A 576,716-nucleotide genomic window follows, 5' to 3' on the forward strand; every position below is an offset into this window, starting at 1 on the left:
CCCAGTGGGTTTTGCTGGGCCGAAGCAAGTTTCATAGAAATTTGGTTAGTGGAAGTTGCTTACAAGATGTGCTGAATCAAGGCATCTCTCAGGTACCTTGGCCCGGCCCTCCCTTGTCTAGCAACAGTCACTTTTTGGGCTGCATTGGCAGGTTAGCTGCCCTGACCAGCTCTGTCTCCTGGCAAAGTGTGTGGGTGGCAGGTGGCATGTGTTGCTGCATCTCTGTCGGCCTGGGCTGCAGCCCCCAGGGAGTGAATTAAGTGTTTACATTCTGGAGAACAAATGTGTGTGCAAAATATTCAGGGTATTCTTAGCAACAGGTATACTGTGGTAGTGCACTCCCTCCCATCAGGATCAGGGTTTACAATCTGAAGACAAATGAAACATAGGAATGAGGGGTGGGGAGAGAAGACAACTGTTATAGACAAAGGTGTATTTGCAATTGCCCCCGGTTAATTTATTTTAGAGTAAGTCCCAACTGTCCCCATCTGTCCCTGATGCCATTATGAATTGGCTGTTATTTTTTAAAAAGCATTTCAGCAGAGGTGAGCCTCGAGGAGGAGACCCTGGCTGTTCGGCTCAGCCTGTTTCCTTGTTCCTGGCAGGGCTGTTTAGTGAGCCTGTGACACCGGGTTCCCTCCCTCCTGCCTGCCTCTCTCTCTCTCCACTCCACCCTATTCCCAGTGAAGCTGGAGCACTGCCTTGCCTGCTGCTCTGCAAAATTCGCTAGGCTCAGGGGTGGGGAAACCAGTGGCCCACTGCCCTCGATAAACCCCACCGCTAAAGCTTATGAGTTCAATCCCAGAAGTTATAGCAAACCCAGCCACTGCCCTGCATTACCTAGCAGCACTGCCTGGGTTATACAGAGGGAGGAATAAGGGGATGTCATCTTCTCACTCCTTCTCACTACTGGATGCATAAAGGAAATGGGTGGCTAAGAGGGGATGGTGCCATCTCTTCCCCTTCCCTTCCCTTCCTAATCTCAGCACTGCAGATACAGTACACACGCCCAGGACTAAGGGTGCTAGCTCCTCGGGGCTGAGCACGTCTCACAGCTCGCTATGTGTCTCCTTTTTACCTTGGGGTGCAGCATGAAGCTCCGTCATGTGATCCTGGGCTCCCTGCTTCTCCTGATACTGGCTGGCTGTGTCAGTGCACTCAAAGCCTCCAACATCAACCTGCGCACCTTCATTGGCTGCGCTGTGCGTGAGTTCACCTTCCTGGCTAGGAAACCTGGCTGCAAGGGGATGCGCATCACCACGGACGCCTGCTGGGGGCGCTGCGAGACTTGGGAGGTGAGCAATCCCTGAGGGGCACCTTGGGGGACAGAGGTGGCCTAAGGAGCTAGCTCTAAACCAGTGGTTCTCAACCTATGTACCATTGTGGGCTGCATGTGCAGCTCTGTGTTATGTGGGTCGCATCCATACAATATATATACTACCTGTATGGGCCTGAGGATGTCACATGGGCCACAGCTGTGTGCTGATTGGGCCACAAGCGGGCTGTGGGTTGAGAACCACTGCTCTAAACAGCACCACTGTTAGTGTCGCTTTATTTTTTTCAAATGGAGATTGGCAAGTGGTGCAGGAAGCATCTTATGATTATTCCCTTAGCATCAGGGAGGCTGGTCTTGTGGTGAAGCCCCTGACCTAGGACTCAGGAGATTCGCATTCGACTCCTGGCTCTGCCACGGACTTCCTGTATGGCTACGGGCTAGTTGCTTAATCTAGCTCTGCCTTGGTTCCCTGACTCTAAAACGAGGATATTTCCTTTCTCCCCGCAGCTAAATCACACTTAGATTGCCAGTTCTTTGGGGCAGGGACTGTCTTTACTATGTATTTGTACAGCACCTATCACGATGGGACCCTGATCTCAACTGGGGCCCTGATGCACTATCGTAATACAAACAATAAATAACCACAATGACAAGACCGTGCTTGGAAGTCAACAAGCCAGCATGAAGGCAGGGCCCCTGGTCTGGTGAATGACGGTCAAAATACAAGTGCCAGTGACAAATTTGCCTTGAGTTATTCATTTGAACCATTGTTCAAGAGAAACACCCGCATCATGTGGTAATATTTATAAAGTGCTTACGTAATACTCTCATTATGCAATTTGAAAGCCTCTTACGGCTTAAACACTTAGGGGAAAGAGCCCTGTATGACTTTACCGAAAGAAAATTCCTTTGAGATTAAAATGGGGCCCTTGATTCATGGGTAATATATTTTGTTCCAAACAGCAAATCCCAAACAGAATGTCTTTCTAATTTGGTCCCATTTAAATTGCAGCCCAGGATGAAAATGAGGTAGTTCTGTTCTGGATGGAGGCGTGGGGGTGAGTGGGCGAGAGAGCAAGTCTACACACATTAGAGATCAAACTCATGACTCATTTTAGCTTGCTGTAATGTAAACATTTAATGGGCTGGATCCGTATGTCTTTATTCAGGGAAAATCCCATTAATGTCAGTGGGGTTTCGCTGAGTAAAGCCGAGGGACTCATTCTGCTGATAACCGACGGGGAGAAGTTTTTGAGTTTTGGTTCAGACTTTCCTACTCCTTCTTTTATTGCCTGGGGGCAAGGAGGCTGGGCCGCTGTTTGCTACCCTTCCCCTGTGGAATAAACTGGGGAAGTGAGGATGGGGGGGTTCCACCTCCATAACCTAAGGAGCCTTTGAAAGCCACATGCATCTTGTCACCTTGCTCCACCAGCTCCCACTGCTCCTTGGAGAGCCACAGATGTTGCAGAGGCCCTTACTTGACTGCAGCTGCCGCTGGAGCAGAGTTAAGCTAAATTTATAAAGTTTTTGGCCCTCCTGTTCCTAGAGAGTCCCCGGATGTATTGTATGGGGGACTTAATAACATGAGGGACTTCTGACGCACATGGTGTCTGTGATCAGTGTGCCCAGACACCTGGGACTCCCGTAAAGAGCACGGCAAACCCTTTCCACATCACAGAGGGGAAACAAACACAAATTAAACTATCCCTATGCTGTATTCACTTGTGCTGCTTCCCCCTGCAAGTTGCAGGGGGCAGGAGAATCCAGAGGAGTCCAGTTGGCTCCTTCGTATCCCTCTGCCCTCCATCCTGCCCCACCCACTCTTTCAAACTTCTCGTGAGGAGAAAAGAGGGATCATGCTGCAGAGGCATAACTTCCCATCCCCATCCAGGGGCACAGGCTGCCCTCCCCCTGCAAGCTGCAGCTGTGCTGAGTGCAGGGAGCTCTGGTCAGACCACGGCAGCCCATCCCAACACTGGAATGGATCAGAAAATGGGGTGCTTTTTTGTATTTAAAAAAGAAAAAAAGTTTAGACTTTTCAGTGAAAGTCAAAACCACAATTTTTTGGGCCCAAAACTGAAAAATAAATCTCACGGGTGTTGTACTACAGGTGCCTCATGCTCTGTTTTCCCTTGTGGGCTGGGCCAGACTACACCTCCCATGATGCACTGTGGTTTCCCCTTTTTGCTGAGCCTCAGTAGTGCATCATGGGAGTCCCATTGCTGCAGTGCTTCGGGGACTCTATAGGCTGGCTGGGGAGCCTGGCCCATAGAGGAGACTGCAGCATCTAGACTACAACTCCTCCCACGCAGCACTGTGGTGGCATTTATGAATATTTTTTTGTTTTCAGGTGTTTGGTTTTTTTGACAAAACGTCACAATTTTCCACAGAAAGCAGCGTCACTTTTTGTGCAATATTTCGTGTAGCTGAAACCCCAATTTTCTCTTAAAAAAAAAAAAAAAAAAATCAGTTTTGAGAAAAAAGGTTTTGACCAGCCCTAGCCAGCACCTTCCATTTCAAAAGAATTCTCAGGGAAATGGTCATAAGCCAAAAGGGAAATAGTTTAGTGGGACCCATACAGCAATCAGCCTAAGAATTATTTCTAGACAGTCTCTTTATGGGCCTGCAAACCAATTGTCCCTACTTTTGTGATTAACCCCAGGGAAACAACTGGAACTGTGGGGATTGTAGAATCTAGCCCCAGTGCTATTCGTGCCTGCTCAAAGCTGTCCTGAATTCCTCTTGCTTTTGTCTGATGTCAGCGTTTCCCCCTCCCACCTAACAGAAGCCTGTGCTGGATCCCCCGTACGTCGACGCGCACCATCGAGTTTGCACCTACAATGAGACTAAGTTGGTTACGGTGAAGCTGCCGAATTGTGCTGATGCTGTGGACCCTTCCTACACATACCCTATGGCCATACGGTGTGACTGCGGGGTCTGTTCTACTGCAACTACTGAATGTGAGACTGTCTGAGTCCCCTGCCCCTTGCTGGACAGCTGCTCTAGGCATTTGGGGCCAAACTCTGTCCTGATGTACACCCAGTGTAACTGCAGGATTGCGGGTGGTGTAAGTCAGCATGGAATTAGCTTGGCTCTAATGCTTCTTCACTGACCCTTCTGTATGGAAGAGGCATAAGCTTCTCCTAGCTGCCGGTTGTTTAACGATCTAGTTGATGCAGTAAAGTAATAAGGAGCCTCACAGCAACATATCAGCTGGAAAGTACTGATACAACTTGCTCTAGCCACAGGCATTTCACAGTGTGAACTTGCCTTATGCATAAAGGGCACATTTAATTAGAAGTCATAGACACGTTGAAATTGACAAGAAGAGCATTAAGGGCTTAGTAACAATGAATTTGTACATTTCAGGTTTTATTTCTCCCAACCCTGAGCCCTGAATGCAACCATACTCAGCAGAATCCCCTCAACTCTCATTAGGCTGGTTTCTCTTCTAATTTACATGGGTGTAAACCAGGAATAACTACATCAAGGAAAATGGAATTATAGGGCTTTGAGCCCAGTATCAGTGAGACCAGAATTGGGTTCCGAAACATCTATAATATGAATGCTAAGATAATTGCATCATAATGACCCTGATGGCCCCATTCCTTAGTTTAATGGGAATGGACTTTGGCACGTGCTTCAAGTTGGCATGTTTACGTGTTTTGCTGAATTGGGGCCACTGTGCATGAAATCTTATGTAAAAGCCAAGCCAGGAGAAAATACCTGAAAAAAAAGAAAAAGCACTTCAAATCTGAAAGAAAAATTAAACATTTCTTCCCCATGCTGGTTCTGCTTGGAAAGAGGGCAACACCTGATTTAATGTAAATCAAAGAGGCTCTCTAGGGCCTGTGAGTCTCTCTTGATGATCGCTCCCACTTTGTCAAGATGATCCCAACCATAGGCCTGAGCGGAGCTATGTAGGATCACTCTACAGTCCCCTGTGCAGCTTAGCTCCATGGAGACCTGTTCTGTGGGAGGATGCACATGCTATGGGCTGGGGTAATGCGACTAGGATGCTCACCATGAAAGCTTTAAAATTGTGCCTCTGATGCCCCGCTAGCATTGCCACAGTATGTGTGATATTCCCTGTGCTTAGTGCAGGAGTTTCATTTAGTTACTAAGACCATAGCAAAGTTTCCAAGCATGATCCACAAGTGCTTAGAGATCCACTGGCCACCACATGGGGAGGGGGAGGGGGATTGCAGCTACTAGTACCCCAACCATGGCCCCTGACCAGCTGCATAGCTGTCCTGTGCCCTGGCTCCAGGTTGAAGAGGGGGATTTGGTGTCTTCTATCCCTGAATTGTTTCACTCTACATAAATGGTTGGTTTGGGTTGTTGTGAGAACAGAAATTTTGCCCAGTGTGAGCCGTTAGCAGGAGAACACAAAATAAAACAACTTTCCAACATAGTTGTTCTGATCGGATTTCTGACCAGATTAATGGTAAACACATGGTTTACCCACCTAAACCCTGATTAGGGCTTGAAAATCAGGCAAATCAAACAGCCTTGTCTCTTAGTTAGATTTTCTTCCCGTCCCATGAATGCATGCTCAAAACTACCAAGAAAGCTTACTTGAAGTTTCTTCTGCCCTTTGAAATATATCTTTTAATTTAAGCTGTAATTTATTAAATGCTGTAATTTTGTGTCTGTTGAATTGTAAAAGCTGCATGCCACTTGTGTAGGAATAATGGTGGATTTGAATAGCTGTGCCCTGCCGATCCTTTGAATAGGCAGACTGCTGCCCTGAGCAATAGGGTCGTAGCAGTTTTCTGCTGACTGGGATGTTAACTGCCTTTAACAATTCTGCAATTTGTTTCAAGTTGCAGCTCCCATCTCTCCAGTCGTGGTGGTGGTGTAAACGGTATTGCTCATGTCCTGAGCAACTTACACATTTCTCTGTGTCCTTAATAAATCTGAACTCATACTATGAAAGCAATTTGAGATACTCTTCTGTTTCTGACTTCTTGGTTAGCTAAGCTGCAGCAAGGCAAACTCTTCTGGACTGGACACCTGCTAAAAACCTCTGTGAAGCTCAAATTCTGGTCATTTGCCTCACAGACTGATGTCTTACCATGAACCTGATTGCACTGTCGCTGGTAGTCGCGGGATTAGGACTGAGGTTTGAGAGTGGTGAAGTGCTCTTCAGAGCCAACAGGGTATTCAGACTTTTCCCAAATGTAGGAGGAGATATTACACGCTATGACTGAGCGTTCTGACTGATGATGGGGCCAGATAGATCAGGAGATGGAAGAGGGAGAGTGGGAAGGAAGAGCTGAGTGATTAGAACCAAAGTAACACTTATAGATGCAAAGAAGCTGAATGACAGACAGCTAAGGTAGTGGGAGGCAGGAAAAAGGTGAGAGACTGAGGCCACCAATTTATTTCACATGAACTATGCTGAACTCCCATCAGTTAATTGTGGGCACTGCTAATCTGGGTGAGTTCATGGTGCCCTAGAGGCGGAAGATGCCATTGCTTATTTCCTATGCAATTAACGCTGGAGATCATAGAGTGGGCAGGACCATAATAGTCATGTAAGGGGCTAAACTCAGCACTGGTATGAACAGGCATAAATCTGGGGTTCAATTCGGAAGTCTTTACACATGCAAGTTTCCACTGATCTAGTCCTTGGGATCTGGCCTCTTAAGTTCAGCCGAGGAAATACCCTTTTATGCCAGGGCTGAATTGGGTCCTAGGCTCTCTCGCGCTCTCTCTTTTAAGGAATTGTTTTGGTGGGTTACAGAGATGATGCTGATTAAGAGTACAATTGAAGTTGTCTAAATTCTGCAACCATCTTTGGTGCAATATAGACAATTCACAAGTGGGTCTTGGCTAGTGTTGCTGCCTTGCAATGGTTTAAAGGAGGACAGGCTCATTTTGTGACCTGTGCAATACTGGATCTGCACAGTACTGTATCCAATACACCTGTGAGAGAAAAACGAGGATAACAAGTATGTGGATAAGGGGCAACCACTTGACTTTGTGATCATCACCGCTCATTGGGGATCATTTGGAAAACCATCTGGCAATAGTCACTGGCAATAACTTTCCAAAGCTTAGCTGAAAAATGCATCTTTGACAGACTACCCATGGCAGCCAAAATACCCAACAAAGTTCAGTGACTTTCAGTTCAGTGTGTGGAATGCACTTACCAACTTGGTCTTTATTTTCACTGTGGCACACTGACTGGGGCTTACATGTCAGCCAGGTCCCCTAAAGCCAGAGGTTCAGTTTTCAAAAGAGGGTCCACTCAAATCTTCATCCATCCAAGGTTGAGAAACTGACTTCCCCTTTGTGGGCAATAAGCTTCTCTTTGTAATAGTAGTGGTTCCTTGAATGAAAGATTCTCTTTTCCCTAACTCTCACCCATACTTTTGTTATTCCTGGGCAAATTCTGCACCAAAAAATTAAAAATTCTGTGCACAATATTTTCAAATTCTCATATTTTATTTGTCAAAATAACACAATATAATCACACCGGTTTCAATTATTTTTGGTGATTTATTTCAAAATACCTGTCAGCAAAAATGTCTGTAACAATACAGATGACAAAAAAAATTTGGAATATTTTTTGACCAATAGATTCCTTACTAGGCATATTAATACAGAACTCTGAATCTACAATACAGAACCATATTTCCTGCACCTCCCAGAAGCAGGGCAAAGGCTTGGGGGGAAGTCAGCGGTAACGGAATAGCTGAGGGAGAGGGAATTCATTGCTGGGAAGGAGCCTGGGTGTGAACTTTGAGGGTTGTTGGGTATGGGTGGGAAAAGTATGAAATAGGTTTTTTGCAGGGGCGGGGAGGGACTGTTAAGGAGCTTCCCCCATGCAGATCCTGGCTGATTCCGAGCCTCTCCCATTCAGTCAGGCACATGTGTTCCTTCATCCCCACTCAGACACCCACTCCCCCATCCCAATGTGTCCTTGCACCCTGTCCACATGTCCCCCCACCTCCACTCAGAGACCTAGTACCCCCATCACCATGTGGGCCTGCACCTCCCTCCTCTCTGTGGCTCTGTGCCTACACTCCCATTCAACCCCAGCCCCAGTTTGTTGTCCTCCACTAGCCCTTATGAGCCCCTGTCTGACCCCACACAGCACTCCACGCAGTCTGTCTCCCCATAGCTCCTATCTCCTGACCTGGCCCACTGTGAAGAAGGCTCTGCAGGCTCTTTCTCTTCCCTAGCTGGCTGGGAGCTGCTGCTGTGTTCTATCACCACAGGCCCTCTGGTGGGAAAAAGGTGGAATTGCAGAAGTTATTTTCTGCTGGTAAGTTTCAGAGTAACAGCCGTGTTAGTCTGTATCCGCAAAAAGAAGAACAGGAGTACTTGTGGCACCTTAGAGACTAACAAATTTATTAGAGCATCCGAAGAAGTGGGCTGTAGTCCACGAAAGCTTATGCTCTAATAAATTTGTTAGTCTCTAAGGTGCCACAAGTACTCCTGTTCTTCTTTTTTCTGCTGGTAGCTGCTGCTGTGTTCTATTGCCACAGCGCCCTCTGGTGGGCAAAAGGCAGAATTGAAGCAACTTTCCAGCAGAAGCTTTTTTCTGTGCAAAAAATTAAAAATATGTGTGGCTCGCTAATTATGCACACACGCAGTGGTGCAGAATTCCCACAGGAGTATTTTGTGGAGCACGCTGGTTATCACTTTCCATCCAAGACTATCCACTGGAGCTGGTCAGAGATTTTCAAAATTAGAAATTTTGACCAAAAAGAAGGGTAAAATTTCATGAAAATTTATTCTGACTCTTTGCTCAGCTTCACTTTCTGCTGTGCAAAACCAAGATATAATTCTGCCTTTGAATATATAAGGTGGCCATTGGCTTTCATGAGACTTGTGTATGTACATCCGAGAGCAGAATTGTTCCTAAGAATGGACGTTACAGGTGCTTCTGCTTTGCAAAGTCTGGACAGAAAGAATGTTACTCACCTGCTGAGAGACACCATGGGTCTAAGCATCCATGTCAGTTCAGTAATTTTTCTAATGAGGGTTGTATTTATATTCTGAATGGTCATGAAAGGAAGGATGGTTTCATGATTAAGGCACTGGGCTGGGACTCAGAAGGCCTGTCCTCAATTTCTGGCTCTGCCACAGACTTTCTGTGTGACCTGGGGCATTGCATTTAATCTCTCTGTCCCCCAGGTCCTCTTCTGTAAAATGGAAATAATGATAACAAATCTTCTTCCCTCCCACCCTTTGTCTTGCCTCTTTAGATTGTGATGTCTTTTGGGGTGAAATTGTCTCTCACTGTGTGTTTGTACAGCGCCTAGCACAATGGGGTGCTGATATTGGCTGGGCCTCTAGGTGTTACCGTAGTGTAAATAATAAATAGCGATAGTAATAATAATATGTCAGCTTTTTTTCTTTTTAGACATTCATTATAAATGCTCTTTGGATTTTGAAGTGCTCTCTCGCGCACTTGTTTTGCTGTCGCGATTTACTCCAGCACATCTGAGAAGAGAAGCTCTGCTATTACATTCTACCCCCTTTTCAAACCTCCTTTGCTAGTGGTGCCTAGAGGAGGCTGCGGGAGGTCCGATACAAGCACCTGCCAGCTTTCTGGGTGGAGAATGGGAGCATCTGTTACCGCGTTCTCGTATTCTCCTTGGACTTCCTTATCCTGGATACAGCCTAGCCCTAGTATCTGTGATGTCTGACATCAGACGCATGAGACTTCACCAAGGATGGTTACATTAAACAAATCCAGGACCATATTCTCAGCTAGTGTGAATCCGCCTAGCTCCATTGACTTCAGTGAGGCTATCCCAAATTATACCAGTGAGTTTCTGGCATATCATTTTAGGAGCAGATCTTGTTGCCCTTCCTTTTCTCTCCAGTGTTAAGTTCACCTAGGCTGCTGCTTCAGGTCACCCAGGTTCTCAAGGTGGGGAAACCTGGCAGGTTTCAAAAATGTCTTTCTCAAACAAATATGCTCTAACTCAACCTGACTTTACTGGCTGGATTCAGGACGTACTGGGTGAGGTTCTCTGGCCGGTGACGTGCAGGAGGTCAGACTAGATGATCACAACGATCCCTCCTAGCCTTGGAAGCTATGAAAGGAAAAGGTTTGACAATAAAGGCAGCGTCTTTTTTAACAAGTTCTCATAACTCTACTTTGAAGCCCCAGAATGAGGCCAATCAGATTCTTGTTTCCATCCAGCAGATACGGGCTGTACTTTCTTTGCCCCCTGAAACATTTCACTTCCTTTCCCCCCACCCCTTGTTCAGGAGGAAGGTTATATAACTAATCATCTTTCTTGTCATCAATAAGCTTTTGTTGGAGGGTTTTTATTACCCACTAGTTAGAGTTGTCAGTGAGTTGCAGAAAACTGACACTTGTGTTAGTTATTAATAGCTGCTGTACCAGGAGTGCTCGAGCTGTCCGTTAGACTGCTTCAAGCTGGCTTCTTTCCAAAATGCCATTAATATTCCCAGCCACACACACAAAAGCCCGTATGATATTGTAATGTTCAGGTAGGGACCTGAGCCAATAAGGCCAAGTGACAATCTGTCCTTCACTAAACTGCTTTTAAAAAGTGCTAGAGAGATGGAGCCACTAACATGCGATTTTCTGAGGTGTGCTGATTAATTGTAACAATCCCAATGCTGTTTGAATACAAGACATTAAAGACACCACTTAGAACTTCAGGCTACTCATAGCTGATGAAAGCCAACTGGGGGAGAGGGGGAGCAGAGTGGGGGTCTGGTTCATGGAGATCATGAATGTCTCCCTTAGAGATGACAAGCTGCCAGCATACCTTCAACATGCTGTGGCCTAGCTCTTGCTCAAGAAACCATCTCTCAGCATTAACAATCTTGCCAAATACTAGTCGGTCTCTAACCTTTGTGGAAGTAGAGAAAGAACTGACAGGCATTTGAAGGGGATTTCAAATCCATGCAGTCCCCTTGCGTGAGCAAGAGTCAGGCTAGCTGTAACCCTAATAACACGAGATTTGTAGAAGCGAGGATTGGGTGAGGCGAGTGGGAAAGAACTGTGTGAGAAGTTGTTGCGACCTTGTGTTAGATAAGTATGGAATGTAGGCTATAGTCTAAATTGTTGAGGAAAATAAAATATCAGGAGGACATATGTATAAACAAAATGCAGCTGTCGCCCATTATTGTATGTAACAAAAAGTATAAATGCTTGCTGTAATTGTTTACCTGGAGAGAGACCTGTTCTGCTCTTTCCTTCCACGCAATTGCTAGAGAAATAAAGTGTCTGACTTGCTGCACCCAACCTGAGAGCGAGAAGTCTGTTTTTCTCCGACACCTTCCATTCTTGTGAAAGTTCAGAAGGGGATAGCAGGCCAATTCCAGCATTGGCTGATCATGTCCAGTCTTTAGCTATCTACCTATGCTGCAGAAGTGGGCCTGGCATGGAGATAGTGCTGGGTGAGTGAAGTATGATCTCGGGGTTACGATATGCCCCATGCTGATCTCGTTGGATCTGTCGATAGCCTTCAGAAATGCTGTCCAGCACCCCATGGGATCTCTTCCAAAAGAGTGTTTGAAACCATCATAGTGACTTTATTACCATTCTCCCCAGTCAGGGCTAAGAACATATGAATGGCCCACACTGGACCAGAGCAAAGGTCCAGTATCTAGCCCAGTATTTTGTCTTCTGACAGTGGTCAGTGCCAGATGCTTCAGAGGGAAAGAACAGAACAGGATAATTATCAAGTGATCCATCCCATGTCATCCAGTCCAGCTCCTGGCTGAGTTCGGAAACAGTTCTTCCCTGACCATTCCCACCTGTGGAGTCAAATAAACCTCTGTATTGTCCCCTCTTGTTCAAAATGTGTGAGGCTGAGAGTGTGGGTTGCAGTGCTTTCTGGATGTAACACTAGATGTTTTTGCAGTTCTTTTTGTTGGCGCATCTGTTTACTGGAAATGTCCTGAAAACTAGAGGTGATTAAAGTCTGTTTCCATCTGGGTAAATAAATATAGAGGCATTGGACAGTTACAGAGTCCCTCTCCAAATAATACCATCAAAAGACATCATTTATTTTAATGGAATAAATGTATTACTATGTACAATACAAGATATTAATGAGTTATAATATACAATAATTACATGTTTAAAAGAGGGTAAGCCAAAGCATACAGAATTCTGGGGTTTTAAATAGAAAATGAACACTGTTAACAAACTTTTGAATAAGCAAAATATGACTGTTGAAAAAATGTATTTGCTTGGTTTCAAGTTATTTCTTTAATTTAAGATGGGGAAATCAGGGTACATCTATACAGTAAATAATCTTCTGCAGAGTGTCTCTAAGTGTTATATGGTCAGCTGTATTAAAATACTTCATTACAAGGTCACTGGAGTAACCTTGGCTCAAATTCAGCCCTCGTGTGACTAGAACCGAGGATGGAATTGGTTCAATCTGTCTATCTGCTCAAAGGTTTGACAGCCTTAATAAAGAAGATAGAATATGGGGGAAATTTGAAGAGACGTTTTCAAATGCACTCAGCATTGGCCTAATTCAGCTCCTATTGAAGTTTTCCATTGACGTCACTAGGAGCAGAGTGAGGCCAATATGTAAGGCTGTCACGGAGGTCACAGAAATCATGTATTCCATGACTTTCTGTGACTTCTGCAGCAGCTGGTGCTGGCTCAGGGGCTGCGTGAGCCGGGCAGCCCTATGGCCAGCAGCAGCAGCAGTTTGGGTGTGTAGAAGGGGGTGCTGGGGGTTGGGGTGTGGGACAGTGCTTACCTCGGGTGGGGGGCTCCCCGTCTCCCACCGGCATGTCCCTGCAGTTCCTAGGTGGAGGGGCCAGGGGGCTCCGTGTGCTGCCCGTGCCCACAGGCCCTGCCACCACAGTGCCCATTGGCTGTGGTTCCTGGCCAATGGAAGCTGCAGAGCCAGCGCTTGTGGTGGGAGCAGTGTGTGGAGCCCCCCTGGATTTCCCTCGCCCTAGGAGCTGCAGGCGCACTCTGAGTTGGGTAGGGACCCTGCGAACCCTGCCAAACCCATCCCCCAGCACCAGCGGTGGTCCCAGGCCACCCCCCACCACCCGTGGCACCTCCAGACCGTCCCCCTCTCCCTGAGCACCCGCAGCCACCCACCCAAGTTTTAGTTCGGGGTATATAATAAAAGTCATGGACAAGTCACAGGCTGTGAATTTTTGTTTACTGCCCGTGACCTGTCCATGACTTTTTTACTAAAAAGACTGTGACTAAAACGTAGCCTTACCAATAAGAAGCACTTTTGAAAATCCCACGCTAGAGTCTTTAGTTAGAGCATTCCGATGGAGATTGCTATACAGACCCCTCCTACCATACACAGACTGTTGTGCAAAGTGATTCTTTCAAGGGGCAGTAATTACTAGCAACGTCTTATAATATTAAAACAGCACTTCAAAACTCAAGTGGACTTGTCCTGATTTATGCCCACTTATATAATGTTTGCATGACTTGGAATATAAAAACTAGATTTGTTAGTTCTTTTTCTGTTTCTAGTAAGTTTCACGTTGTGGTTCCTATCACTGCTGTGTTTGGGGTCCCAGACTAGCCTGGAAAGTTTACCTTTGCACCCACGGTTCAGAAAATTTTAACGGACATTAAAAACAAATACTGAAAGCATTTCTATCAACAGCAGCTATTGGATACCCGTATGTTCCGCAAAAAATTCCGCAACTCAAAAATTCTATTTCTGGCTTATGGAACTTTATCCGTAAATGCTAATTTGCGTAAGTCAGGTCTTGCGTAACCCGGGGAGCGTCTGTAAAAGGAAAAACTTAATTTTGGGGGTCCAAATTTACTGATTGTTGTCTTTGCAATGTGGCTTTACAATTCTGCTCCAGAAAATTATAATGAAACTTACCATTTGCCTAAAATAAATATCACACTTTCACTGCATTCCTTACCTGACTGGCTTTTCTATTCATTTTGGCTATGCATAAAAATTTCCATGCATATTTCATTATGTTCTGTGATAAGAATGGAGGTTGCAAACCAGCAACACTGAAATCAATGGAAGTTTTCCACTGACTTCATTGGATCCTCATTTCCTCTAGAAAAATATTTGCTTTTGTTACAGATTTTTTTCTTCATTTTTACACAGTACAAATACATCTAGAAACTGTCTTTGATCTAAATTGTTTTGAGCTCACTTCCTGGTAGAAGAGATGCTGCTCCACTCCAGCGAATGCTATGAAACTAGAAAGAGTTCAGTCATTTACAGCTGTAGGAAGGAGATGAAACATGACAGAAATCCCCTGGGACAGGGCAAAATTTTATAAAGGATAAAGCACGTGCAGCGAGGCACATGTAATCTACTGATTTATATAACAAATAGCACCTGTGTTGCTGAGAGTGCATGCTGCATTGCTTTCATGCTGCAGTGCAAACGTGCTTTCAAACCAACCTGGTTTACTGTGAAAAGAATCAGCAGCAATTCAATTTAGTTTTGAGCTGGTAAGTTCTAATACGATGAACAAGGAGCCATCTGTTCCCTCTTCATAGTAAAAAGGCTAAGAGCTACACCAGTATTACACAAAGCTGAACTATGTTAATTAATTGGTATTATCCCATACAACTAGGAGAGAGTTTGCTGGCAGCAGCCGCCAACATGACCATAGAGAGCCAATGAAGAGCTTTTCCTGCAATGAGGGCACTTGAATTATGGAAATGGCAGCACACTTTTTCCAAGAACTTGTCCACACTGAGGATTTGCCCCAGCTACCACCGCTGGTGTTAACACCAGTGTAGCTACATGAGCAACAGCCAATCCTGTAAAAGTGAACTACTAGACACCACAATTTGCACCAGTGTAAATGAACCTGGTTTCAAGCAGGTCTTAAGCTGCTCCAATGCATGTGGTGGTTATAGCCTACGTTAGAGGTGTGCATTGAAACAACTACACTGCGGGTTGCCACCATTGGTTGAAATCTCCAGTGGCCGAAATCTCAAGGGCCAAGAATTTCAACAGTGGCTAGTGACTATGGGTGCTTCAATTTCTGGGGGTCCAACTTGAGAGACCTGAGAGGAGCCTAGTTTTCAGAACGGGGTGTTCAGCACTTTCTGAGCATTGGGCCCTTTAAGGTACCCACAGACTGAGGCACCCACACTTAGGAGTCACTTTGAAAATCTTGGCCAAAACCAAATTGACTCTGCTAGCCATGTGAGATGAAGCACAGACACACCCCACAGATGAGCAGATAAGTCCCTGAATACTGAAACATCCACTGTATAGGTCTGGTTCCATGCTACAATGTGGAATTTTGCTCCTGCACTTAGAACGGAAGAATCCCATGCACTGCTATAGACTAGGGACTGAGTGGCTAGGCAGCAGTTCTGCAGAAAAGGACCTAGGGGTTACAGTGGACGAGAAGCTGGATATGAGTCAACAGCGTGGCCTTGTTGCCAAGAAGGCTAACAGCATTTTGGGCTGTATAAGTTGGAGCATTGCCAGCAGATCGAGGGACATGACCATTCCCCTCTATTCGGCATTGGTGAGGCCTCATCTGGAGTACTGTGTCCAGTTTTGGGCCCCACGCTACAAGAAGGATGTGGAAAAATTGGAAAGAGTCCAGCAGAGGGCAACAAAAATGATTAGGGGGTTGGAGCACATGATTTATGAGGAGAGGCTGAGGGAACTGGGATTATTTAGTCTGCAGAAGAGAAGAATGAGAGAGGATTTGATAGCTGCTTTCAACTCCCTGAAAGGGAGTTCCAAAGAGGATGGATCTAGACTGTTCTCAGTGTTAGCAGGTGACAGAACAAGGAGTAATGGTCTCAAATTGCAGTGGGGGAGGTTTAGGTTGGATATTAGGAAAAACTTTTTCACTAGGAGAGTGGTGAAGCACTGGAATGGGTTACCTCGGGAGGTGGTGGAATCTCCTTTCTTAGAGGTTTTTAAGGTCAGGCTTGACAAAGCCCTGGCTGGGATGATTTAGTTGGGGATTGGTTCTGCTTTGAGCGGGGGTGGGACTAGATGACCTCCTGAGGTCCCTTCAAACCCTGATATTCAGTGATTCTATGATTTTGATGGGAGACACTGATCAAGCAAACCTCTTTGGTGTTGCGGCTTGTCTTTCAGGCACCTGATCCTGCTCTTGTTGAACTCAGTGGGAGTTTGGCCACTGACACCAGTGGGAGGAGGCGTGGCCCCTAGGGCTTCCTTTCTCAGGTATCTTAATCTTTAGCATTTAATTCTCAGATTATTAACAATGCAGGCTTTCAGGGTCGAATCCAAAACCCACTGAAGTCAATGGAAAGACTCCCATTGACGTCACTGGGTGCCGGATTGGGCCCTTCTTGAGAAAAACATTTTGTTTCTTGATCTGATGTAACAGCTTGTTCTTTACAAGTTGCGCGGTAGATATTTAAAAGGCAGATCAGTGAGAGATATGCATACTCACTAGGGCTAGGACCTACAGGGCAAAAGGGAGAGAGACATACTGGTGCTATGGAACCTGCTACTGCCCATGTGCTACAAGGGGTGGTATGACACACAAAAGAATAAGGGTGCGCCTCACACCCCCTTACTCCATTGCACCAGCGTGCAGGGCCAGCCACAATCTGACCCACGCTTAGTCAGTAGCATCCTCTCCTACATGACATGACAGGGGAACAGGCAACATGGGCAATCTCGTTAAAATAGATCACAGAAATACCACTAAACATAGTGTATATTATTGTTGAATTTAGGGCCTGATTGGAAGCCCATTGAAGTCAACTGAAAGGATCCTATCAGCATCAGTGGTTTTTGGATCAGGTCTTTAAATATATGTGTGCAAACATTTTTCTTGTTGCTCCTCATTAAATACCACTTTGGTACCTTTAGGCTGAGAGATCCAAAGTTGCCTAAGGGAGCTGAATGCCCAATTCAGACAGTTCTGAAAAGATCAGCTTTAGTTTTCAAGTCCAGGCCACATGCCCCAGGCTCTGCATTCAGTTTTATGGACTTGAGAATGTTTGTATGTTAAGAGTGCCAAGCTTAACAAAGTTTGTCGCTGGTGGCAGCTTGGTTCAGAATTGTTCCCGTAAAAATAATAATTAAGACAAAAGCCTTCTTCCAAATGAATTAGAAAAGCTCTTGAATTTTATTAGGCTGAAGAAATTTCTCATGCAAGACAGACAAGCCCTCCTATCTGCAGGAATATATTTTGTTTAATTGCTAAGTGCCCTCTCCTGCATTACATATATATACATAACTGAGGTTGAAGTCTCTGGAAGTCCTGTAAGCATTAGGATTGTTTGATCAGACCCGGTGTGACAACAAAGCATCCATTTATTGGCATGCACCGTCAAAGAGCTCACCACGCAAATTTTTGCTGGGACCCTATTTACATTTTAGTTATTAATTAAACCCAACTCTTGATAGAATATGTAGGTTTTTTAAAAACGGCCCAGGCTAGGATTTAGCACATTCTTTTTAAGATCTGAAAGCATTTGAAAAGATAATAGGCTATTAACAAAAGTGGGTCTGTCAGAAACGGCTTTGACATCAATTGAGATAAACTATTATCATTGTCAAATAATTTCTTGGAGTAGTTTTTACTCTTTACTTATTCTAATAGGCTTTAAAATAACATTTGCCTTCCTTATGAATTCAGGGCCTGATTTCCAGTGGGCACTGCAGGTGCTTGGCACCGTAACATTAGATTGCTGGTCTACAGCCTTTCAGTAGGCAAATGTTTATTGTTTCTGTTGTTTCTAATGGTGCTTGAAAAATAATCTGATGTTTCTATTCATTTCCGTGTTTCTGCTTTAGAACCATCAGTGTTGTCACAACAAGTCTTTGCTCATCAGTTCATACTCCATCTGCTGGCTCTGTAGCAGAAAAGGTACTGTAGGCCAATTTTCAAAGGTCATCCTTAACTCTGCCCACAATATTTGGAAAGGGCATCAACTTGTGCCTCTACAACTCACATTTACCCATGCAAGCCGAGCTCCTTCCCTCAAAAATACATAGTGAGTTTTACAGCTGGGAAGTTACTGGGCATAGAAATATGTGCACTCACAAATACAGGGCTGGGGGATAAGGGGGCAATTAAAGAGGCTTTTTGAAAATTTGGCCTTGTAGGACCTACATAAAGTGTGGGTATATTTAAAACATTTCTTTTTGATGGCAGGAAATTAAAAAATACATAGAATCCAGAGGCCATTTCTAAGTGGATTGTTACCCTTTGAGGATAGGTCAAATTTTGGTCATAAGCAGCTTGAAAGCATCACTTTAATTCACAGTTTTATCACCTTGCAAAATTGATTTACTTCACTTTATAAGTGCAAAAAAGTCTTGCCTCGCATTAATTAAAATATTTTTTCATGAATAATAATATTCCTCCATCTGCTTTCTCTGCTATGCAATGATTTGTACAGAGGTCTGTAGTTTTCAATATATGAGGATATTAGCATTTTAGCATCTATTATCACAGTATTTAGTTTCCCCAAATTACTGCAGTTATAGTAATGATAGAATTGGTCATTTAATTTCTGATTTAACATGCCTATCATATGTCATACCATCATTATTAACAGGCCCCATTGATATTAAACAGCACCCAAACCCCATCATTCGATTATTTGTGGCTTCCTCAGAGGCACGATGGGAATGATATATTGCATTTTTCCAAAGTACTTATTATTTTATGATAAGCTCAGCTGTCAATCTAGAGTTTTCGTTTCTCTTCAGTTTAGAGAAGCTGTAACATTATCTGGCAGATCCAACCTTAGGGCATGTATTGCAGTTCAGGTGAAAGACACTTGGCCCCCATTTCTCCCTTACCCAGGGACTCATAGGTATATGTATACTGTATGTCGACTCAATTCCCGGGGAACGGAATAAGCATGCCATCTTCCATTGAAATCAGTGGCAAACCTCAGTGAGGTTAGATTGAGCTCTAAATCCTTGATACAAAGTCCTTTGAAACAAATTGTTGGGGGAGCGGGGCTTTCGTTCATGTCATGGGGATTTGGGTCAGGCCCTAAGTCAATAAAATAGTCCCCAAACATTTCTATATTCAATCTGCTCCTAGCTTTCCTGCTGCACCTCTGATACGTGGGAGTCCAGGGAACCCACTGCCAGACATGCTACCTGCAGCCCAACTGCACTAGGAAATTAACACATTCACCTAACTGAGATGCAAACCACAGCTCCTTTCGTACGGAAGAAAATGGCATCATCGCTGGGCTCGCTTTCTGGTCTGAGCTACGTTTCCCAAACTTTCTGTCAACATATTCTAAGGCAACCCCTTTGCCAGGATGAAACGGGATCCAGAGTGTTCACTAGGGATTTATACCCTAAGGCGCACACAGGATTTCCTTTAGCATCTCTGACTTACTACAACTTCATTTTCAGCCATGTCCACGGACAGTGACCCAATGTTTATCACAATTCCACTGTGTAATAATTAAGGTTAAGATTCTGTCACGGGTATTTTTACTAAAAGTCAGGGAAGGTCAGGGGCAATAAACAGTTCCTGACTTTTACAAAAAAAATACCTTGCGGGGGCAGGATGGGGGACTAACAACCAGTGCTACTGGGGGCTGACCCCACTGCTGCTCCATTCTCAGGAGGGCTCATCCAAGCCCAGCCACTGCTCTGGGGCAACTGCTGGCCAGCTGCTCCAGCTGCCCAGGGATTGCTGCTCCGGCAGCTCCAGAGCTGACCGCTGGCCAGCTGCTCTGGCAGCCTGGAGGATCACTGCTCTGGTGGTCCTGGGACCGGCTGCCATTCCAGAGGCTGGGGGACTGCTGCTCTGGTGACCCTGAGGCCAACCACCAGCTATCTGCTCCAGCAGCCCTGGGGCTGACCACTGGCCGCTGCTCTAATCCTGCTGCTGCTCCTGTGGCAGGGGCTGACAGCTGCAGCTTCAGCCCCAGTGGGGCTGACCCAACGTTGGCCGTTGCTTCAGCCCTGGAGCTGCTGCTTTGGCGGTCCTGGGGCTGACACCTGCTCCAGCCCTGCCCTGGAAGAAGTCCCGGAGGTCCCAGAAAGTCATGGAATCCTTGACCTCCACGACAGAATCGTATCCTTAGCAATAATATAGCAAAAGACGCTTATTTACCAATACCGTAGCTAATATCCCTTGCGTCTCGGAGATAATGGGAGACCTGTACTGATATAAATGTTTTGGCATCTGATCCTTCTCCTCTTAGAGTCAACGGCAAAGCATAAATTAGTGTCCTTAGGATTGAGGGCCCTTGAATTCTAATGAGTTGCATTTACTAAAACAGAAATTTCTTCATTTACCCTTAAGTTACAGCCAGTACATTCTAGCCATGTACTCCCCACTGATTTTAATGGGCGCCATGCAGCTGGAATCCAGAGCAAGGCTTTTACAATATAATGACAACGATCTCACATAGGAAAACCTTCTATAAATATCTGTGTAGTAAAGGATACTGTCATCACTGAAGTCAATGGGAGTTTTGTCTTTGATTGCAATGAATATGGGATTGGGCCTTGTATCTATGGTGTTGCTTACTTTGGGCCGAATCAAAATCCCACTGAAGCCAGTGGGAGTTTTGCCTGAATAAGGACTGTAGGATTGGTTCCTCAATCTCCTGTTAATGGCAGAGGCTGTCTAGCTGCCCTTCTGTAGACTCAAGCACTGTACAGTACATCCAAAGAGGAGAATGCTGGCTGTTCCAAGCACTGGGTGGGTAAATTAATCCCCGTGCTAGTACTTTGCTGGTGAGAGAGGGTGCAGTTCCATACTAGGGCTGGAAACACTGACTCTGGCCGTTGCTTTTTTCAGGGAATTACTTTATAGGTCTAGAAACATGGATTTGCTGGCACTGTAATTGTATGCCTTGGAGAGGTATGAGCAGAAATGAAATCCATAACAAGACAGCTACATGGGCATTTCCAAGGCACTCGTAGGCAGATGTAAGTAATAAGACACCCTCACAGTTCACCTCCGAGTGTCTGTGGTATAACAGCATCTTGCTGTGATGTGCAAAACGACAGGCTCCCTGGAGAAACCTTAGCAAAAAGGCCCACTTTATTTAACAGTAAAGAGTGCTTATTGTCAGCTTTCATTCCCTTGAGGTTCAGGCTTCCTGTCTCTGGACTGCATGCCGCAGCACATCATCCTGCATATTGTCTGAAAGAAAGTTCCTGAGTAGCATACCCACACTACACCTTAACTGCTAATCGCAATAATGAACATGGACGACACAGACAAAGCAATGAAGAGCAGAGAGAGGACTACAGTAAATAGACATGTTTAAAAGTCCGCTCCAATTAATACCTTTACACAAGATCATTTCTAAAAAACTATTTCAAATAAGGCAACTGGATCATTGTAAAGCACTTCACATCAATGTGACTTTGGCTTGTTTGTTTTTGTTTTCATCCGCTGGGTGAGATGTGGAAATGCACCCAATCTGTAGAGTGACTTTATAATACTCATGCTAATGCAACACCTCCCTGGTTTTTCATGTCTGTCACAAGATTTTTTGGTGATATGATCACTTTGTTTCTGCAAATTTATGCTACAGTTTTTCACTTACACTGTTTTCCCTCACCCAGCTTCTGAAAACCTCCTGGCCCAGCCTGGACACATTCTGTGTAAAACAGCGATATTTGTCGTTTTGTGTAGTAAAAAGAACATTCCTTCAATCTGGAGGTAAATATTGATCCATTTTAATGGCTTGATGCTGTAACATGAGTTAAATGACTGGGAATTGGAGTCACTACCGCTTTGCTTTCATGTCATTTTAAACAAACTAAAGTAGATCCTGAAATGAGTGAGTATTTTATAAAGAAAAGTAATTTGAAAGTATATCCTATATATAATGTATATGATTACATATTAAACTTCTAATGATTTCTCAGTGCTTTTGATCCATTCATATTTAATTCTTAAGTATTATAAATTTATACTTTTGATCAATTCTTGCTTAAGGCCACAAATGAAGTTTTTCTTGGTGGTTTTACAGTGTCTTTAAAGTTTTCAACACAGCACCCTAACCTGATTCAGAGTCAGCCACTAGCAGACATCCTGTTTTATACTGGCTCAGTGCAAATGAGCATAGTGTGGGAACAGGCTGCATATAGCTCTATAGGGTTAGGAAAGCAAATAGACATTAGCTGGCTAACACGTTACAGCCTGAGGTTTCACAGAATGGAGGAATCGTATATGATTTAATAGGTCTCCTTTCTGGTCATGTTCCCCATTTCAGTTTGCGTGTGACGCTCATTGCCATTCTAACCTGGGGGGTTTAGTTGAACAATAGCACTGTCCTGCTTTGCTTTTCAAGTGACCTCATACAACTGTACAGCAGCTGTGGCACGTCACGCAGCGTTTCTTCTTTTTCTTAGGGTGAAAAATGGTGAGGATTGCTTCATCGAAGACTGTTTTAAGGCCTTTCTGTGTCAGGGCTGAACATTCCAAATAACACTGTGCTCCAATCTTAAGCAGGAGAGAAAGAGAGAGAGAGAGAGAGAGATCATAAATACACAGTTTGGAGAAGAAGACAATAGGACATGTTTATGACCCACAGATCCTGTTGTCCTCATGTGCACATAACTCCCTGATATAGAGTGAGCCATGCCTTTAAGATGGATTAAAGTCCTAGCTCTGCCTTGGGCCTGGCTTCCTATCTGATCATGGGACTACCAGTAGGCCTTGTGGGACAGGAATTGAGAATAGATGCCAGGGCATTGTCTCAGTGCAGAGGGAGATGTGGAGGGAGCAACAGTCTGCCGGTGGGGCTGGCCAGAAAGAGGAAGCTCCATGTATGCCAGCTGAGAGTTTGTAGGAACTCTTCCACTGCATAGGGGTTCCTCTGAACAGAAGAAGCTGGATCTCAGGGTTTCCAGGAGGCATTGGCTCAAGTGCTCCCTGGCAGTGTGGTTGAGTCACTTAACATAACTATCCTTAGCTCCCCTTCCATGCTCTTGGCCTACCCTATCAAACTCCACAGAGATGAAGCCATTGCGGATGCGCTTCTACAGGCTCAGGGTGATTGACGGGGGCATGCCACTGAGTCAAAAATACCCTCCTGTTCTGTGGGCACTTGCACACGTGTAGAGTGGACCTTGAGCCTGCCTGTGGAAATGAATTTGGATAAATGCAAGTCCTCCTGCTTTTTAGCTCTGCTTGGTCTTTTAGAACCCTCCGACTAAATATCAGCATAATCAATATGTGCAGTGACTAGCTGGAACGTGCTTGTGTCTGAATGCAGATGCTGCTGGTGTTGATGTACGTACGTATTTCATGTTCATTTCTCCATCCCTTCTCCTTACCCAGAGCAATAATACATTATGAACTGAAAAGAAGATCCCATCAAATAGAGGTCTATGGGCCTGAATCTCTTTTACGGCTCCCGTACTTAGCTGTGTAAAGTGGCCTTAAGTGTGTAAACGAGAATCAGGCGGGTTGTGTTTGTATGGGAGTGACTAAGAGTAGAATTTGTCCCATTGTGATTAGCCCATGTAGCACCAGAGAGAATACATACGAGCGTGTTATTTTAGACAAGCTTTTGTATCTGTCTTCCACATATGGGCCTAAGCTAAAAAGCTGGATCCAAACACACTGAAACTTTGGGACTGCTCCAGTCCAGATGAGAACTTTCCAGCTCATTCCCATCTCTACAGCCTAAATGCAGCTTTTGTAGTTTGTGATTCATTTTTTTTTTTTTTGCAGCGACTAATGTTACTCTGCCAAACACAGATGTACATTTTCTCCCAGGAAAACCACGGAATGTCTTTATAGGCTCACATAAACGAATAACATACACAATGTACAGTTTGTTTTACCGTGATGTGTAAAACAACCTGTTATGTATCCGTTATGACCAAATACGGTAAAACACTGCAGTGGCTGATCCTAAATCAAACATAAGAACATTAGATGTTTCATTTCATTCAGATGTCTCCTGTATGGAATGTGCTTGTTATCCATCAGAGATTTATTAGTGGGATTGCAGAACAATCAAGGTAAGACTAGAGACTTGCAAAATTCAGTGTGTTTGGAGTTGAGGTTTTAGTTTGGGTCCAAGTTAGTGAAAATGGAGGAAAAAATGAAAGAATTGGATTTGAGTGAAATATACAGAAACTAAAGTTATGGCCAAACTGTTCTGCAGCCTGGGTCCTAACAATAGGGACATGCAAAACAATGATACCTCTTTAGCCAGCTTCACTCCATGTTCGTAAGTGAGGGGTTTCTCCTTCATATAAAGTAGTCGAGCCAAAGTTTTGGGATCGTCACGAAGATCAATCTAGCAGTAAAACACACATACATACCGTGCTAAACACAATATTCCTGTGGATGAGTTGGCGCCACAGCCCCATGCTAGAACGAATATTTCAGTGACACCCCCATTTCTCCCCTACTAGAGATGATAATTTTTTTTTTAAAAGGTGGTTCATAATGTATCTCTCTCGCTCACTCGCTGTGTATATGCACACACATGTGGCCTCAATGTCTCCTTTCTAGTTTTTGGTCAAAGCAGAAAAGAGAGAAAACAAGACATTGTGTAAGAGGCATATAGGCTTAATTCTATGTATTAGAGCTGGTTGGGAATTTTCCAGCAATGTTTTTTGATGGAAAATGCAATTTTTGCAAAATTGAAATTTTCCAGAGGAAAATCTTAATTTTGCAATTTTTTTTTATTTTCTGTTAAAATTAAGTATTTAGTTCTGGGTCAGGTTGCCCCACGTGAAACATTTTGGTTTGTTGAACTGAAACAAAACATTTAATTGTGGGTCACTTTGATATTAATCTCTGACTGCCACAACTGCAGTTTTTTTTTTAAAAGAGAATATGAGTTTTTACACCTTACTAAAGATGGACTAAGTAGGATACTGATTGTCCAGTGAAATGCTATTCTGCAAAACTGCCTCCAAAAGATCTTGGTGTAAAGGATCGAATGTATTTCTAACTCACCGTTATTTGCAGCATCCTTTTAGAAGTTTGAAAAAATGTTTTCCTCATTTGGCAAACCTTGATTTTTCTCCAAATATTTTTATAGGCTTGTGGCCTATCCTGCAAGAGGCAGGAGCACCTTCAGCTCCCACCAAAGGGTGTTCAGTGCTTCTCAGGAGATGCTTGGCACCTTGCAGTATTAGACCCTCCACAAAGAGTGGGTGTGGTGAGTTAGCTGTTGCTGCAGAACTGGCCTAGCTGAATCTCTCAAATGTTTTGGCAACAGAGTGACTGATGTTAAAAACCCAGCTCTGCAGAATGTATCCACCTTAATATGACCATTCGACAGTAGGTCAGAGCTCATGCCTACCCATTTGGCAGGCGGGACCCTCTGAGTTGGGGATTTCCGATGACATTTGGAGGACGATTATGACAACGAAAAATACAGGTCTGAACTGATGGTCATGTGCCTACTACTCTGCTCCGCAGCTTGAGAGTGAATAACAATAATAATTGATCTGGCTCTGATTTCTGGGTTGGTTCAGTCTCTTTCTCCCAAGGAGGGGAGATCCTTCCTTTGAGAGAGATGTTCGACTTAGGCCCTGAAGCATGAGGTTTATTAGGGATCAGGATGAGACCGAATGAGGTGGGCAGATTATCCCACATCTGTGTCATGACCCACAGGGCTCAAACCCAGGGCCAAAGGATTCACAGGAACAGCCATGCTTCAACCTTCCTCTTGGTAGCCTGCTGACAGCTGCTGACCCAGGACTCATGAAGCCCAGCCCCAGTTTGAGGCTCCTCCCCTGACGTCCTATTGGCGGAGCCACAGAGCAGCTGATTGGCCTGCTGGCCCTACTTAAGCCAGCAACAGGAACAGCAAGCTGTCTGAACACCTAGGATCCAGCCTGCTCTGGACTGTGTGCTTCCTGCTCCCCTGCGTTGGCTTCCTGGCATCCGACCTGGCTTAGCTCCTGACCTCTGACTTGTGGTTCTGATCTCTGCTTTGTCTCCTGCCTCTGACACCCTGGTATCCTGACCCAGCCTGACTGTGGTTACACACTTGTGGTTTGTCTCCTGCCTCTGATGTCCTACAGCTGACTCTTGAATCCTGACTATGGATTCTGGCTCTGACCACTAGATCTGTCTGTCCATGACCTGGCTTTGCCAATGTGTTTACTCTGTGGTTCTTACACCTTCCTCCGAAACAGCTGGTGCTGGCCACTGTCAGAGACAGGATACTGGACTGGATGAATCATGGGTCTTATCCACTCTGACAATCCCTAGGTAAACTCTGGGGGAAGAAAGTACTCTCAGCAGGGCTGGCTGGTCTAGAAGGAGCTGTATTGGCTCTAAAGAGGTTGTTAATCCTTGTTGGCTCCAGGAAGGCTATTCAGGGAAGGGGGTGAACGTTGGCTCCCCCACTCCAGAAAAATACAATGAATTTAAAGCTTAGTTAAAAATCACAGTGATATTGAGGAGCCTCTAGCACAGAATATGGGTACAGTAGAGCTAGAGGTGTAATTTCCTAAATGGGTAGACATAGCTGTGGTAGCTCTGATCAAGCTAGTGCACGGGAAATAGAAGTACAGCCGAGGCAGTGTGAGTAGCGAGGTGGAATCACCAGCCTGAGTATGTATCTAGGGTTTCAGACGGGATCGTATTTGGGTGGCTAGCCCATACTGCTGCTTGCCCTGCTTCAGCTACACTGCTATTTTTAGTGTGTTGGCTCGATCGGAGCTAGTCTGGGTATGTCTTCTTGACCTGGGAATTATACCTCCTGCTCCAGTGTAGTGATCCTTCAGAGTGTTGTGCAGCTAGATGCATTACGTTTGCATGGGGCTTGGGGAAGCCTGCTTGTTTCAGTTCATGTGAGTTGCAGCCCCTTAGGTTTGCTTTGAGTTGCAAGTTTGGTATCAGGTCTGCCAGAGTGGAAGCAGGTGTGTGCAGAACAGCAGAGTTTTCAGAGGACCCCAGGACTGCCGCCAAACCTCAATCTGGGTAAGGTCCACCTGGCTTTGAGGTTTCACAAGGCCCACCTGACTGTAGAGTTCCAGACCCCTTGTGCTGGTCAATAGACTTCCCAGTTAGTAGCTACCTGTGTTCCTATGAGCACATAAGGCACATGCGGCATGCTGACTTTCAGTTCAGGCACCCACTCTTCCTGGACGTTGTGGTAAGAGGCAGGGTTCACCACAGAAAAACAGATCAAGAACACATCTGTGCTGGGATAGGAGAGGGGTCTCAGCTGATTGTAGTCCTCCTATCAGAGAGCAAAGGCAGGTGTTAGCAATGGGTCACACAATCTGCGTAACCAAGCATCTGCAAGCACTTTATGAGTTGCCCAACATTGTCACTGAATGTCAGTAAGGGCTGATAAATTCCCGGGGGTGGACTGACCACTGCGAAGGGGCGGTGGAGGTATCCCGCAGCTGAGTCAGTCGCTGAACCCCTTTTTACCTGGGCTTTGTGCAGACAGGCAGCGAAGGGGGTATTCTGTTTTCATAGTGACTCCAGTGTACCAGGGAGATAAGCTAAAAGGGATACCTTCAATGCCATTGAACAGTAAAAGAAGAAATACCTTGGGGTAAAAACAGCTCTTTAGGTTGCGCATATTGGCCTCAGCCTTCAATATACCATAATCCTAGGAATTATTATTTGACTGCCATTGTCCTTGGAGCCAGATAACATCTGTAGAGGACATTCACGCCATGCATTTTACAGTAGGTGTTATGTGCAGGGTGTATAAAACCTCAAAAATGCTACAGACATGACTATGCACAACAAAAATGGGCCTTTAGGCTGTTCAGTTACATCATGCTATCTCCAGTGCCATGTCAATCAGAATGAGAAACTCTCATCCTGGAAATGTAGCGGCAGCTCGGATCCCGTTTGTGACTCAAGGTGATTTGAGATTTCCACAGGCCCCTGTCTTGTGAGAAGAGATGTCATCTTGCCCCCGAGGCGGTGCAGAGAGCAGCATTCAGTTACCTCAAAGCACAGACATTCCATGTAGTTAGCTGATTTGATAACAGGGAAGCTTGTTAGAAGGACAAATTTGGGTCCCTTCCCAGTCTCAAGAATTGGATTTTGCAATCCATGTGAAATAGATAAATGAATCTGGAATAACAGCATATGGAATCTCACAGGCCCGTTCTTGGACAAGTGAAATTCATATTGGAGAGCCTGGGTGGAAGCTAGCGTTTCCCAATTTTCCTGCAAGTGGTTCAAAAATTATTTGTAAAGTTACCTGTTTCCTTCAGCAAATGTACAAAAACACAGCATGGGAACAAATGATCATCCTATGCCAGGACTGAATTAAGGCACAAGCAATATCAGCCTGTGCCTAGGGCCCCAGTACCTGGAGTCATGTGATTATATCAGAATTTAAGACATGTAAGTTCTCATGGTTGTGAAGAAAAGTTTGAAAATATTAATTGAGTGTAACTGAGGCTGAGTGATCTGCCTGAGGGCTTGTCTACACTTACAGCGCTGCACAGCTGAAGTAGTTAGTGAAGATGCTACCTGCACTGACATGAGAGCTTCTCCCATCGGTGTAGTTAATCCACCTCCCTGAGAGGCGGAAGCCCTCCAGTCGACACAGCACTGTCTGCGGAGGGGTTAGATTGGTATAACTACGTAGTTATACTTAGTTGCTATTGTAGACTAAGCCTTAGTCTGCAGACAGCCTGAAGCAATAGCTCTGAGAGGTGTGAACTGCCCCATGCATCTTGTACCACCCTGACTGAGGGCTCTGCATGGGGCAGGACTGGAGAAGGAGAATGCGGAGGGGTCTGGTTGACCAAGATATATCCCAGCTGCTGGAGTAAGTACTAGGACCTCCCCCCCCACCCAGTGCTGCCACTCCTGTCTCTCTGGGTTGGAGAGGGCATCCCTGTTGCTCCCAAGGAGAGGGGGGTTCCAGCTGCCATTCTTTGGGTGGTGAAGAAAAAAGGGTCACATGCTGCTGCCCCTGTCTCTCGGGGGGGAGGGGAGGGGCATCTGTCACTGCCACTCCAGTGGGGGCAGGACTGCGGAGGGGCTTCTTTATCCTGGTGTGCCCAGGACATCATCTTGCCTTAATCCAGTCCTGCCCTCCTCCTCATCCCATGTTGATTGGGTCAGCAAACACAAGGGTTCATTACTAGGAGAGCTTGTCAGGCTGTGCTAGGACATGCCTTTGAGGAATTGAATTAACCACCGGGGCATCAACCACGACACCACAGTCAGCGTAGACAAGGACAAGGTGTGTGAACCATCCTGTCAGCTGGTCGTGGCTGAACCCTGGCATCCGTAGGTTTTACCCCATACTATCTAACAAAACATTATGCAAGGATGGTCCCTGTCTATGTTGACTGGAAATTTCATGTTTCCTCCACCACGAACTGTTCCCATCAAAACTTCATTTTGACAATAATTTTCGGACCAGCTAGGGGGTGTTCTCACTCGTGAATCCTTGCGAGGCCTAACTCTGACTATTCACTCATGACTTTTCCTCCTGTGTGTGTGTGTGTGTGTGTGTGTGTGTGTGTGGTTGGGGGATACAGTAGGGGCATTAACCTGTTTCCCTTTCAAAGCCAGAGTAATGGGACTTTGTCAGCCAACCCCAAAGGCATGGGGGAAATCCGCTCCCTCCAATCTGGATGCTGGCTGTGGGGTTGCAGCACAGCTCTCGTGTGGATGGTGTTAGCCTGTGGGTGTAGTTAGTGGTGGCTGCCCCTCTGGATCCCTACTTAGGCTTTTTGAGTCATTGGATTGGCATAAGTGTGGCTCCAGCACCTCCTGGCCTAGCTCATACCTGGCGACCCTCACCTAATGTGGTCGTCCCTGACTCACAGGGAGTAGAGCTAGCTGCCACACAGAAACCTCAGGGGAAATGTTCTGCTGCTGCCTCCTCCAGGATGGAAGCGTGGGCCATGTCACAGCGCAGGGGCTTTAATTAGCTGAAATATTTTCATTATTTATATCCTGGGAGTCACCCACTGCTCGGTGCGGTGCTGTGGGTCCCTCTGTACCTCGATTGTGAGGCTGTTCCAGGGGTTAGCTATACTGCCTATCCATCATCTTAAAATGTGCAGACTTAAGCTTTTTGCGCTGGAGGTGTCCGGTTCAATCCCTGGTATCAGGCAAGATGGCGGCCATCATATATGCACTGTGCGAGGGTAAAGGAAAATGCAGTTTCTATCCCGAAAGACAAAGAGCGGGGTAATGGGTGACCGTGTTCTAGTAGGCTTGGCAGGGTGCTGGCTGGCCCAAATGCTGCTAGTACCCCCACACCACCGACTTTTTAAAAAAAGTATAAACAATCCCCAGCTGCTTCCCTACCTAGTGATTATTAACTGACCAGTATTTTGAAGGGGTCGAGGCAGGTGTGGGTCTCGAGGAGGGATTGATTGGTGAGAAGGAAATGGCCTGTCTTATCAGATCAGGGAGGATGTTCCATGTGCGGGGATTAGCATGAAAGAAAATGCAAAGACACTTGTGGGAGAATCAGCTAAACGAGGCCACACCACTGCTGGTGGAGCAGAGAACATGATATGATTGACAAGAGACAAAGCAGGGAGGGATGGACATATGCTTGAGGATGACCAGAAGCTTCCACGTGATGCAGTGGAGGGCCGTTATCTGATTAATGGAACAATGAGGTGATCTTGGCAGCTGAGTTTTGTGTGGCTTGGAGGAGGGATAATGTGAGTGTCAGAGGCTTGGCCTCATGCCGACCCTATTACATGATATTTTAACCAATGAAATCCTTTACATCGAGAACATTAAAGCCGATGACTTCTCCGAGGGTAAACACACTTATTCACAATCACCATGGGCTGGTCCTGGGAGCTGCTTGGCAATTGACTTTTCATACACTTTTAGTTTATTTGTTACAAAACAGATCTTTGGGATAACCACAAGGTGGCAGCAGATACTCTAGGTATCTTTTTTTTTATTATTTGGGACCTTGGAAATCAGTTGGCTAAATATATCTGTTTTAAAAATTCAAGACTTGCCTATTTAGAGGGGTTGAAACTTAGTGTGCTGTTAAAAATCACAGACTAAAAGCTATGAACATTCTGCATAATGGTGACAGGTCCTTTCAGAAGGTTCATTTCATTTTACACCCCTACCCTGATATAACGCGACCTGATATAACACAAATTCGGATATAATGTGGTAAAGCAGTGCTCCGGGGAGGGGAAGGTCTGCGCACTGCAGCAGATCAAATCAAGTTTGATATAACGCGGTTTCACCTATAATGTGGTAAGATTTTTTGGCTCCCAAGGACAGCGTTATATTGGGGTAGAGGTGTATTTTGCTTGTCACTTTGGAGCTTATGAGGACTGTTTGTTCTCATTTTGTGTTTGCAGCACGGGACATTATATAAGCAATAGGTTGGAAGAGAAAGGATACCTACAGATTACACACAAGGATGTAGTCTACTGTCAATACACATTAGTAGCTCAGGATGACACTGACAAACATGGGAGTTATGCTTCATGTCAAGGGAACAGTAGATCTAGGACTTTCATGTTATCCAACTCCCTGGGACCACAGGAATTGCCGTACCAGATCAGATTTGCATTCTGAATCTGACAGGGCCCACTATCAGCTGCTCACGGGGCAGGTGGAAGGAAACCTGTAATAAACCATTGGGATCACCTGCCCATTGGATAGCGCTGGATTGCTGCAGGAAGTCACTGAGGCCAAGAACTTAACAAGATTCAAAAAGGGATTGGGCATTTTGCTGGATATGGGGAATATCCAGAGTTGTTGTTTTTAATAACAACAAATTTTGGAAGGGATATGAAAGCTTGTGTGTTGGGGCTTTTGTTGATCTCTAACTCTTTGAGATCAGGATTAGACCTTTACGGGGTCCAGAATACCTCACAAGCATCCGGGGCCGGCCACTGTCAGAGACAGGATCCTGGACTAGACAGACGTTGGGTCTGATCCAGCCTGGCAAGTCCTATGTTCCTGTGCTCCCAGCTGGCCATTGGATTTATGCCCTAAAGCATGGGGCATATCAAAATGATTTTATCCCAGCTAAAGTAACAGTGGACGCGCTCATTAGCCATACACATAACTAATACAGTTGTCCAGATCTTTTCTCACACTGTGACCTCCAGGTTACAGCAGTAAAATGTTCAGGACATCCTACCCACCCTGTGCCAGTCTAACCAGACAGATAGGAAAGGTGGTTGTGCCTCCATAGACCTGTCCATGTGCCCCTCTTGGGGTTTCAACCTGTAGGTTGAGAACTCTTAATCTAATCCACTATTTTACAATCCCTTCCTCCCACCCCTTCCTGGTATGTCTTGATTTTCATAGGGCAATCCCATGCCCTGAAATCTTGGCTTTCAGGATGATAAAGGGTTCTGCTTACAGTTCTTCTACTGGTTTACCAGATGACCGTGGGCATGACACTTCATCGCTTTGTGCCTCAGTTTCCCCATCTGTCAAATGAGGATATTGACACCTGCTTTGTAAAGGGCTTTGAGATCTATGGATGGCAAATGCTATATAAGAGCTAGGTATTGTTAATATTTATTAAAAGGACTCAGAATTACTTTCATTCCCACGCAGTATGATCTTAGAATCACAGAAGTTTAGAACTGGATGGGATCTTGAGGGGTCATCTAGTCCAGTCCCCTACACTAGAGGCAGGACTATGTAATAACTAGACCATTCCTGATGGTGTTTGTCTAATCTGTTCTTAAAAACCTCCAATGGGAGATTCCACAACATACCTAAGTAATTTGCTCCAGTGTTTAACCACCCTTATAGTGAGGAAGTTTTTCCTAATGTCCAACCTAAACCTCTATTGCTTCAATTTAAGCCCATTACTTCTTGTTCTGTCCTCAGTGGATAAAGAGAACAATTTTTCTCCTGCCTCCTGGTAACAAGCTTTTATGTACTTGAAAACTGTTATCACATTCCCTCTCAGTCTTCTCTTCTTCAGTGTAAACAAATCCAACTTTTTCAATCTTTCCTCATAGGTTATGGTTTCTAGACCTTCCATCATTTTTATTGCTCTCCCTGGGACTTTCTCCAATTTGTCCACATCTTTCCTGAATTGTGGCACCCAGAACTAGACACAGTACTCCAGCTGAGGCCTTATCAGCACAAAGTAGAGCAGAAGAATTACTTCTTATGTCTTGCTTACAACACTCCTGCAAATACATCCCAGAATGATGTTTGCTTTTTTTTTTGCACAACACTGTTACACTGTTGACTCATATTTAGCTTGTGATCCACTATGACTCCCAGATCCCTTTCCATAGTACTCCTTCCTAGGCAGTCATTTCCCATTTTGTATGTGTGCAATTAATTGTTCCTTTCTAAGTGGAGTACTTTGGATTTGTCCTCATTGAATTTCATCCTATTTACTTCAGAACATTTCTCCAGTTTGTCCAGATCATTTTGGATTTTAATCCTATCCTCGAAAGCACTTGCAAACTCCTTCTAGCTTGGTATCATCCGCAAACTTTATCAGCATACTCTCTATGCTATTATCTAAATCATTCATGAACAGAACCGGATCCAGAACTGATCCCTGCAGGACCCCACTCAACATGTCCTTACCGCTTGACTGTGAACCATTGATAACTACTCTCTGGGAACGGTTTTCTAACAGATATGCACTCACGTTATAGTAGCTTCATCCAGGTTGTATTTCACTAGTTTGTTTATGAGACGGTCATGTGAGAGTATCAAAAGCCTTACTAAAGTCAAGATATACCACATCTGTTGCTTCCCCCAATCCACAAGGCTTGTTACCCTGTCAAAGAAAGCTATTAGGTTGGTTTGACGCCATTTGTTCTGAACAAATCCATGCTGTTACTTATCACCTTATTATCTTCTACATATTTGCAGATTGATTGCTTGATTATTTACTCCATTATCTTTCTGGGTTCTGAAGTTAAGTTGACTGGTCTGTAATTCCCTGGATTATCCTGATTTCCATTATATTTGCCTGCTTCCAGTCCTCTGGAATCTCCCCCATTTTCAAATTTCATCTCTAATGGATCAGATATCTCCTCAGTCATCTCCCTGAATATTCTAGAATGTAGTTCATCAGGACTGGGCGACTTGAAGACATTCAACTTGTCTAAGTCATTTTTGACTTGTCCTTTCCCTATTTTAGCCTCAGATCCTATCTCATTTTCACTGGTGTTCACCATGTTATATGTCCAATTGCTACTAAACTTTCTGGTGAAAACTAAAACCATAAGTTCTTTAGCACTTTTGCCACTTCCACATTTTTTTATTGTTTTTCCCCCTTCATTGAGTAATGGGCCTACCCTGTCCTTGGTCTTCCTCTTGCTTCTAATGGATTTGTAGAATGTTTTCTTCTCACTCTTTCTGTTTCTAGATGGTTTAATCTCATTTTGTGCCCCAGCCTTTCTAATTTTGTCCCTACATGCTTGTGATGGTTGTTTTATATTCATCCTTTGTAATCTGACCTAGTCTCCAATTTTTGTAGGACTCTTTTTGAGTTTCAGATCACTGAAAATCTCCTGGTTAAACCAGGGTGATCGTGCTGGAAGGCTGGAAAATGCCACTAGTTCTGTTAGTGCTCTGTGCTAATGGGAGTGCCTACGAACTTGCTTCTGTGGAGTTCAGGCCTGGGACCCAGCTACATCCTTATTCTAGTGTCATTGTCACAGGCACCTTCTTACCCTATAGTCTCTCTTCCAGCAAAGTTGTTCGGGAAGGGGGCCAGACTACCATAGAGCAACACAATCTCACAGCCCGTTTTAGTAGCTAATGAGGCTGCTTACGGTGTGTGTGTGTGTGTGTGTGGGGGGAATATAATACCCTGCTGAGTGATTGTGCTGTCTTTTGACTGACTGACAATGGAAAGGGCAGAGCCAGGTCAGGTATTGCTGGGCATGACTCTGGCAAGTAGCAGAGGGCTGGGAGGTTTGTGCAACACAATGCCGCTGCCTCCTACACTTGTTTGCCATGGTGGGCCTGGCTTTGCTCAGATATGTGGAGTACTCTGTGTACTTGTTGCTGCTGTTTCCTCCGTCGTCTTTCTGTCCATGTTCCCTGCCTTCAGTGTTGGGCTCTCAAAGCACGTTGCACCTGAGCATGGTGCTGAAAATGTCCTATCTGGGACTGTTCATGCCAAAGATGCAGAAAACCAAGCAGCTGAGACCGAAGTTCCCTGCCAGAGCCCTCCTCCCACGGACAGAGGGTAATGCTGCACCAGGGTACATTTTTAAATTGTTAGTTCATCAGCATGTGTTTTAGAGCATGCCAATGTCAAGCATTATTGTTAGCTCTGACTTCATGTTGATTTTCTTTGGAAAGCCACACAACTCAAGGAGGTGTGTGTGTGTTGGGGGCAGTGAACCCATATGAGCTGTCATTCCCGCAACAGCAAGTGGGAAAGAGCAACCTTCTGGACTCCGTTAAGATATGATCTATTAATCACAAAGTGATTCATGCTCCGTAATGTCTTGACTCAATGACAGTCTCCTTTGGACTGAAATCTAAAATAAAAATGGTTCCGACAAATCAGTTGCAGTCAATGAGTGTCACTTGGAGACAGGCATGCCTGGGCTAACTTGAACTTCGTCACGGGAGATGGCAAAATGATTGTCAAGAAGGAGGGGAAAACACATTTCTGTCAGCTAGATTCACAGCTTAGTGTTTTCTTTTGGCTCAGGAAAACAAATAAAAGGAAGTGTCGTTGACAGAGTGGGTGACAGGTGGAATATACACAAAACATGTTAAAATAATGTTAAGGTTCTGGATTAGCATGACAGAAATGGTAAACAAAGGCATGAATGTCAAGTATCAGAGGGGTAGCCGTGTTAGTCTGAATCTGTAAAAAGCAACAGAGGGTCCTGTGGCACCTTTAAGACTAACTGTTAGTCTTAAAAGTGCCACAGGACCCTCTGTTGCTTAAGGCATGAATAAAATTCTGGCCAGATATTCACAGCCCTGCATTACTGCCGAAGGGTGCAAAATGTGAGCACACCCAGAATCCTGCATCTGTGTGAACGAACTATCCTTTGCATGTGCAAATTGGGTAATTGAATGTGTACGTTCCCTGATTGCATGTGCAATTATGTGATAGGTTATTATTTATTACTTGTAGCATGGTAGTGCTTAGATGCCCTGACAAATATATATGGACCCTCTTGTGCTAGGCAACACACACATACTCACAGACAGACCCTGCCCTGAGGAGCTTACATTTTAGACATGACAAGCTGAGGGGTGGGGGAAGGAGTGGAAAGAGAGGCATATTAAGGTGATGTGTCTAGTGGTCGAGCTGGAACTAGAATCCAGTTGATCCTATGCACTGGATCACCCTGCCTCTCAGTATATGTGACTCTGGGGTGTGGCCGTGCAACAGGCTGTGTAGGCTTGTCTTACTGTATTTAGACATCTGCTTGGGCCTAGAGTGTGGATCACAGTCTATATTAGTTATTTTTAATATTGATTTTTAGGTAGTCTATTTCAGTTCATTATTTTTAGATCATCTATTAAAAAAGGACAAACAAACCATAACGGATATAAAACTAGCCACTACAGCTAGCACTCAGTAACTGGTGCTGCCTACAGAAATATGAGCAGCCAGTGTGGAAGGAATAAAATAGACAAAACACAAATCAGGCAAAAGCAAAACCAGAAGGGGCCCAATCTTGCAAGCCCCTACTACAGGTATAGTGCTTATTGTAGTGACAGTCTGTTTCTCTGTAGTGCTTGGGGTCTCTGAATATTATTAATCTGTGTAGCTGTATTCTTAGTAGTGTGGTGTCTGCTACTGCATTTATTATGCCTGGAAGTGTTTGAAGGATCAGGTCCTAATATATCTGTGCCTTGCCCTGAAGTTTGCTAGAGTTGGCCTTTGCTGGACCACCAAGCAGAGGTGAGGCTCAGTACTGAAGAAAATCAGCTACCAGTTCATGCGAGTCTTATCCAATCAAAAATGACAGTTTCATACACATTGGTAAGATATGCATACAAATGCAGGCAGGGTTGATGTGAGACCCACATGGTGCCTAGAACTTCACGTGAGCCCTCTGCACTTCAGGCAACAGTGCCCCCCAATGACATGTCATGGTGCTTTTTATGCCTATTGTGTTCAAGGGCAAGTGAGAATGCAATAGTTGTAGGTTTCCTGCTTGTTTTCTGAGCTGGAAGCATCAGCTAATCCAGGGCCTTATCCAGTGTCCATTGAAATCAACTGAAACTTTTCTACTGACTTCTGTGGCACTGACTAAGGTCCCAGTGCTCTCCTTTCAGACAAGTTAACTTTGGGAACAAATGCTTCCAAACGGCTGGTGAAACGATGGCTTGTCTACGTGAGAACATTGCAGTGGTTTAACTCAAGGTGGGATATTTAAACCGATTTAGTTAAACCAGTGCAAGTTCTGTGTGGACACAATGATTGAGAACAGAGAGTATTCCGTGACGTTCTGTGGAATAACAGTGTTTCCCTATGACTGATATAGGGGAGAGAAGAATTAAAGGGCAAAGTTTATAAACTGGAGTCGCCATTATCTTAATTCCACAGTTACTAAGAAAAGGCCTCATTGTAGTACTAGATGCTGCTTCTCTAAGGATCTTGCAGACCCAACAATGTAAACAAAGAAAGATTCACCAGCAAGAGAATGAGATGCTTAATAAAAAATTCTCTACATTTTTTCTGGGTTAATTAATTTGGATTAGTGAGACAGCCACAGCAGTTTAGGTGCATGTACGCTTCTCAAAAGAATGTCTGTTAGACCAGGGAATAGTCTGGCAAGGGAGGTGGTAAAAGCCTCATAAATTGCATTACGTAAATTGAGACTGGGCATAGACATTGGAGGCTACATTGTAAGTGACAGTCTTTCACTGGTAGGTATATGTTGAACATTACCTACAGTGGTTGCCATTTAAAAGTTAATAGCTGTTGAGAGTTACCGCACAGAGTTGTATTGGATATTTGCTGTTTTCTATACTCAGGATAGGAAATATTTGCTGTATCTCAGCTGCCGCTACATGAAAACTGTTAGTCATCGTTGACTCATCAAAGAGAGCTCTGTGCCTGTGACAGAAGCCAGAGGTGTAAAAGACCTAATAGTTTAGCCTGGTTTTATTTTTAGTTAGAAAAATTCAATCTGTGGCATGTTTTTTGTGTTGAAATCTCTGCGTAAGAAACAGGTAATCAGTTCAGCCATCACAAAATAGCACGGATGCTATTTTTTATATGGAAAAAATGTGTGTAATAAAAATCAGAAAGGAAAGAAGGTAAAATAATTTACCTGCCCTGCAGTATCATATAGCCCCAGCAAGTGCTGCTTGCCTCCGACAGTCACAGTCACTGGAAGAGAGAAACAACAGAGAGGTTGAGATACATGCTCCAGCCAATAGTTATGATTTTACACTTCTTAACTACGTACCCTGGTGCAAGGCAGATTAGCGGGCGCCTTACAATGTGCACCCTAAACTACGCTGACAATCATCTCAAAATGAAGGCAACCTAAGGTCACAACAAAAGCAGATGGTTTTGATTGTGCTCTCATTTCTTAATAGATAGATCAGGGTTTCTCACACTTCATTGCATTGCAACTCCCCCCTCCCCTTCTGATAACAAAAATTACTACATGATCCTGGGGATGGGGGGGAAAGCCTGAGCCAAACCCCGGGCGGTGAGCCAAAGTCAAAGCCCAAGGGAGGGGAACCTGTAACCTCAGCCCCGCTACCCAGGGCTGAAGCCAGTCTAACGCCAGCCCTAGCGACCCCATTACAACGGGGTCGGAACCCCAAAGTGGGTCCCAACCCGCAGTTTGAGAACCGCTGAGATAGACGAATTGCAAGCCCTGCTGCTGTTGGGGTATTCAGAGATCTAAGGACATTCGCTAATCTCTATGAGACCACCAGCTGATACCAGCAAGTCATTAGGAGTCCAAAGCACAGGGAACCTTCCTCCCCACCAAGTCTGTTTGGGTTATGTCTGGTCTTGGTGTTTTCTCTGTTCAGACTTTTTTTCTTCCTTAATTCCAGAGCTGTGAAACAATGATGTATTTGGAACTGGGCAGCCCTTAGTCTGGATCAGTGCAAATGCATTACTTTTTTGCTCAATCTCTCCTTTTTGAATGCGGTGATGTTTAATAGCAGTTAATACAGTGATAGTATTACAAATCATTGTGCTTCATGCACACTTTGAAACAGGAGTGGAATCTCGGAGGTCAAACATTTTCCAGGATATTCACCAGATTTTATAGTAGGGCTGATGACTTGATTAATTGATCAAATTTTGTACTTCAGCACACATGCTCTTAGAGTCAAATTCAGCACTGGCTGTCTGGGCCTGATCCAAAGTTCATTAAAGTCAACTGGAGTCTTACCATTGATTTCAGTGGACCTTTTGGACAATATCCTTTATAATTTGATCTCTCTAATCAACATAATTTCATCTAAAAATGTCCTCTGCTTTAATAGAGTTTAGTTATCCAGCTAATGTGCTTAAATCATTAAAGTTCCATGTGGGGAGAGAATTGGGAATTCAATCCCCCCTTAGTAGGAAACGTTTTTAAGCAGGTGTCAGGAGAGTCACATCTCAGAACAATGTTGTTCAAAATTATTCACTTGATATACAGGATACCAGGGTGTCTTAAAACATGCAGGTGAAGGGACTCTGATGCGTGCTGGAGATTTGGCTGGGGTGGGCTATCTTTGATACTTTTTTGCTAGTCATCTTCTAAAATTAATGAGTGCAAGGAAAGATTAATAGTTAACATTGAGAAAATATGGGACTTGAAATCATCACATAGGCCCTAGCTGATGATTTTACATGATGGGTCTTTTGCAGATGAAAAGTACCCACAGCATTTCAGAAATTAATTTTTGCTGCTGTAGGGAACTGTAATGGGCTGTTGACCCCATACTAGACTGGGAAGCATTAATGAGGCTCAGAAGATGCCAGTTATCCTGATAAGAAACACCTGAGGGAGAATTAGGCTTGATAAACAATCGCTAATGGAGGATGGTGCCCAGCTGAGCAGGAAAACCCTGGGCTCCTGGCCTTGAGGGTAGGGTGTATCTGGAGAGGTGGTGAAGCAAGAGTCTCAGGGAAATGGTGGCAAGGTTCGGGACAGTGCAGATCTTGGTTGCTAATTTGAGAGTCCTGGGCTGGAACCCAGAGTAGTGGATGAGCCTGGGTTCCCCTACCAGCCAGTGGGGAAATGGCACAGTCTGGGCGCTGAACTGGACCTGAGACAGTTCATATGGAGAGACTCTGAAACTCCAGAAGAGAGAAAACACATAGTGCCATGGCTGGAAGGCCAAGCCACTAACGGGGAGCATCCCGGTTCACAAAGAGGAAGCACAGCAACTCCTGGAGCGTGACCGGGGATGCAGCATGAGTGAGACACCAAAGGGGGCATCAGACCAGGAGAGAGTTGTTCCCTAGACGTAGCCATGAAGAGGTGTCACAGCAGTAAGTGTACCCCGATACAGGGCATAACTTGGGATGCCATCTGTTACACTTAGAAATCTCTGTCAATGTTGTTGGACAGGTTGATTATTCAGCAGGTTTACTAGCTTGCAAAACAATTTGGTAGCTCAGCTGAAGTATAAACTTAATGAAGCTGACCATCTCATATAAAATACAATGGATCATACTGCTGGAACAGTGAGGACCAGATTCTCGGTTCCAACTTGGCTGTGGCTGGTACAGGAGCTAGAGGGATGGAGAAGTGTCTCAAAGCCATTTTTTCACGCTACATTCAGGGGAGCTGGAGGCTGGTGTGGCCCCAACATAACTTGAAGGAGCCCAAATGCTGCTGGGACAGCTCCCCAGAGGATGCTCTACTAGCCCAAGCCCATTGGTGTGCAGTTTGCTTCAGCTACACTCTTCTGCCACTGGCCTACCAGGAATGTCCCCCTGAGGCAAGAGCAGAGCTGGCTGTGTTAATCTGACACCACTCAGGGGTTCACCACCCATTCACTTAGGGCAGTTTTACATCAGCATTGCACTACCTGGAAAGAGGTGGTGGTCAAGGATCTAGCCCTCAGTGTTATGTTTAGAACTTAGACTGAAATAAATAAGGCCTGTTCTACACTACATAGTTAGGTCGAAGGAAGCCGCCTTAAGTCGACCTATTAATATATGTGTCTACACTACTGGGTCCTTTACGTCGACCTATGTCGCCTCTGATGTTGACTTCTGTAATCCACCTCTGCAAGAGGTGTAGCACTTATTTCGATTTTCATGGGCCGACTGCGAGGTAGTGCAGACGCAGCGTTGTGTAATTCGAATTAATTGGCCTCCAGGTGGTGTCCCACAATGCTCATCTGTGACTGCTCTGGAGATCATTCTCAACTCTGCTGCACTGCAGCCAGGTACACAGGAAACAGCCCCTCCCCTGCTAAAGTCCCAGGAACTTTTAAATTCCCACTTCCTGTTTGGTCAGCATTGGGAGCATGCCAACTTGAGCACAGCTGATTATGGAGACTACACACCCCAAACACGCTCCAGTCTGGTCTGCACAGGAGGTGGTGGATCTCATCGCTGTGTGGGAAGAACAGTCTGTGCGGGCAGAGCTCTCGTGGAATGGGGGAGAAGGGCTACACGAGGGACATGCAGCAGTGCTTTGTGAAAATAAAAGAACTTTGCCAAGCGTACCAGAAGGCAAGGGAGATGAATAGTTCTGGAGCTGAACCCCACACATGCCGGTTCTACAATGAGCTGCATGGAATTCTTGGGGGTGACCCTACCAGAACCCCCACAAGCAACGTGGACACCTCACAGGTGTCTGAATCTAGAGACAACAAGGAGAGTTATATGGTGAATGAGGAGGATAATGGGAGAGAGGCAAATTGTGGATCCATTATCCCCCGAGAGCCAGGAAATATTTTTAACCCTGGAGCCCTGTGGGTTGCAGGACATCATGGTTGCCGACTGTGATTGCTGGAGAAGGCAGCTCTGGTGAGTATACAGTTCAAATGAAAGTCCAGTTAAACTTTAGCGGGCACACACATTTGGTGGTATTGCATGTTTACTGTGAAGAAAAAGCGAGGTGCTGTAGTTCTCTGCTTACAAGAGGCCGCTCCAGCTATCCAGAGGGTGGCCCCTAGAAAAGACTGTTTATGTGGACTGAGATAGCCCGGGAATCCTCCATGGATATCTCTAGGAAACTTTCATGGAGGTACTCTGCAATCTTTTGCAGAAGGTTTCTGGGCAGGGCAGTCTTATTTCTTCCACCTTGGTGGGACACTTTTCCCACACAACTCCTGAATTAATTCTGCTGGCATCATTGTGGCACACAGCATAGCAGCATAAGGACTGGATCTATATACAGACGCTTGCAGCATCTTCCTTTCAACCTCTGTCACCGTCAGGAGACTGGGTGGGGGGAGGGGGCTACTCACCATGGCTGGAACAGCAAAATGGCACAGTGAACGGTTATGGATTCTGATTAGGTTATGGCTTGCACCTACTGTAATAAGGCTTTTTTTTTTATGAAAACAGTCTTGCTATGGAAACATTTTATTCATGTACAATGGCTCCTTTATTTTTTTTTTCTCCTGGCTGTCAGCTGGAAATGTGTCCTTCGGCGGGTCACCAACACTGAAAGTAGACTTTCAGTGATTAGAAGGAGGAGAAAGAGAATGCGGGAAGACATGTTCACTGAGATAACGAATGCCTCCGGGACAACTGACGCAGAGCTGAGAGCATGGAGGTTGTCTGAGAAGTTAGACATGGACATGGAGAGCAGGAAAGCTTCCAATGAGCGAGAGCGTGCGGCGCAGGATGAGATGCTTCAGATTATGAAGGACCAAGCAGACATGTTGAGGCCTCTGGTTGAACTGCAGGAACAGAAGCAGGAGGGTAGAGTCCCTCTGCAGACCCCTGGTGGACAGCCAGCCAGCATCACCTGGTGCAGAATTACCCTCTCCCAAGCGTTCCATGAGGTGTGGGCGAAAAGTCCATTATCTCTTTCACTTAACTCGGGGGGGAGTACAAGGAATAGAAAGTGCCCATTCACAGACCTTTGATGGTCTGGAATGCGTGTTATGTTACACAGCTGAAAATATCAGGGGGTAGCCATGTTAGCCTGTATCTACAAGAATAACAAGGAGTCTCGTGGCACCTTAAAGACTAACAGATTTATTTGGCCATAAGCTTTCGTGGGTAAAAACCTCACATCTGAAGAAGTGAGGTTTTTGCCCACGAAAGCTTATGCCCAAATAAATCTGTTAGTCTTTAAGGTGCCACCAAACTCCTTGTTGTTCTTCACAGCTGAAAATGTTTCTCCCGTTCCAACTTTACAACTCCTTTTCCCAAGGTTACCTTTTCTTTCTGTTCTCTCTCTTTATCTATGTTTGTTAAATATAGTAAATGGATTTGAGAAATAAATGTTCTTTATTGAGTAGAAGCAGTGGGCTCAGGCGGGGGGTTGGCTTTACAGAGACAGTGATACATTCCAGGTGAAGGTTTGGGAAAGCACAATGCCGGCAAGCAGCTCACATTACTGTGATTCATTTTTGAGATGGCTTTTCAAAGCCTCACGGCTATGCAGCGCTCCTTGCTGTGCTCTTCTTATTGCCCTGGTGTCTGGCTGCTCAAAAATGGCTGCATTGTGATCTGTCTCAACTGCCCACTCCTGTGAAAAATTTCCCCCCTTTTTTTCACAGATATTATGGCTCACACAGCAGACAGCTATAACCATGGGGATGTTCTCCTCACTAAGGTCCAACCTTGTTAGTAGACTTCTCCAGCGCCCTTTCAAATGACCAAAGGCACATTCAACCATCATATGCATCCGAAGAAGTGGGCTGTAGTCCACGAAAGCTTATGCTCTAATAAATTTGTTAGTCTCTAAGGTGCCACAAGTACTCCTGTTCTTCTTTTTGCGGATACAGACTAACTCAACCATCATTCTACACTTGCTGAGCCTACAGTTGAACCATTCCTTACTGCTGTCCAGACAGCTGGTGTATGGCTTTATAAGCCATGGTAGCAAGAGGTAGGCTGGGTCCCCCAGGATAACTATAGGCATCTCAGTGTCATCAATGTTAATTTTGTCATCTGGAATGAAAGTCCCAGATTGCAGCTTTTTGAACAGACCCGAGTTCCTAAAGATGTGCACGTCACGAACCTTTCCTGACCATCCTACGTTGATGTCGGTGAAATGCCCCCTGTGATCCACCAGCGCTTGCAACACCATTGGAAAGTGTCCCTTTTGGTTTATGTACTCTTTGACAAGGTGGTCTGGTGCCAAAATGGGGATATGTGTGCCATCTTTCGCCCCATTGCAATTAGGGAACCCCATTGCGGCAAAACCATCCACTATGTCCTGCACATTTCCCAGACTCACTACCCTTTGTAGCAGCTGCCACGGTTGATTTACCTACTCCAAATTGATTCCCCACTGACCGGTAACTGTCTGGCGTTGCAAGCTTCCAAATAGCGATAGCCACTCACTTCTCCACTGTCAGAGCAGTTCTCATTTTTGTGTTGCTGAACTGCAGGGCAGGAGAAAGCTCTGCACAACGTTCCTGGAAGGTGGCCTTCTGCATTCAAAAGTTCTGCAGCCTCTGCTCATCATCCCATACCTGCAAAATGATGTGGTCCCACCAGTCAGTGCTTGTTTCATGGGACCAGAAACGGCGCTCAACAGAGTGCAGCTGCTCGGTGACAGCCAGCAGCAACTGTGAATTGTTTTTTCAATGGCTTGCAGCAGGGCTGCTTGCAGGACATCACTATGTTCCATGTGGCGGACCCTACTTCGGCTCTGGAAACACTGCAGGAGAAGGCGCGAGGTGTTTGAGATGCTCACAGCAAGAGCACACAGCTGAGCCAGCTCCATGCTTCTGGGGTTATGGCATATGCGCAGAGGTTTTAAGGCGCGAAAACCACTGGGTTGTTTGCTGTTGATGTGAGGGAGGGAGCACAGTGCATCATGGGATGCCGATACAATGTTCCCATTCTCCCCTGTGACAATGATTTGGTCCCATGAGGCATTGCACAAACTTCCCAAAACACACTGCGGCAAGTTGCACTTTGGAATAGCTACCCGTGATGCACTGCTTTGTGCATCGATGCAGGTGCTGCTAGTGAGGACGCACTCCATCGAGACAATGTGTGTGGCCACACACTTCATTAATTCGTGGGCTCAAGGTCGAATTAGATAAAGTTGACTTAATTTTGTAGTATAGACAAGCCCTCAGACACATCAGCTGCAAGTCAGCAACAGCCACCTTATTTGTTGTTTTCTTCTTCTACAGAAATCACGGACAAAAAATGACCCATGCTATCCCATTACCTTTCAGGCAGACAGGTAAGGTGGTGCAAGGCACACAGGTTTCTATTCAATTCAATAATATGGTGTTGGCATGACAAGCTGTTGTCAAAGTGTAAACGAGAGAGACACCTCTTAGGAATCCACATTAAATTGGCATAGAGTAAAATTTTCAAAAGTGTCTAAGTTCCACTGAAATCAGTAGCACTGAAAGTCACTGAGTCTTAGACTATTTTTGAAAACTTCCTCCTCAGTCTGCCCAGGCTACACCATGCACTTGGAGTTTTAATCCCCGTCTCTGTCTGGATTTACTGTCCATTCCCGATTCTGTGGCAGGTTGCTATGTAGCATGAGTCATCTCTCTCTCTTTCTTCTCCCAAGTTTAGGTGCAGTTTTTCCTCCTCACTTTTTATTGAAAAATCTTTCATTTTTTCTCATCATCTGAGGAAATATCTTTCTTGAATTCATTACCACTATGTAACATATTCCTCTCCCACTAGTAGAATTGGTTTATTGACATGAATTTAAATTAGGATGCAGATAGCCTGCTGTACCCTGAATTCTGGCTTTGCCTGTGGATTGTTCAGCTCCCAAACATGGGGATTACCAAATTATTAACAATTCAAATAATTGGGAGGTCTTCTGACTCTTGTTTAAGCAGGGTCTGAATGGGCTCTCACCTGACATCTATTAATGAGGTGGGGGAGAAGACTTCAGGAACTGACCTTGTTTGCATAGACACACCCACTCTGTCTAGATGCGCAGCATGATGGAGTTGCTTTGCCCAAATGATCACTTTTGGCTGGTGCTGGATTGCAAAACACTTTGTTATTGGGGGGTAGGGGTAATAAAGTGTTATATGAATCAAGGGATGCAGAACTGTGCGTGGCATGGCCTGATCGAAGGGTTCACCCTCACCTGAACTGTACTCACTAAGCAGGGGACAGGGGTGCCAAAGCTCAGTGGAGATGAGAGAAGGTGGGGGACAGGTGTCTCTACTTGGTAGTCTGGGCTTTGCTTAAGGGTTCTAGGCACCATTTGATTGTCACCCTTCCCATTGTGTAATGACACAGCTGGTTAAGACTCAATTGAGAGTCTTTTGTTGTGGATTACTAGAGGTGAAATTGCTGATAACCAGCTCTAAGTATTAGACCTGCTATGGGATAGTTTCTCTGCTGAAGGAGACTACCCAGCTCACACTAGCAGTGAGGCTCCCCAACTAATAGATGAAATCACTGAGAGCTGTGTTAAGTGCTAGGGCCTCAAGACATCCAGAGGTGGCAGTGGTGGAGTGAGTGATGGAAAAGCAGCTGAGGTGCCTTTCTCCTCCGCCCCACCCCGCCAGGGTAGGAGGTGAATTCACGTGAATGCACTTCTGAACTCTGGGTCTGCACTGACCAACGACAACTGCTGTGAGTGGGGTGCACTGGGGGGAGGGGCACATTAGAGGAACTTTTGTTTGTTGGACTTTTTCGCTGCAAGGTGAGAACCTGAGGCGAAGGACAGTGCCCAACATACTCTGGGGTGGGTGTTTTGGTCATATGCTTCTGAATCATGCTTGTGGAACTTTCCCAAATTAATGCTGGGTTACTTTCCCCTTTTTATTAAAACTTTTTTTTCCCTACACACCGACTGAGTGCTTACAAGAGGGGAATTATTGGAGGCTCCCAGGGGTGTTGTGTAATTTTCCCAGGTTACTGAGCTGGTTGTGAGTTGTATTGTTAAAAAGGAACCCCCTAGATATTGAACCTGTCCCTTGTCACTGCCAACTCCACCTGGCAGAAGGCTTATACTTGTGTAACATAATGTCTACATTGTGATGTTCTGGTACTAGAACTTACATCATGTCATGGACGTGGTGCTTGTAAAACAGACATCAGAAGTGAATTAGTTGATTCTTCCAATGAAGATCTCACAGCTCCTGCTAGGAGATGATCAGCATGCCTCTGCAGTGTGAGTGATGACTCAGCGTATCCACTCGGTAGATAGTGGTCAAAGCAGTGACTACATCAAGTAGCATATCTATGAGCTGCAGCCAATGTTCCCTCAAATTTTTTACATCCATGTGTGGAATGAATTTTATGTGCACCAATATGGAGGTGCTGTGTGGTGGGGGCGGGGCTGAGGGTTTCAGAGTGTGGGAGGAGGCTCAAGGGCTGGGGCAGACCATTGGGGTAGAGAGCTGTGTGGGCTCTGGGGTGGGGCTGGGGATGAGGGGTTCAGGGTGCGGGAAGGGACTCAGGGCTGGGGCAGAGGGTTGGGGTGAGAGGGATTGAGGGCTCCATCTGAGGGGTGCGGGCTCTGGGGTGGGCCCAGGGATGAGGGGTTTGGGATGCAGGCTGCCCCGTCACTGTGGTGGGGAAAGAGGACTTCCCCCAGTCCTCTCTTGCCTCAGCAGCCCAGGGCTGGGAGAGACCGCCTGTCCCCACTGCGGCAGCTCTGGGGCTGGAGCCAGGGGAGAGGTGCCTGTCCCCACTGCGGCAGCTCTGGGGCTGGGACCGGGGGAGAGGTGCCTGTCCCCACCGCGGCAGCTCTGGGGCTGGAGCCGGGGGAGAGGTACCTCTCCCAACCGTGGCAGCTCTGGGGCTGGGACCGGGGGAGAGGTGCCTCTCCCCACCGCGGCAGCTCTGGGGCTGGAGCCGGGGCCAGGGGAGAGGTGCCTGCATGCCCCGTACCTCTCTCTAGTCCAGGTCTCTGTGGCTGTGGAGCCTTGATAGCCTGCTGCACAGCTTAGAGGGAATTTAGCTGCAGCTGCTTTTCCAGGTTCATAAACCCTGCTGTTGGTTTATATCCTGCTATTAATCTACTGTTGCCTGTTGCTCTTGCACTAGCTGTTCTTGGACCATCCTGAATTATTTCAGTAAACCAAAACCAGCATATAAGTGTTATCAGGTCATTAGATGTGATACAGCCGTGTCTCTCAAACACTTTTACTGTTGACCCCTTTCACATAGCAAGCCTTTGAGTGTGACCCCCCCCCTTTTAAATTAAAAACACTTTTTTATATATTTAACACCATTATAAATGCTGGATCCAAAGCGGGGTTTGGGGTGGAGGTTGACGGCTCGCGATCTCCCATGTAATAACCTGGCAACCCCCTGTGGGGTCCCGACCCCCAGTTTGAGAATCCCTGTGATACAGACTTATTTGCAGAAGCGTGAACTGGAGCTTCATAAATTTTGGGATAACAATATATAAACGAAGGTAAATTTTCATCTTCCAGCTGTTCCGGCCAAACCATGATGATTGAATGGTTTTGTAGCTTTTGGATGGTGAACTTGGTATACAGAGATCTTCTAGATCCCTGTCTACGTCGATTAAGCATCATGGTCATGTACCCTTCAAGAGTAAACACCAGCACCTCTGAAAATCAGACCCCTATGGGTCTGCAGCTGGGCACCTGGAATTAGAGGCCATTTTGAAAAACCTGGACCGACTGACTTTCCCAATGTCGCTCAAGAAAAAAGAGTAACAAGCAGGTCAATTTAGCGCTAATGCCTGCTGACTCCCAGGTGTGTACTTTGTCTTTCCTCCTCTGCTTCTGTATCCTTCCTCCTTTATAAATATTTCCTTTGCTTTCATTGAATGCAATATTAAAATATCTAACAGGGATAGGAGTTATTGGGTTCCTGTGTTTACAGAGAGAGCCTCCAAGATCCATTGGTTTGCAATAGTCAGCGTGCCCAACCGTTCGTTACTTCTGTATGTTTGAATCATCACCAGGAAATTAACCCCTGGATTGCTAGAGCTGTGTTCCCACTTTGCTCCCTTAAAATAAACAAGATTGTATTATGGGCAGATTGGTTCCTGTCACAGTCTTAAAGCCTGCAACTTCAGAGTAATCTTTTTTGAAGGAAAAACCACTTGCACCTTAATTGGCCTAAAATCAGGATTTGGGGTATAAATGGAACTAACAATCTTTCTTTAATTGTCCCTGTAACCATCTCATGTCAAAACTACAAACCATATACATCTTTGGTGGTTAACATTTTCCAGAAGTTGTTCTCAGAATAGCTTAAAGCAGACTGGCATTAGCCACACCATTTCCAGTCACAGCATGAAAAGATGAGTTTTGTGTCGCGCAGAGTGCATTTTTTGTTTTGTCTGACATTTAAAAGGTTTGAAGAATGGTCACAATGTGTTTCCTGAGGTGAAGGCATAATAAGGTCTTGAGTGGATTTAGCTATATCTTAACCCCGAGATGTAGCTTTTGGCTTATTGAGGTCATTGCTTTTGCCTTCAGATTCACAGAGGTTTCAAGGCCAGAGGGGATCATTACATCTGACCTAACTACATTACATCTGACCTAACTAAATAGAATTTGCTTTTTTAGTGTCTCAGTATAAGGCATGTTTTCCAGATCTCGAATCATGTTTGTAGCTTTGTTCTGAACGCTTTCCAGTTTTTCAACATCTTTTTTATAGTGTGGAAACCAGAACTGGACTCAGTATTCCAGTTATAGTCTCCCTAATACCATATCTAGGGTTAACATTACTTCCCCCCACCTGCTTGGTATTCCCTGCGTATAACTCCAAACAGTGCATTGGCTCTTTTTGAAAACTCTAATGATTTTATCATGAATCACACAATATCTGTTTTTTTCCCCTAAGCCTCACCTCTTGGAGTCAGGTGATTCTGTGAGAATCTCAGCTTTCATTTTTTCCCCACAAATTTGTTTCTAGCCTTCATTGCTGCTGAGAAAAGCTTGAAAATGTGACCTGGGTGCACCCTAAAGACTCAAAAACTGGAAGGCAAATAAAAAGAGCCCCCCCAAATCTCATGATTTTTTGGGATCTGAGCCATGGTTTTCAAATGCTTGGGATTGGCAATGCTGAAAGAAGCAGTGGCTGCAGGGACCTTTGGGTGCTCATGGTGTCATCACTGTCCAACACCTTTTTTTGGTTTCTGGTCATTCTTTCCCCTCTGCTGATTGGCTGATTGTTCCAACTCCCTCCTCCCACCGTCCTCAGATTTAATTAAAAAGCACCAAAAGAGGCATGATGATAAGTGTAATGAGGAATGCCTTCCCTGTGGTGTGCTGTATGTCTGTATTGGTTTTAGTAGTTGGAGAATTCAGACTAAGTTAATGAGAAAATACAGCCACCTCAACTTGCATTACAGCCAGGTTAGAAAAGCAGACCTACATCAACTGACAGCTCTGTCATCCAGTTCCCAAATAAAAATGGATTCATCTAGACAGTGCAACCCCCTAAGAGAATATGTGCCTTGCACTGAGTATGTCTTCTTATAGCATTGTGTTTTACAAGGACTTAGCTCTATAAATTGTTCCCAGTTCTCCACAGCTAGGTACGTGCTGTGCAGAGAAGGCTAATAAAAGCAGGAGACCAGTCCGCTAACCATTTTTATCCAAGCAGCTTATATCGAATGCTATAAATCTTTTAAAGTGCCTGGAGAACATGGAATTTGGTGTTGGCAAACTTACATGACAAAGAACACACAGGCAGTGGAGATGGATTCAAAAGAGCAAACAGCATAAATCTAGCCCAGAAATAGATGAAAGGGAATGGAAATTCCCAAAGCCTTCAGCACACAAATGCAACTCTAAAAATATGAGCTTGTTCCTTCCTAGTCCGGGATGCGGGTTATTTATAGACAGAATGAAATAAGATGATTTATCAGAACCATTGACCTCATTATTTGTAAATTCAGCACCGGAGGATGTCCACTGCACCCCAGTGAATTACAGTATTGCTGCACTAAACAATCCCTGAGCAAAGTAACTTTGCCTGAGGGAGGAATGTTAGATAGCCTGGTTTGGTTTTCACATACCCAATTCCCTCCGTAACCCTGCCCTAGGGTGTTATACAGAGGTATTGTAAAGAGTGAAATGCTAATGTGATTACAAGGTTTGGGGAATATAGGAACAATTATATCTAAGGGCATGTCTACACAGAGACTTAGTGCACAGGAAGCTGGGGTGTCAATCTAGGACTCTCTAGCCTGCCACACATTGAGTTTCAAACAGCAATAGATCATGAGTGTTTTGTCAGAGAGTCTTGTGGCAGTCTAGGCACATGAACTAGAGATGTTTGTAGATTGGCACTGGTGTCCTCGTCTCAATGGTATTTATAACCGAGAGTCCTGTTGTTCAGGAAAATCTGCGATGGAAGGTAATAGTGGTAAAATCAGAGCAGATGGTGGACAAAGGAATGAGTGCAGCAGTAAATAGTCTGAACATCTGCAAAACCTGGGCAGTAGAGATGCTAGGACTAACTCTAAACAATGACAGTAACTGTAGCACCTTCACCTGGATGGAGTGGAAGTGCTCTTGCGAGAGATCAAATTGTTTATGTTGCAGAAATGGGCTGGTGGTGGTGGTGGTGGGGAGATTTTGGCTGAGATTGTAGCGTGAGCCTGGGCAAAAATGAAACTAACAGCATGTGGGTTAATAACGATCTATATCTATTGCTCTCCTAAGTATTTATAATGCTTCCATCACCATAGCACAGTAACTATTTTTCTGGAGCTGGGATTTAGGCACAGATCATTAGCAAAAGAAGGAGAACAAGCGGATTATTAAAGAAACAATAGGTTTCAGAGTAGCAGCCGTGTTAGTCTGTATCCGCAAAAAGAACAGGAGTACTTGTGGCACCTTAGAGACTAACAAATTTATTAGAGCATAAGCTTTTGTGGGCTACAGCCCACTTCTTCGGTATGCATCCGAAGAAGTGGGCTGTAGCCCACGAAAGCTTATGCTCTAATAAATTAGTTAGTCTCTAAGGTGCCACAAGTACTCCTGTTCTTTTTTTTAAAGAAACAATAGTTGACGCTCTGAATAATCTTAATATTTTCAGCTGATCACAGAGCTGACCTGGCTGGCAAAAGAGCAGACGCTATGTCGTTTTCAACTTTATTTAACAGAGATAAGATCAGTGAAGGCTATTGAAATCAACTGTTTGCCATAACATAATTCTCCTAAAGGAGAATTTGGCTTCCCCTAACAATGGCATGCTAGGTTCAATAAGCAGAGCAAACAGTGTGTGTTCCATTGCATGGGGCTGGGGAGGTCTGAAGAGCAGTGGTCCCCTATGGTGGAGTGCGCCCCTAGGGGGGCATGGAGGAACATTCAGGGTGTGTGTGGCAGGGCCCAGGCTGGGCGAGGATGGAGTGCAGCCCTCAGCCCAGCTCTGACTCCAGCCGCAGCTCCACTCCACTCCCAGCTCCCCCCCAGCCCAGCTCTGCCTCTAGCTGCAGCTTCTCCCCCATCCCCAGTTCTGCTCTACCTTTAGTCCAAGCTCCTTTGCTGAGGAAGCCTTGGCTGTGCAGTAATGGAGGGGGGCATGGAGAGATTGCATTACTGGTTAAGGGGGACGTGTCAGGAAAAGTTTGTGCACCACTGCTGTAGAGCATTGTTCCCTCTCACGCTTTTCTCCTCTATGCACAGGAAGCTTGGGGCAGGAGAGGGGAAGAGCTGGGCAGGACTTTTGTAGCAGGGAGTGTCCAGTTTAACTGTATAACCAGTTCAAGTCAGAGAAAGTTAGTTGAGATGGAAAGACTCTGAGTCTGAAGAGAAGTCATGAGCTGCAGGGAAAGGATGGTGGACACCCCAGAGGGCTCTCCCCAAGCCCAGAGAACTCTCCAGAGTGGTGAGGCAGGGCAGGTGGGATTCAGTTTGGAGCCCCTACAGCAGTCTAGTGAGTGCCCAACAGGGGGAGTTCCCCCAGATTTGTGACTGGGCTGTATAGGCATCGCTGGAGAGCTACAAGTATTCTGCAGCAAACAAACCCTTTAACATGATAAGTGCCACTGAGAGTTATTAATAATCATTATTCGCTGTCTACAAACACAGGAGGCTTCAGAGTACAGTGATGCAAATCCAGAAAACATTTTAATTCCAAGCAGCTGCTATAAGCTTATACCTGTGCAGATTTAGCTGACTGAATGCTTAGGGAAAGTCGATGGCTCAGCAGATTGGCAATGATCTTGGGGTCTTTCACCTCTATGTCTGGTGTGAATTGCCCCCTAGCTGGGAGCGAATAAAAGTCCTCACTCTCAGAGGGCTAGCGCTCAGCATGGAGTTACTTGGTGATCTCAGTCTAGATCCTAGTGTCCACTTCCCAGAGACCATTAGCATACCAGCATTAATCAGCACACTTTAAGCAGAGCAGGCAAGGAAGGGGCATGGTGCTTGAACTGGAAATGTATATAGGTGTGTTCATTATTTTGTATAGATCTGTGTCTTCCTCATGCTTGTAAGTAAAGAGCAGTGGTGATTTAGAATTGTGTGCAAAGTCTGTCTGTCTGGCATTAATTATCGCGTATCCCTGAAGAAACAAACTCTGAACCAGAAGGCTTGCACCATTGGTGGTATTCTGGGAGATGTGGAAGAGCTGCTGGGGAGGCTTGGGAAGATAGCACTAGTTCAGAGCCTAGGAGGCAACAGGATCAGTGGGGATCCCCATTCCCAAGAAGGGTGTTAGACATGAGGTCTACACCAGGAGATGTGGCTAGAGGCCCAAAGCCAGGAATGGTGCCTAAAGTCTGCCCAGCTCCAGCAAGCGGAGGTCCAGCTCTCCTTCTGGAATCTCACTCAGTGCGGATGACCTATCTTCTTGGAGACATGCTGGGGGTAGATCGAGGGCGTCAGTCCGCAGGGCTGTCAATCCGCCCCTCCTATGATTATTGAATACATTTAAACAAAGAAAAGTTGGATTCTCTCTTTTGCCAAGGTACAAAGGAAACAGGCGTCGGAGATAGATAGGAAAGGTCGAGGAAGATAAATCTAGCACTGAAGTGCATGGGAGGGGACAGAAATTCATGCTTTCCATAACAGAGTGCTATCTTGAGAAATATGATTAAGATTCAAAGAATGTAAAACAGAATGTATTCCCAAAACACCAATTACAGAGACTTTATTTTAACTGTACAAATATTCCATTTATCTTATTCATCATATTTACCTTATGATAAGGTTTACCACATTCACATTTGGGTCAAGTGCATTAGTGAAAGAAAGTACACATAGCAACATCTTGGCATGCTAATCAGACATCATCAAGTGCACCTGCTCCAGGAATCTGTGGCCAAACTCTGTTTTCTACTGCACTGGTGTAGATCTGGAGTAACTCCAGTGTCTACTATAGCAGATGACAATGGAGTTACTCCAAGTTTACAACAGTGCAGTTGAAAGCAGAATCTGACCTGCTGTTCCCTATCCTGCCAAAGCAGAAACACCTTGGGCACACTGAATTGAATCAATGTACATCTGAGCCTTTTATTCATGGCATAAGGGACACAGGGAGACAAGAGAAACATGGGGACAGGATGATGGAAATAAAGTCTGAACAAATTCCATTCCGTACCTTACATGTTCAGGTCTCTTAAGCTTAACTTCAACACTGACTTTACTGCATATGTAAGAGATGAAGTCTGATCCTGCTGCCACGGAGGGCAGGGGCAGTACTCCCATGCTCTGTTCCCTGGGAGTGGGAGCAGCCCTGTAATGATTTAGTCTTGGGTGCCAGCTTTTAGCTGCTATTTATCATACTGCTGACAATGATTTGCCAAACACTGTGTCTGGCAGTCATTCGTCCGGTGCTGTAAAGACGTTTTTCAAAGGCCAGGGAGGTATGCGGGAGCAACAAACCTTTATTAGGGAAAGACCTTAGGTGGTCCAGTGTAGCTCCAAAAGGAAGTGGGAGTGGGGATATACCTGCCCCCTGTGTCAATCCATCCTAGGCAGCCAGAGGGACAGTGCTTGAGCTCCCTGAGCTCACAGGCTCCACCCCCAAAGGGTCATGGCTGGGGGAGGTGAGGCTGTGTGTAGTGACTGGGGGCTGGAAGCCTGAGCTGAAAGGAGGCATGTTGCCCTTAGAGACAAAAAACTAAGGGCCACTGCTAAGTGCCTACTCCACTTAGTAGGCTGGCTCCTTCCACATGCAGGCTCGTACCTTTCCAGGCTGCCTCATCATGGCCGTAAGAACTATAAAAAGGCCGTCGGTCTTGAATTCTGCAGTGTCATGACCAGGGAAAATCCAGGGAGTAGGGTGACCAGGAGCCCCGTTTTCGACTGGAAAGTCCGGTTGAAAAAGAGACCTGACAGTGTCCAGATCTACAGTCTTGTGCCAGAATGCTCATACAGCGAGAATTCACTGAGCTCATTAGATAAGACACTCTCACCCTTCCTGGCCAGTCTGGGTAATGCATACTACAGATTCCCAGGAGCTCATTCTGAGTGTACATCCATGAAGAATCAAGATGTCAGATTAAATCAAAGGGATCTCAGTTTAAGCTCAGCTGAAAACATTGCTCTACAGTAAGGAAAGCCATGTTGGGGAGAAGATGAATTTCTTGTGAATTTCTACAGATCTGCTCAAAACACTGCTGTTTGTGCCCTCTTAGGGACAAATGTAGAACACACTATTAAAAAAATCACTTCCCCCCCACCCCACAAAGAAAGGTCTATTGAATGAAAACGTCCCCAGACTTTTAAATGAAGTACAGAAGATACACAATGTGTTTGTTTTAAGGAAGGCTGTACAGTTTAAGGGCCGGATTCTTAGCAGGTATAAATCAGTGAAGTCACTCTGTGAAGCCAAGGGATCAGGTCTGCTTTACACCAGCTAATGAGCTAATCCTAAATATTCCCTGAAAATTATAGGTCAGATCCTCAGGTACAGTGTGGCTGCCTTATGCTGCATTTCTCATGTATGTTGGCTATAAAATCCTGAGCAACAGGTCCAAGAAAATGTTCTCAGTGTAAGGATGATCCTGTTGTGGTGTAGAATTGATTTGATAGCTCATGTGCCACAGCCCTTCCTTGCTGCCCAGTGTTGTAGGGAAAAGGAGTATGGTTACTATCGAGAAGGCAGGAAGCCCCTCTGCTATACCAAGCCTATGACTTTGTGGCATAATTTAGACAGTTTTTATGCTGCTCTAGTACACGGTGCATGGGTTTTCCCAGAATAGCACCAGGATCAGGAAAGTGCAAATGGGAGCTTTACACTGGTTTGGAATACGTACCACTGACTTTCACTCTGAGCATTTTGGGGGTATCTAAGGAGTATAGGGAGCACCCTATACATCTGGATCACTCTGGGGCATACAAACCTTTCTGCTTTCTTGTCTGCAAATGCTCTTATATGACAGTTCGCTTTGCAATTAGTGATTGCACCATGTGTTCATAATGGCTTGTGGCAATACAGAGTGGAACTGAAGAGGAAGCAGCCATGAACCACAAATCTTTGGCCTAGAACCTAGACACGCTTTTAAAAGAGAAATCTTTGGTCTTTTCCCCTAACTGCTGATATTCTCAGCACTCTGATCAGTGCTTGTGTTCCCCTTCCTTTCGCTCCATCTTTTTCTGCATTTGCTCTGACCAAGTCATTGTACTAATGAGGACTAACACAGCAGCCAAACAGATTTTCATTTTACAAAACATTTAAGGTAGAACAAACTCCGCTGCTTTCCTGGCGATCTTTTTCTGGGTGACCTTTGGGTCAGCCTGAATTGCTGCAATCAAAGCAGCACAAATCTCTAGGAATTGGACAAAAACAGTGCCTGAAATTGGGTGCCAGCGTTACAAGCTCTAATTGAAAGCAGTAGTTTTTATGCATTTCTGTGTGGATTATAGCATAAGGCTCCGACTCTGAAATCTGAGCCAGGTGGGCAGACACCTGCCCTCATGCGGGGGTACTGTTTACTTCATTGGTTTATGCCTGTGCCGATCAGATTGCAGGACTGAGGCTTAGGCTGGCAAAATGTCAGTCTTCACCTCCCTCATCACTTCCTCTTTCAGTGGTTGTTTCCGTTGAACAGTTTTGTGAATTCTGTGATCATGGGAAAAGCAGATTTTCTTCCTCACTTTTCCACAAAATTGATTACAAAGCAAACTTCTATGATTTCACGGTACATGCAAACTGTTAGCCACGTCTAGGCTGCAAAGATTTCCCTAACATCCTGTGAATAGGCCTCCTCTTGCCTTCCAAGTGCTGTAGCAGATGTTCCACCTCTGACAGGCCTGAACGCTTCTCTCATGGGTTATGTATTTCCAGGTTTCCAAGTAATGCAACCTCATGGGCAGCAACTGACAGAGCAACATGTTCCTTTAAAATTTTCAGTAAGCGTGGGGATCAGCATAGCTGCCTTCTAGAGGCTTTTCACTGGGCTAACTTGCTATCCTGTTCCTTACAGGAACTCAGCAAAGCCAATATCTTATCCTTCCATAAGTGACAGTTTAATGAACCTTGTAGGCTACAGTATAGTAAACAGTTTACATATGCACTTCAACAGGGATCATCATCATGCAACGTGCGATATATATTACAGTAAATTCATAAATTCCAAGACCGGAAGGGACCACTGTGATTATCTAGCCTGACCTCCTCTATGACAGAGGCCAGAGAACATCCCCAAAATGATTCCCAGAGCAGATCTTTCAGAAAAAACATTAAATCTTAATTTACAAAATGTCAGTGATGGAGAATCCACCACAAACCCTGATAAATTGTTCCAATGGCTAATTACCTTCACTGTTAAAAATGTATGCCTTATTTCCAGTCTCAATATGGCTAGTTTCAACTTCCAGCCTTTGGACAGTGTTATACCTTTCTCTGCTAGATTGCAGAGCCCATTATTAAATATTTGTTCCCCATGTAGCTACGTACAGACTAATGAAGTCACCCCTTAACCTTCTCTTTGTTAAGCTAAAGAGATCGAGCTCCGTGAGTTGATCACCATAAGGCAAGTTTTCTAACCCTTTAATCATTCTCATGGCTCTTCTCTAAACCCGCTCCAATATATCACCATCCTTCTTGAACTGTGGACACCAGAACTGGACACAGTATTCCAGTAGCAGTCACAACAGTGCCAAATATAGAGATAAAATAGCCTCTCTCCTCCTGTTTGAGAGACCCCTGTTCATGCCTCCAAGGATCGCATTCGCCCCTTTGCCAGTGTCGCACTGGGAGCTCATGTTCAGCTCATTATCCACCATCACCCTTAAATCTTTTTCAGAGTAACTGCTTCTCAGGGTAGAGTCTCCCATCCTGTAAGTATGGCCTGCATTCTTGTTGCTCGATGTATACATTTACATTTAGCTATTTTGAGCCCATATTGTTTGCTTGCATCCAGTTTACAAAGCAATCCAGATTGCTTTGTATTAGTGACTTGTCTTCTTCATTATTTACCACTCCCCCAATTTTTGTGTCATCTGCAAACTTTGCCAGTGATTATTTTGTTTTCTTCCAGGTCATTGATAAAAAGGTTAAACAGCATAGGACCAAGAACAGATCCCTGTGGGACCCCACTAGAAACACATCCACTCGATTCCCCGTTACAATTACATTTTGAGACCTACTAGTTAGACCTATCAGATGCCGTATAGTGTTAGCTCACCAACAGGGCATGTCTTAATGGTACGTTATTGTGCTTGTATATACTGTGTACTAGGCCAAATTTTCCATAAGTGCTGGCTGACTTCTCTGTGCACCTGCACTTGCATGTACTCATCTGTACAGGCAGTTGTCTAGTTTGTACATACAAATGAGGCTTCCTTCATAAACTCAGTTTTTTGCATATACACTTATTCTACTTTTTGAAAATTTGGTCTCTAACATATACACAAACATATTACAACACCTATACTACATTACACTCACATCAAAACAACTATACTACAACTTTAATCATCCTTTAGTCCTGTTGTGCCTGGTGATTATTGTTGACACTTGCATACTCATAATTGCAATGGTGGAACTAACACGACATTTGCCGCCGTCGCACTGTTCACTGCTTGTTCCACCCCTCCCTGAGCCCTGTATCTGTCTTGTCTTGCCAGGAAGCAGGACCTGCAGCAGAGCTAGTCTTCAGGAAACTTAATGAGCGCAGCTGGCCTCTAACAGGCTGCCAGATGTGACTGGCTACATTGCCCAATTCATTGGAAGAGTCAGCAGACCAGCTCTTCAGCCCAGCAGCAGCCGCAGTTCAGCGGCTGCTCAAAGCATTCACCCACAGCTGCAATAGCTTCTGCTTGTTCCCAGCCTTGTTCCAGTCCTTCTCACTGTGGTACTATACTATAGACAGGCCAATAAACCATAGTCTACAGCTGCTATTTATGGATTATAACCAACAGTGAGAAATAACCAAAGAGGCAGCAGTTTCTTTAGCTTTAGCCAGATACCATTACCTTTGAGTGGGGATGTCAGATTTCCTTCTGCACTTGTTCTTTGGGGGAATGCTATGGCAAAGAAGTGAGTCTTGTAATGTGACATGACTGTGGTGACATTTGGACAATTCTTGAGCTTTTTGAAGAAGGAGTTCAAGATCCTTGAGCTGACTGTTGAGAAGGCATCATCTCCAGGTCCCTTGAGTATGTAACTGAGCTCCCTGTTGTGTTGTGATGGGCTACAGAAGGAGAGGTGGTATCCGAGGCAGCATAGGCATATTCCACCAAAGCCTTTGTAAATCAGAACCAGAACCTTGAAGCCAGCACAGGACTGGGCACCGTTGCCATTACCAAGCACCTACATGGTGTAGTCTCTTGGGCTCTTTCTACTTAGGTGCTGGGCTGCCAGAGAGCTTCTTCTGGAATGTAGGCCTAGGTAGAGTGAGTTACAATAGTCTAACCTGCTTGCGACAAATGCATGAACTGCTGAGGTCAGGTCATCATCCTAGGGGAATGGATAGAGGAGTTTTCTTGCTAGCCAGAGGTGGAAGGAAGGCGCTTTTGGTGATGTCTGTTTAATTGGCCAGGGGTTCAGTGATGAGTCTAGCAGGACATAGTTGTCAAACTTAACAGGTGGTGTTCAGATGTCCTCAGCTGAGCATGGAGGGGTGGTATCCAAGCACTTCTCTCTTCCAACTAGCAACACTTCAGTCTTTTCTAAGTTTAATCTGAGCCAGCTGTTTTTCATCCAGACTCCAATCTCCTTCAGGCACTGAGATATCTGGGAGTCAGGGCTGGCTGCACCCAACGAAAAGGATATAGAGAACTGCATATGGCTGGTATCACAGCCCTGGTTATCTCATGACCTCCCTTAATGTTATACATAGATGTTAAGTACGTGTGGTGGCAGGCACAAGCGACATTGTTACTAAGTCCTAGTTATTATTTTATTAAATACCTTGTCTTTTTTATGGCTTCACACCCTTTCCCCTGAATCCTGTAAAATTACAGCCTGGCTCTAGTACAGTGCATTAGAACATTACCCAGCTCCACAGATCAGGGAGTCAGAATAAATGTCTTTTACTTGTCCAAGTGTACACAACTGGATGTGAAGTGTGTGCCTGCAGGGAATCTAAAGAAGGATAGCTACTTAGGGATTAATCAGATCAGTGAAGTGTCCCTGTGCAAACTGTGATAAAGGGCTGGAGGCCAGCCATTTCTGTAAGTGGAGTTCACACTCCCTTTCTTTACCGTTGTGTGTTTCAGGGAGTTTTACCACACTGTGACTTTAAGGAGAGTTCAACTTTCTGTTAGCCAGTGATAGAAGTCAATCCTAACCCCAGACACAGCCCTGGAGCATTCGCTCAGATGTACCAAGTTTATGCTCATGCTAAGGAGTAAGGCAAGTGGCAGGAGCTATCCACTTGGTTCATTCCCAGTTCAAAAGTGTCCCTCAATTACTACCAGGAACGACATGATAAATCCTGCTGAAGAGGTTTCTCCTAGAATGCTGGAGGCTCAATTTCCCCCTTTAAATTCCATGTGCTGTTGTCATTAGCATTAATGTTGTTAGTCAGCTTCACACCTCTCTGTCCTGCACCATTCCTTCATGGGAGTCAGTCTTTTACAGTAGGAGTGGGAATGAGCCAGTGGCATGCATAGGAATACAAATTTGGCCACTTTTGGAGGGGCATTTTCTGTGCCCCTTGTGGTCAGAGAAGCTGGCTCTCCTCACTCCCCCTCTGGCCAGAGAAGCTGGCTCCTTCCCCCGCCATGGCTGATAGAGCTGGCTCTCCCCCGCACCCCAGGGCAGTGGAGTGCTCTCTCTCCTGGCAGCTGCAGGAGTTGGATCTTGCCCTCGCAGCCCCAGGGCCAGAGGAGCTGTCATCTCCCACCCTGGACGGGCTGGAGGAGCTCACTCTCCCGGCTCTGGCCCTGGAAGAATTCTCTGCCCCCACTGACTGGGGGGCCCCATGACCCTGTTTGCCCCCCTTGTGCAGGCCCCTGGAATGAGCTGATGGAAATAAAATTTGATTCCTCTTAAAAATTGCATCTCTTCATGCGCACAAATAAGAGGCAAAGTATCACTTTGCTTGGGTCAACACCAGGCTCATTTTCTAATCATCATAGAAGCATAGAATCACAGAGATGTAGGACTGGAAGGGACCTCAAGAGGTCATTCAGCCCATCCTCCTGTAACGAAACAAGACCAAGTATATGTAGAAGTCATAGAGAAGTTCATAATTCAGCAGTCATCTGCATAGTGCACATTTACATCTCAGCAATCCAGCCCCTAGTTAATTTCATTTTTAAAGATTGTTGACTTGTATTTGGGGGTCAACAGAAGGGGTCTCCTGCACAGGGATTGATAAAACTGATCCTGGCTCAGATTTTCAAAACCAACTAGTACTTTAGAGTGTTTTCATTTTTGGGAGTCCAGCCTGTGACACTTTAAAAAGGGCCTGATTTTCAGACAGTGCGGGGAGCACCTGCCCTCTCAACATCAGGCTCCTTTAAGGAGTCTCAAATTAGGTTCCTAAAAATGGAGGCACCTGATCACTCCTGAAAGTCTTGGCTCAAACTCTCAACAGGCCCCAGTGAAGGACTGTATTTCACAGAAGGGGTTTTATGCCCTCCTGCTGCTACAGGCATTTTAATGAATGCAGAATAAGGCCCTGCTTGTGGCACTCACTCCCCCTAGGCAGACCCCCGTGCTCATGCAGCGCTGATTGACTTCTTTAGGAATTGGCAGGAGAGCAGGGTCTAGGAATACGGCCTAACCGCCCAGAGACACAGCCGGTAAAAAAAAAAAAAAGTCAGTTTCTTGTGAGGAATTTTTTGGAGTCAAAAAAGTAATTTTTCTCTTTTGGATGAAAAAGGTCAAGCAGAACATTTTTGCTGAAAGACCCAAGTTTTCAGTTGTCAATGAAAACTGAGGGGGGAAATTCCTTTTTGGGGTTGCTTTAAAAATTGTGACTCAAATGAAAATTTCCTGTGACAAAATTTCATTTAGAAAAAAGGCCATTTTCAACCAACTCAACTCTCTGAGGTTCTTTATGCAATTTCTTTGACCCAGGTCTCATGAGGAATGAGCAGCTCCCTTTGGTCCTAAGTGGGAGATCTATTAGGTACTGTGGTGACATAGATTACAGATGCAATCCAAGTCCAGCCCGGCTGCAAATTATTCCTATAGGCATAAGCATAGTAAAATGGGTGTTTTTATATACACTAAACTGCCAATAGCTGACATCATGCTGACAACAGAATTAAAAGAAAAAGACAAAGCAACTATGTGAACGTAAGAAGATTCCTTCCTTCCTTCCTTCCTACAGGTCAGTCAGCCTCACCTCAGTCCCTGGAAAAATCATGGAGCAGGTCCTCAAGGAATCAATTCTGAAGCACTTAGAGGAGAGGAAAGTGATCAGGAACAGTCAGCATGGATTCACCAAGAGCAAGTCATGCCTGACTAACCTAATTGCCTTCTATGAGGAGATAATTGGCTCTGTGGATGAGGGGAAAGCAGTGGACGTGTTATTCCTTGACTTTAGCAAACCTTTGGATACGGTCTCCCACAGTATTCTTGCCGGAAAGTTAAAGAAGTATGGCTGGATGAATGGACTATAAGGTAGATAGAAAGCTGGCTAGATCGTCAGGCTCAACGGGTAGTGACCAACGGCTCCATGTCTAGTTGGCAGCCGGTTTCAAGTGGAGTGCCCCAGGGGTCGGTCCTAGGGCCAGTTTTGTTCAATATCTTCATTAATGATCTGGAGGATGGCGTGGACTGCACTCTCAGCAAGTTTGCAGATGACACTAAACTGGGAGGAGTGGTAGATACGCTGGAGGGTAGGGATAGGATACAGAGGGACCTAGACAAATTAGAGGATTGGGCCAAAAGAAACCTGATGAGGTTCAACAAGGACAAGTGCAGAGGCCTGCACTTAGGATGGAAGAATCCCATGCACTGCTACAGACTAGGGACCGAATGGCTAGGCAGCAGTTCTGCAGAAAAGGACCTAGATTCATAGATTCATAGATTCATAGATTATAGGACTGGAAGGGACCTCGAGAGGTCATCGAGTCCAGTCCCCTGCCCACATGGCAGGACCAAATACTGCCTAGACCATCCCTAATAGACATTTATCTATTCTAGGGGTTACAGTGGACGAGAAGCTGGATATGAGTTGACAGTGTGCCCTTGTTGCCAAGAAGGCTAATGGCATTTTGGGCTGTATAAGTAGGGGCATTGCCAGCAGATCGAGGAACGTGATTGTTCCCCTCTATTCGACATTGGTGAGGCCTCATCTGGAGTACTGTGTCCAGTTTTGGGCCCCACACTACAAGAAGGATGTGGAAAAATTGGAAAGAGTCCAGCGGAGGGCAACAAAAATGATTAGGGGGATGGAACACATGACTTATGAGGAGAGGCTGAGGGAACTGGGTTTGGTCTGCAGAAGAAAAGAACGAGGGGATTTCAACTACCTGAAAGGGAATTCCAAAGAGGATGGATGTAGACTGTTCTCAGTGGTAGCAGATGACAGAACAAGGAGTAATGGTCTCAAGTTGCAGTGGGGGAGGTTTAGGTTGGATATTAGGAAAAACTATTTCACTAGGAGGGTGGTGAAGCACTGGAATGGGTTACCTAGGGAAGTGGTGGAATCTCCTTCCTTAGAGGTTTTTAAGGTCAGGCTTGACAAAGCCCTGGCTGGGATGATTTAGTTGAGAATTGGTCCTGCTTTGAGCAGGGGATTGGACTAGATGACCTCCTGAGGTCCCTTCCAATCCTGATATTCTATGATTCTATTCTATGATTCCTAGCACAGGTCAGTGCACAGGTAACATTTATCAAATCATAAAATGTATGATGTGTTGTTATATTGAAACCTTTGCTGTTTTATGGATCCCAGGCTGATGCTGCAGGTGCTATAAAAGGAGTTTTTTCCCTTTAAATGCCACTTGCCGTAAGACTGTGGGAAGATTCACATGTCAAAGCTGACATCAATAAGGATGGGTCTGCTAAGTAAAAATTTCATGTTAATTTCATGATAAACACTGTAGGCCTAGTCTTGCAACTGAGTCTGTGTGGGCAGATCATTGCATTCATACAGATCCCCTTTGACTACAGTACTTAAAATTAGGCATGTGTTTACATGCTTTGCAGCATTGGGGCTTCAGAGGAGGATTTTCAAAAGCATCTAAATGATTTAAGAGCACCAAATACACTGACTGTGAATTGCATTTGTGCTCCTAAGTCACTTAGACACTTTTGAAAATCCACCCTCTGGTTATTATTTAATAATGTTCTTTGGCCAAGTTTTTTCAAAAGCAACTGGTGAATTGGGGTGGTTCCATGTTTTGGGAGTGTACTTTGAGAAACCTTAAAGGGGCTTGAGTTTCAGTGGGTGGGTGCTAAGCATTTTCTAAAAATCAGGCCTCTTTAACTTGTCTCAAGTTGGGCTCCCAAAAATAAAGGTGCCCCAAATCACTTGTCACTTCTGAAAATGTTGCCTCCCCTTTTTTGCAGCATGTTGCCTAGGGTTTAAAATGATACATTCGCAACCACATAGATTGTTTTAACAATAGGTCCTTGATGTAATATGTTTTCCAAGCTTGCTTTGATATTATCTTCTAAGAATGTATTTATAAAAGACTTTACCCTCATCCTTCATAAGGGGAAATTACAGATTGCAGCTGCATCTATTAATTGTATATTATTATTCAATCTTTTATAAATTGACATTTAATGTGTTCCTAAAGTGCCAATCTCTGCTCATGTCATAATGTTAGAGGGATCCTTAATATTACATGGTTAGATTAATTGGAATTTAAATACTGTTTAAATCACCAAAGCATTAATATTCTTACACCTTAGTAAACATCATTTGCATTGCTTCTAATCACCAAGGTTCTAATTCTGCTCACAGTTATTCATACAGCTTCAATGACTTCAACTCAGTAGACATCAAACTGAGTGAAGATGGGCTTTGTATGGAAACATGAATAAATTCTTGGGGCTGCTCTCTGCCCTTCTCAACCTACACCCTGGCTCATAAAGGGGCAGACCACCCTGTTATATGTATTAAATGAAATTTTGGGAGTGCAAAATTGCACACCACATCAAAACTTTGAACGTGACATTCTGTTAACCTGAATCATGAATTTCACTCATTATAACTGAAGTCCTTGTTAAAAGTTGTTAGAGTTGTATATTCTGACTTCTGTTCTATTGACATCTCAGTATTTCTGCCTGAAGTCATGGGAACTGGGCGAAAACATTCCAATAAAGGCAGCACCAGTAGCTCTGAGAAAGTCACAGTGAAAAATTACCACCTCTTTCTCTCTTAGGCAGACCAAGGGCTAGAAACATTTCAGGGAACATCACACTGGCAAAGAAGCCCTATGAGCGTATACAAATGATATATGCGGAACAGGTGGGTAGAGCAAAGAGTACTTTTCCAAAATGTCTTCAGGGTTGTTGAAGGTCAGGGCCTTCTACACCGTGCGTGAGAATCTGTCATTAGTGTGCTGTGTAGCAATGAATGCTTTTGGAATCTATTTTCACTACTTCACCCCTTTCTGCTCACTGCGTTATGGCCCTAAGACGTCAATAAAAATCCCGCCAGTGTTGTCAGAAGCAATGACCGTTTTGGACTATTACTCTTTTTAGGCATCTTTATGGGACCTCGGTTGTCCTGCTGCAGGATGCTACTGGCTCCTATTGAAGTAAAGGTTACTTGTATCCTGTAATGGGAGAATGAATAAACTCCTTGGATTATTGGGTGTTGACCCGTTCAGCCCCATGGCTTTGCCTCTCTTAAGTGATATGAACACAAATGAGATTCTGATTCTTTGAATGTCTTCGCTCTTTCCTCTAAAACTTTGCTTCCATTGGAGCATGAGACACCCGCCCCCATTGGGCCATGTTTCAGTGCCAAATCTTGAATAGACTTTGAATCTCTCTTTTCCATTCGAACTCTGAGCTATTAAAGCATTGTATTAAAATCTTTCCTCCCCACCCTATTGTGCTTCAGAATAGCAGTTCGTTTGTTACATTTTCACCTCTTATAAGAAGTAATCCTGACGACTTTACTCAGGCACCAAGATTAGTCTGTGGAGCTACCACAAACTGTAGTTGTCCCAGGAGCAGGCTGTGGACTGAATTGTGACGCAGGGTTTGTCTACACTGCAATTAAAAACCTGCGGTGGGCCTGTGCCAGCTGATTCGGGCTCGCAGGGCTCGGGCTAACGGGCTGTTTAATTGCAGTGTAGACGTTAGGGCTGAAGCTGGAGCCTGGGCTCTAGGACCTCGCAAGGTGGGAAGGTTCCAGATGTCAGGCTGCAGCCCAATGTCTACACTGTAATTAATCAACTCTGCAGCCTGAGCTTGCTGGCATGGGCCAGCCATGGGTGTCCAACTGCAGTGTAGACATACCCTCATAGGGTGTAAGCCTAGGTTAGTGGAACTCAAGTCAGCAGACCCTGACTGATGGTCAACCCTAGGTTAAGAATTTTCTAACATGGACCTGAACTCAAGTCTCCAGCATCCACACTGCAGTATGCAGACCCAAATCCAACAAACCATATCCCAGACTTCCTAGCACACTCCTGAAATGTGACTGCTCTAGCCATTTGTTCATGGAGCAGCGTGGGAAAACTTGACTGTCCACCAAACTTGATTGTCCAGAGGCCTGTGGGATTGTGGGATACTTTTGGTGGACTCGCAAATCACAAGTCCAGTGGGGCTGTCTCTACATTGCAAAGCAATAAGGCTTGAACCCTAGGTCCTGGCTTGACTCAGGCTCAGACCCTCCACCCTTGTGGGATACTGGGATCTGAGCCCTGGATTAGCACGATTTGTGTGTAGATGGAAAGGGGAGTTAGGCTTGAGCCTGAGTTCGAACTCTAGGCTTACACTGCAGTGTAGACTCAATTCAACCACTATCTCCCCCTTGCTCCAGGGAGCAAGTGAGCTGTGCCAGCCCTATACATGATGTAGCTAACTTCCCTCTCCATGTCACTCACTTCACTGTCTGCAATGTTGGATAGTGTAGCCAAGGCTCTGCCCACTCTCCTCCAGCTATTCAGGACAGGAAGTACAGACCCTGTATGCAGAGGCCCAGTGAAGCTGGTTGCCTGTGTGTAGAGTAAGGAAATGCCTTACCTCTCCTTCCTTAACTGCAGAGACGTGCCTGGTGGCTCATGCCTTAAGGCTAAGCTCTGCGCCTTTCGCTCATGTCCGTAGTACCTTGATCCTTGATTAGCCCCATTGCTTTCAACAGGATAACTTGCAGATTAAGACCCTATTCAGCAGGAGTAAGGGTATCACAATCTGGGATTTAGGAAATGATAGAGAGCAGAAAGTGTTGTGCCAGAAACTAATTTAACACAGAAGGATTAAGAACTGCCATTTTCCATACAAGAGCAAACCAATAAACCTTGTCAGAAAGTTTAAATCAATGTTATTGAAACTAATCAAATAATCTGAAATGATTCCATGAAGCTCTAGCCTGCTAATAAATTACAGCAGCTTCTCTCCCTTTAATTGTATACCTCAGATTAGTTAATACTAGTTCTGTGGATATATGCAAATTGTCTCTCTAAGCAGTCCATTTACATCCAGATTTGAGCCCAGGTTTGGAGATGTGATAAATTAGATCCCTGACATGATCCAACACCCAATTGTTGTTCTATTTTTATAACACTCAGTATAAGGGTATAGGAAATTCACCTGTGCTAACACAAGGCCTATGCATAAAGATGTCGACTCATGCTGGTAAGGGGGCTCTTCTAGTGCCAGTCCAGGATATAAGAAGGGTTGGATTGTCTCTTAAGGGGCAGAAGAAAATAGGGGCATGGACAGAGACGTCCTGCAGGGGAAACCCCCAGGAACAACTGAGCTCCGGAGAAATCTTAGACTGAGGTTTGTTTAGTGGACTTTTTGTTTAAGGAAACAATAGAGGTAAACTCCAGGCAAGAGGCAAGTTTGGGCCATATCCAATATGTGCATATACTCCATCTGGAGCATGGTGGAAACTCCATTTGCTGACAGGGAGGCTGAACTTTACAGAATGTTCCCTGCGTTAAAACAAGCCAGTGTCTCTACTAAGTGAAATAGAATACTCCTAGAAAAATGGCTCTATTGTGCCCAACTTTCAGGCCTGTATTGTATTTTCTGGACAGAGCCTGCATGCAAGTTGAGAAATGCAGTTTTGATAAAAGTTACTATGGTTGTCTTGCATCCATATTAATTTTCCTAATGGACCTGACTTAATGAAATGTTAAGACCTTTATTGAAATTCCACTGCCAGCGTTACCAAGAACAACCCTCAACCCATAATGCACCAGGAATCAACGTGAGTTATAGTAGCAACAGCCTTGTGACAAGTATCTCAGTGCTCTCTCAGTATTCTTTGAAAATTTTCCATCATTTTGGTGAAGGGGCTGGCACTCGATTGACTACTTATCTTTATGAAGTGGAATCTCTTTTGTGCTTTCAGCCAGTGTGTGTTTTTTTTTTTAATCAAAGCACAACCTAATTTAAAATACATGCTTATCAAAACTGGAAACCAGCCATTGGATGGCTTTGCAAGGCCATATTGTAAATAAGATTTCCTTCCCTGGTGTTTCAAGAAATAGTTTGCATGCCCAACTGGTGCCAATATGCACTGCTCTTCAGGATCTCCTAGAAGAGGGAAATCCGCATGTACACCACTACCTCGATATAACGTGACCTGATATAACAAGAATTCGGATATAACGTGGTAAAGCAGTGCTCCAGGCGGGGGGTGGTGGTGGTGGTTGCACACTCCGGTGGATCAAAGCAAGTTCAATATAACGCGGTTTCACCTATAATGCGGTAAGATTTTTTTACTCCAGAGGACAGCATTATATCGAGATAGAGATGTACTTTTCAAATAGAGGGCAGAAAGTGTTCTGAGAATGCTCTGTGAAGAGGGACAAAGCACTGAAATTACAGTCTGTTTTTCCCTTTCCTCCCCCTCAGATTTAGCTCTTAGCTATTGTAGTCTTTGTTCCATTGACTATAAGGTGTAAAATAGTTTACATGCCTGTTTTGCTACAATCAAAGCCCCAGACACTGAAATGACGTTCCAGATAGAACTAGAGAACGCTAAGGGCTAGGTTGTAGCTTTAGGCACAGCCTTGAGTAAGGAGTGGTGTGTAAATTACACCCCTAGGAGTAGCCCAGGATACAGCTCCTCCCCTGCTTTCTCTATGCTACCTGGGAGTAGAAATTACAAATGATAAATTATGATACCCCCCTGCTTCCCAGAGCCATCTCAACTGTGCTGGGCAACAAGTAGAAAAGTAGAGCCAAGCCTCTGCCCACTTCTGCCAACCCTGCTCCAGACAGAGAGGGAGGAAAAGAGTGTGCAGCACCTCCTTAGTCCTATATGCCTGGACCCTGGTCTGGGCTGCCCACACAGGTTATAAAGGGGGTGGTTCTTATTCTCTGTGATCCCTGTATAGGTGAGTAGCTCAAGTCACAAGCTAGCCCCACCTGAAAAAAGATGAATATTAGACAATGACATGCACATGATTAGATCAATTACGCTCTTAAATGGGAGTCTGTTGGGGTTTGAATATCACTCAGGAAACATCTGAGGGACCAGCCCAATGGTGTGGCTGCAAAATCTATGCCAAATAGAAATCACTTCCATTTTAAACGTGGAAGGCCAGACCAACTCAGGCTGAGTGCATTTTGCAGGTAATACATTCTCTGGATAATTGCAACACTGGCTTTATTGCTGCTTTGCTGATGCACTCAACTGATGGAAGGAAATTACCTTCCTGAAGATGCCATTCAGCCTGACCTAGCAGCTTAAGGTAAGGCATTAGGAAACAGCAACATGACAGAAAGCAGGGGAAGGGCAATTCCCAGCACGCAAATGTGTTGATAGATGATTCAGCTTCCTAATTTTATAACGAGCTCTTGTCTTGTGAAAATATGGATTCCCATTTTTACCAGCACTGGCTGTACAAGCATGGGCCTGATTCATCTCTCATTGAGGGAGATTTGACACTGGCTTCTGTGAGAGTAGATTTGGGCCAATAATTCATAAACTGAATGAATGCTTGTATTGCATACATTTTTAGAGGGACTTTGCAGATTTCAAGACACTTGCTCATGGTAAGCATTAATTCTGCATATTCAATGTCACCATTAGCAACATTTTATCAGATCACATGTAATTTCTATACTTGTTATTTAAGAATCAAATGTCTGCCACACATCAGACTGACCAGTTCTCTTACTCTTACTCTAAAGTTATAGAGCCTGATTCTGATCTCACTTACTCAGGTTTTACTCCATTGAGTTTGGCGGAATTACTCCTGAATTTCACCAGTGGGAGTGGGATAGCAGATGATGTTTTATGCTGGTTCAGTTCTGAAACTGAGTGGGGAGGAGGAGGAGGAGAGACGGAAATACAAAAGAGGAGGAAGAGGTAGACAATGTAATAAAACATGTAGGCTATATTCCTAGTTTTATTTAACTACTGCTTTGAATAGGTGTGAAGTGATTCTAGGGATTTTATAAAGACAGAGTATCTGTTTAAATGTATAATTATACTGCTACAGTGTAGTGATGTGGATAATTGTGCTATTAAAAAGAAGCACTTTCGTCCCCCCTTTTTTTTTTTTTTGTATTATGGCTCTTTTACGCATCATAAAATACAGTATTATCCACAGCAGTGTTTAGAAACAACCTTTTTGTCTTCAGTCTCTACAGATCACTGCAGCAAGAGGGTGAGCGAGCAGACCACTGCTGAGTGATCCAGCCAAAGCCTAAAATGATGTCTCTGGGCCATGTTCGAATAGCGTTATTCATTGTGAATAGCACTTTCCTCCCAGGGGAGCGAGGTGCTACTCAGAATGAGTAACATTGTTAGGATATGGCTCTTTGCGAGGCATTTCCACTTGGTGGTAGCATCTTCACTGATCCATGTGCACACACTGGGAAATAGAGTCCAACATTTCAAATCTTGTATCTTGTGCATATATGTACACACCCAGAGAATAATGAAATTCCAATTAAAATGCCAGTTATAGATATTACTTACATTATAAAGCAAGATATATGTGTTTGTTATGGGAGAGCTGGGTGAACCACAGATAATTAAATCTTGCCCCTCCGGGGAGCATTTTTTTTCCCCATGGAGCAATTTTGTGTGTATTTTGACGGTTACAGCTCAATGGCCTACCGGCATCAAAACTATCAACTAGAAAACCGAGAGCTCACTATTATAATATTAAATGCCTTAAAGCTCAAAACCAGAAGCTATAACAACAAATGGGCCATCCAAGGTTCATTTTCCTACTTGATCCTTTCATGTAATTCCCGTGCAGGGTGACAAAATGGAGGATATTTTCTAAGTCTTCCAGAGAACAAGATAATTCAACATCCCAAAGTGTCTTGGGTGTTGCTCTTTTTTTTTTTTTTGATAGCATTGGAAGATCTTATTCATCAAGACAGATGCATCAGGGACAAAAATGTATAGTGTCATGGATTAGAAATATGAGGGTATGTCTACACTACCCGCCGGATTGGCGGGCAGCAATCGATCCAGCGGGGATCGATTTATTGCGTCTAGTCTAGATGCGATAAATCGACCCCCGAGCCCTCTCCCGTCGACTCCTGTACTCCAGTGCCGCAAGAGGCGCAAGCAGAGTCAATGGAGGAGCGGCAGCAGTCGACTCACAGCGGTGAAGACCCCATGGTAAGTCGATCTAAATACATCGACTTCAGCTACGTTATTCACGTAGCTGAAGTTGCGTAACTTAGATCGATCCCAATCCCAATGTAGACCAGGGCTGAGAGTTCTTGGTCACTTATACCACCCCTCCCTTGAATCAACACAGGGTAGCATTCATAGATTTCTATAGCAGCCCCATTGGTTTTCTGCCTAGTCTTACCCTGAATACAGTACTTGCAATCATAAATATCATAAGAACCTCCTGTGGCAGTTTACTCAGCTTTTTGGTTGGTCTATGTGCCATACTTCTAAAAAAAATGTTCTCAATTTTAGGCCATTATATTTTCTTCTGCTTGCCTGGAGTCCTGATAACTTCTTTGCCTCCAAACTTCCTACTTGTTTATTCCTTGCAGGTACTTTTAGGCTCTTACCTTATTGTTGGTTTGTTTTTTCTAGGCTGGAGAAATTAATTTCTATTAACTTCCTTTTTTTTTTTTTTTTTTTTTTTGGAACCTGGCATTATTTGTGTCTTTGGATACTGTCCACTTTAATGTGATCATTTTTGGAATCCGGAGCTGCTTGCTATGCTCCAGATGCTATATAGAGTGGAATAATTGCGACCTGGTCCTATATGATACCTCTTTTTCTACAGCATGTCTCAGCATGGCGTTGGCATTTCTGGCATCAGTCACAGTGCATGGTCATGTTCAATTGTTTCTCTGTAAAGCACCTGTTTACATCCACTTAAGAATGGTGCTTTCTCACAAGTGTACAGATTGCAGAGCCATACAGGGGTTGCTATTTTTAGCCTGGTTAGAGTGTTGCAGCCAGACATAGTTCTTTGTCTCTCCTATAACTCATAAATAATCAGTGATGCGTAATGGTACATTTTATAGTGCTGGAGCCCTACAGAAATGCACCCATCACACACACAATCTTTCTCCCTCTCCAGTCTCTTCACCTACACGTACCGCACATGTGTCCTTCTGTCCTGCAGGGCAGAGCTGAGTCTTGATGCAGTCTAATGCTCTGTCCTTCCACACAGAAGCGCAGTTCCTGGCGGGGGAGGGATGAGGCTGCAGTGCTGTTGTTACTGAAAGTGGGTGTTGCAAGCAAATTCCTGCTTGAGCTGTGAGGAGCCAACTGGCTTTCCTGTCACCTGTGGCTTCTAGAACCTGGCCTGTTCCACCCCTCACCTAACCCTGGTTCACTGCTGGCCTGGTGCCCTGGCTACTGCTCCTCACCAGAACTACCCTGGAGTGGTAAGAATGCAGGGAGCAGGGGTGGTAGGGAGACCAGAGGTGAAGAGGATATTCCAGGGGTCTCCCCATACATTACCCATCCCAGACTAGAGGTGAGTGGGATACACACACTCCACCAACTCTCATAGGAATCCCATCACCGTAAGCTCCCCCTAGGCTGGGGGAGGATTTCTAAAACTTCCCCCATGCACCACCTCAGTGAAAGGGGACCCTCTCATAGGGAATACCACCCCTAGCCTCCATTTTGAATCCCTCTGCAGGTAGCAGGCCATGCCTCTGGTCCTGTGTCTGGGCTTTTGTGTGGGGGGAGGGAGGGAACAATACTGCCCAAGCTGGTTACCTCAGGGAGCAGGGGGCAAATCCCCCACCCTCCTTTCAGCTTCAGTTCTTCCTGCCTCCACCCCAGCCTGGTTCGGGGCTGCTCTAGCAGCCCGACAGCCCTGTGCCTAAATAGAGATAAGATGGCTGACAAATCCTCTATGACTGGCATGTGGCTGTGCAAGTGTGTGTGAGCCCTTCTGCAACCAATGGAAGAAGCCCCTCAGCACTGCTGCACTTGCACCAGTACTGTCCTGAGGACAAGACACTGCTGAGATTATATCCAGGAGGGGCTTTCACAGTCCGTGCAGGGAATGCCTCCCTGAGCTGAAGCAGTTAGGTGCTGCTGATTCTTGTTAGTTCAGAGCCTTACAAGGAGCTAGGTTACTGTGACGAAAGGTGGAAAGAGAGGTTTCTGGGCAGAAACCAGGAGAAGGAGACATAAGGGCTACCCTATCTGTGCTTTCCCTGATGTTAACAGATTGTTCAGCTGCACAAAGAGAGTGTGGCCCGGGGCTTCATTTGTTAAACACAAACCCTGTAAGTAAAATGGAAATCCCAGGAAAGATTTTGTTTTGCTCATCACAGGCCTCTTGTGAATGTTCTGTCCAGCTGCTAAGACCTCCGACACTACCTCCTGAAATTTTCAGTTCACCACGTGTCATCCAATCATACTCTGGCTTGTGTTATCTGAACCTACAAATGCAACATATACCTGAATAAAATGCTGGAGTATTTAAGTTGAGACCTGCTGATACCAGTTAGTCAAGGAAGTTTCCTGACACAGTGCAAGTCATCAGTTAAATACCGGAGCATATCTTCTGCTTAAAACAAAAGCAAACAAACAAACAAACAAAAACCACTTTTTTCCAGTTGGAAGAAATTTTGATCTAAATTGTCCTGTGTCCGTACTAAATAATTCACGCGAATCCCTGAAGGAATGATGGTGTGTTCTACCCTCTGTATACTTGAGAAACAAAGTTTGGATCATTTTAATGAATCCTGAAGAGACACAAGTACAGCATCATTTCATCTGTGGTTAAACACTTCAGCACAGACACAGCACTGAACTGGTGGCAAGAGCATGGGGCAGCAATTACTGCTGTGAGAATTGTACTGGAAGGAAACAGAGAATTTATTTAACTCTCCAACTCAGCACTGTAAGTTAATTTGGACATGCTGTATTCCCCAGCACAGCTATACATTTTAAAATAAGCACAGCCAAGTGTCTAGCTAAAGAGAGACGGTATGGTGCAACCAGGGCCGGCTCTGGCTTTCTGGCCGCCCCAAGCAAAAAAAAAAAAAAAAAAATGCAGTGGCAAAAAAATAAAAAAATAAAAACCTGTGGCGCGGCCGGAGCCAGGGTGCAGGGGGACTCCCTGCCCTGCAAACAGGGCCGGCTCCAGGCACCAGCTGGGCAAGCAGGTGATTGGGGCGACCACTCCGGAGTGGGACGGCAGGTGCAGCTATTTGGCGGCAATTCGGCGGACGGTCCCTCACTCCTGCTTGGAGCGAAGGACCTTCTGCCGAATTGCCACTCAAGATCGCGATCGCAGCTTTTTTTTTTTTTTTTTTGGCTGCTTGGGGTGGCCAAAACTCTGGAGCCGGCCCTGCCTGCAGATGTGCCCCAGCTAGTGGGGGGAGGGGGAGGGAGTGAGGGGAGAGAGAGAAGGGGGCAGCCAGGGCTTCAGCGGGGTGCTGCCACGCGGCCCCTCCTGCCATGCCCCCTGCCAGGAGGGCTCCACAACACTCCAGTCGGCTGGGAGGGAAGGACGCGGGCTGCCCTGCCGGGCTTGCTGCAGGGCGCTCCCGTCTTCCGCGCTGCCGCCCCCTACAGGGCGGCCGGAGCGGAACAACAACAACAACAAAAAAAAAGCAGCCGTGCCGCCCTAGGATTGGGCGGAATGCCGCCTCCTACAAGCTGCCGCCCCAAGCACCAGCTTGCTCGGCTGGTGCCTGGAGCTGGCCCTGGTTGCAACGTAATCCAACTGTGCTCTGAAATATACTGGTGTGTATTTTAAACAAGCTGTCTTTTAAATCTTGTGCCTACAATTTATTTATCTCTGGAACAGAAACATGGCAACTGCACCTCACTTTCTGAAATGTGGCATGATATTGCCATCTTGCTCCCAGTATAATTGGAGCATACCTGTTGTATGAAGTGGTTAGAAGTATCTGGCTAAGAAGAAAGCAGCAGAATCTCTTATGTACTGTCAAGGCATGCTTAATAAATGGATCCAATTATTTTCATACTGTGGCAAAAGTAACTGTGTAGTGTGAACTCTCATAATTATGACCCTGATTCAGTAAAGTGTAACACCAACAGACCCCGGTCGTAGGCGGGCAGGGTCGAACCTGGGCTCTCTGGAACTAAATGCAGCTCAGTGGTTTCAGCATTAGCCTGTTAAACTCAGGGTTGTGACTTCAATCCTTGAGGGGGCCATTTAGGGAGCTGGGGCAAAAATCTGTCTGGGGATTGCTCCTGCTTTGAGCAGGGGGTTGGACTAGATACCTCCTGAGGTCCCGTCCAACCCAGATATTCTATGATTCTATGAGCCTCTACTACATGAGCTAAAAGCCATATGACTCTTAGCTAAGGGTGTAGAGGAGACTCATTACTCTCTCTCTAAGTGGTCTTGGCACCACTTGGTGACCAACGTGTGTATTCATGGGAGAGGTAGTGTTGTCTAGTGGATCGAACATTGGACGGGGGCTCGGGAGACCGGGTTTAAATTCCTGGCTTTGCTAATAGTCTGCTGGGTAACCCTGGGCAAGTTACTTCCTTCCCCATGCCTCCATTTCCCCTTGGGTTAAAAATGGACATCATGACACTGACCACCTTTATAAAACACTTTGAGATCTATTGATGAAAAGTGCTAAGTATTATTATTACTATTTTTATTATTATTATTATTGTATTATATATATTATAGCATTATTATTATTATTATTATACAACATTTCTAGACCAAATTTAACAGCCATTTAGAATGCTTTCCCATTAAATAGTAAAGATGTTTTTAAGGACTATGATATTGTATAATAATTAAGAAACAGTGATTTAAAATAATAGCACTAGTGTGCTCTAGGTGTTGGTGTTGAATAATCCTAGCCACTTTCACATCACAACAAAACAAACAAACAGATAACCCTAGTGAAGGAATGACTGATTATTTTCTTCCATGCTTTTGCTAGAGACCCAAACAAACTGAATTTATATCATTGTACTTGGACTGTGGTTAACACAGTGAACAAATAGACCTGCACATTGCATTTTTCATGGGCATAATGTTGGCAGCAGGTTAATTTGATTACTATGTATCATTTTACTATTAGAGTTTATGTCGTTTTCATTTTCTAATAAATGGAAGAAATATTTTAAAGATGTTGACGGGGGAGGGACGGGGGAAGGGTCACACCTATCAGGAGTGATCCTGCAATCTTCATTGTCACATGAGGTCATTCATTGTTGCTGTACACTGGGGCATGACATCAGATTGGGGGAAAGCTGAATGTCTAGCAAATGTGCCTCTGCTACTCTACAGTGCCAAGAAAGGAGAGAGAGAGGCATTTATAGAGTAAATTCTGGTTGTGGCTCCTCCACGTATAAATGCAGCCCAGAGACCTCTTCTCAGAATTGATGTTTCTCATCTGGCAATTGGCTGATATAAATCCCACCAGAACAATATGGGGTATATTGATTAGATTCTCTCTGATGTCAGTGCATATTGCCTAATTACCATGTATATCTATTGAGCTTGGTGGATTTGTGGGCTTTCTGGTGAAGGGGTGATTACAAGTATTGTGATGTGTCTAACATTGACTTTTGCAACCACCAAGTAGAGATGGTTGTTTAAAAAAAAAAATCAACATTTTTGTTTAATATCTGTGACTGTATAGCCAAGGATTAGCGTTAACTAGCATCCATACAGGCTATTTTTTAAGCCCATGCAAAACAACATTCAGAGTACTGGTTGCTCTACACTTTTGAGAATCAAAATCTCTTTGGCTGGGCTCATTACCGATGGAAGAATCTCAGGATGTTTAGCAGTTCAGAAGCGCGTCTCTTTGGAATGGGAAGTATGGGAGGGAATTGTCAAAGAAGCTCAATATACTTATGTACCTTATTCCCACTGAATTTTATTGGCAGCTGGGTGCCTTAGGCACCATTGAAAATCCCAGCCGACAACTTTGCAAGGGCAGGAAGTCTCATGAGATTTCCAGGTCTTCCACTTCTGGTTCCAACTGAAACAGAGGTACATAGACAGGAGAGGGTAAAACATTACTAGCCAGAGTTTTTTTTACTATCCAAGGGGTGGCTCAGCTGTATAAAATTCAAGATTCAGCTTCAGTTTGGGTTTTATACAGTGATTGAAATCCGTTCTTGTTTTTGTCTGAACTACTTTGACTACCTAGACCGTCCAGTTATACCATTATTGTTCTCCTATAGTTGCCTTTAGCCACTGGGCTGTGTGGCATTTACTGTGGAATTGTCCTGTTCTGAGGGATATCTGGGAGGCAAACAAAGGTGTGTTTTGAACTTGAATTAGCTAACCTGAGTTAAAATAGCAGTGAAGGTTTGGCAACTTGGCTTCTAACTCAGGTTAGCAGCTCAAGTTCAACCCCAGGGGCTGCCCTATAGGCTAGAACTCGCACTGCTATTGTCTTCACTTCCATTTTAACCTGAGATAGCTGACCTGAGTTAAGAACAAACCTCTCTTTGCGGTGTGTAGACGTACCCTCAAGTGTGCAGGGGAAGGTTGCCCCTGCTCCATATACCACTTCAGGAAAGGCAGCGTACTCAGCCTTCTGTGCCCAGTTCAGCCCCTCTTTATCATCCTCCCCCTTTTGGGGTGTCTTGTATCCCATGGGGCACTAGAAGGCATCAGCCCCTGTGCTTGGGGCTCCTCAGGACTCTTCCTTGCACACTTGCCCCTTGCATACCCATGTCGTGGTCAGGCACAATCTGCCCCGTAGTGGGAAGATGTAGTGTGATTTTTCTCTGCTGATTTACCACTTTCAGTTCAGTCCATATGTACTAACAGATGGATGGACACAAAGCTCTTGGGGTTAAATAATGGGCTTGCACCTGTGTGACTGAGAACAGAATTTGGATCACTATCTTCCTGTAGCAACATACATCTGTGCAAAGGACTTGGGTGAATATTCCCCAGAGTGCATTTCTCTAAACGCTTACGTAAGTCAATATAGTGAATGGGGGCGGGGGAGGAGGGAGAAATCAGGAAAAGCAAACAAAAACAAGGCTTCTTTGTGACCTAATAATTCCTGCCTTGACAAAAATAAATGGCTCAATTATTAATATGTGACATTTTCATTGCATCTCCTGCAAATAAATGTATACCTCCTTCCTGATAAATTAACTGTTGTGCTTCATAAATGACTTTGTTCCGATTTCTTAGGAGCTTAGCACTTTGCACAGGAATACTTTAAGAAAATTATCTGCTTCCTTCGCTTCTATATAGATCTTCTAGCTGGCATTTTATTACATGCAACAAATTCCTTCACTTCAAGGATTTCCTTTTGCTTGGAACTTATTTAGCCCACCCTGTTATATCTTACTATGACAGCTACCTGGGTCAAACCCTTATCCCTCAATGGTCATGTCTGTTACAAACCTGGCATGACTAATGGTATATTCCAGGATGAGCACAGCTGTAGTTTTATCCACCTCTTTCTGTATTCATTGGCAGGAACAGTTCATCATGACTAGGAGCTTCTAAAATTTACTTGCTCCCTTATCAGCAACAAAATATATTTCCCCCCGAGCTGTACTGTGGTTTGCAAGGCTAAATGCTAAATGCTGTGGTGATCAGCATACAATAAATGCCTAAGACAAATAGATATGATCAGCCACTGGTCCTCACTGGGGATTGAACTCAGAGTTTTCAGGGTTAAAACAATGTCCATGATCCTCTACCACTTTTGCTAAAGAATTAACTCATTAACTGCCCTCTATAGTATGTTCTTATCTTCTTAGCACTGAAGGTTCTGGGTTTATTTCCCCACTGACAATCCATGGTGTGAGGTTGTTACAAACGGTTGGCCATAAAGGGATTTGAACTGCTTTGGACCTCAAACTATCAGGATGTGCTTATCCAGATTGGGGAAGTACGTAACCCATGCTAGGAAAAGAGACTTGGAGCCCTCTAGTACAGGGGAGGGCAAACTACAGCCCGTGGGCCGGATCCGGCCCATCAGGGCTTTCATTCCAGCCCATAGGATTGCCAGCCCTGTGGTGCAGTGGGGCTAAGACAGGCTCCCTGGGGGAAGGGGAGGCACAGGGCTCCATGTGCTGCCCTTGCTTGCAGGCACTGCCCCCACCCCCCGCAGCTCCCATTGGCTGGGAACAGGGAACCGTGGCCAATGGGAGCTTCGGGGGTGTTACCCACAGGCGCAGTCTCCACCCCACCCCCAAGAGTCACTGCCGGACATGCTGGCCACTTCCGGGAGCAGCACGGGACCAGGGCAGGCAGGGAGCCTGCCTTAGCCCCTCTGCATGCCGCTGCCACCCTGGAGCCGCTCGAGGTAAGCAGCACTAGGCCAGAGCCTGAACCCCAAATCCCTCCTGGACCCTGTACCCCAACCCCCTGCCCTGAACCCCCTAACCCCCTGCCTTGAGCCCCCTGCTGCACCCTTCCTGCACCCCAACCCCCTGCCCTGAGCCCCCTCCTGCATCCTGCACTCCAACCCCCATCCCCAGCCCTACATTCATGGCCCTGCATACAATTTTCCCACCCAGATGTGGCCCTCGGGCCAAAAAGTTTGCCCACCCCTGCTCTAGCAGCTGGTTCACATAAGACGACAGGACACAACTACTGCTGCTAGCTGACAGAGTTACTTCTCCAGGTCAAGCAATATTAACTTGCATTTTTAACATGATAGATTCCAGGCTCAGTTCCCTGGCAACCCAGGATGACAGTTTTCATATCACTACATTTGGGTGATAAAAATAAATATAAATAAATATGATGACCAAAAAAAACCCCTGGAATTGAACCCTAAAACTTGGAATGTGGGTATTATTCTGATCTCACGCTGGCTTTACACCAGTATAATTCCTCTGAGTACAGTGAAGTTACTCCTGCTTTACACTCGTGTGAAAGCAGAAGCCAGACCCTTTGTCTTTATTTATTCAATGCACCACATAGCCATTGTGAAAATTAGACGACATACAGTACGCAACATTTTTAATTTTTAATACGTGCTCTAACTTCCATTAACTTTAGTGAACAGCCCCTGGAGAAAAGAACCCTTAACAGATAGTTTATATCATGCCTGAAGTCAAACTTCAGTATGAGAAAAGTTACATCTGCTGAAGAACGCCCGCATTGTCCAATCAAAACACATACCAGCCTCCTCTAGGGATGAGGGTGTCCAACTGGTTGTCTGTCTAACACCTAACTGGTTGGTTTATGGAGTGCTCCCTGGTCATATGGGACCCAGTGTTCAGAAGTGTTCAATGTCGTAACTGGGCCCAAATCTTCAAAAACGGTCAGTATATCATGTTCTGAGCTCTTTTGAAAATCTCTCTCTTATTTAAGTGTCTCAGGGGATCGTTGTAGTGCAATCACAGGCTGTGCCTGCAGCTTGAGTAGACATTTGGGTATCTCTACACAGGGATAAAAGACCCATGGCAAGGCCACAGGTGGCCTGGGTCAACTGACTGGGGCTCACGGGGCTTGGGCAGCAGGGCTAAAAATCGACAATGAGGTTCGGGCTGGAGCCTAAGCCTGAGCATCTACACAGTGATTTTTCAGCCCTGAAACCCGAACCCTGGGAGCCTGAGTCACTTGACCTCAGCCAGCCATGGTTTCTTTTATCCCTATTAGCTCAGGTACCAGATTAGTGAAGCAGCAACAGTGCATGCTTCAGCACAGGCTGTACAGGCCTGCCCGGAGCCCTGGGTAATGCACTGAAATGCATCCTGCCGTGGCTTTGCTGCTCCAGGGCCTGAGCTAGGTAGATTAAAGCTAGCACGGGTATGCCGGCTCAAGCTGTAATCACACCCTAGGATTGCACCATAGACATTCCAGAAGTGGGAGCTCAGCTCAAAATCTGGCCCCAGTTTTGGATGCAGAGTACTCGAAAGGCTGGCCCTCAGCTTTTCTGAATATCTGTTCCATGGTGCTGCATCCCTTTTTGTTTCCTGATGCACCTCTCTGCTAGTCACCCCTGCAGTCGTATTGCTCACAGAGAGAGGAAGTCTCAGCTAACCTGGTCTCCAAGGTTAAAACCAGCATCAAGGTGCTAAGAGGCACTATTGCAGGAAAACTTATTGAGTGAGATTAGCAGGTTTTGAACTAGAATGAGCACGACTGCACAGAACTAGAAGACCTCACAAGTCATGGAGGGTCTGCCCTTCCAGGACAAAATTGCTCATCGCGCCTGGATCATTGCCTGTTTTCAAACTAGAGCATGAGACAGTTTATGAACTTAAAACACATTTTCCAACCTTAGGAGGTTTTTTTTGACTGCCTGTTCTCAGCAAAGAAATATAATTATAAATAGGCTCTTTTTGGCAGGGGGCAGGAGTGGTATTTTTGTCCCATTTCCTAGAGGATAAAAAATTACAATATGTTTGAATGTGCATGTTTTCCCACTTTGTGCTACAGGGGCTGCTTGCCATAAGGACTGCCGAAAACCCAGCCTTAGCTGATAGTGTTAATATCCTTACTGCGCAGTCACCGCTGAATGTCTTTGCCAGAAAGTCTTAATAAAAGACATTGCTTCTTTCCCCTTAGAATGGCTGGGGTTGGAAAGGAGCTCTCATGAGTCATCTAGCTCATCTCCCGGCACCGTGGCAGGACTCATCAGTCCAATTTCCCTGCGCACATTCGTGTTAACTCCCTGTCTGAAAGGCTGAGTATTGACTCTATCCATGCTGACGGTTTATGCTTTTATTTCTCTAATAATTTGATTCAACTTTGGTTTGGTGCTGGACTGAGGTGCAAGGGACAAGGTCCTGGCACTGTGTTGTGAAGAGAAGGAAGCCCCACCCCTTGTTACTTTTTCCCACTCCAGCAACACTCTCCTCCCTCTCCCCCTGTAGATGGGCAATTTTTACAGCTGTGCCCCCATCCTCTTTGGGAAAGAATTTTACTCAGCTCCCCTCCCACCCAGTGGTGGATGTTTTTTCCAGCGGCTGCTTTTTCCCCCAGAGACCGGTGCTGGAGTCATGTACTTCAGGAGTCAGTGCTGTGCCAATGTGCTCTGCAGGAAAGACTCTTCTTCCCCTGCCCAGCAAAGGACAGAATCTCGACTGGTGGCTTGGGGAGGTACTAAGTCTAGAGACTGACTCTTGTGCCAGCAGAAACAGCATGACCTCAAGATTCTGCCTGCTAGCCCCATGAGCCCCAGCACATGTGGGGTTGGCAGTAGGGCCTAGCAGAGGGTGCGTGCTGCTCTTTAGCAAAAGAGAAACAAGATGCACTTGGCACAGTGTCCCCCAAGTCTGTCTGAAGCCATCTTGCCCTGTGACGGTACAATGCTTCCCCTATGCACAGAAACAGCAACATCTGTGGATGGCAGGATTTAGCTCTTAGTTTTAAATTCATGAATGTGGATGGCGCAAAACTAATAAAGGATTTAAGATTTAGATGCGATCTAAGGTCCCTTCCAGATTCCTAAGCAGGACTTTGGGGGAAATGAAGACGTGAATATCCTTGAAAAATCAGTCCCAGGTTTTATCCTGATCCCAGTGCACGCTGGGACAGGTGATAGTTCGGTAATGAGCTGCAATCCTTTGATTGAGTTAGAAGCCTATTAACCAGCAATCTCCTAGGATTCAGGTAAATAAGCATCCATTATGAAGGTAGACATCAACTATTATAACTAGCATTTGCTCATTTTAAAGGTAAGTAATAATATGACAAAAGATGTCCTTCATTTTGAATAGTATCAGGGGGTAGCCATGTTAGTCTTCATTTTGAATGACTTTGTCTTGATGGGACAAGTTAAGGAAATATATTTTCTCTTCCCCATCCCCTGCCAGTTCCATGATGTAGTTAGTCCTGGTTATAGCCACTGAAATATTAGGACATAGGAAAGTAATGGTGTATATGCTGAGGGAAACAAACAGAATGATAAACTGTGGCACTTATAGGCCCCAATCAGCTAGGCATCTGCAGCAACTCTTCCTAAGTGGACAGCACATGAGAAGAAAGTTCAAGGGAGCATTTTTCATTGACTTAATCAGCAAAGAAGCCATTCTGCTGATGACTCAGTACAATACGGCCACACCACATCCTGCAGAAATGGAAAGATTTGTATGAAGCTAGGGTTTTCTGTTGTTTAGAAGCTCTGGGCAAGTTTCCCCCCCCTTTTTTTTGAGCTAGGCATCTATTCTGGAAATAGTGCTGCCACCTATTGTAAATCGGTCATTCTGTTATAAGAATGAGTTATGTATACATATTTGCATGTCCATCATTTAGACTTTAAGTTTAACTCACTGCTCAGTATATTACTTGTTGCTGTCTGTGCTTGGATCCAGAGGGATATGAGTCTGCTACCAGCTAGGGGAGTTAGTTCTTTAACTCAAACTATAGATCCTGGGTTCTGACCAAGTAGACAATCATTACATGTAAGCCAGTGACTAGGGCTCTACAGAGAAGGTGCGCTCTGTGCCATCTGTTGGTGGTCCAGAGGAAGAAACAGAATAATTCATAGATTCCAAGGCCAGAAGGAATCATTGTGATCATCTAGCCTGATCTCCTGTATAACCAGGCCATAACCCCCCAAAATAATTCCTAGAGCAGATCTTTCAGAAAGACACCCAGTCTTGATTTAAAAATTGCGGATGATGGAGAATCCACCAAAAACCTTAGTATGTTGTTCCAATGGTTAATTACTCTCCCTGTTAAAATTTCACCTTATTTCCAGTCTGAATTTGTTTAGCTTCAACTTCCAGCCAGTGGATCATGTTATCCATTTCTCTGCTAGTTTGAAGAGCCCATTGTCAAATTTGCATTTGCTTGTTTGCAGTGTTGTAGCCATGTCGATCCCAGGATATTAGAGAGACAAGGTGTGAGGTAGTATCTTTTATTGGACCAACTTCTGTTGGTGAGAGAGACAAGCTTTAAAGCTTACACAGAGCTCTTCCTCAAGTGTAGCTCAAAAGTTTGTCTCCATCACCAACAGAAGTTTGTCTAATAAAAGATATTACCTCACCCACCGTGTCTCTCTATTCCCCTTGTAGATATTCATAGATTGTGATCAAGTCACCCCTTAACCTTCCCTTTGTTAAGCTAACTAGGTTGAGCTCTTTGAGTCTGTCACTATATAGCATGTTTTCTAATCCTTATGAGCAGATCTTATTTGCATGGGTGACACCTATCTTGCCCGTGTGATCATTTTTGGCTCTTTTGGGTTAAATCATCTACTCCGACCTCCTGTATTACACAGGCCATAGAATTTCACCCAGTTACCCCCAGTATTGAACCCAATAATTTGTGTTTGACTAGAATATATCTTCCAGAAAGGCAGCCAGCTTCAAATGAAGACATCAGGAGCTGAAGACTCTGTAAAACTGCATTACTGGAGTTTTGTTTTGTAAAACCTGAGGTGATTTTGATCAATCTCCCAGAGTCTCTTGATTCCCAAAGGTGATGGGAAAACAGGATTCTCACATGCTTTTGCCAGCAAAATGAGCACATTAAGCTTGTCACTATTAACCTGAAAGGGCCAGTTGTACAAGGAACCAATGCTTTCTTGTCTCAAGGCTGGGGCTCAAATCTGGTAGCCTAGATCTGGGTGAACTTTGGGGGCGGGGAGAGGGTGTATGTGAAACATCCCCTCAAGTAAAATCACAAATTTGCTTCAGTCGTATTCTTGTCCTTTTCTACTGAGTCATCACAAATGTTTGTATGAATGACTTCTCTCTCTTGTTTGCAAGAATGTTTATGGGAAACAAACTTCTTGTGAATACACATTGGTGTGAAGATTCACACAAGAAATGTTCACGCAGCTGTCTTCTCCTCTTTCTGGTTATAGAATACTCCTGGGGGAATTCTGCACCAAAAAATGAAAAATTCTGTGCACAATATTTTAAAATTCTGCAAAATTCTGCATCTTTTATTTGTCAAAATAACACAATATAACCAGACCAGTTTCAGTTATTTTTGGTCATTTATTTCAAAATACCTGTCAGCAAGTATGTCTGTAACAATACAGACAAAAAAAAAAGATTCAGGAAATGTTTTGACAAATAGATTTCTTACTAGGCATATTAATACAGAACTCTGAGTAATAATTCATTTAAACTACAATACAGAACCGTATTTCCTGCACCCCTCAGAAGCAGTGCAAAGGCTTGAGAAATTCAGGGGTAACGGAGGAGCTGAGGGAGAGGGAAGTAAATTGTTGGAAAGGAGCCTGGGTGTGATCTTGGAGAGTTGTTGGGTATGGGTGGGAAAAGTATGGAGCAGGTTTTTTTGTGGGGTGGGGAGAGATTGTTAGGGAACTTCTCCCATGCAGACCCTGGCTGACCTCTAGTCTTTCCCATTCAGTTGGACACATCTGCCCCTGTCCCCATGTGTTTCTGCACCCCCATGTGTTCTTGCATCCCATGTCCACATGTGCCCCTTCACCCCTGCTCAGACACCCCTCCCTGTCCCCATGTGTCTCTGTGCCCCCACCCAGCCACCTCCTGTCCCTATGTAGCTTCCCCCCCTTCCCCATCACCATGTGGCCCTGCACCTCCCTCCCCCTGTGGACCTGTGCTTCCACTCCCAGTCAGCCCCTGACCTAGTCTAACCTCCCTCACTAGCCCTTATCACTAGCCCTCTGTCTGACCCCCCGCCAGCACCCCACGCTGTCTGTATCCCCCATAGCCCCTGTCTCCTGACATGGCCTGCTGCGAAGAAGGCAGCTCTTTCTCTTCCCTCGCTGTCGGGGAGCTGCTGCTTTGTTCAATCACCACAGCGCCCTCTGGTGGGCAAAAGGCAGAACTGCAGAAGCTATTTTCTGCTGGGAGCTGCTGCTGTTCTTGCACCACAATGCCCTCTTGTGGGCAAAAGACGGAACTGCAACAACATTTTGGCAGAAGCTTTTTTCTGCACAAAAAATTAAAAATATGCGGGACTCGTTAATTATGCACACAGGCAGTAGCGCAGAATTCCCCCAGGAGTAATAGAAGTTTCAGTCAATCAGTCAGGGGACAAAAACAGTATCATCTGACTTAACTAACCACTAACACACCATGAACAATAAAGAGTTGAAGCAAATAGTTTGGGAGCCACTCAACAACTGAGGTCTGGTCTATACTACCCGCCTGAATCGGCGGGTAGAAATCGACCTCTCGGGGATCGATTTATCGCGTCCCATCGGGACGCGACAATCGATCCCCGAATCGGCGCTCTAACTCCACCAGCGGAGGTGGTAGTAAGCGCCGCCGACAAAAAGCGGCAGAAGTCGATTTTGCCGCCGTCCTCACAACGGGGTAAGTTGGCTGCAATACGTCGAATTCAGCTACGCTATTCACGTAGCTGAATTTGCGTATCTTAAATCGACTCCCCGCTGTAGTGTAGATGTACCCTGAGACATGTCCATATAAAGCATTATCAATCAGTTGAAAATTACAAACATTTCTAAACAATTAGTATCCTAATTTGTGAACAGAAGAAAGTAACAGCTCTGGTCATTCTGCATTGCTTTAGTTTGCCTGGCTGCAGTCATGACTGAACCACTGCATACAATATTCATTTGCACGAATACAGCTAACATTCCTCCACCAATCAGAGTAACCATGTTCATCTTGTTAATATTCAACCAGCTCTGCTGGTGGTTGAACTGAATTTTGTCTTGGTACAGTCTCAGTCCTAAGTAAACATTTATAACATCACATAGATGGATACAGTTTAACTCACTTTGATTTGAAGTACTTGTGGCACCTTAGAGACTAACAAATTTATTTCAGCATAAGCTTTCATGGGCTACAGCTCACTTCTTCAGATGCATAGAGTGAAACACACGGACAGAAGATATTTATACATACAGAGAACATGAAAAGGTGGAAGTACATATACCAACTGTAAGAGGCCAATCAATTGAGATGAGCTATCAGTAGCTGAGGGATTGGAGCAAATGCGGTTGTATCTTAGAGCTTGGCTGTAGATAATGGATCGTGTGGTGTGTCCTGGATGGAAGCTGGAGGCATGTAGGTAAGTATAGCGGTCAGTGGATTTCCGGTATAGGGTGGTGTTTATGTGACCATCACTTATTAGCACAGTAGTGTCTAGGAAATGGACCACTTGTGTGGATTGGTAGGGTTACCATTCGTCCGGATTTACCCGGACATGTCCTCCTTTTGTGTGCTAAAAATAGCGTCCGGGGGGAATTTGTAAAGCACTCACAATGTCCGGGATTAGCAGAGCGAGCGGCTGGGAGGGCTGCAGGGAAGTCCCGGGCTGGACTCAGGAGCAGCTGTAGAGGAGCCGGATCCGCCCTGCATTCTGAGCCGGCAGCTCCCTTGCAGCCCAGTCCAGCAGCACTGTGCAGGGCCAGACCGGGTTTTGTTGTGCAGGGCCAGACCGGGTTTTGTTGTGCTGGGGAGCTCAGCCACGTGTCCGGCTCGGCTGCACAGAGCCCAACACTCTGTTCTGAGCAGCAGGGTAAGGGGGCAGGAAGGTTCTGGAGGTGGCAGTCAAGAAACGGGGGGGGCTTTTTGGGGGGAGTGGAGAAAGTTTTGGGCAGTCAGGGTACAGGTAGGGGGTAGGGTCCTGGGGGGCAGTTGGGGGGGGGGTCTTAGGAGGGGGCAGTTAGGGGACAAGGAATAGGGAGTCTTAGGTAGGGGGTGGGGTTCTGGAGGGCAGTTAGGAGCAGGGGTCCCAGGAGGGGGCAGTCAGGGGACAAGGAGCGGGGGCGGTGTTTGGGAGTTCTGGGGGGGGCTGTCAGGTGGCAGGGGTGGGGAGATGGATCGGAGCAGTCAGGGGACAGGGAGCAGAGGGGTTTAGATGGGTTGGGAGTTCTGGGGAGGGGGTGGGGAGTGGTTGGATGGGGCGTGGGAGTCCCAGGGGTCTGTCTGGGGGTGGGGGTGTGGATAAGGGTTGGGGCAGTCAGGGGACAAGAGGCAGGGAGGCTTAGATAGGGAGTGGAGTCCTGGGGGGCAGTTAGGAGCAGGGGTCCCAGGAGGGGGCAGTCAGGGGACAAGGAGCAGGGGGGGAGTGTTTGGGAGTTCTGGGGGGGGCTGTCAGGTGGCAGGGGTGGGGAGATGGATCGGAGCAGTCAGGGGACAGGGAGCAGAGGGGTTTAGATGGGTTGGGAGTTCTGGGGGGGGCTGTCAGGGGGTGGGGAGTGGTTGGATGGGGCGTGGGAGTCCCAGGGGTCTGTCTGGGGGTGGGGGTGTGGATAAGGGTTGGGGCAGTCAGGGGACAAGAGGCAGGGAGGCTTAGATAGGGAGTGGAGTCCTGGGGGGCAGTTAGGGGCAGGGGTCCCAGGAGGGGGCAGTCAGGGGACAAGGAACGGGGGGAGGGTTGGGGGTTCTGGGGGGGCGGGAAGTGGGAGGGGCAGGGGCGGGGCTAGGGCGGGGCTCCTCCCGTCCTCTTTTTTTCTTGCTGAAATATGGTAACCCTAGGATTGGTCTAGGCTGAGGTTGATGGTAGGATGGAAATTATTGTCTACAGCCAAGCTCTAAGATACACCACATTTGCTCCATCCCTCAGACAGAGATAAACGCCTACAAGATCTCTATCAAGCATTCTTAAAACTACAATACCCACCTGCTGAAGTGAAAAAACAGATTGACAGAGCCAGAAGAGTACCCAGAAGCCACCTACTACAGGACAGGCCCAACAAAGAAAATAACAGAACCCCACTAGCCGCCACCTTCAGCCCCCAACTGAAACCTCTCCAACGCATCATCAAAGATCTACAACCTATCCTGAAAGATGATCCCTCACTCTCTCAGATCTTGGGAGACAGACCAGTCCTCGCTTACAGACAGCCTCCCAACCTTAAGCAAATACTCACCAACAACTGCACACCATACAACAAAAACACTAACCCAGGAACCTATCCTTGCAACAAAGCCCGATGCCAGCTCTGTCCACATATCTATTCAAGTGACACCATCATAGGACCTAACCACATCAGCCACACCATCAGGGACTCGTTCACCTGCACATCTACCAACGTGATATATGCCATCATGTGCCAGCCATGTACATTGGCCAAACTGGACAGTCTCTAAACAAAAGAATAAATGGACACAAATCTAACATCAGGAATCATAACATTCAAAAACCAGTGGGAGAACACTTCAACCTCTGTAATCACTCACTGACAGACTTGAAGGTGTCAGTTTTGCAACAAAAAATCTTCAAAAACAGACTCCAAAGAGAGACTGCTGAACTCGAATTAATATGCAAATTAGACACAATTAACTTAGGTCTAAACAGAGACTGGGAATGGTTGGGTCATTACACTAACTGAATTTTTTCCCCCCTATGTTAAGTTCTCCTCACACCTTCTATGGGTCATCTCGATTATCACTTCAAAGTTTTTTCTTCTGCTGCTACAGATAGCTCATCTCAATTGATTGGCCTCTTACAATTGGTATGCGTACTTCCACCTTTTCATGTTCTCTGTATGTATAAATATCTTCTGTCTGTGTATTTCACTCTATGCATCCGAAGAAGTGGGCTGTAGCCCACGAAAGCTTATGCTGAAATAAATCTGTTAGTCTCTAAGGGGCCACAAGTACTCCTGTTCTTTTTGCGGATACAGACTAACACGGCGGCTACTTTGAAACCTTTGATTTGAAGAGCATTGCTCAGAGAAGATCCGCATCAGAATTTTAAAGATGGCATAAAACTGATTTGGCAGAAATTGCTATAAACTATGGAAACCGGCATCTATTGTTATTGCCTGCGCTGTCCTTTTTGCCACTGGGGTAGATTTTTTTTTTGTTTGCTTGCCACTAGAAACCAGCTGTTTATCTAGCATGTGAAGTTTTCAGCACATGACTTGGATTTTTACTATTCTACAATAAAAGAGCACCCAACCAATGCTCTGAGCATCTTGGACAGTGTTTTAAAAGTACACTGATAAATAAGCAGACCCACCAATTAGCCCAGATCAAATCAAAGAACCCAGTTAGAACATATATATAACAAATTAATCAACCTCCTCACACAGTCCCCAGAGTCCCACACCACTACTATGCAGCCCTACCCAACATCCATCATGGGTACTGATGGAAAGGCTGGCCTTACCATGTACCCTGAAATTTTACAAATTCACACTCTTAGAGACCGTGGGGGGGGGGGGAGGGGGAAGTAGCAGCTGATCGATGCAGGGGAGCAATTCACATATTTATTAACTGGCCTAAAAAGTTGTGTCATGCAGCTGTTTGCATTGTTAAACCGGTGCAATGCTTTGCTCCAGAAGTGCTACGTGAAGTAACTGCCATCTATAGAGGGCCTTTTCTTGCACTCATTGAAATCAACTGAGTTTTGGTTTTGACTTCATTGGAGCAGGATTGGGACCACAGTTTGCAAAGTGCTTTGAGGTCTCATAGTGTAAATGGCACTGTATAAATATAGGATAATTATAATCCTAATTGGAGTTTAGCCCCCTGAAGTTTGACACAATTCCTTTGCTACACCCTTGTTGCCTGCCTCTATTTGCATCAATAATGTGAAAATCTGCCGCACATCTGTGGCCCATACAAAGGATAGAGAGCAGGTAGGGCAAGTTAGTGTAATCTGTGATCTGCTGCTATCAATGGTTAACACCCTATCATCAATGACAACTGTGCAATTAAGCTATTCCCAGTTCTGTGCTAGTTAATACTCTGATAATATAATATTTTGACATTATCAAAATGAAGCATTGTGACATTATCAAAATACATTTTTTTTCAGACTGTCTGTTCCAGGGAAAATTTCAACGTTTTTACTTTTCATGCTGATTTGGAACAAAGGCAGATTTCAAAATGTTGGAATTTCCCGTGGAATGGAAATTCTATTTCCTGACTATCTCTAGTTTTTAATCACTCTAATCAGAGATGGTTTGTCCCACAATAGTATATTAATATCGAAAGACTCTGAACAATCTGTTTGCTTAGCTTTCTGGGCTTTCTCCTAAAAAACACTTTTCCTTGTACTAGTTGCTTTGAATGCTTCAGAATTCCAATAAAAATAACTGGAGATAATCTCAGAAACCTAATTCTTCAGTCTCTGCAAACAGAGTTATAAAATCTGCATTTGAATGGGAATAGATATTGTTTCATACATTATATTTATTAAATTGTTACTCCTATTTCTGTTTTGTGTAAACAGCTTTTTAAAAATGGGAATTTAAAATAAATGGGGAGAGGTGGTGGAGAAAAGACATTGTTATGTGGAGCTAGAAATGAAGCTACACACATTTATGGGGAAAGAAGGGTTTCACATTGCCACATATCAAACTCAGCATTTACACAGTTTTCTTTTTTTGGCCACGTCCCTCTGCTAAACCTGACATGGAGCCAAGGTGAAAGCAGAGATTTTCCCATTACAGAATACCAAATCTATGATAAGCCATGGCATGAAAATCTAGTTGAGGAGAAACCTAAAATAAAAAACAAACAAAACTGCTGCAAGATCAGTGATGAGTTTTGCATTACTTATAAAATCTGTTTTTTCAGGGATCTTATAAATAAAAAAAACATAGGATCAGTAATGTAACATGATGAGAACAACCAACGCTTGCATTAGGAGAACTTAAGCAACAGTAAAAGCATTTTCAACCTGTTGCACAGTACACATGCTAACTTTTGAAGCACCTGAAAAAGTTGTAAGCAGTTGCTACAGTAAAAGTGGTCTGTGAATACTGTACCTAAACTGTGGTCTTCTTAAGATATGTGTGTCAGCTTGCACTGTGATAAACTGAATATCAGCTATGATCTTTGCTATGTTCTGTGAATGGTTGTTCTCTTTTTTCCTAAGACAAGCACGTTCATCATTAAGAATTAAAACTAATGAACACTGCTGCTTTGCTCATCGTCATACTCTGATATTAACTACTATTCATAATAAATGCCAGTAAAACAGAGTGAGCTTCATTCTGGCAGCACTGGGTGAGATTTCAGTGCTTTTCTCAAAGATTAGTTCATAAAAAGGATTTCAGTATTGCAGCTTCTGAATCATTTGCCACGAGGAAAAAGACGACTGACAAAATGTGTGTGTTAGAGTCTGGAGGACTTAAGTGGGCAGAGTTCAGCTTAGAACTTCAAAAACCCCAGACAAGCCTGGCAACTAGTTATGCAAACGCTGAATTATATCCACTGCCTTCAAAGCCCAGTGGAGGTTAATTCAAGTTGTGTTTCTAATTCTGCGTATTTGCCAAAAACAAAATGGGAAACAAATAAGTTCTCTCCTAACAAATCCTTCATTGCCCCACTTGTATGTGCTGCCCTCTAAGCTGTCTGGCTGCCTTCCAAGCCTGAATCACATCCCTGGGCTAGCAGTAACCCCAACATCCCCTTTGACCCATCCTCCTTTGCCCTTGATCTCCCTTCACCTCCCTCCTGGAGTTTTCTGTACCTATTTAGACTTTTTACAAAGCATTTCCTTACCTGCATAGTGGTCAAATACAGTGGGCACGTACTCCTCCGGGAAGGCATCATTGGCATAACTCATCAGCAGACAGGTTTTCCCAACTGCACCATCCCCAACCACCACGCACTTCAACATCTTCTTCACGTTATTGCTGCTGCAGTTGGTGCTGTTGTCATCTTCTTCCTTGCAGTTCATTCTTGCTGGTGCTGCTGCTGGTCCCAGGACTTCCAAGTGCACATGAAGGAAAAATGAAGTGCGATTGTACTGACTCTTCCTGAGTTTGGGACGCTCTCAACCTCAGGAAATCATACTAATATTTCCAGGCTGTTCCAGCCGCCTCGAGCAATTACCATATCCGTAAAGAGAAGCATTGAGGTAAATAAATGATACATCGATTTTAAAAGAAGGATTGTCCTTTCTTGTGAGCTTGAGTCAGGAAACACTCATCCTGTCACAGAGACCTTGATATTTATTGCAACTTTAAAAATATCAGCAGTCTGAGGTGTTGATTCTCTTCTCCCCTTCTCCAGAGGAATCAGGGATTCCTGCTAAATCCACTCCATTTTCCATTTCATGTCTAACATGGAGGAAAGCTGGAGGTTTTTAATGGAGTTTTTCCTTTCTTTCTTCAGCTTGCTGTGTGTCAGGAAATCATGGGTTTCCTGCTGAATTCCATATTAGGATCAGTGGGCTTGTGAAGGGCTGCAAACAATAGGAGCTCTGTGTGTGTTTGTACTTTAGAGGAACTATGCCAGGACATAGAGTAAGAAAAACACTAGAGGTCTCACTGCGGGCTAAAGTTGTTAAGCTTCCTGTTTCATCTAAGCACTCAATGCTGTTCTCCGGGCTGGCTGAGATGAGGCTGGTGCTGACTGATAGATACGTAGATGATTTTCAATGGGGAATGCTATGCAAAATGGGGATTCAGGCTTAAATGAATAAGCAGGGAATGGCAGGAGTTCTATAAGGGAACCAGCCTGTAAAATGTGCAATACAGTCTATCTTAGGGTTTTCTGCTGCCACCCATCGCTGTAGTATCGGAGCATCTTGGGGTGTGCTTTTTCTTTTGGGGGTGTTGGTACATGGGAGTAGAATTGAACACAAATGCTTTCCTATGTAAATACCTCTTTAACAATTTGGGTAAAGTAATAAATCAGTCAAGCCAGGAACTAAGAAAATATCCTCTCCTGTCCCCCCCAAAACAAACAAATGAAATTTTTTCTGGTATAGGTGTGTGTGGAGGGAGGTGGGGTGAAAGAAAGCAGATGACGAATTGGGAACTACAGCTCTTCAAAGGGAAGGCTACAGGGCAAAGCTACAGAACAGCCTGCGTAAAAACAGAATTAAATGGCATAGCTTTTACTCCCTAAAAACTCGAGCAATGTGTGGTCCAGCACAGTTTTGCTATAGTATTTCATATAGTTCTGATCCTCCTTTTATTATATACCTGTCCCAAAGATCCCACTGTGGGTAAACACTTAGGGCCAAATCTTGCTCTCTCTACACCTGGAAAACTGTGCAATCTCTAGCAGAAGTGAGTCACTAATTTGAAAACAACCCCTTCCTCATGGCAGCCGTTCTCTTCCCTGGGCATCCCAGTGCATGCTGCCCATTCTATGTCTGCCGTACTTAGACTGTAAGGCCTCAGAGTGGGGAAACAGATATGGAGCTAATCCACGGTGAGGTAACAACAGGCAAGGCTTTACTGAGGTGTCACACATGCCCTGCCTAGCTCATGGCTTCCCAGAAACAATAGGCTGCAGCCTCACGGTGTTGGTGGGGAAGCACCCAGGGGTCGGACTCTGAGAGAGACCGCTCCCCCCCTTCAAAGCAGTAAAGACTAATAGGGCCATCTTGGCCACATAACTACAGTCCTGAGTGGTCACACCCCACTGTTGTAATGCAGCAGGTACAGCAGGGACCCCCTGAGACACCACCCTTTAAGGGCCCAGTCCAAACCCATTAAAGTCAATGGGAGTCTTTCCAGTGATTTAAATTGGCACTGCAGCAGGCCCTCACTCCTTTCCCATGGAGCAGCAGATGTGTGTAGAACACTGGGTATCGCAGAGTCTGTACTAGCCAGAGAGCCGAGTGCGTCTCCGCTGTCTGCCTTTAAACTCTCCTCTGGGGTCTTGTTTGTGACGAACCTTTGATCCCCCCCACTCCTCCTCTTGCTCCCTTTCATGAGCTGATCTAAATACGAAGCCTTAAGCCATCTGCCACAGAGCAGCGCTCCATACAACAAGGGTTATGGAGAGGTTCCTGAGTAAACTCTTCACAGCCTGCCTCTCCTTGCTCAGTGTCCTGACAACATGTGGCAGGACAGGACCCCCCGTATCGGCTTCCTTGTCCTACGTGGGCAAAGTTACCCAATTACCTAGTGATTTTAATGAAGGGTTTAAGCTGCTCTATTCTGCTGCCCCCTCCTTCCTTTAAAGGGACCCTCAAAATTGGCCTTTTGCTGGTGGTTTGGGAAACATTTGGGAGGAATCGGTTTTAATTAAGACCTGACAATAAAGGGATCTAAACCCCGCTCTCTCTCATCTTGGCAGCAACTATTACAGTGCAGTGTTCACTTTTGGCCATGATCTTAAAGACCAGCTAATGGCTCTCCTTGAAGAGGCCAACATGATGATTTATGAGATTAACTTTAAAGTGAGCAACGCTGACGTCTTGCCCATAAATCTCTCTAATTCAGCACCATCATTTTGCTCTACAAACATAAACAATGTGAATAGACTAGCTTAGCCGACTGACAAAAAAAACAAAGCATAAAGGTCTGTACCTGGACTAAAAGCATATGTTTTCTTTAACATGGGTTGGCCCCATTCACAACGGCCAGATCAAAATGTGGTTTAGTTGCAACCAAGTTTATTAACTGTTGTTACAGTTTCTTTGGGCTGTATAGACAGAGCCACAATTAACCCTTCTGCTGCTCTGGGGGCCGCATCTTTTACATCTGTGGTGTTGGCGCGAACTTGGCTGTGTGGATTAACAGCTCAGTGCTGCTGAACTTGAGCAATGTTTGAGGCAATGCTAGTTGTTTTCTGTAACAGATTGCTGCCCCTAAGATACGTCTCTGAGATTTCTGCTGCGGAGGATGGTGAGCGGTTGAGTGGTTGTTCTCACGTCACCAAATGTTTTTCTTGCCTTCAATGCTGGGTAATGGATGTTTCTTCAGAACTTTTGATTTCTTAACTGGCAGATTGGAAGTGTCAGTGTTGTAGGCGCACCTGATCCTTCTGCTGCATTTCAAATCTCCCGAGTCTATCTCTGCACAGCAGAGCTGTGTGAGAGTTCCGGGTTGGAGGATACGGGGTTGTTGATAGTGATAGGCAAAGCTCGAAAGAGCTGGAAATTTAGTTTTAGGTTTTCTGCAATTCTTTAAACCTCTCTGATCTGGATATCAGGTTCGAGTTTTTCAGGTTCTTTTTTATGAAATTCCCAGTGCTTCCTAATTTGCCAGCAGTTCACAAATACTTGAAGAGCAGCCTAGTTCCCTCAGAATTTCTGTACCGCCACTTCCAGCCAAAGTCCTAAAGAGATGAGGAGTGTGAACATTCAAAAGACATAAAGAAAAAGTTAACCCAATTCATCCGAATCTCCAAAAAGGCTTGTTTAGCATTTTGGGTAGAGACTATGGTCAGGCCCTTCCTTGTCCAAACCAGTTTGCCCATCATTGCTTGTTGCAAGGTGCTAGCAAAGGCACAGCCTCAAGTGGGGAAGCTGACCCAAGCCAATGGGGGAAGTTAGCGGGGATGGAGGGAACTGTGGAGTGTAACTGTCATTTGAGGCAGCTATCCAGCAGTTTGTAGGCAAAGCAGCTGTGTTCTGGGTGGCGTGCCTGCATTGCTCCCTGATTAACAGAGGGGTTACTGGCAGTAGGCCTAATCCTGTGAGCTGCTGAGTTCCTCCAACTCCCACTCATTCACCCGCATGGGTCACTTCCATCTTCAGCAGTGTAATTCTGACCAAGAAAGGAGCTGCCTTGCCCATGATTCTGCCTGGGCCTGAGTCCCCACAGAGATTTCTGTCAGCAGCCACAGTGTTAACTGGTGAGATGAAGGACTTTTTAACTTGGCTGGTGCTAATTTGCTAATTAGTTCTACCACAGCTATTTGAACAATGCGTTTGCTAATTAAACCTATCCTACGAATCCCGTATATCCTGTAGTTAGGGCAGAGCAAATCAAGGTGAAAAAAAGAGTGGTACTGTATCCTCCCACCCCCTGTGATCTCACGCTATCTCACCTTGGCTCGTGGCCATGCTATCTCTCCACTGCTTTCACCGGATGAGATGTCTTCTGCTGCAGAAACATAAACAAACATAAAACTTGCAGAATCATCTGAGATTGTCCCATCACTGTTTTTAATATCATCAGATGACTCAGGTAGCATCAATCTGACAGTCAGATGCTTATCTGCCCTTTCTTTAGGCCTTGTTGCCCTATTCCTTCCCCCCTCACCTAACCAACCAGCTTCTTTCCAACAATCTTGTCCTTCCTCTCTCCCTGCCACTCAGCTGATACAAAATCTCCTCTGCCTCTCACAGTACTATTAGCTCTGGATGATGTCTGTGGTCCAGACCTTGACTCCCTTTCTTGGCACCCACAGCTTCATTTTCCTCTCCAACTCTCAGTTTCTCTCCCCATCTCAGACCCCTCAGCTTCCTTCCTCCTTCCAGCCTTCAATACCCTTCCTTTCATGTGGTTTCAGTAGGTCTGGCAGGCTCTGCTGGGCTCAGGCCAGCTCCCGTGTCCAAACCTCATGCTCTGAGGCTTTTTGGAATGGCTGTCAAGCACTGGTCCCCTTGGCCCCAGCTCAAGCAGAGCTGAAAATAGTTTGGCCACCAGAGTAGCTAGAGTGTTTTAACATTTAGCCCAGAGTGGGTTAGATCCTTAGTGCCAGCCTTTCTGGGTGCTCAGTGGGGATAGCAGCAGCGATGGATTCCGTCTCCCTCCCGAGAATGAGAGAAATGCTTATCAAAGACGTGAGCTGCAGACGAGTCCGATGTAGCGTTTTGCAGAGAGGCAGTGTGGTCCAAGGGATAAGGCAGTGGCTTGGTAGCCACCAGGACTCTAGTCCCAGCTCTGTCTGTGACCTTGGATGAGTCACTTCACCACTTTCCTACCTGTTGCCTAATCTACTTAGATTATTTAAACTCGTTAGGGCAGGAACCGTGTCTTCTTCTAAGTCTGTACAGCACCTAGCACAATGGGTCCTTGTTCTCACTTGGGGCCTAGAGGTGCTACTGTAATACAAATAAATACAAATGAAAAAAAAAAGATTCATTGGATGCTCTGTCTATACTTATGGCAGCCTGCAGACTACAGGCACTACATGGCACAGGGACAGGTGGGCTGAGTTCAGACTTGTCACTGCAGTGTGTGTAGGTACAGCAGTGTAGACGTGGAAGAGCCATGTAGGGTACATACTCACAGTGTTCAGGCATGTAGGGTACTCTACTTGCTAACCCAGGCCACACGGCTATTTATACATATGCTAGCTGGGCATGCAGTGCCCGTACGCTACAGGCTACCGCAACTGTAGACACAGGCTCAGAACCACAGTTTGGGGATCACCGCTCAAAATATTTGTAAGGCAACAACAAAGAGCCTGGTCAGTTCATTCGCAAAGCATCACTGCTTTGGATGCCAGAGCTGATTTGGGATATCCTGGGTCAGGGTCATGGGCGGAGGGTGAACACTTGGCCCAGCCCACCCCTCCCACCTGAGGCCCCGCCCCTCCCGTCCCCCTTTCCCCTGCCAGAGCCCAGAGCCCTCTTCCCACAGCCACCAGCCCTGGGCCGCCCACGCGCCTCCAGCCCCAGAGCACTGGGCGGGCGGGCAGTGCACGGCTCCCAGCCCCTGAGTGCCGGGTGACCAGTGCCCCCAGTCACCCCAAGCACAGGATGGGCAGCATGGCTCCAGCGCCCGGGAGCACCCCAGCACTGGGCGGTTCCAGCCACCCCAAGTCCTGGCTGCAGGCGGGCCACAGCCGCCCTAGTTTCAGCCCCAGCATGCATTCCAGAAGACAAGCAGCTGTGCTGGGGCCAAGGGGGATGGGCAAGCAGGAGGGGGCCTCGGTGGGGAGCATGGGTGGGTCCACGTCGGGCTGTTTTGGGAGGAATAGGCTCCCCTGGCCTACGATACGGGCTGCCCATGGCCAAAGACTGGGCTTGGATACGCCATTGTCTTTGGCTTGGGTCATTAGGGGCTCCGTTAGAATTAGTGGATTTGTTCTCATCGTAGCTCAGTGAATTAATGCTGAGTTTAGTTCATTTTGTCCAAAATCTGAAGAAAATGTTATACTGTAGCCTCCTTTATGATATTTTATCGCTTCCTTGATCTTTAGGCAAAGAGGAAAAACTTACTCCATTCACTGGAAACAAGGCTCCATAGTATTCCAGAATCTCTGTGCCCTTGGAATTGAAACACTTTTACTTGGCGCCTTCGCCCACTTGTGATTTAGAAGACCGTTTTCCATAGTGTTGAAGATCTCATTATGCAGCGGGGAAAGATTTGATCAATGAGATGAGATTGTGAAGTCTGCTAAACAAAGTGAGGTTCAAAATGAAGTTCTCCTGGCCAACTAGCTCAGGGCATTCTCTGCATTCTAATATCAAAAGGGGCATGCACCGTGAAATTAACTGAAAGCTGGATCAGTGCGCTTAACCTCTTGTAAAGATGTAGACCTGCTTCTCAGAGGCTCTGTAACTGCGCTTGATGGCAGAACTGCGTGGGGAGGGCCAAAGTTGCTATAAACCATCTCTGTACTCCCCATATTCTCTGGGTAGCCTGCTCGGCCCCGGTCTACGTTGGAGCAGCCTCAGGGTTGATTCTACTTATGCTTAGGGTGCCTAGGGACCCCCCAGTAAAGACTGAGGATAGCTGGAATGAAATACACTTTGGGCACACACCCCTCCCTGACCCCATCCATGTGATTTGCCTTGCCTCTGGCACTAGCCACTTCCCATCCATGTGATTTGATCCTCAGGCCCCAAATGAATTTTACGTATTGGAAGGTGAAAGTAGTACGTTAGAAAAAATCATAGCAGTTCAGCACTAGCATCTCCATCCCCCTTGTGATATGTCTGAAGAATTTTTGGCTTTACAGTTTGTTAGGGGACAAGTGCTGAGGTTTGGCTCTGGGGCTTGTTGAGTGAGAATGGATTCCTATTACAGCCATCCTATGCAGTTATTAGTGACACCTGCAAATTATACAACAATCTAGTCTTTTTGGAGGCCTATCCAAGCAGGAGAGGTTTCATGGCTACTGCTGCTAGAGTGGCTATAATAGCTCTGGTGATGCAGAGGACTTTGCCTTGAAAAGTTTCGTTTATAAAGAAAATGACTCAGGAGACAAGATCCAGCAGCGAATGATTCATGTCCAGCCCATCAGATTACAGTCATCTTTAAACTATGTTGCCTTCCCCCAAGGCAACTGCTATATAATGAGAATCACATATTGCTAGGGGGTTGGTTTTGGTGGGGCGGGGAGGGGTTGACCTGTTAATTCACAATTATTTCTGTGTAATAGCAACTGCAGATAGTGTCAAGTTACTTACCCATAAATACAGCTGGTGGCACTTGGACGGTGTCCTTATTTCCAGCTGTTTATAGCCTCATGCATTTTGGGGTTGGGGGGGGTTAGTTTTTCATGGGAGGTGCAACAGTTCACATTGGCCTCTGAATTTATTCACCCAGGGATCACCATGTTCTTCTATTTCTATCAGTGCTCTCTGGTTTCCTTTCCAACCTTGGCTGTCACCCGTCCCTTCTCTCCTTTTTGCTCTAGCTCCTTCTTGACTGACTTTTGTTTTCTTTGTTCTTTTAGTCTTTGTCCCTCTTTATGCATCTTTTCTTTTTTTTCCTCCCTCTGGCTCAACTTTTCATCTTCTTCAGAACATCAGCCGATGAGTGACTAAAGTTGTAATCTTCTTGTACAGTCACCCTCCCACTACTGAGTAGACTGCAGAGAGAAATTGACGAGGTCTGTGAGCACTATTGGAATTGCAGGGAAAATATCCCCTTCAGGCAATTTCTTCCTTGGTGCCTGTTACGTTTTCCATATAGACTTTTAATCTAAATTTCTTATATATAGATTGCGAGGTGCAATAAAACAAACAACAAAAGCCTAAGTAAGGGGGAACCCAGTGGGCTGGTCTCATCTGTAACAGATGGCATTAGCTCTGCCTCGCAATTTGGCATCTGCCTCAGCAGACAGGGGACTGCTAGGAATATAAAAGTGCTGCAATCAGAAAACAGGATCATAATTAAAGTATACACCACAGTGGTGGCCCGGATTGATGTGTGGGTGGACTTGGTGACATTGTAGAAGCAGGAAAGAAGCATTTCCCTTCTTGCTTCAAGGTGCATCCCATGGTTACCTCTGGCTAGTGTTTAGGGGTGTAGTTTGCCTTAATTTAAATCCAGAGAAACAGCAAAGTCAGGTGTGACTGAATTCAAAGCCTCTAAGGGAAACTATATTTTTAAAATGTGCCAGTTGGACTCTCGATTTCCAGCTCCTCATTTTCGGTCCAAATTGCCAAGCTGGGTTTATTGCTGAAACATACACACAGCTGATTCAAAAACCGTTTGTGCAGAGTTTTTACGCTCTTGGGAGGGGGGGAAGAGTGGATTCTTTCCAAGAAGAGAATGTGCGTTTGTGCTTTGTGTGATCTTTCTGCCTCCACATGCAAATAAATAGAAGGCTCCCACTGTCTTCCACATTCCAGGAATAGGCAGCTGAAAGAGAGGCTGAGGCGCAAACAAAGGGGATGAGCAAATAAACTGCAAGCCCCAGTCACTTAAAATAATGTAGGAAGAAGCCAGCCAGGATTAGTAAATTGCAGGTTACCCTGGGTTGTTTCTATTCTCTGTCTTTCTCTGGAAAGCCTACCATGGAAGGAAGGATGGTTTTGCAGTTAAGAGACTCGATTGGGACTTGGGAGGGTTGGGTTAGTTCCCAACTATGCCACAGCCTCCCTGGGCCATCTTGGGCAAGTCATTTAATCCCTCTGTTTCCCAGTTTCCCATCTGTCAAATGTGGATAATGATGCTTCCTTTGTCTCGTCTATTTAGATTGTAAATTTCATGGGGGTGGGGGGGACGGATAGCTCAGTGGTTTGAGCATTGGCCTGCTAAACCCAGGGTTGTGAGTTCAATCCTTGAGGGGGCCACCTAGAGATCCTTGAGGGGGCAAAATCAGTACTTGGTCCTGCTAGTGAAGGCAGGGGGCTGGACTCAATGACCTTTCAAGGTCCCTTCCAGTTCTAGGAGATAGGTATATCTCCATTATTTTATTTTTATTTTATTTTATAAACTCTTCAGAGCGGGGACTGCCTCTTACCATGGCCTGGTCTACCCTTAAAAATTAGATTGACCTAGCTCTGTCTCTCAGGGCTCTGAAACATTTCATTCCCTGCATGCCGTAGTTAGGTTGACCTAGCCCCAGTGTACATGCAGTTGGATCAATGGAAAGATTCTTTCATTGACCTAGCTACTGCCTCTCAGAGAGGTGGGTTGGCTACATCAATGGAAAAGTCCCCTTCCATCAATGTAGGAAGTGTCTATGCTATGGCACTCCAGTGGCACAGCTGCAGTGCTGTCTATACCTGTGCCACCATAGAGTCTGTGTAGACCTGGATGCTACAGTAATACAAAGAGTAAATGCCATAGTAATGGGGCTACCAAAAGATGCTCCCCATCTGTGAAAAATGTTGCTTGGAGCCTAAGAATAAGCAAAATCAACTAGGAGTCCTTGTGGGCATCTTAGAGACTAATACATTTATTTGGGCATAAGCTTTCGTGGGCTAGAACCCACTTCTATGTGAATCTTTCAAGATCTGTCTTAGCTTTTTCACCACAGCAATATTCTCTAATTGGAATAGCAGTTAAAAAGAGGAAACGTGCCACACCACAAGACAGGGAGTCAAAAGGCCTGGATTCTATTCCTGGCTCTGTCACAGACTCGCTTTTGTTAGTCAGGGCAAGTCAGTTCACCTCTCTCTGCCGTGGAAATAATAATAGTGCTGACACCTAGTTCATTCATGTTTTTAAAGTGCTTTGAGCTCCCTTAATAGGAAATGCTATAGAAGTGCAAAGTATTAGTAGTAGTAGTTATTAATTAGCAGTGCCATTAGTGAAAAGGTGTAAAGTGTTATTCTGGAAACAGGGATAGCCAGCTGTTGCTTTTTATGACTGTAGCCTCTACTGACAATACCTGCTCTTTGCTACACCGTAAAGTAAACTATATGGTTGCAGTTTTAATTTGCCATCTTATCAGAGCTGCTTTAGACTGTTTCTGACCCCTGCCATGAAAGATCAGAATCACCCACTTGTTCTCAGTCCAGAAACATTTGAGACAATGCTAGCTTCATGGAAGTGAATGTTTACAATAATAATAATGCCATGTGATTAGACTCGGAGGAGGAAGCCAAGAGAGTTCCCCATTTTAAATAGTTGTGGATTCAAAGTTGCTCTGCAATATTCCAGGACCCACAATGCAATTTGATCTTTTCCCACCCCATCCTTGAAATATATGATGCAAGTTCCATATGTATTTCTCTGTGTTTATACCTTCTCCCTCATGGGTTACCAAATGCCAGGACTGTCCTCGCAATGCATTTCAAGAAGTTGTCCATATAAAACCCTCTAATCATGCTAAAGATTCCCTCATTTCTACAGCCCTACAAGGGATCTCAGGCATATCATTCTCTGTTTTATAATAACTATGCCGTATGCTACAACTGCAGTGAGAAAGGCAGAGACTAGCTTGCAAGAGTGTCCAAACTATTTGGCATTTTAGAAATGTCATGCTATTCATCTAGTTGGACTCAGAGTTTTTCTAAGAAGTTGCTGCAACAGAATTGACAACAATCAAACATAAGTTATTATTTGTAACAGTGGGGTCTAGAGTCCTGCACCTCCATTTCCTTTCTGGTCTCTCTGACTGCACCCCTATGGTGTCAGACCTTGTGACCTTGCCCGCTGTGTGGTGGAAGTTCACAGTGTTCTCACTCTCAGACCAGGATCTGTCTATTGCAACTGGTTATTACAGTACAGGTCCAACTGGACACCTGCATCTCACCCCCTGTGGGAGTCTGTGCCCAGTGATACACAGCAACAAATCACTTTAGAACAAGAGGGCTTGTTATTAGTAAATGGAACAAGGCATTAGAGAAAATGATTTCAAAATAACCAACAGCCTATACAGACGTTTGTATGCATCTGATCTTATGCTTCCCGATGATCGCCGTTAGATGGATTTCACCTCTGATTTACAAGAATAGACTCACCCTACATGCTTCTTCTACCAAGCTCAGGGGCTCTTGGGACCCAAGCTGGTCTCATTTTGCCTTCCAGAGAGCGTCACCCAGTCCCAGTCTGTTTTCCTGTCCTCAGGGAAACTCCCTTTTCCCAGATCCCCACCCTCCCTGTGTAAGCCTGAGCCCAACTGCCATATATCTCAATGGCTTTTGTTAGAAGACCTAGGGGTGAAGTCTTCCTTTTTCCTCAGACTGGTTTTTGCTAGTTGGCCTGACAAGCTGTCTAGGAGCAGGCCCCTGTGATGGCTGCTCCACGGTTTGTCAGTTAGACCCATTCAGCCTTGTGGCTGTTGAGGAAGGTGCTGAGAACCCCCCACTCCGCAGGACATTCCACCACATCATCTCAGGAATCTTCTCGTAAACCACATTTTTGGGTACAGATCCATATTCGCCACTGAACATCCCCAGATTCCTCACAGTCCCCAACCAAGATCAGAGCCCCCAGTGCAGCAGGTGCTGTTCAAGTACATAGTAAAGAGCTTACAATCTAAACAGACAAAAAGGGTGAAGGGGAAAACTGGCACAGAGAGGAGAAGTGACTAGGCCAAGATTACACAGCAGGTCAGGGAGCAGAGCCCAGGTTTTCTGGCTCAGTCTAGTGCCCAGCATTGCCAGTTTAATGGGGCACACAAGCCCCTGTGCAAGGCAGGAAGGGGTTAACAGGCTACAGGAGGCCCAATTAGTCCAAATGGAGACACCTGGAGCAGGAGGCAAGCTTCCAGGAAAAGATGAACCCTGAGCCATATGAGGGGGAAGCAGGCAGAGAGAGTGGATGTGGAACTCTCACAATGGGAGATAAGGTTGGCTGTGGCCAGGGACTGGGGCCTGGTAGCTCTCCCAGAGGTAATGGGGAGTGTTTATGTAGCTTCATACATGTTTTGGATGTTGAGTGTCCTGGAAGGGGTAAAACTGAAAGTGACCTAGTTGGAAGGCTAAGTTTCTGCAACTCGGAAGGTGGTTGGAGAAGAGGAAGACCAGCTGGGAAACTGAGGTGGAGTGGCTGCTGCAGAATAGACCATCTATCTGGCTTTCTAGTACATCAAAATCTTCTCAAAGGTTTCAGACTGTAGAACTCACTTTAGTGGGAGTTGGATCAAGCCTTTATTCAACTTTCAGATGATGCAGGACATGAAGCAACTGCCTGAGACTAAAGGAACTAGATGTTTTCAATTAAGCAACAGGGGAAATTTCTGGGCACTGCAATCAACTCCCAAGGGAGGTGTTCAAGGGACCATCACTGGACACAGTCAAGATAGGCCAGGATAGACAAAGACCTTAGAGGAAATAGTAGAAAAAGCATACTGAGAAACAGTATGGCCTAGTGGATAGGACATTGCACTGAGAGTCAAGAGACCTGTCTCTACCTAATCCTTGGCCAACTCACTTTGTCTTTCTGTATCCACTCCCATCCTTCAACTGTCTTTCTATTTAGATCATAAGCTCTTTGGGAAAGGGACTTCTGTGTCTTACTATGCCTAGCACAATGGGGCCTGATCTCAGGTTTTAAGCCTTCCAGGCACTAGTATAATACAAATAATACATAGCAGTGGTGAGTATTTATAGCAGGAAGCAAAATGCACTGGGTCAAATAAGATAAGAACTGTCCCCCAATCTGCATTTGTTTTTTCTTCCCTAAGTGTAGCACCTTACATTTGTCTCTGCTGAATTTCATTTTGTTGTCTATAGCCCAGTTCTCCAGTTTAATCAAGATCCCTTTGCATTTTAGCTCTATCCTCCAGAGTGTTTGCAACACCCCCAGCTTTGTGTCATCGGCAAATAGAATGCTCTCTATTCTGACATCCAGGTCATTAATAAAGATGTTAAATACACCAGACCCAGAACAGACCCTGTGGAACCCCAATTAAGACCTCCTTCCATGCTTTGTTTGCAGTTGTTTAATCACTTAATGGTTAATGTATCCACTTAATGGTAATTCTGCCAAGTCTGCATTTCTCCAGCTTACTTATGAGAATGTCATGTGGAACTGTGTGAAAAGCCTTGCTAAAGTTCAGGTATAATGTCCACTGCATTCCCCCATCCACCAAACCAGTTACCCTGTCAAAGAAGGAAATCAAGCTGGTTTGGCATGATTTATTTTTAGTAAATCCATGCTGGCTGCTAGTGATTACCCCTTCATCCTCCAGGTATTCACAAATTGAATGTTTATACATTGCTCTAATACAGGGGTGGGCAAACTTTTTGGCCTGAGGGCTACATCGGGGTTGCGCAACTGTTTGGAGGGCCGGGTAGGGAAGTCTGTGCCTTCCCAAACAGCCTGGCCCCTGCCCCCATCCGCCCCCTGCCACTTACTGCCCCCCGACTGCCTCCCTCAGAACCCCCAACCTATCCAACCCCCCCTGCTCCTTGTACCCTGACCGCCCCCTCCCGGGACCCCTGCCCCCTATCCAGCCCCCCTGTTCCCTGTCCCCTGACTGCCCCTACTCCTATCCACACCCCCCGCCCCCTGACAGCCCCTCCGGGACAACCACCCCCATCCAACCGCCCTCTGCTCCTCGTCCCCTGAATACACACATGCATCTGACAAAGTGGGCATTCACCCATGAAAGCTTATGCTCCAATATGCTCCTATAAGGTGCCATAGGACTCTTTGTCGCTTTTTACATTCTTTGCCTTGGCTTTCCTGATTTTTGTCCCTACATGATCATGCTATTCCCATGTATACTTCCTTGGGTGACATCCTTCCATTTCCTATATGTATCCCTTTTGATTTTTAGATAGTTAAAAAGCTCCTTGTGCAGCCACATTGGCCGCGTGTGGCTCTTCTTATCTTCCCTCTGCATCGCAATAGCTTGATGTTGAGTCTCTAGTATTACTGTCATCCCCATTCAACTCCTTGTAGGAGCTGGATTTTATAATGTACTATGAGAATTAATGTATGATTTGATTTCATCCTGTCAGCCACCCTTTTTGAATAGCAGAAAGGAATGACAGACCAGAACAATCCTTATGACTGATTATGGTCACCCTTATGTTTTAGGATAAGTTATAATGTCTACTATGGTTTACAATATATATTACAATATAGGCACTCTAGTTAAATATACATTTCTTTGTTTTAAGGTTTTAGTAAGTAAGAGACAGGATTCTCTATTGTGTCTATGTTAAGTAGATTAGAGGAACATTGAAGGCCTGGGTCTCAATGTAAATTGTCTTGGTTATTGATTGTAAAACTTAGCAAGGTTTAATTTGCAATGCCTTTTTGCTCAATATAAAATACTACTGTTTGTATTCTCAATCTGTTTGTGTGAATGAGGAATGCATGCATCAGGAAAAGATAAGGTGTGAAGGCCATTGTTATAGCCAGAGTCAAGGAAGAAGGAGTGAAGAGACTTAAAGGACATCAAAGAATCATCAACGCGCATCCATAATGAAGGGCAGATTGACCACCCTGAGGTGAAGGCTGGCACCTCTAAGGACAATTGATTAAATCAGAACAAAGGACAGGATAACCCTCTCGAGGTGTATTGGAATGTTTACACCAATTAAGAAGTAACCAGTCACAAACTGACACAGCAAAATCCATAGGCTTCAACAGAGAAAAAAACCTATAAGAACAGGGTGCTTGGCCATGGGACTTTGGGTTCGTCTTGCCACACTCCAGGAGCATCGGATCGCGACCGATAGAGCCCCGCTCTACTCTGCGAGCAATCTGGCAAAAATTGGTCAGATTGATCCAGACTCTGGACTGGTAACTATAAACATCACTGGCAGGACTGTGTGTGTGGGTGTGTGTGTGGGTGTGACTGAAAGCATATGCTAACTGTGGTATTCTCAATAAATGCTGTGTTTTTACCTTCCTCTATAAAGATCCCGTGTGCTTTGTATGAGCATAACATCCTTGTCTTCCTTACTGGTCTTTCCACGGGACCTTGGCTACTATTTCTCTGAGTTGGTTGAAATCTGTCTTTCTGAAGTCCAGTGTCCCTGTTTTGCTGTTCTCATGTCCTCCTTTCCTTATCGTCTTGAATTCTATGAGATCATGATCACTTCCTCCCAAATTCCCGACCACTTTCGCATTCACAACTAATTCATCCCCGTTGGTCAACACCAGATCCAAAATGGATGACCCCCTTGTTGTTTCCTTAACTTTCTGATTCAGAAAGTTGTCTCCTCATGCTAAGAATTTGCAGGACATATCATGTTTTGCTGTGTTAGTCTTCCAACTGATATCAGGGAAGCTAAAATCCTCCATTAATGCTATGTATGTTTGTTAGCTTATCTTGTTACCTGCTTATAGAACGCCTCATCCACTTCCTCTTCTTGATCTGGTGGTCTATAATAGACCCCATGCCATAACATCACTACTCTTCTTTTCCCTTTTTATCCCCACCCAGAGACTCTCAGTAGGTCTGCCACTCATTTCCTCTTGGACCTCAGAGCAAGCGTATGCATTTTTGACAATGCCTCCTCCTTCCCAAACAAGCTATATCCCTCAATGCAACTATTAAGAGAAATAGTGAAACTGTCCCCAAAAGTTATTTTTAGAAAGGGTTGACAGACCACTGAGAAGGCAGGAAGGAATCCAACCAGTTTTGGAACCATACTGTCTTGTTCGATTGTCTACTTTAGTCCTTTTAAATGTTGATACTCTGAAAAATGTTACTGTTTTTCAAGAGTGTTCTCCTCCCATCCCCCCTTCCCTTAGGCATCCTATAGGAAACTGGCAAAGAAACTTTTATTCTATATTGGTTCTTGTATGGTCATCATCACTAACATCTGTCACATGCAGTTCCTTCTCTCTCTCTCCCCATCTCTGCATGGTGGGGATTGTGCGTGCTGTGCACTGTTTTGTTGGGTTTGTTGCTATGTATTTATATTAGAAAAGGCAGGTCAAAGAAGTGCCCCTTATAATTGGAGCTGAGGTGATGATCCTTAGATCCACTATAGGTTATTCCCCAGCCCAATAGACAAGCTATATTCTTTTGGTAGAAGCCGTTATAGTCCCTGAGAGAAGTTGTCAACAATGTTCTTCATCCTGGAGCTTTAGGCAATCTTTTAGATATGCTGGGTCCAGGCCATCAGCCACCTTGAAGATAAGAACCAAGACTGCTATCCTGTGGGAATCGAGCATAGGGAGTGGAAGACAGATGTGTAGCCAAGTTTTTGAGGAGACACGCTACAGTGTTCTGTAGTGCTTGGCATTTCCAAATGACTGATGGCTTCGTGACCAGGTATATTGTGACTTCACAGTCATGCATTCTCCTCAGCTCACTAATCTTTTTTTAGTTGCTTATTTTGCAACACGGTGGTGGGTTACTTTCTTTCTCTCCTTTCTGAGGCTACATTTTCCACCACAGGTTACTCATATGGTTGAAAAAGTGACCGAGTACTAGCAATGAGAATGATGGAAGATCAGCCTGTCACATAAAACGCATAGAACTTAGAGTATGTCTACACTGCAGTTAGAAGCATTCTTCCCACTTCAGATAGACACACACAGGCTCTACTAAACATAGAAGTGCAGCTGGGGGATAGCATGGGTGGCAGCTTGGTCTCGGCACCTGAGGACACACCTGCCTGGACCCCTTTGGTGCATACTCTGGCACCTAGCCCAAGCCGCCGCCTGTGCTGCCCCTGGCTACATTGCTATTTTTAGTATGCTACCTCAAGTGGAGCTAGCATATGTCTGTCTAGGACAGGTGGGAAACATGCACCCAGCTGCTGCATAGATGTATCCTTACAGAGGCAACATGGTGGATTGGGCTCTCGGTACTGCCAGCCTCATGAGAGCAAAGATCGTGAGATTGGCCCACAAACCCATCAAAATCATGTTTCGTAGTCTGTCGTTAGTCCGCCTTTTTAACTCCCCGCTACACTCTGCAAATAGTGGTGTGAGAACTGCAGGTTTAAAAGTCAGCCTTAATGGACACAAAATGCATGCCTCTCCCTGGAGGCTCAGCGGGACTTCTGCCAGGAATGTTCATGCTTAGGGAGGTTATCTTGACACCATAGCTCGTAATGTTAAAGTCCCACTCTATGCATAGAACAGCAACAACTCAAAATCAGTTCCATAATCTGGACATTTAAAACTCCCCAAATGCACTTACAGAGGCTATAACTGATTAAAAACCCATCAATAATATGGTGCTTATGCTCCCCAAGTGCTGTGATTATTGAGTGCTAAAATCTAATCACACAGCTCGATTGTGTTCATTTTATTCTTGTGTGTTTGGACTCAGATTTTAATGAGTGTTCTTTATTATTTTAATCAAATCTCCTGGACAAATTTGTCCCACAGTTGCTGAAGGGGGGCTCCCATTGCTTTCATAGGAGCTCTGCAGGTGCCATCTCAGAACGGCAAGTAGCCTCCACAGAATGCATAGAGTAGTGGGGGGGAGGCTTCCCCCTCCCCTTCTTCAATGAAGAGCTGCCCAGCAAGAAAGGCTGCACAATGATGCTGCAATCCAATGGTGGGTATGTGTCACAGGTCCCCTGCTGTGACCGAAGCACTGAGGACAGGAGTCCTGGCTCTCTAGGTCAAGTGGAAGCAGCTCATGCTGTTAAGTCTGAAGGTCCTGGGTTAAATCCCCATGTGTTGTCATTGTTATGCCATGCTTGCTTGGCTCTCCCATTTACATTTCAATAGCGAGGGATCCTACTCTGCACTGCTTCGCAAAGGAAAAATATTCAATATAACAGGTGAAGTTGCGGGATGAAAGATGAGGAGGAAAAGGCAAGAGAGACCAGCCATTGTGAAGCAGCAACCCATGTCAGAAGCAGACCCTGATGCACTTTCACAGCTGCCAGCGAAGAAGGGTAGCCAGCCATGTAGACAACAGTCGACTCACCCAGGAACAAAGTTAGGGAGCCAGATGTTACTTGTGGAAAAATGTTATACTGAACTTGGCAGATTAATTCTGCTGCTCTCCAGCGCAGTCAGAGGTGATGCTGCTGCTGGTAGAGAAGGTAGAGGGAAAAGGAAAGAGATCGCACAGAGAAGAGCCTCATTAAAATGTTACAGTTGAGCCATTAACTTCCAATATCAAAGCGATTCTGGGTCTCCATGGCAACCTTAACATCTTGTTTGAAGGGTGTTTGTTTACTACATGACCAAAGTGAGAACTCTGCAGTCAGTGAAGCCAGTGCTTTCAAAGTCTCTGCTGCTGCAAGGCTCCTTGGAAGCTGGGATTGATTTTCTAGCAACCCTAGTTGTAATTCTCAGATGGGACTGCAAGTAAGGAGGAGAACTGCTGGTCTTGCTTCTTTCTAATCTTGTCCTCCCAGGGTTCGGGGTTGGATCAGAGGTCTCCTCCAGGGCTTATGGATCTGACCTCCAGCTGCAGCCATCAAAATGATACAGTGGCATGGGAAGGATTCTCAGTCACTCTGTCTCACTAGAGGTCAGATCCCACAGTCCTTACATCTCCACGCTTGTGAACACAAGTTCTGTGGTTGCTTGGGCAGACCAGGCAATGCATGTGCAAACAGCAGTGTAGGTGCCCGACTGTATTATAACATGTATGCAAGTACAAATGAGCCTCTCTCTTTCAAAACTTGGTCTTGGCAGGGTCTATAAATGGATGATTCTCTCACTGTTAGTGTCCTGTGATTAATACTTCCTTAATAATCACAATTGATGAACAAATTACCCATGATATGCACAGTAACACCTTCACATAGCAGGTTTGTGTTTAGCAGAGGCTCATAAGGAGGGATCCTTTCAAAAACATTGTATCCATTTCTCTGTTACACAAATTAATAAAACTTAATGTTCATAGATGCCCTATAGAGAGAGGAAAGGTGGCCACTGGCCCAAAGGAGTGTGGGATTCCCTTCTTGGCTCTGCCATAGACATCCTGTGTGACCTTGGGCAAGTCACTTAATCTCTCTGTGCTTCAGTTCCCCATCTGCAAAACTGGGTTAATATTTCCCTCTCTGTTTTGATTGTAAGCTGTTGTGGGGGCAGGGACTGTCTCTTAGGCTATGTCTACACTGCACACCACAGGCGGGAGCGTGTACTGTATGTATAGTTACACGTCACAGTGAAAAGCTGGCTGCGTCCACAATGTGGTGTGTAGCTACATGCACCATTGAAAGCCTCTGGCAGGTGGGAGACAGAGGGCAAAGGCTTTGCCAGTGGGGAGCTGCTGGAGCCTCCGCCCCCCCCCCCCCCCGCTGGTGCCTTCCCCTGCTGCCAGCGTCTTTCCCTCAGGTCGGGAAAGGCTCCAGCAGCGGGGAGGCAATGGGACACTACACTGTTAAAATAGCCATGTGGATGGGGCAGCACTGGTTGGGCATGTAGAGAAGCCACTGCTAGAAAAATCCACAGACCCCAAATAAAAGGTGCAGATTCATAGATTCATAGATTCTAGGACTGGAAGGGACCTTGAGAGGTCATCGAGTCCAGTCCCCTGCCCGCATGGCAGGACCAAATACTGTCTAGACCATCCCTGATAGACATTTATCTAACCTACTCTTAAATATCTCCAGAGATGGAGATTCCACAACCTCCCTAGGCAATTTATTCCAGTGTTTAATCACCCTGACAGTTAGGAACTTTTTCCTAATGTCCAACCTAGACATTAGGTTCTTATACAGGGATTTCTTTTAAAAAAATCATAAACACAATGAAAAGTACAAAAAGGTAAAAGACTTACAGCTTGTCTATGTTTCCAAATACTGCAGCCTTCGCACTGTCTCCAATAGAATTACACTTATAACTTGTCAAAGCTCCAAAACCAGACCATACAAAATGAGACAATACCACACAGATATAACATGTTAGGGCAGGGGTAACTATAAAAAAATAGGAGAAGACATACACTGGCGATACCCCACTCATATCCTTGAACACTCATTCATGAGTTACGGAAATAAAAGTTCCCTTCCACAAATGTGGGGCTGAAGCTTAGATTTTGCAATCCTGGGTTTGACATCTACTGCCTTCTTCTTTAAGGTCAAGTTTCTTTTGCCACCTAGTGGCCAGTGAGTAAGACACTTAAAATGAACAACAGCAGCAGTGTGGACAAATGGGTCATTATGGCTCTGAGCTGGTGTGTGTGGTGGTGGGGAACTGATGGGATGTATTGTTGCCTAGGTAGTAGTAATATAGCCACTTTATGAACTTCATACCCTCATATCTCAATGTCTGTACTTTGACCCATCAAGCTTTTACCCCCAATCGGGGATATTGCAGATTATGTATTCCTCATGCCACCTTATTTTAAACCAAACTTTGCACCCTCGATAATCTGTATGTTATTTCCTGATAACCAGAAACTTCTATGCTCAAACTCTGTTCACTATTTTTTTTTAACATCATCTTAATAAAATTTTTAAATCTGTTCTTATCTCTAAGTAGTTTTTTGATGTTCCTCTTCTCACTAAGATGAGAGCTAAGCATTTGCTTGTCTCCATTATGTGCAAACCAAAACAAAGTGATAGAGACAAAGCCAAGTGAATGGTAAGAAATGGCACTAGAGAAACCGCTGGTGTTATACTTCTTCCACAGCTACCCTCCTTCTCCAGTAATGCCCATGGGAGTGAGAGACTCAGAATCTCAGGACAAACTTCCCTGTATGGGGGCATATAATCCTTTGTGTGGGCCCTCCATCTAGAAGGTGGGGGGACAGGACATACTGCCTGTCCAGTGTACTACAGAACTGTGTTCCCAGTGGCTGAGTCATCCATTTGACAGAGTATAATTTTAATAAAATGCGAATCTCGTGTAAGGGATAAACATGCAGGTAACAGGCACTGGTGGGAAGGAGTCCAACCAGCACAGCTTAGCCAAATTGGATAGAGGACCCTGCTGCTGGTTTGTGTACAGATCTTCACAAATCACAGGACCTTTTGAGAGATTTGGTTGGGCATGTTTGGAACCTAGGAAGCTTGAGTGAAATTTACTCATCCACCATCTCACAAGCATAGTTATTACTTTCTCCATTAGACTTCATTGTGACCTTTTGTGTGCTGACGCACTTTCTTTCAGGGGCGTAATGAAGCATGTAGAGATAAATGTATGCCTTTCCTCTAGCCTTCTTATCAATACATTTATATTACAACAAATAATTGTACAACAGGAGCTCACTTTCAGTTTATTAGCCAGCTGTACTCGTTTTTAAACAGATGGCCTTGTAAAAATAGTTAAGTGTATGTCTGACACTTCAGAAACATATGATAGTACAAGACAATACTCCTATGGATCCATTCATCTAGGTCAGGTCTTAGTCAGTATAACCCTTTTACATGTTAGTTCACTTCTATTTAACATGCCAAAAAGGCAGTATAATTAAGGCTAAGTTTTAGTCATGGGTATTTTTAGTAAAAGTCATGGACAGGTCACGGGCAGTAACAAAAGTTCAGGGCCCGTGACCTGTCCATGACTTTTACTATATACCCCTAACTAAAACTTGGTCTGGTGGGCCACGGGTGCTCTGGGGGTGGTGGTCCAGGGGTGCCACTGGTGCTGGGGGCGTGGACTGGGACACCTGCTGGTGCTGGGGGGGAGGAGGGCAGCGGTGTGTGGCCTGGGACCCCTGCTGGCACTGGGATGGGGAGGGTGGGGCGGCAGCGCAACATGGCCCAGGACCTGTGCTGGGGTGGGCGGTGGGTGGTCGTCGTTGTGCAACCCAAGACCCCCGCTGGGGGGGAGGGGAGAGTTGGTGGGGCTGGCAGCTCCTTACCCGGCTCCAACCGGCATGTCACTGCACCTCCTAGGGGGAGGGGTGCCCAGGGGGGCTCTGCGCACTGCTCCCGCCACAATCGCCGGTTCCGCAGCTCCCATTGGCCAGGAACTGCAGCCAGTGGGAGCTGCAGGAGCAGCGCCTGCAGGCACATACAGCATTCAGTACCCCTGGCCTCTCAGTCTAGGAGCTGCAGGGACATGCCAGTGAAAGCCGGAGACTCCCACCCCTGAGGTAAGCACCGCCCTGCACCCCAACCCCCCGCTCATAGACCCCCTCCCACACACCCAAACTGCTGCTGCCCCAGGGGCTGCCCGGCTCAGGCAGTCCCTGAACCAGCTGCACCGACCACTGCAGAAGTCACGGAGGTCACAGAAAGTCACGGAATCTGTGACCTCCGTGACCTCCTTGACAGACATGCAGCCTTAAGTACAATCTCTTACGAAGGAAAACTAGTACCTGAAGGAAGTTAATACCTAACCCAATTTTAGATTTTGGCCCATAGAAGGGGAGCATAGATTGAGGTGCATATTTCTTGGTGGGTCTGTGGCTTCTGCTTAGCCAAGATACTTAAGCACATGCCTAACTTTAAGAACTGTCTCATCTACGGAACTACTCATCTATGTGCACATGTCTAGTTTTTAGCACCTTGCTAAATCAGGGCCTATTCTGATATTTTAACAATGTTTAAGTGGGGCTAGCTTGGTGGCTTAGTGACAACTTTCACATGGTGCCCATCTACATATGGGTCTGACTTTGGTCACAATCCCCAGGTCAGCAGTCAGTCATTTCCCTGGGCCTTCTGTAGAGTGATGGCCCTTGGCCTACATTCAGCTGGGTATTGAGGGACTCCAGCAGGGAATGCATTCAGCCACATTTGACTGCTCACCATGACGTAAAGCCTTGTGACATGTGTACATGGCTGGGGAATTAAGGGTGACTTGGAACAATGCTGGAAACCTCTCTGTTTTCCCCCCTCCCACCTCCAAAATGAAAAAGCCTTAGGAGGTGGCAGAGGCCTACCTGGAACATGCTTCACGCCTGTGATCATGAACCAGCACAATGACCTCTTGGTGTGCTGTTTATGGGTGGTGCAGGTCAGAACTGTCCCCTGGATTGGTGGATGGGAGGCAGAAAGGGGGCCAAAAAATATTAATGTCCCCATTGACCTCTGAGGAATAGTTTAAAAAAAACCTGGGCATGTCTAGTCTTGAGAAAAGAAGACTTGGAGGTGGGGGACCTGATAACAGTCTTCAAATACGGAGGTGATGGATGGTGATCAATTATTCTCCATGTCCACTGAATGTAGGATGAGAAGTAATGGACTTAATCTGCAGCAAGGGAGATTTAGGTTAGATATAAGGAAAAAACTTTCTAACTATAGTAGTTAAGTTCTGGAAGAGGCTTCTAAGAGAGGTTGTGGAATCCCCATCAGTGGAAGTTTTAAAGAACAGGTTAGACAAACACCTGTCAGGGATTGTCTAGGTTTACTTGGTCCTGTCTCAGTGCAGCGAGCTGGACTTGAAGACTTCTCAAGGTCCATTCCAGCCCTACATTTCTATGATCGATAGCTCTGGTGGACCTGAGGATCTGGCCATCTTTGTCCTCATAACTATTTCATTATTAGAGGGGCATTATATAAAAATACTGGGCCTGATGATCAGCTGATATAAAATGGCATAAATACACTGATATAAACCAGCAGAGGATATGGCCCATTGTTGTCAGAGTTATGTGGGGGAGGTGATTCCCCGCATAAAAGAAACAAAACAAACATTGCATTTAAAGCACAAGAATTATGACTCATTGCTGATTGTATAAATCAGAAGCAGTGCTAGCAGCAAACCAGGAACACCCAGAGCAGTAATAAAACAGCAAGGAGAAGGAAGAAAACCCACACAGCACAATCAAATGATGTGCCTAACTTTTGGATGAATATGTTAACCTCCAGAGCTGCCATTCTAGTGCTCTTCAACAGCATGAAATTCAATAAAAAGTTTATGGGAAAATATTTTATTAAGAGAACATTTCTTCCCAGACCTGTTTTGTGATCCCGGTGACACTGAGTTAAAAATGGAATAACTCTATCAGAGTTAATAGGGTTACTCTGGATTTACATTGGGGTCACTGAAATCATAAGCTGGTCCTTCAATTTCCAGCAAGTATGAACAAACATAAAAGACCCTAGGCCCATATCTGATTAATTCTTTGATCGCATACATACTAATCCATGCTGCTCACAGAGGGAAAGGGTTTTTTTTTTTTTTCAGTTTAATAAAAAATGAATTAACTTTCTCAAACAGTTTAAAAATATTTGATGTTAATACGTTGGCTTGTTTTGGAGGATTAGTTATTGAGATGCAATGATTATATAAACTTTCTTGGTAAGCCATGGTAAGCACAAATATCCTGGAGGACAATTATTCATTATTTACCATTCATAAATGGGTCCTTTTTTATTATTCAGGACATGACAACACAGGGCAAAAGAACAGAGTATCCAGAAGGTATTTGTGGTGTTAGCAGCTTTATAATCCCCCTTTTTTCTCATCTTTGCATTTCAGAGAGAGAAGTTTTAAAACCCAGTGTATTTGTCACGATGTTTGCACTGTGTTTATCCTTTGTATGTCTCTCAGCTTGGAAAGTGAAAGTCCAGGGCAGCCACTTTCATTCTGTTTATAATGAGTTTGAGTTTCTAAAATCTTTGGGTTTCAGACACTACAGGAAATACATATTTGTTTAACTTTAACTGGTTTTAATTGGAATTTTTTGAAAATATTTTTGCTGGGCTTCAGCTGTATAAAATCTTTGTTTTTAAAGAATTATGGCCCAAGTTTAGCCCCTGGTCATGGAAACCTTTACGCATGTACTTCAAGCACATAAGCAGTTCCATTAGGCTCTGGAACAGCGTTCCAATAGGAGTAGGGGGGGCAAACAATGTAACTAGTTTGAAGATGGAGTTCGAAACATTTATGAATGGGGGTGATACGACGGGGTTGCCTGCGATAGCAGGGGACTGGATTTGGTGACCCTGGTAGTCCTGTCCAGTCCTGGTTCATTGACCAGTCAATGGGTCTACTATGTGCTTAAAGTTGAGCATGTGCTTACGTGTTTGCAGGATCAGGGCCTTAATTTGACAGTGTCCCTTTCCGTTACAATGTAACTCTTTAGTATTTCTGGCTAGACTGCACATAACAGTATGTTGCTGAATACATAGTGGAGAAAAGGGAAAAAATACATTGAGATTTCTAGATTTTTATAACTAAATAAAATGTCAATAAAAAATCTTACATCTGCATACCTTTACCCAGAACCTCTGAGAGTCCTCTTCCCATTCTTTCACTCTGCACAGGCATAATTGACTATCCAAGGGGCAAGGCAGTGAAGAATTAGGCTCCCTATTTATAGTTTCATAAATACTTAAAAACAAAACAACCCTCCAGGCACACAAACTTCCAGGGAGGCTCTTGGAGTGTTTAAAAGCTGTTCCTGTCAGGTTGCCTTGTAGATTTTCAAAGGGGTTCTGCATAGCAACTGCAGGAGCCTACAAAATGTAAGGTGGAAATACAGTGATTAATTACATGACAGTAAATACTCTGATGTAAGCTTGTCATGTATGGAAAATGGCTATTTTCTAATAAAGCCCTTCATTTGCCATAATCTCCTTTCCTGGAATTTTCAGTAACACTTGCAGATGTCACATGTGTTCATCTTTCTCTCCTTACTTTAATTCAATCACAAGTCATTCTGCCTCTGCTGTGAACATATTTCTTAAATATCTTTCTGCTTCATAGGTAAAAAGATTAGAAATAATTGTGCTTCCTCGATATTAAAACAGCTGTTTAAGGTTCCCAGATCAAGCACCTGGACTATAATTTAAACCAGAGATTCTACTGACTCCTTCTAAGCTTGTGATCTCTGGTTAGTAAGTCAGCAGACAACTTTGAGTGAAGTAGAGCCTAGTTTTCAAATATGAGAACTACAGGGAGCCTTCAGTCAAGTGCTAACTTTGCAGTTTTAACTGGGAAATGAATGGTCCCAATATGTAATTGAGTTCTTAGAGTACCTTAAACAATTTAAGAGAAATATTCAGAGGAACTTCTGAAGATCAGTCATGTTCTGGTAAAAGCAGAGGTACTACTATTTTCACTTAAAAAAATTAAACTGGAAGATTCACCTGCAAAATCTTTACCAGTGACTAGCAGGGAAGACCCTTCTGAAAAATCCAGGAACATAACATATGAGAAGGCTGGAGAACACCCCTTAAAATAGGTACCCTATTTCCTGTGGAAAATCCTTAAGGGAGAGACCCAGTTAAGAGTTTCACCCTCTTGATTTCAATGGAAGCAGGAGCAGAAGCAAGATTTGGCACCATCACCCATCAGTTTTGATAGTAATTGATGATAGAGGGATGAAATACATCCCTTTGACTATCAACCGCTATGTCAATTGAAAGGTCCATTTCAGATCTCAACAAACCACTGTTATGGATATTGTGATACAGCAGGGCCAGGGAGCAATGGAAGAGGGGAATATATAAGCCCTAGGCTAATTAAGGCATGGTTCCCTGTAGACTCCGGAGGGTTGCTACAGGTTAATTGGAGCACCTGTAGTCAATTAAGGCCCTGTCAGGAACCTAATAAATCCCCCTGCTTCAGGCAGTCAGGCTGTGTGAGGAAGAAGAGAGAATGGGAGTTTGAAGGTGTGTTGCTGAGAGTCAAAAGACCAGAAAACAGGAGGATAGCCATACCCAAAGGGGAAGAGAGTAAGAAATCTGCAGGGGTTGAGAGGGGCTGGGGCTCAGAGTGAGATGCAAACCCAGATGCCTCCCCTACTTCCCTCCTCTACCACCTACCCAGGTCACTAGCAGGGCCCTTGGTGCCCCAAGAACAGGGGCAAGGGGGTGGCATCTTAGCCCCTGGCCAAGAAAAGTGCAGGATCTGCCATACCAACATTGGCCATTTTGTCACAATATATATGTGTAATTTTAATTTTCTTATTCTCTGTAGGTGACAAAAAAGTCCCTTATTGAGAATCTTTCTCTTTAAGGGCTCAATTATACCTCACAGGCTGTGTAGCACTACATTGCCCTGCATTGCTCACTAGGGGACACTGAATGCTGAAGCTCCCAAATATGCCAGGGGAGCATACTAACTGGTGCATCTTTTAGGGGATGCCACATGCAGTCCCCCAGCATGCTCATCCAGCTTCGCTGCCAAGTGTGGCTAAGAGGGGCATGGTTCTGCTTCCCCTCTGCCCCCTTTGGGGTAGCTAATGTCCTAGTGGATGCTAGGAGGCAGCCGTCTCTGCAAGGAGAGGAGGGTCTCTTCACAGTCTAGGCTTTACTATGAAAAATCCAGCATATATAGGACCCTGATCAACTTCTGTGTGAGAAAGGAATTGCATTAGTAAAGGGAAAATGGGAGTGAATTTAGGGAAATAAATAAATACAGATTTGTGGGACGAAGTGCCAGATTGAACCCTGGTGTTGCTCCATTGACTTCAGTGGAGTTACACATGAGACGAATTTGGTCCAAATGGCAAATCCAGGTCAAAAGCTAATGCAAGTAAATTGTTTTGCATATAACACCAAGGGCTGTCTATTTAAAATTATATACACTTAACTGGGAAGTCTCAGCTTGTTTTAATAAATACAGATGCGTGGGTTTTGTTTTGTGTACTTGTGATCTGGTTTTAATGTAAATTCCAATATGATGCAGAAATATGCCAGACACAGCAACTCCAAAATACTTTTGTTTGAACCCTGAATGCCGGTCCAGTTATGTGGACTGGGATATGGAGATTAATCTCCCCAGAGAGGATTACAATTTTGTATAGTGCATCAGTGGTGGTAAAGTGACAGATTGCATTCCCTTGAGAGGAGAAGGTCTCAGGTTCAGTGCAAGGACAGGTCCCAGATCGAGTTACTTACATTGCACTGAAGGAAACAGTTGCCCAAAGAACCAAAGCACTGTTTTCAATGATGCTTGGCCATTCTCCTTGGAGTTCATACATATAAACTGAACCCCTGATATTGTCTATTCACTGATTACTGTGCACCGTGATTTTTTTTTTCTTTTCATTCCCTATTCGCTTTCTCTACAATATGCATTTTGGATGTTGCTCATGGTAATATTCAGGGAGATCTTCCCTTCATGGACTCCAAGGCCTTGGCTGGATCTCTCCTGGGAGGGTGGGGATGATGACAATAGAGAAGATAACAGTATGCCATCCCTGCAGCCTCCTCTGCAGTTTCTCCCCTCTGCCTGCCTTAGGACTGGTGAAGGTTATTCATGGGGTGGTGGCATTGAGGTAGCATTCTCCAATCACGTGACAGCAGATATCCTGGAGGATACACCATGCCTAAATGCAGTTGAAGCAGTTAACCCTGACTCAGTGTCTGGATCCCCACTCACATAAGCAGGGTTTGCACAGAATACTATTCTATCTTTCTCCCGCTCTCCTCGTTGTATCTGAGCACCTTCCAGTTGGGCATTAAGCAATGTGACTAACAGCTGTCAAGAGTGGTTCATTCTCTCTCTCATCCGCTCGCTCCCCAAGGTTTTTCGCCTTCCTCCGCAGCATGGGGCAGGGGTCGCTAGCTGGAGGATTCTCTGCTACTTGAATTCTTTAAACCACAGGATTTGGGGACTTCAACAGCAGAGTCAAGGGAAAGGGGTTGGGTCAGCTTTTGTGGCCTGCATCATGCGGGAGGTCAGACTAGATGATCATAATGGTCCCTTCTGACCTTTAAAGTCTATGAGTCTATGAGGGAATTGTGACTGCAGATGAGTGTTTTAGTAGGCTTTTGTTTAAGGGGTCGGGGGCTATATATGAACACGCTGCTCTGTGCTTGCATTAGAGCAGGCAGGTTGAAGAGGGGCACTTTGCTCATGCCGTAGAAGATGAGGAGGTTTTTGATGGTTCTTAATCCTGCTTTGAACCACCCTGAGAAAGCTCCATGTCCTACACAGATGAGCTTGACCCTCATGGTAGAAAGTTCCATTTTGCTAGAGAAGTTAAGTGGTCAGCCATACTCTTCATCCTGGAGCTTTAGGCAACGTTTTAGATATACTGGGCCCAAGCCACTGAGAGCCTTGGTGATCAGGACCAAGACCTTGAACTGGCCTGGATATTCTATGGGAAGCCAGTGTAGGAATTAGAGGACAGGTCTGATGAGTTCACGGTAGCCAGTGTTGCTGAGAAGATATCCTTCAACATTCTGTACTGGTTGGAATTTCCTAAGGACTGAAGACTTCCTGACCAGGTATAATGCATGTCTGTAGTCTGGACAGAAGGTAACAAAGGCATATATCATGAAGGCCGGGTCATTGTCCACCAGGATGGGACACAGTCTCCTAGCCAACCAGGGATGGTAGCAAGTGTTACTGGTGTATGCTGCTATGTGAGAGCTTAGCTTCAAGCAAAGGACATCGCACAGTGTCTATAAACACAAAGTGCTTTCCTCTGTCTGCCAGCATAACCTCTGTCATGCTTGGCTTCAGCTTCAGACAGCTGCTCTTCGTCCATGAGCCGCTCTTGACCAAACGCTGGGCCATCTTGGTGGTAATCTGGTCCTATGTGATGGAGGTAGAGTTGTTTCACCTGCATATTTCAGGCACTTTGAGTCCATGTCATTTTACCAGTTCATTCATATGTCTGTGTGTACACACATATAATGCAGGTGTGAATTAATGGTTCAGGGGATTCGGGGGACAGGAGAACAAAGGAAAGGCACATTCAAGGGGCTTCCCTGCACTCGCTATCTCATTCATAGACCCGAAAGAACCTCTTCAAAGAGCGATTTCATGGAAACTGAATTGTAAATTCTGTCTCACTTGTTGCCTCCCTGCTGTTAGTTTTGCAGGAAGATTCAGTCTGGCCCATTGTAACTACAGGAAGTTGCATTGAATAGTATAAGAGTTACCTCCTCGTTACTGGGATAGAAGTTAGACTAAAAGTAAAACAATGGAACAAATAATGGGGGAGGGGAGGAGAGAGGGGAAGAGATCAGTAGACTTCTATAATGCAGTGAAACTATAAGTAACAATGCAAGAGCTTAATAACAAAGGAAAACCTCAGTCTGAATATTGGGAAAAGCTTCCTGGCAGTGAGTTGTATTATGCTGTGGTACAATCTGCTTGGGGAGAAGTGATGGCAGCCCCATCAGTTGGGACACTTAAAACTAGATTGGGCAGAATGCTAATAAATATGTGATAGGGCTCAACCCAGCATGAACAGGGAGATGGATTCGGTGAGCTAATGCCATAGTTTTTATTCCCTTTTAAACTCTTCTAATCTTGGGATTAATTATTGAATGATGACCACTGCATAGCTTGTTTCTTGCTTAATTCCAGCTATTGTTAAAGCATTTTCTCTCGGTCATTTCTCCGGGGAAATATGAAATGATTTTGTGCCCCTCTGTTACCAGTGTTTCTTTATTGTTGAAATCCAGCTTTGTGATTCATAGACTGCAAACAGTAAAAGGCTTGATTAGTAAATAAAACATTATAATGCACCTATGGCCTTTCTGCTGTAAACATTTTAATGATTTGGGCCAAATCCTTAGCTACTGTAGCCTGAAGTCAGTGGAGCTACGCTGATTTACACCTCCTGCGGATTTGGCCATTTCTTTTTAAGAAAAAGAATCGCTGCTTTGTAAAGGTGCATAGACAGCTATATTGTGGCTCTTTGAGAGAACAAAAAAATGCAGTGTAAAAAAAAATCAAAACAGTGAGGTGATGAGGAGCTATATAATAGTAATGCCTCCCCAGAGGAGAGTATTTTTGGATTGGTTACTCTTCATAGTCTCAATTTAGGAGAGGCATTTTTCTCATCTGTCTCCTGGCGGTCTTTTGAATCGCCTGATATTAGAGACGGGCCAGGGCTATTTAGGCCAAATTTTCAAAACTGGTCTCCAAAACTGCATGTCCACTGGTTTGTTTGCACATGCAAATCAAGTAGGCAAAGTAGCTGAACTCCTTGACATGGGCGCTCAGATGAAGTTTGCAGGCAAAAACACTCATGTGCACAAAACCCATGGGAGCTGCTTTGCAGGCCAGTTTGGTGTTAGCTGAAAATTCAACTGTTTAGGCCTATATTGTCCATCATCCTGCTGTTCTCTGCAGCATGCCTCTCTCTCAGACCCAGGGGCAGCCTCTCCTGGCAGCTCTGCAGGACCCAGACCTGTGTGCAGAGAAGGTGATAGGGCTTCATAGATGGCCACATGCTACTCGATTCTTCCCCAGCCCAAAGCCTTGGGGAAAGACAAAGCAACATGCCATCCACTGCACCTGCAGAATCTCCTACAGGATACTTCTTTAACCTGTGGAACCTCCCCACCAAGGAAGGTGCTGAGAGCAGTGGTTGTCTGGGAAGCCCCTGCCAGGACAGCTGTCACAGGAGCTGTGCTCTTCAAGGGCGGCAGAAAGAAATGGGGGAGAGGTGTCACACATCAATGTGGAGGCACTGTGGGCCAATGAGCAGATGGTTCCTCAAGGTCCACTGCTATAGGAGGTGACCTCCTAGCCTTTTCTGTGTGGAGCAAACCCTAACTCCTGGTGGATCTTCGTGGGTGAGCAGGTGACACTGAGATGGACGTTGTCAACTTCCTAATGAAGCTGAGCTGACAGCCCCTTGGTCAATTAAACAGTTACAAAAAAGGACTTAACTCCCTTGCTGTACAAACTGAGTCCACATATGCCACCTGGGGAGGTGAACAATCTAGCAGTACCAGTCGCTTCCATCTCCAATTCTTATTGGTGGTTTAGCAGCAGCTGCCAGGCAGGCAGAGAAACAAATGTTTGTCAATGAGAGCGTTGTTAAAGGAGTATGTGAGCCATCAATTTACCAGCATCTCACTAAAGGACTGATCGGAAGCCAGACCTACACACTTCAGTCCTGATTCAAAGACGCATCCATAAAGCAGCCAGAGGGTCACTTGGAGTGAGGTGTCCACATGACTGCATTATACTTTTCATAAGTCTTTAAGGAACTAAAAGGCAGCAGAAATCAGAAGAAAAGAGTAATGCTGTGTCTACTCTACAAGCATCACAACTTCAGTGCTGCAACTTCGGCAGAGTAGTGTACACACTTGCACCAGAGACAGAAGGGATTTTTCTTTGCTGTAGTAAATCCACCCCCCTCGAGAAGCAGTAGTTAGGTCAATGGTGTCAGTACCAGGGCTCATGTTGGCCCAACTGCGTCTCTCAGGCATGGGAATTTTTCACACCTTTGAGCACCATTGTTAGGCCAACCTATGTTTTAGGTGTAGACCAGGGGAAAATCAAAAGTAGGGGACTTTCAGTGACGCAAGCAGGATTGCCCTGGTGCTGCTGTCTTACTCATGCAGCAGAATGAGTAATGTGCGTGAGAGAGAGTGAGTGCTATTTAGCCCCTAATGCAGGGGTTCACACAACACATTTTTGGTGGCCACCGACTCTTCCTGGTGGCCACTCTGACACTAAGAAGGGGCCCCCTCTAGCCCAAGCTCTGTCACACCAGGAAAAGTGGATCAGAGACTCACCAGCTGTCTGTGGAGTCCCAGATTCCCCATGCCCCAGCCAGACAGGAGCAGGAAAGCAGCTTGGGAGTGCCCTAGTGACTGAATGCCACAGCTCAGAGCCGCCTCCACTGCCACGCACACCGGCCCCCTGTGTCTCCAGAGGGGCTGCCCAGAGCCCCCAAGGAGACTGCATGGTGCAGGGCACTGATCCCTGCTGGTGGCACCAGCAAAAACACCAAGGTGGTGCATCCAGGAGCAACAGTTCAGCACTGCAGAGAGGGGCTGCTGCTTTGCCCCCCAAATCTCTGCCCATACTTCGGAGGCTACTGTGGCTGCATTTAAGAAACACTGTTCTAATGCACAGCAGCCTGTAAAATTAAAATTCTTCATTACTTTTGAATCAAAACACATACCTAATGGTTGCCAGCCACTGACCAATCTATATATATAATAGAGGAACAGTGCAACAAGAATAGAACATTTCTGTAATATGGACTCTAACAGAATCTGTTGGTTTAGTCAGAATTTTAGCCTAGCTGCATTACCTCTGGATGACATGACAGACCTTGCCTCCTATTTATGCTTTGTCTGTGTGATCAAAGTGTGAAACACAACAACTTTATAAGTCTTCTGAATAATATGAAATCAAATGTATTGGATGATAGAAAAGTAACATTGCAAACAAAACATTACAACCTGGATCCCTAAAAATGTATGTTCTGTTTAATTAGAGAGTCACTGGGGCAGGGAGACTGGACTGTGGGTCTCCTACTGCCCAAATGAGTCCCCTAACCACCAGACAATAGAGTCATTCTCGCTCCCTCTCTGGCCCAGTGATTCTAATTATTAATACACAACGGAACAGCTTCAAGAGATGTGACTGAGGGAACCCTGCATAAGAATATGCCATAGCTTAGTGGTTAAACCATACACCTGAGCGGTATAAGAGACCCCTGTTCAAATCCTTTCTCCCCCATTTGCCTGAGGGGGGAATTTAACCTGGGTCTCCACATCCCAGGTGAGTGCTCTAATCACTGGGCTAAAAATTATAAGACCAACAACACCCCTCCTCCGGCCAGATTTTGAACAGGACCGACTCAATCTGCGCATGCCTACTGGATCTAGGCTTCAAGGACGAGATAGATGCTCCTCCATCTATCTTTCCCCAGTTCATGGATTGCATTGAGACTGTGGGCAGGAGACAGGCATACAGATGTGTAGAGTGAGGCAACAGTGTGCATGCCCACAAGCAGAAATGTAGGTCCAAGGGAACTTTTTACAGCAGAAAGTTAGGTACTGAGTGAGTTTAGGTGGCAGCCAAGTAGTGGTTTTGTGGATCACAGTGGTGCCTAACACTGGGACTTAAGTGCCTAAATCTGCGGTTTAGGACCCTAAGTACCTTTATGCATCTGGGCCTATGTGGTGCCAAAACATGGCAATTTTAGCCCTCTCTTATCAGCAGAGTCCAGTTTTTGGGTTACACGGCATATCTATAGTCCCCTCCCAGTGTAAGACGATGAAACTCCCTGGCTAACCTGTTAATGGGATAATCTGCATGTGGATGGTTGTACTCTGACACGCATCACAAATCCTTTTTTTAATATTTATATCCTTCTATCACTTACAGGAGATATGGCAGAGGGACATGTTCTGCTCTCAGGACCCTTGCTTTAATCTGAAGTAACTTCTTGATTTCATTGCTTAATCACTGGTTGAAAATTTTCAGTGTAAAAAGGGGACAATCGTTTCGCAAAAAATACATGAAAAAACTCTTATTTTTTTCACTAGCTCTACTCAGATCTGAATCCTCATTAAACAATAATCAGCTACAGCTCAGTGAACAAGGTGTGGTTGACTTGTGGTCACATTAACTCATTTGTGGTTTGACTGTGTCTCTTGATGCAATTGTTTGCTATGAGCTCTCTTGAAGTGAGAGAGTGCCTGTTTATTTGTGACATCTCCAGGCTGATTGGATTGTCCAAATGTTCTCTGCAATACACATAATTACGCTTACAAATGCCAAGTACCAGGAACTTCCGGGTCCTCCTTTCTTCTGTTCTCCAGGTATATTTTTGGCACACACTACAAGAGGAGAGATTGAGTGTAGAGAAATATTTAGCAACAGCACTGTCATAGAAGAACTTCCAGCAGAAGGTTTAATTAAATGGTTCAAACAATTTGAGTACCTACACAAAATCATCTGAATACGTAGTTCAGGGGTTGGCAACCTACGGCACGTGTGCCAAACACGGCACGCGAGCTGATTTTGAGTGGCATGCTGCCTGCCCGGTGAGAGGAGGAGGAGGGGCGGAGGGGCCGGAAAGTGCCACGCTGGGGGAAGAAGCGGGGGAGGAGGGAAACTTGGCTGCCGCAGGACCAAGTTCTGCCTCCTGCCCCGGCAGGGGAGAGCAGTGGGGGGGTCCCGCCCCCCCGCCCCCCGCTCTCCCCTGTGGGTGCAGGAGCAGGGCTGGCTCTGCTTTTTGGCTTTTTTGCCGCCCCAGGCAAAAAAGCCTCCAGCCGCCCCCCCCACCCCCGTGCGGCAGGGGAGGGCGGTGAGCCCCGGCCGGGGCTCCGCTCTCCCCGGCAGCCGGGGGGAGGGCGGCCGGAGCCCTGGGAGGAGGGCGGAGTGCCCGGCCGGGGCTCCGCTCTCCGTGGCGGCCGGGGGGAGGGCGGCCGGAGCCCTGGGAGGAGGGCGGAGTGCCCGGCCGGGGCTCCGCTCTCCCTGGCGGCCAGAGCGCTGGGGGGAGGGCGGAGTGCCCAGCTGGGGCTCCGCTCTCCCCGGAGCCAGAGCGCCGCACCGCGCCGCCCCCTCCAGGTGCCGCCCCAAGCACAAGCTTGGTGGGCTGGTGCCTGGAGCCGGCCCTGTGCAGGAGGCAGAAGCTTGGCTCTGCTGCAGCCAAGCTTCCCACCTCCCCCGCTTCTTCCCACAGCTTGGTGCGTTCCTGCCCCTCCTCCTCTCCGTCCCTCTCCCTGCCGGCGATGGCCCTTGCGAGGGGGAGCGGAGCCGAGCAGCAGCGTGCTCACTGCTCCGTAGAGGAGGCAGAGAGAGGTAGGGATGGAGCCTGGGGGAAGGGGGTGGAACAGGGCATATCCCTCCCAGCCCCCTGCCATGAATCATAGAATATAGAATCATAGAATATCAGGGTTGGAAGGGACCTTAGGAGGTCATCTAGTCCAACCCCCTGCTCAAAGCAGAGCCAATCCCCAGACAGATTTTTATCCCAGTTCCCTAAATGGGCCACTCAGGGATTGAACTCACAACCCTGGGTTTAGCAGGCCAATGCTCAAACCACTGAGCTATCCCTCCCCCTGGGAGCACCCCCACAAGCCGAGCACCCCATCCTTCTGCCCTGTACACCCCTCCCCCTCCAGCCCTCTGCCCTGCCCTTGAGTTGTCCCCAACTCCCAGCCTTCTGCCCTGCACCTCCACACACACCCCAACCCTCTGCCCTGAACCCCCGCCACACCCAGCCTTCTGCCCTGCACCTCCACACACCCCCAGCCCTCTGCCCTGAACCCCGCCACACCCAGTCTTCTGCCCTGCATCTCCACACACACCCCAGCCCTCTGCCCTGACCTCAAGTTGCCCCCAACACCCAGCCTTCTGCCCTGCACCCCCACACCCACCAGTCTTCTGCCCTGACTCCTGAATCCCCCCACACCCCCACTGCCCTCTGCCCTGACCTCTGAACCCCCCCCACACCCAGCCGTCTGCCCTGCACCCTCTGCCCTGACCCCTGAACCCCCCCCCCAGGTCTGGGGTCCCAGCTGCCAGCCCCCCGGCCACAGGCCCTGCTCAGCCCACTGCAGACCTAGGTGAACAGAACCCCAGGCTGGAAGCGGGCTGAGCAGGCTGGCGGCGTAAGATCAGCATTTTAATTTAATTTTAAATGAAGCTTCTTAAACATTTTGAAAACCTTGTTTACTTTACATACAACAATAGTTTAGTTATATAATATAGACTTAGAGAGAGACACCTTCTAAAAAACATTAACATGTATTACCGGCACGCAAAACCTTAAATTAAAGTGAATAAAAGAAGACTCGGCACACCACTTCTGAAAGGTTGCCTACCCCTGACGTAGTGAATGGGTCCTAGAAATCTGTCCATCAGAAATATCTAAATGATATCTGTCCTGAGGTTATGCTTCTGTGGCTAAGGGGATATGTCACTGCTATTCTAGTGCTTTGACATGATTGACACTTTTAAAAATTACTTCCTTAGCTAGCATTTCAGTAGGAGTTTTGGTATGGGATAAAGAAATATTCTTCTCCTTTACTTAGTGGACATGTGGTGACAGTTCTGACAAACACCTACTTCTAAATAAAGTCACTAAGGATAGTAATCCTCAATAAGTGTAATAAAGAGAAAATCCAGGAGCGGTTAATCATGGCTTGGTCAATCTGTAATGATCAAACAAGGGGCCTAATCCCACAACATGCTGAGTACCTTCAATTCTCTTCGGGAGGGTCTCAACACCTCCTAGGGAAGGGTCCCCTGTAAGCTTTGCCACTATTGCATTCAACAGGAAGCCATAGGAAAGGAGCAGAAGAAATCTCACTGTATTGAGCTGAGAATTTATTGTGATAACATATCAAGGGCCTGATTCCCCATTGTGTTATTCCAGTGTATCTCCAGTGGTTCACTAGCCTAAAACTGGAGAATCGGGCCTCTAGAGTGAGAATAAAAGTTCTTTGCTATAGAGTTGTATCCGTAAATTACTGCGAATAACGAGAAGCAGTGGGTTGCAGGGAACTGAAAATGTAATTAACTGGAAAGAATGCTGCCCTCCATTTTAAAGTGCATCTAAGAACAATCATGTTGATTTTTTCAAGTGTTAGAGAAGTCTTACATCAGTGTTTCCTATTGTGGAAGCACTGTACACGCTGTGGCAACAATAAGATAGACACAGACATGGGAGGAGACCTAATACGGGGATCGACCTCCAACCTCTTGCATCCTGTGTCGATGAAAGACTCCATTGTGTGATGGGAGAAAAAACAAAAACAACCCTCCCCCTCCTGTGGTTTAACTACATATAATTTAAAGGCTCTGATCCTTAGCTGGGGCAAACTGATGTAACTATTGATTTAGGTGGAGCGAGGCAGGTTTACATCAGGTGAGGATCTGTCCCTATTACGCTATCTGGAAAATATTCCAGTTGAAGAGATATTGTTTAAAAATGTAAGGACATCTTTTAATACTGAAGCCAAACTCCTGAGCTGGCTAATTGAAAAACTCTTTAGCAAAATTACCTGGAAGAAAGAGAATACCAAGGTTGAAAAATCTGCTGACATAACAATGTTTTAAGTTAGTCAAAGCTACAGAGGACTTTAACAAACTCCAGAAGGATCTAAGAGAGTGAGTTGACATTGCGCATTATGGTGCAGTGGTCAAAGGTGAATTTCAGTCTTAGGGTATTTCTACACTACAATCTTGGGGTATGACTGCAGCTTGCGTACTTACCCGAGCTAGCTTGCGTACTGAACAGTGAAGATGTTTCAGTGTATGTTTCAGTGTGGGCTGTACAAGCCCACCCAAACCCTGGGTAATTACTGGCAGGGCACACAGGTAATTGCTTGTGGTCTGTTGGTTGAAGGAGATGTATCTTTGTGAAGCTCTCAATGAACAACTCAGCTATCAAAAAACAAACGTCATGAAATAAGCGGTGCTAACAAGGAATAGAGAATAATATGGAAAATCCTCACTTTAAATGCTGCTATTGGTTTGGGTCACCTCATCTCAAAAGAAAGAGCAGACATAGAGAGTTCGGGGGAAGGGAAGTGAACATGAGTTGCTACATGGAAATAGGGCTGAGGAGGGGATTCCATCAGAGGAGAAATTAGACTAGGGGCAATATTCTTCTCTGTTATGCCAGTGGAAACCCATTCACCCGGGGAGGGGGGGGGGAGCTTTTTGGGATCAGGGGTGAGAGCAAAGGGGAGGAGAGAGAACTGGGTATAGGGGTGGGGTTTCTTGGTGTGGAGTAAGAAGAAATAGGATAGAAAGGAGGATTCTGAAGCCAAGGGGAGCAAGAAGTGAGAAATATGGAGAGGCAGGTTACTGGAGTGGATGGGTGGGGCTGAGAGATTTGGGGACTAGAGATGGGTATGTAATAAATTCTGGAGCCATAGTCCTCCTTAAACAACAGGTGATTATTAAGGAGGAAGAAAAGGCACCAAACTGCCAACTAAATGAGTTTCTTTCATGTAGCCCTGGTGGAAAAACAGGAATCTGACATTGCAAATGTTGACACAAACTTTTGACCTGCTCAGCTGTCTTCCAACATCTCCCTGTGAGTGGCGACCACACCTTTTCCTGGAACTCTCTGTGCAGCATGGAGACATCTAGTGGCCCAAGAGCTCAACTGTAAATAAACATAATTGGAGAGCTGGGAGGATAAGAGAGACTTGGAGGGTGAGGACAGAGTTGGAGTAAGACAGGGATGAATAATGAAGAAAGTACATTGTTCCTGGGAATCCACAAAGGAGGCAGAGTTGGAGGTGAGGGATGGGTCAACCTGAGGGATGGGTCAAGGAGGGTGAAGATACTGAGGGAGGATAGAGAAGGGGATTTTGGTGGGTAATAGGGAGGAAAGGGGAAAGATGGCTAGGGGGTTGTTATTGTGGGACAGGGGCAGAGATGTAGGTTCCAGAGATATGGAAGGGGGAAGAGAGAGGGATGTAGGGGGCCAAGAGACGAGAGGAGCAAGGAAACTGGAGATGGAGGGGTAAGCAGAGATGGTGAAAGGGGAGAGACGGGAGGAGAAGAGGGAGGGCAAGAGTGAAGATTGAAAGATGATGCGGGGAGCAGGGAGAGAACTGGGGTGAATATGAAAGCAAAGGGGAAGGGAGGGAGACAACACAGATATGGATGGGAAAGAACTGACACCAAGCACTGATGATGTTCGTCCATTGTTATCGATGAAGACCTCAACAACTCATTCTTTCAATGACCGGGCTCTGTGCGTCCGAAGATGACTGATCAGTCCAATTTGGGCATGGAACGTCCTGTCACATGTCGGGCAGACATGTAATGGCACTGTCGATGATGTACGAGCAGCTCTGGACTTGCGCAGCTCATGTTTTTTTTCAGCCTCAGCAATACGCCTCGCCTCAGAGGTATTACTGCCTGTGTGAATGAGGCTGCGCCATGCTGAACGGTTCAGTGCGAAGGTTTCCCATGTGGCGGGGTTGATCTCGAAGGACTTCAAAGAGGTCTTCAGCGTGTCCTTGTCTTCCATGGGAGCGCTTTCCCTGAGTGAGTTCTCCGTAGAAGAGCTGTTTAGGAATGCGTTCGTCTGACATTCTCACGACATGTCCGGCTCACCTGGTCTGGGCTCTCATCAGCAATGTGTGAACTGACGGCAGACTGGCTCTAGTAAGGACATCAGTATCGGGCACTTTGTCCTGCCATCTGATTTTTAGAAGCTTTCGCAGACAGGAAATGTGGAAGTGATTGAGCCTTTGTGCATGACTCCGATAGACAGTCCACGTCTCGCAGGCGTACAGCAGAGTTGGAAGCACCACTGCTCGGTAGACCTTCAGCTTCGTTGGTAGGCTGATCCCTCGACGTTCCCAAACATTGGAGCGCAATCGGCTAAATGCAGAGCTGGCTTTAGCAATTCTGCAGTTTACTTCATCATTGATTGACACTGCTCGGGAAAGGGTACTGCCCAGGTACGTGAAGTGGTCCACTGTCTGAAGTCTCTGTCCATTTACAGTGATGGACGGTTCTGAGTATGGAGCGTGGGGAACTGGCTGGTGCATGACCTCAGTCGTCTTGATGTTAATGGTGAGACCGAAGTTGTTGCATGCAGTTGAAAACTTGTCCATTCTGGCTTGCATTTCTGGCTCTGTACTAGCATTCAGAGCACAATCATTGGCAAAGAGAAAGTCTCGAAGTACAGTTTCCTTCACCTTGGTGATGGCACGCAGTCGCCTCAGATTGAATAGTTTCCCGTCAATTCTATACTTCAGGCCTACTCCTTCAGTGCAGTGTTGAAAGGCATCAGTCAGAGTGGCAGAGAATATCATGCTGAACAAAGTGGGTGCTAAAGCACACCCTTGCTGCAGTTGGTGACTGGGAAGGCCTCAGATGTTTCACCGTCATCCAGGACACAAGCCACCATACCGTGATGAAATTGACGTACCATTCGTATAAATCTGTCTGGACAGCCAAATTTCGACATGATCCTCCACAGGCCCTGGCAACTGACAGAGTCAAATGCTTTCGTGAGGTCCACAAAAGTTGTGTAGAGTTCACGATTCTGCTCTTGACATTTCTCCTATAGCTGACGCACAGCGAAGATCATGTCAATAGTCCCACGTCCCTTGCGGAAGCCACATTGTGATTCTGGCAGTAAGCCCTTCTCCAGGTGAGTGATCAATCGGTTCAACAGAACCCGTGCAAGAACTTTCCCTGCTGTAGAAAGCAGCGAGATTCCACGGTGATTGTCGCATACCTGGTGTTTGCCCTTCCTCTTATAGAGGTGCAAGATGGACGCGTCTCTAAATTCTTGTGGAATGGTTCCCTGCTTCCAGAAGGACTGAAACAGCCCAGTGAGTTTCCGTAGCAGCACGGGTCCACCGACTTTGTACATCTCTGCTGGTATGGCATCTGACCCTGGGGCTTTGCCACTTGACAGCTGATTGATAGCTTTCTTCACTTCATCCTCTTCTAGTGAAGCATCCATAGAGTCATTGACTGCAACCTGGGGCATCTTGTCAATGGCCTCATCATTGATGACTGAGGGGCGATTGAGAATTGTTTCAAAGTGTTCAGCCCATCTTTGGAGAATCTGCGTCTTCTCTGTAAGGAGCACAGTACCATCAGAGTTCAGGAGGGGAAAGCTCCCAGAAGACTGTGGACCATAGAGTGTGTTGAGGGCTTCATAAAACTGCTTATAGTCATTCCTGTCCGCATATGCCTGTATTTCATCTGCTTTGGCGCTCAGCCACAAGTCCAACATTTTGCACAGTCGGTTCTGTACTGTTCTGTGAGCGTTGATAAAGGCGGTCTTCTTTGCCGCTGAGGATGGATTGTTTTGATATACACAATGCAGGCGGTGCTTCTTAGCAAGTAAGGCCTGGATTTCTGCATCATTTTAGTCCAACCAGTCTTGCCGCCTGCATGTGGAGGGCCCCAATACCTTCGATGCAGCTGTATGGACAGTGTTGCTGAATCGTTCCCAGTCTTTCTCAGCGTCATTCTTAATACGAAGATCAGCAAGCTCATTCTCTAGGTCTTCTGCTAGATTTTCAGTGATGCGGCTGTTCTTCAGCTTCAACACATTGATCCTTTTGAGAGCCTTACAGCCTTGTGGTCGTCTCTTCGGCATGATACGGAGCTTCATTTTGGATACTATGAGCCTATGATCCGTCCAACAGTCAGCGCCACACATAGCTTTTGTAACCCCGACATCTTTTCTGTCCCTTCTCCTGATGATGACATAATCGATCAAATGCCAGTGCTTGGAACAGGGATGCATCCACGAAGTCCTGTTACAGGTAGGAAGGCGGAAGACCGTATTGCTGATCAGAAGGTCATGTGCTGCACAAGTTTTCAGCGGTAACAGGCCCTTGCTGTTACACTTTCCCACTCCATTTTTCCCGATGACTCCTTCCCAGGCTGCGGCATTGCATCCAACTCTTGCGTTAAAATCGCCAAGCAGAATCAGCTTGTCTGTGTGGTGCACTGACGATAGCAGAGTATCTAGTTCTTCGTAGAATTTATCCTTCACATCCTCTGGGTTGGTCATTGTAGGAGCATATGCGCTGATCAAAGTAGCTTATTTTCCTTTTTGAAGCGGAAGCTGCATTGTCATGAGCCGGTCATTCATACCCTTGGGGGAACTGGCAAGTTTCTGAACAAGATGATTCTTGATGGTGAAGCCAACTCCAGATTCGCGATGCTCATCACTGCTGTGGCCACTCCAGAAGAATGTATAGCCACCGCCTGACTCGGACAGCTGTCCTTCATTAGCAAGGCGAGTTTCGCTAAGGGCTGCAATGTCAATGTTGTAGCGTGTGAGCTCTCTAGCGACAAGTGCTGTTCTTCTCTCCGGTCTGTCTGCCGTGATGTTGTCCAGTAATGTGCGCACATTCCATGTGCCAATAGTGATCGGTGTCATTCTAAGTTTTGTTTTTGTTTTTGTTCGACCGCTTTTGTGGGATTCCCGCCAGCCGTGGTATGCTGGCCAGGATAAGGTGAAGCAGCAATGTTTAGGGCACCTTTTCTAGCCCCCTCCTCATTCTACGGAGGTGAGCAGTGCAATCCTGAATAGGGCTGCTCAGTCGCTCAAGAAGATGTCGAGCTCCACTGCTGCTTTGGTCAGTGAGGAATGACCATTATGCCTGAGCCGCCTATGTGCAGGTCTGCGGCTATAGCTCCCAATGTATTCACACCTGCTGCTTCGTTGCTCGCCCATCGCCACAGGACTTGATATGATGTAATATGATATGATGTCGAGTCTTTTCGCGTGAATTGGATTAAAGTGAGGGAGAGTTGCGCGACGTCAGCCTCACTCTCTCTTCCCAGTTCCTATCTGTATCCAGTGGCAGGACAGAAGTCGAGACGGCTGGAGATAGGGCAGGGTGCAGTGGATGACCAGGACGCCTATGTGTCTTGTCGTGCTCTTAAGCGTTCCACAACGCTTGCTGTCACCACCTTCCTGACCATTGAACCAGGTTGAACCAGGTTGCCTCAGTCAGCCGGATCCAGCCTTTGCATGCAATGGGTAGACAGGCCCTAACTCAACGAGAGTCTCATACTCATCGGCTACCCTCACCTGGTTTAGCCCGCCAGTCGAGACGGTCTCCGGGGTGTGGCCGCTGTTGCATGCTGACAGCTACTTGGAGCTACAGGTGAGAGCTGGGTGTCAAGTGGGGACCAAAGTGGATGAGCTACTCCTAGGAGTACGACTGCTCCTCCATCAGAGGTACTACCCCTCCCGACAACCCCATACACCAAGCACTACATAAAAACCTAAGGTAGAAATACATGAGATATTGAAAGGTGACCTAAAAATGAGAGATCCTTGGAAGCAGGCGATGAATGCCCCCTTCGCTAGGCTGTGGGGCTTAATTTAAATCACCTTCCCCGTCCTCAAAAAAACCTCCTTCCATACCACAAAGTCCTTTCGTGGTTCAGTAGAGACTTTCCAGGACACTTCACTGAGGGACCTAGGATATCTGTATTACTTTAATACTGAATCAGTCCAGAAGGGCTCAAGTAAGACATGGGGGATGGAGAGGGGGTGCAGGGGAAAAGGAAGGGGTTGCTGTCAGGGGGGTATTTTCCAAATGTCTCATTTTAAGAATGTTCCATTTTACTTATAAATAAAAATGCGGAAATTTAAAACCACATATTTCCAGGGCTCTTAATTTTCATATTTTCCCTCCGGTCAGTAGATGTTTGATAGAAGGAAGAGATGAAAGTTAGTGAGAAGGGTTAGAAAACACAAAACAACAGACAAGATGAAAAGATAACCCAAGATATGGCATAGAAGGAAAAAGGGGGAATGAGAAATGAGAAGAGCAAAATATTGAAAGGGAGTGTTTGTGGTTTGGTGCTTCCCCCTCCCCCACATTTGTTTTGTTTTAATAGACTATAACTTGCCATTAGCAGTGATTCTAACAGATGATAATAAAAAATGTGACTCTCGGTGCATAAAATGTCTGGTACAGTTTAAAATGGCTTAAAAAAGCTTAGAAAATGCAGAAATTGTATTTGCTATTTCAACATTTTCAGTAACCCGCAGACTCTGTCTAATTTTATTTCTATGGTTCCTCCTCCTCCCTGTTATTTTTTTTTAAAGTTGCTTGTATCCCTACAATTTATCGCTCAGAGAGAAGCCATTTTGTTTCCCATCAAACTGAAAATGATCTGCAACTACAAAAGAAGTCCGATGGGTGCAGTTCTGACTGCAGTGTGCCTCGTTAGTGATGCAAAACAGCCCATAGGTCCAACTCCCTGCCTATTCCTCCTAACTAGGGTAATTTTGGGGTGCTGTAGAGCCACTATAATGGCTCCTACACTGGTCCTCCCTTAGAAAATGGTGGTTCCTCTGGTTTTAATGATGGTGTTGGGCAACAAAGAAGAAACATGACCAAATAGTTTGCTCCACAGAAATATGACTACTGAGATGGATGAGTGATGTAAGCAAGAGAGACCACATGAAGAATGTGTATCTTAGGACAGCCCAGCTATGTCGCTCAGGGATGTAAAAAATCCACACCCCTGAGTTAAGCTGATCTCACCTCTGGTGTTGATAGCGCTAGGTTGACAGCAGAATTTTTCCCTCCATCTAGCTACCGCGTCTCAGCGAGGCGCATTAACTGTGCTGACAGGAGAACCCCTCCCCTCACTGTAGCAAGTGTCTACGCTAAAGCACTACCGCAGCTCAGCTGCCGCTGTGCCACTGTGGTGTTTCGAGTGTAGACAAGCCCTTAGGGACATGCTCAAAGTAACACCCAGAAATGGAAAAATGAGGGTGTGCAGATGATTTGGTCATGTGAAGTGCAGTCCTGACAACTATGTGAGAGTCCAACACATCATAACTGAAAGAGGAAGGCAGAGAGGCCAACCAAAGAAGGAGTGGTGGGATATCATAAAAGAAGACACTAGCATGCGGTGTGATAGAGGATATCTGATTGACCAGAGTACTTCGGAAGGGGAGAACTTGTGCAGCAGACCCCATTTGATGGGATTAATGTTAGGAAGAGGAAGATAGCTATCGTGACTGATCTGTCTGATTAGGCCAGCACATGAATCATTACTATGTACTTCCAGTTCTAAACCTACACGTTTTTGTCTTCACCCATCCCTTTGTAATCCTTAATAGGCTGAGAAAATAACATTTAAAAACAGTTATTTATTTAGGAAGTTTTAACACGTTTACATATCCTTGCCATGTACAGATCAGAAACAATACAATAATCATTGCAACATTGAGCTTTTGTTTAGAGAAACATTATACAGTAATATAATCACCAGATCTCTCTATTTAACAGCATGTTGCCGTATTACAGAGTGAGCATCTTTACATTTTTATCTCCATTCTATCTAGCTATCATTTAACCCAGGGGCGGGCAAACTGTTTGGCCTGAGGGTCACATCGGGTTTCATAAATTGTATGGAGGGCCTGTTAGGGGAGGAGGTCGTGGCCTGGCCCCCACCTCCTATTTGCCCTGTGCAAATTTCTGGATACAGAGAATAATAATCTGACTATTAAATAAGCCGTTGATTGCCCGGTAAATAAGTCAGTGCCAACTTTCTCATAAGACCTTTGTGGAACTGGATGAAGTCTTGGTGGCTCTGCCTGTTGGCATGGCTTGTATTTCAAGCATGAAAAGCAGTTTCCTACCACATTACTAATGTCATGATTGATCCACGGCCAATATAGCACCTCTCTTGTGCTTGTCTCAATTCCTAAATGACCCTCGTGGATCTTCTGCAGCATTTCTTTGGAGGCTCATTGGAATTACAATCTTACTTCCCATGAAAATCCCCCCCATCTATCACAGTAAGTTGATGTCTGCAGTTCCAATAGTCTCTTATACTTGGATAGCAATAGTTTATTTCTTCAGGCCACCCTTTAATTATCACTTCTTTAAGGATTCCCAATGTTTTATCTTTCTCCATTTTCTCTCTTATTTGTTGCAGTTTCCTGATAGCTAGGATAATTGACTTTACAATCAAATCTATGTAGGCTTACATCTCTGTCTCTAAAGTTTACTCTGGTTTCATGGGTGACATTGCTTTGGAAAGTGCATCTACAGTGAATATGAACTTACAAGGCATGTAGGTCACAACCAAATCATACTTTTGCAGCTTTATCATCATTCTTTGAATCCGCAAGGTACAGTCATTTAGCGGTTTGCTAAATAACACTATCACAATCTTGTGGTCCGTTTCAACTTCCACTGTTTGTCCATAAATATACTGATTGAATCTTTCACAGACAAACAATATTCCTAAAAGCTCCTTCTTGATCTGTGCATATTTGGTTTCTGCCTCAGTCAGTGATTTGGATGCATATGCCCAGGAGTGGCGCCAGGGTTTTTGCCACCCTAGGCGGCAGTGCTCCTCCTCAGAGCATTCGGCGGTGGGGGTCCTTCCACTCCGCGTCTTCGGGGCGCTTCGGCGGTGGGTTCTGGAGTGAATGAAGGACCCGCCGCCGAAGCGCCCTGAAGACGTGGAGCGGAAGGACCCCTGCTGCCGAATTGCCACCGAAGATGGCAAAATGCCGCCCCCCCAAATCCTGCCGCCCTAGGGTCGCCTAGTGGAAGCTCCAGCCCTGCATATGCCACTGGCTGCCAACCATCTTCATACTTTGGTAAAATCACTGCACCCTTCCTGGTGATTAGAACTTCAACATTGGTTCTTGTATCACTTGTTGTTTAAACCTTCCCATGATTCCCGCTGTTCTGCGTCTCAGTACCATTCATTTTTATTCTCTAGGAGTTTTCTCAAAGCTGCTTCTTTGTTAGATAGATTAGGTATGAATTTTCCAAGATAACTAACCATTCCCAGGAACTTTTGGATATCTTTCTTTGACTAGGGACATGGCATCATTTCAATGACTGAAATCTTCCTCTTGTTAGGTTTTACACCTTCGTTGGAAATAACGTCCTCAACAAAAGTCAGTTCTGTAACCCCTAAAACACATTTCTCCTCATTTAGTTTGAGGTTTGCAGCTCTATTTGCATCCAGGACTTCCCAAAGTCTATGATCATGCTCCTCTTTCACTGAGCCCCAGATGATGATGTCATCCATTGGAGTGTCAACACCATGAATATGTTTATAGATCATACGTATGGTTTTGTGGTACACTTCTGGTGCTGAAGTTATGCCGAAGAGTAAGCCTAAGAATCTGAATCTGCCAAATGAGGTATTAAATGTGCATAGTTTTGAGCTTTCTTCAGTTTAATTTTAGCTGCCAAAAACCTGAGGCTGCATCCAATTTACTAAAATATTAAGCACTTGCAAATTGAGCCAGAGTCTCTTCTCTGGTTAATAGTTTGAAATGTTCCCTTTTTACAGCCTTGTTGAGATCTCTGGCCAGGGGCAGCTCCAGGCACCAGCGCAGCAAGCGCGTGCCTGGGGCGGCAAGCCACGGGGGGCAGCCTGCCGGTCCCTGTGAGGGCGGCAGTCAGGCTGCCTTCGGTGGCATGCCTGCGGGAGGTCCACCGGTCCCGTGGATTTGGCGGCAATTTGGTGGTGGGTACGGGGAAGCCGCGGGACCGCGGACTTCCTGCAGGCATGCCGCCGAATCGGCGTGACCAGCGGACCACCCACAGGCACGCCGCCAAAAGCCGCCTGACTGCTGTGCTTGGGGCGGCAAAATACATAGAGCCACCCCTGTCTCTGGGATCTAAGCATATGCATAGCTAGCCATTACTTTTCTCCACAATGACTGGCAAGCTCACCCATTCTGTTGGCTCCTCAATTTTTTGTATTACTTGCACTGCTCCCATCCTGGCAAGCTCAGCCTTGAGTTTATCATGGAGTGCAAATGGCACCTTTCTACATGGATGGATAACTGGAGAGATCTGCTTGTTTATTCAGATTGTATGTTCTCCCTGCAAGCAACCCAAACCTTGAAACAGTTCATGATATTCCTGAAAGACTGCTTCATAGCCAGGTTCAGTATGATCTTGTAGTGAGAGCACCCATTTTACTAGAGTGAGTGTCTCACTTGCAGCCAGGCCTAAAATCAGTGTCACCTCTTTTGGCACTACAATGAAAGGGAGCCTATACATAGTGTTTTTATGGTTGATGCTAGCAATGCACCTCCCCTTCACCGGTATATTTGTTCCAGAATAACCAGTTACTTTTATTTTTGTTGGTCCCAGATTTGGTCTTATTTTTAGTCTCTCATAAACTTGTTCAGACAGAATATTAACCTGAGTTCCTGTATCCAGTTTCAGTGGAATAATTGTTCCATTCACTGTCATAGGCAGTATCCAGGACCTCACATCAGACTTGCTAGTTCCCAGGTCATCTATGAAAAACTTTTTAACCAGCTTGTCTTTAACTGAATATACTTGACTTTTCTCCATTTGGAATCTGCGGCATTTTGCAAAATGATTATTTCCCCCACATTTATGACAGTTTCCCAAAGGCATTACACTGTTTGGGGCCATGCTCTGATCCACACCTTCCACATGACTGTCTGTACCCAGTCTTCCCCCTAGCAGTGGTTTTCATAGAGGGTGGTTCCACTCTTTGATTTGACCTATTCTGGCTATATTCTTTTGTACTTAGTACATGGATAACCACTTCTAGTGAATTCAGCTCTTTGACTTGTGCTTTCCCAGTTTCTGCTGCTCTGCATATTTGGAGAGCTTTTTCTTAAGTCTCTTTCATGGAGCAGTCTCTCTCTTAACACATTGTTTTAGAATCATTTGTGGCATTAATCTTTGACTAGAGACTCTGTCAGCTCATCAAAGTCACAGGTTTTATTGAGTATCCTTAATTCTGTGATGTATTGCTCGATGGTGTCATCATCAGTTTTTTGCATGCATGTAAAAAATGCATGTGTCTCAAAGGTTTTGGCATCCAATATTCCTCAAATGTCATCAGTGTTTTTCTTAATTTCATTCTTTCACCTTCTTCAAACTTAAAGTTGTTTTAAATACGCAGTGCTTCCCCCACAACAACATGCAAATACTCTGTCCCTATGGCTGCTAAATATAATTCAAATCTGTCTGAATTTTTTCCAGTTCTCTGCAACATGGCCTGACAATTGCAGACTGGATGGAGTTTGCAACACATCCCTTTTTGGCTTCCCCCCCTTCTTAAACTAGTCAAACTACTATCGTGCTCACCAAATACATGCAAAAGCCTCTGTGTCTGGTGCTCCACATGCTTCTCTGGTGCCTCCCTTTGTCGCTGCAAACACAGGAGTTAACTTCAAAATGACTGCAGTTTCCTTCTCATTCAGCACTTCTGATACCATGTAACGATCCTGGGGTTCATTAAATAACAAACCAGCGAACGACAAATGAATAAAACTTTAATGAAACAAACTGGAGAGCATCTCTGGTGAACTGCTGCACACAGCCATGTGGTGTTCCCAACCCCCACCTCCAGATTATCTCCAAATCCCTATGTTCTGTGACAGACCCAGACCAGTGGGGTACAGGAATCTGGTAGAGGGCAAATATACTGGTCACTGGATGAGTAGTTTTCTGTTCCCTGAGTGACCAGAGCAGGGGCTGCACTAGAGTAATCAGGAACCTGCTAGAACCAGTTAAGGCAGGCAGGCTAATTAGGACACCTGGAGCCAATTAAGAAGAAGCTGCTAGAATCAATTAAGGCAGGCTAATCAGGGCACCTGGGTTTTAAAAAGGAGCTCACTTCAGTTTGTGGTGTGAGTGTGAGGAGCTGGGAGCAAGAGGCGCAAGGAGCTGAGAGGGTGTGCTGCTGGAGGACTGAGGAGCACAAGCGTTATCAAACACCAGGAGGAAGGTCCTGTGGTGAGAATAAGGAAGGTGTTTGGAGGAGGCCATGGGGAAGTAGCCCAGGGAGTTGTAGCTGTCATGCAGCTGTTACAGGAGGCACTATAGACAGCTACAGTCCACAGGGCCCGGGGCTGGAACCTGGAGTAGAGGGCGGGCCCTGGTTCCCCCCAAACCTCCCAATTGACCTGGACTCTGGGTTCTTCCAGAGGGGAAGGTCTCTGGGCTGTTCCCCAACCCACATGATGAATCTCTGAGGCAAGAAAATCCACCAATAAGCGCAGGACCCACCAAGATAGAGGAGGAACTTTGTCACAGTTCATAATATTGTCCCTTTATGAGGGAGCATCTCTAAATTATAATCTACAAACATATCTCTACAGTATCATTGAAACAGTATCTTAGAGAAATGTTCATTTATTGAGCTACTGATTGAGATTGCTGGTCCTTTTTTTTTTTTTTTTTTTTTCCAGACCCTATTCCTCTGGGGGTAATTTGCCTGTCCAGATCCTTTTTCCTGCATGTCATATGTGGCCAATTTTGTTAGGAAAGTTGTCCCTAAAAATGGATATAATTAGTTATATTTTTTTTTGTTTCCTAATCTTACTAGACACCATTACTTCTATAAATCTTAGTTTTCTGTATAAAACAACTTTCCTGGACACATAATGCCTAATTTACAAGTACTGGTCCCATGGGAGAGTGGGCCAGTTATTGTTAGTTTTTGATGTCTAAATAAATTAGAAAAAATTCTTTACTGAATATCTGGGTAACTGTATTCCATGGCTCTCCCAATATTTAAAATGCTCTGGTTCATGCTGTGGATTAAGATCTGGATTATTTGCAATGGGTATCATTGGCAAGGGAAAATAATTTATCTAACCTATAGTTCTTTTCCAATCCCTTTGCTAAAGGGTGGGAATACATTTCCAGAGGACATGACTTTGTTTTTATTAATCAAAACAATTAGTTTTTTATTAATTATTAGCATAGTGATGTTCACACTGCCACCGTTTTCTTGTTCAATAAATTCCCAGTGTTGGCTGTGTTAGAATGCGCTCAGTCATTTGAGTGCTTTGAGCTGGCTGGCTTGATAGTAATTTCTGGAATAGCTAGTCCACCCTGTTTAATGGATGTAGCAGAGTATCTGTGTCACTTATCTAATTCCGTATAAACTGTAACATCTTCCTCTGTATTCCTGCTAGGGTTTTATCTGGGATGATCACAGTAAGATTTTGAAAACAAGAAAGAGAGCCTTAGCAAAAAAATATTCATTTTGATTGTGGCTATTCTTTCCAACCAAGAAATTGCATGCTTTCCCCAGCCCCCCAGATCTTTTTTCCTTTGCTGAAGTTGTGGTTTGAGATTTAAATCCTAGAGCTCTTCATGGTTGTTTGAGATTTGAATTCCCAGATATCCCACAGAATTTGTTGCCAATTTGTACCCAAATGTTTTCTGGAGGAATGACTTCTCAAATTAGGGCAAATTTATAGCTAGCATTTCAGGTTTGGCATAATTTACTTCAAATCGAGATGCTTTCCCAAAGTCATGGATTTCTTTACATTGTAGGGAACTGTTACATCATCTCCATATAAAATCTTTTTCTGATGTTTCTACAGGTTTTATTCCTGTGGTAGATTCATTGTTCCTTATCAGGTAGAGATCATCGTTAGATCCCGATTACTGTTGTTCATTATGTACAACATCAGAGTTGGAAATGTACTATGTCCCTTGGAAAAATCTCTTACTTTTGGTAGGTTCACATGAGAAGGGGTGAAGCATCCTGCTCTGTATACTGAACACTATGCGGTGTTACAACTATGTGTTTTCCTATTTTATTGATTGATGGATGCAAAACTAAATGAGTAAAATTTAAAAAGAAACAAAAAATCCCCCCAAACAATTATGTAAAGAGACTGTGCCAAATTCAGAAGCAATGTTTAAATTTGATTCCCTTATTTACAATAGCCCTTCCACTTTCTCTTTTACTTATATCAGGGGTGGCCAACCTGTGCCTGAGAAGGAGCCAGAATTTACCAATGTGCATTGCCAAAGAGTCACAGTAACACGTCAGCAGCCCTCCGTCAGCTCCCACACCCAGTGTCTCCCACCCAGTAGCAGCACTGCCAATCAGCGCCTAACCCATCCCTGAGCCTGCCGCGATCAGCTGTTTTGTGATGTGCAGGAGGCGAGGGGGGGGAGGAGCAAGGGTGCAGCAGACTCAGGGGAAGGGGCAGGGCCCTTGGGGGAAGGAGTGGAGTGGGGCTGGGGCCTAGGGCAGAGCCAGGGGCTGAGCAGTGAGCACCCTGTAGCACATTGGAAAGTTGGCGCCTGTAGCTCCAGCCCTGGAGTTAAGCCTATGCAAGGAGCCGCATATTAACCTCTGAAGAGCTGCATGTGGCTCCGGAGCCAGGGGTGGCCACCCCTGATTTATATCTAATATATTAATGTCTCAAGGAGTCTAAGCTGGTGTAACTTTCATGCTGAGGATCCAGAAGAGAGTCTAACATGCCATCTCATGCCACAGCTCTGAATTTGGCCCATTGTAAACTGAGGAATTTAAAGCTTTCAGCCATCAGGCCATAAAGAGAGGGAGAGAAACAAAGAGGTAATGGCAAGGAAGAAGATGGTGTGCTTGAAAAGAGATAGTGAGAGACATGGCTGCATGAAGGAGCAGAGAGGATGTGCTAGGTGTGGAGTGGTTAGGCTAGGTAGGCAACAGGCGTCTGAGGGACAAATCTTCAGCTGGGCTTAATCAGCACAGCTCCATTGATTTCAATAGAAATATGTCAATTTACACCAGCTGAAGATCTGGCCTAGAGTCTGCAGAGCATGGGCTTGTGGCGACCAAAGAGGAGGGAGCGGCAATAGGGTGATTGGAGATGGGGGACTGGGTGAGGATTTCATGTAAGGGCTTGTCTTCACTATCGGGATAAGCTGACCTAAGTTACGCTACTCCAGCTATGTGAATAATGTAGCTGGAGTCGACGTAGTTTAGGTCAACTTACCCCGGTGTCTTCACTGCGCTGTGTCAATGGGAGATGCTCTCCAGTCAACTTCTCTGAATGTTCTCGGGGAGCTGGAGTAGCGAAGTCGACTAGAGAGTGCTCTGCCATCGATTTAGTGGGTCTTCACTAGACCCGCTAGATCAACACCTACTGCATCGATCGCAGCAGTGTCGATCACCCTGGTAGTGAAGACAAGCCCTAAGGGTCAACCGTGATTCCAGAGTCACAGACCATGCAGTAAATGGAGGGTCTAACTCCAGGAGGGAGACTGAGAGTGGGAGCAGATCAGGGGTTTGTGTCAGGAAGGGACAGTCCCAGTGAGGAAGGCATCAAAGGGAGAAGCAAGCTCAATGAGAAGAGAGAGAGCTGAGCTACTCAAGAAAGGAACTATGTGAGGCAGGGGGACCAGTGCCAGAGAAGAGGGGATGGAAGGGGGGCTGCAGAGGCAAGTGGACTTGGCAGGAGTTGGAAGGGTGCAGAGCCAATAGGCAAGTCTGTAAAAGGGAATGAAGGCCTCATTGGGAACAGGGATTTGGTCAGAAGAAGGGTCAGGGTGTGGAATTTGAAAGGGAGGGAGCCGGATAATCTGGCATAAACCACTTTGTGTGCATTGTCTCAGTGATTTCAAGGAGCACTGATTTGTGTGTCCACTGGAAGGCAAATGAGATAAATGGTATGGAAAATGTATCACTGTAAAGAGTGTATTTACATAACAATAGGGAACGGAAGCCTGGTCATGGCTGCAGCTGTAGAAGAGGCTGACTGCTTTGCTTCATGGCATAGATCATTATGATTATATTATGTGTTTTATTAATGCTGGCAAAAAAGCTGCCAGCAGGAAACAACAAACTGCTTTTAACTGTATTGTCATTTGTCAGCAAAACATTATTTTTTAAAGATTTCTCCATTAAATCTCCATATCCTTGAAGCATGAAGAAAAAAACAGCTAAAAAAAGAACACATTGGAAATCTTGTCCGCAAGTCCTACAATGGAAAATGCATATGACAGAGACTTAGAGAAGCTCCAGAGCTAAACCAGCCTTGCATTTGGTCCTGCAAAACTTTAAAAGATTGCACTAAGACAAAGCTTTGTGTACATCATATTTTGACATTCGAATCTAGCAGAAAGCAAACCAGAACAGCTTCTAACTCCCTGGAGCTCACCTGATGACCATACAGATGTTGAAGATTTCCTCATCATTAACTTGCATCATGGACCAACTGTGATGCTGCTCTGCAGATGCATTCCCCCCCACAAACCTTTTCTTTTAATTCTGCTGAGCAGTTACGTGGATTTGTGGTGTATCAAATGTGTTTTTTAAAGCTTTTGTTAAATTGGATTTTTTTCCCCTTGCTAACAATCTCACAGGCAGATTTGCAGGAAGCCTCTATAAATATGACATTGCATTATAGTAAAAGCTTTGCTGTTCTTATCTTCATGGTCAGAAGGGTCTCAAAGGACTACATATAAGGATTAAAATCAGCTTGCCCTAGAGTCAGACTAGATTACAAAAACCATTTTAACAAATAAATCCAGATAGTCCTCTCCATTTTTCTTTCTTTGTCACCACTAACTGAGCTTTCTTGAATGTATTTTAAGACATTATGTGGAGAAATGCAAGAGAGAAATGTAACACTGCTAAGGAATCTCAGAGTACTTTTTTTTTTAATTTTAGCAAAATTTTGATTGTTGGTTTATGAACAGCTACAAAGGAATATAGTTAGGTAATTAACTATAAGCTACATTCCACTAGTGAAAGTCCAAAGAACTATCTAAAGAATGATGCTTCCTACTACAGGGGAGAGAGAACTCCATTGTCTTTTTAAGAAATAACCACCATGCCACTGCAAAGCTGTTTCAACCAGGACATTTATTATGTAACATATTTTGCCAGATGTTATTCAATTAAATACTTGAAGCTTTATCTCTTGAGTATGTTTTTATATGATCACTCCATTCATGTTCTTAGTTGCTAACTTGCCCAATGCCCCTCAATTCCAATTAGAAACACCTAATGCTTTATTGTTAATGGTTCAGAAGAAAGGGATTCACAGCTACTGAACACACAGAACCCTGGGTCCTATAATATCTGCATCCTTGTAGGAGGAGGAGTTTCTTACAAACTCAGTTTCTTTCTGAAATTTGGGGATTTTTTTATTTAAACAAAAGTTGAACTCCTTAAACACTGACATTTGTAAGCTGCCTGAAAGATTAGTGGTTAGGAGAATGTATGCTTACTAAAGAGGGGGTGTTGTCTAGTAGGTAGAGCTAGCAAGTAGGAGTCTTTGGGTTCTATTCCTGGCTCTGACTTTGCCCAAATCACTCAATCTCTGTGCTTCCATTATCCATCTGTAAAATGGGTTTCCACTCAGCAGAACATTTTGTGCTCTTTTACTACAAGCTAAAATAATTTCGGCAGTATTTTTTGAAGGATCAGTATCATATGTGTGCTACGTATGACCCCAAGTCACGCTGCATTTCACACACAGTTCATATGCTTCAGACAACACTTGCAGCAAGGTAAAAAATGCTTGGGTTGTTCATTATCATCTGCTCTAATTTATACATGGACTTCATATTTTTCATAAGCCTCAAGGTGCTGTGAAGAATTACAAATTATGTATGTGTAGGGATTGTTTCATCCACCTGGCACAAAAATGTGGTGGTCTTCTCTTCAGTGGATCTTGGCTGCCATTGTAATGGTACCAACATAGTAGTAGCTAGGGACCAGAAGTGATGGGAAATACTTTGTCAATTGCTGCTATGGGGAATTGAGCTTGGAGGAATTAGGCAAGCACGCTGGGAGAGACAGTTCTACTCGTGTGCAAAGGGCTGGGGGTTTTTTGATGCTGAAATCTCATGTGAAAGATAAGGGACTTGGTGACTGAGGGCCAGTGGTTGTCAATGAAAAGTCAGTTTGCCAACAATTTCCAGACAGTGGCCTGGATTGTCCCCTTCTGCAGCAATGCTACTGGCTGGGCTGAGGGTGAAGGTGAACACCTAATGAGGAGCCTCCTGGAGCTTGCCCTAAATCACTCTGGGGGTGTAGTGAAGTGAGGTTTTGGTGTAAGCTTTGCATGTTGCTCAGAGGGCAGGGCTATGAACTGGGAGGGACAAGCAGCAGGCAGTGCTTCTACATCAGAACCCTTCTGCCAGAGACAGACTCCAGAGCCAGAGGGTGAATCGTTTCCAGAGAGGTGCTCAGGCATAGAGGGGTTCATGGAAAAATTAATGGGACTGAATTAACATTAGTCTGGATTTCTGGTAAGGCTTTGGTGAGACAATGTGCAGCTCCTGCCTCATCATTGTCTCAGCTTGGGTGGGACCCCCAAGGGATGACGTGAATGAGAAGCCGCCTCCTCTGCTATGCATGCTCTGGGTGAAATCCACACTGAGAATTTCCTTTGCACTGCCATGGCTGGAGAAAGCGTCCGGCCCAGTGCTATCTGAGATACCACCGATTTTCCTAATACTTGGCCTGGGAGACAACTGTAGTAAGCGTGCGACATCTCTGAGCAAATGCTGATTCTTTAATGGAGGCCTCACTAGACCAAACATTGGTAAGGTTTGTTTGTGATGAAAGTAATAACGGCTTCTGCAGTGTAAAGGGTTAGAATGTACACTGGACTAAATTAAAAATCTGCCAGATATTTGCATATAATGATTTATGAGTGCAATTAGTAGCGTAAATGTAGGAGAGAGCGCTGTTCTCAATGGACCTGAATTTGTGTGTGCTTATTTTTGCAAAGGAAGGGAGTAAAGCATTCGTGTGCACTACAGTAATTTTTTAAGGTAAATGTCCACTTGCCAGTATACATTCCCTGCCCTTCATTGAACCCTGGTGGGCAGAGCCACCCCATGCTCAACCCTCCCGCCGGAAGTTAGTGTGTGGGACTGGAAGTACAAAAGGGAGGCTGGAGAACTCAGTTGGGAGGCAGCTGCTGGAGGAGCCAGACACCTCCTGTGAGCTCCCGAGCTGGGAGGCTGCAGCAGACCCTGAGGGAGCCGAGGAATGGCCAGGACCACCCAGGGCCATTTACAGACCCGATCATGGAGGAGCTGCAAGCACTGACAGAGGCCTCCTTCCCCAGTGACCCTCTACAGAGCCAGGTACACCCTGAGGGGGAGTTGGGAAGTGGCCTGGTGGTAGCCAACCCCTGTCTGGCTGCAACGCTGACAGCAAGTGAGTCAGCGTATTGTGGTCAGGATCCCCGCTCTGCCACTGCTCAGGCCGTGGCTCAGGATGCAGTGGAGTGGGGTGGACCTGCATCCCCCCCTGCCACCCCAATCCATAGGTGGCAGCCCCCCCCTCTCCTAGGCAAGAAGCCTGCGCTTGTCAGCCCTCCACCAGAGCTAGGAGGCCTGACTGTTTGCTGCTCAGCCTGAGGGCAGGCCTGAGCCAGAGACTCTTTGCTGCTGGGGCTCCGTAGCTGTTTGTTGTTTGGCCCTGATCACATGCTCTGTTCATTTATGCTTTTTGTGGATATGTGAAAGCTAAAACTCTTCTGTAATTGATAATTTAGCATGCAGTAATTTAATATTTAATATTGTCAAATGCAGGGTGAACTGGTGGCGGGATTTTATTTTCTTCCAGTGTGTTGGCATGAGCAGTCTGGATCTGAATGATTGCTTAATAGTTTATTATTGGTTGGATTTCATAAATGCTATTATGTCCCTACTTCCTTAAACAGAACTAGCCAAAGCTGTGGGAGTCAGATTGCGCGCAGTACCATAGGGTGCCCTGGCCAGTTAAGGTAGGTTCCATCTTTATCTTGAACCTGGTTTCTGCTCAGAAGAGAGGAATTCTGGGACTTGTAGTCCATAAATTGGGAGGAAGCTCCTTTTTGCATACTGAGATTGATGGGGGAAAAAATGTATGGAACCCTGGGAAAGAGCTGGGGTTGAGAGGACGACTAGGCTTTCCTCAGACTTTTTGTTCCACTTGTTATTTTTTTTACATTTTCCTGGAAGGAGAGACATTCTGGTTCACCAGGACGGCTATCCTATCAGCAAGTGAGAAACTGAGGCGCATGCACATTTTCACAGCAAAAGATACATGCAGTTATAAAGTCATACGTCTGACTTCTCACATCTTTTCTCCTTGGCACAACATACTGTGATTTAATGTGGCTTATTTTCATCCTGTTGGTTATGGAGGGAGATGGGCACTGAAATTCCATATCCTGGTCCTAGTGCTGAAATCAGTGGGAATGTTTTTGCCTAATTACGGATTGCAACATCATACCCAATGGTAGTGGGTGTCTGTGCCTAGGGGAAGGGACGGAGTAAGGATTCCTGTATTCTTTTCCTGGCTTCTCCACTTATTCACTGTGTAACATTGGACAAGTCACTGAAACTCTGTCATGCAACTTACACATTTGTATAGTGGGGATAATACCTATTTTTATGAGATTTGGAAGACGGTGAGGCGATTTGGGTGGCAGTGTTGTAAACCAGATACCAGCTCCACATCATTTTTCCACTCAAACCAGATTCTATAGCTTTCTGCTCTCACAACAATCTTTGTACCCAGTAATATCCTTTCAGTGAAAATGTGGCCTTACAAATCAAAACACAACTGAGTGTTTGAGGTAAAATGCCAGAAATCTATGTTTCCATCCCTCTAACTCTTTAATTTTGAACTCTGCTCCTAGGTCGGGTCTGTTCACCTCTGGCAAACAGCAAATGCTTTGCAGATGTTTGAGTTCTCTGTAGTACTTCCATAGCAAGCAGTGTCTTTTTGCATGCGTAGAAGTCTAACCAGAAATGCAGTAAGAATACAGCACTCTATATGCTGTGAGTATAACAACTGGCTTAAGCAAACTGGGTGGGCTGAACCTTAAACATTGGTAGTGATGCCTGTTGGTAGGCAAAAACATGCAGAGGAATGGGCAAATATGCACAAACTAATGCCTATATTTTGTTTAAATGGTTCACAGTTTGGCATCTCACTGTCTGGATCCATGACTGCTTCTGCAGTTTCAGATAACAGCAGAGGCTCATTGCAATTTCTACCACCTATGAATAGTAGAACTGGATGATTTTTTTTATCAAAACATTTTTTCAATGCAAAATAGCTTTTTGATCAAAATTACTTTTCTTCTCCAGAATATTTTCACTTCAGTTGTGTTTTTCAATTAGAAAAAAACTCAAAATGTTATGCTAAAATTTTAAATGCAAACCATATTTTTTTTTAACAAAATCAGTTTTCTGGACAATAAACACTCTTTGGGTTTTCAGGGCTCCCCCCCCCCCCACTGAAAAAACCCGAAATTGTCATGGGAAACAGGAAAAAAGCAAAATTTTTATGACCCCCCTCCACATGTAAAATAATGTGCCTTTTTTGACCAGCTCTGAAAATTAGCCATGAAGCTGTGAACAATTCTTTCTCTCTCAGATCCTCATGACAGTCATCCACAACTTTGTTTCCTGCAGAACAGGCTAGTGAAATGCACGCTACTTTGGGCTATCCTTGAAGACCATAGAAGCTTCAGATGCTGCAGAATGCAGCTATTCACATGAAGACCAGGTCACTATGTGTGTATCCAGGTGATTCTGGATTCTAATCTCTGCAGCTGGGTGCAATTTCAGAGGCTCTTAATTCTAATTAAACCCCTGAACAATCACTGGAATGAATGATCTTTGTTAGCTGTAAGATATAGAAGGACCCTTATATTTTTTGCCAATAGAGGGCAACAAGCTCACATTTATTTACTGCCTGTTCCTACACCCTCCCACTAGAGACAAATGCCGAAAAGGTTCCATTGAGCTCACAAAGAGCAAGATTGGGCTCTGAACTTCAATCAATAAGGGCAGGACTGGGTCCCAATTTATTCATAACAAAATAATTAATAACTGTGTAATTATACCCTCTTTTCTTTAAGTGAAGCTAGTGCATGTTATTTAGCAATATAGTGACAAGGAAATACAAGTTTCAGAGTAGAAGCCGTGTTAGACTGTATCCGCAAAAACAACGAGGAGTCCTTGTGGCACCTTAGAGACTAACAAATTTATTTGAGCATAAGCTTTCGTGGGCTAGAACCCACTTAATCAGATGCAACAGGAAATACAAGACAGAAGTCAAGTTCAAATCAGAGTGACTTCTGAATGATTTGTAATTGAGAAACAGTTTGACAAATTCCCTTCAAACTTGTCTTCAGAGTAAAACTGGAAATTTTCAAGCCAAACCAAGTTTCTAAGCAAATGTTATAGCAGGGCTAAAATAATGCATTTAATGAAAACTAGCTGCATTTGTGGACAGTCTATTGAGTCTCCTTAATATTCTGTATTGTAGAACTACGCTGTACAAACCTATCTCGGTCTCAATTATTATTTATCTACATGCTACTAATCCTTAATGATTTTAGTGAGGGGTTATGCATGCATACATAATATTATGTATCATTAACATAAGTCACATTGCAAACTCTGAAAATGAACATAATCTTTATTATGGTTGCAAACTCCTACTCTCTTACTCAGGGTAATTGTTCCAGGTAAATGTTCCAAGGGAGTAGAACTGGCTTTTGATCTCTTTACCCTAGTGGAAAGGAAAAAAGTTATTTCCCTCTCCAGCATTCTAAGTGGAGAGGTAAAATCACACGAAGGCACATAATATACCCCTAACTGCCTTGTATATTTAAAACAACCGAATAACTTTAATATTTGCTAATGCGAGGTACCTTTATTTTTAATTGGTAAGTGGATCAACAGGCTGTAGAGGCTTAAGGTCCCCTGGCTGCTGATGTATTCAACTGCAAAAGGTTCAAAGATTTGTAGTCCACGAGAAGGCGGAATCCTGCTGGTAGAGGGCAGAAAGCAGGCCATGATGACCATCCCTAGAAGATCTTTGCAAGCTGAAAGTGTGGGGAAGAATGGCTGTCAGCTGATCTCTCTGGATGCTCCCTTAGCCTGAGGGGGCCGGGAGTGGGGGGGGGGGAGGAGGTGGACCAGAACACACGCTGAGGATTTGCCCTAATGGAGGGAAAATAAATAATTACAAATGACAAACAACTTCTACGCTGCCTCCCTCCTCTATCTCCCTTCCTGAAGTTATATTTCTGGAGCTGGGGTATTTCTAATAATGGCCTTTCTTGAGGATATTTGTTGCTGTGGTGGTAGACTGGGTCTAAGGACCCTGGTCCAGAACTTGGAAGAACATGCCACATGATGTACAGCTTCTATAGGGGCAAATCTTCTCTCCTCTCCCAGGGTGCCACAAGCCAGCATGACTCTGGGATTAATGCATTTCCATTGTATAGATGGGGGAACAAGATCTAGGCAGCCCTTGCAGGGATTCTACAACTCTAGCATGATGCTGCAGAGCCTAGTTCCATTGTGTCTCCTTGCACCCAAGAGTTTGGGATCAGAGTGGGCCTGGGACTATTCTCCTCCCCCCTTCCCACTCACAGCTGGTGGGAGGAAGTTGTGAGGAGAACGTGAATGGTTGTGGACTGACTCTGCTGCCACTCTCTGACGATTCCTTCATCCCATGAGCTGTGCAGCACACAGCCAGCTATCTCAATCTGTGCATTGGATTCAGGCCTAGAGCTTTTTAAATGACTAGGTCATGGAAAACATATTTGCACATTGCACATATGAGAACTATTTGTAAGTACTCTCAAATGCAGTATCTGAATATGATGGGGGTCTGGCCCAGACCTATATGTGCTTTAAATGCAGGGTTATTTTTATCTGATTGTACCTTGCTGCAGATTCTATTTCCAAGTAAATGAAATACCTAACGTTTCAAAGGCACAGTTACTTCTTGGTCTAAAATGTAGTTGTTCCATAGTCACCAAAAATAAATAAATAAATAAATAAAATTGACTCTTCTTTTATATCAGACTACCCCTCTGTTTACAAATAAATTCCAGACAGTATTAGAGCTTTGCAATCATTTGGGCAATGGAAGAGTGCATTTCAATTTGAAAACTTGGTTTAGTTAACTTTTAAAAAACCCTGCTTCTTATTGAAAAATCTAAACCAGACCCATCTGAAGCAGTAACCTATAAGCTACAGCTCTCTGTAAAGAGGAAACCAGCACAAGTCCCCTTCTAAACCAATCTGTTTCCTAATCTCTATGTTCAGTAAGTTCTCAGGCAGGGAATGAAGTTTCTTCTCTCATCTACGTGTATTTTCTGTGGTTTGCAGTATCATTTGCTAATCTCTATGGAAAGCTACTCACCTCAATTGGCAGCTGCAAGACTTTTTGTGCCTTGAAATTTGCAAATAAATCACTGACTGCAACAATAGTTCACCATGTGCAGGATATTAATGCATATAAAGGCCCTGGACTGTAAAATCTAAATGTATTTTACTGAATCATTTATCTGGCATGTATGCAGTCCCAGTGCAACAACTTGATCATTATGAAAAATGTTTTCGAACTTTCCTGATGAGTCTACTGATCAATGTTCTGGCATACTAGGAAAGTAATAGCTTCACTTTACATGAAGTAAACATTAATGCGCTCTTATTCAATATTAGCTCAGTCCAAACTGTGTCAAAAAGCAATCCTTCTACTGGATCAGCTTTTACAAAAGAAAGTTATGTTATTTTACTGTCTGATAGAACAGCAAAGTAGGGACACTTTCCATGTTAATCAATTAGTCATGTAGAAGTCAGGACACTATTTCATTCTCAAGAAGCTCTGGAATAGTAACAGTAGCATTACTCATTACATAAGGATCAAGTATCAGGAGGTTCTGTGTCTACGATACAAATTTTCTGCATCGCCGGCAATAAAACCTAATAATATTTAATACAAGAAACTTGTCAGTGTGGTGGGGAGGTTGAGTTTTTAATGGCACTTGAGAGGCAATTCAGAGTTAAGGCTCTTAATTTTTCTGGTGATTTAATATTTTAAATATGCTGACTAAGGGCCTGCTCCTGTTTCCGTCGAAGTGAATGTCAAAACTCGCACAGACTTCATTGTGAGCAGGATGGGACCCAGTCTGACTCCAGCTCTAAACTTGGAGCGCTTGTTTTCTGCATATTTCATGGCGCCGTTGGGTTCAGATGAGGCATCTTCAGTGGTGCAAAAAGGCTTTGCTAGCATTTTACAGGGTAGCTGAACATCATTCCTGCTCCAATCCCACTCTTCCATTTAACGCCAGCTACAATAAAAATTAGAGAATGGCAGCATTCATCTTAAATCTGCATCTGTGGAAAAACAACCCAGTAACAAAGTTTGCTCTTGACCTGTAGCTGGTGTTATTCAAGTGAGAGCGGAGAGAGAGGAAGGGTGGCTTGGAGGATAACGCATTGGACTGGGACTCAGAGCTCTGTTCAATTATTGGCTTTCCAAGAGGCTTCCTGTGTGCCTTTAGGTCTTAACCACTTTGTGCCTCAGTTTCCTATCTGCAAAATAATTTCTTTCTCCCACACTTCAAGTCTCTTATAAGCTCTTTCAGGTGGGAGTTCTTAATATGTGTGTGGACAGTGCCTAGAATGGGGTGGCTTCTAGACTTTACTGGAATACAAAAACTGTTAATGAGTCTATTTAAATTCAACATTTAACACCCTGCTGAATGGCTTTTAATTAAAATGTCCATAAAAAATCACTTTGGAGCTGATCTCATAAGTAGTTTTATACCCAAAAGCAATTTTTGAGGAAGTTTTTAAAGTGAATGTAAATAGGTTTAGAACTGAAGCGCCATCTCATTCTGAACTGCATCACCATCAGTGCAACACTTTACATCTGATCTAGGAAATGCTTTACCTCTAATCGTGTCAGTTAGATTCGTGTAAATGGTCTCTCTGCTTTTTAAAGTTAAAAAAACAGAGGAAGGCTTTAAATTGTATAATTTCCCAGTACAAACTCATGTCATCAGTTTACACTATCCTGAGTTGTCACGTTGGTTGTGATTTTTTCCCATATGTCTTCAATGCCTTCATATTGCTAAAACCCGGTGACACTAGTTAAAAAAACTTTCTCTTAGCTCCTTGCAGTCTGAGGGAAGGTTTCAGCACCTTGGCATAGCTCTCACACAGAGAAGGAGACAGAATGTGTTTCTGAGGCTGGTAACTACTCTGGGAAAAGAAATCAAGAGACTGACCGGCCCAGACTGACCTGCAGTGTTCTTTGTCTTGAGCAGCACCCAGCGTTGCTTTCTTTCTTTCCACCCTGGATTTCCCGTCTGCCTATCAGAAGTGCTTTCTGCTGGGTCAGGAGCAGCTTTTCTACTCAGGGACAAAGTAAGGTCTCGGCACTCTAAAGACATGCCAAACCCACGAAAAAAACCCTGCAGAAATTGGGCTTGTTTTTGGCTTAATTGGCTTGTGAGTTGCTTGTTGGCTAGTTTTTTGCTTGTAGCTTGTTGCTGCTGCTGCTTCTTCTTCTTTTTTTTTTTTTAATCGGCTCCCAGCAAGCAGGGGCAAAGAGGGGAGAGAGTCAGAGGTGCGCAGCAGGCCCACCACAGTCCCAGACTGCAGGCCGCGGGGATCTAGTCACATAGAGTGTTGGGGCTCTTAGGGATTGGCTTGTTTTGGCCTTGTTTTGAAATGGGATTAGCTTGATTTTTGGTTTATTGTAAAAGTCGGGGTGCTTATTTACCACATGAAAGTTGGCACCTGTGCTCTAAACCCATGCCTAGGGCCTCTGCTCCTGGAGTCATGTGATTGCACAGTCAGAATTTCAGTTTCATTTTTAAAAAAATGTCTCTTGCCCTCATGGCTGTGAAGAAAAGCTTGCATATGTGACCAGAGTGTAACTGATACAGGGAGCCTGAAACAATAGCTCTGATCAGGGAGGGTTTTAACTCCACGACCCCCTGCTACGGATGGCTCTACCGACACCACCCCAGCAGTAGAGACTGTGCATGGCAGGAAGAGAAGAATGCAATGTTCCCAACCCTAGCTGCTGGCATAGGCACTGAAGGTCCGCCTGCTGCCATCTCTCTATCGGGGGGGAGGGAGGAATGGCCCCTACTGCTCCTGATAAGAGGGCCCCCATTGCCATTCTTGGAGGGAGAAGGGACCCCTATGCTGTTGCTCCTGCCTCTGGGGGTGGGGGGTAGAGCCAGCCTTAGGGAAAATGGCATCCTGGGTGAACTTTCTAGTATTGCTCCGGGAGCAGCGGGCAGTGACTCAGCAGGCAGAACAGCAGCAGGTGGAGTGGTGCTGCAGGTGCCATGCTGCCAGGAGAGCGGAGGGGGACCACGTGAGTGCCTGGCTCACACCCCGCAGCACCCTTTGCCCCCTCCCCACTGTCTCCCAGGTGGGCACAGCCCTTTTGCAGCGTCTTGACCACAGTGCTGTGGGCCATCACCCACCCACAAGGCCGGCCCTGGTGCGGGGAGTGGGCATACCACCACCACCATCACCCCTAGTGGTGACTGTGAGGGCAGCGCCACAGACCACATCATGGTATGTTTAGGGCCCCGTATTGTCTTAATCCAGCCCTGACCCTACTGGTCTCTACGATTGTGAGTTGTGTAAGACCCCTCTCCTATCAAGGACACCATTGTATTCCCCTCTACCCTCACCTACATGTGAGTCTGGGACTGACATCTGACTCAGGTTGCACATTTTGCCCCGCTGAATCCTAGTTTAGATTTGCACCCTTGAAAATGACCAGTTTGTCTTTAACTTCTTCCTTTGGCCCATTTGGTAAAACCTTTTCAGAAATCATCACCTTCCCCTAAATGTGTGGCTGAAACCATTTCCCCTCACCCTTAAGGGACTGGATGAGATATTGGCAGAAAGAGGAAAAAATATGATTATTAGAAAAGATCCACTGAACTTAATTCACAAAATCAGCATGATGTACCCATGCCTAGAAGAATGTGGGTCTTTGTCTCCCTCCAGTGCCTGGCTTTCATGAGAGGTTAATGAATCCACTACAGCTGCTAATTAAGGATTTGGGGGGGGGGAGATTTTCAAAGGTACTTAGGAGCCTAGTGGGAGTTTTAAAAGTGCCTAAGCAGGTTAGGCACCTAAACTGCTTAGGTACTTTTGAAAATCTCACTAGTGCCTGTGCGCATCCTTAAGCAACTAAATACCCTGGAAAATCTGGTCCTAAGTCTCTTAGTGGTGCTGTAAAGTACTATATATTAAAATTTTCTGTCTGCAAAACTAGAGTCTTTTTCAGGAGATTTAGTGATTCTTTGCAGCTCTTACCAAAATAACTTCACTTAACGTTCTTTGTATTAAGATTGCTGTGATCATTAACATTTCCTGTATAGCATTAGATTTGGAAAGTCATTCTGCCCTCCCACAGCCAAAAACATTAATTTCATATCTGATTCTGCATGCATAGCTCCTACTAAATTGAATAGGAGTTTTGTATGTACAGTGGCTAAAGGATTGGTCCCACCAAGGGCTGGATCTCGCAAACCCTTACTGTTTTTACTCATGTGAATAGATTTGAATAGGATTATTCACCTAAGTAAGAATTACTCATGTCTAAGGGTGTAGATCCTATTTGTCAAAAGTGCCACGTGGAATAGACACTATTTTTAGGCATTTTAGTTGTAGAGGACTCTTGGCATATACAGTGCCTCCTCTAAAATAGCAGCTCTTCCAGTTATCATTCTTTTCTGAGATGATTCAGCTATTGGCAGAAATAACCCAAAGAGAATATGATTTTGGATCACGTGAATTCTTTGCATCACATTTAACATGATTGTTGTTTCAGGTATTATCTATTTGTGGACAGAAATGTTTTTCTCTAATTTCATAAAGCCAAGAAAAACAGACTGGTGAGTGTTTTTTTTTTTTTAACTTGGTAACTCAATATTTTTAAAGCTAACAATAAAAGTTATTGGTCTCAGGCCCCTATTTCTCAGGAAGAAATATTGCTATGGGAAGTCCCCATAGGTCAATTAGAAATCTCTGATGAATTTCACTGCTGACATTTGGTCTCCTTAAAGTGGAGTTATCTTTCCCTTCTTATTTCAGATACTGAACCATTTCAATCCATTGCACGTTGACCAACCACCTCTTCTGCAAAATCTGTATTATTGTATGTATTACATATGTAGGAAAGATACAGTACATATATACTATATATAAGGATGTGATATGCATGTTGTAAACTGCAGAGCCATACAATTCATTCATTTATCATGCACCTTTAACCATCTTATATGCCTTTTGGCCAATAATTCATCTCCCTGGGATCAGATCAGATCTGATCTATTCTGTTTTGGTTCTTAATGTTCCTCTCCCATAGCAGCTTCAAACAGTCTCCTTTTGGTTAAAAATAAATAAATAAATAAATAAATCAACCCTTCAGAGAATATTTCCTTATCTTCTCACCAAATATGGAATTTCCTCCCAAAGTCCCACATCCCAGGATGGAAAAGTTTCACTCCTGCCTGAGTAATGTTTTTCTAACCATAAATATGACACAAGATTATTATCTGTTATTTCATTGCCTTGCAGGGATGGAAATGCAAGCTTTATGCCATTGGAAATAAGGGGATTCCTATCTTTCCAGTGGGACCAAGCATTTGGGGCCTGATCCAAAGTCCATTGAAGCTTTGGGTCAGGGCCTTGCTTCCAGCCCTAGAAGGCACCATGATAATGGACTTCTAAAGTTGAGGCTCTTTTTTTATACATATATAAAAGCTATTTTAGGTCATTTTAGAGGCTTTTATGTCTCTCTCTGAGTCCTGCACAGTTGGACTGATATCTAAAGCATCTGGCTTTGCTGGCAGAGGGTGTGAAATATAGTCCCAATAATGGCTTTTCTAAATCTATATTGCACATTACATCAAAAATACCTACATTGAAGATAGTTAAGGTTGCAAATTCAGGCACTCAGAAGTTAGGAAATGCCAATATTAACATTGGCTGTGCAACCTTAATTCAGCCCCTTTGTGTGCATGCATTACCGTACAGCCTTTAATTACATGAGCACATATTATTTTTCCACAGGATCTCTTGCCTTATTCAGTGCACCAGATGGATGGTGCTCAAGGAATTAATCAGGGTTCTGTAGTGAAGATCACTGTTGTTTGTAGGACCCCTGCTTCATTTGTTGCAGAAGTTGAAAAGTGTGTAGTGAATAAGGCAGGGGACTGCAGGAAAAGAAAGGATAGTCTCTCGGTTTAGGTAGTTGAATGACACCCTGGAGAACTGGATTCCATCCCTGCCTCTGCCACAGAGTTCTTATGTGATGCTGGGCAAGTCACATAAACCAAAATTTTCACAAGTGGCCACTAATTTTGTGTTCCTTGTTTAATGAGTGCCCAGCCTGAGATGCTTGGGGTGTCATTTGCAGATGTGCTGAGCTCTCACAACTGCAACTGAAGTCAATGGGCACTGGACATACAAAAATGGTACATACTCTTTTTACCTTGATCTCTCCATACCTCAGTTTATCATCTGCAAAATGGGGATAATAATATTTCCCTCCCTCACAGGGGCTGTGAGAAGACAAGTTTGTTGATGTCTATGAAGCCCTCTGATATTATGGTGATGAGCACTGTAGAAAAGTCATGAGGAAGTTAATAATTCTGTCCTCAGTGCAGGGTTTGGATGGTGTGCAGTGAATATGGCATCAGGCCACACATTGATTAAGTATGAAAAGAACTATTGACTAGTCACCCAGTCATTGAGCACCATCCAGCACTAGATGAACTGTGGACGGCAACCTTAATTCTAGCATTTTCTAACTCCTGAGCGCTCAACTTTGCCACCTGAACATTTTCAAATGCAGTTTTCTGTATGTAATTTCTGCTTCTTTTTGTTGTTCGTAACTAAAGTGGCTAATGGGGAGGACCTGTCACCCCCAATGTTTGTATTCATCTGGCTTTAATTTCGTAACACAGCGAGGTCAGCGATTCATCACAGCAATGCCTAGCGCACAGCCCTAGACTCTCATAATTGTGATGTCATAGTGGTCCCTTCTGTCATTATCTATGAATCTGTCATCATCTAGTCTGTCCTCCTGCATAACAAGTCACAGTTTTACCATCACAAACGTGTAGCATGCCACAATTTAACATCATACAAGCACCAATAAGGAGTGTTATTGATATGCCAACTTACTCACTGTCACTGAGAGCTGGATGAAAAAATGTCAGCCAAGCTTTTTTCTGACAAAAATGAGCTTTTTTACCACAACCAACATTTTTGAATTATTATAAATAGTTTTGCTTTGGAAAGCAAAAAATAAAAATAAAAATCCCACTTTTTGTTCCATTTTTATCCCTCTCCCCTTTCTAATGGGGAAAACTTTTTTTTAAAATAAAAGACCGAGAAATTGTTTGTTTGTTTTTTTTCACAAAAATGATTTTTTTCTAAAATTAAATAAAAGAGAAAATGCTGGGTTTTTTTGTAGAAAACCAAAAAAAATATATATTTCAAATAAAATACTTTATTTCAAAAATGTTCATGAAATATACTTAAAAAAAAAACAATTCTATGAGCTCCTCAAAGGATATGTATTACACTACACCCGCCCTGTCCTCTGGAAGAAAGGTTCTTAGGCTCAGACCAGATCTATATGCTCTCCATGCTCCCGGGGCACGGCTGCAGTGTAGAACAGCTCTGAACAATGCTAAGTGTGTCCCACCTCTCAGTAGTGCATGTGTAAAAATACTGTCATATTTATGTGGGTGGTTTCTGCCTGGTGCCCAGACAGCTCCAGAAGAACCTAGTTTACTTTGTTACACATAAACATTGAAAGCAAAGGCAAAATTATGACTAGATTAAAAAGCTCTTCTTTTGGTAATGACTGAGAACTCATTTGAGGGGAAAAAATCAAGGAGCATCTTATGAGCTATATAATGCTGGCCATGTGCATTCCTTGGTTTCCTCCTCCTCCTCCTCTCAGTATGAATTTGTGCCAAAATGAGAGAGTTTTTCAATTCGTATGGTAAGTATATAGAAAATAATAATTAAGCAGATTACTTGAATGAACAGGGTTTCCTACCAAAGGTGACATAAAAAAATGGAGTCTGGCCTGCAGCTGGTTGAAAATGTGCCTTGTTTTGTTAATTGATGTTTATGTAAGTGGAAGACTATGACCAGTCTTTTGGTCCATGGGGTCTTTAACTGGATTGGCTGCAGTGCCAAAATAATAAATACTCTCCACGGTAACATAACCCATTCTCATATGGTGTAGATATTAAGGGCCAGATTCTCAGCTGGTATACATTGACTTCAGTGGCGCTACATACATCTATACCAGCTGAGGATATCTCCATAATACTTGACTGACGTGCACAAGGGTGTTTATGGAAATGTCATTGGAGGGGAGTGTTGAGATCTGAGCTATGTCCTAATAGTGATAATATAAAGAAATGAAATGAAGTGATGGAGGAAGAGAGGGCAAGAGGAAGGAATGGTACCCTGTGATGGGGTGTTTGCCCCATACTGGCTTGCAAGGGGTTAATAGAGCCCTAGAGAGACTGCACAGGAAGCAGCCAATAGGAGAGGGGCTGCGAGGAGTAGCCAATCAGGGCCCACCAGACCCATACAAATAGAGCCACAGGGCACAGCATAGTCAGTTACTCCCTGGGACTCAAGGAGGGAGGTCTGGGTGCCATGCAGGTGGAAGGAAGCTAGCATCCCGGAAAGAGCAGTGCTGGGTAAGAACTGGCTGGCTGTTAGGACCAGAAGTGGCCCAGGGAAATATACTGAGTTGGAGGGGAGGCATCAAGTGGCTGCCATCTACAGGGTCCCCTACACTTGCCACTGGGGAAGCAGGAGCAGAGATTGTGACCCAGCTGGAGGAGTCATGAAGAGGACACCGTGGTCCTTGGAGTGATGTGTGTCTGGGAGCAGATGTGATGGTGGGCGAGGCCCCACCGGGAGAGGGCATACCAACCTGTGGAGCTAATCCCAGGAGAGTCGGCAGGAGGTGCTAGTGCAGTGAATGGAGCCCCGTCAAATACCCCTTCATTTATGTGTCCTTATCTCCTGTGTTATATTTAAATTGTGAGCCCTTGGGGAAGGAACCATCTTTGTTCTGTGTTTGTACTGTGCCTAGCACAATGGGGTCCTGGTCTATGACTAGGCTCCTAAGTCCTATGGTAATACAGTAATAATAATATTTACTGTTCCACTCCAGTACTCAAATGTTCTAATTCCTTGGTTCCTTCCTTTTGGAAATATTTGATTTTTTTTAAAAGAATTTTGAAATTGACATTTTTTTCTTAAACTAGAATTATTGTATTTAATTTTTTAAAATACATGATTCCCTGAACCACAGGATTTCAAGTGGTGGTGCATGAACAAACTGGAGGGCATGATTTGGATTAGCATTTTTATGGCAGGAAAGTATATTTGGAACTCAAATGAATTTTCTGTCCCACTTAAAAACAGGCAGTTGAGAGAGACATTTTTTGACTAGGAAGGAAAAGGGTTAGCAGGCTCTTTCCAGATTACACCAATCTCAAATCTATCTGACAGCTCACTGCTTGCTAGTTTGCCACTCTGTTTCCAACTAACAACCAAGTATAATTTGAAGATCCCCACAAGATGACAGAAGTCTCCTTTGCCGTTTGCTGTTTGCTCTCTTTCACATCAGACCTTTTCTTTTCAAGGTTATCTTTAGACTTACTGAGCAATTCAGGACAGAAATGAGATGCCAGAAGCTGCTCTGGAGGGCACCTTAGTTAAATGTTTGAAGGAAGGCTCGGGTCCCACCATGTACACTGTACTCTTCCTGTCCTTCCAGACAGTGGTGACATTTAAGGATTTATCCCTGGAGCCTGTTCCCCTCAAAAACCTACAGTCCAATTAGTGCCGCTGAAACTAGAGTGGTAGAACTACTTTTTAAAAAATGTGGTATTCAGAATTGGATGCCTGAAGCGTAGCAGATGGGCTGAGTGTTGGACTCAATTGCCATTTTAAAAATGTTGAGGAAAAGTGAAGTAAACATAAGTGGAAAGGGAAAGCAAGCGAGGGTGTGGATCCAAAATTCAAAGAGCTGGCTTTGTTTTCAGAAGTGAGGAGTAAAATAGATAAAAATAAATAAAAGAATCCAGATTGGGCTGGAAGCAGAGTGACTGGAAATATTATCCAGCTAGGACAGTCAGTTTGGCTATGCATGGGTGCACCCAAAGGGCCACCTTACATCTCCTTAAAGAAACAGGCATGGAGTACTCCACATGCCAATTATTAGAAGCCGACTTTTTCTATATCTGGGGCAGTGCTCACAGGGGGCAGCTTTTAAAAAATCATTCCTGGAAGGACAGCCCCTGAACATTTCAGCTGTGTTTCTGAGGAGATAGTCTACTGAAGGTTTGACACTTTGGGCCTGATTCTGTTCATGTGCCAGTTTTATGTTGGTGTGATTCCACTGATTTCATTGTAGCTACTCCTGATTTGCATTAGTGCAAATCAGAACATAACCTGTGTTTGGATTTTCAGCAGTCCAGGTAACTATCTACTAGGCTGCTACATGTATTGACAGGAAACTTGGGGCTCTAAATAGTAGACTTACGGGTTTCAGGAAGAAAAGGCCCCCAATATGGCATGCTTAGTTTTAATCACATTAAAAGTTCAATTGATTTTAGTTAGGCCTTGATCCAGAAAACCAAAGTGGCAGAAAAATTGAAAAGATTCTGATTAGAAACAGGATGTTTGCTCTGGAATAATCTCCTAAAGGGAGGCACTAGCACTTGAGTCAGTGTGAGTGAGCTAAACACTTGAGAATATTCTGTAGGGTATCCTTCTGTACTGGCAGGGATGGGCCAATACCTAATAGCTTCTCTCCATCTTTCTTTCTGTGATCCTATGTAGTCTGAAATGATTTTTAAAAAATAGCATAAGCGGAAACAATAGACACACTGCTCTCTTCCAGGGTCCCTGCCTCATTCACAGGATTTTATTCCCCAATCCTTTTCAAGTTATTGTCAGAATTACTATATAACTTATGATCATGCTGGAGGGGGAAACTGGAATTGGTCAAGAGCATAGAAAAGCATGCACCGCAATTAATGTGCACTCTCTCACCACACACTGACTCATCTGTTCCTCTGGGACTCTGATGTAGGAAAGGAGAGATACGGTAGTGCTGGATACCAAAATAAAATAAAGGGGTTGTAGATGGCTGAGCCATCTCTGCCCCAGCTGCCTCCCTCTCTTTATGCATAACCACCCACGTGTGGCCAGATTTACACTTTTTGCTAAAACATTGCTCCGTGTCACAGATCATTATCCATGTTGCCAGTTTTTGTGATTTTTATCTTTATTGGTTGTTTTTTTTTCTAGCACCAGCTCACGGGGTCATGTGAATATATGAGAATATCAGCTTTCATTTGTAAAAGCAAGTGTCTAGTGCTCACCTCATGGTTGTAGAGAAAAGCATGAAAATGTCAGTCCCGAGCACCCTAGGGGCTCAAAAGCCAGAAAGAACCCCAGACATTATTTGTTTAAAAATTATAATTTTTAAGCTAATTGAGTGATTGTGTGTACCTGACTCATAATTTTTGAATGGTTGGGGTTGGCAATATTGCATTATTTTTTATAATGTATATTGGAATAGTGCCTCAGTCACACCTGTTGTGCTAGGTGCTGTACAAACACAGTATAACACAATACGTGGCCCTAAGGCATTTATTATCTGGACTCAATTCTGCCACGACAGCTGCAAGGTATCAGACAACTTTTAATGGCTAGACTGAGGACCACTTGGGGCAGAACACTGACAGACAGTGAGGGAAAATTGATACTTAGTTATGTAATTATAAAAATTAAAAAAATGTGTGAAGATAAAAATGGTATGTATCGGAGTCTCCCTGTCCTCCCAGCTTTTATATCTTGCTAGTCTTGTAGATTGTAAACTGCCTGGGACAGGCACCATGTCTAGCATTGTTTATACAGGTCCTAGCCTACCAAGGCCCAAGTCCTGATGGGGAGCTGCTGGGTTCTCATGTAACTGTAAGTCATCATACATTAATGTTAGCACAAGTCTTATAGTTGTGGTTATTAGGTTTATTACTTGACCTGAAGCTCTGTTTTTTAGTGACTTATACAAAAAGTAGTGATAGGCTGGGGGCTGTTTCCCAGTGATACAATAGTACATTGAAAAAACCCAAATGCAGAAGACATTTAAGGCCAAAGTTCTCTGGAGTGGTGCAACTGCGCTGTGCCATATTGCTGACATAACCTGACCATAAAGCCAGTTTTAATTGCAATGGGATGGGTGATGGGAATCACCCCAGTGTAAGGCCTGATGTTTTAGTCTACCCTTTTGTGTGCAGCATCTTCACTCCTGCTCCATGCATTGTGGCTGCACCAGGGTGCCAGGCCCATGGCCTCATGTGGAGGACTTCCCCTATCAGTTATAAACCTAGTTCAGGCTCATCGGATTTGCGGTATAAAAACGGTGACAGTCTCCCTTTAAAAGCAGGTCTGTCGGGGCTTATACAACTGCCATTTAAAGAGTACCGCACACAGGAGTAGGAGGGAAAGGTATGGGTGCTGCCCAAACCAGATACTAAGGAAGAGCCTCACCAATGTAAATCGGGCAGTTTGCCACATTCAACAATTCACTAACAAGAGGCAACAGGGTAGATGGGAAAATCTGGGTGCAGGGGCAGCAACCTCCAAGCTTGCTAGGAAGGGCCTGGCTGATGAGCTGGGAAAGGCTGGGTAAGGGGGTGTGTCCTGTCCTGTCCTTCATCCTCAGCTTTCCTTTCCTTGTGGGTTGCAAGTTTTGTTTGGATGGATTCCTGGAGGTTTCATCACATGATGTAATCTCTAATTAAAGATTAATGTTTAATTTGTAGAGACTCCAGGACAATTCTGGAGGCTTGGCAACACTGCTTTCTTTCCCTCAGCCTGCAGCCAGCTCCTGCCCTGCCCCAGGACCGTGCACATCAGTGAAGCCCATCATATACTAGGTGCTAGCAGGCTGATGGCAGGGAGTAGCTGCCAGCCAGGTTTAGTCATCAGACAGCAGCCAGTATTTCTGCCCATAATGGTTTTGGAGCAAGACTGTCTCTCTCGCTCTGGGACACGCTGAGTTGGCCTGGATGGCTGCCGGGGTGTGTGCCTGTCTGTGCACTGGAGAAAACAGACACTGCCCATCAAGGCTGGGAAGAGATCGACACTTGTTCTTGGCTGGGGGCAACGGCGAGGTGGCAGCATTTCCCCTCTTCCCTGGAGCCTGGTTTCTGCTCAGCCTAGGGGCGTTTAAATCTCGCCCTGGACGGGAGGGGCGGGATTATAACCCTTTAGGCCAGGAGAGTTTGTGGGCACCTTCAGCTCGAAGAGGCTGGGGGAGAGATGGGCTCTTACCCACCCCTGTCGCCCGGGAATATCCCATCCCAGGGCGCAGGTAAACCAAGCTGTAGCATTCCTCTGACCCCCACCCCAAGTGCCTGCCACAGGGTCGGCAGCCGAGGGTCTTTTCCCGCCGGGAGGGGGGCGAGATCCCGTGTGTGTGTCTCTCTCCCCCCCGGACCCCTCTCAGCCCCAGCTGTAGAGGGATTCGCCCAGCCACGGGCACAGTCCTGCTCCGCATCTCCCTCCGCGAGCCCACGCCAGGCACAGCCCCGTCTCAGCGAGGGAGGCTGCCCCTGCCCCAGCCCAGCAACCACGGGCTGGGCGAGTCCCTCCGCTTTTATCCCGCGGCAGAGGTGGCCGAGGGAGGATGCTCTTGTCTCCCTCCGAGTTTGCTGTTGCGGGCGGGGACTGCAAGGGGTTAAAGCCCCATCTCCCCGCCTGCCCCAGCTCCGGCTCAGCGCTACGGTAGTTGCTTGGCTGACTCCTCCCTCCCCCCCCATCTGCATCAAACGCCCAAATCTCCTGAATTATTCAGCCGCGCTCCCCCGCCCCCTCGCAGGACGGAGCATCTCCCGGTAACTTTTAGGCAGTGGGCAGGTCAGCGCTGCCTCCAGTCCGTCCCTGCCAGGAAACCATCCCGCCGCCCCCAGCCAGGCAGCATCCTCGGCAGAGCGCCCTGCCTCCCGCAACCCCCGGGCTTTCTGCCTCATGCACCTTCCCGCCCCCCCGCAACCTGCACCGCCGGCGCTCGGGGGCTTTGAGCGGCGCCGCGTCCTGCCGGCTGCATCCCCCGCTCCTCTGCGCGCACGGGGCAGCCCCAGTTGCTCGGGGAGCCACGGTCCGGCGGAGCTAGGCAGGCTGCGGGGGGCTCCGAGCCCCGCTCGCTAACCCCGAAGCGGCCGCCCCGCGCTGTCCAGGGTGCGGGCCGGGGGCAGCTGCAGCAGCCCTTTGGGGCCAGCGCTCCCTGGCTGGGGCGGCCAGCGCCTGACCCGGCTCCCGGCTTGCTCCAGCGCAGCGGGGAGCTCCCGGGGAGCTGAGCGCGCGCTGTTCCCGCCAGGCGGGCTCAGGCTCGCAGGGGGCGAGCTCGCGGGACCATGCTGGCCGCCGGCGGCGGCGGCAGCAGCAGCGGCGGCCCGGCAGGCGCGCAGGCGCAATCTGCCCGGAGCCTGCGGTTCCCGAGCCCGGCGTGCGGCACCGCCACAGTCTGGGCTCCCCCCGCCGCCCGAGCGCTACTACCATGAACTGCTCCATCCTCGCCGGAGCTACTCACCGGCACTGGGCGCGAGACACCTCCCCGGCTGCCCCCAGCCGCCACCGCCGCGCCCCTGCCGCTCCAGAGCCCGGCTCTGCAAGCGCAGGATGCCGGGCGGCAAGAGAGGGCTGGTGGCACCGCAGAACACCTTCCTGGAGAACATCGTCCGGCGCTCCAGCGGTAAGAGCTCCCCGGCACCTCACCCCCTGCCCGGCCCGGCCAGGGACACCCCGCCCGGCCCTTTCGGGGGACCCTGCCTTGTAGATCAGGACCAGAGCGGGGGAAAGTTAGTTGCTGCTGGGCTAGGTTATCATCGCAACTTTATGGTGTGCTGGGTGTCTTTAGACTGGATGCAGCCCGCTAGCCACGGGCATGCTCTTAATCGCCGTCCAGCGCTGCTGCTGGTCTGCTTGGCACAATATGTGGCTGGGGAAAGAAGCCCGAATACATTTGCTTTTCAAAAAAAACCCTCTGACCCTCATCAGTGCAATAGCAAAGAAGCCCCCCCCCCCTCCCCGCCGATTATTTGTGTCTTCAGCAGGTGAAGATCAGAGAGGAATAAAGCCCTGATTTGTTTAGCAGCTTTCTTTCCTGTTAATTTAAGGAATTTGGTTAATTCCACGTGATGCCTGAAGTTCTTCGGGAGGTTTCGTCATCTAGCATTGGTAACTTTAGCTCTCCAGCTAAAAGAGTGTCCCACACTGACCGCGATAATAGACACAGTTGACAAATTAGAGAAGATACTTTTATTGTAAAATTGTTCAGCCACCACTTTCTGTCTTTATTTAATTAAACTGAAAAAGTGTATGTTTGTGAGTGTGCATTTCCACTAACAGCAAACTATGCTGTTAATTTCCCATAAAAATAATTTCTGTAGAGAACATAATTTACCTGTAGTTGTAGATATCTGATCTATCCAGCATTTGCTGTTCTTCATCTGGTACCTTCCCCCCCTCCATATAGCTTCTTTAGTGCATGCCAACTTTATTATTATTTATTATTAATTGCATTTAAATACTTTGAGTTTTTGTGAACTGGTTCTGTGAATAAATAATCAAAAACATATTTTGAAACTATATATTAAATATATTCTTAATTCATTCTATGTCTTTAAAAATGGGTCTACCTAATAGGCTCACTTTTTATCTTTCTTTTGTTGTTCTGTGGTCTAAAGCTCATAGAGTTTTGTAACACTTCAACACTAATTTTTGTTGCAAAGGTGCTGTTAGGATTTACAGTGACTTGGGTGGTGGTAATCCTGTAGCTGTGCAAACATGCTGAGTATTGTCTGCAGTTCCACACCCGCAGACTCCTCTGTTTTATATATATATATATATATATATAATGACAGGATTGTTGGTTTTCAAAATTCCATGGCCATAAAATTATTCATTGCCTCTGGAATCTATTTTAGCCTTGCAGCGCATTAGGAAACACGTTCAGGAATATCACACATTAAAATAATGAAATGGGTACAGATCATCCCACCAACAAAACACAGATGATACTTTGGGCTAAACTCTGACCTCCTGCTTAGTCTTTACTGAGGCAAATTTCTATTGAAGTGAGTGGGAGCTTGTATGAATAAAAATGGAAAAAGGACCTCAGAATTTGGCCTATTGATACCATACAAAAGTTTAGATCAGCAACGTGATGGCTAACACTGACCATTTATGTGCTGCCAATGTCCGCGTTAATCTAGTAACATGAATCAGAAAGAGGGACAGAGGAGAGGAAAGTGATTTAAAAAATTGCAGAATGTATCGTTAACGCATATTCTAATGTTATCTGAAGTCCAGCTGAGCAGTAGTTCTTTCCATGCCTTCAGTTGCACTGTGCTAAGTTCATTTCATATTTCTGCCTTAAGTGGTACAGTTTGTTGGGTTTGACACTGATGTCGGATGAAGAATTTGGAGGCTGATTTTACGCCCATTGAAGTCAATGGGAATTTTGCCATTGCCTTCAATGGGAGCAGAACTGGGACCTAGAAATTGTTGGTCAAAGAATGTTGTTCTTGGTTTTAAAATGTCAGCTTCATAATAAACCAGCAAACATTTTTATCTTTTTCTTCCTCTTGTATTGCCGATATCAAATGCTCTGCTTGGCTGCTGATTCCGTGTCAAGTTCTATAGCGGTACGATCACGGGAAGTAGGGGTCTCTTGCAACAGTGTACTCGCCAGAATTTTAAATGAAAGATTAAATAATACGGAGGATCTCAAAGCATTGAATGAATTATAATTACACTTCACAAGCAGATCAAGGAGGTACAAATAAGCATTAGCATCCCATTTTAAAGATGAGTAAACTGAGGCATGGGGAGTTCAATTGTTGTGCCCAAGGTTACACAGGAAATCAGTGGCAGGGCTGGCAACAGAACCCTTAATCTCTTGTTCTAATTAGGTCACTTGGCTATCCTAATGAAAGTTTAGTAAGGCTTAAGGTACCAAAAAAATAGAAAAGCTCAGTAGGTTTTTTAAATTGTACTTTTAAAAATACTTTATTTTCCATCTAATTTAAATTTGACCAAAAATGGGAACATGGGATTTGCCATATGGGATCAAACCACTGATTCCTCTAATCTGCCTCCTATAGTGGCTGGTATCTGATGCTGGAGGAATACAACAACTTTCCATAATGCACCAAGCCAATTGTACATTGATGGATGGGTTGGGAATGTCTTCCTAGCTCATGCAGGTAATCAGTTTTATACCCTGAAGCATGAGATTAGATTATTTTTATTTCACTTAATGACTCACGTTGTCATGGTCATAACATTATTCATGCTTTTTGGAAATCAGCAGCACTATTGGATTCCATGACATCTTTCATTAGCAGTTAGTTCTATATTGCATGGGCCATAATGAATGGCTCTTGAGTGGGCCAAATCCTGCTCTCATAGTCTTGTCTGTAGTCAGTATAAGGCAAGCAGGACTATACACCCCGTGAAGTAATATTGATTTTTGTTTATTATATCTGTACTCACAGATTTCAAGTCACCCTTCACTGTCACGGAACAGAGTAAACAAAAAGGGCTTATTTTTTTATTATAATCTTCAATATTTTGAATATCTCAATCTAGTCCCCTCTAATTTCTTTCTAGGTTAAATAATGCTATTTTTGTTTGTGATTTCTCATCACATATTAAATCCCATCAGACTTCTTTACGGCCATATATTTTGATTGAACAACTGAACATTTATATACAGAATTACAGTAATTTTATAAAGTTGACATTCATGCTGACTCTGCCTTTTGACAGTGGGAGTTTTGTGCACAGATTGAGTGTGGTAGATAGACCTTGGTGTTAAAAACAGTCATATGGTTGATTTTAGCATGAACTGGAAACTTTCTGTTTAGGAAGCTCAAGAACCTTTCCCTTCCCCCAGTTTTGGTTACAAAATAGATTAGACTCGAGACATCTCATGAAAAGAGTGAAAATGCATATACAGTACAAAGAAATGTATTGGCCACTGTGTTTCCATGATCTATATGCTGGAGTGGACTTCCAGAAACCCTTGGTTAAAATTATACCCCCCAGTTGAAAAGTATGGGAAGATTTGGGGTGACCTCATTTATTTCTGGTAGCATTATCACCCCCCCCACCCCGCTCTGAGTTCTTCTACATCAGCTTTGCCAGGGGTGACTTTTCATCCTGGAGCTTGTAGAGTACTTTTGAAGAGCCAATTATTTTGCCTTTTGGACAGCACCAAATTGCTCCATCAGGTAGTTTGAAAAGGATTTCCCAGCGGATGGTAACTCTGGGCCTCTTCACAAATTGTTCATCCAGCCACAACTGATATTGCCTAAGCTAGTCATTCTGCTATACCATCAATGTACTCAGTCAGTACATTTTTCAGGAACAAAACAAAACAAAAAGCCCATGAAGGGCCTGATCCAAAGCCCACTGAAGTCAATGAAGTCAACCCACAAACAGGTTCAACTGACCTGTTTGTGCTTTGGGCCAGGCCCCGTGTACCTGTGCTTTTTTTTTTTTTTTTTTTTTTTTTTTTGCCATGTGTTGATGCCTTCCCCCTTGCTTATGGTTATAAGAAACTTGAAGTAAATGAGCAAATGAATAGATTCCCCGGTTCGTTATCCTTCCCCATTGTAAGCATGCTAATCCCTGGTAAATGAGGTTTCACGTAGACTAAGGCCTGGTCTACACTGGGGGTGGGTGGGGATCAACCTAAGATACACAACTTCAGCTACGAGAATAGTGTAACTGAAGTCGACGTATCTCGTGTCCTCACGGCGCGAGGTCGACTGCCACCGCTCCCCCGTCGACTCCGTTTCCGCCTCTCGCCGAGAGAATTTTTTTGGGGGTGAGAGCACTGTGTTAGAACAAATCTCCGATGTTTCCTTTTACCTTTATTAGAATTTGAGGTTTTGAAAAGGACTTTTCTTTCTTAGGGCAAAATCTTCCTCTCAGCTCATCACTGTAGTGCATACCTTTGGTTTTTTGGTTCCTCAAAATGTGCAGAGCTTCCACTGACATAAGCACGTGAGATGGGACCTGGATCCAGACATCCCACAGCTTTGATTCCAGAGCTGAAGTTTGCAGCTCCGGCCCATTTCTGTACGACACGCAGGGAAAGCAAAATGTTGAAGCTGAGCACCGAGTTGAGCTGTGTCAATAAAGAGAGGAGAAATTTGTCCTCGCTGTCTATCTTCTCCTTTTGCATAATTCATGAGTAAAGTCTAAAACCTATGTTTAGGACACAATCTGGTTACATAAAAATGTACAGGTTTGTAACTAGTTTACTCTGGGACTTCTCAGCAGGATGCAATAGAAAGCAAAAATAGTTTGCAGGGGAGCAAGCCCTACTTTAAAGACCAAGAGTTCTAATTACCATTATTATTTATTACTTCTCTTGCATTAACACTTAGAGGCCCAATCAGGAGCATGGTTCTGTTGTGCTAGGCACTGTACAAACACATATGAAGACTTGGGGAGAGAACTTGACTCTGCTGCAGGAAGTGGGAGTTTTGCCATTGACTTCAGTGAGGCCAGGATTTCACTTTGGTTTCGGCCCTGAAGAACTTACAATTTAATGCCACAATCCTGCAATCAGATCCACAGGGACCTTGTTCCCTGATGGGGCTCTGTGATGTCAGGGGGGTTCCACATATGTGAAAGGAACTGCCCCTTGCAGAACCAGCTGCAAGGTCTGGGGCTAAGAAGACAAGTGACACTCAAAGGGGGAGGGGAAAGGTGTACGATCATATATGTAACCTTTTATATACATTCATTTTAAATATTGAAAATATATATACGTAAATCGGTGTCAGCTCCCCGCTTCTGTCCCTCAAATTATTCATCAGGAGTTTTCTGATGCCTTATAAGTCTGATAAGGGAAAAAACTCTCAATAATTAAATGGATTTTTGTTTGACCTCTCCATTCTGAAAATTCTTTACGACAAGTTAGTAGAAATACTAGGGCTGAACACCTTTCACAAGTACCTAAATTCTTAAGCACAAGGGCTATAAACCAGTGGCCAAATTAATCTGTGGTCTAACTCGTTACATTGCAGTCAGGTCACTGATGAACTTTGTCTAATAAATTTATTATAATTAGTGGATCATTTAGCTTTTGAAATGCACAGTGTTACTATTGAAATATCCAGATGATTACAACTGGAATTTGATTAAATTCTTGGGTTGCATTTATAAGTCTGCCTGAGGATGGATTTTGAATCTGAACTTATATAATGATTGCAGTAAATTGTTGAGCAGTGCTGTCTATCCCAGACACCCCCTTCTTGCCCAGGAGACTGTCCTTTGCTGGGCCCGATCCTGAAGCCTTAAGTGCCTGTGACTCCTGTTGAAACCAGGGGGAATTTTATATATAAAACAACTACACCTTTTCAATATTTATAGTGTTTTTTTTAAAAAAATAAACGTAAAAAATTTGATCATGAAAAATTGATACCAATTTAATAGTTTAGAAATGCGTACGTACCATTTTGTTGGCTAAGGGAAGAGCTAGGTTTTTTCCACTGATATTTGATTGGCTGGATTACAATGAAGATATCTTTTATGTTTGTAAATACTTTTTCTTTCAAGTTACTGACAGCTGGATTCTGCTCTGGAAGAGGGATTGTTACCTCTATTCAGGGAGAACAGCATTCAGTATATGTCACAAGAGGGCGCTCTAAGTGTTATTGCATCTACAGATGGGTGTTTAATCTGAAAGAAAACAGTAAAATGAAATTATTGCCTTTTAGAGTAAACATTTAGTTTGTTGTTACTGGACGAGCTATATAACGAACAAGAAATGTAAGAAAGTTAATTGAATGGGAAATGCATGTAGTTTGCCTACTTTATCACTGTATTACCTGGTGGCTAGCCAGCATTTAGTGCCTGAAACACAGGATTTTTTAAAATGAATAAAACATTATTTTCTGTTTGATGGGAGTCTATAAGGGGTAATGTTGTGGGCTAATAATTCTTTCAAGTTAAACTGCATTTCAAGAAACTTGTTTTGACAAAAGAGTTATGTGTGGTTTTCACGTATTCAGGAGCTTGTGTGACTGACCGACAATATTTTGAAAGATAAACGCTTTCAATGGGTATTAGGACCCAATCCTGCAGTCCTGGCTCCCAGTGGGAGGGAATCTCACTGGAGTAAAGGGGAGTTTTGCCTGAGTTAGGATGGTATGATCAGGTTCGGCGTTGAGCTCTACCATGTGGACCTGAGAACAGTACACGTTTGAAATTACAAGCCTGATCCTATTGACTTGTGAGCAGTCCCAGCGACTTCATTAGGAGTTTTGATCAAGTCAGGACTGCAGGATTGGGGCCTAATGCCTGGTGTGCAAGGCATTTAGCTTTCAAAACATTGTCAGTCTTTCTCACAAATTAGAGTGTGAAAATCAGACATCATTGTTCTTTCTCAAAATAAATTTCTTGAAATATAAATACATTGAGACTAGTGAGACTGCTCACATGGGTAGTTACATGTGTAAGTGTTTTCAGGATTAGGTCCTATGTACAACTAAAATTAGGGGCCAAGATTTTCCAAACGAGGAGACTAAAGTTGGGATCCTAAATCCATATTTAGGATCTTGCCTGAGTTTCAATAGTGCTGCACACCCAACAGCTCCCTTTGCTTGTAATGGGAGAGGCTGGATGCTCAGCACTGATGAGAAGTAGGTAGGTCCCAAGAAGGCCCTGGTCCTGCAAATATTTAAGTATGTGCTTATACACATGAATAGTCTCATTGACTTTAATGGGATGCTCACATGCATAAAATTAAACATGTCTTTTGCAAAATCCGCTTTAACTATGGATCTGAGATCCTAAATTTAGGCTCCTATTTTTGAAAATCTTGGCCCTGGGATACAATATTTTGTAGCACTATAAATGGCAAAGGAGTTCCCCCCCACCCCCAGGTTTTGCTCTCTTGTTAATTACCATGTAAAAACGTACCTTAGTGATATAAGATGGTATAAAAGATTTCCATTTCTTACGTAACTTCCAAACGTCTTCACTTTCAGCTTCTGCAGATTCCATAATACTTTCAGATAAGTGGCGATTAGTAGCAAATTAGTATTTATTTTTGAAATACACATTTTCACACAAAATAGACCAAATCCTGCTTGCCTTCCTCTTATGAGCGTTCCCTTTGAATTTAAAGGGACTACCCAGGTAAACAAGGCAGGCTGGATTTGGTCCAATTGCAGTGGGCATAATTTTAATAGAGAACCGACTCATTGGACGTTTTATGGGTAGTTTGTTGATATCTGTGACATGTAAAAAGGTAACTGGGAAAGATTTGAACTAATGTAAATCATTTAGGCTATGTCTACACTACAGCCTATGTAGGCAAAATTTATGTCGCTCGGGGTATATATATTCCACTCCCCTTGGCGACATAAGTTACAGTGATGTAAGTGTTTGTGTGCACAAAGTGCTCTCCTGCCAGCATAGCTTATGCTGCTTGCCGAGGTGGGTTTTTTTATGCCGACGGTATAGCGCGTCTTCACCACACCTGCCTCAGCAACGCTGTACGTATAGATGTGGCCTTAGAAGGTAAAATCTATGGCCATCATGCAATAAAATAGCTTCTCAGACAACCAAGGGGGACAACCTGTTTTCTTTATTGATGTAAACACCTGTTGAGGTATGTGGGAAATTTGTCTCAGTAAAGAGTGAAGTATCAGAACATACATGAGACTAGGCCTGTTGTGTAGCAACCAGTTTAACTTTTGAATGTTTGGACAATAAGTTAAATGCAGATTATAATGTTTTCCTTTTAGTGTTTGCCTTGGAAATTGCTGACAACTGCCATGCTCATAGCTGTCATGCAAACTACATGGTGATAATACAGTGAAACATATATTTGTGTACCCAATTTTATAATTTTTGATGAGCAGCTTTTTTGGGGCAGGGCCATGGCTTGTAGCACAATGGTGAACCAATCGTGAGTTGCTCCTCAGTTTGCTATTGTAATATAAATATTAACAACAATAGTACAAATAAATATCTGAAGCAGGAAATTGTTCTGTGATGAATCTGTCAAGCAGATCTCAGGAGTTAGGTTTGGATGAATTTGAAAAGACTGACATGATTCTACATATTTAAAAGGCAGGAGGGAAAAACAACAACACTGTATTAGAAAATGTAGAACGGCCTTTACTGTACAGATTAAGAATGTCATAAGGAGGTTTGTGGTATCAATGTAATGGCTCATCTATAGCACCATGCCCAAGCTTGGCCCCCTGATTCTGCAAACTGTTCCGCATGGAAAGACTGCTGCACCTGCACAGAGCCCCCTTGACTTTAGTAGGGCTCTGCCCATGCAGGTCAGCTTACAGGATCAGGATTATCTATTGTATTCTGTATGGTTGTGTGCGATGCCGTGAGTGTGTAGCTGGCTCCGTTGACTAAATTCAATAGAATATCATTATTTGTCTGTGTCAGGGCTTAATTAGATTGGTTAAAAGGAAATCAAATATAAAGGGGGGCATCTGAAAGGTTTTTATTTTGTACAGAGTCTCATGAGTTTTCCAAGAGGCGGTAGTGCAGATTGCAGGGCTATGCTGATATTGGTTTAGTTATTGGGACAGTTGATTGACAGTCACGTAAGTGGTTTGGGATTCTCATAAGAGAGTTAAGAAGCAAGCCAAAGTTGAAACAGAATTCCAGGCATTTTCACACAGCCTGTCAGTTCCTGGCTGTGCTCTGTCTGGATTGGAAGTGCCATGCTTGTAAAATTGATTTGGATAATAAATCTATTCAGATGGGAAGATGTGTTTTTTTTCTTTTCTTATTTTTTCCTATTTTTCATTTCTGGTTGTGTAACTGAGTCTTTGATTTTGTATATCTCCTTCTTCTGACATAGTTTGGTTCCTTAAAAGATTAGTTGCATATTCGCCTGGGAGGAGATGTAAATATGAAATGGTGATTTTTACAAATTGTACTTGAGTATTTCTAAGACAAGATGAGCAGAGATGATGTTCTTCACTTGGTTAAACACATCTTCTCCTAGAGTGATTTAGCTGTTCTTGCTTTTCCATCATTATGTAACATGTATTTTTACACCGCTTTGGGCATTTTGTTGTTAAAAAAAAATTACTTGAACATTGTGCTCATTTTTTAAAAACAAGGTTCCCAGGTTCAGAACAAAGCTGAACATTAGCTATTGTGAGATTGTGTAGATAATATTAAAGGTTTGGTGCTGTACTACCTAGTCTCCTACCTTTTTATATGAAGGAGCTTATGTGCAAAATAGAAGCATGAGAAACTTAAAATATATTTGATTTTTACAAGAAACAGTGCTAGCAAAAGGTGGAATATTTGCTAACATTCAGTAGTACAGTTGCTTGCCATCTGTATTAAAGTTTGTAAATACGAGAGTAATGTTAGCTCATTAAAAGGGCTGCTGACCCTTCTGAGATGCTAGGAACTCTTTCTTGCCTGAGTCCTGCATTCCTGTTCTCCTATAGTCATCAATGTTTTAGAAGTATCTATTAAAGGAATATATACATCCTACAGAACTTTGCTTCAGGCATTCTGCAGCACACTAACAAGATGGGGGTGGGAAAAATGCCTGGTGGACCCAGTGCCATCAGACCAGCTTAGACATCATAAAAATGGACGTTTCTCAAAGGAGATGTAAAATGAAAGTGCATTTTCAGCACATCAATTACATTCAAGCAAGAGGGAATACACTAATAGATATTTTAACTTAATAACTGTGGAAGTTTTAAAGTTAGCTGCATGTGAATCTTTTCAAATAATGATCTATTGCCAGTTAGCTAACTGGGAAATTCTCGGCTCCTACATTCCGATGTTGGATCAGAGTCTATCACATCTTGTAGTATTTGGTGTTCAGCATTGGCCAATATTGAATGGGCCAGATGCAAGTGTTCCCCACTTTTCCACTTCCTCCATAATGTGCCTGGCAAGTTGTGCATTGCTTTACGTGGAAGGAAAATATATTCCTTTCTGGGCCATACCATGCAGCACTTAGTTTACATGAGTTTAAATTACCCATATTTTAAATTAAATATAAATTAATCTAAGAACACAGTTTGTACCAAGTGGGGATTGAATGCCCCACTAAACTTCTGTTACATTGATGTGTGTGTACAATCGAAACCTTTTAATCCCTGGACTCTAAGTCCATTGGATCTGACACAGGGGCACTGGTAGGTAGAGGAAAACTGCCTAAGGAGGTAGCCAGAATACTGCTCTCACTCTGCTTATCAAAGTAGTCTGAAGTTTTATCACTAACCAAATGTTAGCAGAGGCAAAAAATGCCTTCTTCCATTGCCAGCGTCCTGGGAAATTCTTCTTGGACAACGTTTTAGCCACAGTGCTCAATGGCCCTTGGCTATATGGAGCAGCCTGTCAGAGGAGATTAGAATGAACCCAGAGTTGACTGTATTTTGAACATGAAGCACACCATAGTACTAGTTTTGACCAAAGCTGTCCTGCAAGTATTGAAAATGAAAAAGAAACAAACAAAACTAACTCCCCAGCAAGTGTAACCAGCAAGATATTAAGGGAGATGGAGAGCAGAATCCACTCTGGTCAGTTCTGTGTAAATCTTAATCTTGGAAACGATGGATGGTCTAGAAATTCCTCAGGTAGGTAGGTTGTATAATTTTGTAACTAGGCCAAATAGGCAATGGCGCATTAGCCACTAGGCCAACGGGGCCCGGGCCCAGGGGCCCCAGCCAACTGTGGGGCCCTGGAAAAAATCTGCTGCCAGGCGCTGTAAGCCCAGAGCCCTGGCCCCCAGGTGGGCAGGGCGAGGGAAGCCCCCATGTCCTGACCCTGCCCCGCAGCAGCAGCGCTGGGTGGGGGAAGCCCTCATGCCCCAACCCCCTTCCCCAGCAGCAGCACCGCCAGGCAGACGGGGCAGGGGAAGACCCCCCCCCAGTGGCCCCCAATCCCAGCAGAAGCCATGGGACGGGGAAGCCCCAGTGCCTCCCACCCATCCCTGGCAGAAGCCACGGGGCGGCAGGGGAAGTCCCCGTGCCCAACCCTGCTCTCCGGCAGAAGTGTTGGGCGGGCAAGGTGGGAGAAGCCTCAGTGCCCAGAAATGTGGGCAGTGGTGGGGGAAGCCCCAGCACCCGGACCCCTGTGGTGGACCCCCTGGTGCAGGGACAGAGCTTCTCTGGTCTTGGGGCCGCAATGGGGGTAGGGCAGAACGGAGCAAAAGGGGTTGGGGGGTGGAATGGGGAGGACCCTGGGTGGAACAAGGATGGGCCCTGCCCCCAGGGAAGGGGCAGAAAGGGGTGAGGCTGCAGGCAGAAGGAGTGGAAAGGGGCAGGGTCACAGGCAGAAGCGGTGGGGAGGGGCTCCCCACTTCCTCTGGTTCAGGGCTCCAGGAAACCTTAATCTGCCTCAGCAAATAGGTAACTTTAGTCCCAGACTGGCCGTTAGGACCAAACCTTGCTCATAGTCGCTGCAGAAACCTAAATGTTCGTCCTCCATTAGATATCTCTGACAATGTGATCCAAAGCTTCACATCTCAAACCCGGCAAAACCCCCATAAACTGCTATGCTGTACCCTTTGTTCAGTTATGCCTATTGTTATCAAGAGGTTAGATTCTAAACGAAATAAAATGGGGTGCAAAAATTCGAAACATTTCAGAATATATTAGCAGTTAAAACAGAGGGTTAAGACAAGCAAGGACTCCTGGGTACAATCGCTGCCAGAGTTTTGGGGTGTGACCTTGTGCAGGTCACTGAAATCTGTGCCTTTAGTTCTCCACCAGTGCATAATTCATTAATACTACTCTCTGAATAAAGCGGAGGTGTATTATATTTCTGTGTCCTGAGTACTTCATCTCTTGATACTAGAAGACATGTCGGTGCCCTTTTCCTGCTGTTTGCAGAAAGACTCATTTAATTCACAGATGCTTGGAGAGGGTCCCATCTTTGTATTCAGAACTGTTGAAAGACCTTTGCACATGCCTTGATGGTATTTTTAGAATTTGTGTCAAGAAAAAAAAATGTATGGGACAGGTTAGCTGATGATTGGCGTTGTCTCCAGCACTGACTAGGGGTAGCCAACCCTGCTTTATTTGTAGAAACTCTGGTGTCTAGCAAAAAAACTGTTTAGGGTTTTGTTCTGACAAAATTGCAGAAGTAATGTAAAGATTGTCAAACGCAGCTTTGATGGAGAAAATAACTCTATCAGCAATCAAATGGGGGAAAAAGACAGGTTGGTGTTATACACATGCATTAATGTGGTTATGATATAAGAAGACTCAGACAGGATGTCATTACTAAATCAGCATTTTTCAGATTGCATTGGTATATCTATAGGCTCTTTCCTTTGTCAAAGTTGTAAAGAGAAGACGCTAAATACACAAAGCAAGAGACTTGTATATTTGTTTGTCTTTGGCCTGATGCTTGTTACAATGATCATTGTACTAAATTTAGCCTCTTGCTAAACGTTTACTTTTTTTTTGTTTTTAATGAAAAATCAATAAAGCAAAAACAAAACAATAACCCAAAGTCAATGCTGCTTTCCTATCTTCCGTGGGTTTGGTCAGGCTTTGTTAATTAGTGCTTTCTGAGCACTATGCGATCTTCGGATGTAAGATGCTGTAAAAGTCCAAAAATTTAATATCAGGCATGCCATATGTCTGCTCTTGGCTGTGACATGCCTCTTATGCTGTGTACATTGTGTTCTGAAACAGTTACATAACAGGAATATAGGATCAAGATTATCTCTGTCACAAATGATAAGACTACATATCTATGTAATCCGTTTATTGGTTTATGAATCTCAGGTCCTCCAGGGAGTGTCACAAATCCACATGATATCCCTGAATGATTTTATATTTGGATATCTGATTCTGCTGAAAGATGGATACAATAGAAATGTCAGCCAGTCAGTTCGCTTCTGGTGAATGGAGGACACTCCTGTTTTCATATAAGGTGTTTCTTACTTCTAAGTGTCTAGAACATCTTAGGGAAGATAGTTATAGAAAATGAGTATTTTTTGTGTGTGCGCAAAATCAATCCTGTTTTTGATTCAACACTCATGTAATACTTGTAGATTCACACAGTCTCTCCCAAGTAGTATTTTCCTCACATGGGAACGTTTAAGTCCTGCACCAACTCTGAACTGTGCTCACTTGAGAGGAGTTAATTGGGGTGAATGTTGTGAAGACCATTCATCAGTTCTAATGGGGGAGAGGGGTTTGGCTGATATGCAGATACATTGGATAAAATTAAAAACTGTCCCATGGGAACAATCATATTCAGAATTGGAAACGGCGGGGGGTGTTACGGATAAGGTTCTGTTAGTACTGCAGTAGGGCTGCCAAAATAAAACAGTGGTGCAGAAAAGAACTCTGGTTACGTCTCCAAAGCGTGACCATCTCTTTTACACTCGCTCGTCACAGTCCTGGGATTTTTTTTTTTTTTTTTTTGTCCTCACTATGCAGTTCTTTAATCCCTTTTTACCGCCCCAGCAATGATGCACACACTTGTTACACCCATCTAAATGTCCTGGGTTTAAAAGTTGAATTCACACCCAAACATTACTGGACTAATGTTCTGCTTAGTCAGGGGGTGTGTGTGTGAGAGAGAGAAAGAATAGAAAGTCCAATTAGATAATAATGGGGAAATGGTGCAGAGAGGGTAACAAACAGGGATACGCTGTGTAGAAAGTAGAGGGAAGAGGAAAAAATACCTGGAGTATCAGTACAGTGGGTGAAATCTTAGCTCTATTGAAGTCAATAGCAAAGCTTCCATTGTCATCCAACATTATGTATTTATTTATTTGTTTTGTGGTATGCATAGTTGCTCCAGTCATGGACCTGGCCACTTGCTTCCCTTTAGGTAGAAAAACAAGTTTAAAAAATATTGACTCCCTCTTGGGATAAAAAAGATTTTTGGGTGAACTCAGACTAATTATACGAATCTAAAAAGGTTGAAGTTCACGAAACCCAAAGCTCTATCCTTACATCATTCTGTCTTTATTAGATTTTCACAAGGAAAAATATTTATTTTCAGATTTTTTTTCTAAATTCAAGTTTGTAAAATATATGAGAGAGATGTATATAAAAACTCAAAAATTTTCCAATATACTTACCATGTTGGATAGAATACTATTTGGATTATATACTCTACATTCAAGCCTCTAAACCATACGAAAGAGTGCAGTGTAGAACTTATTAAAAACACAAATTATCGCTCTTTGATATGAAAGTAAGGTAAATATATCAATAAACAAAAGCAGTAGGCATAATTATCCTTTCACTATTATAACGACAGCTGCTAAAAAATCCCCTTTGGACTTTTTTTGGACAATACCTGTGCTGATAAGAAGATACCTGTATCATCACTGAGTTTGTACATTAGAGACTTTTAATGGCTACATTTCATTAGCTTTTTTGCACCACTCCAGTGGTGAAAGTTACTGAATCGCTCCGAGGCCGCAGTAAAAACACATTTACACAATGCTCAAAGATGACCCTGGGTCATAAACGGAGAACCTCTGTTTTAGACTATAGGGAGAACATTGTTACAGGAACAATATTAGAAATGTTTGCATTGCTGATGAGCATATAACACTGTGGCAGTACAGCTGAAGAAAATGGATATTTCCTGCTTCAGAAACACCTTGCTAAAAGGAGCTTTGGAGGAACGTCGTTCCAAACTGGTGAATCAGACTGTTTTAGGACTAGCTCCTAATATGTTTGTGCCAATTCATGTATATGAGCTGTAGGCACTGACTAAAAGAACAGATGATTGAAGCAATATTTAAACATGGGGTCAGCCTCCTGAAAATACTCACTGCAAATATTAGCATATTTACAGGAACTGATATAGGCTGATAGAATTAACCAGAGCCAACACCTCCTTTTATGTCATAAAATAGATGTTTCCAGTCTGTATCTACAATGTTGTTTTCTTTTCTAATCTCAGCCTTGAACTTTTTACTTTCCTTGCTTCCCATCACTATATTAGAGTTCCATTCAGCTTATCTATTATCTGCCATTATAGGCATGATATAGCACAGTGCATAGCTGTGCAAATTTCTTTCTGCGTGTTGGCTACTGTCCTCCACCCCAGAGATGGCTGTCTCTGAATAATTGTGTGAAACACTTTGGGAACTGTGAAAAGCACAGTGTTTTATTTGTCTTATTATGCAACATTCCTGTCATCAATGCTAGGCACACTGACCATTTAACACATAAATAAACAATTTATAATGTAGTTCAAGGTTGATATCAAGGCACAATATCCTCATCAGATGTTGATAATAGGTGATTCTTAGAATTTACTGTATGAATTGTTTAAGAGCTGGGGCTTGTTTTAGTGCTTTTAGGTGAAAGAAGCTTCAAGCCATACTAGGAACAAATCCTGTCCAATCAAATGTAACTTTTCATTTTATAATGCCATATCCTTTTTTTAGAGCCTTTAATTTGTTCAGTTATCTGTTAAACTCAGATCCGATTGATATTATCCATATGAATAACTGTCTGCAATTGGTTTATAACACAAGGATTATTTAACCTTACATGGTGGTTAACTACAAATCTTCCTCTCTCTTATTTTTCTTTTTAGAATCAAGTTTTTTACTGGGAAATGCCCAGATTGTGGACTGGCCTGTAGTTTATAGTAATGACGGTTTTTGTAAACTCTCTGGATATCATCGAGCTGACGTCATGCAGAAGAGTAGCACTTGCAGGTACGTAGCCTCTGTATATTTACAAACTAATTATTTATATTGAGTGAAAATTAGTACTCTGCTAAAATGTTTAAATGATCTTGAAAGCCTTAATTTAAAAATGATCTGTTAAAAGTTTGCAAAATTACCAATAAACTATTTAAGGTACCAATGCAATCAATAGAATTTATAACTATAAAGGTTGGATCCTGCACAGTGCTGAGTACTTTGTCTCTGATCCAGCAAAGCACTTAAACACGTGGCTGATTGTGTGCATGAGTAGTTCCATTGACCTCAATAGATCCACTGAAGTCAATGGAACTGATCGAGTGCTTAAAGTTTAGTACATGCTCATGTGCTTTTGCTGGATCAGGGCCAGACTGCTCAGCATGTTGTAGGGTTGAGCTATAAATGAAAAGAGAATATTTCTGATGATAATATAGATTTGTTTTTACTTTATAACATTTACCAATGAATATATTTTCTGCCATCCATGTTTTGAAAAAAAAAGCTAGTTCTTCCTTTAATTAGCTTCCAGGTCCTGAGTTCAGGAATTTGTGACTTGTCTTGTAACAGCTGTTGATGGTATAAACGTTCTGAGCAAGGCAGGAATGAAGAAAAATCTTCATTGGAAAAGGAAAATTTTAGAGACTCTGGGCTAGGTTCTCTTTTGCCTTTTAATTGCTGCTGATTTACACCAGCATCAGTGAGGTCACAATCGGGCCCTGTAATGAATTTGAAAGAGACGTGCAGACATGGTAGGATATTTAAAAATTGGGTTTTAGTACACACAAGTGGAAGATTTTTAATAGTTTTGCTTTAATTGACTCACAAGAGGCCTACCCCATGAGCACACTGAGGTGCAAACTGCACTCTCTGTCACCATCGGGACAGTTACCCCTAGGAGCAGGTGGACATACTGTCACCCCTTGTCTGGTGGTCTGCCAGGAGAGGCCAATTTTAATTTATGGCCGGACATCCATCCTAGCCTCCTCAACTGAGTGCCTGGGAGCAGGGCCGGCTCCAGCATTTCTGTTGCCCCAAGCAAAAAAAAAAATAGCCGCGATCGGCGGCAGCAATTGGAAAAAAAAAAACCCGCGATCGGCGGCGGCAGTTCAGTGGAAGGTCCTTCGCTCCTAGAGGGAGTGAGGGACCTGCCACCCCGAATTGCCGCAGGTGCTGCCCCTCTCCCTTGTTAAGCTGGTGTCTGGAGCCAGCCCTGCCTGGGAGATGCTCTGGGAGAGCGCTGAATCCCTGGGAGATGCTTTCTGTGGACGGGGTTAGCCAACTCCAAGCCCCATAAAGCATGTGCACCAACAATCCTGTCCGAGCGGCTGCTGCCCGGGGCCTACATCTGGTTATACTGCTGGTAACTGAAGCAACCCAGGGAGCAAATCTAACTATATGTGCGGTACGTTAACTACCATTCCATTTTCACCAAAAGACAATAAGCGCATTGCTAATGGGAAAACGTAGCCTGCTCTGCTTTTCTCTATTGAGGAGGAGGGGAAACCTGTGGAATCCAAGATTCCTGAAAGTATTCAGGCTTCCTATTGCAGGCAATGGTGTAGGAACAAGCTTGTGATGTTACCATACAATATTGAATACAGGCAATAGCAAGCAAGTTTACAAACTCATGGGGGCTGACGGAGACAACCTCATCACAGCCATCCTAGATGCACTTATAGAATTGCCCTGTTGCACTCCCATGATCACATCTACGTTTTCTTTGTACTGAAACACATCTATATAAGCTACTTGCTGCCAGCTGAGCCTCTTTCCCGTGGCTCTGAATTAAAACCATTACAAGTACAGAACAGAAATATAAGAAAATTTTAGTTAAACACCTTTGAAACATGAGGACTTATGAATTCTCCTATTAAAATACTATTAAAAATACCCCCTCAATTATACTTCAGATAGTGAAGGTGCCAGAAGGTTTGTTGCCTAGCAGTGTTTTTGTGTATGTTTATGTGCTATGGGTATAACATGTGGAGCCGTCTCCCACCTTTTCTCTCTAAGGATGTAAAAGTTTATATGGGGTTAAATTCACCCCTATGGAGAGAGCCAGCATGAGGCCTGTGCACCATTTAAGTCCCTCGTAAACCCTGTTTCAATGATGAAAATGGTCCATGGATGTTTGGCACTGAAGCTGGAAGATATAACTCAAGTGGACATACCTGCACTAGCTCTGATGAAGCTAGCATGCTTTTTGAGCTGGAAATTACATCTTCCAGCTCCAGAATAGACACCTCCATTGTATTGGCCCTCTTCACCAGGTCACTCTTATGTTACTCCTGAGTAGGAGGTTAGTAGGGTAGACAGAGCTGCTTTCTAATATAGACTCCATTTTTTTTCTCTTCATAGAATCATAGAATATCAGGGTTGGAAGGGACCTCCAACCCCCTGCTCAAAGCAGGACCAATTCCCAACTAAATCAACCCAGCCAGGGCTTTGTCAAGCCTGACCTTAAAAACCTCTAAGGAAGGAGATTCCACCACCTCCCTAGGTAACCCATTCCAGTCACTTCCAACTACCCATCCACTTTAGAGTCTGTCTATTTAGCAACCACCTTTTCATTCAAAGACTGGGTCAGACTCTTTTCCATGCCTGATCCTTAGCCGGTTGAGTTACACTGAGCAGTGTGGTGATTTCCACATGCCCCAGGGTCTCGGAATGCTGCCTCAGCAGAAATTCCAGTCTTTGCTGGTCCATGGGGTATGAGACTGGGATCGAAAACTTATCCAATAGGTTTAACGTCCAATGCATGCCTTTTCAGACAGGAACAGTTTTGAAGCTACTCTCTAATAAAAAGTTGTGCTGCTGTATGAAACAGAGAACAGTTTTTGGGTGGACTGTGGCTTTTTGGGTTTACTCACTTGAGCGTGTGGTGTTGAGGTTGAGAAATACAGTAGATGACATCAAAGAGGGATTGTGAAGATGATAGCCAATAAATGTCTGTTTTTTTGATAGATGGTGTAATTTTAATCAACAGGATACATAAGATTTTATTTTCTAAATTGGGTTCTCAATCTACATGTGATAAGACTGATTGCTACATTATGTGTCCCCAAAATAGAATTATTTGATATATAGCATAGCATTAGCTGGATTAAAGCAAAGCAGATTTCTGATGCTATGGGATCAGAGTGCTACGGTGTTACATTTATATTGCTTTTCAGGACAAAAATGGATACACATACAGAGAGATACATAATGTAAAACTTTTCAGACTCTAGGCTCTGATTCTTGGGGTGCAGTTTAGCTGTGCTTGGTGCAGGTCCTGAGTGTGGTGGAGGACAAAGATAGTTTTATTCCACTATTGTGGCTGTCAGTTTGAAGGTGGGCCAGTTTGTCCCCCAGTGTAAGTTAGAGCAGACCAGAGGCTGCTCTAAAACTTATGTCTGGCTGCTGGCAGCCCCAAGTGGCTATTCCAGCAGTTGGAAATAGCTAGAGTATAGAGATGCACCCACAGTGATGGCCCTCACACCAGGGGCCTCGACATTAGCTCTACAACGCTTGGGGCTACCTCCTATGCAATAGCAGTTCCCGCCTGGCCAGATCGACTGGCTTTATGGCACATTGTAGCAGCTGAGCGGTACAAAGTACCCAGAGTGGAGATGAGAATTGGGCAACCGGAGCTTTGAGCTATAGGGATATAAATATGTTTTTGATTGGCACATATCACACTAGAAATTGTGTGCTTAATTGTGCACACAGTAGCATTGTCACACACACACATACACAATTTTTCAGCAGGTGGAAACTTGTGAGTTGATGAATATTGTGTCCCAATGAAATTACAACGGGGATGGCATTGTCTGGAGGCTGCTCCATTCCTCTCTTTGGCTTGCCTGTCTCCACAGAGCTTGGCTCAGGCCTGGGTGTGGCCCACAGTTTTCAGAGGAAACCTGAGCTTTCCAGGGTTCCCTTAGCATTTTGAGTGAGTCTGTGTGCCCCGGTGGAACCGTACACCAAGGGACCACAGCTCTTTATTGAACCGGTTGTTTACAGGCAGTATTATCAGGGAAACTGCTGCAGTATTCTAATTCAGTGTCTCAGGGGAGTGAGGGAAACATTCACTCCTGGTTTGATCTATTGCTGTTGGATGAAAAATCTGTGGGTAAAATCCTGGCTCTGTTGAAGTCAATGGCAAAACTCCCATTGACTTCAGTAGGGCCAGGATTTCACCCCTGCATGTCTAGTGAATGGACGTCAGTGTTCAAGAATAATTAAACTTGACATTGAGATGGTTTCTCATTTACACTAAAGCCCCCTTATACTGTCAGGGCTGCACAAAGAGGCCTTGTGAATGAGAATCAGGCCTGTGGCGTTTCCATTGAGGTTCTTTATAAAGGATGCTGTGCTTTAACTTGCAGACTTTTGAAGCTTCTAATTCACGAGTTGGTGGCCGTTGTTCATTTTGGGTGAATCCTTTTCAAGCTGGCATTGGCCAGCATAATGTTGTTGTGCCCCTTTTCATCTAATGCCCCTTGATAAACAGGGTTGTAATTTTGGTTTAGGATCCTGCCATGCTTTGCCATTCACCCAGCCTTCAGCAGGACCGGCTCCAGGGTTTTTGCCGCCCCAAGTGGCGGCAAAAAAAAAAAAAAAAGGTCGCAATCGCGATCGGGGCACTCCAGCGGCAGCTCCACCGCGCCGCTTTCTTCTTCGGTGGGAATTCGGCGGCAGGTGCTTCCCTATGAGAGGGACCCGCCGCCGAAGAGCCCCTTCCCCTTCTCCTTGCTTGCTGGGCTGGTGCCTGGAGCCGGCCCTGGCCTTCAGAACCTCACAGAATTATCCATTAGCATGAACAGGACACTACTGGTGACACCACCAGCTGCTCTCTGAAACTGACTAGGAATACAAGAATCCTGTGCCCACTCAGAGCTGCGTTGTATTGAATGGTTCTTCTGTTTCAGGGGGTGCTTGGGAGGGAGATAAGAACACAGACAAGATAAATAAAAATTGACCTGCTTAAGAAAGAGAAAAATTTGTCTAAAGTTGCTCCTTTCTGTGACTATCTCAGTGAGTCTTATGTGTCTGCCGTATGTCCATTGTGTAGATTGTAAGATCCCCAGCACGGGGTGGTCTTGATATTTGTCTTGTACAGTGTGCTGTTGATGCTTGACAAGTAATAAATAACAACAACAAGTGGCAGAGGAAGACAGTGTGATTGATAAAGGAGTAGGGATGGGAGTCCCCCTGGTTTAAAAAAAAATAAAAAGGGACAGTCAAAATTAAATTAAGTCTGTGATAAACAGAGATCTTATGTAACTTGTATGGCAGAGTTGCTTTGTAAGTTCCCTGTGCACCTGATATTAAAAACTGTCCATTGAAAAGTTTAGTTATTGCAGCACAAGACCTTAAAATGTTTCCTTACATGTGAAAATATTGTAAGATTTGAACTTTAGAGGTTGACTGCTCTCATAAACTGACTTTCATGTAAACATACAGTTGATTGATCATATTCAGCAGGGTTGTATAGTTACTCCTTAATACCTAATATCCCCACTATACAAGATGCTGAATACAGCTAGTCATTATACCTCTAATTAATATTGATTGTTTCTGCACTTATAAACCACATAAACACTTGAGCAGAATCTTTTTTCTGTAGTCTCGTACTAAGGGGAAAATTGTTTTAAATCTCTGGCACAACATAACAGAAAATTCAGTTGCATGATACATTGTGCTAAAACTCTCGAGTCATATTTTTGTTTTGCCCTGTCAGTGCATTAAAGAGGACAGATAAAAAAGAAATGAAACATTCCAACCTTAGTTGTTGTCACCTCAAATGTAAATGTATAAAACATTATCAGCTGAACTTCTAAATAGAAAACAGGTCATTTGAAAATATTCTGTCTGCAGTATGTTGTGGAATTATCTGAAAGACTGCCATGTATTAATAGAAGTTGGATAATAGGTTGGTGGTGAATTCCAAAAATGATGACATTATTGAGTGGTATCTTGTAGAACTCAGCTGATTTGGTAAAACAGATTGCTGGCATCAATCATCACAGAAAAGTCCAGTAGCATCTCCTTAATAATTTGCACTGGTGACTTAATAATGACATATACTATATCAGTGCCTGCCTTTGTTTTGCTGTGCATAACTTCCTTTAGTAGCCCACAAATATTATAGGACGTTTTTCATCTACAGGCCAGATTCTGATCCCATTACTCGCACTGAGTAGCACCTTACTCTGCGAGTTTCCTCTTGACCCAGTAGAACTACTGTACTGGTGTGAAAAACTGCTTAGCAGTAGTGAGTAAGGAGTTCACAGTCTGGCCCTAATACAGTCAAGTCACTAACAACTTCAATGTTCTTGTTTTGTTGTTTCTTGCAGCATAAGTGTAAAATAAATCTCAGTTTACTGAAGCTCTGAAGGTTTGTCAATCAATAAAAGAAAAACTTCTTTTAAACTGCAGAGACATTGGTAGCCTTATTTCCTCTTTATCTTTAATTTTCATGGAGGTTGCTGTTGTGGGTTTCCATTCAAACTCAAAATGCCTGTGAATAGCAATTAAAAGTATGTTCATCCAAGTGTTGGGCAGCTTTTATTCTATCTTCCTTTTTTCTTGCAGTTCTTTAATTGTAGATCTGCGTAGAACAGTCTGCATTGATTTTTGGTCCTGAGGAAGAATAACCATGGGGGCTCAGATGTTCTGTTATGAAATTCAGTCTTTTAGGGTTTGTCTCTACTGCAGCTGGAAGGTGTGATTGCCCACCCAGGTAACTCCCCGCTAGCTCAGTTTGAGCTGGTGCGCTAAAAACAGCAGTGCGGACATGGCAGCATGTTTGGCAGCTCGGCCTAGCCACCTGAGTCCAAGCCTGCCTGGGCCACCACTGTGAGCCAAGCTCGGGCTGTGTTGCCCACACTGCTGTTTTTAGCACACTAGCTCAAGCTGGACTAGCATGAGTCTGTCTACCCACGCTGTGAATCACACTTCTCAGTCAGGTCAGCACACAGGTGTTTGGGAGCCTGGGGCAAAATCCCACAGTGCTGGCTTCTGTCCTACGGGGCTGGGCCCAGCTCCCTGCTTCGGGTGTTGTGACCTGGCTCACGGGCTTGCAGCACCACTTGGGCCTGCTTTGAGCAGGGGGTTGGACTAGATGACCTCCTGAGGTCCCTTCCAACCCTGATATTCTATTCTATATTCTACCATTCAGTTTGGACTGGTGGCCTCTCCATTGCAGAGGAGCTGCTGGGCCAAACCTGAATGGTGCTGCAATCTCACGCATTAATTTTTCTTGCGCCCTCCTTTCCCCCAGGTGGCCCTGCTCCCAGCTGCAGTGTAGACATACCCTTAGAAGTAAAGTCAATGGAGCGGTGCCCACTTATACCAGCCTCCTTTTGAAAAACTCCGGTGAAGAAGCTTAGGCAGTCTGTTCCATTGTCCTACAGTTCTTACAGCTAGGAAGCTTTTTCTGAGATTTAATCTAGATCTGCTATGCTGTAGTTTGAATCCATTGCCTCTTGTCCTGCCCTCTGAGACAAGAGAGGACAGCTTTTCTCCCATCTTTTTTTATGGCAGCCTTTTAAGTATCTGAAGACCACTATCATATCTCCCCCCTCCCCCCAATCGCCTCTTTTCCAAATTAAACATACCCAGTTCCCTCAGCCTTTGCTCATATGTCTCACATTCCATCCCTTTGATCATCTTTGTCTCTTGCCTCGGGATCCTTTCCAGTTTCTCTGCATCCTTTTTATACATTGGTGCCTAAGACTGGACACAGTACTCCAGCTGAGGCCTAACCAGCACTGAGTAGAGTGGTATTATCACCTCCCGTGACACGCATGCTATGCCTCTGTTAATGCAATCTAAAATTGCATTTGCTTTATTTGCAACAGCATCACATTGCTGACTCATGTTGAGGCTGTGATCCACCACAACTCCCAGATCCTTCTGAGCAGTGCTGCTGCCAAGTCAGTTTTCCCCCCGTTCTGTATTTGTGTGTTCGATTTTTCTTCCCGAAGTGTAGCACCTTACATGTGTCTTTGCTGAATGTCATTTTGTTGTCTATAGCCCAGTTCTTCAATTTATCGAGATCCCTCTGAATGTGAGCTCTATCCTCCAAAGTATTGGCAACCCCTACTAGCTTTGTGTCATCTGTACACTTGATCAGTATTCTCTCCATACTTACATCCAGGTCATTAATAAAGGTGTTAAACAACACTGGACCAAGAACAGATCCCTATGGGAACCCCCCAATTATGTATCCACTTAATGGTAGTTCCGTCGAATCCACATTTCTCCAGCTTACTTATCAGAATGTCATGTGGGACTGTGTCAAAAGCCTTGCTGAAGTCCAGGTATATTATGTCCATCATATTCCTCCTATCCACCAAATCAGTTACTCTGTCAAAGAAGGAAATCAAGCTGGTTTGGCATGATTTGTTCTTGGTAAATCCATGCTGGCCGCTAGTGATTACCCCTTCATCCTCTAGGTATTCACAAATTGAATGTTTATACATTGCCCTAGTAGCTTACTAGGTATCAAGGATTGGCTGACTGCTCTATAGTTCCCCGGCGCCTCCTTTTTCCCCTTTTCAAAGGTGGACGCTATGTTAGCCTCTCTCCAGTCTTCTGGGACCTCTCCTGTCATCCACAAGTTTGTAAATAGTATTGCCAGTGGTCCAAGATTTCTTCAGCTAATTCTTTCAGTACCCTTGTGTGCATAGCATCTGGCCCTGCTGATTTGAATCCATTCAAATTGGTCAGAAGATCTGATGTGTTCTTTACTTATCCCAATCTGCATCCCTTCCCCTTTATTATCTATGGTAACTTCACTAGTCATCTGGTCACATGTTAATTTTTGTGAGAAGACTGAAGCAAAATAGATATTGAGAAGCTCTGCCTTCCTATCATCTTCTGTTTCCAGCTCACCTTCTCCATTGAGCAGCGGACCCACACCATCCTTAAGTTTGCATTTATACCCGGTTAGTGGAGGGGAGGAGGAGGAATGTACAGATGCATTTTAGTACTTTTTCCAAACAATGTGATACAAAAATTAATTGAATAACATGAAATAAGTAAATATATTTGCATATTTCTTAAAAGAGTTGCATAATAGTCTAGCAGTTCGGTTTCTTACTTGTGCAATAAAAAGGCAATGCATACAGTTCTATTTTATTCCACAAGTTAGGCAAGTGAGGTAAATATAATGTGAGTAAACCTCAGAGGAGTTTAACGGAGTTTTGCGTATTTACATCAGCACAGAGAATTTGAACCAGGGATGCCCTTCCATTGAAATTCACCCTGCCAATATGAATGTCAGGTGCTGGCACTTATATAATTGATGTTGGGAATTCACTATTTGAAAGGTGTCATGTTGAACAGGGTAACTGGGAAATTGAGCCAGCAAGGCACTTAGGCACATCTCTAACTTGAAGCGTGTGAGTTGTCCCAGTGACTTCTTTCCCACTCACATGGGATAAATGCAAACTTGACTTGACTTCAATGGGACAATTCGTACTCTTAAAAGTTGTGCTGGATTGGGGAATTTATTTGCAAGAGAATTGCAGCCTTTATTTCTTGTTGGTGAAATCCTGTCTTGATTCATAATCAGACCTTTATAAGTAAACTCTGATTACCTGAATGTCTTGGGGTACCTCTGGATAATGTTAGAGAACGGAACTTTGGTCCCTGTCTGAATTTTGGATTCAGGGCATGGAAGCAAATTTTGTGTAACTCAACATTCTCATAACTGATGCTTGGATCATCAGGACTTATCAGTAGTGGATTCAATTCTGCCTCACAAGTCTAAGGGGTTCTAAGAGGATTTGAGAATTTGCATGGCTTTTGTTGAGTTTTCTTCTCCACTTTATCATTTTGTCACTGTAGCATTTTTACGTGTTGCCCCATTGGTAGTAATAGGACATGCTTTTGTATATTGTCAGCTCTTTTTTTTAACACTCTAGCCTTGAATGTATACCTAGAAAGTCACTTATATAAAACGTATAATGACAGCACATAAATCTTTCTTACAATAAATAAGCAGCCACAATTGTTTGCTTTATAGGTTTCATGGCAATCTTGGAATACCATAAATGTTGAAATGAGGTGTAAATCATAGTTACATTTCAGTGGATGACAATTACAGCATAGCCAATGTTTCTAAGTTGTTACTTGAGTGTGGAAAAAAACAGAAATGGATTTTTCTTTTCCAGTTTTATGTATGGGGAACTGACGGATAAGAAGACCATTGAAAAAGTCAGACAGACTTTTGACAACTATGAGTCAAACTGCTTTGAAATTCTTCTGTACAAGAAAAACAGTATGTATAACAGTATGTATGCAACTAGTGGTTATTAACAGTATATTTTTAAAATGAATAATTGAGCAATACCAATTTTTCTTTTAGCATTTGTGTGGGAGTTTGGGGCAAGGTTTTTAAAAGTGACTAGTGATTTTGGGTGCCTTAATATTTGAATGGGCAACTTGAGACCCCTTAAAAGGGTCTGGGTTTTAGCGGGTGGGTACTCCGCACTTTCTGAAAGTCTGGCCCCTTTAAAATGCCTCAGGTGAGGACCCCAGAAACCCATTTTTGAAACTTTTGGGGTATATGAAGGTGATCAAACTAGGTACATTGGTAGGAAGCACTGTGCGAGGTGCTCCATGCAGATCGGAGAATTCCCTCAATCATGAGCTGGAACACTCATGTCCCAGATGTCTATGGTCCTGTCACTTGTGCCTACTGATTTGATGGCTCTATGATGCGTAAAGATACCCATTAGGAACTTGGCTGAGACCACCAAACATAAGACCCAGTCAAGAATTAGTACAAGGTTATTAGAAGGCAGAGGACAATATAGTAACTCAACAATGTGACCAATTCTCTCCTTTAGCTGGCTGGCTTCTCCAGCAGGTTTCAAGAACTGGAGATGATTTTACTTCAGAGTCAGGTTGCCACCACATATTGCTATCCTAGTCTTTCTCTGTAGGTGTTTATGCTGCTTCTGTGCATTGTTCTTGTTCATCAACATTTAACATGATGCTGGACAAAATCTCTCAGTTGTGGATTGGCTGGCAAAGTTTACAGACTCTGTGTTTTTAACTTTTACAGTCCCTCTTTTTTTTTATACTCGGACTTAATCACTATTCAAAGAATGCTGCTGCCATGAGATCCTGGAAGCTTGACCCAGTAACTTGCATGTTCATTCGGTTGTGTGAGGCCAGGTTATATAGGCCCTAGCCTTATAAGCTGCTCTCCACAGGCAGACCCCTATGCCTGCATGGAGTAGCTTGCAGGATTGGGTCCATAGCTTTTCCTAGTGTACTTCAGTTGCAGAAAAAATGTGCACTATAGGAAAGGGCAAATCGTGTTCCAGGGCCTCATCCAATAGTTGTGCTATATATTAATACAAATACTTCTGTCTCTCATAACTATGAACAGAGGATTTAAGACCATGCTGCTCCCTGAGATTGTACCTGCTAAGACTTCCTGAAATTATACATGTGTTCTGCCCACCCCGAAGTATGTTAGCAAACTTTTCCATTAAAAGAAGCACAATTGAAGCTCTCACTTCCAGTATTGCTGCAGGTGTCTTGACATGTCCTGTGAATGACACCATTCTGGTCTTTGGCAAATGGTCATGTCTGTTCTTTTGCTTTTCCGCTGCTCTGCTCTTTTGTCCATGTACTCTGCCTGATTGCTCCCACATGTTAGGAAATTGTCCTGAGATGGGTTTGCCCTGCATTTCTCCACTGGAAAAGGCTTTTAGTGTTGCCACACCCTGTTTCCAGCTGGTAACAGAATGGATCCCTGGCAATCAACTCTCCCCTTTACTATAGGGTTATCTTATTAAAAATAAGCGGAAGTGGCAGCTCCTGGTTAACAGGTGTCAGTCTTTCATTAAATTCCTTTCCCTTTTATTTTTAAATAGAAAAGCTAAAAGCTTTCTCCTGATCTCTTTTCCATATCGGGCCAATAGCTTTTGCTTAGAGAATATCCCCTGCTTGAGTGGATTGCCTCTCAATAAATCCCTGAAACACAGCTTCCTCATTAAAACCTTCAGCTGTGCCCAGATTTCCAGCTCTTCTGTCTATAGTTTTTATAAGATATGCAGGATAGTGGAAGGATTTTGTAATAAGAAAATATCCAAGTACAGTCCATAGGGTCATTCTCTGTTCAGTCTTGGATCGGATCCCATCCGTAAATTCAATCTCTCTTGCTCTCTCTCCTCTTCCCCAAAAGCCAAGAATTAAGACTCCTTTTGGTACTAACACTTTAACTGGCCGACTTCTGTCTCAGCAAATGCGTTGTCCAGCACTTGGTTCTACCCAGTCGTAATCTGTACCTGGCTTCCTGCAGATTGGTAAAACGTGACCTCACTACAAAAGCACATGTTAAGGTTAACACTGTAGCGAAAAATAGGTAGTGTACGTTTCTTCTAGAACACCTGCAGGAAATACAGACTGTTACCAGATTGAGGGGTTTCAGTTTATTCCCACTGGTGGCCAGGTGTGTCACCAGCCTTCTGCTCTGAGTTCACTGCACTTTCATAGACCAAGCATGAGAACATCCAGTGTTCATTTCAACCCCCACTCTGTGCCTAGCAGTGCTGTGTGTTCTTGCTCATGAGTTGTGTAGGTTTTTCTCCTGAGAGACTCTTTTGGTAGCAACTGAGACTTGTTTGGCTTTTCCTTTGCCTCCAGCATTGTGAGAGGTATTATCCAGAGGCTGCTGCTTTCAGGCATTATCCTCAGGATTGCTGCCCTCAGGCACTTACTTAGCATTTTCAGCTTGCTGGTATGAGGACTGCCTGGTTTCCTTGTGATTATTAGAGTGACTTCTGCTTTTTAATTAGTTACTTGTCTAAAGAGCTGCACATTACAAACCTCTTAGAAGCCAGTGTTCAGGTCTGTAAATCTTGAGTTGGCCATTGGTAGTTGAAATAATGGAGCAGTCAGCACAATGTCCCTTGAATAAACCCTAAACCACAGGCCTTCCCTGTGCTTGTACCACTTACTGCTATTGTACTGGTTTAATCACAAACAGTTCAATGTAGCTACGGTGAATTACAGTTTTGACCTTGTCTACACTAGTCTTATGCTAAACCATTTTATTTGCAGTGCCCTCTGGGCACCTAAACTGCAGTTTCTGGTACAACTCCAGAAGCAATGCATGGTGGGAGATTTTGAAAGGCCAACGGTGCATTGTGTGGGTGGACTAGTTTGTGTCCATACTGGCACCAAAACAGTTCAGACTGAAAACAATTTTTAACCTGGGTGAAAGCATGTCTAATCCAAATGGCATTGTGCATTCTGCTAAGCCATCCTCCAGCATGAGGTCTGAAGATGCTCAAAAGAAGTGGATGCCCGTGAAGTAGCCGATGCTGCCCTGTTTTTGGCCCTTCAGTAGCCTCTGTGAGGAATGTTGAGACATTACGCTGCGGATCTATGGAACCACAGACCAGCTCTGCTGAATGAAAGTGAAATGTGGGCACAGAGGAAAGCTGAAGAATGTTGGAATGATGTTTTCCATTCTCGTAATCTCCGTCCACTTCTCCATATCAAGGGGCAGGACAAGATCAGAAATGAGGCTATTCAAAAGCTGAACCAGCCACTGTCTCCATCCGCACTGGTTCAGTTTCAATGGCTTTCTTGGCCTGGACATATTAGACTAAAAGACCAACCAGTTTCAAAGTGTGTGTACCAAGGAATGCTGCTACTTGGCCGACAAGCCCATGTTTGCCAAAAGCTTCAGTGGTGTGACAAGATTGTCAGGGATGGATATAAACTGAATATACAATCACACCACCTTAAGCACCCCGCCAGAGATTAATCCGTGTGACAATTTGCAAAGAGGCCATGTCCTATGCTGATGATACTAAGCCATTTGGAGCACCTCTGTGTATGGATGTGAGGTGTTATAAGCTTGCTATGGGGAGCAAATGACTCTCAGGATGGCCCATGTTTTCTAGTGTAGGTGAGGCTTCACTGACATGCCATTCATACAAGTGAACTGTGTATCTCTAAACAAACTGTGCAGGGTCCCAAATCAATAAGAGTAAAATCTACCCCCCTGCAGCAGATCAGCATGAAGCAATAGAACTGAAGTGGTGCACAATCCTTGTGGTGGCTGACTACACAGGGGTGAATTTGACCCTATAGAGAACAGGACACTTGCCGGTTTACTGGTACATCATGCAGGAGAATTAAGCATATTACATTCCTGCTGTGTGCATATATATCTGCTATCCTAACCCCTCCAGCATTTTAGGTGCTTTGTTGATTGTTTGCTTAACCAAAGGGCCAGGATTGTAAAATGGTTTTGCCTTTAGTTCAAATACTAAGAGGAAGATATATTGGTGGGTATATCGTCTATTGGTTAGAACAGCAGAGAGACTGGGAGTCAGACCTCTTGAGCTCTATATTCAGCTGTGTGTGTGTGTTGGGGGAGGGTATGGTCTGGTGATTAGCCCAGAAAACAGGGAGGCAGGATGGCTGAGCTCATCTCTCAAGCGTTCTTTTTTACGTGTGGAAGAGTGTCAAATCGGGGACATGGCACATTTGACAGAATCATCCTAATTTACAGAGAAATTAAAAAATGTTTTTAAAAAAATCTAAAGCTTGTTTTTTAAAGATGACCAGCAAAGAAAAAACGTAGGTGTCTTTGCCATTTTGTTTTGATTCTCTGTGATGGAGTAACATGGATCATCAAGGTTTTCCTCTCGCCTTGTTTGTTACTTTAGAAATATCAGAAAGTTTTTCATACCCTGAGGATGAGACCCGACCAGACTCCAAAGGGGGTGAAGAATGATAGGGAGAGACCAGGCTAAAGGGGGAATAGTAAAACAGTGTTATGGCAAAAATTGTTTGGGGTTCTTCCTTTGGTTACTTGGGGTAGTTAATTGGATTGCTAGCATTTTCTCATTTTAATGTGCGTGTGAATATATTATAGACCCAAACAAACATGGCAAAAGTACAGCTATCTAGAAATGGTTTTCAGATAAATGCATATAATACAGCATTTAAACCATGAAATGCCCCGTGTAGGAGTTGTGGAAAGCTGGTGTTCTATCACATGCCCTGGTTTCTTTCTCTCTTCTCCAGGAACCCCAGTTTGGTTCTACATGCAAATCGCACCTATAAGAAACGAACATGAAAAAGTGGTTTTATTCCTGTGCACTTTTAAAGATATCACTTTGTTCAAACAACCAATTGAAGATGATTCAACAAAAGGTAATTTTTAAAATAAATTATTATTAATGTTAAAATACACATATTCAAGTTGAACCTCAGAGCAGAAGCAAACAATGAATGTGAAGTGTTTCTTGGCTTCAGGAAATACTTAGCAATGTGTAAGAGTTCGGACATCATTCTGCTACGTTTGTGGTATAGAACTCTAAGATCAAGCACTATGTATGTAACATTAATTAACAACATGCTGCAACTGTCCCTAGACTGGGTATATCTTTTTTTTTGGTATGGTTTCACTGATTGTTTCAGCACAGCTAGATTTTGCTTAGATTAGAAACTAGTATCACTTTGAGACCCTGTTAGCCACTTTTAATTATTTGTTAAGCTTTACTGTTTTAGGAGATTGAAAATTAAATGTCTTTTTCCCTAAAGAGATTATAATTTTCCATTTAGTAAACACTTTTCCCCCCGTTGGTGATGAGATACTGATATCTTTTTTCTGTTGAAGGTGAAATTACAATGAAATGGCCCATTTTGCTTGTTCCTTGTTTGCCAGCAATGATATCAGCATAGCCCTGGTTGTTGGGTTTATTTGTTAACAGCTGCTGCAGATGGTGTTCATTTGGATGTGCAGTGGCCTATTCAAATAAACACCCAGGGCCAGATCCTCAGCCTTGTCCAAGGACAGCTGCTGGGGAAGGGTGAAAAAGACCTGTTTATACCGTCTCTCTCGATCCTGAGGCATATTCTGTGCTTCATGGCTGCTGTATGCTAAGTTTATATGTGTGTTGTTTTTCTAATTATACTTAGTGCACACTTGGTTAAGGGAAATAATATCCTGTTGCATGCACATCCAAGATTTGCTTTGCATTTGCTTATCGTTTATTTATTCCTCACCTCCCCCCCCACCGCCCCCAACTTGGCAAAGTCTGTGTTCCTCATGGAGAACTATGAACACCCAAAGCTTCAAAGAGAAACTCGGTGTCTTCCAAGTGCAAAAAAACAGGGTCTGAACGATTTTCGTACAGTGTGGAAAACATCTGATTATCCATGCTTGGGTAACTCAAAAGTTACTGAATATATTTGTCAAGCTGTCTGGAGAGGCTTACGAGCATGCATGCCAACCTCAGGGCAGACTGTCCAGGAACAGGACACAAACCCCAAACTGGCTGTATGTTCTATCACTAGATTTCACCAACCAAGTAACAAGTGTGAACTCCTCAGACACTATAACAGCCTTAACATGGAGTCCTAGACAGTCCCCTCGGGCACACTGATCTATCTTGCCACCCAGGCAAGCCTGCCTTTGTGATAGATGGTCCCTTACATCAAAAATCACCACAATGTTCAGGTTACTCCCAGTCCTAAAGGACCAGTCACTTTCCCCAGGTCATTTGTACCTTAGATTTCTCATCAAAGACCATGCTTGTAGCCAGTCCTGTATTAAACTAACTAAAAGTTTATTAACCAGGAAAAAGAAATGAGAGAGTTATTTACAAGGTTAAAACAGGTAAACATATACACCAAATGAGTTACAGTCTTAGGTATCAAAAGATAATAGAGGTTGCTGTAATATACAAGCTCTTTGTGTCCTTGAGGGCTAAACCAGGCTAAGCTGCTTAGGGAATCTCTTTCTTATGCTTAGAAATTTTGCCCTCTCCACATTCCAAGCAGCATAGCGATAACAGTTTTTCTTGACATAGATTTTTATCCCCTTCCCCCAGGTCTCAAGCTGATGGGATGAGGATTTGTGCACATCTCCATTTCATGGATGTTTTGGGGGGGACGGGGACCAACAAAGTCTTTTGTCCAATGATGTTCCACCATGGCTTGTCTGATGCCCATAGGCCTTCTTTTGTTGGGCAGGAGATGACACCTCTTGTGGTATTTCTCTGTAGCAGGGTGGTTGGTCCACCTCCGCAGTATGTGTTTATAGGGGAAAATGTTAAGAAGCTGTGAAAATTCTCTTTATTGCTGCTGTCTGAAAGGGGAGGGTATCATTATTTTCAAATGCCAATTGTTACATTTAAGCACCATTCCATAGTATTGCCCTATAGCAGGCTGAGACTTTAACCGGCAAGTTTGAAAGGCGCTTGCTCCTGTAAAGCCCATTTTCCGGGCATGGGGGCATATTGTCTTCTGCTTTCACATGAGCAGACTGATCAACACGGCTGAAGTCTAACAGCACTCGATCAGAGTACTTTGGGTAAAATATCCAATACAAGCCTGTTAACCCCACATCATTGGCCTGATTTTCCTCTCACTTACGCTGGTGTAAATCAGGAGGAACTCCCTATGTTTGTTCATCTCTCTCTGAAAATATTAAATTATAAATGTTGGCATCAGTACGTGGAAGAAAACCCCCCAGCACTGTTGCATTACCTTTTGTATCTCAATTGAATGAGTCTGTATTGCCCCACTGCATTGGAATTACAGCACTACTTTGTCAGATGTAGTGCTATAGGATATGCATAATTCATTTTTCTTGCAGATAACATCGCTGTATGCGCCCAGGCTCGCAGAGCACTTTAGTTTTGAATTATGGGCTTGATAGATATATAAATTACAATTTACTGGGAAATTTAGAAGCATTTATGAAAAGCACTATGGTAAAATACTGCTTTAAAGTACTAGAATCTGTCATTGAAAGGGCTCATTTTTTAAAAGACTTCTTTGTTTTGAGAGTCTACCAGAGCTATGACGTACATAATACATAAGTAAAACATATGCCCAATGTAACTATGAATGGTGTATTTGAGTTACTGTCTATTATTTAAGATGTCTATTTCATTTAAGATGAAAAATTCAACAGCAATAAAATATCAATGCCATTATGTACTAATCCTGCCATACCAATGTATTCTGCAGTATCGGCAAGTACATTGCCATATCCTAGAGCTATAATAGATCTCACTCCAGCAAAGCACAAGCAAATAGTGTTTAAAATAATAACAATTAGACAGTGACTCAGGGGATAGGTGCTAGGATATGGAACTTTTCCCTTCAAGGTCATCAGTGTGGCCCAGAGTGATGGGTTGCCAAAAAGCATTTCCTTGGATTTGATGGCTTCAGTCCAGTTTCTAGTGGGCAAATGTCCACATCACAAAAATCATCATTGCAGCTGGCACCACTATTGGCAGTCTGAGCATGGATGGAGGCTTAGCCGTTATCTGACTCCTACAAGTGATTCCTCTAGGCCTGAATTTTGCACACAAGTTTGCATTGCTGCTGCCAGTCCTATTGATAAACAGAGGGCTTAAGTTTTCAGGGCTGTCTACTAGTTCACTACTAAATTCACTTAAAAAAAATCTGAAAATGCCACTTAAAGGAATGTTCCCGATCAAAGTCTGCATGCTCCATACACAACCCAAAACCACATGAACAGTCTATAAATCTCTTGCAGTTAATGTTTAATGAGAGAATAATCCCATGGAAAGAAAATCTAACCCACTGAGAAAATAAAAATTGAAGTAAAAGAGTAACATTGTTTGTTTTAAATGGATACATTCTCTACAGACAAAACCAATAGCTCCTAAGCAATATATGAAATGGTGAATATAGTTTTGGGTATCCAGGTTTCTAATGCTTTTTTTTTTTTTTTACTTGCAGCTCAGGTCAAATAGCTGCATTTATTATTAAACTTAAATCTAAAAATTCACGTTGGTGGCAGAGTCATGAAACTTGTTAAGAAAAAATGAACAGTAAGATAAATATGGAATGTTCTGCATTTGAATGTGTTTCCACAATATGGAATCACAGTTAAGCTAGAGGAAAGGCTGAAAACAAATACAATATGAAAATACATAGCTCTTATGTAGCACTTTTCACCAGTAGATCTCAAAGCACTTTGCAAAGGAGAGCAGTATCATTATCCCCATTTTACAGACGGGGAAACCGAGGCACAGAGCGGTAAAGTGACTTGCCTAACCTCATCCAGTGATTACGCACCCATTTTGAGCTGACCAGTGGCTGAATGTGAGTGCAAAATAGGTGTGTTCCCACTTGTTAGTATGCAATCAACGGTGCATGCAAAAATGGTTGTGCAAAAACAGAAGTCACGCATTTGAATGTATCCTAGCATTACAGCAGATTATAAAGCAAGGAAATACACGGAATTTTGAAGTTAATGAATTTGGCCTAATACTACTGAGCTAGATGGGATATTTTTGTGCACACTGATAACATCTTGCTCCTTCAATGGTCTCATTGGCTTCAGTGGGCCTGCTTGCCGAGTAAGGCACTAGTTAATGCGTGCAAAAGTCTTACGATCTGGCCCATTATTTTGTGCTTGCTTGTTTGTTTGTTTTTTATATCCTATTCACCTCTATCCCCGGTAAAACTACAGTATAGTGGAAAAAATTATCATAGAAAATAGTCCATTTCACCAGCTACCCTTTATCCATAATAAGGAACAAACATCTAGCCAATGTAATGATTTGAATGGCTGAACATCCATACATGATTTAGAATTGCGTATACTCGTTACTGATGTTAGAAGATGATATAGCTTTCTCATTTTATATTTCCAAACTGCCTAACTCCAAAAATTGCTAGAGCTCTGCTTTGGTTTGTATGCCATAGAATATAGATGGTTTAAAGTGTTGTTGTATATTTACCATTTCATGCTTTACTACAAGATGGGGGGAAAAAAAGGCCTTTTCATTGTCTGAAGGTGTTACTTGTGCTCCTATGGGCAGGAATCAACATTAGAATTGCTGTAATTACCCTTTTATAGTCTTTTTTCACAGAATATCATTGTTAACCTAAGCATTTTTCCTGCAGATTAAGATCTTGGATACTACTGTGAGGAGGCATTGATTTAAATGCCTTCATTATGTCCTTTACTTTTAAGATCAGATGAGCCCTGACAAAGAGGTTAATTGCAACCCAGTAGAGCTACATTAATGTTTTCTTAAGGAAAATCAGTCACGTCTGGGTTTTCAGCAGAGCAAATATCCTAATAATACGATATTTCCCTGAGACTTTTATACTCTTCATATTCCCATACTCATATGTGGCTTATAACAACTATAATATCAATTACAGCCTCCATTTTCAAATGTGGCAATTCCGAGGCCCTGTATTCAGATCCTCAATAGTATTTAGGTGCTTAACTTCCATTGATTTCAGTGGGAGTTAGGTGCCCAAATACCTTTTGAGGATCTGGGCCCTAAATCCATACTTTTGCTTCTAAATAAACTGTAACTGATACCCGCTGATGCAGAGCACCTCCAATTCCCACTGAAGTTAATAGGAGAGTGTGACAGAATGCCGGGAATCAGCAACTGAACCAGCCCACTGGTCGCTCTTTAACCAGTTAGACCCTCTGGGAGGGCCTGATTAAAGAGAGGAATTCCTGATTTCTAGATTGGATTGGGGCCGGGAAGCTAATTAGCTTGTTTACAAAGGTGACAAGATGGAAGGAAGTGCAGGGAGGGAGTGGGGAGGGAGAGTGTGTGGATGGATGGACGGACAGACAGGTGGGCAAGTAGGGCCTGACAAAAAAAGGAATGCTTTGGAAAGAGACATCTTTCCTTTCCTCCTGCTTTGGAGAAGGGGTAACAAAAGTGGTTAACATTCTAATACTGTGATTGCACTAGTATGCAGAAGGTGAAGGAGTGAAATACTGCAAACAAACTGCATGATGGTACCTATGTGAGCAGAAGTCTCTGAGCGGTCTGAGCGAAGCAAAGAGGTCGGGAGTAGCGGGACCCCCGTCACACTTGGGGGATCCTTCCTTTATCCTTGCAGATGAAGAAGGTGATGGGGGAGCTGGTGTAAATGTTTGGCAGGCTGGGCGATGGAGGAGACTTTCCAATGCTGGTCGAACAGCAGAAGGAAGTGCAGAAGACCTTGCAGAACTTCTAACAGTCCCACCATTTGAAGAGAAAGCTTCTTGCTTGCCTGGCAGGCTCTGCAACAAAAAGAACCCCCAAACCCTTCAGGAGTTTATAAGAGAGCAAGCCCAGGTGCAGCAACAACTCTACAAAGTGTGGTGAGTCCTGCAGTGGGGATTGGCAATCGGACGCAGGGCTAGGCCTCTGCAAGGTGGGCCCCGCAGACAACCCTGACGTGTTTGTGGTCATGTTGGAGAGAGTGGCTTTGGGGGCAGGATGGAATAGGGAGACTGGGTGCCATGGCTAGCACAGGAGAAGCTCAGGAGGCCTAGGTGGCTCTCAGTGAGGAGCTGACAAGAGATTGCAAAATGGTTAACGTGGCCAGCCTAGACGAGGTGGGCCTTTCGATGGGCAAGTCTCAGTAAAAATGTTGAGTTGCAAGATGGATGGACTGGGGGATTACGGCCTCAGACATTTGCCCAGAAACTGACAGACTAGGCCACTCATTGGCTGAGGCTGGATACCCAAAGTGTGGATATTACAGACACAGTCATGCTTGAACAGTTCCTCTGCTGGAGGATACCCACATGTGGGTCAGGTGGCATCAATCTGTTACCCTAGATGTGGCAATTAAACTAACAGAAGAGTTTGCAGCCCTGGATGTTCCGGGGTGGGGGGGTAGGAAGTCGGCAGCTTAAGTAGCCAGATCTTGGGAGGAATACCAGAGAACCTACATCCAGAAAGAGCACTGAGAAGAAGAGGGAGGAGCCCAGAGGGACACTGATGGGGTCTCGTTGATTGTGTATTACCAGTGTGGGCAGCAGGAACGTGTAAAAAGAGACTGCCCATACACGGAGTGAGGGTTTACAGGCTTCTGGGGTTGGACCGGGACTCCCAGCAGGGAGAAAGAAGGAAGCTACCAACTGTTCCTGTAGTGTTGGGGAGGAGGTATCAAAGGGGGCTGGTGGACACTGCCTCAGCCTCTTCACTAATCAGGTGGGAGTTGGTGGAACTTCCTGGAGCAAGAGTGAGGCTCGAATGCATACGTGAGTTAATATGAAACTGCCCTGTGGCACAGGTACCCCTGGAAGTTTGAGAGAAGTTCAAAGGGAAATGGGGTGGGGTAGTGGATGGGTTGCCCCACCCCTTCATATTAGGCATGGACTGGAGCCCTTTCCCATTAGGAAAGCAAAGGGGCATCTGAAACCCTGGAGGCCTGGAATGAAACCCAGGGGGAAAAGAGCCATTAAGCATAGAAGGACTGGAGAATATTAGACAGGAGAACGCAAGCCAGAGAGAAGGTAAAGAAAGGGGGAGTACCCCGAGAGGCAAAGGAGGAGGGAAAAAAAGACAAGGAAATAGACTCATAGGCTAAAGATAACCCGAACTTGTTACCAGCAGTCCTATTACCAGGGAGACAGGATAAAAGAGCATGGGAAGGAAGTGCAGGGAGAGAGAAGCAGGAGAGGGACACAGATGCAGACAGACAAGGCTAGTAGGGCCTGACAAAAGGGAATGCCCTGGGAGGAGACACCCCCGGCTTTGGAGAAGGGTTAGTAGACTTGAATGACATTGTGCATACTGTGTGACTGCACTAGTGTGGAGAAGGTGGTGGAGTGAAATGCTGTAAATAACTGCACAGTGGTATCTACACAAGGGAAGGTCTCTGAACAGTGTGTGTGAAGCAAAGTGGATGGGAGCAGTGGGTCCCCCGTCACAGAGAGTTTGGTGCTGAGCACCTCTGAAAATCAGACCACTTTAGTTAGGTGTCAAAATATCCAAATTCCTAACCTTTAAGTATCACGGTTTGACCATTATCTGTTAGTGTGGTGGACAGATCATTTTATAGCCACCAAGGTATTAGCAACATATTGCAGCAGCGTGGTACTGGAAAGCTGGCTTAATGGGCTAGCTAGGGATTCCCCTCATTTAAGGAAAATCGTCATCGGTGTAGAATTGACATAGTGACTACCCGGCCCCTGGCATACCATGCGTTCCTAGGGACAGGGTCAATGTGGAGCAGCTGCTAGAAATTGCCTAGTTGGGGCTATGGGCAGTGGGGGGATATAGGTTAAATTCCAAGGCAGAAGAGACCATTGTGATCATCTAGTCTGACCACCTATATAACATGGCCCACAGGACTTCCCCAAAATATTTCCTAGACCAGACCTTTTAGAGAAACATCCAATCTTGATTTAAAAATGGTCAGTGATGGAGAATTCACCAGGTTAAAGAGCTTCCATGCGGCTTTTACTTATGCAGGGTACCTACCCAGCCCCCAGCCAGCCCCAGGATCTTGGTGTCTGCCAAGGTTGGATATTAGGAAAAACTTTTTCACTAGGAGGGTGGTGAAGCACTGGAATGGGTTACCTAGGGAGGTGGTAGAATCTCCTTCCTTAGAGGTTTTTAAGGTCAGGCTTGACAAAGCCCTGGCTGGATGATTTAGTTGGGGATTGGTCCTGCTTTGAGCAGGGGGTTGGACTAGATGCCCTCCTGAGGTGCCTTCCAACCCTGATAGTCTGTGATTCTATGATTCTATGATCTGGCTTCAAGTAATAATGAGCAAGAGATGATTTTATTGAGCAAAGCCCTAACAACTACTTCTTTAAGAGAAGCTGGCATGCTTCCATTTAAAATGTCCCGAATCAGAGGAAGTGTTCTTGGAAAGGACCCCAATTGTCACTCCTTCTTTTGACAATTTTTCTGCTGGTCCGTTTCCTACATTGTGTGTTGCCACAGCTTCTTAAAGCTGCACGACAGCTCAGTGCGTTTATTCTGACTTACTGTCCGAAACACAAAGGGGCAGCTTTACATCAGAAATGAACAAAAGCGTTCATATAATTAATTGGCCACCAGCCTGTACTAATAGTAAAAGAATGTGGGGATCTGAAGAGGGGATGTGAAATCTCCTCCAGAGTGTGCTTAAAACCAAAGTCAGTAGAACTTCGTAGCGCACAAAGTAAGCTCTAAGCAAGAAAGTGGAGTGCAGCTATAACGAGCAGGTAGTAACAGATTTGTTCCCGTTCCAGCTGTCCAGTATAAAGCACAGTGACTCAGCACCTGGAGAGGAAAGCTCTGTCAGCATAGCGACACTATTAGACTAATGTCCATCCAGTAGAAAGGCAGGCACTAAAATGAACAGGTTTTCATTGGGGATAATTATGGCTCAGTTAAAGTTGTTCCGGCTTTTTGACTGTGTAAAGACCATAGGACCAAGTCCTATCTAATAGTATATTAATTCTAGGCAGGGCACCAGACTTTACCTGTGTTATTTGGACTAAAGAATAGGAAAGCTGGAAATATTGTATCCTGCCAAGGCACCGCACAAGGAGTTATTTCTGAATCAGCTCATTCATTTAGGGAGTGGTTGAATGAACACGGTCCCATCTGCAAAAGCTTTTTTTTCCTGGGGCCAGAAGACTTTCAGTCTCTGTGTCTGGTTCAGTAGATGAGCGTACATGGCAGCTCCTTGTCCCTGCGCTCCCTCAAGCGCTATGGCTAAGTACAGCATTAACAGCTTCCTCTTGTGTTACCGCAGCTCACATTTAAAATAAACACGGGGAAAAATTATTTTTTAAAAAAAGATCAATTTGTTACCCTATTTCTCCTCTCAGAGAAACCTTTGCCCCAGCATGTTTCAGGTACAACACGAATTCATCTCTGGCAACATGCAGGACCTAGGTTGTGGCACCTTGATACTGTCACTCTAACCGACAGCCCAAAAACTAGAGGCCATCACTTTGCACCTCATCCCCTGCCCAATAACAACTATAATTAGAACAAGAGGTGCAGAGAATCCTTTGTGGTAAAATATAAAATTATGAAGAAAACTGCAGAGGAAAAGAGTTGCAGCATGAAAAACGACAGTTCAGCTGCAGTAGCGTGTACCGCAGGTGGGAAAGGGAGAAAGAATAGTTCTTGTCATTCAGCCTCTGAACCTTTCTTTCATGCCTAGCGGCATTTTGGCCCTACGGCTCATATTAGTTTGGAGTTGTTAAACACACACAACTACGTGAGTCAACAATGTGCTGCTGTTGCAGAAAAAGCAAATGCAATATTGGGTTGCATTAACAGAGGCATAGCATGCAAGTCACGGGAGGTGATAGTACTGCTCTTCTTGGTACTGATTAGGACAGTAGGACAATGGAACAGACTGCCTAGGAAGGTCATAGAAGCTTCTTCACTGGAGGTTTTCAAAAGGAGGCTAGGTAGTCATCTGTCTTGGATGGTTTAGACACAAATCCTGCATCTTTCAGGAGGTTAGACTAGATGACCCCTGTGGTCCCTTCTAGCCCTTTGGTAATTTTACCTTTGACTTTCTGGACATGCAGCAGTCTCAATCCGAGTTTACAGGCAGGATTGAGGAAGGTTTCAATGGACTCCTGAATTTGAGGATAGAAGATTTCTATGGATAATGAGAACATCCTCAGATTATGGAGGATATTTTAAAGACAGGGATGTAAATTCTCATGTTTCGGTGCCTGGGATGGACCACACTGAGAATGCCACCTCAGGGCAGAAACAGGGTAGACAGTGGTTTAGTCTATATTTAGGTTCACCAAGTCAGTAACAAAGAACTTCTGTAGCACGACACTGGTTAATAAGTTGTCCCTTTTAGCCATTTCAGCCCTTGACTCCGATCCAGGTAACCAAATCTAATATAGTGAGAGATTATTGAGCCAGTTCACCATATGTGAGGTTCTTACTAATTCCAAAGGATCAGACACTTAGCCCCTGGTCAATATGTATCTCTCATCTTACCCAAATATCACAGTCAGCCAATCCTTAATAAACTAACTAAAGATTTATTAATAAAAGGAAAGAAGAGAGTTATAAATGGTTAGTCGATCGTATACATGCAAATGATTGCAAAGTCCTTATATCAGGTTTGTAACAGTGATGGAATAGACTGATGGCTTGTAAAGTCTCTCTGGTAACTTCCAAAAGATTGGAAGGTCCTCAGTCCATAGTTCATGATGCTCCTTTTTAGTTGTAAGTCCACAGTCCAGAGAATTAGAGCAGGATAGAGGCAAAATGGAGTTGCCTCAGAGGTCTTTTTGCCATGTGCCTGGAAATTTACTGTCCCAAACAAAGCCCACAGCCCTGTGTATGGAAAGTTACTGGCCCAAGATGGAGTACAGGGTCACATGAGCATATCACATGCCCCTACATGTTTTATCACAGGGAGTGGCCATTGGTTCCTCGCTGGATGAGGTATCCACAGGAAGAGCTATTTGGTTGGGTGAGTTTCTTCGATGGCCCATTGTGGGAGGGGAGTGTCCTTAATGGGCCATCAACACATACATTTGCATCAGGGCTAGACAGCTATCTGGAGGCTGTCACCCAGGAACAAAACACATGTTGGAGATACAAATAATAGCCAATATTCATAACTTCAGATACAAAGATGATGCATGGATTTAATCAGGATAATCACACTTGATAGATTATAACTTTTCCATTGACACCTTACATGATACACTTTGTGCAAGATTTGTTGCAAATGTATAACAGTGGTAATATCAATGATATAAATACTCATCTTTAATCATACAGCATCACACAGTGCATGGACCAGAAACTAATTTAAGAAAAAAAACTTCTCTTATGGGCAGGTTATCCCCCAAATTGTCTTCTGGCTTTTTTTCATCTTCCTCTGAAGCACTCGGTATTGGCCACTGTTGGAGACAGGATCAACTTCAGGTCTGGTCTGGTATTTCCTATGTTCCTAGCAACTTGAATGGGATAACTCAACGTCAGGCTTTTCAGATGGAGCTGTGTGAGCAGGACACAGACCTTTCTTTTTCCTATAGAACATTCTTTCTTTGTGTTACGCCTGAAATCTGTGCAGCTTCTGCACTCCTCCCACAGTGAGAATAACTGCTAGGACAGGAGGTCACTCACACACATGATAAAATAATAATTCTTTCTAAGTCTGTGCTATATTGAAGTAGGAAAGAGAAGGAATAAATTGGGTGACATTTGAAGGATCATTGACAGCACTAGCCAGTCATGCAAATAGTGTCTTGCATATTTAAACACACACAACTTTTAAATATAATTCTGCATTTAGCTAGTCTACAACAGTGTCAAGAAATACTGTCGTTTATCCTGTAATGATTATTTAAGATGCAAAAGAAGAACAAGACAGCCTGAATTCATTCTCGTCTTCCACTCAGACTCCAGTACCTTGCAGTTGCTGTGACTTTATTGGGTTGCATATATGAGTTTGGCATTTATTCAATAACATCATAGCTAGATAGATTAGATTAGATGAAAACCATATGCAGGACCTCATTTTGATTTATTGTAGGGTCACTCTAGGCCATCTTATATACCGTTTTCCTTCCCGAGCAAACCCATGGCTCTGATAGAACTTTACAAGGTGGAAGTCAGCACAGAATTTGAGAAATTAAATCAGGATTGGATTTTTTTAAAAGATCGGTTTTAGTGCAACCAGAAGCTATGGGCTTTGATGCAGGAAGCACTAGGTGAAATTCTATGGTCTGTGTCATGAAAGAGGTCAAGCTAGTAGATCACAATGGTCCCATCTAGCCTCCAAATCTATGAATCAAAATTTGGTTGATGTCTTTCATGTGTCATTGGATAAACTTGCCAAGATGAATTTATTTTAAAAGCTATATTTTTCCTCCCTTTTCTCCTAGAGCTAAAAGTGCACTATTATTGTGTTTGTCTTATACAAAAAGGGGTTGAATGAGTATATGTCTTCCCCAGACGATTGCCCTAGGCATCACCTATTCGTGGTGAATACAGAGTACAGAACAGATGATTTTCTTATCCATGGCTTTGTTAGGAATTTCTCACCAGTTTTCTGATTGCAACAGGGGAGGTATTTTTCAATCCAAATTTCTCTTAAATGGAGACCACCAGCAATTCATCACGTATTGAAGGTGCTACGTGAAAGAGAGATGAAAAAAGGAGTTGTGGGGCATTCCCTATCATCTACAGTACCAAACAAAAAAATCCTCATCTAATCACTAGGCAGATTAATGATCTGAACTTCAGGGAACAAAGTAAATCTTGATTCAGTGACCATCTGCCGTTAGAAAGTTCTGTCTAGCTGACTAAGCTGAGATAAATCTGACAAATGAAGGAATCCTGGATGGAGTCCAGATATTTGGCAGTAGCAGTTTTGGCTTCACTGATGACCTTCCTGTTCCTGTAATCTCTGGGTTGTAGGAAATGCTTACAGACTAAAGACTTGGGGCTTGTCTACACTGCGACGTTGTTGACAAAACTTCTGTCTTTCATGGGTACTTAAAAAGGTCCCCCGCCCCACCCCCAGCACGAAAGACAAAAGTTGTGCCAACGTAAATGGCAGTGTGAACGCAGCTTTGTCGGCAGGAGCGCTATTCTGCTGACAAAGCTACTGCCGCTCGCAGGGCTGGAAGTATTTTGTTGGCAAAAGTGCCAACAAAATACCGATAGAGAGTGTTCACGGGCGCTGACTTTTTAGTGAAAAGGCTGTGTCGACACAGCCTTGTTGCTAAAAGCTGCGTAGTGTAGACAAGCCCTAAGTCTTGACCTCTGTGTACTCCCACTGATACCAGTGGAAGTTCCATACAGGGGGAATGGACAATGTGTCTGTATAGCCATATATTCACAATTGTATGCAGGTGGGTGATCCCACCACTGAACAGAGTTGCTCTTTTTCTGTGGTTCTTGTGGTGTGACTGGAAAGTACTGAATGGAATCTGTGTGGTGTATCGTGGCCTCTAGCAATTATGTGAAACATCGGCATAGAGTTGTCATAATTCCACTAATGTGCCCAGCTGCTCTCTGAAATCACTGGTTAAGAAAGATAAAGCTCTTCTGACATTTTTTATTTACTTCTTCCTTGTCCCTCTTTCCTGCTGATTCTGTAGGGCAATTAAAAACAAAAGAAAACAGAAGATTTTTGCACTAGAAATGATTAGTTCATACTCAAACAGTGAAATCTGTTTTGACATTGTTTAACAGAGCAGAGTACGTGTTCCTAATTGAATATCAACAACTACTGAAAAGAAAAAGAACATACCATGTTATTGGCAATTCACAATTAAGGCTTATAGTTGGATAACTAAACAATAAAAGTTCAGGGATGTTATGCATTTTTACACTGCAGTTTCGACTTAGCGATATACAAGTAAAGCACCTTTGACTATCCCACATGCTTTTGGGTCACTAATCGGGAGTGGGGGGCTCTCCTAACATTCCAGATCCCTGAGTGGCTTCAAACAATTGCTATTTAAAAATACGAATCAACATAACATATAAATGTTTCCCTCTTCCTTTCCCAAATGTGGAATTTCCCCCTACACTACACCTGCCCAATTCCCATGTTAGGCAATATTAAATCTTTCACCTGCAACTGCTTTTCTGTACAGAGAAAGCATTTGACCCTTTAAAGTCTGGTATTTCACCTCTTCACCAGCTAGGAACTATGCAAGTGGGGAGATTTCTACTTTTACAACAGGATCCAACACTTCCTTCAAGTCCTGTAAGCTCCTGCGATAAAGGACTTTAAAGGTATGATGTTTTTTATTTATAGAAAAGCCCTTTAGGTTGTTTCTGTGGCCTTCTCTAAGACCGTTAGAGTTGGATTGATAGTGACTAAGAAAGAGGAAGGGATGTGTAGTTTAATAATGATAATTTTTTAAAACACACTACTAAAATATAGTATTATAGTTGGGGGCAAGTAATACTGCCTATTATTAAGGTTGCCAGACACTTCCCATTATAAGACCCTGTTTTCAGTTGTTGTATATATGTCATAGAATACTTAGTACTATATTATAGGCAGAATTGGTGGCACTGCCTATTATTATGGTTGCCTGACACTTCCCATTATAAGACTTTGTTTTCAGTTGCTTAGAACTTTGCCAACTTGCAACTGTTTGGGATGAAATTTTCCATGGAGAACATCTCCATCAGGTTAGAATTTGTGGGGAAATTTTAGCTAAATTAGTTCAGCAGTTGTTGCGATTGAGATTAGGGACAAATATGTTGTTTTGCCATGTTAAAAAAAAATCTGTTGTCCCTTTTATTTGAGATGCTCTAGTGCTCATGTGTTTTGGAGCAGGGACTTGAAACTTAGCAAGGAAGTGACTGTCGCATCAAACATATGTACTTGTATACACAATACAAAAATGCATACATTAAAGCAAGGATTTTTTTAAAGAATAATTACATCTATTTGGTTGTAACTCCAGAGTGTTTCCTTCCCACCAGCATCCGAGGGAAAGATCTTCATTTTCATTATGGCCGATGCTTGGATGCTATCCTGCTTAAGGGCTGTGGATTTTCATTGCCTCTCCTTTACCCCTTTTCCTTCTCACCCATTTACACATACCCGACCACTATAACATCCTGGCATTTGTTTGGTTGGGAAGGCATAGTGCCACAGCTCCCAAGTTGTGTTGCTATCAGTGATAAAGCAAAGACTGCGCCACGCTGAATTATGAAAGCAGTTTCACCAGTGGCAGCCTGCTGTGTGGCTCCCAAGCCACCTTTAAGGTAGCTCTTTATCATTAGTTTAACAACTGAATTCATTTCTTAACTGTGTTTTACAATGTAGTCCTCAGTCTATTTTTAAGTGACTTCTTGAGACCTGTATGAATTTTCATCCAGCAGCATTGATATCAACATGCTTTTAATTTCAATTTATATATTTTTTTTGTTTCTATAGTTTTATTTTTGGTGTTGAATCTTTTTTTGGGGGTGGGAGGCGGGTAAAAGAAGGGATAACTTTAGGTATGTAGGGCCTGAGCCAGTCTCCATAAATCAATGGGAGTCTGTCCATTGGGTTCACTGGGCTTTGGATCAGCCCCTGGCAGAATTCTCCAGATTGCAGCAGCAGTACTCAAGATGGGCTTGATGCAAAGACTCCTGAAATCAATGGGAGTCTTTCTGTTGACTCCAGTGGCCTTGGAATTTGGCTCCAACACCAGCATAGTCTGTCTCTCAAAAACACAAAAGAAAGCAAATGCCAAAGTGTGCTAGTTTTAGTCATTTTTACTCTTGATTAGCAGAGGTATCTACAGCACAGGTTGGTATTTTTCTGTTTTGCAGGGGATGTAAGTCTGGAGTCTGATGCCATGCCGTGCAGTAAGTGAGATAGAAACCATTGAAATCTGAAACTAACATCAGTCCACATGAATGAGATTTGCACTTGCTGAATCGTAACTAAATCCAACTTGCACGTTTTCTTCTTCCTCACAGGTTGGACAAAGTTTGCTCGATTGACACGAGCTTTGACTAACAGCCGAAGTGTTCTGCAGCAGCTAACGCCAATGAACAAAGCTGAGGTGGTGCACAAACACTCAAGATTAGCTGAAGTAAGTGTGAGACAGACTCCCGACTTCCCTTGTTTAAAAGACAGGAAGTGATGCATAAAAGAATTGGCATCATTACTAACTGACATTTTAATATAAAGAATAGTCTTCCCTGCTACTGATTTCAAAATACATCTTTTACTTATGTGAAAGAGCATATTAAATACATACAGCCACCTTTTCTGGATGGGGCAATGGCATGACTAATTCCCTTGCAAAAATGCACAGACCTCTATTACTTGCATGGCCCTTTGTTCGTGTTTGTGTAACTGCCATTTTGGTGCATTAATTAGGTAACTGTGCACCACAAGGTGCATAGTTATAATATAATATACCTATCTCCTAGAATTGAAAGGGACCCTGAAAGGTCATCAAGTCCAGCCCCCTGTCTAGCAAGACCAAGTATGATTTTGCCCCCTCAAGGCTTGAACTCACAACCCTGGGTTTAGCAGGCCAATGCTCAAACCACTGAGCTATCCCTCCCCCCCTGCTATCTGTATGCAGTTTTACACTCCCATATGACCAGACTGTGATACCCTTACTCCCAGTGAGTAGTAATTTGCTCCTCAAGTCATCCCAATGAAATAAATTGGACTGCTTGAGGATTGAGGTACTCTCTCACAAGAGTCCTTGTCTGGCTGTATGGCGATTTGCATGCACAGAGAGTGCACATGTGTTTTTGTTCATGCATCTGTTGCACCCAGCTCTGAAAGTCTGTCCTCCTGTATTCTTATCACCTCTTGTTCTTTAAAAGCTGTAAATTAAATCCACTGTTAGCCTGCAAACATTCCTTTAACAGTGCAAATAATGCAACAGGTGAATGCTTTCAGGTTAACCAATAAAAAAAGATTTGCTGCTATCTTCTCTGAGCCCAGTGGTAAGTGGGAGCTGCCAAAATAGATGAGTTACTGAAAGTGACAGTCCCAGTCTCTCTGTGCCAGAGGGCTTTTGTACTGAGTTCAGTGTTAAAGATTGATGGCAGCATAAAATGCATCCTGTTCTCTTCGTAGTTTTTGTGCACATTTATAATAACAGTTCTGCTTTAATGAAATCAAAGTTGAAATCTTCTACTGTTTTCCACTACTCTCACTGCTGGTTTTTTCCATGAACTATCCTCCACAGGCACTGAGCCAGCCGCGGTGATGTAATGGGTTGCTCCCATCTCTAGCTTCTCTGTCTCAATGACTTCTCAGTGCTCTGTGAACCTGGTTTGGGGCCACTAGTTCTGGGCAAGAAGTTTGCCACTCCAGATGAGCTACAGCTTACGCAGGGCAGAATATGCTGCCCACGTTTCAATATTATTAAGAGTTTGTCATTTGCAGACGAAAGCAATTCAGAGTACAGTTGAGCAGCATGAAGTGCAATGGTCCCTATCATTCATTGTCCTCCACAGTCAAAGCTTTTGCTGCCCACCTGCCATGTCAAGCGCAGCATGATGGTATTTAAAGCACAGAAAGAGACATGGTCTCTACCCTAATGAGGTTACAGTCTAATCTGAAATGAGACACAACAGTTGAGAGTAACAGAGAGTGGAGGGGACGAGGGAGGAGGATGAGGGTAATGCCCATTGGATCAGTTACGTCGTTAGCTGTTGCACAGAACATGTTTTTTTCTTTTAATTTGTAACGGTGGCTGGCCCCTTAAAGGCTTGAATAGAGACCTGGGGCCAGCCAGCCCTAGTTACTAAGGAGGCACGTGCAAGCAGAGATCAGCTGGCTCCCCTACAAAGTGCAGCAGGATACTACAGAGAGTGGGATGCTGAGGGGGGCCAGAGTGAAGTACAGAGGCTGCTGGGAGTGCGCAGGCTCCAACAGAGGACCTGGGGGCTTGGGAGCGAGGCTACAGGCAGGCGAAGTGAGGGAGTGAAGAGTAAATGGAAGGACTTAAGGAGGGATTGGAGAACTTTATTTTGAATGGTTTGTTAAATTAACAACACCGTCTACTGTCTGCTCTGAGTAAAAGCCTTGCTTGGTTGCCTCCATTGAGTTTTGCCATTGACTTCCATGCAGCCAGGATTTCACACCCTAATCTTAGCAACACCCCGTTCTCCTCCTGCAAAGAAGAATGAAAAACATTGACTGGAAATTTGAGATTGCAACACTTTTATACTTTGATTCATGCACTTAAATATTGTTCTGTCCGTTTCAGACTCACTCACTCCCTATTCAACAAGAATACATTCCAGATTTGAGCATTTTGACAAGTACGACAGTTCTGTTTGCCATGTAGCGGCCACTGTTAACATGGTACATTAGCTCCAGTAAGGGGTACTGCAAGTGATGTGGTAGTACAATCAGTTCCTGGAGACTGAATGCATTTATTCTATCCTAATACCCATTTGTAACCCAAAATCCTAAATCTGCTGTTGGTTCCATCATATATATAGATCTCTTTTGGCAGCTCAATAAGTTAGTAAATAGGGGTAATAACTGTTCCTACCCACTTAAATTTCTCATGTTGCATTGAGATAAGTGATAATTAGACTAGCTAGAATAAATTGTTTTGGCTCTTTTACAAGGTTTGCAGTTCTAGATTTTACAAAGGTGAGTGTGCAGAAAATACAAACTTTTGAAACTGTATTTAATTTATAAATATGTCTTGGGTCCAGTACTATTAGTATTTTCATTAGTGAGTTGGAAATGAGACTGTGTGCAAATGAAAAATAATAAGTCATCATTAGTGTTGACTTTTTAATGGCAACAACGTTTTGTGCAGTCTGGAGAGAAAGGTAAGGAAGCAAACATTACAACCCTATCCAGTCATACAATTGCAAGTAGTTAGACCAGATGTTATGAATATTGTATTTTACTTTAAAAGGAAGTTGGCCAATGAGGCTATAGTTCAGTAGATCGTTGAGCAGGACAATGTTTTGGCTTGTTTTTAGATTCAGAGAGAGTTCAAGTATGAATGCTAAGCTTTCCAGTACCTGTAGGTATGAATGGGATCTCATATTTTTAACTGCAGGGCATGAGCTGACACAGCTGTATCCAGATGGGCCTCATGCCAGTTAGTTGGCAGAGTACTTTACTTTGAACTTTTTGAGCAGTAGTTGTTGGCCTTGTTTTCGCTCTGTCTGTCTGCAAATGATCTTTGTTTTTGTAAGATTACCCTTACGCTTTACACTTTTCCCATTCATTGAGTGATAGCTACCTCCACCCTTTCCTACATGATTTATGCACTGATGAGCTCATGAGATTAACAAATTAAATAATTTAGAATCTACAGGTAGCCTTGGAACCTTCAGGGTATAACAAAAACATTCTTTCCTTAATTCTGTGTATTACACAATTTCAGAAAGTGCCCATTATAACGAATGTTAACTGAAAGCCATAACATATGTGTTTCTTTCCTTTTATAGGTTCTCCAGCTCGGGTCTGATATTCTTCCTCAGTATAAACAAGAAGCTCCAAAGACTCCACCGCACATTATTTTACACTATTGTGCTTTTAAGACCACCTGGGACTGGGTCATCTTAATTCTAACCTTCTATACAGCAATTATGGTTCCCTACAATGTCTCCTTCAAAACGAAACAGAACAACATAGCCTGGCTGGTGTTGGACAGTGTGGTGGATGTTATTTTTCTGGTTGACATTGTTTTAAACTTTCATACAACCTTTGTTGGCCCTGGGGGAGAGGTTATATCTGATCCCAAACTCATAAGGATGAACTACCTGAAAACTTGGTTTGTGATAGACCTTCTGTCCTGTTTACCTTATGACATCATCAATGCCTTTGAGAATGTGGACGAGGTAAGCAATTGCAATCTGTATGAAATTGACTGCACTGGGTTATTTCTAATTTTAAATTTGGTTAGGGCCACGTTTATACTCACTAGAATTGAAACTCTGCAAACATTGGAGGATAAAATTTGGTGGTTGGGTTTTTCCACTAAGCAACGTTCTGTATGGGAAGGGAAGGTGTCTTGCTAAGCAATATAAGAGAATATCGGTGGTGTGCGTGATTTATAAAGTTACGGGGCAGGATTTTAAAAATTGTTCACTGTTGACCTCACTCTTCTTCCACTGCAGTCAATGGTAAAGCTCCCAGTGACTTCAGTGAGAGCAGAGAAAAGGCCACCTCTGAATGTTTTTGAAAATCCTGACCATAATTGCTATTTATACCCTGCTGTTTTTCTTTTCCTCCTTGCAACTTATTTTTCAATTTCTGTTTGAGAGATGAACACCACTATTGTCTGTATGGTCTTAATTTTAAAAGGCTTAATGAGAGCCATATCTTGAATTTTTGGAGACTACTTGAGAAAAAAGTGCAAATCTTAAAAGGCCACTGAATTAAAGCTTCTTAACTTTTAGCCCTAATAATGTTTAAAAATAATCAAGCTTGCAGGCTAAGGTAATGGAGAAACAAGCAATAACTACAAGTAATAATGCATACATGAATCACTGTAGACAAAATTCAATATTAAAATGCAGCCATAATGGTATCAGAACTCATTTTAGTTTCCTTTTGGGGCCTCGTATCCTTCGGACGCTAAACAGATGAAAAAAGTCAGTGTTCATTTTTTATTATTTGAACTGTTATTTGTTTGAACAATACAAGTGATTTTTTTTAATCCTTAAAGAATTCTTATCACTGCAATTATATAGCCTCACTTTAAAAAAAATCCACACCCCTATTTCTTAATGCAGGTTTTTTGGTACAGATTTTGCAAAGCTCTTTTTAAATGCCACCCCTGCCTTTCTGCTTAGTATAATCTTTTGACATTGTTCCATTTTATTTATAGCAAGTGTAACAGAAGTAATAATCCTTGCAGTTTAAATGCAAGCTCATATGAGAGCTGTCTATCTGGAATCAAGTTATACAGACAATCCACGTAAGAAGCTGATCCTAACAAGGTTGTTAATCTACCATAGCTTATTAACATAGGAAGAAATACTTGTTCCATGTTAACAAGAGCCTGACTTTACAAAAATATCATGGGTCTTCAGGTTTGTGTGTTTGAATGTGGAAAACGAGCAGGACATGCATTACGGCATATAAACTATATGCAGTTTTGCAGTTTGCTAACTTCTTTCTCTAATGTGTCGTGGAAAGTAACTCACCTCGGATATTTGTAAAAGGATATTGAGTATACAAGAAATTACTGGCTCAGTGTATGTATTTCATCATGTAGCTCTGGAACCTTTCAAAGAAGGGCGGCTATTAGGAATCTAGTTATTAGTGCCTGAAAAACAGACTCTAGGGGGCTTAGAAGTCACCTGTATAATAAGGCACTGAGCTCTTCTTCCTGGCTCAATTTTCCTTTTTCTCTGCCTGCAAGTGAAGTCTTTTCTGATGGGGATGGCGGGTGTCTTTATTTATTACAGTTTAAATTTAAATCTTTTTTGCAGTTTTTTGTTTTCTGGAAGGTTGTATTCGTTTGGGCTTTATCTTCATTTGGGTTTGATTTTTCTGAACTGACTGCTTTCCTGTGAGAGAACTTCTGGGCTTGGTACCAGCAATTCTCCAAAATGATATTGATGTGATAAGGAAATTGAGATATTCAGGTTGGAAGTGCTGTGAGAAATATTCTCACATGCTATAGGTCTGATGAGAAGGTGGCTCAATTTTCTCCTTGAGCTAGGACAGATGTTTCTACCTTTTTCTTCTGGAAAGTGCCTTGGTTTCAATTTGTTCACTGTGGCACTGAAGAAAAAAGGAGGGAACGGGTAAGGAACTTGGCTTCAAGCTGCATGTTGAAGCAGTGCTCAAGGCATACCCATCAGAAATTGTTGCTGTGGAATCAGCACCTATTGACCTAGCACTTATGAAAAATTTTCTGCTCCATTTTGGGCACATGCCTTGGCAGTGAAGGATGGCCCAAAGGCAGGGTTAATCCCAAGTGGCTGCACAGAGTCCTATACAAGCTCTTCAACTTGCAGACTGGTCCAACATTCCCCTCCAGTCCCACAGCAAGGAGGGAGGAAATTCTTGGTTTTCTTTGCCTTCTGGAAATCTTGGGCTCTGCTCTTACTTTGGACCCCTGCAGATCATAAGTCCAACCCCCTTTTTTCCCCACAGGGCTCATCAGATGCACTGGCCATATCCAGTGGAGATGAAGGCAGGTGGTGGAGTGGTGGGGAAGGAGGAGATATCCCATGTTGTAGCTTTTCCTCTGTCGGGCCCTACAGTGCACCCTCAGTGAGCATTGAAGGGAAAGGCAGGAGGTTTAGAAGTATGGATCTCTGGTGCCAGTAGCCCTGCATGCACAGTGCACACGCATCTGAATTTGGTCCAGAGAGAACAAAATGTAAACTACTAGCTCCCCAAGTCGACTTTAAGATACACACTCTCCATTCTATGCCATAAACTAATGATTATCTATCACCTATCTATCGATTGTATGTATGTATGTATGTATGTGTATATGTGTGTATATATATATATGATCAGGGGGTTCCTGTAGTTTCTTATACAGTAATTAATTTATTGAATATAAGCATATGGATCTCAGTATTTCTTTTACTGGCCACAGTGTGAATAATTAACTATTTCATAATTCAGTTACTGTAGATAGGAAAGAAATAGGAAGCATGTGCCAAGAAACCTGAAATGAGGGAACGTATGGAAAGAGAACGCTGGGGTAGCATGTTCAAAAGCAGGGAATGTTGGCCAGACTGGGCATTTTACCACTGATTTCACTGGGAACAGAGTTAGGCCGCTGCTGAAAGCTTTTTGAGAATTCAGCCATAGGTGTATATGACTGCAAATCAACATAATTTTATTGCTCAGTGGAAGTAGAGTCACAGCAGCAAAATGTGGAGGAAAAGGATTATGACACTAAGATCTAGGAGAGAATTAGGATGATTTGATGCAGATGAAGAGGTGTAGCTTTACGCAGTAAGAGTTATAGAGGCATCTTATAACTAGCTTAAGAGGATTTGGATGATGTGACAGGTAGGGAGAAAGGTAGGATAATGAGAGAGAGAGAGGGAGAACCACACAGTGAAAGCAATCTAAATTGACACGATAGATGGAGAATTATGTGTTTAAGTGGTATTAGGGAGATAGGAAAACATGGTAAAATATGTTGGAGAAAAGAGAAATACTTGAAGAGAGAAATTGAATAATTCTTTTGCAGATTACCTGCCATAGCTAGGAAAATGGGTAGGATAATGCAGGCCTAGAAATCAGAAAAATGCCAGGTGTCATCATTAATTGGAAAATATTAGATGCACTTTTAGCTCAAGCCAGTTTAAAAAGAAAAAGCTAAATTGTTCAGACTTGGAAGTATAAGCATCTTAACCCAGTTCTGAAAATCTGGGTTCACAGCTCTGAAAATCAGGCCACCTAGTTAACTGTTGAAGTAAAAATGAAAGTGTCTAAAAGATTTGGGACCAGTTTTTTTTTTTTTTTTAAAGAAAGGCTTGAATCCAAAGTTTTTACTTATGCAAAACTCCTGTTGATTTCAGTGGTATTTATAAATATGTAAGGTCTGCAACAACAGCAGCAACAGTACTGTGCTTACGCAGTGGAGGTCTGTAGCTCTGAATGCCCGTGACCATACTGTGGGGCTTTATTCCAGGCATCTAAGTGCTCCACAGGGTTATTACTGATTTGGTGCAGCCAGGTTAATTGTGGGTGACCATGCAACCACTGACAGTCTGTGACTGAGCAGTGTCCCCTCCTGACCTCAGATCTGATTTTTTTTTTTTTTAACTCTCGATGTGTTGGAGACTTTGTCTCCAAGGTGAGCGACATGATCCAAAAGGAGCAGCTAGAGGCGGCCAATGATGACTTCAGTCCTTTCAAGGCCGCTTCTCAATGATACATCCCTATAACTGATAAAGTCAAACCAGCTTATATCTAGTAGTTACCGCTGGCAATGCGTATGAAATGCCTCCAACCTCCTGATACATTGTTTAAGCAATGTCCATCTTTCAGATCCGTATTTAAGGATTGGAAATGGGCAGGTTTGATAAATCCTTACTTTTGCCTATAGTTTCTCCTTCTTTGGGCTCCAGACTCTGTGCAGGTCCTTTTTGGGTGAAAGTGCTAAACCAATGCTCCTTAGCATGTCTGGCTGGCTGCACCTGTTTGATGACAGTTTACTGCTTAAATAGATGAAGTCATCCACTATTTCCACGGTTTGTCCAGAAGCACAGATGTCTTGTATCACAAATTTGTGCCAACACTCTGGATTTTTATTTTTTCCCCAAAAAACACTTAGCCCAAGGGACTTTGGTTATTTTAGGGAGCTACACAGCACTTAGGGCCTGTCTTCACTACAGCTATTGTCTGAATTTGCAATTAGGTGTAACAATTCCCTGGGTTGCATTGTCTGTGGGGATTGAACCAGGGACTTCTAAAAACCTGAACATTTGCTTCCACCAAGGCTATTGGCTTGGAGGCACAACTATTATGCATGGGCCAGGTACTAGAGAGGGACAAAGACCCATGGTCCGTCAGCATGAATTACCCAGGCTATCATCACCCCTTTAGTAAATCTGGATTCCCTAAATGGCATAGGATTGAGGAGACTTGGGTACTGGTGCTTAGATACTAGGGTGATAAGTGCAGTATAAGAACTCATGTAGAATAGAATCATCCAAAAATTAGTTCTTTGGAAGGTAGAAGACGCTCCTTCAAATTGTTTTCCCACCAGCTTAAATAGGGCTGGATCCTTCACGCACAGATTTCATAGTTTTATTAAATGATTGGTGCTCTTAATATTGCTGTGAATTTTGGTTTAAATTAAGGAGGCTTCTGGTTAGTAATGAAGCAAAAAGTGGAAGTTTTAGCCTATCTCTGCCAGAGAAATGGCCCGGGAATAACACGTCTGGTACTGTAAAGAGTGAAGTAGGAAGTATTGATATGGAGGTGGATTTGTGTGGTGGTAGAACTGGATAGCAGCCTGGGTTTTCAAATGGTTCATTTTAGGCACGTTCCTCTGCACCTAATATTAATCTTCAAGAACCCACAGCTGGAAGTTAAAGCGAGACATATTCAAATTGGAAATACAGAAGAACCTCAGAGTTATGAACTGACCAGTCAACCACACACCTCATTTGGAACTGGAAGTACTTAATCAGGCAGCAGCAGAGATTTAAAAAAAGGCAAATACAGTACAGTACTGTGTTAAACATAAACTACCGAAAAAATAAAGGGAAAGCAGCATTTTTTCTGCATAGTAGTTTCAAAGCTGTATTAAGTCAATGTTCAGTTGTAAACTTTTGAAAGAACCACCTTAACATTTTGTTCAGAGTTACGAACATTTCAGAGTAACGAACAACCTCCATTCCTGAGGTGTTCGTAACTCTGAGGTTCTACTGTAAGGCACACATTTTTAACAGGTAGGGTGATTGGTCATTGGAACAAACTACCAAGGGATCTGGTGGATTCTCCATCTTTTAAATTCTTCACATGAAAACTGGATGCTTTTCTAGATGATATGCTTTAGTCATGATGAAATTCTTTGGCCAATTCTATGCAGGTCAGACTAGATGAAATACACAAATCTGTACATATCACACTGAGACAGAGAAATTTTAATAGCATAATATCATTTTTATTACCAATTTTGATCTGTTCTAGTAGTTGCAGAAACTTCCATGCATTCATTTTACTAGACAAAATAGCAATTGTTATCAATTGAAAGCTGATTCAATTAGTTCAGCACCAATACCATTTACAATAACTTACCAAAAGTGTTACCTTTCCTAAAGTACTTAAATGAAGGGTTTATGAGACCTGATTTCAATGTGCTAGCAAGATGAATTGACGTACTTAATAAGAAAGAAGCACTGGTACTAAATGATACAGTCTAATGTTAGCTACTTTTGTTTTCTCCAAGTGGCTGACAGAAACCCCACCCAGAATTGAATCACTAGTGAAGCTAAGTGTTAAACCATGCTGAAAACTCTGAGTAACACAATGATAGAAGTGATCAGACCGAGCCTGGGCAATTTCTCATTTCCATGCAGTCTGAAAGTCATTAAATATGAAGAATACCACGTTCCCTCTGTGCTATGCAGAAAAGTATACAATGCAATAAATACAATGGCTTGCTTAGCGTGGCCAAGAATAAATGTAGTCTTGCTTAAGCATACCATACAGCTATAATGGATCAAACTCATTCCTAATGCAAGTCCATTGAAGTTTTCTGAATTACACCAGGAATGAATTTGTTCCAATGTATTTGTCTGTAGTGTCAGATTCTATTCAAGTTTTCTAGCCAATGATTTAAACTCTAGGATATTGAATTTTAATTACGCTTTTCATCTGGCTTTTTCTTTTTTTAATGTACTTCATACATTACTGGGAAACAGATGTGGGACAGAAGTCATTTTAATTCATATCTTTAGTAAGACATACACTAACTAACACAGAGTCTAATTGGGCTAATTCCATGTGGAATACTTTCAAGGGAAGCATTGAGTCCTGCCTGCTTCTCTCTCTGGCAAAAGGAGGGGAGGGTTTAGGAAGAAAACAAGGCAAGTGAAGGAATCTTTTCAGATGCAGACCTAAATAACACTGACTGCAGTGGGACAAATCTGTAATATTCAAATTACTTCATGCAAAAGGAAGTGGAGGGAATAGAACACTTTACAATATTTGGAGCATAAAGTTCTCATATGTGTAACCCTTCTGCCCATCTAAATTGGCAACAACAAGGTTTGTATCTAGGGGTTCTGTTTCAATAACGCAATGCAAAACCGTCTCGAGCCCCCATGCAGTGACCTGGGACAATTACATACCACCCTCTGGGCGCCTCTAAGAGGCAATACTTCCCCTCTTGCAAGCACGGAGTCTGAGTGTAGCAGAAAATGTTTAATAGCATGAGGTAAACGACATCAGCATTAAATTGGAAAAACACCACAAACAGGATTCATAACACAAACCATGAGCAAAAGACTCATCCCAGCAAATTGGGCCGTGTCCTTTCCCTTTGGTTCTTGAATCCAGCAACCCAAAAATCACCCAGAGTCCCCAAAGTCCAACGCCCCCAAAGTCTTTGGGGTCCAGCAACCTCCCAAAAGTCCAACAACCCCCAAAGTCTCTGTCCCTGGTCAGTGCAGCCCCAGAGTAAAAGGGGGGCATGCAGGGTGTTAAGGGGCACCTTACGTGATCCGAGGCCAACCGGCTATCTCTCCGTGGGGTTCCGCCACAGCTTTCACCATGAGCCAGTCCATTTCCTGCCGTCCCACGAATTGCTCTGCTCTACGAGCTGCTCCACTCCGCTCACCGACCTGTGAGCCGCTCCAGCCATCCCCGCAAACAGCTCTGCTCACCGTTCCTTGGGCCGCTCCAACCATCCCCACAAGGCTCCGCGCCGCTCCTCCAGCTGTTCCCACAAACTGCTCCACCAGCCGCTTAGCAATATTGCTTCAGGCTCCCCCACTATTTAACACAGCACTCAGTGATCTCAGCTCTTAATAACTTTAGCTCTTTTGTGATTTCAGCTCATAGTAGGGGAGCCCCAGTGCTGGTGCACCATTGGCCCAAAGTGAATTCAGCTCAGCAGCCTGTAACTAGACTCCTAATGGAATCAAAGTTAGCTCCAACACTTAACAGTGGAGAGAGAAGGTAGTGCAATTGGTGTTTCAAGCCCTCAAAAGGGGCCTATACCATCAGGCATAAATACCCATCCTCTCTCAATTCACTGGGTTGTGGAACCCATGTCCCTTGTCTAGCGAGTGCTACTTAGGTGATGGTGAGACACTCTGTCATAAAACAGTTTCATTGTCCTTGATTCACATAATCAGGGTAACAACATTTTATTCCTCCTGCCCCAATAACAGAGAAACTGGGGATCCCACCCCATCCAAAGTAACCACTATCAGTTGCTGTTGTCTCATGCTAGGCAGGTGGGTGTGCCTATGCAAACAAGATCAGCCCCTGGAGTTCTTTTCCACACTCGCCATAATTCACCACCAGATGTCAGGGTAGAGCTCATCCTGACTCTGCTTACATATGCAAAATGGAGTCCAAAGACGGCATAGAAAAAAACAATTGAATGGCTAAATAGAAAAATATCCCTTGTTTTCAAGGTAGATGTCATTGTAATTTGACATGATCCTTACTTTTGTTAAATACATGCTAAGGGCAGGAGCTGTGAAATTGACAAGAGAGCCCCCGCTCCCCTGGAGAACTGAGTGGTTGGACTCTGTGCCCAGCTGGGGAAAGAAGATGGGGCAGTTTAAGACCCTGCTCCCAGCTGGGCAGGCGAGAAGCCTCATTCCACTTGCTGGCTATTAGTGGGAGGGTTGGAACCAAGGCTTCACCCAGTCCCTGCCCCTCCCCATCCACTCCCTGCCGACCTGCTCTGTGAGGGAAGTAAAGGCTCAATCCTACGCTGATCGAAGTCAATGGCAAAACTCCCTTTGACTTCAGTGGTGTAAATGGGACTCTGTTCATCTGGATCTAAGGTCTTAGGAGCCTGTGCAGAGGTTATGCCCTTACGTCCACAGGGAGACATATAGAATGAGTCCAGCCCTAAATCTAGTCCTTAAAAAGTTGCTTTTTATTTTTCTTGCACTAGCACTTAGATCAGTATCCATGAGTCTGTAGTACATCAATTGATTACCTAAAAAAGGCCTGTGAGCATATATGATGTGTTTGGAAGATTTGTTTGAACATTAACTTCAGAAAAGAAGCATTAAGAAGTTAACCAGGGATTTTAAGGCTAAGCTCTATTTAAGTAGCTCAACTTGAAAAAAAATTTTGAGAGTGATTTACTTGTAAAATTTCGAACAGCTTATATGTCATGATGCAGTGCTTGTTTTTCACTGCACGGCTATATACCTTCTGGAGCTGTGCTTATTTCTTGCTTCTTACTTACTAATTGCTTTGTAATGAAATTTAACATTACAGTACAGTGCAGTAGGTCTAGACAACTTCTAAATCAAACTCAGGTAGGTCAAGTCTGGAATCTCTGCTGCATTATTGTTTTTGATCCTTCCAAAGAGCCGTGAAGCAGGCTCCCAGTCCCAGAGGAGAGATCTGTTAATTATTCCCAAAAGATCTACAGCTCGGTGGGAGCTAGAGAGGACAGTGTTCTTAAGCTTATATTTGCCTGGATCTGAAACATGAACATATGCAATCTTAGCTGGCCTGAGGACTAAATCATGAGGGTGGGGGGAAACCAAACTTTGATCTTGATCAAGATGTTCATCTCTGTCTTGTCCCCCAGCTTTGATTTCAATATGATGGACGCTTTAGCTAGTGCAGAATATGCAGGGAGTATATATTATTTGTGCTGCTCTGACAGAGGCCATTTTTACTGATATCGTGGATTGAACCAGGGACTTCCACAGCTAAAACCATGAGTAAGGCTATGATTTAATCATGGGTATTTTTAGTAAAAGTCATGGACAGGTCACGGGCAAGAAACAAAAAATCACGGTCCGTGGCCTGTCCATGACTTATACCATACAAATACCCATGATTGAATCTTGGGGTGGGCAGCGGGGTGAGGAACAGGGGGGCCTGCAGCACCAGCTGTGGAGGGGGAAGCCTCAGGGGTCCCGCTGCTGCTCTGCCCACTGCTGTGTGTGTGTGTCGGGAAAGCCCCCGGGGGCCAGCCACTCCTCCGGTCGCCTCAGGACTGCTGCCGGGCAGTTCCCGGGGCCAGCCAAATCGGTCATTGCTTGGGTGGTCCCCGGAGCAGCGGCTGGTGCGGCTGGCTGCAGAGCCACTCCAACAGTGGCCGGTGTGGCTGTCCCCAGGGCCACCAGGGCCTACTGCTTGGGCGGCCCTGGGGTCAGCCATACTGGCCGCTGCAGAAGTCACTGATGTTGGAGGAAGTCATGGAATCCGTGACTTCCATGACCTCCGTGACAGACATGAAGCCCTAACCATGAGTCTCTCTGGTTATGTCTTTTTTGCAGACTTAACCCAGGCTCATATTCAGGTGTTTCTCCTAAACCCTGTTATGTCCAAACACAAAACCTCTGTCCGGAGTCTAGTGGTGCTTTCAGCCTAGGCTAGCTGGCCTGTCTGAGGCAATAGGTAAGAGACCAGGTGTAGCTTTCACCTAGACTGGTACCCACCCACTTTGCAGTGAGGACAGAGGCTAAACCAGGTGAGTGCTGATAGTCCTCGAGTGCCTTCCCACAATTCTCCTGGGTGCCCAGAAGGGCAGACAAGTTCTCCCACAATTCATTGGGAAAGAATCACTGAGTGGTTCAACTTATTGCAGTACAAAGAACCATGGGATATGCCCCCAGAAGTTCTAAGGGGACACAAACTGGTAAGTACAGCACCAGTGAGGATGCACTACCTTGGAGATGGCCTTGCAGTGTGGCTACTCACACCCAGGCTAGGATAACCCAGCTGCCAATCACCTGAGTTATTTCCGCACTGAAGACGTACCTGTGTTGAACTAAAGAGCCAGGCTCTGTAGTTGAGTGCCGCAGCAGACTCAGATCCTCTATGGATCAGGCACAGATGGGGCCGAGCAACACGCACTTATCAGTGGATTGCATTTTATTGGTGTCTAAATCATTTCTGGGTGTGATGTAAGGCATTCTATGATTGAGATCATGGGTATCTCAAAGACAAGGTCCTCTGGTCATGATAGTGAGAGTTAAGAGCAGTTGAGGTATTTGAATTAGCAGGACCCTTGTTTAATTGGGACCCCATTTTATGGAAAAGTTCTGAACCCTGGTGCTTGCCTCCCACAGCCTGGCTCTTTAGTTCAACACACGTACGTCTTCAGTGCGGAGATAACTCAGGTGATTGGCAGCTGGGTTAGCCTACCTGAATTTATTGACCTTCTGGATCTACTGCAAAGCATTTCTTTTCTCCCCACCTTTTTTTCTGGGACAGGGGTTTTTGGGACGGGGTCAATAAATGTTGCCTTGGAGTCCCAAATTTGTGGGTTTGGGAGGATTTCAAGTGTCAGACATTGTTCTTAATTTGTATGATTGATCTTTTTTTTGTATATGTGCCCAGAGCTTAATAAATAAAAAAGTCAAACTAAATCAAATTTAAAAATTGAAATGTATCTGAAAGAAAAAATCCTCCTGTAATATTAAAAAGTTACAGAGCAATTTACCAATTCAGTGCACATAAGGGTCCAACATACTGTTAGTGTTGTTAGCTAAAGGAAGGCTCTGCCTAGATTTTACAATGCTATGCTTGAAAGAGATTTCCAAACCTTAGGAAAGATATGCTAGGTTATCATCGTAAGGTAACTAACTGATTCAGTTACAAGTCTTTTACAGAGATGTTATTCTGTAAAATATTTTTTTTTCAGAATAAGATGTGCCCCATTCAGATTCCATTGACTTAAGTCACACTCAAACTTGTATAAATGAGACCAGAGCTGGGCTGATAACATTTTAAAATCAAACACATTTACAGAGTTGCTTAAAAGGGATTTTTTTGTGATACTTCATGGCCGTGAATAAAAAATATAATTGCAGGGTATTATGTTTTTTTTTATGTCAATTTTATAAAAATACCGCTATCCCTAAGACTCTAAGAATGGGATTGTTAATAGTCCTCAGTTTTGGCCAAAATCTGCTCCTAGTAAAGTGAATGGGAGCAGAGTTTGGCTAACATTGAATGCTTCTGAAAGCCCTATCCTAGGTTCTTATTTCCTGTGTATGGCTGTCTCTCTGTGGTGTGCCTGTGTCTGTATGCACATTATATATTATAAACACAAAGAACTATGTTAGGGGAACATTATTAAGGTTGCAAAATCAAGTACTCAAAAGTTAGGAAATGCCAGAATTAAGGTTCCCTGTGCTTCAAATCAGCTCATTTTGCGTATGAATTATGATAGTTTTTAATTACATGATTACATACTATTTTTTCCACAGATCCCTTACCTCATTTAGGCACAGGATGGACCTGTTCTGGGGATGAATCAGGATTATGTGGTGAAAGAGACTTATCTGTAGGACACTTGGCTTCATTTGTTGCAGAAGCTGTTTGTATAGTGAATCGGGCATGAGTCCCAGTCCTATCCCCTGGTTTCTCAGACTTCTCATCCTGGTCCCAGTCTTCTTGCCTAGTGCCACCCCTCTAGGTTCCCTGCCTCAGTCCCAGTCTCCTTGCCCAGCCATTCCAACTTCCACCCCAGGTCCTTGTTCTCAGTTTCTTCATCAGCCAGTTCCAGTCCCCCACACAACTCCTCATCTGATTTGTCAATCTCCCCTACCTCAGCTCCACTTCTCCCACCATCCCTGCCCATGTTCCCTGTCCCCACTTGCTCTCAGTCCCAATCTCATTCCCCAGGATCCTCGTCCAGTATCAGAGTTCCCCCTCACTCCGAGTCCCAGTCTCTTTGCCCATCCAGTCTGAGTCGCCTCCCTTTCTTCAATCTCAGTTTCCCCCCACCTACTGGCTTCCAGTCCCCCACCCTGCCATTTCCCTCTCTGGCACCCAGTCCCAGTCTCCTTCCCCACCCCAACTCTCAGTCCCAGTTTCCCTCTTCACCCCACCTGTGCAAGCCTCCAGTCCTATTCCCCACCCCTTAGGTTTCTTGTCCCAGTCTGGTCCCCCCACCTTCTCTGCAGGTCTGGTCCTTGACGTCTCTGTGTTTAAATCAGGTAGATTCCTTGCTCTTCTATGCTGCCTGGACCCATCTGGGAAAGCATCTGAACTGAGAGTACAGGGAGCCTCCATTTCAGGCATCCTGACCCAGCACATCCTGTAGCAGCCCAGAGCTACAGCTGCAGAGGAAAGTTATGTTCAGCTCCTGGCTGGAGCATGCCCAGTGTGCATTGAATCTTTGGGGAATGTAGCTGCTAAAATCTAAGAAGACTCTACTGAGCATGTGCACGCTATGATTTCTCAATGTCTTAAACTTCACCAAATTTGGGTGGATTTTCACTGGGAAAAGAAAAGGCACATCTCTGACACAGAAGCCCTCTTCCCCCCACTTCCCCCCCCCCAGCCAAATGTCAAATCCTTCTCCAAAGCATAGGGGCACTAGAGCTTTTAAAAGAAAAAGTTGCCAGAATTTTTTTAGCATGGGCAAATCAATGTATTTTCCTCTAACCTCATTCTCAGAAAAGACAGAATTGTGTTGGCTACAATTTTTGTTAAAAAAAATTCAGCCTGAGATAGACACCCCCAACGGAAAATTTTAGCCTAATTGGTTAAAGTTTGGCAAAGTTATAAGCAACTGAAATCAGGGTCTTATAACAGGAAGTGTCAGGCAACCTTAATAATAGTATCATTCAACATTAACACCAGTCCAGCCTATAATTCAACAAGATAAATACTCAGTCAACCCTCTAAACTAAGTCTCCTTGTTCAACATGCCATTTCAAGAAAGTTTGAGGAAACAGACTTTGCAATATCCCCAAGTCAACAAATGTGGGCTTTGTTTAACCAATGGTGAGTAAATGAAGGATCCTTCATTGAAAATGCTCTTCTTGCTAAGTACAGAAGGAAAACTGCTATCATCTGAATATTCAGAAGACACCACAGCCAGCCCCACTATATCCCCTAATGGCTTCATGTGCCTATTTAATAGGAAGGATGCTAGATCAGAAACTTGTACTTATTACAAGAGCTCATGGATCAGAAGAGCAAATGTCCAATGTTACTGGCTGTGTTCTCTCCAGAAGAAATGAACTGTGCCACTCAGCTATACCTATCCCTGTGTAGGTCTTCAAGACTGTCCCTGCTTCCTTGTGGTCAACAGTACCAAAATTGCTGATAGATCTAAAAGAATTGTCAAGCACATGTGATCTCTTTCCATTGTCAGAAGTAATTTGTCAACCAACCAAGTCTGTATACTACACAAGGACTTAAAACCACAGAGAAGGGTCAAGGAAGTTGAGGCTTCAATATTAACTAAAGAAATGAGATTGTCGATGGAGCAACAGTTGGCCAAATTCTGAACATCAGGAGAGGGAGAACATCACAATAATTTCAAATGAGAATAGTGGCAGGATTTTCCCATTTATAGCCACTGTATCTTTTTTAAAATGTGAGTTTAGATGAACTGGAGTAAACACAAATCTCCGTGCAGTCATCAGAGAACAGCATATGCAGTACAGGGGCTACTAAATTTTATCAGTTTGCTTTTTTCCCCCTGTAAATGTCTGTCTTTGTCCCAATAAGTACCATTTGATAATTTTTATTTTCTTTTATTTTCTGATTCAATGGCTACTGACGTCAAGGGGAGTTTTTCCATTGACTTCAATGGACTTTAGATCATTCCCTGAACTTTTTAAAACAAGAAAATCATAAATGGATTTTGAATATTATTTGTGGATTTAATACTTCCAAATCTGTACAAATGAAACGGCTTTTCTGCGTAAACAGTTTTTCAATTAGGAAAATTCTGAAGACCAGACAAGCTGTGAGATGAGCAAATGGCCTGGTCTCATTGTGCCATGATTTAATACCCTGTCCACAATCCTTTCATTTCATGAGAGGTGATTTCGTATTGTGTTCATGCTCATAATACAATCTGATGTCTACAAGCAGAGAACATGTAGTCTATGAGATATTGCAAGTGTTTGACTCAATTGACTTTCTTCCCAGATATGTTACTGTAATGACAAATTATCCTCCTGGGAGGCTGGATCTTCAGTGTCAAGGATGTATTTTACAAGATCTGAAGGATATTATGAGAAAATTGGACTAGATCCATAGCTGCACCACTCAGGCTGCTCTAAATCCCCTTTCCACTCCCACAGTTCTTGAGAATGCTGGGGCCAAACTAGCACACCCCTTTTAAAATAGTGTTGGATTTCCAACATAGATTTTTTTCTTTTTAACATGATCCATAAATTATCATAATATAATATAAATACAGCCTGCCGCCTGAAGGGAGAATGAACACAAAGACAAATTGCAAGCTGTTGGATTAAAAACACAACAGCCTATGTTAATCTACATTCTTTATGGCATGAATTTGATACTAAAATCAAGTTGCCCTAATTAATTCCACCTCTATTGAATCTTTGGCAAAGCCCTGTGTGAACAATCTATCAGTTACACCAATATCCTCGGGAGATATTTTGTGTCAGAGGAAGTACCAAAGGTACCCATTCAGGCCCAGCCCTGTACTTAAACACCCGAATAGTCCCACTGATTTCAATGGAAAACTCATATGCTTGAAGTCAAGTACGTGCTTAAGTGCTTCGCTGAACTGGGGCCTTGATACAGTGCTTTGTGGAAAAGATTTTTTAAACTGCTCACCTTCTTCTTAGTTTAAACAGACGGCAAATCTCTTTTTACTGGCCTTAAAACAATTGATCCAATTAAATTTGCTTGGAGACTAGCAGGCTGTTTGAACAAGTTTCACAGTAGTACTATTTCAGGTAAGGCATATATCAATAGCAGTTACAATTGAGTGTTCCCCTTTGTTTTATGGTATGATAAATAGATCCTGGGTCAGTGATGCAAACGAAAAGGTAATCATTATGTATGTTTGGGAGCGGGTGTAATTTCCAACACAGACTTTCTCTGAGACTTGGAGTTAAATGTTATTTTAGAGGTTAATGGTACTGGTGTTAACCTATCTTTATAACTTAGAAAGAGAAAATATTGAGTGTGAGCCAGACTGTAAGTGTAACGCCAACAGATCCTGGTTGTCGGTGGGCAGGATTGAACTGGGAACCTCTGGAGCTTAGTGCATGAACCGCTACTGCATGAGTTAAAAGCCAACTGCTTCTTAGCTAAGGCTGTAGAGCAGACTCATTTAACTCTCTCTCTAAGTGGTCTCAGTGCCACTAGATGGGACAGAACACCACACCCAAGGAGGTGTGTGGGTTACGTAAGCTCTTTGGGGCAGGGACTGTCCTTTTGTTTGTACAGCACCTTGCACAATGGGATTCAGGTTAATGACGAGGGGTCCTGGAAACTACAGCAATACAGATAATAAATAAGAATAATAAGACACTCCTGAGTTTTAATCCGAGCCTGACAGTGGACTGAATCTCTGGTTCAGTCTCTCCATATGTAAAAGGGGAATAATACATACCTACTTGAAAGAGGTATTGGGGCCTGTAATGGGGTGTACTTCCCTTTAAACCTAAGCGGGGTGTGGGTGTGGGCAGAAGACCCCCATCCCAGGGATATTGGTGTGAACACAGGCACGGAAACTGGCTGAACGAGGAAGAGAGGAGGTGATTCCAGGCAGTTAGCAGTGGGATGGGAAGACTGTTAGTTTAAGGTCCTGGGATCAGGAGCCCTATACTGCAGGCTGGGGCAGGGCTCCCCTCCCGACCAATCAGGAGGAGCCGTCAGAAGGAGAGGAGTGTACATGCTGCTTTCCCTCTCGGAACATTGCGTGCGCTGAAGGAAGGCAGAGCTGGCAGGCTCGGTGGTTAGCAGGAGCTTTGGAGACTATGGGGTTGCTATGACAGATTTTGTGTTTGGAGGACTATCTTGAATTACTTTGGGCTACTGACCCATTTTCTCAGGGTTACCACCAACCCTCCCCTGAAAGACTATAGGGCACTTCTAAGGGGCCCCAAAGAGAGGGGGCAGACAGGGTGCTGTGGAAACACCTCTGGCCACAGGAGGGAGCCAGGCAAATGGTGTCCCCACTACAAGGCCCTATTCTGCAGGGACTTTCTCCCATTCTCTTCTTTTTTCCCGTTGATTTCACAGAAGGTGTTTGGAACTTTTCGGGATCAGGCCTATAATGTGTAAAGTGCTGACTTCGGTGGAGTGACACCGCGGATGAATTTGGTGCAATGTAGTATCATAAGAATATACTCCCTTTTTAAAAAATATGTGTATTGGGGCTTTTGCTTTGTGGGTCTCTTAGACTGTAGTTGGGCTGGGTCCAGCCCAGTGCTCAGTGAAGTCAGTGGGAATCTTTTCCATTTACTTCAATGGTTTTGACATGAGGGTCACAATGTGCCATGGCCCAACGGGACTAGAGCCCTGTGCGGATACAAAGTTTGTATTCACATCCAGTCCACAAACATGGTCTGTGGATATAAAGTGGATATCCGCAGATTTTCAGCGCTCTACCAATAATCACGTATTACAGAGAAAACGAACAGGCATCTGCTCAGTTGGAAATCAGAGTAAGGATACCTTGTGTAAAATTGAAAGAACTTAAATGCAGAATATAGTAATCAAAATTGGAAAATTCCACTTCCTTTCTTAGTATCAGTCATTGTATGCATTCCAATGCAGTTATAGATCTTCAATTTAAGGATTTGGGGATCTGAAACAAAGTGACTGAATTTGAAAAACGTGCTGGATTTAAAAAACAAGACCGTTGTCTAATGTATGAATCTAGAATATCAGTCGCAGGTTACCCTTCAAATACAGTCTGTGATAGGAGACACAGATGCATAAGGGGAATAAGGTTTTTTTGATGCTAATATTAACTACAGGAATTCCAGTATTTTACAGTTTGATAATATAATTAGCTAATGTTTTGACTAGACTGATTCAATAATGATGCGTAGAAAAGTGCAATTTAATCTTGGCACAGAAACTTAGAATGTTTGCCTCATTGCATTCTGTGTCTTAATTTCTATTTTAAATTAAATGTCTGTGACTTCTTAGTATTTTATATTAGAAATCTTTCTTTGTACAGCTTCTATTTTGAATCACTAATTAATTTAATGCAAAAGTTAGTTATATCATGGGATTACAATAAATTGGGAGCTTTATTTTTCTTCTGTTCTGCATGTATAACTTTCATTAAAACCATTGTGAATCATACTTGCATTCAGGGGGATATACACACTTTCTGCTCCTTCCCAAATGTTTCCGTTACTTTTTAAACATTTCTCTGTGCGTCTATTTCCTAAGTATTTGCTTCCATTTATTTGTACTTTACTTGAGTAAAAAAAAAAAAAAATTACTGTATGGAAATACCTACACTGTCTGTTGACCAGCAAGTAAATTATCTTTCGTCTACATTTCTGACTAGTGGCTCTTGGTGTATCTGATACCCACTAAGCAGAGCAATTGGCGGTCAGTGATTAGGTAAGTATCCCGCCCTCAGAATTAGCGAGCTATCTATATGGGTAATGAGGACATCCACATTACATTGGATGCGACTACAAATAATAAGGGATGTGTAATCCCTCTTGTTTCAGGACGTTGGCCAGCCACTCACTGATGGGTGGTATAGTAGAAGTTTCCCTGGTCTGCAGGTTATTCCATGGCTGTCCTTTACAAGTTTTCTTGCACCTTCCTCTGAAGCATATGGCACTGGCTACAGGATATTGGACCAGATGGTCCATTGGTTGATCCAGTATGGCAATTCTGTGTTCCTATTTACTGTCCTGCAGGGGGTACAATTCTTTGATAAACCTAGAGAAGCCTCCTTCTCAATTGTGTACTTAAATTTGGACCTGTTCCCACTGAAATCTATGCTAAACCTCCCATTGACTTAAAAATGGTAGAGGACTGGGCCCTTAGCCACTTATATTAAACACACCTGCTGTTTCTTATTTGCTTCCTAATGCTATTTCAGTACTCATAAGAGATCTGATATGACCTAGCTCATTGGCTTGTCTAGTAAGCACTGAACTTGACCTAGCCGACTGAGGTTTTTGTGAGTTTACAATCTTCTGTTGTCTAGAACGTTAAAGAAAAATATTTATGGAAGGGTTACTCAGGGCAAATGTGGGAGTGGCTGTGTTACATGCTGTTTTACTCAATAGCGTATTTCTGATGATGTAATGAAACTTATTCTTTTCTAGGGGATCAGCAGCCTTTTCAGTTCCTTAAAAGTGGTGCGACTTCTACGCCTTGGTCGTGTTGCCAGGAAATTGGACCATTATCTGGAATATGGTGCTGCAGTACTAGTGCTGTTGGTCTGTGTCTTTGGACTAGTGGCCCACTGGCTAGCCTGTATATGGTACAGCATTGGGGACTATGAAGTTATAGATGAAGTCACTAATACAATCAAGACAGACAGCTGGCTCTACCAGTTGGCGTTGAGTATAGGGGCACCCTATCGGTACAATACCAGCGGCTCAGGGCAGTGGGAAGGAGGCCCCAGCAAAGACTCATTGTATATATCCTCTCTCTACTTTACCATGACAAGCCTTACAACAATAGGATTTGGAAACATAGCTCCAACCACAGATGGAGAGAAGATATTTTCGGTGGCCATGATGATGGTTGGCTGTAAGTAGAATCATTTTATTTTATTTTGCATGTAGATCTTTGCATTAATACAGTAATAAAAGAGAAATATTTAAACTATATGGATTGGATCGTTGTACTGTTAACAATTAGTTGCATTTTCAGCATCCTATGCTTGGCATCAGCATTCTTGACACATCGAGTATATTTTAGCATCTTCCACTGCAGATAAATAACCAGGGAATAAAGCTGAAACCTCAACTGAAAAATTGAACAATTTTATTGTCCGAGCTTGTGATTAGGTTAAGTATGATCACTGTTGTATAGTGAGGCTAGGATTTCTTTGCATTTTTAAAGATAATTTTGAGTAGTCTTAATTTGAATTTGGTTAAAATTTGCACACACACACACACACACTGATGGTGCCCAGCTGAAATTAGCCCATAGTATTAAAACAATCAAGGTGTCCTAGCTGTTTTTCAAAAAAGCATGATGATTGCATAAGGTGGTTGTGCCTTTATCACATTGGCTTGGTTTTACTGTAAGCTCTATTTTTATCTCCGGAGAACAGTAACTTTTGTCACCATGGAAGCTGGAGGTAGAGGAGATCATTGCAAGATACTATATTGTACCTCTTCTCACTTTCCTGCTATTTCGCAGTTCCTCTAAAATGGCTTTAAAATGACAGTACAAAGGACTATTTCTTGTTTTATGCTGTCTAGGCAAGAGCACCGGACAGTTCTTTTGATGAAGAATCATCTTCAAAATATAGCATCGTTTGAGTAGCTGGCAAACGATAGCAGGGGATTGTTGAAAAATGTAATAAATATTAATATAATATGGGTGAAAGAGGGAAATATTTTACTGTTTAATAATCATAATACTTGGCACTTCTACTAATGCTTTACATTGTCAAAGCTCTGTACAACCACTAAGTGATTATATAACAAGGATGCAAACAAAACCTTTCTAATTAGGATCTGCTTAATCTCTTTGCTAATTAACTCAGCTAACACCTGGGTCCATCTTTCAAAATACTGAACTGTAAAAAGCAACTTTCTTAAACTCCTCAGCTTATTAAACCTATTTACTATTTTTAACACGTTCAGTTTGTTTTTAAGATTGGGGGAATCAGCAATCTGACTGCATGTCTACAGTGTGGTGTCATACAATTTGCTTTTAATGAGTTTTTTACGTAATGTGTTTCAGTTAACCTTGCAATCTATAAAAATCAACTCCCCAAAGCTAGATCATTATTGAGCTACTGTGTATATGACATAGAAAATACACAGGTGGTGATTAGCTGAACATTTTTTGTCGATGGTGTTTGATACTATGTATGATACAGATGTCTGAGTATTGGGACAGTAGAATGATTTTACAGCATCTTAAATATTTAAATAATCTTATTTTCCTTGCTTTTTCTGGAGAGCTCTAATGCTGTGCAGAGGAAGGGACTTTCACAGGTAATTGAACAACATCATTAAATGACCTGGGGCAGGGCAGGAGCGGAGGACATGGGGCTTGTCATCTTCTTCGCATTTCCTGCAACAGGGCACATTGTTTTTACATTCTTCTCTGAAACATGTGATAGAGATATGAAAGATACATGCTGGAACCAAAGGTTTGATATTAACAAAAGTCTTTGCCCATCCCAGAGGCTGATATCGACAGTGATCCTAAGTGTTATCAAAGTGACACACAGGCTGGGCACATCACTATCATTGCAGAACTTTGGGCTGTATAAGTAGGGGCATTGCCAGCAGATCGAGGGACGTGATCGTTCCTCTCTATTTGGCATTGGTGAGGCCTCATCTGGAGTACTGTGTCCAGTTTTGGGCCCCACACTGCAAGAAGGATGTGGAAAAATTGGAAAGAGTCCAGTGGAGGGCAACAAAAATGATTAGGGGGCTGGAGCACATGACTTATGAGGAGAGGCTGAGGGAACTGGGATTATTTAGTCTGCAGAAGAGAAGAATGAGGGGGGATTTGATAGCTGCTTTCAACTACCTGAAAGGGAGTTCCAAAAAGGATGGATCTAGACTGTTCTCAGTGGTAGAAGATGACCGAACAAGGAGTAATGGTCTCAAGTTGCAGTGGGGGAGGTTTAGGTTGGATATTAGGAAAAACTTTTTCACCAGGAGCGTGGTGAAGCACTGGAATGGGTTACCTAGGGAGGTGGTGGAATCTCCTTCCTTAGAGATTTTTAAGGTCAGGCTTGACAAAGCCCTGGCTGGGATGATTTAGTTGGGGATTGGTCCTGCTTTGAGCAGGGGGTTGGACTACATGACCTCCTGAGGTCCGGTCCAACCCTGATATCCTATGATTCTATGAACTATCCAATGGAATTGGTGATTGGGATTGTGGGGATCAGGGTGAACTGGGACAGAGCCTGAAAATCTGCATGTACAGAGAATGAACAGCGAGGGGGCCAAATCCTACCTGCCTTTTTCAAGTGTCTAATCTCATTGGCATTGGTGTAGCTACTCATGTGAGTAAGGTGAGCAGGATTTTGCCCATAGAAGGGAGGTACAGGGAGCAGAACCTAATTTTTTATCTATATTTTAAAATTAAATCAGTAGAAGTTTGGGTCTTTTGCAGATTTAATAGTGAATGCTTGAGGATCTGATTGTCAAAGATGAGCCCATATAAATCTACATGCCCAATTGTGTGGACCTAATTTGTGCATTCAGGTATCATAATTGTGAGTGCAATGTAAACTTAAATCTAAATAAAACAAATGGGTCGCTTGATTGCTTACATGGCTAGTTAGCCATCTAACTAGCCATGCCTGCTTGCAAATATCAGGCTTGTGCTTTGCAGTCATGGTATATGCGTACACTAATTAGGCCTGCTGGATTGTGCGTGTGTATTTGAGTGTGTACATCATCGACAATTTGACTGTATGAAAACCAAAAAGGAGCTATACAAGGAAGAAAGCATGCAGGAGAAACTGTAATAAGCCAGAAAAGAACTTTTTTCTTTGGGAGATGCTAAACTATAGTGCTAATCCTGTAAATGTTTGCTAATACCAGTAGTTTGGTATTGGCAACATTTTTCTAACTGCCAAATAAATGTCTTAAGCTTAGCATTGGAAACAGAGATAGTAATTCATCACAGTCCCAATTGCCTACGCATGCAATCTTCAGCTATGAAATAAATTCTTTGCTGTATTATCAACAAGCAGTAACGTGTGCAAGCCAGAAGTTTGCTATTTTCAATAGCGAAGTTATCTGGAAGAGGAAAGTGTATCTGGAGAGATTATATGAGTGGCCAGCATTACCAAAAGGCATACATTTCAAAACTAATGAAGCGTTAAAGCTGTGCAGCTGACAGCACAAATTTCCCTATGGAAAAACAAAGTGAATGTGTAAAAAGCAACAGAGGGTCCTGTGGCACCTTTGAGACTAACAGAAGTACTGGGAGCATAAGCTTTCGTGGGTAAGAACCTCACTTCTTCAGATGCAAGAATGTGGTTGGCTGTACATTTAACAGATCTTTGGTCACCTGGCTGTTCACTGCGGTCACGTTTGGCAGGTTGTTTAGTCTTTCTGAGAGAGATCACCTTTCCTTTTTCAGGAGAGAGTGCTTTTAACAACTACGCTCCTGGAACATACCTTGGCTATCTCTTTGACTTACTCAGGCCATCTTGGTGTTTAATGCTAAGTTAAAAACAGTTTTGTTTGCTGCGTCTGAACTTTTAAAAAGATAAACTATAATAAACAGTGCTGCTTTTATTGTAAGGCACCTGTGACTCTTGAGTGAAGTTTGTGCTGTATAAATGTGTATTTTGTTTTTGTTGTTTCTGGAGGCGGAAAGTGCATTGGGAATTCAGTTTATTATAGCTCATTTTGCTTTGATTAGGTCATTGCATCTCCTCTACTGCACAGATTGGAGAGAGCGGATATGTCTGTCAAGTCTCTTGCCTGAAGCAGCGCTATCTTATCCTGCATGAGGGACCTTTCCCTCAAGCCGCCCATTATCTCCTGGCAACTTACGCTCTCCCCTTATGTGTTCCAATTTCCCCCTTTGTGATTTCCTCCGACAAAGTCCCTGTTATACTAGGTCTGCAGTTGATGTCATAGAGTAACTGAATGGGTTTGGTCAATTTCACATAATTGAACATGCTGGGTAAGGAGCCTGAGATGTGTGACCAGGAATGTGAAACTTACCAAATCGGGTGACTTTCATTTTGAAATCCATGGGTTGGGGTTGAAGACCCGGTTCTGCAAGATCCGTACAGGAGAGGTTCTGAGAAGAAAGAACAATAGTGAGGGAAAGAGGCAAAGAGGAAAAGGATAGAGGGTAAGGAGGAAGATGGGGTTGCATACCATGCAGAAAGCAGAAGAGCCATCAGAAAACAGAAAAGAGCACTGGGATGAACAGGGAGGAGGAGGAGGAGGATTAGGGACAATGCTTCAGCACAATGCTTCACTCCTTTGCTGCCAGCAGCGGAAGGATCATCCTTGGTTAGGGCACTAGCCTGAGACTTGGGAGATCCTGGGTTCAGTTCCCGACTATGCCGCAGACTTCCTATATGACTGCAGTCTCTCTGCCTCAGTTCCTCATCTGTGAAATGGGGATAATAACACTTCTTTCCCTCACAGAGGTGCTATGAGGCAAAACACCTGTGAGGTGCTCAGATTCTACAGTGCTGGGTGGCCACAGAAGTAACTAAGATGGATAGAGGCAGAGCTGTGGAAACTGCCACTTCCCTCCCCTCTCTCAATCGCATTTCAGCTCTGGCTGAACTATGTGGCCAGATCTAGGCACACAGGCATTGATCAGCTCCTATCTCTGCTTAGCACATGCTAGTGCTCAGCTCTGCTTTGGCGGGAAAGAGGTGGTGGGTAAAGAGCACACGAGCAGCAAAGCCGGTTCTAGGGGCGGGCTCTGGAACGAGGTGGGTTGGAGGGAGGAAGTGACGCGGGTCACGAAAGAAGGAGAGAAAACAAGATGGTGAATGTTGGGAGCATTGGGAGTAACCAAAGCCATATCTCCCTCCAGCACCAAGAAAATCATCCTGTGCTGCCTCCTGCTCTGGAACTTGGCAGCTGTGGATGAAATGGGAGGAGAGACAACATGGTATCCTTCCTGCCCATCAACCTGCAGAATCCCCAGCCGATGAAGGGGTGTGATGGGTGTGTGATGGGCTGCTTGGCTGTCTGTGACACCATGCCTTGGGAACCTCTTAGGTATTACTGTTGCCTTTATCAGCATGAAATCTCAGAGACTTCCCTCTCAGAGAGTGCCTGGTGTGGGCAGGGAGGAAATAAATGGCTTCTGAGGGAGCCATTCTGTCCAAGAGCCTATGGAGGGGCTGGCCCATGGATTTCCCCACAGAGTCTGGAATGCTTGTGCTGTTGTGTGGCCCTGCCTTCTTCTCAGATCTACCAACCACTCCTCTCTACTAGAACAACAAGGAGTCTGGTGGCACCTTACTTCTGGGCCTCCTGGCATTGTCCTGGTGGGAGCAGGCCATGGCTTGCTCCTGTAATCAGGAGCCCACAGTCCGTCCCACTATTTCACATACAGGTGAACATCTCAAATGGGGCAGCACCAAAGTTCAATGTTTGCCTCTCTGCAGGGATTACAGTGCTGCAGGGTTTCCTTCAATAAGTGGAAGATCATAGCCGTGTTATTGAAGAACACCTGAGACAATGAGTGAGTGCTTAACCGTGTCTGCTCTATCTCTGAATATGAGACCCCCAGAAGAATCTCTTGTTCATGCCTTAGCCCTCTGAAGAGCCTTGAAGTTCTGTTTGGCCATTCTACCTCTGAGCGGGTATTGTAAAACATAGTCCAGGCTTCCCTTGAGAGTAAAATATAGGTGGGGTTGTTTTTTTGTTTTTTTTACATTGACTCATCCTTAAAAGAATCACTGGGTTTAAATTACAGAGGGCAAAGTTTGCTAATTCAAGCTAGTTTTGTGATGGCTCATCATAATTTATGTGGTTGTAAACCTCCTGTAGAAGCTTTGCCTATTTCTAGTAGTTACTGCAGCAATTTCCACAAAGCGCAGTTACAGACTATTATCATGTGAGTTGCTATCTGCCTTCAAAGGTCAAAACGATGACAATTCTTTTGGCACTAAACATATACAGCGCAATGCCTTGCATCTGTAAATTGGAAACAGTGAAAACATAATCATTTACTGTAGTCATGATTCAGCCTTGTTACGGTTCGTGGGAAGCTTTCATTTCAGTAACATTCCCCTAGTTTAGTTTTACAAGCTGGAGAGACATTTATTGCAGAAAGTGGGTCAGGTGTTCTCATCTGATACACCTTTCCGTGTAAAAGAGCCCTTCCTAATGAGCTGTGAGTGAACTGTGCTGAAACAGGACCTTCTGAAGGCTGCAGCTCTGCTTCCTACACATCAGGTTTGCTTTTTCTCAGGTTCAGATCTCTTGTTTGGGAGTGTGGTGTGGTCTGCTTCCAGTGCTAAGATAAGTTGTTGTTGCTAAAAGCCAGCAAATAATTCATTCCAGAGTATTCTTTTATTGTTCAAGTGACGTTAGTCAGTTCATTTTCGGCACACTGGAGTCAGCCACGTGGGTGCTGTGGGCGTGACCCAGGCAGGGTTATCTAGCAAATGTGTTAAGCAGTGGCAAAACCTGTACACCAGTTGAGCAGTGTATGATGCCTTAATTGGAAGCTTGTCTGGCAGATTTCCAGGCGAGCAGTCCCAAGGGTCTGTAGAATTTAGTTTTAATCCCTATGAAAATATATGTAATAGAGCAGCTCCCAGGAAAAATCATTACCAGCCATGGAGATTAAATCATACTTTACACAGCAACAAATAATAGCAGGCTTGCAATGGAATATGAATGAGGAGGATTTATGTCTGCAGGAATGCACTGGACTGTATGTTTAACGATGAATAAAGTGTAGCACTCTGAGGGCTCTACTGTCTCATACGACGGTTTGTCCTATGTACAGAAGTTTCTTCCTTCTGCTTCTCCCATCAGCAATGGGAGGTGTGGGAGGGACATGATTCCTTCCTGCCCTCCCTGGGCTTCTCCTCCTGGGGCAGTAGGAGGCTTTGACCTCTCTACAGCCAGTGGAGGCCTCATGCCTAACGCTCCCTGGCCAATTTGCGCATGTCTAAACTGCATTGTAAATGCGGGTCTGTGGGACCTGCACTTGTGGACTCCATGTTTCCAAGTCTTCAAACGACATTTTAAACCTAGGTTTACAGTTGCTGGATCTGGGTCTGACAACCATGCTACTGCATCCATACTGCACTACACAGACTCTGTGCTTCGGGACTGCGGCTGGAGCTGAGGCCACACTGCAAAAGGACAGAGCTTGGACTTGAGTCGCAGCAGGACTCCTGCTAGGACCCAGGTCCTGAGTGCTTGCTGACCTGAGTCAGAAAGATTTGTGTGATGGGGTAGGGAATTTTGAGCTCAAACCTGAGCCTGAGCCCAGGTTTACAATGCAATATAGACATACCCTTTGAGCCCCTTGGAAGTACAGGGCCAGTGAGTGAGAATGGGCAGGGCCCTTTGCAGTTCCTTTAAACAAGAGCAGTGTGAACTGACAGATAGCTCTAGTTGCTGCTGTTAAAATGTGTCTTATGCATAGCACCCAAAATTCTGACAGGCACATGGACAGCCATCTGTTCACAGAGACATATGGGCTAGGTGGCTGGAGGGCTGGTCTGCAAATCCTGTCCCTTGAAGGAGGTGGCATGTAGGCTGGCATTATAGCTCGCCTCCTTTCCTAACAGTTTCTTGAACACAAAACAGAGATCCTGCTCTGCTTCTTGATCTAGGGGAGGGAGCTGCCTACATGGTTTTCACTTCCACTCACTTCCCCGTACTGTGCCCCAGGGCAGGATTGAGCCCGTTCTCACTTGTGGACACTTGACTGTATTGCAAAACCTGAAACTACCGTGTAGTTTGGCACCGCTCCACTTGATTGGCACCTGCCCAGGGAGACTCAGAACTGGAACACCAGGAGTGCTGCAGGTCAGGATTGAAGTGCAGTGGTAGAGCTGTGTGAGGGACTTGCACCACCAGTAGCTTTCCTGCAGTATGCCTGGCTAGTCTCTCACAAGCACAGAATTCTCCCAGGAAAGGATACATTACAGAACTAAACTCTGCCCCAGTGAAATGTTTCGAAGGCATGGCACTTTCTAAAAATGGCCAAACACGTTATGTGTATGATGGTGCCTATTGTGAACAACTGATGATGGCCCTCTGAAAAAGGTGGAGCAGAATTGCAACCATTCTGTTTGGGTGTTCTTAGGAGGTGTGTCTTGTAATGACAGGACTGGAGTGTGGGCGACGGGGGCTGTCTTAGTCAGGTTTCACTGCTATTTGCGTGCATTCAACCCTGTGGTAATGGGTACTTTACAAAATAAGATACGCCTGGTTCCTCTTCAGGGAAGGCCTACCCTTTTACCTCCATTTAAGCTGACTTCTTGTCGGGATGAGGTGCCAGTGGGTTTTCTAGGAGAGCTGTTTTGAGTGTCTTTTCTATCTGGCTTAAGCAGGTGCCTGCTTGGTGAGATTTGAGCGCAGCCTGATTACCCTGTGAAGTCAGTTCTGTAAGCGCGGACCCTCCTCCAAGCCTCGCCTGCCCCCAACCATTGCAAGTTCAAAAGTGGGTTCATTCACCTAAAGCATTGCTACTATAGCAGACCTGATAGAGAACAGAGCGAGAAAGAGATGAGCCTAGGTGAGATAAAGGGCAAAGCCCTCTATCTGGACCAGGAATTTGGTTGCTTTCCAACATAGAGTCATGAATTCATGTTGGTTAGCCACATTTAGAGGGCTGCGTGCTGCTGTAGCTGCAGCTTCTGGGTGTTCTTTAGGGTCAGTGCAGATAGAGCAGTCTAGACATGAGATGCATGAATCACTAGCACTAGGCCTGAATCAGAGATAAGGGGTGTAGTAGGATGAAAGGGAAAGAAGGCCTTGCTGGACACTGCTGTAAGGGCAAGGAAGGGTAGTGAGGAATCTTGTGAGGAATTGACCCCACTGCTTTGATTACTGGGGGGAGAGAAGCCTTCTTGTGAGAGGCAATGTCATGGTTTCTGCCAACATCAGTCTCTATAAAACACTCCAATTTTAATCTTTTCCAACCAGGCCATGAATTGAATTGGTGACAGCAATGTAAAAATGTACTGATGACTGAGCAGTTTAAATTAGTCATGTACTGGCATTTGGTTTGATTTCCTTGTTGTGCTGCTGACAGACCTTACCTGTGTTAAGCATGATTGAATTGGCCATCTTGAGTGAAGTCCTGCCGTTAACAGGAGGAGCTGTTCTGGGGTGGTCCAGAGGGGGTTTCATTCATATGCTGCACACCAGAGCCCTTAGGCAGCCATGTCACACACTGGGGTGTTCTCTTCTTCTTGGTAAGGGAGGCAACACATGTCCTCAGTTACCATATGCTGCAGACAGCATCCTGTGTGCTAGTCACCTGCAGGCAGATTTTTAAAGGTATCTAGGTTCCAAACAATGCAGATAGGCCCCTAGTGAGATATCAAAAGGGCACTCCAGCATAGTGAGGAATCTTGTCAAAATTCCACTTGGCATCTATTTACATCTTTAGGAGCCTACGTATCATTGAAAATCTGCCTCTGGAGTATAGCCACACCTCCTTGTTGGCAGACCACACCCTTTTGTGGGTGTGAATGGGTATGATAACTGCTCCCCTTCCATAAAGCTCTCTGAAGATTAGTTTGTAAACCTGTCATGCTTTGCTAGTTGGTAGGGGTAAAGATTCATGCCTACCCTCTAAATGTCAGTATTTCTTGACTTTCTAAAGCTTTCTAGAGCTAAAGGGCTACTGGGTAAAATTTTCAAAAGGCATCTAGATCCCTTGGAAGTAGAGCTGGGTGAATAATGGATTTTTCGGTTTGTTGGCAATTCTGAAAAATAATTTTAAAAAATTGTTTCAGGTCAAACCAAAAAGATTTATTGGTAAATGGAAATTTGGAAAAAAAAAAAGGGTTGAAAGAAACATTTTGTTTCAACAAAATCAAAATGCTTAGTTTCAGCTTCAACCATTTAAATTTTTATTTATTTATTAGTATAATTATAGGAAATTGTGAAACGGAAAGTCATGTTTTGAACCAAAAACTCAAAATCCTTTGAAAATGTTGAAACAAAATATTTTGATCTTTTTGACTGAAACAATTTGGCAAAACCGGTATGAATTTGTGAAATGCTTTGGCGTTGCCAAATCTGCATTTTTCACCAAAAGGAGTTTTGTTTTAAGAATTTCATCCAGCGCTACTTGGGAAAACTATATTTTCACAAGTGGCTAGGTTACTTAGAAGCCGAAGTGCCATTGACTTTCAATTAAATTTAGTGTTCTGCATCCCTAAGTCCCTAAGTCACTTTTGAAAATTAGACGTAGCATCTTAAGTCACATACTTTTGAAATTTTTACTCATCATCAACTTGAATCCTAGTTAGTTAAACAAAAACAAACCACTATGTAGTTCCCAGTGCTACACGTGCCCCTGAATCTCCTGCCAACCTTGTTTCACAACCATATTTTTTTTTATTGTTTAAACATTGTTCTCTTCCCCATTGCTGTGGTGAAAGTCCCATACAAACATCAGGGGTAACTGGCTGACTCTATTCGGGGGAAAAATATAGTCTATATGTAAATATCAAACCAAGCGGACAAGAGATTTCCAACTGGACAGGTCGTGACCTCCTTGCAATCACTTGCTGCCCGTCTAGTGTTGCTAAACGGGAGTTAGGCTCAAGCTGGATCCCATCTAGATTCTTTGGGAATTTCTGGTATGGAAAAGGTAGAGAATCGCTGAACTAGATGCAAAGTGCTGTGAAATGTACAAAGGAGACAAGCTAAAAAAACAGAGCTATTTTTTTCCCCTCTAGTGCTTTGCAATTATAGTGATCTTAGGGGTGTGGAGTGCGGGAGGGGGCTCAGGGCAGGGGTGCAGGAGGGGTGCGGGATGAGGCAGGGGGCTCAGGGCAGGGGGTTGGGGTGCAGGCAGGGCCGGCTCCAGGCACCAGCTTGCCAAGCAGGTGCTTGGGGTGGCCATTCCGGAGAGCAGCGGCACGTCCAGCTATTGGGCGGCAATTCAGCGGACGGTCCCACACTCCCGCTCGGAGCGAAGGACCTCCCGCCGAATTGCCGCCGCAGATCGCGATCGCGGCTTTTTTTTTTTTTTTTTGCGCCGCTTGGGGCGGCAAAAACCCTGGAGCCGGCCCTGGGTGCAGGAGGGGTGTGGGGTGAGTCAGGGGGCTCAGGGCAGGGGGTTGGGGTGCAGGAGGGGTTCAGGGTGTGTGCTGCAGCCTGGCGCCGCTAACCTGGAGCGGCTTCATGGTGGCAGCAGCATGCACCGGGGCCAGGGCAGGATCCCTGCCTGCCCTGGCCCTGTGCTGCTCTGGCACCACGTCCCTACAGCCCCTGAAGGAGGGGGGGCAGAGGGCTCCGTGCACTGACCTTGCCTGCGGGTACCTCCCCTGAAGCTCCCATTGGCCGTGGTTCCCCATTCCTGGCCAATGGGAGCTGCAGGGGACAGTGCCTGCAGGCCAGGGCAGCGCGCGGAGCCCTCTGCGCCCCAGGCAGCAGGGACATGGTGCTGGCTTCTTCCAGAAGCAGCGGGGGGCCCGCAGCGCCACGGGGGTGGCAATCCCGTGGCCTGGATCCAAAGCCCTGACAAGCTGGTTCCGGCCCACGGGACATAGTTTTCCCACCCCTGTCTTAGCTGTTACCTGTAGCAATAGCAGGTAAAACACTTTCAGACAGAAGAATGGTTTCAGGGCCATTTTCAATTTTGCAACCTTAATGTTCTCTAAACATACCATAATATTTTATATGAAATTCTCCTCTAGCTGTTGAGGGAAGAGTCAGACTGTAAAAGAACAAGTAGCGTAAATTAAACAGCAGTAGAGTTACTCCTAGAAGTCAGAAGAATTGAAATAAAAGAATCGGATCATACAGCACTCTTTCATGAGTATTCAATCCATAAGGATTTTCTTGACAGAAGAACTGTGGGTGTGTACTCTTTTGTTTTGCTTGTGTTCCGTAATGGTGGCAGCTTTAAAAATATTCAGGCAGTTAGTTTGTAGCAAAAACATATGTGCCTCTAATGCAAACAGATGTACACTATAAAACAGCCTCTTTGGGAAGTGTTAGTGGAATTCTTGTGAAGTTATATCTAAAGCAGGGTTATATATACTTTAGTTCTGTTATTATTGGGTTGATTAATTTAAATGGATTTATGGTCTTTAGGGAGAGGGGCAGAGATTAGGAGAGGAAAAAGTGAAGAAATGGTATTTAGCTGTTACTGTACAATGTTACCTAAAATGACTCAGTCGTAGATTTAAAAAGCTGCCCAAGTGTATATGAAGGAACCCCTAGGCAGTGCTTCTGCCTACTTACAGATTGTACAACTGTGCACATGAAATATCCATCTCTAATGATGTGGGGGCGGTGCTCACATTTTTCCGGTATACCCAGATCATCTCTATTTCTCAGTAAGCAAGGGTTTTAATTACCCATCTCGACCACAAAAGACCTACTGTGTTATATTAGGTAACATATATAAACAAATCCTGTGGTATCCCATTAGACCATTTAGCCATAGATCTTTAATTTACAAGTTTAGTTGCAGATCACTTCATTAAATCAAATAGTAAATTGAATGATTAAAACCTCGATCCTGCAGGGAGGATCTGTGTGGGTGGACCCTCTGCAGAGCCCCACCAAAATAAGTAGGGCCCTGCATGAGTGCAAAGGTAATTCCATATAGAGCTTATAGCTGCTTTGGGGCCTTACAGTGGAATGTACATGACTAGGGCCCTACCGAATTTCACAGTCATAGGAATTTAAAAATAATACATTTCATGATTTCAGCTATTTAAATCTGAAATTTCACAGTGCTGTAATTATAGGGGTCCTGATGCAAAAAGGAGTGCGGTGGGGGGAGGATCGCAAGATTATTGTAGTGGGTGTTGCAGTACTGCTAACCTTACTGCTGCGCTGCTGCTGGTGGCGGCGCTGCCTTCAGAGCTGGGCAGCTGGAGAGCGGTGGCTGCTGGCCGGGAGCCCAGCTCTGAAGGCAGAGCTGCCACCAGCAGCAGCGCAGAAGTAAGGATGGCATGATATGGTATTGCCACCCTTCCTTCTGCACTGCTGCCTGCAGAGCTGGGTCCTCAGTCAGCAGCTGCCACTCTCCAGCCACCCAGCTCTGAAGGCAGCAATGCAGGAGTAAGGATGCCATGGTCTGGTATTGCCACCCTTACTTCTGTGCTGCTGCTGGCAGGGCGCTGCCTTCAGAGCTGGACACCCAGCCAACAGCTGCTGCTTTTCGGCCGCCCAGCTCTGAAGGCAATGCAGACGTAAGGGTGGCAATACCGTGACCCTCCTAAAATCTTGCGAGCCCCCTCCCCGCAGCTCCCTTTTCACTCCGGGCCTTCAATTTGACAAACGCTGGTCTCCCCGGTGAAATCTGTATAGGACTGGGTAAACGCACACAAAAGACCAGATTTCACGGGGGCAGACCAGATTTCACAGTCCGTGATGCGTTTTCCATGGCTGTGAATTTGGTAGGGTCCTATTCATGACACATTGACAGGCTTCTGCTTTGTATGCGTATTAGATATGCATTTCAGTTTGCAAACCAGTATTGTCATGTTGTTTCCTTTAAAACCATGTTCTGAAGTGTCCCTAGCCTCTGTTTGCCAGAAGCTGGGAATGGGCAACATGGGATGGATCACTTGATGATTACCTGTTTTGTTCATTCCTTCTGAGGCACCTGGCATCAGCCACTGCCAGAAGACGGGATACTGTCCTAGATGGACCATTGGTCTGACCCAGTGTGGTGGTTGTTATATAATAATGAGCTAATTTTTTCTGCAACAAAGTACTCTAGGTCCCCAATGTATAGGGTTGGGATTGGGAGGAGAGGTGGAGTCCCACAGAGCAGGATTTAAGAAGCAAGCTACAATATGAAAAAAAATTGGAGAGCTCCTAAGGAAATGCTGACCTTTCATTTAAATCAAGGTATTTCCCTGCCCAGATATTGGTCTTGTTAAATGTCAGAACTGGAGAAAAAAGTGACACCTTTGTATGTCTGGAGAGGCTTAAACATCTGAAAATGACTAATCAGCAAAGAGTCCTGTGGCACCTTATAGACTAACAGACGTATTGGAGCATAATGCTCCAATACGTCTGTTAGTCTATAAGGTGCCACAGGACTCTTTGCTGCTTTTACAGATCCAGACTAACACGGCTACCCCTCTGATACTTGAAAATGACTAATGAGTTTGACAGTAGGAAATAAAGTTCCGGTCCAATGGGAGGGAACAGTGCAGTATAGTAGCATTGCAAGTTAATCACACTGTTGTCATGCAATAACACAGTGTATTTAATGTTTATAAAGAGACTGGAAGTTCTTTTGATAGAAGATGCTAGACACTGTAAAATGTGAAGGATCCTATTGTATTTAATGGCCACACCACAACCCATATCAGGTTCCTCAACGTCTGCACATTTTCCTCATGTCTTCAGTCCAAGTGCCATGGGTCTGATGGAATCCAGCCCAAACCCCCCACCTACTCACAGCCTGGGGAAGTCCCCACTTGATGAAGAGACAGCATATCTGTCTTCTTTATCTTCTTCCTTGCAGTGCTTTGTGCAGGGACCAAGTAGGGGGCAGGGCATCCATTCCTAGCTGATGCGAGTGTAACCCACTAATATTTTAGTATTTTAGGAAATAGTGTCAGTATTATTTATTTAAAAGAAGAAATAGAGGGTATTTAGTAACCCAGTAGTGAGTGTGTGTATTTTCTCTCACTTTTAAACAAGTGAACAAAGAAAGAAAAGTAAAAACAATCAAAACCCCAAAATATTTTTAATATAACCAATATAAGCACTTCTGGGTTTTTTTTTCATTTCAAATGTTATCCTTGAAAAGCCTAAAAAAATCCAGCAAATTTTTGAACAGAACAACAATTTTTTCATTTCTTTTTAATTTTTTTGTGAAAATTAAAATGGAATTTTGGACCAATCCTGCTGCCGATGTTTAACCGGTATTAAAATAAGATAGAAATAGGTTATACATATTCTTCCGTGTTGCTGATGTCACAAGTGACATCACTTCTCATTGAGATGGCTCTCATTGCCTGAAGGCTCTGTGATGCCATTTTTTAAATGTAAATTCTTTTCCTGTTCTGAAAAACAGCTCTATACAAATGGCATCTTGTGGTTCCAGGTTTGCTGCTTCTCAATGAAAGACGCTCAGTTTCTGAGCAAAAAAAAGACTAATTTTATATGGCTACAACGCCACATGATTTTTGAATTCAGAATGTCCTTTTTCTGCTCCACATACCCCAGTGCATTTCTCCCCCCTAAAATAGTAATAACCCAAATGAACAAAACTGGAACGGACAAACTGTGTGTGCTCAAGCATCCTGATCATGCTTATTGTGCTTACATCTCTTTCCCCAGCTCTTTACCTCTTCATTGTGTTTTTGGATTGTAAGCTCTTTAGAACAGGGACTGTCTCTTCCTATATGTGTGTAAAACATATAGCAGACTTGGGCCATGATGGCAGCCTTAATTCTGGCATCTCCCTTTCCAGTGCTTGACTTGGCAACATTAAAAATGTTCCTTTAACATACTTTTTGTGCACAATTGCCTAGGTTTTTAAGAAAGCAATTTGAAAAAGCAAATTCCATCATGTGACATTACAATGACACCAATATGGCTCCTTAGTGGGGTTGGAACCTTTAGATCCATGACCACAGATCTCTGCCATGTGAGCTAACTGAGTAACTGTTAGCAGTAGTAAGTTGTCATCCTCTGTGTAGTCCAGCAGTGGAGGGAGGTGGAATGCTTTGCCAGTTGGTTTCACAGATATTTGCTGAGGAATGGCTGGACTCTTGGGTTCCATTCCAAGCTCTGGAAAGCAGGGCCGACCAGAGGGGGGGGTGCAAGTGGGGCAATTTGCCCCAGACCCCGGGCTCCACAGGGGCCCCCTCGAGAATATAGTATTCTATAGTATTACAACTTTTTTTTACGGAAGGGGCCCCCGAAATTGCTTTGCCCCAGGCCCCCTGAATCCTCTGGGCGGCCCTGCTGGAAAGGAGTGTGCTCTAGTGGGCACAAGCTCTTCTGCCTCTTCCCCCCCCCAAGTGTGACCTCTTCTGCAGTCTCTCATCCTACCTACCTCTTTTCCATCCCTATCTGCTCATTCTCTTCACCTAACCAAACCCAGCTCCCTCTCCCTAGACTTCTCATCCACATCCCAGTCTTCTTCCCCACCCTCCTGCCCCCAGCTCCTCATACGTCACTCTCCACAACACTGGCCTCCAGTCCTCCCTCCACGTATGTTCCTCATCTCCACTGGCTCTCAGTCACAATCTCCTTCCACTGGTACAGTGTCCAATCTCGATATCCCACCCTGGTTCCTTGCCCCAATCTCTTTGCCCAGCCAGTTCTTCCCATCCAAATTCCCAGTCCCATCTTTCCTCTCCCCAGCTCTGCCAACTTCCAGTCACAGAGTCCACCCTCCTCCCCCCCCAGGCTCCTTGTCCCAATCTAGTCCCTCTGCTTCTCCAGGTTTGGCTCTGCATTCGAATCCGTCAGCTTCTTCCTCCACGTTATATGGGCCTAGCAGGGTCATTGAGTGCACAGAACGGACAGGCTTCCTCCTTCCAGTTCTAGGGCCCAGACTCAGAACAGCTCATAGCAGCCCAGAGCTGCAATTGCAGGGAAAGGACTGTTCAGCCTTGGGCTGGAGCGTGATCATTGTGGATAGAATCTTGGGAAATTTAACTGCTAACATCTAAGAAGTCTCTACAGAATATGTCTGACTTGCATTTTTTTCAAGGGCCTATAACCTGGCCAAATTTGGGCAGATTTTCACAGATACTGGAAAAGACTCATCCCTGACACAAAGGTCGCCTCCCTCCCCCTGCTGAATTTCAAGTTCCTGGTGCAAAGCATGGGGGCGCTTGAGCTTTTCTAGGAAAAGGTGGGCAGAATTTTTTAATGTGGGCAAAACAGTGAATTTCCCCCCTAACTTTGTTCTTGAAAATGGCTGAATCATTCTGCGTGCAGTTTTCCAACTAAAAATTCAGCCTGAGGCAGACAGCTGGCATGGACAGTTTCAGCTCACATGGTTAACATTTGGCAAAGTTATAAGCCATGGAAAATGGGGTCTCATAATGGGAAGGGTGAGGCAACCCTAATAATAAGCAGTGCTACCAGCCCTGCCTATACTTCATGCATGTGTGTGCGTATAATACAGATAAAATAACTGCATTTTAAAACTTGAATTTCAGTGCTTTCACAAGATTCATTGTGATCATTGAGTACAGCAGAAACATACCAAGTATTACAAGCAAATCATTTAAAAAATTCAGTTAAATGGGTATAGAATTCAAATCAAGCCGGTTCACTTGCTGATCATTTCATAGAAATGTGCTATACAATTTGCTTCATTGACTAAAAGGTAGAAAGATCGGTCCTGATCCAGTAAAAGCACTTAGGCCCTGATTCAGGAAAGCACTTATGCACATTCTTACATCCATCCCCATTCAAAAAAGCACTTAACCACGTATTCAATAGATTTCCTGAATGGGATGCTTTCCTGAATTAGGGCCTTAATCATGTGCTTCAGTTTAAGCACATGAATAGTTCCACTGACCTCAATTTTGCTTAAAGTGAAGCATGTCTTGGATTGATGCCATAATGAAGGAAACACTTTGGTGTGTGGGTGGGATCAGCCAAGTGAATTAGGTGAATACTATCAATTGAAAGTCAATGGAACTTGTACTGCTAACTCATGTACGTGCTTCTAAAAATCCCATCATCCGTTTCTATATACATACAACACACAGACATTTTTTTCATGGAATGTTAGAATGACATGGGAATAAATTTTCACTCCTTTATATATTAAAGATATTATCACAGATTTCCCACTGTTTTCGCCCCTGAATAATAATAATATATTTTTGTCCATAGATTTCTAAGGCGTTTACAAAGGTAGGAAGGTACTACTAGTACTGTTTTTATAGAAGGGAAAATTGAGGTATAGAGAAAGTAATTGACATTCCCAAGGCCATTCAAGTAGGTCAGTGGCAGGGTTGGGATTAGAACTGAGATCTCCTGATTCAGAGGTCACCAGTACCCTAGCCACTTGACCACTAGACATCCCCTTTTTACTGAAGCATAGATAGCAATGGTGATGCTGTTATTTCCAGCTTCCCTCTAGTTACTACTATGACTCTCATTAATGTAGACATTTTCCACTTGAACATACAGTCCACCTTTGCCAAAGGAATTGCAGTGTTCTGTTCAATCAGACATGAACTTTCCATATTAGCACTTAAACTTAAGGGAAGCTGAAAATGAAGAAAAGAAGCACAGAAAAAGCTTTTGGTTCTGGCATGAGTGTTGTGTATGAAATTATTGAAAGTGCTAAAGGGTCTGATTCCTAAATAATGAAACGGGGGTGAAGATAGGTCATGCAAGAAAGAACACACAATCAAATGGCCTAGAAGAAGATGAGGAAGAAGAATGTAGCAGGGGAGCTAGTGATTAGGAAACCATTTCTCTTTTCTGCACACTCTGCGAGGCACAGTGCTCGCAGGGAAAAACCTGGCCAGGCTTCCATCCCACGCACTACATCCTTGTCGGATTGTGGTCTGTTAGGGGGTGTGTGTGAGTGGGGGGAGGTGTCAAGCCCTGGAGCTAGCTAGAGCATATGCTGCAGCATGCTGATCTTGATTAAAAGTGAAATGAAGATTGCCTGGCAGCATGTGATGGGACCTTGTGGGGGCTCATGCGGCTGGTGCCGCTTAGCTCCTCATCCCCTGTGGCTCTCTAAGGTAAGGGCAAGCGTGCTCTCTCCATCGTCACCACAGAAGGCAGTGGGCACGTCGAGATTACTCAGCTGTCTCCTCTTGGAAGATGAGCAGCTGTGTTTAGCCTTAGATTGGATTTTATGATGCAGAATTAGAGATGATTTTGTGTTGCATTAGACTGGATTTCAAAACTAATAAATTCTCTTCTTGCCGACAGAACTTCTTTAATATTTATCAGGGATCATAACAGAGCTGCATCATTTATGCTGCATTAAAAGGGTATCTATCTGGATTACAATTTTAGGAAGCTTGTAACATCACAGATACTACAGCATATTTTTTGCCAATGCTGAATTTAACCGAGAACAGATTTTCTAAGGTTCAGATTGGATTCCAGTACAAGTAGAAAAGCTTCAAAATGACCTATTGGCTGAATTGTATATTTTACCATAAGAACGGCCATACTGGGTCAGACCAAAGGTCCATCTAGCCCAGTGTCCTGTCTTCCGACAGTGGCCAATGCCAGATGCCTCAGAGGGAATAAACAGAACGGGTAATCATCAAGTGATCCATTGCCCATTCCCAGCTTCTGGCAAAGAGAGGCTAGGGACACCATCCTTGTCTATCCTGGCTAATTCTCATTGATGGACCTATCCCCCAATTGTTTTAGGCCCTAATTCAGCAAAGTATTTAAGAACATGCTTAACTTTAAGCACCGGAGTAATCCCATTGACCCCAGTGGGCCTACACATGATCTTAAAATTACGCATGTGCTAAAGTGCTTACTGAACCTGGGGCCTTAATGAGAAAAATTGGGACCCTCCCAACTAGAATGCCTTGGGAAATCGCTAGCTATAGACTACCACATAAGAAAGTAGGAAAATCCAGAAAGTTATTAATATATTTTAATGGCGTCAATCCTTCTATTAAGATGCTTCCTATACACAAAAAAACCCCTAAAAGAGTTGTAAACATTTGCAGTATTGTAAAAGATGGTTTTTCATAAAGGGCTTTGAAAGGAACAGGATTGAGTCCTAAATGAAAACGATGCATCTGAAGAAGTGAGGGGTTTTTTTACCCACGAAAGCTTATGCCCAAATAAATCAGTTAGTCTTTAAGGTGCCACTGGACTCCTTGTTGTTTAAGTGGAAACTATGTAATTTGTGAACACCCACTCAAAGACATGGAATTGAATGTGCAGGATTTAGAGTCAAACAGATTTGAGGCAGACTAATTTCTCAGGTTGTTATTATTTTCAACAGCCACTTGCAAGGCTGGCAAAAGTCAGTCTATTATTGATACACAAACACATTGGTGAAGAATCTATTTAAGTTTTTAGAAATGCTCTAATAGCTGCCCTTCCCTTTGATGATTATACGAAATAATGGCACACGAAGAAGTTATGCATTCTCCTCTTGCAGTCCATTGTCAGCCAGATGAGAAAGCAACAAATGGGATGTTTGCTTAAATATATCACTGTGTGACTATAAAATCAAAGGGAATAAACATAGTGCTGTATTCTTTATCTCAGTGACACATATTCATTCTTTTCTTTGTTTATAATACACACATCTGTTCTAACAAAATTTATATTGGATAAAGGCATTTCATTTTGTCAATATGACACAAATCTGTGCAGTGGTATGACTTTTTAATTGTTTTAATGTTGTTACAATCAAAATGCCAGAGTGACTTAGACTTTCTCTTTGTTTATTGTCTTGGATATTATGGAAACAGAGCTTCTTCATGAACTGCTAAAACAATGACACAGAAGTTGCTAAATAGGGCTACTTTCATCCATACAGGGAAGATGCACAGTATTAAATTGCAATCTCACATGGTGTGAATCTGGAGTTACTCAACTGGGGAGGAAAGGAGGTAGTGTGGTCTACTGGACAGGATGATTGACTGAGAATAAGGAGCCCTTGGTTCTATTCCCAGACCTGTCACTCACTTGTGATCCTGGGCAGGCACTTCACATTTGTGCCTCTGTTTCCTTTCCAATCTTTTGGGTGACTTGTCTACTTAGATTGTAAACTCTTTGGGGCAGGGACTGTCTCTTAATATGTGTTTGTATATTGCCTAGCGCTATGGGATCCCGAACTTGGTTGGGCCCTGTAGGTACTTCTGTAATACAAAAAAATAAGTAACTAGCATAAGAGTAGGGTTAACTCCAGTAAGTTACTCTGGATTTACACTATTGATTTCTACTGGTCTATTCACGTAAGTAAAGATGGGCTCCTGCCTCAAGTCAACTATGAGAGAGTGCTACAGAGATCCAGATTTCACCAAGTTGTATACATTCAGGCAAGGCCAGCGAGGTGAGGTGCACAACCCACTCTCAAGTGCCTCCCACTCAAACATATTCTGTGATGGCCAGAAGTTCGTGATGGTCCACGCAGGGACAACTGGAGGCAGAATGGAATGAGGTCTAATATCCCACATCTACTACTCATGATAAAAAAAAGACGATATTTTCTTTTTTATTTACATAGGTCACAATCATACAAATATTACTGTGTGCCGTGCTTACTATCAAAAGCTTTGTGCCCAGGAGTAAACATTTTGTGGATTAGGACAGTAATCCGGCCACAGGACCCAGCAAAGAAGTGTACTGAAATTACCATCGTCAAGAGCTTTCTAACAGACTTTGATGTTCTAATCAGAAAAGATGGTGAAGCAGTGCAGGCATAAACACAACAGGACCATTGCTGAAATTCCTTAAATATCAAATCCTTCATCTTCTAAATTGTCATATTAGTAGATTCAAGGCAGAGTCAGTTTTACACAATAGCATGGTGTGGCATACAGAACATAGTTGAAATTTGAAAAGCTGTATAAGGCATCCATATCTCCAAGCACCTTTGAAAATCTCAGCCTATATGTACAATATGTGAGGTTGTGTAAAATATTGTGTATAATTTTTAAAGCGCTTAGGCTCCTGAGTCACATATGTGCGTTTGGAAATTTTATCTGTTGGCAGTGTTTGTTATATTTTTAGGAGCAGACCCTCAGCTTGTCATAACTTTATGGAAATTAAATTTTAAATATTATATACACTGATATAAAGAGAGATCATAGTTTAAGGCATATGAACAAGGGGGCAGAGTAAAGGTTAATCATTCAGTCTTAACTCTGAATATTCTGACTTTGGAGTGGTTGGTTTCTCAGCCTTACTATCGCATTAGCTTTAGAGTTTTTCTAAAAATAGAAAAAAACAGAAAAAAGATACAAGCTGTTCAGATTTGGAACTCTTTAGCTTAACAATTCTTCAACACAGATGTACTTCACTCAGGCTTCCTGTACCATATTGCCTAATTTTTTTAAAATTGCCTTTGTCTTTCTGAGATGTTCAAGTTTTTTAGATTAACCAAAGTAACAAAGAAAAAAATATAAAGTAAAATTCTATGTTAGATGCACACAATTTCTCCCTGTTACATGCTCATTATATTGAAATTATTTTTATACTTGGCATACACCTTACATTTCAGTGAGAGCTACAGCATAAATTGTTTGATGTTTCCGCCTTCAACTGTTGTTTATCTGCACATTTTCAGGGTAGAATGAATGGGATAATGTATATTCTTTTTTCATGCACAGTTACAATAATTGAAAATTGAGAATTTGTTCAAAATTTCTAAAAGCATTTTTCCTGAGGTTGAGAGACTTTGGAAAATATTAGGTCAAAAGAAATTAGTCTAACACATATCAAGGAGGCTTAGAATGAAAGTTGAAATTCAGCCTGAACTGAGAATTCACTACAGGTCTGTCGCATCTTAGGTGCATTTAACATGCGCGATTTCAGCTTTAGGCAGTCAGCAAAAACAAAAAACAAAAACAAAAAAGAGAAAAATAACAATTTAAATACCGTTTCTGTAGTGCGGGCGATTCCGCCTGCCATTACACTCAATGTAATTTTGACTATATGCGATTTTTGCTTTAGGCGCTGACTGCGGAACGTAACCCCAGCGTAAGATGAGACAGACCTGTAATTGTTTATACACTAATAAATATTTTTAACACTTTTTCTTTCCTTTTCCCAAAGCACAATCACCTCCTCTGGTTTAAATCCCCCAAACCCTACATTGGTGAAATATGACCACTATCTTACTTCCTTTTATGGTCAAAAATGAAACAAAATTTCATGATAGTTTTAGATGTTCATAAAACATTCACCTCTTTTTGAGTTTCACAATAATTTCTTTTTCAATTAAAGTAAAAAATTAACTTAAAAAAAACATGAGCCCAAACGACTTACAGATTTGGCTTAAAACAAGTCACAAAACAAATGTTCAAGTTTATTGCACAAACCTAGTAATGCTTACAACACAGTGTGCAATTTATGTTCTTTCCTCTGAGTCTTCTTTCATATTCTTTCATTCTGGAGCCAAATATAGAAAATGTATTTTTCTAAATCCATTTCACCTACTGTTTATGAAGTCTGCAAGCCTGGTAATGTAGGACAAAGATGTTTGCCTCCTATCCTGCTGTGATCCTCAGACTCTATTCCTTGCATACTGTTTTTCTTAAAAGACTTCCTGTGTAGATGGAAATTCATTTTTTTTCATACTTCCCAAGGAGGTCACTGAAGCAGCAATTTTCTGTTAAACCTTGGATGTGGCAAGGTATATGATTATAGATGGAATAATGCCATCTCTGGCACTTCAGCAGGGCCAGGTTTTCAACCCAGAAGTCAGTGGAAGTTTTACCATTGACTTCAACAGAACCAGAATTTCATTGCTGTTGTTTTAATAAGGAAGTGAGGCATTTGGAAACTACAGGCCCAATAATGCATAGAGTGCTCCATCTTGATCCTAGCGGCCTGCCCTATCCCATTGGATCAAGATGGAGCACGAAGTATGCTGGGACCTATAATACTTGGGAGCTGCAAATTCCTAGTAAAATAAGGGTAAGCTGCAGTCTACTCTCTTATTAAAAGTAGGTTCAGTGTGTCCCACAGTTGGACCAAATTTGGATGCCCTGTGGTATTACAGTTTGGCAGTAAATATTTATTAGCTTAGAGTTATCAGCTTCTATATGTGGATGTAGTATACGGATAACAACTGAAGCTCATGTTATGTATCACTGTAGCAGATGTAGTTGTTGAAAGAAGAGTTTTTTTGGATTTCATTATGAAATTATCCGTGTAGCAGCGTACCATAATACTAGCTGAAGTGGTATGTGAAATAATTATTGCTAATTACATTTTCCTGATTTAAAAACATTTCCATAATCTTATTTAGGCTAAATATTTAGTTGAGTGTCTTTACAAGGGATGATTAATAAAAATATTTGTAAGCATGCATGAAGTTGAAACAAGAAGAGTTAAAATTAGCTGTGTTGACACTGAGTTCCCCTGTATTCACACCCTACACACAATTGTAATCATCTTTGTACAAGGTATGCCTCATGAAAACTATAAAAGTATCATTTGAAAACTAATAACTGTTAATTAATATTCTTGAATGTTATGGATATATGCTAGTATTATGACTAAAGTGTGTTTGAACCAAACATGTCAGGAGGAGTTTGTATAGGTCTGCCTTAGACAAAGAAATGTGTATTTGATTCTCTGACCAGTCCGATCTTTCGGCAAAGGGCAAAGACAATGAAGGGGGAAGAAAGACTATGGAGCTTCCTTCACCACTAGACACCATGTTGCCTTCCTCACAGCCTGAATAAATTTTACTTTGAGGACCCTAAGAAGAATCCATTTCAAAGGTTTACTAGTCTATAAAGGTGTGGGATGGGTGGGTCTCAGCCTCAAGTGATAAGCAATTGAATCAACTGATTGTATACAATATTATAAAATGTATAGAGTGAGGTCTTTTCTGGAAGCTAATGACACACTAGTGATTAATATAATTGTGAAATGTCTGTATTAACACTAAATGGGGATATATGGATACTTGATGATATTATGCTTTAAAGTCTGCGATCAAACAGGGGGAAACAGGTTCCCTCCCAGACAAGAGAGAAGGCAGCTATTTACCTGTCACCTCACCTTTGATACCTTTGTCCGACTTGTCCTCATCCATCCCTCCACGAACGCAAGTTGACGCCTCACCATTCTGTTTTGTTGTGAGCACGTTCTTTCCATTTCTAGGCAAAGAGTTTTGTCATGAGATCAGCCCAGCATGTGGTCTCTTAGGATCTAGTCACTGATGTGGGTTGTACACCTATTGTCTAGCCCACGGACTACATGACCTGCCCATCTTCACTTTGCGTGGTACATTGCCTGCACTACATCGGTCACCTCTGTACGCCTTCTGATCTCCTCATTTGGTATGTGATCACGGAGCGATATCTCACACATTTGCCTTTCCATTGCTCTCTGGGTGACAGCGAATTTTTCTTCCTCCGCTTTCGTCGTTGATCAGCTTTCTGCTCGCTCCGTATGTCATTGCTGGCAGAACAGTGGCGTTAAACAGTTCTTTCCTTTTCTTCAGGGGCAGTTCATCATCTGTTAGAGATGTCTTTTAGTTTGTGGAAACGTGCCCACCCCGCCTTTTGCCTCCTCCTCATTCCTCATTCTGCTCAGTTGCTGACCCAGGTAAACATATTTGTCAACCTCCTAGATTTCTTTCCCGTTTACAGTGATGATTCTATCTGCACAATACTCATTCCGCATCCACTTCATCTTCGATGTGTTCACTTCCAACCCAATATCATGCAAAAGTGTTTGAAGTTGCTGCAATTTGTTCTCCAGTTCTGCGGTGTCCTTTGGCAGTATTACACAGTCATCAGTGAAGAGAAGATGCATTAAGTGTTCTCCGTCAATTCTGATTCCTTCTTCCTAGTTCAATTTCTTGAACGGCGACTCCAGAACTGCTTCAAACAGCTTCGCTAAGATTGTGTTTCCTTGTCTGACTCCTCTATGTATAGTAATAATGCAGGGGACATTGAATAATCTTAGCTCTGCCGAGCAATTGCGATTAACTTCTTCCAGCAGGCCAATGTAACTCAGGTCGATTCAGATTTCATTGAGTGCGTTGAGTACAGCATTAATCTGCACCGAGTCAAATGCCTTTTTGTAATCAATAAATGCAATACACAATGGTACTTTGTATTCCTTGCATTTTTCGATGAGCTGCCGAACTGAGTGGATGTGATCAATTATCGAATATCCTGAGCGGAAACCAGCTTGTTATCTTCTTTCATGCATCTCAAGATCCTTCTTAATCCGATTGTTCAGATGTATGCTCCAATGCAGCAAGCGGAAGATGAAGAAATAGAACATTTCTACGAAGTTCTGGAGAAGGTAATGCAGAAAAGATCCACCTACACAATTATCCAAGAGGACTTCAGTGTAATAGTAGGTGGAAGGGAGAGTGAGAAAGAAAAGCACATGGGAAAATTCAGTAAAGGTGTAAGAAATGATCGTGGAGCATGTCTGGTTGCATTCGCAGAGGCAAACCATCTCCACATAATGAACACGATATTCACTTGTCTCCTACGTAAATTAAGAGTGGTGGAATCAAAACAATGGAGGCGCCATTTACATACAGCATGAGGTCATCCTGCCTCTTGAAACAAAGTAATTGAACTTTGGGAGATATAAGCAAAGACAGACGCCATCTTTGGCATCCATCACTAGACAGACGCAAGAGGCCAGACCTTGCAAGCTGAGAAAGATGGGTCCTTCAATCAAGAAGCGGGGGTTTGAAGTCTCTGGAAACTGACTATAGGTGAGAAACCCTCTTGAACAAAGCCTGTGCCTTGCTAGGTAACATTTTAGACCGTTAAATACATTTTCACTTTGATTTGCTTGTCACCCTTTCTCACTGGTCTGGATTGCACCCCGGAACGTGACAGCTACACTCAGGACTTTTGCATTGTATCATATTTTATCCAAACTTAAATGTATAAATGGGGTAGGATGAGGGTCAGTGGATTTCCTTATGCTGCTAGAAGAGAGATTTTCTGCTATCTTCAAAACCCTTTTCACAGCTATATGTATTTTCTTTCCACTTGATGATGATTACTCTGTGTTCTGGTGAAGGATATGTAAGTTGCTTTTGCAGAATTAGGTTGTCAATGTCAGTAAATATAGAATGTTGGAACTACTTAAAATATAAACAAGAAGCACTTTGGGTCCATTTTTAAATAATCGATCAGTTTCTTTCTGCATGGATCTTACTTGCTTTCCACTTGAAAATCAGATGAATTTTTTCCCCATAAAGTCCAGTTGGGTTTTCTCTCCACCTTCATGAATTTTTAAAATTAGTACATAAGTGAACACCCTTCAGTAATACTCTGTAAGTGCACAACAAAGGAAGTCATTAAAAAGTAAGTTTCTTCATTAATGGGTATCCTGTGTTAGGGGAATGTAGAAACTACTTAATAGCCAACTGCATGTGTGCTGAATAGATTTAGGAGATAGGATTCTTTCCTGTTAGTGCTCCACTTGCACAAAGTTCATTTACTTGGGCTTTGTGTGATGGCAAAGATTTCATCCCAATGCAGAAACTGTATATAGTTTCAAAATGTTATGTAAATAAACTATAAGGGGAGATTATCAAAGGCACAAATGGCAGTTAAGTGCCTCACTCCCACCCCCAATTTAATAATAAAGAGGAGTATAGATATTCTGAACCCCTTAATAACCCCAACGTGCATTCTCAGTTGGAGTTCAGACTTAAATAGGCACACACATTCAGCGCAAGGAGTTGTGTGACCATTGCGGCCGGTTATACAGTGGAAATATCTTCATCAAACAGAGTCTTTTCAATATTTAATGCTGATTTTAAAAACAATATTTGTCGTGCATGACCCTGTTTTACTATGTTATGAAAAGGAAAAGATAGCGAAAGACTGCATGTGTCGTATCTCTTCTGTGGCTTGGTTTTGTGCCTGTGAACAACTACAAAAGGTGGTTTATTTACTCTCCTAATGTAGGAAACACTGGAAAACCCTGTTAGTCAGAAAGTATACAGAAGTTCAAAGCACAAATAGCCTCCTCTGACCCAATTTATTTGATACATAACAACTGTTGTTGCTATGAGAATTGCATTATTTTCATTTGAAATCGAGGCTGCTAATAGAGGAATCCAGTGAAGCGTTTACCTTTCTTACAACACTTCAGGATCAAAGATAATGATGAGGAGCACATCTATTTTACCTTTGTGTCTCTCAGTTCTCCTGTAATTAGTGAAGGAAAATATTTGATTTTAAGCAGCTGCACCATCTTTTTATGGATGAAAACATACGTATATTAGACTCATAACTAGAGCTGGGTGAATAACTGATTTTTTTTGGTTTACTGGCAGCTCCGAAAAATAAAATTTAAAAACAATTTTGGTTCAGCTCAAACCAAATCCAAAAATTGCAAACATTTTGGTGAATTGAAGAAAAAATTGTTTAGGGTCAAATGAAACATGTTTTATTTGACTCAAAACAGATTTTTTGGGGCATAAGATCAGAAAAAGGCATCCCTTATAACAATTAGCTCAGTGGTTAGAGCACTCACCTGGGATGTGGTAGTTAAATACCCCTCCTCCCCCAAACCAATGTGAAGAACAGATTTGAAGGTGGTTCTTGCACGCTTCAGAAGCATGCCCTAGCCACTGGGCTAGGGCTCTGTCATTCTCTTTGTTGATGCTATTCCACTGTACATAGATAATTGTATAGTCATTGGATCAAAGGCCATGAATTTAGGGCCCCCACAAGCAAGGTGAATGCCCTAACCACTAGGCTATTGAGTCATTCTTTTTTTCTTGGCTAGTGACATTAGCATATGGAATAAACATTCTCCTTCCTAGAGCTAAACTGAGACTGCTGCTTTCACTTCACCCCACTGGGCGGCGAGCTAATTGTCCTCCATTTTGGATCCAGTTTGGACAAGGTGTGGGCAGCTGCTAAGTTGGGTGTTTCTCTCTCTCTAAAACCATTAGAAAAAGTAAAGGGACAAGGGAAAAGGTCAGCCTAGGAGGGACCAACCAGATCCTGTGTTCCATGTGTTTCTCTAGCAAACTGGAAAGTTAATGGGGAGGAAAGTGGTGAAAAAAACAACTTAATCCTTTACATGGAACTGTCTGGGAACTGCATGTCCCAGCATCCATCACAGATACGGCCATGTGAAGTACGCCAAAACCGAGATCTTGGTGCTTTCCAATTGTTGCATTTCATTTTGAGTTTGTGAAATTAATTTAGTTTTATCAAAACTATATGGGATTTCTTTCAAAAACAGGCCTGATTTGCAGGGAATATGGGTATGGGGGTCTGTATCTGAGTAAAAAGCTTGAAAAGTTCAAAAAAATAGAATTCAAAATTTTGTTTCAGCAAAGACATTGCAGAGCAAGCTGAATTTCTTATGCAAAAAATGCTATTTTGGAAAAACAAGGGAAACAAATTAGCTGTTTGTGCGCAGTCCTAGTAGATAGGTGTGCCATATTCTTAAAACCTGCAGCTGGCTTGGCATATTGGTGCGTACTGTTGTAATATTGTTTTGAAGTTTATTAGATGAAATATTGTCTTCAACATCCTGGCTGAAGTCAGCTTTTGTGACAAAGGTTTATTGAAAACACAGAAATAATACAAATTAGAGATAGGTGATTTATCAAGTAAACTTATGTACTGTAGGAACACATGGGTTTCCCAGGAGCTTCTGTGGTAGACTGGGTAAACCTTGCTACTTTAGTGGTTACAAGCTACTGAGCTATTCCTAAAATGCCTTTCATGAGAGAACAGGAGTACTTGTGGCACCTTAGAGACTAACAAATTTATTAGAGCATAAGCTTTCATGGACTACAGCCCACTTCTTCGGATGCATATAGAATGGAACATATAATGAGGAGATATATATACACACATACAGAGAGCATAAACAGGTGGGAGTTGTCTTACTAACTCTGAGAGGCCAATTAATTAAGAGAAAAAAAAAAAAAACTTTTGAAGTGATAATCAAGCTAGCCGAGTACAGACAGTGTGATAAGAAGTGTGAGAGTACTTACAAGGGGAGATAGTCAACGTTTGTAATGGCTCAGCCATTCCCAGTCCTTATTCAAACCGGAGTTAATTGTGTCTAGTTTGCATATCAATTCTAGCTCTGCAGTCTCTCTTTGGAGTCTGTTTTTGAAGTTTTTCTGTTGTAATATAGCCACCCGCAGGTCTGTCACTGAATGACCAGACAGGTTAAAGTGTTCTCCCACTGGTTTTTGAGTATTTTGATTCCTGATGTCAGATTTGTGTCCATTAATTCTTTTGCGTAGAGACTGTCCGGTTTGGCCAATGTACATGGCAGAGGGGCATTGCTGGCACATGATGGCATAGATCACATTGGTAGATGTGCAGGTGAACGAGCCCCTGATGGTATGGCTGATGTGATTAGGTCCTATGATGATGTCACTTGAATAGATATGTGGACAGAGTTGGCATCGGGGTTTGTTACAAGGATAGGTTCCTGGGTTAGTGGTTTTGTTCAGTGATGTGTGGTTGCTGGTGAGTATTTGCTTTAGGTTGGGGGGTTGTCTGTAAGCGAGGACAGGTCTGTCTCCCAAGATCTGTGAGAGTAAAGGATCATCTTTCAGGATAGGTTGTAGATCTCTGATGATGCGCTGGAGAGGTTTTAGTTGGGGGCTGAAGGTGACAGCTAGTGGTGTTCTGTTATTTTCTTTGTTGGGCCTGTCTTGTAGGAGGTGACTTCTGGGTACTCGTCTGGCTCTGTCAATCTGTTTTTTCACTTCAGCAGGTGGGTATTGTAGTTTTAAGAATGCTTGATAGAGATCTTGTAGGTGCTTGTCTCTATCCGAGGGATTGGAGCAAATGCGGTTATATCTTAGAGCTTGGCTGTAGACAATGGATCGTGTGGTGTGTCCTGGATGGAAGCTGGAGGCATGTAGGTAAGTGTAGCGGTCAGTAGGTTTCCGGTATAGGGTGGTATTGATGTGACCATCGCTTATTAGCACAGTAGTGTCCAGGAAATGGACCGCTTGTGTGGATTGATCTAGGCTGAGGTTGATGGTGGGATGGAAATTATTGAAATCATGGTGAAATTCCTCAAGGGCTTCTTTTCCATGGGTCCAGATGATGAAGATGTCATCAATGTAGCGCAAGTAGAGTAGGGGCGTTAGGGGACGAGAGCTAAGGAAGCGTTGTTCTAAGTCAGCCATAAAAATGTTGGCATATTGTGGGGCCATGCGGGTACCCATAGCAGTGCCGCTGACTTGAAGGTATATATTGTCCCCAAATGTGAAATAGTTGTGGGTGAGGACAAAATCACAAAGTTCAGCCACCAGGTTAGCTGTGACATTATCAGGGATACTGTTCCTGATAGCTTGTAGTCCATCTTTGTGTGGAATATTGGTGTAGAGGGCTTCTACGTCCATAGTGGCCAGGATGGTGTTTTCTGGAAGATCACCGATGGATTGTAGTTTCCTCAGGAAGTCAGTGGTGTCTCGAAGATAGCTGGGAGTGCTGGTAGCGTAGGGTCTTAGGACAGAGTCTACATAACCAGACAAGCCTGATGTTAGGGTGCCAATGCCTGAGATGATGGGGCGTCCAGGATATCCAGGTTTATGGATCTTGGGTAGCAAATAGAATACCCCTGGTCGGGGTTCTAGGCATGTGTCTGTACGGATTTGTTCCTGTGCTTTGTCAGGGAGTTTTTTTAGCAGATGGTGTAATTTCTTTAGGTAATCTTCAGTGGGATCAGAGGATAATGGCCTGTAGAATGTGGTGTTAGAGAGCTGTCTAGCAGCCTCCTGGTCATATTCCAATTTATTCATGATGACGACAGCACCTCCTTTGTCAGCCTTTTTGATTATGATGTCAGGGTTGTTTCTGAGGCTGTAGATGGCGTTGTGTTCAGCATGGCTGAGGTTATGTGGCAAGTGATGTTGCTTTTCCACAATTTCAGCCTTTGCACGTCGACGGAAGCAATCTATGTAGAAATCCAGTCTGTTGTTTCGACCGTCCGGAGGAGTCCATGCAGAATCCTTTTTTTTGTAGTGCTGGTAGGGAGGATTCTGTGGGTTAGTATGCTGTTCAGAGGTATGTTGGAAATATTCTTTGAGTCAGAGACGTCGAAAGTAGGATTCTAGGTCACCGCAGAACTGTATCATATTCATGGGTCTGGAGGGACAAAAGGAGAGGCCCCGAGATAGGACAGACTCTTCTGCTGGGCTAAGAGTATAGCTGGAAAGATTAACAATATTGCTGGGTGGGTTAAGGGAGCTACTGTTGTGGCTGCTTGTGGCATGTAGCAGTTTAGATAGTTTAGTGTCCTTTTTCCTTTGTAGAGAGGCAAAGTTTGTCTTGTAAATGGCTTGTCTAGTTTTTGTAAAGTCTATCCATGAGGAAGTTTGTGTGGAAGGTTGGTTTCTTATGAGAGTATCCAGTTCTGAGAGCTCATTCTTAATCTTTCCCTGTTTGCTGTATAGGATGCTGATCAGGTGGTTTCGCAGTTTCTTTGAGAGTGTGTGACACAGTCTCTCAGCATAGTCTGTGTGATATGTAGATTGTAATGGATTTTTTACCTTTAGTCCTTTTGGTATGATGTCCATCTGCTTGCATTTGGAAAGGAAGATGATGTCTGTCTGTATCTGTACGAGTTTTTTCATGAGGTTGATGGATTTCCATTCCATACGGCTAAATGCAGTGCCTTGCATAATGACAAGTTTCAGAGTAACAACCGTGTTAGTCTGTATCCGCAAAAAGAAGAACAGGAGTACTTGTGGCACCTTAGAGACTAACAAATTTATTAGAGCATAAGCTTTCATGGACTACAGCCCACTTCTTCGGATGCATATAGAATGGAACATATAATGAGGAGATATATATACACACATACAGAGAGCATAAACAGGTGGGAGTTGTCTTACTAACTCTGAGAGGCCAATTAATTAAGAGAAAAAAAAAAAACTTTTGAAGTGATAATCAAGCTAGCCGAGTACAGACAGTGTGATAAGAAGTGTGAGAGTACTTACAAGGGGAGATAGTCAACGTTTGTAATGGCTCAGCCATTCCCAGTCCTTATTCAAACCGGAGTTAATTGTGTCTAGTTTGCATATCAATTCTAGCTCTGCAGTCTCTCTTTGGAGTCTGTTTTTGAAGTTTTTCTGTTGTAATATAGCCACCCGCAGGTCTGTCACTGAATGACCAGACAGGTTAAAGTGTTCTCCCACTGGTTTTTGAGTATTTTGATTCCTGATGTCAGATTTGTGTCCATTAATTCTTTTGCGTAGAGACTGTCCGGTTTGGCCAATGTACATGGCAGAGGGGCATTGCTGGCACATGATGGCATAGATCACATTGGTAGATGTGCAGGTGAACGAGCCCCTGATGGTATGGCTGATGTGATTAGGTCCTATGATGATGTCACTTGACCTCCGGACGGTCGAAACAACAGACTGGATTTCTACATAGATTGCTTCCGTCGACGTGCAAAGGCTGAAATTGTGGAAAAGCAACATCACTTGCCACATAACCTCAGCCATGCTGAACACAACGCCATCTACAGCCTCAGAAACAACCCTGACATCATAATCAAAAAGGCTGACAAAGGAGGTGCTGTCGTCATCATGAATAAATTGGAATATGACCAGGAGGCTGCTAGACAGCTCTCTAACACCACATTCTACAGGCCATTATCCTCTGATCCCACTGAAGATTACCTAAAGAAATTACACCATCTGCTAAAAAAACTCCCTGACAAAGCACAGGAACAAATCCGTACAGACACATGCCTAGAACCCCGACCAGGGGTATTCTATTTGCTACCCAAGATCCATAAACCTGGATATCCTGGACGCCCCATCATCTCAGGCATTGGCACCCTAACATCAGGCTTGTCTGGTTATGTAGACTCTGTCCTAAGACCCTACGCTACCAGCACTCCCAGCTATCTTCGAGACACCACTGACTTCCTGAGGAAACTACAATCCATCGGTGATCTTCCAGAAAACACCATCCTGGCCACTATGGACGTAGAAGCCCTCTACACCAATATTCCACACAAAGATGGACTACAAGCTATCAGGAACAGTATCCCTGATAATGTCACAGCTAACCTGGTGGCTGAACTTTGTGATTTTGTCCTCACCCACAACTATTTCACATTTGGGGACAATATATACCTTCAAGTCAGCGGCACTGCTATGGGTACCCGCATGGCCCCACAATATGCCAACATTTTTATGGCTGACTTAGAACAACGCTTCCTTAGCTCTCGTCCCCTAACGCCCCTACTCTACTTGCGCTACATTGATGACATCTTCATCATCTGGACCCATGGAAAAGAAGCCCTTGAGGAATTTCACCATGATTTCAATAATTTCCATCCCACCATCAACCTCAGCCTAGATCAATCCACACAAGCGGTCCATTTCCTGGACACTACTGTGCTAATAAGCGATGGTCACATCAATACCACCCTATACCAGAAACCTACTGACCGCTACACTTACCTACATGCCTCCAGCTTCCATCCAGGACACACCACACGATCCATTGTCTACAGCCAAGCTCTAAGATATAACCGCATTTGCTCCAATCCCTCGGATAGAGACAAGCACCTACAAGATCTCTATCAAGCATTCTTAAAACTACAATACCCACCTGCTGAAGTGAAAAAACAGATTGACAGAGCCAGACGAGTACCCAGAAGTCACCTCCTACAAGACAGGCCCAACAAAGAAAATAACAGAACACCACTAGCTGTCACCTTCAGCCCCCAACTAAAACCTCTCCAGCGCATCATCAGAGATCTACAACCTATCCTGAAAGATGATCCTTTACTCTCACAGATCTTGGGAGACAGACCTGTCCTCGCTTACAGACAACCCCCCAACCTAAAGCAAATACTCACCAGCAACCACACATCACTGAACAAAACCACTAACCCAGGAACCTATCCTTGTAACAAACCCCGATGCCAACTCTGTCCACATATCTATTCAAGTGACATCATCATAGGACCTAATCACATCAGCCATACCATCAGGGGCTCGTTCACCTGCACATCTACCAATGTGATCTATGCCATCATGTGCCAGCAATGCCCCTCTGCCATGTACATTGGCCAAACCGGACAGTCTCTACGCAAAAGAATTAATGGACACAAATCTGACATCAGGAATCAAAATACTCAAAAACCAGTGGGAGAACACTTTAACCTGTCTGGTCATTCAGTGACAGACCTGCGGGTGGCTATATTACAACAGAAAAACTTCAAAAACAGACTCCAAAGAGAGACTGCAGAGCTAGAATTGATATGCAAACTAGACACAATTAACTCCGGTTTGAATAAGGACTGGGAATGGCTGAGCCATTACAAACGTTGACTATCTCCCCTTGTAAGTACTCTCACACTTCTTATCACACTGTCTGTACTCGGCTAGCTTGATTATCACTTCAAAAGTTTTTTTTTTTTTTCTCTTAATTAATTGGCCTCTCAGAGTTAGTAAGACAACTCCCACCTGTTTATGCTCTCTGTATGTGTGTATATATATCTCCTCATTATATGTTCCATTCTATATGCATCCGAAGAAGTGGGCTGTAGTCCATGAAAGCTTATGCTCTAATAAATTTGTTAGTCTCTAAGGTGCCACAAGTACTCCTGTTCTTCTTTTTGCGGATACAGACTAACACGGCTGTTACTCTGAAACTTTTCATGAGAGAAAAGATTATCTTTCTGCTAATGGTTTAGAAGCTGAGCAAGGTAGGAAAAGGGCAATGTCAGAATTCAATTTTTTATATTTTTATAATTTGGACGGATAATATCAATGTTTGTTTATTTTTAAGCATTTTTTAATTTTTATCGATTTAAACTTTCACAGTTGGGAAATTGAGTGTGGAGCCCCAGGCAACAGGAGGGGCCAGACAATAATTATTTAATGACAATAGATGTTGTGATTCAAAAAGTTAAAGTTTTATAACCATTAAAACACAAAATTGTCAACATCACAGGGTAAACAGAGAAAGTAAATACCCTGAAATCAAAGTCTAACAAGTTCTCAAGCAGCATTTTTCATACTTTGCCTATCTTTAAATTTCAGTTCTAATGGATGGAAATATTTTTTGTCGGTGTGTGTGTGTGTGTTTGTGAGAGAGAGATTGTGTATATGGTGAAATTGATATTTACTGATATTTACTAATTAAAAAATAATCCTTCAAAGCCTATATCCAAGGGAAGTATCCATATATGAACCATCATCCCCAACAAACCCTGACCTTTTTTTGTCTATATCCTGAAAGAATAATTGTTCTGCACATAGTGACACCATAAAACAGTGGTGTTATGCAGGCAAATACAGTGCTCAGATAATATAGAGATGGGTGCCATCAAAGAACCAGGGTAGGTAGATGTAAGAAGTCAGTGTCCACCCCAAGAGGCTTACAGTCTAACTATAATTAAATAGCAAACCCAATAATTTTCATCAAGTTAATCAATTCCCTGCTATCGCAGGGGCCTTGGGCATTGGTGACATCTCAGTCTCCCCTGTTCTCTGCCTGTGGTACAGTCTCCTGAAGGCAGTAGTGCTTTGGTCTAATTCCAGTTGTAGAGTTTAGTGTGCAAGGTGCCACAAGTACTCCTGTTCTTCTTTTTGTCATATACAGGAGGTCAGATTAGAAGATCTGGTGGTCCCTTCTGGCCTTAAATTTTATGACTCTAAATTAGTGGTTTTCAACCTGTGATCTGAGGACCAGACTATGTCTAGGGTGACCATCCCTTCCTAACAGGGCAGAACAGTCCTGCAATGTACATTTCAAGTCCCGGTGCTGGGCTGAATGACTCCGGGACAGCAATTGTCCCAGATTCCCTGCAGTGCCGCTCCATACCTGCCCGAGGCTCAGGGGCAGCACCAGCCTCTTCCCTGGAGGCCCTGTCCCTAGCCAGGCCAGAATCTGAAGCCAGAGCTGGGTAGTAGTAAGAACTGCCCAGGAAGCCCAGGCCGCTGTGGGGAGCCCTGGAGTTCTAGAGGCTCCACTTGCCCTGGATGTCTTGCCTGGGGGGTGGGGACATAGGTCAGGGGCTGCTCTGGGCAGGTGGAAGGTCTGGGACTCCCCACAGCGGCCCTGGCTTCCTGGGTGGCTCTTTCCACTGCCTGGCTCTGGCTTCTGGCCTGGCCAGGGGGCGGGGCCTCAGAGGAATAGGAGGGGCAGGGGTGGGGCCACAGAGGGGGCGGGGCTCCTGCATGTGTCTCACTTTTGCATTTTGAATATGTGGTACACTAGCTATGTCTAAGATTTCTAGAGGGGTGTGGAGCTTCAACTGAAAATTTTTAGGGGGGGTCTGCAAATGAAAAATGGGTGCAAATCACTGCTGTAAGTTGTGATTTCCTCTCTTCCCATTACATTGTAGCTTATTGGTGTCTTGGGGAATTTTCCCTATCTTAACATTCATTGTGCTGCATCATTATTTTTCTCATATTTCCAATACAAAGGAGGACACTGCATATGGTATTTTGCACACCCTGTTTAAAATCATTGTTTTTTTTTTTTAAATTATAAGTGAATTATACCTTTATTGTGTGGTCTATTGTGTGGACATCAGCCTTATAAAAACAATACCACTCCATGTGGAAAAATCAGGTAATGAAACAGGTATGTCAGCACACAGCACACTGTAAATATTTTGTCACAGGGCTATGATTCCCATCCCACAGAACTGTAGTGTTGTGAAGGCAAAAAAAAAAAAAAGGCTGTTACTTTGTGTGTGCCTGTATGTAGAGTGTGCATGTGGGGAAGTATATGTGTGTGGAGATATCTTTTAGTTAGGTGTTTATATGTATGTTTATAACAATGTCTCTATTTTTATTACTCTTTTAATCCTGGTTCAATTCTCCTTTCTTATTTGTGTATATTTTTGTGTATACTTTAAGCTCCGTGAAAAAAGCTTAATTTTTAATCAGTTTTTCCTTAATCTATGAAAGTGAGTCTAACATGGCCACCTGTGAAATCCTATTCAATGTAAGCCAGTCCAACCCCCCCTGAAGTCAATGAAAGATGGATCAGCCCCTGTCATTGTAAGTAAATGATCCAGGGAAATGACTTTGAACACTGAAACACTTTAAACTAAAGCAGTACTTTATTTTACCCTCTGTCGAAAAGAGGCACCAAACTGTTTGGTGCAGCCAGCGGATAGCAAGTTCTTAATCAACTGCTTCCTTTTAGCCAAATTGCCCAAGTCTAACACAAAAATTAAGCTGTGCTGTTGGACTCCTTTGGGGCTGGGGAGGGGGAACTATGATAAATTACGGCCTCGCCATATATTTTCTTTTGTTCCTGGGTAATCTCATAAGGAATGGCAAATACCACTCACCAAGAGGAGCTGAGTGTGCTGCTATATACAATAACCACAAACCTAATTCCTGCCGGGAAAAATAACACTCAGCAACATTTACACAGCATTGAAAGAAACAATTTATGAACAAACCATTAAGTACCCTGGGACTGCACACAAAACATTGATAAGTTTGTTTTGGTTTGACAGTGGAAATGTAACATATTGTCCCCAACCTAATACAATAATCAGCTCTGATGATTATTCTTTTAGTTCTGTCTGCACAGTTGCAGTACAATCACTAGAAATGTGCATACCCAGTATAATTGAATTTCTTCCTTTTTAATTTTCAGTTATATTGGCTACATTTTAGTACAATTATTAGTCATGTAATAACAGTGAGAGAATTGCATATATTCTTCTTTTGTTGCACATGTATAACTTCACTCAATGTTAAACAGGAATTGCCGGAGAAGGATATATTCCTGTATATTAGCTAGCTGTGCTCCTAGGATAATCATACAATGAATTCCTGTGTGTGCATACTTGATATTGGGTACATTTGAATAGCAGAATTGAGTGGTTTTTATACTTGGGAGCTACTTTAATATTGTATTGTAAAAATATTGAACACTTTAAGTAGTGTCACATACATACTTCCGATAGAATAAAAAGAATGGGGCTCTGTTAATTGTAGACGAAGGGTACTACTTATTAGGAAACATATAGACTGGAAGTGAATGTGATTTCCCTCTCACACAGAAAATAGCAGTGCTTTGTGCTTTGAGCAGCACTAGCTGAAGATAAAATCAATTTAGCTATGAGCCAGCAAAAATCTATTCTTATCCAGTAGATTTAAAATATTGCTCTTTGGCGTATGTTTAGTTGTACAGCGTAAATTTAATATTAACTTAGGCCACTTAAAGGATTCATGACATTGTATCCGTTTAATTCCTATAGAAGACATCTAGTTAAATTTTTAATACTTAAATGTTATTCATATTGCATTGTAGCCATATAAAGAAGCCTATGTTAATACATACAAACATTGCAGCGAGCTCCCTCCGAATGTCTACATGTTTTCTATGGCAATGGAGAATTAGAAGTAGAACACTTGGTATGTGATATACGCCAAAAAATGGACTGAGATTACCAACTCTTTCCTGTAGTCCACTGATCTCTCAACCTGCTACGACCCAAATGAGGGACACAGTGTTGAACAAAGACCCAAAAACAAGGGATACACAAAAATTATTCATTCAGGAGACATAAAATGCTGTGGGATTCAGCGTCTTAATGTAAATAACTTTCTATATGCTCAGTTTCAGGATTTCTGATATAAATAATTTCCAGCAATATAAATGGAGACCAAATTCGTGTGGCATACAGGGAATATTAGAACTAAAACGAGTGCAGTTCTTTGAAATGAAGGGTACTGGAGCGGTGTGATCAGATGGTAATGGTCTACCAGTAAAGGCTGTAGTCAAACCTAGGTCTAGAGGTAGAGGTGGTGATGGTGATTGCGGGGGGGGGGAGAGGGTGAGGGAGGGCTTTGAGCCAAGTGCTAATCTGCTGAGCCACTGAGTCTACCTTCTTCTTTAACATGTTAAAATAAGATATTGATAATAGGCATCAGCTGGATTGAATAAGCCTCATTGGTAAATGAGTAAAATAACTTTTGTGGTGAGTTGTGAGCTCTTGTAGCACATCAGGTTTGCTGCTGCATTATGTTAATGGAGTGCAAGAGGCGCACTTCACCATGACCGGTTATTTTACTGCAGCATCTGCTCTGTGACAGCGACCCACACGCGATAACACTTACGCCTCAAGCTGAAGTAAGTCAGCTGGAATATATGTTGATAAAAGTAACACGCCATCCTATCTCAAAGTAGGGACTTGTGAAAGTATCCGGTGTCTCAGATGTCTAAAGCTTAAGTCTCCTAAATGCATCAGGTTAATTCTTTCACAGTGCTGAGTTAATTGGTCACATGCTAACCTTGAATAATTTAATGATTTTATTAGCTAAGTCTGTGGTTAAAGAGAAGCTAGCGGTCAAGTCCCTTTTGTATGACGTCTGCCTTTCCTTACAGTGCACAGATTCTAGCATCAGCAATAGCCTGTTTGTTCAGCAGTACCAGGAAGGGGAATGATTTCTTCAAAAAAATCATAAATTGAAAGGTAGCTATTGTTTCTTAAAATCTGAGAAAGTTCAGTGAAATGTGATTACTTCAATATAGTAACTGAATCTCCTTTTGATATTCATTAACCAAGACCATACTAAACATGTTCTATAATGGACAAGGAATGAGAAAAGATTAGCTAGATTTCAAATGGCCTTTTACTTTTAATTTATTCAATGGTCAGACAAAGTTCATTGGAAAACATTTTCTTTCAAATAAAAGTATGTGTTATGTTTCTAGTCATGTTCTCAGTGTCTTGATCTTGGTGGCCAAAGAAGCCACGCTACATGCAGGTGAAATGTGTTGTTTTGTGGTTGAATGGAGGCAGTCTGGATTTTCGAAGCAATTTACTGTCCAGAAATGTTCTATCGGGGGAGATTTTGTAGCCTTGATAGAGGAGAGGAAGGCTCGCTTTGCCTCCTTTGCCACCGCGTTGAAGGTTTGTAGAAGTTCTTTGTCCTAGATTGTCTGTATCAGAATATATTTTCCACCACTGATACTCAAGATTTTTTTCCCTGACTTTTTGCTGATGAATGACATCTCAGAGGAGGTGGGAGAAGGTACTTCATAAATAAGTTTTAGAATTCGGCATTTTTGGGGCATCCTGTGCTGGTAGCTTCTTCTGGTCTAGCCTTGTACCTTCTTTTTCTGCAGACTTAATCTAAGGATATGGATTTGAGTGAATTTTCCCTGAATTTAGCTCAGAAAGGAATATAATGGCTACTGAGCAGAACTTAGTTCACACCAACAATGTACTGTAGAGGGGAAAGACTTTGTATCCCATTACATTTCTTCTTATGGACTATCCAGTCTCCTGTAGTGCAATAATTTTAGACATGAGACTTTGGGCTACAACATTTTAACTGCTGGGCAAGGAATTTTTCACTGTTTCCTTACAACCCCTTTTCTCTCTGAACCTACAGTACCATGTTATGTAAAATTGTCCCTAACTTACACTTCCTCACTCTCAATGTACACTTTCTTCCTTTATTCTTTTCCTTCTCTTCTTTTTGTCACACTATAGACCTAATCATGTTAATTGGAAAGTTCATTTTAAATTTGCTTTGTTCCTTCTATGCCAAGCTCTTTATGTGCAGATACAATAAGGGGTTTATGTGCTTTGTGTCCTTTATCTACTGGACGTTCAGATCGTGACTCACTAAACAATAAGCAGAAGTGAAGCTCATGCAACTGGGACATCACCAACTCTCACAGCCCGAGACCCTTATGTAACTACATTGCTACAATCTGCACTCTTGTACTTGTGATTAACAAGTGGTTTTCAAGGGCAGACTTCAACAGAATGTACTGCAGTAATCTATCCTCTAGGTCCCTTGTGGGCATGTTCATATCTGGAAGAAAAGGCTACATCTTCTGAATAGTTTGGAGATGAAAGAGCTACACTGACAAAACTTGGGATTTGATGTTCAACTGATGATCACAAATCATTGTGATTGGTTGAAATCTTCCAAATTTTGATTTTCTTGTTGTTGAAATTTTGAAATTTTGAAATTTGAAAGAAAAACTAGGTGAATTTTTGTAACAAACTTTTTTGGTAAAAAATTCATCTAGAGCTAGTTCAAAAAAATCTTGACACGGACAAAAATAATCATCAATAATTTGAAATTTTTTGGGGTGGGGACAAGAATTGTGAAAAAAAATCCATTTTTTAAGCAGCTCTATTCCCAAATTGCTAACCCTACCAGCATGCGTGGGGCACACATCATTAGTGCAAATTTATTATTATTATTTTTATTATTTATTCAGTAATGCCGTGTATTGAAAAGTCCGGAGTTCTTAGTACCACCTCAGATAAGCAGTGTTAAATTCTTGCCACAATATAATCACTGGGTTCCAAAATGATGTGTTAAAGCAGCTGTGAGGCAACCAACACTGATGGCTGTGTCATAGCCTAGCACTGGATCAGCAAACATGGTGATGTCTCTCCCATTTGTTTTGTACTCACTAAAGAGTTAGGGTGACAGTCTTATTGTGTGGTATTTGTTTAAATGCAGACCAAATGGCGATGACATAGATACTAGGGCACAAATCCTTTATTTGACTGTAGACATTGTAGCTGCTGACAAAGCACTGCCTGTGTGTTTCAGGTGCCAATTTAACAGTAACCTCAGTGGGTACCAGAATAAGGTCCGGTCTCAGCTGTGATTCAAGCAGCAATGTTGATGGCACAGCTGTTTCATAACTGAGGCCTGGCAAAGTTATACAAGATGGATGCTAAGTTTGTTTGCAGTAAGCTTCAACAGAAGAAAAAACATTTTATGTTGAAACAACTATAGCTAATAACTATGGGGTGTCTGTCAAGGGAAATAATTGCTTAGAAGGGACTTGAAGAGACCTTTGTTCATGGGGAATCTGTACTGGTCTATAGACATGCATATAATGCTGGAGATGTAGACACATGAGCAGTTCGCACCTTAGGGGGTGATGAAAGCCACTTAGACTAGCCATGAGAAGGTTTGTGATACAGGGGTTGCATTGACACTCCTGAAGGGAGAAGTACAGTTGCTCCTAAATGTGTGTGTGTGTGTGTTTTAAAATGGTGCCAGCTGTTGAGCAAGTTGTTTGTTCGCCACTTGCTCCTTGGAATGGCAGGAAGTATGCCCCCTGTAGAAAAAAATGAGAGAACTTTTAACTTCTCATGTAAGTTGGCATTAGAGAAAAAGAAAAGTTCAGGCCTTGGATGATAGAGGTAATTTAATAAATGGAAGAGAGAGGTCTAATATAATGGCAAAACCGTAAAGGCTGGCTAGCCTAATAACAAAATTGTTTTAATAATTTCTTGAATCTCTGAAGGTGAATCCAACTGAAGTATATATATATAATTTTATGGAAGTAAATATTTTATGTGCCCTGGGAACATGCAGCATACATACCATTTTTATTATGATTCCAGTCCTCCAGGACATTTCTCAGGCCAGAGTTTTTCTTATCTGGTGACAGGTGCCTTACACATATTGCAGTCACCCAGGTTGCTATAGTTAATGCACATGTTAAGGATAACCTAAAAGGTGTTACTAATTTATATCATGATGGTTTCTTTGAAAAAGCATTTATTCTGGCTCTTTATCTTTTCTTATCTTTATTATTTCTAGAGCATTCTGGCTCTTTGTCTTTAATATAATTGTCAACATTTTCTACATTTTGAAGGAAATGGTAACATTAATGCCATGCGAGGAAGGTCATTCCATTCCACTTTCCAATTCCTTAGTTACAGCCTCAGCTTTCTTAATTAATACAAAAGTTTTGGTAGAGATATGATAGTGGAAGGGAATCAGCTTGGTAGCAGTACCAAGTAAATAAATCTCTGCTTTTCATACTGAAAGTGCCTGAAAACCACACACACTGTGAAACGGACCTAAATTACCATTGCCTAGACATGCTTCTGTTATGTTTCTCCATGAACATCAGAGACCAGCAAAAAACATTAACGCTAAATCTTTAAACCAGTTACTCAAGATGTAGACCTCTTCATAAACTTTGGGTGTCTTCCCCCCATCCAGCTGTATGCAAATGGAAGATGAACTATAAAGCAACGTCTCTGTGAGTTGAACATAGTTTAGTGGGAGAGATATTTTTGTGAAAAGATTACATGAACAATGGAAACCCTTTCATGAGGACAAATTTGTCAGTTTACTTTTATGATCACTGTTATTAATTTAATTATATGCATTGAGTTAGTGCCCAAAAGGCCAATAGAAATCCAGATTCCATTGTGCTAGGCACTGTGCCAACATGTAGTGAGAGAGATTCCCTACCTTTAACATTTACATTGACTGTATCTGATCTCTTTGTAATGCTATATATGAATTAGTTACTGTACAGTATATTTTCAGCCATGATGTCCTGCATGACTGTCTCAAGAAGAAGCAACGACATCAAAATCTATCTGTTGCTTGTTGAAATTTTTTTGAACAGAAAGTTGTTTTGTCGAAAAGTGGCCAGTTTTTAAACAGTTATTTTTTTGTAAAATAAATTGTTGACACTGTAAAAAGTTGTCATTTTTGGAAAGAAAAATATTGTGCTACTTTTGAATATTTTTTCCAACATTTTTATTGAAAACATGACAAATTGATTAGTTTTCAACATTTACAAAAATTGATAGCCTTTTTCAATACTAGGTTTTTAAAAATAGGGGGGAAATCATGAAACATTTTGAAAAAAACAAAAATGCTTCCATTTAGAAAATGTCTAAACAACTTTGAAACTTTTAATTTTGTGTAAACAATTTTTTTTTCTCAATTAGCTCTAATTGTACTGTGTGCTGTAGTAAGTCATTCTAGTATGACAGGTTTCAGAGTAGCAGCCGTGTTAGTCTGTATCCGCAAAAAGAACAGGAGTACTTGTGGCACGTTAGAGACTAACAAATTTATTAGAGCATAAGCTTTCGTGGACTACAGCCCACTTATGCTTCGGATATGCATCCGAAGAAGTGGGCTGTAGTCCACGAAAGCTTATGCTCTAATAAATTTGTTAGTCTCTAAGGTGCCACAAGTACTCCTGTTCATTCTAGTATGTTTTTTTTAACCTGCCTATAAAATACGTAAGATTTTCCTACATTGTTTCAAATATTAAAGCAATACTATTATCACATACTGTATTAGGACCTCTTGTTTCAGTAGATTTGAACAAATTGTCATAATAAGCCACTGATACTTATTTTGGATTGAATGTATTGCCATACCTTATGTTCAGGGAAATAGGGAAAATTTTCCAAAGTGCTTAAGTGAGTACCACTGAAAATCAAGATTCAAAGCCTTGGTCCTTCAGAGCTGTCAATGGGTCAGACAGCTACATCAGCAAACGTATCTCTGTCCATGTCTCACTGAGACAGCTGCATTCCTGTGCGGCAATCTAGCTTGCAGAGCCCGGGACAAAGTATGTCAAAGCTGGAGATAAATCGTACTCAGTGGAGGGGATTCAGCTGTGCAAAGAACTTCTGCAGGAGAGCAGACTAATCCAGAGGCTGAAAACATTCAGGAGACATTACAGAACCTCCTCCTCTTTGACAAAGCAATTCCACCCTGACCAGCATGATGACTAGAGCTGGGGGAAGTTTTTCAGATGCCTACTTTATTCGCTGAAAATTGCAGGTTTAGTCAACTTGAAACTGTTTACAAATTTTACACTAATTTGCTGAATAATTTGGCTAGAGAAACAGTGGGAGGAGGTGGTAGCCTCCCCCTTATAACCTTTGATTTAGTAGTTAGAGCACTGACCTGGGTTGTGGGAGACGACGTTTCAGTTCCTCCTGCTACCTGATGTGGAAAAGGGATTTGAACTTGGGTCTCATCTCTCTCAGGAGCATGCTCTAGCCACTAGGTTCTTGGATATTTTGGTATGGGGGGCTCTCAATCATTCCTGTTGAAACTGTTCCACTTTCTATAAGAAATTAAATAGTCATTAGGGCAGGGATTTGACCTTGGGCCTGCCACCTCCCTGCTGAGGGCCCCAACCATCAGGCTATACGATCATTCTTACTCTTGTTCTCTGGCGCAATGACTATTCATTGTCATTGTGTTCATTATGAATGACGATGAATTGCCACTAATGGATTCAGTCCAACCTGAACCAAAGTTTTTTTTCAATGTTTTTGAAACTGCCTGTGAACCGAAAAATCGGTTAGTTGCCCAGCTCTAATGAGAGAGACAAGGTGGGTGAGGAAATATCTTTTATTGGACCAACTTATGTTTGTGAAAGAGACAAGCTTGAAAGCTACATAGAGCTGCTTCTTCGAGCTCTGTGTAGCTTGAAAGCTTGTCTCTTTCATCAACAGAAGTTGGTCCAATAAAAGATATTACCTCACCCACCTTGTCTCTGCAATATCCTGGGACCAGCACAGGTAAAACTACACTGAAAATAGCTCTAAGGATGACAGTTTTAAAACATGATTCTCCAAACAGAGCCTCCTTATCCAGGCAACGAAGAATAGTGGAAAATGTATGAAATCTGCTAAGAATGCATGAAGATGTGCATCAGGTGCCAGGGAAGTATTTAGCTACTATGGTGATGAGCCCTGTAGGACCTGGGAATTGCCTGGATCAGAACACTGGATCAGAACAGTGGTTTATCTAGTCTAGTGTCCTGTCAATGGCAATGGCCAACACCCAAGGCAAGAAACCCTGTAGTAGGCAGTTATAGAAACCCCTAAAATAAATAGAAGACAGGGAATTCATCCAGTTTTGGTGCCACCTCAGACTAATAGCCGGAATTTGTGTAGAAAACCATAAAGTTCCATCTGCTCTGACAATTTCAGTGCAGCTGCACTCCCTAAAAGCTGTATTAATTTTTTAAAAGGACGAGAGGACATTAATTGCTTTTTGGTGCATTTTTAATGAACTTTCCTATGTAAGTGTTCTGTGGAACATTTTTTCCTTTGTGGTTTTTCTATTTAGATTAAGGATGGACCATAAAATTCAGACCCATATTTCAAACACCCTAAAATTATCTGGGGTTCAGTAGGGCAGTGTTTTGGGTCTGCCTATTATGAGTTTAAGGACTGAGATGTGAAATTTGGACACAGGTTTGGAGTTCAAATTCCACCAAAGACCTGGGGGTGTTTCAACTTGGAGATTTGCTTTGGGACCATCCCAAATTTTACTTTGTTTTGTAAGAGTCAAAAACAATCTAATAATTGTGCCAACCAAGGTCACCACATGGATGTGTTTGCATTTTTTGGTCTTCCTTTTTAATTCCGCCCTCACCCCTCCACCAGTGATCAAAGCAATAGTAATCTCAGAGAAGTGTGTGTCTGAGTTGCTGGAGGTAATGAAAGTGGTTTGCAGTCAGAATGATGTTAATTTAACACCTTCAGTAATGTAAATTATATGAAAGAACTCAGAGTTATACAGGTTTTCTTTTTCATAAAATTAATTGCAGCTTTCCTCTATGGGTTTCAAATGGACCACGTGCACTCGATAGGTAATAGAGGCAATGGAATTCTAAAACCCTACATTCTTTTGCCCACAGCTGACAAAATGATTATCTAATGCATTGCAAATGAAACTCCAGCCTCTATTAATTCTTCATTCTTTTCCTTCTCTCCTAACGTCAGATAAAGGGATTGTTGAACAGTATTTCACTCGGCTTTTCAAAACTATATCCTTTTTTGGAACTTTCCTTGATTTTATGTTGATGTACGTTTTCAGAACTTTGCTCAGCACTTTCCTCTAAATAAATGGCATTGCCTCTAATATAGAGTCTCTTTAGTTTTCTTTCATTTAAATGTGCTAACCCTATAATAAAGTTCTGTTACAGATTATTTTGAAAATAAAGTGGCGGGTAATGTTGCTTTTTGGGTTCTTTTTTTTACATAAAGATTTAGAGTTCCTTTTAAGGTGCTTTCAGATTATTATATGTGCACAATATCACCAGACTAATTAAATTATTTTACAGTGCAATATTGCTGCTATATAACCCACGTTTACAGAAGGCTGCATCACAAAAGTCTCATCATGCTAATTGATGTCCTTATTAATATCTGGCTAAGAGGTGTGGGTGCATCTAGGCTAGGGATGTCTCATTGTCTTGCAAAATTGCTGGCAGTTCCTTCAGTGGAAATTATTCCTGCCCTTCCTGGCTAGTTAGAGGCCAGAGAATGTCTGGGACCATTGCTAGCAGAGACCGAACATCTCCTTGAGTGAGGAATCCTGAGGCCCACTTTAAAGCATGCAGTAATCCTACCAGTACTGAAGAAACTGTCTCTCCAAGATGATGACCTCACCAGTTACAGCCCAGCAAGTAAAAAACTGTTTACAGAGTCACCTGTTAGCCGCCAGCATCATGGATCCCTTTCATTCATTGCTCAGGCCAGGCCTATGCATAGAGGTAAACATTGCTCCACTGAATAATCTCCTCTTGTCCAGCAGTCTGCAGACAGCACCTACCATACCGAGTATCAGCTTTGTCAGATGTAAAGAATGCCATCTCTCAGCTGTCCCAATACATAGCTCAGGTCATTTTCTGCAGGAAGAGGAGCTGCCTGAAGATAACCCCAGGCAAGATGGAGGTGAGGTTGGTAGAAAGAGGGAAGTGCTTAAAAGGGTTTCCCACTGCTATTGCATGTATGGCATACAAATTGTTGCATCAAGTTACAGTCTTGGGATCTTCTTGGATTTAGTGTTGTGACTCAAATGACCCTGGGTACAAAAACCACTCATTTCTTTCCGTCCCCCAGAAGACTGCCCCATTCCATTCAGTTCAGACCTGGTCACAGTAATCCATGCACTCATGACCACTGGGCTTGATTAATGTGAATTAATGCACCCTGAAAAAGCTACACGTGATACAAAACTCAACTTAGCAACACTGATTGCTATGAGTATGGCATCTGAGCGCTTCTTTCTCTGCACTGACTCTCCAGTGAATACAAAGTCCTATACAAGGTCACTGGCCTGACATTCAAAGCCTTTCATGGAATTGGCCAAATACCCTGAGAGTTCACCTCTTACTCGATGACCAAGGCTACATTTTATTCACTGGAGCCAGTAAGGGAAGATTAATGAGTGCAGGAGATGGAACTTTGATAGAAGCTGAACCTCGATGATGGAATTCTTTTCCAGAGAATGACCGGCATGTTTAAAACCACACACAATATTCATTTTTTCCATGTAGAATCATGAAGATTATTTAAGGTTTTACCCTCCACATATAAGCAAGAAAGACAGAGTACCTTATTACTATTAATAATCCTGATCGTAAAAGAGGAAAATACTAAGATGCTGCTGTATTAAGGGCCATGTAAGTACCTAGATGGATGGGTAAATTTCATATAGATGAATTCCAGTGAGTGATCTTTTACTTCTGTTTGTATCATGTTTTCCACATCCTTTATCGTGGTCCCTCTGACTACTGTCACCACGTTTAAATTCTGCTTTAAATAAAATAGGTCCAAAACAAGCTGAGCTGAGGAAATGGCTTGCTTCTGAGGGACCCACATACGGTTTTCTCTAGCTGTTATTGAGAATTAGTCAATTAACACAGTGACACAGAAAAATAAAATAAAATGTGGGAAGTACATGATGCCTAGATGCCTTCAAAAAGCTTTTCCTGACACCACCTAAACTCTCTGTGCTTATCTGTGCTTGAACAGAAATTGACAATCTTCTTATAATGACAGGTTTCAGAGTAACAGCCGTGTTAGTCTGTATCCGCAAAAAGAAGAACAGGAGTACTTGTGGCACCTTAGAGACTAACAAATTTATTAGAGCATAAGCTTTCGTGGACTACATCCCACTTCTTCGGATGCATATAGAATGGAACATATATTGAGGAGATATATATACACACACATACAGAGAGCATAAACAGGTGGGAGTTGTCTTACCAACTCTGAGAGGCCAATTAAGTAAGAGAAAAAAAACTTTTGAAGTGATAATCAAGCTAGCCCAGTACAGACAGTTTGATAATAAGTGTGAGAATACTTACAAGGGGAGATAGAGTCAATGTTTGTAATGGCTCAGCCATTCCCAGTCCTTATTCAAACCGGAGTTGATTGTGTCTAGTTTGCATATCAATTCTAGCTCAGCAGTCTCTCTTTGGAGTCCGTTTTGGAAGTTTTTCTGTTGTAATATAGCCACCCGCAGGTCTGTCACTGAATGACCAGACAGGTTAAAGTGTTCTCCCACTGGTTTTTGAGTATTTTGATTCCTGATGTCAGATTTGTGTCCATTAATTCTTTTGCGTAGAGACTGTCCGGTTTGGCCAATGTACATGGCAGAGGGGCATTGCTGGCACATGATGGCATATATCACATTGGTAGATGTGCAGGTGAACGAGCCCCTGATGGTATGGCTGATGTGATTAGGTCCTATGATGATGTCACTTGAATAGATATGTGGACAGACAACCCCCCAACCTAAAGCAAATACTCACCAGCAACCACACATCACTGAACAAAACCACTAACCCAGGAACCTATCCTTGTAACAAACCCCGATGCCAACTCTGGAGGATTTTCCTGTGAAATGAAAAATCCAGTTCTTGCACATCTGTACACATCGTTTTTGAGAGATAATGAGGTAAATATAATGTTTTATTTAAAAATGGGGTCAAGTCCTGACTGAAGTCTTAACTGGGTAAGGACTTCAAGATTTGGCCCATACTGCCTAGAATGAGTTTTTATTGAAACTCCAGCAGTTGAATTATGAGATTTTTGTGTGCATGTGTGTGAATGTAGAGTACTGCAGTGTGCTTACTACAGGCGATATAAAAAGTAAATCCTATTAAATTGATTACAGAAAATCTCTCTGGGCTCAAATACATACTTGAAATTAAGCTATGGAACATCAGCATACATGGTTGTTGTTCACAGTGGGACAAATTAACACGTACTACACAATTATAAAGCAAATGATGTAATAAACCTAGGACGGATTAAGCACTTGTCTTGTGGGAGACAAGATGAGTGAGGTAATATCTTTTATTAGACTAACTTCAGCTGGTGAGAGAGACAAGCTTTCGAGCCACACAGAGCTCTTTTTGTAGCTCAAAAGCTTGTCTCTCTCTCCAATATAAATCAGTCCAAATAAAAGACATTACCTCACCCACCTTGTGTCTCTAATATCCTGGGACCGACATGGCTACAACTGCTTGTCTTGTGTGGACGCTCAGGAAAATTAATCCAAATTAACTAAAGGTGTGAATTGTAATGGATTAGCTAAACTGCATTAAACCTTTGTGTAAACACTCTAATTCAGAATTTAAGTGGCCTTAATTTGGTCTATTTCAGTGGTTCTCAAACTTTTTTTTCACGGACCACTCGAAAATTGCTGAGGGTCTCGGTGGCCCACTTAATGATCTTTCCAAATGTTGTTTGTACCATTAGCTAACTATTGTAAAGCGCTTTGGATAAAAGTGCTGTATTAAAAAAAACTTAATAATAATTAACTTTTTTGTTCTACAAATAAAAGCACACAACTCATATTTTAATATCAGTAGTCTTACCTTTCTAATGCAATGGATATGCCCTCTCTTCCCTGCCACCGCAGCCCCAGAGCTGGGGCTGGGAAGGAGCGGGGTCTCTCCCCCACCACAGCAGCCCCAGAGCTGAAGCTGGGAAGGAGTGGGGTCTCTTCCCTGCCACAGAGCTGGGGCTGGGAAGGAGGGCCATCTCTCCCCGGTAGCTGCAGCCCTGGAGCTGGAGAAAGTTGCCTCTTTCTCTGGCCGCCACAGCTCCGCACGTCCCAAATTCCCCCCACCCCTTCTTCTCACCCCACTGCCCCCTCCCACCTACCCTCTATTCCCCCCAAAGCCACCACCTCACCTTACATGTGTGTCTTTTCCAGGGTCCAGGCACCTAATTAGTGGAGCCACACCTGCATGGCTCCACTAATTAGGTGGGTGGCCCTTCATTCTCTCGTGTGCGCCTGCCCAGGTGCACACTTTAGAGGGAACTATCGCGGACCATCTGAATGGAGCTCGCGGACCACCTCTGGTCTAGTTTAATTCACAAATTTAATTCAATTTGGGTCTTAATGCAGTTTAGACAAGCCCTTAGTCTTTCAGATTGTTTCTGAACAATGGTTCAGACTGATCGAATCCTACAGATTCCTGACACAGCATTGTAAGGATTTTTAATTCAGAATGGTTGATAAATAGCCCCAACTTTTGCCTTAGGGTGGATTGTATTATATATTTTAGACACTTGGGGCCTGGCCAGGTAGGCTTTATGCACAGGAAGCTCCTACTGACGTTTTGAAGCCATTGGGAGATTTGCCAAAGTCCAAACATCCTTTAATTTTATATAGCCCATTTAAAATGAACACTGAAGACTGATACTCAGCTGGAGTAAATTGGTGTAGCTCTGATCGAGCTATTTTGATTTACGCCTGCTGAGAATCCGGCCCTAATGATTTATTGTGGAGATGGGTCTGCAGTGCAAATTTCAGATCCAGATGTTGATCCAAACTTCCCCAACATTCAAATTCCTCCAAACATCAGGTACTTGGTAGAGGCCTTTCTCTTCTACCTGGAGTTTTGCCATCACTTCAAGGGGATGAGGGTTGTGTCTTGATTTACCAAATATTAAAAACTCTATTTAAATAACATTTAAAAGCATTTACTGCCCTTGATCTATAAGTCCAACTTTGGTTGATGCCAGCGGGGGGTTACTGGCATGCATTGAGGGCAATATCACTTGAGATCATTTTAGTACTATTGATTTTTGCGATATGACTCAGGTTATAGAATCAGGTTTTTCTCACTGTGAGGAACATGCATGTTATTTTGTGGATGAAATTGCCCAGGTTCAAATTTAGCTATGTCTGTCTTGAGGGGGTTTAGTACATGGTCTTTGCTGCCTGAATTTTGTCCATGCTCACTCACAGAAGTTCTGGAGAAGTTTGGGAAACTTTGAGCCACAACCTGTGAATAGGAATTAAGTCCCCCCCTGAATAAAGCCCACAGCGACATTTGCCCATTTTTGGTGGTGATTGTCACTCCCTCCCTTTGTGAGTGCAGAGTGCGAGGGATTTTTATAGAGGCACTGGTGAAGCCTCTGCTCTCTTGAAGCTGATGATCTTGCCAATTATCAGTCTTGGCCAACTCTTCCATTTGTGGAGGGAGGGAGATGTGAAGAAGGTTGTTTCAGAGTAGCTGGCTCGGGTAACTAGAATCCTTAGAGTGACAATCTCGTTACAGGCCTGGGAATGGGACAGGAACCACACTGGTAGCATTGGTAGATAATCTCCTTGAGATGGTGTATAGCAGGGTTCTGTCTTCTTTCACAACATGTGTATATAGCACATGGAGGGGAAGTAAGAAGGCATGGTCTGCAGTGCATCTAGTATGCTGCCGGCACTCAGTTCTACCTGTTTTGTCGGATCCTGCCACTGTGGCAGAATGAATGACTCCATATCTGCGTGAGACTGCGGAATGGTACCGAAGGAGCTGTTCTAGGTTTGCTTTCAATAAAATCAAGGTGGTTGTGATAGCCTGGGAGATGAAAGGAGTATATCGGCACCCTGAATGAAGGAGGGTGGCCACTCATTGGGAATCAGCTTAACAGGTGAGGCGCCTCATTAGATCCGAGGCTGCTACTAGAGGAGTATGCAGTAGCTGATGCCAGCAAGGTGTTGTCCAATATGGGCCTGATCCAGAGCTTACTGAGGAAGTCAGTGGGAGTCCTATCATTGACTTCAGTGGGATTTGGATGAAGCCCTGTTTGTATGGGAAAGCAAGTACTACCTTTTCTGTTAGACCTGGGTCTCATTAGCATCATCCACGCCTAGCCTAGACAGCATGTTGACAGCGTTCAGAATCTGAAGTAGGTGGGGTGGGATTCAAGCACATCTGCATGGTTTCAGTTATGAGCCAGCCACACAAACATGTGAGTTTGTAAATGAAAAATCTTTTTTTTTAAATGTAGCATCACACCATGTTTATTATCTGAATATGCGTTCCTAAGATTTGCATTAGCGCAGTTTTGTTGCAATTAACTCACATGAATTGACTATGTGGAGGTTGGGGTTGTTCCTTTCATTTCACAAGTATATTTTTGTATGTATTAAATAATATTATTGCAGGAGAGGTCTGAAAAACTGAAAATTAATTTTAAATCATGAAGTGAAGCAAAAGTCCATTTAGTCCATTTAAATAGCATTAATGGTCAGACCTAACAGACTAAAGCCAAGAAATGTCCGAATGACGACTGTTATACCTACAGCTGGTCAGAAAGTGTGTTGTGCCCCCCAACCTCCCTTGGAAAATTTTAACAACAACAACAATTGTTTTTATGTTATTAGCAAAAAATCCAAATCCAAAATATTTTAGTCTAAAACCAAAATATTTCGACTCTGAAATGCCGCCCTTCTTCCGCAGGGAGTTTTAGTGCAGGATCACATGCTCCTATTTTTGTGTAAAGGCTGGGCTCCCTGGCTGATGTACCATGATCTTCCATCTGAGTGTAGAGAAATGGTACATCAGGCCAGGGAGCCTACCTTTGGTTTGTTTAGGTCTGACCATCAATGTTGTTTAAATGGACTAAATGTATTTTTGCTTCATTTCATGGCAGTCCCACGGCCATGGTGCAGCATCATCACAGAAGATGAAGTCCGGCTGATGAGTCCTACTAGTAGAGAAAAATAAGGACACGAAGCACCCAAACTACAACTCCCATGATGCACTGCAGTGGCATTTAAGAATCAAAATATTTTGTTTTTTAACTGAAATATTTTAATGTATGGAGATATACCTATCTTATATAACTGGAAGGGACCCTGAAAGGTTATTGAGTCTAGCCCCCTGCCTTTACTAGCAGGATCAAGTACTGATTTTGACCCAGATCCCTAAATGGCCCCCTCAAGGATTGAACTCACAATCCTGGGTTTAGCAGGCTAATGCTCAAACCGCTGAGCTATCCATTGAATGCGTTCTATTCAAAATCTGAAAATTTTCTCGTCTCCAGGTATTCAGTTTTTCAATGAAAACATTTTCCATAGAAAACAGACACTTTTCACCAAAAAAGTTTTGTTTAATCTAAAACCCAATTTTCCATCAAAAATGGTTTTGATGTGAAATTTTGCACCAGCCCTAGTTACAACTGTCCTCACCACATGTATCATTTTACCTTTTCTTCATGCTCGTGCAAGTCTAACTGTAGTTATAGGGAAAATTACTAAAAATATTCATAGCACCTTATTATTAAGAAGAACTGCTCCTTATCTGCCTTTTGAGACATAACTTCCTACTCCATTGACAAGTATTTAATGATACAGAGCAAGTTATGTTCAACTTTACATTGTGCTAAATTTTGATTGTCATTGATGATATGTGAAGCAGAAATAATTAAATTTGATTTATCATATAGGATGCAGTCAGAGTTGTGACAGTTGCTAAAAAATAATGCTCTAACTTGTCAATTACACAAATATGGTAGGGAGGTACTAGATGAAAAACATGTAAAGAACCCCAAGAAGTAATTTCTGATTGATTATGTTTCTGACCTCAGCTATAATGTCATTCTTACATTTGAATTTTCTCATTTTTGGCAGATCCATGTCAGACCTTGAGGGCCATATTTTACTGATCTAATTTATTTATTGTCATTTATAACATTGAAAAAGATGCCATCCAGCACTTTGAGTTCACTTGTAATAACTTTAAATTCTCAATAGGTAAAATATCATTAATGATAATTACTAATAACAACAGCCTGCCCAATAGTACCATCCTAATTACAGAAAAATAAATAAATACCTCCACCATCATACTACACCAACAATTACCCAAATACTAAATGTTTCAGTTACTGAGTGATCTTGGCATAGGCTAAGAAATAACACTTTGAATTCCACTCAGAAATACACTGGTAACCTGTACAGATCACAGAGCAACAGTGGTACATGGTCACCTTATGTGCTTGAATCCCACTCAGTGCCTGGATCAAATCCCACTCACCATGTAGATCAAACAGTAAGAGCATAACCAACATTCAAGAATGATCTAAGCTCATGAGATCTAGGTGCATTTGGTCTGCTGTGGCTATAGGCTAATGGTATAAGCATCAAAATTATATATGCATTAATTAAATCATTTTATTTGCCCATGTCACCCCTATCTTTGCATGCCTGCACTGTCTCCCCCTTCTCTATTGCATCAAACACAAACTGTTTGTCTTCACTTTCAGGGCCCTTTACAGCCTATCCCCACCCGACCTATTATCTCTCACTCACTATCGAGATGTTGACTCCCTCCTCCAACTGACTGATGATGCCAGCTTCCATTACCCTCTTTTTTTTCCGAATGATCATCTTCATACTTTTTCCAGAGCTGCCTTCCACCCTTAGAAGATGCTCCCCGTAGACAGCCACAAAGCTACTCAGTATCCTCCTTCAAAGTCCTCCTATAAAATGCATCAACAAACTTAACAATGCTTTGACTGCAGATGTGCTGAGTCCAGTGTCTACCATGCTGACTTGATATCGTCTCTTGTTTTCGTGTTCTTCCCCATCTGTCTGCATCCATTTGCTGTTTCTTGTCCTACACTCAGATTGTAAGCTTTTGGGGGCATGGACTGTCTTTTTGTTCTGTGTCCCTAGCACAATGGGGTCTTGGTCCACAGCTAGTGTTCCTGGGCACTATGGTAATACAAATAAATAATAATTTGCCCAGTCCTGGTCTTTCAGGACCCCAAATTTGGAGACGGATTTTTAGATACAGAAGATGCTGTCCATTAGAGGGTGTTTTTTTTTCTTTCCTGATATACTATGTAATATGTATAGTCTTAAAAAATCATACTAGCTGCCAGGTTGAGCTGTAGACACTTATTCTTAGAAGAAAGATGGATGCATATTACAAAAGTCTTATTGAATCTATTCTTTAAATAACAGTGGTTCCATTCTGCCCTCGGATATTCAGCATATTTTTCAACCCACTAAGAGGTAAGAGAGAGTAACTTGGTATCAGGGTTGCAATGCACCGTGCAAGGACTTGAACCATCAAGTGGTGCTTTAGTCTCTCTATGGGCTGGTCTGCTCTGAAAACTTACAATGGCATAGCTCCAGGGGTGTGACAAATCTGTTCCCCTGAAAGATGTAGCTATGCCTACCTTAATCCCGTGTAGATAGTGCTAGGTTGATGAAAGAATTCCATCTTGGGGAGGCGAATTAACTACAGCGATGAGATAACCCCTCCTGTTGCTGTAGTGAGTGTCCACGCTGAAGCACTGCAGTGATGCAGCTGTGCCACTGGAGCATTTTAAGTGTTTGGGGGATTTTGCTTTTACCTTTCACAGTGTCTTTAAAACAACGTACACGTCAGGAGTAGTAGAATCCTGTGCTTTCAACTGTTGCTGCACTGGGTCTCTTGCACCTTCAAAGAAGTGTCTTTACCCCAGTGCCCCCAAATGAGGCCTGGTTTGACCAAAACTAGTAAGTCTAATGCCCAGGAGATTAAAATCAGCATCTGAGCACAAGAATCTCAGGTTTACACGGGGCAGGAGAACTCAGAGAGGATTGCTGATATGCTTCAGCCAAACACAAGTTATGTTTTAGTTAAAAACAAGTGATTGGCTTCAGTGCAGGAATAACTGGGTGAAATGAATGCATGTGATATACCAGAAGTCAGGCTAGATGATCTAATGGTCCCATCTGGCCTTAAACTGTAGGAATCTATATGGCTTTCCTTTCAATGCCAGTGGGCACCAGAGTGAAACTGATGAAGACATTCATTATGGCTGCATTTGTAAACTGACTCCCCTGGGATTAGAGCTAGCTATTTGAAGCCACTACAGATAAACTCATAGTGCCTCATACAGCAAGGTTTATTAACAAGTGTGTAGCATTCACTGTAATGAAAGCTTTCACGTGGCCCAATGTTAAAGCCATCCACTCTGAGCCTTTATCCAAAGAGGAGGTTGTTTTTAATAAAAGTACTTCTCTTAGGTCCATTAGTCTGATAAAATCTGGCTAAACAAATTGTTAGTTTTTTTTAAAATGTGTTTGTGGCTCAATATGCACTGCAGGCAAGTTACTGTGTGTGACTTTTTCCTGTGCTCAAGGATTTGGGGAAAACCAAATTATCTGTTAAGGTTGCTATGGCAACCAGATTTACACAGAGGAGCTGGCGTGTCAATGACTTCATTAGGAATAATGCTACTTGTCAAATAAAATAAACAAAAACCACTTAAAACTCTGTGTCAGTGGAGGGGAAGTTAAGTTTTTGAACAAAACAAATAACCAATTTATTATTTGGAAGACTTTAGAAAGATGATAGTAAAGTCAGAGGAGGAAGGACAGAGAATTTAAACAACTTGCAGAAACACTGATAGGAATTCATGAGGACAAAGGCATTAATTCTAACTGGCTGAAATTATTTTCATTGAAAAGTGGGATTTTCTTGAAAAAAATATTTTATGGGGAAAAAATTCCAAATGAAAAATTTAAAAAACAAGATATTTTTATCTGAATTTTTTTTGGTTTCAAAATTGTTGGAAAATTCTCTGAATTTTTTTTACTGTTTTCACCCTTCCCGCAAACATACTAGAAAAGGTATTGGGAGAAGGGGAAAACGATGTTCCTTATTTACTTTTTTCTACTGGAAAAGTATTTTTAAGTTTTGAAAACTGAAAGAAACTGTTACTTTGTTAAACTTTTACTCCCCTCCCCCTGAAGCTTTCCAGTTGAAAAAAGAGAAAGAGCAGAAAAGTCAAGGGACCATGAGTTTTTCCCACTTTTCCTCACTTTTTTGTAAAACCATTTCCACTACAGTATTGTGATATCTTTTTTTTTTTTTAAGCTAACGGGGTATTTTTTCTCAGTTTTTCTTTTTTCACACTTTTCCCATTGGGATAAAAAAGAAGGAAAAGGTAATAAAATAAAGTGTGGGACAAGGAAACTGAAAATTTGAAACAATTTTTCACAATGAAATTAATTTTTGTTATGAACTTTTTCACTGAAAAACAGGAGGGAAAGTGAAATTTGTTGAATGAAATGGAAACTTAATTTTCTTTCGAAAATGTTTGTGAAAAAAACACACACAATTTTGTCCAGCTCTAGTTTTCCTCTGGTAACTATTTCCTCTCCTTTTTTTTCATAATAATATTTAGCATGTTATATGTAGTGTCCCAGTTCCAGGAAACTTACTATAGATTGACAGTGAAAGAAAGCAGATGGTTTTCCATAGGCCGCCTGTCACTGACAGTGAGGAGACTGGTAGTGCATGCGCGTTATCTTGAAGTGAGAAGTTACATATTTCATAAAGGCCTGCTTCAAAATTCAGTAACATCAGGGAATCTTCCCATAGACTTCGGTGGACTTTGGATCAGACCCCCTGTGGAAAATGCTTTCAATATTATTGAGAAACAGGATAACTTCACTAGCCAATTTTGTTTAAAGTGGTTTGATGAGGGTTATGTAAATGTATACAGATATTCTGCACAAACACATACTTACATGAATAAATAATAGCATTGGATGATAAATATTTTAGGGAGGTTGTTTGGTATCTATCAGACTGAATAGAGAAGATGAATATGCTCTGCTCCACTGAGAATGAGACCTATAGTCCTCATAAGATTAAAGAAAATACGAAAACATTAGATCAAACAAACTGTAGGGAGTGAAATTCTCTTGGGAAAGATAGTCAGTTGTGTAAAACCAAACCTAAAGTGTACAGAAAGCCACATTGCAAAATCAATCAGAGTTAATAGGTTAGTCTAAAACTCATCTAATATGCAGCTAATAACAGAAAAGCCCTGAGAACATCCAGGGCTATGAAGACTTGTTAACAAGTATATTGTTGTCCTTTGCTTCACAATAAGTTTGAGGCTCCATTCTGCAGGGCTAGCTCTTATGAAAATTTCTTATTCATGGGAGAATCCAGTGTGACTATTTGCATTAATGAGAACTACATACATGAGTAAGATTTATAGGATTGAGCCATTGATGTTTAGATGCACAAATCACCTAAAATATAATCCAGATCCCAACTGCCTACATACTAATTTAAAATGTAATTCCCTCACGACAAGGGAAATTAACGGAACCCCTGGCCAGCTTCTAATGCCTCATCACATCTGAGAGTTATCTGACTAAGATTCACATAAAGGCAAACTATGCAGGTAGAGGAGAAACAATAATTAAATAGCTATAACTTGGCTTTATACATTTAAACACAGATAATTTAAATTATCCTAGTGCATATATGCGTAATCATATTGTGACTTGAACAAAGACAATTGTTATTTAGCTTCTTTCTTGGATGGCAGGTGCAATGGGACTACGATATAATTCCCAGTCTGGAAGATTAAGCATGTTCTTTAACGGAGAAACTTTGACAGTTATTGCTAAAGTTCTAGTGAGATCCCATACTTAAATATTAAAACCTGTTGGACCAAATCCTGAAGTCTTTATAGTGGCAAATATCTCACTGACTCCTAAGGACTTTTAGGATTTGGCCTATTTATTTGTGGTTAAAATCCAAAATTTGTGGTTTCATCCATGTTTGCCTTGTTCTGAGAAAAATATAGTCCTCCCTATGGGGGAGATATTGTTTGAACATAGGGTGTTAGTCAGTGGGACGTAAAATTCACTGAAGGGCTTTGACATTGGAGCAAACCTGGAAAAAGTTAAATTTTAGCAAGAAAAATCTCACATCACCTCAGAGGTTCTTCTTCTTTGTTACCTTATAGTTGTATTTGGATGAGATATATCTCCTTCAGTACATAAATTCTCCTTCTGGTTAATCTTGAAGTCAGAGTCTTCTAGTTGAGACATCACAGTCTTGCCATGGAAGCAGTTGTGGTGTCCATAATTCAGCACACTGGGCCAAATTCATCCCTGGCATCTTGACTTCAAAATCATTGACTTTGTCCCAATGAACATATCTTCACTACAGGATCAAGTGGGAGGAGAGAGTCACCTTTAAGGGAGCAAACCATTTTCAAATGCCAACAGCAGCAAAAAGTATCAAATAAAAAATTATGAAAAAAACAGTGGAAGATAAAAATATGTGTTTGGAGGTGTGACTTTTTTCCTCAGTGTCAAAGCCCGTTTTTAGGACACTCAGACAGAAAAGCCTCCAACTGAAAGTGCATAAAGTTGGACAGTTTTCAATTTCTTCTTAAGCAGGTGCTGTCTATTTCACAGAGATGTATGATAGCACTTTGGAAGTTATGGATTACAATCGTCCACCAGACCAACACCTTGAGCCAGATTCTGGTGTAAACTAGAAGTAGCTCTGCTGGTGTCAATATAATTAAACTGGTGTAAATAAGATCAAAATAAGGCTCCTTATATTCCCATAGTATTTCATTGGGATTACTCACATGGCTAACGTTGTACATGGATCAAAGTGTTTGCAATATTGTGGCCTTAAGATATAACACCCTCATGATGAAGAAAATTAATAGAACCAAACTCAAAATATGAGGAAGAAAATGCACCAGTAAAAGGGACAGGGACAAACTAGTCCACAAACCATGGAACATCCAGGAATTTCCAAATTGTCCACATTTTCTTGCATTCTCCCTGATTCAAGGATTGGGGCTGTTCAGTGAGAGAGACTGACACTGGATTCAGCAGGGGAATGGCTCAATTGCTGCCCTGCAAAGGAAACCATGTGGCCTAGGAAGGGGGAACTCATGCTAGGTGACCAAGAGCTTTGTGGTAAACTGGCCAGGCAGGGAGAGAAGTCTCTGCCAGGCTTGTGGAAACGTTGCTGCTAAGGGAGAAGGAGCAAACTGGGACATGGTGCAGATACCGGGAAGAGAAATAAGTAAGTAAAGAGAGAGCGCAGAATTGCAAAAGGAAGGAAAGAGATTAGTAGGATGGGGTTCACCAGAAATAAGCAGGGACTTAAAGAAGAGTTAAGGAACGAAATGACGAAAACATTTAAACCAACGGGAAAAGATAACAAGAACAACACCACCACCAGGAAGCAGGTGTAGTTACATTAATGTTATGTTATTTTGGACCAAACGGTGGGGCATCAGTCTGCCACTGTGTCAGCTGCACACATCCTGAGTAGCAGTGCAGGAGGGGACACAGGATCCACACAGCTGCTTCCTCACTTCCCCAAACAGGTGGGTGCTGCGGGGTTGACAGAGCCGTGCCTCTGTCCCACAGGGTGCCTGGCCACCAATCAGGGAGCTTGCGCTGTGCTGGGGCCTGCACTTGCACAGCGTACTCTGTCCCTGGAGCAGCAGGAGGACCGGGAAGACGATTATGTTTTAGGTGCTCCAGAGTCAACACAGCAATGTACTTCCCCTACCGCAGGGCTTGTGGCAAAGCCACAAGAGGCCTCTATTATTCCAGTTATTCTGTGTGTCGGAATGAAGCACCGTTTCACACACACTGAAAACGTGGCATCACTTATTTTGGAGAGAATTTTCCCTCCATGTTGGCTGGTGAGCACTCTGTGAAGTGTGGAGAGGGAGACGGGCAAGTGGCCCATTAATTGTCTCCTGCTCAGCCTCTGTGCACACAGGTTTGCATAATTCAAATGCAGCTTTTTGTGTGTGTTGTCCAGCTGTTTTCACTCCATGGCACAATGCACTTTGAGTGCCTATAAATATCTGTTCATAAATGTAAAATCTTCCTCCCTGCAACAGCTTCACGTGGCGTGGCATGTTTTTTACCTGAGTTTTCCAAGGGACAGCTGCTGTACATTCAGTCAGGCAATCAAAGAGGTATTCAATTACAAATGTATAGTCATTAAATACGAAATACAGGGGTCAAAACGAAATGAGGCAGTCACATTTTGATCAAACAGCAGCTTTGCAATACCATATTATTCATAATGATATTTTGATCCCCAGGACACTCATTAGAATGATATTTAACAATAGCGACATAAATTGATCATGTCACTTTGTGCTACTAACAGACATGCCAAACCAATCCAGTTGCTTACCCTTTAATCTTTTTTCTTTTTCTTTTCTGCCTGCCTGCCTACCTACTGTGAAGTCCTGTCCCTGAGAAAAGTGAGACAGATTCTGATCAGTTACCATGGTGTAAATCTGATTGTGTTACTTGTTGTCACTTCAGATTTTCAGTGGGGTAGTTAGAAATTGGAACCTTATCTCATGTAAATGTACACAGCTCCATTGATTTTAGTGGAGCTGCACCCAGCTGAGGATCTGGTCCAGTATGTCTAAATAATGAGGCAATTGGGGTGATCAGTGCTTTACTGATGGCCTCTGACTCAAGGAGGTCCCAGGATAAGTGAACAGTGGGTCTGATTCTGCTCTCACACGAATGTAATTCCATTCTCTTCAGTGAAATCACTGCTAACTTACAGCTTGCAGTGTCTCTTTTGTGGAATACTGAACAGGAAGAGTGAGAGTTAATCAGATGGAAGAACAGTGTGGGTCAGAGGTTGGGAGTGAGATGGGGTGTAACAGGATCTTTCTTTTGAGAAGGGAGGAATGAAGATGTGTGTGGCCTCAGGACATCTGGGTTTGAGCAAAACGAAGTGGGGTAACCTGCTTTGTTACAGTAGAGGGAGCAATTTTTGGTTTGGCCGAAAATAGTTTTATATGCATCCCTTGCAGTATCACATTTTAATATGTTTAAATATTATATATTTATATATAATATCTTAGTATATAAATCTTTAATATATTTAATATATAATATAATATATTTAATATAGGTTTTTATGGCATGTATAGAAAATGCACAAATACATTTATGGTCCTGCCATCTTGAGGTTAGTTTTTAAAAAGAACATCAGTTGTCTTTAGCAAATTGAGTATGGAATGCCAAATAAATACCAGAGGAGGCTTGAACTTCTTGGCATAATACATGCATTGTTGAGTACCTTAAACTCTTATAAAATGTAGGAGATTGTGTTGGGTATTGTCTGGTTTTATAGCAGATGAACTCTGGCCAGTATCTACCACGGTGGTCAAATATAAATAATTCTCATCTACACTAAAATCCCTTTACACTGCTCTGGCGTGCGTACGTATACTGGAAGGCCTCTTTACACTGCAAGAGCCATGTAAAGGGGCCTTAGTATAAATGAAAATCAGGCCCAGTTATATCTTGGGATTTTGTCATGGGATGGGTAAATAATCTATTAAGATACAAAATAGTAATTTACAATAGTGAGTGCTGAAATAAGAAATTGATTTGATCTTTTTGTGGACAAATTCTAAAACTGCCTTTTCCTGCACTGAACACTACATGCAGTTTTGCTTGCTGAAAAGATGGAAAATGTGCTCATTTTTTGCAGCCATTACTGTATGTAGTTATTGCCCATTTTATAAGATAACGATGGGCAAAGCTTTGAAGAAGCTGTCAAACCAAATGACATTTCAACATCTATCATACTTAGATCAATAACAGGATGAAGGGAAGATTTTATGGTGTTATAATCACAGCTGAGTACAGTTAATTCAGTTTTAAAATCGGAGAATATTACAGTGGTAAAAACATTTGAAATAACCAGTCTTACCGTTCTTTATATATGGATATTCTGGTAGGAGAGGTTAATGTCATTGATTCAAAGACTATAAATCTGAAAGGGAGCGTTGTGATCATCTAGCCCGGTGGTTCTCAACCCGGCCCAATCAGCACTCAGCTGTAGCCTGTGTGGCATCCTCGGGGCTATACAGGTAGTATTGGACGTGGCCCACAATAGGTTGAGAACTACTAAGTCTGACCTGCTGTGTAACACAGGCCATAGGATTTCTCTGATCTCTAAAGCCAGGTCCAAACTCTTGTATAGTTTGCAATATTTATTTTCTCCCCATATTTTTCCTTTTCTGCATCTGTTATAGCAAGTGCCTGGTAATTAATAGCTAAAGCGTGACGCCTCTCTGAAAAGTGGTATGTTCCTATTAGCTGCATTTGAAAATCCCACTGAGCACCCATCTGCATCTTTAAATGCCTAAATACCTTTAAAAGTCTGGCCCTTTGTAAAAATGTCCCCCATCTTCCCAAGAGATCACTTCCTTGTGTGTATTCAAAATCACTTTATTTTAGTGACAAATATAAATTTCCCTGCAGAGTGACGAAAACAAAGATGGCATAAGCTGCAGGTTCTATTCCCTTTTGTACATCAAAAGAACTGTTGGCTAAATTCCAGTCATGCCTGTGGAATGCCACTGAAAGCAGTGACAAAGTGTCCTGTGGCACCTTATAGACTAACAGAAGTATTGGAGCATAAGCTTTCATGGGTGAATACCCACTTCGTCAGACGTATTCACCCATAAAAGCTCATGCTCCAATACACCTGTTAGTCTATAAGGTGCCACAGGACTCGTTGTTGCTTTTTACAGATCCAGACTAACACGGCTACCCCTCTGATACTGAAAGCAGTGGAATTGCACAGGTTTCATTTGGGGCCTAATTTGCTCTATGGAACCTGTCCATCCTTATTCAGCAGTGCACTTACGCATTAGCCTTAATGGGACTCACGGATGTGATTTAAGTTAATCACGTGTTTACGTGCTTTGTTGGAGCGAAGGCCCGGTGCTGCTAAGTGAGATAGAAAGAATTTAACTCGCCTCTCAGAGCACAGATTGAGTTTGCAGGGCTGCCAGTTAGAGAAAAACCTATTTTTAACTTGTAAATGGAGACCAGTGAGAGACAATAAACCTGGAACTCCATTAAACTATGTTTGCAGTCACTTTACAAAGCTGGACTAGTCTTTAATGCATTTTGATATGAACTCCAAAACCAAACTGGGATCATTTTAATATTAACTTTATTAAGCACATTAATCTTATTTCCCTCTAAAAAAACACCCAGATAATTAAGTGCAAAAACTGCTTGTGCAGAGCTCAGGCTGAAGAATTAAAATAGAAAAACCAGGACCTGCAAAATAAAACCAATATTATTTTGACTGCATTGCACATCACAGGTATTTTGCGGCACATATTTTACAAATGAAACAGTGTTATATATGTTTTTTCTTATGTCCCGGGGCACACATGTCCTATGTTGTATGAAGATTACCGTAGTCAATTGTCTAACTGTCACAAAATCTGTTCTTATCTTATTAACTGTATTTTGATATAAAATTGAACAATTAATTTAAGAAGGAAAGACGGAATAAGCAAGTTTAGATGATACACTAGAAAGAATGGCAAGTTGAAAACAAAATTAGCTGATTGAAACAGATTAACTCCATTTAATATAAACAACCTTGTTTTTTAGCATGGCTAGAAAATGAGAGTCTTAAAACTGGGAGCAGGAAATACTGTTCTGTACATACAAATCCAGGTCCGGTAGTTTAAAAGTGTGTTTACAAATTTCCCATTGTATTTTAACAGGCATAAAGATCAGATGGTGTTTGTCAGTATGAGAGTGATGTTTAGGTATCTTGCCTAAAGCGACTGCCTGCTATCCAGTGTTCATCTTATTTTGACAGGAACTCTGTGTCCATGTAGAAAATTTGCCAAGTAAAAATTGTAATAAAAAGAAATAATAATCAGCCCAAACCCCGCAACAAGCCGTTAGCCTGTCTCACACTGATACTGACAGGTGCCAAATTTACTCACGGAACCCCTTTATGTCAGTTTCCACGTTTCCATACAGTAGCGTGTAGATCCTTTGTGTCATGTGCTTATTACAGATGACATTTCTGACATAGTGAGGCATACAATGGAAGAAACATGACATGATTTTAATCCAGAGATGTCAGCACTGGCCAGTAACAATGCTGAAGACAGCGTATCATGGAAAAGTAGGTTCTCCAGTCTTTGATGCGGAAAGGAAAGAGACAGGTTTATGGGATGAGTGGTGGAGATTGTTTGACAGGTGCAATTTAGACTTTTGCAATAAAAAAAGGAGGAGGGAGAAAGGGGAATTAAAATGAACCAGCATCGAGAATGATAATCAAAATGGAGAAAATGACAAATGAGAGAGGGAGCAAAATGCTACCAGTACATTGTTGGCTGGCATTCATGGTGAACATTATTTCTGATGAACTCTGGCTATCCTCCGAATCTCTTTGTTCTTTCTCCACTATCTCTGATTTCTTTAGCAAGACAGTTGTACTGTAATTAGCATTTACCACTGCATAGAACGTAATGCAGCATGTCAAGTGACAAAGTGCAGAGTTGGTAGAAAAGTGATGGATTTCTGGATAGGCATAGAGTTTTTGCATAGAATATTTCTCGGTTCTTTATTTTACTAATTAACGTATTTATTATTGCATTTATAAAATCTGTCCTATCCACATTGTGTCAGGATGCATGAATATAACATATACATACTTGCCTTTAACAAAGACCAATAATAACCCCATACCCCAACCAAACATACTAGCTAGCAATCTGAATCGCTTCTGGGTACATGTATAGTGCAAGAGCATCTTAGCTTGAAACAAAATGACAGGGTCTTAAATTTATTATCTCATTGCTCTTATTAAAAATGGCCCAACTATCACCATTTAAAAATTAGCTAATGTGCAAGTACGGCAGAATGTTTCCACATCTTTTTGAGGATTTATGCATAAAGGCTGCTGAATGCCTAATTGTGCTGTAGGCTTGTGTACTGGGGGCTGCCCACTCCAGTAGGCAGGGGGTTAAAAGCATCCCTGGAGAGGGCTGCAGCTGGGAAAAGGAGTGACACTACCTGAGTGAGTAGCTGACCACAGGTGTGGCCAGCTCAATCAGGGCCCAGCTGGCCCTGATAAGAGGGCTGGGGGCCAGGAGCTGAGGAGTCTCTCTCTAGCTGTGGAGAGAGAAGGACCTGACTGCCTGGGAGCTCAGGGTACTGGGAATCGAGCATTGCTAGGGAAAGGCAAGAGGAGCTCTGGCCTGGCAATTCCCCAGGCTGAGGCCTTGGGAAAAGGCCAAAACAGGTACTGGGGTTGCAGAGGCTGCAGCCCGGGCTTAGGCAGAGGCAGCTGGTCCGACCCCCTTGCCAATGATGAGTGACCATTACAGACTGCCGTCTGCCCCAGTGAGCAGGGGCTAGATGATGACTGACAGTAGCCACTGAGGCAAGGTGGGGATAGAGGGCTGGGGGTTCCCCTGGGAGGGGAGACCCAGAGTGTGGGGGTACTGCTGGAGCAGAACCCCGAGGTAAAGGGCACCGGGGTCCGGGAGGAACACGGGGCCAGCGGCAGGCGAGACACCGGCTAGCAGAAGGCGCTCCATACACCGGAGAGCTAATTCCCAAGACAACCAGCAGGAGTCGTCGCTTCGCTACAACTTGGCAGGCTCCAAACCAGCTGTTCCAATCTGTTGTGCAAAGAATATGCTTTATAAAAGAAAAACATATATATATATAAATACCATCAATTTACTACAGGCATTCTTCATTACATAATAGGCCCAAATCCCAAAGTGCCTTTTAGACAAAGCTCCTGTTGACACCAATGGGAGTCTTGCCTATGTAATTGTTGCCCTTTTTTAACATTTATTTTATGGTAGTGTCTAGAGCAGTGGTTCTTCTTCGAGAGATGTCCCTGGGGGTGCTCCACTCCAGGTGTTGGTGCACCCCTACGCCTTCGCTCGGAGATTTTTACAGCAATACTCGCACAGGCCACGCACATGCGGTGCCTGCCTCACATGCTGACTGTGCCTCAATAATGCGAGGGTTTTTTTTAGTCAGATAAGTTTCATTTCCCCATTCTTCTCTTAAAATTTTTTTTTCCTTCCCATTTTTTTTCTGTCAGTTAGACAGTTTATACTATGCCTGGCTCACCAGGTTTTAAGAGATGCACTACATGCAGAGAGGCCATCCCCATCTCTGATGGCTGTTCTCTATGTGTTCGCTGTTTGGGGAAGTCCCACGTCCCCCCACAATGTGTCCACTGCAGTAAACTGTGGGCTAGGGCACGAAAGGACAGAGACCAGAGATTCAAGTTAATTCTAATGGAGAAGTCCCTCAGACCTGCCTCTGGCCCAGGTCAGGAGTCCTACTTGAGACAGAGACCTCCTAAGTCCACTAAGGACAAGAAAACAACAAAAAAACAGCCAGTTTCATCACCTCACAGAGACCAGCCAGCATCCAAATGGCCTCTGACCAGGTCTGTCTCATTGGTGCTGACCGCGCTGCAGCTCAGTACATACGACACTCCAGGCACCTCCGGCGCTGTCCATATGTCGGCTGTTACCGGTACGCACCGCTCCGGTGCCGAGGCTATGGACTTAAAATTGCCTGCCTCTTCTAATACGGCACCGCACAGCACCGCAAAGGACTTGGTGCCTACTCAGCTGAGCCTGCCTGTGCTGCACACAAGTACGGTTGCTGTCCCGGCATCAACACCTGAACCACCTATGACTTCGCATACAGCGCCACACTAATCGGCACCGGTTGACCCTATGGCACCGCCACTGCACCCAGCGCTATATATTCCAGCTCCTTCTACCTCGGCACCACAATTTATTCATTCCAGCGATTTGCTAATTTCGCCAACTCCAGATTCCCCATTACTTGGTACCGATCTCTCACCGGGACTATTGGCACGGCACTGACAGCTATCTCCTATTCCCTCTCACTTTTCTAGTGATGAAGATGACAACGTGGAGGGAGTTTTTTCACCATACCATTCCTCCCCCCTTCACACTCCCGCTAGTGTGGGACCAAGGAGACCACGGTCCTCATATTCTGGGGACTTACCACTCTGGTATGGACACCCGTGGATGGGACCAACCAGGCCCTTCCCCGGATAATGCCATTACTGGAACCCATGGGGGTCCTGCAGCAGGCACCACACTAGCCGGTACAGCCCACGCAGAGGCAACATTAGATCTCCTCTTGTACCCATCCACACTTCTGCGACGGCTGGCCAGGAGCAACCTGCAACAGTGCACATAGACGAGGAGGCACCTGAACCCTCTCCAAATAATAATAATTCATCCACCTCACCAGAAGAGGCTATTTGGCCCCACCCCCCAACAACAGCGGATGATTTTACTCATTTTCAGGACCTCAGCGTGAGCTGACTGACATATTACAACCTTCAACCTCCTCCAAGATGGCCCTACCTATTAATGGAGCCATTATGGACCCTGCCAAGGATATCTGTCAACCCCAGCCACCATACCCCCTACCTGCAAAAGGGCAGACCGGAAATACTATGTCCGCTCTAGGGGCTCAGAATTTCTTTTCACGCACCCAGCACCAAATTCACTGGTAATAGAAGCAGCCAACCAAAAGAACAAACAGCAGCATTCCCAGTCCATTCCCTCTGACAAGGACAGCAAAAGAATGGACCTACTTGGGCGCAAAGTTTATGCATCATCCACACTGCAATTTAGAGTGGCAAACTACGCGACCCTCCTGGCCAAATATGATCACAAAAATTACGGGAAACTCATGGACTTTATTAATGACATCCCAGAGGACAAGAGACAACAATTCAAAGCAGTAGTCTCTGAAGGGCAGATTATTTTCCACACGGCATTGCAGGCTGACCTTGATGATGTGGACACAGCTGCCAGGTCCACCGTGACGGCCGTAGTGATGCGTGGGGCTTCATGATTTACCTCTTCCTCTTTCCCATGTGAGATACAAAACACCATGGAGGATCTCCCCTTTGATGGTGAGAAGTTATTTGCCACAAAAAACAACAAGATGCTGCAAACCATGAAGGATTCCAGAGCGACGCTCAGATCCCTAGGCATCCATACACCGGCAACTAGAAGAAGACAATACAGGTATCAGCCTTACCAACACCCATGGTACCTGGCCTACACACAACAACAACAGAGGCCATACGACCACCAGCAGCAACACCACCAGAGACCCAGGCATCAACGATGACGCCCCCCAACATCGGCACCATCCCAACCCCCTCCATCTAATAAGCAGATTTGAAGCCTTGGTCAAGGGTATAGACCACGCTCCCACCCACTCCAGCACTTATACTTCCCATCCAATCTTTTGGTCACTGTTTACTCCCATTCTACCACAACTGGCAAGCCATCACTATGGGCAGGTGGGCCCCAGAGGTCATCTGATTTGGCTATTCCATCCCCCTTTCCTGTCCATATCCTTCCCCACCCCGTCCCTTTTCAGGGACCCCTCTCACGACCACTTGCTCCACCAAGAGGTGCAACATCTTCTACAAATAGGAGCAGTCAAGGCAGTGCCCGATCAGCACAGGGGAAAGGGTTTTTATTCCCACTACTTTTTTACAGAAAAGAAAAGTGGGGGATGGCAACCCATCCTTGACCTCAAGTGAGTTTGACAAGTTCGTCAAAAAGCAAAAATTCAAACTGGTTACCCTCACAACCATAATTCCAGCGCTGGAGCAGGGAGATTGGTTTTCAGCCCTTGACCTGCAGGATGCTTATTTTCATGTAACTATACACTCCGCCCACAGGCGTTTTCTCAGATTTGTTAGGGGCTCAAATCACTACCAATAAAGGGTTCTGCCCTTTGGCCTTTCAACAGCACCCTGCGTCTTTTCCAAGATTCTCGCGGCGGCAATGGTGCACCTATGGAAATTTTTTTTTCCTTACCTGGACGATTGCCTGCTCAAGGCACAGACTCTTAGGGAGGCCATCCAAGCCATGCAGATGATCATCGACTGCTTCCAGGGTCTGGGCCTACAGCTAAACAAAAACAAATCCACATTAACTTGTACTCAACAACTAGAGTTCATAGGTGCTCACCTTGATTCCACAACCGGAATTGCATCTCTCCTGTCCGACAGATTCAACACCGTAAAGAATCTTGTCACCAAGTTGCAAAACAGCCCGCAGGTCACTGTCTTCAAATTCTTGGTCATATGGCCTCTTGCACTTTTTTGGTCAAGAATGCATACCTCTGCAGGGTTGGATGACCACTGTCTACAGACCGAATGTGCACGGCCTAAACAGACTTCTATCCATACCTACCAAAGTCAAGGACTCATTCACATGGTGGACTTTTCCTCACAACCTCTGCTCCAGAGTCCGTTCGTGCAGGAGTCCACTTCCGTTATAATTACCATGCTTCCCTCACGGGCTGGGGAAAACACATGGCACACCACACCACTCAGGGACTCTGGTCCCCTACAGAAGCCTCGCTACACATAAATCTTTTAGAGCTTTGAGCAGTCCGCAACATCTGTATCCAATTTCTCCCACACATCCAGAACCAACACATCAGGATCATGACCAGCAACATCGCCTCCATATTTTATATAAACAGACAAGGGGGAGCTCGATCCCACTTGCTGGGCATGGAGGCTGTGAAACTTTGGAATTGGTGCCTCCAACACAGTATCCAAATTTCAGCCTCCTACCTATCTGGTTCATTAAACACCACTGCGGATGAGCTCAGCAGATCTTTCCCCCCAGATCACGAATGGAAGATAAACGACACCATCCTACACAACGGGGCTACCCGCGACTGGCTCTTTTTGCAACCGCAACCAACAAAATATGCCCGGAATTCTGTTCCAGAGTGGGCCTAGGAAAGCACTCAATGGCAGATGCATTCATCATCAAATGAAGCAACAATTTCCTATACGCATTCCCCCCGATACCACTTCTTCACAGGGTATTACAAAAAATACGAGCGGAGAGGGCCAGGGTCATACTAATAGGCCCTATGTGGCCCAGACAGGCGTGGTACCCATTTTAAATGAGAATGTCAGTTTGCCCGCCGATTCCACTTCCCCCGCCCCTTCCAAACCTGTTATCACAATGCAGGGGTGAGCTACACCACCCCAACATAACAATGCTGCACCTCAAAGCATGTCTCCTCAATGGTTCTCTAATGAGGAACTAGACTGCTTTGAACAGGTACAAAGAGTACTATTACATAGCAGAACACAATCCACATGTACCACCTATCTCCATAAATGGAACAGGTCAGAGGTTCTCAAACTGTGGTCCGCAAGCTCCATTCAGGTGGTCTGCAGATAGTTCCCTGGGTGGCCGCACACTAGGGAATGAAGGGCCACCCACTTAGTTAGTGGAGTCGTGCAGGTGTGGCTCCACTAATTAGGTGCCTGGACCCTGGAAAAGATACACATGTAAGGTAAGGTGGTGACCTTGGGGGAATAGGAGGTAGGCGGGAGGGGGCAGTGGGGTGGGGGGAATTTGGGACATAAAGGGCTGCAGTGGCCAGAGAAAGAGGCAATTTCCCAGCTTGGGGACTGCCGAGGTGGGGAAGAGACCCCCCTCCTTCCCAGCCCCGGAGCTGCAGCAGCAGGGGAGAGACCCCCCCCACTCCCCCCTTCCCAGCCTCAGCTTGGGGGCTGCCACGGCATGGGAGAAAGGGCACATCCATTGCATTAGAAAGGTCAGACTACTGATATTAAAATACGACTTATGTGCTTTTATTTGTAGAACAAAAAAAGTTAATTCCGTTTTTTTGTATATAGCACTTTTATCCAAAGTGCTTTACAATAGTTAGCTAATGGTACAAACAACATTTGGAAAGATCATTAAGTGGTCCACTGAGACCCTCAGCAATTTTCAAATGGTCTGCAAAAAAAAAAGTTTGAGAACCACTGGACTAGGTTCACTCATTGGTGCTCCACCAAGCAAACCGCTCCTGCTTCCATCCCTCTTTTACTAATACTAGACTGTCTTTTAGAACTTAAACTATCTGGGCTCAACTTTAGTTCCACAAAGGTACATCTAGCAGCAATTATGGTGTTTCACAATAAGAGCAGAGACACTACTATCTTCACCCACCCCATCACAAAACGGTTCCTCAAGGGCCTCCTGACCCTATACCCGGACATTAGACCACCCACTCAACCCTGGGACCTACACTTGGTCCTCACATGCTTGATGTGCCATCCATTTGAGCCACTTGCAACATTCTCCCTCCTACATCTACCCATGAAAACTGCGTTTTTAGTTGCCATTACATTTGCCAGACGTGTAGGGAACTTGTAGCGCTTATGGCTGACCCACTGTACACTATATTTTTTAAGGACAAAGTCACTCTCCGAACGCATCCAAAATTTCTCCCGAAGGTGCATTCCTCCTTCCACCTCAATGAACCTATCCATCTACCAACCTTCTTTCCTAAACCACTTGTGAACACTTTCGAATCAGCAATGCACACACTCGATGTGCGCAGAGCATTGTCCTTTTATTTGGATAGAACTAAGCCCTTTAGGGCTTCCTCTAAACTTTTCATTTCCATCGCAGAATGATCCAGAGGCAAATCCATCTCTACCCAGAGAATAACCAATTGGATAGCAGACTGCATCTGCCTATGCTACCAACTAAAGAAGATGAATCCTCCGACTTCTGTTAGAGCACACTCCACGTCTGTGGCATTCTTACGTAACATTCCCCTCACAGATAATTGCAAAGCCACCACCTGGGCTTCAGAGCATACCTTTGCTAAACATTATACTCTTACTCAGAAACCCCTGACTGACGTTCGAATGGGCTGAGCTGTTCTGTCTACAGCTTTCTTACCAGATCTGAAGTCCCTAATTCATTAAGAGAGACTGCTTTTCAGTCACCTGGGGTGGAGCACTTACAGGGACATCTCTCTCGAAGAAGAGGAAGTTACTCCCCTGTGCAGTAACTGACGTTCTTTGAGATGAGTGTCCCTGTGGGTGCTCCACTCCCTCCCTTCCTCCCCTGTACTTCGGAGTTTGGCGCAGTCTCTGTTGCCGAGAAGGAACTGAGGAGCTGGGCCGCATGAGCACATTATTGAGACGTGTGAGGCAGGCAATGCGTGTGCACGGCCCATGTGAGTACTGCTGTAAGAATCTTTGAGTGAAGGTGCAGGGACGCACCAACACCTGGAGTGGAGCACTCACAGGGACATCTCTTGCAGAACATCAGTTACTGCACAGGTGAGTAACCTCCTCTTTTCAAACTTATTTGATCGCACCCCCCTTTTTTGTGTCTGTAGTAGTCTATCCTCCTTCCTGCCACACAAGAACAGATACTGATAAAAAAAATCAACATGCAACTCTCACTAAATATTAAAAACAGTAAGGCACTGTTTTCAAACAGAGCCAACAATCCATTTTAATAAGAGCAAAAGGAAAACTGCGATTGTGGTCAATGCTTACAATTAAATGTGCACACCGCATTATAGGAAATGCATTAATGTACAGATGGTAATGACTTTTTATAATGCTATGCAAGTTTAACAGACATCTGTCAAAACCCACAGCACCATCTAGAGTCAAATGCACAGCGCCCTCCAAGGACCTGATATGTTTGAGGGAATCAGCTTTGTTGTGGGTAATATATGCACAGTAATTCTCTCCCCCCCAAAGCTTCTCATGCCCTCCCTCCCAGAATACATTCTACACTGCCCCAGGGCCTGTGGGCCTGCCCTCCCAGTTTGAGAATCTCTGGTCTAGAGACCTCGACCAGGTCAGAACCTCATAGTGCTGGGGGCTGTACAAACATATTGTAAATGACATTCTGAGTAAGGCCCTACTTGAGTCGTGGGATGATTGCCAAATAATTGCGACTGAGTTGCGGACAAGACATGGAAAATCACATAAAAGTAATAATGGACCTTTATTAATTGCGGTAATTTGGAAAAGCCAAAGAAGACCTATTTGTTTAAGAAAAATTTGCTGGAACAATATAAACACTCAAGCATTATGTTATGCCTGCTAATTTTTTTGATAACGAGATATTTTGCTGCACCTATATTACGGTCATCAATGCACGGGGCTGACAGCAGGACCCCAGCTACCAGTCACCCTGGGCTGGTGGCCGGGGCTCCTGACGTCAGTCCTCCATATGGCAGGTTTCCTGCTGTCAGCTCCGGGCAGACTGGAAATAAGATGTAAGTTTTTAACAGTGAGGGCAATTATTCATTGGAACAATTTACCAAGGGTGGTGGTGGAGTCTCCATCACTGCCGATTTTAAAATCAAGTTAAGATGTTTTTTTGAAAGATTTGCTCTAGGAATTGTTTTGGGAAAGTTCTCTGGCCTGTGTTATACAGGAGGTTAGATTAGATGATCACAATGGTCCCTTCTGGCCTTGTAATCTATGAAATAAAGAGCAGAATATAGGAAAAAATGGTTCTTAGTCCAGGCCTCATTTCCTGAAGGTAAATCCTCTTATTCATATATATTGAGAAAGCAGTCAATGTAGTAATCAATTTGAAATGCTCTAGGTTAATTTAGATCAGTCTGAGCCATTTTTAACAAGAAAATTGCTTGTTGTTAAACAGATGCAAAAGATTTATGTAGGACGTTGTTACAAAATCCTCCAGAAATTATATATATATAATGTATAGCTGTCTTTTGAGAACTGGAGTGTAAAAATAGAAATCTAAAATAATGGTTGAACCACCTACATAGCCTTAAGGGTTGTGAGGAAAATATTCCCGCATCATTATTTTAAATTGCTCTATATAAAATGTACCGCGGACTCTCCAAGATTTACACATAGAAGACAATTAGGAGAAGTAAATGTTAGATGTCAGCAGGACCAGATGAGGGAAAAAAATCCAGATAAATAAGAATCATTAGTGAGAAGATGAACAAATGCTGCCTGACCTAACTAGCAAGTGAAATCAGGGAATTGGGGAGGGTAATTTCTCCTACAGTCTGGGTAGCATGATCTCTTCTGTTTTCCCTGAGCTACTCATAAAAGAAGAGACTAAATTACAACTAATCAGGTACACATCTACATGTCCTTGTCTCTCTGCAAATTGTTTAAATCCTCTTATCATGGAGAGATGCACTGTATTTTACATCCCTCCAAATCTCTGCAAATGTTGTTTGCCAGAACCAAAAATGAAAACGAAACAAACTGAAACAGAGCTGAGAACTGCTGCTATTCTCTCTCATTTTTGAAAAGGGCAAAGGGTGATGCTCAAATGTAATATTGTGGGTATTCATTAACGAGGTGTGTTCTGATAAAGCTCTGATTGGTAATTACTGGGGTCATCCAAATCAAATCATTAACCTTTCAATGTTTAAGAAACAGTTGACAACACTACGTGAAATATTAGGTATTCATTCTTTTGCATGCATGTGATCACTGCTGTAATTTTCTTCTTTCTACTGGTGCTTCATTAGCGATATTGAATTGCACCCACATTTATGCAAATGTACAGGGAGCACAAGTTTAAAGATCAGACCTGTTGGTCCAGCAGTCAGGTGAGATCAGGATAGCACAAGAGCCGCTGACGGATTAATGCAGGTTAGTGGAAGCCTCTGGTGGTGTAAGCTGGTGTATTCATGTCATCTGGGGATCTGGCCCTTTGTGACTATCTAGGGTCTTATTTCATCCCAGTCTCTGCAGTATTTGAAGTTTATGGCATTACACCAGCCTAAAAGTGATGTACACAGGAGAAAAATCAGGCATCTTGTATTCCCAAGACTAGATAACACCAGTTCAGACCAATGTTCCCTCTAATTTTTCCCATCCATGTGCAGAATGAATTTTGCTATGTGCACCAATGTGGAGGTGATGTGTGGCAGGGGTGGGGCCGAGAGGTTTGGAGTGTGGGAGGGGGCTCAGGGCTGGGGCAGAGGGTTGGGGTGCAGGGTGTCCGGGCTCCGGCTGGGGGTGCGGGCTCTGGGGTGGGGCCGGGGATGAAGAGTTTGGGGTGCAGGCTGCCCCGGGGCAGTGATGGGGAGAGAGTACTGCCCCGCAGCCCTCTTTCCCCGCAGCAGCACCTGGGCTGGGGAAGAGCATTTCTCCCCGCTGCACCAACTCTGGGCCTGGGGCTGGGGGAGAGGCACCTCTCCCAGGCGCAGCAGCTCTGGGGCTGGGGGAGAGGCATCTCTCCCCACCACAGTAGCTCTGGGGCTGCGGCTGGGGCTGGGGGAGAGGCATCTCTCCCCACCACAGTAGCTCTGGGGCTGCGGCTGGGGCTGGGGGAGAGGCATCTCTCCCCACCACAGTAGCGCTGGGGCTGGGACCGGGGGAGAGGCGCCTCTCCCCACCGCAGCCCCAGAGCTGGGAGGGAGAGGCGTGTCTCCTCGCTGCGCCGCAGCCCCGGGGCTGGGGGAATTAAGTGCGCACCTCAAAGGGAACTTAGGTTCAGACTTCTTTTCACAAAACTCCACTCCTCACTAGGCTACTGGGTGATGACACATTCAACCGATGAAACACAAGAGAATGGGTTTTATGAGGGTAGAACACTGTGGCCTGACAAATACTCAATGGTGGCTTTTCCATCTTAACCCTTTTACGTGTGTCATACCCACAGTGGAATTGGGGACTAAGTACACGATATAGAGTATCAGTGCTAAATTAAGAAAAATAATCTCGTCTTGAAACACAATAACTAACAAAGGCCAACAGCTGAAACAAGAAATAAGCAAATGCAAGGAATATTTCTGAGGCATACCTCTAATCTTGCCAAGACCTAAATATGTTCCACAAAGGCCTTTGCAGAACAGAGGGAGAGAGAGACATTGGTTTTGCATGTGGAGATTACGTGTAGACTAGCATGCAACATTTTCTTTAATTTCAGTTTCCAAGAAATGATCTGATGATTCATTATATCAATAATTATGCTCAAAGAGGCATTTTCATTCCAAGCTCCTATTTTCAGGCACTTATAACTTTTGGGTAAAATTACCATTTAGATGGATAGTTTTCATGAATATTCTGAGTCTAAAGGAGATTTTTTCGTGGGAGGAAATAAGTAGCGCTGTGAAAGGGGCTTGGAGGGCCAACAGCCTGGGGGTTAGCACACCCAGTTTTTGGCCCCTTCCACCTCTGTCCACGCAGTAGAGGGGACTGTTCCTTACCTTAAGCCAGGATCTTTGGCTTTCCACCTGCATCTGGCCTTGGCCTTTAAGGGAGTGTGGTAGGGGGACCCAGGCCCCCCCTCTGGCCCCATGGGAAACAACACTGGCAGCAAGTCCAAGTTCATTTCTCTGGGCCACTTCCTACCAATAAGTCCTTTCAATTTGGGGCATGTAGTCCAAGTAGTCAGCTGCTTAGGAGAAAAAGAGTCCAAAGAAGCAGAGCCCTGCAGACCCCCTGGTTCTCAAAGTGGGGGTGGGTTGGACAAGGAAGGCACTATCTGTGGGCCTTACCCACTCTGTGGTCCCCTCTCAGCTCAACCTCTCTCCTGCAGCCTGTCCTCCACCTGGTCTTCTGAACTTCCTCTTAACCTGCTCCTCTAGTCGGAGCATGTTCGGCAGGCCCAGAGGTGCAGGGCTCCTTGGTCCAGGTATTGCCTTTTAACCCCCTGGGGCTCAGTGTGGCACCATCACAGGCACTCACCACAGTCAGACTGTTTTTCCACCATGGCACTCTTAGCCACTTCCAGTCTGGCTGGCGTGGTATGAGGATCAGGAATTGTATCTATTCTTCCCATATGACAGGGCAATACCACATTTTCAGCCAGCCTCTGATTTTTTCTGTCCTATTTTGCAAAAGGGGGTTGCATATATTTTTATAGTCACAATCAGTTTCAGTACAGAAATGGGCATAAAACAAGGCAGGCCAAGACTGAAAACATATTTATATTGTAGATTCACTCATCAAATTAGCTGAAACCTTTCAACCAATGTACGTGAGTGGAATGGGGGAGTAGCATTTACAAGAAGTGGCACTTCATCCAATTTAACATGCTACAAAAACTGGGAAGAACAGCAAAAGCAAAAAAATGTACAACTGACATTCATCCACGTAGAGTGTATGCATGTGTAACCCACATACTTTTATACTGTGTATATGTATGTACTGTGCGTATGTGTGTGTATATATGTAATGTATTGTATAAACATTTTAGTAGCCAGCAGTTGTGATATATATATAATCAGTAAAGCAACGAAGAACAAGATCTATACTCATTACTTGATTTCTGCACAGTTATATAGTAAGAACATGAATCTCCTCAGCTTTCCAAAATTGAAACCTTATATTCATAAGTGCTATTCCCGCTGTGACCTTACTTGGTCATAAATCTCATATGTCTATCCAACCAGTCAGAATGCTGTCCCCTTAGACTCTGATGAGGCAGAGAACACCATAGCTCTGCTTAATTCTGGTCTTTCATTTTTACATTTAAATATTCAAGAAATTGTTGAGAAATGTCAGTGCAATATTTCTATTCTTCAAGTATTTTTTAACAAACACCATGTCTTTTAAAAAATTGCTGCCTCTGGAAGAGCAGTGATAAACTGGACTAAATGTCCATAAAATTAAGTCAATTTTCTGGAGTCAGGTGAAAAATCTGTTGTATACAAAAGGAAACTGTTATGCATTAGGAGATAGAAAGTAGTTATCCTTTCACAATGGCTTATTTTTTCCTATTTGTATGCTGCGTATTTAAAAAAAAAAGAATATGTAAACACAGCTGCATTCTGCAGTATAGTACTTCCAAGCAAAGATGATTAAGCATGACACACACACTTCCGTATATTAGTTGATGCCAAGGACAGAATGAAAATGCAACACTCTGGTATTGGAGAAAATCAAAATAATTTTCTTTCTGTAAAGTCTACAGTGTTTAAGAGAAGAGTGCTATTTATTTATTTATGACTTCTTCTCAAGAATAATTAGGTCCCGAATCAATAAGGAAGCTAAATACCTTTAAGAGCATGCCTACATCCATCCCTATTGAAAAAAGCATTTAAGCACATGCTTTAGTCCCATTAATATCATTAATGACGTTTCCTTCAAAATTGAAGACAATGATGTTTCCTTGAATTGCACTAGCAGTGCATTAAGCTGAGGCTGGAAAACATAGCTGGAAAGTGGCCTGAGGCTGCTCTGGGCTAGCAGAAATGTATAGGATATATAGAGATGGATCCAAGCCACAGCATTTAGATGTGGATTCAGATTTTGAACATTCGCAAATTCAGAAATGTTCGGATATATGGTTTTGGTTTGGCCCAAATTTGGGTCTGGGTTTGAAGTTGAAGCTCCTACTTTTCAAAGAATTGGAGTATTTGGACCCAGGGATTTGGTGCAGGCCCATCTCTAATGGAAAGCCTTTACACTAGGTCTGAGTTACTTGACTTCCTTATCCTGGGATATGGCGCAGCTGCTTTGCACAACATTGCAGGCACAGTCTGGCCCTAAAACTGGTGTAGCTGGGTAGGGTGGGGGAACCACCCCAGCAGAGGGGGATATGCCTCTGGTATATATCTGGTGTGGTGGCTTCTATGCCACATACATCCAGCTGCTGATATAGAGATGTGGCCAGTGGCAAGGAGATATGACTGAGGCTTCCCTACACCTTTCTGCTCTCCATTTGCTGTTCTTGAGGCCACCGGCAGCTGACATAAGATAGAGCTCATGTTACACCAGAGCTGACGCACAGGATGTAGGATACAACATCCTCATGACCTGCACTGTGTAGTCCTGGGCCACAGCCAAGGATCTTGCCACTGTCTGTCCGGAAACATCCTTGCCAGGCTTCAGAGGTTGACTCAGTTGTCTCTGTTCTCTGTTCCATGGTCTTATCTGGATCAAGATAGGGACACCCCATTCTCAGTTCCTGGTCCCTGCCATTGAACTGCCTCTCAGAGTATGTCAGTGTTATTGTAGCCGTATTGGTCCCAGGATATTAGAGAGACAAGGTGGGTGAGGTCATATATTTTATTGGGCCAACTTCTGTTGGTGAGAAAGACAAGCTTCTCGAAAGCTTGTCTCTCTCACCAACAGAACTTGGCTCAATAAAAGATATGACCTCACCACCTTGTATTTCAGAGTAAGTTCACAGAATCCCTTTGATAAGGTTTAGTGGAAGGCTTTTTCTATTTGGGTCAGTTCATTTTTGACTGGTTTCCTTTCAGTTGTTCACCAGTTCTTCCTTTTAGTGGCATTTCCTCCTTGTTTTTTGTTGGTGGGAGTCATATGAGCAAATTAAATATGACGGATGAAGAGGAACATAAGTTCACAGAAGAAAAAGTCCTCTGAATATAAGTATGTGACTATATATGAGTGTGTATAACTAGAACTTTTCAGCACACACAAATGAGTCTGCAACCATTTGCAGCTGATTTTCTCTTTCTTGCAAAACACTTATTGAAATGATTAAGCCTATTTTAGTGGAGTATAGAAATTTATCTTTGCAATTTTTTCTCTTTCAGCTCTTCTTTATGCAACTATTTTTGGAAATGTCACCACCATTTTCCAGCAAATGTATGCCAACACCAACCGATACCATGAGATGCTGAACAACGTGAGGGATTTCCTCAAATTATATCAAGTCCCAAAAGGCCTTAGTGAACGAGTCATGGATTATATTGTCTCAACATGGTCCATGTCTAAAGGGATCGACACAGAGAAGGTATGAGTGCATGAGGTAAAAATTCAGATATTGTACCTTTCAATCCATTGTGTCCTTTCCAGTAGAATAAACAGTACTGAGTACTGTAAACACGCTGGCAAAAAAGATCTGAACCACATGTGATTCCATTAATACTTTCATAGTTGTGTTCAGAGAGAGGGCGCTGGTTTAAAATTAGAAAAAAAAATGGAAACATTGGCAATTTTGAAAGTGTGTTCTGTTACCCTGCTTTTCAATATGGTCTGACTTTCCATTTTCCAGATTTTTCTTGGAATTATTTTAACTTTTTTGTGTTTTGGGATTTGAAATTAACAAAAACAATTTTTGAAAAAATTGAGAGGGTGGGGAGGAAGAGAAAAATCTCAAAAAGAATACCCTTCATTTTTGAGGGGAAAAACCACATTTGATGGGGCTGAGTAATCCAAATTGGCAATACAGAAATAACGAATAAAAAACACTGAAACCCAACAAAACATTTCGCAGAGCAACTAGAAGGCTAAATATTTTAGTTCCCAAATTTTTTGTAAAATGGAAAATGTACATTTCATTAAGCATTCCACTGTAAAAAAAGCCATATGTCAGCAATTTTATTCTGTTAAAAATATATCCAACAGCTCTTTTCATACATATTACACATACTAGCAGAAAACTATCCTTTACTCACTTTTGTAGTTCTGGTGCTTGCTGATAGCATAAAATATAATAATAATATAGTAGCAGTAATGGTAAGAGAATCATAATCAGTGTATCATTGTGGTCTGGTTAAAAGGCGAGTAGCAGAGCACTGATTGGCTCAGGAGATTGATAACTGGATATAGATCTTTTCTGCTCTAGTTCCTGATCCAAAGCCCACTGAAATCATTGGGTGTTTGGACTTTGAATCAGGTCTTAGGTCACCATTTGGAATCTGGCACAGGTCAGTAGTGACTGAAAGTTGTTACCATCTGAGGGTTTGTTAGCATTTATGAAATGAGTTCAGTTGCCTTGGACCAGTTCCCAGTGGACGGAACCATAATTGCTACCATCACAGTTAGCACAAGTTTTAATAGACACGAGACTGATCTCTTTGAGGTGTCCTCTCCAGGCCTGGGCTGAAGGCCCTTTGGCAGGGAAGTTTGGGAAAGCTTGTGTTCCTGCTAGTCATTTTCTACCTGCTCCATAGATTAAGAAAGGAGACTAGGGGTGAGATCTTCAGTTGGTGTGAGTTGGCCTAGCTCCACTGACTTCAGTGGATTTATGCTGATTTACGCCATCGGGGAACTGGACATTAAGTGTCTAGTACTGAGAACTCTAAAGCCCACTTGACAGAGGAAAAGTTGTGATAGAATATTGCTGTGCTCTGCTACAGTTATTATTTCGCTTAACTGTATTGCACTGTGTGGTAGGTGTAATCTGAGTTCCACCAGAACCTATCTCACTATAACATGACAAAATGGAATTATTGTGCGAACAAGGACAGCTTTAAGTCTTCTTATAAACCCATACAATGTTAATTATCGAACTAATTAACCTGAATTTCACAATTAGTAATTAACTTCCAAAACTGTGCAACTTTTGTGTATTATTATTGTTATGTTAACTGATAAGGCTTTCGGTTTCTTGGATTCTTGTAGTTCAGTATGCCTGATTCTTTAATATGTTAATTTCAGCTCCATTTATACAGTGACATTCTAACTTCCAAATGTGTTCATACAGTTTGTTAATAATAAATTTGTTGTAATTGCTGTAAATGGACTCAGTTCTGCTGTGAAAAGCCAAATATGTGTAAAAATTCAATTTTCATTCTCATTTATCTCCTTTCAATTATTTCTGCTGCAGTTCCATTAGACTTTGATTGTGCTTTGCAGTTAATTAGAAGAACCTTTGCTTTAATTACTGAGATTTCCTTCCATTATTTCCACATATCCAGTTTAATAGATTGTAAAAATGCAGTTATAGCCCATAAACATCCTGATCATTGGCTTTTAGTAAGCAGCGTTCACTTGTCTGAATAGTAGTAGTGGATGCTTAGCTAGATAATTAATAAGGCCATAAAATCTGTGATTTAGGTTTTTAACAGTATTCCCACACTGGAGGCCTGTCTAGCGTAGCTCCTGATCTAAACACCATTTAAGTCAATGGAAAGACTCCTGTTGAATTCAGTGGCGTTTGGATCAGGCCATTAATGCTTTTATGTAGTACAGTTTTTCAGTTAAAATATTTTATTGACAACCAGTGAGAGAGTAGCTATAAAATGGTTACAACTTTTAAAATATTCCGTTACACGGCATCCAGCAAAGGCTATAAACCTTCAATGGCTACTGCGCAAGTACCTTGCTGTGACTGCTGTGAGCTGCATTGAAGCAAATGGGGGTCTTCATGGAGGCAGCAATTTGCATGCTGTCAACTGCATGATCAGAGCCAAAATTCAGATTTCTTATGGGAAAGATGGAAAGCTGTGTGTAGGTCATTGGCAGTCACATGACCCATCTGAACTTTGAATTCTGAAATGAATTATGAAACATCTCAATTATAACAAATGAGAAAATGTTGTATTTCCTAGTTGGCAAAACTAAAAAATACAGCAGTGATATAGACTAGATCCTTTCCTTCGTGTTCGGGGCCTATTTAGCACTGTACAAACCACTTAAGGTAGGAATGTTTAAAAAAACCATTTGGGAAAAATCATACGACCTCTGTATTAAAATTTGTGGGGGAAAAAAAACAGGTCACACTGCACCACGTCATAGAATTTTTATTTACTGTGTGTGCAATACACCAGTCACAATGAAGATAGGAAAATATTGCACCAAGAGATTCAGGAGCTGACATCCTCTAAAATAATGTGTCTCCAATTCTCTGGGGCCTGGTAACTTTTCTATGCTGGAAACTTTTCCATCTTTTGATCATAAGCTTGATTTAATCCTGCAGTAGAAATATAGACGAGAAAGATGTTATATTTGTTGGTCCACCTCTGTGCCACAGTAGAATTGTTCCCAATAGTACATTTCCTAGTTTTTATATCCCGTCTGGTTTTAAAAATCCCTGGTGATGGGCTTCAACCAACCCTGGGAGACTAGCACAGCCTAATGTATCTCACTGTAGGAGAGTTTTTTAATGAAATTCAACATATATTTTCCCTTTCTTAATTTCATCTATTGCTCACTCTCCTGTCCAGGTGATCAGTAATCTATCCCTAGAGTCATTTCTCCTGTGTTTTTCATTCCTCACTTCCTTCAAAACCAAATGTATGTCTCCAGCACATACATCTAGACTATCATTATGCATAGTAGTATCTCTCATACTCCTTACATTTGGGTAGACATTTTAGTATATTACTATATTTCTTATTCTTCAGCAAAGATTTGTGCAAATGTGCAAATAATTAGCAAAAAACCTCTACACTTTGGCAATTGTTAATATTTATGGATGGTTTTCTTCCATATAAGTATCATTACTAGAGCTGAGTGAATAACAGATTTTTCAGTTGGCTGGAAATTCCAAAAAATAATAAAAATAAAAAGTAATTTCAGCTTGACCACAATTTTCTTTAAATTTTTGGCCAATCGAAATGTGAAAAAAAATTGATTTTGGTCATGTTTCATTCTCCCAAAGATAAAATGTTTCATTTAGATTTCAAGCATTTTTAACGTGTTTAATTTTTAAAATAAAATGTAAATTAATGTTGAATGGAAAGGTCGCTTTGAATTGAAAAATTGAAACATTTCATTCAGATAATGTCAAAATGAAGCATTTTATTTTTTTCATATTTTGTTTGTTTTTATTTTCAACCAAAACAATTTGGTATTTTTGATATGAACTCATGAAACTTTTCAGCGTTGCCAAATCTGCATTTTTCTCCCCCGAAAAAAGTTTCAGCCAAACAATTTCATCCAGCTCTACTGATTACATCTTCATTAGTTCCAAATAAATATACTTTATTGCTCCCTTTGCATTCACGTGTGCATTATGATGTCATTTCCCCCCATTATTAGGATACATTTCAGTCAGTCAAGCATGCAGCACAACTCAGCACATTTAAATTATGTTTTCTTTAAATCAAATACAGTGGGTAGAATAGCTCACATGTTGACCCAAAATTATGCAGTTTTTTCTGGTGATGAACAACTGTATTGTATGTAACTACAGGCCAATATATCACGATAAAGTCTAGTAGTTTTTGTGACAGCTAAGGTTTTTAAAAGAAATGTGCTTGAGACTAAAATATAAGTAAATGCCTTTGCTGGGAACGCTATACCTTTAACAAATGTGCTTTAATTAATTGTTACAAATATCATTCAAATAGTGCAGTTAAATATCTATTCTTAGTTATATATGAGATACTAGTGTTTAATGCCATTGAAGATCTCGCTCAGACCAACAACAAAGAAGAAATCCAGAGAGCTTAGTGTTTGGTTCTTGTGCAGATACACAGTGTGGGCAAAGTGAAGGTTGACTAGATGTTACTCATCTCCCCAAAGGGGGCAATGAAGAAAAGGGCCATAGATCCAGAGCTGGCTGCCTTAAGTAAGTAAGTAAGTAAAACCCCTCTCAGATGGCCCAATCCAATGCCCATTGACTTTGGTGTGTGATGGATCAGACCCCGAACTTCCACACTGCAGGGCTGTGCCTTAAAGCAGTGGTTCTCAACCAAGGGTCTGGAACCCACTAGGGGGCCACGAGCAGGTTTCAGGGGGTCTGCGAAGCAAGGCTGGCATTAGACCTGTTTGGGCCCAGGGCAGAAAGCCAAAAACCCCCAACACCTGGGGCTGAAGCCCAGGGCTCCAAGTACCACCAACCGGGGCTGAAGCCGAAGCCTGAGGAACTTAGCTTTGCAGGGCCCTCTGTGGCATGGGGCGCCGGGGCAATTGCCCTGTTTGCTACCCCCTAATGGTGGCCCTGGCTTTTATATACAAAAAACCAGTTGTTGTGGCACAGGTGGACCATGGAGTTTTTATAGCATGTTGGGGGTCCTCAGAAAGAAAAAGTTGAGAACCCCTGCCTTAAAGGACCAATCTGTGATAATTTGTCCTCAAATTTCATCTTCAACCCACAGTGCTCATTGTTCTTTCTCACTCCTCCTTCCTGCATACCTATGAATAGAGAATCAATGAAACTAAGAGTGTCCCTTTATTTGTATTATTTAAACTGAAGCAAGTGGCCTGTGATCAATCATCTTAAAACATTTAGAAGTCAAAGCTCTAACATTGACAGCTAGGACAATACACACAATACATTACATATGCACTGTACATACCATAATATGATAATACATAGCTCATGTGTAGGAGGGAATTTGTTTTTATACAGCCCCTTTCATGTTCAAGGTACCTTGGTTATTCACCCAGTAATGAATTAAATGTAGATCGTGAGTAAATACATGGGAAAACGCAGCAGCCATTATATATTTAAAAGTCTCTCAGAGGCAGCATTGCACATTAGAACCTGTTCTGCTGAGAGAGATAAATGTGAACCAGAACATTCTCTGAATATGAACTTTTAAGTAGTTGTAAAAGTATTTATAGTAACAGCCTGAGATATTAAAAAGTTCACGTTGAATTTGAGCTTCTTAGTTTTAATCAAAATGTGCTTGACCGCAAATGAAACATTAATAGGTTGCAGCTCTCCTCTAAAAATAGGTCATTACACGTGAACCTGCACAACGATTCGTTTACATCCAGCTGTTTCTATGAAGGTCCCACTCTCCTAATGGCAAAATTGTGAAATGTCAATAAAGCTGAAAGATTTTCCTTCCTTTGACTCTTAGTTAAAGTTTGGCTTGAGATTCTCTTAGAAAGTAATAAAATCAATGGCCAGATAATTTCTAACATGATTTAATGGTCCACTTTTCAATAAAAGTCACAGGTTGAAAGGAAACAATTTATTCCTCAGTTTTTACGTAGGAATCTATCTGAGCCAGTTTCACGTTGTAACTCCTGAAATGGAAACAACGGGAAAACAATACAGCATTAAAACTATTCATTACTGATGGCATGACCCAATATGTAATAATGCAGAAGAGACAGGACTATGGTAAATATTTTCAGGCTGCAATTTTATGAATCATAAATCTCAGAAAATGCAAGGGAATTTAGTCCCTTCCGCTGCTAGTGAGATCTTCAATGGCCCTATGAAATATTGTTGACACCCCAGTACTGAAACCTGAGATTCATGGCCTCAAGATATCTCTCCCAGTGTCCTGATGCCCTGTAAAATCAGGCTGCTATTTCTACATGGTCTCATCATGGAAACTTGTCTGTATGGCCTCTACTGCCATCTGTCCCTACCACCAGCGCGGTCCCCATACTGTAAGATCAGGAGCACAGGTTCTCTGTTTTCTAGCCATACAGAATTTGCACCATATACAAGGTGCAACAACCATGAAATGTACATATGATTCCAGACTCAACAAGAAAAATAAAATAATCTGCACAAATATTGCCCCTACATTGTAAGGGCTGGCTTGTCAGCAGCTGGTGAACAAGAAGTTTCCCTCACCTCGCAGACCTGTTCAAGGGCCACTCACCGTTACAGTGCATTCCCTCTTGGAGAGCAGGATGCAGAAAAGGGAAGAAACGGAACCATGGGCCACCCGCCTTCCACACAGGCCTACAGAACAGGGTCTTTGTACTGGTGGGAGCACTCTGCTCCCTCCTAATGAATGGTGCTGATTACTTGCCTCCTGTGCACAACCAGCAGCACCAAGAAAGATGGTGCCTGTGTAACCCATATCCATACTCAGGGTTTGTCTACACCGCGGCTGGGAGGCACAAGTCCCAGCTTGGGTAGATGCACCGTGCTAGCCGTCCTTGAGCTAGTGCCCCAAAATAGCAGTGTGGCCATGTGGTACAGGCGATGGCTCAGGCTAGCCACTCAAGTACGTACCCAGGTGGATGGGTGGAACTGTACTTGGGTGGCTAGTGTGAGCAGCCGAACGTCCTGATGCTGACATACTGCTATTTTTAGCATGCTGGCTCAAAGAGCTAGCGTGGGTATGTCCACCCAAGGTGGGAACATACCCTCAGTAATGCTGTGCCCCTGGTTTGTCATGAGAGGGAGGACTGAATCTGGGACATCTATATCTTAAAACATGAGCCTTTACTGCTTGAGCTAAAAAGATATGTCTGTTAGCTAAGGCAGTGGCAGCCCCATCAACCAGTTTATGTGATCCAGCCACCACTTGAGGGAGACAGAGTGCCACAGCGAGTGGTTATGTTTGCTCCTGCCGGGGCAATGTAACTTTGTACTGCTCCCTGTGCAGGGCTGAGATGCAAAGTCTAGCCTCGGGGAGAATCTTTTCTTTGTATCCTTTGCATCCTTTGACATCTGAATGATGCCCTTATTTAATGACACTATGGCCCAGATTAAAACAAAAAGTTCCCCATGTCAGTGGTAGAACTGGAGCTTGGAATTTTTTGTCAGTCCCAAAACTGTGGGTGCATTTTATTTTATTTTATTATATTGCTGGAGATGGTGAGATTCTGCAGTGTGAATCTCAAGATTTTTTTTCTTATCGCAAAAACTGATGTTACCATGAGTTTCTTAATGATATTGGCTAACTTCTAATGTACTGTGTCACCTCAATGAGTTGTGTAATGTCTATATTTTTGATATGTGTATAGTAGGCCTTAAAAGGATGAAAACTCCCTCAGTAGTGTCCCTTCACAACACAGTGTGGGATCTGACACCTTGTATCATCTGCACCTTTCATTAATGTGCTCATTACTACATTTTCCAGAGCATTTGTTAATTTATTAAAAAATCAAACCAGACCTTCCAGCAGTTGTGTCCCCACAGCATAATATAGTGTAATTTATCATCACCAGTTGTTTCAAGACCTACAGCCAGTTTTTATCCGTGTTGGAAAGATTGAATTTAATTTAATCCAAACTAATTTGTAGCCATTTCTGTATATTTCCAACACTTGTTAGTGTTATTCAATGAAGAAATTTTCCTTGTTGTTACTGTACCACCAAATCTGTCTCAATGCTCTGATCACCAGTGTAATTCATATTCTGTATTGCTTAAAAAATATAATTAAGCTCAGTTTGCAGATCTGGTGCTTTCAGCATTTAAAGCAAACTACATAAGAGACCTGAAGAAGATCTCTGTAGAGCTTGAAAACTTGTCCCTTTCACCAACAGAAGGTGGTCCAATAAAAGATATAACCTCACCGACCTTATCTCTCTCTTGGAATTTTAGACAGTTCAATTAAATAGTAACAAACTCAGTGCTAGCATGTTCGATCCAATCTATTAAAAACAGTCTTAATCCATGCAGGGTTAATAACTCTGATCAATCTGTCTAACTATTTGTAAAAAAAAATCAAATTTACAGTATGAAAGTGCTCAGTGATTTGCATATCAGCTGTTTCTTAACTTTGCCTCCAAAGCAGCAAATCCAATGCCCATTGTGAAATTTATGGCCAGATTTTCAAAAGAGCTCAGCACCTGACTTAATGAGTTCATATGCAAATCCAGTCAGTTTCTTTGGGTGCCTAATGGGAACTGAGCTCTTTTGAAAGTCTGACCTGAAAATCTAGCTCTTCCTGGCCTCTTCCCAGCCAGGAATTGATCTGGGGGCTCCCAGACAACAGTGGGCATACTCTTCCCCCTCCGCCCCCCCAAGTCGAAGTTAATTTTATGTAAAAGTTCCGCCACCACTAAATAAATCTCATGGCTGATGCAGTGAGAGAATGAGAACTTAGATCATTATAAGTCTGCTTCAGTATGTGATTTGTCAACCAGGTATTCCCTGGCATGACTTCAGAGATATTGTCATGTCCATGAAGCCATTCAGCAGCCTTCTCAAACTGGAGAAGATTTCAGAAATATTTAAAACGGTTCCAGCAGACATTATTTGTACACCGTCTTAATCCACAACGTCTTTATTTTAATTCATTTGCTATCCTTGCAGCTCTTTTATAATCTCTGCTCCATGTAGAATTTGATGAACTATTCTGGAGGCTTATCTTAAACTGCCTGAGTACACTTAGAAAATGCTAGGAGGAAAAAAAAAATTCAGATGAGCCTCCTTGGGAATTTTACTGTTCCCTTCCAGATCTCAAGTTTAGCACAGGGATATAGATGTACCATTTATTTCTGAGTATTCCAGAGCTTTTAATACCATTGTCACAAGTCTCTGGTTACATACATAAATATCTCACTCACCATCTAAACTGCACATATGCAGAGATGGAACCTACCATCTTCGTTCTAGAAATATGAACGACTACCACATGTGCTGAAGGAAACTGTCTATCTGCTGTGATTGTATTAGGGCTTATATCCTGTGTGGGCTGGCTAGAAGATGCTGATAAAATCAAATCTAAGCATTCTTTTTGTAAGCAACTGAGCAGGTTTGATTTTCCACTCAGAAGAGGGCACCTCTTCAGTGCATTACTTGATCTCGGCAGTTAAGCAAAGCTGTCCCTCGGCTATTAGGGGTCTACAGTGGTTCAATCCAATAGATACCAGTCTGTGGCTTCACAGATGCAAATGTCACCATGAGCATGTGACACAGAACTCAGAACCTTCTCTGTTAAAAATCAGAGGACTCTATCAACTGAGCTAAAGAAGGTTTTTCTGCATATGGGGATTCTACATTGCCTTTCATTTTTGCAGCAGAAGGTATGATGTTTGGATGCATGAACAATAGTTACTGCCTGTGAAGTCCATGGCCACAGATTTATTACATAGAACCCTGCAGACTGTATTCTCCCAAGCTTATGGTCTGAAGCTATCAAATAGTAAAGCATTGTAGTCAGCAACCTTCATATTGATTTGTTCGTAAAACAAGGATTCCACGCACGCGCAAAAAAATAAAAATAAAATAAAATAAAAATGAAGACTCCTCAGGAAAAATCTTACCTCTTTGGAAACTGGAAAGTGGTTTTTGCTACATTGCTTAAAATATACAAAAACAAACAAACAAACAAAAACAATAACTAACAGGTATTTTGTATCCTCTTTGGATACATGCCATTTTAAAAATGTGACATTTGAGGAGACAATTTAGATTCTTTGTTTTTAACCGTGTAATCAGAATGTCTAGTTCTTACTCTGCTGACTAAGGGCCATTCTCAACAGGGCTTGTATATAAAAGAGAAACACCTCGTCTGTTACTGTAATCTCTTAAAAAGAACAGGAGTACTTGTGGCACCTTAGAGACTAACAAATTTATTAGAGCATAAGCTTTCGTGGACTACAGCCCACTTCTTCGGATGCATATAGTTTCACTAGAAGAAGTGGGCTGTAGTCCACGAAAGCTTATGCTCTAATAAATTTGTTAGTCTCTAAGGTGCCACAAGTACTCCTGTTCTTTTTGCGGATACAGACTAACACGGCTGCTACTCTGAAACCTGTGATCTCTTAGTAACTTCAGAAGGTTCCACCTTGTTCCTGCAGAAAATAGAATCCTGTTTCCACACCAGAATCTTCTTTACATCAGAAGGAAAACTACCATGCAGAATCTGATCTGTGCCATCAAATCCCCTTCTTACAGTACTGCCCTGAGTCATGTTAGTGGAGTTGATGGTCTCCATTAAACACCTTCTGAACCCTTGATGCTTGCATTTGTACAATCAGAAAGGAGCTATAATAAAGGCTAGTCAGAGACTGTAGAGTCCTGTGCTGGGAGCATACAGTATATGGATTAATAATTGGGATTACCCATTTCTCGCTATTTTCCCTTGATATTTCCACATTTACTTTTTATTTTCTTCTATATCTAAGATCCTTTGTAAAATCTTTTAACACAAAATATTTCCTATTTAGTTGTCTTCAACTTCATTCTCTGTTCTCAGTTCAAGGAGAACAACATATTGTAAAAATGAAATTGTTCAGCCTGTGGCTAGAGCTTTGCTCCTTGCTCTTTTGCTATTGTGCTTGCCGAAGAGTGAAGTCTCAGTGTATATAAAGAAGGTGCTATCAGAAGAGTCACTTTCTAAATGGAGTCTTTTGGATCATGACTTCAATTAAATTACTGAATTCTGTGTGATTTACTGATCTGGCATTTTCTGTGCAATGGTGTTCTTGCAATCCTTCTTGTTCCGGTGTCTGATGATAGAAATACTACTGTGCCTATAAAAAAGAGCACTACTTGGAAACATAGAATCATAGAAAAGTTGGGCTGAAAGGGATCTTGAGATGTCATCAAATCCAGCCCCTTTCGCTGAGCAGGACTAAGTAAACCTAGACCATCCCTGACAGGTGTTTGGCCAACTTGTTCTTAAAAACTTTCAATGCTGGGGATTCTACAACCTTCCTTAGAAGCCTATTCAAGAGAGTAATTATCTTTAGAGTTAGAAAGATTTTCTGAATAGCTAACCTAAATCTCCCTTGCTGCTGATTATGACCATTGCTTCTTGTCCTACCTTCAGTGGACATGGAGAACAATTGATCACAGTCCTCTTTATATCAGCCCTTAAAGTATTTGAAGACTGTTATCAGGTCACCCTTTGGTCCTGTTTTCTCAAGACTAAACATTTCCAGTATTTTTAACCTTTCTTCATAAATCAGGTTTGCTAAATTTTTTATGATATTTGTTGCTCTCCTCTGAACTCTCTCTAATTTAACCACATTTTTCTTGAAATGTCGCACCCTGAACTGGACACAGTATTCCGGCTGAAGCCTCACTAGTATAAAGTGAAGCAAGACAATTACCTCTCATGCCTTACATAGGACATTCCTGTTAAAACATTCCAGAATGATTTTTGCCTTTTTCACAACTGCATCACATCGTTGATTCATATTCAATTTGTGATCCACTGTAACCCCCAGATCCTTTCTTGCAGAATCTATTCCCCATTTTCTAGTTATGCATTTGATTTTTTCCTTCCTAAGTGAAGTACTTTGCACTTATGTTTGGGTTTTTTTATTTCATCTTGTTGAATTCAGACCAATTCTCGAATTTGTCAAGGTCATTTTAAATTCTAATTCTGTCCTCCAAAGGGCTTGCAATCCTTTCCAGCTTGATGTTGTATACAAACTTTATAAATATGCTCTCCACTCTGTTATCCAAGTCATTAAATACTGAATAGTACCGGACCCAGAACTGATCCCTGCAGGACCCCACTAGATATATCCTCACAGTTTGACAGAGAACCATTGATAACTACTCTTTGAGTACAGTCTTTCAACCAGGTGTGCACCCAACTTAAGTAATTTCATCTAGACCACATTTCCCTACTTTGCTTATGAGACTGTCATGTGTGACTGTGTCAAAAGCCTTAGTAAAATCAAGGTATACCCCGTCTACTGCATCCCCCCATCTATTAGGCCAGCAATCCTGTCAAAGAAAGAAAATAGGTTGGTTTGACATGATTTGTTCTTGACAAATTCATGCTACCTATTCTTTATAACTAGGGCTGTCAATCGATTAAAAAAATTAATTGCATGATTAATCATGATGTTAAAGAATAATAGAATTCCATTTATTTAAATATTTGTGGACTTTTTTTACATTTTCAAATATATTGATTTCAATTACAACACATAATACAAAGTATACAGTGCTCACTTTATATTATTATTTTTGATTACATATATTTGCACAGTAAAAAACAAAAGAAATAGTATTTTTCAATTCACCTCATACAAATAATGTAGTACAATCTCTTTATCATGAAAGTTGAACTTACAAATGTAGAATTATGTACAAAAAAGCACTCGAAAATAAAACATTGTAAAACTTTAGAGCCTACAAGTCCACTCAGTCCTACTTCTTGTTCAGCCAATTGCTCAGACAAACAAGTTTGTTTAATTTTGCAGGAGATAATGCTGCCTGCTTCTTGTTTATGTCACCTGAAAGTGAGAATAGTCGTTCGCGTGGCACTGTTGTAGTTGGTGTTGCAAGATATTTTCGTGCCAGATGCGCTAAAGATTCATATGTCCTTCATGCATCAACCACCATTCCAAGGGACATGCATCCATGCTAATGAGGGGTTCTGCTTGATAACAATCCAAAGCAGTGCGGACCAACCCATGTTCATTTTCATCATCTGAGTCAGATGCCACCAGCAGAAGTTTGATTTTCTTTTTTGGTGGTTCAGGTGCTGTAGTTTCCACATCAGAGTGTTGCTCTTTTAAGACTTCTGAAAACATGCTTCACACCTCATCCCTCTCAGATTTTGGAAGGCAGTTCAGATTCTTAAACCTTGGGTTGAGTGCTGTAGCTATCGTTAGAAATCTCACATTGGTACCTTCTTTGCATTTTGTCAAATCTGCAGTGAAAGTGTTCTTAAAATGAACACCATGTGCTGGCTCATCATTTGAGACTGCTATAACATGAAATATATGACAGAATGTGGGTAAAACAGAGCAGGGGACATACAATTTTCCCCCAAGTAGTTCAGTCACAAATTTAAGTAGCAGATTTTTTTTCACGATTGTCATCAGCATGGAAGCATAGCCTCTGGAATGGTGGCCAAAGCATGAAGGGGCATACAAATGTTTAGCATATCTGGCATGTAAATACCTTGTAATGCCAGCTACAAAGGTGCAATGAAAACGCTTGTTCTCACTTTTAGGTGACATTGTAAATAAGAAGCGGGCAGCATTATCGCCCATAAATTTAAAAAAATTTGTTTGTCTGAGCGATTGGCTGAACAAGACGTAGGACTGAGTGGACTTGTAGGCTCTAAAGTTTTACATTGTTGTCTTTTTTGAGTGCAGTTATGTAACAAAAGAAATCTACATTTATAAGTTGCACTTTCATGGTAAAGAAATTGCATTATAGTACTTGTATGAGGTGAAATGAAAAATACTATTTTTCTCATTTTTACAGTGCAAATATTTGTAATAAAAATAATATAAAGTGAGCACTGTACACTTTGTATTCTGTGTTGTAATAAATATCAATATATTTGAAAATATAGAAAAACATCCACAAATACTTAATACATTTCAATTGGTATTCTATTGTTTAACAGTGACATTAAAAGTGTGATTAAATGCGATTAATTTTTTTAATCATGATTAATTTTTTTTAGTTAATTGTGTGACTTAACTGTGATTAATCGACAGCCCTACTTATAACCCTATTATTCTCTAGGTACATAAAATTTGATTTTTTAATAATTTGTTCCATATCTTTCCAGGTATCAAAGTTAGGCTGACTGGTCTATAATTCCCCAGATCTTCTTTGTTCCCCTTTTTAAAGATAGGAACAGTGTTTGAATGACTGATCACTTGGTACTGTATTTTTAACTCATTGAACTGTATTTGGATGGTTTTAATAAGTTTCTTGGGTATATGAATATCTTTTATTTTTGATGAGTATGATCACTTTATATTAAACAAGCAACAAACAAACCAGGAAATCTGAGAAGCTCTCAGGTTACAATTCTTGTCCTCCCTCTGTAATATTTTACAGTAATTAGAGTTTGAGAGGTGTTGAGTCCACTCTTTTTTCCTTCCAAAGTATAGAAGGTTGGAAGAGAAGATTTGGAAGCCAAAATCATTTAGGTGTATGTAAGATATATTATGAACACGGGGTTTGGAAATTCAAGGATCATGGCCTCTTTTAGTCAAAATCATTTATATTATTAAAAGAATGACACTGTTAACAAAGGAAATCCTAGCGATACTAGATAAGAATGGTAAAGTTGCCAGTCATGAAGCAGAAAAGGAAGAAATAGTCAATAATTATTATTGGAGAGAAGCAGGGTGATGTATTCATATCTTTCAGTAATAAGGAAAAAGTTTCTATTCCAGAAGTAAATAGGGAGGATTGAAACAGCAGCTATTAAATGTAAGCATTTCTAAATTAGCAGGTCCTGAAAACTTGCACCCAGGAGTATTAAAAGAATTAGCTGAGACGCTATCTAAACCATTAATGTTCAATTTCAACAAATCATGGAAAACTGGGGAAGTTGCAGAGGAAAAAGCTAATATTGTGCAAATATTTCAAAAAGTTAAATGAGATGACCCAGCTAATTATAGTCTTGTTAACTTGACATCGATACCGGGCCAAATCATGAAAAGGCTGATAGGGGACACAATCGGTAAAGAATTAAAAGATGGTGGCAGGCAACATGGCTTTATGGAAAACAAGTCTTGTCTAACTTGTTGTTTTTTGATGACATATTATACTAGACTTCTGTAAGGCATTTATCTTAGTCCTGCATGACATTCTGACAAAAAAAATCACAAACAAAATCAATGTAGCCCTTATTAAATTGATTAAAACTGGCTAACTGGTAGAGCTCAAAAGTTATTGTAAATGGGAAACCATTATCCTATGGAAGATTCCATCCCATCATCATCTTTTGCAGGATCCCACAGGAGACGTGAGAAAAACAGTAGCTGGCTTTTTAATCTAACAGGAAAAGGCTTAATGGGATCCCATGGTTGGAAGCTGAAGCTAGACAAATTCATTCAGATGCAAATTTTTAACAGTGAGGGTAATTAAACATTGGAAGAACTTACTGAGGGACATGGTGGATTCTCCATCACTTGGAGTCTTTAAATCAAGATTGGATGTCTTGTTGAAAGATGTACTGTAGTTCAACCAGAAGTTATGAGCTAGATGTAAAAATTACTGTGCCAGGTTCTGTGACCTGTATTATGAGAGAGTTCAGATTAGATTATTAGAATGGTCCCTTTTGGTCTTAAACATTTGTGAATATATACGCTTAAAATTTACCTTGACTGTTTTCCAATCCATTATCTCAAAGATAACAGTATGACTTAGATCTATTAAAACAAGGAAGGGACACATATTAATGTAATTAATTAAGATTTAGATAGTTTATTGTCTGACAGTTCTATGCTTTAGACCTTTTAGCAATATCGTACAATAATAATAATATCATTCTTTATAACAGATCTTGATTGAACAGAAATTAAAATTCTAACTTTAATTCCTACATTAACATGAGCATGGTTGCCACAAAGTTAGTTCAGTGTTGCCTGGATTTCTCTGCTAAAGTGTTCCTTGACATTCTAAGGTCTGGCAAACTGTTCATGAACTGGAGACTGTATCTCATTATTGCCTATGGAGCGAACTGATTTAATTCAGTAAGGTGAGAACTTGCGCAGTGCTATTTGTTGACCTGCAGTTTTCTATATATATGAGACTTTCACAGTGTAGTTAATTTGTGTCCATTGGGCTTAATTTACACCTTGTCATACATTTTTGTTAGCAGTCTTAAAAAGAGAATATTCCCAAGTAAATTAGCTACCATGTACTTAAGAAGAACAGGAGTACTTGTGGCACCTTAGAGACTAACAAATTTATTAGAGCATAAGCTTTCGTGGACTACAGCCCACTTCTTCGGATGCATACGGATTTACATCACTATTAGCAAGTTTGAGAAAATGTGCTCATGTTAAATGTGCATTTCACAAGCCTAGTTCTTATAATTACTGGTGATTCACAGTTTGTCACTTTCTTTCTTTAACTGGTTAGGCTTTGCTAACTTTCCCTTTATTGTATCTGTAGGAAAAGCCACGTACGGTAAGAATTTATCTCACAGGATGGCCAAGATCAAGTGATCTATCATTGGCTGTCGTCAGGTTCACAGTGCGGCTTTTCACTCACTTGTGCTTTATATTTCTTATTACGAGATTGCATAACGTTTTTGTTCCTATTTGTTCTAATCTTGAAGCTCTTTTGGTATCTTATTCAGAGTGTAAGCTCTTTGTGGAAGGGACTGTCCCTTATTATGTGTTTATACAGCACCAGGCACAATGGGGATCTCATCTCAGTTGAGACTGTAGGTGCTTTCATAATGCACATAATAAATGATCATCTATTTCAAGGCTTTGGGGGCCAGGTTTTTAAAGGACATACATCAATAGCACTTTCAATAGCTCACGTGTGCACATGCTGAACAGATAATGAGGTGGTTTGTGCATAGCTTCCCATCTTTACAAACTGGATCCGAAGGTGCAAGTGCTGGGGTTTGCTTTCCTGCTCTTGCCCATTTAGAAGCATTGAAGCAGGGAACAGCCCGGCTTCCACCACTGCCTTAATCAATGTGCCCCAATTCTCTGCTTTCACAGGGACCATCTCTGTCAATAAGTGGGTAATTCAGATGCCCCGGCTGCTGAGACTGCCAACACGGGTGCCAATTAGTGCCAACTGTAAATGGTGTGTTTTGTAGAATTTATGTTTGTAGGAACTGATGTAATAATGCCTAGCTCTTACATAGGACTTCTCATCAGTAGATCTCAAAGCACTTTACAAATGAGATCAGTATCATTATCCCCATATCACGGACATAGGTGGAAAACTCTCTCTGAATACTGTCTGAAGGTGACACTGGTAAAAAATATTCTGCTGTAGGAATGTCTTTTTGTGAAGCAGTTTCTTAAAACACCTACTGATCTTGTATCATATTCCCAGCTGATTTTTTCCCCTTCTTTATTCAGGTTCTTTCCATTTGTCCCAAGGACATGAGGGCAGATATCTGCGTGCATCTGAACCGGAAGGTTTTTAACGAGCACCCTGCCTTTCGACTGGCTAGTGATGGCTGCCTGCGGGCCCTGGCTGTGGAATTTCAGACTATTCATTGTGCTCCAGGAGACCTCATCTACCATGCTGGAGAAAGTGTAGACGCTCTCTGCTTTGTGGTGTCGGGATCCCTAGAAGTCATACAGGATGATGAGGTGGTTGCTATTTTAGGTACTGTGATCTTTACTGAAATGGTCGTAACCTACATAAATAATGGGGAGCTGTTCCCCAAGTTTTATCTAATAATCTAGTTTGAAATGTAAGTTACTCAGTCATTTCTCTCAGCCTGTCTAATTAGAGGTGCTTATTGATGTCATGTCTAAGTGCTGCATGCCAATTCAAGCTGTTCCTGAGCATTGCCTAACTGGCAAAACCCTCACCCTTGCCTTGTTCCCAGTGCGCATGATTGTGTGAGTTTCATTTTGTTTTTCCTTCCATCCTATCTCTACAGTTGTGAGTTGAGCCTGGGAATATGCTATTCCTGGAGGAAGGACTTACCAGGAGATGGGTCTTCCATTGAGACCTGTATAAAGTCTGGCTTTAGCTGCCCTCATTAGGTGTTTCACAGCTGGGGTGAAGCTGCTGAAAAGGCTCTGCCTCTGTGTCTTATCCTATCCCAGTACCTGTGAACATTAGCTGTCTTGGAGGATCATGAATCTTGGCAAATCTTGAAAGAGAGGATACAGGATGAAGAGTAGATAGATGAAAAGCAAATAATTAAGGGGGTGAGATATGTGTTTGGAGAGGAAAATTGCTCAGGCAAATCTTGTGGACTTCATTTACTATTCTTAGAAAGCCCTTGCCTTGCCAAAGATCATAAAACGATGCACATTTTTAGCATCGTGAAGCAGTTGTGTTGGGAAATGCAATTGCAGTGAATGACCTTCCTCAGGGAAACACACACTGAGCGGCTTGCAGCATTGTATTCTGTTAATTACAGCTTCACCTTGTGACAAATTCCCTCTTAGAATAGGAGCGAGGGAGCTAGAGGGGAAAGTGATATTTGGACATTCTGGATCAGGTGAGTTTTGTCTTAGCAGAAATGATTTGCTCAGTGAGCTGTGGCTATGCTTTCCTTCTGCTTGGCTTCGAATAATAACTGGTCTTGCCCAGTGGCACTGTAGCAGTGCATTGGGACCATGAAAGATGAGTGGTTGTCACAGCACTGAAACACTTTGTCTCCAGAGAGACTCCTCTAGCAGTAAATCCTTCACATCTTATTCCTGTAGGAATGCTCTTTCTGCCTATTCTGGCTCACTGGTCAGAGGTAGGGTGTCCCTGAGCATAACAGAATGGCATCTTTGCGCTTGAAATTCTTTAAATCTTCTACCGGAGGAAATGTGTGCAGTTTTTTTGGGCTCTCATAGGAGTGTTTTCTATGTTAACCTTCACACTGGCCAGTTTCACTTGCCTGTATTCTGGTCTGTTTTTTTTTTTTTTCCACTGACACATCAGTGCTAAGTTTTCTCCTGAGTCAGGAACAAAAGACACAGAAATTCTTTTCTGGGCAGTAAAATGACGCACTTACATCATTGTTGTGAATTGACCTGCAGGCCAATACCAAAGGAAATGAATAGTGGTTTGAGCCGGATAGACATGCAAATTAGGGCTGACCCAAGCAAATCTAGGCCCCCTATGAAGGCATTTGCATGATCCCCCTGGCTGGGAAGCCTATGATTCACTCTGTGACGTTCTCCTCCCCCTGGACCATCCTCAAATTCCTACATAGGCCACCAGTTGATGAAGGAGGTGGTCAGTGGTGGTGGGAGGGTACAAACAGAATGTACATGTGTCTAGGGAATGGGGCGCACAGTAATGGGTGGAGTTTTCCTATTAAACAAGAAGAGGTGGGAATATGCCACTTGCCCCAGCCAGGGCCACATTAAGGTGCGAGAAATGCAGCTAACGCAGGAGGCTCCAGTTATCACCAAAGCAGGTTGTATGCCACAGCATGCAACACTGGGGCAGTGGCATTAAACAGGACACTGCTGAGCCCCCTGTGGTTACAAGTTTGGCAGCACTGATTGACCTGGCCCTAACACAAATCTCTCCCTGACTGTCATGTCAGTTGGACAGGTGTAGCTGAGGGCAGAACAGGGTGTTTAGTATCGGTTCACTAATTTAGTACTCGTGGGGGAATTCTGTGCCACTGCGCATGTGCAGAATTTATGTCCCCCTCAAATTTCTCTGCTTCCCCACAGAAAAATGACTTTCTGAAAGGGAAGCAAGGGGAAGCCACAAGAGCAGTCATGAGCCCTTCCCCAGCTGGTAGAGAGCTAAATCACTGTGGGGCTGGGGGTGGGACTGAGGAAGACACAGCTCCCTACCCTGTGCCAGGCTCAGCTGATAGTCCTGGCTTCCTCTTCCCCTGCGTGGCATCCGGGGCTGGGTCAGACCCATCCCGATTTCTCCCCCAGTTTCAGGAAGCTCTGCAAACCCCCCCCCCCACACCAATTCCTGTACCCATTGGTTCTTAGCTGCAGGGAGAGGGATCCCTGAACAGGGAGCTGCTCCCCCATCCACCTAACCCCTGTGCATCGAGACCCCCTCATACCCAGACCCTCCCACCAATCCTCACCTCCCCTGCACTCAGAACCCCCCCCCCCCATGAGCCCCACTCCCCTTGCGCCTAGACCACCCTGAGGAGCCACCCACACCCTCACCCCACCGAGCCCCAATCAGCCACACCTGGATCTCCACCCCACTGAGCCCCACTCCCCCAGCATCTGGACACTTCCCCCCCCCCGAGCCCACCACACCCAAACTCCCCTGCTGAGGTCTATCCCCCCCCACATCCAGACCTCCCCTGCAGCTGAGCCCCAACCACCTTCACCTGGACCCCCCTGCAGTGTCCCATTACTGTTGCAACCAGAACCCCTAACAAGCCCCTGTGCATCCGGATCCCCCACTGAGCCGCCTGCACCCAAATTGCCCCAGACAGAACCCTCTCAACCCACACCTGGATCCCCCCCACACTAGGCCCCTTCACACTAGGATCCTGCCCTGCTGAGCCTGCCTGCCCACACCTGGTGCACCCAGCACGAAGGGGCAGGGCCCGGGGGTGTTTGTGTGGCAGGCCCAGTCCATGGGCTGTGTCAGGGTTGGATGCAGCCTCACCACTGAGTCTGTGTCTGGGGAGCTGTACCGGTGAGTTCAGCCCATGGTCTGTGCTCCCCACGGCCACGCTGGAGCCTCCAAATAAAATTTGCAGAATTTTAAAATACTGTGCGCAGATTTTTTGGCGCAGAATGCCTCAGGAGTAATGAATGGAGGCCTAAATAAAGGAGAAGACAGTGTAGCTGTCTTTCTAAATCACCTGAAAGGGCTGATCTCCTCATCTCCCCTAGCCGTGAGCTCAGCTGTGCCTTTAAGGCAGAGCCCTGCATTGGAAGTGCTGCAGAGCTGCACTGCCCCCAGGGCGTTTGCGCAGGAATTCTCTCTCCAGCATGTGGGGGAGTATTTTTGCTGCTGCATCCCTTGAGTGGGTGCTTCATATGCCCCTGCTGGGCAGCTGAGTGCATGAAGGTTGGTGCCTCCTATGGTTTGTGTTCTGTCTCATTGGTCCAGTACTCTGAGGAAATCAGGGACTGTAATTATTCCAGGCTGCTCTGCCAGGTATGAGAAAAGAGGAGACGGCAGAAGGCAATACCTGCACAGCGGCTAATGTACATGTAGGAAGTGGAGGAAGTGCACCAGTTGACAAAGGACTTCATCACATCACATCATTCTGTCCTGACAGGATGCAGCATGGAGGAAGAAATAAGGAACAAGAGCAAGAGAAGAAATGTCCTGACCCACTGCCAGACGTGTGTGTGTGTGTGCGTTTGTGCGCTCACGTATCTTGGTGCCATCCCCAATTTGTACCGGCTGGAGAATCTGAATTGAGGCATATATACACAAACCTGGTCTATTTCCTTTCATTCTTGAAGATATGAACACATTTTAAAATACAGATTTTATGCAAAAAGTCATCGGGTATCATATTCAGGGTTGAAGCCTCTATGCTGAAAGCTCCTAAAATCGGCAATTTCTTTAGCAAAATGTTTTTTGGATTTCAAGTCAGCGAACCATCTCCTGCTAAATACTAATCTTAGTAACAAAAAGGATCTCTCTCTCTCTTTGTGTTACGGCTCTTTAAAGAAGAAAGGCTTTAGCTGCGTGCTACTAAATAAATGATTTGGAGGGTGTTACAATAAAATAAAGCATAAATTACTAATTTGCTGCACTGAAAAACACTGTTAAGTGAATTTCATGCAGGCTTTGTTGTTCATTACTAAAGATCATTTGTCTGCAATAATGGTGAGAGATCTTTACCTCCACCTCCTACATTTTGTAAATCCAGTATCTATGTTACATGCTGTCTGACCAGAGAGACCTTTAACCACATCAAGTTAAAGAGAATTGGCTTTAATTACTGGAAGTGCCTTCGATTCTGCCATCACTGTTGACAGCTAATTCAATGAAACAGAGTTACATTTATTGTGTGACATAGGGATTGGTAGAAGGCATAAATCTAGTTTAAAGGATGATAAACTGTTACTCTGGCTATAAGCAAAATAGGGGATTCCTCATGCTCTGAACTGATTAGTTGCAAGACTTTCAAGGGTTCTGGAAGGATCCCTTTCAGAGGCATTTGCAAAGGCATTTATAATGACAATAAGTTGGTGCAGTGCAGATCAAAGGGTGGAGAACATTATTTTTATCAGTTTGTCCTGCCTTGAGCAGTTCACGCAGAAGGGAAAAGGAACTGCACGTCACCTGGCTCGTGTGCCTTTCCTTCCACCTCTCCTTTGCTCACTGCCTTTGTAGGAGTCCATCTGAGTATCTCAAGGGGCTTTACATACATTAATTAAATTCTCACTATACCCCGCCTCACTATGCAGGGAAATATTAGTTTCATTTTACAAATGACAACATGAGAGGCAAGTGACTTGCTGGAGGTTGAACAGCAGGGCAATGGCAGAACCAGGATCTCCGGACTGTCACTTCTGTGCTTCAGCCGAGAAATCATGTGTTCCTCTTCCCTATGGGGTGCTCTATCCCAACAATATATATCAAGTATGAATCTCTTGCATGGCCTGGCTGGTGTGCCTCCTAGTCCACCTCTCCCTCTTTGCTCACTGCCTTTGTGTGAGTCGGTCTGAGGATCTCACCGTGCTTTACATACATGAATTCATTCATTCTTACCACGCCCCTTTAGCCTCCAGTAGCCATGTTGCTCAGTAGGTTTGGTGTCCCAGACAAGTATTTTCAGTGGAGTTACAGTAGGGATGCACTTGACCCTTTGTGTTTAGGGGCAGGGTTTTTGCAGCTGAGATCCTCATCTTTGGAATTTGCTCCCTTTAGAAGCTCATGAGAGCCTGGATCCTAATGAGTTTCAGGGCTGGATGCAGGACCTAGTTATTTTGTTTATCTCTGTTATGCTTTTGTTCTTGTTTTGTGCTTTAATTTTCTGTAATTAAGGTGCCCAACTGCTGTAGCAATAGGCATTATAGAAATGAGTAAAATACGTGAATAATTCAAATTGCGCCCTGTGATCTGCAAAGTCTGGGATTCTTTAATGAAAATACCCTGGTGTGCCATTAAGTTCTCTCTGTTAGGATCTTAATTTTCCTCTACTGTGAAATAACTGAGTGAAATAATTGCTGATCGAATAGCTAACAAACCAAATTCATCTCTAGTGTAAAATGAAGCTACTTCACTGGAGAAAATGCAGCAGAATACGGCCCAAAAATTTTACCATGTTACATTTGCAACTGCAAGAATAACTGGCAAGGGCAAGCAATCTTATGTCTAATTGTCATAAACTTTGCTAATAAGTCAGCCCTCACTGAGAAGTCTATTCTGTAAGTTTCCACAGTCACAAGTAGAAGTTGATAGTGTAACTAGAATTGCTCTATGTGCACAAATGTACCACCAAACAGGTTTCAGTAAATGCAAGCTAATGAAATCAGGTGTCCACTCACATAGATAGGGCAGATAGTAGTTCACCCTACTGCAGTTATATAGAACTTGCATCTGGCAAAGAATCTCATATAAGTGGTGTTGTTAAATGCCGACTAAGTATTTCGAGATGCTCCCTTTAATATTATGGTTAACTGTAGAACTCATAGAATCACTTTAAACCTGAAGATTAAGTAACATATTTTGAAGAAATTGCTATGCCAGCAGAAAAGTAATGACTTAACACTTAAATTTTGATTCTGGGAACTGATCAAAAATATGTTGGTTCATCCCAACGGGCACAGTGATTAAAATATAATCAGGAGCTCAATTCCTAGGTGTGATCCCTGTTGAATGAAAGCAGTTTTGGTAGCCCAGGCAGTATGAATATATGATGGCTTGTACTTCATCTACACTAGTGTTCTTACCCCACATGTAATCAGATAAATTGTCTATTTTAATATGATGTATGTATATCAGTTTTTATATGTGTTCTTCATGTAATCCTACTATAGCCAGGCTGTTTGTTGGATTTATTATTTTACTCGAAGCCCAGACCTTCAGTTATTAAGTTATTGTAGCCTTTAAACAGGGCTACGTGTTATCTTTTAAGGCATTCTTTCTTCCTAGTGGAATTAGAAACTGAATATTACCAAATATCAGACATGAACATCAGGGAGAGCTCCTCATAGCAAGTGGCATATAATTCATTGGTTTTAGTGAGGTATTTGAAAATTGGGAATGATTTTTTTTCACCCCAAACTGCAGCTGTATTCTGAGTTATAAAGGGATAACAAACTGGCTCTTCTAGCAAATAGCATGGGGCGAATCCTAGAGGTGCTGAGCAATTACAACTCCCACTGAAGTCCGTGCTCAGCAGTTTTCGGATTTCTACAACTAGGTTTTAGAAATGCAGTATTAGGATTCCATCCCTCAGCCCTGTTAACATTTTGAATTTACTTAATGTTATACTGTTGGGTTTATATTTTTTATGAGACAAGACTGCTGTATGTGTGATACACAATGCGAACTAAAAAGCTGTCAGTCCCATTCCACTACCCTTACTCATATTAATAGTGCTAACTCCGTGACTTTGAGGGATCTACTTGAAGAGGGGGTTGCTACTTCACAGGAGTAAAGCTGGGTCTAAGTAAGAACAGCTCTTTGATACTGTAATGGCAAACCTGTAAAATAAGACAAAAGCTAAGCCTGAGAGTTTCCCCATTATAATAACGGGCACTCAGTAATAATTTATGGAACCATCTCTGTCATATTGCAGCTATGAAAAAGCCCCCCTCCTTCCAGTGAATTAAAGCTACAAATGAACTAACAGAAAAACAACCACATGAGGCCCAGGTTTTCTTCAGCTACCAAGAGACAGACTGAAACAATTCAGACGATGTACAGTAAATCGTTCTTTATGGGCTTGACCCTTCAAGGTGCTGGGCACTCGGATTCTGATCCTGCAAAGCACTTTAGCGCGTGTTAGACTTTTAGCACCGTCTCGTGCCATTGAAGTCAGTGGTGCACCCAAGTGCCATTGAAGCACATGCATAAGTATTTGGAAGCATCAAGTAAGAGCGCTCAGCAGACCTGTAGAATTTAGCCCTATACTCCTTGATCAAAGAGGTGTATTCCACTGAGTTCAGTGGGTTTTGGATCACACTCCTATGGGTTACTGCCAACCCCAATAGTTCAAACATCACGAGGCAGGCTATCCAAAATCAAGAAAATGACTTAAAAGTCACGACATTTAACAAAATACATTTTGAGTTCATTTTATATGTCTTCTGGTTTCTCAGCCTTTTGAATGCAGTCAGGTAACATTTTCAAGAGTTTCTCCACAGACTTGAGGGTTAGAAACTTACTTTTTTGTATAAAATGAAAGATCAGATTGTCACACAATCCCTTAACTCCAGGAGCTGGGGCTTTAAGAAGATCATCAAGTGTTGTGAGACTTGCAATAAAATCATGAGAGCTGGCAATAATGTAGCCCTCAACTGATAGTAGAATAACTACAAACTACAGCTGGTCAGAACATATTTGCCAAAATGAAATTCTATCAAAATATGCTTTGTGGTTGAAGCTGAAACCTTTCATAGAGACGTTTGGTTTTTATTAAACTTTAATCATGAAGGTGTATGGGATCGCAGGGGGAGAAGGGAGGGAGAGAGAGAGAGAGAGAGAGACTACAGCTAGGTGGTAGGGTACTGGCGTGGGATGTGAGTGAATGTTGCTGTGGAATTGAATTGTCATCCTCCGGTCAGATCTAATGTAAACCTATTCCAATTCCTGGGGGTTCCTTATTGCTGCTTGTTTCTTTGAATAGGTTTTATTTATATTTTGTATTTTAATAATTATTTGCAAAAAAGCTTTACCAATGTTCAGCTGGCTTTCTGCACATGTTCTATACCATTGTTGCTTTTTCTCTCCATTGGCCATTTTTGAACCCATTGCTGTTTTTCCAAAGTGCTTGAAATGACCTTTTTCATTCTGTTTTTTTTATGTAGTACCATGCAGCAGGTAGGCCCAAGTTTTCCAGAGGAGCTCAGGGACAGACTTTCAAGTGTTCAGTGACCACAGTTATGGCCAGATTTTCAAATGAGCTCTGCTCCCATTTGGGTTCCAAAATAACAGTTGGATTTTCAGCGCTTTGTTGAAAATTTAGCCAAGAGGGTCCAGTTATACTTCCACGGTAGTCAGTGGTAAAACATCCATTGACTTCAAGACCTAAAGGCCCAGACCCCACCATGTTTTTGAGGGCTTAAGACAGAAAGTCAAAAATATATGAATGAACCAATCAAAGCATTTCATATTGCAGTTATCTCCTATACTTATTGTTGATAATTTAGAGTTGGCCAGTTCCTTCATGCTTTAGTGTAAATTCATAGATTTTAAGGTTAGTAAGGAACCTTAAACTAATCTACTGTAACCTCTGACATAACACAGGCCGTAGAATATCAGGGTTGGAAGGGACCTCAGGAGGTCATCTAGTCCAACCCCCTGCTCAAAGCAGGACCAATCCCCAGACAGATTTTTGCTCCAGATCCCTAAATGGCCCCCTCAAGGATTGAACTCATAACCCTGAGTTTAGCAGGCCAGTGCTCAAACCACTGAGCTATCTCTCCCCACCCTAAAATCAAGCGCCTCACTGCCTGGAAACAATAGCTCGAGTCAGAAATGGCAACCCAGGCCCCAGTGAGATTTGAACTCATGACCCCTGGTTTACAACACCAACCCCTGAACTATAGAACTAAGTCATCTTCATGGCTAAAATGTTTAGACACACTAGACTAAATCTGAGATGAGATAAACATGTGCAACACCCACCCAATGCTGCAGCAATATAATTTTAGGCTTCGCAGGTGGTCAGTTAGGAGTCAACCTAAATTACCCGCAAATACTGTATCTTCCAGCAGTTGCTGTATAGCTCTTGGTGCAGAATTTACTGTGTTACATATAATTGCTCTTTTTCATCAATGTTTTACTGGCACATGCCCAGATTTGGTATTTCACTTTGCGGCCAGAGATTCAGGATAATATTGCATTAACTGCCTAGAAAAAACAGACTCTGCAACTCTTCTCAGCCATTTAGATAATGACAGCCCTCCTGTACACGCCACCCAGGTCCTTGATGAATAGAGCATTTGTTAGAGAATTGTTTACATTTTAATATTTTATCAGTGGAAAGATTCAGAGCTTTAACAAAAATTAAATCTTAATTTGTGCAGTTTCCTCTCAATGTGTTAGGTTTGGAAAAGATTTTCGAGGCATTGTAGTCTGTAGATAACTTTTTACATTTTAAATTGAGTCCCAATCCATTGCTCCAGCAGTGTTCGGCCATATAGCGCTGTTAACAGGATATTCTGTATTTTGACACCTGAGGCCCTTTTGCTGAAAGTTGGTCTTTGGCTGATTAAAATTTAAAACAACTGAAAGGAAACATCTGAGAAAATCCATCTGAAGGTGGGTGAAACTAGGCATGCTCCCTGTGGAGTATTTCCTCTGTGAACAAACAGCTGTTACAGTCCGTCTGGTGGTTTGTATCATTCCCTGAATTTGGCCCATGTATCATTCTCAGCACACAGCACAAACAACAGGACTGCATGCTTATGAGATTCATGGGGACAAAGGACCTATATCCTACAGTCTACTGCAGCATCAGGCTGTACTGCCTTCCCTATTTGGGGCGATGGCTGATGAATCCAGCAGCATCACACACACCCTTTGCGAATCCAGTCTCTGAGCCACCACAAATCTGTAACCAACTATGAGCAGAAAGTGCAAACTCACTGTCCCCGATCTTCAGGCTTCTAGCCTTAACTGAGACCTGTCCAGCCACTCATGTCTGTCTCCCTTTTGCTCCTGTCCTGGGAGGTGTTCATCTTGGTAGCCATGACTTCACAAAGGAAGATTGGGCCCTTTTATCTATTTACCCTTTCTAATTTTTACCAGGAGATTCCCTCCCTCCCCGCCCCCATATCTGCCCAAACTTCTTCCCAAAAGTCCTGTCAGGCTCTCACATCCACTAAGATATTTATCTGCTCAGTTTCTGTTGCCAATTTAAGATGGAGAAGTATAGATGGTGGATTTATATAGACATGTGCGGGGATCTGAAAGCCTGCTTACCTGGAACCTTTGTGAACCTTCTGTGAACCTGAATCGTTATTCATTCTCTTTGCAGGCCCCCAAGTGAGTTGATAAGGCTTGTAGCTTTGTTCTCTGTTGGGGAGGTCAGAGTATTTACTGCAGAATCTTACAAATTGGCATTTAGCCAATCAAGCATGGCTGTGCTGAAAGTCTGGCCCTAAACCTTGCATGTTCCTTACCAGTTTCAAAAATGCTATTGTTACTGATTGGATGGCTAGTTAGGTATTAAGGAGACTGGAAATATGCTTCCTTGTGAAAAAAGTTTTAAATATAACCTGAGGTCTGAGTTCTCTCAGAACACGTTTTCCAAGAAAATGACCTTGCTATCTATACTTATAGCTCCTCAGGCTTAATCCAACAGATAGTTTGGAATTTATACCAGATAGTTCCCTTCTAAAAACTCCAAGTGAGTAGGGCCTTGTCTACCCTCAAAGGTAGTATTGCTTTAGCTGTATTAGCATAGTTAAAGCAATGCAACCATCCCTGTATGCACGGTTGTATTGTTGTAAAAGTGCTTTACACTGGTGTAACTATTCCCAGACAGGGCGGGGTATAACTATACTGATACAAAGCATCTTCGTATCAGTGAAACTACATCCAGACCAGGGGGTCTACCTCAGCAGTGCAGGTAGGGCGGTATGCTCCTATACGCCGTACTAGCAAGATATCTATAGATGGTACAGTGTACCAGAAAGAGGAGCAACAGACCGTGGGGCCGCTGGGTGGCCCCACACTGACAGCTCCTCCGGCGCAGCTATGCTGCCCCCAGCCCTTCCATGCAGGGTCTCCTCCATCTGTGTAGAAGCCCCGCTGGAGGACAGGGGTGGGGGCAGGGCTGGCCACTGGGGGTGGTACAGCTGCGTCAGAAGAGCTGCGAGCGTGGGACCACCTGGTGGCCCCATGTTCTGCTCCTTTTCCCGCTGCGGTTTCCGGGAGAGCCCTGTGGGTCAGGGCTTTCCTGGGAACCACAGTGGGGAAAGGAGCAGAACCCCTAGCCCTGCCCCCTGTCCTTCCACAGAGCTGCATCTCCTCGGCTCCCAGCAGCAGCCCCGCCGGAAGACAGGGCTGGGGGTGGTACAGCCACCAAAGGAGCTGCTGAGGTTCTGCTCTTTTCCCTGGTGCAGTTCCCAGGAAATCCCTGAATCGCTGGGCTCTCCTGGGAACCACAGCAGGGAAATTAGCAGAATGTGGGGCCACTGGGCAGCCCCATGTCGGCAGCCCCTCCAGTGCGGCTGCTGTACCGCCCCCAGCCCTGTCCTCCGGCAGGGCTGCTGTACAGAAGGAGAACACCCTGTGTGGAAGGGCTGGGACGGTACAGCCACGCCGCTGGAGCTGTGGGCATGGGGCCGTGCTACTTTCGCCACTGTGGTTCCAAAGGCGCAGCAGGAGGAGGACAGAGCCCCCCCCAGGTAAGGGGGGTGGATCATGGGGAAGGGACAGGGAGACTGTGGGGGCCCCGGGCTGGGGGTGGGGCGGGGAGGAGTCATGTGGAGGGTCATGTGAGGAGGTCACGTGCCCCCCAATTGCCCCCCCCGTACCAGTAAGAAATGGATTCCATTTGCACCGCTGGTCTACCCGTATAACTATTGCAGTAAAAAAGATCACAGTTCTAACTGATAGAGCTAGACTGATAAAATTTTCAAGTGCAGGCCCGATCTCAGTCTTTCTTTTAGTCCAACAATCAATGTAACTGTAGTAACCACGTGAACATCCAGGGCCTGATTCTCCTTTGCCTTTTGCTTTGTGTAGTCCTTTACACTAGTATAAAGTGCATGTATAAAGCTACCCATTCTGGTTTGGTAGCTTTCACATTTTCACCCACTTTAAGGCCCCTTTACACTATCAGAGCAGTGGGAAGAAGCTTCAGTGAAAATGGAAATCAGAGCCATAGTGATTTACATCCACTTTGCACTGATGTAAATGTCTACACAAGGTGAAAGACAGTAGTGAATCAGGCCCTTGCATGTTGGTGCTACAGGATCCTTTCCTTAAGGCTTGTCAACATGCAAAAATTATTCCAGGGTATGAATTTACAGCATAGTAGCTGTTTCTGAATAACTCCATGCATAGCGCAGGTCTACACTATGTGGCGAGGTGGACCTAAGTTACGCAACTCCAGCTAGGTGAATAACGTAGCTGGAGTTGACGTAACTTCGGACAACTTATTGCGGTGTCTACACCACATTGGGTCAATGGGAGAAACTCTCCTGTCGATTTACCTTATGCTTCTTGTTCCGGTGGAGTACTGGAGTTGACGGGAGAGCGATCAGCGGTCAATTTAGCGGGTCTTCACTAGACCCGCTAAATCGACCCCTGGTGGATCGATCGCCGCACATCAATCCCCATAGACACTCTTATTCCAGATTAAAAGTACCTTTTTCTGTACATTTTTTTAGGTACCTATTTTAGCTCATTCAGTTTCCCAAGTGGATTAAGCTAGTTCAGAAAAAGGCATTCTGATTCAGAATAAGAGTGTGCACAGATGGATTTATCCCTGAACAGCTATTCCTGAATAACTCCATCTGTGGATAAGTCTTTAAGGAGTCTAGGTCAGGGCCTAACTGTTGAGACAGATTTTAAAATTTTATACCCTACAGATCTCTCAAAACAGCCATTTTGCAACACCAGCCCATGGCTATATCTCTACATGCATACCTGCCTAAATATCCAAATTGCAAAGTGTGCATGCACATTTGCTTGCTTAACTTAAATGCATGCTGTTCATACACCTATATTTGAAAATCTGACTTTTAATTTCAACCAGCTAAATTATCCTTTGCAATTATCTGAAAGGAGAGTGAAAGAGAAATACATGAATATTTGCCATCATTTACTAATAGCCATCAGTGAGCTGGGTATAAAATATAGCATGTGATTAGTCTCTGACTGTTCCCTGATGGGGAAAATTCTATCGTGTTGCAGGATTTTATTTTGTTTTCACCCATTACATTTGTTAACAAATGTGGCTGATTTAACAAGTGTAGCATCTTTCATATATTTGGAAAAAACACCAAATTCAGAAGAGTCTTGAACTATTTGTTCTTGTTTTCATGCTATCTGAGCACAGCATACCATCACCATGCTCTTGCCATGCGATGGGAGTTAAGGCTCCTATTTATCTTTGTGTTCAAAGAAACAGACAGCGTCCGTAAAGTGCAAAATATCAATGTTACCTTTTGTGTCTGTCCTTTAAATCCTTCCCCACTCAAAAGGCAACTGACTCGTGATGTGTGTAGTGGCTCAGCATCTATTTGATGATCCCACTGCTGTTTGCTATTTAACAGAACAGCAACAAACATCATAAAATCTGTTCATTTCTCTGAAGGATTTATATAAAAATTTTGGTACATTGCTTGACACTCAGTATTACACAAGGGCTACTTGTATATATCATCTGCTTTTAACCTTTCACCTTTAATTTGCTGGGTAATATTACCTTGCATTTAGAAAGAAAAGAAACATTTCCCTTACATTGTGGGAGGAGAATGATAAAAGACAACTCAACGATATTGCTTATTTTCAACTGCAGGCTGTAGTTGCTCAAAGCTAAACTCCAATTTTCCCAAGTGCACATCACAAAGAAAAAATAAATTAGGCATTGTTGTACATGTTTCAATAAATTATATAACTGTGCTGTATGTGTATGGAACAGAACTGTGTTTATGAACAAGGACAATTAACTACAGAAAGGGCATTTTAAAATCAGTACATTAGATAAGTGATAAATTACTCGTAAATGCTCTGCAATAAGCATTTAAACTTTTATGCCATCTCATTTTGTAAAATGCATTAGCTGGATTATGTATTCCGTATTCACCCTCATTTAAAAAAAAATCCTTTGAAAACCAGACTCAGTAAGAAAGCCTTTATAATCTTCATTAGAAGAGATGATTCCAAGATATAGACATTTTTTATTGAATGTAAAATAGAGACAAATAAAACCAAGACAAGCATCAGCAATTTTTACTTTACTCCAAATAGAAATTCCTATTCATGTTTTGCAAACCTCCAAAGATCTAGTGAATAATATTCTGCATATACAATACCATAAACAATACACAGAAATGAAACCCCAGGCCACACGGAACAATGAGATCGGTTTGATCTGGCAGATTGTTAATTTGGTTAGTGTATGTAGTTCCCAAACAAAGCTGCAAAGTATCCTTAGAAAATGTTGCAAATATTTGAGAGTATGCTCAATAAAAATATTATACATGTACTATCATTCTTTACTTGGGAAAATAAAGTCTCCAAGCTATAAAATAAAACCTCACCGGGGCCCAATCCAAGGGCTATTGAAATCAATGGAGAGAGTGCTAAGGAACCTCTTTCTTAGATGCCTGGCTGGTGTGTCGTGCTCAGAGTCAAACTGATCACTGGATTTGGGGGTCAAGAAGGAATTTTCCCCCAGGTCAGATTGGCAGAGGCCTTGCGTTTTTTTCACTTTCCTCTGCAGCATGGGGCACGGGTATCATCTGGGTATATTTCACCTATTCATTTTCCTGCCATGACAAGAGCCCCTGGCGTTAGTGGCACCTCGGTCTTTCCTGGTCTTGGCTTGTGGCTCACAACCGTTTACTCTCCTGAGGACTGAAATGCTTTGGTTTAACTAAAGTATTTGGGCTCAATATAGGGAGATCTGGGTGAAATTTAAGAGCATGTGATAGACAGGAGTACAGTTCTAGATGATATAATGGTCCCATCTGGCCTTAAACTCTATGAAAAGACTTTACTCGGTTTTGAATTAGACACCAAGTCCCTTATACTTTGTTTCCTTTTAAGGGTCCTAAAAATGTTTGTAACTTTTGTTAAACTCAAGGTGAGCATTTTGTAAAAAATGAGGAGGATACTTCTGAACGCCACCCTCTTTTTATACATTCACTTTTCTACAGTGGCTGCTTCAAGTAATTTGGATATCAGGCACCGTCCTAATATTGGACCTCACTCAGCATATTGCTAGAAAAGCAATTAGGCAAGAGAAGGTAATTTTGGCTACTCCAGAGGGGTGTCTTTCCAACTGTTAACCACAGTCAGAACTACTATTTTAGGGCTCAAACCTGCCAATAATTATTCATATAACTTGCCACATATGAGTTAAGTTATTCATGTATGCAAATGTTAGCCTTTGGCCCCAATTAGGTAGTCATGTAAGGGCATATTTAACTTTAAGCATGTGATTAAACCCACTGACACTATTGGGCCTTGGGGGCAGATTTTCAAAGGTATCTCAACACCTAAAGATGCCGATAGGGCCATGTGGGATTTTCAAAAAGCGCCTCAGCAGTTAGGGGCCTAACTCCCATTGTAATCATTTTTCTTTTCGACTCTTAGCTTCTGGAGGCCTAAGAGAAAAACACATCAAATGAAATCATTAAAAAAATACAAGGGGGTTTCAAAGGAGTTTTCTGCACTGAACATCTCATGGGATCAGTGGGGTACCTGGCTTTGTGAGCTCTTCAAGGCCTGAATCCAAATTCTTCTTGGAAGCAGCACTTCCCGAGTGGCTACGTAGGAACACAGGAATTGCCACACTAGATCAGACAGTAGCCAGCAGCAGATGCTTCAGAGGAAGGTATAAGAACCCCACAGTAGGCAGATGTAAGATAATCTGCCCCTCCACATTAGGTCTCATCCTGATCTCCAGTAGTTAGAAATTGACTTAAGACCTGAAGCATGAGGTTTAATATCCCTTCCAGATTTTGTCATTAATAATTATGATCACCCTGGATACTATTGATATCCATATACAAGTCCAATCCCTTTGGAATTTTTGTAAATTCTTGGCCTCAACAACTTCCTGTAGCAATGAGTTCCACAGTTTAATTGCATGTTGTCTAGTAAAGTATTTCCTTCTATCCATTTGGAATTTCCCACTCTTTGATATCACCATATGTCTCCTTGTTTTTATGCTGAGTCAGGGAGAACAGAAGTTCCCCATCTGCCTTCTCTACTATTCATTATTTTAAATACTTTATCATAGCCTCATTTATTCATCTCCTTTCTAAGGTAAACAATCCCAATCTTTTCAATGTCATTTCATGGGAGAGGTTTTTTTCTAGGCTGTTGATCATCCTTCTCTGAATCTGCAATATGCTTTTTGAGATGGGGTGACCAGCACTGCAGATCTACACTTCAGATCTGCCACTTCTCTGGTTTACAGTAAATATGAGCAAAAGTTTTAATCTTGAGATATTTGTCATGACACATGGTTCTAGCGATGACATTGAACGTGTGTCTTTTCTTTTATGTAAAACTGGGTGGTCACATTCCCCGGTACAATCCAGACCAGTGTGCGGTTGTGTCACTGCCTGCCCCATAACCTTGGGTGCCTCACAGTACTTTGCTGTTGTAGCTCCCAATCCGGGATGTTCACAAACAGTCAAACAGCATGCAGCTCACAGTCTAGGAGGCTGTGTATAGTTGCAGCCCTGGTCCAGCAAGCTTTGTATTTCTGTGCAAATTTGCTCTTATACCTTGCCAGTGGTGCAGTAGGACCTGCTGGGTTGGCTGTGATCCTACAGTAATGGCCATATAAGTCAGCAAGTCAGTTTTCCCTGGTTTGCTAGAAAACACTTGTCTATGTTCTTGCAGCACAGATAACCTCTGCCTTTTCAACTGGTGTTAACTCACTGCAGAGATCGATGCTTTCCAGGGCTGAGTCAGGCTAGCATTCAGCCATCAATCAGTGAGGTGATGTGCCTCAGTTTCCCTTTCTACACAACAGCTTGTGTTGACCATAGCTTGCCTGCTGTGATAAGCTTTAAGTCTGTTTACATGCACCAGCTGTGGGACCCCATTATCACGAGGCCTTTTAACATGGTCTGTTTCTTCATTTACCTCTTCTGTCACCCCAAAAGGTCCTTCTCAAGAATTCTGCCTTTTAGTGCTTAGCACTAATCTCAGGTCCTCCATTTCAAAAGAGCATTTACAAGTATGTTGGCCATACCACACCTTTTGTTTGGACTGTTCCTGAGGTTAGTCTGAACCATTTCCATGATGTCCATTGACTTCTGTAACAGTGTCCCCTTCTCAGGAGTCTCAGATAAGATCTAAGGGTCCCCTCGCTTCTTTTCCGTATAGAAGATCAAACCCCGCTGACTCTTGGGGCACTTTCCTATAAGCAAATAGCAAATAGGGTAATAATCCATCAGTGACATTGTCCCAGGCTCCGGTTCTCTTATTTGATTCTGAGCCTAGATTTTAGAATTCCATTGAACCTGTCCAACAGACCATTTGTCTTGGGGTGATATGGGATGGCTTTTAGTTGTTTTGCCTCACACAACTTCCATAAATTTGACACACATTCATGTAAAATCTCCTTAGGGAAACCCAATCTGCTAAAAATAGCAAAAATTGCTTTTGCAACAGAATCAGCTTCAGACTAGTGAGGAGTTGTCACCCCAGAATATGATAGGTACCTATCATTTCACTTTGCAACATCCAAATAAAAGGAATAGTTTGAGCCACTACCTTCCTAATAGCTTTGGCCAAACCCTGGAGGCATGGATTTTACATACACTAGTTGTTACTGAAATGAGATAACACTGGCTCCATGTTTTAGAAGTGTTAAGAAGTACCAGTAAATGTTCAGATATCTAGTTTTGTCTTAATCTAGATGGTAAAGTCTTCAAGGCAGGAATGAGATCTTAATATATGTTTCTACAGTGCCCATCCTAGTGGGGTTCTGATCCTGATTGGGCTTTTGGACAATACTGTAACATCAATCATTAATAATAATTCATCTAGAAAAATTTCTTAACTAATTGTTAGCAGCACTGGTCAAATAGCAGAAAATCAGATTGTCAAATACAACTAACTATAAGTTCAATGTTCAGTTCACTAAGATTCGTGGGGTGAGTTTGTTTGTTGTTTGCAATTTTTCATTGCAATGACCATTGGACATTCTTGAGAATGTTCACAAATTGCCAATATTTCACAAATTTTAGAGCAGATGATTGTGCAGCTGAAAACATCAAACACAAGCTCATTACACATTATTTACCATTTGCTATTCTCCCGTTTAAAAATAAAATGTCATTCAGTTAGGGTGTAAAAACAGATGCCCAATTGCACAACACAATTAGAAAATATTTAATGCAAACAGTCATGGACAACAATTCACTAGACAATTATTTGTCAGAACTATTCAGTGAATGCAAATGAACAAGTTCGTTCACAGGAATCAGGGTCTCTTTGTGAATGATTTGCTAGCCAAAAAGGGAGTTGATTTTTTTAGCAAATGTTATTCTTAATTAATAGTTTGATCAGCTCTAATCATTAGATACTTCAGTAAGGCCCAGATTCAACAAAGCACTTAAGCACGCACATAGCTTTAGCATGTGCTTAAGGGTAAAATTTTCACACACACACACCCACAATCCAGTTTTTAAAGGGAGCTTAATAAGTCTCATTTTCAAAAGTGACATAGTCACTTAGGAGCCTAAGTCCACATCCAAAATTTATTAGGCCTTGCAGTGCTGAACAGAGCAATGCCTAAATACCTTTAAAAATCTGGGCCTAAATTCAAAATAATTGGGAACTGAAGAAAATTTGGGGACGGGACTAATTGGTTTGCTGAAGAGCAGTGTATATGTGTGGTTTAATAAAGGTGTCTTGCTCTTTTTTTCAGGTAAAGGTGATGTGTTTGGCGATATCTTCTGGAAAGAAACCACTTTGGCCCATGCGTGTGCCAATGTCCGGGCACTGACGTACTGCGATTTACATATTATTAAACGGGAAGCCTTGCTGAAAGTTCTGGACTTTTATACAGCGTTTGCAAACTCCTTCTCGAGGAATCTCACGCTCACTTGCAATCTGAGGAAACGGGTAAGGCACTTGATCTGATTCACACCATTCCTAGGGGAAAAGTGATTGAGAACCCGCCACGGAGTCTGTGTAGCAAATAGCAACCCCAAATTTAGTCCTGATGTTTTCAGGTCAGTGCAGATTAACTAGACTGGCAGTAAAAGTTGTGGCTATTCATTAATGGTCGCTCCATAAAAGCTACCTGTAGATTTGAAGCTCAAAGTATCTGCCCTATGAGAGTGACATATGAATTACACTTATTTTCTTTTTTCATTCCTTTTACATAATATATAAGGCTGTGTTTTATAGTCCAATAGAATCCAAATGATTACTTCTTCCAAGGTGAAGTTCACTCTCCAGTCTACTAAAATCCAGATGAGAGGCCATGCTGATGGGACATGGACCAACTAAGAGGAATTTATTGATGTGAAATAAATAAATTATACTCAAAGGTATTATGTTAATACCTGCTTCTCTTGCTTACTCAGTTTAGAATTTTAATATGGCAAGGTTAATAAAGCTTGACAGTGATTTTATATTCACAACTCTCTTTTTTTTAACCCACCTTCTCATTTTATAATCAATCAGCAAAGCTCACTATCTGTTAGTCATTTCAAAGAACACTCCATGTGAAAATTAATTAGCTATAAAGATGTATCTTGAAAATAAGTTAACAGATCCTTTCATTCGCATTGCAGCTGCAAAATTTAATCTTTATGGAGGTGTTTTTAAAGATTGATGAGGGTCATATACATTTGATTTGCATAGGGAAATCTCATAACAGTAAATTATAGATTATTGAGCATTAACTGAAATCCTTTTACAGTTGAAATGAATCTTTTTTTTTTCTATAGCTGCACCTAAGGCATCTCATCTGAAGTTACTGTAAGGCTATGATGATGTTTTAAAGACAATCCAGCCATAGAAAAAAGAGAGCTCAATGCTTATAGTAAAATAGGAATTGCCCAGCCAGAACAGACTGGTGGTTCTTTGAGCCTAGTATCATTCTGGCAACAGTAGCTTGTACAAGATGCTGAACAGGAAGAAGAATGATGGTTCTTTAGTGCTGTCAATGCAGTCAGCAAAGTACAAGATGTAGAGGAAGGGGGAGAGTTGGGAGAGGTTAAAATGGGCCTACAGATGCACCCAGTCTGAGGTAAAGCCGAAAAAGAAAGCACAGCAACAATCCAGTTTAGGTTTCAGATTGTCATCTTACCCTCTCTTGTAATTCCCACCTTGCTACCTGCAATGTGCCATGAATTGCCAGTCCAGAGTTGAAAACTCTGCTCAAGAACCTGGGCGGAACCCGGACGGATATGGGACCAGGGAAGAAATGCTTGAAGGCATTTTCATGGGACGAGCTAATACAACTCACGCTGTGTCAAAACATCCATTCTGCTTCTTGTGGCTATAAACCTGTCACTTAAACTAACTTCCTGAGATTACACCTCTTCCTCTGGAGCCATGCCAGAGCTGTGCATTACCGAAAGCAATGTGAACACTTTGCTGACAAAGCAGTGGACTGCAATTCTACTATTCACATAGCGGAAATCCTTTCCCTTCCTCCAAGGAGGGAGAGGGCCTTCTGGCAGTGGGACCCAGAGTGCTTCACAAGGTGGGGTGCAATATAAGGGGTGGCTGCACAGATACAGGTGTGCAATGCAGAACCGAGCTCCCTGCATGCTAACCCCTAGGGACCAGGAAGTGCAGTCTGGGGAAGTCTGCAGTGTGGCTGCATGGATCACTTAGACATGGATCCTCTGTGTTACAGCCACAGTAGTTACTATGCAGGGCTGTAGTAATGGCAGTGGAGTGCCTATGCAGCCACTTGACACCCTGATGGTAATGGTGGGAGAATTCTTTTCACCAGTGGAAGGGAAGATTTGTGCTAGGAGGAGCTGAATTTCATAATGAAGCTTATAAAGAAAGATATGTAGATTGGCTTTCACAGGAGAAGAGAGATCCCCGTTGGGTACATAGGGCAGCAGTAAATATGAATGGATTGGCAGTAAAAGGTTCCGAAAAACATGGCTATGTGGAATCACACATGATGTCTATCTGTATCTTCTCAACATCCAGGAGCTAGGTTTGGGGGGGAAAGGCCTTTTCCTAAAAGAACAGTGCTGCGACAGTGCCAGTGTGGTGCAGGGATTTCCTGTGCTTCATTCCTAGGCACTAGATAGATTTTTATGCTCTTAGATACCATACCCTGATCCAAAGTGCTATTAAGTAAGTGACTTCAGTGGGCTTTGGATTAAGTTCCATGGGCAGAAAATGTTCATTGTGTACTCTACGAGTGACAAAACTGCTAGTTTAAAGGTTCATTTCTTAGAAAATGTGGCCCTATCTATCCAACAGATAGTCCGATCAAGCGGGCAGAAGCAGTCAATCAGGTCACAAGAGATTGGACTGACAGTGCTGCACAATTGTATTACAGCAATTTGTGCAGTAGTCATTTAACCTAAATGGAAGTAAAATCGTTTTCTCCTTTAATTGATTTGAATAGAAATATATTTAACACCTTTTTTAGTTAAGTCATCGCTTTCAAGAGTCACCAATATCAACCGCTGGCTCTTCTGTGCTCAAGAAGATGATTGTTTGCTCTCACTGTAGCAAACGCAGAGGTACAGAGAATTGTTCCCCCATCTGGTTTATTGCTTTACACACACACACATTTCTAAAGCACTCTTTGCTTCAGCAAGCATTAAGATGTAGTCCACAGACTGTACAGCAATTGAGGCGTTTAACAGGCTAATAAATTAGTAATAGTACTAAGCATGAAAGGTTAGTTCCACATGACAAGAAAAGAGACAGGCACATTGAGGTGGAGAAATAATGTTTTCTCACTCCCCAATAATATCCAGAGACCTGGCATATTGAATGACCTACTTAACAGAGCGGTGCAGCGTGCTATTACCAACTCAAGATTTTTTTTTTTTTTTTTTTTGGTTAGGTAGTTCATCCATCACAATAAATTTATGGGCCCATAAAATCAGAGTGGCTGCTAGCTCTTCAACCTGCAGAGATCTCTCCTGCTCAGAATAACTGAGTGACTTTTAACCTGTAATTGAAAGTGTTGCATCATCTTTCTTTGTGTGCTGAAAAGCGCATGCCACATCTAACATCACTAATCCGGACTGCAAGGCAGGAACAGAACTTGGAACTTTTTCCAAGTAGAGAAAATAATTAAACTAGAAATATTCTTGAAAACTGCAATGAGATTCATGTCCATCTCTGAAAACTGAACGTTAAAGACCAGTGCTTGGAAGGACCCATCAAACAGTTACTAACTGACTTCCAATGTGGGAGAGAATATTTATAACATCTAATTCATGAAATGCCTTTCGAGAATCTGTGCTCTTTGGATTAGGGCCTTGTTTTACAAGCTTGGCCTGTGGAGCAATCATAGCAATCAGAGCCTAGCGTATGGAGTCAGCAAATAGGTTCCTCCAGGAAACAAGTACTCAGTTCAAATATTTTTAAATGCGTAGGTTTCCAGTTCTTGCTACCACTTCCACCTATACCAGCTAGTGGCAAAATCCCCAGGTAACAGCCAGACTCTCATATATTATATGTTGTTTTGTACGCTGTGCATTACAGTGTAGGGTGTTGCCATTGACTTCAGTGAGGCCAATATTTCGCCCAGGTTTTTTAATATAAATGATTGCATGCTGTTATTTTCCACAGTGTCTCATCCAGTGCAAGGATAGATGGTGCTTAGGGACTGAAAAAGGGGTGTGTGATGAATGAGACTGTGTCTATAGGATCTCTGGCATATTCACTGTTGGAATGTGTGTTAGAGAATGAGGCATAGGAATGCAAAGAGAGAGAGGATACATTTAAGGCAGTTGGAATGTCTTTATATATATGAATATATAATGGCTGATGTATAATTTATCTAATACAGTTTAAACATATAAGGTTATTTACCTGCAGATCCTCAGGTCATGACATGTCATGGCCCATTGTTTTTCTCTATACTTGAAATTAGAACAGTTTCTTTTTTAATCAGTTCCCTACTTCTTGCTAGTGATTTTTAATGAAGAACAAATCTTAGACCTTAAAAATACCATTATTTTCATTTGAGCCAAATATTTGTATCTCTTCAAAGTGAGTTTCATATTAAGGTTTTTGTTGGCATCCACATTCTTGTCCATTTTGGAGGCTTTCCTGAAAGCAAACTAAATTGGCATGTGGATTTAAGAACATATTAAAATTGGGGAACATAGAACTGTATAACCTCCAGAGTTCATGCATAGTTCCTTCTACTTAAGTGTCCTGGGGATCTCTAACACTTCTGCATGTTTGCTGTGAAAAATCATTCAGCACGGTGGCAGTCTACTTTGCATGCAATTGTTCCCACTTTATTCAACGCAGTTTTGCCATTTATAATGAGCCTTTGTGTTGTGAGTTTATTCCACTTCGCAAAGTAGATTCTGCAATCGGCTTTTCTGTGGGAATTGGTTGATGAAGAACTTAACGTGGTGGATGTAGGCTTCCTCCCTGTTAAAGGATTCAAAGGATCAAACTACTAGTCTCATTTAATCTAGGACTTTGGGCTAAATGGAATAGAAACTTTTGGGATGAGGCATTAGACCAATACAATTTTATGTTGGATGCCTAATATTAAACTTTTTTTGGTCACTCCTCATATGTGCATCATTTGGGTATTTCGTAATAAATACTGTAAGGATGTTGAGGGGCTTTGCCACCCATTTGGGGTTGGGAGGAGATTACCAAGAAGTATATTAAGTATAAACTGCAGAGGTGAACTATAAAAACTTGCCACTTTCCTCTTAAATTAACATAGTTACCATAGTATTCACTCATACTCCCCTATATTTTAATATAGGATGCTGTAGACTCTACAGTAAGGTTATTTAGGTCAGTTTGTGAGCCCCCATTTACATTAGGCAGCAGTTACTCAGATTTAGTCCGATTAAAGTTGATGGGGTTATTTGTGTTCGCAGTCTGGCCTTTATATAACTCCGGCAATTGGTGAGCTTTCCTATTCCTGAGATAAGCTGCCCCCCCACATTGGTGGATCCTTAGAAACGGTGACTCGCTGCTTGTCCTGTGCTGTGATAGTGATTCATGTTTGAGGTGTCACCAGTAGTGACAAAAACAGAACCCATTTTGATTAAATAAGTTTCCACAGCATTATTAATTAAAAGAAGCTGTCCACGAATAATGGAAATAGATTAGTCAATGAAGGCTCCTGTGGAATTTATGTCTCTGTCACCATGAATGAGAAAATGCCACCACGTGTATTCTGACACTGCATCCTGGCAATCCCAGTGACCAAACCTGTCACTGTTGATGTTTTTCGTTCTTATACGGAGTGTGATCCTTTGCCCACAGGATCAAGACTGTATGAAGTCAGAACTAATAGCTCAGTTTCGATTTTGGCTTATAGGGCTGTCTGGGCCTTTGACTCTGGGTTCATTTTCAAACTGTGGCTGGCTCATGCCTAATGAATGTTCATTTGACCCACTTCTTGCTGATATCAATTCAGTTCAAATACGCAGACAAAAATGTTTTTGTTCCTTTATATGTTTTTGGGCCCTGGGTTACCCAACCAGTCGCTCGCCACTCTGACCCAAGGCAGGGATGCTTAGAAGGCTTCTTGCACTCAGCGTTGTGAAACGTACCTGCCCCTTCATTTACCAAGGGCAAGACAACAACTTCAGTCACAGCCCTTGCTTTGGGATGGCTAGTAATTGGCAGTTGGCCTATGACAGCAGCAAACTGCAACCCGTTCAGCCGTGCTAGCGAGTGACTAGGGTGGGGGTGCAGCCAATGAGGGGGGAGTGGAGCCTGCCTCTTCCCACCCACTTGTTCCAGTGTAAGCGAGTGCTCAACACATTCTTACTACTGTGTGTCGGATCCTAGGCCCAGGAGCCAGATGGGCATGAATATAAAGGGGAGATCCCTCCCTCTTGTGTCCTTGCAGGAGTGCATAATCCAAGTCACGATTTAGCCTTGCCTTTGGAGTTCACCACACTTGCGTCTCCACCCCCCACGTGCAAAAGGAGCAATCGTTTTACACTGTCCCTTCCCCTCCTCGCCCCTTAGCTGTCCTTGTTCTAGCTCAATGTGCTCTCCAGGGAAGTGAGGTCCTAGAGATGCAGGTTAGCTATGCTGTAGGGTAAAGCAGCCATGCCGGACAAAATCAATATGATTTCATTTTCTTCGCATCCTAACAGCCCTCGTGGCATCCTCTATGACCTTAAGCAGCTTTTGTTTACAACAGAAATGTTTATCACCTGTCTTTGCTTTAGTGACAATTCCTTCCAGGTTCTTCCTCTAGAACCTGCCGTTATGTTAGCTCCTGATCCTAGTCACTTCACTTCTGAAAGGTGAAGAGCTACTGCAGCTAAGGGCTTCTCCGAGAGCCATGCAGTTAATTACAGTGCGGCACTCTGACGTTAGACCGTGATGTTTGCAGTGAAGCATTGTGTTCGTATCTGATCAGGTGGCATCTCTGTGACCCCATCTCATGACAAGGGGCCCAATCCTGCAACCCTTAGCCATTCTGAGTACACAGTGGGTATGTCTACACAGTAGGTGAGGGTGATTGTAGCATGAGTAGGCAATACCCATGCCAGCCTTAATGTAGCCCGCACAAATAGCAGTAATGCAGACATGGTGGCATGGGCTTTTATATGGACTAGCCACTGGAGTATTTACCCAGTTCCGTGGGCTTGATTTCTTGTGCTAGCCCATGCCACCTTGTTCTACACAACGATTGTTACCTGTGCTAGCTAGATTAAATCTAGCATGGGTATGTCTGTCTGTGCGACAGTCACACCTTCCTTTGCCATGTAGACATACCCTTTAGCTACATGAGCAGGCCCATCTGCTGCAGTGTAAAGGTTACTGAATCAGGCTCAGAGTTTCTCAGCAGCTCTGTCCTCAGATCTCTTGGCTGATGAGGGATGTCTCACATCTTTGCACCCCTTCTAGGACACAGAGGTTTGAATTTGAGGTGGCCAAAGCAGGGAAGTGGGTTGTTGGGGGGCTGTGGATGTCTCCGCCAGGTACAAGAACAGCATACAGATTCAAAGAGAAAATGGCTCTGACTTTAATGTCACCCCAGTGGGCCGCTGTGGGATGTTGTGGGACTATAAGCTGTGCTCCCTAGACAGAGTGGGTGCTGCAAAAGCTTTCATGATGATTTTCTTCCCAGTTGTGTTTCTGCCTGTTTTTAGGCCATTCCCTCCCTGCCCAGTTGTTTTATCTACTTGCATTTGCCTTCCTACGTACTTTGGGATCATTTGTGCAGCATTAGGGCAGTGCAGCACTCCACAGCTCCAGGGGGAGCTCTGGGAGGAAAGGTACCCGAGCCAGAGCTCCTCCCAGTGCAGAGGGCGCAAACCTGCTCCTGCACCCGCACCAGGGTGCAGCATGTTCCCCACCCCAGGCACTTGGCCAGCTCCACGAGCTGAGGTGGAGACAGGTGACAGCTTTGTAATCCTGCCTCCTTCTTCCCCCTTAGATACTCAGATACCGGGGGATGGACTAAAAACCTAGCTAGCTAGCGGCGCAGGGAGGGAAAGCAGTTGTACCTGCCTTTGCACGAGCTGCACGAGGGAGAGGGGGAAGGCTCCTAGCGTGCGCTCACCGCACTAACACTCATGTAGGGGCCAAGCACACTCTGCCCTGTAGATTGTATGTTTGAAGTGTAATCTGATCCAGAGGTTAACCAATGTGCTAACGGTTTTAATGCTATCCCAAGGCCACATTAATCCTGTAAGGGACCAGCAGACTCCTTTTCTACTCTGGATGTAATCACTCTGTGTAAACCCTACTCTAGAGGTCTGGATCCTGCTTGCATTTAAGCAAGTGGAAAAATACCCAGTGACTCCGCTGACAGCAGGACTGGCCAAATTAGTAACCCTTTGCCATACCAAGGGTGGCCTGCTAGTTTTTAATAGACACAAAACTTCTCTTCCAAAATCTAAAACAAAAGAGCCTTTGATTTCATTTGTCAGGATGATATTTCAGTGACGATTTTTACTGGAGAATACAAGCTTGTTACAGTGCTTTTCCTTCAAAGGACTTTTAATGTTACAGTACATTAGTGTACTTATGTGCAAACAGACTGGAAAAAATCATGTATTTTTTTGCATGTTTAGAGTCAGATCATCAGCTGATTTAAATGGAGTTATGCTGATTGACACCAGTGGAGGATTTAGCTCTCCACTCTCTTTTTCAACCACGTGGAGAAATGCACTCTGAATGATGTGTAACAAATCCTTTAATCCGTAATATGTAAGAGGCCGAGCTCATTCATAGAAAAACAACAGGTTGAAGTCAATTACAATGGTCACTTACACATGACTGAAAATTAATTACTTCAGATTGTAGTTAGTTAAATTTATGAAGTTAGTTATACTGTGGGAAGATCCAGCTCTAGGGTGATTTATTAAGAGGCACTATTTGTAAATTAATACTTATTTTAGTTTGTTGGCAATGCTCTCAAAGTTAACAGGTGCTTCTTAAATCACCCAAGCATTATGTAGGATATCAAGTAACATTGATCAAAGATGGTTCTGTACATGACCTGCACGACAACTTAAATAAAGGGGTTTATTTTAAGATGTTAACCCTTTAAACATTTTTTTAAAATAATGTTCTGGTGTCTCTTCTCTGTTGCATGAAACTGATACTTTCATCTCCCTCTTCCGCAGTTGGAAGGGAGTAAAAATGTGCTGTGCTGCTGAAAGTGGAGGACCAATATCTCCATTTTAATATTTATTGACCATAAAATAGCTTGGGTATTGGTATGCTTTGTTTTATTGAAAAAAACCAACAGTGCAACTAGCAGCTAACTCCAGCAAAACTCCACTTCCAACACAGTCCAATAGGTGCGACATTCTGCACCCAAACAATCTTGTATAAACAATCACCTCCATCCTCTTAAAAAGGTTAGGCGAACAGATGGTCCTTGCAGATCCAACTCTTTCAGAGCAAAGCTGGAAGCTGCTTCCACAGCTGAAAACACGACGGCCTACCCCTTCTCTGTTAAATTCAGGAGACTGGTACTCAAGGCTCTCCTCCTATCTCAACTGCAGCAATATGGCATTGAGAGAGTAGGTGGGTCCCACTCAAGTAGCTTTTGCCATTCATGAGTAATGAGCCTATCCCAATCTTGTGGTGATAAAATCTTTAAACCACAGTGTCATATATTCCACTTATTTATGTATACAGACATGTGGTGTGAATTTGTGTATGTATGTAGATAGAATAGTAACTCTTAATCTGTGGAAACTCACTCTTTGGAAGAATGGAAAATATAAGAATCTGGATCATTTTTGTTTGGGCCTCACTTATTGGGCTGGGTCAGAACCACAGGGAGAAGATTTTTGAAAAAATAATCTTGATCGCCACTTTAATCTCTCCCTCACTGGCAAATCATTCTGCTAGTATTTTGTTGACTCTGGTTCCCTAGGTGGTGGTTCTATTATAATACTTTCCCACCTCATGGGTCTTCACTTAGTAGCTAGGAGTAGGTGGAGGTTCGGGGGGGGGCAATCAGGGGACGGGGAACAAGGGCAGTTGGATAGATGTGGGAGTCCGGGGGGGCCTGTCAGGGGGTGTGGGTGTGGATAGTGGTTGGGGCAGTCAGAGGACAGGGAACGGGGGGCGGGGGGGGGGTTGGATAGACGTGGGAGTCCCGGGCGGCCTGTCAGGGGGCGGGGATGTGGATAAGGGTTGGGGCAGTCAGGGGACAGGGAGAGGGGGGTAGATAGGGGTCAGGGCAGTCAGGGGACAGGGAGCAGGGGGGCTTGGATAGATGTGGGAGTCCTGGGGGGCCTGTCAGGGGGCGGGGGTGTGGATAGGGGTTGGAGCAGTCAGGGGACAGGGAATAGGGGTTGTTGGATAGGGGGTGGGGTCCTGAGGAGTGGTTAGGGGCATGGGGTCCTGGGAGGGGGCTGTTGGGGTCAAGGAGCAGGGGGAATTGGATGGGTCAGGAGATCTGAGGGGGGCAGTCAGGGGATAGGAAGTGGGACGGGGCAGATAGGGGGTGGGGGCCAGGCTTCCCAACCCGGCCCTCCATACAGTTGCGCAACCCCAATGTGGCCCTCTGGCCAAAAAGTTTGCCCACCCTTGATTTAGAGAGAGAAATCATATCTCCCCTCAACCTTCTTTTGGTTAGGCTAAACAAGCCAAACTCTTTGAGTGTTGTCTCATAAGGTAGGTTTTCCATTCCTCTGATCATCCTAGTAGCCCTTCTCTGCACCTGTTCCAGCTTGAATTAATCTTTCTTACACATGGGAGACCAGAATTGCACACAGTATTCCAGATGAGGTCTCACCAGTGCCTTGTATAATGGTAAAAAGAACAGAAGTACTTGTGGCACCTTAGAGACTAACAAATTTATTAGAGCATAAGCTTTCGTGGACTACAGCCCACTTCTTCGGATGCATATAGAGTGGAATAAATATTGAGGAGATATATATACACACATACAGAGAGCATAAACAGGTGGGAGTTGTCTTACCAACTCTGAGAGGCAACTCCCACCTGTTTATGCTCTCTGTATGTGTATATATATATCTCCTCAATATTTATTCCACTCTATATGCATCCGAAGAAGTGGGCTGTAGTCCACGAAAGCTTATGCTCTAATAAATTTGTTAGTCTCTAAGGTGCCACAAGTACTCCTGTTCTTTTTGCTGATACAGACTAACACGGCTGCTACTCTGAAACTTGTATAATGGTACTAACACTTCTCTATCTGTAGTGGAAATACCTTGCCTCATGCATCCTAAGATTGCATATAGCCTTTTTCATGGCCGCATCACATTGGCAGCTCATAGTCATTCTGTGATCAACCAGTACAGCAGATCTTTCACTTCCTTTATCACTTCTAACTGATAAATTCCCAGCTTATAACACAAATTCTTATTGTTAGTCCCTAAGGGCATGCACCTTGCACTTTGTGCTATTAAATTTCATCCATTTCTCTTACTCCAGTTTTCAAAGTCATCCAGATCTTCTTGCATGGTATTCCAGTCCTCTTCTGTACTGGCAACACCTCCTAACGTTGTGTCATCTGCATAAAAACATAAGCACATAAGAATGGCCATACTGGGTCAGACCAAAGGTCCATCTAGCCCAGTATCCTGTTTTTCGACAGTGGCCAATGCCAGGAGCCCCAGAGGGAATGAACAGAACAGGTAATCATCAAGTCATCCATCCCCTGTCGCCCATTCCCAGCTTCTGGCAAACAGAGGTTAGGGACACCATCACTGCCCATCCTGGCTAATAGCCATTGATGGACCTATCTTCCATGAACTTATCTAGTTTTTTTTTAACTCTGTTATAGTCTTGGCCTTCACAACATCCTCTGGCAAGGAGTTCCACAGGTTGACTGTGCGTTGTGTGAAAAAATACTTCCTTTTGTTTGTTTGCTGCCTATTAATTTGATTTGGTGAGCCCTAGTTCTTGTGTTATGAGAAGGAGTAAATAATGCTTCCTTATTTACTTTCTTCACACCAGTCATGATTTTATAGACCTCTGTCATATCCCCCCTTAATCGTCTTTTCTAAGCTGAAAAGTCCCTGTTTTATTAATTTCTCCTCAGATGGCAGCCATTCCATATCCCTAATCATTTTTGTTGCCCTTTTCTGAACCCTTTCCAATTCCAATATATCTTTTTTTGAGATGGGGCAACCAAATCTGCATGCAGTATTCAAGATGTGGGCATACCATGGATTTATATAGAGTCAATATGATATTTTCTGTCTTCTTATCTATCCCTTTCTTAATCATTCCCAACATTCTGTTCGCTTTTTTGACTGCCGCTGCACGTTGAGCGGATGTTTTCAGAGAAGTATCCACAATGACTCCAAGAGCTCTTTCTTGAATGGTATCAGCTAATGTAGACCCATCCTTTTATATGTATTTTTGAGATTATGTTTTCCAATGTGTATTACTTTGCATTTATCAACATTAAATTTCATCTGCCATTTTGTTGCCCAGTCACCCAGTTTTGTGAGATCCTTTTGTAGCTCTTCACAGTCTGTTTGGGACTTAATTACCTTGAATTGTTTTGTTATTATTGTGGGTGTGCTTCAAGGCAATGGAGCGCTTGGTCCTACAGCGCATATTACCCGACGTGGAGAGAATTTTGAGCCTTGATCAACCCGATTTTCGCTGAGGCTGTAGCACATGCAACCAAGTACTAATTCTGATCACATTTGTTGAAAATGCCTTCCAGAGAAACTTGAAAACAAGTACTGTTTTCATCGATAAAACAGTGGCGTACAATATGGTATGGCACACTGTCCTGCTCGTGAAGATATCACGGGCCCTGCTACCTTGGGTCACAGGCGTTGTTGATAGACAGTTCAGAGTCCATATGGGGAAGAAGATGAGTGCTTGGAGACGACAGAGCAGTGGGTTACCCCAGGCCTCTGTGCTTTCTCCAACCCTGTTCAACCTTTATATCAATGACCTGCCAACAACAGAGTCATGAAGGTTAATTTACACAGACGACATCTGTTGCGGTACCCAGGCCTGGATGTTTCACAAGCTTGATGCCACCTTAAACCGGGACATGATAAAGTTACCTGACTACTGTAAGACTTGGCACCTCCAGCCAAGCATCATAAAAACAGTCTCCAATTTGTTCCATCTTCATCACGCCAGCGCAACTCAAGAACTCCATGTTTATCTGAATGATCAGAAGGTGAAGCATGAAGTAGAACCGGTCTATCTAGGTGTGATCTTAGACCGCACACTGAGTTACCATGCCCACTTGAAGAAGACAGCAGCTATAGTTAAGACACGCAACAATCTTCTTGGCAAACTGGCAGGTTCGTCATGGGCTGCTTGTGCTCCAACTTTGCGGACGTCAGCTCTTGCCACCTCGTATTCAGTGGCGGAGTACTGCGCTCCAGTCTGGAGTCGATGGTCACACACCGAACTGGTGGATACACAGTTATATGCTGCCGTGCGTATCATCTCCAGCACCATGCGTCCGACTCCACTCTCATGGCTTCCAGTTCTAAGCAATATTGCTCCTTCTCATATCTAACGAGAGGTTGCCACTGGCAAGTTACTGGAGAAAGTATGTGCCAACCCAAGCCTGCTGCTGCACAATGATCTTTTTAAACCACGAGCTGCACGTTTGCCGTCACATTGCCCTTATGGTCTTATCCGCCACGCCAGGATGTTAGGGCAGAAACACTCTGGTAAGAGGAATGTTATAACGTTATAATCCCCAACCAGTCCCTCATCGCCGACCCCACAATTTGCCCGCCTGGTTTTGACCTGCCCCATCGCCAGTGGTCCCTGTTGAACAGGTTCCAGACCAGGCAAGGTTTTTGTCCAGCCAACCAGTATTGCTGGGGCCTTCGTAACAGCCCTTTGGGCAGCTGCGGCACTACCCAGCCGATGACGCACATTGTCGATGAATGCCTGCCGACTATGTTCAGCGGTGGCCTAGAAGAACTGCATTGGGCCACTGAAGATGCCATCGCTTGGCTAGATGACTATGCACACGCTAAACAAATAGTTTTGTATCGTCTGCAAATTTTACAACCTCACTGTCTACCCCTTTTTCCAGAAATTTGCAAATTTTATTAGTACACTTCCACTTTTTCTACCAAGGTCATTAATAAAAATGTTAAGATTGGTCCCAAGACCAATCCCTGAGGAACTCCACTAGTAACCTCCCTCCAGCCTGAGAGTTCATCTCTTAGCATAACCTGTTGTCCCCTTTAACCAGTTCCTTACCCACCTTTCAGTTCTCATATTTATCCCCGCCTTCTCCAATTTAATTTATAATTTCCCATGTGAAACTGTATCAAATGCCTTACTGGTATATTAGACCTACGGCATTTCCTTTGTCTAAAAAATCAGTTGTTTTCTCAAAGAAAGATATCAGGTGGGTCTGGCGCGATCTATCTTTTGTAAAACCATGTATTTTATCCCAATTACAGTTCACCTCTATTTCCTAACTACTTTCTCTTTCAAAATTTGTTCTAACGCCTTGCATACAATTGAGGTCAAACATACAGGCCTCTAGTTACGTGGATCACTTTTTTCTCTTTCTTAAAAATAGGTACTATATTATCAGTTCTTCAGACATAGGATACAACCCCCGAGTTTACAGATTCATGAAAAATCCTTGATATTGGGCTTCCAATTTCATGGGTCAATTCCTTTAATATTCTTAGATGGAGATTACCCGGGCCCCCCAGTTTAGTCCCATTAAGTTGGTTGAGTTTGACTTCCACCTTGGGTGTGGTCATTTCTATGTCCATATCCTCATTTCCATTAGCCACCCTGCCATTACCCCTACACTCCTCATTACCCTTATTAAAAACCAAGGTAAAAGTATTCATTTAGGAGTTGAGCCATTCCTGGATTAATTTTAATCTCCACCCCATCCTCAGTGTTTAGCTGTCCCACTTCTTACTTGTTTTCTTTTTATTTATGTGGCTATAGAACCTTTTACTACTGGTTTTAATTTCCTTTGCAAGGTCAAACTCTGCTTGGCTTTTGGCAGTTCTCACTCTTTCCCTATGCTTTCTGACCTCCAGCAGGTAGCTGTGATATCTGAATGCGTAGCTGTATATTCCAGATTTCTGGGTGTGTTTGGGTTGTAGCTGGATTTGTGGAGGTAAGTGTGGTGATCCGTGGGGTTTTTGTGTATAGTCGTTCGTAGGGTTCCATTGTTGAAGCTGATTGTGGTAGCCAGGAAGTTGATGCTGGTGCGGGAGTGCTCTAGAGATGGGTGGTGGTGGTTAAAGTTGTGGTGGAAATCTCTGAAGGAATATAACTTTCAGGAACAAGTTATTTGTGAGGAAAAATCATAGTACAGTAAAAATGATCCATACAAGAGTCTCTGATGTCCTCAACGGTTTCATTAATCAAACTGTCAGAGCACCTTTGAAATTTAGGGACTCCTAATAAGAGGTCAAAATGAGATTAAAGTTACATTATTATGCCAGCTCTGCAGCTGATCTTCTAGATGCAGAATACGTTCTTGATTAGTGCTTCATATTTAGCTCTGTTCCTATCACAGTTCTTTTCTGAATATCATCCATGCTGATTTTCTAAATTGAATCCTCAGACAAACAGCTGAATTTATTTTAATTGTAACAACAGAACAGATTATCCAGACTCTCCAGTTACAGTTCTGCTAATTATTTGTATCATAACACTTGAAGCAGTGGACCACAGCATCCCCGTCTTCCATTTGTGGAGTGCCTTTTTTGCCAAGTAATCTGAAGGAGTTCTACAAAAGATGTAAAGCAATTTATGAATGTTCTCGTCAGCCAAACTAATTCAGTTAAATCTTCAGTTTTGATTTAAGGAGGACCAGAGTGCCAGCATCCTGGACATCTCTGGACAAGGAGTTCCACAGCCGTGGTTAATGGCTGGAGAATTGGCCGCTAAATATGGGAAGTTAACTTGGTGTGCATTGGATGACCTCTTCTGGACTTTGATGTATAATGGATGATCAGAATTGGGAGAGGGAGAGAATGTGTGTTTTAACCTCAATCCTGAAGGGCCTAGAGGTCAATAAGAGCACGTTGAAACTAATGCAGAGTCTGAATGACAACTAAGGTAATTGAGCCAGAGGTAGAGTTCTGTGATTGTTCCATCTGCTGCTACTCAGCAGCAGTAGTGCTCATTTTCTGTGCCAGCTGTTGTTTTGTTAATTGTGCGTGCAGAGAGAACAGCGTAAAGGGCACTAATAGAGTGTAACCAGGGCAAAACATAGCGATGAACGTGGAAGTACAGAATTATCGATTTCAGAGATGGGAAAGATCTGTAAGTCCATCCCCCTGGCAGTGCCAGCCTTCCACACAAGCACCAGACACATACAGCATACTAATCAACCGGCCCACCTTCAGTGTACACGAGGAAGCCATTTCTGATCACACTTACAGCCAGGGTTCCCAAGGTGTACAAACCGGAGGATTATAAACGGATTTGCTCTAGTCTGGAGCAATGAGATAAACAGAGGCAGCAGGCTCAGACCCTGAGGAGCATCCTGTGTTCCTTGGTAAACACGCTGATAGGAACACACAGCAACTCCATTTGAGCTTTGCGGGGATTCACATCCACAGCTCCTCAAAGAGAAGGTCAGCATGATGCAGGTGGAAGGAAGAGTGGAAAATGGGAAAATCATCCAGAACCAGAGGGGAGCTTGTAGGATCCCTTTCCCTCCCACTACCCAATTTCTAATTAGCTAATGGCTAGCACACAAGAGACTCACAATTAGAGCTCCCTTTGCTCTACTGTATAGCCAGATCCCTAATATCCTCTCCTAGGCTAGGTCTACACTACCCGCCTGAATCGGCGGGTAGAAATCGACCTCTCGAGGATCGATTTATCGCATCTCGTTGGGACGCGACAATCGATCCCCGAATCGACACTCTTACTCCACCAGCGGAGGTGGGAGTAAGCGCCATCGACGGGGAGCCGCAGAGGTCGATTTTGCCACCGTCCTTACAGCAGGGTAAGTCGGCTGCGATACGTCGAATTCAGCTACGCGTAGCTGAATTTGCGTATCTTAAATCGACCCCCCCCTGTAGTGAAGACCTGCCAGAAAGGCTCAGCCTATTGGCACATAACACAAAAAGCACAGGGATTAACTTAACAAGTGCGGAGATAACTGGGAGGGATATGACACTTCACCACCCCATCCTCCCAGTTAGCCTTCCAGGCTGTGTCAAATGTGTGAGCTCCTTGGGGATACCTCTACCAAGATCAACCCTAAGAAGGGGCTTCCTTGCACAGTCACCGGTTTACGGGGTTCCTTGGAGCTAGCTTCTCAAGATGCAGGCCCAATGCAGGTGTACACTGAATAACAAAACACAGACCAATTGGGTCCAGCCATACCTTTGGGTGCCCTCACCACACCCAGGATTTTTGGCACTTCGGCAGACAGCAGGCTTTACACTAGCGCAGCACATCGGCTCAGCATGGCTGCCATCTCACTAATATCTTTCAGCGCTGCTTTCTTCCCCTCATGCTGCAAACCATGGGGCTCCCTTTTCAAGGGAACATCCCCCACCAGGGGTGGGGCACACCTGGTGATTAAACTGCCCACCTCCATTGCGTTTTCTTCCCTTTGTCGCAGACAGCATTCTCATTGATCAATGACTTTCCCTCTTGGCTCTACGGAGTCTCTCCTGGCTATCGGCCACTCTGTCTAAAAGAAAGGTGGCAGCTGCGGTGCTCATGTTCCTTCCCCTCTCCATCCCTAAGGGAAAAGGCTCCCCACTAATTGACGCTGATTGAGATATAAAGTATTCCTACAAAAAATCAGTAAAATAGACGTCTTGCTCCACTAAAAGGTTTCCATTAGATTAAATTAAATTTTATGTTTATGGCTTACGTACAAACTGCCTTTCCAGTGAGGTCATTGTGCCAGGGGCAATTACTGACATTTCCACAGCACTTTATTCCCTTGAATTTATAAAGTAAAACACTGTGCTTGGCATCCCCGCACACAGCACACATGACTAAAGTGTGGCCCATCCATAAGAGTGAGGCCTTGACTTTATTCTATAGGGATGTCCTATCATAGAATGTTTCATCTTGATCTGGGCAGTCATCGGCAGTTGTCTGTTCACATCAAGAAAGACCATTGCGTGCTGGAAGCTGTACTCTCCGCAGAAGGCTCCACCATATTAATGTGGAAGGTGGCTCAAATCTGTTTCTAAGAGTGGCGTCCCTTCCTAACAAGCTGCCAGTTCCCTCAGGCAGTTCCCTCCAGCAGCTTCCTCCCATAACTAATTATTTGACCTTCATCTGGTCAAAGGTTGACAATGACACAGCAAAGCAGACACGACTGCTCCATTTGTATAGATCTGAAACCACCTTGTTAGAAAAATACACTGTGTTTTGGTGCATCAGCTCATAGCAAAGGCAGATTTGATACAAAGAGACTGGCCTGGGTCACGTTTCAAACAAATGAACCTGTGATTCTGAAGTTTTGCACTTTAAAATAAGTTATTTATTTATGACTGTTCATTTCCAAACAAAAGTGGTTATGTTCTAATGTGCATGCAGCCAGAAATGCATATTTTTTACCCAAATGACTGCAGTAAAAGCATTATGGAAACCTTGGAAAGGAAAAAGTGAATAAATATAAAAAGTGAATAAACAACATCACTTTTAGCAGCTTCTGTATAAAGCCAGCATTCCCCATAGATGAGTTAATATCCAGGCTATCAGTAGATGGATAGCCTGCCACTATAACATTTAAGGAAAAGCATTTTAGAGATTCAAATGAATGTCCATTTCCACCCTATCTGAAGTGAGAGAGTAGCTCATTTTTGACAACTTTAGATTTTTCTGCTCTAATGCGTGTTTGAAAACGGAATCTCTCCCCTTTAGAAATCAGTGCATTTACTGAGATCCTTTTGCATGTGTTGCTTCCAAATAGAAACTAAGGGTGAAATCCTCCTGCCCCTCTTGCTGAAAGCACAAAAACGCAAAGCAGCCGACAGAGACTTTGCAGTCCCCTGTGCACCACAGAGCTGAGCTCCTTGCTGGTTTCTGCTTCACATATAATATTGAGGTGGTCATGGGCAGTCAGGGAATGGTGGGGTGTGGCTAATAGCCCTGTGAACAGAACGGAATGTAGTGGTGTAGTGGGGACCCATCTACCTCCATTCCCTCCCTTTGACTTGGGAGGAGGAGTCCATGACAGTCATCCCCATGTTGTCCACCTGCTCAAAGCCTGTTTACTTGGACTGTGTGTGGGACGAGTGGGGAGCGTGAATTTCACTCTAGCTGATGGCTATGAATGACATATACAATAGGGAAGAAGAGAAATAATTTTAAATTGATCACGTTTATCCTTTCAGAGAGTAGGGCAGTGCCCCAGTAGCAGAACCACAACTGCTGCACACATTAAAAATTCCAGTCCCACTCCAGACACAGAAATGTGGCACAAAATACATTGGAGGCTGAAATGATAAACTGCTTAAATAACATGAGCAATGGAAACATGTTCTCTGGGATGAGTATTAGGCCCTGTATAGTGGTGAAATCAAGCCGTTCAGCTAATTAAAATGCTTTAAATTTGACTTTTCTTTCCATTTATGTGGGTTTGTTCATTTTCATTTTCTTTTTGCCAGCCTTTAAAGTGCACACAGTGCACGAGAACCTCAACTGGTATAGATGAGCATAGCTTCAAAAACTTCAGTGGAGCTACACCACCTTACACTCGTTGAGGATCTGGTCCAGTGCACATGTGTGTGAGTTTGCTCTTGGTAGTAACAATCGTGTTTGTCTTGGAGACAACAGCAGGTAGATGTTAAAGTTACAGGCACCTAATAATATGGTCATGCAGATTAGAGATTACATTAGATATACATTAAATATACTGTGATTGGGGTAAGAAGCTTAATGAGCTAGTGATATCCTTCAAGATTAGCTATTTTCACTGAGGAAAAATGTTTTGCTCAGCTATTAAGTGAAAAATCTGATGGGGATGCGGAGTAGAAAGCTTGTTTGGCTGATACCTGAACTCAAGCTCTGAATTGGTTTGCTGAGGTAGTACAGAGAATCCTCTTTCAAGATCCCTGACTGATTAGTCTTGCTCACATGTGCCGGATCCAACTGATCACCAGATTTGGGGTCAGGAAGGAATTTTCCCCCAGGTCAGTTTGGCAGAGACCTTGGAGTGGGTTGGCCTTCCTCTGCAGCCTGGAGCAGGAGACACCTGCTGGGATTGCCTGGGCAGATCTCATCTAAAAAATTCTCTGCCATTGCCAGGGCCTCAGTTATTGGTGGCACCTTAATCTATCCTGTTCTCTCCTGGTTTCACACAGTTGAATCTCAGTAGGAATGAAGTGCTTTGGTCTAACTAAAGTCTTTGGGCTTATTATATAGGGATACCTGGGTGAGAATTAATGGCTGGTGTTATGCAGAAGGTCAAGAAGATGATAGAATGCTCCCTTCTGACCTTAAACTGTATGAACCTTTTTGAGTTACAAGGAAACTGTACTGTAATGTTCTGAATATTCACATGGTGAGAAGCATTTCTCACGATGTATAAAAAGTGAGACGTGTTTTTAAACAACAATTTGAATTACAGTCGGTCTCTCTGACAGCAAGGGTGGGGAGATGTCTGGCTTGGCAGTGTGAGGACCTAGTGTGAGAGATGTTAAAAATGCTCCCCAGCTTTATCAATTAAATGCAGAGAGGGGCCCTCAGCTTTGGGCTGTCTGAAATCCTGATCCCAATTTTCCAGCTTGAGCCAAACTGTAGTGAATAAAAGAGCTCTTATAGCCAACCTTTACACAATAAGGGTTTTTTTAAGGGAACATGGGTAGGGCACCATCTTGACAATCTGGAGACCTGGGTTCTAATCCTAACTCTGCCACTGACCTGCTGAGTGACCTTGGGTAAGTCATGTGACCTCTCTGTGCCTCGGTTTACTTTCTGTAGAAAGGAGCAATGATACATGTAAAGCTTTGTAAAGTACTTTGTGACCCAGGGAATGAAGAGTGCTAGATTGGCGCCTGGTATTGTTATTATCAGGTTTTAATTTATGGTTAAATCAATTTAGTTTGCAGATTCTTTGGCATCTCCCTTTGCGCTGTCACCGAGGTGCCATTTTTCAGCCAGATGGCTGCCACGCAGGAAGCTTAGCTAAGGCATGTCATCTGCAGTTTCAAAACGACAGTTCCCAATTTGTACTCAGCGAGAGGACTGTGTCACGGTGTGGATATGAAGGATGCTGCACTGAGCAAACTGGAGACCGCTTTCTTTGAAAGGCTTTTTTATCCTCCGTGATCGATTTTCTAAGTCCCGGCCTGGATCACCTCTGAACCGCAGCAAAATCCTAATCAGTTAATGCTGCTGTGTGTTGCAGCCACCAGCTAAGCCTCATCCAACCGGTACCAATAATGGGTATTGATCCAGTGGCAAGTGTCAGTTTGTTAGTGCCGTGCGTGCCTGATTTGTTTGTTTTGATGCTGTTCAATGAATGCCTCCTCCTGCTGCTGTGCTGGGGGGAAAAAGAAAGCCCCAGGCTAATTATTAAGCCTTGTGATTCCCAAGGCTGTAATGCTGATGGGGTGCTGATAATTGAACGGCAATCTCTCAAGTGCGTCAGGGTCTGCTCATGCTCCGGCTCAGCTTATTGCGCGGTTGTGTCAGTTAATTCAGTCAAAAATTGCTTCTCAAAGCCATACAGTCCACTTTTTAATTGTGAGCAAGGGCCGTACGCGCTGTGTTTCTTCTTGGTTACACAGTCCTAGGGTGAAATCCCGGCCCCCACTTAAGTCAATGGCAAAACTCCCATGGATTTCAGTGCGGCCAGGATGTCACCCCAGAGGTTCAGAATCCCACCATGTTCTACAGGAGCAGCATGACTCTGTTTCTTACAGGAACTCAGTGTTATTCAGTGGAATTCTCCCCACAGAGCAGGAAATAGGTTCAAGAAGGGAGGACAGCAAGACTACTAAATGGATGACTAATCCATGGACTAGATTTTCCATAGCTCTTACTAGGCCAATCAAGGGAATAAAGGGGAGTAAAGCCCCCCTGCCCTTTACTCCCAATTGCAGCTCCAGCTCTGGATGTGGGGATAAGGGGCGAGCAAAGGCTGACCCGCTGATACTCCCTATTGTGAGCAAGTGGGCAGGGAGGGAGAGAGAAGGGTGGGGAGTGGGAGGAGCTTTGGGTCTGCCCCTCCCTCTTCCCACCAGCCAGGCACACAGTAAGGGCTTGCTACACAGGGATGTTATTTCGGGATAGGTCAAGATGTGCATTCAAAGAGCTATAGCTATTCCAGGATAAGAGGGTCCACACAGGGAGTTGTTCTGGAATAGCTAGAGTGGAATAGTTATTTTGGAATATCTATTTCAGTCAATGTAGATAAGCCCTAAGTTGCATCCTGAAAAGAGAAGGAGTGACTAACTGTCCCACACAGAACAAGATGGCCTCAGGGGAGGAATTGTGCCTCTCTGAGTCTCAGTTCCATAGGAGCTGACTCTGGAAAAATAATGGTGGGTGCACCCACTGGCAGTCCCCCATCAGCGCCTCCCCACTTCCCAGCGCCTCTGGCCCACCAGCAGCCCTGCCAATTGTCTCCTCCCCCTCCCTCCCAGCAGCTCCCGCCTGCTGTGTATCAGCTGTTCCATGGCATGCAGGAGCTGGTGGGGCAGAGGGGGGAGGAGCGAGGGCAGGGACTGCTGGGGGGAGGGTGTGGAAGAGGCAGGGCAGGAGCATGGCAGTGGCAGGAAGAGGCAGGGTGAGGGTGGGGCCTTGGGGGAAGGGGAGGGGGGTGGGCAGGGTCTGGGGGTGAACCCAGGGAGGAGCACCCCGTAGCACATTAGAAAGTGGGCGCCTATGCTCAGTACCTCTCTGCACCTTCTCTCGGGACAGTGCAGACACATGGTGCCCCTTACTCTGGGCCAAGCCTAATGTCTAGATCTAGCCCGATGTGAGGTTTGAAGCATTTCAAGTGTGAGCGGGTACCTCTTACAGGGCATCACCATTCTGTGCTCGGCTGCTACATTAGTGTTTAAAATAATAGTGACCGTTTGTATGTTGAGTTTCCATCTTATTGTCTATCCGAGGTGCAAGAAGCACTTCTTCAACGTGCCTTCAGAACTAGAAACCCAGAGTACAGCAGGCATCAAATACAACCATTAAAATTAAAAAAAAAAAAAATCTGCCTTATTTCCCCCTGGGAGAAGAAGGGGAGAAATCCACATTGTCAGATGTGAGTCGCATTGTTGGGCACAGATAGCATGGTGATGGGTATGGCATAAAAACCAAAATAGAACAGAATGGCCAGTGATTAAAAATATGTTTTGTACTCATCCACAGTTGCAGAGAAATGCAAAGTGAAATGAGCAACGATGAAAACAAATGAGTTTTCCTTACAGGGTGCAAATAGCAAAGGGTGTTACTTAAAGTGAGGTTGGTTTGATGTTGAAATGTATGTGATGTGAGACTTTTCTATTCTCACAAAATGTGCTTGCAGTAGTTCAAGGAACCTAACATTACCCAAAGTGTTTGTGTGGCGGCGGGGGGGGGGGGTTGTTCCCTAATTTAAAAGCATAGCATACCTCTAATTAACCCTGTTCTGATACCACTTTTAGGATCCAATGTCCATCCCTCAAGATAAGGGCCCGATTCATTCTTACCCTGCACCTTGTGCAGACATTTACACCAGTGCAATGTGGGTGTAAAATGAAGCTGTTCTGATTTGGTAGCATTTCACTTCCAGTTTGCACAGGTCTAAGTCAGTGGTTCTCAACCTTTTTGGGCTCAGGACCCATTTGGAAACGTTGATAGCCTGTTGCAGCCCAGTAAATAGCCTTAGTGCAAAAAACACCCACTTATTAAATATTTCTTACCCCCCATGTATAATATATACATTAACATAATAAGTAGTGAGTACTTCATAGGTACACTGTGCATACCATAGCGGTTGGTCCTGCCGCTCCTGTCCTGTGGGGCTGGCAGGGCTCAGCTCCCCCCTCTAGGCATTGTGACCTCCAGGAGTGCAGCACCACTTAGATTTGGCTCAGCTCCACTGACGGGGAGCCAGCCAGACCCATTTTGTGTGAGTGGTGTCGTGACCTGGCGCACTGCGTCACAGCGCCACTCACTGAAATTTGGCCTAGCCAGCTCCTCCGTGATCATGACGGAGGGGCAGCAGGGCCAAACCTGCGTGGTGCTGTGACCTCAGACACCAGATTCCAAAGCCTGGAGCGGGGAGCTGACCCAAGCCAGTTCCATGGGACCATGGCTTCAGGAGCTGCCACTGTGGGGTGACTGCTGTGCAAGTATGGGCTGGGTTCTGCACCGCCCCCCCTCAGGGACTCCCACATCCTGGGGGGCAGGACCTAAGCTCCTCCCCTCCTGGGCCTCGCACAGGACCCTTTGACACATTCTGGTGACCCAATTTTGGGTCGCGACCCACAGGTTGAGAAACCTTAGTCTAAGTAACTCAGCACAACAGAGCACTTGTTTTCACTGCTGTGTTAGCTCAAATTATCTATACTCCACTCCTCTTGATTGAACCTAGCCTGAGTGGGAGCAGTGACGCTGCACAACTGCACTCAAGCTGTACAGAATAGTGTGTCCCCACGGTATTACCAGCTGCAGCATCAGCAGCATGCCAGCTTCAACCCCCTCCCCCCCTCACCCCCCGGATGGGCCAGCTTGCTTGAGTTTAAAGCATCACTGAACTCAAACTAGAGATTTTTGTGTACCCCTGGGAGTTTGGTTAGGGGCAGCACTCAATTTACACCTCGAGCTAACACTGCATTCGACACAAGCCTATAGAATTGGGCCCTTAATCTTAAACTGAATTCCCACGAAAGGGTAAATCTTTAATTGTATTTTAATTTAATCTCTCAGTCTGGGCACTGTGGAATATACAGGAGAAAATTGCAAATAGCTCCTCCTTCCTACTAGCCAGTGGTCGACCTTGCCCAGTTGTCAAATGCTTTAGCAAAGCATGTGATGCGTGGGATTGAGATCACAGCCTGTTCTTCAAGCTAGAGGGGTTTTGAAATAGTTCTAGAAATTTAGATCCCCATCAAGCATATGACAAACAGGGCCAGATTTCCAACTAGCCTTTCTTGAATACGCTTGCCTGTTTGCAAATCAGTCAGCCTCCTTTGCTCCACCTGGGTGCAGGGACACCTCTCCCTGAGCTCAAGTGGGTGCCCTGCAAATTGGTCATGAATGCGGATTGGTAAGTGGCTTAAAATTTTGGTCCAAGATATCTAATGACTACAGCACAGAGCAAGTAGTAACACGGTGAGGGGAGGTGTTGGGCTCCGGTAAATTGCCTCTAGAGTGGCTATTGTGCAGTTCTCATGGTCGGTCTCCCCCAGTTAGTACCCTTCCTTTTTTTTACGGGTTACAAGGAGGTACATAGAGAGTACATTATATGTCTTGAGTGTTGCTGCAGAAATGAGATTAACTCATTAGACGTTTTTAAGGCCTGGCTTGACAAAGCCCTGGCTGGGATGAGTTAGTTGGTGTTGGTACTGCTTTGAGCAGGGGATTGGATTAGATGACCTCCTAAGGTCTCTTCCAACCTTAATATTCTATGATTCTATGACGTGCTTTCCAGCACATGTTCTTAAATTACCTTTGAAAGGTTTTTTTCAACCCCTTTGCCTGCTAATGACATTTGCTTTGTTATTTTTGATGGAAATCTTCATACCTCTCCCCAGTCAATTTTGTAATAGTTTACAACAAAACTATATGAATATGGTTTCTCTGCAGCAAAATTAAAATGTCCCTGGCGGGAAGCCTTTTTATCTTTGCATGCTATAATATCTGTGAAGTCAGGATCAATGAAAATGTGCAAAAAAGGCTATTATTTACAGCTTCTTTCAAGCAACCAGCAGACTAAGCCACAGAAATCTTCTTTTCCTCCTAAATCCAGCATGAAAGATTGTTCGTGAAGCATTCCTATTCTGGAGATTAACTAATTGCACAGTAATCAATCATTTTCATTGCACGGTCACATATAGGGATTTCTTCCCTCCATGCAAATGAAGCAATGTTTTAAAGGCAAACCACTGCTCTGGAAAAAGAAGAACAGGAGTACTTGTGGCACCTTAGAGACTAACAAATTTATTAGAGCATAAGCTTTCGTGGACTACAGCCCACTTCTTCGGCTGTAGTCCACGAAAGCTTATGCTCTAATAAATTTGTTAGTCTCTAAGGTGCCACAAGTACTCCTGTTCTTCTTTTTGCGGATACAGACTAACACGGCTGTTACTCTGAAACTTGTCATTATGCACTGCTCTGGGTACAGGAGGATTAAGCAGAATTTATTGGAGAGCAATTAAAATACTGGTTAGAATAATTTGTTTTTTAAGGCTGAATTTCACATAAAAGTAAAGATATCTGAAGAGTACACCGGGCTGAAGAACAATAACGCCATCATTTCCAGCCAGCCATTATGCATCCCAGGAGTTTACAGGGGAGCGAATAGAGTAAAGCAGTCTCAAGCCAGAGGATGAAATATGGGTGCAGTTGCTGCATTAGGAAAGGCGCGCCAGTGATACTGCACAGAAGTTTGCTTTTGGTGCTTGCGGCTTTAGCTTTCCTTCATTTCTTCCCATAAAGGCCAAGTCCTACCTGTGTGTGTAAAAAGCTGAGTCACAAAGACAAGCAGAGCGACTGGCCTGTGCCTTCTGCTGGCAGGGGAACCCAGCCAGTGCGGGATTCTAAATGACTGGCCAATTCAGGGCCTGATCTGTGCCGCGTGGGAAGACTTTCATTGATTTTAATGGAAGTTGGATCAGACCCTTAATGCGCTGCAGCGTTCTTTGGTGCTGCTTTGCTGTTGTCACAAATTGTTTGGTTGTCCTTCTGCTGGCTGCATCTGGGAACTAGCTGTTCTCGTCCCTCCACCCCTTAACCGTAGCTCCTTAGGCCATGCTGTGTGTTCATGTTTATGGCTGCAGAGGTCCACTCATTTGATTTAGGTCTGTAGTGTAGATCTGGACTTAGTGGGGGCAGATCGCTTTGTCTACACAGGGACACTCAAGAAAGTTAATCTGAATTAACTAAAGGTGGGAATTTAAAGAGGATTAACCCTGGTCCACACTACAAACCTATGTTGATGTAACTACGTTGCTCAGGGGGTTGGAAAATCCACACCCTGGAGTGACACAGTGATACCGACCGAATTCCCAGTGTAGATCATGCTCTGGTAGCTACCACCTCTTGGGGAAGTGGAGTACCTGTGCCAAGGGGAGAAGCCCTCCCGTCCGTGTAGGTAGCATCTTCACTAAGTGCAACAGCAACGCAACTGCCTTGGTGCATCTGCACCACTGCAGCACTTCAAGTGTAGACAAGCCCTTGGTTGACTTAATTTACCCCATGTGCATATTCTTATTCAATATTAAAGTGACCTGAATTCAATTTAGTTTAATTCACTTCTAGAGTGAGTTAAACTAAGGGAAAGTCTATACTACCAAATTGCGTCAACCTAAGTCACGTTAATTTACAGCCACCACAGTAATTAAACTGCTTTTGGATGTCCACACTACACTGCTTGTGTCAGCGGGTGCATGTTCTCACCAGGAGCGCTTGCATCAATTTAGTTGTCAGTGTGGGGCATTGTGGGATGGCTTCTGAAAGGCAGCAACCATTGATGTAAGCAACGCAGTGTCTACACTGACACTGTATCGACCTAACTACATCGACCTAAGCGCTACGGAGGTGGAGTTATTAAATCTCACAGAGGTGGAGTTATTAAATCAGTGTAGTGGGTGAGTTACATTGGTGGGAGCACCATTGTAATATAGACACTTACAGAGTTAGGTCTAACTCCGTGGTGTAGACCAAGCTAAATCAGATTAAGGCCACTTTAATGCTGAATAAGTGTCCACACAGAGGTTTCATGCAGTTTAGTTAATCCACGTTAAAAGATAATTTGGATGAACTTTTGTGAGTATGCCCATGTAGCCAAGCCCTTTGTCTCTCTGTGCCTCAGTTCCCCATTTGTAAAATGGGGATAATTGCACTTCCATACCTCACAGAGGTGTTTGAGGATCAATACTTTAGGCTGAGCCACTCAGCTACTACGGTGATGGGGACTTGATAAGAACCGTAGCTAGAGAAACATTGCCGTTTATTTTCAGAACAGGATTTTCAAAGTGACCAGTGATTGTGGTTGCCCAGCTTGAGCCAGCCATTTCATGGCCATGTGTGATCCCTCTTCATTGGGAAGCCCATGAATGTCACAGTGAACAAGTAAAAAGTGTGAGCAGCTGGCATTGATTCAAGATTTCCCGGAGACTAGAGTTAAGGAGGTGCTGGAATGTATTGTGAACAAGATCACTGAGCCTGGCTCAAAAGACAAATTCCATTTTAGGTGGCATGTGGCCTTCACAGCTGGGTGCTCAATGCTTTTGAAATATCCATCCCCTTAAGGTATCTCAGGCTGGTCGCCCAAAAATGAAGGTACTTCTGAAAATCTTGATCCATCCATCCAGCCAAGATCCAATGGCTGGAAGTTGAAGGAAGACAAATTCAGACTGGAAAGAAGAATCATAAAATATCAGGATTGGAAGGGACCTCAGGAGGTCATCTAGTCCAACCCCCTGCTCAAAGCAGGACCAATTCCCAGACAGATTTTTGCCCCAAATGGTCCCCGCAAGGATTGAACTCATAACCCTGGGTTTAGCAGGTGCAATGCTTAACAGTGAGGGTAATTAATCATCACAACAATCCATTAAGGGGTTGTGGTAGATTCTCCCTCACTGGCAATTTTTAAATCAAGATTGGAAGTTTTCCTAAAAGAGATGTTCTAGTTCTAACAGGAATCAATTCAGGGAAGTCATCTGGCCTATGTAATACAGGTAGCCAGACTAGATCACAGTAGTCCCGTCTATCTATTTTGCTACTGTACTTGTTACCATGAAAAATGAGTGCCATATCTCACACGTGTATTTCCACACATTTCATTTGACTAGGTGCAACCATGTATTATATTCCATAAGAACAACAATACGACATCCTAGGAATAGGAAGTTGTCACCTGGCATGAAATATATGTCTTTTTTAAAGCTTATTGTAATCCATCCTTCCACTCACTGGCCTTTGAAAATACTTTTGATAGTGGTGGTACTCAAACCTAGGAGGATGGAGGGAATAGCTATTTGCAAGGCATGTTCCAACAAGGGGAAGGACAAGGGTTACATTGCAAAGTGGTGGACAAGGCTACCAGTTCATAAGTAGGGCAGAATGTCTGGAGGATGGATGGAAAAGGGAGAGCCTATGCATGTCCCAGGCTTGGACTAGTTTTCTCATCCTTCATTCCTGCCTCAGACTTCAAGGTTTGTCTTTAGATTTGGTTACACTGCACTCTACCTGCTGGGAATGGCTCTGTATCAAATGTAACTATTGCTCACTGTTGGTCACAGCTGGTAGAGTCTCTGTTTGGAATTGGCCCAGTATTGGGTTGGATTAACATTCAGACTGAATTACCTTTCATTACACGAGAGGATGGAAGACAGATCAGGGTTTAGATAAGCGTGGAGAATCTCAGGTTACTGCTATCTGTACTGTTCCTACCTTGTAGATAAACAAAACTCTTCAGTTTTGAGGGCTGACAGTCAGTTAACCTTTACTTAACCTTCACTAGCGCAATAGCCAACCTCTCCCCCCATGCAACCCCCAAATTACCCTTCAAAAATAAATACATCAAAGGGAAGAAAAGCAGCAGCCCCGTCTCACAACACAGCTTTGTGTCACTGAGCACATGGTCACAGTCCCTTGCATAAAGGAAATGAATTCTGACACTGAATTCCCATCACATTAAGAGGTTTAGCACTTGCTATGAACAAGGAGTATGTTTCCTTACCTCGGGAGAAGCGCTGTACATAGAGATTAATTTAGTTTCTTCCAACTAAGTTCCTCTGAGGTCTGCTTCTGTTTCCAGTGCTTGCCTTTGGAAATGTCTGTGTGTAACCTCTCTTAGAAGGTGTTGGGGGAAGAACTAGCTCTCCCGGTTTAAGTGTTTAAAATAAGCATGTCACCATTTTCCAAGGAAATTTCAGCTCTCGTGGTCTATGTATTATTCTGATTTTTTAATATTTCTATAACAGGAACATCTAGCAGCCCCATTGTGCTAGGCACTGTCTTCATTTACAGAGGGATAGACAGTTTCTATCCTGACGAGCTTGCCATCTACATAAGCAAGAGGGGCAAAGATAGGATGGGAATGAGAGGGTGAAATGGTTTGCCCAAGGTCACGCGATAGTTCAGTGGCAAAGCTGGGAATAGGACCCAGATCTCCTGACTCCCCATCCAGTGCCTTATCAACTGCCTCCAATGAGACTCGGGGTTCTGCCAACAGGTACATTTCAGGACCAAGTTTTAGTAGAGGTGTGTGTGCACATGCATCCACCTTTTCATGCGCAAAGGCAGGATTTTTCTTGCATAGAGGTGAGTGTAGGTGTGTGCTTTGTTTTAAGAAAATATGGCTCCTTATGTACAGTTACTGGATACTTCCGGACTTCTAAGTAATTTCTCGATTTCTAAGTCTCCTGGGTCTGTCTTTCAAATGGTGTGAGCTCAGTATTCTTCCTTCTTGAATTGAGCTTCTTTGAATCTTGCTAGGGTTTAGTCACTTTACAAAGGCTCACGGCAAGTAGAAAAACGGGGTTGAACTTATCAAAGATGAAAAATCTGCCCCGCCCCATAGTGGGTTTGACAACTGAGAGTCATAGAGTCTAAACCCAGAAGGGAGCATCAGCTCATCAAATTGGACTATTTTATATCTCAGGCCACCAACGCCACCTAGCAACCTCACACTAACCCCAACAAGCAAAATTAGATCCAGGTATTACAGCCCACAGTTACTCTGTGTTCGTTCAGCATTTGGCACAATAAGCCCCAGTCCTGGTCGAGACTTCTAAGAAGGGCTACAGTGCCAGTATACATAATAATTCTTTGCCTGTGTGTACTGAATTTCTAATCACTGTGGTCTTGAGTTATCCCCTTGTAACCAACTTCCTGGCGGTGTTGCCCCTTTTCTTAGTGGACTGTAGCCACTAAACCGGGGGTGGGCAAACTTTTTGGCCCAAGGGCCACATCTGGGTATGGAAATTGTATGGTAGGCCATGAATGCTCATGAAATTGGGTGGTGGGGTGCGGGAGTCGGTAAGGGCTCCGGCTGAGGGTGCGGGCTCTGGGGTGGGGCCAGATATGAGGAGTTCAGGGTGCAGGAGGGGCTCCTGGCTGGGGCAGGGGGTTGGGGTGCAGGCTCTGGAGTGGGGCTGGGGATGAGGGTTGGGGGTGCAGGAGAGTGCTCCAGGCTGGGACTGAGGGGTTTGGAGGGCAGGAGAGGGATCAGGGCTTGGCAGGGGGTTGGGGTGCAAAAAGGGGTCAGGAGTGCAGGCTCCGAGTGGTGCATACCTCAAGCAGCTCCCAGAAGCAGTGGCATGTCCCCCCTCCAGCTTCTACATGGAGGCACAGCCAGGTGGCTCTGCACGCTGCCCTGTCTGAAGGCGCCGCCCCTGCAGCTCCCATTGGCCGTGGTTCCCAGCCAATGGGAGCTGCAGGGGCAGGGGCAACTTGCAGAGCCCCTTGGCTGCCCCCACGCATAGGAGCCGGAGGGGGGGCATGCTACTGCTTCTGGGAGCCGCGCAGAGCAGGGGATGCCCCCGATTCCACTCCCCAGCTGGAGCACCTGGACCCTGCTTTCCAGCAGAAGTTTGAGGGCCAGATTAAAACATCTGGAGGGCCAGATGCAGCCCCCAGGCTGTGGTTTGCCCACCCCTGCACTAAACTCTGGCATGGACCTCTGTTAAATACTTGGTGAAAATCTAGATCCATAATTTTCCCTCGGGGCCATTATGTTTTAAAGGGTGACAGGTTGAAAAACATATAGCTCAGTGCAAGAGGAATGATGTTAAACAAGACTTTGCCTGTATGTGTGCAGCCACAGAAGATTTTAACTGTGGCCTATTGATACGGCAGCTTTTCTTATAATGAAAAGCTATGACCTACAGGCATATCACTTTGTGCCATGATCTCATCAGATTTCACACAATAAGCAGGGTTGGACCAGTGTGATAGTTGAATGGGAGACCTCAAATAATGCCTGTTTGTTGCAGGAAATACTGTGGATGATTTAGTAGATTGCATTCTTTCCTCTGAGTTAATACTGAATGAATGCCCAGTTGGCAGGGCTGTTTTGAATTATATGTAAACTCAAAGTCTTGATCGGGTGCAGTCATTATAAATCTTGTGGCACTTCTCAAAGAATTAAATCTGGCATCCTGGCCAAATTGCAGCTTAGATAATTTTATTTTCTTTACCTATAATTCTCCCTGCTCTTCCACGTAGCGATACTATATTTAGTTTCCTAGCTTACATTGTTATTCTGTTGTGAACTGTTTATCCAGATGCTACATTTCACCCCAGAGCTGGCTGCATTTCAGCAGTGGGTGAAGTGATTTCTCTATGTAGCATAGTTCATATATCAGTTTAATATTTGTAAAGCAATTTAGGATCCTTTGGGGTAAAGAACACTCTATAAATATGCTTTTAACATATCTCTTTTCAGTATTCTCGGTAGCGTCCTCTTTTTAGGAAGTAGGAAGTTCAGTAAGCATGCCAAGTATCTGTTTGAAAAGTGATACTGCCTTCATTTTTTCTTTTGTCTAACTGAACAAATTTAAAATCTAGAATGCATTGGTGATGGGAGAGATTCGCTTAACTCAATCTCTATTTAAAAAATAACAGTCTAACACAGTGTCCGCGAGCATTCTAAAAGCCAGTGTTTTTCAAAGGATGGCGTTACTGGAGCATTTCCTCACAGCTGATTTCAAGTGTGGGGGGAGGTGAACACGGGACATTTTTTCCTAGCTACAACCTTTTCTTTCTCTCTCTTTCTCACTTTCACACACACCCCCACCACAATCACACGGACACACATACACCTTCTTTGACATGCTGCCTGACCGACAATGTAGTGACCCCTTTAGGTGATTCTTGTATATCCTTTGCAAAATTGCAGACGGGCTTTGATTTATATTAATTTTAATTACCGGTCATGTACCACATCCTTGCAATGAAGGATAACAGTGATCCCAGAGACAGTAGCCACCGTAGCTTGGATAGACAATGCCACCCTGAAATGGAGAAATAAGAAAAAATTCATGCCAATGCTCATCTTGCTATGACTAGAATGAAAGAGCCTAAATATTTGGGGGGATCACTACGTCAAGAAGGTGCAAATTAGCTTGACACCTACACTGGGCACCCTGCACATGCGATAACTGTGATGATATCGGTCTTTCCTCCCACCTACACTGCGTGTGTCAGAAATGTGCTAAGCCAGGTCCTCCGGTGATATAAACCATCATAACTCCATTGAAGTCTATGTAGCTATGCCAGTTTACATCTGCTGAGGATATGACCTGCAGTTCTGTATTCAAGGCCTATCCCTATTAAACACATTGCCTAGAAATAACAATATATAGTTCCCAAAATGTACATGGTCTGTGCCGAGAGATGAACTGTGCTGAACGGTCCCTGCTTCAAAGAACTTACATTCCCAAGGTATGAATAGGTACAAACAAAAGAGAGCTGAAACATACTATTTGGTTCTAGATGCATATTCCTTGCATTCACATGCACTGCATACATCAGAACCATGCTGCAATATTTTAGACACACATCACACAAACACCAGGCTTGCCAGAAACACGCTCTTCTCTTCTAGATACATATAACACACAGTCTGCACGAGTCAGGAATGTTATTCTTTACTAAATGCATGTTGCATGCTCGCACACAGTCTAATCATGGCCGGGATAAGCTATTCTGCTTTGGGGGTCCATGACATCTACACACACACATTGCATATGTCAGGAGTATGCTATTGTATCCTCGTTCTGTCTCACTTACACTGATCATAGAGAGGGCAAGGAGCTCCCCTTATTTCTCCCCCAGAGCTGGCCAGAATCTTGATGAGTGAAGCCTTGTTCCCAGCTGGTGCTGGTGCTGGTGCTGAAAGGGACTGGGTGAAGGTGGGTCTGTGGACTGTGAATTGCTTTGTCACTCATATGTCAAATGTCATACCTTACCAGGCTGAAACAGCTCATCTCTGAAGCACAAATGACTTTGGCTCACCAAACATTGTAGTAACCAGGGGTTCAGAGACTGTGGTGAAGGTCACCTAGAAAGACAGAACCCAAACTTATGTGTCTTAGTGTTGCCCGTATCTAATATCCATGTGGATAAGCTATTTTTGCAAGATGCCTTCTGTATATTAAGTAGAGAAGAGCATTAATTTTCTGGAGCTTCGAAGGGTCCACTCGGGGAGGGTAAGGTACGGACTCTGTTAAATCAGCAGGTAGTTGGTCTTTTGGGTGTAAAATGTAACAGTCATGTTGAATTCTGTTCTGTGTTTAAAGTTAACCACTGGCCAGGACCCTTTTGTACTTAGGATGGGAGATGAAAAGGAGAATTAAAAAATCCGAGTAGAATGAGAACAGGGTGTGTTTAGTGTTGGGTGAATTGTGAGTGTTTGGTCCTGGGGGGAGGAAGAGAAATCAATCTCAGTTAAAAACAGGACCATGGTCAATATTGTTTGTGTTCTGTTAGTAATGGATGATGAAGAGAAAGACGTCACTTTCCTCTGATTCATTCTTGTTACTAATCGACCTTTGCAGGCTGCGTGGGGGAAGTTCTAACAGTTCGTTCCTATGACTCCAGGTTGTCCCTGTGCAGTAATACCCAGTAGAAGGGGCACCCTGTAATGCACTGCACGTAGAGTGAGCCCAAAAAACTCTTTCCTTTGGCAGGGATCGGAGAGCCCTTCCTTGTGTAGCTGAGCCAGGGCTCCTGCAGTAGGAGTCCTTGCGAACTTGGGGATTGCTCGCTACTGCAGAGCAAGATGCTAAAAAGGATCAGAGAGGGGCAGGATGGAAAAATGGGGTTGTGATTTCATCTTGCCCTTGCACAAACCACACAGCAGGGCTAGCCCACCTTATCCTGGCTGGCTCCAGTATGATCAGGTAGGATGTAATAACTATCTTTAGCAAGCCTGACTCTCTTATACAGTATAATAAGCAAGTGATGTTCTATTGATCATTATTATCTTAGGTGAAAGTCAGGTTTTGGACGGTTCAGAGTTGCCGCTTTTCTTGGCCTTTTCTTGGCCTTGGCTAAAACAAGATATGGTGTTAGTACTCTTCCTTTTAGATTATTTTATATGTATGGATGGCTACACCTGGTATTTTATCGTCTCACATAGCCCCACATTTGAATATAAGACTGGCCAGTTAAGGTTACTATAAGTTTATTACACCACAACACAACTTTCCTTTCTCTATTAAAACCAGTTTTGATAATTAGAAGCCCTTCTTTCTTGTATCAGCCATATTTTAAGCTTAGCATCCTCTCCAGACCTGTCTTGCTAGCTGTTACATTTTTAAAAAATTTTGAACCTATGTTTTTGGCAAGGACTTATTACACTTGCTTAGCTGCCTACATTTGTACACAAGTGAATAAGCAGATATATTTTCTTACCCAAGCTAAACTAACCTTAACCCTTTTTATTCTAAAACCCTCCTACAAGCCCAGAGAGGGACTGTGTCTACACAAGACATTGTCTCCACAGGCGTCCTCCTGGCACCTGCCCATACACAAAGCAGCGGCATAACTGTTAGTCTAGCAGGGATGGGGAAGGAAACCTTTGACCTCTTTCTGAGCCATCCATTTAAGTACCTTACCAGTCAGCCACTGGCCTTGGTACACCAGCTGTCCACGTTCAGTGTTCTGTGGTCAGAAAAATGTGCATGTGCTCTGCCTAAGTAGATCTCCCTTGGAAAAAATAACAAACCCTCTGTATCTTCATTTAGAGACTGGGGCTTCAATTAAATGTAATTAATTGCCTCTTTAATCAAAGGCAGCTTCTATTAAATGTATTTTCTCTCCCCTGTGGCTTGCATGATAGAGGTGTGACTACTGCAAGAGGGCAGGGGCTAATCAAGGGCAGCTTCTAAATGAAGATATGAATGTATTGCATCTAGGTCAAATGAAAGCGTCTTCCATGAGTCCATGCCTTTTAAACTGGGCTTATAATAAACATGTTAATTTTCTACATTATTATAAGCAGCTGCATCTTCTAGCGGCCCAGAAGAATATATTTACTGTATTTGAAAGGTTTCTGTGAGGAAGCCGTGGGAGCTTTGATGTCCACGTTGCTTTCAGATTATCTCAGTGAGATAAATTCCTCCCTACTATAACTCCATTCAAGCCAATGCAGTTGGCCTTACATCTTAAGATGGGTTCATTTTACATGAGGCTTGAAAAGAAATATGTGTTTGCATATACAGGCAGATCTTGGAAGTATATATTTTAAAATATTTAATTACGGCCACGTATTACTATGATTTATTATTACGGCCACTGGTGGTGGCTCCCTGTCAGGCTACCTTGTCTCACTGTTTTCTTGTATTCCCCTGTCTCTCTGTCTGTATCCATCTGTCTCGTCTTATGCTTAGATTGCAAGCTCTTTGGGAGCATGGACTGTCTTCTAGTTCTGTGTTTGTACAGCACCCAGCACACTAGGGTCCTGGTCCATGATACTCAATACAAATAATCATAACCATAAAAGGCTGAGTTTTACTTTGTGAAAAAAGTGGAATCGATTGAGCACCCAAAATCTGTTTTAAAGTGGACATGTGGAACCATTTGATCGAAGCGTGGCCCCCACTAATCATTCACACCACAGACTATGGGACAAGGGAGTTTTCCTGTCCTGCCTTGCAATCACTCATTCCAAAAAAGAAAGAAACCAAAACTAGCAAAATGGGACTGAGGCATTTTAACAAAAAGCTTTGGGCTCTGATCAATGTCACCCTGTGGAGTGTTTTGTTTAGCAGGCTGGTTTGTAACATTACCCTGGCTTGTTCGGTTCAGCGCCTTTGGGGGCACATGCCTTTCAATCACCTTCCATAAGCAAATGCAATAAATTTCCTCTATCCCATCCTTCACTCCCGTTCTGCCACTCTGTGGCTAAATCTGCTTTAGATGTGCCCCATTTTGTGTCTCTGACTCTTTCTCTGACTAGGTCTGTTCCTTGAGTGTCCTGTTTTCTTGCTACTGATTCACAACAATTCTTCTGATCTCTCTGATGACACCGTGTATTCTTTCTTAGCTTAGGCCACCTTCATTTGCCTCCTACTTTCTCCTGCGATTCCCCACTACCAGTCTATCCACATTCTAGTTCTTATGCATCTTCTGTTTAGTTCTGTTTACAGAAATCCTGTTTTCTCCTAAGACACCAAACAAAGACCAGTTCATCAGATCATTGTATGGTTTAGTTCCAAACCAATTCCTGAGCTTGAGCTCGGGCTCATTCTGCCAGAGAAGCTTGTGGTCTGATAATGCTTCATGGCTGCGCTCCGGCATCTCTGGGTTTGCCGCCTCCGTTATAAAAGTAAAAAAATTGCTTGAGCCCGGGCACCTCTATCATTACAAATTAAGCACGAGGTATGATATTGTAATAGACTGCATTACATTAGTCTTAAGAAAAACCCTCACTTTTGAATTACTTGACACATCCAAACTGAGGACATTGCAATCTGTGTGACCCTATGTTCCTGTCTCTGTTACCCTCATTATCCCATGCTTCTTCCCTTATCGGTTTGTTTGTTTATTTTGTTACACCCACTTGTCTTAAATTAGACTGGACGCTCTTCAGGGCATGGACTTTTCTGATCAGGACCATGCTGTTTCTACATCTTCAAATAACATTAGCCATAGTTTGGTGTTCAAAATCATTGTCTTCTCACCGTGTTTTGGGTTTATCCCTCACAGATTATTTTCCGAAAAATCAGCGATGTCAAGAAGGAAGAAGAGGAGCGTCTGCGCCAGAAGAATGAAGTGACCCTGAGCATCCCTGTGGACCACCCCGTGAGAAAGCTCTTTCAGAAGTTCAAGCAGCAGAAGGAGATGCGGAATCAAGGCACAACACACATCGACCCAGAGAGGAACCAGCTTCAAGTGGAGAGCCGTACCATGCAGAATGGGGCCTCCATCACTGGCACAAGTGTGGTCACTGTGTCTCAGATCACACCCATTCAAACATCCCTGGCTTACGTGAAAACCAGTGAGACAATCAAGCAGAACAACAGGGACGCAATGGAGCTTAAGCCAAATGGCAACCCTGAAAAATGTCTCAAAGTTAACAGTCCCATCAGGATGAAAAATGGGAATGGGAAAGGGTGGCTTCGACTTAAGAACAATATGGGAGCCCCAGAGGAGAAAAAGGAAGACTGGAATAATGTCACAAAGGCGGAGTCAATGGGGCTATTGTCCGACGACCCCAAGTGCAATGACTCCGAGAACAGTGTAACTAAAAATCCATTGAGGAAAACAGACTCTTGTGACAGTGGAATAACAAAAAGTGACCTTCGTTTGGATAAAGCTGGTGAGACTCGCAGCCCCCTAGAACACAGCCCTATCCAAGCTGATGCAAAACACCCCTTTTACCCCATTCCTGAGCAGGCCTTACAAACCACACTACAGGAAGTCAAACACGAACTCAAAGAGGATATCCAATTGCTAAGCAGCAGGATGACTGCCCTTGAGAAACAGGTGGCAGAGATTTTAAAAATATTGTCTGAAAAGAACGTGTCCCAGACCTCTTCCCCCAAGTCCCATTTATCACCCCAGTTGCCCCCCCAAATACCTTGTCAAGATATTTTTAGTGTTTCAAGGCCTGCATCACCTGAATCAGAAAAAGATGAAATCCACTTTTAACATATACCTATGTGTATATATGTATACAGTATATATGCAATTGTGTATATATGCCTGTATACATATATATATGTGTGTGTGTACAGTAAATATATATACATATATATTTTCACTTGCATCCAATATGACTTGAACACAACAAGGATTTTGATATGTAAATATTGCATGTCCAGCTGGATTCTGGCCTGCCAAAGAAAACAATTATTAACATAGATATTGCTTGTATAATATGCAGTTGACTGCATGCACACTTTACATTTATTTATAATCTCTATTATGTAATAAAAGGATTACTTTTGTTTAACAAAGGCAATGTTACTATTTAAAGAATCAGGGTCCAACCTGCCAATATTGCCATGACAGTTTTGATCTCAGGCTGGGTGAACTGAGCGTTTCTTTCCTCACTGTCCTCTCTGCTGAGTTTAAACGGTAGATTAACATGAGACCGAAGACATGCTCAGTCTTCTATTAGAATCACTTCCTGGTATTGTTCCATTGTGTTATATTGTATATCTAGTGGTAGATTTATGTTTCCCATAAAGGAAGTGGAGGAGTCAGCTGAATTTAAAGGGACAGTAGGCGATGGTCTGAAATGTTGGAAATTATCACTGGGGGTGTTCTGCATGCAATGGATTTTATCTCAACTGCCCTCCTCCTCTTAACATTATACATAAGAAACAATAATAATGAATGATTATGTACAAAATAGCAAAACAAAACATCTCTCACACACATCCTGTATTTCTTTTTGCTTGTGGGAAGGCAGAAACTGTTACCTGAAAGCCTCCTTTTAACAACATACTTGACACCAAACGGTTAGAATAAACTTATGTCGATTTTTGTAGCAACACTTAGCTACAGCGTCTGAGTCTGTCAGGGTATGTGTACACTGCAGTTAGACACCTGCGGCTGGCCCATGCCAGCTGACTCGGGCTCACAGGGTGCAGGCTAAGGGGCTGTTTAATTGCAGTGAAGAGCTTTAGGTTTGGGCTGCAGTCCGTGCTCTGAGACCTCCCACCTCACAGGGTCCTAAAGCCCAGGCTCCAGTCAGAGCCCAGACATCTACACTGCAATTAAACAGCCCCTTAGCCCGAGCCCCACGTGCCAGAGTCACCTGGCCCAGCTCAGCCTTGGGTGTCTAATTGTAGTGTCGACACAACCTCAATGTCTTTGTTAGAAACTCCATTTTTTCCAGGGTTGATGGTAGCTCCCAAAAAATGGCTCCTGGCTGAGACATCACATGAAAGGTCTCAGTGAGGGAGAGGGAAATCTAGGCTCAACTCATTGGGAGGTTGTAGCAAGTGGTGTCCAAAGCCTGACATTAAATGGTTGCATTAATCCCCCCCCCTTTTTAAAGGATGTTTGTAACTCTAAACTTGCCGGGGGGGGTAGATCAGGCTGTGTATTCACTAAGGGTGACATTCACTTCATGCCCATCGAGCCCGGGGAATAGGGCTGTGGGAGGAAGAAGTGTGGGAAAGCTGGGGAGATGAAATCCAACCCCATCTGGAGACTGGGTGCCTGATACAAATGCTATTGAACTCAATGAGAGTCTTAACCTTGACTTTGGTGGACTTTGGATCAGGCTGAAGGTGCAGGACTGCAGCCCCTGCACAGCCAGTTGTACAGTGAATGGGGGTCATTCGCTCCTACGACCCCTTACCAGAGCCCGCTGGTGAGCAACACACGGAGAGCCCACATGCAGTGTGTGCGATTGCTTAGCTTACAGCATCACATTCATGCATTGCCAGTGCGGGACATTATGAAGGGTGCTTACACCGGCACTGTCCACCATGGGTGAACTTTACTCAGCTTGCTACAGGATTTTAAAAAGATGCATCTCCCACACTAGCGAGACTTTAAAATCTGCTTGGGCCTGATCCACGGCTGTCCGAAATTGGCACAGGTCCATTGACTTTAATAGAGCCACACCAATTTACACCAGCTGCGCATCAGGGCAAATACTGCTTGTGCAGGTGCTTTTTTCAACCAAAGTGCCCATAGAGGTTTTAGAACATGCGTGGTTGCTGACCTAGACTGACACAATGGACCATAATGACTCCAATGGAGGAGTTCAGTAATGCGCTTTTATGGCCTCCTGTGTCATAATCCCACTTTCTAAAAAGTGCCTATAGCAAATACAAATTTGCACAAAAAGCTTTTACAATCAGTCAGGTAAAACCGATCAATTTTCATAATTAGTGTGCATCCTTACCAATTAGGCTATCAGAACCATTGCTTTTCATCAGGTAACTAAAAAAAACCAAAACCCAAAATAGTTCCCCTGTGCAAACTGAATCATTTATAGCAGTGGAAGTTACAAATTTTCATCCCAGGTTGAACATGCCTCTTCACAGCAAATTGAAATACGTAATTCCACAAAAGGCCATAACAAAGCCAAAGACGTCATTGCGGCTGTTGTGTCAATTCTCATAGGCTTTTAGGACAATTTTCTTTCTTTTCTTTTTTCCCCTTATGCCCCCTCCTTCGGGAAATTCACAAAGTGTGTGGATGCGGGAGGGGGAGATTCCACTTCAACAACAATTGTGGACAATTATTTTCAAAGCCTGGTGCCTAAGCGTCCCACTCACTTGCTCAGTTACATACTTCCTTTTTGTGGCTGCATTTTTGCATCTGCTATTCTACTGCAGGTACAAATCAGGTAGCTGGAGATACATGGGGCAACCACAATTCATTTTGTGGATACAAGTTGCACTTGGAGAAAGGGAGGCCAGACTTAGGGATTTACACCCTTATGTGTCCACAGAGGTGTGGGGACTACATATGCAGCATGTGTTTTGTGGGTACATCTTAAATGCCACGCTTTACAGATTTAAGTGTGTGACTTTAATCTCTGGTTAAAGCTAATACACAGCAATTAATTTTCCTGGGTCCCTCTCCAATGTGCCTAGCTGTTACACATGTTACAGGAATGTGGTTGAGAGTAGCAAACTTGCCAGTTGTTATAGTCTCCGCATCTCCCCTCTCCTCCTTTGCAGTGGAACCAATGTGGTTTTGCTGCGCAGGCCTGAATGGCAATTCTGGGAGCCAGGCCCCCTGCATGTTGTGGTGCACAACTCCCTGCACTTCAGCACAGAGGTTGAGGTTGGGAGAGGAATGCACCGGGGGTAGATCCAGGTGAGCTGTGACTATGCCCATCACCGGCAACTTCCACGGAGGGGTAGGGCACCCTCATTGAGTGTAGAGGCTATTTGCCCGGAAAGGAGGATCTTGCCCCCGAGCCTCCCAGTGAATAGCCTAACTACTCAGACTGTACAGGGGACAGGACTTTGACCCATGTGCACATAACTCCGGTTTCATATTAACCAGTGCCGGCTCTACTGTTTTTTGCTGCCCCAAGCAGCGCGCCGAATTGCCGCCGTGGACGGCGGGGGCAGTCCGTGTGCCGTTGGGGCGGCACACGCGTTTCCGCGGCAGCTTCTGTCTTCAGCCGGAAGACAGAAACCGCCGAATTGCCACCGCGGGCAGCTGAAGACAGAAGCTGTCGCTGAATTGCCGCCACCGTGGAAACGCACGTGCCGCCCTAACGGCACACGGACTGCCCCGCCATCCGCCGTGGCAATTCAGTGTGCTGCTTGTGGTGGCAAAAACACACGGACAGCCGCCCCTTGCAGATTGCCGCCCCACGCACCTGCTTGGAATGCTGGTGTCTGGAGCCGGCCCTGATATTAACAGGAAGTTACATGAATGAAACAGGAGGGGAATATGCCTCTGTGTTATTCTGCAGGATATAACAGGACGTGTTAGGAAGCTTTAGCCTTAACTGTGAATTTCTTTGCCTTTGTGGGGGATTTAGTTCTTTCTCTGTAACTAACGTTAACCAGAACTGCATGGCATGTAAGAGGATGTTTTTTACACTCTTAAATTAGCTGTAACTTCATGCGGCTTTTCAATGAGAGAACATGTAACTAAACGAATCTGACCTTGAAAAAATTTTGAGATAACTGTATCGATTACAGTTCAGGTACAACTAGACTGGTTAAAAATGCATACTGGCTAAAAGCTATGCAGACTATAAACTAGTAAGTTCATGGAACATACAAGGTTTTTCCAGGTTCGGTGTCAATTCTTGTGCCTGTGCTGCTCTTACTCTGATATTCATAGGTGCTGGAAATAAGGGTGCGGGGGGCGCTGCCATGTCCCCTGGCTTGAAGTGGTTTCCATCATATTGCGGGTTTACAGTTTGGTGCAATGGTTCTTAGCACCCCCCACAATACAAATTGTTCCAGCACCCCGATGGTATTCCTAGATCCTCACAAAGATCCACGGAATCAATTCATATCTGTATGAGGCAATACATACAGAGCCAACTTTTCAACGGGAGTGCAATGGCTGTTCCTACAGTAACTGGGGCATGCAAATTGGATACTCCAGTCCTCATTGGCAGCACAAAGGTGTGTTTGCAGGCACATTTTGTAGGTGCAACCTTTGTGGTTACCATTTGGAAAATTTGGCCCATACATTGTTGACTATAAATGAACAATGCATTACATGTTGTTTCATGAAGTAGCATGAATCATTTATCAGGATCATTTATCTTGTTTTCCAGTCCCCTTGTTCCTTTGTTTGCATGATGTGGCTGACGGTGATGTTGAATGGTGTATACTCTTTTCATTAAGGAAGCATGAGTTTGGTGAACCCTGTAAATATCACTCTAATTTTCCAAGCAGAGCAATACAGTGATCTAATGATCCAAATCAAACATGACTAAAAGTGAAACCTACTTTAATAAGTGCAATAATTAAACAAACAAAAAATTCTCTGATGCCTGAATCAGCACTCTAGTAGACATGTAGGGAGCATTCAGTTGCATGCGTTAAGATTATTTCTGAGATATGTGTATAAGTACAAATGCTCCTGCTGCATAATAATAATAGCGATAATTCTTAGCACTTACGTAGCGCTTTATGTGTTCAAAGCGCTTTTCAAACACATACGTGGATTTTATTTTCTGGACAAGACACTAGTGAGGGGAAAAAAAGTGTATATAAAATCAAACACTTTCCAACACAAATGAAACACCTTATATAATATTTTTGCATAATATTATGGACATCATTTGAGCAAAACTGTAGAATTACATCAAGCTCAAAAACGCTGAGTAATTAAACCATGAAAGCCTCAGTAGCTAAACATTGCCTGACTGTTCTAATTTCTGATTTGTAAAAGTTTTCTTTCTTTACAGAGGGTTGGGGATTAGGGTATAACTGATTTACTTGTGTGGCAAAAATAAGCTTTTACTATGTTTTCTTCCTGTTAGCCCAGCAAAGCCAACACACCTATAAGAGTTGAATCCTATTCTCATTGAAGTCAATGAGAAACCTCCCATTGGCATCAATGAGAAAGGATCATCTCCTGAATGAGCGTGTTGGCGCAAAATTCCGATTGTAGATCCAAATTCGTCCCTCAGTTCCAACTTCATTGAAAGCAACAGGTCTGAACTGTAGGCTGATTTTGGCCTACAAAAGTCTTTACTTTGGTGAAAATGCATGAGGCTGAACGAATACAGATTAATTTTTGGATCCCAGACTGAGTTTGCAGAGCTGGCAGGTGGAAAAAAACATTTCATTGTTTGTAACCGAGCACAGTTGAACTTGAAATCATCAAATCACCATAAATATGGAGCCTTACAATTAAAGCTGGTTGGAAAATAGATTTTCTGTCCCCTGAAAAATTTTGGAGATTTTGAACAAAGGAATTGGGATAAAAAAGCCAAAAAATTGAATTTTTTGGCAAAATTTGGGTTAATTGACATGTCTTGTTTGGATAAAGTCATTTCAAATGAAAAATTAAAACTTTCTATTCAAAAAGTGCTGAAAAGGGGGAGCTTTCAACATTTTAAAAATGGTTTTTCCAATTTTTTTCCTGCACGAAATGTTGTCAAAATAGACAGGATTTCACACACACAAATGTCCTTTGTTGAAACAGCATTTTCCATATGAAAACTGTTTAAAGCAAAAAAATGGACTCAGTAATGCCAACCAGGCCATTTTACAATTGATTTTCAGTGCAGAACCACACTTAATCTCTTGAATAAATAAATACTCCGCTATGAACCCCGTCTATAGCGCTTCACAATCCGGATTAGAGTATTTGAGAAATGGGGGTGCAGGGCTGCGCATATAAAGACCCTAATCTGCAAGGTAATGAGCTCCCCATCTCCCATTCACTTCAGCGTGAGCAGAGAGTGCTCTGTACCTTTGAGGATTGGAAAGAGGTAGATTGTATTTTTCTTGTCTTTTCTGAAACTATCCCGAAATCCTTACTCTCTGGGAGTTCAGGGCAGGGAGCAGAGCATTTGTCTATGTAATTCTGACCGACTGGCCCTGGCCCTTTACCTGCATCTATGCAGAGCACACTGACTTTGGGGCGGGGGGTGAAGGGTCTGCAGAAGCTCACCCAATGGGAGAATTAGGAGCCTGGATTTCCATGTAGAATCATAGAATATCAGGGTTGGAAGGGACCTCAGGAGGTCATCTAGTCCTACCCCCTGCTCAAAGCAGGACCAACCCCAACTAAATCACATGCATGCAGATAACTTTGTTCTAGGTAGTTTTGACATTTATTTTTTGATGCAAGTATCAAATGAGATCTCTAATTTCCAGATTGTTTTAATCTTCCATGCGGATCAGAATGTTTCACAATCAAGCACAAGTCGTCCAGCGGACTATCGTAGGGCATTTAATAATAGATGAAACAGTCCGCATTAGTTCTAGAAGAAAAACTAGTGAGCTCTTTTAATCAAAGAATATTTTGTTGATAGAACAGATGCAAAGACAAAACACCCAACAGCTCGGAGACCCCTAAAGCACGGCGAATCAAATCACTAGCCGTGGTGAATGTTCAGCAATAAAGATCAATGGTCTTGTGTACTGCAGTGGGACAGTATATTGCAGGCTAGATTGCATACTCAGACGATATAATTGTTCAGCAAGGGCTCGGTGAATATGTGGTAAACATATCTGCCAATTATTGGTGGACCTTCTAATACAACCTAATGAGGGGTTAGAGACTTAGACTATGTCTACACGGCCACCCCTCTTCCCCTCACCCTCCGGAGCAGCGAGTCTGAGGGGCCGGATCTACAGGCTCACAGCGCTCACGCTACAGCACTAGAAATAGCCATGTTGACGTTCAGACTGGAGCTGGAGCTTGGGCTCCGAAGCCTGAGAAGGGGGGTGGGTTTCAGAGCCTGAGCTCCTGCCCATGCCCAGCTATTTTAAGCACCCAAGTGCAAGCCCAAAACTCTAGACCCTGACTCTGAGACATGCCACTGCGGGTTATTGTTTCCGTTTAAATGTACCCGTAGGCTACTAAGTGTCTCAGGCACAGATCCTCAAAGGCATTTAGGTGCCTAACTCCCATTTAAATCTGTGGGTTTTTGGTGCCTAAATGCATTGGCAGATCTGGGGGACTGGGCCTAAATCATGTTTGGAAATGGGATCTAGGCCTCATCCACACATGGTTTTTGCACCAGTATAACTATGTCGCAGATGGGTGTGATTTGTTACTGCAAGTGTTAGCGTAGACGCAGTTGGACTGGGATAACGGAGTACACTGGTATCGCTTATTCCCCTTCCTATACAGAAGCACATTGATACTGGTAGAACTGTGTCCCTACAAGGGGGTTGTACTGCTTTACCTACCAGAGGATAGTTAAAACAGTACCATATTGGTCTGTTAGACAAAGCCATAGGCTCCTAAGTCACTTATGGATCGGTTTTGAAAATTTGACCTTAAATCTGTGGCATGGTATTCTGGTGGCCGACTCCCTACTCACAGTTTTCTTTAAAATTCTAGGCCCTTTTCAACTTTTTTCCAGGGAGTTATGTGACCTCGCAAGGTACGTCTACACTGCAGTAAAAACCTGCGGTGTGACTGCAGCTAGCCCGGGTCAGCTGACTCACGGTCCCGGGGCTTGAGCTGCGAGACTACAAAATTACAATTGTAGACATTCGGGCTGGACCCCTGCCGCTGAGATCCTGCAAGAGGGAGGGTCTCTTATCTCAAGCCTGAGTGTCTACACTGCAATTTTATAGCCCCACAGCCTGAGCCCTGTGACCCTGAGTCAGCTGACCCGGGCTGGGGGTGGGGCGGTTTAATGTAGTGTAGACATACCTACAGAGGCCCATTGCTGTATATGATTCATATAACACATAGGTGTTTGTGACATGTAACAGTCAACCAGCTCCTTTAAATTGAATTAGACATATACAGCAAGTGATGATGTCATAGAAAAAAAATGGGAAGATGACAGGCTATGGATAGGTATGGGGTACAGACTCTGAGATTTGGGGAGGTTGCTTGGTTTTATCACCTATATGTGGGAGGCATGGTGAATTGGACACTGTCCTGGGGCTCGAGAGGCCTGGGTCTAGTCGTGGCTCTGCTGCTTGGTCGTGTCGTGGCTTTGTGCCTTAGTTTCCCCATCTGTAAAATGAGATATTTTATTGCCCTCCTTTGTAAAATGCTTTGAGGTCTACAGAGAGATACAGAAGCTGGGTGTTGTTATGCTGACATTTGGGACAGTGGAATGAGGCCAACACATAGAGTTGTCCCATGAGAACAAGTCATTAAAAGAGAGCTTTGGAGCTAAGTAATGGATAACTTACTAGGAAACCATCTAGATGGCAACACTTCACTGCATAGCACCATGGAGTGGTGCCATACAACTGGGAAGATAGTAGGAAAGCGAGCAGAAAGGAAGAAAGAGAATCAAGTGAAAAAGAAAGATGTTTAAGAAATAAAGCAGGAAGGTCTCAAATAGAGAGATTATTATTTCACTGAAGAAAATATTCAAATTCCAAGGCCAAAAGGGACCATTGTGATCACCTCCTCCGATCTCCTGTATGACACAGACTAGAGAACTCCCCCAAAATAATTTCTAGAGCAGATCTTTTAGAAAAACATCCAAAACCTAAAGAACTTGGGATGTGGTGAGTTTTAAGCTTTTATAATTCTGAACATAGGCACCACTTTCCTCTCTACCCGGGGGGGTGCTTAACCCCCCCATACCACAGGCCTGCCCCCACTCCACCCCTTCCTCCAAGCCCCCCCACCTCTTCCCACCCCCTCCCCCAAGCACACCCCATCCCCGCTCTTCCCCCTCCCTCCCAGCGCCCTCTGCATGCTGCAGAACAGCTGTTCTGCGGTGTCCAGGAGGCACTGGGAGGGAGGGGGAGGAGTTGATCAGCAGGGCCGCTGCAGGGCAGGAGGCACTGGGGGGGAGAGGCTGCCAGTGGGTGCTAAGCACCCGGTAATTTTTTTCTGTAAGTGCTTCAGGGCTAGAGCACCCACAGAGTCAGCGCCTATGATTCTGAACTTTTATCTGTATGTTTACACTGCAATCTGTTCACATTGTTATTTAGAATTGATTCTACAGCAGTGTACAGTCGGTGTGGGTGGTACTTAACAGACCATTAAAAGGGTCCCTGCATCAATGAGCTTGCATTCTAATTCAGACACGATACAACAAAAGGGTTGCAGGTGAGGTTATAGTGAGAAATTATATGTTGCTTCTAAAAGAGGATTTTTCTTTCTTTCACTATGTTGTGTAATAAATGCTCAGACCTAGTAACTTGCATCTGTTCTGTCAAGAAATGAAATTCCAGTGAGTAAATTTTATCTAAAATCTGAAATTAGAAGTACAGGTTTTGTAAATAAGCTATGGCATAAAATGATGCAAAAAGTAGTGACAACTCTAAGACAATAAATAACACCCAAACCTAATTCCAATATTTGTAAGCCATCTACACCTGCAAACACACTCTTGTCAGATCATTACTCAAGTGTAATTCCCAAACTGGATTACGAAATTGTTGGGTGTTTTCCTGTTATTAGCAACATATTTTTCTTACCATCTTGTTCAGAAGCTTTATATAGAGAGTCCAAAATCTGAAATGTAAAGAATGATGAAATAAGTTGTCTTTTTATACAGCACCTGTTTGTTACTTTTGTAAAGAAGATGTTTTTAATGTGCAGTATTTTTGCGCAGACGTGCTTTACACTGTAAGTATTTTTGGGGAGGGGGGGGATGATTTATATGTCCAGTGTTTTAAATAGATATTGTCAAGACTGACAGACATCCCACTGTTAATCTGTTTCACCCTTTTAAAGTAAACTGCAGCACTGGAGAATGGAGGAGCGTCACAGATGGCTTATATTTAGATCAAACATTTAAAAACTCTAAAGTAAAATTTTCAAATGCACCCAGGTGACATAGGAGCCTAACTGCCACTAACGTTTGATGAGATTTATGCTCCTACATGCACGTCACTTTCAAAAACGGGACGTAAACTCCTAAATCACCGAGGCATGTTTGAAATTCTCCCCCATCCCCCAAAACTTAAAAATATTGCAGTCTTCTGCCAGAATCTTGTAGCCAGAGGATGGATTTTCACAAAAAGGCTACTCTGAGTGGTGATGGAGCAACTTGGGTGTCTCTCAAACTCGGCTGTTCTGAGACAAACCACACATTGGCTTCACTGGGAGCTCTGCCTAAGGACTGCAGGATGACTGTACTTAAGCTACTCATAATTTAAACCTAATTACATTTTATCACAGCATATGGATAAGTATATGTGAAAAATATCATGAATAGGCAGTAGATGGGGTTGGCAGTTTCTTAAGTGAGTGTGCCACACAGAGCATTTTGAATGCTTAGCTGTCTGCTTGCAGTTTATATCCTGCACTGAGGTATCTGATGCCTATTGCCGGAGTGAAGTGCATTTCGGAGCTGATACATATCAATCAACCAGACACCAGAGGAGGCTGGCATCTTCTAAAACTATTGTATATAAATAAATTAAGCCTTCTAGCAGGCATTGGCTAAAGCCTGGACTTGACACCAGACTTCAAGGAAAGGCATCAAACACTTACAGTAAACATATAAACTTATTACATGTATGTTCTGAAAGTGACAGTTTCATTTATACCCATCACCACCCACAGGAAAGGGCAACTGACAAAGTCCAGGTCATTTGAGTGGGATTTTCAAATATACAGATTCCTGGTGTGCATGATGACTGAAGTTGTCCCTGGCTATTGGAGAGTTGTGTGGTCAATTAAATATAGGTCCTGCTCTATAGCCTCTGGGTTTTTATATTGTACCCATCGCTGTGGTATCAGACTGATTATTTAATTGGCCATTTGCCCACACAAATACTCAAACTGCATGTGCAAATAATTTTTTCAGTGGCCTGTGCTTTTTTGCACATGCAATCATGGCGCACACATTTTTGAAAAAAAGAAATCAGACTCTTTGCTTCTCTAGATGGATGTTACAGGCATGCATACAAAGTTTACTCTCTGCTGTAGTAGGTTTAAATGACCATGGAATTGCCAAACCAAAATAGCCTTATGGGATTATGTGAGCCTGTGTCTAGGGCACCTCCCACAATTACACACAGAATGCTTTCCAAAACCAGCGTTTGAGTGAAAGGCTTCCAGGCCCCAGTGTTGAGTCATGAATAACAGTGCAAGTCAATCCCCAGCATTAATGGAGGTTTCGTTCAATAACCCATTTCAGGATCCAGTCCTGCAAACCTTACTCTCCCTAATAATCATCAGGCCTTTAGAAATAACCCAGACTTAAATTTTTGGTTACTCCAGCTATCTAGTATGCTAATTGGGACTCCAGTGAGACACTATTCTCATTCTATCCTATACAAGACAGAGTCATTCCATTTGTTGTCTTCCATCAGTTGCACTTTAAGTGAACTTTACCAGAGCCCTCACTCTGAACTCATGCTGTCTGTTGCTTGAAAAGTTCCTCTTCATTTCCTCTGGCAAACCCTGGGGCTTTGCTCCAGCCAATATTTCCATTGCAGTTAGGCCAGGGCACTGAGTCTCTCTCCTGTTCAGGGGCCTGGTTTCAGCTGAATTTTCTGAGTCATGCCAGCTTTCTCTGTTACTAGTTTGTATGCCCAAAAAGGAGAGCATATTTGGTGGGGTCCACTTTTCTAAGTCATTGCTTAAGAAGGAACAAAGATATTCAAGTATCAGAGGAGTAGCCGAGTTAGTCTGTATCCACAAAAACAATGAGGAGTCCGGTGGCACCTTAAAGACTAACAGATTTATTAGGGCATAAGCTTTTGTGAGTAAAAGCCACTTCTCTGTTAGTCTTTAAGGTGCCACCGGACTCCAAAGATATTCATGACTCACTACTATCTAATTCAGGACAGTGGAGAGGTACAGGGTGCTTTTTATTTGAAGATCTAGCAGTTCAGTTATGGGCAGCAACTAGATATGTTATTCTCAGGACTCCTGGGCTGTCCAATTAATCTGAGGCTTCATCTGATTTTGTATTTCTGGTTTCTTGTCCAGACTCTTAAAGAAAAGGTTTCTTTAAAAAAAAAAAACAACAACAACATCCATACTCTTCTTCCTAATTAGTCCTCAGGTGTCCCTGCAGAACTAATTACCACCTTCTGCAGTTATATCGTCAAGTGTTGCTTGGCCACAAATTCTTATTTTTTGCATAATTATGAGTCTCCGTATTATAAACAAATGCAGGCAGCCAGCTGTACATCTGAATACAGAGCAGACATAGGGGCATTTAGTGCCTGGATACAGGAGATATGAATGGTCAGGATATTTTGAACCAAACAACAGAGAGTAAAAGCTTGCATGCTGGATGTCTAAAAAGCTCGTGCCTGCATGTGGAGTTTATGTACCAAAATTCTGTTAGCAGTGGCAGGGGTCATGTGCCAAATTTCTCTTCACATCAATAGGATAATTAGACCCTTGACAAGCTTCCTAAACTTTGCACAACTTTTTATTCTGTTATGCATGAAAAAAACCTTACTCAGCTACCTTAGTAGCTGCACGTCACTGCACTTGTGCATACATACACCGACATATGTATTGTGCTAATATTTGCATTTCTTGAAGGATAGATTTACAACAAAACATAGCACAAAACCCAGAATATTTTCCTTTTTAAAAAACAAAACAAAACTGTTACCTCTATTCCCTGCTTGGATTTCAAAATGAAATCCTGTACAACTAGGAGGCTTGGTACATATTGTACCATTGGCGTAAGCAATGGGGCAGTTATCTCTTTTCCTATGTGTGCTGGAAAGAACCTGTGTGTTGCTAGCAACTATAGTTACTGCAGATTTTATAATAATCTGCATAAATTCCAACCCTTGACCGTGTGATCTAACAAAGTAGCCTCTAAACTCGTGCTCGTAATTTTGAGTTTGTCCGTTTTTGGCTATGGATTTGCATGTGTAAACAGCATTTTGTACAGGCAACTCAGACCTCTAACTAACTGGTTTGCCTACATAACACAGGGTCTGATCCAAAACCCACTGAAGTCAATAGGAGTCTTTACATTAATTTGCATGGCCTTTAGTGCAGTTGTTTACAGATGGAGCCAAGGCAGAGTATTGTGATCTGGATCAGAACTTCCTCAAAGCCTGGGCTGCTTGGATCCTGGGTTTTAGTTCATTCCCCATCTTTAATGTGAATAAATCCAAGATATTACATCCACAAAACACTCTGTGTGAAATGCAGGCAGACATTTAGAGGTTGCTTTTGACAATTGGGACAGTGAATAAAATTATCATAAAATCAGCTCAACCCACCAGTGAAAGGATATTTTTTTAATAAGGAAGGTCTAGTGGGCTGTAGTCCACGAAAGCTTATGCTCTAATAAATTTGTTAGTCTCTAAGGTGCCACAAGTACTCCTGTTCTTGTTTTTGATCCATTGGCTTATTCTTGGTGTCTAACCTGCCAGTAATCTCCATCCAAAATAATTGTTAAAAATTCACTGCTGCCTAGACTACGCTTCTAAAGGGGTAAGTCTCTAGATTTTTTTATGCAAAATCTCCTGGGAAGAAGCATATTTAAAAATAACAAGGAGGATAAAACTACTTCTTCCAGAAAGCAAGTAAATAACATAGATAGAAGGCACTAGCTACATTTCAGCCTGGATTCCTGCACCACAGGGATACGCAACCCAAAGCAAGGCAGCTGCTGATACTGCTACAGCACTTCCAGGTTTGCAGAGCATTGTCCCCATCCAGCATCATTCTCATTTTACATGGCTCTTGGCTTAGGGTGACCAAACAGCAAATGTGAAAAATCGGGACAGGGGGTGGGGGGTAATAGGAGCCTATATAAGAAAAAGACCCAAAAATCGGGACTGTCCCTATAAAATCAGGACATCTGGTCACCCTACCTTGGCTGCATGATCTAAAAGACCCAGCTCTGTCAGCCAGTGCTGTAGCAACCTCATCAGCCTCTGTACGTGACCCAGCCACCACTAGAGAGGGACAGAGTGCTGCACTGAATGGGTGTGGATTACATGGCGCTTGGCAGAATCTAGCCCCAAGACTATGATTCAAGGCATGAAATCCTGGCTCCATCGGAGTCAATGGGGGTTTTTTGCCATTAACTTGAGTGGAGTCAGGATTTCACCCACGTTCTTTTAAAAGCAGCAAAGCTTATGACAGGTTGGGCTCCACAAGGCACTTCACTGTAAATATTTGGAATGCCAAGAAGAAAATTCCCTTTGTGGGGTGTGCGTGGCCTGATGACTGTCACGTGGAGAAACAACAGTGGAACCCGTGATCCGCTTGGTTTGGTGGGGATGGTCTTATATTTGCAGCAATGTGCGTTTCACTTGCTGACGGGCAGTGTAATTATGACCTCACTGTGTTGCATTTTCATGCAAGTAGTAGATTGAGGGGCAGGGGGCTATTTCTCTAATATCTATATATCTTTACAATTATAATAAAAATAATATTGTTCTAGTTTTTTCTAAAAGCCCCATTCCACTACAACATTGACACTTGCCAATTAAAAACCCTACCCTACGCCACCCCAGACAGATAACAATGTGGGCTAAGCACAAATGCTAGCTGAAACCTACTCTCTCCCTAGCTGTGATCTGAGGGGGCTGAGCGCGCAGCTTTGCATCCAAGATGCATTTTTTTTCCATGGGTCCTATAGCCGGTGGTGTCTGGCAGCAGTGTGCCATAAGCCTACTGATTTATTGTTGGGTTGTGACCCCGTCACTCTGCCGAATCTAGCACTTAATAAACCCAATCCCCCTTTGCTGCTCTATAATCCATTGTTCTGCTTGAAAATTCCAAGGCATTACAATATGCCAGTGCATTGGAATATGTGTATATTGCAACAAGATGTTAAAATCCCGTCTTGTAAAACGGTCATAGATGTTGGGCAGTACCAGAATTATTTTTTTCCATAAGCGCTCTGAAAAATGTAATTATAGCATAAATATTGATGCTAAAAGTGTGCAAGTCTCAGCCGTCAGCTTCAAAGAACAGAAAAGTATGTAACACGTGGGGAAACTATTTCTTTTCACTGCCTGTAGAATATTTTCTTTTATTCCTAGTTGCTGCTCTTTGTACACCTTCCTAATACGAACACAGATAATGGCACTAATGTTACTGTTGATATTTTTTAACATCCTAAAATATCTTTTTGCTGTTGTTAATATATTAGGGATTTGGGGATTTTAAAGGCCTCTGCCTTTCAGGATTATTACTACAAAAGCAATTTAAACCTGTATTTTGACAGAGGGAAGCTTGTACAAAACTAGCAGAAAATAAGAATTTCAAACTAAACAGCTATAATAAAAATGCACTTCTGCTTCCATACCCAAAATCTGCAAAATGTTCTTGAATTGTGTCAGGCAAAGACTATATTTCTGCAGAGAAAACTGTATGTCAACTCGTATTCTAGAAATAACAGATGCACCCTTGACCTATCACATGACTGTTGGCAGGGAGTATGTGGGAATGCTTTAACTAACTGTGACAAATGTGTCAATTTATGAAGTGACAATGTGTGATCAAAATAGGATCACTTCCAGCAAGTTTCTGGTTTGCTAAAATTCAACAACAGGAAAATGAGTGTCACTTTAGAAGCAATAGCAGGCATATGTTTCTAACCCAAAAGGATTATGGGTTTCAGCACAATAAACTGTACTTCATCAGGGAGGATCAACTTTGTTTTTGTTTTTTTTCACACGTCTTTATTTAAATGTGGATATTTTTTCATTGATACAGAATAAAAAGTGCATTTTATTGAACTTGTATGGCTGTGTAGTTACCTCTGTTGGGTCTTTAACCACTTCTGTTTACATATTAGCTGAGTCTGGCCAAAGCAGAAAACACTGATTGTTGTGGCAAATGAGCCAAACATGCTACATTTTCAGAGTTATTTCCTGCACATTTTTACTGCATTTTGTGAACTACAAAAACTATCGTTAGACTAGAGATTTGGTAGAGTACGGTGCCCCCCATGGAGTGCTGCTCACGTCTGGTCCCAGACAAACTGAAAGTAATAGAGTTCAGCTGGAAATGTCTTTCCCATACCAGGACGGTTTTCAAGATTTCAAATTTTTTTCCTGTCCCAAATCAGGATAAAAAGTCAAAATCCCCAAAACTTTTGCAAACTGATCATAAATAAGATCATTTTAAAAATAGAGCGGGTCAATCAAAACATTTTGTTCGCATATTTTCAAAATGTTTAATTTAGATTTCAACTTTTTCATTTAAAATTTTTTTTTTTTACTATAAGTTAACTGAGATTTCAAAACAAAAATTGATTTTGAACTGGAAAACAAAACACGTAGTTTCAAAAATATCAAAATGAGACATTTAAATAATTAAAAACTATCCAAAATTTTTTTAATTGGGTGATTTGTCAAACCCGACTCTTTCCCACGAATGGTTTCATGTTTGACGAATTGACATTTTCTCACGGAAAAACCTTTAGTTTGGAAATTCCCTACCAACTCTATAACTGTTCAAACAACTATACAAACTGTGGGTCTTATCCCAAACTCACTGAGGTCTACAGAATTCTTTCTATTGACTTTCAGGGGCTTTGCATCAGGTTCTGTGGGCTAAATTCATTCTTTGCCAGAGAATCAATGCAAATCATTACATGGTCCCTGCATTCCTTGTGTTCTGGAAAAGCAGGATCTGCACCGACTCCAAATATGTCACTGTGGTCTTTTACTCTAGGGGTCGGCAACCTTTCAGAAGCGGTATGCCGAGTCTTCATTTATTCACTCTGATTTAAGGTTTCGTGTGCCAGTCATACATTTTAATGTTTTTAGAAGGTCTCTTTCTATAAGTCTATAATATATAACTAAACTATTGTTGTATGTGAAGTAAATAAGGTTTTTAAAATGTTTAAGATGTTTAAGAAGCTTCATTTAAAATTAAATTAAAATGCAGAGCCCAGGAGCCGGGCAGTGTGAGTGCCACAGAAAATCAGCTCGCGTGCCACCTTTGGCATGCGTGCTGCAGGTTGCCTACCCCTGTTTTACATGTCTCAATCAGGAAAGATAAGGTTTATAAATACTGCAGTAGTACCATGGGAATCATGTTCCAAACTTTGTAGCCTCTTACCTGGACTGACACTATACCTCAAACATTATCAGGCTGCAAAGTTGTATTACCATCTATAAAACCAGAATCTCCTGAAAGAAAGTGTTTCCTATTTACCTTGAAAAATATCAATCACTGTACATTTTTAGCCCTCAGGGTTATCAATTAGGTCCAACATCCTCCGCTGCACTGAAAATGTGCTGGGGTTAAACTCAGAGGGCGGACAGCTGAAATACTTGACAATAGTCATGTTAAGGCAGGCCATAATTTTCATCTGAGAAAACCAGTGGCAGGAACTGCCCCTGCTGCTTGTCTTGTATTGTAATTACAGCAGGCTTTTGCCAGTTAGGAAACTAGCAGTGTTAAGGGAGTGGCCTTTCCTGCATGACTTTATGACCATTCTAATTCTGTGTGTCTCAGTTGCAAGAACCAGTTTAGATGGAGCACTGCCAGGGTGACTTGAAGAGAGACCAATACCGGGGTGGTAACAGCTTTATTTGTAGGGGCTGATTTGTGACTGGTGGATGGTACCATTTTATGTTTAGTCGTGCAGCTGTGAGTGGGGGAGTTCTGCTTATTTATGAAGTTATTTATTGAACAAGTGCTCACCACACACAGGGTCAGATCCTGCAGCTCCCGTTGAGCTCACTGGAAGTTGTGCCTCAGAAAGCTACAAGAGCTGGGCAATAGTGAACATAAAGTTTCATCTGACCTCCTGAACTCTGCCCCTTCACCGGCGAGCACCCACATTTGCATGTGCACAGTGAGCAGGTGCCCTGTAGATGAACATGCAGATAAGAAGGGAGATGAGCATTTACTGCTCCACATCAACCAATGCCTGTTTATGTGCAGCATGTACTGGGTGCTGGGTAATAACATGAATGGACTTGAAGCTTGTAAAACTAAACTCACTGTTATTAGGAGAATTGTTTACAGAGATGCTGCAACTGCAGTCAGCATTCCAGCCACATGCACGCAGACTGACTTCCTGGAGTCTCCTCCAATCGCTTCCCTCCTGCATCCTGTACTTATCCCTCAAATTCCATGCAGATTGATACATATGCACAAAAGAGGGACTTTACGTATGCAAGTATATGCACTTGCAAACATTCACTTTAGAGGCTTATTAAAAGTTTGGACCGGAAGGTTCAGTGATTTTCCAAGGCAAACTGAATTGACTGGACCTTACTACAGTTTGATGTTTAATGGGGTTCTGGCTGTCATATACAGGGCATGGTGATGTATGTCTCTGTGTTAGTAAGATGCAAGGCACTGCACATGTGGAAGATGGATGGGGCTTGCATCATGTAACTTATCACAGTACAAGACCAGTTTAACAATGATGTATTGTGTCTACATCATAGAGTTACATCAGTATAATGGCATTGATGTACCTATGCTAGCACAAATTTCCCTAGGCTAGACAAGGTCTAAAAGTCAGTGAAAAGTAAATGTTGAAGTATGCACAAATTCCATTTCAATTGCACCAACATTAACACCCAACCGGCTGCATTGAAGATTTACACTTCAAGGCTGATATTACTGTTTGTTTAGTAGCTAACGATAAACACTACATATGAGATAGCTCAGATAGGGAAACAACACAGAGACAAGATTGATTCTGATTGGTTCCTTCCTCTCATCAGACCATGCTTTGCCAGGGAACTTCCTATATCCATCTCTCTTTTCATTTGTCCACAATGGCATCATTTAAAAGAGAATGTGGCTAAAACGATCATCATAAACTTTAGGTGGAATAAAGTAGCTAAGATGTAATGAGCAAACTCTGTTATATTGGAAATTCTTATACCATTAAATTTGCTGCATAGACATAACACATCTGCTCATCTCACAGCACAAGTTGCACCAGCTGCTTCTAAATAATCGGAACATTTTGAGTGCATGTCTCAGAGGATTGATAAAGAAAGGTTATTTGACCATGCTGACCTAGAGTTTATATATCATTTGTGGCCCTCTCAGATGATTCCATGATTTCCATATGGCCCCAGGGCCAATCCTAGACCAAATGGCACCCCAGGGGAGGAGCATCTTCGGCATCCCCTCTCCATTTGTTCAACTTTTGAATACCTTAGTTTTTATTGCATTTGTAGCCCATTTTATGACTTTGATGCATGATGCGCATGCATGATTTATCCCTGACATATAAGACAATAAATTTGCACGCTAGGATCTGTAAATCTGTATTTAGTCATGCCATATATAAGCAAATAAAAAAAATTGTTTCCTCTAAGCTTAAAGAAACTTTTTAATTTTAAGAGTAACTGAAATGTACTAACATCAAGAAATTGAACTGGGCCCCAACATTGGGTGGACCAGTATTACAGTAGGTGACAGCCTTAGAATGTTAACCCTAGGCCTTTAGTTCAAAAGGTCGCTTTTCTCGCCTTTACCTTTGTGAACTGAAGCACAGCGTCAGAGAGATTCAAAGACTGGTGATGTCGGTCTTTCATCAGCCATCGTCGATCAAAGATCTTGTTTAATGAGCCTGAGAGTCAGGAGCCTCTGTAATTAGCTTCTGCTGCACTGGACTTCAAAATGGGGCCACACTCTACTCTAATTGCTCCCAGCTGGATCCTGAGAGGTGCCATGTCCCCACAATCCCCAAGTCTATGGATATTGCAGATGCACAGCACCTCAAGTTCATGTCCTCTATTAATATGGAGGTGAGTAAAAAATAATTGGATGCAATAACACTACCTTCTTTAAAAGGCTCTGGCAGTTCTGTGCCAAGAGTTAACAAAAGTGTTTGTACAGTGCCTGGTGTAATGAGGCCCTGATCTTGCTTGGGACCTTTTGGCTGCACTCCAGTATATGTAATACTGTTATGGAACAAGTCAACAGGAGGTGCTAGACCATAAACTTTGACAAGTGATTTTTCTTAAGATGGGAGCACTGTCCAGTCTTTATATATGGAGATATACCTATCTCATAGAACTGGAAGGGACCGCAAAAGGTCATCTAGTCCAGCCCCCTGCCTTCACTAGCAGGACCAAGTACTGATTTTTGCCCCAGATCCCTAAGTAGCCCCCTCAAGGATTGAACTCACAACCCTGGGTTTAACAGGCCAATGTTCAAACCACCGAGCTATCCCTCCTTCCTGGGGAATGCTATATTTTTGCTAGTTTTGTGAGGCAGTTTCTTCTTCAAGCCACTGGAGAGTTTGCTCCCTGCCTTTAATTTTGCTAACTAGAGTCAATTCTTGGGACAGAGTTGGTCCCTGGGAAGTGGGTCCTGGTGTTTTGGCTGAGACAGTGTTTTCACTATTTTTTAAGCTTCTTGTTCTAAAGTTCATCATGATCACAATGTACAGCAAGATAAGAAGGCCACTCACATGCTAAAGGCTATCTGGGGCCAACTGCTGCCAGCTCCACTGTGAACTTGCTGTCACAGGGAATAAAATGAGGTCAATTAGAACAATGTGAATTATGAGACCAGAGCGAAGAGAGACGTCTGATACACAGATGGAATCTATTCCCACTCTGCAAGCAGAGGAGGGCTGTAGCATTAATGAGGAGCAGGGAAAGAAATGAATGAATAAATATACATGACACATGATTCTTGATAGTGAATAGGAAGGTTGCAAGTGGAATTAATCTGATAAAGAAACATGAGCTCCTGTTTGGCTTTTCTAATACTCTTACATCTGCTAAGTAAAGATATTGGCGCAATCTTCAATTGCGAATGAGAATATCTCTCTCTCTCTCTCTCTCTCTCTCTCATTTCAAATTTAATTCTGTTTTTACTAAAAAATAAAACAGCTGGAAAGTACATCTGCATTTAACAGTGTCTTGTCTTCATCCCTCCAGGGACACAAAGTTGTTACTCTTCGTTGGCCACTAAATTTTCTTTCCAGGATAACTGTCCATAGCAGAAAAATTACAACTATATTGGCACGATTTGTCACTTTTCAGAGTGTTAAAACAGAGAGACCACAGGTGTTCAGTTCATGCACATTTAAGGTCACGTGTTCAAAACTAATTTTCGGTGCCCTGGTTTGTGGGTGCCCAATTTGAGACTCCCAGGTCCAGATCCTCAAAGGTGTTTAGGTCCTATAAATCCCATTTAATCATCCATTTCAGCGGGGGTTAAACACCTAAAATCATTTGAGGATCTGGGCCCTAGAGTCCTGATTTTTAGAAGTGCAAGCACCTCCCACTCCCGTGATGGGTGCTCAGCACCTCTGACAATCTAGTCAAAGCCAAAAATGGAGGCATTCTAGAAAATCCAGGGAAGTGGGGTTGGGGCGCAGGGGCTTCCCTGACCTGGTGCTCCTGCTGGGGAGCAGGGTCGGAGTGAAGGGACTTGCCCTGTTCTGCCCACCGGGCACTCCTGCCAGGAAGCAGGGTTAGGGCGTAGGGGGCTTGCTCCACTCCCCGGCAGGGGTGCTGGGCAGGTGGGCACAGCAGATCAGGGCATAGGGGCACCCATTTTTCCAGGGGCCCTGGGCATGGGCCCCGTTGGCCCAGTGGCTAATCTGCCACTGGACCTACTATCCCATCCCTGTAGGTCATGACTGTGAAACAATGAGTTGGGGAGACACCTGAGCTGACACTGTCTGGGCTGTGAATGGACAGAGTTGAGGCTGCAGGGTTACCAGTGTGACTTCTTTCACAAACTCTAATCCACTGGAAAACAAGAAATAGGGTGCTGGTTGGGGGTAGCTTAACATGCTATATTCTGATTCACATAAAACGTTGTGTGTCCACTAATGGATGTTCAACCTATTGTCTTGCAGCGACATAGACAGATATAGGTAACTAAACCCATCTTGATACAGGCATGTGGAATGCCAGAGCTGCAATGCATATGTCATGTTGTTTCAGTCTTCGTTGTCTAATGCTGTACTGCTTGGAGAAGACACTCAACCTGGGTGATGGATTCCAGCACTAGAAAAAAGCATCGTAGTCTAGGAATTAACTTGTGGCCAGTAATATTCAGTGTATATTAAAATTGAAATTTTCAAAAGGAGAGTTAGGTGCCCAACTCCTATTGACTTTCAAAGAGAGTTGGGTGCCTAACTCCCATAGATACCTTTAAAATCCCATTTAAAGATGTATTTGCTTTGTCTCACAGACTAAATGAGTGGACAAAGCATCTACAGCAGGTTAAATATTGTAGTAAAGGATTTGCTACTGCATCTCGCGTTTCACATTGGCATGGCTGACGACACTGTCATGTGGACTGGAAACTGGCAAAAAGACATTAGACAGAAGGTACTGATAAACAGCAATGTATCGAATTCAGAGCAAGGTGTCCAGTCTGGGCCCACAGACATTGCTGGTAGGACTAGTTTTATTAACAGCTCCTTTGAATTATCTGGGATGGGGAGTTAATGGCATGTTCATGAAATTCACAGATGGCAGTGAATTGGGAGGAGCCGTGATCACCATTCAAGACAGAGAAATGATACTGAAGATGAGACCAAGCAAACATTCCTGAGAGTGAGATGAATTAGGCTGTGGAACAGTCTCACGAGGGAAGCAGAGGACAAGGCGTTTTTAAAACTAGGCTGCACAAAACCCTAGAAAATGAACTCTAGGGAAGAATCCTCGATTGGCAGGAAGATAGACTGGCCGATTTAATAAGCCTTTTCTATTGCTAACTTTTACAACTCTGTCATATTTTCTCAGGGCAATGTAGTTCTGAATGACTGTGATAGCAGTGAAGCCAATTGTCTTCAGACACTGGAGAGACCAATGCGCTGCTGACAGAGGCAGAATGGACGGATGATCGGTCTCAAGTGGCATCAGATGACGGGCATTCTCCACAACATAAGACAGGGGGGGGGTCATTTGAGAGCTTATGAAATCCATTTATTGATAGTATGTATGAAAATGAGACTAATGGGATAGATAGATAGGTAGATAGATGGATAGAATTGTCCCATTTACTCATATGTACGACTGAGTGGCAAACCAACGGGATAGGTACAACTCTGCAAGAGCTCCCATTTATTTCTATGGAGCTAGTTGGAGAGTAAGGTGCTATTCAGCAAGTCAAAAGGTGACAGGAGCCGGCCCAATGATAGGTTTACTATTATTGTTATTATTTAAAGGCCCTGCCCCCATTGTGCTCAGCGCTGTACTAACACATAACAAAAACACAGCCCTTGCCCTGAAGAATTTCCAATCTAAGTGAAAGCCAAGTGACAGGTGGAGACAGCAAACACGCAGGAAGGAAGCACAAGGCAACACTGAGATGACTGTGGACAGCGTGATAAGGAGCAGTCACAGAAAATCAGCTGCTTTTGTCTCGTTTTTTTGTCGGCATCGGGGCAGAGGTTAGTTTGAAGGAGGACGGTATGGTATGTTTATGGCAGAGCTCCTCCCCTGCGTAAGAGGCAGCATGGGAGAAAGCATGAAGAGGCTTGCTGGAAAATGTGACAAATGAGCAATCAAGTCTGCCATTGTTAGCAAAGCAGAGACAGGTAGTGGATATCTCAGCAGTGTCTGAGAGATGATAGGTAGAGCTGAGGTAGGTCGCTAAGGGTCTAGAAAGTGAAGACAAATGGCTTGTGTTTGCTTCGGTGGAGAAGGGGGAGCCAGTAAGTTTAGGACAGACATTGTCCTTTTTTCAGTTCCTTCTATTCTTCCATTCAGATTATCATTTGGATCTTGGAATATGCACGCCGGAGAAGATATGCGGGATGGGAATGGACTCATTTTCTATTACAAACAGAATACGGAAAAGAATATCACTGTGCCCATGTTTGAAAGTAGGTAGGTGAGTCTTTCCCGTGGGCATTCATCTATGCATGAAGATATCTAAAGCCTTACAAGCTGGTTCAGCGAGGGAGACATAGTGCTGAAATCCTCATTCATGCCAAGGTGCCAACCTTCCTGTTTGTTACTTTTTCAGAGCCATATTTTGAACCCCTTTCTCCGAAGGAAGAGCAGTTATAGGCATGAGCAGACCCCTGAAGTCCCGTAAGCGGTTAACAATCTGGCCACTGGTAAGTATACAAGCAATAGAGTGATCTAGAATCCCAGATTTCTCTGTATCTGTAATTTGCTCTGGGGCTATGTTAAGCTAGAGACTTGTAGGGTCAGGAGCTATGCTGGTTTACACCAGTTGCGTTCTTCTCCTATCTCTTTCCTTTTAAGGACCTAGAGCAGAGATGGGCAAACTACGGCCTACGGGACTTTCCTGCCCGGCCCTTGAGCTCCTAGCCTGTGAAGCTAGCCCCCAGCTCCTCCCCCGCAGCCTCAGCTGTACTACTTACAGCTGCCAGTCCTGGTGCTCTGAGCAGGATGGTAACGGGGCGGGGAGCGGGGGGGGTTGGATAAGGGGCAGGAGGTCCCAGAGGGCAGTCAGGGGACAAGGAGCAGGGGGCGGTTGGATGGGGCGGAGGTTCTGGGGGCGGGCAGTCAGGGGACGGGGAACAGGGCAGGGTTGGATAGGAGTGGGAGTCCCGGGGGGCCTGTCAGGAGACGGGGGTGTGGATAGGGGACAGGGAGCGGGGGGGGGGGGTTGGATAGGGGTGGGGACCACGGGGGACAGTTAGGAGCGGGGGATCCTGGGAGGGGGCGGTCAGGGGACAAGGAGCGGGGGGTTGGATGGGTCGGGGAGTTCTGAGGGGGGCAGTCAGAGGGCGGGAAGTGGGAGGGGCAGATAGCAGGTGGGGGCCAGGCTGTTTGGGGAGGCACAGCCTTCCCTACCCAGGTGTAGTGCATTAAATTGCTCCCTGTAAGAATGTGCTACTTATGGTGTACTACTTATGGCTGCCAGTCCTGGTGCTCTGTAAGTAGTACATTCCTACAGGGAGCAATTTAATATACAACACCCGCCCTCCATACACTTTTGGAACCCCGCTGTGGCCCTCAGGCCAAAAAGTTTGCCCACCCTTGACCTAGAGAATGTTACCTCATTCCAGAGCTGCATGTGTTTCATAAAAGCTACACAAAAGTCTATCTACACCACGTATAAAACAAAAACAAGTCTCAGGAGATGACTTCCAAGACAAAATTCTGTAACAAGGTGGTGCTGCTCCTTTAAAGGGCATGCCCTGGCCCCACACAGTCTTGCAGCCTAGAGCCTAGGCATTCTGGGAGTTGTAGTTCCCAGAGACAGGGGAGATGTAGACTGAGAGCAATGCCTGCTGGGTATTGGGGTGGGACTATATAACAATCTCTCTCCCCTCAGAACTGGGAGAGATCTGGACAACACTTGCAGTAGAGCTCCCAAATGAGAGGGGTTATGGAAAAAGGTGAGGGAGAAGGCTTAGAGACAATCAGAGGAATGTGTACCTTGTGGAGAGGTAAGTTTTTCATGTAGCAGAAGACATTTTGTGAGCCTCAGCACTGAGGTTGAAGGGTTTTTTTTACTTCTGTTCAGTTATACTCTTTCTTATCCCAGTAGGGGGTGGGAGGGTTTGTTTTGGCCACAGGACTGAACTACTCTGGCAGGGAGAAAGAAACCAAGATGTAATGAGGGGAAACTGAGGCACTGGTTGCATTTCTAAGATGAGAAGGAAAATGTACTTTTACAATACATGTGGGTCTGTTTATGACTATTAATTTCCAGATGATTCACCTTAAAAATGAACAAAAACACCCCAAACAAATAAAAAACAGGGTGGAACTTGTCAAGATTAACTGCCCTCCATGGTATATTTGGTGAAAACTGTGTGAGAGGAGTGGTGGTTGTTGTTGGTGGTTGTTTTTGAGGAGGGGAGGGGAGGGGGGGGGCTCATATAAAGTAACATAATCAGTATGTCTTAAAATGGGTGAATGGTTGAGTTTTTCATGCCATGAATGTTTCCCTAGCGGAGGCAGATGTGCATAATTTCTTAGGGGATTTTATAACCATGACAACCAGTTTTAGAGGAATATTTTCAGTTTCCATGTTTTAAATTAAATTTGCACAAAAAGAAAAGCTTTTCAAAATGGGTACAGGTGAGCTGCCCTTTTTACATTTTCATAATAACAGTGGAATGCTATTGCCCCCTATATTATCGTCTTAAATTTGATTTAATTAAAACCAAAGTGACACTAACAGAAGGGTGTGCTGTCTACCGGGTGCAAAGATACGCGATGTGGACCTGCGGTTGAAAAGGATCCTAAAAGGAGCAGGTAAGAACCCCTTGATAATCCTTCATGTAGGAACGAATGACACGGCTAGGTTCTCGTTAGAGAGAGTCAAGGGAGATTATGCCAGGCTGGGGAAGACTCTCAAGGAGATAGAGGCTCAGGTTATCTTTAGTGGGATTCTGCCTGTTCCGAGGGAAGGGCAGCAAAGGGCTGATAGGATTTTGAGGATAAATAGTTGGCTAAGGGAGTGGTGCTATAAGGAGGGCTTTGGGATGTATGGCCACTGGGAGGCTTTCGGGGACAGACACCTGTTCTCGCGGGATGGGCTTCACCTGAGTAGGGAAGGAAATAGACTTCTGGGAGGGAGGCTGGCTCATCTTATCAAAAGAGCTTTAAACTAGGAAGTTTGGGGAGATGGTTGGGAGATGCACAGTTAATCTCCACGCCAGTTTCCGGTATTGGAAAGCTGAGTGCAATAAGAGGAGACATAGCCGGGGAGATGAGATTGGACATAGGAGGGACAGGGGGGACGAACACAAAGAGGCCCGCAACATACAGTGCTAGTAATGGGAGACAGGCTAAACGACATACATTAGGCTGTTTGTACACCAATGCGAGAAGCCTAGGTAATAAAATGGAGGAATTGGAGCTCTTGGTCCGAGAATTGAAACCGGATATCGTAGGAATAACTGAAACGTGGTGGAATGGCAGTCACGACTGGAACGCAGGTATGGAGGGGTATGCGCTGTTTAGGAAAGACCGGGATAAAGGTAAAGGTGGGGGGGTGGCATTGTATGTCAATAGTGAAATAAGCTGTAAAGAAATAATAGTGGATGGAATAGATAATACAGAGTCCGTCTGGGCGATACTCAAGCTGGGTAAAAGTACTACTAGAGCCTCTCCGGGGATAGTGCTTGGGGTGTGCTATAGACCACCGGGATCGACCCAGGATATGGATAAGGAATTGTTTAATGTATTAAGGGAGGTAAATACTAATAGAAACTGTGTAATTATGGGGGACTTTAACTTCCCGGATATAGACTGGGGAACAAACACTAGTAGCAATAATAGGGCTCAGATGTTCCTAGATGTGCTTGCGGATCAATTCCTTTATCAAGTGGTAGCTGAGCCGACGAGGGGGGAGGCCATTTTAGATTTGATTCTGGTAAGTAGTGAGGACCTTGTTGAGGAAGTGGTAGTGGGGGACAACTTGGGCTCCAGTGATCATGAGCTAATTCGCTTTAAACTAAATGGAAAGAGTACCAGAATTAAGTCAAAGACTAGGGTTTATAATTTTAAAAAGGCCAATTTTAACAAATTAAGGGGACTGGTAAGGGAAGTGGATTGGGCAAACGTATTAAGGGACCTAAAGGCAGAAGAAGCCTGGGATTACTTTAAGTTAAAGATGCAAGAGCTGTCAGAGGCCTGTATCCCCAAAAAGGGAAAAAGATTACTAAGCAAGAGACTTAGACCGAGCTGGATGAGCGACCGGCTGAAAGGGGTGATTAGGAAAAAACAGAAAGCGTACAAAGAGTGGAAGAGGGGAGGGATCAGTAAGGAAACTTACCTTAGCGAAGTCAGAGAATGTAGAGATAGAGTGAGAAAGGCCAAAGGCCAGGAAGAGTTGGACTTAGCGAGGGGAATTAAAAGTAATAGTAAGAGGTTTTAAAGCCATATAAATAGGAAGAAAGCAAAGAAAGAAGAAGTGGGACCGCTGAAGACTATAGCCGGAGAGGAGATTAAAGATAATCTAGGCATGGCGCAATATCTCAATGAATATTTTGCATCGGTGTTTAATGAGGCCAATGAAGGTATTAGGGATACTAGCACCGTTACAGAGGGGCATACGGGATGGGGGATTACCGCATCCGAGGTAGAAACAAAACTAGAACGCCTTAATGGGACTAAGTCGGGTGGACCGGACGATCTTCATCCGAGAATATTGAAGGAATTGGCGCGGGAAATAGCAGGCCCATTAGCGACTATATTTAATGAATCTGTAAACTCGGGGGTAGTCCCATTAGACTGGAGAATAGCCAATGTGGTTCCTATTTTCAAGAAAGGGAAAAAAAGTGACCCGGGTAACTATAGGCCTGTTAGTTTAACATCAGTAGTGTGCAAGGTGCTGGAGAAGATTCTGAAAGAGAAACTAGTTGAGGACCTTGAAGTTAATGGCAAATGCGATAAATTACAGCATGGTTTTACGAAGGGCAGATCGTGCCAAACGAATCTGATCTCCTTCTTTGAGAAAGTAACGGACTTATTAGATAAGGGAAATGCGGTGGACCTAATATACCTGGATTTCAGTAAAGCGTTTGATACAGTACCCCATGAGGAACTATTGGTTAAAATGAAAAACATGGGGATCGATATGAAAATCCAGAGGTGGATAGGGAATTGGTTAATGGGGAGAATGCAGCGGGTCGTATTAAAGGGTGAATTGTCGGGTTGGAGGGAGGTTACTAGTGGAGTGCCTCAAGGTTCGGTTTTGGGACCCATCTTATTTAATCTATTTATAACTGACCTCGGGACCGATTGCAAGAGTGGGCTGATAAAGTTTGCGGATGATACGAAGGTGGGAGGAGTTGCAAACTCGGAGGAGGATAGGGATACTCTGCAGGGAGACTTGAATGAGCTTGTGAATTGGAGTATCAGAAATAGGATGAAATTTAATAGTAAAAAGTGTAAGGTGATGCACTTGGGGACGAATAATAACAATTTTAGTTACAAGATGGGGACGCATTGGTTAGAAGTAACGGAAGAGGAGAAGGACCTAGGGGTCCTTGTGGACCGCAGGATGACTATGAGTCGGCAATGTGACGTGGCGGTGAAAAAAGCCAATGCGGTCTTGGGATGTATTAGGCGAGGTATATCTAGTAGAGATAGGGAGGTCCTGCTTCCGTTGTATAAGGCGCTGGTGAGACCTCATTTGGAGTACTGTGTGCAGTTCTGGTCTCCCATGTTTAAAAAAGATGAACTCAAACTGGAACGGGTGCAGAGAAGGGCGACTAAGATGATCAGAGGAATGGAAAACCTGTCGTATGAAAAGAGATTAGAGGAGCTTGGGTTGTTTAGTCTGACAAAGCGAAGGCTGAGGGGGGATATGATTGCTATGTTTAAATATATCAGAGGGGTTAATACAAGGGAGGGAGAGGAATTATTCCAGTTTAGTACTAATGTGGACACGAGAACGAATGGATACAAACTGGCCGGGGGGAAGTTTAGGCTTGAAATTAGACGAAGGTTTCTGACCATCAGAGGGGTGAAATATTGGAACGGCCTTCCGAGGGAAACGGTGGGGGCGACGGACCTGTCTGGTTTTAAGATTAAGTTGGATGAGTTTATGGAGGGAATGGTTTAATGATAAAACATAGTAGCCAAGGAAAACCAAGCAATGGTACATGAACAGCATAATGGCCAACAAGGGTCAGGCTAGAGACTCTTGCCTATATGCTCGGGGTATTACTGATCGCCATATTTGGGGTCGGGAAGGAATTTTCCTCCAGGGTAGATTGGCTGAGCCTCTGGAGGTTTTTCGCCTTCCTCCGCAGCATGGGGCAGGGATCACTAGCAGGAGGGTCTCAGCCGATTGAAGTCACTAAAACACAGGATTGGGGACTTCAACGGTAGAGTCCAGGGAAGGGTCTTGCGGCCTGCAGCATGCAGGGGGTCAGACCAGATGATCATAATGGTCCCTTCTGACCTTAATGTCTATGAGTCTGAGTCTATGAGTCTATGAACTTCTACTTTAATGTAATGATCACCTTAATAGGACAGATTTTATTTCCCTGCTTAAAAAACTAAATTAACTCACTTTAAAGATGCTGAAATTAGATCTTCCTGGTTCAAGTTAGATATAAATAGACTGTAATTCATAATGACTAAAGCATGTTGACATTTAATGCATAAGACTTCTTTGATGTTGTATTCCTTTGTACAGATGAATTTTGATGTGTTTTACAGAAAGAGTTGAAAGAATTTAGGTAAACCTAAAATAACTTGAAGGTGGTTATAATCTGAGTTAGCTAGGGTTACCATACGTCCGGATTTTCCCGGACATGTCCAGCTTTTGGGGGCTCAAATCCCCGTCCGGGGGGAAATCCCCAAAAGCCGGGCATGTCCGGGAAAATCGGGAGGCTCAGCTGGGGCCTCTTTGTGCGGGGTCGGGGAGCCGGGCCCGCGGGTCGGGGAGCCGGGCCCGCGGGGCGGGGGGCCGGGCCGGGGTCGGGGGGCGGGGGGCCGGGCCCGCGGGGCTGGGAGCCGGGCCGGGCCCGCGGGTCGGGGAGCCGGGCCGGGATCAGGGGGCTGGGGGCCGGGGGGCCGGGCCCGTGGGGCTGGGAGCCGGGCCGCCGGGCCGGGATCGGGGAGCCGGGGGCCGGGCCCGCGGGGCTGGGAGCCGGGGGGTGCGCCGGGCCGCCGGGGGTGGTCGGCCGGGGCCGGCACCCCAGGGCCCGAGCCGACCCAGGCTGGAGCCGCCGGGGGAGCCAGCCTGGGCTGAGCTGGGCTGGGCCGCGCCTCCTCCCCCCCACCTCCCCCCTTACCTGCTTCAGGCTTCCCGCGAATTAAATGTTCGCGGGAAGCAGGGGAGGGGGCGGAGACTTTGGGAGGGGGCGGGGTTGGGGCGGGGGCGGGGCTGGGGGCATGGGCGGGGCCCCCGGGAGTGTCCTCCATTAGGAGGGACAAAATATGGTAACCCTAAGTTAGACATGGTGGTTATATCTTACTTAGAAATCTCATAAGCAGTTCAGGGGAGGGGGAAAGGACATCTAAGTGATCTTCCTTTTTTCAACTATTTTAAAAATGCCAGTTGAGACTTTGTTAATGTTAGTTCCAAAATACACATGGACCAGAAGTACATCAGTGAATAATAAACTGGTCATCAGTTCCATACAGACAAAGGTAATCTTTTCCTTGGTGCATGAGGTTTGACTGCATGTGCAGAGCAAAATCATATTAGCTGGGTGTTACAATATCCTGTGACAGAAATATGTACCTAACTGTTCACTCACTTATTAAGGCCCAGATCCATCATAGCACTGATGCACATTCTTAACTTTAAGCATGTGAATAGTCCCATTGAAATTATGCTTAAATTATGCACTAGTTTAAATGCTTTGTTGGATACGGCCTTAGTCTCTTTCAGCATTGCTGCTTTCCAAGTGTCTCCTGCTCTGTAAAAGTTTTGGATCATTATTCCCCAGTTAGCTTGCACTTCTGCAGACTGTATCTCATCTCCTTTCCAGCTCGGATTTCTATCCCACCTGGCCCTTTGTGTCATTTCTCTGTACTCCCTTTTGTTTGCCACATCTTCCAAGAATTGCCTGTGTCTGAGGTATCATCTGGGAGCAGCCATTCTCTCTCTTTTATACCAATTTTAAAGCCTACCTACAAAGCCCTAGAGAATCGCTGGCTTCGTCTTCTAAGGAAATCACATGAAAATGAGTTTTCACAATAGGCAGCCAGGAACGTACGTTAGTTTCTTTCTGACGTTGTCTGAACGTGCGGACGGTCTCACGCTTTTGCAGCAAACTGCTTTTACCTCATTCTTATTGGCAGAAGTACAGCAACTTTTGTTTCATTAGCAGCTCCCTCAGCATCACTCTCCTGCAGCATCGCTGTCTGAGCTCACAGGCCTTGCAACTCTACAGCACAAAAAAAAACAAAACGCTGCAGCAGTGAGTCCCAGAGATGGGGTCAATGGAGGGGCTCACGCTATGCGACCTTTTACCCTCATCGGGCCTCAGAGCCCGGACTCCAGCTGACTGGGAACATCTATACTGCTATTTTCACCCCTGTAGCTAGAGCCCTGTGCGGATACAAAAATGTGGATCTGCATCCACCAGGATCAACCTGCGATCCGACCCGCGATCTGCTAGCCGACTTTTACCTCTATCCGCATCCAGTCCCTCAGCAGCAAGCCGTCTGGAGGGGGAAGGGAGCGGAGATCCAGCAGGGGCGGGTGGGGTCTTGCAGGGAAGAGGCAGTGTGAGGGCAGGGACTGGGGGTAAGGGGCAATGTGGAGGGGAAAGGCCGAGCCGCTGGACGGCCCTGATTCTGACCTGATGCCCAGCCACTGGGTGCCGGCCCCGAGCATGCTGCACCTCCCCCGGGCTGCCTGAGCTGGATGCCACGGGACAGGTGCTGCCAGGAGACATGGTGCCGGAGCACAGCCGCTGCTGCTCAACATGTACTTGCCAGGTACGAGGCCTGCCCCTCTGGGAGACCGGGCTGCCCGTGGGCCACCCCAGGGCCCAGATCGGAGCCCCCCACTGCACACGTGGGCCTGCCCTCCCTGTGGGGACCTGGCCTGAGAGGATGGGGATGGGCTCCTAGGTCTTCTCACCTGCTCCTGCTTCTCCCCTGGCTTGCAGACTTTCATCCCTCTGCTCCCCGAGTCATCAGCCAGGCAGCCCGGCTCCTTGGCACTTCATGGTCTCTCCATCCCCTGCTAGGCACGGACTCTCTCCCTTTCCCACTTTCTCTCTTCCCCTCTCATTCTCCCTTATCTCCCCCTCTCACCGCTCCCAGCCCAGGTGGCAGACTTCTTACGCCTGCTTAAAGCGCTGCGGGCTCTGTCGGAAATCGGATTTCCTTCTTCCAGCACGCATCTCCTGGCTTCATAGCCCCAGCCAGGGGGAAGTGGCTGTTGCCGCCGCGAAGGGGGCTGGGGACCGAGCTGTGCTTTATAAGCTGCCCAGCGGGCACTGGGAAGAGGCAAAGCGACTCCAAAGCAGTTTGGGACTCGGCCGGGCACAACTCAGCTTGGCTCGGCCCTGTGCGAACGTGTCTCTGTCTCTGCTCCAGATCCATAGAGCCCTGCGTGGTTGTATCCGCATCCACTCCGCTATCTGCAAAAATGGTCCGTGGATATGAAGCGGATATCCGTGCATTTGCAGGGCTCTATCCATAGCATTAGCCTAGTGAGCCTGGCTCTGTTGACTTGGGCTCTGAGACTCTCTATTCTGTCTTATTATATCCTGAATAAATATTTCCCATATCTCTTCAAGAACTTACATTAGGGTGACCAGATAGCAAGTGTGAAAAATCGGGAGGTAATTGGCACCTATATAAGAGAGAGCCCCAAAAATCAGGACTGTCCCTATAAAATCAGGACATCTGGTCACCCTAACTTACACGGCCCCTATCTCTTTATTATAACTAATTATTATTATTTGTATTGTCGTAGTGCCCTAGGAGCTGTAGTCATGGTCCTGGACCCCCTTACGCTAGGCAATGTACAAACAAAGAACAAAAAGATGATCCCTGCCCCAAGGAACTTACAATCTAAGAGAGAACAAATGGGGACAGACAGATGGAGGAATACAAAAAAACAAGAGGACCTTAGTTAGCATGCCAGGCAGTGGTATGTGTAATCTGTCTATATCTTGATGGCCTATGCATCAGCTGTAAAGTTGCATTGGGCTGAAATTTAACATACAAGCCAAATTCTCATATGCACATCCACTGCAAGTGCAGGTCTCAGCCCAGGAATGTATTTCTTTGCAAACTAACATGAAAATGGTTGTTAAAATTATTTGGAAGCGTATAGATGAAGTGGGTGTGCAAAGTGATCTCTGTTTGGAAATGATAAAGGTGCCGTTGCTTCTGCTAGGAGTAATTTGGTGGCCATGCAACTGCTCTCCTCAGTGCTGGCATGGGTTCCCCTATACTTCTTTTTAAATTTTAAAAAACTTAATGGAGATATCCTATCTCCTAGAACTGGAAGGGACCTTGAGAGGTCATTGGGTCCAGCCCCCTGCCTTCACTAGCAGGACCAAGTACTGATTTTTGCCCCAGATCCCTAAGTGGCCCCTGCAAGGATTGAACTCACAACCCTGGGTTTAGCAGGCCCATGCTCCAATCACTGAGTTATCCCTCCCCCGCTTCTTGGCCTGCTCATTACTTTCTGCTTTGCAATGGTTGACTCAGCACTATCCCCTTGGGTTAAGCAAGATCAAGACCTCAAGGACTTTAAAGCATTTTCCTCAAGGTTTCAACTCTTAGCAATCTGGGCTTTCAGCAAAGCTGAAGTGTAGTATGAGTGGAATATCTAATATGTCCTCTTTTTGAGTGACTATCCTGTATTGCAAGCTGAGGTGCTGGTGCTGATACTTGTAGATCTTTCAAGCTATTACTTTATTCCCATGAACAGTAACATATCTGGCTTTTGCAATAAAAATTCCAAAATAGCCCAAAGCAAGTAACTATATTTACCACCTGCCTGATGGATGATTAGAACCCTCTTATATGGAAGAAAATTGGACATGGATTCTCTAATAATGTAAAGATACCAAAGTCCTCTAAAAATGCTATTAAAACTGACAGGGAATTTTTTAATCAAGATGTGTCACATGGGAATGCTAGTGAAAGACCCAACTTTACTTCCTGGTCTCTGTCATATGACAAGGGTCAGGGTTATGACCGGTTATATCCCTGTTACGTGCTGTGTCTCTGTATACACTGACTCAATTGGTTACAGTTACAACCTTCCTTTTTTTTTATCCACCCCCATGAAAATCAAACGCAAATCAAACAAAATACCCAGCTTAAAATGACAACCACAAATTATTACAGCCAAAGAATAAAACATAAGAATGGCCACACTGGGTCAGACCAAAGGTCCATCTAGCCCAGTGTCCTGTCTTCCGACAGTGGCCAATGCCAGGTGCTTCAGAGGGAATGAACAGAACAGGGAATCAAGTGATCCATCTAGGGTTGCCAGCCCTCCCGGTTTCACAGGGAGTCTCTCGGAATCGGGCTCTGTCTCCCAGAGGCTACTGCAGCCAAACAGGGAGATTTTAGGCCACTAAAAGTCTGGCAGCACATCAGGGCTAAGGCAGGATCTATGCCTGCCCTGGCCCCGCACTGCTCCCGCCTGGAAACAGCCAGCACCTCCCTGCAGCTCTGGGGGGGGGGGCAGTGGGGTCCACATGCTCCCTGCGCCCCAAGCACTGACTCCTCAGCTCCCATTGGCTGGGAACTGTGGCCAATTGGAGCTGTGGGGTGGTGCCTGCAGGCAGAGGCAGCTTGCAGAGCCACAAGGACATGCCAGTCACTTCCAGGAGCAGCACGGGGCCAGGACAGGCAGGGAGCCTGCCTAAGCCCTGCTGCACCGCCGACTGGGAGCCGCCCAAGGTAAGCGCCACTGGGGCGGAGCCCACACCGCTCACCCCCTCCTGCACCCCAACCTCCTGCCCCAGCCCAGAGCTCACACCCAAACTCCCTCCCAGAGCCTGCACCCCTCACGCCCTCCTGCACCCAACCCCCTGCTCCACCCCTGAGCCCCCTCCAGCACCCAAACTCCCTCCCAGAGCTTGGTTCCTTCTGCAGCGGCCTGTTCTGCGGCTGAGGTGGATCCAATGCCTGGAGCCCATTCCTATTGTCAATGACTGGATTTCTAGTGGTTAGGGGACTAGCCGGAGATGTGGGATCAGTTCCCTGATCCACCACAGATAGTCACCAACTCTCACGATTTTTATCTTGAGTCTTATGATACCTGGTGGTTTTCTTAAGATCCTAGACACTGGAGTCATGTGACTAAAACAGAATCTCAGTTTTCGTTTGGGGGCGGGGGAGGGAGTAAATTTCTAGCCCTTATGGCTGCTGAGAAGACTTGAATCCCAAAGGTGTAAAAGCCAGAAAGCAAATAAAAAGAACTCCAAATGAATTATTTTAAGAATCTTACTATTTTTAAGCCAGTCTCATGACTTTTGGGAAGCCTGGAACATTCAGAAATGATGAGTGGGATTGACGGTACTGAATACTGGCGATTATGGAGATTAACCTTGCTGTAACAGGACTTTGTTTGGGCGTTTTAACACCAACCTGCATTTCCTCACTGCTGGCTTCCTTTTTAAACAGTAACCCAATCTAGCTTTGGCGAGTATGTGTGTTAGTGTATTTCAGGGCCTTGGCTGTCAAAGTCCAACTGAAATTGGTCCTCTAAATTGGAGTTTTTTGATCCTACGGTATTCTGGAGGCTACTGCCTTCATCTGTGGTCTGTACATAGTGCAGTACAGCCGTATAGTACCTTGAACAAGAACTAGACCATTCTGGAGAGACAATGACCCCTTTTGTGCTAATAAGTTGAACTAAACGTAACAAAACTAAGCAAAACTCTCTCCTTGTCCTTTTTAATGCTAGGTCCGTGAGGTGGCGTAACCAATTAACACACTGAGATTCAGATAGCTGCATTGCAGAAGGTGCACCGCTGATGCTCACTGGGCTTCTGCCAACCTCCACTTTCATCATTTGTTACTTTAAATCAATACCATTACGTTCTGCTTTTAACTTCTACTATTGGAGCTGAACTACCTACATTTACAACCTCATCTTTGATGGACTAGGGATACCTGCTTTGTCATTATGCTGGAGATGTGGGACTGTGAAGTGGGCATGTCCAGGAGCCGAGTACAAAGGCAGTCGTTCAGTGACATTGCTAACATTTCTGAAACTAGGAAGGAAAAATAGAAACGTGGTCTGATAGCAATACAAGTGAAGTTCCTTCCCAGCATTGCATAGATGTTTTTTAGTAATAGATGTGCAAGGCTCATTCCAAGCCAGAATGAATGTGTAGAACAGTCACTTGCTGTCACATTAAGGGGTGAATGGTGCATCCTACAAAAGCTATCAATAAGAAATGTACCATGCAAAGCACCAATGTGTGTGCATGCACCCGGAGTTATTGAACCCAGGGAGCCAGAGAAGAAGTATCTGCTGTGATTACAAATCCGACAAAGGGGAAACGGTGGCCACAGCAGACCTAGTGGAATAAAAGCACTGACCTAGACAAGGCTGTTAGGATTATCATTTAAAGGACAGCCATGTAGGAATGTTCTACTACTTTTGTTTCTTCTAATAGGTGAGTTACTGCCACTCACCTCTTCATGAGCACTGCAAAAAAGCCCTACTTCTTCTCAGCAGCAAGAGTGCAGCACTTCTCCGAGGCCCTGATTCTGCCATCCTTGCCCTCCATTGTGAGTAGCTTATACTGCAAGTTATTCTCTTGAACTTTTGTTTGGCCTTTGTCATCAACCCCTAGGTGCAGAGTGCCTGGCAGTATCACAGTCCGGAGGCGAGGAGAGTGTAGGTCACTCTGGCTATAGACTCATTTGACAGCAATGAGCAGGGTCTCGTGCTTAGTTGTAGATGGAAGAGGTCATTTTGGCCACTGTTTGCATTTCGCTGCCCAGGAGCAGTAAAAGCCTGTGAGATTGCACATCACCTGTTTGTCACACCCTTTGGCTCTCTCACTGACTACTCAGCAACTCTGAAAATTGGACCACTTTTTAAATGCCTAAATATGGATTAACTTCGGGCATCAAAGTGTGAACATTTTGAGCATCATGTTAATGATATTGCTCAATTGAAATATCACTGACCTAACTGGCAGATATATTGTTGCTTCCTTTGCCAAGTAAGAGAACTGATCCTTAAGGAAGAGAATTGTTTTCTAGAGATCATCATTGCTTAATTTGTGCCAGCGCTTGCCACTTCATAGCCCCAGTACTTCTGGGCTTGCCGCCTCAGTTATGAATGTAAAAAAAAGAAAAATTGCTCGAGCCCCAGCACCTAATTGCAAGATCCCCAGCACCTCTTTCGTTACAAATTAAGCACTGGAGATCATCCTTTCAAAGCAGATAGAACCCCTCCAGCAAATATATGTCTGGGTTGTCAGAGCTGTGTGAGCTCTGTGTTGATCTGTGCTCTTTTCCAAGGCTCAATCATTTATTTTATAATACTTCTCAGGGCTCTGTCTAAAAGGTAAAATACATTTCATGTTGCACTCTCACTCTTAACTCAGTCTAGGTAGGATCTCATTCCATGTAGAGTTTGTCACTGGATCAAACTGGGCAGCCATAATCCCTCAGTTTCCATAAACTTGATATACAAATACCTGAATGAATGAGGGTTCCTTTGTTCCCCTGCAGTGTGATATAAGCTGCTGAAATCTTGACTTTCTTCTTGAGTGAGCTATAGAAGAATGAAAATGTAAATGATCTGTACTGAGATAAAAAACTCTTCTATATACCAACCACTAAAGTAACTACTTTGTGCAGTCTATACCCTGAAATAATAGAGAATGCTTGAATTCTGTCAAATTTAACCACAAGTATAAAGATAATCCTGGACATGATGTGCTTTAGACCCACTTGTGCGGCAGAAATCGGCTTAGCCAAACTATCTGCTTTATACTATATCTTTGGGCTAAGTCCCTCAAACAGATAGCTCTCAGCTCATAGGATAAACCAAAGGATATGTTTTGAACTGGTCTGAATCCATAAAGATTAGGGATAGCTGAACCTTTAATGTTCTTCTAATATTTATTTAAAAGCAGCTACCTTCCGCTAATGGGAAAATAAAATTGAATACCTAACCAAACATAGAATTCCTAGAGGTTTAGCAAACTAGAACAGTACAGTGATGAGGCTAGAACAGTCTATTGACTAAATGAGACCAAAAATAAAAATGCAGGGGGCCAGCTCTTCAGTTGGTGTGACCTGGCACAACTCTGACCTTAATGGATGTAATGATGCTGCCTCGGGCGGGACACAACTGAGAATATCAATTCAGGACAAATTGCTTAGAGCAGGGCAGTTACAGCCCAAAGCTGGGGTTTCTCCACTACTAAGGCACATCAAACCAGCCAAACAGAGAGGACTTCAGTCTCACCCCACTGGCTAACATAAGTCATACAAGCAATTCCCTTAGACACTCCAGTTTCCCAGTATCACCACCAGTGCCACTCATTATAGGGATGAATGGTTATGAAAACCAATGCCCCAGTAAAAGAAAAAAGGTTCTCCTGATCCCAGAGGACCAAGCCCCAGACCCAGGTCAATATGCCAATCAGATTTACCCACAAATCACACTGTTAGAATCTAAAGGTTTATTCATAAAAGGAAAAAGATATAGACGAGAGCTAAAATTGGTTAAATGGAATCAATTACATACAGTAATAGCAAAGTTCTTGGTTCAGGCTTGTAGCAGTGATGGTATAAACTGCAGGCACAAATCAAGTTTCTGGAGTACATCCACAGCTGGGATCGGTCATTCAGTTCATTGTTCAGAGCTTCAGTTTGTAGCAAGGTTCCTTTAGAAGTAAGAAGCGGGATTGAAGACAAAATTGAGGGGTTTCCAAGGCCTTTTATATTCTCTTTCCATGGAAGGACACCCCTTCATTGTTACTGTGGAAAATCACAGCAGCAAGATGGAGTCTGGAGTCACATGGGCAAGTCACATGTCCATGCATGACTCAGTTTGCAGGCCGATGCCATTGTTTACATTTTAGTCTGAACATTCCCAGATGTGGATTGGTGTCTCCCAAAGTTCATTGTCAGTTAAGTGTTTCTTGATTGGGCACTTACTGAGAATAGTCCCTTCTCAAGAAGCTGACCAAATGCTTCACTGAGGCTACTTAGAATCAAAACACATTGAGAGACACATACATAGCCATATTTATAACTTCAACTACAAAATGATACACACATACAGACAGCATAATCATAACCAACAAACCATAACCTTTTCATAGACCGCTCACTCAAGAACCTTTGTACAATATTTGCTGCAAATATATAATAGTGGGTGCAACAATAATCTATACGGTCACAGTTCATGTCAATAACGTCACAATAGAGCTACACTGATTTACCCCAGCTGAAGATCTGCCCCAAATGGCACACATCAAGCCAGTGTGACAGAAAATGCTTCCTCTTGTCTGTCACTATGTCTAGGTTTCTCTAGAGCGTTGGTTGCAGAAGTAACAACACATGGAAGTTATCCAGCTGCTGACAAATGTTTAACTTGTTGACTACTTAAGGGTCATGCTTCTAGAGATAATAACTAGATTTGAAGTTTAGGAAATTCTAAAGTCAGGCTAATGGTCACAGTAATCCTTCTCACTGGATCTGTTTATGTTAGTATACAAGCTCTGTCACCTTACCATCTGAGCACCTCCCAAACATATAAAAATAGAAATAACTTTTTCCATCCCTCCTTCCCAATCAGCAGGAGAAATCTTTATTCATGTATAGCTTTGGGTGTGCTTGTCTGAGTGCGCAGAGAATGAGCTATGTCAGAGACATGAGTTTTTTATTTAGTTGTGAATGCATTGAGGATGGGTGTCATTCCGGTGCTCAGTTACATAGTGTGGCACCTTTGAAAGTTCTGTTTCCCACACTCACGAGCTTCCCCCATTGGGCGATGAGGTTAATTTATTCCAGGGGAACACAGCTGTTGTGACATGTCTCAGAGGGAGAGGTGTTCTCTTTTAGGGCCAATCTAATGGAGGGCTTTGGACAGGAGATCAGAGACCAAGAAGTGCACTCTGTAGTCATTGAGGCAAACTGTATTACTAAGGAGATGGGGTGACACGTTAAGTAGCAGCTGGATGTGTGGCCTCGTTCCTTGATACAAGGATTGGAACCCCTGATGTGTTGGTGCAGAGATCCTTGTCCCCATCTCCCCCCAGCACTGTTTTCTCAGCACACTGAGGAGCAAAGGCAGCAGAGTTGGGAGAACCAAATATCAAACTGGCTGAGCAAAACCAGGGCATCTCCGACTTCTGCTTCTGTCCACATGAATTTTGTTTCATTACAAGATGAGATCTAGCTATAGGTCTGAAATCCTTTTATAATTAACAGTGTTATGAACAAAACTTTGCTTGCACAAAGCAAATCCAAACGAAGGACAATTATGGCAAACTGAAGTTCAGGGCCAAAGCCTCAGCCAATGTAAACTGGCGTAGCTCTGTTACAGGCAGTGCTGCTCTGGGGGTTTACACCAGCTGAGGATAGGGTTCTCTGTTTCTCATTTGGCAATTCGTTTCCAAAAATAACTCTTCCCTTATTCCCGTGCTGTCGTTCAGTCTAGCAGTATGCTGAGAAGTGAAATCACACCAGTGTCTACTCACACAGTTGCTGAGTATTGAATGAAAATCATGAAAATACCCCTCATTCCACCTCACAAAGCACATTTTCTAGACCAGAGTGCTTTTATATTTGATAATTTATATATGGCAGTGTTGTGAGAAATTCATTTTAACATCAATTTAATTTCTTTGTAATTACTTACACTGACCAGGTCCTTTAAATTCATAAAGGGATTTGAGAATCGCATTTGAGAATGAGGGACCAAGTTGGCATGACTAAGAATAACTGGAATATACAAAATCTTACCACGCCATTTGTTTTGCTATTACCATTTCACTGCAGCCATAGTCATGGCCTATTGTGCCTTTGTCATAGGGCCAGATTCTGGCACTTTTCCTGGTGCTGAGGAGTACCTTACTGCTCAAATAGAGCCACGGACATCACTGGGAATATAGTACTCCTCAAACTCATTGTGAGAACAGCTGGGCAGGAAATGGTTTTTCTGTCCCATGAACATTTTTGAGATTTCAAAAACTTTTCCCGTTTCTCATCAGAACAAAACTGAAACCTTGTATGTGAGAGAAAAAAGAGCCACTTCAGAAGAACTGATAGCCTAGCAGTTTGTAGACTTGACTGCGAGGTGGGTGATGCAGATTCAAGTCCCTGCTCTGACTGTGTCTCTGGTTTTGACCAGAAATTCTATCCTGGACCTGAGATCCTTTCCTGATGAAAGGATAGTCAGAACCAATATGTTTCTACAAAAAGCTTTGCTTTTGATGAATAGGCATTTTTGGACAAAAAAACATTTTGTTGAAAAATTGCAGACCAACTCTAAATCATGAGTAAGGATGGCAACTAGACCTTAGTGAATAAGTGAAACCCCCAACCCTGAACATGCGAGTCCTTTGTAGGTAAATGCCTTTCCATGGTAATTTTTGCACTTAGCTGCAAAGTTGTCCAAAATGTATCCTTTATGCCACCCCACTTGTGTCCTTTGAATTGTTCTTTCTGTTCTAGCTATATTAGACTATGAGCCAGATTCGCATAACTAGAACTGGTTGCGGGGAGACTTCGAAAGAATCATTTGAAAGAACCAACTACATATTTATGGCTGAGTTACTCCTTTAGCTTTTGGTGTGGAAGGTTGAGGGTTCTAGTCATACTCATGACCTGTGATGTCTGTATATATGCAGACATAGACGTGTAACATATGCACACGAGTGGCTCTCAGGTTGTTAAAGAGAAAATTTGCCTTAAAGTGTTTGTTTTGGGAGACAGGTAGGTGGAACAGAAAGTACCCTATGGACTTCACCTACAGACTTTAAAAAAAAAAAGTTACTCTGTTAAATTTTTGGCTTTCCAACTTTTACATACAGTACAATACTCAGTACTCTATATACTAAGGGAACAGCAAGGTGTTGATAAAGACTATGACCTACAGTCGTATCCTGTTAGTCCCAACAGCCATGGACCATTATCTGCTGAACCAGAGTTTGCTTTAACCAGAGTGCCTGATCTTTATCCTGTGACAGCAAGGAGGAAAAACATACAGCCATATTTCTTTAGATAGAAGCATTGGCAAGCTTCTGACTGAATAAATGGTGACCCACCTTAATGTAGGATTTATTCTAGCATGTTTCATTTATCTGATCATGATTCTACCAATTCTGAACCTAATTCACCCCAGTCAATGGAATTGCACCTGTTTAGATCAGGGCTATTTTTGGCCCAATTCGATTGCCTGCTGATAGCCTACTTACATTGGCACACTTACTCCAACAGCGTGGGCATTGTAAATCATCACACAAACTGCATTTGTGTGAAACTGTTTTATGGGGTCAGCAACTCTCTGTCAGACGTTAGTATCAGTTTTTTCCTACATTAGTATCAAATTTTTCCTACATAAGTTGACTTTTAAGGACCTTACAGAAGAATGTGTTATTCTGCAAATAATACTAGTTTTATAGGGCAGCTGCATTTTCTGACCTCAATCTCAAGTTTCCTTTGTTATACTTTTTTTTTTTTTTTTTTTTTTGCCATCACTTCAGCCCTCCACAAAGCAATTTATTTAGGATTCATCCAGTGCTCTGAACAGGAGTATGGTTCAATAACGAAAGATATACAGTTCCCTAAACCCTTGCGCCAAACCAAGATCCCCAACAATTGGAAAAAGGCAAATATAGTGCCCATATTTTAAAAATGGAAGAAGGAGAATCCAGGGAATTACAGACAGGTCAGCCTCACCTCAGTCCCTGGAAAAATCATGGAGCAGGTCCTCAAGGAATCCATTTTGAAGCACTTGGAGGAGAGGAAGGTGATCAGGAACAGTGAACATACATTCACCAAGGGCAAGTCATGCCTGACCAACCTGATTGCCTTCTATGATGAGATAATTGGTACTGTGGATATGTGGAAAGCGGTGGATGTGATATACCTTGACTCTACCAAAGCTTTTGATACGGTCTCCCACAGTATTCTTCCCAGCAAGTTAAAGTATGGATTGGATGAATGGACTATAAGGTGGATAGAAAGCTGGCTAGATTGTCGGGCTCAACGGGTAGTGATTAATGGCTCGATGTCTAGTTGGCAGCCTGGTATCGAGCGGAGTGCCCCAGGGGTCGGTCCTGGGGCCGGTTTTGTTCAACATTTTCATTCATGATCTGAATGATGGGATGGATTGCACCCTCAGCAAGTTTGCGGATCACACTAAGCTGGGAGGAGAGAGTGTCCAGAGTGACCTAGACAAATTGGAGGATTGGGCCAAAACAAATCTGATGAGGTTCAACAAGGACAAGTGCAGAATTCTGAACTTAGGACGGAAGAATCCCATGCACTGCTACAGGCTGGCTAAGCGGCAGTTCTGCAGAAAAGGATCTGGGGATTACAGTGGATGAGAAGCTGGATATGAGTCAGCAGTGTGCCCTTGTTGCCAAGAAGGCTAACGGCATATTGGGCTGCATTAGCAGGAATATTGCCAGCAGATCGAGGGAAGTGATTATTCCCATCTACTCGGCACTGGTGAGGCCACATCTGGAGTACTGTGTCCAGTTTTGGTCCCCCCACTACAGAAAGGATGTGGACAAATTAGAGAGAGTCCAGTGGAGGGCAATGAAAATGATTAGGAGGCTGGGGCACATGATTTATGAGGAGAGGCTGCGGGAAATGGGCTTATTTAGTCTGCAGAAGAGAAGAGTGAAGGGGGATTTAATAGCAGCCTTCAACTACCTGAAAAGGGGTTCCAAAGAGGATGGAGCTAAGCTGGTCTCAGTGGTGGTGGATGACAGAACAAGGAGCAGTGGTCTCAAGTTCCAGTGGGTCTAGGTTGGATATTAGGAAACACTATTTCATTAGGAGGATGGTGAAGCATTGGAATGGGTTACCTAGGGAGGTGGTGGAATCTCCATCTTTAGAGGTTTTTAAGGCCCGGCTTGACAAAGCCCTGGCTGGGATGATTTAGTTGCGGTTGGTCCTGCTTTGAGCAGGGGGTTGGACTAGCTAACCTCTTGAGGTCTCTTCCAACCCTAATCTTCTATGATTCTGTGAGTGCAGACTGGGACTGGGTAGACAAGGAGAATAGGAATGGGATGAGTAGCTTTGGGAAAGGAAGACAGACTGTGGCAGGGAGAAATTTTGGGGGGTGTGGGGGTGGAGTGAGGAGAGGGTGGAAGGAGCTGGGGTCTGTGGTGCACACTCCCCTCCAGAGCTCAATGGGAGTTAGGTGCTCAGTGGAATTTCAAGTAGTGCCTATCTGCATCTTTAGTTGTTTAAATGCCTTTAGAACAGAGGTGGGCAAACTACGGGCCACATCCGGCCCATGGGACTGTCCTGCCCAGCCCTTGAGCTCCCGGCTGGGGAGGCTAGCCCCCAGCCCCTCCCCTGCTGTCCCCCCTCCCCCGCAGCCATGCCACCGCGTGGACAGAGCTCTGGGTGGCAGGGCTGTACGCTCCTGCAGGGCAGCACGGCAGTGTGTCTGGCTCCGGCCAGGCAGCACGGCTGCCAGACATGCTGCTCTGAGCGGCATTGTAAGGGGGTGGGGAGCAAGGGGGTTGGATGAGGGGCAGAGGGTCCTGGGGGGCTGTCAGAGGACAGGGAGCAGGGGGTGGTTGGATGGGGCGGAGGTTCTGGGGGTGGGGCAGTCAGGATGGGGAATGGGGGCGGGGTTGGATAGGCATGGGAGTCCTGGGGGGCCTGTCAGGGGGTCGGGGTCTGGATAGGGGTCCGGGCAGTCAGGGGACAGGGAGCAGGGCGGGTTGGATAGGGGTGGGGTTCCAGGGAGGCAGTTAGGGGTGGGGGAGTTCCTGGGAGGGGGCGGTCAGGGGACAAGGAGCAGGGGGGGTCGGATGGGTTGGGGGTTCTGAAGGGGATAGTCAGGGGGTGGGTAGTGGGAGGGGTCGGATAGGGGGCAGGGGCCAGGCTGTTTGGGGAGGCACAGCCATCCCTACCCGGCCCTCCATACAGTTTTGCAACCCCGATGTGACCCTCAGGCCAAAAAGTTTGCCCACCCCTGCTTTAGAATCTGATCTCAGATGCCATAGTGCTGAGCACCGTAGGAAAGCCCAGGAGGCAATTTAATATGTTGTATTTAGAGCAGGCTGTGAATAATGTGCAGTTAACGCAGAGCCACACATTAAACAATGTGGATAAAACTGACAAGCAGCTCATTAAGTGAGCACCTGAGAGGGCTGGCAGGCATCGATCCTAGGCCACCACTCAGCAGCTCACCTGAACAACTGGAGAAGGGAGCAAGTGAAGTGCTAGCTTGCAAAAGGCCCTGCCCACAAAGCCCCTGACTGGAAGAAATGTCCAGCACCACGGATTGGCTGGGAAGCTCTATTTAAACCAGAAAAAGGCACAAGAAGTTGTCTGAGCAACTAGTCAGAAATCCCTGACTGACTGACTGCTACTATGGAACCTACCTACTTCCTGAGTCCTGCCTCTTCCTAGTCCTTGTCCTCTTTATCCCAGACTCCTGCCTCACTCCAGGTCCCTGCTCCTATGTCCTACCCCAGCACTGACTCTGGCTTCTATCCCTGGGTTGGCACCCGACTCGGTCTGCGGCTCTGACCTTTGGCTTTGCTCCTGACTCTAATCATTAGGCCTGACCACCCACACCTCTCTCCCTACAGCACCATCCGCCTGTGCACTGAATGGGGCAGGGTCCTGTGGAAAGAACATGTGATTATAGACTGTATCATAATACAGACGCACAAAAGGGCTGCAGTAAGATTGCACAGGCACCTTTAAAACTTTCTTCACTTTTGAGTGAGTGACTGCAATTTTAATATTAAGATAGCTTTTTCTGTGTAATGTGTACATAAAATGGCTGAAGATGACCTTTTCCAAAGGGCTACCTTTGCTCCCAGAGAAGTCACTGAGGGTTTGTCTACACTACAGTTGGAAGCATGTCTTCCACCTTGGGTAGACAGACATGCACTAGCTCTGGTCGAGCTAGCTTACTACGAACAGCAGTGTGGCAATAGTGGCCTGGCCTAGCCACATGAGCACAACCTGACTAACTCATGACACAGTGTCCACACTGCTATATTTAGTGTGTTAACGCTGCTCAATCTAGCATGTCTGCCTGTCTATCTGGCATGCTCCCAGCAGCAGTGTAGACACCCTGAATGTTTTACCATTGAGAGAGTTGTATTTAGCTACTGAAATGCAAATGTCCCCATTAGGCCATGCCCACGTAGGGGACAAAGTCCTGTTTTGTACTATACTAAATGTAATATTTTTTTAAAGCCATTCCAAGCTACTCAGATTTATTTTAAACTATATCACACAGCTCTCCACACTTTAAGTGATACTAACAATGTTTGCTGTTCTTCTCTTTTCCTCACAGCGACTGGATAAAGATGTGAAAGTCTCTCAGCACTAGATTATAAGAGGGTGCTTTGAAAGTAAACCTGGGTGTTTTTGTCTTTTAAAATCTCCGCACAACATAAATAACCTGCATCTTAATGCTTTTTCATTAGAAGTAATATAATATGTAATCAGCCTTTTTTTTTTTTTTTTTTTTTTTTTTTTTTTTAGCCACAAGTGAAAGTGCCCTTAGACTTCCAGTTAAAAGTGCAGTGTATCAATTCTGCAGCTGCCATTTTCAGCAATGCTAACAATTTGGCCCCATCTACACTAGCTGGCAAACTGACATTGCTCTCACCTGGGGCTGAGTTGGGTTCTAACAACTACTGGTAAACTTAGTATTTTTAGCAGAGTTAGACACAACTTTTATTTCTCTTCCTATAATTAAAAGCCTTCTGCTTGCCCCATTAACCTTCTGTGTGGCTACTTAATGGGTGCTTGCCTTAAGAAACATTGAACAGCCTAGCACAGAGATAAAGACATATTCCACAATGAAACAACTAAAATATATTCATTATTCAACAAGGCATTTAACATTTGAAAAGCATCATTAATCATTAGACTTGTGAAAGGTCCCCTGTTTTTGTAGGAAATTTGGAGGGGTTTGATCTGTTTAAGCACACCATTAAATCCAGCTACCTTTACTTTGCTTTTGTGACCATAAAAAAAAAAAAAAAAAAAAAAAGCCGCTCTGCAAGCTGTTGATTTCTGAAATTACATTGTGTGCTTTTTTTATGTAAAACTAATTAAAATGTGCATAACCCAATTACAAACTATTCCCTTAGAGCAAATTTTATATTTAACTGCGCCAGGATGCATCAGCTGTGAGACATGGCCCTATATTTGCAAACAGGAGCTGTGTAATGGCACAAGTGGTCAAATAAATATGCTGATGGTTTTGTCTCTTTCTTCATGCACTGTGAATGTTTGGATCAGAACCAGCTACTTTCTGACATGTCGGGTAACTGAGTTTTGCCTCCACCACCTAAGCAGAATATCTAGGACAGTGGTTCCCAAACTTGTTCCACTGCTTGTGCAGGGAAAGCCCCTGGCGGGCCAGGCCGGTTTGTTTACCTGCCACGTCCACAGGTTCAGCCGATCGCGGCTCTCAGTGGGTAAATTTAAGGGGGAAATGTCATTTCTGACCTTGACTGGAAAAAATCTGGCTGAATGATCTCCTGGGACTGTTGCAAAATGGCATTTCCTTTCCTCTGCTCTTTTCTACCCCTCTGTGTTCAGATGCGGTCACCCTCACTACAGGCTTATTGGTGCTGCTTACCAGATTAAAATGGATAACTGAGATTTCTTAGCATTTGCCTGTACTCAGGTCATTCCTTCCTGAGTACACATTACAATACCAGCATATTGACTGCATAGGCAACGCTGCTGGGCACAAAACAGTGTGGGGAGTAACTGGCCTTGCCTTATGAACTTTAAGCCAAAGTTATGCTGCCTTTAGCTGCCCCTTGGGTCCAATGAGATTGCCATGGCATCTATGTATGTGTGGGCGATACCCAATTTTATGACTTTAAACGATGTACCTTTCCCTTGTAGACAAGTTCCTGAGCTTGAGCAGGCAATGAATGCTTCTCTGTACTAATGAAATGTCCAAGTCTTAATGGATTAGTAGGTTTCATAGCTGCATACCTTCAACATTACTTTATAGTGCAGAATGCTGGGGAATGAGAAAGTATGACATGTCCAAACTGTCTTCTTTCCATACAACCTGCCTCGGAAAAATCCTCCGTATCTTTTGGCCTAGAACAATCTCAAACCAAGATCTATTGAGACAGTGCAACCAAGAGGATATGAACGCCATCATTGCCAGGAGGCATTGGAAATGGATTGGCCATGTGGAAACTGATTCCATCACCAGAGTAGCAGTAAGATGGACACCTGAAGGCAAGCGAAAATGAGGCCACCCGAAAACAACATGGCGAAGAGCTGTGGAAGCCAAGCTGAAAAACCTGGGGCACAGCTGGGGAACCATTGAAAGACTTGCCAGAAACAGACAGGAGTGGAGGAGCTTCATCGCTGCCCTAAATGCCAGAGGCGTAATGAGAACATGATGATGATGATATCAGATTAAATCTGCATTTCTACTGATAAAAATACAAGTCACTACTAATAGGTTTTCAGATTGCATTAGCAAAAATACATCTAAATTGTATGCTGTGTCTATAAAAAATGAAGAGGGCAAAAAAGTCACTAACACATTATGATGGATTCAAAAATTTGTCTTCAGGGGTGAAAGTAACTTAAAGGACTTACTGGTACTCCAGAGTCCTGTGAAGGGGGCGGGGCCTCAACTGGAAGAGCCGTGGCCTCTACTGGAAGAGGTGGGGCCTTTAAATCCCGGAGCTTTTAAATCAGGATTTAAAGGGATCGGGGATCTGGCTGAAGCTAGGAGCCCCGGCCCCTTTAAATCACCCCCGGAGCTACCAGCTGCAGAGGTGGCTGGGAGCCCTGGGGTTTGGGCAGGGGTGAAAGTAATTTACATTTCTTACCCATATGGTCCAATCGCAAGCAACCCACCTCTTCTACCTACTTCATGGATCCCTCCCATTGCATGACATAGATATAGAAAATAAAGCTGCTACTATCACTAAAAATACTGTCTATAATAAAACTTTAATATTGGAATAAGCCTGAAAAAGTGAAAACTCACTGTCACATTTTTCTCCGTGTCTTCCCTCCTCCTCCAGCCAGGTTGCCGATGCTAGGCCGTGCTTTCCCCCGGCCTGGCACTCAGCAGCGGCTGCAGGGGCTCCCCTCTAGCTTGGAGCAGGGAGACTGGCTGAGAGGGAGAAGCAAACCTACCCCTTGCATAAGAACAGTTTTAACTCAGCTGTTCCTTGCGCAGTTCAGCTTCTGAGGTTAGGAACCGTTTCTGGCATCCTTGTTAATTTCACTCCCAGTTGTTGGGGGGTGGGGGGAAGGTATGTGTGACCCTGGCAGGAGCAGTTCTTTTCTGCCCCCTGGATGAGGGGATCTCCAATACTACTATAATACAATAGTAGAGGCCAGTTGCTGGGGTCGGGGGCAGTTGGCGGTAGGCTGCAGCAGCATTGTCTGTGACACACACATTCATACACACTATATGTATTACTGTCCTGTGGGGAAGATGTCAGTGCCCTTTTAAAGGGTGGAGGGGGAGACAAGTGTTTCTGGGCTAACACCTCAGGAACTTCTGCTTAATGTGTGCTGCTTAATGGAGTCCGTCCTTCCCCAGGGGGCTGTTGGTCCAACTCCTACACTGAAGAGCTATCTTTTTTGAGAAATCCATCCATACTGTACCTATACATTTAGAACATACCTGGATCAGAGTAGATTTAGATCTGTGAAGCAAGACCAGAAGATTTTGTTTTCCCAGGAAGACATTCATGTGGATGTTCCAAAGTTAGCTTTTGAGTGCCATACCCCCACATAGTGGGAGCAAGGAGGGCAAGGGACTGCGTTGCACCATGCCCACCAGTGCCCCACTTTCCCTAGATCCTCCCTATTTCCTAGCAAGTCAGATATCAAGGATTTTTTAATCTCCCTTCCAGGCACATAAAAGAGTGCAGGGGGCACACCAGTGGGTGACTAGTAGTAGGGGAAGGCAGGGCAGGGGTGAATGAAGGACAGCTGGAATAGCCTTCATGAAATATACAAGATACTTAGAGAAAGTTTTGTCAATTTCAGCCTCTGCACTTTGCAGGCACGGCAAAACAAAAAGAGATCTGAGATTGCGCCCTATGTTCTTATGCAGGCAGCTAGAGGGGAGAGCCCCTCTTGAGTGGGGGGTGGGGAGGATTTAAGCTGCGCAACCAAATGCTTGTATTTGTTGTGTATATTAGTATTGGCAAGATCCCCTCATCCCGGGGGCAGAAAAGAACTGCCCCTGCCCAGGGCCGGCTCCCAAAAGCTGCGATCACGATCGCGATCTGCGGCGGCAATTCAGCGGGAGGTCCTTTGCTCCGAGTGGGAATGAGGGACCGTCCACCGAATTGCTGCCAAATAGCTGGACGTGCCGCCCCTCTCCGGAGAGGCCGCCCCAAGCACCTGCTTGGCCAGCTGGTGCCTGGAGCCGGCCCTGCCCCTGCCATGGTCAAACACACCCTCCCCCCAGCAACTGTGAGTGAAATTAACAAGGATGCCAGAAACGGCTCCTAACCCTGGGGGCTGAACGTTGCAGGGAACAGCTGAGAGTTTAAACTATTCTTATGCAGGGGGTAGGCTTGCTTCTCCCTCTCAGACAGTCTCCCTGCTGCAAGGTAGAGGGGAGCCGCTGCTGCTGAGTGCCAGGCAGGGGGGAAAGCACGGAGCCTAGCGTCGTCAGCCTGGCTGGAGGAGGAGTCAGATTGCACCTTTTCTTACCTGTCCGCCATACCGGCTTACTTTCACCTCTGCTTGTCTTTTCTGAGACTTGTAAGAATATCATTGGGTAGCTCTCAAAGGCTGCTGCTGAAACTGAAGGCTGATTTCCAGTGTCCCAGTGAAACAAATGCAGATAGTTTCCCTGCTTGATAGCAGCCCCATGAGTTGTTCTGCACATACTGCCTGATTCAAAGTCCATTGAAGCCAATGGAAAGACTCCCACTGACTTCACAGGCTTGGACCGGGCCTCCACATGATAAATGTAGGACTCTGAACCCGGAAACTGCCCCGTGTAGGTGGAGCTGTGCCCCCACATGAAGCCCAGTTGATTTAAATGGGTCTCCAGCACACTTTTTTCCCCCCAGAAAGTTACAGCCCTAGAGCATTTTCCCCCTGTGTTCCATGTATTACTACATGTCAGGTATTCTACTATAGAGATGTTCACACTGTAGGTGGTCAGGTGAAATTCATATGGCATAGTTAGCATGCATCATATTTTACCACATCACATGTATTATTGCAGAATGTAGCAGTTGCCATGTAATTCCTCTGGCCAGACCTTGCTGACACCACTCCTTCAACACAGGAGCTGTCTGGTTGAAGTTAGAGAGTAAACACTAAGCATCCCATGATGGTTGTGGGATCAGGCCCCACAATTTGTGCCCGGTGGATTAATTGATTAATATTTGACCAGTTCTTTGCAAACTTGTTAAGTGCTGTGTATGCGCTAAAGATTTGGAGGATTATTCTTTGGAAGAGGGTTGAGGGAGATGACACATGAGATTAAAGCCAAGACTACCGCAGACACGTCATGAGCATTCTGTCTCCATTGCATTTTTTAAAATTCTTCCATTCGTTTGTTTTCATACCGAGCTAAAGAGATGCCATTTCCCATTTAGATCAGGGTCCTCCTCTTTCCTGGCTTGTTCATCCATTGAAGTTTACTGTTGAGTCGAAGGAAACGTTTAGAAAGGAAGGAAGGGAGATAGATGAATTATGGCACTTGAAGTCAGAGGGAAAATTCTAAAAGGAAAATGTAATTAAGAAATAAATTGAAAAACGGATGCACCTGTGATACAGTGGCCAGAAACGATTATTTTAGAGGGAAAATGATTGCAGGCAGCTTAATTCTATTTCATTCCCTCACTCTAGGGATTTGGGCTGTCTGCTCATTTATTTGGACATAAAGCAAACCTGTTCTGCTTTCTTTGTTAGTTGTAATGAGTATTATTTTGTTGCAGCATTTTAATTAAACACCATCACATCCATGTAAGTATCTCAGTACATTTAGGACAGTGGAACTCTCCTCTGTTGCTTTTCAGATGCACTTGGCATTTGTTTTTTTCGGTCCGTGCTATGAAGTGTTCTGTAAACACACAAATGGGGAAAAGTAAGTTTATCTGCTGGGAAAAAGCGCCAAGGTTTTTGTAAATCCAAGGCTCTTCAAAAAGAGCGAATGGTTTGGAGGAAATTCAAAAGACAGTACATCTCAGAGTCAGTGGGGCTATGTTTTAATGATCATGTGTAAGGCAGGAGAAGAAAGGACAGAAAAAAGAGGCAGCAAAAATGGTAAATGACATTGACACAAAGTATGGAGTGTTGTTGTAGCCATGTAGGTCCCATGGTATTAGAGAGAGACAAGATGGGTGAGGTAATATCTTTTATGGGACCAACTTCTGTTGGTGAGACAAGCTATCAAGCCTACACAGAGCTCTTCTTCAGATCTGGGAAACGTACTAAAAGTGTCACAGGTGGAACAGATTGTTTAGCAGAAGTAATGAACGCATAGTTCAAGGACTATTCAAGATGAAGTGACCCATTAATACCACTCCAGTCATAGGAGGAAAGGTTGTTAGTGGCTTACAGATTGTTGTAATAAGCCATAATTCCAGTGTCTCTATTCAGTCCATGGTTTTTAGTGTCTAGCTAAGCTATGAATTTAAGCTCCAAGGCTTGTCTTTTACTCAGGTTTCCTTTGAGGATGAGGACTGAGAGGCCAGGTATAGAGAGGTCACTTTGTGAAGAGTGTTCACCCACAGCTGATAGGGTATTTTTGTCTTTTATCATTTTCCTGTGAGTTCATTTGAGAAGTGTAATGGTTGTCTGGTTTCAAAGATGTTGTTGGGGGCATTTAGTGCACTGGATGAGGTACACCACATGTTGTGATAGGCATGTGTAGGATCTTGAGAGGTGAGTTGTGGGGGGTGTATATCATTGTAGCAGTGGAGATTGTCTGCAGGTTTTGCATCTGTTGTTCTGGCAGGTCTGGCGCTCCTTTGAGTTGGTGTGTCCTGGTCTGTGGGGTGCTTGCTTCTGATGATGAGCTTGGAGTGGTTGATGGTACTTACACTGTGGTCATCATCATGGTACGGTGCCCTTAGAGTGACAGCCTGAAATTAAGTTAACTGTATTGTGACACTCTGTACCTCGGGGGAACCCTCTGAACCCCCATGTTCATCCTTACAATATAATTGTGTGGTATTAATGCTAAGTTTGTCATGTCGGGTGTCTTCGGAAGGCTCATGATGCACTGAACATTGTTGTTATAGTAATGTTATAGCTTGTAATTACATGTGTATAGTTATGAGGCTAAAAATATGTCCTCATGGCTTAAAACAAGCCCAGGCAAAAACTCTCTAGGAGCAGAGGCCCAGGCAAAACTCTCCAGGAGCAGAGGGGCAGTTCACACCTCATCAGGGCATGTATGGGACAAACCCAGCCCAGCCTCACAGGAACAAAGGACACTGGCCTAGGCAGCAACAAAGGATTTGTTGGACTCTCCAGTGAGTCACCCCCCTTCCCTTGGTCAGTTTGAGGACTACGATGAGGTAATGCTCACCTGACTCTGAAGGGGGGAGCAAAGCCAAGAGGGAAGAAAGGACATGATAAAAGGGAGAGACATTTGCCATGCTCGCTCTCTCTTCCACCTCCATTACAGATACCACCACCAAGCGACTGAAGCGCTGATCAAAGGGGAGAGCCTGGCTGAAAGGCAGCCAGCCAGCCTGTGGTGAGAAGCATCTAAGTTTGTAAGGGCACTGAAAGTGTTAAGATCAGCTTAGAATGCGTTTTGCTTTTATTTCAGGGCTTTGGAGCGGAGCCCGGAGCTGGAGCGCGGAGCAGCTCCAGAGCAGTGGAGCTGCAGGATTTTGCCTGGAGCTGGAGTGGAGCAGGAGCACCGCTTCAAAGCCCTGTATTTCATTTGATCAAATATGACTTATTGTGCTTTGACTTATAATCACTTAAAATCTATCATTTGTAGTTAATAAATTCGTTTGTTTATTCTACCTGAAGCAGTGCGTTTGGTTTGAAGCGTGTCAAAGACTCCCCTTGGGATAACAAGCCTGGTACATATCAATTTCTTTGTTAAATTGACAAACTCATAAAAGCTTGCAGCATCCAGCAGGCATAACTGGACACTGCAAGATGGAGGTTCCTAGGGTTGTGTCTGGGACCGGAGATATTGGCTAGTGTCATTCGGCTGCACAATCCAAGCAGCGGCTGGCAAAAAGTGCTCACTCACGTAACTGGGAGCAGGTTACATGCCAGAGGCTGTGCATGAACAGCCCAGGAGTGGGGGTTCTCACAGCAGAGCAGGGTAAGGTGGCTCCCCGAGTCGAGGATTGGAGTGACCTAGCAGATCACCGGTCTGGATAACAGCAGGTGAATGTTATATGGATATAATTTGCCTTACAACTTCACTGTAGCACTTCACTGTCACTGCTTAAGGACAGAATGCTCCTCCTTTTGCAGGGACTGGAAGCAAGATCCTATGAGAGACAGCAGCCTATGCAGCTGATTCTCCTTAGGACGAAGCACTGCTATTGGCCGCATCTTGAACCATTATGTTCTCTCGGAACACTTCCTAGCCCACGACTTTCTCTAGAGTTGCTGCACCTCTTGGGTTCTCGTGTGTGTGTGTCTGTGTGTGTGTTTTATTTGCCGAGCTTGTATGAAATCTCTGATAATGAATTTTATATTGCCAGTAAGGCTGCCTGAAAGAAAGAATGTTCCCGTCTTCCAGCTAGACTTCTACATGAAATTGTTCTCCCTTTGTATAAACCTCCGTAAAGAAATGGGGACATGTCCAGCCTGATATTTACAAAAATGATTTCACCATCTTCTAAAGCAAATGTTGTGTAACACAAGCAAACAGCTGTTAAATAGATCAGAAAATAACAGCTCTCATAAATGCTTCTGACTCACAACTCCTGAAAAGCGCCTCTAATAAGGCCTGCACTGTTCTTTTCTGTGATGATACATATTTTATCAACACAACCTTACCAGCAGGAAGGAGGCTGAATGCTGGGTAATCCCAGAACTGAGTCACAGGGGAAGACAGTCGTGAATGTGATGATGTTAGTCGGACTATCAGGTTTTATTAAATTGAAAATATGTGTTAAAAGTACAGTTGAAAACATAACTTTGCTGCAATTCATTATTTCTTATACTCTTAGGTATTTCTCTAGTGTTCATCACTGTAATTAGCTGAATTTACAATACTGATAATTCCCCCACCCCGAAACCCTGACACATTAGGAGTCAGTATAAATGCATCAGAATCTGTTCTGATCTGAAGTACCGTCAGTATACTGAAGTATTGTTTCCTCCGCCACAGAATAAATGGTAGGTCCTCACTGGATCCTGGAAATGCTTTAACCAATTATTCTGGGAACTTTTCCAGGGGAATGTTTTCCTGTCGGAAAATGTCATTATGGTAGAATTAAAAGTTTCCAAGGGAATGTGTCAATTTTGACAAAATTTTTGTTTTGAAAAAAAATCGAAACAAAATTTTCCTTATTGGAACAGAACATGTTTGGTGTTTGTTTCAAAATGACTTAATTAGACGTTTGTTTTATATTAATTTTAAAATAAAGTCAAAGTTGGAATGAAATGTTTCAGTTGTCCCAAACCAAACATTTTAAAAAATGGTTTTTGTGTGTTTTCATTCCAATTCAGAACAAAAACACATTTTGAAATTGCAACATTTCCCCGGGAACAGAACTTCCAGTCCCTGCACAGATCTGCTGGGCGTTCTCTTTTTTCCTACTGCAAACACCGACCTTGAGTCCCATTAGATATAGACAGTGATATGGGGGGAAATCCTGCAGCACAGGCTCAGACCCTTTCTTAGGCAATACTCCCACTAACACCAGTGCGTGAAAAGCCCAAGTACCTGATGTGCTGTCTGGACTGAAAGGCTCACTCCCCTTGAAAGGCTGGGAGGACACGCCAACTGCTGCTTCTGAGATGGATGCAAGCTGAGCACCATGAGTCATCTGCCACCTGGCCAATGACCATCCACCCTCTCATCACCTTCTGTAGGATGGCACCACTCCACTGTCCTAGGGACTGACAGATAGACGGGCCCTCCTGAACTAAAATCTCTTCTCTGCAGTGTGCAATGCGGCCATCAAATTACGCAGGGGCTGAGAGGAATATATTTTTAACCAACATAGTCCTAATTAATGAACCAAATGAGTCTGGCCCTTCTGTACTGGTGGTATTGCTGCATAATAGAGCCCTTGAGTCTAACAAGTGTCCTATATCTGTCTTGGATACTATGTGATGGGCCATATAAGTATCTAAGTGCCTCACAGTCTTTACTATATTTAGCCTCACAGCATGCCTGTAAAGTAGAGTAGTGCTATTATCCCCATTTGTAACCGAAGCACAAAGAGCCTAAGTGACTTACCCAAGGTACAGAGCAGGGATTTAAACCTCCATCTCCCACAGCCTAGGCACTGGGCCATCCTTCCAGTCCTCCCATGCTATATTCTTAAAGCCTGACAATAGAATCTCTCAGCCCATATTCATGAACGATGGCGCCCACTTCTGTGGCAATACAAAACAAAGAGTCTTAAAGTCGGGAGCTTAGAAATGGGAAATCAGCCTGTTCAGAAAGTCCCATTTTTCCAGTTTCAGATTTCTTGCATGGAGAGCGCTTTTTGTCTACTGTTTTTATGGGTCAGTGGTGACAATGGGGTGTTGGCTAGATCAATTACATGTAAAAATCTATTTTTGACATTTTCCCTGGGACCGATTGGTAACAGCCTCTTCTATTTAAAAGTAAATCTAGAAGTAGCCACCAAGGCTAAGATTTTCAACAGTGACTTTTGGTGCCCCAATTATCCCAACCAGTGGGGTAATGAGGGCCCTGGTGCAAGAATAGGTTAGGGGCCCCGTTCCTGATTCCAAAATCTAAGATTTTGCTTACCGTCCCCATCCCATCCCATCCCCCACACTCCCCACTCACCCCTAATTCACCAACAACTCAGCCCTCCTAACCCCTCACCAACTGTCCTGGGACCTTCCTGGCTACTTACTGGTGTCCCCGGCTTAGCATTCTGCTCCCATCCTGATTTAGAGTGACTCCTCCTAATCCTGGCTGCCCAGTAGCGCCATGTGCTCCCATCACCTGCCCCACACTCACACAGCACCACCCCTCTGTTGTGATGGAGTGGCTGGACCAATCCTGAGCAGTGCTGTGAAACCACTGTAATGATACTCGCTCAAATTTGGCCCAGATGCCCCACCATCATGATGGAGGCATGGCCGGGCCAAACCTGAATGGTGCTGCAACCTGGCAGCATGCCCAGTTGCAATGCCACTCAAATGTGGCCCCCACTGCCCCTCCATCAATGGAGGGGCACCAGGGCCAAATTTGAGAGAATGTCTTGTCACCCTGTGCACCAGGTGAAGGGCCAGAGAGTTGCACTGTTTGGCTGGGCCCCCATAACCACATGGGTCCTGCCGTGACTGCACCACTTGCACTATTGTAGCTATGCCATTGTACCCAACTTGAGCCACCTTAAAGGGGCCTGAATCTTCAGAGACTGGGTGTTCAGCACCCTATAAAGCACCCAAACTCACTAGTCACTTTTGGAAATCTTGGCTTAAGTTTCAGCTTTCCTCCACTACTGGTACCTTGTTTACTCCTGGGGAATCCTGAGCCGCTGCACACACGGCAGAATTCATATGTTCTGCAGACTTTTTTTTCTCTCCACAGAAAATACGTTCTGCTGGAGAGGCGCTGCAATTTTGCCTTTCGCCCACCAGGGGATGCTGTGGTGCCCGAACAGAGGCAGCTGGCTCACAGCTCACCAGCCATAGCAGTCAGTACCCAATAGGGAAAGAGCAGAGGCTGCATTCCTCACAGCGCCCTGCCCGTGGGGCCAGGTGAGGAGCATGGGATATGGGGGGGGGACAGACAGAGTGGGGCCCTCGGGGCTGCTGCAGGTGGGGTCACATAGACTGGGGTTCAGAAGTGCTAGTTGCGGGAACAGACTGGAGCAAGGGCTAAATGGGAGCGGGGGTGATGGGACACATGGGGATGGGGCAAGGGAATGCAGGGACATATGGGGAGAGAGGGCAGGGGATGACTGGGGATGCAGGGACACATGGGGGAGGGGTACATAGGGACGGGGAGGGGGTGCAGGGACACATGGGATGGGGGAGGTGGTGCAGAGCCACAAGGGGATGGGGGACAGGGAGTTGTTGACACATGGGGATGGGGGTGCAGGGACATTGGGGGCAGGGGTTCTCCCATCCACACCCAACAAACCTCCAGATTCACGCCCAGGCTCCTTCCCAGCAATTATTTCCCTGTCCCCCAGCTTCTCTGTTACCCCGACTCCCCCAAGCCTTTGACTGCTTCTGAGGGGTGTGGGAAATACATTTCTGTATTGTAGTTTAAATGAATTATTAATCAAAGATCTGTGTTAATATGCGCAGTAAGGAATCTATTTGTCAAAAAACATTTCCTGAATCTTTTTTGTTGTCTCAATTGTTAGACATACTTGTTGACAGGTATTTTGAAATAAATTACCAAAATAATGGAAACTGCATGATTATAGAGTTATTTTGACAAGTAAAATATGCAGAATTTTAAAATATTGTGCACAGAATTTTTAATTTTTTTGGAGCAGAATTCCCCCAGGAGTACTTTTCTTGGACATTAATTTCATGTTACTCATATGCATGGAATAATAATTTCTCCAAATTCTAAGGCACAGTTATATTTCCTGATCAATCTAGTCCAAAATAAAGTAAAGTGTAGTGACTTGTCACCTGACAGCATTCTGCCATAAATCAATGTGATCGGCACTACAATAAATTGATGAAATCATAGTCTCACAATCTCACCAGTCCCACTTCCTATTAACTTAGTACTAGGAACAGAAAGGTCACATATTTATTTGCGATACAAATCTTTATCATGAGACTCATGTACCCCAGTGAAAAAGAACCAACATACACCTGTATCAGCTAATCTCCGCAGGAGTCGGATTTCTCTGCCTATGAAATAAATCTTTATCTTAGAGTGACTTGAAAATATTTAGATGGACAGTTTTTCACCAGAGAATGCAGTTTTGTCAAAACTGAAATTTTGCAGGAGCATGTTTCTGATTAAATATGTGACGTGAAAAAATCTAAACCAATTGTTTAGACTTTCTTATCTCTATTTGATAATGTCAAAACTTTCCATTTTAACTTCAGCTTTTTGATTCATTTTGCTTTGACTTGTGTTATATTAAAATTGAATTATATAATGCACCTCTACCCCGATATAACGTGACCCGGTATAACACGAATTTGGATATAACGCGGTAAAGCAGTGCTCGGGGGGGGGGAGGTGGAGGCCGCGCACTCCAGTGGATCAAAGCAAGTTCGATATAATGTGGTTTCACCTATAATGCGGTACAATTTTTTGGCTCCCGAGGACAGCGTTATATTGAGGTAGAGGTGTATTTGATATTGTTTTACATTATCACGTGAAATGTTTCAATGGTCCCAAATTGACAATTTTTAAGAATCTTTGTTCTGAATTAATAATAATAATTTTGTTCTGCTTTCAAATCATTTTTTTCCAGAACATTGGAATTTCCCACAACATGGAAATTGGGTTTGTAAACCAGCTATAGGTGAGGTATCAAATGCACCAACATGTGAAATCCTTTACTTAGGGGCTACACAGTTCTACCTGTGTCTGAAACTCTGACTGCTCTCTACCCAAGACTAACATCCCACTTTAACCAGGAGAACTAACCAGCACTCATCATATAATATAATTAATATATAAATGCTGCTTCCCCTCCCTGGCCTTAGTTCAGTGACAAAACGGGCCAGCTGCATAGCGGGAATAGATCAGGCTCGTACCACTGAAGTCAAAGGAACAACGATGTCAGTTTAAACCAGGTAAGCCTAGACCAAATCTTTGGCACTTTGCTGAACTTCCGAGCAAGTCACAAGAGCTGGATGGACAATGTATTCTATCTCTGAAATTTCTCTTCAACAATACTGGGTAAATGCTGAACCTGTTACCTGCAATATCCTCTACAGCTTCAAGTAGACCCCCTGCAACTTGCAGCTACTATAAGCTTAGTTCAGACAATTGTTTTGTAGCATTGTAACACACGTACTTGTGCTCCTCAATGACCAGCCTTCATTTTCTTCTTCTTGCTGGAGTATGTCCTGCTCTGGCACAGATTCCCGGTGTGACCTTAGACAAGTCATTTAATTACGTTGGGTATCTCTACACTGCCATTAAAACCCCACAGCTGGCCCATCCCAGCTGACTTGGGCTTGGGCTAAGAGACCGTTTAATTGCAGTGTAGACATTCGGGCTTAGGTGGAGCCTGGGCTCTAGGACCATGCTAGGTGGGAGGGTCCCAGAGCTTGGGCTGCAGCCAGAGCCCAAACATCTACACTGCAATTAAACAGCCCCTTAGCCTGAGCCCCCACGAGCCTGACTCACCCAGCACGGGTCAGCTGTGGGTGTTTAATTGCAATGTAGACATACCCTTGGTGTCTCAGTTCCCCATCTGCTGAATGGGGACAATAAACAGCACTTGCCTACCTACAGGGGAGTTGAGACCATAACTACATTAAAGACTGTGAGGTGCTCAGATGGGGGGCATAGAAATTCCTAAGGCACATACAGATCATCTATGGATTGCCTCATTAGGTGCCTGACCATCATTGTACTGGTGTGGAAAGGTGTTAGCTGGATAGAATACTAATTATTTGTATTATCCAGAGGTGCTGATTGAGACTGAGGCCACATTGTGCTCGGTGCTGTACAAGCACATAGTGGGACATGTCCCAAACAGCTTATAATCTAAAGAGACAAGACAGACTACAGGTGGAAGAATAGCAGTATTATTATCCCCATTTCACAGACGGGGGAACTGAGGCAATTAGAGATTAATTGCCCGTAGAAAGACTTCCACTGATTTCAGCTCAGGCCTCAAGTGACTTGCCCAAAGTCACTCGAGAACTCTGTGGCCCAGCCAGCAACTGAACCCAGCTGTCTTGATTCCCAATGTCTTAACCGCTAGCCCATCCTTCCCCCTCTCATCTCCGGTTTAGATTGTAGCGCACATACACCATCCTGTGATGGTTAAAGTTCAAGCGTCCAAAGACAACGTTTCATAGGCGACAGACACAGCCATTCTGTGGATGGAAAAAGCTGCGTGGAGGCAGGAGGAAGAGGAGATGCTGCATGACTAGAGGGGCTATCAGCGGTTGTGCTAACTCCCTAGCTCCTATAATATTGTGCCGGGGAGCCAGCATTCTCAGGCTGCCAGAGATCCAGTGCCCCACAGTTCAAATAACCTCGTGCCAAAGTTCTTGCCTTTTAGGAAAACAAAGAATGGGAGAATTGCTCTGAGAATTCACTCGCCTCCTCGCCAAGGAAGCAACTGTACCCAACTGCAGTGACAAATTGCTTTCCAGGAATGGCCACTGTAGCTGCTGGTGTTCGGTGGACTTTGGTGCTTTATACTCTTCATTGCTATCAACAGTAAACAGGTACTGGTGATTTAGTCCTGCAATTATTGTGCAGCTGTGGTGAATTGAGGGTACAGTTCAGCACTCAAGATTGCAAATTAAATCTCATCGGTCAGGAGGAAAAGGTAGATTTAAGTGTTCCTTTGTCAAATTTCAGCCCAAGAGTGGCTGTGCATTGTATCCAACAATTGAGATGCTCTTTAAGGTATAGGTGAGAAAGGGAGATGCATGTAATCCATCTTCCTTTTGATGTGCAGAGAAGACGTATGCAATTTTTTCCACTCATTTAAACTGTGTGCCTGTCACTTTTAGACTAAATTTGGTCAGAAAACAGACTTTCATTCCCATGGGAAACTCTGACATTATCACAGGCATAGTAGTATTATTTATCAGGGGCATGATATGATAGTTTTGACATCATCAAAATGATTTGATGTTTCCAATTTTCTTTTCAGAATTTCCATTTTGCAAGAAAAAAAAAAGTTTTGTGCCAAATTGAAACGAAAAGTTGAAATGTTTTGCAGGATGGACATTTTGAAAAAGTTTTGATTTGGAAACCTCAACCCATGTTGATCATGTCAAAATGTTTTTATCAATGAAGTGCCAAACATTTCATTTTGAAACATTATAATAGACTATAAAATATTAAATATACAAAAATATATAAAAGTCCAAAACAATATTAAACACAATGTTCCTTTTTTTTAACCATATTGAAACAAAGCATTTTGATTAAAGTTGACTGAAATGTGGGATTTCTTGCTCATGGAAAATGTCACCTTTTAAGATATGTCTACACTGCACACCGCTGGCGGCAGTGTGTGGTGTATGTGTAGCTACGTGAAAAGCAAACTGCGCCCACACTGTGATGTGTAGCTACATGAAAGTCTCTGGCAGTGGGGAAATATTCCAGCAGTGGGGAGCTACTGTAGCCTTTCTCGGCTGCCTCCCCAGTGCCAGAATCTTTCACTGCAGTGGGGAACGGCTCTGGCAGCTCCCTGAAGTGGTGACAGGCTCCAGCCTCCTGTATCAGTTGGCTCCCTGAGGACCCAGTTAGCTTGCCAATCTGGAATCCTTGGGAGTCTCAGCTCTAGGTAAGTCCACATGGTGGGGCTGCCCTGACCCACACACCCTGGAAGACCGTTTCAGGACTTCCAGGCTCCCAGCTCTGTGGCAGGAAGCTTGGAAGCCCTCAGAGGGTTTCTCAGGGCTTCCAGGCTGTCTCCTGCAGAGCCAAGCCCTGTTCAGAGCCATGGCTCTCATGGCTTTCAGGCTTCCATTTCCATGGTAGGGAACTTGGCAGCCCTGGCGTGGCAGGGCTTTCTTGAGAACCCCAGACAGACCAAGGTCCCTGGCCTCAGGGCAACCTGCATGCTAGGGATGTCTTTGCCTCTCTGGCTCCAGGAGCTGGGAGGAGGCAAGGAGTTGTAGGTCACAGGGTGCTGTATCTCAGCAGCCTTCCTGGAGAGTTTTTGTTAATTTCACCGGCGAAAAGAGAAATTGACAGGAACCTTCTACGCTGGTAGCCAGTGATACAGCGTTTCCTGATGGAAAACAGACATTTTTTTAGAAAACATTGAAATGGTCTTGCAGAATATTTTGATTTTTGCAAGGTTTGGGAAATCATTCCGAGGAAAACTTGTCAACCAGCTCTAATTTTGATGAAAGTTGAGACAAATCAATTAGACACTTTTCTATGAAATTCCATCCAGAATTAACATGTCTCAGCAAAACATTTAGATTTTGACAAAGCTGCATTTTCCGACAGGAAAGTATTCTGTTGAAAAAATTCTAAGCAGCTCTACTAGGAAGGATTTTTTTTTTTTTTTTTTTTTTTTTTGTGGTATTCATTACCAGGTCACTGGTGGCTCAGCTACCCTGGTGTTGAGCACTAGTGAAGGTCAACAAAGGTCTATGCAATGACTCACCCATGTGTTTTACTGATGGGCAGATCCCTTATGAGCCATTTCAGATTCAATGCCTTTCTTAGAAGTGAGTTTACTCATCAGATAGTTAATTTCTGTGTGATGCTGCAAGAAAAAGTGTTAGAGAAAGAGAGAGGAAATGGTATTCTCTCTAAGTCCTCTGTTTAGCCAAGAACTTCTGCACAGGCGTAACTTTAACGACCTGAATAATCTATGGGACTATTCATGTGTCTAAAGTTAAGCACATGCTGAAATGCTTTGCTGGGGTACTTTTGTGCCAAAAATTTGCATCATGACTTTTTTACATCAAACACGATTCTTGTCTTGAATGGGCAAGTGCCCTTATCAATTGCTCCTTTTGTTAGCAAACCATGCACCCCCTTTTCCTTTCCAGTTTTGTTTTGTTCTTTACCTTTGTTACTGCTACTAGTCGATTCAAGAAACGCTAAGGACCTGAATCTGATTTCACACTGATGTAAATCAGACGTAACGCTAATGAAGCAGACACTGGTGTCAAATCTGTGTAAATGAGATCAGAAACAGGTCCTCTGTTACAGCATACAAAAATCCCTTCACTCTTTCTGGGGAGTTCACTTAGCCTTCCCCCCATGAGCTCTCCCTCGTTCAATGTGAATATTTGAGAGAGGAGAGGTAGAGTGACCCAGTACAGTATACGAATATCTCTGAATACAAAACACACACAGTAAGCTCCAAACAAACTGAACATTTGATGAGGGGAGCTGCCAGTGATTAATACTCTGAAGTGCTTTTTAACTATGGTGAAGCCATTTTTGAGAAGACTGTTGCTTTACATAAGATCACAAATTAAAATGTAAAATTGTAGCATGGCTTCACAGCTGTGTCTCATGACCTTGCTCATTTTAAAGGAGGTAGTCTTGAAGGCACTTATGTAAAGCAATTTATTTACTGGATATACTCCGGTTTTCCACCCATAGGCACCAGGCAGGCAAACGGGTAGTTCATTAAGGTTTGGAATATGCAGCAACTCTGTGCCAAACATTTACTTCATAACTTTTCACATCAAATTCCTGCCAAGATTTGAAATCAGAAAATACAGACAATTACTGGAGATAGGAGAGCAGGAAATGCCATGTAGAATTCTCCTTGGCATTGATCAAAAACAATTGCATTTCAGCTCTCAAAGATTCTCTCTGCCCCAATCACAACTCCATTAGAAATTCAGAATTAAGCTTGTGCAAGAGCTAAAGTAATCACCCTGTGATGACTTTGCAGACCTCCAGCAAGCCCACAAGGTAATGGCTCACAGCTGTCATAGGAACGTCATTGGGGGCTACTGTGAGAATCTCTAGGGTATCTAGTCACTGACACCAGAGTGCAGAGAAGAAAAATATAAAATCAATAGCTGACATCGTTACCCAGATTTTCAGAACCCAAAGCACTGGTAACGTAACTGTTTCACTCTAGGCGGTGTCAGGAATAAATCAATGGGAACACTGCAATTCCAGCTGATGAAAATTGATACAAGCGTGCGCGTATCTAAAACTACAGTTTATTAGATTTAAACACACAGACATAAGCAATAGGGTTAGAACATCCCAAATAATTACCTAGAATTTGAGGTGGTATTGAGTAATTGACAGCAGGTCCGTGATGGCCGGTCGCTTTCCCGTTGGGAAGTCAGGTGTCAGGAAAAGGTATCTCAGGATAGCTGCAGAGAACTACTGCAAAGTAACTCTATTATCTAGGGGTTTTATAACTAATGTTTACAAAACACATAAATCATAGTGAACCCTATTGGGCCATCACATCTCCTAATGTCAATAAACTGTTTATCAACGAAACATTCCTAGTCATAATAAACTTCTGTATCAAAGGCACCTAAATTCAATGTCTTCATCCACTTATTTTCCTTCAGTCTCAATTTGTTGACTCTTTTCTCCCCTCCTCCCATTCTGATTAGCAAAAATTGCAATCCTGCAGCTAGCATATGAACTTGCCTCCAGAAGCCCTGCTTATTCAAATGAACCCTTAACTATGTGGTGTTCTGTTTTATTAATTCATGGTGGCTGAATGCACACAATATGGTTGCAATTAGCCTGATCAAAATCTGGGGTACACACACCCCTCAAATCCAGGGCAACAACTTGGGTGTTCCATCAAGGTTAGGGGCCTGAACCCAATGAAATCAACCTCTCTCTACTGCCCCTCCCCATGATCTGCAGTATTCTTGTAACTCAGGAGAAGAGCTGAGAGCTACCCTCATAAAATAGACAGCCATAGTAAGGGTGCAAAGAAGTCATGCATGAGACTAGTGGAAGGGTTGCTGGGTATATACACAATGCAGTATGAGCTAAACAGTAGCTGTTGTGGGGAGCAAGAGGGGAGGGTCACTCCTTGTAGCACCCAGAAGTGGCCAGTTGCTCTCCAAAGCTCCTGAATTCCCATGTGTAGGGTTTGCTCATTCCCACCCCACCCCTGGTGCAATCTGCCCCAAAGGGTGCAGGGTTGGGGTGGTCTTAGTCATATCTGTCCCCACTGCTGCGTTGAGCAGTAGAGATGGTTGTGCCCCCACACAACATGGGGCAATGCCTCCCAGCACTTGCTCTGGGGTGGTGAGCTTCTGTACCAACTCTGGCATGGGCCAGTGTCTAAAACACACAGCCTGGGAATTGCCTGTCACCAGTTGAGTGGTGTTCTTGGGTGTGGGGAGCAGTTCCAGGTGCCGCAAAGTAACTTGCCAGATAACAAGACTAAGAGGGTTTTCTTTCCTTGTCAGATTCTTTGTTGATTACGTGTTTGACATGAAGATAGATCTCAGTAATTAATATCTCACGTCGGGCCCATCTCGCTTTGCTGAAGCAGGTAATGTGAGCTTGTCACTGCGAGTCATGTGAACCATCGACCTCTCTATCATTTTCAGGAAGGAAAATGCAGGCGTTGATGCAGTTACAGGGCACAGCATACTGTAAACGGCCGTTTGTTTGCTGTCCTGCTTTCCAAAAGCAGCCAATAGCGTGGAGTTTCTAAGCGGAGACTGTCTGGAAGGCAAAATAGCTTTGGGAACTTGGCCCTTATTTGCAGTACATCCTTTTAGCATATAAAAATTAAATTACATAACTTAAACAGTGACAAATGATTTACTCAAGAGGCAAAGTGTAAATTGCTCATTGTAAGCTGTGGAGTCAGTCACACCAGGTAGAAGTTTATAACATGAAGATGGCTTCAATTCTTTCAAGGTCTCAGCATGAAATTTGTGCATGATGCAAATATGACCTACAATGTATTCCAGTTTTAATATATGGGAAGAAAATGCTTCAGCCATCAAAAATACCTTAAGAACATAAGAATGACCAAAGATCCATCTATCCCAATATCCTGTCATCAGTCAGTGGCCAATGCCAGGTGCACCAGAGGGAATGAACAGAACAGGTAACCATCAAGTGATCCATCACCTGTCGCACATTCCCAGCTTTGGGCAAACAGAGACTAAGGACACCATCCCTGCCAATCCTGGCTAATAGCCATTGATGGACCTAGCCTCCATGAATTTATCTAGTTCTTTTTTGAACCCTGTTATAGTCTTGGCCTTCATAACATCCTCTGACACCATCCTCTGTGGTTACCATAAGCACAGAGATATCAGCGCACTATAACTCTAAAACATAATAAAAGTTCTCCACTGATGTGCTTTATAAACAATTTATCACCATGCTTTGCTCCAATAAGACAACAAGCTCCTTGATTCTACTGTATTGTTAGACCTTTGTAGCCTACTCATATCGATACACTCAGGGTCTTAGAGTGGTGATAGAATGAACTCTTTCTAATGACTGAACCTCAAGGAAGGGATTTCTGGAAAAGGCATGAACTACATTAAGCTGCTTTAATCTTTTTTATGGTTTCCCAGCACTAGTGGATCAACCAAGTGATGCCATATTCTGGATAGTAAAGTGATGACATAGTAATTAGGGTGACCAGATGTCCCGTTTTTAAAGGGACAGTCCCGTTTTTGGGGACTTTTTCTTATATAGGCGTCTATTACCCGCTGGATACTGTGAACAGCACAGCGCTCGCGCCGTAACTTGCTGTTGTGTGAGAACAATACTGTACTGCTTATTGCCATCTATACCAGAGGTGGGCAAACTACAGCCCGCAGGCCACATCCAGCGTGCGGGCCCGTCCTGCCCAGCCCTTGAGCTCCCGACTGGGGAGGCTAGCCCCCAGCCTCTCCCCTGCTGTCACTCCTCCTCCACAGCCATGCCACCGCGTGGGCAGTGATCTGGGCGGAACGGCTACGCACTCCTGCAGGGCAGCACAGCAGCGTATCTGGCTCCGGCCAGGCAGCACGGCTGCCAGACATGCTGCTCTGAGCGGCATGGTAAGGGGCAGGGAGTGAGGGGGCGGTTGGATTGGGCGGAGGTTCGGGGGGGGGCAGTCAGGGGACGGGGAAGGGTTGGATAGGCGTCGGAGTCCCGGGGGCCTGTCAGGGGGTGGGGGTGTGGATAAAGGTTGGGGCAGTCAGGGAGCAGGGGGGGTTGAATAGGGGGCTGGAGTCCCAGGGGGCGGTTAGGGGCAGGGGGTCCCAGGAGGGGGCGGTCAGGGGACAGGGAGGGTTGGATGGGTCAGGGGCATCTGAGGGGGGCAGTCAGGGGGCGGAAATGGGAGGGGTCGGATAGGGGTCAGGGACCAGACTGTTTGGGGAGGCACAGCCTTCCCTACCCAGCCCTCCATACAGTTTTGCAACCCCGCTATGACCCTCAGGCCAAAAAGTTTGCCCACCCCTGATCTATACACAATGATCCTCTTCGCCCAAGGAGCTTCACAAGCACTACATTCATTAGCCCTCAGCATGCCCCTGAGGTAGCTGAGTACCTAGTTTGCACCTGGAGAAACTGAGGCATAGAAGTTAAGCAATGTGGCTGGGGTTACACATCAAGTCCTGTCAGCACTGGGACTAGAACCTAGGATTCCTGATTCCCAGTCTCCTTTTCTAATCCATGGTCAACCATCCTTCTCTAATTACTTGAGCAGTTTGAGAATTAAGCTAACATTTAGATACACGGTCTGAAATTTCAGGTGCTACTGCTCTTCTCAACAAAAAGCTTTTGAGGCCCGATCACTCATGCAGATGTGGGAGAAATAGAAGTTCTCAGTGCTGCGAGCTTGGTGCTTAGAAAAAAACCTGTCTTGGTGATAGGCGCGCCAGGGGCTAGTTCCTCCATTAACAAGAAGACCCCCACCTTCCCTGGGAGGGCTTCACCTTGAAAGAGAGTCCACCACCACCCTCCCTCAGGGCCAGATTCTGATAGCCATACTAACGTTGAGCAGCACCATACTCCGTGACAGGTAACATTAACTCATTGAGCGGCCCTCCCCCCCCTTGATAGTCCTACTCAGGGAGGAAAGGGACCACCGGCCCTTGGTGGTGGTTCTGTGGGGGGAGTGGGGCAGCATTAGTTGATGGCCCCGGTGAAAGCCATTAAGAGGATGCACTGAATCAGCATCTTTCTATTTGCTCTGGATTGCTGCACCTGCCAAGCCAGCATCTGCTATGACTCCCTCTGCCTCTTTGTGCACGGGTGGATGGCAGCCACGTTGAAACACTTTGGCTTCCCCTTGGCAAGCTTTCAGTCACCCTGGCACGCAGGCTGGTGAATTTGGGCCGAGGGCTCTACATTAGAGCCGGACCTTTTAAAATCAACTTTTTTGAAAGCAACACAAGTGTGTATATTTTACACGAAACACCAAGAAGGCTGCCTCAACAGAGCTGGACCGTGAAAAAAATGAAATCCACACTGTAGCTATTAAAATATTAAAACCCAAATTGAAGGAAACAGCAGTTTACATTTCATACGATGCAAAAGAGGTGCCCACAGCTGCGTATCAAATTAGGTTTCAAACAGGTTTTTACAGATGGGAGGCTTAGAACAAAGCAGCTAGACATGGATGGCGGGTATCTAACATCCATTTCTGAATGCCAAGGGCCTGCCTAGACAATAGCTGCCAATCTAGCTGAAATGCTAGAAGCCGGGCAGTGCACCCACTGGCTGTAATGAAAGCCTAGCGCCAGGAGCCAGCTGAAAGAGCAGGTGCTTTGTAGCGCTCTTATTATATACAAAAAAAAAGGTTAAAAGATGACAGCTGTGAGAAAACGAAGCAATTCCCTGTAGAGCAGTTGCCTTGTAGGGTGGGCGATTGTTTCTTGGAAACCAGCCCTGCTGCAATTTTATTATTCAGGTGCAAAAGGAAAATTATAGCCAGTGTAACATGGGCTACAACACTTTGTTCCTCCCAGGCTGGGCTTCACACTACTCTCCGCTACCTGGAGGGGAAGGGCACTATCATATTGCAGCCAAGTGTAATACCACTTCATTTGTCCTTTAAGTGCTTAGAGTTAAATATGATGGGCTAGGTCCTCAGCCCCGATGAAAGCTCTTTGCACTCAGTTTTAGAGCAGCCTTGGCCATAGAAAGCCGGCATCCTTGGCCTAATGCCACCTGCCCTCCCGCCCCTTGTAGTGCTTGGCATTTGGGGTGGGAAAAGAGCATGGAAAGGCACAGCCAGAGTGTGATGGTGTCTGGTAATCATGGGCCAGTCCTTCAAAACCAGCCAAATCAGTGTAAGTCAGAACAGCCTTGTGGCTGCTCTAATCTGATCATGGCCCCAGTTTGGCCTCCAATGGGTCCCATGATTGGGGGAGGGGTAAAGTGATCTTATAGACACCTTTGTGTCCTTGATCCCACCTTGAGCTGCAGCACACTTAAAGAGCCATCCCTCTATATTTTATAATGTTTCAGCTCTTGGGCCTGAATGCACAAAAAGAGAGCAGCGTTGTGACCCCCGGTGTCACAATGCCTAGCCTTTAGGTGCCTAGAAAATCAGTGCCATTCACAAAGCCTGAGATAGAAATCTAAGCTCCCATCCAGTGAATGGGGAGAGATAAACACCTTACACTGAGACTGACAAAAGCAGGAAGCTGCCTAAGCTAGCCCATGGGAAATTCATGTGTTAATCTGCACGCCTTTTCTTGGAGATGGGTTAGGGTGACCAGATGAGATGAAGAAAATATCGGGACATAGGGGGGGCAAAAAAAAAAAAAAAAAAAAAAAGCCGAGTGCTGCCGGCCGGCTGAGCAAAAAAAGCTGAGTGATCCCGGAGGCGCAAAATATTGGGACAAAAATTGTGTCCCGACCAGAGATTGATCAGGACGTGGGACAAACAGCTCAAAATTGGGATGGTCCTGATTTTATCGGGACGTCTTGTCACCCTAAGATGGGTGCATAAATCCAGGCTGCGCAGAGGTGCCTAGCTCTGCTTTGAATTCTCAGCTGCAAACCATCTCTTGGCAGTATTGAATTCTCAGCTGCAAACCATCTCTTGGTGCCTACTATGTTAGCAAATCCCAGGGGCAGAGACATCAGAAGCATGAGAAAGCCTCTGGAATCTGGTGGTTGGAACACTCACTTTGGAGATGGGAAACCCAGGATCTTGTCCGCCTACTCCAATGACTCTAATTATTTATCCACAGGGTAATCGCTCCAACAGAAGAGATTGAGGGAACCTCCCCACCGGAAGAGGGTTATGTGAATTGACTGGGCAACACTTTAGTGGTTGAGTTGAGATTATAACCAATTATCTCATCAGGTGCATGTGCAAAACACCCAGTTGTACGCACACCTTCTTGATTTCCAGTTCCATCTTCAGCCCATGAGGCCATCACTCCAGGCTCATTCGGGCACCAGAAAAGACAGAACACTGCTCAGGTCATGAATCCCATTTAGTCAGTTAAACCATTTAGTAATTCAACATTGACGTACCCACTCAGGGCTGGCTACTTCAAGGTATTTAGGCACTTAGTGGTATATTTTGCCATGTGTCTGTAGTTGAAAGAGCTTAAGACATGAGGCCTGATATAAGGGGCCTGGTATGAGGCCTAAAGCCTGAACTGAAGTAGTCAGGCCGTGCTGATATAAAGCAAAGTTAGCAAGTGTAGTGGGCTCTGTTACAAAACATGCCTACTTGCAAGTTCACAGAACCTAGCAAAAACAGGGCTGGTATTACAAAAAGGCAAACATTCCTAAGATGTGCTAGGCACAGGACACTCGTGTAAATATATTCCAGAAGGATAGTACCAGAACACCCCAATGCCAAGTCTGGTATGAACACACTCTCTGAAGATAACATAGGGACACACTGACCCCTCCTAAAAGATAAGGTCAGGAGGACAGGGTGATGGATAGAGCTGTTTTGATCAAACCAACATGTACAAGCTAAAGGGTGGTAACTATCCATGTCAGAGGGGCAATACGTAACTTATTTGTGTCAGTATACAAAAGAGGGGTCACAGAGGGGGTGTCTTGAGCCAACCTAAGGGGGAGTGGAGAGTCACGCAGCTCACTGAGCTGAGTCCATTGTAACGGGCATACGCGTGTTAATGTACCTGTAGAACACGCAGGACGCTAGGACTGTGCTTCGTTGACAATAAACCTGGGCACGCGCCTTAGCCACTGAACCAAGTCTGTGGTCTCCGTGGGCAGTTCGATCAAAGGCTGCATGTGGGCTATCTGGCCAGAGCCAGTGCAGCACACCGAGAGAACAACTGGTGACAATGTCCACGCACCTAGCACCCACTGGCTTCACCAAGGGCCGGGAACGGGTTTATAGGTTTCCAGTACACTGTGCAAATGGCAAACAGGAGCAGTCAGAAGACCAGCCCCGCTCGAGCAACAGCCACAGGGGCAGGGACTATGGTGAGATATCGTGTGCCTGTCGTAGCGCCCCACTCGTCATCATATTACATGGGCATTAAGCAGGCAAGGTGAACTTCACCCACCTCGCTAGACAGGCCTGATGAGGCCATGTTTTCTCATTGATTAGAAACCTCCCATTATTACCCAAAACATTTAACAGAGCAGCACTTGCCATACCCCTTTGAGTAGTTCCTGACCACAACCAGCCCCCTTGTGAATTATGCAGCAGAGAAAGGGCTTGGGCAGAGATACAATTGCCAATGGCTGCTCTGAGAAGAAGAAGAAGAAGAAAGGAAGACATTCCAGGTCAGGCAGTTCATTGGCAGAACAGTTTGCTGATTACAGACACAAAGAGCAAGTTATGGCTGTGGCAAGCTTGCCAAAAAAGCAAAGCCAACCACGTGGCCCTTTCAATAGTGGAACAGTCACCAGCAGAAGTTTTCATACTATAGGCACGTGTATAGCAACACGCACGCTAGTGTTGCCATGCTGCTTTACCTCACATTCCACTGTCCCTGAGCAGAACTGCACTAATCCTGCTATAGATTTCATGCATCTTTCAAATAATGTGCAGCGTCATCTTGCCCTGATTAGCAATTATATCAGATGATATAGCGTAAGTCTCATCACCAGGTCATACTGCTGATGTATGCAATACATCCCCGTGCTGTTTATTGGCAAGTGCACCAAAATTGAGCTTAATTAACATTTAAGATTGGGCACTAAGCAATTAAAACTAATCAGGCCCTTCAAAGTTTGGCAGCTGTTCTGAGTTCACGCTGCCATGACCAAAAAAGCACTACAGCATGAGAGACTGAAGCAGTGCCAGCCTGAGCTAGGAATGTCCAGCCTTCGGTTGCTATGGGGCATAACAGCCGGGTAAGCCTTTTCCAAGTACAAAGAGCAAGCACATACTTTAAGTTAGAGCACGTCAGCTGGCTGGTTAAGAAGCCACTGAATAGGCTCATGGAATGATTTCCCAGCCCAGTCATCCTGATCACACCCTCCCGCCCCCACAGGCTTCTTGGGCCAGATGCTCAGGTGTGCTGAATGTTTTTTTGCAAACATGCGTGTTTCAATTTCTGAAACGCAAGGCCTTGTTACAGACAAAAATCTAATTTGTTTTGCTTTAAAACGTCACTTAAAATATTGCAGGTCAGATAATGGATTCCCAGGCTGGCAGCACACTGCTAGCATTCTCCAGCACATCTAAATACATACTGTACACACGTGTTAAATATAATAAACGTTTATGCTCAGTGCATCTGTCTATATACACAGCAACATATAGTTAGCGGTGTTAGTTCAATAAACACAGAAATGGTTATTTGTATCTAATCGCTTGTGCACACAGAGCAGTACTATGCTCAGACAGAACGATGTTGAACTAGGCAACCTTACGGATGATAGTATAGACTGCTGTAATGAGTAACGTATATTATATCCATTACTCAGGCCCATATATACCCACAGAAAGCCCACGTCCCATTTTGACAATCTACATAAAACTTAAAAATTGATAAAAATAAATCCTGAACAGTGAAATTAATAACTCCCCACCAAAACAAAAGCCTTCTATATACTGGGTGGCACCCAACAACCAGATTACAAATATACCATCTCTTTGTTCTGTGTTTGTACAGCACCTAGCAGAAGGGGGTCCTGCTCCATAACTGGGGCTCGTAGGTGCTATCGCAATACATAATAATAATAATTAATAATAGACCAAAGATTTGAACACACATAATTTGCTTTTAAACATTATCCAAACCCATTTCACTGCACTGACATTTTCAGGTCAGAGCTTTAGCAAAATAAATCGTCCTGATGACCTGACATTGACAGAATAATGGTTTTGAAAAATGGTCAGAAATAAAGTTCAACTATTTGTTAACAGGTATTAGGACTATGGGACAAAGGTGGTAGATAACACAATTCAGCAAATACTTGAGCCTTTCCATTGTCCAAGGCGCCAGTTGTAGCCTATGGTCTATCAAATGCTACCTTTCTAAACCGCTCAGCGTTGGAGCATAACAAATGTCGATGTTCAAGAACCAGGAACTATCACTGTCAAGTATTCGGTTTTCATGAAGTATTAATAGCAGGCTACACATGGTCTCCATTAAACGTGTGCTGAACTACTTCAACTGTGGTGCCCTTCAGTTTAGCAAGAGTACAATTATTAAACTAGATTTAGCTTCATGTCAGCTTCTGCATAGCATATACTTAATTGACACTAGAGGCAGGCTGGCTGAAAGGAACTCAAGGAACTAGTATTCACTGTGTGAGAACTCCGATCACACTGAAGGCTGCTGAGCCAATATCGAAGACTGTCTAACTGCTAGTGTAGACTGACAAAACCATTTTCCGGTTGTTTCAGAAAGCAACACCGAGGCTTGGTGCTGAAAGTGGTTTTTGCCTGGCCTATGCAAGCACTTAAGTGTGACCAGTTGTAGAAAACCATTTTTAACCATGGTTAATTTTCTTAGTAGAGCCGGGGGTTGAGTCTGCTCAGTCTTCTAGCTTGCACCAGTCATGCCCAGAAACACAACACAGTTATTATTAGCATGGTCACTCCTATGCTAAAGTTACAGCCTCTCCTTAAGATACCCACTCCCTATCACAATTTCCCTTTCTGAAAATTTGGCTTACTTTTTCTGACGTGTTCTTACTTGTGATTCTGTCTAACTGGAATTTCTTCCTGTCTCTAATGTTCCCAGCTCTCCCGCTATGTTCTTGCTGTACCAAATTAAGAAGATTGTAAAGTCAAAATAAGCCAAATGAACTGTAAAAAGGCCCAGCAGCCCATGCTGTTGCAACACTTCAGTGGAGCTCCCATTTTGCCAAAACCACCCATCAGTATTCAATGTAAACTGGCATTCCCATTTAATTAGATTCCGTTATTTGTTCCTTTACAAAAAGTGTCAGCTGTCTATTTGGATGTGTTGGCCAGAGCTACCTAACCTTGTCAAGTTAATTATTTTCTGAGCACTGCATCCAGCAGAGAGTCTGGTTTCCTCACATTTGGCTGCACGTCCCATGTAGGTTTCCATGGATCAACAGCCATGAAGCCAAAGAATGAGTCAAGAGCCAAAATGGTCAGACTCCAGTCTTTGGAACTATCCTTGTGACTGGAATGGAGCAAAAGGTGGTGCCTTGCCTTATGTCTATATCAGTTATGGGTTACCAACTTAATTGATTCAACTGCACATGCTCAGAGTAAACACTGGAAGTGACATACACCGCAAAATCTCAGGGTTGCGGCCTTTAAGAAAAATGTGTCTTTTTATATCTACCAGAAAAGAGGGTTTGATGCCTATCTACTTCTATTCATGGACTAGTGAAGAAAAAGCAAGACACTTCTGTGCTTTTAGCTCAGCTCTGACTCCTCTTAACAGGTGTTTCTCCAAGTTCTCAAAAGAGGGGTACTTCATTCCAAACTAATATGTGCACAATCCTTTGCCTTTACCACATATACAAACCTGTTGGGTCCCAGGCATTATGGGATTTACTCCTGTGTTCTATGGTGAGTGTCCTGATCGTATGGTATGCTCTCCCAGGATTCCCTTCACTCTGTGTGTCTATGGTTAATACTTTACTATAAACCACATCCTGACCCTCTTGTCCCTTGGCTATTTTATTCTTTAAGGCAAGTTAAAGAATGCAATAAGCCATTACCCTAATATGGTGACAGTGCATTCTGCGCTCTTGATGCAGTGTCAAAATATCATCATGCAAAAAGGGCTCCTTTACCCCAAACTCCCGTCCATGGGGGGTTAGCGTTGCCATTTGTGAGGAAGCGCAGCTGGGCTTGACCTATGATCTACATGGGATAGCTGCAGCTCTTCAGAAGTCTCCTACTACCCTTGTAGGTCTTCTGGGATTGAAGGAGATTTGAATTATGCAAAAGCAGTGAGGCTCAGTTCAGACTCAGGCTGACGATTCTTAAAAGTGGAGTAACACAGCAGGGAATGAGGCCACAAATGTTTTCTTTCCGTCAGGGTAGGCACATGAGGACGTATAGAAAAAGGCATTCACAGTGCCAATGCATGTGTTTGGCCCAAGAGATCCTTCTGAATAAAAGATGGTATGTTTGAGTCATGCTTATAGTTCTCTAGCCGCTCCTAAAATTCAGTTTGAGCCATTGTTATCCTTGTAAAAATATAATATCTACATAAATAGTAGCATACAGCTGTACTGTTTCTGAATTAAAACTGTACTAAGCAAACACTAGAGACGCAGTAGGAACACACTATTATAGGCCAGAGTCCGATTTTGGTTGCACCAGTATACAGCTGGAGTAAATGCTCTGAAATTGTCAGAGTTACTCCAGATTTTCACTGGTGTAACTAAGAAAAGAAGCTAGTCCAAAACCTATGGAATATATTTCCAATGCTACTGTAGTTATTATTGGCTTAGTGCAATAACTATAGTTTAGTGCAGCCTACGAATGAAAAGTTTGTTTACTAAATGGTAGTTGGCCATTGTTTGAGTTTTCAGAACTCCCAGAATCCAATGAAGTAAAAGTTTTAATTAAAAGATGGGCTAAAGTATGTGAATCTGGAATAAGTATCTTCCCCTGTGGGGTCTGGTGGTCCCACAGGTGGATTAGATACCATACATCTTATATCTACCCAATCTCTTTTCACATTAATACCCTTTTCATAGTCCTAGCTTCTTCTACTTCTATCAAAAAAATCTTGAACCAGCTTCTTGATTGCCATTCAGATCACTTTAGTTGATTACTCAGGCTCTTCTTGGTCCCTCCTCAGTCAATGCTAGGCCTATGAGATGCAACTCATCAGGAGATACGAGGGCTTTACAGAAGACTCATGGAAATGCTCCTAGCATTTCTGATTATGCATGATCAGATGAATTCACTGACTGGTTTGTGTGACTAAAGCAGATATAAGCCCACGGCAGTAGAAGGACTAAATGCCACACCCATATTCCTGGGGAAAGTAAAGTACTATCCAGCAATGATGCAAAATGTTTGTTACTGTAAATGGGGTAAGACCACTGATGTGTGGTTGTTAGTGGTTGTGATAGCGCATATAGTGTGAAAATCTAGGGCTATTATAACTGGCTATAGCTATTATGTGTCCACCTGCATTGCGTTTCACATAAATAACTCACATTGGCAGAGTAAATGACTACTGTTGAAAACATCGTGTTCTGTTTCAATCTGCGAACAGCTTTGCACTAGATTTTTATTTTTGCTGTAGTCAACTGATTCTGTACCCTGGTAATGTATTATTCTCACTTGCCTGCCGTCACCAATCAGTGTCTCTGTCAAAAGTGTTAGATTCAACTGGCACGGTCTTAGCGTGAGTGGGGAGGAACCCAGTTGTTTGGAAAGCCTATGAATTTTCATAGAGCTGCAGAGTTAGCTACTGAACTCCATGGAAGCTTTAGTGCCATTCACATCCTCTTTGAGACATTTAAATCAGCGTGCACACAACAGCTAAATTATTCAAATTGCAGGAGCTAAAAAACAAAACAAAAGCACTACAGGAGGAGTTTGGCTTCAGCAAAAGTCATCAGAAAGGAACATTTAATGGGCTTGAAAAAAACCCTGGCTGGAATCACAAAGTCCCCTGGCCATTAAATGAAAAGCAGAGATGCAAGCCTGTTCTGAACTAGAACCCCTGAGTTGCAGAAGTAGAATGAACGACAGACTTCACAACCATCTTTGCCAAGACCTGAATTCTGGCTTCTAGTAGCTCTGCTTCAATAGTGTCTAAACTTACTTTTTGTGTTTATTGAGAATTAGCTATTACACTGCTGTGTGGGCAAGAACGCTTGCTAGGTGCTGAGCAATTCAATCATACCCAACACAAAGTCCTTGTGCCAAACTGTGTGTATCGCCCTGTAACTATTTTGTCAGTAGAGTATCCTATGGAAATGTAACCCCTTCTGCCAGGCAACAAGGGTCTCGTTCAATATCTAGGGGTGCCTCAACATTACAAAACAGCCCCTAGAAATCTGGAAAACTAAACACCACGCCAGGCACCTCTAATAGGTAATATTTCCCCACTCGCAAGCACTGACTTTGTGTAAATGAAAGGAAACTTTGGTTAAAGGGAGACGGAACATAGCATTAATTTGGGAAACCATCATAACAATAATTCAAAACAATATGTAAACCCCCTGCCACACAATATCTTGGGCAGCAGTCCTTTACCTCAGTTTCCCCATCTTGTGGTATCAAAGTCCAATGGATGAGTGCCCTTTAATGCACCACTCCCCTTTTACCTCCATTGCACACCACTCACGGGTGGATGCCAGAAGTCAGCAAAGGCCCAAAATCCAAGGGTGTATTCACATGGGTTCACCTTCCATCCCTGATGGAGAGGTGGTGGAGTGATGCTACTAGAGACTTGTCTCTGCTGTTGTTGCTGCTCCCCTGCCTTTAGTTGCGATGCCATGTTCTGAGAGACCATCACTCAGCCCAGCTCTTAGTGATTTCATTGGCTAGTGGGGAACCTCTCTGCAGCTGCATTGTCTTTCACTGTCCCACCCCAGATCTAAGGTTCAGCTCCCTAGACCACTAATCACCAGGCTGCATCCGAGGGTGCTAAAGGAGTTGGCGGGTGAGATTGCAGAGCCATTAGCCATTATTTTTGAAAACTCATGGCGATCGGGGGAGGTCCCAGATGACTGGAAAAAGGCTAATGTAGTGCCCATCTTTAAAAAAGGGAAGAAGGAGGATCCGGGGAACTACAGGCCAGTCAGCCTCACCTCAGTCCCTGGAAAAATTATGGAGCAGGTCCTCAAGGAATCAATTATGAAACATTTAGAGGAGAGGAAAGTGATCAGGAACAGTCAGCATGGATTCACGAAGGGGAAGTCGTGCCTGACTAACCTAATTGCCTTCTATGATGAGATAACTGGCTCTGTGGATGAGGGGAAAGCAGTGGATGTGTTATTTCTTGACTTTAGCAAAGCTTTTGATACTGTCTCCCACAGTATTCTTGCCACCAAGTTAAAGAAGTATGGGCTGGATGAATGGACTGTAAGGTGGATAGAAAGCTGGCTAGATCGTCGGGCTCAACGGGTAGTGATCAATGGCTCCATGTCTAGTTGGCAGCCGGTTTCAAGTGGAGTGCCCCAAGGGTCGGTCCTGGGGCCGGTTTTGTTTAATATCTTTATTAATGATCTGGAGGATGGTGTGGACTGCACTCTCAGCAAGTTTGCAGATGACACTAAACTAGGAGGCATGGTAGATACACTAGAGGGTAGGGATCGGATACAGAGGGACCTAGACAAATTAGAGGATTGGGCAGAAAAAAACCTGATGAGGTTCAACAAGGACAAGTGCAGAGTCCTGCACTTAGGACGGAAGAATCCCATGCACTGCTACAGACTAGGGACCGAATGGCTAGGTAGCAGTTCTGCAGAAAAGGACCTAGGGGTCACAGTGGACGAGAAGCTGGATATGAGTCAACAGTGTGCTCTTGTTGCCAAGAAGGCTAACGGCATTTTGGGCTGTATAAGTAGGGGTATTGCCAGCAGATCGAGGAACGTGATCGTTCCCCTTTATTCGACATTGGTGAGGCCTCATCTGGAATACTGTGTCCAGTTTTGGGCCCCACACTACAAGAAGGATGTGGAAAAATTGGAAAGAGTCCAGCGGAGGGCAACAAAAATGATTAGGGGTCTGGAGCACATGACTTATGAGGAGAGGCTGAGAGAACTGGGATTGTTTAGTCTCCAGAAGAGAAGAATGAGGGGGGATTTGATAGCAGCCTTCAACTACCTGAAGGGGGGTTCCAAAGAGGATGGAGCTCGGCTGTTCTCAGTGGTGGCAGATGACAGAACAAGGAGCAATGGTCTCAAGTTGCGGTGGGGGAGGTCCAGGTTGGATATCAGGAAAAACTATTTCACTAGGAGGGTGGTGAAACACTGGAATGCGTTACCTAGGGAGGTGGTGGAGTCTCCTTCCTTGGAGGTTTTTAAGGCCCGGCTTGACAAAGCCCTGGCTGGGATGATTTAGCTGGGAATTGGTCCTGCTTTGAGCAGGGGGTTGGACTAGATGACCTCTTGAGGTCCCTTCCAACTCTGATATTCTATGATTCTATGATTCTATGATCACATGGGGATGTATTGGAGGGCTCACTGCTAACTTAGCTGAATTAAACTAAACAGAAGACAAAATAGCCATCAGGATGCCAGAGTCTTGACTGGATTTTCCATTCTTTGTTAAACTGCTCTATAATCTTCTGTAAACCTGAAGATTTGGTCTGAAGTAGCTCTCCCCAGCCATTTACTGATGAACTGGGGGGAAAGACCCCAGGGGCAAACTGTATTTGCATAGACAAGCCTGCTTTGCCTAGGTGATCAGTTTTGGCTCTTTTGGGTTAAAATTCACTTGAGTCTTGCAGGGGAAATGAAATATTATCCTTAGTGTAGGCAATATACCACAGAGGAAGAGAACATGTATTTCAGAGAGAGATGAATGGAGGAAATAGGGTTACGGGACCCCATTCTCCCATTGTCGGCTTCAGTGGGAGGTACACATAATTTGCAAGTAGAGAATGAGTCACATTATTATTATTTTTGTTCATGTTTTTGATCATTTGAAAACACTGATGTTAATAGGAGTGTCTTGTATCCTGAAGAGAGAGCGAGAGAGAGAGAATAAGTCTCATTAACTATCTTCTGGTTAGCAATACCTCTCTTTCACTCACAGAACTCATTTTAAAAGCCCAGTAACTGCATCTGAAGTGGGTATCTCTTTTCTAAGCACACACTGTTCCCATCGGAGGGTCAGCAGCTAGCTCGTGTGAAGCAGATTTTTTTTAAAGGCAGACATCGAAGGCTATTTTTGTAGGCACCTACAACTGTGTCATCTCATCACCCTGTGAGTAGGAGGTGAAGGATTAAAAGTGTTCTCAGCTTTGCTTTAGGCGTTTATCTCGAGGAGTCGCCTTCTCTCCAGCAGCTTCTCAGCCTCAAGTGCTAGCACAGTTTGAGACTATTTAAACATTCCCCCTAACCACAAAATGTCACACCGGCATACTGCATGTTTCCCAGCTAGGTGACATGCAGAGAGCTGCAGAGTTGAACATCGTGGCCTGCTAGAATTGAAATTTTAAAGTTCAGTGTGCCCAAGTAAAGGGATGGGTTGGGAGGGGCGGAGAGCCAAAGGCCAAGTTGTACCTTGAAGCCATCGCCCCACTTTGGGGGCAGCACAGAGGTGCCCCCAGCTCAATATCCAGGAGTCATTGCAGGGAATTCCCAACTGCATGAATTGTTGGTGCCGAACTGAGCTATAGTAACTCCTCACTTAAAGTCGTCCTGGTTAACGTTGTTTCATGGTTACCTTGCTGATCAATTAGGGAACATGCTCGTTTAAAGTTGTGCAATGCTCCCTTCTAACTTCGTTTGGAAACCGCCTACTTTGTCTACTGCTTGCAGGAAGAGCAGTTCATTGCAGCTAGCTGGTGGGGGCTTGGAACCAGGGTGGACTGGCAGCCCCCTATCAGCTCCCCTAATTTCCCTGTGCGGCAGCTGCCAGCAGTTCAGCTGTGTCCCTCCCCATGCTGTCATGTGCTGCTCCTGCCCTCTGCCTTGGAGCTACTCCCGGGAGCCTCCTGCTTGCTGTGCGGGTGTCAGGGTGTCTCCCGCCCCCCTTCTCCTGCACCCTGCTTACCGCATTTCCATAGAATGGAGGTGGGAGGGGAACACAAGAGGGCTCAGGATGAGGGAGCTTCCTGGCAGCAGCTTCTGTCTCAACTTGCTGATCTACTTAAAAAGGCAATGTACTTAGAGTGGAGTCAGCGTACTTAAAGGGATCTCTCTCTCGCTCACGCACAGGGTGTATGTCTCTGTCTGCCATGCTGTCTCCCCTCCCTACATTCGTGCTGCCTTGTAGAGTGTGAGGCTGCATTGGGTTAACAATGGGTTAACTCTTGAGGGCTCAGCCAATTGCTAGTTCATCATTTAGCAGTAAGGCATGTCCTGGGAAATATCCCACCCTCTGACTTCACCACCTCAACCAAACTTCACAATCATCATTGCTGTGTACAGTATTAAAACTTATACTCTCTCTGTGTGTGTGTGTGTGTGTGTGTGTGTGTGTATTCTTTTGTCTGATGAAAAAAATTTCCCTGGAACCTAACCCCCTCTCCCTATTTACATTAATTCTTATGGGGAAATTGGATTAGCTTAACATCGTTTTGCTTAAAGTCGCATTTTTCAGGAACATAACTACAACGTTAAGCGAGGAGTTACTGAATTCAGCTCTATGCTACCCCCTGCAGGATCCCCAGTGCCGGTGGTGCGGCCAAAGCCATTCCCTCACAGCACAACAGCCAGTAGGAGTTGTTGGAGCTGAAGCACAAGTTACAGTAGCCCTCAGATGCTTTTAGCTTTGCTGAAGGCTGAACTGGAAGCTGGGAGCCTCAGGCCAGGACAGATGCACTGTCACCCTCCTTGGTCCCCGCTCAGCATCAGTGCAGGGATGAATTGTCCCCACTGCACCCAAAGCAGGTACAATGCCCCCTGGCTCTCTTGGGGGCAGGGAGGGAGGCTGGCTGCTGCTGCAACCTCTGTAGCATGTTGGCCCCCTCCATGCCTAGCCCACGCTGCTAGAGGGAAGGCGAATGATCCTGCACCCTGTGGGTATGCTAGCACTGGCACCCGTGCTTGTCTTGTGCTCTGGGGAGTGCAAGGGCTGGACTCGTGCCCTGCCTCTGCATGGGAGTGTGATCGGAGTCTTTGTGTCCTCTTACCCCTCGCTGGGCCAGGCAGATGTGAGCCATAAATGTATAGAAAGTAGAGGATGTAGATTAAAGTGTAAAAAAATCCACACAAGGGACTTGGAGCTGTGGATAGAGGTAAAAAGACCTATTGTGTGTGTCTGAGGGAGAATGCAGGCCACAGCAATGACAGGGGAGGGGGCACCATGACGGAATCAGGTCAAGGGAACAGACAGGTGAGGAATGGGATGGAGTGGGAATTTTCTTGGCTGTAGATTTACAAACATCACTGTAAGAGTGCTCACTAATCCCCCTGTAAAATGCAATCCTCCTTGAGCAGTATTTGCTGCAATGGGCAGAGATGCCAGAACACAGCGCCAATGTGCATTCAAGACAGAATGAGCTGCCATCTGCACATAGCATAGATATGAAATACACGGTTTCCTTTATGAGGGGTAGGCGATGCCCTGGGATTTCATTTGCTTTTCAGACAGCTATTCTGAATATTAGATGGAGGTTTGGGGTTCTAAATTTACAGCCCAGTGGCTCAATCCGCAGGATTTTATCCCCAATCTGTCTTTAATTGGCATGCAACGTGGTCAGCTATAGAATGTTGGCTTCTTGTGACCTTTGTTTATAACCAGAAATTCTTTTAGCCAAAGCCCATCTTTTTCCGGTTCAATGGCAGATGTGTGGGACACCTTACTGTGTTAGACAGGCAAGCTTCAACCAGAGACACTGAATCAAACACATTAACCTAGGTGTGAGCTTCCCCTTCCCCTCTCACCTTAATCAGCTGGTCACTTTTAAAATCACTGCACCCACATTAATGCCATCACATTGGCGCCAGCAGTGTGAATACACATTTAATGAATATTCATTACATATGAATATTCATTACCATACATAGCCACTGCCGATGCGTTTCTGCTTGCAGGGGTCCCATCGGCATGACAGAAGAAGGCTCTTTCTGAAGAAAGCGCTATTTTTAGACAAATCATTAAGGAAAAACGAAAGAGGCTTGAATGGTCACCGCATGTCCTACACATCCAACGTCTCACGTGGGATGCTCGTCCCAGGGATGCGTGTATCCTACTCCCCATCATACCCCACTTGACATTTAAGGTCTTAGGCACGCAAGCATATACACAGCCCCAGTGCCAGCTCAGGGGACTCACGCAGCAACAACAACAAAAAAACCTTACTGATATCCTTACTATAGCCCTTTAAATTGAATGTCTGCGTTTCAGAGATTCTATTCTATATAGGTTTTTATGCTGCAGAAGCACCTTCCACTAGTGCATTAAGGAACACGACTACCCATCTGTCATGTGTTTTTTTATCTTATCCTCTCTCCAGAAGGGAGAGGGGAGTGGAGTGTCTTGTGTTGATAGGGTTTGGGTTTTGTTTTTTAAATCAGTATACCTCCTGCTATATCCAGTGTTGTTGTTGCTGTGTCCAGTAAAAGATATTACCTCACCCACCTTGTCTCTCTAGCTACCTGTTGCTATTTGTTTATATTAGAGAAGAAAGTCAAAGAAATGCACCTTGCCCTTGGAGCAGAAAGTGATGAGGTTTGTGATGGGCCTTGGCGGAGTGCATTCCACCATCTAAATTAATACACAGTCTGATTACATACATAATAGAGCTGGCGGGAACCCAGCATTCCCATTCTCCAGGAAACTCCAAAATATCAAAGAAAAAATCATTTTGAACCAAATTATGAGTTTTTGTTTTAAAAAAAAAAAAAAACAAAGTGAAATTTCATTTTGATATTATCAAACTGTGTCATTTCAATAAGAGGTTTCAATCATTTTCTTAAGGTCAAAACTTTTCATTGAGACTTTATTGCCCCAACATCTATGTTATCAGACAGTATAAAAAGTGAAACTCTTCGACTATTACATAATGTCATGTTAAAACTTTACAAGTGGGGAAATGTGTGACTCCCATTTAAGAGAGTCAGTCCTTCTGCCAGTATTTTCTGCTGACAGCTGTGGATGGCCACCCAGCATGACATTCTCCAAAAAGAGAGACAACCGGCCACAGACACAAACCTTATCTGGTAAACCTTGTCTTCTCCCCTTTAAGTCCTACCTCCCATCTCCATTTCCCTCACAATGTGAAAAAATAATTTCTCCTGCCCGGATAATAATAATAGTGTGTTCAGAGCACTTTACAAACTATAAATAATGAATCCTCCCAACATTCTTGTTTAGTAAATCAGGACTATCTCCATTTTACAAATAGGGTGACAGAGAGAGAGAGAGGTGAAGTGATTTGCCAAAGGTCACACAAAGATCATTGACCAAGCCAGATAAGAACGTGTTTTCTGCTTTCCAGCTTCATGCCCCAATCACTGAGCCACTGATTGCAGAATGGTGCCACTTTTCCTAAGACAGTGCTCCAGAATTGCGCCAATGAGGAGGGACTGACATGATCAAGTCAGCCAGGACCACTATCTCGTGTTGTCTTGCTCCAGTCACCCCCACCTCATGCTGGTTTGGTACAGCTCAGTATGAGGAGAGGAAAAGTGTAGATTATCCAGGCTGATCGGGGGTCTGATGAAAGTAAACAGCATTTTGGTCACTAAAAATCGCACCATTTACAAAATATTTTGCTGAGAAGCTTCTTAGCTGCTTGCATTATTTTTAGATTTGTTTTTATTTTATGCATGAGAGATTTATTCCAAAAACAAGGTAGGGAAAGAACTGACAAGTTGAAGGAAGCGAGAAAGGACAAATGGGGAACACACAATTTAAATGAATACTGCAGAACACGCTCTGCGGATATAAAACATCAGGTTTGAAGGATGCCAAGTTCATGGAACCAGAGGATCAAATCCTGGCAGAGTTCATTCTGTTCTTCATCTTTCCAAAGCAGATAATTGAGTACCCGATAGTTTACTTGTCTCCCATTCCTAAGATCTGTGTGCTGTGTTTGGACATTATAGAATGGTTTGTCCCAGTGTCCTTCACCGAATTTCAGAGAATCAGAACATTGCGTATTAAATACGATGGACTTAAACATCGTGTAGATTTTTTTTTTTTGAAAGACTCACAGTAACAATGGTTCTTCCAGGGAGGAAAAAAAGGTGGAAAGAGATGCCTTGTGTGGTTTAGGGAAGCTTCTGCCCAATATGTAGAAGTAATTTTTCAAAAATAGTTCAGGCATGTGATAGTGATGACTTCTGCGGTATTACCACGGTCAGTAAGACCTAAAATGAACTGTCATGTAAGCACCGGTCATGCACATTAAAGCTGCCTGGGGGCTCCTTTAACTTATGACCATTTTTTTTAAAAGTTAGAAAATAGTTTAGAACAGCATCTGCATAACTTACTCATGTGGGGCTCATTCTTCAGCAGCAAAGACAACTGATAACTCATGCTGTTCTTTCCTCCTACTTCCAGTTCTCTCCTTGGGCTTTCAAGGTGCTATCATCTGTTAGAATCATAGAATATTAGAGTTGGAAGGGACCTCAAGAGGTCATCTAGTCCAACCCCCTGCTCAAAGCAGGACCAATTCCCAGCTAAATCATCCCAGCCAGGGCTTTGTCAAGCCGGGCCTTAAAAACCTCCAAGGAAGGAGACTCCACCACCTCCCTAGGTAACGCATTCCAGTGTTTCACCACCCTCCTCTGTTCTTGTATTAGCTTTTGCACCACTCCTTGATCTCTTCTGTCAAGGGGTTCTCTCCTTCTGAACATCTTTCCTTGTCTAAATCCTCCAAGGATCTGTCCTTGGCCTTCTCCATTTTCCCTCCTAAACTCTCTGTCAGCTATGACCTCTGCACTGACTCCCACCAAATTTATCTCTACTCTGCCTTAGTTTTGTCTCTGCCAGTGTCTTTAAACTCTGAGATCTTGCCAACTATCCTGCCCTGCCATCATGTTTCTTGTCACCCATGCTTGCAGCTGGGAGGTAATGGTTGATTCCCTTCCTTCCTAACTCACTGAGAGCCAGACCCTCAACAAAGCCCTGAACCAAAGTCCATTAAAGTCAGTGGAAAGACTGCCATTGGCTTTGATGGGCTTTAGCTAAGTCCAATCCCCATCTACTTTTCCTACATTTCCAGAAATTGCCCATCCATCTCCATACTCACTACCAAGACATTAGAACAGGGGTAAGATTTTTCGAACGGTTCTAAGTGACTTAGAGCTTATGTCTCATTGACTTTCAGTGAGACTTTGGCTCCTAAGTCACTTTTGAAAAGTGGGACTGAAGCATTGTGTTCACAGCATACAAACAGAGACGCTAGCTAAAAAACATAAAACACTCTTTGTGGAAGGTTGAAATGTCACATGACTTTTAGTTTTAGAATCCAGAACAATAACACTCTGTGAAAAAAACCAGAGAGAGGCAAAGCAGGCTGCTCCCTATGGCAGAGAGGCACAACTCACCCCATCTGGGACTTTCTAGACTGCTGAAACCCAAATCACATGCTTCACCACAGAGAGATCCCCCTAGCCTGCAAGCAGGACCCCATCCTATTCTTCAAGTGACAGCTTGCAGTTCTAACACAGTGCTCAATACACCACATAATACAATACACTAGTCCTCAGTCCCTTTGATGCTTTTGAAAGTTTTAGCCCATGCTTTTCATTTCACGTAGTCTGGTGGCACCTTAAAGACTAACAGATTTATTTGGGCATAAGCTTTCGTGAGTAAAAACCTCACTTCTTCGGATGCAACCGAAGAAGTGAGGTTTTTACTCACGAAAGCTTATGCCCAAATAAATCTGTTAGTCTTTAAGGTGCCACCAGACTCCTTGTTGTTTTTGTAGATACAGACTAACACGGCTACCCCCTGATATTTCACGTAGTGACTCCTGGAGCATCCTGCTCACTCGCTTTACTTTTAGACAATCAAGAAATATGGAATTTGTGCAATTACTTGCATTTCTTTTTCAGGTTTGATTGATGTAGTGCTATTGGAAGAGAACTGCAGTCTAGCCCATCCAGAACGTAGCCATAAAAATTATAATTCTTTCAAACTTTTCTGATCACGTCTCCCTCCTTCTAGAATGTCTTCACTGCCCCCGCTCCCACATTTTCTTCTGTACTGAATTCAGGCTTCTCCACACTTTCAAACTTTCCCACGACCTCTGATGCTACCTACTTCCTTTTCAACCCCATTCTGCAGCCAGGAGGCTGTTTTGGCCTCTCTTCTGGCTTTGCCCTACTAGACATTACACCTGCTTCCCTTTCACATTGCTCCAATCTATTTTGTGAAGCATTCCACCTACAGACTAGAAGGGAGAGACTGTCACTGTGGAAAAGGGACTATAGAGGAATTATCATTGCCATGCACAAGCCCATGGGGAACCCTGGGGATGTACTTGGGTTGCTAACCCATGCTGAAGTTCTTGCTGCTAGGTCTTCACTGCTACTGTTACCTGCACTAGCTAGATCAAAGTTTGTGAAGGTATGTGTACCTGTAACCCATGCCTGGTTCTCTGTCCCCCTCTAGTGGCACCTAGCCCATCTAGAGATTGATGAGTCTGCTACAGTCTTAGCTAAGCATGATGTGGCTTTTAGCTCATGCAGTAGAGGCTCATACACTAAGCTTCAGAGATTTCAGGTTTGATCCCGCCCGCTGATGACCAGGATCTTTCAACGTTACATACCCAAGCTATAATCACCCCTTAATTAGCTGTGTAAACATATCCTGTGTAGTGCCAGTGCAGACGATCATCTATATAACACGATTCCAGGAATATCACCCTGAAGCCTAACGTGTCTGTTGAGTCAGTGTGAAGTTAGAAGCACGGCTGATGGCTCTTTTTATTCCACATATTACCAGGTTGAATCATCACTGGGTTTTACAGTCTGTTATAATCTGATTTTTAAGATCTCAGCAATTCTGACATTACACATTGCACCCAGCTCCAGTAAGGCACGTAGTTATGCCATGCCAAGTGTCCTAGGCCACTGGTGTCAGAGACAGCTGTAGAGTAAGGGCTGAGTTAATTTGCATGCAACAATTTCATTAGCTGCCTGAGTGAGATGGTGGATTACCTGGCGCAACTGCCCCATTTGCACAAATCTCCCAGCACAACCACCTGCATAATAATACAATCAGCACGAACAATGAACGCAAACACTTAGCGCCTCACCACAGCACTCACGCCTTATTCACCATCCACACAAATCTCCCAGCAGCTCCCCCCATCGATACAAATCAGCACAACAATCCCAAACACATATAGCCCGTGTTGTGATAATTGAGTCTGCAAATTTACCCCAATTGTGAGCTCAAGTGTGAGAAGTGATGGAAGTTAATAAAATGTCACAGTAATCCACAACAACTAATGCTGATGGGAAAAGGTGCAAAAGGGAGACAGAGACTGAATTAGTTCAAAGAAAAAGGCCTCCTGATATAATTCAAGGACTGTGTTAAGATGTCTGGCAAACAAGAAAAGCACGGGTCCAAAATCAATGAACCAAAATCAGTGTCTCGGAAATTAGGTCTAATTGGAGAACCAAATAATGAGGGGATGGGCTATTTTGACCATCACTCCCTTTTGGGGTTCTTACAAGAAGAGTCTTTGGGGGGAAAAGATCAAGATGAGCACACTGTGTGCCAACAAACACCACCTGAGGGGCAGGAAAAGAGGGGGAAATAGTGAGCTTCACCATCATGGCTGCCACCCCCACCATTTCTGGGGACCTTGGGATCCACCATGACACCATTGGGCCTTTGTTGTGCCAGTCCTGACAGATGTCCTGATCAGGCCGATGAGGGAGACCAAGATGACACTGCCACCTCCACCTGTTCTGCCTAAATCCCAAACACCACCTGAGATGTGAGACTTTGTCCCCCACCTCCCTCCCGTGTGTGTCCTTTTCCTTCCCCACCTTCTCTCTCTTTTTTTGCTTTCTGTCTAATAGGAGTCTAGCTTAGCCAGCCAAGACTGTCTATTTTGCAATACAGGGGATCCCCAGTATACATCTCCCCCTTATCCATTGTTTTGGATATCCGTCGCTCCTCAATAGGGGAACGTGTTCCAATTTACATTGGTCCTGATCCACAATTCTGTCATTTGCATAGATCGGGGCCAATATGAATTGGAACATGTTCCCCTATTGTACAGCACAGTACTGTACTTGTATCCGCCAGCCATGCTCAAGGCTTATTACCTATGGAGGACATTCTCCATGCTGATTCAGGAGATGACAGGTGAAGGAAAGCCCAGTGTAAAGGAGTTTGGAAGTCCTACAATATCTTGAATGGCATGGAAAACACTGATGCATTGTGGGAAGAGGTCACTTCACAATGTATGAATGGCATTTGGCGCCGTGCATGGCCAGATACTGTCCACAGCTTCGTAGGATTTGATGCCGTTCCTGCTCTCAAACAAGAAATTGTCAAGTTGGCGAAGGATGTCGGCCTTGAGGAGGTGGAGGTGGTAGAGGAGGAGTTGGAGGAACTGATTGCGCTGGCCCAACAACGGATATCTGAAGAAAGCAAGGACGATGAGGACGATGATACAGGACAGGAAGCCAGGAGTCTGATGACAAAGAATCTCTCCTGTTTCTTCGGATTGCTGGATGAGATGACAGAAATCATAAGAGCAGTGATCCTTTTCGTGAACAGTCTGCCAAAGTCTCCCAATGATGCAGTGGCTTGCTACAGGGAGATCTATTGTCCAAAGATTCATGCAGGACAGCAGACGTTGCTAAAATCCCTTTTTAAGACTTCGGCAACCAAAAAGCCAGCCCCAGAAAAGCCAGCCCAAGAAAACCCAGCTACCACCCCTACCTAAATTTAGCGTAATTGACATTATTTTATACTGTATTAAAATGGTCTATGTGTTTGAATGTTGTTAGTAGAGTTCTACATTATTTTATTCAATGTTTTATGTGTAAAATGTGTACTGTATAATCTGTCATTGTAAAAAGATATACTGTTTAGGCAAAAAGAGCATTGTCATAGGTGAGGGTGGTGAAGTTGTGAACACATGCCCCCTTATTCCATTATTTCTTATTGGGGGGAAATTCCCTGGTATACATCATTTCAGTATCCATTGTCCTTTTCAAGACCGCAACCCTAATGTATACAGGGGACTGCCTGTACTGTCGTAAGCCTCTGGCCAAAGAGGCAGATAAATGCAATGCCCTAAACAGCCAAATGCTGGTACAAGTTTGTCAGGTCCCCGAATGACTAATAAGACTGTGTGCCATATCTGTGGGTTGCCAGCAGCGAGGTTGCAAGTGAAAAATCAACACCAGAGACAGAAGCTGCATTTTCTATCTTAGCCGTTGTGTGTGTTTGTCTTGTACAATAATGGTCCCACACGTGACAGGTCCCTGCTGTGAGGAGCTCAGCCTAGAACCACTGTGTAGTACAAGTGCAGTACAGAAAAAATATTCTTAATAACGGCATACATTAAGACCAGTGCTGCCTCGGGGGTGCTCAGGTTCCCTGCTGGACTGGACTGCATCAGGCTGTGCCATACGGGATGGAGGTGTGAAAACTCCCCTCTTCCTGGGGGTTTTATTAATAAAATTATTACAAAAGAAGCAAAGAGCTCTCACCCAAGCCTTCTCCGCAAGCTTGTCTGCTGCTAGAGTTCCTCTCTTAGGAGGGCTCAGCCCTAGATGCTAGATTCTTCTCCCCACAGTGGCCACTCCAGCCTGCCCGATATCCAGGGCGAAGTTAACAAGCTACCCCACCACAGTGATCAATTGGCACCTCCCAGGAGGATTCCAGTACCTACTGTGAGTTGGTAACTGGGGTGGCCTGTTCTAACTTCAGCAGAAGAAACCAGCCACCCAGATCCTGTGGCGGAACCCTGACAGAAATAAAAATTAAAACCATTTGAAATTATTATACTGAATTAGCCACAGTACGAGTCCTGCAATATCCCCCCTGAATGAGAAAGCTTCAAATGGCCTTTTCTCCCCATGCAACTGAGAAGGAGGCTTACAGTAACAACAAGCCATCGCTAAGATGTTTATGCAAAAATTAACCTCACAGATAACAGCTGCAAATCATCCAGTCCTGTTGCAGAGCTACTCACAGCCGCACTCTGCAGGCTGCCATCTTGGTTGCCCTGATTAAAAGCTGCTATGTACAGGAAAGGAGGGACTTTGTGCCATTCTTACATGGTTCCAGATTAAGGTGCTGCTGCTGCTGGATTTAATGACAAATTTAGCATTTGAATGTCTGGCAGGAGTGCCTTGCTTTGCTTTGAGAGTGTCAAGGGCACATGCAAAACAGATTCAGATGATTTGTTTTATAAATACCCCTTTGTTTCTTAAATTCCTTGTAGACAATTTCATGGAGGATTTAAGGCCTCTCCACCCTCTCAGCCATCAGCCCCATTCAAATGAATCGTCGTTAGCAGCAGCAGGAACGGGTTAGTTTAGGCATTCCCGGAGAAACTGGCTTACGTGTTCTGCGAGTTGCAGGAAGAGGAGGAGTAACACTAAATATGGAGGATGGTGTTCGTTTTAGCAAGTTTAAAATTCAACCAAAATCAAACTAAGATTGACCTGTTCCTCCAGTGGAGATTCATACAATGCAGAATTGACAGCAATTCAAAATATTTTACGGTTCCTCCTGCCCTTTGGCCATCTATTGCCATGGTAATGTCACTTTACTATTTGACACATAATACAATGTAACGGCAAGTTAGTACGATTTCTTGTATGACCCTCAACACGTGTCATGGCCGCCATCTTGGCCAACACACCAGGGACTGAACCTGGTAGGGTGACCAGACGTCCCGATAAAATCGGGACCGTCCTGATTTTGAGCTGTTTGTCCCGCGTCCCAACTGATCTCTGGTCGGGATGCAATTTTTGTCCCGATATTTTGCACCGCCGGGATCACTCAGCTTTTTTTTCCTTTTGCCCCCCCCAACCTCCCTGTGTCCCGATATTTCCTTCATCTCATCTGGTCACCCTAGAACCTGGCACCACCTATGTTAAAAACATGGGCTCCTATAGCATGATCTAAAGAACAAAGATTCCCTAGCTGTGGCTGTAACAGATTCATATCCTCTGTGTATTGGGCTCAGAGGAAGAACTGGCACACTCACCAGCAGATTATACATTTTGAACGACTACATACATGTTGTGTTAGTGTAATGAAAGTTCCTATTAGTTTCCTGACTGTGTGATTGCAATCATGATCTGAATGCAGCATCAGCATAGTATTTTGCATACAATTTCTTCTAGGTTGGCTGAGTCTAAAACTTTGGCAGGACTTTTAAAATAAGTTACAGGCATATCAGTTTTGTGAATTTTCTTTTTCAGGGATCAAGTTGTTTAAGAAGAGACATTTAACTTTAAAAGTGCAACTTCTAGGTGTTTTCTCCCTACCCTGCAACCTGCTTCAGTAACTCCAGTACAGTGAACCCAAAGCGTCAGTTTCAGATGATCAGGGAAGATGGAATATATGCAATTACTTACATTTTTGAAGATGTGATTGATCTAGCACTGTCACAGAAGAACTCGTTCCTTGTTCTTATGGTGCAGACTATGCTGAAGTGAACTTAAAATGTCACTTTGTAACTAAGAGACATAGCAAAAGGCAAAATAATGTTTGTTTTCATGTTTACCTCAAAGATCCTCTGATGCCTCATGGAAAAATTTGCAAGATTCTTAGCGATAATTTTGCCAACAAATCACTTTCTGTATTTTCATCATCTGTTTTAGGGCCAATCCTGTCCTCCCACTGGCTTCAGTAGCCTGCATATACAGTGTGCTGTGCTCTGTGTACAAGTATTTGGTTAAACACAGGATCTTTCCATTGTTTAGGAGTTCATTTGCTCCTGCTGCCTAAATCTCACTGGATTTCATAATCTACTGCTCAAGACATACATTAATTCATGTGACGGGGATTACAAATTACAAACAGAGTAAGTTCAAGAGAGGAATAAAATTGTTTTTTTTTCAGAGCCAATTTACTTTTACAAAGATCTTCTGCCCAATTCTCCTCTCACTGACACCAGTTTGACACTGGGTTCTTATCCCTAGGAGAGGTCCCACTGAGTGGGTTATTACTGTGAGCAAGGAGAGCTGTGGGTAAGGATTGTATGACTGGGTCCAAGCCTAGTAGAAAAGAAAACACTATCGTTTCCAAATAAAAAAGTTTCTCCTGAGATGCCAGCATCTCACTCAAAAAACCACAGTTAAATCTGATGCGCTCCGTGGGAACAGGGCTCACGACTTTGTATGTGCTTGTACAGCACCTGGCACAATGGGGCCCCAATTCTGATCTGGGCCTCTGGGTGCTACTGTACTATAAATAAAATACTAGCAATCCATGTGTGTAGCAAGCTGGCCTTCGCCCCAGCTCACAAAACGTCTCTTTCCGGGCAGTTTTAGTCTCCAAACAAAGGCAAAAATAACAGAAACACTTCCTCAGCTCCCTAGGGTACAGCTTCCCAGGGCTTTCCTTTTTCCCTTCTCCGTTCTTCCTGCAGGAATCATCTGTGCTGTTCACTGAGCACCACCCCTATGGCTTTCTTTCTGGCAGCCCTTTCCCCCAGCAGGCTCTCACTGCTTCCCTTCGTAGGGGACTCTCGCTGCCTCCCCCAGGGAATTTCCTGCTGCTCGTGCTACTTGCAGCTCCATGGCTCTTGCTCACCAAGTCTTTCTCAGCAGCGTCCCACTACCTCCCCTCCCAGGGGACTCTGGCTGTCACTCCCCAGGATCTGCCTGCTTCTGGCCTGTCTCCCTACTCCCATTTTGGTTTGGTCTGAGTTTTTGTTGTAAGTTTGGAATAGCCACGCTACTTCCCCTAAACTTATTTCAATTTATTGAAGTGTTAAAGAATCAGGGACGTGTGAAAGAGCATACACAACAGAGTGGCTTCTGCGAAATCCTTGCAGCATGGCTTGTAAATGCCTTGGTGCATATGAATTGCTATAGTGTGACAGTCCACTCCTCATATAGTCTGGTATTCCCCTCCATGCAAACCCCCAGCTCTGTGTGATGGAGGTCAGACTGGCAGAAGGAACAGTTTTCCATGGATGAACTTGCCAGGAGCAAATTCTGAAGCCAGGTGGAAAAAACCCTGACTAGAATTGCAGGAGACATGTGGCCTGACTGTAACTTAAAAGTGACTAAGCAGTGTTTTCCAAAAACGTGTATAATCAATAAGCTCCCAGGCTGAGACTTAGAGTAGCCGCCATTAAAAAACTCTAAGGTTACCAGTAGTTACCATATAGTTCCTAATTTTTTCTCCTACTGTAAGCACAGAGAAAATCTGTAGTCTTAAGATACCAGCCTAACTATTGGCAAATGGAGACTGCTTTTAATTGGTGACCACTGAAAAAATCGTGCATGCCACATTCTGTCCTGGAGCGGATGTCATGACAATACACAAGCCTGAAATTAGAAGTTGATAATAGTACAATCGATCTGAATAGAAGGATAGTTGCAGGCACTGATAAAATATGCACAGAGCTTTTTTGAGTTCAGAGAACAGAATTCCTGGGGAATTCCTGGTTCCATTGAAGTCAACCATGAAACTCCCATTGACTTCAATGGGGCCAGAATTCATCTCACACCACCCCAAACAGCCCTTTATCATTGCAGGACATTGTTCAGGATGAAGCCTTTAGGACCCAAGTCTTATAGCTGAAATACTGCTATGTCTGTTCTGTACCTGTTCTCACAAGGCCAACAAAGGAACAATTTTGCTTGGCTTCTGCGACTTTCTTGGGACAATAATTTGGATATGTCTAGACCTATATTATCCATTTCATTCCAAGCCTTTTCCTCTATTTTCCCCTTTAATTCAGGAAATACACTAATGGTACATCCAGACCCATTAGCTGAGTTGACTCACAGGAATTTCTTCCAGCACAGATTTATTTCTTGCCGTCTGTTGACATACTGACCAGTTGCTGCCTCCTCAATACAAAACTACAGACCCACTTCCCATGAGAGAGTGGTGGAATTTCTGCCGGTTAGCCTGGGGGTTCCAGTTCTCGGGGCCTGGATGAGCAGGAACTCACACTGACCCCCCACTTTCAGCTGAGTTTCAGATTGAGATTTTGGAGTTTGTCCAAACCTCAATCTCCAAATGAAACTTAGGAGCCAAATGCAGGCGAATCAAAACAAAAAAGTTTAGCTGGAACGCCTGCAAACTAAAACCACCCTGTGGGTCTAGTTTGAATACCCATACACCATGCATGGCCTTGCTTTCCCTGTAACGGCTAGAAGCCTGGAAAGAGGATGTGAGAGTTATTGCTATTCGTAGTGCATGGGGACTTTGCTTCAGCTCCATGGGTAGATTCATAGATTCTAAGGCCATTGGGATCATCTAATCTGACCTCCCGTCTAACACAGGCCAGAGAATGTTCCAAAATAATTCCTATAGTGTAGGATTTAAAAATTGTCAGTGGTGGAGAAACGAAACATGACTCTGCTGCTTTCAAATTCCAGGATGGTCTATTCAATTGTCAGCAAGGCAAACGTCTCCCACAGCTGCCTTCTCAGATGCAGTATATGCGGATGCGAGGCCGTGTGAAAATGATGTTTAAAAAGGTAACTAAGAACAAGAATGGGAAAACCGTACTGCTGGCTACACAAACAACACCAATTTTGGTAACAAAAATGAATGCAATGAATACTGCAAAATGAAACCATCAATCATTTTTTTTTTGTTTTGGCCTGGTTGAGTGGCATCTGTATATACATCTGGAATCCATGTTACAGCTAAGGATTATAATAAGAAATTTGATTAATTAATACCTCCAGCACTAGTCACATTTTTGTATTACTGGAACGGCTGATTGTTGTGAGAATTACCCTTAGGATAATAGGCTAGTGGGACAACTAGGGATAAAACTAATGAAATGCTTTAGTTATTCAGAGCAAAAAGTGAAATGCTATAGACTTAATGTGTACTGCTGATGGTTTGGGGCCTGATCCTGAAGTCAATTAGCATTTTTCCTAATGAAGTATTGCAAGATCAGGCTCCTAATGATCAGCAAGGCTAAACCTTAATGCATCACTCAGCAAACCTCTTACAGGAGCTTAACGTTCCAGTTTATTATGAAACTAGAAATTCCCAGGGAATAACAAATATTCTGACGTCTATTCTCCCAACCAGGGGCTTGATTAGACTGAACAGATTACCAAGGGATGTAGTAAATTCTCCATCACTTGTAGTCTTTAAATTAAGGCTACAGGTCTTTCTAAAAGCTATACTCTAGCTCAAACAGAAGTAACGATACATTTTTGGAGGGGTACATTTTGTTTTAATGTGTGAAGAAGCCTCCCCCATGAAAAATGCCCATCTGGCTATACTGGTAAGATACCCAAACTGAAAATAATCTGATATCTTTGGTGATCTCAGCAGTGATCAGTTTTCAGCTTCAGGGAGAATGACTGCGACTACTTTGGTCAGTTTGTCTAACATCTGCTTATGTCATTATTTAATACCACAGTCGAACCTAAAAACTGCAGTCAAGACACTTGTGATGGACTCTTTATGTAGACAGCCAGACCTTGTCCTAAAACACTGGTTTTCAACCTTTTTTTCCATTTGTGGACCCTACAAAATTTCCGAATGGAGGTGTAGACCCCTTTGGAAATCTTAGACATAATTTGTGGAGCCGCAGGGTCCATGGACCGCAGGTGGAAAACCACTGCCCTAAAGAACTTACCAGCTAAGACCAGCTGCAATAGGTGGCTAACAAACAATCAGAATGAGTGAGAGCATTGATGAAACATTGGCTACATCTGCCAGCATGTGCCCAATTCGCATCATTCATTGTTTTAATTTTATAAGGTGCAGATATCACAAATCCCTACAGGCCATCTACTTTGCCATTATCAGTTGGCAATTTCCTGTGGGCATCATAGCAGAACTGGTGCTTGAAGAGGGCTATGAGGGAGCAGAGGGTAGTGTGGCTTTAAGGATCAATTCTAGGAGCATGTTCCATGCACTAGGGGAAGCCTGGAAGAAAGCACACAGGTGCTTCTCGGAAAGGTGAATAAACGGGTGATCAAGGCTAGCAAGATACAAGAGCAGATAAGCAGGGAGGGGCACAGTTGTGAAGGGCCTCCAAAATGGAGTATCACACTCTGATGTGGGGGTAAAGCACCAAGGGGCGCTTTCATGAAGATCCTTTAAGTAGGGAGCATATTCCTTGTGGGAGCTTTTACGCATTAGCAGTAGAGGCAGTGTGCTACCTTCCCAGAGCCAAGATGTCACTTTAAGGCTATGGCTACACTTAAAATGCTACAGTGGCACAACTGTAGCTGTAGCACTTCAGTGTAGACACTACAGCGATGGGAGGTGCAATCCACCTCCCCAAAAGGCGGAAGCTAGGTTGATGAAAGAATTCTTCATTTGATCTAGTGCTTTCTACACCAGGGGTTAGGTTGGCGTAACTACGTCACTCAGGGCTGTGGATTTTTCATACTGCTGAGACATGTAGCTAGGCCAATGTAACATTTCAGTGTAGACCAGCCCTAAGATTGGATAGGCTTCTGAAGTTGATGGGTAAAGATCCATTGGTAATGGTTCATCTTGGCACTAATGACACTGCACCACAGGATAACACGCAGATAGTAGATGATTTCAGGGAACTCGGAAGCATGCTGAAGAAGAAGAATGTCCAAGCCATCTTCTCTGATATCCTTCCTACCTCAGAAAGGAAGTCAGAAGGCAGAAAATTCTAGAATTGAAGCACCAGTGAAGGGTAGAAAGTTTTGGTTTTGTGGAACACGGATTCACCTTATAAGGGGAGAGGGGTCTGTATAGTTTCGATGGCCTCCACCTCAGTAAAAGGGGAACCAATCTCCTTGAAGACAGGATGGGGGTTAAACTAATAGCAGAAGGAGAGGGTAAAAAACTTGCTGAAGGTGCAATCCATCCCATCATTCTGATCATTAATAAAAATGTTGAACAAAACCGGTCCCAGACGAACCCCTGGGACACTCTGCTTGATACCGGTTGCCAACTAGACATCGAGCTGTTGATCACGACCCGTTGTGCCCGACAATCTAGCCAGCTTTCTATCCACCTTATAGTCCATTCATCCAATTCATACTTTTTTTTTTAAACATGCTGGCAAGAATACTGTGGGAAACCATATCAAAAGCTTTGCTAAAGTCAAGATATATCATGTCCACTGCTTTCCCCATATCCACAAATCATCACTGAACAGCCAGTTAACCACGTTCCAAAATGCCTTTAATTCACTGCCATACATACAGCTAAAGCAGCTACCTAAAGCTAAGGCATATTATACTGCCCCACATAACATCTTGACCTAAGGCTATCACCAGGGAAGGAAGAAAGAGGAGAAAGTACAAGGAAGTGAGGGAAGAGAAAGAAGAATTTAGCTATGATAGATAAAAGGATGAGTTCAGAAAATGTGCTAAGCAGGAAGTTTTGAAGAGTTCACAGTAACAGAAATAAACCTCCCAGTCCTAGATCAAATTCACCCATCCCCCAGAGAGAGAGAGGAACATACACCATTTCAAGTGTTGGTGTTGCATAGTGCACATAACAAAGATGATCTTATACTAAACATATAACTCTGGCTACTGTAACTTTAAACCAAATGCAAAAGATAAAAGTTAAAGAAACAGCAACCACTGAGTACAATTCCACCAGGTACCATGAAAGGGGGTAAATAGGACAGTGGACTGTATCTCATAAACCCCTAATTGGTTGAGTAGTCTCATGCAGGTTAATGGGACTAGTTGTGTGAGTAAGTATCACTCTCACGAATAAGGATGCATGAGTTGGACTATTTTTGGCAAATAGGTAACAAATGCAATAGTTAGAAGTAACATCAACTATATTTTTTCCATCCCATTTGGGCCAGTTTTCTAATTTATACACCTCATGCAACTATGCCAAGGTTTAAAATGCTTGGCATGGAGATTGTTTTCACGTTGGATGATGGCTAAGGGAGAGGGAAAAAAGCGCCCTTCGTTAATCTAGATAAGAACATAACCAATTATAAGGGTATTTTCATTCACCCTGCCCTAGTCATCATTAACCTCTTTAAGTCACTTCTTACAGCCTCACCATTTAAACGGAATTAACAAAATCAAAAAATCTTTATCCTTTTATTGATCCTACTTTGAGGGGGAAAAATATCAAAATAATGGATTTTTTTTAAAAACACAGAATCTAACTTTCTTCATACTAATATTCTCTTTCTTTTGGGAAGCAGCTCACATAAAACTTCCTTCCTTCATATAATGCAATCAAGGAAGGAAGAAAGAAAGACAGACATCAGAGGCAGTTTGAGCTAAAGAAAAAAACATCATATATCATGAAAATCTGTTTAAACAAGCCATTCATAGACAAAGACGACACTTCAACAGGAAACTGCTGGCATATCTACCTCTTTTACTGGACCCAATGGAGGTTTTTCTAGTAGGGACAGAAAGCTAGCAACTTGGTTTTTTAATATAGCCACGAGGTATCCCATTTTTGAATCCTCAATTCCAGTAAATCAAAGACTCCATTACAAATAATATCATGCCAAAGAACTTTAGATATCTTCTGAGTGGATTGAATCTTCCAGTCTAATTGTTGATGGTGCACAAGAGGCTTCTAGAAGTGAGAGAAAGTGAGACAAGTGTGAAATCTGAGATGATCTCAGCATTATCCTGCAATAACACACACGTACTGAAAGGTGTTTCAAATGATTTGGGAGTAACCAAGTTGTTTAACAAAGGTGAATCCAGAGTGCTTACAAGAGCAGATGGTGGGTATTTGCCTTCTCTGTGGATTTCTAAGTGATCTGGAGTTGCTGGAACTACTTCCCTATTGATCCGATATATGTCCATCTGTGCCAGAGCCACAGCAGTTAGTCAAGGAAAGAATTATCATGATCTAATGTGGACAAAGTTCTTGAGAAATGTTGAAGCTCATCTGGCCCTGGGGAACAGCAAGGATATATCGAAGTCACAACCAGAGGAGATTTCTGATAGCTCACCAAGAACAGAGAAAGGACTCCGAGACGTGGGTGGTGGGTAATTAAGTTTCATGTTCAAGAAAGCATCAAAGAAGTCTTGCAGGAAAAACCTTAACCAGGAGTCTAGAAACACCATTGAATCTTGCTGACTTTTGTGGACTCTCTGTTGGAACTTTTGAAATATCTTCGACAAGCTTGAACTCCCTTTTTACAGGTATTCTCTATTCACCTGATCAAACAGCTATAGAAGCCAAAATACTGTTCTTTTATTTGTTTGTCTGTGCACCATCATCACTGATATCTAAAGCAAGCATAGTCATGATGGAGATGTTAGTTGACTGACGCTGCAGAAAACACCTTATTTGGTTCAACGGGTGACTAAGTTTGTATAAGCTTCCTTGCAACAGACTGATGGGTTTTAAAATGAAAGAATTATTCAAAATCTCATACATATTCTTTCCTGCATCCTTACAACAGTTTAGAATCTAAACGTGTGGGAAGCATCCTTTTAAATACAGAATACAAGGTACTAATGACAAAATATTTAGAATATTTCATTTCAACATATTGCTCCTTCTAAATAAAAGAGGAAACAGTCAAGTTGGCAACAATTGAATTGAAAACAAAGAAAACCATAAAAATAGTAGGCTACAGTTAAAAAAAGAAAACTAAACACAACGCAGCAGCATGTTCAGTGGTGTAGCTTCAAATTTTAGAAATATGAAGAGATAAATAAAAAAAGCGCCTCCAAGCAATAAAAATAAAGGAAATAAAAAAATTCCTAGGGAAACACCCCACTCCCCCCAAAAAACTCACAATTTTAAACTAAAAACAGCCACCAAACATTAAATTCAGCACCTTGCTAGCTTCAAGAAAACACAAAGAAACGGCACAAATATGTCAAAAATAATTACTTGGCCAGCAAAGGTCTCCCCATAAAGGAGCACACAGAGTCCCATAAAGCTAAACTGAAGGGTGCATAGATGCTTAAGGCCTAAAGGGATGATCTGATCATAGTCAGACTTCCTGCATAAAATGGGCCATATAGCCTCACCCAGTAATTTCTGCATCAAGCCTCTAACGTGTTTGAAGAGATGTAGCACGTCATTTAGAAAGACATCCATTCCTAAGTGATGGAGAATCTACTACATCCCTGGGAAGATTATTCCATTGTTAAATTACCATTAAAAATTTGCACCTTATTTCTATTCTGAATTTGTGTAGCTTCAGCTTCCAGTCATTGGATCTTGTTGTGCCTTTTAAAAGAGCTATCTACTAATCACAAGTCTTTTCTCCATGTACGCACTTCCGGATTGTGATCAAGTCACCTTTTAACCTTTACTTGGATTAACAATAAAGCAAGTTTTCTAGACCTCAGATCATTTGCATAGCTCTGTTCCGAATCTTTTCCAGCTTTTCAACATCCTTTTTAACATGTGGCCAACAGAAATGGACACATTATACCTGTAATGGTCTCACTAATGCCATATAGACGTAAAATCAGCTTCTTACTCCAATTTGATATTCCTTTGTTTACACATGTAAGGATCACGGTCACCCTCTTAGCTACAGTCTCACACTGGGAGCTCATTTTCAGCTGGATATCTACCATTATCCCTAAGTCCTTTTCTGTATCCTAAAATAAAGTGATGCTGTCAGTGATGAGCTGCCAAAAACTTAACAACCAGTTCCCTCCTCACCCCACGAGGGGGTCATGGCCCACCCCCCCGGAACTCCTGCCCCATCCACCCCCCCACATTCCTTGACGCCCCCCCCTGGACCCTGCCCAATCCACCCCCTTCCCTGTCCCCTGACTGCCCCCCGCCGCCCCATCCAACCCCTCCTCATTCCTGATGGCCCCCTGCCCCATCCAACCACCTCTTCTCTCTGTCCCCTGACTGCCCTTGGAACCCCTGCCCCGACTGCCTCCCACCGCCCCATCCAACCCCTGCTCCTTCCTGACTGCCCCCCCGGGACCCTTGCCCCCATTCAATCCCCCTGTTCCCTGCCCTCTGACCATCCCGACCCCTATCCACTCCCCCAAACTTCCCTGCCCACTATCCAACACCCCCTCCCTGCCCCCTTACCACACTGCCTGGAGGTGGCTGGCAGGGCTACAACCACGCTGCTCAGCTGGAGCCAAGCTGGGCCAAGCCAGGCCGCACGGCTGGAGCCGAGCCAAGCCGGGCCAGGCCGCATGACTGGAGCCGAGCTGGGCTGAGCTGAGCTGAGCCGGAGCCGGGCCGCGCTTGCTTCTTAGCCCTCCTAGGCTTCCCGCGCAAACAGCTGATTCGCGGGAAGCAGGGGGAGAGAGGAGAAACAGGGCGGAGCGTTCAGGGCAGGAGGCGGAGCAAAGGTGAGCTGGGGCCGGGGGCCGGGCGGGGAGCTGCCGGAGCTTTACCGGTTGTTAAATTTAAAAGCCCTTTTAGAACCGGTTGTGTCGTGGGACAACTGGTTCTAAAAGGGCTTCTAAATTTTACAACTGGTTCCCGCGAGCCGGTGCGAACCGGCTCCAACTCACCACTGGATACAGTCCACCATCTTGTAAGTGTGCGCCACAATCTTCGTTCCTAGATGTATGATTAAAGTGTCTTAGAGAACTCTATTGTGTCAGCACAATTACCTTTGTCAACCAAACTTGTGATCTCATCAAAAAAGTTTGTTTAACAAGACCCATTTGCCGTAAAATCATGTTTACTGGCATTAATTATGACATCATTCTTTAAATCTTTACTGATTGCATCCCGTATCAGCCTTTCCATGATTTTGCTTGGGATCGATGTCAGGCTAACCGTCCTATAGCTACTTGAATCATCCTATTTACTCTTAAAATGTAGGCATAACATTAACTTCTTTTCTAGTCCTCTGGAAGTTCCCCAGTGTTGCAGGATTTCTTTAAAAAAAAAAAAAAATGGTTTAGCAAACTCCTTGATTTTTTTTTAATATTTTTCAGTGCAGGTTACTATCCTGTTGATTTAAAACTGTTTAGCTATAATAGATGTTTAACATCTTCCCTGTTATTGATGCAATAGGAAGTATTTCCTTATCTGTATGATATAAATGCATCATCTTGCATCTTTCCATATACAGAACAGTAATATTAAAATCTAATACCTCTGCCTTTTCTGCATGATGATGATAAAATTGTCAGTCATCATCTAGTTCTTGAACATATAGCATTTCTAGAACTTTGTTCCCAATAATATTTCAAGAATTTATGATCCTTAACCCTGCTGGCCATAATTTTTTCATTGATACTTTTAGCATCTCAGCGATTACTGCATTTCCTAAGGAATGATTTGTACTTGTTGATATCAGTTTCCCCATTTGTTATATATATTTGTAATGGGGAAGCTTGGAGCGCTTGAAGTCTGGCCCTCTGCTTGATCAAGGTGCCTCAGTCTTTAAGGCTGGGGGAGGGGAGGAAGGTTGACCAGGGCCCTTCAACTCCACCAGGTCCCAGCCCCGGGCCCTGTGCAAGTCAACCCCTGAGTAGAGGGCTTCCCTGGAAGGAGTCTATGTTCACAGCTGAGGGCTACTTCCTACTGCTGTCCCTTCAGTTTTGGGTATGGCCCTTATAGTCCAAGTTGCAGTGGTGGCTTGTCTCTAGTACTGCCCCTTCGTGGACTGTTTGGGGCATCCTGTTGGGGTCCCAGGTTCCTTTGGGTGAAGCAGCTCTGTTGGGCAGGATCAGAACCCCACAAGGTCTCTGTTGTTTGGTCACAGGGTTCTATCTTAGGTTGGATGCTCCTAGACCTCTTCCTTTGTCTCTTCTGGCCAAGGACACGGTGCTTGTTTCCTAGTGACTGCCTTGGCTGGCAGGCTAGTGAATGGGGGTAGCTAGCTCCTGCCTCTTCACCTGTCAACCCAAAACTGAGCCAAGTTCTCCTCTTTACTCTCCCCTCCAGGCCTAGCACTGGCTGCAAGTATAACAGAGCAGGGCTAGCTGGGCCCAAAGGGTCTCTTCAACCTCTTCCATGCTGGTGGGCAGTTTGTCTGCTTCATCACAATATTATTTTTTATTGTGTCAGCACTTCCTCTCTTAATCGGGTTGGTTTTTTAAACCATGAAGCCTTCTACTGTGACCGCAGAATTGGTCTATTGTTGGGTTTTTTTGTGACGATGGGGTAGGGAGCCAATAAAACACTCTTAAACAACTGTATTATTCACATTTTCATGTTTACATTTTTCCCTCCCACTCAGTTTTGCTCATGGTTGCTTTCAGTTTTGGAAAAACAGTAGCAGCTAGACTGAGTGTACCAGAGAATCTGGCAGCGTATGCAATAGAGAGCCATAAGAACAAAGTCTTTAGTGACGTATCCATCCCAGCTGAGATAAGAGCGTGGGTTAATAGGCTGCTAGACTCAATACAAACTGATTCCCACAAGGATGAGGGAATCAAATGTAACATCTCATTTATGCTGTGTGAATATAAGACAAAATCGCTGCATCATAGACAAAATTCTTTCCTCATCACAACAGCAAGTATCACTACCTTCTTCAGGCTGTCTGCAAAAGAGAGGTTACTTACCTGTAACTTCAGAGATTTCAGCAGTGTAACAGGCACTCGGGTAGCAGGAGGCGGCATTGTTATTGGCAAGTGGAGGTTGGCTTGGGTGGGAACATAAGAGGTGGGTCTCTTCAGGACTGGCACTGGGGGTACAAGCAAAGCAGTCAGCACTGCAGGCATCAGTGCCAAGCCACCTGCTGTGTGAATGAATGGTGGATCACACTCCTGACAATGGTGACTTTTGCTTTCAGGGTGTCTCTGCTGCTGACGAACTGGCCTGAGAGTGCTTCTTCCTCCTTGTGCTCCAGGGCAGAAGATAAGGACTTAGTTGCCTCAACAAGCATTGTAGGGGCCTGCAGATCCAAAAGCCCCGCGCCAGCAGGGAGTGACGAGGGCTCCTGGGCTGCTCCTTTGAGCTTCACGCTTGGAATCAAGGCCCATGAGTGGGAATATACAGAGGACCCCACCCCCCCGCAAGAGGAACTATTCACAGTATGGGTAGTTGTGGCTAAGGTGCTAGCCTGAGATTCAGGAGAACTAGGGTCAATTCCCTGCTCTGCTGTAAGTTACTTAGTCTTTTGGTGCCTCGGTTTCCCCATCTGTATTGTGGGGATAACAGCACTTCCCTACTTCAGCTGAGAGGATAAATACACTAAAGATTGTGAGGTAATGAGGGCCACATCAGTACCATAGACAGACGCAGGCCCTAGCCTCTGCCTCCTCATTGGCCAGTAGTTCCGGTGAAGGGAGAGGAGTGCACACAAAGAGCTGAAAGTGCGGAGACCCTCCACTGCAGCAGGCAGTCCCCAAGGAATCTACAGGGGCTTGTGGCTGAGTCAGCAAAAATTCCACTGGGGCCTAGAGGGAGCAGGTGTAACCTGTATGTTGATGGGGTAGGAAGAAAGGGTAAGTTACCTGAACTAAGATTCCTTCTGCACTTCCTCAGGCACCTCTTGCAGCCATGATTTGTACAGCTTTTGCTGCTGCTGGGAATAATATATCTTTTATCCAACGCAGAATTCAATAATATTTGCACTCACTGGGGACTACCGCAAATGGTTGCTCCTTTTTTGCAGTCATCAGTTCTCAGGCTGTAGGCAGTAGCCAAAGGGCTGTGGTGGGTTGGCTGCTACAGGCAGTGTGAATTAAAATTTGTATAGCCCCCTAATGCTAAACTGTGATGAAAGTAATGACTCTATTAGCTTGATAAACATTGATTTAATGACAATTGTGTGCAGACCTCAAGCTGGGAATTGTCACTTCCTATCACGGCTGACTCTGTGGGCATCATCCACTGCACCATAAACAGAATTTTTATTAATTTCAGTGCAGCGTGGAATCTGAACTAGCAGGCTTTGTGAGAGCAAATTTTCTTTGTTCTGGAACGTTAATGCTAAATTTAAATGTCATTAAAATTACATCATGGAGCCTGAAGCTTTCAGTACAATGCAGGAAACTGCTGCTGAAATTCTGTGTTTACTTACTCGCCTGATTTTTAATAGCTTAGCAGACTTGACTCTGTAGAGAAAGACAGTTCAGGAAGCCACAACAGATAAGGATCTTGCTTATGGAGCCTGGCCTGTTTTAATTCATTTTCTTCTAAGATTTCAATCCAAATCTACATTAAGAGCTTGATCTTGCTTCTGTTGAAATTAATGGGAGCAGGATTATGCCCCAAAGAGACAGAGTTGGCCAATTAAAAAAAAAAAATCTACATTTTGTGCTTAAAGGTTCTTCAAAGTCTATTAACAAAAATGCCCTCATAATTTTTCCCCTTAATTCAAACAGACTTAACACTCTACTTTAAAGCTCGGCTACTGCATGAGAACCAAAATTTTTAACAACTGTAAATAGGTCCATCTACTTTTCATTGGTTTTGCTTTTCATTCAGCATGGACAGACAGGTAACATGAATGGTAAAATGACAGGAAATTAATAGCTTCTTAAATGGTTCTGATTTTGGCCCATATCTAATTAAAACTGAAAGAATTTTATCTAATTCTCTCCCCCATGACTTTGTTACTTCAGATGAAATGGAAGCCAGAGCTGATCTACCCCTGGGGTGGGCTTTGCTAAAGCATGGACTCCTTGCTCCAATTTTCATTCTAAAGATCTTAGGTGTTAATGATAACAGAGATCAGGAAATACAGGTGAGATTTTCACAAGTGTCTAAATGACTTAGGAGCACATCTCTTATTGACATTCAATGAGATTTGTGCTGCTAAGTTGCTTTTGAAAATCCCACCAGACAATAATGCTGTTTTGTTTCAGGATAAGGCCACAGTTACTCAGTGCTTTTTACAGTGGGTTTGTCAGCGGTCGTTACTAAAGCTTTCCGTGGGCTTGGAAATAGAATTAGAAAGGCTTTCAAGGACTCAACATATAAATCACTAGGAATTAAGCTCATACATCTCATTAACACCTCTTGGCATATCGGATCTCAATAAAAGCAGAGCAAAAGACCGTGAAGCAACCCAAGTGCCAGATGCCACAGTGACAGAGCACAGTACAGACACAGCAAGATCAGATGGAAAAATATGTTTATTTCCTTTTGGTGGCTGCAATAAAAATGATGAAAAATGGTACATTTTGCTAACTTAGTTTGTAAAATTTAGTTAGGACATGTGGGAATGGGAAACAGGCACAGAATTTCTCTGTCCCCACTATATCATTCTTCAGTCTGTGTGTTGCCGCAAACAGTCAGCATGATCTCAGATTTGCTGCCTGACTGAGTGTACTCGGTTTGGGGCAGGATGGTATTAAGACTGAGAAAGGCTAGCACTGGATTGAAACTCAGGAGATCTGGGTTCAATTCTTGGCTCTTCCCCAAGATCACCCAGAAAATTTGGCAGTCACTTAATTTCTCTAAGCCTCAGTTCACTAGCTGTAATACAGGATAACACTTCCTCTCTCTCATTCTTTGTCTTGTCTATTTAGAGCATAAGCTCTTTGAGACAAGGGCTGTGTCTTCTTATGTGTATGTACAGTATTAGCACAACGAGTCCCTGATCTCACCTAGGGGCTCTAGACACTACGCTAATACAAACACAGTATACGTTCATTTATCCAAAACTCTGTTATACGAACCTCCACATTATCTGAATCCCTTTCTTGTCTCCACCACCAGAACTGCCTGCATGCAACCCCCTCCCACCCCAGTGAAACCCCCTGCCCAGCTGCCGGCATGCTCATCCCATCCCTCTGCTCCCTTGCCTCCTCTCTGCACCTCTGCCATGGAATAGCCCTTTGCCTGGCTGGTGTTGTAGCTCTGACCTTGGCTGATGCAGTGACAAGTTGCCCAGGTCCCTCTTCGGCACAGACTCCAGGTTCGTCCCCGGGCACGCTGCTGGGGCCAGTGCTGCTGGTGCACACACCGAGATAAGCAGCCATGGGAGGAGCCCAGGTGCTAGGGTGTCTGTTGCTTTGCTGTCACTGTGCATGCATCGGGACAGCAGCGGAGTCTATTCCTTGTCCAGCTGCTTGATTGCAAGGGAGAGCGCTTGGGGGGTTGGGGTGAGAGGCTGCCCTCTTGATTATCTGAACTCCCCCTTCGCTGAAAAGAGTCTGTGTCCTCCATGCCATTCAGATCCACAGAAGTATCTACCCTACTGCACCTACCCTACTGCCAAAGCCATCTTCAATGGTTTGTCTTTATAATTCTTGGAGGACTGTTCTTCCCCCCCCCCCCGCTTTATTTTAACCTGGGTCAATTGGTGATATTGAGGGACCAGTTCCCTGGCTGCCATGACCCCGATACCAGGGTCTTATACCTTTTGCTCAGACTCTAATAGTTACCGAATGACTGTCACATCTGGGGTGTTTTTCAGACCAGAGAGGTTGTGTCACCCCTTATCCTGTAACCCTGACTTCCTTAAAATGTTCTGCTGCTGTAGCTCCCGGTCTAGATGCTTCCAGTCAGCATACACGCCTGCACTGTGTGTTGAGTAGCCTGGTTCAGCAATCTGACTCCAGCAGCCTGATTGTTATACCACAACTACACTCTAGTCTGCACCAGCCTTGGTTACTACTAGCCAAGTGACCCCCACCACTCTCCGTGTCCCAAGTTTCCCCAACATTTATCTGTCCAGAAATGTCCAGCCTTCTCCTGGACCATTCAGAGACATAATCAGGTCCATTGCTCCTTTCGTGAGACAAAAGACACAGTAGCTGGTTGCTTTCATTGGCGTTAATCATTTCAATTAAATCACAGCACTGTGTTGATTTAGACTAAAAGTAAAACAAGTTGATTAATGAAAAGAGGTAGGTTTTAAATGAGTTCAAGTATAAGGGATAAAGTCAGAAATGGTTATAAAGTAATAGGAATGAAAAACGCTTTCTAGTGATGAAGACTGAACAAAACTACTGTCTTGGTTCAACGTAACATTCTTACCGATCTTTTTCTTTCCAGCCATTGTTGACTTTGTCTCAGCCAGGACTTTCCACAGAAGTTCAAGATGTTGTCTTCCCTTGTCTTCTTAGGTGAAAGATCTTTGCCTAAGGAGGTTGTCACTTATATTCAGTCCCCAGAGACTTCAGCCTCCTTGGTTGAAGGGCCCATCTTTCTTCGCTTGCAAGAGCTCTAGCCCCTTGCGTGTATCTCCTGATGGATGCCAAGATGGCTTCTTCTTCCTCCTAATATCTTCCCAAATTCATGGCTTTGTCCCCAAATGCAGGATGTCCTCATGCTATTCTTCCCTTACTGTGGGCTTCCCATCCCCCTGCTGATTCATATGCAAACAGGACTTCCATTGTTTTTGGTTACACCTTGCTTAATTTCATTGGAGACAAGTAGATAGCTGCCTTCCCTCTGGTCTGGAAGAAGACCTGTTTCTCCCTTTGCTTGATCAAAGACTTTAAAACATAATATCGGTGAGTATTCATAGTTCCTCATATAGTGTTAATACACACATTTCACAGTGATATTAATCACCAGTGAGGCATTAATTTTCATAAGACTTTACTTGATACACTTGTATAATGCAATAATACTGTATGCTATCAGCTGACTTAATTACATATCATTTGAGGTTCAGTCTCCCCCACTCACTAGGTTGATCATTTATCATAGAATCATAGAATATCAAGGTTGGAAGGGACCTCAGGAGGCCATCTAGTCCAACCCCATGCTCAAAGCAGGACCAATTCCCAGATAGATTTTTGCCCCAGATCCTTAAGTGGCCCCCTCAAGGACTGAACTCACAACCCTGGGTTTAGCAGGCCAATGCTCAAACCACTGAGCTATCCCTCCCCCCTAAAAGTCATTGGGTCCAGCCCCTTGCCTTCACTAGCAGGACCAAGTACTGATTTTGCTCTAGATCCCTAAGTAGCCCCCTCAAGGATTGAACTCACAACAGTGGGTTTAGCAGGCCAATGCTCAAACCACTGAGCTATCCCTTGTGCCTTCATTGTCTCTGCCCGACAACAAGGGTGGTCAGACAAACAGATACACATTCCTTTGTCTAGGGCAAACTGGGCTTATGAATTGATTGCCAAACATTTTAAGAACATAATTCTATCAAATATCCATAACTCTTTGTACCCACCTTGTACATACATCATGCAAGAATATTAATGATCAGGGAGTTATTAGTTTTCCAATGATATATTTCATGCCACCTTTTGGGTATATAGCATGACCATGTGCTAGGTGTGGTGAAGAGTTTCTGACAGAGTAGTGAACCACCCCTGGGCCTCTGTGTCAGAGTGACCATTGGCAGAAAGGGTACAGTCTTGTCCAATGAACAGGTGCAACTTACAACTAATTTAGTTGGCATCAGAGGAGGATGGGAGTCTTTGGGTTCATTTAAAGTTGTACCTGTGAATTTGAGGATGGGTTCCATCCCATTTTGTTCATCAACCTAGAAAAGACATGGATTTTGCTTCAGAAGAGAAGTTGAATACAAAGATGCTGTTACATTCTTTAAACTATTGAAGATATGCTAAGATGTTAATTCTGAATTCCCTAAGCTCTCCTAGGGCCAATTTACAAAGGCAGAAGTTGCAAAATTGCAAATCGCAAAAACCTAATGCAGAACGATAAAAATGATACTTTCTGTACTGCATAAAGAAAACCTGAGAAAATATCTTGATCAGACACATTCTGTAACAAACATAGGCACACAAAAGAGAAAAATATATGGAACATGGAGTAAACACAAGAGGGGTGCAGTGTAGACATAGCCTGTGACTATGTTCCTTTATGGCTCAAGCCAAAAATTTTCAAGTGTGGATACCTAAAGTTATGGAGCTACAGGGCACTCAGCACTTTCAAAAGATCAGGACAACTCCCTTTGGCAGCAACATTTTGAGATTCATGAATGATATGAGTGCACGTGCATCCATTTCCTGGTGATTTGGGAACTGACCTGGGATGTGGGCGATCTAGGTGCAACCCCCTGTTCTGCCTGATTCAGAGCAATTTCTCATCCCAGATTGCTCTGAATCAGGTGGAGCAGGGATTGGCATCTAGATGCTCCTAACAACCAGTGAGGGGGAGACATACATACGCTCCTTCTTCATTTCCTCCCCATGAAAACTTTGTTAAATCACATTCATCTCCACAAAATAGTTGTTTTTACAAGAGCAAAATTCCAACAAAACATTCTGAGTGGCTCCACGTAGGAACACAAGATTGGGCAAAGCATTTAAGCAGAAGCTTAACTCTCAGTGCAAACGACTGTTCAAGCTACTCTGAGTGCTTGGGTAATGAGCCCTATGGAGGGATGTCCCGAACATCAGAACAATAGAAAGAGGCAGAGGCAATCTAGAGGCCAAATTATGTATTACCTCAATCAGGTAGGGTAAAAAAAATCAATTAATGTATCAATATAACAAATAAATACTCCTTTTTCTTTCATTTTTTACAGAAAACATGAAGGCCAGCTGTAGGAGGCAGGGCGCTGAAGACACAGTGCCTAGGGGTGCGTAAGGTGTAAATCCAGCCCTGACTGTAAGCTATTACTGTTATCTACTCTATATTAACTATTATCTTAATTAAACTCAGTTTATAGGTAACAGTTTACATCTACGAAAGAACAGAATTTTTAATTAGAAAATACAATGCAGTTATACATCCCTTTTAAGTTTCTCAGTTTTCAGCCTCTGTAAGACCAGAGTTTGGAGGAAAAGTCCTTAGGATTACTCAAGATAACTAAACATCCTCTTGTGCAATTTTTATTTACTGTCTTGAGGTCCAGTTTAAGCAAAGAAATGTATTCCTTGATACAATATGTTCACTTCTCAACGAACAATTATCCGTTCACTCCTTTCTGGATTACCGTCCATTTGCTCTGACAATTTCTCCATTCCTGTCACTTCACCTTGTCATACCTTAAGATGCTGTCTGGGTGTTTTGTTTTACAGACCTGTTTTCTTTCACTATAATTCACTTCCTCTTTGTTTCCTAAATCTGTTTCTCTTTAATTACAGTTTACTTTCATGACATGTCATTCTTAGAAAACTGAGAAAGGTAATTCCATTTTTAAAAAATAATTTCTCAAATTAGAGACTTTAGTTATTTGTCCTCTTGTTTAACTGCACTGTTCTTCCTTTAACTTTTCCTCTTTTCTCCATATACCACTGTCTTTTCTCTTTCTACTATTCCTTTTGTGACTAGCACTACCTATCTTACTATCTCTGTCTTTCCTGTCCCTCCTGAACTAGACTATCTCCCTTTCAGCTCTGTTTCTGGCGCCCCTTTGACAATGCAACTTAGCCACCGGGGTCCCTTTCCACTGGCTCTCCACTTACTGCATCTCTTCTTTTCTGGGGCCAGTTGCTGCCTCACTCATTACTGGCCTTTCCTTTCTCTCTCCCCGCCCCTCTCTCCCCGCCCCCCCCCCCCGCCCCGATGCTGGACAGTCTCCCTCCAGACTCTACCACACATTTATGCCTCTGCCTGTTTGGCCTGCTCACAGCAGCTTTCGGAAGGCATAGGGGGGTGAGGGGACTGCCTGCTCCCCCATGGTGTTTTCTCTCTTCTTTTTTCCCCACCCCAAAACCATCCACATCTCAAGCTTACCCCATTTCAACTTCCCCAGAATCCTTGGAATTCCCCAGGACCCCACTCCTCCCAACTAGCCATTTTGAGCTCCCTTCATTAAAAAAAATTCTAAACACCATGAGCTTGCTTATGAGCAACCACCTTGCACTGCGCCCATTGCTCTTTTGACCCAACTGCCTCCAATACAGGTGGGGCATTACACTTGTGTTAAAATAAAATTAGAATAGAGACAATAATCTTGATTCAATGGCAATTCAGTTCTCTCCCACTGAGGAATTAACCTATTTCTGAAAGCCAAAGCCTTCATAACCACTCAGAAGTCAGGTCCACATGCTCTGATCCTAGGTCAGTCTTCTCAAAAGAAAGATAAGAAAATGGTTTGACATGTTTCCAGCAAGGTGTGACACTTGTTCTACTTTGCATCAGCAGTTTCCATGGGAATGTGGCTTCATAAATACATTTATTTTAAAAATATTCCAATTTTATCCATTTGCTGGTTGGGTTATCTGCTGGCCTTTGAAGACTCAAGTTTGTTCTAATTTCATCAGAATCAAAACACGCAGGGGAATGGTAACTTGAGACCCCAAGGAAAAGATAAAGACAAAACCCACTAAAGAATCATCATCCCCTAAAAAAAACACTAGTAGTGATCCCAGGAAAAACACACCCACCCACCAACAAATGAGGTTGAGTATACAGTGCACTGGACTGGAACCCCAGAGACCTTGAGTACTATTACAAACTAATGCCATAACCTACCTTTTAGTTATTTTTCACATTATCTCATTAAGAAAATTTGTCATCCAAAGCCATGCAGCTTAGCTGACCAGACACACTCCAGAAATTGTGACCAATGCAAGCACCCCAGAGATTGAAATTTGTTTGGATAAACTACTTGGTGAAACACTTAACAATGGTTACAATCATAGAAGTCAGGATTGATTCATGACTGATTTGCTAACATGAAGGCAGGGGAATAAATTCTGCAGATAATTTATTCACAGTGATTAATTGAACCAGCTCTAATTCCTATTTAAAAAAATCACTAATTTGGTGCTCCAGTTTCCTATCCGTCTGGACCCCAGCAAGAACTGAACCACTATTAATTTTTTAACCTGAGACAGACAGATACTTGACATCATGAGGCTCAGTGTTTCCATATGCTTTGTCATGGGTGAGTTCACCTTTGCTACCAAGCAAACTTTTTAAATGATCAAAACTGCATAGGAAATAGAATTCTTGCAGCATAACAAATACAGAAAACCCAAAGCAAAAGCTTAAAAACCAATACGTTTAAGGAAAACTTCTGTCAAAATTCCATCACCAACTTTAAACATGTCCCCTCCCCTTTAAGAAAGCACAGCTGTTGAGCCCTTAATATTTTCCTGGAGACATGAACAAACAGTAAAAACTTCGTTAAACCCTGGCCTTGTTGTAATCAATGGGAGTTTTAGTCACTGATTTCAGTTATTATAATTTGTATTATAGACTTTTTATTATCCGACTAGCACAATGGGGGCAATTGTGCTAGGTATATAGCAAAGCCAATCCTTGGCCCCAAGAACATACAATCATTGGCTGATTTTTACAAAGCCACTCTAGAGATTCAGACATTCAGCTCTCCTTGAAATGAATGGGAATTGCAGTAGAACCTCAGAGTTACAAACACCTCGGGAATAGAGGTTGTTTGTAACTCTGAACAAAGTGTTAGGGTGGTTCTTTCAAAAGTTTACAACTGAACATGGATGTCATACAGCTTTGAAACTTTACTATGCAGAAGAAAAATGCTGCTTTCCCTTTATGTTTTTAGTAGTTTACGTTTAACACAGTAGTGTACTGTATTTGCCTTGGGGAGGGGGGATGGTCTTTGCTGCTGCCTGATTGCGTATTTCCAGTTCCAAATGAGGTGTGTGGTTGAGTTCATAATTCTGGTGTTCGTAACTCTGAGGTTCTAGTGTATGCATCTAAATCCCTAGACAGCTTTGCAAATTCCAGCCTCAGTATAAGACAAGAACAAATGGATGGAGAAACAGGACAGAGGTAATGGCAATAGAAGCATATTTTCACATAAGCCAGGTGTGTGTAGGGGTTGGTTTGTTTATACAGATAGGCAGATCAGTTGCAGTAACCTCCATTTGCCAATATCAGCAAGCATTGTTCCATTAGCATCATGGGAGAAGTGAATCTTAAGGAGGGATTTGGATGAGAATAGGATAGTGGCTTTATGAATTTTGTTCCCCACATAAGGGGCAGCATGGAAGAGAAAACAAACATCCTTGTAGGAGCAACTGCCAAACAGGTGACACTAGTTAAAGTCTAACCTTTTGGCCTCTTGACCATTAGAAAGAGCTGAATAGATGTTCCTTAGAAGTTTGTTTTAAATAGCACTTACTGTCAGTTTTTAGGTCAACTTTCAAAGCAAAGAGAACTTTCACAGCCAAAAGAAGATTCTTCACAAGTCTGCCTTAATAAAAAAAAGGCATCTTTTGGCAGACACCTCATTAGTGTCACTTGAACAGGATTTTTCTTTATTACGTTTATTCAAGAGGACAGTTAATGGCGAAATCATAACTAACTGCAAAAACAGGGAGAAAAAAAAAAATCACAGCACAACTCCACCCCAACACATACACACTTCGTTCCTTCTACAGCCAAATGCTGTATGTGAAACATATTTTACATTAGAAATGATACTGCTTGGACAACTTCCTAGAATGTTTCATACATCACTGTTCTCAGTCTCTGTCCCAGAGTTCAGTAGTATGGGCACAACTCCCACTGACTTCAATATAAAGAGGACCAGACCCTGTGCCACTACAAGGCTAGAATCAGCTACCCTTACTTTTCTTGACTAGTAACTCACTTGCAGAATGCAATTTCACTTTGGACTGAAAATGGACCTGAAAACTATGATGGAAAATACCAGTAGAACTACTTGTAGAGTAAGGTTCGGCTCAATGGGGCCAGATCTTCAGCTGGTGTGAGTTTTCTGAGCTCCATTAACTTCAATAGAGTTATGACAGTTTATATCAGCCGAGGATTGGCGGAGTGAACAGAGGTAGGATCGGGGATAGAAGGAGCTATGACAAATTACATCAGCTGAGGATCTGTCTCTAGGTTCACAAAAATCTGAACTATAAACAAAAAGTTGCCTTCTGATTGCAACTGGAAGGAATGGTTTCTCTCTGCCCTCCACCCCCAAATCTGTTTATCTGTAGAGAGAAGCAGCAGCCTGGAGCTAGTCCAATAATGGAAGGAAAATTAAAAAAAAAAAAAAACCAAGAAGATTGCAGAGCAATTGGACAATTGCAGAATGTACATTTTTGTTGTGCTCAATTTTCTGCTGTCTTTGACCATAAGCAAGCATAAACAGGATTGCTTGCTGTATGGAAAAGATATTGGTCTTAACCAAAACTTTATTCTATTTGTGACATACTAAAAATATCAATGTTTCTGTATATATACATATATATATATGAAATTAAGAGCAACAAGTACACATTTTGTGACCTAGGTGAGTTTATCCAAAGTTTTAATATGAAGAATATTTTCCCATCTGCAAATTGTAAAACTTCCACACCAGTTTTGATTTAAAGAGTGCTGGACTCATGAAGTAAGTCTTTACTGTGTGTTTCCCTGTAAATTTTATTGTTTATCCTATACCACTATGGTATATGTGATTGATATCAGTGATGCTAACTCAATTCTTATAGCACTCTTTAAAACAAAATCTGAGTAGTGTTATGCTGAAGGTCTGTAGAGCCTTGCCTCTGATGTTATGCATTATTGCTGCAGCTACTTCTAAAATTATAAATATTTTTGTTTGGAAACTAAGTTACATTTTTATATCTTTTGCTTCACTGTATTCCTGATTGCTTAGCAACAAGTCTGCCAGGTGAAGAAAGGGAGCACTCTTTAATGTAATGGATCAACTGTGTCCCTGGTGTAACACTGAGCTCAGTACAGCTGGCACCAAGAATGAATTTGAGCCATTACCTTAATCCTGGTTTCTGACAGATACCTACATACATTAATTTTTAAACTATTGCCTGTCTGAATCTGTGACTTCTTTAGTCCCAGCTCAGCTTTATAAAGTGCTTTTCACACCCAATCTTTGGAAAGAAACTTACTTACAAACCCAGTTGCCTATTTCCAGTAGATGGACCTGAACCAGAGCATTGGATATTTTAGGCTTATAAAAGGATTGGGAAAAAAACCCTAGATCAGAACAACCTCACATTTTGGGGTGTTCAAGGTGAAAACAGAAATTTTGCAGCTTCAGACAATCTCTATTTTCTAGGTGAAGAATATTACTGATGTTCATCATTATTTTATACCCCAGTTGCACTGACTGTTCCCCATGAAAAAGATCACTGTTTACCCATAGATGCCACATTGTGATATCTGGGCTACCACAGTATCATCTATACTTCAGATAGTGGTACTTGCATTCTCTCTGGTACCTGGGAAAGACTGACTTTTACGGTAGCCTGTATGGATGACCAGATGGTCTAAAGCTGAGTTTGATGGGTATAACTCCTATTCACCAGAGAATCTCAATGAAGGAAAGTTGTACTGAGTGTTGACTGCACATTTGATGTTTTGAGTAATGGTCAGATAATGCTGCATTGACATGTGAAAATAAAACCACAGCCTTTCAGGAAGGATGGCATGCTAGGTAACAATCCTTCATTGTCATAAAAGCACTGCTTTACCCACAATATATTCCATCTCTAATTTTGCTGAACAGTGAGCTGCTACTATCAAAACAAACTTGCAATGAAGCTAAAGAAGTTTACAGGGTAAGGCAGGTTTTAGAGTGTATTTACAGTCAGTCAGGTAGCTTTTAGGAGAGGTTAGTACAGCGTAAGCAATCTTTAACTCAATTCAGTATGAACCCAATAAGACTCTACACCAGATCCATATTACACACACACACACACACACACACAGTACATGCATGTGTAGTATACTGCTTAATGCAGAGATCCCCAACCTGTGGGGCACACCCCCTCTATGGGGGCACGGAGGAATGTTCACGGGGTGCAGCAGGAGCCCAGGCCAACACCCACGGGGGGGGGGTGAGGGGCAGCAAGGGAGGGTCACCCAGCTCCACTCATAGTCTTGGTCCCGGCCCTGGCTGCTGGCCCCGCTCTCAGCCGTGGCTGCCGGCCCTGCACCCAGGGCACTGGCTGCCAGCCAGTCTTGGCTCTGTCCCCGCCCCAGCACATGGCCCCTCCCAGAGCCCTGGCCCCACTCCTGGCCCCGGCTCCAGGAGGTGGGGGGGGGGGCACAGACAGGGGCAAGGGGATGCTCGAGGTAGAAAGTTTGGGGACCACTGGCTTAATGAATGTGAGACCACATTTCTTACTGGCAGATAATCCCCAGCAATGAGAACAGCCTGCATTCAAACAGTTAACAGAGGTGGTAGAGCTTTGGTGCGGACGTGCTCAGACTTGAATGTGCTGATTTATGAATGTATGCATATAATAGGTGAGACAAGTGAAATCCTAAAAAACGATCTGATAGAACTATGTTCAAAGCAATAGCTTTAGGTCCACATTTTCATAAAATAGACCCCCCCCTTTTTATCAGTGTTGGTTAAGTGTTTTAATAAACATGAGAGGTGCAGCTAGACTCCAGAACATACTTAACGATCATTAGTCATCCTGGCTAGCATTGTTTCAATGCAGGATTGAAATTTACATCACTTGCCTTCAACAGATAATTTGTAGCGTTAGTCATATTAGTGGGATGCCGCTACTCATCTTTGCAAAAAGACTAGTCAAAATGGGTCCATGATGTTCTAAAATATTCCGCTGTGGGGCATTTGTTGAAGTACTGTAGTTACAGTTAATTCTGGGATACACAGGGCTCATGACAAAGCTGCAATGTAAGGGACAGCATGTAATTGCACTGCCCCAGGAGGCAACAGGGAATCGCCAAGGAAATCATACCTGAGCGTTACAGGCAAGAATAGGAAGAATTATTCCTAGAGGGGGATGCTGAATTTTGTGCATATTACGTTTACGGTCAAGTTAATTACCCTTGGTACAATGCAGCAGGACCTATGAAGAATACCTTAATGGCTGTTATCAATGCTGATTTACAGGAAAGCTAAATTAAATTCTAAGTATAGCAGGATGAGGAAATGCATGTTTAATTCCAGCAATCTCTATGTAAGAACAGGGGTTTGAAAACCTCAGAGCTGCAAGCGCCAGTGCCTTCCTGAATTGATTTACTTGACACGCAACTTGTGGTTTGTTTGTTTGTTTTTTTGTTTTATTGCTGCCTTAAGCATTTCTTCCCTATTTCAATCACTTCTATATATACGCAAAAGGTCAGTATGGATTGCTAACAGACAAGTTAATCAGCTACTGCATAGGCATTAGGCTAGTCTGCCTCCTCCCCCCCACCCCCCTCAATCCATGACCCTTTTTCTTTCACTTATTTGCAATGTTCTCTGACACTACAAATAAGTTAGATTTACACAGAATAACGCCTTTTAATCCTGAAAAATCAAACCACACTTTAAAAAACTTCAGGTATTCAAAAAAATCACTCACTCATCCCTGGAATGCAGATACCTTCAAGATGAACATGACAGCTTGACAGCACACAACACTACAGTTTATGACATGCAAAATTCTTCACTTCATCAAAAACTGAAAATTCAGAGGAGGTTTAGGTAGGTAAATTTTAGTTCCGCAAACTAGAACTGCTGAGTTCACTAGGGCGAAAGTCCTGACGCTTGTAAAAGTGACAGTGCATATTTAATTGTCAAAGGTTTGCATCTCATTTGATAAATGGCACTTCCACCAACACAGCATCCCTAATAATTTGTTGGGCCCTGAATAGCACTGATGCAGCACGAAGCATGCCACCGACTGAGTGACCAACAACACTTTCTACAGAGGCCAAAATTTTCCTTGCAGGGATTCCATCTGAATGCATTCATTACATAAACTCCAATTAGTACATGCTGCCGCAGCATGCCTCTTCAACAACAAGGATGACCAGACAGCAAATGTGAAAAATGGGGATGGGGTGGGGGGTAGTAAGAGCCTATATAAGAAAAAGACCCAAAAATTGGGACTGTCCCTATAAAATCGGGACATCTGGTCACCCTATCAGCAACACAAGCTACCATGAGCCCATCAAGGCTGCCCTCCACTCTACTCTTCTCATGGGATTTGGAATCAAGTTTAAGATTGGGTCCTTTTCTTCACAAACCTAAAGTGCAAGGTGTATTTCTTTGACCTACCTGGTCTGACAAATACATAGCAATACGTATATTAAACACACACAAAACAAGACACTGCTCTGCACATGCTTCTCCTCTTGGGGAGAGGAGAAACAACAAACATGATGATGTTAGTCACATTATTTAATGCACTGCTGCAAGGTGTTCAAATATTATGTTGATGAATGTGGTGTAAGGACCTACATAGAATAGGTTTGGGCTTGACCCTGCTCAGCTTGCAAGATCTGATAAGTGGCATCGTTTTAGGTACAGACATGCAATAGTACATAGTAGAACCTTTCAAAGGGAATAATGAGTTTAGCCCTTTTTCCATTCCGTATATTATCTGTGAGTAAACTACTTTTAAAGTTGTTTCTTATTGAATATTGTCTGAACACTGGGCAATGGGTTGTTTGTGAGCTACTTGGTATTTATTATTCACGATCTATGATTTGTCACCAAAAAGCAGATGGTGTTGTCTGTGTGCCAGGATTGGAGGAATAAACAAGAGGTAAACCAGACATTTCTTTTGCAAACATTTGGGCAAACACATTTGGAGAGATTTTCATTTTTTCACTGAAAGAATGAAGTTCACTTTTTATAAATAAAATGTGGAAAATAAAGAGGGTTGTAGACACCAGATCAAATTTGTAGTTTATATTTTACAGAATACTCTTTTCATGCAACTCCAGTATATGCATAATGAGGTTTATTGGTCCCTGTGTTAGTGGTAGTTATACATATGATCTGAGACAAGAGTGGTCCCAATAATTCTGCATCTGACTTTGTGGTATTTGTATCTAACCCATTATAAAACTTTGCAAACAACGTTGTGAACACGGAAGACTGGCGAGGCATCTTTCTTTGTCAGCTATCAAGAGTGCAGCCATCAATTTCAATATTACAATTTGGTACCTTGCTCTTAGTGTTCTGCGTTTTCAGTTTTTACCTATTTTCACTGATAAATTACCAGGTTTTTTTTATGAAAGGAGTTCACTTTTTACTGATTTATACCCATATATCAATCGAGTAAGTATTTTTGGGGTACTTATTTTTGTTAAACGCTAAAGCTTTACACGATTGTTGTGTCGTACAGCTCTGATATTGAAGCAGTTTCACAGTGTAAAACACAGAACACACCCATGGCAGAGGTCAGAAAATCAATTAATATAGTGCTGATTGGCTCATAAGGAGACGCTGCCTGCCTATTTCTTGGTGTCCATTTAGTGTGGTGCTGAATTTAAACAAACAATCCTCCACGGATAAAGATATGTAATGCTCCCTATCTACCCAGTTACCCCCTTTAGTGCCAATCTCTTTAAGGGTTTGGATGCAGGGGCCTGACTTCTTCTGGATCCCCACACAACCAATGCTGCCCTTTCAGTGACTGTCTCCAGACTACCCCCAAAATGGCTTTTCCCCCCTCCAGGTCTCTTAGGGGAGGGCATCTCACTCTTTATTGGTCAGACTAGCTCCTCTTCCCGGACTTTCCCTGATCAATCATTTGACCCTGCCCCTTCCTCCGAGCAGGCATGCCTGCAATCCTTCCCCAAACCAACAGGAGCCCCTATTGTTCTAGATAGTGTCTCTCCTCTATCCCTCTGGGTTGCCTTACAGGCTGAGTCTGCCCTTGGCTCCCCCTTCCTACCAGAGACTGTGTGCCTCTCCCTGAACTCACGCAGAGTCCCAGGAATCTAGGTAAGCTCCTTGGGGGTTACAGATAGGTAAGGTAAAAAGGTAAACATGGGGCAAAGATGAAAATCCATGCCTGAATACCAATAGGAAAATCAGTGCTTAGAAATTTTCAAGAAAAAGTAAAGTTGGGAGTGAAGACGATGCATTGCGCTGCAAGTACTGCAGCATTGAGGTCCGTGCTCGTGCGGACAGAACAAATGAGTGTGTTGAAAGCAAGCGACACCAGAAGCTTAAAGAAGAAAGTGAGTTTCGTGATTAACAGGCAGGAGCTTTCACCAGGGCTTTAATGAAAGAGAGGACACATCATGATTGTGTCAATGAATTTGTGTGTGCTCTTTGTTTCGCCAGACAACCGCTATTGATAGCAGAGGGGCCTATCGGTGACTTTGTGCAACAATACGGTCCAGCAGCAAAAAGCCTTCCTAATGCAGACAACCTCACTTGTAAGTCTCTGAAAGAAAATGATGATGCTTTAGTATTTAAACTGATGGAACGAACTGATGGAAATGCGGTGTCTAGTCTGATTTTTGACGAGTCTACTGATGTTTTAGACAGTACAATTCTTGGCCTTTTGTTTTCGTTTTTTGATTTCAAAGTGAATAAACCCACATTGTTTTGTGTTGATGTGACATTCATCCCCTCTGCTACCAGCCATTTTGTCAACGCAGCAATAACTGTCTTGTTTGGGATGTACCAACCAAGTTGGGACAATGTTGCCACAACTAACAAATTCTTCTTCCTAGGTGGCTAAGTTTGCCCGGGAGATTAAACTCAATCAGAAACTGGCACTGCTATGTATTACCTGGCCTGCTCATCTGATGTGCTAATGTTGCACTGTCAGCAGCTACTGCTAGAGAAGAAATAAAAGATGTGAAATCTAGCATCATTGGATCATGGTCATTTTCAAGCATAAGAACAAGTAGAAAGCTTTGTTTTACACAAACAACAAAGAGTCTGGTGGCACCTTAAAGACTAACAGATTTATTTGGGCATAAGCTTTCGTGAGTATAAACCTCACTTCTTCGGATGCATAGAGTGAAAGCTACAGATGCAGGCATTATATACAGACACATGGAGAGCAGGGAGTTACTTCACAAGTGGTGAACCAGTGTTGACAAGGCCAATTCAATCAGGGTGGATGTAGTCCACTCCCAATAATAGATGAGGAGGTGTCAATTCCAGGAGAGGAAAAGCTGCTTCTGTAGTGAGCCAGCCACTCCCAATCCCTATTCAAGCCCAGATTAATGGTGTTGAATTTGCAAATGAATTTTAGTTCTGCTGTTTCTCTTTGAAGTCTGTTTCTGAAGTTTTTTTGTTCAATGACAGTGACTTTTAAATCTGTGATAGAATGACCAGGGAGATTGAAGTGTTCACTTACTGGCTTGTGTATGTTACCATTCCTGATGTCCGATTTGTGTCCATTTATTCTTTTGCGGAGGGACTGTCCGGTTTGGCCAATGTACATGGCAGAGGGGCATTGCTGGCACATGATGGCATATATGACATTAGTGGATGTGCAGGTGAATGAGCCCCTGATGGTGTGGCTGATGTGGTTGGGTCCTCTGATGCTGTTGCCAGAGTAGACATGGGGACAGAGTAGGCAACGAGGTTTGCTACAGGGATAGGTTCCTGGGTTGGTGTTTCTGTGGTGTGGTGTGTAGTTGCTGGTGAGTATTTGCTTCAGGTTGGGGGGTTGTCTGTAAGCAAGGACTGGCCTGCCTCCCAAGGTCTGTGAGAGTGAGGGATCATTTTCCAGGATAGGTTGTAGGTCGTGGATAATGCGCTGGAGAGGTTTTAGCTGGGGGCTGTATGTGATGGCCAGTGGTGTTCTGTTATTGTCCTTGTTGGGCCTGTCCTGTAGTAGGTGATTTCTGGGTACCCGTCTTGCTCTGTCAATCTGTTTCCTCACTTCCCCAGGTGGGTATTGTAGTTTTACGAATGCTTGATAAAGATCTTGTAGGTGTTTGTCTCTGTCTGAGGGGTTGGAGCAAATTCGGTTGTATCTTAGGGCTTGGCTGTAGACAATGGATCGTATGATGTGTCTTGGATGGAAGCTGGAGGCATGTAGGTACGTATAGCGGTCAGTAGGTTTCCGGTATAGGGTGGTGTTTATGTGACCATCACTTATTTGTACTGTAGTGTCCAGGAAGTGGATCTCTTGTGTGGACTGGTCCAGGCTGAGGTTGATGGTGGGGTGGAAATTGTTGAAGTCCAGGTGGAATTCTTCAAGGGCCTCCTTTCCGTGGGTCCATATGATGAAGATGTCATCAATGTAGCGCAAGTAGAGGAGGGGCACTAGGGGACGAGAGCTGAGGAAGCGTTGTTCTAAGTCAGCCATAAAAATGTTGGCATACTGTGGGGCCATGCGGGTACCCATAGCAGTGCCACTGACTTGAAGGTATAAGTTGTCCCCAAATCTGAAGTGGTTGTGGGTGAGGACAAAGTCACAAAGCTCAGCCACCAGGCTTGCTGTGGCCTCATCAGGGATACTGTTCCTGACAGCTTGTAGTCCATCCTCATGTGGAATATTGGTATAAAGTGCTTCTACATCCATGGTGGCCAGGATGGTGTTTTCAGGAAGAACGTCAATGCACTGTAGTTTCCTCAGGAAGTCGGTGGTGTCTCGAAGATAGCTGGGAGTGCTGGTAGCATAGGGTCTGAGGAGAGTGTCCAAATAGCCAGATAATCCTGCTGTCAGAGTACCAATGCCTGAGATGATGGGGCGTCCAGGGTTTCCGGGTTTATGGATCTTGGGTAGCAGATAGAATACCCCTGGTCGGGGTTCTGGGGGTGTGTCCATGTAGATTTGTTCCTGTACTGTAGCTGGGAGTTTCTTGAGCAGATGGTGTAGTTTCTTTTGGTATTCCTCAGTAGGATCAGAGGATAGTGGCCTGTAGAATGTGGTCTTGGAGAGTTGCCTGGCAGCCTCCTGTTCATAATCTGACCTGTTCATTATGACTACAGCACCTCCTTTGTCAGCCCCTTTGATGATAATGTCAGAGTTGTTTCTGAGGCTGTGGATGGCATTGCGTTCTGTACGGCTGAGGTTATGGGACAAGTGATGTTGTTTGTCCACAATTTCAGCCTGTGCACGTCTGCGGAAACACTCTATGTAGAGGTCCAGTCTGTCATTTCGACCATCAGGAGGAGTCCACGCAGAGTTCCTCTTCTTGTAGTGTTGGTAGGAAGGTTCCTGTGGGTCAGTGCACTGTTCAGTGGTGCGTTGAAAATATTCCTTGAGTCGGAGACGACGAAAGTAGGCTTCCAAATCACCGCAGAACTGTATCATGTTCGTGGGGATGGTGGGACAGAAAGAGAGTCCCCGAGATAGGACAGACTCTTCTGCTGGGCTAAGTGTGTGGTTGGAAAGATTGACAATGTTGTTAGATGAGTTGAGGGTACCATTGTTATAGCCCCCAGTGGCAGGTATTAGTTTAGATAGCTTACAGTCCTTTTTCCTCTGTAGAGAAGTGAAATGTGCATTGTAAATGGCTTGTCTCATTTTTGTAAAGTCCAGCCACGTTGGAGTTTGTGTAGAAGGCTGGTATTGTATGAGAGTCTCCAGTTCTGAGAGCTCATTCTTGATCTTCTCCTGTCTGCTGTACAGGATGCTGATCAGGTGGTTCCTCAGTTTCTTTGAGAGTGTGTGGCACAGTCTCTCACCATACTCAGTGTAGTATGTTGATTGCAATGGATTTTTTACCTTCAGTCCTTTTGGTATGATGTCCATCTGTTTGCATTTGGAGAGGAAGATGATGTCTGTCTGTATCTGTGCAAGTTTTTTGTTGAGGTTGATGGATTTCCACTCCATACGGCTAAATTTAGTGCCTTGCATGTTGTCAAGTATCAGGGGGTAGCCGTGTTAGTCTGTATCTACAAAAACAACAAAGAGTCTGGTGGCACCTTAAAGACTAACAGATTTATTTGGGCATAAGCTTTCGTGAGTATAAACCTCACTTCTTCGGATGCATAGAGTGAAAGCTACAGATGCAGGCATTATATACAGACACATGGAGAGCAGGGAGTTACTTCACAAGTGGTGAACCAGTGTTGACAAGGCCAATTCAATCAGGGTGGATGTAGTCCACTCCCAATAATAGATGAGGAGGTGTCAATTCCAGGAGAGGAAAAGCTGCTTCTGTAGTGAGCCAGCCACTCCCAATCCCTATTCAAGCCCAGATTAATGGTGTTGAATTTGCAAATGAATTTTAGTTCTGCTGTTTCTCTTTGAAGTCTGTTTCTGAAGTTTTTTTGTTCAATGACAGTGACTTTTAAATCTGTGATAGAATGACCAGGGAGATTGAAGTGTTCACTTACTGGCTTGTGTATGTTACCATTCCTGATGTCCGATTTGTGTCCATTTATTCTTTTGCGGAGGGACTGTCCGGTTTGGCCAATGTACATGGCAGAGGGGCATTGCTGGCACATGATGGCATATATGACATTAGTGGATGTGCAGGTGAATGAGCCCCTGATGGTGTGGCTGATGTGGTTGGGTCCTCTGATGCTGTTGCCAGAGTAGACATGGGGACAGAGTAGGCAACGAGGTTTGCTACAGGGATAGGTTCCTGGGTTGGTGTTTCTGTGGTGTGGTGTGTAGTTGCTGGTGAGTATTTGCTTCAGGTTGGGGGGTTGTCTGTAAGCAAGGACTGGCCTGCCTCCCAAGGTCTGTGAGAGTGAGGGATCATTTTCCAGGATAGGTTGTAGGTCGTGGATAATGCGCTGGAGAGGTTTTAGCTGGGGGCTGTATGTGATGGCCAGTGGTGTTCTGTTATTGTCCTTGTTGGGCCTGTCCTGTAGTAGGTGATTTCTGGGTACCCGTCTTGCTCTGTCAATCTGTTTCCTCACTTCCCCAGGTGGGTATTGTAGTTTTACGAATGCTTGATAAAGATCTTGTAGGTGTTTGTCTCTGTCTGAGGGGTTGGAGCAAATTCGGTTGTATCTTAGGGCTTGGCTGTAGACAATGGATCGTATGATGTGTCTTGGATGGAAGCTGGAGGCATGTAGGTACGTATAGCGGTCAGTAGGTTTCCGGTATAGGGTGGTGTTTATGTGACCATCACTTATTTGTACTGTAGTGTCCAGGAAGTGGATCTCTTGTGTGGACTGGTCCAGGCTGAGGTTGATGGTGGGGTGGAAATTGTTGAAGTCCAGGTGGAATTCTTCAAGGGCCTCCTTTCCGTGGGTCCATATGATGAAGATGTCATCAATGTTGTTTTACACAGTGTGAGATGAGTACAGAGAAAACTGTCAATTACCTACCCCTGTTGTGCCATATTGATGGATAAGCTTGTATTTTGCTGTCATGTAAATAACGCGTGAACTGAGGTAATGCATCTCCTTCATCATCCTCACTTTGTTGGTTCTAAAGCAGAAATTCTGAAGAGACTGGCAAATAATCAAAATGACCACCAGATTCTGCGCACCAAGGTAATGTTCATTGTTGAAAACTTGGAATCACTGTCTGACACACAGAAAAACACTGGCGTTTTCTCCGACTACTGCCAACGCATTTGCAAATACAGATGCTTACCGGATCCTGCCAGCCAAAATCTCAGTCAAACCAAGCACAAAAACTGCAGGAGAAATATACAGCAAGAAACCCCAGCTGTTTCTGGAAGTCTCTCTCACCCCAGAACACAAGAAAACCAAAAAAAGCATTGAAAAAACTTAAACACAATTTTCAGCAAGAAATGAGAGGTGACCAGAGCCAGTAATCTGAACCCCAAAGTGTTTGGTGCCAAAGATTTTTTTTTTGGGGGGGGGGAAATGTCATCCAGGTGTTGCACCCCTTCCTCAAGGTGAATTTTGCAGCAGACTATGCTAGAATGTTTCAACCATTTCAAAGGGACTTTATTACTTACATGAACTTGCCTACCCCTGACAATGCGAAACTGGATCTGCTGGCTTTTTGGAACAGTTATCTAGACACACTTCCCAACTTCAGCAAACTGGCACGGTGAGCTTTGAGTGTATCCCCTCTTCCCCCCGCTCCACCCGGATCTATTGATGCAATTTTCAAAGTTGGACTACCTCCAAGACAGCAAGGGGCTTAAGATGAATGAGGATTCTTGGAAGAAAATTATGCGTGTGTATGCAAACCAGGATTTCTGGAAAAACTACTAGCTCAGAGAGACAAAAATATAACTTTGTACATTTAGATAAGTTTCAATTATACTGTAGTAAAACATGTATATTACAAGATTTTTTCTTTTTCTTCTCTCCCCCCCCCCCCAACCGATTTTTCCCATTCTTTTAATTTTTTTAACCCGATTTCATCCCGGTTTTAATGTTTGAAAAATAAAGACTGAAAAATTCAGGGGTTTTTTTTTTGTTGGTTTTTTTTACAAATAAAAACTGAAAAGACAAAACACTACTTACTCTCTAGTCATGTTGCTATAACAACTGTAAAATGTGATTGATACAGCTCCATTCAATGTTTTAGACAGACAGGGTTAGTGGTTAAACTACAACTATTCAACCTGAAGGACTATTCCCTTCATGGGGGAATATTTTACTAGCACCTTCTAGAACAATACAAAAAAATCTGTTGACATTATACTTTGAATCTGGATTTGGGTCCATCTCTCAGCACTGAATTATCCCAGAGATAAAACATTGATAGTGGTACCTAACCTAATTGTGGCATTTCTGGCTTGTTTGTTGCCTTTTTCCTGAAGAAGGCCCATCACCAGCTCCCCACAAAATGCTACATCTATTCTAAAAATAATGAATAATCTATTATGGACTTGTTTAATCATGTTTCAGTTGACAGGACAATGGATCTTGTACTTAGTCTTTTATTGCATAAATACAGCTAAGTGAGATCATTTGCAGATCTGAGGCAGAACAGTGAATTATTAGGACATAAAATAATGCTCCCAAAGGAGTTAACCAAAGACATTTTATTGCTCAAGAAATTGCTTTAGAGTGGTGTCTAAACCAAGGATGGTCTGTTTATACTAATGATTATGGATCCAATTTTGTTTTCACTATAGTCAATGGTAAAACTTTTATGGAGGTCATGAGAACAGGACTGGACTGGGTTTTAGGTTCTTCAAGAGAAGTTCTTGCAAAATCATCATCTGTTCATTAAACTGATAAGAAGAGCAATGTATGGACAAGTTTCTCCAAGAAGGACAGAAATAGGTTTTAATTGGTTTGGTGCAAACCCCCAAGTGGTCTACTTTTTCCCTGTGAGAAAATATCCCTAACATTTCTTGGTTGAATGACAATAAAGACAAAACCAGAACTCAGAAAGTCAATACAGCGTGAGACAGAACAGATCTATTTTTACCTTCACAAGACAATGCAAATTTGTGTATGAAGTTAGCTCATTTATGGTAGAATTTCAATGTATAGAAACAATCAGTGAGACAGGGCAGGATGATCCATACACCTTTGATCCAGTGCAGCTGGAAGAAGAGTCTAGAGTGTACAGACAGAAGGGAGACTGCATGATGGCAGGTGTAAACACGGAGTTCAGGGTAAAGTTTTCCCATGTGAGAGGAATTGGGAGAAAGAAACAGAGGGTTGCTCTGTGTTGACAGACAGGGGAAATAGAACCTTTGGGTTCTGATCTCCAGTCCCCCAACCAGTATACCGAAAAGACATTTCCCCTGAGACTTGGAAACAGAAACGAGACCTGATCTCCAGTCCTCCACTTTAACTATTGAATTTGTTACCAGATTTGCCTGTTACTTTGGGGTATGCTCATTTATTCGGGTTACTCTTCGGGGAGGGGAGGGTTCTGTAATTCTATCAATGTACTGCTTGTGTCACTTGTGTTTTCATATGGAGCTCGACTCAGGGCCGGCTCCAGGCACCAGCTGAGCAAGCTGGTGCTTGGGGCGGCAGCTTGTAGGAGGCGGCATTCCGCCCAATCCTAGGGCGGCACAGCCACCTTGTTGTAGTTCCGCTCTGGCCGCCCTGTAGGGGGCAGCGACATGGAGGACGGGAGTGCCCTGCAGCAAGCCCGGCAGAGCAGCCCGCGTCCTTCCCTCCCAGCTGACTGGAGCCCTCCCGGCAGGGGGCACAGTGGGAGGGGCCCCGTGGCAGCGCCCCGCTGAAGCCTTGGCCGGGGCACATCTGCAGGCAGGGAGTCCCCCTGCACCCTGTCTCCGGCCGCGCCGCAGGTTTGGTTTTTTTTTTTTTTTTTTTGCTTTGCTGTTACGGCCGCCGCGGTTTTTTTTTTTTCTTTCTTTCTTTTTTTTGCGCTTGGGGCAGCCAGAAAGCCAGAGCCAGCCCTGGCTCTACTTCTCCCTTCTGCAACTCCCCTCCCAATGGAGCTATCCTGCAGGACCTAGGTTCCCTAGGGCTGGGTTCCTCCAGCCCCAGAACCAGATGAACACACACACACACACACGCATACATTAACAGAGCAAGTCTGAGCGGACCGGGTCAATCAGCACTTTCAAGTTGACCCCTTATGTGTCTCGGGACTCACTGGGCTGGATGAAGCAGCACTTTCAAGCTGCCCCCCCCTGGATGAGCAAACCCCACAGTATTTTGGGTGCTGCAGGGATCTTTAGCTTAGGTAAAAGAAGCGTTGCTGTAGAGTAAATGGGGGAAGCTAAAAACACAAGAGTAAAGTTCAGCAAAAGAGAGGGAAGCAACTAGCTTAACCATAAAAGTTGTTTATTGAAGAATAGTGATCACTACACAAGGAGGGCTAAACCAACATAACATACATTATTAAAGGTTAATACCTAAGGTAGAAAGAAAAAGGGGGATCTCACCCACTCCATGAGGCTTGAACTGGTCGGGGTTCCCAGGTGATGGTGGTAGCGGAGGGTCCTGAATGCTGGAGACAGGCACAGCCCCCAGCACGATCAGTCAGGAGGGGATGGAGTCCCAGTAGAACTGATGTATAGTTTGGATCTATGCATCAGAAGACTGACTGGAGGGTGAGTAGGGATTTTTGTAGAGAAAATACAATGGTTCAAGGGAGAACACTAGATTTGTTTATAGGTAAACAGATGACTCAAGGGTTTTCTTTAGGCTAGACAATAGGAGCTGATCACTCTTGGCTATCGGTGGTGTTTTCTTCCAGGGAGCTCACAATGCAACTAGGCTGCTTCAGTATTTTGGATATCAAAGGATTCATTACTAGAATTGGTCTGATAACTGCTGAGCTGGGTGTGGGCAGGCATAGGTTCATTAACATCTGCAGTAATTCCCATGATGCAGTGCTTCCCTGCTCTTTCTGGTCCCAGAGTTCAGTGCGGTTCTCTGTTCTCCATTCTGTATGCAAACTGAGATGTCTCCCTGTCCCATCTTTTATGCAGATGAGGCTAGGGGAGCTGTCTCTGTTCTTCATTCTGCATGCTAAAGGAGATGTCTTAATCTTGTCACCCTTGTCAGGAGGGGTCTAGGTGTGTCTCTCATCCGTCCTTCATTACTCTTTGCAAGTCTTTTCTCTGATGGGTTTTGGTTTAAGCAGAGGCTGGTGGCGGGGGGTATCTTTTATGAGTCAGATAGGCTGGATACTGCGCCCTGGTTCCCCAAGAACACAGAGCTGACTGGTATCACCACTGGCAAACACTCCCTCAGAATGTCTGGCATATAGCCCAAGAGTTCTGACTCCACCCCACCCCTCTAATCACTACCCCAAGCTGGAATATACAGGAAGCCTGCCTGCATGTTGTGGCTTGCTGATTGCAAGCCTTATCTCACCATACATAGACATCCTCTCTGAGCCACTTCTGTCTCCTCTATGCCATCCTCTTCACCTGCCAACAAGTGATTAAGGTCAGGTCTGAGAGCCCAAACTCTGTTCAGAATCAGCGGATCCGATATAATAGACTAAAACACAGAGGGTCAATTCAAAATGAAATAGTTTTTCCAACAAGGAATGTGGTTTCCCTTCCAGAACCACCTGCCCTGCCAAACCTTTGCTGCTTCCCAGACAGTCTCTCCTACACACAGGACCCGACCCCTCCAATGGTTTGCTGCTTAACTGCCCTGTCTTTCCACACTATCTAGTACCCAGAGTCATTTCCAGAGACTCATGCCCCACCCCCACATCAATTGAATTCAATGGAGATATGCCAGTTTCCACCAGCTGAGCATGTAACACATTTATTATTTTAGGGGCCAGGGAGGAATCTATAAATTATGCCCTATCCGAATTAGTCTGTCTAAATGTAACTATAAAGGGTCAGATCTTCCACTGGTATAATTTGGCATAGCTCCATTGAACTCAATGGAGCTGTGCTAGTTTACCTCTGCTGAAAACTTGGTCCTAGATGCCTATTAAATTATGGCAAAAAACAACAAACAAAAAAAACAGCCTTTTCAAAGCTTTGAGAGCCTGGACTCATTTTAAATTGCACCTTTAGTGGCAGAGTGTTGTCGTCAGAATCAGAAAAGGCAAAGGAGAATTAATCTTTGATTTATTAGATTAGAGAAAGCACGCCACACATTTTGGTCTCTCAAGTTAATACTCTACAGAAGCAAGTGGGCAAAGGTGCATCTTTTATTAAAAACATCGCACCAAAGTGGGGTTTGATCTATTATTCAACCACTGTTCATTTGAAGCAAATGGTCATTTTACATCAAAAGCTTTCTATTTTTTTTAAATGCCGCCCCCCATGGGGCTCAGTTTCTCTTAGACAACATTCATGCAGAGGGAAGAGGAAAGCAGATTAACTAGAGCACTACTGTATTTACAATGCTTCAGGAGTCTGAGCAGTGCTGCTCTTTGAGCGTTCTGTGGTATGCAAAGAAAGATACCAGGACTTGGTTTCAATGGATTTTTTCACATTAGGTTGCAAGGAAGTGATTTCTCGTTTCTGCCCACTTCTGCAGCATAAAGTATTGTTGCTTGATGTGCACTCCGACTAGTGAAGCCACAATGCCCTTCCATCCCCATCTCCCTACCATTCTTCTTGTCAGTAGAGCCTGCCCCCCCTCAGCACATCTGCCTCTACCTTTATCCAATGAGAAGAATGGAGCCACTGGAAGTAAACCGAGACATCGTTTCTGACCATGCAAAGAAGCAGCAAGGGAAGCCGATGCTAGAAACCAGTAAAGATTTCACAAGCATTGATAGTACTGAAAGGCTGCAGCAACACAAGCCTCTGGAGGGAACACAGCACACGAGGACTTTAAACAAAATGGGGTGGTGATAGTCAAAGCTGGAAATCTGCATCTTGAAATTAAAAGGGGAGGAGTTATCCCAATGCAGTGCCACTGATAATGCCGTTCATTAAAGAAGGCAATTTTATGTAAGAGGAGCTATAGACAATACCATCTTTCTTCTATGAATGAGAAGGATAGCAACAGCAAGATCTATAGACAAGTGAAGAAAAGAAAGTGGAGGAAAGAAAATAGATGGCAGCTTTTGGAACAATAGTTGCCAGTCGTGGTACACGTAAAAAGCCTTTAAGTAGTGAGGTAGCTGTAGGTCCAGCATGGTAGCCATTTTGGAGATTGATTCCTAAGCACTGTATACAGTACCAGGCTTGTCAAGAATTAGGTATTTAAGCATTTGCAACTTCTGCTTAAGTTAAACGTTCCCAGCAGAGCCCAGATGCACTAACTGCTAAGATAGCTAGCAGTTAGTGCAATTCCTTGCCTCATCCTCCATATCACAGATGAAAGTTCTCTGATCATCTCCAAGGTTTGCCAATAACACAGAAAACAAAAAACAAAACCAAAAAACAGATTTACGATTTGATCCATAGCCCATTGACGTCAATAGAGAAACTCTCAGTGACTTCAGTGGATACTGGATTAAGCCCTTTCAGGCCAAATGGAACTTACTGGGAAATGGGGATGCAGTTAAATGGTGGTGATAAGAGCAGGGACACAATAGTGTGTTGTGGGTATGTCATTGTAAAGGGGTTGACTCACCACTAGCACCTCCTTGCGGCCAGGCATGGCAGCTCTCTGCCCATTGGGTACCTTCTGCCAATTGTCTGTCTGCCTCTTCCTGTGACATGGCCCTCTAGCCAGGTCACTTTAAAAATCTCCTCCCTGCCAGGGTAGTCAATGAACAGAAACAAGGGGAATTAACACAAATAAACTGGGTTCACAGGTAACAGTGGGGAATGGGTCCCTCTAAAGGTCTGTCAGTATCTGGCTCTCCTTTTCTTCAGGGAAGAGGCAACAGGTGGCTGGGAAGCTCGTGCCTTTAACCGGCCTCTCTTCAGGAGCTGAGCACTGAAGGTCTGCGCTCTTCCCTGGCCTACGTCGACTGAGCTGGGGTTCTCCTTCTTAAGCTCTTCCCCCAATCCTGACATTTCTCACAGGAGCGTTGGGGCAGAGCCAACTGAACCCCGATTAGGTCATTAACGCCATGTTGTCCAGGGTGCAGTTTGTATATCCCATCCCAGTCATCTGGTAACCAATACTGAAGGGAATTTCTGCTCACTTATAACATTACTGTGCACCTTCCTTCAGGCTAGACAACGATGCCAATCTGAGTTTCTCATTCATTTTCTAGCTTACTCACACTTTATTTTATTAGAGGATTCACAAACAGGAATTTTAGGCTTAAGTGAAGCAAAAGTCCATTTACATCTTACCTGCTGCTTCCTGCGGGGGACACCTACATATTATACCTTCAGGTGATATATCCAGAAAGGCAAAGATGACAAAAAACTGCAAAACAAATAATGAATAAGAAAAGAGTCCCAAGACACAAGCAGCTCCCCTCAAGCAAATTCCAAATGACACTACAGTGAACTGTGCCCAAGGAATCGCACAGAAAACGAAGGACTTATTGCTTTGCTGACTTGTCATGCTTTGCATAAACTTGCAGGAGCCCTTAGGACTTGGTGTGTGTGTGTTTGGGGGAAAAACAGTCTCAATATTTGTCAAGAGAAATCTAAAATGCATTTCCTTCTCATCTTTGCTTTGCTGTCTCAGTTTCCATTTTCAGCTGAGTGTGCTATTGCTTGTTTTGAAACTATAGATTTGATTTAAAACGAGAGGTCAAAATTAGGGAGGAAAGTTGATGTCATGGATAAGGCACTAGCTTAGGTTTCAAGAGCTCTGGGTTCAAGTCCTCAATCTACCACAAAGTTTCTCTGTAGCATTGGCTCAGAGATCTCTAGTCTTCTGTAACGTGAGGATACTACTACTTCCTTTTTCGGTCTTGCTTGTTTTAATTGTAAGCTCTTCAGGGCAGTGATTGCCTTATGTGTATGGACAGTACTCAGCACCTTAGGGACTCTAGGCATTACTAGAATACAAATAATAAATAAAATAGTGCTAATAACTAATTTTTTCCCCCAGAGACCACTCTGAACTTTGGGGAGCAGTTGGATAAAACAGGATCTGGATCTAAACCTATGCTGCATTTGCCCAACTCTAAAAGTTGAATTTTATTGTGTTCTAGAAAGTACCTGTCCCTTTTTCCATCATTGTTCCCACTGGTTTAGCCAGTTGTATTTGCCACCTCTACTTTCTGCTTCTTAGCTCTGGCCACTCACATGGTCCAGGGAACCTTCAATAATACAGTATTTGTTCTGCTTCTCTGCTCTCTCCAGCTTTGTGTCACATCTGCCTTTCAAATCATGATGGCATTGGATGTCACAGGGAAAGAAGAGGTGCTCTACCTGCTCTTCTGTTTTACAGATGCAAGAGGCAACTTCCTTTCCATTACTGTGTGGATAAAGTGGTGTCTCAAATTATTCTTATCCTAGTCCTCATGCTGGTCCATGCTGTGTCCTTGAAACAGGCGTCTCCCTCTTCTCCAATCCAGCAGAGGTTGGGAGGGGAAGGAGCAGTGGAGTGAGTGTAGATTTGGGGAGGTTATGCCTTATATCTGCAAAGATCTGGTACTTAGGGGTATGTCTATACTACCCGCCAGACCGGCAGGTAGCAATCGATTTATCGGGGATCAATTTATCATGTGTAGTGTAGACGTGATAAATTGATCCCCAATCACTCTCCCGTCCACTGCTGAACTCCAGCTCGGTGAGAGGTGGAAGCAAAGTCAATGGGGGAGCCATGGCGCGACGCAAGGACGCGAAGTAAGTAATTTTAAATTGGATCTAAGATACATTGACTTCAGCTACACTATTCTCCTAGCTGAAGTTGTGTATTTTAGATCGATTCCCCCCCCATCCCTCCCCAGTGTAGACCAGGCCTTAGAGGCAACAAATGAATCTGAATGAACTTACCTCGGACCTTTCACAGCATCAGCGTCCTGGAGTTTTCATCATGACTGCACCATTGTATACATTCTACAGGTATCAGTATTTCGAGTCCAAGCTGGGGAAAATCAGTTGCAGATTTTGATGCATAGAATGATGAGCAGAGGGAGGGGGTTAGAGCTATTAGACCTTCCTCAGAACATACTTTACACAGGCGGTAATGTTACAACTCAAAATCCTCTTCCCATCTTCTTTGTATAGTGTGCAGGAGTGGCTCTATGGTCTGAGCACGATTCTGCATGTTGAGTTTAGTCTAGGATCTGTGGAGATGACAGTTGGTCAAACAATGGTTGAATTATTTCCCCCTCCCCCCCACAGACAATTTTGATAAACACAAAATAATGTTAGAAAATCTAGACTATGGAAATTAAAAAAGAAAGAATATATCAAAAAAATTCAATTTGGAAATGCTGCTGTGGTAGCTCATAGGAACAGTAGTTCAGGTGCCTCATGTTCCCATTCTTCTCTATAGGCCAGCCCCCGGTCTTACTACATCTTCTATGATGCTCTACAGTCCCCTCACATTGGAGTCCCTAGCCAGAGGGCATCCTGGGAGATGTAGTTCATCCAGGAGCCCAGCCCATAGAAGCAGAGGTGACGCATGGGAGGGTACGGGGGATGAAGTCCCTCCCTCCCCCAGACTGGCCTGCCAGGGGTGGGGAGGGAGAGGGGCTCTGTCCTTCTCTCCCTATGCCTCTCCCCCAGCATGTTCGGCCGCTCTCCCTGGCATTCGGGAAGGGAGCAGGACAGAACTTCTGCCTGAGAGAGCTATTGCAGGGTGCCAAAATGCTGCACCCACATCTCCCCATTATACCCGGGGAGTAACAGATATTCTTAGTATGATCACACACTTTGTCATGTCATATTCCTTTGCATTGCAGGTAAATTGAGTTATGTTAAGCTAAATTGAGTTAAGGTATGAGACAATTTTAAGTACCACAGGGTCTTGGGATGTGTGGGTGTCTCAGAACAGAGTGGTGCAAGATTTAACAGAATGCTGTAATTAGAAGTAGGTCATTGGGGAAATTACCTAAAATGTGTACATGAACTTGCAGACACCCTTCCTGCCAGCCACTCCAATGATCATTTAGAACAGTTTTAATAACTTATCTGGATACATTTAGAATAGATTATTCAAAAGTCACTGAAACATGTAGTTGTTACAAGAATGAGGAGTTGTGTGGTTGCTGGTGACAGAGACAAAACACCTACAAGATCTCTATCAAGCATTCTTAAAAACTACAATACCCACCTGCTGAAGTGAAGAAACAGACTGACAGAGCCAGACGAGTACCCAGAAGTCACCTACTACAGGACAGGCCCAATAAAGAAAGTAACAGAACACCACTAGCCGTCCCCTTCAGCTCCCAACTAAAACCTCTCCAGTGCATCTTCAAGGATCTACAACCTATCCTGAAGGACGATCCCTCACTCTCACAGATCTTGGGATACAGACCAGTCCTTGCTTACAGACAGCCCCACAACCTGAAGCAAATACTCATCAGCAACCACTCACCACACAACAAAAACACCAACCCAGGAACCTATCCTTGTAACAAAGCCCGTTGCCAACTCTGTCCACATATTTATTCAAGGGACCCCATCATAGGACCTAATCACATCAGCCACACCATCAGGGGCTCATTCACCTGCACATCTACCAATGTGATATATGCCATCATATGCCAGCAATGCCCCAACCGGACAGTCTCTACGCAAAAGAATAAATGGACACAAATCAGACATCAAGAATTATAACATTCAAAAACCAGTCAGAGAGCATTTCAATCTCCCTGGACACTCAATTACAGACCTAAAAGTCGCAATTCTTCAACAAAAACACTTCAAAAAACAGACTCCAATGAGAAACTGCAGAACTGGAATTAAGTTGCAAACTGGACACCATTAAATTAGGCTTGAATAAAGACTGGGAGTAGATGGGTCACCACACAAACTAAACTATTTCCCCATGCTAATTTTCCCCCTCCTGTTACTCACACCTTCTTGTCAACTGTTTGAAAGGGGCCATCCTGATTATCACTGAGTTTTTTTCCTCCTGCTGATAATAGCCCACCTTACTTGATTAGTCTCATTAGAGTTGGTAGGGCAACCCCCATTTTTTCATGGTGTGTGTGTATATATCTTCCTACTGTATTTTCCACTCCATGCATCTGATGAAGTGGGTTTTACCCCATGAAACCTTATGCCCAAATAAATTTGTTATTTTCTAAGGTGCTCGTTCTTTTTGCTGATACAGACTAAAACAGCTACCACTCTGAAACATGTAGTTGTTACAGTACATCATTTGCAATGCTGTCCTCCTCCACCCACAATGGAGGAGGACACACACTTTAGCTTGCTTCATTAATGAGTTCATATTGTGTTAAACAGGCTTTGGGGTATTTCAAAAACAAACCAGGCATTTAAAGGAAATCTCCATATAATTATCAGCTGGTTCAATACTGCAAAAGCATTTGCACAAGGATTTGCTTGGATCGAAAGGTGAACTTGTATTGCTTTTTTTCACACCCCTTTTGGGATGGCTTTCTGTGGATGTTTCAGTGCTCAGGCTTTTAGATGAATGCAGGTGGAAAGCTAGTTTTCACCTTGCAGACTCAAGTAGTCACAGATGATGAAGCATTCATATCAGAAGGAGTATATTCCACAGGGGATAGAGCACTGGCTAACACAGCAGGGGACAGAATTCCCAAAACACCTTCCCAGAGCCCCAGGCCTAAAAACTATTCATTTGCATTAGGGTTTCCAGGATCTCACCCCTTCTATGGTGAACCTCTTCATTAGTTCGTTTCTAATTAGGAACAAAGGACTGGCAGAGTCCAGTCCCCTGCTCTCACTGGCAACTCCATCCTCTTTCTAATCCCATTTGATACTGATGTTCTTCCAGATACACCAGCAAGTGTATAAAACTTTAAAACCAGCTAGGGCTAATTTTGTTCTCATGACTATTTTAATAAAAGCATTGACATGCTTGTAATTGGTAATTATTTAGAAACTGCTTCAATCTCCAGGGTCATGGCTCATAATTTATTAATTACTGCAGGAAATTTTTTTTACATTTTTAGTTGTCAACAACAAAAAGGGCTTGTGTGGCTGAGACTAAAGAATCCCATGTGAAGTCCGTTGTTTTATAATGTATCAAATTTTAGAAAAGCAGCTAAAAAAACCAGAGTAAAACTTGTATGGATGGTTTCTTCCCATATTTATGCCTTTTGAATTCCTGGATTATTGAAGAACAGATTCATTTTGATAGAAAAAAATCACCCTCACTGTTCTGATTCCTTTTACCATCTATATTTAAAAAATAGACAATGAAATGCACATGTAAAATTAAAAACCAAAAGCAAAAAATAGTAAGTTGTATTTTACTGTAGTGGCTTGTTTTATACGACTAGCAAAACCTAGAACCTAAACAGGGAGAAGAACCAGACCCATTAGCAATTATCTCTGAGAACTCACGGAGGATGTTTGAGATCCCAGAGCACTGGAGAAGGACAAACAAACATAGTATCTATCTTTAAAAAGGGGAACAAAGAGAGCCCAGAGAATTAGAGACCTGTCAGCCTAACTTTAATACCTGGAAAGATACTAGAACAAATGATTAAACAATGGATATTTAAATACACAGGAGGATAATAGAGTGATAAATAATAGCCAACATGGATTTGTCAACAACAAATCCTGCCAATCCAACCTAATTCCCTTCTTTGACAGCGTTCCTAGCCTAGTGGATGGAAGGATGCACTAGCTGTGATAAATCTCGATGTTAGTAAGTCTTTTGATGCAGTCCCAACAACGTTCTCTATTAGCAAACTGGGAAAATGTGGCCTTGATGAAATCACTATAAGGTGATAGTTGAAAGACCATGCTCAAAGGTACTCAGTGGTTCTGTCAGATTGGAACGATATAGATGCAGTAGCACCCATTGCAATGAATGAGCCAGCTTAAAAACATACATGCACTCTAATGATTGCTCTATACGGCCCTCTGTTGGTTATTCACTAAAGTACAGCTAGATTGGTGGAGAATGTAGATTGAAAACAAGCTTGGACTGTCCCAGCCAAGCAGTGGAGGAGAAGCAAGGGTGAGTGATGCTGACCTATGGGTGGGAGAAGGAGAGCTACTCTCTCTTCCGCTCCCTCTTACTTTAACCCCTGGGTTTTAAAAAGAAAAGATATTTCAAACAAGTCATATGCAGTTTAGCTTAACAGTCCTTAAACGTTTGAAATGGGGGGAGGGAAAGGATATTTTTACTTAATTTGTTCCCATTTTGAGCATTATTGAAAAAGCCCATTCCGGAAGACTTGAGTCCAAGCACAGCTATAAATTATTAAACAGACCTCGGAAAACCTACATTCCATGCTGCGCCGGAAAGGGCAGATATTTAAAATTTCATCCTAAATGTACAAACCGTTATTTCCACCACAGTAAGTTACTTCACAGAAATGTGCTGTCTACTTGGTAGAGCTGGTTAGGTAGGCTCCTGGAGGAAGATTCATGCTCTGGATATGGTATTATGTTAACTGTACACAAGGAGTGGGCTAAATATTTTGCAGTTCTGATCTTAGCACAATACTATGGTGTGCTCACTATGGGTTTAGTTCTGACTCAGGTTTTTGCTGGAGTAAGGACTTTGGGATTTGGTCATTAGGGCCAGATTGCCTCACACTGACTCATGTTCAATAGTACATTAGGGACGGCAGGTTTGTATAATTTTTGGTGGTGCCCAGAATGAGTCCAAGTCCCATCCCCACTCCTGCCTAAAGCTCTGGGAGGGAGTTTGGGTGTGGGAAAGGGGACGGGGGCAGGCTCTGGGCTGGGGCAAGGGGGTGGGGTGCAGCACTTACCTCAGGCAGCTCACAAAAGCAACCTGCACACCCTGCTGGCAGCAGTTCCTAGGCAGTGGATCTCCACGCACCGCTGCCTGCAGGCACTGCCCCCGCAGCTCCCATTGGCCACAGTTTCAATGGCAGAGTCGGCGCTTGGGGCGGGGGCAATGCACAGAGACACCCCTCCCCTCCCCAGGGACCGCAGGGACGTGCCAACTGCTTCTGGGAGTGGCATGCCACGCGGAGCGAGGGCAGGCAAGAAGCCGCTTTAACCCCACTGCTCTGCTGGTGGTGGTGGCGGGGACCCAAGGCCCTTTTACATCGCCAGGGGGCAGCAGGCAGGGCTGGGGGAAAGACCCAGCCCCAAACATTGGTGGAGCTGGGCCCCCATGCTCTGAATATTCCTGGAGCCCAGGCACCACAGGCCCATACAACTTAATGCAGTAGCGGCAACTCATCAGATAATCCCACTCATTAAAATGAATGGGACTACTTAGAGAGTGAGATATTAGTCATCAGACTTGAACCACTGTCCATTGAAATAAACAGGAATCCTAGCGGCAGTCAAAAAAGCCAACAGAATGTTGGGAATCATTAGGAAAGGGATAGATAACAAGACAGAAAATATCATATTGCCGCTATAAATCCATGATACTACCACATCTTAAAAATACTGTGTGCAGATCTGGTTGCCCTATCTCAAAAATATATATATTGGAATTGGAAGAGGTACAGAAAAAGGCAACCAAAATGATTAGGAGTATGGAGCAGTTTCCATATGAGGAGAGACTATAAGACTGGGACTTTTCAGAAAAGGAGATGACTAACAGGGGATAGACTAGAAGTCTATAAAATCATGACTGGTGTAGAGAAAAAATAAATAAGGAAGTGTTATTTACTCCTTCTTATAAACACAAAAACTAGCGGTCACCAAACAAAATTAATAGGCAGCAGGTTTAAAACAAACAAAAGGAAGTATTCCTTCACACAACACACAGTCAATCTGTGGAACTCTTTGCCAGATGATATTATGAAGGTCAAGACTATAACAGGGTTCAAAAAAGAACCCAATAAGTTCATGGAGGACAGGTCCATCAATGGCTATTAGCCAGGATCAGTAGGGCTGCAAAACCATGCTCTGAGATGTCCCCAGCCTCTGTTTCCCAGAAGCCAGTAATGGGAGACAGGGAATGGATCACCTGATTTTTCCCTATTCTGTTCATTTCCTCTGAAGCACCTGACAATTGGCCACTGTCGGCCAACAGGATATTGGGCTAGATGGACCTTTGGTCTGACCCAGTATGGTCCTTCTTATGTTCTATTGACCTCCGTAGGCTTTGGATCAGGTCAGCTGAGATCAAGGCAGGCAGAATCAGGCCATTAAATAAATGATTTCCTCATATTATATCATCCCAGTATGTGATTAGCTTGGTTGTCCATTGAAGCATATTAGAAAATATAATCAAGAAGGAGAGGACAAATCTCTTGGTGGGGGTCACTAGGCTTATTAAATCACTAAATGCAAAACGTGACAAGCTTTTCCTCCCCTTTGCATAGGAAATTTTATCTTTTTTTTAAAAATAAATGCAATTTCTAATATAAAATAAATCCTCCTTTATACAATTTCGAGAAAATGAATTGTAAAAATAGATATAGAAGCCAATTTGTCTTCCTGTCAAAAGGGCAGGTATTTGTGCCTGAATCATCCTTTCCATGATAATGAAAAGTTTCATAGGCCACAAAGGCACTGTAAAAGACTTAAATTGATTTCTAAGAGACAGGCTTCATTTACACAAACCAAGGATTCACAAGAAGACCCCAATTTTCTTTATACAGCTTATTTGACAGCAATCTTCTTTTTCCACCAGCAATTATTCAGTTCCATATTTCAGATATATACCTTATGTATTCTTTTCCTAGTGACCCTATAACTTATATTTTCCTGTCTTGCCCATTTACATTTTCCATTCTATTCTCTAAGTTCTTTTACTATGCTCGTCACCAAAGTATCTATCCACAAAGTGTTTCCTCCAGAGAGCCTCCCTCTATGAAGCCTTTGTAGAAAACACCCAATGACATCACTGAACTATCCAATAGTCCAGGTGAATCCTCTTGATTTCCAGACTGCCTTAATGAAGGCTAAACCAGTCAAATGATGAAGCAGCTTTAAGATAATGATCCAACAAACTCTAATGTAACTTGAGTGTAAATCTCGGGGAGCCCATACCGCCGTATATAAAATATTAAACATTCATATTAAGAAAATGGAGCCCAATTTATCAAATGGAAAACCAAGCACTTGCATTACCATTGTGATGTTATACCTCAGATGTTTTATCCATACATAGGAAGGCATTCACTGTACATTTGATTACTGTCAGAGGGTAGCTGGCTCCCTGAAGGGTCAGGGACTCAGCCTACCTCTGACAGGCTGCACAAGGTGGAATTGATGCAACTAATGTTCATCTGGGAATAGGTAAGTCACGGAGTCAGTTAACTGGGAAGGGAAGGCAGTTAATTGGAAGGGAAGCACGTGAGCATGATAAAAGGCTAAGGACCTCAGGAAGCTCCAGAGAGCCTGAGCCAAACAAACTCTGCTCCCAGGGGAGGAAGGCTGGGGTAAACAGATGGCAAGTTCCTAGGACAGAGAACCTAAAAAGGGGGATCCTAGAAACCGAGAGCTCCCTTGGGCGCTTGTCAGGCCAGGGAGCCTGGGGAAAAAGTGCTCCAGGAAAGGTAGGGTTACCATATTTTGTGCCTCCAAATGGAGGATACTCCACGGGGCCCCGGTCCCGCCCCCAGCCCCGCCCACGCCCCAACTCCACCCCCTCCCCAAAGTCTCCGCCCCCTCCCCTGCTTCCCGCGAACATTTGATTCGCGGGAAGCCTGAAGCAGGTAAGGGGGAGTGTGGGGGGAGGAGGCGCGGCCCAGGCTGGCCCTCCGGCGGTTCCAGCCTGGGTCGGCTCGGGCCCTGGGGTGCCAGCCCTGGCCGACCACCCCCGGCCCGCCCAGCACTGCTGGTCCCCGGCCCGACCCGGCACAACCCCCGGCGGCCCGGCGCACCCCCCGGCGGCCCCGGCTCCCGGCCCAGCAACTCCGGACCGGCGACCCCCGACCGGCTCCCGGCCCCGGCCCCACGACCCCCGACCGGCTCCCGGACCGGCCCCGCGGGCCCGGCTCCCGGACCGGCTCCCGGACCGGCCCCGCGCCCGGCCCGGCACTGCGCCCCTGGACGCCGGCCCGGCTCCCGGCCCGGCACCATGCCCCCGGCCCTGCACCGGCCCCGACACCAGCCAAATAGGCCCCGGCCGAGCACCACCGAGCCCTCCCGATTTTCCCGGACATGCCCGGCTTTTGGGGATTTCCCCCCGGACGGGGCTTTGAGCCCCCAAAAGCCGGACATGTCCGGGAAAATCCGGACGTATGGTAACCCTAAGGAAAGGAGAGTATTTTTTGCATGAGAGTAACAGTGGACAGACAGCCTGGCCTAGTATCTGGGGTGGCCCTTGAGAGTATTTCTACACTGCAATAAAACACCAGTGTCAGCTGACTCAGGCTTGTGGGGCTTGGGCTGCAGGGCTATCAAATTGTGGTGTAGATGCTCAAGATGGAGCCCAGACTCTGGGACCCTGCCCCCTTCTTTGAACCCAGTTATACTTTTGGCATTCACAACATCCCCTGGCAATGAGCTCCACGGGCTGACTGTGTGTTGTCTGAAGTACTTCCTTATGTTTGTTTTAAACCTGCTGCCTATTCATTTCAGTGGGTGACCCCTGGTTCTTGTGTTATGTGAAGGGCAAATAACACTTCTCTATTCACTTTCTCCTCACCATTCATGATTGAATAGATTCTATCATATCCGTCTTAGTTGTCTCCTTCTAAGATGAACAGTCTGAGTCTTTTTAGTCTCCCTGGGGAGAGGAAAATCCTGTGCCTTCACAATAACATACATTGCTAACTCACCAGGGATGCAGTGGCAGATTTAAAGTCAATAGTCTAGAGCAATGTAGGAGAATGTTAAACCTCTTAAAATACATACACTGACCACAGTACTTATGTTTAACAAATCCATGCCCAACCAGGACTTGCTGGTGGTCACAATGCTGCACACCATGGACACTTAGAACCTCCTCTCCTTCAAAAGCATTGGCCTCTACAACGTGAGCTAGTGGACAATTTCTGTGAGCCTATGACACATGGTTGAGCAGTTGTGAGTTTACCCAATAGAGGGCAGTGATGAATGGGCACACTTGCCATTACATCTCAGAATTTTGGTTTGTAAAAAGAAAACCCCCACCAAGAAAAGGTAGGAGATTTCCAATGATATATGCCAACCTCTACATTTATGTATTTAGACATTGTTTCAGCTTCATTTCCTTATGAAGACAGCTAATAATACTTAGCTTAAGCAACATGGAGTGAGGGTGCCTTCATGTAAAGGAATGCATTTTGGATCGGTTTATTTTTTTAAAGTGCAGCCCACTTGAAACAGTTTCATTGGGGGGGGGAGGGGAGAAGAAGGGAAATCACTCTCTGCCTTCCCTGCCACATGATTACCGTTCTGATCACAAGTCTGTGGAACAAAGAGTTGTAGCTTCCACATGAAATTTTCACAGTAAAACAGGTAGTCGAGAGAGGAGGTTGGAGGGCAGAAGGGCAAGGAGCAGAACAATGAAACAGCACAAAATGAGATGCAAGTCATCTGTCAGAGAGACCCTCAGGCACGGGTCACTGTGACATGGTAATAACGTTCTCTTGCTGTTACACAAATACCAAAGCGAAGTCCTAATGTTTATTCTTAAAGTGGGACACAGTGATCTTCCAAAAGGGCTGTACTACAGTGCCATTATTTCTGCTATACCTAACAGCTGAGAGATGATAGAATCATAGAATATTAGGTTTGGAAGGGACCTCAGGAGGTCATGTAGTCCAATCCTCCTGCTCAAAGCAGGACCAATGCCCACTAAATCATCCCAGCTAGGGCTGTGTCAAGCCGGGCCTTAAAAACCTCTAATGATGGAGATTCCACCACCTCCCTAGGTAACCCATTCCAGTGCTTCACCACCCTCCTAGTGAAAGAGTGTTTCCTAATATCCAGCCTAGACACCACCCGCCCCCCACTGCAACTTGAGACCATTACTCCTTGTTCGGTCATCTGCCACCACTGAGAACAGCTGAGCTCCATCCTCTTTGGAACCCCTCTTCAGGTAGTTGAAGGCTGCTATCAAATCACCCCTCACTTTTCTCTTCTGCAGATTAAATAACCCCAGTTCCCTCAGCATCTCCTTGTAAGTCACGTGTCCCAGCCCCCTAATCATTTTTCGTTGCCCTCCGCTGGACTCTTTCCAATTTGTCCACATACCTTCTGAAGTGGGGGGACAAAAACTGGACGCAATACTCCAGGTGTGGCCTCGCCAGTGCCGAATAGAGGGGAATAATCACTTCCCTCGATCTGCTGGCAATGCCCCTACTAATACAGCCCAATATGCCATTGGCCTTCTTGGCAACAAGAGCACACTGCTAACTCATATCCAGCTTCTTGTCCACTGTAATCCCCAGGTCCTTTTCTGCAGAACTGCTGCTTAGCCAGTTGGTCCCCAGCCTTTAGCAGTACATGGGATTCTTCCTTCCTAAGTGCAGAACTCTGAACTTGTCCTTGTTGAACCTCATTAGATTTCTTTTTGCCCAATCCTCCAATTTGTCTAGGTCACTCGGACTCTATCCCTACCCTCCAGTGTATTTACCTCTCCCCCCAGCTTAGTGTCATCTGCGAACTTGCTGAGGGTGCAATCCATCCCATCATCCAGATCATTAATGAAGATGTTAAACAAAACCGGCCCCAGGACCGACCCCTGGGGTACTCCGCTTGATACTGGCTGCCAACTAGACATCGAGCCATTGATCACTACCCATTGAGCCCAACAATCTAGCCAACTTTCTAGCCACCTTATAGTCCATTCATCCAATTCATACTTTTTTAACTTGCTGGCGTGAATACTATGGGAGACCGTATCAAAAGCTTTGCTGAAATCAAGATTTATCATGTACACCGCTTTCCACATATCCACAGTGCCAGTTATCTCATCATAGAAGGCAATCAGGTTGGTCAGGCATGACTTGCCTTTGGTGAATCCATGTTCACTGTTCCTGATCACCTTCCTCTCCACCAAGTGCTTCAAAATGGATTCCTTGAGGACCTACTCTACGGTTTTGCCAGGGACTGAAGTGAGGCTGACCGGTCTGTAGTTCTCCAGGTTCTCTTTCTTCCCTTTTTTAAATATGAGCACTATATTTGCCTTTTTCCAGTCATCCAGGACATCCCCAGATCACCACAAATTTTCAAAGATAATGGCCAAGGCTCTGTGATCACATCAGCCAACTCCCTCAGCACCCTTGGATGCATTAGATCTGGACCCATGGACTTGTGCATGTCCAGCTTTTCTAAATAGCCCTTAACCTGTTCTTTCACCACTGAGGGCTGCTCACCTCCTCCCCATACTGTGTTGCCCAGTGCAGCAGTCTGGGAGCTGACCTTGTCCGTGGAGACTGAGGCAAAAAAGCATTGAGTACTTCAGCTTTTTCCACATCATCTGTCACTATGTTGCCTCCCCCATTCAGTAAGGGTCCCACACTTTCCCTAAGTTTCTTCTTGTTGCTAACATACCTGTAGAAACCCTTCTTGTTACCCTCCACATCCCTTGCTAGCTGTAACTCCAATTGTGCCTTGGCCTTCCTGATTATACCCCTGCATGCTCTAGCAATACTTTTATACTCCTCCCTAATCATCTGTCCGAATTTCCACTTCTAAGCTTCCTTTTTGAGTTTTAGCTCACCGAAGATTTCACTGTTAAGCCAAGCTGGTCGCCTGCCATATTTGCTATTCTTTCTGCACACTGGGATGGTTTGTTCCTGCGCCTTCAATAAGGCTTCTTTAAAATACAGCCAGCTCTCCTGGACTCCTTCCCCCCCACCCCATATTAGCCTCCAAGGGGATCCTGCCCATCAGTTCCCTAAGGGAGTCTAAGGCTGTTTTTCTGAAGTCCAGGGTCCGTATTCTGCTGCTCTCCTTCCTTCCTTTTGTCAGGATCCTGAACTCAACCATCTCATGGTCACTGCTGCCCAGGTTGCCACCCACTTCTACTTCCCCTACCAATTCTTCCCTGTTTGTAAGCAGCAGGTCAAGAGGAGCACAGCCCCTAGTCAGTTCCTCCAGCACTTGTACCAGGAAGTTGTCCCCAACACTCCAAAAACTTTCTGGATTGTCTGTGCATTGCTGTATTGCCCTCCCAGCATGATCCTTTTATGCAAAGAATGTTGGTGCAGTGGAATGAGGTGCACACATTTCACCACCACCAGGCTGCTGCAGTCCTGAGTGTGTTTAGCCACACAAATGAAAGGCTCTTCCCCCCAGCCCCAGGATATAACTTACTTTTCTGCATAAAGACGTACATGAGAACTGCAGGAGATTGCCACCTCTGGGTTCAGTTTAAGATTTACTGTTTCTGGATTATGATGGCTCTAGCGTTTAAGCCTGAACTGCAGTAATATGCAGGACTCCCACTCAAAAGGCCAAATTCTGCTCTCAGTTATGACAGTATAAATCCAAAAAGTCATGGAACTCTTACCTTTACAGTGTTAAGATTAAGCACTGCCTCAGTTTCCCCTCTAGTAGCTAGGGAAATTTACCTGGCTCTTCAGAAAGGTGGATTCCCCCTCTCCAGGGCTGATAGTTTTGAGCTTGTGATGTGATTGCCAGACCTTATTCAATGATAAATGCAAACACCAGAGTATTATAAAACTTCCACTATTGTCTGCTTGATGGGGACCAGATATTAAAGTCCACCTAACTAATTAGTATCTCCCATTCATGTGGCTGGACTCACGGAGCCCTGTTCTATACCAGTGTAACACTCAGGGACTAAATTACACCAGTGTAACACTCGGATACTTCCAAAGCATTGGTAGCTTTTCATTGGGAGTGACCTGATGTCACATGGTGGGATTTAAAAAATATATATAATTAAAAAAACCACACAAGAAAACAAAAAGCTCTAAGGCCCAGATCCTGTAGCAAGCTTCCACAGTCAGATCCCTGCACTAGTAGAGAGATGGAGCCCAGAGAGCTTATTGCATGATGAAGTGTCACTCACCCACCTCTGGATTTCCTACCTAGTGCATCCTCTCATCTGGGTGCCAGTGTTTGGGTCCCCTGTTCACTCAAACTGTCCTGCAGAAGAGGAGGTGCACTGTGAAACCCAGAGGTGGGGATGTCTGACCAGGTTTATATTTTAAAACATTTAATAATATGATCCCATAATGCGATGTAATAGAACACCAAATTAAAAGCTGTCCGCATTTACCTGTTGTGTCAGATAAAGGTATCAAATGAACCAGTGGACAAGGATCCATTTTATTTATTTATTAAATAAAATAAAATAAAAATCTACTCATCTGCAACAGGGAACCTTTGCTCCTATCTTTGACCTTGCTCAACTATTTATAACATTCCAGCACAAAATGCTTTCCATTTGTACCAATCCTTCACGTTTCACAGTGACTGGAGTTTTTTTTTTTTAGAAGTAACCCCTAAACCTCTCCTGTATCTAATCCCATTTCTTACATCCGCATAATACTTTAAATCCTTTTCCCTTAGGAAGTCCTATTATTTTATACAGCACTTCGCTGTTCAGCCTGAAAAAAGTAATCTTACTGTATCTCTTCCTAACGGTGTCTAGACATATACGAATAATGAGCCACAGTGTAAAATCCAAAGACTAACTAATAAGCTCTTGGTTGTTAAAACTTTACTCTACAGTGATAAGAAATTGACTAAGGAATAAAAAAAACCTAGATTATTTTCCTTTCAAAAGGCATTTCATCACGTTTCTTTGATTTGTTCAAAATGATTAAAAAATATAATAGCATATAATATTAGAATATAGAAATTAGAATTTATATATTATAATATATAATTATATATGTATCATAATATATAAATTCTAATATATTCTATATTATAATTTATTCTATATTTATAATTATAATTTATTTTATTATATTCTTATATAATGTATAAGAACATACCCAGTTTATATTATTGTTATTTACATCAAAGCAGTGATGAGAGCCCAAATGAGATCAGGCCCCATTGTGGACTATATTTATATTTATTTATTAATTAATTAAGCGGCCTGCCCTAAAGAGCTTACAATCTAAAAATACGGGGCAGAGTGGGAGAAGGGAATAATCCAAATTCTTCCTATTTCACAGATGAAAAATTGAAGCATGCAGGGATTTTGAAGGATGGAAATTGGACCCAGATTTGGATCTCAGTTCAGTGCACCAACTACAGTAGAAACTCAGAGTTATGAACACATTGGGAATGGAGTTTGTTCATAACGGAAATGTTTGTAACTCTGAACGAAACGTTATGGTGGTTCTTTCAAAAGTTTACAACTGAACATTCACTTACTTCAGCTTTGAAACTTTATGTTTAACACAGTACTGTATTGTATTTACCCTTTTTGGGGGGGAAAGGCGGGGGTCTCTGCTGTTGCCTGATTGCGTACTTCCGGTTCCAAATGAAGTGTGTGGTTGACTGGTCGGTTCGTAACTCTGGTGTTTATAACTCTGAGGTTCTACTGTAGCCCATTCTTCTTCCCTAATTTTGTTCACACAACCAAAACCCTGGGCTCCCATCATGCCCTAGTGCATTGAAAAGCATAGAAGTTCTAGAAGTTTGCACTCAAAAAGAAGACACTTCCTAGCATCATCCATCTGGGAGTATAGTGAGCAGAGGGCTGGACAAAGGAGCTCTGTACTTCCAAAAGAGTCAAATACAGAGCTGTGTGGCCTGCACTCCCTATATTATTACGAGTATCATGATTTTGGTCCATTCTGGGAGGTGCTTACATTGATCTCGGGAACAACTACATGATTGCACACACAATCATGTATTTGCCTCAGCTATTTCCAGTATCCCCTTTTGGCCACTAGAGGCCACTGTGCAGCTGGTGCTGCAGGCCACATCTTCTGCAGCTGCCGGCAGTACCAGGGTACCACTGCCTGCTCTGAAGAGAATCTTGGAGCAGGCTCAGCAGAGAGGAGCCATCAAGCTCCGCAATACTGGGCTCACCCTACCTTCAACTACAGTTTGGGAAGGTGGACTGAATGGATGCAAGATCTGAGAGCAGCTCCCTCCAGCTGCAGGTTACAGACAGCAGGCATGTAGGGGGGAGGAGTGAAGGCTGTGAGCCATGGCCTGCAAGTTTATGTGCACATTTTTTTATGCATTTAAAAGGTTGAATCTCTAACGTTTATTATGGATCTCAGAAACTGGGGGTGGAGTTGTTGCCATTCACAAACCAGAAGCTAGAACACAAAACCTAATACTTTTTCAGCAAAGCTCATGATTTTGGGAGGGTTCTGACCATGAATTCTTGGGCTGTCAGTGCGGAGACCAGAGAGCTGGGGAAAAAAAAAAAAAGCCAACTCTGGAGTACTCCAGGGCAACACAGGGGCACGATTATTCAACCCACAGACTGACATGGTGCTGCAGATATTGCTCAGCTGCCAGCAACAAACATACGGTTAACGGGCAGGAAATGTGCTTGGAGACATCCCTACAGTGATTATTTATACTGCTGACTACGCAGCAGGTGTGTCCGGTAAAGACTCACATTACTTGTAGGAGAATATCCTAACTAGCCAAATATATGCGAGCTCATGAACAAATATAAGCCACAGGCCAGTGTGTTTTACACATCACTCTTAATGCCTGATCCACACTGGATGCGAGTCTCAGCAGGAGAGCCTTGGCTCCTTAGCTCAAGTTGTAGAGACTCACTTTCAGCTCTGGCAAGCCCCAGTTCAATAAAGACAGAGACTGCCACAAAACAGCACTCACAACACATGGCCAATAAGCACACCACTCATGCCTCTCTAGCGGTGACAAACCTAAGGGTGCTTCTTCCATCAGCAGGGTCATGCTGCCGAATCCCCAAAGGGGTGGGAGGTGAATGCTAACGAACTAGTACAATGCTCTCATACCGCATTCACGATCAGCTTGTAGAGACAGCACTTGTCTACTTCGATCATCATTATTTTCCCAGCACCCTTCAATGAAGCACACTGTGAAAAAGGCTTTCCATTAACCATAAGCTTCATGTTGCTCCACCGCAGGGCAACGCTTTCCCTGTTCTGTCAATATTCTAACTGGCACGAGTTTTCAGGATTCATCAATGAAAACTGTTTCACGGACGGATGGAGCATTCTGTTAGGTCATTTACCACTCTTCCCCAAGAGCGGTAGCTTGGTTAGAGTTAGTGAACTGGGGCAGCGTGGAGCTATGTAAATAGAGAGAAGGTTATTCTGATTTTTGAACCACAGGATGGAAGGAGGCTCTGGAGCCAATGGATGCTAATCTATGCCATGTGATGGGGTATTACCGTTCAGAATCCTGACCCATGTCCTACAAATGAAGCTGGGAAATAAACAGCCTCTTAGGCCTATGTGAGACCATTATTGCACTTGCTTGTGCGATCTGAGGCAGTTCAAGATGGCAATTGCTAGAGTAGAGTAAGAGCCTGGCCTCTCTCGCTGCCTGTGTTGCTCTCATTGGATTCCAGTGTTACATGACTGACTTCCTTCGCCTACAACAAGCACCACCGAAACCAGAACCTGCTCTTAGCTGCAGCCTGCACCTCTTAGCGCTGCAGAGCGGGCATTGAACTCTGAGGAGTGACTGTTTCACAGCAACCTGCTGCATCTATGCATAACAGCCGCTACTCCACACAGAGAAACACATGCTCTCGCGGGTGTGGATGTAATCGTGTTGTGTACTTTTTTGTAGTTTTCTTTAATCTGCTATTAAAGAGATCCAGACTTAATGTATATGTTTTGCTCTTCATGAATGGGAAGCCTAACAGGGAACATCTACCTACATAAACAACTGAGCTAATGGCTCACGTGAGCACTCCAGTTGGGGATCTGAATTACATCCTGCAACTGCCGAACCCAGAAAATGAAAATAGAGCCTCAGTATACATGTTCCAAGTCCCTAACGCAATCTGGGTGTGCATTAGACCAGCTCCCAGCAGGCTGGACATACTCCCTGCTACTTTACCTGCACCACATGGGATAAAATTAGAGCTGGTTGGAAAATTATATTTTATCCTCAAGAAACATTTAAACTTTTCGGTGAAATATCAAAGCCTCTAAACATTTGGCTGAAAACCAAAGCCATCATCGTGGTGCCTCATGGGAGTTGTAGTTTGGAGCCCTCGTTTCCCTAGTCTCGACTCTGGGTCAGGGATCCCAACCAGACTACATCTCTCATGATGCACTGAAATCCCCCTTCCCACTGAACCGCTACAGTGAATCATGGGAGTGCCAGGAGCACAGTGTTTCAAGAAAAAAATTGAAGTGTTCTGTGGTAAACTGATCTTTTTTGAAAAAAAAATTTAATCAAAAACCCAATTTTCCATCAAAAAATAGTTTTCATGGAAAATGTTTGACCAGCCTTAGAGCTAACACTGTGCTCCTGTCCCCTCATGCCTATATGTGCATGTTATGTCCTTGGGCAAGGGGGTCAAATTTTTGCTTTAATATCTTGGACAGCATTCACTTTTATAATTGGCTGATGGTATGCTCTTGCCTTGCTGCTTACTGTGTGGCTCAGGGTGTGCTACACTGATTCCCTTCTTGCCTCCAACTCAGTTGTTCAACTTCATATTCCTTTATAGGAAATATAAATTTCTCCCATCTCACGGGTAGTTTCTGGAGGCTTGACTTATTAGCCTGGTGCTTTGTACAGTCCCATTTATTTCTGAAGATTTCTTTTCCATTTCTGAAGTTAGCTCAAAATGTACAATATATATGTTAATATGGCCATAGTCCAGAGTAGGGATCACTAGAACCCATATTGGGTCTATAAAAATCTCCATTGCAGGATTTCCCTTTGACTTCTATAGGCAGAAAGTATTATCAGCAAATTAATTCTTGGAAGGAAAAAGAACAGCTAGCATAAGTACCAATTTCCTGAGATTACCTGCAATATGGGTGTAGGCGGTTTTTTGAAAAGGAGAAAGAGTAGAAAAGGGCATATTTCTGCTTAGAATGGGTAATGATTAATCAGAATCAATGGCTATTAAAGACCTCTTTTAAATGTGATCTTTAAGCTGCAGACCAGTGGTCATATGTTGTACAAATGACAGTAGGAATAGGAGCTGCTTTCCAGGTTATTGAGTGAGATGCTTCAGGGCAGCTATTGTATTCAGTGAGATTACCAAGATGCATCTCATATCACCAAGAAGAGATTCTAACAATACCCTGGTTGTACACCTGTGCTAAAATCATCTGAATAAAGAGTGCAATTGAGCCATGTTGAAATAAGTATGTGATGTTCATTAGCATATGAACTAAGACCCCCTAACCTCTTGCAAACATCACAGAAGGCTTGGGTAAACTCTGTTTGGTAGAAACAGAACCTTCTATGCAGTCACATCGCTCTGCTGTTTTTTCAAGCACAGACAGTATTTCAAGAAGGATTATAATTTAGCTTCACGTAAACCAAAATCCCTGGCACATATTGTAGCCAACAGCACGAGTGCTGATGCTGATCTAAACTAAAGCATTTAGTTGTTTCACACTTTGTTTGTGCCTTCATACAAATTTGTGTGTTGACTGTGAGCTCACTTACACCTGAATAAGTCACAAGAACCCCCATGAAATTAACAGAGTTACCTCCATGGAGAAAACAGCATAGGTCAGATGAGAATCAGGACTTAGTTATACAACCTTCCACTTATGCTGAATCAGAAGAGGGTGTATCATTTTCAGGATGACGCTAGTCATGCTGTGGATTTCATTTATTACTTCAAATGTACGTTCTTTAAGACAGAAACTATCCCTTACTATGTATTTGTAGGATACCTAGCACACTGGGGCCATGATCTTGTCTGAGACCTCCAGGCACCTCCATATTACCAATAAAGGAGAATAAGAAGTTATAGATGAGTCATGGATTACACGCAGACTCACTTATTTTTATTGCAAATAGTGTTAAAATTTCAGTTTGATTTACAGATTCAATTAAATGGATCTTGACACTTTTTCCCTAATCACTTTATAAAGCTAACAATCTCAGCAATTGGGCGCCATGGCAGAAAAACAGCCAAGTGTAATTTGTCTACAATAGAAGATGGCTATAAAATGAATCTTTGCACAACACAAGCAACCAGAAAGGGAGGGGTGCATGGACTCAAAAATTAAGGTGTCAAAGGGTGAGCTAAATTAAAACCAACAGAGAAACTGAGAGCAGGGAGAAATAGGATCAAGGGAAAAATACTGACTTGGGAGGAGGGCAAAAGGAATTCAGTGAAAGATAAAAAGCAAAAGTCTGAGCTGGGCTGAAGAACTTTCTCTGTGTGAACTCATCCTATTTAATGCAATGAATAGGTGGCATGTTCTACAGGTGGCTCAGCCATGTGAATCAATGTGTATCTAGCTGCTGGTACGCAGAATCTACTGGTATCAGCTAAAGCTGGCTTAAAAGTTTCTGCTGGAAGAGTTTTCTGTCAGAAAGTGCAGTTTCAATGGACTCCAAATGTTCTGAGGGAATGCGTCGATTCCACTGGAACTTTCAAGGAGCCTAGACAGGCTGGCCAGGGTACCACTTTGGTGTTTCCAAAATGAAATTTTTTGGCACTTCATTCCTATGAAAAAAAATATTAGACATTTTGACTTTGTCCCCATACAAAATGAATTTTAAAAAACCCTTGAAATTTTTTGCAGGATGAAAATTTTCTCCTCCAACCAGCTCTCGTATCAGTGCATCGGCTGAGCTTTGCAAATTTGCTTCCGCTATTTGCACACACAATTCCCAATACATTTAATGGGCTTTGAAAAAAATCTCAGCCACTGTGCATCTACTAGCAGGCAAATGCCTGAGTTTGTTTTCAAGGGAGCTAGTAGCAGCTGGATTATTGCCGCCATCAGCCACAGTTTTTGGGCAAAGAGAAGCACATAACAGAACATGACAGAGAGGAAAGGAGAGTAGTGACTCTAAGGCTTGGTCTACATTACCAATGTATGTCCACACCCCTGAGCGATGTAGTTATACTGACTTTACTCCTATCTACCACCTCACTACTGCAAGTCTAGACAAGCCCTACGACACTGTCCAGTTTACACCCTTCACAAATAGCTAAGAGACTGCCTATGGTGCGCACAAGTGATACTTCAATACGCGGCCAGAGGCAGCTGACCTTGTCTGCATGTTTGGGGAGAGAGAGAGTCCGTGTGTGTGAGTGGGATTCCCCTTAAAAAAAAAAAAACAAAGATCCTCACCTGTCTAAGAATCTCATACTGCATAAAAGGCAATAATGCTCATCTTGGGCTTGGAGCATTCAGGTCAACTCAGCCAAGCAAATGCTTAATCCCCTTTAATCACATTTTCCTGCTGCTCTTTTCAGTTGCTGTAGAGATTGGGTATTGGATATACCTGTTGGTCATGTCTAGAGATTGGAGGAGGAGTAAGTAGCCAGGAAATCAGAGTCCAGGGTCGGAGCTGGAGTCCAGAGGCCAGAGCCCTGCGTCACAGCTGGAGTTCGCAGCCAAGAGATGGCGCCTATGGTCAGAATCAGGTCACCTGGAGTGAGGCAAGGCAGGGGCGCAGGTGGAGCCAAGGCAGATACAAGTCTGAGAACAACGAGGAGCTATCGCAGCTGTGGGTGAATGCTTTGAGCAGCTGCTGGACTTAAGAGGCAGTTTTCTGAGCCAAACAGGCAGCCTGCTACAGGCCAGCAGTGCTTCTTAGGTTGCCTGGAGGCTGACTCTGCTACAGGCTCCGATTCCTGAAAGCAGCCTCCCATGTAATTCTCACAAGGCCCCTCTTTTTCCTCCACTAAAAAGTCACATGTGGAATAAAATTAAATATAAACTCACAATCTTCCCCCCAGCCCTCTAAAGTGCTAGTCCTTGTTTCTGGTCTATGCAGTGAGCTTCTATACTTGAGCCTCTCCCTCCTGTGCCATAAGGAATGATTTAAGAGCACCCATTAGGTTATGTATCAGAGGGGTAGCCGTGTTAGTCTGGATCTGTAAAAAGCAACAGAGAGTCCTGTGGCACCTTTAAGACTAACGGATGTGTTGGAGCATAAGCTTTCGTGGGTGAATACCCACTTCGTCAGATGCAGAGTATTCACCCACGAAAGCTTATGCTCCAACAAATCTGTTAGTCTTAAAGGTGCCACAGGACTCCTTAGGTTATGGTACTCCTCAGAACACATGGGGCCTCGTTTACACTACTGTAAATCAGGAGCAACTCTATTGAAGGGAATGGAGTGTAAATCCGATCAAAATCAGGCCCTCAAAAAGGAACTCACAGTCAATTACCTGAATTAGCAATTCTAGAGAGAGGAACACGCCTCTAATTACATCTAAAAGCCTCTTACACATCTAACGTCCCAGACAGCCAATGGAGTTGCAAAATAATGGCTATATATTGATACCAGGTAATTAAAAACTACTATGCAGTAGTCATTTTTATTTTCTGTTAGTCAAAGTTTGAAACAAAGTTTTACCTATTAAAACGTTGGAAGAGAAGAATTACAAGAATTCTTCCAGTAAAATTCAAGCAAACACCATGGAAGGGACATGCTTAAAATGCTATTGATTTAACTTCTTGGGAAGCTCTACATCAAGGAAAGAGATGGCTTTTTCCTAAACCCATTGCCAAATTGAAATGAAACTCAGAAATGCTTACGTGGTTTGTTGAATGAATGGAGAGAGGACAGGGTAATAAACCCAAAGACGACCTTCAGTTTCTAATAGGGCTAAAATCTCCAGCAGGTATGTCATTGGAAATTAAAGTAAAACCTTGAAGATATCCATCCATTAAACAGTGTATGTGTGCTGTTTTATATATATATAAAAAAAAAAAAAAAATCTTATTTACTTTCTCTTTTGGTCATTTTAAAACTATAAAGTGCATGCAGTATATCAACCGCACGTTATGTTACCTCAACTTGTAGAATGAGGAACTTGAAGCAACTTGTTGGAATAAGATCAACACTTAAGTGCAGTTGGTCACATTGACACCTAGGTTGCCTCTCTGTTACTTGCAAGCAAAAACCCAAGAGGTAAATTTTCTTCTGGTGTAAATTTGCACAGCTCTACAGACTTCAATGGAGCTGGGTATCATTACACCAGCAGAGAATTTGGCCCAGGAATGGAATATAGCAGCCCCAAATCTGCTCCCAGCAAAACTCATGGGAAACAGGACTAGGCCCTGTGTCTTGGTGTACATAGTTTTTATGGTCAGAAGAGCCCTATGATCATCTTGTCCAATGTCCTGCATAACAGACAATAGAATTGAGAGAATGGAGAATCTACCCCATTGCTAGTAAATTGTTCCAATGGCTAATTCATCTCATTGTTAAAATCGGACACCATATTTCTAGCCTGAATTTGTCTAGCTTCAGGTTCCAGCCACTGGGTCTTGTTATGTCTTTACCTGCTAGATTAAAGAGCCATCTGCTTTAAAAATATTACTCACTTATAGGTTGTGATCAAGTCCTCTCTCAGTTAGAGCTTTTTTGGTCTCTCACTGGAAAACAGGTTGCCCAGACCTTCTAGCTCTTGTCTGAAGCTTTTCTTATTTGTCAACATCTCTTTTATGGTGTTGACATAAGAACTGGAGACTGTGTTCCAGTAAACAGTGGTAATAACAGCTCCCTAAGCACTAGAGAAATGCATGAGCAGAGGAATCCCCTCATGACAAATAGCAACAGGGCCACTCCATGGATGCTAGTGAAGCCCAAAGGTTGTAATAAGCCTGCAGACTCCAAATGTCCTCTTCACAGGTGCGAGGAAAGGACCATTAGAAGACCCATATGGCAACAGTTCCTGCCATGCAACAAGTTGCTATAAGGCCAGTCTCAGCCCCACATGGGCACTATGTACCCAAGGCATCACCACTTCCAAACCCTGTTATCAATCTTATGCATTGCCGTGGAGTAGGAGACAGGATCTTCCCCTCGATCATTATTTGAGGAAAATATAGTACTCTGGCTGCCTGATTCCTTAAAGCCCATTAAGCATCTTTGCCCTCACACTATACCAAGTCCATTGGTTTAACATTTTGTAGCAGGTGCCAGGATTTTAAACACCTGTCCTGCCTACTTTCTCTAGTCATTGCCACCAATACAATATAGTTCACCTACTTGGGCAACACCATATTAGTCAACAAGGACTTCAAGAAGGAAGGGACATCAAGGATAGAAAAGGCATCCACATTATTCAATAGACTCAACAATCAGAGATCACCAACCAGCAGCTCATTTTCACCAGAACCAGAAGGAAACGCTGGACGTATTTGTGGCATGTATTCCGGATGCCAACACTCAGACTCCCACTTGAAGCTGTCATGTGCTGGGAGGAAACAAGGGCACCCAAGAGAAACCTCAGGGAGAGCCTATAGCAGGGAGGCCAGAACAGTTGATCTCAACACCAGAGAGCAGATGGAAGCAGCAACAAATGACAGAGGAATGCAAGAGACTGGTTTCTGCTTTGTGCACCAACGTGAAGGTGGCAAGGATGATTTTTTAAAAAGTTAGCATAAAATACTACTATTTAGATCAGGGAGAATTTTTACACCCACTTTGAAAATGATGCTCTGAACCATGTGTAATCAGATCCTAGGTCTATATAGCTATAATGAAATGCACATCATAGGCTGCCACATCCCAAGAGATGTCTTGTCCATTTTGGGGCACTAAAGAACTTATTTAAAGCAAACAAGATTTTCCATAGTAGCCTCCCCTCGTCCCCACCCCGAGAACAAGTCTATTGCATCATTTCCCCTCCCCCCGCCCCCCAATATAATCCCCCATTGTGGTTAAGCCAATTAGATCCCCTCTTTAGACTAAGTTCTCTGGGGCAGGGATGGTTTACTACTGTGTTTGCACAGCGCCTGGCACAATGGGGCCCCATTCTTGGTTGGGCCTTAGGCACTATTGTAATAAACAGGTTTAATAATAAATGACCCTAGCAGGTATATTCTCAGTGTGCAATCATGTAGCTTTTTCCAAAGTATAAATTTTCCTAATAAGTCACTCTGATCTTTTTTCAAATCTTCCCCAAAAGCGATTAATTAAAAAAAAACCACTCACCCTCAGCTGATCTAAATAAGATTTGCTTTATCCATCAAAAAAATTCACTGAGCAGATGGTAGATAGACCTCAGCAGTAACAATATCACTGGCAGGAATCTAGCAGCTAACCCCATTGCAATGTTGCCATTTCAAAGCCCTGCCTGAGAATTAAAAGAATATTCAACTATTTTACAAAACAAAATAATTGTATTATCGGATTACTTCATACCCTCTAATTTATAATGATTTACTTAGTTACATTATTTCTCATGGTCTTTGGTGGGGGGGGTGAAAGAGTTTAGATTGGAGCCTAGGATGTGCGTTCTACTTACTATAAATAAATGATTGAGACAGTGTATTTTCCATGGCAACTCCTGCGTCACACGATATATATATGCTACACTTCTGAGAGAGACAAAACCCCATACTTCAAAATTAAATTGATATATATCTTAGAGTTCCTCTTTGGGCATAACACATGCCAACATGTGAGCAGAAAGGTAATGAAACAGAATAGTCTTGGAGCATAACTAATTTATTCATGACCTAGACTAAGGCCCAAATACTGTTTTCTATCAGCGTGGAGAACTACATTAGTGAGTTTCATAGAATGAGGGTCTACAAGGTACAATGTGTGTGCAGCTTCAGTACAATAACTGAAGTTATCTTCAACTATGAGACTTGTTGCTTCCTTTTCATTTAGTTTCCCCCCCTCCCAATCTTCAAAAAAGTGTCTTAAGAGATGCTTATGAAAAGAGCATTAATTGTGATCACTGCTACCGTATAATTAAAAATGGCCAACATTCTGTACAGACTATGCACTCCTATTGAGGTTAACAGGAGTGCCTGGGGCATCAGTCAGCACAGAATTTGGGCCTGGTGTCATACAAAAGCAAAAAAAAAAAAAAAATAGCAGGATTTGTATTTATGTTAAGATTTGTGGTGTCAATTATCTGATTGCCTTAGGTGGATCATTTCCAGATCACTTGTATTCCCGCCATGAATTTTATTTGCTGAAAATAGCCCAGAACTCTTTAAATATTGATTATGCCTACATCATGTTTTGATCCTAGAACGTAAGATTTGTGCCCCCAGTTCAGAAGTTTTGCTATGTATACACATAATGTATCAATATGGATCCAAAGAAATCATAGTATGAGCATCGAGGAAGCTTCAACTAAACCCCCCTATACATTTTCTAGCTGGAACAGTGCAATTTGAATGCAAGGCCCTGGGAAGAAAAGTGACTACAGTTTTGGTTCAGGGTCAGATCCAGAACCACAAAAGGGCCACGTTCCAGTTCAGGCAGAATTTCACATGAAGAGATTCTCATGAGATTTCTGTGGCGTTTGCTGTGAACATTTAGCGCCACTATTCTGGGTGGCCACTTTGGGGCATATAGTAAGAGTCTGTGTAAACAGGGAATAGAGTCTTGCATTCACCCCCTTTTTCCTTTTAGGAGATGTGTTCAGTGATTTGTTAGGTGTTTATTTGATCCTAATACTAATACCATGTAGAGATTAGAGCTCTTAGATGGTCAGGACCCTGCTATAATTTCACCCATGGTGGCAGAAATCTCATGAGAACAACGGATACTGGAAGATTTCTGTCTTAGTTCCATTACCTCCCAAGAACAGGTCCCAAATGTTCAATGCAACCTAAATCCCAACCCTGATTCAGCCTTGAAGTTGAATGCCGGACCTTAGTCTAAACTTAATCCAGAGGAAATGCCACTTGCTTGGCTCATATAAATACAATTTAAATAAAATACACCGCACCCTACCCTGAAAACTGATTAGGAAGACTCCTTGTAAGTAATCAAGTTCAAGCTCATAACGTCAGCAATTGAATATGTTTCTTAAAGCTGAGGTTTTGTCTTCAATAATTTACAGTGCTTTTACTAGCACCTATTTAGGATATCCTCTACGTGCATTACACAATATTTCTATGCTTTCAGCAGCATTGATGTTTGTGTTCAAAGTTCAAGTCATGTGAAAACTCATGTTCTTGTACATTTTATTGAACAAAATACCACTTAACCAATCTAGTTTGAAAGTTACCTGCTTGTGTTTTAATAAGGCAGGTCAGGGAAAAATTAATATGTTAGTCAACATTTTTCCTGTCAAAACCGTGTTGCAAAGAATAACTGGTTCTCAATTAAATACAAATTTGCAATGTAAAAGGGTTGGCTTGCCCTAGAAAATTCAGTTTTCACTAAAACCGTTTTGTTCCAAAAGACCATTTAGGCCAAAAGAAAGATGTGGTTTCAATGAACAGTCTAAATTTTTGAGGCACATTTTGATTAAAAGTCACTTTTTCAGAATTGACAACAATTCTGACTCTAAAACTTAAGCTTTTGAAAAAATATTTTGTACAGTTTCTGCTCTTTGTTCTTAGCAACTGAAGAGGGGAAGAAATCAATTTTGTGAAAAGTACTATATAAAAACAGCTAATTTTTTTTTTTAAATAAGAGAACAGAAATACTTGAGCTCATAGAAATGTAGAGATGGAAGGGACCTTGAGAAGTCATCAAATCCAGTCCCTTGCACTGTGGCAGGACCAAGTAAATCTAGACCATCCCTGTCAAGCATTTGTTCAACCTTCTTTTAAAAACCTCCGGTGAGGGGGGGGGTTCCACAGCCTTCCTTGAAGCCTCTTCCAGAGCTTAACTCCCCTTATTAAAGTTGGAAAATTTTCCCAATATCTAACCCAGTGATACTCAGACTGAGGCGCGCGAGCCACAAGAGGCTCTTTAATGCGTCTCCTGCAGCTCTTTGCAACCCATGATATTAGAACAGTGTGATTTAATTATTAACCAATCAGGATGCTTTCGCTATACTAACCAATTGTAGTTGATAAAATAATAACACGGCGTCAGTCATTTTGCTGTGAGAATAATTGTATGTATTTATAGAAATAAAACTACATATTTCCCCTGACATACTATTTGACTATGAGTATATGGTAAATGAAACAATGAATTTACACTAGTGTGGCTTTTGGGCACTGTTGATTGCTAATTTGGCTCCTGAATCACAGAGGTCTGAGTATCGCTGATCTAACCTAAATCTCCCTTGCTGCAGATTAAGGCAGGACAAGTGGCCATGGAGAACAATTGATCACGGTCCTCTTTATAAGAGTGCTTTACAAATTTGAAGACTTATCAAGTCCCCTCTCAGTCTTTTTTCCCCAAAACTGAACATTCCCAGGGTTTGGGGGTTTTCTTTTTTTCTTTTTTTTTTTTTTTTAATACTTTCCTCATAGGTCAAGTTTTCTAAACCTTTTATCATTTTTGTTGCTCTCCCTGGAGTCTTTCCAATTTGTCTACATCATCCCTAAAATGTGGCACCTAGAATTGGACACAGTAGTCCATCTGAGGCCTCACCAGTGCTGACTAGAATAGGATAGTTACCTCACACGTCTTACATAAGACACTCCTGTTAATGCACCCCAGAAAGATGTTAGTTTTTTTTTTTGCAGCTGCATCATATTGTTGACTTATATTCAATTTGTGATCCATTACAACCCCCAGATCCTTGTCAGCAGTATTACTGGCTAGGCAGTTATTCCCCATTTTGTAGTTGTGCATTTGATTTTTCCTTACTAAGTGAACTGCTTTGCACTTGTGTCTTTATTGAATTTCATCTTATTGAATTCAGACCAATTCTCCCATTTGTCTATTCAGCATAGGTGACCCAACTAGATATGCAGCTTTGGAGACAAGGGTAAATCTCAAATTTCTTGCAGTAAAGTTTATATTAACATCCCTCTTACTAATAAGAAATGTTGGTTAATTGCAAGAGAACCATTCAAGTAATAGCAATCTAGCTTGTATTAGTTATCACAGCTATCCTGTTAAGGTGTCTGACTGCCTCAGAGCATGCAGACAGGATGCTAAATCAGGGCAGTACCTCAGAGTTTTTTTTTTAAATTATCCTGTGGGATTCCAAGAATTTTAAACCAATGTGGCATGAGCCATATGTTTCTCTGTTTGAGGAAAGCTACTAATTAGCAAAATCCTATTTCAAAGTGATAAAGTGTAACCCATAGCACATCTTTCACCCAAGAAAACATAATTCTCATGACAATGGGGTGAGTTTCCTAGATCAGAATGAAATTATGTGGCCAGATCCTCAGCAGGTGTAAATCAGTATAATTCCACAATGGAGCTACACCACTTTATACCAACTGGCCCCCATGTGGTGCAGGTATTCAAGTGTTCAGAAGTAGTCTAATATTGAGCCAAATTATATATCATGTCTCTAACTATGAGTCTTACAAGAAGGAGAATTTAATCTTTCAAGATTTAACAACAATTTAGATGGTGTTTTGTCTCTTGAGCTAGAAGCACTTATCTTAAAACTATTGTTAAGAAATGTTTTGTAACCAGAAGATCCCTATCCAAACCAGACTCATTGGTTCAACTTAATTAGCGGTAACCAAGGCCTCACTCCCTGAAGCAACTGTTAGGACAAGTTGTCACTGCAATGGTGGATGGAGCACGCAGTAGTGGATCATAGACATTAGAGCTTCTTTCTAGCTCAGTTAGTGGAATTGCTCCAACAATAGTGAAAGTTTCCAGACACTTCCATGTTGTGCTAATTAGTGCAATCCCCAGCCAATTGAAAAAAAAAAAAAGAAAAGAAAGATAAATGCAGCAATGTTGCAACGTGCACACCACCCAGTCAGCTGTTCTGCTCCTGGAAGTACAGTACTCAATGAAGTACACCAGCGAGAGTCCTTTTAATAAAGGCATGGCCTGGACTTTAAACAAATTCAGTTCTCCAAGATTGTGTTTAAACAGTGTTAAGGGGACAGCATAACCCTAAAGCAACAAACTTGAGAATTTAGTCTGCAAGTCAGAGTTAACACTGCAATGTTCCTTCGCGCTATTGTGCGAAGAGAAAAACAAAGGAAGCAGGAAGAGACCCACAGGCACATTGGCAGCTTGAATTAAGACAAGAATGTGTAAACCTATTTTCTCAGCCTTAATTCAGTGGTTCCTAGCTTAGCCACCAGACTAGCTTTTTTTTCTTTTTGAAATTCCTGTGTCTTTAGTAGAATATTTTTCACTCCTGTCATTTGCTTTTGAGTAATCACATCATTATTTTGTCATGCAACAGTAACAAAATATTTGAATCTTCAAAACAGAAATCAGAAGGGGTAGAATTTTATTTACTCAGAGACAGATTGAGTAAAAGCCCCGCAAATATGGGTTTGTGCACCATCCCTGGAGACCTAAGGAAAGGAACTGTGACTTCACCTGAGCCAGATTGGTGGAGAAAGCATTCACTGCCAGTTCTACCAAACATCACATTAGGGGGCGGAGTCAAGTCTCTACAACTCCTTACCTGCTTGCTCATGGTGGGAAGGAGCAGTCCACAGAGTCTGCTTTTTCTCATGGGCCTTCAAAAAAAGTAGGGACTGTTAACCAGAACTGGTTGAAAATCAAATTTCTGCTCCATAGGAACTTGCAATATTTTGCAATTTGCTTTTGTCCTGAATCAAAACAAAGTCAACATTTTGAGATTTTCAGCAAGACAAAGGTCTGAAAACTTTCATTCTGGAAATATGCAAGTGATCTTCTCCAAGTGCTTCATTCTGAATGTATATTAATATAATAGTCCATTGCACTACATTTGAAACAATCCACTTTGACAATTTTCTGGCAGAAAATACTAATTCATTCAAACAAATGTAAATGTTTCATGGGAATGTACCAACCAGCTCTGCTCTAGCACCAGAATATTTCTTCACCACCCCTTCAACAAGTTCTCTAATCCTTACGGATATCAGCAAAGCCAGTTCTCAAGTCTCTAAACGGGCGCTTGCTCCCCACTCTGGCACTATAGGTGCTTAGCCAGTGGCCAGAGGAAGTCTCCTGGGATCTAAAGCGAAAAAAGGTTTTTCAAAGGATTTTCCATTTTTATTTACATTGTTTGCTTTGAAAAACTGGTCATTTGCTACCTGCAGCTGTTCAGTTAACTGCCCTATTACCAGAATTTCTGGTTTTAACTACAGGGACTACTGTAAAAACAGTAGCTGGAAAGAGAATGCAAAATTAGATTCCCCTTCAGCCTTCTTTGCAAAGCTAAACACACTGAGCTAGTAAAGGTTTTTTTTAGGATACTCCCTCTAGCCTGCAAATAATTCATTCAGTTGGTCTTATTTGGACTTTTCCCAGGTTTGTTCGTATTCTTTTTCCCTCTCTCCAAAATAGCATGCAGAATTCCAAGAGAGTCCTGACAAGTGAGCCTATTATACACTGGAATCATTAGTTCCTTAGCTTTGTAACTAATTCCATTGAGAATACATCCAAGTATTTGATTTGTTTATCTTACAGCTGCCATATATCTGCCCTGCCCTCCCTCTGACACCCATGTACCATAAATTAGTCACCGGCACCCCTTGATCAATTTCTTCAGAAGTTACTCTCAGCTCTTTATCCATTTATATGTATTTGTTCTCCCAAATGCACCAGCCTTGCACTTTGGGATGCTGAATTTAATTTAACACCTCCTCGCTCATTTCTCTAATCTGCCTAGACCCTGCTGTAATTGAATGAAGCCCTGAAGAGCAGTGGAACCTCTTCTCAATATTCAGTAAACATTTTGAAATGCAACAATGTATCCTGGCCTCCAGATCATTTAGATATTGAAAAGCATAGGTCACAGCACAGAGTCTTGTAAGAGTCCACTTCAGGCCTTTTTCTATGTGGCTACGTAATCATTTTTACCATCCATCTGCTCTCTTACCATAAGCCAATTTTTGCCCAGGTCAGCACATTGGTAACGGTTCCTAAACCTCTCATGTCATCATTGATTAGCAGTCTGTGATATTGCTAACGTAACTCATCAAAAGCTTTGGTGAAAATGAGGTAGATTACAAATCCACCATCATCTGTTTACACTCCAGCTGATGAGCACTTGTGCACCATGCAGACAAGGTCTTTATCCACCACAGAAATACAGCCACATTGGAGTGAACAGTGTACGGTGACATTTCACATATGTTTTGCACAGGAGGTGAAGTACAGACCTTTCCAAAAGAACCTGCAGGAGAAAATTAGAAAAGCAAAATGCCCTAAGTGCCCACACTGGAATTTTGGATGGATCCCATGGTTAATAGCCCTGCTCTTTCTATATGTGTCATGATCTCTCACAACAAGTGTCACAAGGCTAAATTCTGCTCTGAAAACTGGTGTAAATACACTGCATTTGCAGCCATATGAATCTAAAATAGCTCCATGAAAGTCAAGGGAAAGGGCAACATTTTCAAAAGCACCTAAGTAATTTAGGAAACTAAGCTCCATTTTCAAAAGTAAGTTAGAAGCCCAAGTTCCATTGACTTTCAAAGAAACTGAAGCCTCTAAGGCCCAGATTTTTAAAAGGTCTTTAGGTGCTTAACTCTCTTTGATCGTTAGGTATCTACATACCTTGAAACACTTGGGCCTTAGGCACCTAAAAATCCTTAGATGCCTTTAAAAATTTGGCTCCACGTGACTTTTTAAAATGGGACTTAGGTGTTTTTGAAAATTTTACCCTTTTTAAATAATATGTTAAGCATGTTAACAGAATGGAAGGTGCATGGTAATACTCTAAGTCACACTATACATTCTTTTGGATTTTTGAGAAGTATAAATATGTTGGATTCAATATCATTTTGGTTCATTCTTAATGTAACTGCATTGTGCTTAAGTGACAAAAGCAAAGCAAAACACCCTAAATGACAGAATAGTGTGTCTTTTAAAAAAAAAAAGCAAAGAAAAGCAAAGAAGGAGTGTAAAAAGAGACTTGAGGAAAGAGGAGCAACAACATTTAGGAAGAGTCTGTGAACCATAACTGCACTATGCTTATTATGAATGTTACCTAACATAAAAATGGCCATACTGGGTTAACAAATGGTTCATTATCCTAAATTCTGTCAGTGGCTAGTGACAGAGGAAATGAACAGACCAGAGCAGTTTATCGAGTGATCCATCCCCTGTCATCCAGTCCCAGCTTCTGGAAGTCAGAAGCTTAGGGACACTCAAAGAATAGGTGAAATGTGATTTGTTTAAGTGCCCTGTAGTGAGTTGGCTTACCCTTTGCATGGGGGTGAAAGCATTCTCCAATTCTCTTTTGAACTATTCCCATTGCAACATCATCTCAGATTCTGTCTCAGTCCTCTGCAACCTACTTTAAAAAAAGTGCGCCTGGGAACTTGTTAATTATTTCAGAATTCTGAAGTACTATAATGATCTGACAACTTACTGATATTTGTTTTAGCCAACACGTCTTGTACCATTTACATCTGCAGCAAGTCCACTGATGTTAATGGTTTTACAATTGAGAATTGCTTCAAATCAATCTTTCAGAGCTGAGTTTGATTTGAACTTGATCTTTGTAGAAGATGCTAGATATCAAAGTCTCCTACTGCTCTGTTTTTCTACCTCCTCAATAATTTTAGTCCTTTCATGCACACGGGTTTTCAGTATTTTCATCCACAATCTCCTTAGTTTATCTGGCACAACCATATTTCCCCTCTGAATATTATTTCCAAGAAGAATATAGTTTTGCTGAGCCTCATTAGTGCACTCTTAAATCTATTCCAGCCTTCCTGTATGTATTCTGATCCTGCACTAACACTGTCCAATTAGCTGTGCCTATCAATTCTCATGCTGCTGAAATTGGTCTTTCAAATTCAAAAAACTCTAGTTGCCCCTTCCACCTCTACTTCTTTGTATATGGAGTCAAATATAATGGTTGTGATAACTGTTCCCCAATTTATATATCCCTTACGATGTCTCATAACTAGTCCTTATGAGATCCAAGATTGCCTCAGTCCTAGCGGTTTCCTTTATAATGTGCATTAAAATGGTGTCCTCACCCAGTTCTAGAAAACTTCTGATTCAGTCAAGTAAATGCCACCTAGCCTCCCAACAATTATAGTCTTGATTCAGCAAGATATTTATGTACATGCTTAAAGTTAAGCATGTCAGTCATCTCATTGACTTCATTAGGAATATTTGTGTTCTTAAAGCTAGGCATGTACTTAAGTATCTCACAGTGTGGACATATATTGGCCACTGTTGGTAGACAGGATACTGGGCTAGATGGACCTTTGGTCTGACCCGGTATGGCCTTTCTTATGTTGGTGATGGCACGCAGTCGCCTCAGATTGACTAGTTTCCCGTCAGTTCTATACTTCAGGCCTACTCCTTCAGCGCAGTGTTGAAAGGCATCAGAGTGGCAGAGAATATCATGCTGAACAAAGTGGGTGCTAAAACACACCCTTGCTGCCGTTGGTGACTGGGAAGGCCTCAGATGTTTCACCGTCATCCAGGACACGAGCCATCATACCGTGATGAAATTGACATACCATACATTTTGTATAAATCTGTCTGGACAGCCAAATTTCGACATGATCCTCCACAGGCGCTGGCGACTGACAGAGTCAAATACTTTCGTGAGGTCCACAAAAGTTGTGTAGAGTTCATCATTCTGCTCTTGACATTTCTCCTGTAGCTGATGCACAGCGAAGATCATGTCAATAGTCCCACGTCCCTTGCGGAAGCCACACTGATTCTGGCAGTAAGCCCTTCTCCAGGTGAGTGATCAATCAGTTCAACAGAACCTTTGTCCTGCTAGTGAAAGCAGGGGGCTGGACTCGATGACCTTTCAAGGTCCCATCCAGTTCTAGGAGATAGGATATCTCCATTAATTTAACCCGTGCAAGAACTTTCCCCACTGTAGAAAGCAGTGAGATTCCAGGGTGATTGTCACATACCTGGCGATTGCCCTTCCTCTTATAGAGGTGCAAGATGGAGGTGTCTCTAAATTCTTGTGGAATGGTTCCCTGCTTCCAGAAGGGCTGAAACAGCTCAGTGAGTTTCTGTAGCAGCATGGGTCCACCAACTTTGTACACCTCTGCTGGTATGGCATCTGACCCTGGGGCTTTGCCACTTGACAGCTGATTGATAGCTTCCTTCACTTCGTCCTCTTCTAGTGAAGAATCCATGGAGTCACTGACTGCAACCTGGGGCATCTTGTCAATGGCCTCATCATTGATGACTGAGGGGCGATTGAGAATTGCTTCAAAGTGTTCAGCCCATCTCTGAAAAATCTGTGTCTTCTCTGTAAGGAGCACAGTACCATCAGAGTTCAGGAGGGGAAAGCTCCCAGAAGACTGGACCATAGAGTGTGTTGAGGGCTTCATAAAACTGCTTATAGTCGTTCCTGTCCACATATGCCTGTATTTCATCTGCTTTGGTGCTCAGCCACAAGCCCCGCCACATTTATCTAAGGCAATAGGGGGTTCTTCAAGGTTTTTAAGCCACTGTAAATATCCACTAGAATACTAGGCAGTGAATACCCTTTTTGTCATTAGCCATTTATAGATTTCACCTATAAACAAATAGAGTTGGTCAAAGTCTTAGGAAATGTCTTCAATTTTTTTTTAAATTGCAAAATAGTCACCAATGGTTGGTCATTATGCACATAATGGAGTCTGGATGTAGAAATACAGTTCAGAATTCATCAAGAGCTATCACACAGTTATCTAAGGTACTATAGTTTTCCCCTATACTTTAAATAGTAATTAATTTGGGTAACTTTTTGTTGATTAAATGCCACCATCAGAGGCCATCCAATTTATCACTCTGCCAATGCAGGTTTGTTCTCTATATATATACTGAAGTCTCCATGTTAAATGTTACAGGTGGCAGTATAACCTAGTGAAGAGCACCCTGGGATGGTAGTTAGGAGACTGGAGTGCTAGTCCCAGCTCTGCTCTATGATCTTGGGCAAGATGCTTCACTTCATTGTGGCTCAGTTTCCCCTCCTACCGTTTGCCGATTTAGATGATAAACTCTTCAGAGCAGGCACTATCTCCCATTAGGTGTTTGTACAACACCTAGCACACTGGGGCTCTGATCAGTTGGTGCTTCTAGCATCACTAATATAAATAATAAATAATGTGCCTGAAATTATGGATGTTTTATCATTTCTATAAAATTTCACATTTTCAGAGTGCAGTTTATTGTTTTTTAAAATCTCATTAAAAAGATAGTAAAGACTTTCAAGTGAATTCAGTAATAAAGGACATTTAATGTGTTGCAATTACTAAATATAAGTGTTATATACACATATATTAAGAACATACAAATGACCATACTGGGTCAGACCAATGGTCCATCTAGCCCAGTATCCTGTCTGCCAACAGTGGCCAGTGCCAGATGCTTCTGAGGGAATGAACAGAACAGGGCAATTACCAAGTGATCCATCCCCTGTCATCCAGTCCCAGCTATTACCAGTCAGAGGTTTAAGGACACCCAGAGCATAGGGTTGTGTCCCTGACCATCTTGGCTAATACCCATTGAGGGACCTAAGCTCCAGGAACTTACCTACTTCTTTTTTAATCCAGTTATACTATTGGCCTTCATAACATCCCCAGGTAATGCATTCCATAGGTTGACTGTGTGTTCAGGGCCGGCTCTAGGATTTTTGCCGCCCAAAGCAAAAACAATTTTGGCCCCCCCCCCCGGTTCTTTAATTACCCCACCCCCAGCCCCGCCTCAACTCTGCCCATTCCCCAAATCCCCAGCCCTGCCTCCTCCCCCTAGGCTCTCAAGCCTGGGAGGGAGGGGGAGCAGCGGCGCACGAAACGGCCACTCGGGATCTCCCCCTCCCTCCCAGGTTTGAGCCTGGGAGGGAGGGGGGAGACCGAGCTGCCGCAGCGTACGAAAAAGCTGATTCGCGCGCCGCTGCTCCCCCTCCCAGGCTTGAGAGCCTGGGAGGGAGAGTAGCGGCGCGCGAATCAGCTGATTCACGCGCCGCTGCTCCCCCTCCCAGGCTTGAGAGCCTGGGAGGGAGAGTAGCGGCGCGCGAATCAGCTGATTCACGCGCTGTGGCGGCAGCAGCGGAGGTGAGCTAGGGCGGCCAGGGCACATTTTTAGGGGCAGCATTATGGCGCCGGCCATGCTGCCCCTAAAAATGTGCCGCCCCAAGCACCAGCTTGTTTTGCTGGTGCCTAGAGCTGGCCCTGTGTGTGTTATATGAAGAAATACTTCCTTTTCTTTGTTTTAATGCTGCTGCCTATTAATTTCATTGGGTGACTCCTACTCCTTGTATTATGTGAAGGATTAAATAATGCTTCTCTATTTACTTTCTCCACATCATTCATGATTTTAGAGACCTTGGTCATGTCTCCCCTTAGTTGTCAACTTTCTAAGATGACCAGTCCCAGTCTTTTGAATCTCTTGTCTATATATTTATACGCCAGTATTAGAGACACTCAGATTAAATATGTGCACATTGCACCAGTATTTGCTTTTCCTCCGGGGACACTATATTATATATTATAGTTTTAACAAAGGAAATGAGAAACTTAATATAGTTCAATACCTTGATAGATCTGAAAAACAAGCAAAAAACACCACTCTTTCCTGAAGACTAAGAGCAAACATACAAGGTGTCTAGATACCAAGCTAAGCATTTTTCTGTAACAAAAGGGTAAAATGGATTTTTCTATATTTAAGGGAAACTTGGCTGAATTTAATATCTTCCACATGCTCATGCACTCTGCAGTATACCACCCACATATGCTCTAAAGACGGAACTTATTTGGTAGGCTAGCAGAACATCATAGGAGGACTTGTTTGCTTCTGCTTTAGTCACTACAATCTTACTTTTGTACTGCCTTAACAGTTGGCCTGCAAAAGATGACCATAACAAGGTGCTAAACTTCGGCTCAATTAACCATCCCTCTCTGAACCCACTTTGGTCTAGAAAGCGGACTCCCTCATGAGACTCAGTATAGTTTATTAAGGTCAAGAAGGACCATTATGACCTCCTGCATAACACAGGCCATAGAATTTCACCTACAACAAGCCCATAACTTCTGGCTGAATTACAGCCTCTTCCAATCGGGATATGAAGACTCCAAGTGATGAAGATTCCACCACATCCCTAGATTTCAGGGGGGTTAGAAATAGCGCAAGACTAACTTTTCTCATGGTATTTCTATTTCCCTCCTAAAATGAAGCTAAGTAGAAAGAGACAAAAAATGAATCTCAAAGGTTCAGTTTGGATTTGATTTCAGTTTTGGATGAAGGATCTGGTCAATTCTATGCTACATGGATCAGTATGCAAGCCCCTAACATAATCACCTCTCTACTGTTTACTTCCTGGCTAAAACAGCTTCTCTCCTTATCCTCCATTGTGGCAACAAAAATCAGTGGAAGGCCTTTGCTGACAGGCCCTAGCATTAGAGAGGAGGCTTTCAGCATTTCAGGGTTATCAGCTCAAGAATTTGATTTCCTTATTGCTCCAAAGCCAGAGTTCGTTGACCTCAGGGATGGTGTTCACACTGTGCCCTTCTTCCAGGCTTTGACTTGAGTGGGGTGACTGTTTGTAAAGGCATCTAACTCCATTGTTGGGGAGTCTACATATGGGGCCAGATCTGGCCTGTGCTCCTACAGGGAGGACTCACCATGACAGGGCAATACAGGTGGTGATATTTTACATCTCCACCCTCCTACTTGGAGGTAGCTTTAAGCAGAGCCCCCATTGAAGCCGTCATCAGGGATGTGTTTGTAACAGTCAGTGAATATTAATAAGACAAGGACAAAGCTTCCACAAATCTTGATCTGTGCCATGTTACAGGGGCCAGAAAAATAAAGTTCAGGTTCTGCATGCGCGTCACACCCGTGTGCCTTTTGCTCTGGACACAGCAAAAAACAAATGAGGAAACCATGTGCATATAGCTAAGTCCTAATTAATCATGTTTAATAAATATAAACATGCAAGACCCAGTTACAGACACTCACTATTGCTCTGGCTGGGTCTGGCAGCTTTTAAAATGGAACAGAGTGAGCACCTCTAGAAGATTCAGAAACTATTACCCCGGGGCCCCGCCTGTGCTGCTCTTCTTCCCACCCCTGCTCCACCTCTTCTCCCGAGGACCCCCCAGCCCACTGCTCCTCAGCAGGCAGGGGGTCCTCGTGCAAAGAGGTGGAGAGGCACAAGTGGTGGGGCCTTGGGGAAAGGGGTGGGGCTAGAGTCCAGGTGCTGGTGCTCCATGCCCCACTTCTAGGAAGCTTCTGGTGCTTGTGCCTACCCTCCCCAAGTGGGGGAGGAGGGAGAATGTGACAGCCACTCTTCTTGTTGGACTCTCTCCCCCTCCATCAGGGCTGTGCTTCAGGGTTTTCTACTGGCACAGGCCCTGGAATGAATCTAGTTCAGAGGTGACATTTGTTACAGTTTTATGTTCTGTATTTTTAAAAAGTCACCCCCAGACAATCTCAGTGCACAGATGTATTTCATAAAAAAAAAATCAGAGGAAATAAATAAAATTAAAATGCTTCAGAAATTGGAATATATTCCCCTCCTCCTTCCCCCCACAGTATCTACAAAACACAGCTAAATTCTCTGCCAGGCAGAGTTCATGTAGGACAAGTTTCAGCCTGAAGTCAAATAAAATGACTGTTATAAACCGCTCAAATAAACCCAGGGAATTTATAATAGAAAATCCAAGTGACCCTTTGGTACAGTTTCACTACTGTATGTCTGTGTGGATGTGCGGTTGGGGGGTGAGGGTTGGTTTGTTTTTAAATTGATGTGCAAAATCTTTGTGAAGGTGGATGGGGATTGATTTAGATCTTACCAGCTTAGATGCTGCACAAGCAAAGAAAATGTATTGTGCTGCCTTCCTCGTATCATTACTGCCTTCCTCAGGCTTTGACTAGAAATATAACACTGCTCCCACTTCTGCATCTTCACAGCAATATATTCGAGATTAGACACCGAATGAATGATTATGCCTATTTTATTATTCATACCAAACATAAGGCATTTGTTTCAAGCACCAGTAACTTTACAATCGTGTATTTGTGTTTTCATTGTTTCCTGACTGAACTGATTTTATCTACCCTATTGATTCTTATTTCTTCTGCCAAGTAACATTTCTATGCTGTAATTTCCAGTGCACACTTGCTGACTGATTCCAACTACAGATGACCATTAAAGGTGGGGGAGAATATGTGTGCTGCCTTATGCTCCTAGCATGGGAAGTTATTCCTAAATCCTTTGAGGATCTGATCCAAAGTACACTGAAGTCAATAGAAGGTTTTCCATAGACTTAAATGGGCCTTGGAGCAGGCTCTGAGCGGAGGAAGGCTCAAGGGAGAAATGGAAATAACAGGCAACCTTATGATGAAGGTGCCTACATCACACTCAGTGATGCTGCTTGCAAACCCAGCCGACTCCCTACATAAATGAAAAACTATTTTTGACCAGCTGGACTCTAATAATAATAATAATAATAATTTTATGGCCTTAAAATCTCAGGCCAGTAGAATCTTTCAAAATGGAAGATGTTTTGTAAGTGCTAGTATGGTACCAAGAGAAAGAAATGGGCAATATAACAAGAAGCTAACCCAGATGTTAATGCCAGGAGAACAGAAGGACAAAGACAAGGTCATCCAGGGGGACAGAAAGAACTGTATTTCAAAATCCCAGCAAACAGAATCAGAAGATAATCTCCTTGGCAAAGCCTTACAACATTTTGGCATTGGGAAGAGACAAAGCCTGAAGCAATCTAGTATACTAACCAGACTGACATGGGGCTGCAAATGGAAAAAAAAATATTTCAGTTCTTATCAGATTAAAAAAATGTGGCATGGCTTCCAATAATGATGTGTGACCATCATACAACATTATAGTGCATAACATTGCTATAACATAAAAGGGAATGTATATTCCTTTGGAGTGTGTTCCAGTTCTCACTGGAGACCTCTTGCAAGTGACCAAAAATGTATTCTTAATGGTAAAGAAAGGGCTGGTACAATAAAGTCTAGGTCATCTGTACGGTTGGTCTTTATCCTTGTTGACTGTTTGATTTTTGGGAGCGATGCAACAGATCTTGTGCACTCTGAGGGATCACCAATGACTACACTGGACAAAAAAGTTGTTTGGAGACCAAAGTTAGAGGAGGATTGTCTTCCATGAAATCATAGCCAGTTATTGCTGGTGGATCTGCAGGCAAAAGGGATTGATGCAGGATCCCCAGATCTTGTCAAAATTGGGGCACACATTTCCCAATGGATGCCTACAGTTACCAATCGCACTGCTTCTGTAAGTGACATGAAATGCTCAAGAGTTTAAATATTTTGCTTTGTACAATTAGGGCAGAGGATGAGGAAAGCTGAGTGTTCATGGGAAGGAGGCCAGAAGAGGATTAGAGAGAGGAACAGTGACCAAAGTCACCTAGTGGGAGAGCCAGAAAACTCATTGAAGATGTGCAGATAACAAGGGAGATGGTATGGAAAAAAAGTGCTTAGATGGAGTCTGCCGATGAAGGTTGTGGAGAAAGAAGGGGTTATGGGGATCTGGTGAAGGTGCAGGTGTGTATATGTTGAGGGAATTTTCAAAATAGTTGAGCCTTAAAAAGGGATTCAGGAAAAAGGCTGAAATCCTGATTGATTTTTAAATTATCTGAACTAATTTGTTTTTATAAATCTTGGTCAAACTGTTCATTATTCTTCTTTTACCTAAAACTCACTCACTTCCCTCGTAGATAATTTTGCTTAGTCTGGTAACTACTTCTTTGTATTAGCCAGTTAATGGGTTTCTCTTGCTGCATTTCATAGCTGTGGGACTATTTGTGGAAGGAAAGTGGTTTATGAATCCTTTGTTATTGTCCAATCTAGCTCAAAGAAGAACTGGCTCCAACCTTGCCCCAAAACTAGACGTGAACGGAACCCAAACTTTGAGAATGGATCAAAAGTTGAGCTAGCTATTTCTTCCCCTCCTTATTGGTGCTATAAGCTTTCGGGCAGGACTGCAAGTAAAACCAAAATATTGTATCACCATACTAAACTAGCTGCTCACTAGCATGGACATTACAGGACATTATTGGTGCTAGCAAGATGTTTTCCAACACTATTTTGCTCCTGGCCCACCCATTGCAAGGTGAAAAAAACTCACTTAGCATCAGGACTGGTGTTTGTGCGTAGGCTAGAGAAGTGACTGCCTAGAACACTAAAATTTCTCACTCAGATATACTAAGAGGAGGGTTTAAAAAAAAAAAAAGAGATGTGGGTGTACCATGTACATGATGCTATTCCCAAAGTATTTTCCATATTCTTTGGCATACTGACCAAAAGACCAAATACTGGTCTCCCTCCGACACACTCTTCATTCAGGTAGAGCTATTTTTGAGCTAGTGGAAATTTTGCCCAAGAAAGGATAAATAGGATTACACCCACTGACATATGAATAATTGGCAGCTTCATTAGTAGTCAGAACTAAGAACTGTGCATGGAAAAATAAGGAGTAATGCCACAACCTAATTTATGAACCAAAAACAATAGGAGAAACTTGGTGAAGGCATGAGGACACATCTTCATCAGGTACAAATGGTCATCTACTTCAATAGGCTGATGACAATTTTCACTTGCTGAGGATCCGCCCCCACGGAATGTACCAAAGCACAATTAAAAGTGGGGGTGTGGTGGGCAGCAGGATATACCATTTTTCCCTCATCCCATTTTCTGATTGCTGGCGATAGCAGCAAGAGAAAAAGGAGAGGAGTGATGCATGGCTAACAGGGACAGCAGTTGAGACAGACACTCTCTCTCTCTGTGAAACAGAAATACCTTCCTGTGGAACAGAAAATATGAATGACTATTAACAGATTATATTGCCTGAATTCTGCAAGTAAATCCTGTTAAAGCTGTGGGACATTGGCACATGTGATGCAGTGGTGTCCCATTTAGATCCCTATCAGCACCTTGCTAGCTAGCCAATCAGGGCCCTGCTGCAGAACAGCTGATAAAGAGATTAATGGTATACATTGCTGATAGCAGTAGTAAGGAGTCAATAGATGACCCTTGGAAAGTAATTGGAAGGATTTGGAAATAAATGGATTTTTTTTTAAATCATGTTATTTTAACATTTCAACCATATCAATATGGGGACATAATACAGCACTAAACTGATTTCATAAACAACTGAAAAATTAATTCCCTTCTTTCTTCTCCTTAATAGCCATACTACCGCCTCCCTGGAATAATATTGCTTTATTATTGTTGCAGTAATTAAGATGGAGATAGATATTTCAATATGGGAATATCATTTATGGTAAGAGGATTCTATGCAAAAAAGTCTTCTGCCTCCAGCACAAATGCATGCAATACATAGAGCCTAGCTCAGTAAGCAACACAGTAGAGTGGTTTTATTCAGCTGATGTCCCTGCAGATACTGACCCTTCAAGAACTGCAACTGACAAGCAAGAAATGCATGAAGGTAGAGATGTTGAAGTGCCATTAGTTGGGGAAAAACGGTTAACAAAAATGGTATCAGAACACCAGCCTTGGTAACATTAAAGAAATAGCAATAGTTTAAACACCATAACACACATGCTGTGTCTGATTCTCCATTAACCTGTGTTGATATAAACTAGGAGATAAACACCATTACATTCA

General features: G+C 43.6%; 3 protein-coding genes and 1 long non-coding RNA gene across 4 annotated transcripts; 3 read left to right on the top strand and 1 right to left on the bottom strand.

The window, feature by feature from the left end:
- The first annotated feature begins 1,061 nt into the window (after positions 1–1,061).
- Positions 1,062–4,250, top strand: GPHB5 (glycoprotein hormone subunit beta 5). Its single transcript, XM_054024843.1, has 2 exons — positions 1,062–1,295; positions 4,062–4,250. Exons 1-2 carry the CDS (start codon positions 1,062–1,064, stop codon positions 4,248–4,250), a joined length of 423 nt encoding a protein of 140 aa, XP_053880818.1.
- Positions 4,251–21,445: 17,195 nt separating this feature from the next.
- RHOJ (ras homolog family member J) lies at positions 21,446–93,990 on the bottom strand. Its single transcript, XM_054027293.1, has 5 exons — positions 93,337–93,990; positions 38,365–38,423; positions 27,207–27,371; positions 24,366–24,461; positions 21,446–22,651 (listed from the first exon to the last, which is right to left on the bottom strand). The coding sequence occupies exons 1-5, from the start codon at positions 93,512–93,514 to the stop codon at positions 22,505–22,507; spliced, it is 645 nt and encodes a 214-aa protein (XP_053883268.1). The 5' UTR covers positions 93,515–93,990; the 3' UTR covers positions 21,446–22,504.
- A 75,719-nt stretch (positions 93,991–169,709) lies between these two features.
- Positions 169,710–397,408, top strand: KCNH5 (potassium voltage-gated channel subfamily H member 5). Its single transcript, XM_054027148.1, has 11 exons — positions 169,710–169,895; positions 185,759–185,882; positions 196,037–196,143; positions 200,925–201,053; positions 217,070–217,185; positions 220,541–220,933; positions 239,771–240,200; positions 321,741–321,940; positions 339,295–339,547; positions 358,599–358,795; positions 396,095–397,408. The coding sequence occupies exons 1-11, from the start codon at positions 169,823–169,825 to the stop codon at positions 397,037–397,039; spliced, it is 2,967 nt and encodes a 988-aa protein (XP_053883123.1). The 5' UTR covers positions 169,710–169,822; the 3' UTR covers positions 397,040–397,408.
- Positions 397,409–423,334: 25,926 nt separating this feature from the next.
- On the top strand, positions 423,335–451,866 carry LOC128837203 (uncharacterized). The gene is made up of 2 exons (XR_008444921.1): positions 423,335–423,525; positions 451,667–451,866. It is a non-coding gene; the product is annotated as an uncharacterized LOC128837203 (long non-coding RNA).
- The last annotated feature ends 124,850 nt before the right edge of the window (positions 451,867–576,716 follow it).

The sequence above is a fragment of the Malaclemys terrapin genome, chromosome 4 (assembly GCF_027887155.1).
Source record: "Malaclemys terrapin pileata isolate rMalTer1 chromosome 4, rMalTer1.hap1, whole genome shotgun sequence".
Taxonomy (NCBI): Eukaryota; Metazoa; Chordata; order Testudines; family Emydidae; genus Malaclemys; species Malaclemys terrapin.

Coding starts and splice junctions, on each gene's coding strand:
- GPHB5 (XM_054024843.1), top strand. CDS start 1,062: ATGTGTCTCCTTTTTACCTTGGGGTGCAGCATGAAGCTCCGTCATGTG. Junction 1,296..4,061: donor GGCGCTGCGAGACTTGGGAG/GTGAGCAATCCC, acceptor CCCACCTAACAG/AAGCCTGTGCTGGATCCCCC.
- RHOJ (XM_054027293.1), bottom strand. CDS start 93,514: ATGAACTGCAAGGAAGAAGATGACAACAGCACCAACTGCAGCAGCAAT. Junction 38,424..93,336: donor TGTATTTGACCACTATGCAG/GTAAGGAAATGC, acceptor TCTCTCTTCCAG/TGACTGTGACTGTCGGAGGC. Junction 22,652..24,365: donor GAGTGAAGCTGGCTAAAGAG/GTATCATTGTTT, acceptor CTCCTGCTTAAG/ATTGGAGCACAGTGTTATTT.
- KCNH5 (XM_054027148.1), top strand. CDS start 169,823: ATGCCGGGCGGCAAGAGAGGGCTGGTGGCACCGCAGAACACCTTCCTG. Junction 217,186..220,540: donor AACACTCAAGATTAGCTGAA/GTAAGTGTGAGA, acceptor TTCCTTTTATAG/GTTCTCCAGCTCGGGTCTGA. Junction 240,201..321,740: donor GGCCATGATGATGGTTGGCT/GTAAGTAGAATC, acceptor TTTCTCTTTCAG/CTCTTCTTTATGCAACTATT.